We start from the raw sequence: 473,776 nt of genomic DNA on the forward strand, positions 1-473,776 counted from the left end.
GGAAAGGATATTTAATGTATCTAAAATCACAAAACGCAAATCAAAGCAGAATAGTACAAAGCAGGCTACTGTATCTGAAGTCCCCTGAAAATTCCTCCAGGGTTTTGATTTAAGGCAAGATTTACAGAGGAACTTGAGTCTTAATCATTAACCACAGTGGTGCCTGAATCTGCAGCCTCTTAAATTTCTGCCAAGAGTCACACATGAAAGAGCAATGCTGCTCTAATGTCCAGCAGCATTTCATACTGTTTCCTGTACTGCTTGTGAAAGCACACCTCCCACATTACATGGATTTTGTGAAAGGCCTGGGACGAAGCAACTGGAGAACTAGCTGCACACATGCTCAGTCCTGTTTTAAACAAAAACCTGCTGGTTGGAGCACTTGGCTCCAAGAAAACCTGCTTCCAAGTCTCCTCCCTCACCGGAAACATGGTCACCAATTTCAGTTTTTCACCACAGAACAAGCTCGTCATAGCCATCAATCTGAAGTTGTTTAAATTTATAGGAGTAAGAACAAAAAATTAAAGTGCGCCAAGGAGATTTGACACTCAAGTCAGATGATTACTGTACAGAAATGTAAAACCTTGGAGATTAAGCATCAGTTGAAATCAGCATTCAAGAAATTATTTTGATTTTCAACTGGCATATTAAAGATGACCTCCTCCCTGGCTTAAGCAAATCTGATGATGGGGGCATGTATCTGGGATACAGGAGTCATGGGCTTAGTACAGAATTAAGCCAGGGAAGAGCTTAAGAGGTTTCCTTCTTTCCAGGTCAAATGATAACTCAGTGGCAGGTCACACAGCCATGCACTTATTCCTGTAAAAAAAGGGAGTGTAACTGGACTAGGAGCCTCGTTTTAGGTGAGCTCTCAGGGCTCCTCATAATTTTCCACTTTGCCTGGACAGCTCAGCACTGAGGCTGCTGTCTCTTTGTCTTCTCTTCAGGAATGCACTTGTCCTTTACCTTGGGAAAAATCTGGTCTAGTTGCTAATTTTATACTTAGATCTATATATATCTGTATATAGATATATGCTATATACATGCATACAAAATATATGAATTAAGAACTAACAAGTTTTATGTTGTAGTTCCCAAATATCTTTGATATCGCCTCAGCCTTCTAGGCAAGTGACACAAAGCTGAGACAAACTACCGAGGAAAAATCTAACTGCCTAATTCTGTGACAGAAAAAAACCCACCCCTCTCCTCCCAGTATTTTGCCACTTGGCAGACCTTTTTGCAGCCACACCAGTTCAGATATTTAAGTGGCCAAGTTGCCACACTTTTGCTGTTAGGTGATCTTTTCTTTATGACACTGCAGTCTTTTGTTTTTCTAGACTGTGCAAAATCTCTGCAGTATTTGTTCTTGTGTGATAACAGTGAACTTTTATTATGCCAACCTGAAGTGGCTTTGTATAGATTAGGTACCTTTTCAAAAATTGAAAACTTCATCCTCTTAAGAAATTTCTTCCTGGTACCTCTGTGAAAAGTATAAAAGCTCTGTGAAAACTCTAAAAACAAAACACAGCACCAAAACCCAGAACAAAACAAAGCTATCAGAACCTTGGCAGATTACCTAATGTTTTCATATCCTCCTGGCTGAACAGGTTTTCCCACTACGACCAAGATTATTTCACACGTCAGCGTGAGGCCCATGTTTGAGTTAGCACGGTCACTGAACTGCTGCTGCTCCCAGTGAGGTCAGGCACACCATGAAGGGAACAGAGAGGAGCCTGTATTATTGCTGCTTCATCTGCTACTAAAATGGAACACTTCACTTCCCAGTGCTGCCCTGAGGCACCTGACACGTTAAAATGAAACAACCCCAACATTACCCACCCCTGCAAAGCTATCTACAAGAAACATTTGTCATACATTCAGCCTCTGTCCACAACTCCTGTCTGATCACAGATGCTGGACACTCCTACTGTGTATCAGTGGACTTTTGACTAAAGAGGTGAAATCTAGGATCTCATGTCCTGAAATCTCTTACTAGCATGTCCTGAAATCTCTTACTTCCTTCCATGCATCCCATTCCTTATGCATGCTGCAGAATGTATTAGTGTTTACCTCCCAAGTCCCCAAACCAGGACTAGGAACAAGGAAGAAATAACCAGCTCAGCCATCCAGGGGGCTAACTCAGCACTTTCTGCACAGCACCTCTTTGACAGTTTTTCGAAACTGCAAAGTGCATCACACAGAGTAGCCACCATCTCTCAGCAAGGCAATCTGGACAACAGTCAAAACTGACACCACCACAGAAGGACATGTCATTCCTAGCAGTCTCCACAGACCATTATGTATAGAAAGGAATTTTTTTGTGTGTGTATTGCATATTCATAAGTTAAGAATATCACTGGTAGTCTGGTACAATAACATCCAAGAGTTTTGCAGAAGTGTTTGGATACTCCTGAGTAAATAACTCTCCTCCAGTTCTCTCATAGGCAATTTACTTTTAATTATATCTAATATACTCAATATTAAATGAAGTAGTCTCGGGAACAGCACTTAAAATAGCTGAAAACCATTTATAAATATCTACTCGAGGTCTTGCATAATTTGCTTTTATTTACATATGAACAACATCCTTAACTTCCCTATTTTGCCTTTCAAAGTCTCATCCATATTCCCATGCACTACACATTTATATGAGCTGCAAAGAAAGACTCATAGCAAATAATTTCAAGAATTAATTTATCTTGTAAAAATTTATTCAAGTAATACCACGATTGCTGGTGAAAAAAAGAGCATATTTTTGAGAAATATTCATTAGCAAAGGTTTTTGCTCCAAAACATACAAAAAACTGCTCTCAACATTAGGAGTAACAGAAAGAAGGTTTTGTCCAACCAGACAAAATTTCCTTCTTGTTATGATGGAGCAAGTGTCAAGGTTTTCCTGCCATAATACATCACTAATCATAGTCTCAGGTTTTGAATCTCCACCAATGGCATGGGCAAATCCAAATTGTTGCCTGCTTTGGTCCTGTGATGTAGTCTCCTGAAAATTTACTGCATCTACTCATATTTACAGTCAATAAACTCTTTGCTTTGTTAAGGGGGAGGAAGGAGGTAGGATGTTAAGAGAAGTGGGCAAAGTCATAAAGAAGCAGGGGAATAAAGACAGAAACAATTCAGTGAGTGATTTGGACTGAACTCTTTACTTAGGGTAAGAAAATTCAGCTAAATGAAAACATAATTAATAAGTAACAAGAGCTGATTCTTCAGCTCCCTTCTCATGAGAAGTTCTAAGGACTTACACAAAGCAAAACAAAGCAAAATCTTTTTTTCATAAACACATAAATTAGCACCCAGGAAATAGCAGATCTGAGATACATGGAAGTGAAATACTTCAGTGATTCCCCCAAATACATACTTCGGCATTCATATAATTTATGAAGAATCCAAAAGCTGTTTAAAGCAGGAAACTGAAGGCAAATCCACAAGCACTAACTGTTTTTATAGCCTCACTTATTTTAGCATACATTCAGTATGTGACTGTGAATGTGTTTTCAAGGGTAGCCCTAATGGGGCACAAATCTACTGAGTACAGGAATACCAACTTCATGTAGCACTCACTGACAGAAAGCAGCAAGTCAAGGGACTGTGTAGTCATCCCTCCATAGCTGCAAATAGCTGTGATCCTAAACATAAGGACTTACACTGGCAAAACTGATGATTTGCCAGCAATGACTGTTGAACACACTCCATAATAAACAGCAACTGTGATAGTACTAGTGACAATCATTCAGATCTCATAGACTGCTCACCTCCTTTATCTTCAGGAAATGTCAAAACCAATATTCTTTACAGCTTGCTACAGTTTTCAAAGAACTCCCAACATTCAATTTTCTCTATCAGATTGTATTAAAAAATGCAGAAATACTTCGCTGTCATTTCATCTCCCTCACGTACTTAACTGTGCAGCTGAAGATTTCCTCTTCTTATGACATATAGAAGCCTTGACTCTTGTATGTCCTTCTAATAAAATAGTCAATCATAATAGTACCCAATCAGCTGGCTTAATGAGGTAAGAATTAGGTAATTAAAGACGAAAAGAGGTATTTTCAGATGATTGCTTACACCATTTTTAAATTTATCTATCACAGTGAACAATTTATTTCAATAATTATCAGCAGAGATTAGCATCCTTGGAAAAAATTAGCTATTGTTCACATCAGACTGTCATATAAGTAATATTTGATGATACAAAATGCATACCTACCCTTCCAGTCACAATTCAGCTTCTCTTTGTTCAGTTTCTACACACCGTGTTCTTTTTCATTGACAGAAGAAACTCTCCTCATGCAAGTTTTTTTGATGGATGTAAACCTCATATACCACTGTTTGTTTGTTTTGTTGGTTTGGGGTTTTGTTTTGTTTTGGGATTTTTTTATGTTTGGTTAGTTTTGTTTGGTTTTTTGTTTGTTTGTTTGTTTACTTAGGGAACTCTACATTTGCCAGAAATGTCAGTTATGAAGAGCACTGAAAAAAATAATGAATGAAATTCAGGAATTACAGTAGTTTCACGAATACAAGCCGCATGGATTATAAGCCGCACCCCCGGTGCCTCAACAATGTTGCTGTCTTTGTCAATAGATAAGCCGCACCCCGAATATGAGCCGCACTTTCGTTCGTCGCGAGAATCCGTGCGCAGCTTTCACAAATAGGCCAATTAGTAACAGGATCGCGGCATAGCGGGCTTTACTGGCTCGGGGCGGGGCCAGGCAGGCTCGGCCCGCTCATGGTTGCTGACGGGGCCGGCCGGGTGGTGCTGCAGCCGCCGCCGGGCTCACTGGCCCCCCTCTCCCGTCAGCACCGCCTCGCCGCTGCGTTCACGTCCTCGCCCTGCCGGCGGGCCAGGCACTGCCGCCGCTGGCAGGCATGCCGGCCGCCTCGCCGCTGCGTTAACGTAGTCGCCCTGCCGGCGGGCCAGGCGCTGCCGCCGCTGGCAGGCATGCCGGCCGCGTCGCCGCTGTGTTAACGTAGTCGCCCTGCCGGCGGGCCAGGCGCTGCTGCCGCTGGCAGGCATGCCGGCCGCGTCGCCGCTGCATTAACGTAGTCGCCCTGCCGGCGGGCCAGGCGCTGCCGCCGCTGGCAGGCTCGCCGGCCGCCCCCTCCCATCTGCACCGCCGCCGCGTTTCCTCGCCCTGACCGGCACTGCAGGCCCCCGCACCGCCGGGCTCCCCCACGCTGCTGGCCCCGATTCTGCTGGGCTTCCCCCGCTGCCAGGCAGCCCCACCCGCCGGCCTTCCTGCTTCTGCCATGCTCCCCTGCACTGCTAGCCCCAGTTCTCCCAGGCTCCCCCGCCCTGCTGGCCCGGGCTCTGCCGCCCCCCCTGCCCCGCCCTGCTGGCTCAGGCTCTGCCGCCCGCCCCCACACTGCTGGCCCCGCCTCTGCCAGGCTTTCCCACCTCTGCCGGGGCCGGCCGGGCTCCAGCTTGGCTTGGGGCTGCCGCGGGCTCTCACTTCCGTGTTGGCAGCTTTTAGAATTTTGTTAATGTATTAGCCGCCCCGGAATATTGGCCGCACTTCCGGGTTTCCACCAAAATTTTGGTCAAATTGGTGCGGCTTGTATTCGTGAAATTACTGTAAGTAGATTTGTCCATGTTTAGCACAAAGAAAAAAACGAGAGGTGCAGAGAGTATTCCAGCTAGTATTTACCTCCTAATTTTCACAGTGCAGCTGCTAAACCAGAAAAGATGGATTCACAAAGATCATGCAGTTATCAGAGATCCTGCCATTTTCCAAAACCAGATATCTGGCTTCTACTCCAGGCTGGCTTTCCAGCACAAGGATCATTAGACATGACTTTTTAAGCTGAACCTACAACTTCAACCAATTTTAACTACAATAGAAAAGTCCGTTGCTTTATCCTTCTATATGGATAATGCTTTTGTGGTTTTCTCTCTTCCTAGCAGACAAAAGGAGCAAGAATGTGTCTCTCTTTCCATCTAACATGAAAAAGAGGAATCTTTATTGTCTCCAGTCATAGTCTTTTCCTTAATACTGTCCACAGACTGGAGATTTTCGTACAAAATTGCCTAAATTTGGATGCCAGCAACTATCATTGTGTAATACCACACTGCATCACTCAGATTATAATTATCGTATACAAGTGGGTAACATCTCTGCAGAATGTGAAGTGTTTACATAGCACAGTTTATTTCTGCTTACTTCATTGAATCATTGTTGAATTTGAGGATGCATTTCATAAACAATTATTCTGCTCTAATAGTAACAAGTAACACATTTGCTTTGCAGACACCTCAGCGAAGCACTCGTGTCAACATGAATTGTCTGTCATGTGCTTTAAAATGTTTAAAAAAAAATATGGCATGCCATCTGGCTCCCAAGCACTCATTAAATCCATTGGAATATGAGCGTTTAAGGAAGCTAACATCACATGATGAAGAGAGGAGAGGAGAGAGGAGAGAGGAGAGAGAGGAGAGAGGAGAGAGGAGAGAGGAGAGAGGAGAGAGAGGAGAGAGGAGAGAGGAGAGAGGAGAGAGGAGAGAGGAGAGAGGAGAGGAGAGGAGAGGAGAGGAGAGGAGAGGAGAGGAGAGGAGAGGAGAGGAGAGGAGAGGAGAGGAGAGGAGAGGAGAGGAGAGGAGAGGAGAGGAGAGGAGAGGAGAGGAGAGGAGAGGAGAGGAGAGGAGAGGAGAGGAGAGGAGAGGAGAGGAGAGGAGAGGAGAGGAGAGGAGAGGAGAGATGATACAAACAAGAAAAAAAGGATGTGTTTAAAATATTATTTCCTACAACTAAGAGCATGCCAGCTATTTCAGATAATAGAGATGTCAGCTTCTGATCCCAAGAGTTTTTGGTCCAAGATTATTTTCCAAGTGAAATTAAGAAAGAGGAAAAAATCTAGCAGGGGAATGGAATGCTAATGCCATAGAATATTTAGTTCCTCAGGGGAAAAGTGCACCCATGAACTGAGATTCAGAGGGCATGCTACAAGTTTCTCTTAAAATTTGCCAAATCACTTAGTTTTTCCCCTCCAAATGTCAGGTCTCCCATCTTTAATTGAGGCTAATGACAGTCAGCTTCCCATATTGGCACAGCCCTAGGGAAACATTTCCTACTACATAGTTACTGTCATTTGGAAGCACTTTTAGACCCTAAAGTAGAAAGAGGACTGCACCTGCAAAAAGTGAGTTGCTGGATAGATACAGGATTTAAATCCCATCTGGAAAGGGATTCTCTTTTATTAGGGGAGATGTCAATAATTTTGTTCATGGCAAACTTAAAAGGATGTAGATTAGGAAACACTGGGGGAGTTTCCAAGATGTGGTTTTTTTCAAGAAATCCCAAAATAACGCAGCTTTGACATTAACTCTGTATTTCATGTAATTTTTCAAATAAATTAACTGAAATTTACTATAAACAGCCAGACTGTCATTTGCTGGAATATGCAAGCATTTTGCAAAAATAGAGGCATTTTTGTGGTACTGTGCATTTATGTTCAAAAGATGTAAATAGATGTAAATAAACAATCTGGTAAGTACACGTTAAGCAATTCTCCTTATGACACATTGGTCCACTGCCCAATGACAACGATGCAAGAGAAGGAACAAGCTGCAATCCTACAGAAAAGAGCCCAGGGAGTAAAGGGAAGGAACACAACAGATAACTAAATGTGATAAGAAGGAAAAAACAAGGAAAGCCTCATCCAGAAGACAGCAGGACACCATCTATAGAATGACATGTGGACTAATGGTATGTTGATTTCCTCCATTATAAGAACCGGGTAATGTTGTGCTTACTGACCTTATCCAGCCTCTCTGCATTTTCTCAACTCAACGCATAACTATTTTTAGCAGCAGTACTCTGCAAAATGTTTTATAACTCATTTTGGCTGTAGAGCTGCATCCAGTTGCAACATCCTTCATAGCTTCAACTGTTTCTTTGAATTCACAGAATTAATCTCAGCGCTGTGGAGTTCTGTAGGCCATGGATTCCTTAATTGGGGGAATTGGCTAAGCCTCTGATGGAGGCAACCAAGAATGAAGAGATAGAGCCTATTGAATGAGGCCCAGGGAGGGGTCAAGCTTTTAAAGCAACAAAAGTTAATATTTTCAGGATATTTTTAATTTGCACCCTACAGAGTGCTGCATAAATTTTGTGAAAGTATGAGGAAATTTGTCTTGTTTACTTTTTCATACTGTTCTGAGATACAATCAAAGTCATTGTAGAGATTCAGGCTGGACTGGATGGGGCTTTGAGCAACCTGGTCTAGTGGAAGGTATCTGTGCCCATGGCAGGAGGTTGGAACAAGATGGCCTTTAAGATCCCTCCCAGTCCAAACTATTCCATGATTCTGTGACTCACAAACCTACCAAGCTGAAGATGTTCCTTCTCATTGTTCAGAGAACAAGACCATTTGTTACACTAGTTGATTATTCCATACAGTTTGTGCTGCCAGGTAGATTGCAAATGTCCAGTCATACATTATCCTGTTATCTAAATACAAAGTCCCCCAAAGCCTGAGCAAGACATTCTACATCTAATCTGCACATCAGCAGAGTGTCTGCATGGACAACACTGGTTGAGAGATGAGGTTGAGATGAGGACAGCAGATTCTCATTCATGAAGCTGAAAATTTTCATGTTTTTAGCTCAGTTTCCTTTAAAACCTCTCTGAGAATGATAAACTCCTTTACCATCAGCTGTGTTTTTATAGCTCCCATTGTAACAGGTAGGAAAGACAGCAATGCCAAACCACCTCATCCCACCCTCACTTCTGAAATGTTTGCAGTGTTTTTGCAAAACTAATTGATGCTCTTTTTGTATTCTGCATGAAACTACATGTTTTTATCCCAAATATAAAAGAAACATTGCTCTTGGAAGCTTCCAGATCCCTACTTTGTTTCAAAGAAACAAATGAGCCCTTCCTATTCCCCTCACCCACAAGTTAGTGAACATAGAATAATCCTGAATCTCATTCCATGATTCTTTATGCCTCCACCTTTTACACTCAATGGATGGCAATCTGATCCTTCACCAAAGTTCAGACAGAACCAGTGGCCTATCTTAAGAACCAGACAGTTATTGACCTTTTCAGCCCGGCCATCTCAACATCGCTCCAACACTTGTTAAACACTGTTCTTCACAAAGCCAGACCAGATTAAAAGGGTAAGTACTATAATTCCCATTTAGTTTAATCAGGTAAAAATTGCTTCTTTTTTTTTCAGTTAGAATTTTTTTTTTAATCCAGTGGAACAGTATCTCCAATTAGAATGTAGAAAACACACCCAAACTCTCCCAAGTGCTGTACTTTTCCATCCTATGTGTCACAGTTTCCAAGAAATCAGACTTCAAATGTCAATTTCGTTTGTTTTTGCTGAATTAGAAAAAGCATAAATAACTTCTCTTTGTAAGTAACATTGGTTTTTACTTTTGTTAGAACGACACCATTTTATTTCCAGGATGGTCCAGAGAAGAAAAAACATTAGGATTCAGCAAAATGCTTTATCATACCTTTAAGATTACATTTAAATCTACTACGGTTATGCAAAGATTTTGTTCTTTTTTGTTTGTTTTGTTTGCTTTTAGGATTTTGTTTAGTCATACTCCAATGCACTTAATCCTTTGTGAAATAAAGGCCTAGGAGGTTAAGTGGTGCATGCGAAAAAGACAGAAAAGGAGGTGGTTGGGCATAACATCAGGCTACATTATAATTAGCCACTAGACATGCTAGTTTTAGCTATAAAAAAGTAATTTAAAGTTATAAGCAAGACATTACATTCATCCCTTAGGGACCTCGTTTATATTTGGAATCACTATTTCAGCATCTAATATCTCTTCCAAAAGCATTCTACTGTTGAAACACAACATAAGCCAGCTAGCTATATAAGCTTTTGTAAAGTTGTCCATAATGCTTTTACTTACAAAAGCATGGGCTTTCTATTTGTGTCTTCTGTAATGCCAGACAGAAATAAACTTTTAATAACAAACATTAACCAGATGTTGACCAGAATCTAATATGTGCCCTTGAAAAAAAACATATTTCCTTAAAATTGTTGCTTTGACAGGATTGCGATCAAGAAAACGTGCAGACGGGTACATGACAGATCTTCAGACACACACAAACTAGGAGTTCCAGCCTCTGGTGGCAGTATAAAGTCCAAGAAGATCCAAAGTACAGGTTTGCTAATTTTTCCTTAGACTAGTTGCTGCACTTGACAAAAGCTACTTCTTGTACTAGTGGATTTAGCCATTACTCAATAGAAACAGGGCTGTGGGCTAATTAAATCATAGTTGCACAAGCACACTCTATTACTGTCAGCTATGAGACTGTGATGCTTCACAGCCAAAACCAAGCCTGTTACACTGATTGGCAAAAGCATGAAGAGAGCAGACAGAACAATTCCCACATCATCTCATTCATCAGTAACGCACAACACGGGGTCCTCATAACAAATGTTTGCCAACATAAACACAGTCCAGCTCTGAGACACAGCCTCCTGACTGACCATTTCCCATCAGTGTCACCTCTGAAGAGATGTGACAGCTCTCACAGCCTGGCTTTGCCATTGGAGCTGTCGTGCAGCTCTGGCAGCAGTTCATGCCATCAACCCTGGCTATGCTTTTACTTGGGGGCTCTGACAACACAGCTGTCACCAGAGCCCCCCCAGACATGAAACCAGCTAAGTTCTGTTGTGGTCCTCATCTCCCAGCATCCAAACACCTTGATCACATCCACTTACAAACCTCCCTGACCTACAATGGGAGGAGCATTAGCGTCATTTACTACGGAATAGCATATTGTAAAATAAAAACCTCCAAATAGCTGTAGTTGGACCAATGGTTCACTGATCTCTGTAATTATAGGGTTGTTTCTCCTCCCACCCACTCCCCACTGGCACATTCACTGCTGACATGTCAGTCCTTACAAAGAGAACTGCATAACTTTCCCAGACTGAGAAACTGATGCTCAAACCTGCTGATCCTGTACTGTAGAGAGCAGCAAGTGGTGTTGAGAAATATCAGCTATAGAATTTTAGTAGTTGCTATAGCTAACAGTTACTGTATTTTGGTAGTTAAATTTCTTGGATCATCTAAGTATTCACTAACACTGCCAAATCAGAAAAACAAATTACAAGAGCACTGTTATGTTTTGCCTTTGTGGCCAAATTTTTTCTGCATTTGACACTAAGTTACGTGGATTTCCTTAACAAGGTGTATTCTAGGTAAGGTAAAGAACAAATGAGAAATACTGCCTGCCATTTTCTTGAGAGCAGCTATGGCAGACCTCCAAACAGTGACATGGTTGTGGTATGTACAACTGGACCACTTTAAAATTTGGTCCTAAACTGGTCTCTGGTTCTTCAGACAAAATTCCAAGAAGGCCCTCTAATTCTTTCTCTCTTTTTCGTATTTATTGGAGACATTTTCAACAGAAACTCTCCAGCTTTCTGAGAATTTTAACAGCCTGTGGCAGAAATAACCCATTCAGTATTGAGAAATACTCACTTGGTGCAAGTAATAAAGAATACTGAATGCTTAGTCAGGATGAGTACCCATTTTTTATCTTTTAAAACATTTATCTCTTTGCATGCGTTCTTATCTTTCATGAAAATGTTGATCTTTACAAAGCTCAGTAGTACTTTATTTTAAAAAATTATTAGACTTTATCCTTTAAAAAAACCATATGGTGTATCCCAGATTTTGAATTATTGAATGCAAAGAATTTCAGTGACTACAGGGGCAAATAGTTACTTGTGTATTACAAACTTAGAAGCTGGATAGCACTGTACAGTAATGCTTTGATAAGCAAGAAAATAAGGAGATTTCCCTGATCTGTATGTATTCAAAAGACACATTAAGACTGCCTACCAAAGGAGTGGAGAGAAATTCTTTGAACGGTAAACTTTTTAACTTTTTAGAGCTAACATTCTTCAGCTTATTCAGAAGTTCAACCAGCTGAAATAAGAAATTTGACCTAGGGCACGTCCCTTGTTGTGGAGAACAAAGTCGGTGACCACTTTAAAGTTATTCTGCTGCTGACTCATCTTTTCTCCCAAGCATTCGCAGATACACCATGAGAAAATACAGCAACAACTAACCACAAAAGATTTTGGGACCAGCAGCTGTTAGCAAACCAAACACTACTATGCAATTGTGGATCTTTAAATTTGTAGGTTTGACTGAAAACTGAGCAAGTCTTCTATAGTTTACAGTGCTTCTAAGAGGCATCATCTTTGATCTAGTGTCTTAGCTGTACCAGTGGAACAAATGTTTTTTGAAAGAAGTATAACAGCCAGAATAGCTCTGTATTTTCCAAGTATGAAAATCATCCACCTCACTTTCTTCCAAACATATTCATTCCTTTAGGGCAGATGAGATATTTTCCTTCACTATTTAACAGTAGGGGGCATATTCAGTGTATGCCAGCAAAGCTTAATGAAATCAATGAAGTAGCACTGATTTGGAGTAATTGAGAATCCAACCATGTGTTCTAATGCCAAAGAATCTGGATATTTCTAAGGGCTTATATTGCTTTCCTTTCTGGGAAGGGGGGGATGGGGAAGGAGGGATTTGTGGGAGCCAGGCATTAAAGTCCATTTGCTTTGTGAAATGAGTTTCTATCTAAGGTATCAGAGACAAGAAAAGATCTGCACAGATATTTTAAAATCCTGACATTTTTCTTTATGCCTTTGTAATTGAAGTGTACAGTAAATTCACGAATACAAGCCGCACGGAGTATAAGCCGCATATCCGGTGTGTTGGCAACATTGATGTCTTTGTCAATAAATAAGCTGCACCCGGAATATTAGCCGCACTTTAGTTCGCCGCGAACTTTCACAAAGTCATCATTTAGTAACACAATCGCAGGATCGCAGGGGCTTACTGGCTTACTGCCGACCTCGGAAACATTGTTTCCAAGTGAAAAAAGACACACCCTTTATTTACAAGCCGAAAAAGACAGGAACAATAGTGTGGTCATTTTGCGAGCATTCCCAATGGATCTGCATTGCCTTTAAACAGCCGCTCAGCCGCGCGGGCAGACAGCTGAGCTCCGAGCGGAGCCACATCTCCGTGCTGGCACAGGAGCGGCCGCTGTAGCCCTCGCAGCCCCGCGGGCCGAGTGGCCGCTCTAGCCCTCTCCCTGCGGGCTGAGCGGCTCCCCCAGCCCTCTCCCTGCGAGCCCAGCCAGCCCCGCAGCCGCACAAGACTGAAAACACTTTAAAAAGTACAGAGAAATATCACACACTTTTATCGAACTGCCGACGTAACTCGCCGAGGTAACTCACCCCGATAACAACCCCTGCCCCTCAGTAACGCCGCCATCCACAGGCAGGCAATAAGCTGTTCTCTGATTGGTTCATCGTCGGAACAACGGGAAACCATGGATTTCACACTGTTTCGGTTCAGGACTGGACTGGTATGATACTAGGTAAGGGCAGATATCACATTTTTGTTCATAAATTAGCCGCACCCAAATATTAGCCGCACTTCCGGGTTTCCACCAAAATTTTTGTCTAATTGCTGCGGCTTGTATTCGTGAAATTACTGTATTTTGTCTTGATGTGCCAGTCAAATTTCCACTCTCCATACTCCTGTACAGGCTGTTCTCACCACTCCGAAATAAGAATGCAGCTAGTGTTTGGATATCCTGTGAATTGGTTTTGATCTGAATGACTACTACATCAGAAGGCCTCTGGGCCATGTAACCTGAACCTTGTGGGCACTAGTGGTGGGTGCACAGTGCAGCCAAGTTCTGTTCATTTACATGTGCTAAGGGGAATTTTTACAAGCTTGTTAGAACTGTGAGTAATTGAAATCTGGGGCTAATGTCATGGTGTCTAAATTTTCTTTACTCCACTGAGAAGGAACAGTAGAGTAGTTAAGAACTGAGTTTGCCACTTTTTAGCTGACAGGAAAGAGTATAGTAGAAGGAACAGATAATATTGTTAATGTTATTGTTAATAATAGGTTCTGAGACCTGCTAATATTATGTAGTGTAACCACTCTGATTTGATAGGCACACATGAAATGCTCATTATGTAGCATTTTGAACGGCTTTTGCATATTGCAGATTGGGTATAGCAAATTCATTGTTTCGTTCCTTGTTCAAGAGTGATTCTGAACAAATCTTCTGCTGTTAAAATGAATCAGCTAAGTCTCTCACCCAAAGAAGAGAGGCTTGAGGACACTGAAAAAGGATCTGGATGCTGATGATCATATTTGGAGGCAGATCTAATCCATCAGAATCTATCTTCAAACTCACAAGACCAGTCAGCCTTTACTTTGAAAGCAAGTTTTCCATCACATAGCTCAGAAGCACGGGAATCATCAGCTGGCAAAGGAGGAAACAGATGCAAAAAGGTGATACCTTAAGTTTTCAAGAGCAGGGGCTTACCTCAAGGTTGTCAACATGTTTGTCTCCTAGAAAGTAAGAGCTATTGGGATGCCACTGTGGAAGAAGAATGCACTGCATCTTGGTATGCATTTCCCAAGAGATTCAGTCCTCTAATGTTAGTGTCACTGCATAAAATATGTAGAAAGTGGACACTACCCCTGTTTATTAATGCAAACTGGCAACTAAAATCAGAAATCAGATGCTTAGTTCTGGATTGCAAATGTATTTGACAGGAGAACAATATTTGTTCTAGACACAAGCACCAAACAAATACAAGCTTAAGAGACTGGATAAAGACTGAGAGCTGCATCTTCAGCCTTAGACATCCAAGTTCCTCTCAGGTCCTTTTACAGAGCTTGACTCTAGTAATTAAAGTAAGATCACTAAGTTACAGTAAATTCACGAATACAAGCCGCACTGAGTATAAGCCGCATGGTCGGGTGTTGGCAAACATTTCGTTTTTTGTCCATAAATAATCCGCACCCGAGTATAAGTCGCTCTGTGTTCGCAGCGAGGACCCGCGTGCAACAAAGTTGCCAATTAGTAACAGAACCGCGGCAGGGCGGGGTTTACTGGCTCGGCTCGGGCCATGAGGGCTCGGGGCTGCCGACAGGGCTGGGTGGCCCAGCTCGGCGCTGCCGCTCAGCGGGGATGCTCAGGGTCAGCCGCCGCCACCGCTGGGCTCGGTCACCCCGGCCCGGCGCTGCCCCACGGCGGCAGGGGGGGCACAGAGCCCGCCGGCACCTGCGGCGGCCATGGGAACCGGGGATGTAGCCTGCCTGCTCCTGCGGTGGCGGCACGCGGGGATGGGAGCCCCCCGAGCCGCGGGGTCAAGCAGGAGAGAGCTGCCCCGCCTTCCCCCGAGCCGCGGGGTCAAGCAGAGAGAGCTGCCCGCCTTCCCCCAAGCCGTGGGGCCAAGCGGAGAGAGTTGCCCGCCTTCCCCCGAGCCGTGGGGCCAAGCGGAGAGAGCTGTCCCTGCTTTCCCCGAGCTGTGGGGCCAGCAGGAGGGAGCTGCCCCGCCTTCCCCACCCCCTGTGTTGCCCGCACAGAGCAGCTCCACCCGCCGCGCAACAGAGTATCAATTTGTAACAACTGCATAAATGCAGGGTTTTACTGGCAGGAGCTCGACTTTGCAGTTTGCACTGACTTGGTTTGCACTCCCGGGGTTGAAAATGTCAGAAAATTATTCATATATTGGCCGCACCTGAATATTAGCCGCATTCCCGGTATGAGAGCAAAATTTTGGTCAAAACAGTGCGGCTTGTATTCGTGAAATTACTGTAGTTAAGATTCAGGTCCCATATACAGGTCTTCCAAATTCTTTTCTCTTTCCCATTTCCCCCGCATCTAATGTCCATGTTCTCATCATTCATCATAAGCATTCTCAGTTCTTTTGTTCCTATATGCAAATACTGCAAGTATGCCACTAAAAGTACAGTAAATTCACGAATACAAGCTGCACTGAGTATAAGCTGCATCGCCAGGTGTTGGCAAACATTTTGTTTTTTGTCCATAAATAAGCGGCACCTGAGTATAAGCCGCTCTGTCGTTTGCAGCGAGGACCCGCATGCAACAAAGTTGCCAAATAGTAACAGAACCGCAGCAGGGCGGGGTTTACTGGCTCGGCTCGGGCCATGAGGGCTCGGGGCTGCCGACAGGGTTGGGTGGCCCAGCTCGGCGCTGCCACTCGCGGGGCCGCTCGGGGCCGGCCGCTGCCACCGCTGGGCTCGGTCACCCCGGCCCGGCGCCACCCCACGGCGGCAGGGGGGGCACAGAGCCCACTGGCACCTGCAGTGGCGATGGGAGGTGGGGATGTAGCCTGCCTGCTGCTACGGCGGCGGCACGCGGGGACGGGAGCCCCCCGAGCCGCGGGGCCAAGCAGGAGAGAGCCCCTGCTTCCCCCGAGCTGCAGGGCTAAGCAGGAGAGAGCTGCCCCGCCTTCCCCCAAGCCGCGAGGCCAAGCAGGAGAGAACCCCTGCTTCCCACGAGCCGTGGGGCCAAGCAGGAGAGAGCCCCTGCTTCCCCCGAGCCGTGGGGCCAGCAGGAGGGAGCTGCCCCGCCTTCCCCACCCCCTGTGCTGCCTGCACGAAGCAGCTCCACCCGCCATGCAACAGAGTAACCAATTTGTAACAACCGCATAAATGCAGGGTTTTACTGGCAGGAGCTCGACTTTGCAGTTTGCACTGACTTGGTTTGCACTCCCGGGGTTGAAAATGTCAGAAAATTATTCACATATTAGCCGCTCCTGAGTATTAGCCGCATTTCCGGTATGAGAGCAAAATTTTGGTCAAAACGGTGCGGCTTGTATTCATGAAATTACTGTAATTATTATTAGTAGTGTTGTTATTGTTGTTATTCAAAAGTTTATGACACTGGTTTTGTTCAAATCAAGCTTCAAATCTGATTAAGATTTACCATTATTAACCAGGTGCAGAGAATGAGCATCCGAGCATGATTTGAGAAGTATATGTATTGCAGAAGCATGGTAGGAATCCAAAGAATATTGGTGTATCCTACAGAAAGCAGTGACATCACAGTTATGCACATATATGAAAGACTGTAGAGTTTTAGTAATGCCAGACACAAATCTTTTTAACTGGACAAGTGGATTCTTGTGTTTCATTAAGGTCAGTGTGCACCTTTAAACACACTTACTTAAAACTACTGGAAAGAACAAACCAGATATTATAATATTTTGCCAGCTCTCAAAAAAAAAGCCAGAATGCTCAGAAACCATGTTTTTTAGCCTATGCAAAACTATCATAATTGTCATTATGGCTGTAAGGCAGAGATAATGAAGGATTTAATGGCAAGCCAAATGTTAAACACATTGTTTAGAATTACAGTAATTTCACGAATACAAGCTGCACCAATTTGACCAAAATTTTGGTGGAAACCCGGAAGTGCGGCCAATATTCCGGGGCGGCTAATACATGAACAAAATTCTAAAAGCTGCCAACACGGAAGTGAGAGCCCGCGGCAGCCCCAAGCCAAGCTGGAGCCCGGTCGGCCCCGGGAAGAGGTGGGAAAGCCTGGCAGAGGCGGGGCCAGCAGTGTGGGGGGCGGGCGGCAGAGCCTGAACCAGCAGGGCGGGGCAGGGGGGCGGCAGAGCCCGGGCCAGCAGGGCGGGGGAGCCTGGGAGAAGTGGGGCTAGCAGTGCAGGGGAGCATGGCAGAAGCAGGAAGGCCGGCGGGTGGGGCTGCCTGGCAGCGGGGGAAGCCCAGCAGAATCGGGGCCAGCAGCGTGGGGGAGCCCGGCGGTGCGGGGGCCTGCAGTGCCGGCCAGGGCGAGGAAACGCGGCGGTGGTGCAGACGGGAGGGGGCGGCCGGCGAGCCCGGCGGCGGCGGCGGCAGCCCTGCCGGCAGGGCTAGCAAACGCGGCGCGGGGTGGTCGGCGAGCCCGGCGGCGGCGGCGGCACCCCGCCGGCCGGGCGAGCGAACGCGGCGCGGGGCGGGCGGCGAGCCCGGCGGCGGCGGCGGCGGCAGCCCTGCCGGCAGGGCTAGCAAACGCGGCGCAGGGCGGCCGGCAAGCCCGGCGGCGGCGGCGGCAGCCTGCCGGCCGGGCGAGCGAACGCGGCGCGGGGCGGCCGGCGAGCCTGGCGGCGGCGGCGGCAGCCCTGCCGGCAGGGCGAGCGAACGCGGAGCGGGGTGGCCGGCGAGCCCGGCGGCGGCAGCCCGCCGGTCGGGCGAGCGAACGCGGTGCGGGGCGGCCGGCGACGGCGGCGGCAGCCCGCCGGCCGGGCGAGCGAACGCGGCGCGGGGCAGGCGGCGAGCCCGGCGGCGGCAGCCCGCCGGCCGGGCGAGCGAACGCGGCGCGGGGCGGGCAGCGAGCCCGGCGGCGGCGGCGGCAGCCCGCTGGCCGGGCGAGCGAACGCGGCGCGGGGCGGCCGGCGAGCCTGGCGGCGGCGGCGGCAGCCCTGCCGGCAGGGCTAGCAAATGCGGCGCGGGGTGGCCGGCGAGCCCGGCGGCGGCAGCCCGCCGGTCGGGCGAGCGAACGCGGTGCGGGGCGGCCGGCGACGGCGGCGGCAGCCCGCCGGCCGGGCGAGCGAACGCGGCGCGGGGCAGGCGGCGAGCCCGGCAGCGGCAGCCCGCTGGCCGGGCGAGCGAACGCGGCGCGGGGCGGGCAGCGAGCCCGGCGGCGGCGGCGGCAGCCCGCTGGCCGGGCGAGCGAACGCGGCAGCGGGGCGGTGCTGACAGGAGAGGGGGGCCAGCGAGCCCGGCGGCGGCGGCAGCCCTGCCAGCAGGGCGAGCGAACGTGGCGCGAGGCAGTGCTGACGGGAGAGGGGGGCCAGCGAGCCCGGCGGCGGCGGCAGCACCACCCGGCCAGCCCCGCCAAGCCGTGGCGCTGAGCTGGGCCACCCGGCCCTGTCGGCAACCATGAGCGGGCCGAGCCTGCCTGGCCCCGCCCCGAGCCAGTAAACCCCGCTATGCCGTGATCCTGTTACTAATTGGCCAATTTGTGAAAGCTGCGCACGTATTCTCGCGACGAACGAAAGTGCGGCTAATATTCGGGGTGCGGCTTATCTATTGACAAAGACAGCAACATTGTCGAGGCACCGGAAGTGCGGCTTTTAATCCGTGCGGCTTGTATTCGTGAAACTACTGTACTCAAAAGAAGCAAACAAACAAAAAAACCCACAAAGAAATAGTCTTACTTCTGCTACACAGCCACGATGTTTGTGTGTACTTTTCTCCTACGGATGCACTGATGTCAGAACACAATTCTGAAAAAAATAAATCTTGCTTTCTATATTCTCCGTTCTGCTTTTCTACAAATTGTGTTGCCTTCTCCTGTCGTCTCATCCCCCTGAATTAAGGAAGGTGAGATGAGATGCTCCTTCTTTCAGAGAGCACCCAATGCTGTGCCATTCATTGCCAGCACAATTTAGGTTCTGCTTGTCAATCTTAACACTTGTCAATCTTTACCTTGCAGTAGTTGCAACCAAGTCTCAAACATTTGCAAACACTTCTAGGATTCATTTTCACCCATTTTGCCAGCGGCCACGTGTATATAGCAGACATGTAAACACATGCAAATCAAAGGCTCCTCATTAGCCAGTTGCTGCCTGACTGTTGTGCACAGAAAACTTCTTCAGCAAACAAGTCTCTTGCCACCCACCACTTCTGCCCACAGTGAAAGTTCAGGTAGATGCTTCAACCTCTCCCAAGATATCCATAGCAGGTCCATTACTCCAGACACTTCTTCCTCTAGGGAAAGTAGTTTATAATTATTGTGCACCTGATGTGCTATTAATTATGAACAAACTGAGATGGAGTTACTTACCCTTTTCTGAAGTTACTCACTAAAATAAGGAGTTGGGAGAAGATCAGCCAGGCCCTTAGTTCTTTCGACAGTTTTTGCATTATGGTCATTATTCCAAACTTCTTACATTATGGAATCTGAAGACTTTTTCTCTATGAGCAGAAATACGCTCCTAGGAATTCAGAAATTAAGTTCTGGGAATTTTATTGGCAAATTCTTTACAAGTAATTTATGTTTAATGTTTGCGTACACTATTTGCTGTAGCTGTTTGCTAAGAAAATATTTATTAGGATTGGAAGTTTAACATAATAAATCAAACACTTAACATTCACCAGACTTCAAACATAGATAAAAAATACCTTACAAAACTTTTTTATGGAATTACACAAAGCAAATGCACAGGGTTTGTCTGTTTCTACACTGAATTAATTCCAAGCCAAAACCAAAAAATAACCCCCAAATAATCACAAAAAAAGGCATGATAGACTGCATTTTTGTCATTGTTGCACTGCTATTTAATAAGCCCTTTTTACAAACATTTACTCGATGTTAAAAAAAATCAATTAAAAATGTATTCCATCTAACAGAACTATTGGATTAACAGCTGATTTTTAACTGACTTTACATCATGAAATTCTATTAATAGAGGTACCTTAGTCACTTAGTTTAAAATATGGAGAATAGAGATACAAAAAAATTAACCTTTAGTAGTCTTTAATATAAAATGCACTAAATTTTCCAAAATAAGATTACGACACACTAGTGCCAATTTATGCTGACAAAAGCTGGTATCAGCTTCTTTCTAACTAAAATTCATTTCACAAAACCTTTATATATTACATGAATATTCAAGTAAACTATTTAAAAGATTTAAAAATGCAAAAACTGAATGATACAGTGTTTAAGAGAGATGGTTAATTTGGGAATGCTGTCATGTCCAACGAGATATATTTTTTTTTATTATTATTATTATTATTATTTTTAAGACCATCATGATACTACCTGATATTGCAAGAAATCTCTGTCATTAACTTTGACATTTTTCAATGTATAACTTCAAAAAAATTTTAAGGATTTAACAGATCACTGTTTCTGTGTACTATGCAACACTGAATCACCTTACTGGCTTCCCTTTGTAAAGTGCTGAGTAACAGCCAAATAACAACAGATTTAAATGGATTTCAATGAAGATGACAGTGCTCAGTGTCTTACAAAACAAATCACCATTAAACTGCTATAATCAAACAATAAAATAAAAAAACAAGTTCAGCTGAGTAGCATGTGTGTTCACCAGTGTCAAATCTCTAAAAAAAAACCCTGAAAGACTAACAACATACTTCTTGCAGGCTGCATTCTTTCTATCCATCAGCTGCAAGGACAACATTAAAAAAATTTCATTAATGATTCAAACACTGGACACCTTCTCTGGTTGAAGGCGAGTTACTCACTAGTTTTGGTCAAGTGGCTTTTGGGAAACTTTCAGAGCAAAATAGTCCAGCAACAGGAAATTGGAATGGAAAATGCCAACCATGCACAGTTACATTACTGCAGGAATTGAGTAACACATGCAAGACAAAGAAAAAGTCAGAATATAGCAAAGTAGCTAGGGTTAAGAAGTCTGTAAAGTTTTCACAGTGTTTCATACAGCCTTTAACACAAGTGCATCACTTACCACCACTACTGCTCAGACATTTTAAAACATCTCTTGGCCATGCAGATCATTTTGAGAAGAACACAGCAAATTACACATCTTAGGCATTTTTAGGCATTAAGTACAATTTATAATTTTATTTTTATATTTAATCTTATCAAACAGATGTTTTCAAGTTTGAATATTCATTCTAAGTGTTGGGCTTTAACATTCTTTCAAATTGTGTTGGATCCTGAGCGCTAAATGCCCAAAGAACTGGCCAAACACACAAAGCTAAGCTTTGTTCAAATAGCCAAGTTATTATATGAACAGAAGGTATAGGGAATTTCTTGTTGGCACTCCTAAATTTCTTCTTTCCTAACCTTGAGATGATCTTAACCTTGAGATGGCTTTGTTCAGTTGTTCACATACATCTTTGCCTCCCGGAAACATTACTCTACTTAGGTGATCCATGAAGAAGTAAAACTAGACTCAAGAACACCACTGACTTTTTTTTTCTCTGTCCAAAGAAGAAAATACATATTTTTTCCCCATTTGGCAAATTCTATTTGACGCCACATCACCACCACTCAACATTAACTCATACAACAGAGAATTACTCCACTGTCAGACACAGCAGGGGAAAAATGTCCAGAGGATAAATGGGAGGTTCTTTATCAGATATAATTGCTTGCTCATAAGGAGAGAATCCAGCTTCCCCTTTGTTATTATTTCATAAATTAATAATTTGTTAAAATCATAGTCACAAGAATTTTAGCTATTACACAAAATTCAAGTTTAAAAAAAAACAACCCAAGAATAAATTAGTTACAGTCTTGTAAACAATTGCTCATTTATGTAACATACTTGGGGGAAAAAAAATTCCTCTATATAATAAATCAGACAGTACAAGGCACACATCACACTTAAGAATTCAAAGTGATAAAACCAGCAGATGCCTTCATCTCCTTTGTTCGCTGGTGTAATTGTGCTATAGACACTGTAAAAATATGCAGATTTTTGTTTACATTACAGTCACTTGAAAATATTTCATGACTGTGCTTTTTCTGGCAAAATATTTGTGCTGTTTTATAGTACAGTATGATTTGAAGCTCTTGGAATGAATCTTCTCAAATATTCTCTACAAAGCTGCCAGGGAAAAGGCCAGTCTTTCCATTTCGTTGCAGAGTGCCTTTGAACCAGCCATCCTCACGTTTTTTGTGTACAAAAACAATGTCACCTTCCTTAAGTTCAAGTTCTGCTTCGCTCTGAGGAGGATAGGATACCACAACCCTGTATCTGTGTAATTAGAAAAAAAAATCACCTTCATTTAGGTTCTTTTCTTCCCCCCTCTCCCCCCTCTTTTTTAACCCAATACTTTAAAAAGGAAGAAACCAACAAAACCTATTATTTGATTTGCTGTTTTAAATAATTTTCGTTTTCCTTAGAAACTTTTCAAGATAGAACATACTCTTTAGACACAGCTGCTCAACTTTTATACTACTATGTTAAAAACTATATTCAACTGAACAATTTTCTTAAGCACTTGGCATAAAGTGTATTTTTTGAGTCTCTCACTTTGAAAAGTAAAATCACTTTTCAAATATGAATGCATTAAAAAGAGGCTACACTTCTGTTTTTAACATGCATAACACCACTCAATCTCTTCTTCCATAGTTTCAGTTTACATCAACGTAAAACTATTACTTAATAGATTAAGATAACTATTATCCTAAGAAGCTTAGAATAATTTATTCTTTGAATAGATTAAAATAAATGAACAATCCGATGAAAAGACAAAGTAATAGGACATAGTCTATAAAGAATGGAATGCTAATTATAGCTCAATACACACATAATAAAACAAGTTAATTCTGTAATATTGAAGATACTGTGTTATAGTAAAATGTTTTGCTTAATTACATATGAAACAAAAATTACATCTGTCCATACAGTTAAAAGAACTCAGATAAGAGTAGCTGCAGTTTGTAAATAATTAAAGTCTCTCAGGAAATCTAAGTACAGCAAAACATATTTGGACGTAGTTGTCAAATGTTATTATTTATTAGTGAGTTATAAGCCATGACTTTGTTTCAACTATGGCAATCCCCAGATTTCAGAGCATGGGAACTGTTAGATTCATGCTTCATAAAATCTACCAAGCCAATTACAAGATTTAGTAGTGTGCAGTTCCAGAATGCCCTGCATCCAACCTACGCCTGCACTAACTTCTGCTGTGGGTAACTTGGGTTTCAATGCTGACTTAGGAAGTAAGAACCAAATATTTTTAATAGACTGTAAGTTAAATTGAGACTGTCAACTGTTTGAGTTAAAACAACAGCCTTTACTCAGGCAGGATAAGGATAAGGACAAGACAGTGAAAGAACTGCAATAAAGCTATGAAGAACTACTATTGTTAACAAGCAGGTTGCTCCCAGGCTGAAAATTAACCAGTACACTACATATTCTGTTAAAAAAATGTTTCAAGAAAGAATATCTGCCTGTCTCATCTTGCAGTCTGTCAAACACTGCCTTGTAAACGTTTGACTTGATATATGCTTGTTTTCAGTTCCTAATTCTGCTCATGAGTAACCTCTATGCTCCCCTGAGTTGACAGACAAGTCTGTTCCCTGCTGTTGCTTGCTCCCATCTTCTCTGTCCTCCCTTGAGGAGGAAGAGTTGTCTTGAGCTTTCCATACAGTGTCCCAACAACCTCTGCAGTAATTTGGTACTTCTTGTTAAATTTTAGTTTCCCAGCTATTTTGATATTCCTCTTGATATCTAGTGTCTAAAACAGAGCACAACACCCCTGGCTTTATAGTGCTATTTTACTGTCTTTTTCAATTTTTAATGAGAAGAAACCCATAAGGTTTTCACCTGTAAATCTTGTGTCCTTCTTCAAATTTTCTGCCACATTTTATAAATCCTATTTGCCCAAAGAAAGGTGATCAGACCCAGACCCATCACACACTCACACAGCTGTCTATCCAGATCACCCTGGATTAGCTATAGAACAAAAACTATTTTTCCATTACTCATTTCATCATCTACAATATATTGCCAAAACTACCAATTTCACGCAGAATAAAAAGCTTATGCTTCAGCTCAGAAGTTCATTGCAAGGTCCCAGAAGAAAAAATAATCATATTTACTAAGTATCACCTATGTTTTGGAAAAACACCTTCATTCCCACATGTTTGAATCCTGCAAAACACTTCTTTGTTTGTCTTAGTATTTGCAATCAGTATTTGCAAATGTTTTCAATGACTGAAGGTAAAATGGGTAGATCTTTTGTGGTCATGTAATATTTTACATGCATCTAAGCTGTACTAATTATGAGGTTTTTTCCTTTATTTTCTTTCTCTTTGACTGCCTTATAACAGTTTTCATTAATTTTCCAAATATTATGCAAATTATTTTTAATCAGTTAGCGACAAAATGTTAGTATTATAAAAATAAAAGTACTTTAGTGTCCCAGAAATAGACAATATATTTGCCACCGGTTGTTTGCTGATACTCCTAATGTATCTGGCTATATCCCACAGTGCTTTTGCTTTGTACTTGTGAATTTATTTTTTATTTTGAAGAGGCTGGTGGTCTCTTCACATTTCTCCATTCTACTTTCCATTTTTGATATTAGCATTTCTCACACCTTTCAGTAACATGGAAAAGATTACAGTAATTGCACAATTATAAGCCACACCATTTTGACTAAAATTTTGCTTCCAACCTGGAAATGCGGCTTACACTCAGGAGCGGCCAATATATGAAAAAAGTTCGGAAATTTCCAAACCCGGAAGTACCAGCCAGGGTGCCGAGTCGAGCACCTGTCAGTAAAACCCGGGATTGAGCGATTGTTACAAATTGGTTACTCTGTTGTGCGGCAGGTGGAGGGGGGCTCTGTGCCAGCAGTGCAGGGGGTGAGGCGGGGGGCTCCCTCCTGCCGGCCCTGCGGCGGTGGGGGGAGGCAGGGGGCTCCGTGCCCGCCTGCCACCACTGGTGGGCTCTGTCCTCGCCTGCTGCTGTGGGGCAGTGTCGGGTCGGGGTGAGCGAGCTCGGCAGTGGCGGCAACGGCGGCCAGCCCCAAGCGGCCCCACCGAGCAGCAGTGCCGAGCTGGGCCACCTGGCCCTGTCGGCAGCCCCGAGTGGGCCGATCTCGCCTGACCCTGAGCCGAGCCAGTAAACCCCGCGATCCCGCGATTCTGTCACTAATTGGCAACATTGTTGCATGCGGGTCCTTGCTGCGAACAACAGTGCAGCTTATAATCAGGTGCGGTTTATATATGGACAAAGACCTAAAGGTTGCCGACACCTGGAGGTGCGGCTTATAATCGGGTGCAGCTTGTAATCATGAAATTACTGTATATCTTTCATGTGTTTCTCCATTTCTTCATTGCTTCTGCTTCACTGGACACAATATACTGCTTTTATTCCTACCTAGTTGTGGTTGATTTTTGATTTGTGATTTTCCTGATCAACAGTGGATAATAATACTTTCTCACATGCAGAAAATTTTAGCTGAGAGAAACACAGAAAGCTGGAATTACTACCATTACACAAGTTAAACTAATAATTATTACTCAGTTTCCTGATTTAGTTTATTCTTCTTGCCCTTAGAATTTTTACTTTCCAGCTCAAGTATGCCCTGCTGTTGTGCAGATCTTGTGTCTTCTGAGTGGGTGCCTTGACTCTTGCAGATCACCAACGCCCATTGAGGGCAGAGTGATTCTCAGCATTTAATTACCAGCATTAAATGGTGCCAGATGTGGTACGGCTTTCTGCCCTATAAAGCCACTGGCCCGCTGACTGGGAGCAGATGTTACACCAGTCATTTTGTGGGAGGTGAAATTACTTAGGGCCGCTTTATTCACAGAAGAAAATTACTGCTTTTCTTTCACTGTAACTGGATGAAAGATTCATTTTATAATTTAGGATATGCAGTGATGTATATTCAGGTTCAGCTTCAAGTCTCTAACACTGTTGTGGAGTGCTGGGTAGTTTATTATTACAATGCTGTATATTTACTGTAAAATTTAAGGCTATTTAAGCAACATCTTCCCCTAAAAGAGAAAGTTCATAAAAAGAGCTTGAAATTTTCTCTAACTTTTACGGAGAAGGTAAACTCCTCAGATAACTAAATTCCCATATATTCATAGCATAGCTTGTCTCACTCTGGGAATTGCAGGGAGTTGGGTCTATCTTTGTAAGGAAAATATAACAATCCTTGGCCTTGTCAGCACTGCAATCAATAAAAGAAACCACCCTAAGACAATCTGGGTAATGGTTGGAGAATCGGAAGCAATGAGTTAGTCCCTCTGCAGAGTCTCAGGTAACTGGAACTCTCCAAACTGGAATTCTCCAGTTACATTGTAATCTGCGACTGGAATTGTGAAATGTAAGAGCAAAATAATCCTAGCAGGAGATTTCTCTGTTCTTCAGCTTATTGTTGAACTTATCCTCATGAATATTTCCCTCCTCAACTTAAATTTCCACTGAAGATGCCATATGATTCTTACCCACCACATCTTCCAGACTGCTGAAGAGTTATCAATGCTTATAAATTACTTTGAAGATATTGAGTAAAATGTAAATTTTGAATAATTTTAAATTTTAAGCAACACATTTTAAGAAATTCAGCCAAAGGAAATATGCAAGGGCACATCAGCAGGGAAAAAAATTAACCTTGTCCTGAAAATAACAAAGGGAACCCAGATGAAATTCTAAATACACAGACAAAAATGTAACAATTCTGCATGACTACCACTGAGCATTATCTTGTAGCAATGCTTCTTCAGTAGCAATTATCACTTATATAATAGTAAGGATAGAGAGAATGTTTGAGTATATGCTATTACTAGATCAATAAAAATATACAGTATCATTTTCTGTAAGTAGTTCTGAGAAAAAAAAATTCCATCATCAAAGTGAAAAAACTACTTTTTGTGATGATAGAAAGAGCTTTACGCTAATATGCACTGGTTAAGCCTGAACTAATTTAATATTATTTTCACATTCAAAGCATGAAAACCTATTAACGTGCCAAACAGACTTATGATAATGTGAAAATGAGTGATGTTATTCTTAAAGAAGAGTAATTCAAGTTTTATTACCCATGTATAAGTGTAAATCTACTTCACAAATTCAGTATGAAATAGAAATCTCCTGCAAGGAAATTGTGTAAGAACAGAAATAAGCTTTTAAAAAATATTAGAGGTATGACAGAAGTGAACTTAAAGAACTTAAAGACAAATAGAAAGTTACATACTGTCTGGATTTTAAGACATGAGTGTAGCTTAAGATAGTGGACTTCCAGAAGTACAACAGGATGCCCACACACCATGAGTAAATAGTATCAAAACAAAGTCTACAATAGTCAGCTTCAATCAGTTCAGTCCTAGAGTTGTTAATATTTTAACTGTACTATTTCTTCTCTTACACCACACAATCCTGTAGCTGCTGCAAAATAAATCCTATGACACTCTTCATACTGCTTGTCTGCTACCAGGAAGCATAAAAGATCCTGTAGTTAGAAAACTGCCACTTCCTTCACATTCTACAGAGGACTCGAAACTTGAAAAACTACAGGTGGACACACAAGTCACAGAACATCTAAGCAGTCTGACTGCCTGTCAGTCTCAGAGTCTAGACAACTGTATGTTTTTCAGACTCACTTGTCAGAGTACACAGGCCATCCTAGAGCCTGTGTGGATGCACAGCCACGGGGCATTCAGGCAGTAAAAATTAACTTTTCAAAAGCTCAAGGAATCAAATATTAAGAAGCCTACACACAGATAGATAAAGGTCTCATTATATGCTGCTAATAATCAGGACCAACCTGATACTCATAAGTGCAAGAATATAATGTGTTTCTGTTTTGAAAAATAGGAGGCCTTTTTTGTCTACCTCAGTTCTCATACCAAACCTGTGATCATCATATTTGAGTGTCATGAACATGAAAAGTAACATGAAAAGTAAACAAATATAAACATGAGTATTGGTTGATAAAGAATTGTTAAAAATAAGTTTCATTTTGCTATATAAAATCTCAGCATTTTGAAGCACTTACAACATACACTACAAGTGTCAGAGAATGGATTTTTTTCTTGGTTTGCCCAAGTATAGCTGTGTAGGATAATTTACCTTTCACACACAAGAGGCCTGGATTCATTGAGGACCGGCCCCAACGATGAGCAAGGTTGCCGCGGTGGCGGGGCTATCGGAATAGAGGAATCCAGGGAAGTGGCTTTGCGGTGCAATGCCTCCTGCGCCAGCCCAGAGGCCTCGCTGTCAGCGGAACCTGAGCCAGGCTTGCTGTGAGCACCTGCTGACGGGAGCTCTGGCCCCACTGCACCTTGCAGGGCCAGCTCTGCTGCTGCCTGCTCAGCCTCCAGGGTGGGGGATGCTGGGGGTGACAGTCGAGGCTTGCGTTTAGTAGATGCTCCAGAAAGCAGTTTCAGCAAACCTTTTTTTTCTTTCTGTAAACCAAAAGCAGTGCCCCATTTTAGAACAAAACTCTCCCATAAAGAGTTGAACACTTCCTTCTGACAGATGATATTGTGCTCAGAAAGGACTCAGTAAATTATGAGGACATACTTGATATTAGAGAGATAATGATGAAAAATATAAAAGAAAAAGAAAATTACTGACATTCTAAAGAGAAAAACAGCAAGTTATTTAGATCATAAACTAGTTAAGTCCTTTCACTTGCTAGGTTAAAGTTTAACTTAAAATGAAATGGCTCTGTCCCAAAAGGTTGTCTAGAAAAAGGTGTGAGGAGTTAAGATTCCCACAACAGAAATCTATGAAGTAAGACATTTCACTAACATGGACGTTTCTAAGAAGACAAAGGAGAAAAGTCTGCTCTGGAAGCTGCTGTTTAGGTAAGTTTCCTTTATTTATCCTCTAGTAATGGAAGACCTTCATGATTTAATAAAAATTCGCCCCAAGGGGAATGCATTGTGTTTTGCTGCTCTGCTAAAGGGAAGGATTGTAAACATTCTTTTTGCTTGTCCAGACAAGAATCCCTGAAGACTATTACTTACCCTGAAGAGAACTATTTAAGTAGCTTTTTGTGTTTCTTGTCTTTCTTTTTTTTTAAGGGGTGTGGCAGTGATCTTGTTACCAACCCTTTGACTGAGTGAATTTAGTGCTTATGAGAGGTGCCAGATTGCAAGCCCTGGAGACAAAAGTAATATTTAACCATAGATGGAGAAAAGCATGAGCAATGAGAAATTTTTTTGATAGCCTGGGATGTAGTGGTTTTAGTGAATAAAAATCCTCAGTCCTTTTTCCGAGTTTCCAATAACTTAGAGCCATTTCAGCAAAAATCGGCTGTCTAGCACATGTCAAAGAAAAAGAGAAACTCAGAGAAATACAAGTAAGTTTTCTCTATGGGTGCCTCAGTCTGATTTCAATGTCTATGGCTAAAGTAATTTTAAAATAAAGTTTAGGCATATCCATTCAAGAATAATCAGCAAAAATGGCTGAAAACTGGTTGACATTAGTGTACAGTTTAAGATTAGAATCTTCATAAACTTCACTAAAGGAGTACATGAGGCTGAAGAGTAAGTAGTAAGGTTAAGTCTAAAACATTTGAGACGTAAAGATAGCTGTCACAAGGAGAAAAAAGTTTTCTAACTACATCACAACTGTAAAACAAAATTAATTACAAAGCTGGAAGAATTTTTCTGACAACAATATAGCAATCACATGGCTTGGTGAACAGTGAGAATGAGCTTGAACACGTAGGAAACACTTCAAATACAAGGAAGGAAAGCAGAATCACTACAGACTCCACTGTCCTACATTTAAAAAGATGGTTATGTGCGTTCTTTCTTTGTCCGATAAACATTGCTGGTAATGTGTTTTCATCTCAGTGTGCCTCATTATAAGAAAAGTAACCTAAAAGAATTCTGATTTTAATTTTATTTTGTTAGACTGAAGTTTTTACATTTCTGCAAGTTCACATGGGTTTCTTAGGTTATGTTGTTAAATCTCTTAAAAGGTTGTATGATAAAAATAGGAGAATTCAAGGGAATGATTTCATTCTCTACCCACCTTGCCATCCTTATCTGTTTTACTGACAGTAGCATTTCCACCAGCTGTTAAAGCACTCTCTGGAGATGCAGGAGCTCCAGGGTGAGTGTTTGCTGTTTTTCCAATGATATCTCCCTCCAAAGATGAAGCAGCAATGTTGGAATTCAAAGAAGCTGCCGTACATGCCAGAGGGATGGTTGAGCGGTTCACATTCACAGCCGTGACATAAGCAGCAGTATTTGGAAGCTGGGGCTGGAGCTGCTGGGAGGCAACAGAGTGGTGGGGAATGATCACAGCTGCAGGAATAAGGCATGTTGGACTTTGTGCTTGTATGGGTGTGACTGCTGCCGTAGGTCTTTCTTGACTATGTGAGGCAACTAGAATAAAAGAATGAAATGTGAGAGTTCACCTTTTCATAAGACACACAAAGTGAGGTACAGTTACTGTGTTGCAGTTAATCAATCAACACAAGAAGTCTTCTTCTTACCTTTGAAACTTCCATTTGTACTACTGTAATGACATGATACACACCACCAAATCTATTTCACCTGAATAAAGCAGTTGAATATGCCACCCTACTTGCACCAGTATGCAACAGAAGAATAACAGCAGTGCAACTTAGCAGCCTGGATTTCTCCACAACAGAGAAGTCAAATGCTTCACATACAGACAGATATGAAGTGAAGATTACATTACATTTTAGTACCTAAGAGCTAGCTAAATACTGCCTGGAACTTGTTTGCTCCTTTTAATATGACATGTAGTTGTCAGGGCATATAAAGGAAAGTAGGAAGAAACACACCTTATAGAAGCTGCTAAAAATCCAATTAGATTGTTTCCCTAAACTATTCACAAAATATACAAGAGATTTCATGGGTCTTTCAAACGATAAGCACAGTGGCAATTACTGCTATGAATGCTTTCTCTGAAAACATAAGTTGTTGTCTCTTGGGGCATTTAAATATAGAAAGTGGATTTACTCATACCCCTGTGAAATAAAAGGAACATCTACACTGGAAGATGGAGAATAGCACAGGGCTGAGTATATTAACCTGGGCTACAGGGCAAAGCTGCAAAGCACAGAGCTTTGCTTGAACTAATTTGTCCTTTCCAAGAAGTAACGCTGCTGTTAAAGTCATATGGTCAATCATACATGCATGTTGTTAGACCATTTCAAAGCTAGGGCATCTCTGCACCACTGGGTGGTATAAAATGCAGACACCTTTACTGAACAATATGAGGTAAAATATAGCATCCCAGTGCTGTACAACCTCTCTTCCTCAAATACTTTGGAAGTTTCTATCTAAGAAAGGGTCATCCCTCTAGCTTTCTGCAGGTACATCTCAATTGCATTACTTTCTGATTTTTCAGATACTAATAGAGTTTCAGACTTGTTATAAGCAAAAATTCTGAACGCAACCTCCAGCACTTGCTCTCTTCATTCTGCTTTCTACAAATTCCTCTGGTAATTTGGTTAGATTGCACCAACAGTGTATTAGAGAAGACTGACAGAGGTCCCAAATTTTATGCAACAATCGTACAGTATTATACCCAATTACAATCTACGCAAAAAGAAACATAAATTCTTTCTTATTTACTAAACAAAAAAAAAGGCACATCACTTATATTCTATGTCTAATTTTTTGATAATCTCTTTTCTGTAGCCAACCCTTCCCAACTCATGAGTAGCATTAACATTTCAAAAGATAAGGAGACTGTAGCAAGACTTTTTTTTGGTCAAAAAACAATTCTACTCACATGCAATTTATGTATGATAAGCATGGAAGAGCTTTCTGGTTTTGTTTTCTTATTGCTGATGGAATTGATAGGAAAAATGCTTCAAGTCACCCTATTTTCATACAGTTTATCTTTTAATGAAATAGGCAGAATCTATGTTTTTGTTATAGGTCCTTCCAATCAAAGCATGCATCTCTCAGCAAAGGTGATGTCAAGCAATGTCTCACTAAGGTACAGTAATTTCACGAATACAAGCCGCAGCAATTTGACAAAAATTTTGGTGGAAACCCGGAAGTGCGGCTAATAGTCGGGTGCGGCAAATATATTAATAATTTTCTGACATTTACAACCCCAGACGTGCCAGCCAGAGGGCCGAGCCAAGCACCGGCCAGTAAAAGCCGGCATTTCGCAATTGTTACAGTGTTACCGTGTTGCCCTGGCTCCCTGCAGGCAGCACGGGGGGCGGGGAGAGAGGCGGGAGAGCTCTCTTCCCTCCTCTGCCTCAGCCCGGGGAGGACGGGGGGGGGGAACGCCGCCATTGCCGCGGCCCGGGGAGCCGACGGGGGGGGGGGGCGCCGCCATTGCCGCGGCCCCGGGAGCCGACGGGGGGGGGGGCGCCGCCATTGCCGCGGCTCCGGGAGCCGACGGGAGCCCTGCGCAGCCATTGCCGCGGCCCGGGGTGGGGCGGGAAGTGCGCGCCGCCATTGCCGCGGCTCGGGGCGGAGGCGGGGTGCTTTGTCCGCGCCCGCCGCCAGCGCCACGGGCGCGGGAAAGCTCCGTCCCCGCCCGCCGCCGCTGCCGTAGGAGCGGGGGAAGTTCCGTCCCTGCCTGCCACCGCAGGGCAGCGCCGACCCGGGGTGACCGAGCCCAGGGGCAGCGGCGGCCGGCCCCGAGCGGCAGCACCGGGCTGGGCCACCTGGCCCCGTTAGCGGCCCCTAGCGGGCCGAGCCTGCACAGCCTTAGCTCAGCCAGTAAACCCCGCCCTCCCGCGGTTCTGTTACTAATTGCACGCGGGTCCTCGCTGCGAACGACAGAGCGGCTTATATTCGTGTGCGGCTTATCTATGGACAAAAACCAAAATATTTGCCAACACCCAGAGATGCGGCTTATACTCAGTGTGGCTTGTATTCGTGAATTTACTGTAATGTGAAGAATGGTCCTTGAAGCCCTGAGCTAAACTGAAGCTAGAGCCCTGCATTAACCTGTGAAGCCTCACTCTAAGATTAACACTCAGCAAATGTGCTAAGGAAAACTCACGAGAATCAGGTTTCAGATGTTTATTACAAAGTTCTCTGTAAAGTTTGAATATAAAGCAGCCCTTATTACTTCAGTGCTCAGGTCCTTATAAGGGACAGATCTGTATTTCTGTGACTACCATTATGCACACCATTGCACAATCCAATGTTAAGTTCACTGTGGTAAGAGTCCAGTCCCTTTGAATATTTCATTTTGGACCTGAAAATTTGGTGGAAGGTATGTTGTCACATTTGTCAGCTGAATGGGAAGTGTAAAAGCTTATTCATCTTGACAGTGGTGCAGAGATGCAGGAACAGAAAGGCCTCTGGAGCCCACAGGAGCCTTCTCCTTTGTGTTGTCACTTGCAAGCTCCTAGGCAGTTCAAAAAAGGATTTAGAATACAGACAACCTGTGCCTAAGAGGCAGGAAAGTACAGATCCTTTGCTTAGTTTCTCTTACCAGTTGCCAGCAGCATCTGGTTATTTTTATTTAAAGGCAAAGAATAAAGTTACAGGGGACTAACACATCTGCTCCAGCTTCAGATCAGACTGGAGGAAGATGGGGCCAATTAAGGAAATAAAATAACTAAAGACGTGTACATATCCTACCTTCAAAAGCAAACCTGCTGCTACATCTGAACATGCACAGGCTGTTTTAGGAAATGCATGACTCTGAGAAGTGGGTTAATCCATGGATCGTGAGACCATAAGAAATAACCCTTCTTACGGGCATAACAGAGCAAACCATTACCATTTTTTGCTTTCTCTTTTGCTCAGCCAGTAAGAATCCTGTGATTAAAAAAACCTCTTTTGTCATGACACTCAATCAGGAGATCACAAACTCTAAATTCAAGGCTGAAAGGAGAAACATTGGGAGAGTCTGAAATGGGAGTTTTCCTTTTTTTCTTTTTCTTTTGAGGGCCTTGAAGCAACTGGAATAAATTCGGCTCCAGTTGTGTGGTATTTTCTTAGCCTGGCAAATCCACAGAGGAGTGCATGGATTTGGTAAACAAAAACTCTTGAAAATACCACTATCAATCTTTTTGGAGCTGCATTTAAATAACGAGAAGGCATGTTTCACTATGATGTGGCCTGCCCCAGACGGTAAATGAAGAGTTACACCTTTCAGAAATACAGAATTTTATTACAGAGATCATACACATCTTGAAGCCAGCTTAGCCTTAGTGTTTCAGAGTCAAAGCTGAAAGAAGTTGCAGTCAAGGTTAGAGAACAAACTGGAATGCCTAAGGACCAACTCTGAGCCAGAGACCTGAAAAGGAATACTAAAGGTATTCAAAGATGTTAGAAGATAATTTAAAAGTGAATGTTAAATGAGAGCAATCTGTAGCTCTTATGCAGTTAACACACAAAAAATAAGCTATGACTCAGATGTTCTTATCACTTTTATTACTATATGAATTGCATATGAGTGAGGAAGCTCAAAGACTGTCCCCATCCCAGATACTGCTGGAACAACAACAAAAATAGAAAAATTCCACCTGAAGTATTTGCATATAATTTCCCAATAGTCGGAGTATGCAAGTACACACAGTTGCTTAGAGGGGAATAATAAAAGATCTAACAACTCGAGACTGTCATTTCAGAAAACACTCAACTCTAAACAATGACATTAAGAAAAGCTTTAAAAACCCTCAGCATATACTTACATAGACCCTCACTCCAGTCATTTGTCAAGATGGGCTCTACAGTTTATTTACAACACATAACAAATTTCAGAGGGATTTTTTACCTGTTCTAACTGCATTTCGAGCCTGGTTGACTGTCATCTGTCCTGTCACGTGCATAAGGACCTTGGTTTGCGGACTGGTTTGGACATGCGCTGCAGAAACCACTGCCGTGGGTACTGTGCTGGAGTTCATTGCCACACCATTCCCCTGGAGCTTCTGGGATGTTCCACTAGCAGTGGAAGGGCTGACCATAGTCACCACTCGTCCTGCTTGGCCAGCAGTAGACATGGGAACTTTTGTTTGTGATGCACTTGTCACTGTCCTGCCAAAATTTAAAGCAAACAATAAAACACAACTGAAAAAAAAATAGCTAGTTACTAAAACCCACAGGTCTTGTGCTATGCAATTTTAGCATTTAATACAAGAAAGAATAATTTTGGGTTTGAAACTAGATTAACTATTTAGACACTTGTATAATACAGTACCTTGTAACTGGAGCCACATAATTTCCAGGAAAAACACCAATCTTGCTTGTGTGCATGGAAGTTCCCTTGAACCAGCCATCTTGGCAGCGTTCAAACACTAGGAACATTTCTCCTTTCCTCAGTTCCAGTTCATCTTCTTTTCGAGGAGTGTAGGGGTAGATAGCAATATACCTAAAAGACAGGGAAAAGGATACAAATGATAAAACTATAACAGTTGAAAACATCACTTGTGTTTTCCGGCACAGGGAGTTCAGTCAGACATGACAAGGTATGGTAGACATGGCTGTGATAAACCATCATACTGTTACAATATTAAAACAGAAGTTACAGGTAATATTAAGGGGAAACAAAAACAGCGATCTCCTCTGAAGTGCATTTTAATGTGATGCCTAAACAGGCTATCTGGAACAGAGACTGGGCAGTGTTAAAGGAATAAAGTAGGTATTTATTAAAAGGCCTTCAAAGGGTACACCTTGGGCAGTACAAGAGCCCAGCCATGGTGTTTTGGGTTCCAACACAGAGTGTGATAAAAGGTCTATTCTATCACCATTTCTTGAGGGTGGGGGCAGTGATCCTTATCTCCACGGCAGATATTCTGCTAATGAGCCATCCATTGAAACCAGGCAGGGCATTGTTCTTTATCTTTTCACAACCCATCCTACCTCCAGGGAGGTATCTTCTGCTAATGGCCATTGAGTCCCACTGTGTGACTGATAAAATTACTGCATCCCATTGGAAGTTGCTCCAGCCAGAGGGAAGAGCCCAACATTTCTTACCAAGAAAAGAACAGAGGTTTTGGGACACTAAAGGAGGCCCTTCTCCACTGGACTCCAGAGGAAAACCAGATTTCTCCACATCACCACTGGACCTCTGGAGGGAAACTGCACCTTCTGCAGGAGCATTGCTTCAACTGAATCACATCAATCACTGCAGGAGATGCAGCCACCATTTAATGGGACTGCTACTAACACCCTGCCTGATGGGTGTCAGGTTGTACTCTGACTTTGTCAGGGTTTGGAGTTTGTTTCTTTGTAGTACTGTATTTCTATTTTAATTTCCCTAGAAAAGAACTGTTATTCCTAATTCCGATATTTTTGCCTGAAAGTCCCTTGATTTCAAAATGATAATAATTTGGAGGGAGGGGGGTTTACATTCTCCATTTCAAAGAGAAGCTCCTGCCTTTCTCAGCAGACACCTGTCCTCCAAACTAAAACAGCAACTTTTCCTTCTTTGTCCGTATATAAGCCGCACCTGATTACAAGCCGCACTTTGGGTTCTGACCAAAATTTTAGTCAAAATGGTGCAGCTTATAATCGTGATATTACTGTACATGCTTCTCCTTTTTGCAGTACATTTTTATTCCTTGCTATCCAGTCAAGAAACTTTGCAGTATCTACAAAAATCCTTTAAAGGCAATACACACTTGCAGCAGAAGGCTTCACTTGTACATGATTTAGCAGTGATCTACAAAGCCACACACTGAAGCTCTACGGAAAAGCAATTGATCTGCTTTAATTGATGTTCATTAACTTCCCTTTTAGCTAATTTACTCCAAATTTCATTAGTATCCTCATATAGAGCAACCCTTTGAAGACAGAGGATGGGAGTAAATGAGATAGGAACTTGATTAACTGCACTAGATGCAATAATTTGTAAGTGTTAAAATGCCTGACACCAAGAAACAGCCCAAATCCAGATGCACCTGCATCTGCACCTGCATCAAGAAGAGTGCTTTTTTGGAGTGGGAGGAAACCTAGTGGGAAGATAACAAGAACAGAACAAAAGCAGTCCTTATTCAAACATGTCCCATTAGATGGTTCAGCATCTCCTGAATTTTACGTTTTCTTTTATCATTCTTATTCCCCAAGCTGCACACAAAGAAGTTTTCAAGAAGAAAGATGTTGTTAGCAACACATGTTAACATACCACATATTTTCACCCGAAAGGATGACGCATGTTTGCTTGTATTACAAGTGTGAAGACATAATGCTAACTAGCAGCTTTCTGCCTTCATTCCAAATTGCCACCCACTAATTAAGTGCACTGTAGAATCTTCAGTCAAATTTCAATTGCAACTGACACAAGCAGTCTGACAGTAACACATTTAACAGTCTAAATTAAATACAGCACTTTCTGTGTTTTGGCATAAGTTATTCCATATGAGAATAGACTTTTAATACCTTACATAATGGAAAACATTGAATAAATTCACTCCAGTGAAATGACACTTTTGAGTTATCCAGTATTCAGTGCTAACACAAGGATTCATTCATCTTCTGCATGATAAATACTTTGTATTTTTGAAGTGAGTTCTTTCTATACACAGCAACACTGATTATATTTATCTAAGACATTAAAAATGTTCAGGAGGGAACCTGTTTGGGGATATCACCTTTCTGAATGCTTTTGTTCTAAGTTGCATGTTTGGCTTTTTGGTAATTCCAGCAGAACGGAACCAGCTGCCATGCTGAACATACAGGTGAAATTAGAGATCTCGTTCCATTTTTCTGACTGGAAAAACGTTTAAGTTTTACTTACACACTTGGACGAGCTTGTGGTCGTAAATGTGCCACTTGGTCAGTTGACCCTGATGCAGACCTTTGTATGACACTTGTAGACTGAGGTCCAGAAGTGGCCGATGCAATGATTGCAGCAGACAAGAGAGGTGGTGGTGGAAGTGGGGGATTCATATTCTGATTTTATAAGAACAAAAAAATAGCAACAGATGATCAGTATTGTTTGATGAGTTCAATCAGCTGGAGAAAAAAAAAAAAAAAAGCATGATATTCTACAGAAGTGGAAGAAAGCAACTAAGTCCAGTATTGCTTTATATACTGTTAAAATATATCTGGAGAGTTAGCTTTGTCTCCATTTCTTTCTTTCAGTTTAAAATCTTGAAGTCTTGGCAGCTAATTAAGCAAATGACAAGCAATTTCTCGGCACAGGAAAAATGGAAAGCACTGTTTCTAGTTACAACATGTTTAGGATAGGGCTGGACAAAAATTCAGAAGCCTTCCAGGAGGTAGATTTTGCATCCTGCTGCTGACTGTACTTCATAACATGATTGTTTTTGTAACCTGAAGCTGAAACATAATATACAATTCAGCTGCAGTGCACCCAAAAGCACGCCTTCTGGGGGAAATTTTCTTTTGATGTATGAGTTATAAAAGCAAGCACAATATGAGACCATAGTCACTGTTACCTCTTTCTCCTATTCTTCTAGTTTAAAGAGTTAGCTTTTGAAATTCAGTATTATCAAGATTGGTAATCTTTAACAAATACCCCAGTAAAAAGGCACCACAGATCGTAATGAGGGTCCTGCCTACAGATTTCTGTGCCTTTTGAGAATCAATGGAGCAATTGTTACCTTCTGCTCTGTAAGGCCTCAGACAATTCTTTAGGACCTTGTGCACTGACACTCCTGGGAAAAGGCATTTATAAAAGGACAGCTTTTCCTTCCCCCCTTCCAAAAATAACTATTTGTGTTACAACACACACAGAAAGAGTAATAAAAAACCTCACACCTTTGAAAAAGTGAAATGGAATTAATTTCAAACATAATCTTCCCAAAACCCACAGAGCTAGAATATTAATTAACAAAATATCCTGAAATAGTACCTGCCACTTCCAATACATCAGCATATAAATGCACACCACTGCATTATCAGTTTGGAAAATATGCAATTGAAAGTCATTTTAATTCCCCTCAAACACTTATTTTCCAAAGGGTTTTGCCTTTTTTTCCCCCTAGTTTTTCTAAACAAAAACCTATATTAGTTCTACACTGTGTGATGATTACTTAGCTGCATTTAGTGAAAATGTCAATAAAAAGACAGTTCTTTAAATCAGTTTTACATTGCAGTAAAGTTGCAGTAAAGAACTGCATAATTAAAGACTTTCACATCTAAAGAAAACTGATCAACTCTTACAGTGTTTCAGTCAAAATTGTTACGCTTAGCTATGATAAAAAATTCATGTTATATTATGAAATATTCCTATTTTATTTAAAGTTTTTTTTCTGGTCATACATTAACACGTTATTAAGATCAAACAGGCCTTCTGTATCCAACACTAAACTGGAGAAAAAACACTGAGAGCTTTGATACTAATAGTTTTTTAGAAAAATAGCAATTGCATTTGCTTCATGTTCTACCCAACAATTTTTTAAAGTATCCAGATAATTCACGCTGAAATACCAACATTTCTCTTTTAGCTGTTTTACATCTGAAGTTATTTGTCCCTCCCAGTTAGACATCCAAAAAACATCTTATCTGAATCCAAGCTCAATGTGAGCATCTAACTTTCATGCAACCTATCAGTAAAATATCAATTTACAGTAATTTCACAAATACAAGCCGCACTGTTTTGACCAAAATTTTGCTCCCATACCGGAAATGCGGCTAATACTCAGGAGCGGCCAATATGTGAATAATTTTCTGACATTTTCAACCCCGGGAGTGCAAACCAAGTCAGTGCAAACTGCAAAGCCGAGTTTCTGCCAGTAAAACCCTGCATTTATGTGGTTGCTACAAATTGGTTACTCTGTTGCATGGCGGGTGGAGCTGCTCTGTGCAGGCAGCACAGGGGGTGGGGAAGCAGGGGCAGCTCTCTCCTGCTGGCGCTGTGGCTCGGGGGAAGGCGAGGCAGCTCTCTCCTGCTTAGCCCTGCAGCTCGGGGGAAGCAGGGGCTCTCTCCTGCTTGGCCCCACGGCTCGGGGGGCTCCCGTCCCCGCATGCCGCTGCCGCAGGAGTAGGCAGGCTACATCCTCGCCTCCCATCGCCGCTGCAGGTGCCGGCGGGCTCTATGCGCCCCCTGCCGCCGCGGGGCGGTGCCGGGCCGGGGTGACCGAGCCCAGCGAGTGGCAGCGCCGAGCTGGGCCACCCAGCCCTGTCAGCAGCCTCGAGCCCTCATGGCCTGAGCTGAGCCAGTAAACCCCGCCCTGCTGCGGTTCTGTTACTATTTGGCAATTTTGTTGCACGCGGGTCCTCGCTGCGAACGACAGGGCGGCTTGTACTCAGGTGCGGCTTATTTATGGACAAAGAACAAAATGTTTGCCAACACCCAGCGATGTGGCTTATACTCAGTGCAGCTTGTATTCATGAATTTACTGTAAATCTTTTTTTAGGCATCTAGATTTCTTTTTATATGGCAGAATTGTAAATCTACATAAGGTGATGATTAGTTGGAATTCTTTAAAATTAAACTTATTAATGCACAATATCATGGTTGTCACAGCTCCATACTTCCTGCATCTTATCTAAAGATGCTGAACATGGCATTTTATTCATTTGAACACATAATATACTCTGAAACTTTAGTTGCAATAAAGACACCTTCACAGGTCCATTTTATTCTGCTTTACTCAGGATCTGCTCCCCTCTCTGTCTCTATCAGTATGGTAATGAGACCAGCAGTGAGCCACAGCTCAATTAAGCCCAAATTAAGCCCAAAAGACTTCTCAAGTGCCAAATCTAAATAAACTACTTGATACACTTTAGAGGACTAACACTCCACCACTTGCACTGCTACAACTTGGTAAAATAGATCCAAATTATCCAGCCAAGTTTTCAAGAAGTTTTCTGGCATGTAACCATTTTTCTAGCTGTTGGGAAACACACCTACCTCCAGGGCACATGCTAGCTTTGATGGTTCCTACAATCAACGTTCCATGAAAGAATATACACAAACCACATGTGATCCAATAAAGTATGCTCAGTAATAATTAAAAGTATTTTAGGTAGGTGAGGGGGAAAAATTGAATGTTTCTGCAACTACTTTTCAAACCCCAGGTGTACTTTCAAGCATCTGAAACAGCAAATAAGTGATAAATTTTCTTTTTCAATTGGAAGACGAAAAATTACATAATTTGATAATTTACGTATGTTACAACTTCAAAAGGTATCTATACTCATGCTCTAGAAACACATGCATATTACTAAACTTAAATATAATTAAGCTGCATTCCCATATCAGTTAATTGAAGAACAGTAATCACCGCACAGCAGTGGGAAAGAACATTCATTAACAGTCTTCACTCCCACAATGTCTAGGAAAAATTATATGGCTTGTAAAATTCCCTGAGGCTAACAAATTAGACTTATGTTTAACAAAATTCCTAAACTATACATTATCAAAAACAGTCTTTCATACAAAACCTCATTGTTTCTTCCAGCTGCTTCCTCTTTGCAACAAAAGTTGATTTGAATTTTGGTTGATTAAAATTAGGATAGCTCTTACTAAAACCTCCCTACTTACACTATTGAACTTACATTGGAACTACATGAAAGAGCTAAGTGTCATCAGTGTATTATATAACCCTCACAGCTTGTGCCTCATTAATAACTCAAACTACCTTATATTCTTCAACATAAAGAGCAATTTCTCTTTTTGTGTATGTATGAGAGAACAAGACAAGAAAAATTAGGTAATTTTTAATTTTTGAAACCTTCAGCAGGTAACTGAATGCAAACCATCTAAATACAGACTGCCTATTCCTGCTAGTTAAGCACACACACCAAGACACCATTTCAAAGTCAACTTTTCCAATCCGTAGAAGTAGCACTATGAACATCTAGGTCAATTGCAATCCAAAACACTTTTCACTTCTCAAGAGACAGTAAAGGTAGACTGAAAGGAAGATAAGTTATCTCTTCTTGCTACATTGTTTTTCAGCTGCTACTTTTTAATGTAATTCTAACTTTGCTGTGGTGTATTTTGTTTGTTTTTCCCATATCATGGTTCAAATCACATACTTTAAGCTTATTTTTCAGTAAAATCTAAGGCAACTAGATCTCCTCTGTTAGATAACCACCTTGTGAATTAAATCCAAGAATTTCCTTCCAAGTGAATAAACCTTACATAATTGTATGTGCATATTTTCATCCAACAACTATTGAACTTGACATCTGTTATTTATATTTTGCAAAGAACTTCAAATATACTAAACACCTACAAGGTTCAAAAATGCCAGTGGCCAAGATAAGCAGACCAATTAATGCCCCAATTAAGGCTAAAGGTGTGATTGGAAGTCACAAAGAGCAGTGTAAGAGATAATATCACAGCCAAAAGCTCTAGCTGTGAGAAGTCTGTCTCAGTTGATAGCTTCTTCAATTTCAAAGAATCAAACCTCAAATCACAAGCCAAGAATTAATGCTGTTGTCTAAAGAACTGCTAGTGCAAAATAAAACCATGAAATAAATGATCACAAGTTTTGTGAATTAAAATTAAAACTTGCTTAAATTATACAAGTGGTAGAGAATGTATATGATCACTTGACAAGAGCACTCTCGTTCCTACTTGTGTCAATTTTGGCTCAAACTTCATAAATTATTTAGTTCATACAATATTGAGTACCAAACAGCATTTACAAAACATTATTATGGACAAAATAAAATTAATACAATTTGCATTTTTGAACCACCAGAGCAACATAAAAAACTAAAATGCAATCCTATACATGTACACAGATAAAAGAGTCACAGATTTCCATGGGCTAGGATCTAATCCAAACTGTCAAAGAGAAACTTGTTAGACAACAAGACAGCTGAAAATATCTCCTGTTGACAATAAAAATGCCATCTTTCTTACAGGAGATGAGAGAAGACACTAGCTTTTCCTTGCTTTGAGATTCAGGACAGATAAATGTAGCAAAGATGCACAAATTTGGAATTACTATAAAGGAATATAATTTTCTCTGCTTCAGTGATCATGCCTATCCTCTCAGATATCTTTTCTCTCCCTTAATCTGAGTTTATCATTATATAAAAAAATGTATAAACAGCTTGCTTTCAAAGAACAATTACTTTCAATAGTGTAATAAACACCAAAACAACTGATAGGAAGGACATCAAATAAACTACCTTCATGGTAAAGAGAAACTCATCCTGTTCTCATCCAATACCCTTGTCAGTTGTTTAGTATTCAGAATTTAAGAAAAAAAGCTAAAGGGAGAAACTTAGAGAAATACAGGATTTTCTGCTTATAAAAGCAAACAAATACATGAGCAAAGGAAGTCAAGCCAATCACTTCTAATGTATTAAATACACAGTCACAATTGCTCCACAGATTAAAATTAATGCTCAGAATGTCAGGAAGGGTGTTTTCAGAAGGGAAACATCTGGAGAAACAAGAACATTACTTTCTCTCTTGACTGGTCAGAACTATTTTGCACATTTCTAAAATGAAAACAAGAGTTGATGAAGCAAGAGGAAAAATGTAAGAGAACGATATCTCAGTCTGTGACTTTACAAACTGCATCATTATCTAATACCATCTCTCATGAAAGAACACAGGAATAACCTGACTCTAGCCTGAGCTGCCAGCTTGCATTTGTAATTTTCTTCTTGAAAACAAGTCAAGAAGAAATAGAACATTATGTACAGAAGGCTATTGATTTTTAAAGAGGGTGGCAGAGAATAATTCAGGTTCTCAATGGGAATTATATGTCCAATTTGAAACATAAGCAGGAACATGGTTATCACAAAGAGAAAGCAGCACCCCAAGATACAGGACAATCATACAGCAGGAGTTTCTCTCCATGTTGCATTTAGCACTGCAATTTAATTCCTGTGAATTCCCATGGTGAGCTTGCCTTTGAACAAGCTTAAGCAACTAAAGCACTCGAGGTGGTTTAATGACTTTGCACCAGCACCAAAGTAAAGCATTTTTCCTTGTTGGCATCCAATAAAGAACTACCAATTCTTAATAACAAACAGAAGTGTTTGTTATTCAGAGAAAATTTAAAAAGCAGCTTCTGATAGAACTTCTGAAATTATGCATTGAATGCTGTCTGCTCAATCCTCTCCAAAACTTGACTATCTCATAAATCAAATCAATTACTCAATGTTTGCAGCATACACCTAAGGTGATTCTGTTCACTCAGCTCCCCCAGGTATTTTCGGAAGGATAGGATGAAAGAAATATAAAAGATACATGGACTAGTATACAAACAGCCAATTGTTTCTACTATAAGATGCACACTTCATAGGCAAAAAACGACCTGAGGGTCTTTCCTGATGGAACTTGAACAAGAGTCTACAATGTACACAGCTTGCCCAGAGAGGTTGTGAAGTCCCCATCCTTGGAGATATTCAAAAGCTATTTGGATACAGTCCTGTGCAACTGGTTCTAGGTGGCCTTGCTTGACCAGGGGAGGTTAGACTAGACAATCTCAAGAGGACTTCTAAACTCTTCTGCTCCGTGACATTAAAATATGAATCTAAATATAATGAGATTAACTGTTTCCAGATTAACATTCATTTAATAGTAGGAATCCACAGATTGAAGGAGTCAACAATTTAACCACAACAAGAAAAAGCATTGCTACGGTTAAATCTGCCTTACTGAGTAAGGCAGGGCAAAAGCACGTGGTCCATATAACTGTCAATAATAAAGTCATCTGTCTGAAGAGCAAAGAATGTGAAATACATTTACAGTAATTTCACGATTATAAGCCACACCATTTTGACTAAAGTTCTGGTCCATACCCGGAAGTGCGGCTTATATTCCGGAGCGGTCAATATATGAATGATGTCCAGAAATTCTCAAACCTGGAAGTGAGAGCCTGCAGTAGCCCCGAGCCAAGTTGGAGTCCACGTGGCCCCGGTGACAGGGTGGCGCTGCCAATCTGAGCCCATGATATTTCTCTGTATTTTTTTCGGTGTTTTCAGTCTTGTGTGGCTGTGCGGTTGCCCTGCTCCCCGCCCATCCGAGTGGCTGAGCGGCTGCCCTGTTCCCTACCCATCCGAGTGGCTGCCTGGCTCCTTGTCTGCCCAAGTGGCTGAGTGGCTGCATGGTTGAGCGGCTGTTTAAAGGAAACGCGGATCCGTTGGAAATGCTTGTAAAATGATCATACTATTGTTCCTATCTTTTTCCGCTTGTAAATAAAACTTGCAGGGTATGCTGCCGCAGCTATTGTCTGTCTTTTTTCACTTGGAAATAATGTTTCCAAGGTCAGCACCTGCCAGTACACCCTGTGATCCCGCAATTCTGTTACTAATTGGCAACTTTGCGAACATTCGCTGAGGACAAAAGTGCGGCTTATAATCAGGTGTGGTTTATATATGGACGAAGACCTAAACGTTGCCGACACCTGGACATGCGGCTTACAATCAGGTGCGGCTTATAATTGTGAAATTACTGTACTTGGATGAGAGCAATTACTACATCAGAAAAGATGATGAGAATTTGTGGTAAAAGGGTGGATATTTACCTAAACTTTATGCTACATGCAGGCAAATTTTCAAGATACAGAATCAGGCTAAAAAGATAAAAGGGTTATACTATCAATACCTTCTTTACCGAAAAAGATTGTGCAGTATTGCACCTACTTCTGGCATGTGTCACCATATATGTACCATGCCAAAAGGAAGTACTGGAGATAATTCAGAAAACAACAGTATCATAATTTAAAGGACTGAAAACTGCTAACTTAAGAGTTCCAAAGAAAGCTGTCAAAATGCTATGAAGCCTCAACTCAGCATTTTCATAAACAGAAAGCTGATACCAGAAGACAGACAATTCTGCCTTAAATTTTGCAGACAAATTTGTAAAATTATGCAAATGCCAAAAGTTGAAAACAAAACTATACCTGTTTAGTAGCAAGGCTATTCATCATATTTTACTTGGTTTAAAGACTGCATGGATAGCAACCTAGACAAGATCAAGTCTCAGGGTTTTTTGTTTGGGTTGTTTATTTTTTTGAAGTAAGTGAAGATCTATTATCCAACTGTGCCCCACCGCTTAAAAATTAAGGGCACAATTTTAGACTGAAAAAACTTAATTTAAAGAAGTCCTATGATTTAAATGAAGTCTCATTAAGATCCCTTAAAGATCTCCGAAAACTGGTATCCACAATCTTTATTGCAGTAAGGCACTGAATGAGAACAGTATGATATACGACATTCCACAGTTTTTCTAACATAAGCATAGGAAACTAAAGAATTCCCGTAAGTTTTGGAAAGAAATCCTGCACCTTTTGAAGAAAATGTCATTTTATTAGTTCAAAGAAAACAGCATTGCAATGTATTTCTTCCTTTAAAAGATGGCCATTTGCTATGTTTGCCTATTGATCTCCAAGAACCTAACTTCAACATGCTAGACACGTTCTTCATCTGCCACAGGTGTACATGAAACTAAAAATCACCTTATTTAAAGAGGAGACGGCAGACTTTTGAAGCTTATTTCAGATAATCTTGAAAATCTCGAGTTAAGTAAAACAGAAACACCTGGCAGCTGTGGTCCTAGGTTGATGTTTTTTATAAGAACCTGCTTGATTCCCCAAACTTTCCCCCCAGTATTTTCTACTTATGCCTAAAAGAAAGACTGTTCTGGAAGGAAGTGTGCATCTCATGTTTACTACAGAGAAATTACAGAGGAAGGCTGGAGAAATGGATATGCAGGACAAGATGAAAACACTGTAGCAATAGAGCTTATGCTGTAGTTAAATAGATACCATTGTCTATCACAGACACAATTCCCATACAATCATAATTTCAAATCAGTATATCAGAACATGAGAAAAAAAATTACTGTACAGGACCAAAGGAAAAATAGCAAGGTTGAGTTTTCTTAAGCAGTACTTACACCAAGAGCAGCTTGGTAGGTAACTTCTGAGGGGAAGGTGAAGGAAGGCCCTGTTGTGACTGGGCTGCTGGGGGGTGGAGTAACAATCAGCCCTGTAGTGCCAATATGAACCTGGGAGAAAGAAAAACCCACCAGGGTCAGCTCTGTGTAGTTCAGTTAGAGCTGGTTTTGACAGAGCTGTAAGCTTCATGGTCAAAATCACCAGTATTCTACTCCTTGTAACTTTAAACTAGACTAATTTTTTTGTTAGATACTCACACAGTGTTGGATCACACTGCTCACTTTTTTTTTCCACACTGACATTTCTCAATCTTTGGAGATACACTGAACCAGCTACATGAAACACACTTTTAACCAGTGTCAGTTTTCTATTTTTTTCCATAAAAGGCTGTCAGATCCCAAAGATAGGCAACAAAAGCATATTTATGAGCTCAGGTAAAACATCACCAATTCCTCTTGGACTCCATTGCTCTCTCTTTTCCCAAAGTGTAATCGCTATATGAAACAGCCAATTTTTCACAAACTACTGAACAAATAAATAAATTCAGATCAATATTTCTACTTACCACAACCAGAATAATACGCTGCATTTCTGGAATTTGTGTAATCTTCAAGTTGGTTTTTCATTTTACCTTTACAGCATGCACTTTATTACTATTCAGTATTATATTCAATTTAAAAAAAAAGAAATCAATAAATTAAATCACTCCAGTTTCTAGTTTCCACAGTTTAATAAAAATCTTTGTGGCACTTTACAATGAAACAACTGTGAGAAAAACTAGCCTATAAGACCAAAACTATTTGCTATCACCGTATAAGAAGTGAAAATATTTTCCTTAAACATTCTCATGTTGGAAGATACTTTTTGAAAGTGTATATTTAGTTAGACATAATTAGAACTTGAAATAAATAATCTGACAAGATTAGAAGCCTGTATAGCTGGTTTAACATGAATTACCTGAGAGGGAGCACTGCAGGACAGTCCTGTCAGCTCACTTATGCGGGCTGCTGCTGTTGGGTTGCTGGAGCTGATGAGGACAGGAGGACTGATTTCCATGGAGTGGCGATTCTGAGAAGACTGTGAAGCCTTGTTGGACATGGTGAGGGAGGTAAAAGAGTGTCGTTTTTTGGTGTTCTTCTTAGTATCGCTGTGCTTTTGGGTTGAATTGTTGTGGGCTGCCCCAGAAGTACCTTCTCCAGAGTCAATGGCAGAACCTGAGGGCTTGTCCAATTCTATCAACTGTTTGGCTGCTGTGTTAAACTACAAAAACCAGTAACAAGTTAGTATTTTTTTTATTTATAGAAGTCACCATAACAAAACATCTCTTTTCCTTTCATTCATAAAATAATTTCAACCACGCAACTTAAAACTGTGCCATACTAACCTACGCTACAAATCAGTCAGTAGAGAGTGACAAATCACTCACTCCAAACTCAATACACTTACTGTTGGACTGGTCTGGACTACTCATCAGAAGTAAAATTTCAATCACTAAAGACATAATACCATAGTCCAGACATGACTTAATTCAGCAATAACCACTGCCTGGGTCTTCTAGAAGTCAGACTAAAACACAGTGGTCCCTTTTGACCTTTTTACAGAAAAATCTGTGTGACAAAACTTCTTGGATGTTTACATAATTTTCAGCCATTTTTTTGTTTTGTGTATGACATAATCCCACACATTTGCATGTGGGTTCTTGAAGATGTTTCACCTAGTATCCCTTGGTACTTGTGCACATCTTTAACACTACCAGTAGTGAAAACACAGGCCTCCTAAATGCATGTTTAAGAATACAGTAAGACAGACTAACTATCCAGTTATATCAGTATACTGCCTGGCAACAGGCACCTATGCAGGCATAAGATGGCATAAGGAGAATATATATAGGCATTTTCATGGAAATACCTTTTCAGCTTCTGAATTTTCTAATATAAAGGCACCATGTCTGTGCCATTTTTTCTCTTTTTTTAAGCTTAGCTAAAGTATTTTTGTTCACAATGAGATTTTTCTATCTGCTAGTTTGTAACAACAATACTAGATTAAATGCAAACAAATCCTTCCTTTCCAATGAGGAAATGAGGAATCCCACACATTTTCTTCTTACAGTGAAATGTAATCTACATACTGGGGAGGAGGAGAGGAAACCAACAAATAAACCCTCTACATTTTTCAAAACCCCCTAATTTTCAGAAAATCTTAGCACTATTAGAAATAATAATGTCAGAAATCTCATGTAATCATGAGCAGAAATAACACCAGCACTGGTTTTCTGAACATGTGCCACTAAATATGAATACTGTTACTTGAAAAGTAGCTGATTATGAAGAAAGGAAGGATCTTTTCTGAAGAACATCAGGCTGAAATAATGAAATTAGTCACTGTGGAATTACTATTTCTATTCTTCACCGTATTATTTCTTCTATTTATTTTACCATTTTCTTCCAAGTCTTGAGACACCTACCATGCTCATGAAGAGTTTTAAAGTAGCATTTTGCCCCATCAAAACTTTACTAGCCAAATAACAAACCATTAATAATGATAGCATCAACACTGATTTAAATGCAGTTTCCACAAATATCCAGCTTATATTCTGAAAATAAGTAGATATCTACAGATATCGACATATAAGGTAGTGTAAAAGAACAAAGATTTTTTTTTTAATATGGAAGAGGTTGGCAAGTGTTATTTGAAAGATGCCATCTGGAAGGAAATGCCACGCATAGAAAAAAAGATGAAGTTCAAGACCAGAACTACTGGAACAAAGAGAAGTTGACATAAAAACTTTCTATAGAAGATGAAGAACTACATGGAACATACTGCAGTGGAGTAGGGGGCATAATGGGGGATTTGAAACAGGATATGAAGTTCAGAATACAGAATTTTTTCCTAAATGTTCTTATATTTGGTCCTTTGGAACACAACTGAAGAGAACTAGAATCACAGAATCATTTGGGTTAGAAGGGACCTTCAAGATCATTAAGTTCCAACCCATTTGCCGCGGACAGGGATGCCTCCCACTAGACCAGGTTGCTCAGAGCCCCATCCAGCCTAGTCTTGAACACTGCCAGGGATGGGGCATCCACAACATCCCTGGGCACCCTGTTCCAGTGCCTCACCATCCTCACAGTAAAGAATTTCATCCTAATATCTAATCATATGTTCTTCCAGTTTGAGTCCATTCCCCCTTGTCCTGTCACTACATACTCTTGTAAAAAGTGCCTCTCCATCTTTCTTGTAAGAAGGAATGATAGGAGAAGACAACTTCACGGCAGTAAACAACCCTACAAAAAAGGTGGATACTAGATTTTCCTTCCTGCTATTACTCAAGATGGATCATATGGATCAAAATAATGTTGCATTACTTGTGTATAACAGAAAATATAAACATACTGTTTTTTCCAATTAAACCCATTATTCAGGTGACTACTGATTTTTAAATTTAGATCAAACATACTTTAAACAGACCAGTGAAAACATTATTTCATTTCAAAACATTGATATGAGGCTGAAGGATATGAAACAAGTAGAAAATAAGACCAAAAAAAGCCTACTCTGCTGTTCAGCTTGTCAGGGTCTTATTTGTCATCACAAACATGCAGGCTTTTCAAAGTCTAATATGTTTACCTATTTTGCACATTTATTTTTTTTTACATCAGATTGAAATTCTTCATGTCTTTCCTGAGAATACAGGTATTCCATACTGTTGATACAATGGATACAACTGTTTCTATTCTTACATAATCTACATCCTTATTTGCAAAGAGCTACCTAATCAGAGAAGTAAAGGGATCACAGAGGAATGAAAAGCAAAACCAAAAGCCACTTTGCTAACAGCACCCAAAGGTATCCATTACACCTAATTCTATTTGTTTACCTCCAGAAGCTATCAATGCCTACAAAATCTGATTACTCTAGACAGTGAACAACCTATTAGGGGAAAAGTAAAGGCTTGCCCATGGGATCAATTCAAGACTGATTCAAATATAAGCAGCATACTGTGCTTTTTTTATGCAGAGAAGCAAACAAATGACAGTTGCATGAATCTGAAGATGGAAGAGAACTGATTACTGGCCTCCTCCTCTAAGTAAACTGAGGACAGCAATAGCTGCAGAATATTTTCCAGAGTGCAGTTTACTTCTCTTCCTTGAGAAATTAAGAACCTGCATGCATTTTCCAATGAAATGACTAGCAGATATTCAAGGTCACCAAGGGACTGAACCCAAGTCATGCTATGAAGTGTTTCAATCTAGCATTCCTTTCTGCAATACCTATGTATCTAGGCCCACAGTTCCTCTATCAGTTGCTTTCCTTAACAGACGTATTTTCATTGAGGTTTCTTCATTTCAATCTTTACATTCACTTTTTTTTTCTTTTTTTCCCACTTAACAAAATCTCTTCTGTAATAGGAAGCCTGAAATCCAATTCCCTTTGCCACCAAACTCCAGAAAACTGAAGAACTTTCCAAACAGGACAGGAGAGAGGCAGCTGGTTGAGCCATATCTCGGTGCCACAGCAGGGTTTTGGCACAAAGCTTTCATCTGCCTGCAGACATCTGCAGGAATTATCACTACTGCAAGGTCTCTTAGAGTTCTGTTTTGCTACACTTATTTTACAAATTAATTTAGGTGCTCTTTACTCACACAAAAGTAAACAAAAGCTGACATTATTTTCTACTGACAATTTGACTGGATAGTGATTACTTTTCCCTGATTTTTATTCTATTCTGGGCATTTATATTTGTGCAAGTGTTAAACTATGTCAGAATATTCAATTTTAAGTACAAGATATGTATACTGTACCCAGAACTGCAATCTACACAGAAAAATTCTAATAATATCTGCTTAGTTATGAATAATCTTTCCTTTTGGAACAAAGATAACTGTAAGTGTTAACTGATTAAATAGAATCATTCTTAAAATTTCTGTCAAAATGTGTTCAGTCTTACTTTTATTATTACCACAAATTTAATAAGTGAAAGTTAGAAAATAAAAGATCAGAGGAGTGAATATTGAATCATAAAAGGGCAAAATTTGTCCTCAAATACGATCAGAGATTTTCACAGACTTCAACACTATCTAAAATTTTATCCTCACTATACAAGAAATATCACAATTTTTACACCTATACTACAGAACTAACATCACAGACTACACCCATTTTATAGTTAATGACTTCAGAAAATCTCTAGTACATGGAGCTACTAATTCACATTTTTAAACAAAATGATGTAGACCAACACATACAAGGTAAAAGGTATATCTGTCATTATAACATACTAGAATTTCCTAAAAACAGGCAATGATTACAGGATTGGGAAATGCAATGAAAACTACCACATAGAAATCTTTCGAAAGTATTACTTCTCATCTTCACTGTCTTTCATAAAATAGGTAAGAATGGTTTGCTATAGTTGTTTCTATCAGTTGTCTGCATATTTTTCCAGAACAATAGTTATATATTCTTGGCAACCAGGCATTTCAAAATTCCAACCCATACTTTACTGCACACCTCCCTGCCCTCCACCACAGTATGCATTTCAGTTTAGTATATACTGAAAAAACCCACCCATCTGATTTGAAGTAACTCTCAGGGCATAATTTATCATATTCATGTGTTGATGCCTGTTCTAAAAGGTTTAATTGAAAATACATGTTCTTAGTTGATGGAATCAGTCTAAAAACATTAACAGAAATACATTTTATGACTTTAATTTTTACATAATATTTTTCATGGCCATATCTCCTTTTTGCAACTTTTCGAGATAGGAATGTAGTTGTAGTTGTTAGCAAAATATCTCAAGTGGCAGCCGTAGGAAAGGGATTTTTCTAACAAGGCTAAGTACAGTAATTTCATGACTATAAGGCGCACCCTTTTGACTAAAATTTTCCCTCAAACCCGGAAGTGCGCCTTATAGTCCGGTGTGCCTTATCTGATGTACAAAGTTGCGAAATTCGCCTACCTGGAAGTGTGAGCTAGGAGCCGTGGGGGCAGCCGGCAGTGCCACGGCAGCCGGCTGGAGGCGGGCCCAGGGGCCTGCAGAACTGCCCCTCCCGGGTACAGGCAGGCCCGGGGGCCCATGGCTGCCGGGTTAAGGCATTGCCTCAGCCAGCAACTGCCTGGGGGGAGCTGGGGGCGGAGCCTCGCTGCAAAAAAAAAGTGCGCCTTATAGTCTGGTGCACCTTATATGATCTACAAAGTTGCGAATTTTGCCGACTCCCGGGGGGTGCACCTTATAGTCCAGTGCGCCTTGTGGTCGTGAAATTACTGTAATTTAGTTTGATAAAACATTACAAAAAGCTTTACTGGTTGAAATAAAGGGGCAGTTTATTACAAGAAGCTAGGAAAGAATACCTAAGGGCAAGAAATTGTTAAATTGGCGTTTAAAAACTTCTTAAACTGAAGCCAAAATTGCACTAAGCAAGTTGAAACATTTTTGGTCTTCTCGTTTTTACAGTCATATGAAATTTTCTATCCCCAGGTATACAGCTCCTTACATCAAGCTATAAAAATAAATATATTTTTTTTCTTTCTAAAAATAATATATTCTATTTTGGTTGAAAGCATTATTTGAAGTTCCCATCTCATCATAGGATTCAGAAATTGAATTAATAAAACCTTACTTGATTCTTAATACGGTTACACATCTCTTCTGTGACCTGAAGTACATATTTCTCATCCCAGAGATAAAGTGAAAGTACTTTTTTCTTTCATCATTCTGCCTCATTTATTTAAATAAAATACTGTCAGTGTAGGGAAGTATATCTTACCAAGTATTCACAGCACACCTATCAGAAAAGGAAAACACCACTCTAAACCTTTGAATATTTCTGTAATGCAAATTTGAATAATCATTGTGGCTGTACACACTGTTCCTAATTGTTGATGTTTTTCTATATAAAAGATACAGATTTCAACTCCTAAAATTTAAAACGTTTGGGAAATTTTGTCAACTGCTACTTCTTACTGTAAATTACAACACATGAGAAATGCAGGAAGATACATAAGATTTTATATATGGCTCTGTTGATGAAAAAGCCAATCTTTTACCTGTTTAACAACAACCTATGTCCTTCAACATCCTAGTTATGCTAATTTGGTTTTGAGAGGTGGATATTGGGGACAGTGCAAAGCTCATTATTTCTCTTGCTGACTGCTTTCATTTTGTGGCTAAGTGAGGTTTGGATTGACTGCATGACTCCAGTATAAAGAAGAAAACATAGTGACTGCCTTCAATTACACTTATTTCAATTCGTTCAATAAAAATAGGTATCAAATAGGTAAGTGAAAATCATTGGTCCAATTGTTGAGGCCATTAACTTCCCCAAAGAACCTTTTATGTCTAAGATTATTTGTATCTCAGGTTATTTTAGAATCATCTCCAGTTCTGATTATTTTTCTTTTACAAAAATTAAACACACAGTGGGCACAGCCTTACTGAGGACCTGGCTTTACTCACCTCAACATATGAAATTGGAAATATTCCTATCTTGTCAGCCAGCATTCCTTCTGCCCAGTTTTCATCCACACGGCGAATTACAGTCAGAACATCATCCTGTGTGAACATGCAGTGATTATGTCTCCCAGCTCTAATTTAACTTCTCATTTAATTTTCCTCCATAAGACAGGAGTAATCAGAGAAGGCGGGACATGGACAAGAACTGCAGAGAAGGCACTCTGTAAAGAGGAATATGCTGCTCTTGGGGTTGAAGTCAGTTCAAGCTGTTCTTTTTCCTATTTTGTCAGAGTTCAACCAACTGCCCACATCTCAGTGATCTGACTTTGTCCTTAGTGCCAGTCTTACTGTCATGTTTAGTCCATGTTACCCTTCAGCCCCCCCTTTAATTCCTTGGCATTAATCAACAGAACCACAACCATTTTTCTTCTCGACTGACTCACTACCTAACCTTCCCTAGAGGTTGTTTTTCTACTTAAGCACTTAACAACACTGCTAATGATATGACTTCTTTCACATCTGCAATTTGAGTGTTTCTTTAGAAGATGGAATGTTTTTAATTCACAACATTATGTTATTTCTCATAAATTGGGAACATCACTACTGCAATTATGAAAAAATGCATCCTCAGAAATAAAACATCAGAAATTAGATGCAATTTAGAAAGAGAAGGCAAAACTACAGTAAATTCACGAATACAAGCCGCACTGAGTATAAGCCGCATCTCTGGGTGTTGGCAAATATTTCGGTTTTTGTCCATAGATAAGTCGCACACGAATATAAGCCGCTCTGTCGTTCGCAGCGAGGACCCGCGTGCAATTAGTAACAGAACCGCGGGAGGGCGGGGTTTACTGGCTGAGCTAAGGCTGTGCAGGCTCGGCCCGCTAGGGGCCGCTGACGGGGCCAGGTGACCCAGCTCGGTGCTGCCGCTCAGGGCCGGCCGCCGCTGCCACTGGGCTCGGTCACTCCGGGTCGGCGCCGCCCCGCGGTGGCAGGCAGGGACGGAGCTTCCCCCGCTCCTACGGCAGCGGCGGCGGGCGGGGACGGAGCTTTCCCGCGCCCATGGCGCCGGCGGCAGGCGCGGACAAAGCACCCCGCCTCCTCCCCGGGCCGCGGCAATGGCGGCGCGCACTTCCCGCCCCCCTCCCCGGGCCGCGGCAATGGCGGCGCGGGGCTCCCGTCGGCTCCCGGACCCGCGGCAATGGCGGCGCCCCCCCCCCCCCGTCGGCTCCCCGGGCCGCGGCAATGGCGGCGCGGCCCCCCCGCGTCCTCCCCGAGCCGCGGCAATGGCGGCGCTTCCCCCCCGTCGGCTCCCTGGGCCACGGCAATGGCGGCGCGGCCCCCCCGCGTCCTCCCCGCGTCCTCCCCGGGCCGCGGCAATGGCGGCGCGGCCCCCCCGCGTCCTCCCCGAGCCGCGGCAATGGCGGCGCCCCCCCCCGTCGGCTCCCCGAGCCGCGGCAATGGCGGCGCCCCCCCCCCCCCTCCCCTGGGCTGTGGCAGAGGAGGAAAGAAGAGAGCTCTCCCGCCTCTCTCCCCGCCCCCTGTGCTGCCTGCAGGGAGCCAGGGCAACACGGTAACACTGTAACAATTGCGAAATGCCGGCTTTTACTGGCCGTTGCTTGGCTCGGCACTCTGGCTGGCACGTCTGGGGTTGTAAATGTCAGAAAATTATTAATATATTAGCCGCACCCGACTATTAGCCGCACTTCCGGGTTTCCACCAAAATTTTTGTCAAATTGCTGCGGCTTGTATTCGTGAAATTACTGTAATCAAGATAGGAGAAATACTTGCAGAATTACTTATCCTTTGCATATGTGTGCAGCTCCAATAAGAAATTCAGACAAGACTACAAAACAGTTGCATTATTTCTCAACCAAATGAATGAAATTATTAGAAGAAAATAGTAATTGTATTCTCTTTTTACCTTTGCAAATGGTAAACAGTCTTTATCTGCTTCCTTGTCTTTTACTTCAAAATCATAAAGTGCTTTGCACTGAGGCGGAGGTTGAGGTAAAGGCTTAATTATCTGAACAAAACTGGTAGGAAAAAAGCCATGGATGCCGTTGACTTCTCCATGATACCAATTTTCATCCACCTGTCGACGTAAAATGATGATGTCTCCTTTACTGAATTTAAGATCTCCAGGTTCTTTTCCCTCGTAGTTATACAATGCTTTGGCACATGGTAACTGAGGTACACCCTAAAGAAAAATAAAAAAATAGTAGAGCATTAGAATTAGATGAACATTACTAAATAGAATTCATATTATATTTTTGGAAAGTACGAATGAACATGCAAAGCCTGAAGTTGCAAAGTAAAATTATACACATACTTTATTGCAATGAGTCTATTGATTATACCCACACAAGTGGGAAGAGCTTCAGCTCTCTGCAGTTTCAAGGTCCTCTAAGTTTCATTATGATTTTTAATCATACAAAGTTGCTAGACACAGGAAAGGCAAAATCACAAAATGCTTTAACCCTCATATAGAAATTCACTAAGATTAAACATAAAAAAAACCAAAGCAAACAAACTGGAAAGCCACCTGACCACTTGAGAGACCACTGGCAGAAAAATGCTGCGAGAAAATACAACATGGGAATAAAAAAATTTGCTATAAGACCTTTAAGGTTAGTGTCCTGCATGACTTTCTTTTATTTTCCTCACCTTATTTACTTCATGGGCAGAGAATAATAAGGATGAGGAAGTAATGGAGGTGTTTTCCAGCTCAAAAAACAAGTCTCAGTTTATTAAAAATGATAAATTTCTCCTGGAGCAACTCTTTTAATTAATTTCTTTATTTAAAACCACAGCTAATAAGAATTACTGGAAAAGATCTGTTGAAGGGTGTATGCTTGGGTTTACTTCACTTGATTCCTCCATAACATTTCAAATCTGTAGATCATTGGTGCTGCTCTTGAATGCATATAAGAAGGAGTGGAATTTAACACAGTCACCTTCCCTTATATACATTGCAGGTATTACTTTTTAATCCCTCAGCCTGTATCTTCAAATTTTGCAAGAGAGAGCCATAAAATTCTACAACTCTAGTGTTAGGGCTACTGCCTTCAAAACTCTCTCCAAATTTAAATACATGCAGGCATGCTTACTGCCTTAATGATGCAAACAGCAGTAACTTGCATTACTAACAGAGTCTTTCCAAAGCAAAGGCAAATTTTATAGTCACAAAGAGCACAGTGTTTCACATCTTTGATGCAAGCCCATATGGAAAAGGCAAAATTTAATGAAATTCAAGGTTGCTGATATTATTTGCCACATCTACCCAATGGTATGTCTGTCCTCTCAAGTCTTCCATCAGCTCAGATTGCAAATTGGAGCTGCACTTGCAATATCTTACAAAGTCACACACAATGTAAGGAAAATTCTCCAAAGGAATCATCACTTTGAGTCTGTCCACTGAGCAGAAGACAGAGTTTTGATAATGCATTGCACATTTAACAAAATTTTATTTTTCAATATAATCCAATTTCTTTGGACAGCTTTAACTTTTGTCCATCATATTAGTGTCTCAAATCTACAAATAATATCTCAAAGATCAACTGCTCTAATAACCTTTTTTCTATACCACACAGTCAAAGGAAAACCATGTGTATATACATACATAGGTAGAGAGGAGTATGATTTACATACGAATTCAGGAAAATCAAAGGTCATTTTATTGTCTCCAGGATGAAAATGAAAAATATTATATTAGGAGGATCCAAGCAATTGTTCTCAATTTATGATCTCCATACTGAAGCAAACACTAGTTTTCTTCATGATCACACTTAATTGCATCAGTGCACAATGATGACAAACCTAGATAGAGAAAAAAACATCAACTAGAGAATTTGTGGGCCTCAGCTGAGTGAGAGGAAAATTAATGGTCAGAATAGAAGAATTTAAAAAATCATTGACACATACATATATATGTATACATATTTTTTAGCTTTATGCAGATTAAACAGAATAAAGGAAAGAGTCAGTGTAGATGGAGTAAGAACAAGTGCAAAGAGAGAACTGTGGGGGAGAGGAAGCAAAAAGAAGCACACTTCTAAACAAGAGAGGACACACTGCTTGCTTATCCCTTTCCATCACAATAACAAACAAGCAAACAAAAGGATTAGGAGCCAAGAACTACTTGGCAGAAAGCAGGGCCCAAGCAATTATGGCTACTACAGGATATAGAAATCTCTCTTGCACTGGAGGTAATAGCTTGACTTCTCCCAGGAACTGCCCCATTGTCCTGGGAGAAAGCTTTCTATGTCCTCACACTGAGGAATAGGTTTTAGATCAACTAAAACACAGTTGGAAAAAAAAAAACCTCTTTAAAAACAAACAAAATAAGCCAGGAGTACCAGTGCAGATCACGTCAAAGCAATCAAACTCATTAGTCATAATTTAATTTTTAGAACTCCATATTGCATTTATGCAGTTTATCACAAAGGTTCCCACAAACAAATCTGCATACAAAAGTACAAACATCTGTTTATGTTTTATAGGAAGTTCCTTTCCCAGTGTAAAGGCTGAGTTTCTGCAAAATTGGTTCCCACATTAAATAGAAATGGTTCCAGTCTATAATTCCAAATAAAACAAAGTTCAACTAAACACAGAGTTCCCAGTTGGACTGCCAGGGTTTAAAGAGAAGTAGTTAAATGACTGAGAGGAGAAGTGGGTGACTTTTCCTTCTGTCCCAGTGGGAGGATGAAGTGAGAAAGAGTGGGTGCAAGTGGAGGGCTGCTTTTAGGGGTACAGGATCAAGAGCCCCCAAGCACCATGTTGACATTCCACCTCCTCTGAGCAGCCTGGAGCTGCGGCTCATGGCCGGCACCTTGTGCTGAGGCAGCTTCAGCCCCCACCAGCTTGTCACCAGCAGCGATGGCCATGAGGATACACCGAGCCAGAGTTTACATTTCACTCCATGTCTCTCACTTGGCTAAACATGAAAGAAAGGCTTTGGAAGAAAAACTTTGCAGCCTACCCTTAAGTTTACAGCTGCCACTTTTCCTGTCAGCTCTTTGAGTAAGCAACAACAACAACAGTAACAACAAAACCAAGACAAAAATTATTTTAGGAAACTAAAATATAAAACTCAGAAAGACTCCACAGGACAGGTTCTTAGAAATATCTCCTTAGGCCTTATGCAAAAATATCTGAACTTCTAATGCTACTGCTGATAGACAAACTGTTTAAATTAATTTTTAGCTAAGGCATAGATATACATATATTTCACATGTCAGATTCCTTTAAAGAAAATAATACATGATTATATCAAAACAAATGGTTTTAAAAAGAATATGCATTCATATATATGAGGCTCAGGTTCCTCAGTTTTCTTCTCCTAACCCAGATAATTCTGTATTAGAAACCTACAGAATGCACAGTTTTGCTCTTTGGATTTATACTTCTGTTTTCAGTCACCTTACTTTGAACTTTACTTTTTTTTTTTATGGGCAATATGCAACTATATGTATTTTTCATAAGCTTAAGAAGAGAAAGCAAGAGAAACTTATGCCTGCAGAGAAACACAAGATCTGATTTCTTTTAAAAACGAGTTTTGATGGCAGAAGCCCAAATGTAAATATGGTTACACTGGCACAAAACAGTGTTCATTCTGTACTTACTGCACTTGAAGAAGCAACCTAAACTGAAGTAGCAAAAAAAAGTAAACCCTCTCTCAAGGAAATTATCATCTGCAGCTCTGTTTCTTTTGAAACCTCCCAGACACGGTGCTGCTGGTTGTCACTTTTCCAGGCAAGCAAGGCATTCCCTGTTCTCTGGCTGCAAGACTGGGAAGTGATCTGGGCTTCCCCAAGAACCAGTTGGATTTACCCAGAATAATTACACTGATTTCACCTGTCTGAGCTTCTTAGACACTGAGTGTTTTCAAGAGACCAGAAAGTAGTACCTTTTGTAGAAGCACTGCTTATGTTAGAAGTAAGACAAACAAAAACACTTTTCTAAAACTGGTTACATGGACAAACAGAACTCTATCAGTTTCCAGAAAAATCCAGCCTGCTCAGATACCTTAGCAGCAGTTTTTAGGCCTATCTTTCTTTACAGAAAATCTTAAAACTGGAAGTTGATCCAAGTCACAAGAGGATCTTTAAAATCCATTATTTGCAACTTTCTTACAAGGAAAGACAGAAAACTGATTTTTCTTCACCCACATATTGTTGTTTTGTCCCCATGCAGTTCCTAAATCAAACCAAGAGTCACATTAATGACCGTGACAAGATGAGAAACTATCACCAAACAAATCTCAAATTACTCAGTAATTGGAAGTACACTAAGTCTAGGGATACAGAGGTACTTTTTTCAGTCAACTCTCTGCTTTTCTGCCAAAGAACCACTATTGTAAGACATATTTGACTGCCAGTGAAAGGTGCTTTTAACATAAGGATAGCATAATGAATGCAAATGTTTGAAGTCAAAACTTGTCTGCAAGGCAGATTTGGGTCAAGTGAGTTCTTAATGTGTACTTTCTCCAGCAGGTACAGGTAAATCTGAGATTTCCTCTTCAGACTCCTAGTCATTCAAACCTTTTGAAGACCAATATTGCTTCTTTTAATCTTCTGGTCTATTCTACTTCATATTATTGCTTTCTTGATTCTTGATCTTTAAATACATCCTTCCTATACTTTTTTTAAAGTCTATTTTTGATTTCTTGACTTCTTTGACTTTACACTAAGCTCTCCAGTCATGCATGCAAGAACATCCCTCTTTCGTATCTGTATTGTTCTAATGCCTCTTTCATCTCACTGGTTCCAATAAGTAGCTTCAAGTCTTAATTTATAGTCACCTGGTCTGTGTAATTCAATTTTCTTTGGTTCAGCCTTGCTCCTTCTCTGCTTGCATTTAACTTTTCATGTATTTTGAGACATAGAGCATATGAACATACTTTATCAAAGACCTTTTTAAACTGCTTATATTAAAACAAATGTCTTCTTAAGTAGAATTTCCTTGTAAAGGAAGGAAACACGTTCCTTGTGTTAAGATACAGGTACAGTAATTTCACGATTACAAGCCACACTGACTATAAGCTGCTCTGTCGTTCGCAGCGAGGACCCGCGTGCAACAAAGTTGCCAAATACTAACAGAATCGCGGCATGGCGGGGTTTACTGGCTCGGCTCGGGCCGTGCGGGTACAAGGCTGCTGACGGGGTCGCTGATGGGGCCAGGTGGCCCAGCTCGGTGGGGCCGCTCGGGGCCAGCTGCCGCTGTCGCCAGGTTTGCTCACCCCGGCCCGGCGCTGCCCCGCAGTGGCAGGCAGGGACAGAGCCCACCGGCACCCGCAGTGGTGGCGGCAGGCGGGGATGGAGCCTGCCGGCACCCACGGCAGCAGAGGGAGGAGGGGAAGGAGCCACCCCGCTCCCGCAGCAGCAGGCGGGGGCAGAAGCCCCCCCGCTTCCCCCCCAGGCCGCGGGGATGGCAGCACAGAGCCCCCTGCATCTGCCCCGGGCCGCGGTGATGGCAGCACAGAGCCCCCTGCCTCTGCTCCGGGCCACGGGGATGGCAGCATGGAGCCCCCCACCTCCCTCCCCGCTGGCGTTGCCAGCACGGAGCCCGCCTGCACCCACCGCGCAACACATTAACCAATTTGTAACAATCGTGAAATGCCGGGTTTTACTGGTAGGTGCTCGGCTCGGCACCCTGGCTGGCACTTCTGGGGTTGAAAATTTCAGAAAATTTTTCACATATTAGCCGCTCCTGAGTGTAAGCCGCATTTCTGGGGTGGGAGCAAAATTTTAGTCAAAATGGTGTAGCTTATAATCGTGAAATTACTGTATACTGCTTTGGCCTGAAAAAATTACTCAGTTTTGCAGGACAGACCAACCTAGAGACAATAACATTTGAAACTACATCTCCCTATTTCTTTTTGAGCTCTAGAACACAAAGTGTTTCCATAATCCAAGGAGAATGTTAAAAGCTGGTTTTCTGCATTTATTTTTCTCATCTAAGGAATAGTTCAAACAAGGTCAGATTTGTGCAAACAGAGGCTGATTGGTGTGTTATTCACCCCTACCCAACACTAACTCGTTAGCGTAATCAACTTTACGTACTTATCCCATCAGAACTATCTCAGAAGCCTGCAAAAATCATCAATATAAATGAAGTTTTCCTAGATAAAGTGTCTCTGAGATTCCTGCTATCTGGATGACAAAAACTAAGATATTTTTATGCCACGAGGCTGCATCAAATTGCCAGTATACTGTAATAACCATAAAAACAAGCTTTTGGTAACATCTGATATAAATCACGATTGCTCTACTGAATACAGTGAACCAGAGTTTTTCGTTTTTTTATATAATATTTCACTAGATTAAAGAAGCGAGCAATATTAATGTTGATACATATATTCATTTCTACTGGCTTCCTATGATACTGTTGTACTAAATCTCATTTTTCTCCATACACATAAAGCAAACAATCCAACATTTGACTTAGAACAGTGCAAATTTGTAGTTGTTTTAAAATGCTATATTCAAATATAGTTACTTGCTACACATCGAGTATTTTGATTTTAATAAAAGTTAAAGTTTAGCAATCAAAGAAAACTAACTAGCCATGTTATCCCAAAGAGATTGAATTTAAACCCCGACTGTGTATGTATAACTTAACCCATATAATAATCATAATATTGAAGTAAGATTACTTTAGGAAAAATACCAGGGTGCACAATAAAAAATATAATCAAGACAACATATTTATTATACTTCTGGAAAAGCTAACTGCAATCAGTAAAAATTTTAGGATCTTGATAAATGAAGAAACAGAATTCCATTTTTACTGTTGCTTAATTCAACTGAAGTTAAAAATTCTTCAGTAGACTTTACTGATTTTCAAGATTTCAGTCACGTAACACAAGTTGACACACCAATCACTCCTAGAGCCCTTTGTCTGACTCTTTTGAGGACTTCACCAGTTAACTTTGCTCTTGGTAACTTGAAGAAGAATTTCACAGCTGAGACTCACAAAAACCTGTATTTTATAGTAGATGGGTAGCTCCTTTATTTATATAAGCAATTCTTACATGTTCTTTTGAGGTAAATTCTCAATGTAGCCATTTTATTAAAGCCCTTTTTGCTTCCTCTGTCTTAACAGCTTTTAGAAGAAAACGTTTTGGCATCTCTTTCCTTGTCTGATGTTAAGAAATAAGTATAAGGTTGTTTAATGTACGTATGAGCAACTCTTTCCCATAAAGTTGTTTTAAAATTAAAAACTGGAATACAGGAAAATGAAAGGAATTTAAAAATGTTGTCTTAAGGCATAAGCAATCACACTAATAATATGGAGGGTTAGGAAGGGACATTTACAAAGCTTTTCAAAGGCATTTCTCCCAGTCCCTTTCTGTGTCACACCTTTGTAAACACTTATTTTTTCAAATTAAAAAAACCTGTATACTTCAGAATGCTGCCTTTTTTCTTTGCCTAGTCAAAATGCAAAGTTCTTATCTACTTCTTTCCCAAAGTTTGTTACGTAAAGAAAATTTGGAACACTTTCCATTAAACTAAACTTTTAAGTTAATAAAATAAAATAGGAGAAAGTGGAGAAGAAAGTAATTATATCTTGCACACAGCATGTTCCCAAATATTTTAACTGTATGCACTTGACAGGTTCAAGATTGCCTCTTCCACAAAAAAACAAAATGCATTATGAGAAAACTGCTCTGCACAGGAAAGACTGAGGAGGTAACTTTCACTATGCAGAAGAGAATGCAGGTCTGCATTGCTGTCGATTTGCACAGCAAAAAATTCCATTCCAAATCTTTAAAAACCTTTCAATTAATTGTTTACTACAAAACATTTTTGCTTTGAAAAACCCCAGATCCTTGTAAGAATATAAAGAAAAGCTTAAATTGTGCACTACATAGAGCTAGGATGTTTATATAAAATAGCTATTTCCAAAAGCAATTATTTGTTTGAAAGAGCTGCTCTTGTAAGCAGTTGTACCAACACCTCTGCTCAAACTGAAAGTGCAACTATCTCCACAGGTGTTTTCTCTTGGTATGTTACAACTCATGGGTATTTGATGTCCCCATGAAACTTAATTTTTCTTGTTCCAGTGCCACTATACAGCAGTGTGGATTTCTAATCTCTTTTAGCACATCAAGTTAACTTGCAGCACCAGTTCACTCTGTACTTGGATTCTCCTAGCAGTATAATTTCCAATGCATTCTCTTTTCAGCTAATATCACCCATGGCTTCTAAGACAAGGACACTGCATACTGCAAGAAGAAGGGAAAGAGAAAAACATTCTCCCCTCTTGGCAAGGATACATCTACATCTCTGAGACTGGATAGTGGAACTTACTAGTCCTACCCTGAAGTGCCTTCTGTATTAATTTCTGCATGTCCCTGAAGAAGTCTCAGTGTGGGATGTTAGAATACATATAATGTTCTCCAATAATATCCAATTTCTCATTATTAAAACCCCCATGATCTTCCAAAGTTACAAAGGTGTGAACACCGAGTGCTTTGGAAAATTTAGTTGTTCCAAATTCCTCTACTCCTATAAAACTGCACAAAATTACCTCCCAGTTATTAATTTCATCATCTTGAAAAACAGTCTGGAAAAAGAAAAATAGATGCAGTTGACTAGTAATCCACTAATGTACTTTTCTTTTTTCCTAGCCGGCTTGAAAGTGTCTTTATAATTGTAAAATGAACTCTTTTTTTGGTGGAGGGAGAAAAGAAAGAAGTGAACCGGAAAAATGTAGTGAGAAAAGAAGCAAACAAATAAAAAAATATCAGGATAAAATATATGAAGGTCAAGAGCCTGACAAAAACCTAGCAAAAGACTTTGAAACAGTATGTCTTGAGTACATTTCTAAGATTCATATATCCCTGAAGCTCAGAGTACAGAACTGTTTGACTGTTAAAAACACCTAATTGCAAGACAATACTTTTGTGTTTATCAAGAAGTCTCATTTGGCATAGTTATCTAGTAAGCACCTTTCCTAACTCCTCACTCCTATCCAAATTCTGTTACAGGAAGTGTGACAACTTTCCAATGCAAAGAGTTTCTTAAATATCACTTGCTTTTTTTGCTTGTTTATTATATAAACACAAAATCACAAAACAAAATAACATCCTTCTGACCACTACCAAAATACAGATCACATCTCAGTGTTAAACTCTGCCTAAATTTCTTCTTACATGGCTAATACATAGCCCTCCCTTTCATTCTTCATTTTAGTTTCCACATAAACTGGAAATTACACATCTTCGGCAATCTTTTGCTGCTGCCTAAATTCATATTTATCCTTCTAATACAGTGATTTAGAATTTACTTTCATTGTCAAATGCCATAAATGTAATTGCTTAAACAGCCAAACAATTATTTCCCAAGCAAGATGTGTATTATTCTGAGCTCCAAGTCCAGAATGAAGATAAATTTTCACATAAATTCAGAATGTTTTTCTTTCCTATTGGCTTAATGGGAGCCAGCTAGAGAAGCCACAGACCTTCATATGCCCTTCCACAAATAAAGCATCAACAAATGCAACTGTTATAATTCCAAATCTGCCCTATTAACCGAACTGCCATCTAGCCTTATAACAACTTCTATCAGTTACCAGAAAGAGAAATAAAACATATTTCACCTAAACATCCAGAAAACAACATCTTGCTGTAATCTATACAGTCAGTGGGGCAGACATACCATACATGACAGCTGGTGAGATTTCTGTATCTTATGTCGTAGTTAAAGTCAACAGTCAACAGCAATCTTAGAAAAAGGAACCATCTTGTACTGCTTAGAAACATCTCCATTTGATTTAATACAATATTTTTTTTTTTAAAATACATTAACACAAAACCTCACCATGTGAGAAATAAATAAAAGGGAATCTACATAAATCCACAGGGCATTGCTAACACATAGAAAAGATTCCATGATTGATGCCATGCTACTGGACTGTGTTATGCTGGAGTAGTGGTAACAAATTGAACTATGCCATCTCCCAGACTTTTCATAGTTAATCAGAATACATTATCTTTTTTTCATTTTTTGCATTAAACAGAAGCCATAAATATTGGAAAAGTAGACGCATTTTACTAACCACATATCAAATTCTCTCACCAACCAAACTTTACAACAGTTCTTTACAAATCATTTTACAAAACAGATTCTGCTTGCTTACTTTACAAAAAAACCCCCAAAAACTAAATTATAATCTGCTTAGTGTAGAAGATTGGAACATTTAGTTTCTCAACAAATCACTGGGACACAGGAGGCCCTTGTCTCTACTTTGAGGAGTTGATATTTTAACATAAATTTTGGAAGTTCCAGAGGGTTCACCAATAATACAAAACTTCAGGAGTAATGCTCTGTATTCTTCTAAAGGTTTTTACATTACAAAAATGAACAGAAAGAAGCTTCCCTCAATGTGATGTGCAAATAAAGATGTTTACTTTTTGCACCAAGAAAAGGTGAGGAAATTCCAGATGAGCAAAGAGACAGAAAAAAATCTGAGAAGAATAAACGAGAAATGAGATTGCTGAAAATAAATCTTATTGAGCTTTGAAGGTAAGGAGTTAGAACACGATACAAGAGGAGCAAAGTGGTCAATGAGTCTGAATAAGGGAGTGACTTGGTGAGATTATTCTTGGTGAGATCAGCGTGAAGAAATGTTCCTTTAGTCTCTCGAATACTCTGCTGACAAAACTTGGGCAATGGGAAAACACAGGGCTGCAAATTAAGAGGTTGCTGCATTTTTTGATGAAAACCTAGCAAGGTTGACAGGCCCGACTTTTTATCTAAACATGCATTGCTTTCCACTATGATCAAGTGTGAATCTGTTCCCCACCAAAACAGTACAAGCTCTAAAATTACAAAAGCACTGTTAATGGTATTTAAAATGAGAGTAACCAAAGGCATCTCTTCTGTCTGAATTTGATTTGATAGTCCTGAGGTAGCATCTGACATTCCATTACCATCTGAGAGAGTGCTTTTAGTTTTATTTACCATCACTTCCACTATTTTGTAAATGCTCGGGTGCTTGTTCAACCTTCTGAATGAACCCAACATCACCATCACACATCCTTCTTAGGTATTCCCAGCAAACTTTTGTTGCTAGAAACTGGAGGGACCTTTGTTAGGCTTGATTTAGGACTGATGTAATGTCCACTTTCTCTTAAAAGCCCCTCACTCTTTTGAAATTCATTGGGAATCAATTTGACTCCTTTAATATCCTGACTTCAAAGAGCTTCTTGCTTACTACAACAAAGAAAAGGTGCTAATCTTAGCTGTCACTGTAGCATACACAAATATACATCCACTGCATGCACAGAGTAAGTAACAAGCTCGATTTGCTATTTATTCTTACTCATCTTTTAAATTTTTCATGCTTCAAAGCAGAAGATTTTTATGGTACTCTACTTTAAGCAGCTGGTCAGCATTGTGAAAAGGCAACTAATCCTAGCTGAAATTATGCATCTTTTTTTAAGATAAAGCTCCTTATTATAACTCTCTTCATTATAACAAAAGAGCCAGAAGAGCGCTACATTAACATTTATCTCTTGTGCAGTGACAAGCTGGAGTTTGCACTTCCTGGTTATTTCATCCAGTCTATAGAAGTAGTTAATAGCCAGTGAGCTTTCCGCTCAGTTTAGTACTACTTGAACAGGCTTGCACACATAGTGCCTACAAGAAAGGATTACGCTTCACATTTCATACTGTTCAAATTAATCTGCTTCAGCATAAAAGTATTACCATAAAAACCCAAACCAATCTGCATGTCTTGAATTATGAGGTCTGAATCGGTAAATAACTTTGCATCACCACACTTCCATCTGCTGTCACCGTACCAGTACAAGCCCTCCCTGAGTTCTGGTTTTTTTATCCTGTATCTTCATGTTCAGTGTTTCTCAATTTCTTCAGCATCCTTCATCCTCACTTCCACCTTTCCTATGCTTCCTTTCTGCAGGGGAGGTCAGTGAGGAGCTCTGCACTCAGCCCACCAAGCCATTCTGCAAGCCCATCCCACTGCCCCTGCTCTCCCTGGCCCTGGAGATAAACTGGCTCTTCTCTACAAGCAGTATGGAAAGCCATATTCCATGTGTTTATCTTAATTAACTCCTTATTCCATTAAAAGTTGCCACTGATATTACATGGCAGTTAGCAATGAAGCAAGATGATGAACTCCAGCACACCCTGGCCAGGTTTTCTCCCAAGCTGCGCAAACCTAGACTGTTCTTCACTATAAAGGAGTGCCTAATTCTTACAAAAACTATCAGCTCAAATGAAGCAAAATCTCTCAGTACTCTAACTCCATCATCAGAGGCAGTCAGAGTTGCATATGCAATACACAAAGTATAACTAGACAATTCAGGGTAGATAGATAAGGATTTTCCTTTTTGCTTTTCAACGCAATTGTTTCTCCAAAAAGTTTGTAGTGGTTTTATAAATGCTACGCAATAGGAGGCCTAAATTGCAAGGATAACCTGTTCACCTCTCAGTCTTTTACTGCAGAAAAAGTACCAGAATTTGGAGCTCATAGTCAGTCAGACTTTGCTGACACCAGTTCTGCTCCACTAGTCCACATGCACTGTTACCATTTTATTAATAGCCAGTTACAATAAACAGAACAGATTGCACTGCAACATAGAAACTAGAAACAGTTAAACTGCTTAAATGAATGATCTTTCAGCAACTGTGTCTGCATTCACTGTGGAAGGAAGGAGAAATTTGACACTAACAGGTTGATCATTACTATGCTGTCATAGCACAGATTAAATCTCTATGTTTACATATGATTTCATCAGGAAATCTTCCACCATCTCTTTTTTTTTTTTTTTTTGTATTTGGTAGACACTGCCTATAAATTGCAATCTGAGTCTTACATGCACAAAGCTCTTTCTTGAAGGTTGTCCTCTATTTCAAAATACACATCCTTTCTACTTCGAGCAACAATTTAATGGCAATTGTACTCTATTGTCATATGCATTTTACTAAAAGACCTTCACTTCTTTGAATGTTATGAGAATTTTGTAGTCACTTTGTAAACCAACATCTGAAGTATCTCTTGGACTTAGAACACTATTCATGAGTCTCTGTATCTATAAGAGAACAAGTTTATACAAGGGTTGGTTTTTTTTTACTCTCAAGTATTTGAAAAAGTTAGGGAAAGTAAATTTTTTCCATTTTTCTATGATATAAACACAAAAGAAACAATCCATTCTTTCATCCAATTGAAGAAAAACAACCATTTTACTTCCACAGCAAAGAGGGTTTATATTTTATACTATGAACTGTTTCATATCTGCTTATAGTTTACATTTATGGGTTCATGCCATAAATGAAAATATGTATGCTTCTATACCATGATTTTAATCAAATAGCTATATGAAATAAAATATTTAGTAAGTAGAATATACTGGTACATCTTTCTTCTTTTTTTAATTTTGGAGTAACCTTAGTGTAACATATATAAACTATACCGCCTTTTTGATGAAATTAAAATGGAAGCTGTTCTCCAGCAGTGGTCTATGCCATACGTAATACAAATATTCCCTGGAATCAGAGTAGAATACACTCAGAGTATTACAGTAAATTCATGAATACAAGCCGCACTGAGTGTAAGCCGCATCGCTGGGTGTTGGCAAACATTTTGGTTTTGTCCATAAATAAGCCGCACCCGAGTATAAGCCGCTCTGTGTTCGCAGCGAGGACCCGCGTGCAACAAAGGTGCCAATTAGTAACAGAACCGCGGCAGGGCGGGGTTTACTGGCTCGGCTCGGGCCATGAGGGCTCGGGGCTGCCGACAGGGCTGGGTGGCCCAGCTCGGCGCTGCCGCTTGGCGGGGCTGCTCGGGGCTGGCTGCAGCCACCCTGGCCCGGCGCTGCCCCGCGGCAGCATGGAGGGCACAGAGCCCGCCGGCACCTGCGGCGGCCATGGGAACTGGGGATGTAGCCTGCTTGCTCCTGTGGCGGCAGCACGCGGGGACGGGAGCCCCCCGAGCCGCGGGGTCAAGCAGAGAAAGCTGCCCCGCCTTCCCCCGAGCCATGGGGCCAAGCAGGAGAGAGTCCCTGCCTCCCCCGAGCCGCGGCGCCAGCAGGAGAGAGCTGCCCGCCTTCCCCTGAGCCGCGGGGACAGATAGGAGAGAGCTGCCCGCCTTCCCCCAAGCCTCGGGGCCAGCAGGAGGGAGCTACCCCGCCTTCCCCACCCCCTGTGCTGCCTGCACGGACCAGCTCCACCCGCCGCGCAAGAGAGTATCAATTTGTAACAACCGCATAAATGCAGGGTTTTACTAGCAGGAGCTCGACTTTGCAGTTTGCACTGACTTGGTCTGCACTCCCAGGGTTGAAAATGTCAGAAAATTATTCACATATTGGCCGCACCTGAATATTAGCCGCATTCCCGGTATGGGAGCAAAATTTTGGTCAAAACAGTGCGGCTTGTATTTGTGAAATTACTGTACCTCTGGAGAAATAACAGGCTGTGACCACCAAGTCCTCAGTATCCACTGTTTTTCTTCTAAGGATTCATTCCCACTACAGATAACTTGCAATATATATCCAGCCAAAATTTTCCCAGCCTAAGCAAGTATTTAGTCCTTGGGTTGTAAAATGTAATACATGCCATTATTTCAAATATTTTATTGAAATAATTAAAACAGTTCTTACTCCAGCCAGGTTTATCTCATTAAAAGTTTATTCCATAGAAGTTAACTCCATTATATTCTTCCACTGTACAAGAGCTTCCTGTCTTTGTGACTCGACAGTAAGCAAATTAATAACCATCTACTTACATTACCAGGGATTGCACAGAATAATTATGCTCCATAAATAAATACTCAAGAACAGCTTACAAGAAGTACAGTAGTTTCACGAATACAAGCCGCACGGATTATAAGCCGCACCCCCGGTGCCTCGACAATGTTGCTGTCTTTGTCAATAGATAAGCCGCACCCCGAATATTAGCCGCACTTTCGTTCGTCGCGAGAATCCGTGCGCAGCTTTCACAAATTGGCCAATTAGTAACAGGATCGCGGCATAGCGGGCTTTACTGGCTCGGGGCGGGGCCAAGAAGGCTCGGCCCGCTCATGGCCCCCCTCTCCCGTCAGCACCGCCCCGCCGCTGCGTTTAGTCGCCCTGCCGGAGGGCCAGCCACTGCCGCCGCTGGCAGGCATGCCGGCCGCCTCGCCGCTGCGTTTACGTACTCGCCCTGCCGGCGGGCCAGCCACTGCCGCCGCTGGCAGGCATGCCGGCCGCCTCGCCGCTGCGTTTACGTACTCGCCCTGCCGGCGGGCCAGCCACTGCCGCCGCTGGCAGGCATGCCGGCCGCCTCGCCGCTGCGTTTACGTACTCGCCCTGCCGGCGGGCCAGCCACTGCTGCCGCTGGCAGGCATGCCGGCCGCCTCGCCGCTGCGTTGTTTACGTACTCGCCCTGCCGGCGGGCCAGGCACTGCCGCCGCTGGCAGGCATGCCGGCCGCCTCGCCGCTGCGTTTACGTACTCGCCCTGCCGGCGGGCCAGCCGCTGCCGCCGCCGCCAGGCTCGCCGGCCGCCCCCTCCCGTCTGCACCGCCACCGCGTTTCCTCCCCCTGGCCGGCACTGCAGGGCCCCGCACCGCCGGGCTCCCCCACGCTGCTGGCCCCGATTCTGCTGGGCTTCCCCCGCTGCCAGGCAGCCCCACCCGTCGGCCTTCCTGCTTCTGCCATGCTCCCCTGCACTGCTAGCCCCAGTTCTCCCGGGCTCCCCCGCCCTGCTGGCCCGGGCTCTGCCGCCCCCCCTGCCCCGCCCTGCTGGCTCAGGCTCTGCCGCCCGCCCCCACACTGCTGGCCCCGCCTCTGCCAGGCTTTCCCACCTCTGCCGGGGCCGGCCGGGCTCCAGCTTGGCTTGGGGCTGCCGCGGGCTCTCACTTCCGTGTTGGCAGCTTTTAGAATTTTGTTAATGTATTAGCTGCCCCGGAATATTGGCCGCACTTCCGGGTTTCCACCAAAATTTTGGTCAAATTGTTGCGGCTTGTATTCGTGAAATTACTGTACAACTTTCTCATTTAAATTAAAAGTATTTCAATTAAGCAAGCGCAATCATAATGCATTATTATGGGGGAGCACTGCTCTGAAGCCAAGAGCTAAGAATCAGATAGAATAATGAAAGGTTGATGGCTCTTTAATTCTCTCTTAACTATTCAAGTCACTCAACTGGTTGAGATATATTTGGAAAGCAGAATTCAGTCATTCTCTTTCAGAATTCTCTGACTCAGACTCCATTAAGGCTGGATGGAAGACAACTCCTGGAGCAGGACCCTTGAGTAAATTAGAACTCCACTTCTTTTTGCCACCATGGTAGGACAGCTTTCACTTTGAGGCCCACTGCTAATGGAGTTGGTTTTGTTCAGCTCTTGTATGAGACTGTAGCTTATTTATAAAGAATCACACAGATCAACTGCTCTTAAAAGAAACACAAATATACAGGAAAAGCCCTACAAATCACAACATGAACAACATGAGCAGCCCTCAGCTTTGTAACTGCTTCACTCAATAGGTTCATGTGAATTGGTGCGGACACAGAAATACAGACCTGAATAAGGCCCTGAATATCTATTCCAGTAGGTACAAAACCTGCATATGGTGAAACAACACTCATATGAGGTCATTGTACATGCTGTCATCACACAGCTTCAGTGATCTTGCAAGTAAATAAGCTCTAAGTGAAACAAATTATCTTGTAAGCAAAACCTCCCTACATGTTTCTCCCAACTAACCTTCCTGTCAAGTTTTCTCGACATTCCAGTTTTTCTCTATTCACTCAGCTCTGTTCTCTCTTTTCAGGATGGATGAGGTTCAGGACTTTATGTGATCCTAGACCCAGTTTTGGAAAGTATCATATAGAAATACCAATGTATATCATGACATTCTGTCCAAAATCAGCAGCCTTCAACAGAGCTGACTTGTAAGTCTGTCCCTGCACTGCCTCAAAGCCAGTATTTAAGGTTGTTTCTAAAGACCCTATTCAGGATGCGATGCAGAAGAACACCTTTTCCAGAAGGGCACCAAGTCTTTAACTGAAAACATTGATAGATAAACAATTTACCGGTTAGGGGATTTTTCACTGGCATCCCATGCTGCAATGATTTAGATGCTTCTTAAAACACTTGGGTACTCATGGTAAACTTACAGTGATTTCACAAATACAAGCTGCACTGAGTATAAGCCGCATCTCTGGGTGTTGGCAAATATTTCGGTTTTTGTCCATAAATAAGTCGCACCTGAATATAAGCTGCTCTGTCATTCGCAGCGAGGACCCGCGTGCAACAAAGTTGCCAAATAGTAACAGAACCACAGCAGGGCGGGGTTTACTGGCTCAGCTCGGGCTGTGCAGGCTCGGCCCGCTCAGGGCTGCCGATGGGGCCAGGTGGCCCAGCTCGGTGGGGCCGCTCGGCGGGGCCTCTCGGGGCTGGCTGCCGCCTCTGGGTCACTCATCCCGGCCCCGCTCCTGACGCGGTGGCGGCGGGCGAGCACGGAGCGCCCCCTGCTCCCGCCGCGGCGGCGGAGAGCAGAGGCGGAGCCCCCCGCCTCCTCCCCGAGCCGTGGGGATGTCAGCACAGCCTCTCCCCCGCCTGAAGTAGGGAACTCCCCTGCCTCCCTCCCTCCCCCCACGCTGCCGATGCTGTGCTGGCTCCAGTCGCTGCGCAACACAGTATCCAATTTGTAACAATCGCGAAATCCTGGGTTTTACTGGCAGGCGCTCGGCTCAGCACCCCGGCTGGCACTTCTGGGGTTGTAAATGTCAGAAAATTATTCACATATTAGCCACTCCTGAATATTAGTCGCATTTCTGGTTTGAGAGCAAAATCTAAGTCAAAATGGTGCGGCTTATATTAGTGAAATTACTGTAATCTGTTATCTGCTATCACTCTTCTGATTACAAAAAGTTGCCATTTGTACTGATTTTGCTATTCCTTCATTCTGTCACTCGCTATATGAAACTAGTACTGCTAAATTTTTTTAAGCTTTAGGAAAGTAGCCCTTTTTGAATCACCAAACATATATCTCAGGGGTTGCCTAAATTGAACAAATTGTTCCTTTTTTATAAGCAACCAATACTTTGTCTTGAACTTCATTATGACAGTCCAAAACTGGATTCCTGGACTAAGAAATCATACTTCAATCATAATTTATAACGTTCAATACATTTGAGAAAATTAAAATAAAACATCTATATTTTAGAAACTAACATTATGTTAATGCAAACTGCATGAGATCTTCAGGATAAGACTAATGTACTGAAGAATTTCACTGTGAGACACTTCTTCCTTGATATCAGATTAAAAGTTTAAGCAGTAAATAATTTTTTTCCATTTTTAAGCTTTTAAAAAAAATTATTTAAAGAGTTGAAAACTAATTACATATAATATTTCTCTTTGTTCTCTTCTCCTTCTAATACTATTTAAGCTCTTCTCACCTTTCCCAATAGATTAAGTATACCCAAGTACAAAGTCACACTGATCCTATTTCATAATCATTATCAGTTATGAATCCTGGACAAGAGCATCCAGACTGTAAGAATACATACATAGAGTCAGTGAAATGCCTAAAGGCATTTAAAATCCTCCCAATACAACAAGGCATTATTTATATCTATCTGCAGATACTTTCAACAACAACAACCAAAAAAACAGAAATTCCATATTCTCTATACCAGAAACAAATTCCAAGAAGATATTTGGTAATCTGGGATTTGCCAAATCAGAGTGGTTACATTAATGATACCATTAATGCCTCTGCACCACACAAAGAGCTCCTCAATATCAGAGAGGAATCAACTCACATGAACACAAGTTCTGCAGCTGTGTGATATTAACACAGAAATGGCATATGAATTACACTTGTATCAATCTTCATGTGTTTTCTTAATTCTGTCACATAATTCCAGTTTCTATGACAAGTTTTCTTATTTTAGTATTTATTTCAAAACTCTAGGCTTTATAGTTACTTAAATATATGCCCTGAGGTATTCACAAATAAATTTAAAACTCTTTTAGTGCTAGAACAAATAAGGTTTCAAAATGTAGAAATTAAAATAAAGTTACCTCCAATCTTCACATTTTCTTTTCTTTAAATCTGAGTTTGCAAGGCCTCCTCCTACCAACCTGGATGTTTTGAGTTGCTGGAAACAATGACTGAGTAGTCTTTAACATAATTTATGAGACTTGAAGTGCAAGAAGAAACCAGGAAAACGATCTTTCAAAGCTTTGTCTCCTATACAGGCAACTCAAATCTTCCCTAATAGCAGTGGGTTTGTCTGAAGTCTTCTCTGGATCCCTTAACAGTCTGTATAAAATTTAGGAAGGAAAGGCCAAAGGAATTACTTTCTATGATGATTGTAACAAGAGTCCTTATTTACTAAAACTGTAAGATTTTCCACATTTTTCAGTTCCCTGGATTCAACCTGCAAACTTTGCAGACTGAAAAGGAAATCTAAACGCAGAAAAAAGGTTCTCTATTTAAACATAGCTTAAGATGCAAAAGCAATGCTACTACTGTTCTTTTTCCAAAATCTCAGTTAAAATACAAAAAAAGAGAGGAAATTTCTTTAATATTATGTTGATTATCTATCATAAATTCTTGGCAGTGTTAAAAAATTAAGAATACATAAGGTCTAGCTAGAAAAATACCCAAAATAGTGTCTTAAGCATGTCTTCATTTTTTATTTACATTTTTGGGGAACACCAAGAAAAGTCTCTCGTGGCACATATCAGGGTACTTTCCTTGTAACATGTCTCCATTTTGGTCGGATATGAACACGATCATCCCAAAGTACAAACAAACTTGCACACATTTCAGCAAACCTCATTTTTCATCCACACGTCAGGCAAAATACATTGCAAATTTATTAAACTGCCTAAAGGAAATAAAACACATCCTCGTTATTCAAGTGCTCAAATTTAATTTCCTTTCAGTTTCTAAGTCTACATTAGCACCTTATATTTAGTTTAAGCTTCCAGATAAACAGTAAATAATTAGCTCTTCATAAAAATGTAAAGAGAGTATCTCCTGTGCTCCTTGCATCACGCTATTTTTGTAGTTTTCAAACTTTCAGATGGGAGTGCTTAATACATCTTCCTATTTGTTTTTGCAGAGCTATACTGCTCAGTAGTTTGGTAACATAAGATGGATGGTCCAATTAAACCAATTAGATGTTATAAAACATGAGACATTGCTTCTCCTTTTCCTTCCTTAAAAAAAAACCAAAAAAAACCCAAACAAACCAAAACTAACCAACCAACCACAAAAGACATTTCTGGAATGCACTTACATTGTTTGGTGCAAGTAATCAAAGCACTGTATTAAATTGCCCTTGCAAATACACTGCTAACTAGTTACAAGTAAAAGCTTCTCCAGAGTTGTAAAATGTAGTACAGCTTGGTTCTCTAAATTTCATTTACCTATATCTCTAACATTGTCCCTAAAATTACCCATACTGAAATGTTCTCTGTTGAATTCAACATGAGTCTTTGAACACTGTACAGAGAGTTTAGCACAAAAACATATAAGAACAGCATTTTAGACATCAGCATTGTCATCATTACAAATCAGGATGTATTTTAGAAGCATGTAATTGATTTTTTTTTTAAATATTAAATACAACAATAAAAAAGTCACACAAATGTTGGAATCTTGTTCTCAACGACAACAGTTATTGTTAAAATCTGCTCTAAACACGAGCTAGAATATAAACCTTAATAATGTGGATGAAAATTCCAAGATCCAATACAACTCTATAGGAAAAAAAAAAACAAACAAAAAACAAAAAACTGATTTGTATTAAATGTTCCATGTCTCTTATGGAGCCAAAGGCAATTTTTAGCTTGGTTACATTTGAAAAGGAATCCCTGCAGTCTTGGCCAGCTCCACTCCTCTCTCTATCAAGCTGCATTAAAACAAGCAGGCACAAAAAAAAGGCATAGTGCCACATTAGTGCCATCCTCTGCCTGGTTCTCTGTGGCTGCTGGCTGCTCACTCAGCACATGGATAATCTAACACCAGCTCCAAGTGTGCCTGTTCCAGATGGCTGCTAGGGGACATAAGAGTGATAAGGGACACTGGCAAGCCCCAAACACTATGGGACCAGTTAACGCAGAGGACATGAAGAGGCATCACAGGTCACTCCGGTATTGATACAGGCCTAAATCTTAATCTAATCAAAGCAAGCAACCTCCTTAAAAAGGAGACAAAGTTGAAATGCCTTTCAAGAAAGACACATATGCACAAATTGGAGAAATAAGGTAGAGGATCTTCTTTCTACTCTTTCCCAGCCAAAGGAACATAGGAACAGGATCAGTCTTTTCCTTCACTTGGGTTGAGTGATTTGACTGTTGGAGTTTATCGCTAGCTAATATTCAACATGTTGAACAAAAACCAGTCAGCCAGTAAAGGGAAAATTGCTAGAAAGCAAATATACAGGCAGGGTACCAAACTAACAATTATAGTATAATCACAGCTTCAGCAACACACAAACTGAGATAATGGGATTCACCTGGTCTTTCTAGGGAAGAAAATTCTCTGCCTGTGCTTCCAGATCAGCCCACACAGACCAACCACTTAATTTACTGACAAATGTCCATTATCTTATATTGTCTCTGTTAAATAAAATTATCTACCTTGATAGGCAATTACAAATTCAAACTTCCTAATAAAAAAGCTCCTAGCTGAGAGGACAGTAAGAGGCAGACCCAGCTGTGTAAGACACCCATGCACACTGCAGGTACCCTGCAGCTCCTTGAGCAGTGACTGCTTCACTTTCCTATGAAGGGGAAAACCACATCCTATCCTATCCTATCCTATCCTATCCTATCCTATCCTATCCTATCCTATCCTATCCTATCCTATCCTATCCTATCCTATCCTATCCTATCCTATCCTATCCTATCCTATCCTATCCTATTTCCTATCCTATCCTATTTCCTATCCTATCTCCTATCCTATCCTATCTCCTATCCAAAGCAAGTCTGTTTGTGAAACATGTTCCAGGGCAACCACTGAGCATAAGGACTTCTGATAGGCAGCTCAGAGCACCAGGGAGCCCCAATACTTGCAGATCAGGAAAACTAGGAGCAACTCATTATCTAGCTGGGCCTTACTAAGGACAAGGACTACCCACATACTCCCAAGTAAAAGCTCAGCTTCTGGTACAAATGACATCATATTGACTTTAGCTTAGTTTGTGCTCTCAAGCTGTAGGCAAAGACTTCAAAATTGTCATTCACCTGAAATAATTTACTGCTTCTTCTGAGCTGTTACCTTCAATTACATCAGTGTGGTTTTACAGCCAGTGAAGCAGGATGGCATCCTAAAAATACCAGACAGGCTGTAATGGTTTCTGAAACATCATGTCTTACCACACCAATAAAATTCAAGAACAAACACAGAAATACAGTACTTAAAATCTTACCTACATGACATACTTAAAATCTTCTACAAGAACAGACTGCTTCCTGCACTCAAAATGCCCCTCTAGAGAAAGATCTCACATCAAAAACAGGAAGGCAAAGGATCTCAGCCTAGTTTCTCTTCGAAGAGATTCATCCACAAGACAAATTTCAGATTTTCCAGAAATGAAGCTGATGTTTTGGAACACAGAATATACTTAACTACTTGTTTTACATCACCATAGAAAGATTATTCTCCCATTACATCACTCCCAAGAGATCACTGTAATACTTCACTAAGAAAAATTAAACTAAAAGGCCTCCTAGAAGTTAGCTTTTTTTCCTCCTTAGACGAGATTTTGATACTCAAGTTAGCCCAGTAAATAACGACTCAAAGTTGAAATATTAAGCCTTGTTTTACTGTATATTATTAAATTAAATTACCAAATTAAATTATGCTAATATATAGAATGTTAGTATAGTTTCTCAGCTTTAGTCCTCTGAGATTATATCAGTAAAATATAAAGTAAAAAGAAAAATTAGAACAATTTTTAATATATTTGGACTGTATAAAATAAAACATAACATGGATCTACCTCTATATAGACACTTTGCTTTGGGGCTTTTGTTGGGTTTTTATATACTTATGCATACACAGAGCTTATACTATAAAAAATTGGCTTGAAAATCTGAGCATAGTAACAGAGAAATGAAATTTCTTCATCTTCTAATGTTAAAAGGTGAAATCTGCACTTTTCCAAGAGATCTAGACGTCCACTAGTTATTTCAAGCAACAAGATCCTTCTTTTATGGTTGTTTGGTGGTTAGTAGATAAATATACATATATATATATATAACTCTATTTAAGTATCTGTAGTGTCACTGTGACTGCAAGGACTTGCCAAATGTGCTCTCCCCTTCACATAAGTGCTACATCTGTTCACCCCTGGAATAGTCAAATGCTTTACAGGTTAAGAGTTTTAGGCTTCTCCTGTCTTCAATTTTATCTTCCACTCTACATAAACTTAAACCTGCTCTCTTCCACTCTTTGAGGAAGAACAACTTTTCCTTATACCCCATTCTGATAAAGGGTTCAAAAAATGCACTATTATTAAAAAACCCAAAAACTAAACAAAGCCCTATTAAACTTCTAAAGCTGTTAGTTCACCCTCTGTCTTTTAAGGCTGTGAATTCTCTCTCTTTTTTCTTTTTGTTTTTTTCTTTTTGTTTTTTTTTTTTTTTCATTTTGGTGGAGTTGTTTCGGGGAGATTTTTTAGCTTTTTTTTTTACTGTATCCAACAAATAGTTTATTCCAGCAAAGACAACAGTCCTGCATCATTAACGCTCCAAATATTTGCTGTTCCCTACTGCCTTGCATTTATTATTACATACAAGTATTGTTTATTTAAATCCCTTGGAATCTTGATCTTGATTGTTTCCAGGAACACAGGTAGATCAAGCTAAGTGGAGTGGGGAAAGGCTTTGAACAGACTGTCTGAGACCAGAAGAGCCTTCCATAGCAGAACTCCATACCCAAACCAACTGAGCAGCAATCCATGTCCTCAGGGAGTTCAGTGATTCCTCTGACAAAGTAACAGATAACAATCTGTCCAACTAGTCCCTTCCAGAAGCATCAAAAGCTCAATTTTGTTGTGTTTCACCCAAAGATGAAGTGATGCCACAGAGGCACAGAAAACTGCACTATGAACAGAGAAAGCTTTATGCCAAAAAGCATTTGAATTTATTTTATTAAAATATTTACAAAATAAGGAACTTAATCCAGAACTTGAAGAAATGAAGGATGGAAAAGTCAGTAGGAAAAATGAGAGAGTGATGACAGGAAAGGCATGCCCTGTGCAAGCTAGGAGATCCCTCCACAGACTTAATATAGTGATTTTATATTTAAGAGAAAGGGTATTGATAGGACACATTTCAACAAAAATTAGGATCTGAATCTAAAGACAATTTCTCTCACTAACTTCAGGAAGCGTTAGTATTTTGCCTTGGTGTCAGACTGAAAAATCATGCAAAGATATAATAATTTTCATAAACTGGACTGACAAGACCACCAGTTTCTGACAGCCAAGTAACTGGCCCATAATGTGTCATCCCACAGATGATCTCAGCATCTTCTCCCCCTTCCCCACTCCCTTTTTACCAAAGAGATTTAAAAAAACAACAAAAATCTGTAAGATACCATGCTTAACGTCATCACTTAAGGCAACAGAGGAAAACTAATAATCCAAAAAAAGCCCTCTCTCATAGGACAGAAGAAAAACATCTAACACAGGGATTGTATTCTACTTACTGGTGTCCTACTGGGATCTGAAGAACAAAAAGCATTTTAGTCAAACAACAAAGCAACCCCTCCAGCAATACAGAAAAGCTGGTCTCATTCTTCATTACCGGAACCAACTTACATTTAGACACAAGATAGTTCTGCTGTCTCTCCCTTTCAAATACAATTTAGATTAGAAGCCAGTAACATTACGTACTCAAGTCCTCCAAGTTAGTAAATTCCAAGAATGCTTGCAGAACTTCATAATCCCCTATCATAATGCAGTCTCTAATTATATGATCACTTTTATCTTTCAAGATCACTTTACCTTATCAAGTTTTAACTTTCTTGAGAGGAGACTGCATTACATTGTTTCCTTATCATTAATCAGTGTCATAAGTCTCCATGTCTTACTCACTTGACTAACCCAGAATACTCAATTTTCAGTTTCCCTTACTTAGGTTTTTGTCCCAGTTTGGAGGACAGGTGTCTGCAAAGAAAGGCAGGAGCCTCTCTTTGAAAATGGAGACTGTAAACCCCCTCCCTCCAAATTATTATAATTCTGAAATCAAGCAGCTCTCAGGCAAAGATATGGGAATTAGGAATAGCAGTTCTTTACTCAGGAAATTAAAATAAAAATACAGTATTATAAAAAAACAGACCCCAAGCCCTGACGAAGTCAGAGTACAACCCGACATCCCGTCAGGCAGGGTGGTGATAGCAGTTCAATTACCGTAATTTCACAATTACAAGCTGCACCATTTTGACTAAAATTTTAGTGCAAACCCGGAAGTGCGGCTAGTAATCCGGAGCGGCTAATTTATTAACAAAAATGTGAGCTCTGCCCTTACCTTGTACTGCACCGGCCCTGTCCCAAGCAAAAATGGTTTGAAATCGATGTTTCCCGTTGTTCTGGTGATGAACCAATCAGAGAACTGCTTATTGCCTGCCTGTGGATGATGGTGTTACTGAGGGGCTCCCTAAAGACAAATTTCCAAAGGGAATAAATGTTGCCGTGAATCCAAAAGGTTGGATGGATGAACAGGTAATGAAGACTTGGCTAACGGAAGTTTATGCTCGCGGACCGGACAGGTGCTTTAATCAGTTGCCGGGACTGCTGATCTTTGATTCCATGTGTGCACACAAAACTGAAAGCGTGAAAGCCATGGTGAAAAAGATGAACTCGGAGCTTGCTGTGATACCAGGTGGTTTGACCAAAGAAGTGCAACCTCTGGACATAGGCATTATTCGTTCCTTCAAGGCTAAACTGCGACTTCTGTGGGAAAACTGGAAGGTAGAAGGCGAGCATTCCTACACCAAGACCAGGAGGCTGCGTGGAGCAACTTACGCTACTGTCTGCCAGTAGATACTAGATGCCTGGGGTAAAGTAACTGCCACAACTATCATCCGAGGGTTTGCCAAAGCCGACATCATTCCTGGACTGACCAGCAATGCCATCGAGAGTACCGAAATTGATGACTCTGATGGTGAAGATACGGGCGATGTGGGTTCGGGTTTGTTGGATGCCCCCATAGCCCAACTGCTGATTTCCGATACGGAGGACGAAGAGCTTGAAGGTTTCATGCAAGATGAAGCCGTTGAAGTGGCTGATGAATGAAAAATGAAGCTGTTTAAAAGTTTGATAAAAGTGTGTGATATTTCTCTGTATTTCTTTAAGTGTTTTCAGTCTTGTGTGGCTGCGCAGCTGGCTGTGCTCACGCGAATGGCGGGGGGCTGGGCTGGTGCGGATGAGCGGGGTGGCTGGGCTAGTGCGGATCAGGGGAGGGGCCGGGCCGTGCTCGCGTGGATGAGGGGAGGGGCCAGGCCGAGCCGTGCTCATGCGGATGAGCGGGGTGGCTGTGCCGGCGCAGAGGAGTGGCTCTGCTTGGAGCTCAGTTGCCCGCCCGCGCGGCTGAGCGGTTGTTCAAAGGCAATGTGGATCCGTTGGGAATGCTTGCAAAATGACCACACTATTGTTCATGTCTTTTTCGGCTTGTAAATAAAACTTGCAGGGTACGCTGCTGCAGCTATTGTCTGTGTCTTTTTTCACTTGGAAATAATGTTTCCAAGGTCAGCACCTGCCAGTAAGCCCCGGCGATCCTGCAATTCTGTTACTAAATTATAACTTTGTGAAAGTTCGCCGCGAACAAAAGTGGGGCTAATAATCGGGTGCAGCTTGTTTATTGACAAAGACAACAACGTTGCCGACACACCGGAAGTGCGGTTTATACTCCATGCGGCTTGTAATCATGAAATTACTATAAATGGTGGCTGTAGTCCTTTTGTAGTGGCAGATGTGATTCAGTTGAAGCAGTGGTCCCATAGAAGGTGCAGTTTCCTTCTGGAGGTCCAGCGGTGATGTGGAGAAAATCCAGTTTCCCTCTGGAGTCCAGTGGAAAAAGGGGGCTACCTTAGTGTCCCAAAACCTCTGTTTTATCTTGGTAAGAAATGTTGGGCCCTTCCCCCTGGCTGGAGCAACTTCCAATGGGATGAAGTAATTTTATCAGTCACACAGTGGGACTCAATGGGCCATTAGCAGAAGATACCTCCCTGGAGGTAGGATGGGTTGTAAAAAGATAAAGAACAATGCCCTGCGCCTGGTTTCAATGGATGGCCCATTAGCAGAATATCTCCCACGGAGATAAGCGTCACGGCCCCCACCCTCAACAGATGGTGATAGAATAGACCTTTTATCACACCCTGTATTGTAACCCAAGACAGTTTTAATTAAATTAAACAAAATCAGGTTATTAATAAATATTCAAAATTGCTTCAATGAGATAATGGGGTGCTGTAACTTCCATTTTACAGAGAGAGACAAAAAGTTAACAACCTGAAGTCCTCACTCCCCCTCACAGAGACTTTCCTTTCCAAAATACAGAACACTCAGTTTTGTACTTCAGAGTTTCATAAAACAGGTAGCAGTGATGGCAAATATCAATATGGTAAAACACAAACATACACTTTTCCATATAGGAAACTCCTGCAGACTTATGAATGGATAACACGTTATGAGTTTATACTGAAACATCTAAGAAATCTGGGAGAAAGAAAGACATCATGCAACCACTAATTCAGATAGAACACCTGAAGCACTCACCTAGCCATGAGACCAGATGATGTTCTATCTGTATGCAAACAGGAGGAACACTTTTCCTTCCCAAGCACTCACAAACGAAAGCAGATAAGGAGAGCAAATTTATCGAGAATGTTTGAGACAGTACATTAATGGGATCACAAAAGGTAGCATTGTCATATCGAACTTTGCACTGTGGTTGTCAAATGCGAGCTATTAAACTCAGCCTTCATTAAAAAGGCAGTAAGATGAAAATACTGACTTTTGCAGGGAAAAAACCAGTCCCTTCCTTGCCTTTCTGGTTCACAGTAGTTTTCTGGCCCTGCTTACCTGAGTGAATCAGCTAAATTACCACTTAAATACCTTGGAAAAGGAGAAAAGAAGGCTTACAAGCAATTGCAGGAATAAAGCAACTCAAACACAAATTTTTAGAAGAAAGCATAATTTATATCCCATGGGTATATATCAAATGTCCCTTGCTTTAAGACCTCTGTACTCTCCTTAGACTTTTATTTTTAGTTAGCTATATATAATCTCATATAAATACATCTGGCCCCAGAGAAAACAGCTGCAAGATGTAAATTTAACTTAATGGAAAACATTTGGGGGATTGTTTTCTAGCTGTCCCTTCCCAGACAATCTCACTCTTCCCTTCTTTGAGATGTACTGAGCTCCACTTCCTCATGTGAGTAACCGAAACTTGATTCAAATACCATGACTGGGCATACATACATCATGGTATTTTCAATGGCAAAAACTCAGGTGCAACCTAAACTTTCAAGTCAAAGCACTAAGACTTAAAGCCTTCAACTGTGGACCCTTCCTAGCTGTCAAAAAGAATAGTAACTATAAAAAGTGAATGTGCACATCTCTCCTGTCATCCTCCACATCTCACCTGAAAGCAAATATTGAAAAACTATGTTCTGCAAATGTATTTTCCAGGGTTGAATAATCAACGAACTCCAGAAAACCACTGCAGTTAACATTAGAAAACACCCCTCTAAACTATTAAATGCACCATTTAAATTCATTGTGTTAAATACTTTCTCATTCTGACAGTATGGATTACAGTATGTGAGGCAGGCAACTGGAAACGGAAAAGCTAACATCCCTCAGCCTAGCTATTTTCTATATACCGTTTTTATATTAGCATTTCAAAGGATATATGAATTAGAAATCAGCTGTCTCCAGATGCGCAGTGGGACTCCAGTTACACCAAAAACCCTCATGAATTATGTCAGGAAATCCAAGAAAAATTAATCAGTGCCTCCAAATTACTTAATGCACTGTTAATGACCATATTATACCTTGCAAAATGCTTTTTAAAATCACAAGCGATGATTTTAAAATGCACACACAAACACACTTATGGCAATGCACAAAGATTCCTCTTAGGAACTGCTTATTACATCAGTATTCAGCACACGTACTATGGCAGATTTTGTTCATTTTAATCACACCCATAACAACAAAAAAAAATTAATCTTTTATTCTTCTGTTTCCTGAAAACAATCAGCAGTGTAATGTTACAGTTTAGTTAGCCAGTGTAACCAGAAACCAGGCAGAATACTCTTTTTAGTGTGAACGAGTGCTAGTACCCACTCATGTTTTGGCACAAGCTTGTTCATTAGCAGCTTGACATTAAAGCAGAACGGCAACTTTCAGCAATAATGTCCTACTGTGTTATTTTAATATGAAGTGTGTTTTGGACACTGAAGAAAAAAAAGGGAATATTAAAACAGATTACAACTTTTCCTTATGATGCCTCAAAACATGTAGTTGAATGCAATAAATAAACAAAAGCACACAGTCAAAGTATAACTGATTTCCTTGGGAATAGCCTTCTATTTTGCAGATACATTGAAGGCTTTGAGTCTTAGAAGGAAGCACTTTGGAGAATACTGAAGGTTAGATTTTGTTTTGTTTTCTCCAAATATTTGTTGCAGGGAACGCAGGCTCTTGAGAAAAATATGCTTTTCTGTTGGCCCTCATTTTTCCCGACAGACAATAGCTGCTACTGTCCAGCGTTTAAATGACCTTTGCCCTGCCCCCCTACTTTGTTTCCCTTAGGAATGCCATTCGTCCTTTTGTAATACTCTGCAATCATTATTGCCTTACTTTTTCCTGCCACTTTTGTTCTGATCTTTAAAAGAGAACATACACACTGTTTCAGACTAAGGAGAAAAAAAATTGAAAAGGAAATCATTAGAACTTGGGAGAATGTCTAGAGACAAATATCCATGTCGTACTTCAATGTAATCTGAGTTTTTACGCATAAATTAACTAAAAATAGTTAATCAACTAGCTGTAGACACACATTACCACATTAAATACAAAATTTAAGGATATTCCTATTTTTCCTGGTTACGTATTCTCACTCATTGCTCCCATATCTTCTTCATCAAGATTTCATCATGCATTTCTAGGGGAAAAGAGTTTGCACCCCCACCCATCTCAAACCAATCTATATGTGATCTTCATATACTCACACCTTTCTTTAGAAAACTCTAATTTTTTTTAGGAGAGGCATAATCCTTATCCACATTAATAGTTTTCACAACACATCCTCACTGTTGCTATTACTTCTGATACACAGACATGGAGGAACAAAGGCAGAACTCCTGCTTTTCTAACACACCTGTGCAGCTAAATATTAGAAGAGACTGAACTTCTTTTAATAATCCTCAGGTACAGAGGTACAGTATGTTTCTTTGAAAAGTTCTTTGAAAAAGTACCTGAAAAGAATAATTGCAGCTTCAGAGTCTAAAGGATAAATGACTCTACTTCCTCAACAACTATACAAGAACATCATTTTCACAGTCAGTAATACAGACTAATAACATTTTCCTTGACCACAGTTCTTTGCCTAGGAATAGCAAAGATACTGGTAATAAAACACAAAAGTATCCAAAGATTAAGGAAAGTGGCAGCTGCAAAAGTGCAAAATTTTGAACTACTTTAGAACTCCTACATATTGAATTATACTTTGGCAATCAAACCTAACTTTCAGAAATACATAAAGAAGGAATACAAAGCTAAAATAAGTGGCTTGGATAATCCTTCTAATAAATAAGCATTACATGGAAACATTTACAAAAACTTACTGTTACAAAAATAATACAGAACATTATAAACAACACATTGACAATTTAGTTAACCCCAAGAGATAGGCACATTTTAAACCGTTGCCAAAAAAAAAAAAGGTTTCTAGAGGATATGGTTGAGGCAACACTAAAATGATTCAAAATTACAACTATCTACTGTGAACCAGCAACCCAGCAGGAAAAATATTTCTTCTCCTTTTCTTTTAATTCACCAGATTATTTCTCCCCATGCTGGTGCTACACACTAGCAAGAAAAATGAAGTCTTTGCTCCCAGTTTTCCTTTTATTTATAGTTCTGTGCCTCCCATTGCTCACAGCCTCACGCAATGAAAACTGCCACTGGAAACATTGCGACATCATGTCAAATCACACAAACACACACTTCCACATCACGCCCAACTGTGGAAAACCAGAGCTCTCTCCTATAAAAGGATAGCTGATATGTTGCACATGGTATTTCATTCTTTGCATTTTTTCTTTTCAGATTTTTTTCAATCTCTCTTAATAACCAAGCTGCCAGTCACCGTGCCAGTAACCAGTGAGAGGGTTTCACAGAGTTCCTGCCTAACATCAGGATTTAAAATGGACCCACCTGCAATCCATCCCTCAATTCAGAAAATCACAACTTTTGCAAACAAATAAGTGCAAAGATCAGGCCAAATCATTGACCATTTTGCCAACTGGCTCCTCGCTCCTCAGGCTGAAATCCTTGGCAGTTTAGCAGAGATGCTCTTGTCTGCCTTCCAGCTGCCTGCTGGGATGAGCAATATTTACCATCTTACTCTTCAATCAGAGGGCAACAAATAACAGCGTGAGTTAAAAGGGGACCAATTCCTATTCCAGCAGGAGTACAGTAATTTCACGAATACAAGCCGCACCAATTTGACTAAGATTTTGCTCCTAAACCGGAAATGCAGCTAATAATCAGGAGCGGCTAATACAACCTCAGAAGTGCCTGCCAGAGCGCTGAGCCGAGCAGCTGCAAAATCGGCATTTTGCGATTGTTACAAATCGCTACTCTGTTGCACCGCGGGTGGAGCCTGGCTCCCTGCAGGCAGCACGGGGGGTGGGGAGAGAGGCGGGAGAGCTCTCTTTCCTCCTCTGCCACAGCCCAGGGGAGAGACGGGGGGGGCTTGGCGCCGCCATTGCCGCAGCCCGGGGAGGAGAGGGGGGACCCGGGCCGCCCCTACCGCGGCCCGGGGAGGGGGGGGGGAAGCCCGCGCCGCCATTGCTGCAGCCCGGGGAGGGGGGGGGGAAGCCCGTGCCGCCATTGCTGCGGCCCGGGGAGGGGGGGGGAAGCCCGTGCCGCCATTGCTGCGGCCCGGGGAGGGGGGGGGAAGCCCGCGCCGCCATTGCTGCGGCCCGGGGAGGGGGGGGGGAAGCCCGCGCCGTCATTGCTGCGGCCCGGGGAGGGGGGGGGGAAGCCCGTGCCGCCATTGCTGCGGCCCGGGGAGCCGACGGGAGCCCCGCGCTGCCATTGCTGTGGCCCAAGGAGGGGGGGGGAAGCCCGCGCCGCCATTGCTGTGGCCCGGGGAGCCGACGGGAGCCCCGCGCAAGCCATTGCTGTGGCCTGGGGAGGGGGGGGGGAAGCCCGCGCTGCCATTGCTGCGGCTCGGGGAGCCGACAGGAGCCCCGTGCAAGCCATTGCTGTGGCCCGGGGAGCCGACGGGAGCCCCGCGCAGCCATTGCCGCGGCTCGGGGAGCCGACGGGGTGCTTTGTCCCCGCCCGCCGCCACCGCGGCAGGAGCAGGGAAACTCCGTCCCTGCCCGCCGCCAGCGCCACGGGCACGGGAAAGTTCCGTCCCCGCCCGCCGCCGCTGCCGTAGGAGCAGGGGAAGCTCCGTCCCTGCCTGCCACCGCAGGGCAGCGCCGACCCGGGGTGACCGAGCCCAGTGGCAGCGGCGGCCGGCCCCAAGCTGCAGCACCGTGCTGGGCCCCCTAGCGGGCCGAGCCTGCACAGCCTTAGCTCAGCCAGTAAACCCCGCCCTCCCGCGGTTCTGTTACTAATTGCACGCGGGTCCTCGCTGCGAACGACAAAGCGGCTTATATTCGGGTGCGGCTTATCTATGGACAAAAACCGAAATGTTTGCCAACACCCAGAGATGCGGCTTATACTCAGTGCGGCTTGTATTCGTGAATTTACTGTACTTGAACTACTGTCTTCAGGGAAAAAATTCAAATAGCCTCCCACATACTCACCAAACTCAATGTTAAGACTAGCTTTAATCGTTTTAGATGCAACAGTGAAAATCTCCCAGCCGCCTCAGAGGAGAAGTAGTCAACAGTCTAACAGTGAGTGTCTTCTCCAGAGTCCAGCGGCTGGCAGCACACAAACCTGCTCTGCCGTGAGTTTTCTTCTGGAAAACTGTTCAGCATTTCAATGCCAGAACACAATAATGTGAGTCACTCTATTTGAGGGCATGGTTTCATTTCAGACTAATGGGGGGGAAAGAGCCTTCTACATTTTACAATTGCAGTCTTAAATTTTATGTTCATACAGTACGATTTAGGATTAGATATGCACAGGTCTTAGTGCTTAAAAAAAAATTATTACAAATTCATGTCTGCACAATGCAACATGTGAGGTAAGTCATCAGACAAACAGCAATTCCAATCATATTTACTGTGATTTAAACACCACTCAATTTTTCACTGCATTATAGCTATAGACAATTTATACAGTTTTCTCATTAAAATGTTCCATCTATTCCAACTACATATAATGAAATGTTTCTGGCTAACACCACATGACAAATGTAAACTAAAAGCACAAGAGTGTCTAATTAAGAAGAAGTGAAAAATTATTAAATCAATTTCAGTTTGCCTTACTCTTTTACTTAAATAGGCACCTTTTTAAAGGCAAAACACCAGAGAAGTAAAAATTATATTGACTGTGTCACAATATTTTAATAACTAACAAATTGAAACTTAGAAAAAAAAAATAAAAGTCAATGTACTTTATACCTTCTTGCTACATGTCCCCAAAATGTACAAAACAAGTCTGCTTTTAAAGATCAGGATGACAGCATCATGCATACATGATAGATCATACACTTTTCACATGTTTCAATAAAAACAAGAATAAATTTTACCAATAAATCCCTCTAAATATTTAAATTTCTTAATTTAAAAGTGATATTTACCTTAAAAAATGTAGCCAATGTAGCAGTCATTGAAAAAGTTGTGCATTTTGGTTATTATGGGGCTTTATTTCAAGTGGCAAATAAGCTTAAAGAAACCATCCTCAGTTTTAAACAAAAATACTGGATGCCACAGTTCATGGTTTACATTTACAGTAATTTCACGACCATAAGGCACACCGGACTATAAGGCGCACTTTTTTTTTGCGGCGAGGATCCGCCCCCAGCTCCCCCTGTGCAGTTGCTGGCTGAGGCCCCGCCTCAACCCGGCAGCCATTGGCTCCCAGGCCCGCCTGTACCCGGCAGGGCCGGGCTATGCCCGCCGCTGCTCAGCCCCACCTCCCCGGGGCCGGGGCATGCCCCCCGCCGTTCCGTGCAGCCTCCCCGGCGGGGCCGGGCTATGCCCGCTGCTGCTCAGTGCAGCCTCCCTGGGGCCAGGCTATGCCCGCCGCTGCTTGGCCCCGCCTCCCCAGGGCCAGGGCATGCCTGCCACGGTGCCGCAGGCCCCTGGGCCTGCCTGTACCCGGCAGGAGGGGTGCCGCAGGCCCCCCTGCACCTGGCAGCCACGGCCCTGCCGGCTCCCACCGTGGCTCGCGGCTCACACTTCCAGGTTGGCAAATTTCCAAACTTCTGCCCATATATTAGGCGTACTGGACTATAAGGCGCACTTCCGGGTTCGGGCAAAAATTTTAGTCAAAAGGGTATGCCTTATAATCGTAAAATTACTGTACTGTATCAAAATTTGCCTAAAGCAACTCAAAACATGTTATTCTATTCCTATTTTAGATAATTGTAGAACTCATAAGAGCATGAAATGCTAATAGATTTCAAAAAAGGAGAGCAAAACCTCTGAATTTTAACAGCTGGCACTATTAGTAGGACCAGAACATAACGCTACTACTCTGATCGCTTAACATCACACTCTGAAATGATGCATCCACGCTGAATCTTAGCAAACATCCTACCACAGAATTTTCAGAACTAGTGTGCTGATGTACATAATTGGTTAATTCAACTATTTCTATTCCACAGGATAAGACATTCTACACTTAACCTCCAGATTTCACTAATTAGCCCAAAGTAAAGCACTGATTTCTGTGTGGTTATCATGCTTACTAGCCATCAATTCAATGATAGCCAGACTTCAAAAGAAGCACCATGTTAAAGAGAAAAAAGTCCTATTTGCTACATGGTAGCAAATCAGTTAGAAGAAACCTATAAATATAACACATATTTTAGGAAACATTCATTAAAGTGAAATTCATACCAAAAAAATTTTTTAAAATGATGAAATTAAACAGAAGTTTGATTTTATTCTAACATGCCTTGTAACATAGAAAACCCACTGTTGAAACCATAGTTACTATTCTTAGAGCATCTCTGTAGTGATTTAGTGCGTACTTCTCTTAGCTTTTATTGATCTCAGCAGCGTAAACTGAAACACATTTATCCAAGATTTTAAAACCTGTATTATAAGATCATATAATGCAAGTAATTAAGGACTGCACATGAAAAAGGCTAAAGACAAGACTCTCCACTAGTTTAATTACAGCTTTCTGAAGTGAATATTCAACTGCGTATTACTAAAGTTGTATACATACCTAGAATAAGCAAAAGACCATTTCTCTGTTTACTGAATGCATAACAGAAATACTTGAACATTAATTTAAAACAAAAAAAAATCACAAACACAGTAGGCTATACAGGTAATCTAGTTTATGCTAAAAAATGCATGATTTATATTGCTGTAATATACAGGGAGTTTATAATCAATTTGCCAAGACTTGTCTGTGTTCTTTTAATATTCTGTTTGCCATTGGGAAATTTCTATTCATTCCATTTCATTGGTACAAGGATTTCCATTTCAACAAGTGTGTAGATACAATATTTAAAAACTCATTTATGAGTAAGCAACCTTAATTTTGTGCATTACAGAGTTCAAGAGCACTATAAATAATTTTTAAAATACCACACAATATTCTAGTGCGAACGCCATCACTATGCAGTACTTCCATGCTTGAGATTTCTTATCATACCCACAAAGAAGATCTAAATATGTTAGAACCCAAATGTTTTGTAAGTACACAAATTATACATACTCATTTCATTTAAAAAAAAAGAGAGATGCAGGGTTTACAGAAAGACTAAAATACAATAGAGAGCAGACCTGCTCCACTCACTACTTAAAAAAAAACTTATTAAAAGTCAAATTAGGCCTCAAAACACAGTTAGAAACATCACGTCCAAAAATCAGTTCTGTTTGCTACTACTAGTTAACTCAGAGCAAAGCAAGTCCACTATTGAAATCAGTAATCTAATTTCCATAAGAAATCATAGAGGCACAGAACGGTTTGGGTTAGAAGAGACCTTCAAGATCATTTACCTACAACCCCTCTGCCATGGGCAGGGACACCTTTCACTAGACCAGATTGCTCAAAGCCCCATCCCAACCTGTCCCTAAACACTTCCAGTGCTGGGTCATCTACAGCTTTTCTGGGCAACCTGTTCCAGTGTCTCACCACCCTCACATTAGAGAATTTCTTCCTAATAGCTAATGTAAATTGACCCTCTTACAGTTTGAAGCCATTCCCCCATGTCCTATCATTCCACATCCTTGTAAAAAGTCCCTCTCCAGCTCTCTTGAAGGCTCCCTTCAGGTACTGGAAGGTTGCTCTACTGGAAGGAACCATCTCCTCTTCAGAGTGAACAACTACAATTCTCTCAGCTTGTCTTTATAGGAAACATCTTTAAGCTCACTGGTCACAAAAAATAAATATCTGCTTGTGTAAAATAGTACTGCTTTTAATACTTGTTTCAGGTGTAATATTTTGCTAAAAGTTTAGCATAAAATATTTAATGTATTTAATAAATGAAAAATAATTAGCTTTGGAAAGCTTTCCGTAAATTACAACTGAGATATCTAGTTGCACAAGCTAGATAAATGCATTATTTCTCTTTTAGGGTAAATGTCTGCTTCCTTATTCCAACATGTAATTGCAGCACAAGATGATTTTTGACTCTCCTTAATCTTAGGTACAAAGTAAATAAGCAATAAGCAATGGACAAAATTTTTTTAGAAAGGAAAAAAATTATTATATTAATTTCACAGATCAAGAACTGAAGACTAACTCAAGCTCTCTGGAAGACATTCCTACAGCATCTAAAATGTTATTGCTTCTATTTTCTATTCCACTTTCCTGCTGAAGATTATAGTCTGGCAAGGACAATAGGAAAAAAACCCATGTGCTAGCTCATCAGCAGGCACAGTTCATAACCTGCCCATTAGCCTAAGCTGACTTTATCAGTAACCTTCAGCAGAACACAGGAGTCCTAACAGTTGAAATTGCTACAGATAAACCTATCAAAGAGCATGATTCAGAACACAGAGTGATCTGCCCAATGTCATATATTCAGCTTAAGAGTTGGAACTTAACAGTAGCTTACAGTCATAACTACAAGACAGCTTTCATTAACACACTTTATTACTTAGGGCAAAAAATGAAGTTTCTGAATTCATCCTGTGAATTTCAGGTTTTTTCTGAGTGCTTCCAGTCTTCCTTCTTTTTCCATAATGTCCAACTCCACCCAAGCCTACTAAGAGTAACAAAAACTTCACAACTTACCAAGAATACTCTCTCTTGCAATATAGAAATTTTTCCAATTCACATGCTGTTATACTTTCATATGGCTGGGCTGGGGAGCAACCTTGACCACAGGAACCTGAACTAAAAGAATACTACATTTGGTCTAAACACTGATCCAAGCTCATCTCTTTCAGCAAATTCAGTTGGAGTTGATTCTTTTTACCCATGGTAGTATGCTTGTTTTTGCTTTCTTTTAAAAAGTATTAATTCATCAGAGGTACTTTGTAACATATGTAACATTGGCTGAATGTGTAATACCCCAATCAGTATTTATGAATGTATGAATACAATGGTTACTAAATATAGCAGTATACTGATGGTGTTGCTGTGCCTCCATGTTCAGCTACAGGCTGAAATGAAAACAACTTCCCAGTACAACCTATCATCTGCTTGAAAGGAAACAAGTGTCATCCTACCTCTGAAAAAACGTTCTTTTCACAGATCGCTACACTTACTGCAGTGGACAGTAGGATAAGCTACTCTGTTAAGAAACTTAGCAAAGAAAGCAAGAACAAATGAGTAGTGTGTAAAATGAATCATGACTACTTGAGATAGTCTTGTGGATCAGATTCAATCCAACTCTCCTTGATCCACTCATTGTTGCGAATTACAGGCCTCAACTCCCTGTCTGCTGAGGATATAAATGGTAATCCAATTCACTGAATATATTTCAGAAAGTATTTTTGTATCATAATATAATCTTTCTACTAAGAGCTCAGACTTCAATGGCAAGAAATAAAACACCAAGAAAAAAATGAGGAACTAATAAAAGATTATTTGTTATCACTCTTCTCCACAAAAATTTTTAAATATTTGCATCACCTCTTTTATAAAGAAATATAACTTGCCATAAGTTTACCCACCAAGTGAAAGACTACTAAGAAACTAAAAAATTCTTATTTGATAATAACTTATTTGCCTTTCCCACAGTTGTTTAAAGAATGGGTACACTGAAACTAATTTTCAGTACTGTCATTTCACTTATACATTTAGAATAAACAAGAAATACTGATTTTGCCACAATAGAAATTAGTACTTAATCCTTTCCCACTACTACTAAAGTTATACATTTTTAAGAACCATGTTTAAATTATGTATTAACACATAATAAAGACCTGAAATCTTGAAGGATCCAGTGGTTCTTTCCTTATTTATACCACTGAAGATTACAATTAATCCTATTTTACAGCCTTCTTCATCTACACATTAATGCATAAAAAAACCCAGTCTATTCAAGATGAAGGCAGCAATTTGCCTCATCAATCACTGCCACACCCGAAAATAATTTAGGGGCAGGAACTACTACTCATTGCTTCTGTCCCAGTAATTTCCAAAATAATCTGCAGTTGGAAATATTACTAAAAGAAGCAATTGCTACAGAAGCTTGGAATCCTAAGTTCTCCCTGTCTGACACATCAGATTTTCATCAGAGAAAGATTTCTCATCCACATCTGTCAATGAATATTTAATCTCACACTATTTGATACTATCAAGTATTGAGTTTTAAAAAGTTTATAGTAAAATAATTTTAAATCAATTTGGAGTATAGAAACTACAAATCCTTTTGCAATACCAACACAATACTGAAAGCAAATATAAATTATCTTACAAAAAAATAAGATGACATGGGGACTCAGAGTGCCACACGGCACTGACGTGTTCACCCAGCCAGCATCCTAACAGCTCTTCCCCTTCCACCTTCTCTTTGAGTTAATGAAACACACTGATCTTCATCTGAGAAATCCAGGTTAATCTAAGTACTGACAGTCATTCATTGAAAACTTGTTTCTTAAAACTGTGCCCTCTAAGGTCACTAAGATGCTTTTTAAGAAGCAAGAAAAATAAAAAGGCCAAAATTTTCCTACTCCAACAAAAATAATTTTCTTACTGTGAGTCAAAACAACATACATGGAATTTTGGAAACATTTAACCTACAATTACTATTCAGTCTACAGATGATCTTTAGCCATGGCTAGAAATTTCACTTTTTACTTACTTCATATTTATTTCAAATCTATTATATCATAATTTTAGCATACTGCCACCAGTGGCACTTACAATGCTCACCATATTGAGCACCTATAGCAATTTAACCTCTGCGAAATTAAGGAGAAAAAAACATCCTCCATGCTGATTTGGAGGCATCCATTGTAAAGTATCACTAAATGTAGTTTATCTTCTTGAATCAGAGATGAATAGTAGCCCTGCTAGTTGTTTTACTCCCCCTTCACTTTCTCCTGATCTTTTGCAATTGAGGTCTGCACGAGAGTAGAGATGACTTACAGTTCTTCAGCCTGTAGCTGGGTGGATAGTTGCTATTTCCCACAAAAAGGAGCTGAAGAGTCTACAGCCCCACATACTGAAGAATAAAAGGCTATGTATTTGGGGAAGTACTCAAGACACTGAAATACTGGGTAGGGGTTTTTTGCTGTTGTTACTTTAATTGACCGTCCTATTTTAAGGGGAGGTTTTTTTTGTTTTGAATAGAAAACAGCTTTTGAAGGAATCCTCAAAGTAGACATTTCACTCTAGAGAGGATTTCATACTGTGAATACCAGTGAACTAACTAGTCTACTGCAGTTCAGGATTAGCTGTGAAGAGGCAGGATTTCAGACACTTACAATTTTTCAGAGGTACCTATAGGCTACCTGGAGTGGATCCCTGTGGAATACCAGTCATTGGGAAACCAAAATCACAGTTCATGTACATGACCAAAGCTGCAGTATCTAGCATCTTAACAGTCAAGTCTTTGCCAGTCTATCAAAAGACAGTAAGAATATAAACACAGTTGGATCAGAGAGAAAAAAAATTGATGTTGCCAACCAACATAAAAACAGGTTTCTTCAGAAGAGTGTTATGGGATACATATACTTCCTGCTGCAAAAAATATGCATAAAATTAGTTTCAGAAGCTAGCATTTAAATTAAGATCTCTCACAAATAATTGTCATGGAAAGCACACCGAATTTCAACAAGAGCAAGTGTGAGGCAAGGATTCCATTAATAAACGTTATCATTAAATCTACTGTGATTAAGTCCGCACTCACAAAGGCTACTGCTTATTAACAGATGATTCTCATCTCAGCAACATATTAGCTTAAGAGATAGATGAACAGCTTATTTTTACTGTTAAAATGCTGGAGGGTAAATTTAGTTCTTGACAGTGACAGCAGTTCTGATGTGCCTTGGTGGCACATTTCATTGCAATGTTATCGTTACAAACTGGAAAATCCAAGCACTGAAAGCACACACAGGAAAACACTGGTGGGATATGCTTAGCATTTAACAGTCTTGTCTATTCAAGGATGACTCACTTCAGAGAAGCTTCCAGCACAATGTCACTTGGAATTAGAATTTCTCCTAATTGTGCCAACCTTGGACTAAGCAACACCCAAAGCAGAGCAGTGACATAAGCTAGACTCCAGTGTTTTGGGTTCCACCACCAGCCAAGAACAGAATGGGTCATACACTGGTAATAACCTTGGCAGAACTCTCCTCTGCTTCCAGCACTGCCAACACTAATGAAACAAAACTAGACTCAAGAGGTTTCTTAGAAACTTCATGTTAATGCTGCCTGGCTGGAACTATCTCTAATACTTGTAATAATTATCCCTGAGTAGATTAGACCAGAGAGTGCCAAGCCAGTCCAGCAGTCCCTTCTGTGCACCCTGCTGGGTGACTGCATTTCCAAACTCAAAATCATATTAAATGGTTCACACCAACAGAAATTACAACAAAGCTATGAATTAAAAAATCATTATAGCTACAATTAAGACAATCATCACTGATGCACCCTGATTACGAAAGATTAAAAATACATAAATTCAAACAATACATAAAAGCAATTCACATAAATAAAAAATAATCAAGGGATAAATAAAAAAGTAGAAGGTAAGCAGTAAAATACATCCACGAAATCCCTAATTTTCCATTTTATTTGAAGTATTGCACAGAGTAAATGGAGAATGTGCAAAGGGAACAAAAGGATGGTATCTACACACCAGTAGTTCAGCTTTCCAGTGCCAACATTTTATATGGCCCATTACAGGTCCTTTTATTCCCTCATCTGCATGCATTAAATAGAGCAGTTATTCTTCACCTAGAGCCATGATGAGCATGTACTCATACTTCTCAATAATACTATGTTTGTGGAGCCTCAGTTGTTCTCTCTCCTTGGAGGTAGAAGACTGAGGTTCTATTTTACTTTTTCGAAAAAGAAACAAAGTAATATTACACTGCTCAGTCAAATACAGATTTACTACTAAGATTTCAAACACTTCGTGCAGTAACATAAAGCACACAAAATTTAATCATTTATTCTTTTTCTACCACCTATAAAGAACATACTTGAATAGGAAAAAAGGCTAGATACAGTGTGCAAGGTCACATGAAAAACTAAAGTCCACATACATCTCAATGTACTTTGATATTAGTATTTTGAAGGGAATAACAGTAAACTAAAATTACTACTTTTGTTATTTTTTCCTTCAAATTCAATAGCAGTCATATAATCCCCACAGGATCAGAGAGATACAGGGTACCTGATACATAATATTCAAAGTTACATATGCTTCTAATGCTGCCATTCAAAAAGCCATTTAACTTGTAAAAAACCCTCTTAATTTATGATTTGCCAAATATTAGTTTCTTTCAAAACAATAATGCTCCAACATCTGAAAGCTTATCCAAAGAGATACTATTTTCTCATTAAAAACAGAAGTCAGAAACAAACAATTTTCTCCTAAATTAATCTCATCTTTACATGAGGAAAATGAGAAGAGAAATATCACAGCTAAGCCAATACAAACAACAAATGTTATGTTCCCCATCTGATAGTCAAAAAGTAGAGGAAAACCACACTTTGAGCCATGGTTAATTAAGAGCTTTCTAGACAAAATATGCAATCAGAATTATTTTATCTCATCAAATTATTTTCTGTGGATACAACCAGGAAAATGAAGAAAAAAATAAAAAAGGTTCTATTTCTATAAAAAGCATCATTCATACCTGCAATACATGATCCAACACGGCATGAGCTCTAACCACCAAACCACAGACATCTTGGCAGGGATTTCCCCTAACCTCTATTGAAGCACTGAAAGTGATGACAAAACAATTCTCTGGCTCAATGACCACAGCACTCGCCTGGGATGTGAACAGTTGGGTTTTAATCCTTTTTCCAGTGAATATTTTATTTTCACAAAGCGGAACAACTTCAGTTGTTCCCCTTTAGAAAGGGGGCCAAAATTCTACATGATTAAGCCACTACAATCACTGGTACCAATCTTCACAGAACATTAAATACTGAACCAAAGACTGACTTACCTTAATTAAGGTGATTCACTTAAGGCAGATTTAATGCATACTGACAAAATGACAAAACAGAGACAACATGGGATTTCTATATCCAGTACAATTTTTTTCAATGCTTTTTTGAAAACCTTGCATGCAAAGACAAACAAAAATCAGAGAGATAAAGTACAAAATATCTGTTAGCCCTCAATCTAAACAGCTAGCCAACATTCCTAGGTCCTTGCTGACCCACCTTCATTAGAAAGACATAATGAATTCAAAATAATATTTACCAAGAATATTCATAAAATCATCCAAAACTAACATGACTGAGAAACATCACCCTTTGCAATTTGTTGGTGCTATCAGAAATTACCATGTTCCTTAGAGTATCATCCGTTGCTTTGATGGTTCATGCAAAGCTGATGTATTTCTTCCTTCTTGTTAACACTCTCTCAAAAATTCCATTTTTCTTCAGGCACTCACGAGTGACCTAGCTCTGCTATTTATGGTCAGTTTTATCAGTCTTCATAGAGTAATCTTCCCTGTTCCAGACTTATTCTGCTGATCAGTACCTTTAGCAGTAGCTTTATTGCTTCAGCTACCAAAGGAACACTAAGACCAGTGTCCCTATAATGAAGGATATCGACTGCACTTACTGATTTTTACATATTTGTTTTTATGGAAGCCATTAGCACTCCTCTGTATTCCAACAGAATATTTTCCAACGTACATTTTAATAGCAAAGTTCAAAACTGCTATTTTATTTCTGTAGCTACAAGATCCTGAAAAATATAAACATAGTGAGTGTTTACATAAGACCACTTTAGACAGATTTCATCCATTATATTTTTTATGCTGAACAGACAAAGAAACCTGCAAAAAAGTATTTTTTGTTTCAAAGCACAGAATAAATCAAATGCTATTTCATCCATCAAGCACCACTACTAAGATATTCAAATTAATTTATCCTACAAAAACCAACTACCTTCTCCAAAAGCAAAGCACAGTTTGGCATCTAATGGTATATGCAGCCTGAACTTCAATAAAAAAGCCACTCACAAAAATTTCATTGCCTCTACCTCTTTCCCAGAAACAAAGCATGCAGAAAGAATACGAATCTCAGTTTTTAAACATATTTATGCATTCAAGTCTAGAAAACTAGTGCATAACTTGATTTTGGTTTACATCAAATCTTAAAAAGTCTTATTAACGTTTTAGCTTTGAGCACCAGAGGTACCTGGTTTCCCAAGAATTAGATGCTGTTCCCTCGAAGATGCAAGGTGCTAACCTTACAGCAGTCAGAAGAGACAGCACAATGATTTCCTTAATGAAACTGCAGTCAGTGTCCAGTTTTGAGGGTGAAGTTATCCATTTAAAGCACAAAGAGAATTCCCCCAATATCACAAGGTAAACTTACTAATTTCTGAGAGGAACAACTTTAAGGCTAGTTTGAAACACACAACGTGGAATACTGAAATACTTTGTTTTCCATTTACAATAGGTTAGACTATGCTGTGGTTTCTGCACACTAGGCTAAAAGGTTTTCTGAGCTGTAAGACATGCCTAACTACAATGAAGTTGGTGTGTGGTTTGATTTAGATAAATTACTTTGAACTTCAATCTGGATGTAACTGGGTTCCAATTTGACTATATCTAAGTGATCTAAGTGAAGCAGCACTGAAATCCTTTGTAAAATGACAATAAACTTCATACATTCAGAGGTTTCTTCCAAGGACTGTACCTCTGAATATTGTAAGTGCATATCTTCCATGACTGCAAGTACAAAACTGTCTCTAAAATATTTTTTTAACATTTCTAATATAAGCACTTACTTGTGAACAGAGCAGTACACTACAGACAAAAATATACACCCACCTAGGCAACCACAGCCTACAAACCCCAAGAAAACAGGCACAAACTTCATCAATCAATCTCAGCAACTCATGTAACTCCCAACAATATCAAAAAATAAGGAACTCTGTGGTAGAGCCTAACTGCAGACATTTAAACATCTCTAAAAGGAATAAGGATGCCACATTACATAAAATTTTACCCAGAGAATATTTTTAAAATGGCACCTATTATGCAAAATTCTATTGCTGCAAGGAAAAAAGGAACAAACACTTCCTGACAGTTGAGTTGGTTTAACTCATACCCCCATCTTCCTTGGATTCTTTTAGTGTAAACTCAGAAAATCTGAAACAAGTATTATACTTTTTAAAAAAGTCTCCCTATCAAACACTACACATGCAATTATGAATATTCTTTATTTAACTGTTTAAGACATAGTATTGAATATTCCATTTTCAAATAGAAAAATGCACACCAACTGTGTATGGACTGCACAGGATAATCAGTTTCTCTTCTATGCCATTTGAAATAAATTTTGATGCCTTTCATGCTGTTCCCTTAAATGGTAAGAAATAAGAAACAAATAAGAAAGTATAAATTACATCAGTTCCCTGTTGCAAGCAACACTATTCTGAATTGAACATATGAAAAAGTATGATTTCCTGAGAATAGAGCATAAGCTCACAAAAGGAGCTGAAGTCTGAAATAAGTTTTCCTTGACTCTTACATTTCTTTCTGGGTTCAGAGATTTCAGTGCAAGAAGATAAACATTTATTGAAATTTTAAATGACTTTGGGAACCCATTTCCAGAAACAGCCCACTAGTTATTCTACTTCTGCACTGAAAAACCAATTTCCTTACTAGTTAAAGTAAACAAAATCCCCCTCACAGAACAAAACCAATATATTTCGAAACCATAGTTCTGGAAGGACAGTTCTTTTAATGGTATTATGGAAAGGTGAGCTGCTCCAACAGATGGAAAGGATACTGAAAATATTCCATTGTTTTTTCTTGGAGAACATGCACCATAAAATCCATTCTTCTTATAATCATGACTGAATTCAAAACAATAGATTGCGACCATGCTCCATAATGCTAGCATGATGTTTAAATTCTTATTTTCACTTACTCCTAACTGAAGGAATAGACAAAAGACTGAGAAAACATGGAAGCAAGATGAAAGAAAATGTAAACAAATCCAAACAGCCATAGATTATGTTTAATTTTTCTTCCTTCTTTGAGAATCTTTTTCAATTTCCCAGCAATTCCTAGGACACTACCCCCCTTTTCCTATATTGTTTTTGAGTTCATTGAACAAAATATTAGAATTTGTAGTTTTATTGGTTCTATAAGAAAAATGAGAATACATTATTAGTAATAAAACAGACATTTTCAAAATCCCATGAAGAATCTCAAAGTGCTTGAAAGATATGCCAAAAGTAATCCTCAAAGTTCTGAATGGAAGTTCTTTGGCCATTTTGGAACTGTACTAGTTTAAATGTCACATAATACATGACACACTATCAAAAAATAAACAATGAAAAATAAAATACACAGCATTCAAATACACACATACCGAAGGAAACAAGATGGCATGCAAGTCAACACACTTAGACTTCTTTCTCACCTCTTGTCTAGCCAACACCTCCATAGTAACTTTTCTATTTTGATGCTCTCCAAAACCTTCCTCAAACATCAAGCTACCTCTTCAGCTTGCTCCTGCAGCACTTCCCCCTCACCAAATCTCTAATTCAATTCTAGTGAGCCAAGAGTAATTTGCTTGATCTCATCTCTATTATTTATTTTATCTAATTGGTCCACTGTTATGTTCCAAGCCTACTACTACAGCTTGGTTTTATTCAACACTACTGTCCCTCTTCCTCCCTTATTACTTGACCATTTGGGTCATTATCACCCACCAGTACTGAAATGTATCTGCTTTTCAGCCATCTCCTCTCAGAGGCCTTATCCCTTCCTTCCAATGAGATAAGTGATTACTCTCATGCCTCAAGGCTACCTGAGTGCTCAGCTCTTCTGCCACCCTCTCCAAACATACAATCACCCTTTCAATCTCCTGGACCTGGTTTGAATCCTACATTGGAACAAGTTTCTGAGAGAAGCGGTGGAATCACCATCTCTGGAAGTGTTCAAAAAACAAGTGGAAGTGGCACTTCATTATATAGTTTAGTGGTCATAGAGCTATTCAGTCAAAAGTTTGACTTGATGATCTTTGAGGACTTTTCCAGCGTTAATGATTCTATGACCCACTTCCTCTGCTCCTACTCTCGTGCTGAGTGAACATGTCTGGTGGGAATCCTGTTAGGCTCAATTTCTTCCACTACATACAGCTTTTCTTTAATTCCTCCAACTCCACTACCTCAGGACCTATGCCCAGGAGACAGACACAGCTTAAGCTCAGCAGTGTTAGAAGAGCCAAAACTGAACAGAAGCAATACACAGACCACAGTGGTGGCCAAGGATACATTATCGGCATAACGTTCTTTGTGGTCTTTAAATTCTGGTCCATACACTCCTGATTGCCTGAAAGATTTGCTAAAATAGCTTGTGAAACAACCACGAGAAGATTTTAATCTGTATATGCACAATTGCAGGGAAACAAACTGTTATTTTTATCGCCTCACTCTATACCTAAAATTTAACCTGATTTTATTGGGTTGCAAACCAGGAATTAGTGCAATTTTTTTAATCCTTTATTCATTCTTCCTCCCCCCACACAAAGTGATAGTCATTTCAACTTTTTCCTCAAGTTTTAAGTACTAGTGGTAGTGCATACAGTGAATAAAAATTCAGATCAGCATTTTTCAACTTTAAGATCTGTCTTCTGAAAGATTATCTATTCATCTGCTTATTGACTATCCTTGCCCTGCTTAGTCCCAAGATCTAAGAGGATTACAAAACCTGGTGGCAAGGCTGAAGGCTTGTTAACTTAATAACGCTGTGGATTTAAAACTGTGTTAAATTAAACAGGTTTTGAAAATGGCTTAAGTCTGCTAGTGTGGATAAGATTTAAGACTCTCCTGTCTTTATCTAGTTCATGAGAAAAACCATGTGAGATAGAAGGGCACTGGCACACACGAACAAGTGAAGGTCCATGAGACATTGATTTTCTTTTAGCAAGCTCTCAGCTTCAGAATAAAAGCTTTTTCACTACTCAGGGGCATGTTACCACAGTGCAGTGAACTCAACTTTACCAGATTTGTTCAAAATAAGCTTCAAGAGCAGCCATGGTCTATATATGCCAACTCAGATTGTCATCTGGTTAAAATTTTTCATTTTAACACTTTTTTAAAGTCAGAAGTGCTTCAGTCTCACCCATTTAAAAAAAAAATAAAGACTATAACTTAAAGGGCTAAGATAGCATACAAAAAAGAATAATTGAAGATACACGTTTCAAATTATTCAGCATTGATGTTCTGTCACCAGTGTGCAAGTAAGACTACATTCCTTCTCTTGAGTTCAGCAGCTTGAAAGTCTCGAGGAAATGAGTACTTTTGTCTTTAATCAGAGCTTTTCAAAAGCTTGTCTCGTAGAACTGTGGTTCATACAAGGTAAAACAGTGGTTCAGTTCTTTAAAAAGCTTTCAATGTATATTTTGAAAGCTTAGATGCTGAAAAGAGGAAGTTGAGAGAGGCAATATGCACATCCTTGCTTTACAAGAAAAGGAAAGCAGAGTTATCTCATCTTTCTGCAACACTAATGCCATGAAATAAAATCAGTTTTATTAACAAAGAAATACTAAAGACTGAGGAGCACTTCAGATGTTATGAAGTCCAACAAGACACTTGATGCCAGGTTTGCCTTCTGAACAGCATTGGCAGCAGTCCTTCACTTCAGAGAGGAGGAGAATGCTATCTATATTACAGTAATTTCACGAATACAAGCCGCACCAATTTGACCAAAATTTTGGTGGAAACCCGGAAGTGCGGCCAATATTCCGGGGCGGCTAATACATTAACAAAATTCTAAAAGCTGCCAACACGGAAGTGAGAGCCCGCGGCAGCCCCAAGCCAAGCTGGAGCCCGGCCGGCCCCGGCAGAGGTGGGAAAGCCTGGCAGAGGCGGGGCCAGCAGTGTGGGGGGCGGGCGGCAGAGCCTGAGCCAGCAGGGCGGGGCAGGGGGGCGGCAGAGCCGGGTCAGTAGGGCGGGGGAGCCTGGGAGAACTGGGGCTAGCAGTGCAGGGGAGCATGGCAGAAGCAGGAAGGCCGGTGGGTGGGGCTGCCTGGCAGCGGGGGAAGCCCAGCAGAATCGGGGCCAGCAGCATGGGGGAGCCCGGCGGTGCGGGGGCCTGCAGTGCCGGCCAGGGCGAGGAAACGCGGCGGCGGTGCAGACGGGAGGGGGCGGCCGGCGAGCCCGGCGGCGGCAGCCCGCCGGCAGGGCTAGGGAACACGGCGCGGCCGGCGAGCCGGGCGGCGGCGGCGGCAGCGCGCCGGCAGGGCTAGGGAACGCGGCGCGGCCGGCGAGCCGGGCGGCGGCAGCCCGCCGGCAGGGCTAGGGAACGCGGCAGCGGGGCGGTGCTGACGGGAGAGGGGGGCCAGCGAGCCCGGCGGCGGCGGCAGTGGCTGGCCCGCCGGCAGGGCTAGGGAACGCGGCGCGGCCGGCGAGCCGGGCGGCGGCAGCCCGCCGGCAGGGCTAGGGAACGCGGCAGCGGGGCGGTGCTGACGGGAGAGGGGGGCCAGCGAGCCCGGCGGCGGCGGCAGTGGCTGGCCCGCCGGCAGGGCGACTACGTAAACAGCGCAGCGGCGAGGCGGCCGGTATGCCTGCCAGCGGCGGCAGTGCCTGGCCCGCCGGCAGGGCGAGTACGTAAACGCAGCGGCGGGGCCGTGCTGACGGGAGAGGGGGGCCAGTGAGCCCGGTGGCGGCTGCAGCACCACCCTGCCGGCCCCGTCAGCAACCATGAGCGGGCCGAGCCTGCCTGGCCCCGCCCCGAGCCAGTAAAGCCCGCTATGCCGCGATCCTGTTACTAATTGGCCAATTTGTGAAAGCTGCGCACGGATTCTCGCGACGAACGAAAGTGCGGCTAATATTCGGGGTGCGGCTTATCTATTGACAAAGACAGCAACATTGTCGAGGCACCGGAAGTGCGGCTTATAATCCGTGTGGCTTGTATTCGTGAAACTACTGTAATATTTAAACAACATTGAAATGCTTACCTTTGATCAAAATGCATTTATGATTAATGGTATACTTCCCAGCTAGAAACTATAAAATTATACTTTGCACATTTACAGAATATAAAAATGGACTACCTATATATGACACTGAAAAATCAAGAAGGATAGAAAGAACAATTAAACACCAGAACAGAGGTTTTAGTTCAATTAGAAACAAAAAAAACCAAAAACAAACAAACAAACAAAAAAAAACCCACAAAAAAACCCAATACAAAACCAAAACACCACATACACACACAAAAAAAACCAAACCACACCATATTCCAAAAATTAGACATGGAAGGCCAAGCATTTCAGCAATACTTCAAACAGAAAAACAGAATTACGGTGTGAGAGGGATGGTATACAAGAGAATCTTGTCCTCATCTGTAGGAGATCAGACACATCATTGCAGGTTCTGGATTTTTAGTACTTGAGAATCAAATGCTTATGCTGGGGCGGGGAAGGACAGGGCAGTAGAGGGGATTAATCAAGAACCAAATAAGATAGGAACAAGACCTAGACAAGAAACTACTAAAAATTCTAAAATGTTTATACTCTTACACTACGAAAACTTTACCTTGGACAATAAATCACATACTTGAGTGCCATGAGTGTAAAATGAGAGTCATATCCCAAAGCTTCTAAGGGTACAGTGGATTACTCATAGGTTCGACAGTTGACTTTCCTGTACATAGCAGACTCAGATTCTAAGACACTTTAGCAACAGTGTCTGAAAATGAAACATTGACTTCTGTGTTTCACTTTCCTTCAACTGGAGAATCCAAATCTGCAGGTTTCCAGGAGTCACTGAATGACATTTTAAAGATATGTATATAACCATCACATGTTTAAAGAATTCAGAATACTGAACTCAGTTTCTCTCTTTGAAGTAATTTCCCTTATCTCCAGAGCATCTTTTTGAGTCCCAACAATTTCCTAACATTTTAGAGGATGCAAATGTGAAAACAGACTTGACAAATTGCCTCTGTGCTGACCAGCTCTGGTTCTGCACCCAAATTGCACGGCAACTCTGGCAATATCCATGGGAAAGGGATAAGTGGCACGCTCAGTGCAGCAAAGCTCTAAGCAGGATGAATGCCAGTGTTCAGTCTGATAGTCAGAGGACAGTACTGTCATCTTCCCCATTATACCCAAGAAAGATAAGGAATGCGTAAAAGAGCACTTGGATGTGTGACTCTCCCACCTCGGGACCACTTTCTAAAATTAATTCAGCTCACCTCAAACGAGCAATTCTCAGTACAAAAAGAAATTAAAAAAAAAAAACAATCCTGCTCTCCAAAAATACTCTGATTTAGTGATGTGAAAAGTAAAGGATTTGATCTAGTTCAACTGACCAAAGAATTCACTGCTGATTTTTGTCCAACACAGAGGGATCTGACAGGAAATGAGGTTTAACAGATGCACACTTTTCCTCTGTGAAGGCAGTAACGAGGTGTATAAACAGGATTGACCAGATGATATTTCAGCTTTAATTACTGAGACACATTCTTGCCCACACTATGATGAGGACATAGTCAGTGATTTAAAGAAAAAAAAAAAAGCAAAAAGGAAGACTAATACCAGGAGGCTAGGTAACACAGTAATATTAACTTATACTTTATGATCTTCTTGTATTTGGCAGATCTTAGTCATATATACTAGAAGATTATACATAGTCCATATACCTCAATAGAAAATTTTCTTTCTTATTGTTTATTTTTTGTTCCTTATATCTGACACACAGTCATGGACAAATGGGACACAAGAGGCCAGAAAACTAGATGTTTTCTTTTTCTTGGAAGTAGCACAGTAAGATCAGAGGCAGGAGATCGTTTGAATAAAGGACAACAATGGAGCCAAAGAAAAGACTAAGGAAGGTGTTAAGCATATCATAAGGAGAAGGCCAAATGCGCTGTAAGGGGAAATTCACCGAAAGAAAGACAAACAACTGATCACAACAAGTTTCCAGTTTTATTATCACAGCTGCAGTTAAAAGCTTTTTATTTTCTGCAGTTCCTATCCATGCACTAAACACTAAAGTTCCTTTAAAATCCATTTCACTCACTTAAAGGAGAGGGGACAGGAAGGATTTCTAGCTGATCCCATCCCAACCAGCTCTTCATATCATACATAATGACTATTAAGCCAGCAAATGCATTGCAGAAAGCCAGACACTATGCACAGAGAAGCACAGCAATACCAATACTGACCGACTTCTAATCAGATCCTGGATCACCTATGTAAAGCAATTTTTTTGGGATTTGATTTTTTTGGTAATATAAGGAAAAAAAACCAAGGACTTCCATTCTCTCTAAAAAAAAAATGCTTCCCTTCACAAGCCCATTAAAAGTAAGGGCTTGAGACTTCATTTTTATGCAGAAGTTTAAATTTTCTGAATGATCAAAGCTTTTGGCCACATTAAAGTGGAGGAAAAAAGACACCATTTTATTTCAGGTAGGTGGTTTTAAACAAATCTACATAAATGGAGGAATATTAAACTGGCAAATGAAGGTAAATGGAGACAGCCCTCTCTTCCACATGAAGATGCACCAAAAAATTATTTTTTTAAAAATAACGTTGTAAACAAATTTAAAAAAGATTTCAGATTTCAGTATCACACACAAATAATGTGGACTTTCTTTTAGTTTATAGATCAGTTTATTTCAAAACCAAATTGTTTTCTAAAAAAAGGGATTACACTAGTTTCACAGATATTTTATCAAGTAGATTAATGTTAATTGGTAGGTTCAAGATAGCTATGCAGGTTCAAAGTATGGAATTAAACATTTCTGCATTACCAACACAATTTACATTAGATATTCTCTTCTTATTTTTTTCAAAACACACTTAAATCTACACACCAGTGTGCCAGTCAGAAGCAGACTTCCCTAGCTGAAGGGTGGACTACCACTTACACAGATGTTTCAAGTGTCCGGCTTTTCCTCAGTGAGGTATTCATGTGATTTACTATTAAACATCCAAACAAAATTAAATCCTCTTAACAATGTGACACTAAGCATTGCACCATCTTTGGGACAGGAAATGGATTATGAACAGTTCTCCAGTAATGTGGAAGTCAATGATTTAGAGTTAACAGCAGGATATACTGACCTCAACTGAGACTGTGGAACCATTGTAAAATAACCGAGGATACATCCCGTATTTTAAAAAAGTCAATGTCTGCCCTGGAGAGCATAAAGTCTAAATAGTGAGTCAAACAAAGAAAGTACTATCAGTCATATCTGCAGATGGGAAACAGAGGCACAAAGAGCTTTGAGTGACTCTGTGCAAGGTCATAAAGGATGTCTGTAGCAAAGCCAGGAACTGAGCCCGGAAGCTCTCAATCCTAGCCCAGTGCCTTTGGATACAGACAGCTCTTCCTTTTGCTTATTCTCTTTCTCTATTTAATTATTTATCTCTGCAAGGGAACACATTAACACCATGAGAGTCAGTCTACTTTCCTTTCATATTTATGATTTCCATTATGATCACCATTAAATTTTCTCTAGTTTCACATACGATACAACAGTGTTACACAGAAGTAATTAAAACTGTACAAGCAACTGCAAACATAAGGAGTGCAATGTAAACATAAAAACAGAATCTGGTATCTCAGCAAGTATGAAATGAAACAAAAGCGTGCATATACGATCTGCAAAGACTTCACAAAATATTTTCTAACAATCACTTCAGAACATGAATAGCTGTCTATCTCCAGATTCTCAAATGTTACTTGGGAACTTTCCCCCCCATTCCTTCTTCCTTCCCCAGATTTACATGCTGTTATGGAATAACCTTCTGGTTGGGGGGGTCAGCTCAAAATCAGACACCATCAAGTAATGATTCTCCAGCCTATGATCACAAATAACAATCATGGGACTAGCTGCATTAGCTGCTGTATTTTGCATATTTCTACAACTACTTTTTCCTTTAAATGGGTATACCTTACAATCTGATCAATTATGATATTGGGAACCTCCTGTAAGAGCACCCCTCCAGCAGAACTTTACTGATACTTTTTTTTTTATTATTTCATTCTACTAACTCTTGTTCCAAGATAATTTAAAGATCTGTTCCAATCTACACCTGCTGCTACGTATGGCAATTCCCATGTTTATTTACAATAATGTAATAAAGTTATTGATCTATGAATGCACATTTTCAGTCCTTGTTATTTTCTAGTCCAAAAGGTTTCTTTTGATACTTAAGTTCTGCCAGGATCTCCACAGTCCAGCAAGAGCCATGACTGCAAAAGCAGCAGTCGTTTTGGCTCCAGTCAGATTTTTGCAACCCGCTCAAAAACTGTGAGAGCTGTTCTCTGAGCTCTCTTCTCCAGGGTGGTAAGGATAAAAGAAAACTGATTGCTTACACCATCCATTGAGTCTGACAGAGAAGCCCAAACCTGCTTAAGTCCACACAGACCAATAGGTGGCCCACTGTTCCTATTGCCCCAAGATATGTGTGTCAAACACCATGGGTACAGGCGGAAAACCTGGCTCAATTTATTTCCCTTTCTACCATTACAACTGTTTCAGCAGTTACCAGGCAAGCCTACTGGATCACAAATGACCACCTTTTCAGTAGTATAGATACAGGAATTTAAAAATTTAGCATTACTTTCCTCGTTAAACAAACATGAAAATGGATGCATGGGTTTATATGACACAGCACCACTGCTAAGCATTAGCAGAAACTCGTGAAACAATCTCCTATTAGTGGGCTTTTCTTTCCTCCTCAGTGTAAAAGAATTTATCACAAACAACTCAGATGCTCAGACACTAGTGGCTCTAGCCCCCTTTAACGCTTAAAGGAGCATTTTCCAATAGCCTGTAATGATTCCTCACCCTCTAAATTTGACTTCACTGAGAATGGTAACCCCAGAGGTTTCTAGGGTCTTTCCAGAATTAAACACAAACAAAAAGGGAAAAGCTTTAGGACTTTCATATTGCATTGTAGTGTCTCTTGACAAGATTTTCCATGGACATACAGTGGAATATACTCAAATTACACCATCAATACTTACTCAGCATAAGCATCAACTCTATCAGGAATGGCCAACTTTTGAGCTATTCATGCTTTTCTTTTGTTAATGGAGATCATTTGAATTCTTCTCTTAGCTCTTCCTGCCTACATTTGGTCCAGAAAACAGCTGAAAACCTTATTTTGCAAAATATTTTTAACAGTGACGAGATCTCAGACTATCTAGACAACTCTCTTTTAGATTCTGTGGAAAAGATAGTCCTAACTCCAAACGGTTGGACTATAAACAAACTAGAAGGAGACTTAGTATATCTTAGGCAAATACAAATTCAAAGGAAAAGTTAAACATGGATCATCTTTAATCTATCTAGCAGAGAACAGCTCTCCAACATCTAGCAACATACGCACACAGCTACCTTTAAGACTCCTGCAATAAGCATACCCTTGTAAAACTGCTATAAGGAACTTAGGATAATTCTTGTTTGACATACTCTGTGAAAATGAAAAAAAATATGAACATAAGCATAAACATAAAAGGATGGACCCTAACATTTTTGAATGCTCTTTTGAAGGAAACAAGGCTCATGTGATCATGCAGTCCCCCGACAGCCCTCAATAACTTGCTCCTGATGACCAGTCCCAAGCAGATTTGACAGTAGGCTGTGGCTCTTACAGCTCTTCCAAGCTGTCAACCTAGCTGAAGGTTTTCACTTGAAAAAAAAGAAAACTATTAAATTCACATCCATACCAGAGAGGAAGAATATGTTTATCTGTTTGTTGTCCCCGGCTGCCTAGAACAGAACTGCTGGGCAGACAGCAAACACAAGTTTTCCATCAGGTACAGCAGGATCTGTTGCCTTTGCCCAGCCAGTACCAGGGAAAGGCACAGGAGGCTTTATACATCAAAACAGCAGGGAAACAAAATAGATTAAGAACTTACACAGAGAATTGCTGTTGTTACAGCAGTGAAAGCTTAGAGAGTCTACAGAAATAAAGGGTTACTCTAGTGAGGGAGACACTAGGCACAAGATTTATTAATCCCCACCACCCACCCAGCTTCATTAGTTTTAAGACTCAAGGAACCATTTGTTTGTTTATTGCCATGTGTCACCACATACATAAAGAGAATGCAATATACTGTGCAATTACAGGGCTGGCCACTCCACAGTCATTGATACAGTTCAGGAAATCATGCGGCAGTACATGCTGTATTAACCTTTTCTGAAAATTATGGTATTCTCTGAAAGGGCATTTATGAGCTTAGTATTACTTCAGGGTATAAGCAGAATGTTTATGACTTGACAGCCTTCATCCACATTCACTTCATTTAACTGAACAGCAACTTTCATTTACTAGTTCCCCTTCAGCAAAATTAGTTTAGGAAATCTGACTCTGCCACTCATCTAGAAACAGATTTTCCTCTTCAATTCCCAGGGTGGAACTGTATTTGCAAGCATCTTTATGTTAGAGTTAGCAAAACAAATAGGGCATTCATTTCAACACTGACCATTAAAGCAGCATTTTGCTTTCTGGACCTTTTTTTTTTTCAAAACCACTTTTCATATAGAAAATGGAAAAGTAGTTCTTATCTCCACCTTCTTATCCATCAAGGTTGGTTCATGTTCATAGAAGTACTGGCGTCCTAGTAAAAAAGGCTCTGAACAAAGTGGACAAATGATGAGATCATCATTTTTCCCTGTCTCCCAAAGGAAAGAAGGCACAGGAATGTCTCTGAAATTCCAAAACCAAAGATGGAGTAAGACTTACTGTAAAACACTGAAAACTACCACTAATATACAATGAGTCTCAGTTAATTGCATGAGGAATGCATATGGTCACAGTTTTAATGACACATGGTACAGCATAAGCTGAAGTAAACTTCCATGTGTTATCACTTTCTACTCTACACAATATCTGGAGATGCAAATGTTGCAAAATAGCATATTATAGAACATTTTAAAAAAGAGAGAAAATATTCCATATTCAACCTATTTTGCCTAATAAAGCTTTGAGAAACTCTGAAGTACAGTCCTTCATGTGCAGTGCTGCACTGGAAAACTTTTTGGAGGAGAAGCAGTCTCTGAAAATACACAGTTATTTAGAAAGGCCAACACAAAAATATATAAACAAATTTTAAGTTTTTTTGTTTTCAGTTGAAGAGCATTTGTAAATACAAGGCATCATGATATCCTAAAGTTATAGAGAAGACCAGACTGGTTTTGATACTGCTGATGCTTCTTTGCAGCACTTTTTAAGGATACTACGACCTGGAAAGAAAACTCACCAAAAACACAAAAAGAAACCACAAACAGAAAACCCCACAGATCACCTTCTCTCCTCACCAATTAATATATATACAAACCAAAACTCATTACCAGGAAGTGAGTTGATAATTATAATTTCTATATTCTAAAGAACCCAATGAGATCTCTAACAAGCAGAGAAAGCAGTATCACCTAATGGAAAAACAACTGTATTTTAAATCGTTATGTAAACTTAAGAGGTGTATCTAAGATCTTTTGGAGAGATTCAAATCATGTCAAGTACAATTGAGGAAAGTCAGTACTAGGCTTCCTTCACTGGGTATGTAAACGAAATAATTCAGATACACTTCAAAATAAAGACTAGTTCCTGCCAAAAATACATTCCTTATAACATGTCATAAAAATCGAATAAACTCCACAAGACAGAGACTACCCAAACCAATCAGAAACTCCACTTTAAACACAGGAACTCAAACAAACTGAGCAGCAAAATCTTTCAGAAAAGCTGATCTGCTTTGTCTTCAGATAAAACAGAGCAAGGTCTGTCATCTCATAAAATTACATTTCCTGACACAAGTTCTAGAATGAATAATCATAAATGAGGCTACTGAGTCTTGATTATAAGGCAGACTCTACAGGTTGCTTAGGTCTTAGGAAGGAACTAGAGTATATAAAGAAGGCAACGTCTTCCCATCATGATATACAGAACTTCCAAATTGCCTAGGAAGAAATACTCAAGGAAAAACTAATAAAGAAACAATGAGGACTAAGAGTGCAAATAACTTAGCAGATTGCAGGAATTCAAAAATTTCTTTTCAAAGGAAAAAAAGTAAAAATTTAGATACTTAGAAGCCAGTGGCAAAACTTCTCTGCTCATGTTTAGCATTTATTATGTCTAACTTAAAGGAAATTTACTGATTGTAAGAATCATTTCAGAAAATGCATGAGCCAAAATGATATTTCTAGTCTTGCAGTACACAAATCAAAAACAGTTTCAAATGTTCTTCACAAGACCTCTATCCTTAACAATAACTTAACTTAAGCTTTCCACATAAATTACCTTGCTCTATTTGATTGTCTTTGAATTGGACAGTTATGGATTTCTTCTTCTTCTTGCCTCAAAAGCCGAGTTTTAATAAGGAAGCATTGTTAGTATTTACATAACATTAAACCAATGCTGACCTTGCCAGAAATCTACAGAAATTCTCAAAATCACATTGTTTTGCTGAATTAACTATCTGCCCTTATCCGAAAGCAGAGGCCATCAACCGTTTCGAAATGGTGCAGGAAAAGACAGGAATGCAACAAAATACTGTCACCACGTGGTCCTTACCCTAACAGGAGGGCTCCGTGCTTGCACCCTTTGCTGCTGTGCAACCTGCGAGCTCTGCAGGTCCTTTGATCCACAATTAGCTACAGTGTTGATGGGGACCCTTGCAGCGTTTGTGCCAGCAGTCCCAGCGCCGGGTTTTCGAGGCCTCTGTTTGATGCCATCCAGTAGTCTAACAAGCAAAATATTACTGGGGAGTTCGTCAACACCGCAGTCCACTAAAGTCCGGCACTCGGGACATCGCAGCTCATTGCGAGAGCTCACAATGCCCAGCAGGCAGCGTTTACAGAACGTGTGCTGGCAAGGCAGGACTTTCGCAGAAGCATCAAGGCGTTCCAAGCAAACAGGACACTCCAACAGATCCAGCAAAGCCGATTCATCCATTTTCCTTGTATTACTTAATGAAATAACAAATCTTTGCAGAATTTGTGTGTTTTGAGCGCTGCAACGGTATCATGTTACATCCATTCCTCCTCTGACCGTGCTCTAAAATGTTTTGAGGAAAAAAGCCATTAATAAGCTGGGAAAAGTAAGCAAGACCACTTTATATGACAATGTTCATATAAAGAGCAAATTAAGAGATCACTAGACTGATTCAGTAGATATTTTCAATAAATGAAACATGAATACAGCAATCGCAATCTACATTAATGTATGTGTTTATTTAAGATATTTTAACAAATGCTAACAACTAAGGTTTATAAATTCAAGTCCCCATAAATTTCAGTCTGACTGATTTTACTTTCTCAGATTATTCCAGAACAAAGAACTATGCCCACTACAGTGGTATAATAAAGCTTACTTCTCATAGTTCTTAATACATCTCTGAATAATTGAGACATTTCACAAGATGGCAAAGGTAACTACACGGTGTCCAAAATCACACAGCCTACACCAACACAGCATAGGAAGGGGAATCATATTTACCTTAACACCAAGCCAACAGTGAACTACATTTCTATCCTTTCTAAGAAAACTACTGCAGCACATTACACAGCTCAGCCTTGAAAATAGCCTCCAGCTCACAAGGTTTTAAGCTTACCGCAAGCACTGACAAGAGGGGTCATTACAGTGCCGCCTTTAAGAAGCGCTTCCAAAACTATCGCGAAGTGATTTACAGCAGGAAGTGCTACTGCCATATCGCAGGACAACACGAGCGCTGCGTATGCAGCCACAGAGGCAGGGGCGAGCCCCCAGCCAGCTCCAGCCTAAGTAGCGAGGGACTGGGAAAGGGAGGGGGGAAAAACAAACACTGCTAAAGAACCCTCCCCCAAAAAAAAACATCCTGAGAAAAGTCACACCAGGATGCTTCACAGGCAGAAAAAGGCTTGCTAACCTCGGCAGTGCCCAGCGCCGGGCGAAGTTGAGCGCCTCCCCGCACCCCCGCAGCCGCCTGCGGGAGAGGCTCCCCCGGCTCTCGTCCCGCACCTACCTGCTCTCGGGCTCAGCGCCCGGACCACCTCCCCGCTCCACTGCTTTATATTCCCCCTGCTGCCCGGGGGAACAGCGACCCGCAGGGGGGCGGACGCCGCGGCGGCGGCGTGCAAGGGTCCCTGCGGGGACAGGGGCGAGCGGGGACGTTCTCCCTGGGAGGCGGGGGCGGGAGGGGGCACGGCCCTGTCACCCCGCCCTAAGGCGCTGGACAGAGGGAGAGAGGGAGGGGTCGGGCCCGCGGCCCCTCCGCCGCGCCGAACCGCCCCTCGGGGACGCAGGGGTCCCCGGGGAGCTCGAGCGCCGCCCCCTCCCCGGTCCTCACCCGGCTCTCACCGTGTGGCCGCGCCGCCCCCGCTTTGTTCCCGTGAGAAGCCGCCGCCGGCCCCACCGCTGCCTCTCCCGCCGCGGCAGCGCCGAGACTCCCGCGCCCTCCCCGCCCCGCCGCGCAGGGGCCGCTGACGCGAGGGGCGGCACCGCCCCGCCGAGGGGCCGCGGGCAGGGAGCGGGGGCGGGCCCGGCGGGTGCCCAGTGGCAGCACCGCCCCTCGTGGGCGGGGACGGGCGGCGGGGCCGGCTCGTCCTGCCTGCCATCCCCACCGTGCCCACCTCGCTAGGTGCCTCGGGCAGTGGCTGGGGCGGTGGGAGAGCGCAAGCGGCCTCCTGGGACAGGGGAAGGCGCTTTTCCCCGCCTTGTGCGTTGGGGGCAGCCCGGACGGGCACCTGGGGCTGCCGCCGTCTTCGCAGGGGCGGTGATGAGCGAGGAGGAGGGACGGAGGGAGGGAGCGAGGGTGGGTGATCTCTCGCTCCTCGCCGGGCTGCTCCCGCTCGCTGTCTGTGATAAGTCATACCCGGAGCGCCGGCCTGCGGCTGCCAGGCCCAACAGAAGGAGGAGCGGAGTACCCGGAGCCCGCGGCGGCCCGCCCAAGGAGACTTCTCATGCGGCACGGGGGACCCTCCCTGAGCCTCCCCGACTGTGCTCCAGCAGCTCCGGCGGCTCCCGCTCAGGGAGGTCAGCGCCGCCGGGCTGGGCAGGGAAGGAGACGGGGCTGCCGTGTCACGTCCATCGCTGCCCTCGGGTGCGGCTTGCTCCCTCGGGCCCTCGCAGCACGCTTGTGCTAAGGTCGAGTGCAGCGTGTCCGTGGGCATGGTTAGCGCTGGACTTGGCATTGCTAGATTAAGTTGGGCTCGGTGATCTTAAGAGGTCTGTTCCAAATTAAACGGTTCTATGATAGGACTGCTTCATTAAATAAATGATGACAGAAAATTGGTGAGTGCCTCTCTTCACACGCTCCTTCCACATACACACAACCACACACCTCTGGGTTCGGGAGATGATGCACTTGCTTATGGGGTGTTTTGTGTGATGTACCTCTCTACGAGGCTGGGAATTAAGGAAGAAATAAACCCTATGATACAAACAAATTATCATGAAACAAAAAGGAGTTAAAGCCTGCTCGTTTTAAATCAAACGAGACCCCCTTGTCTATGGGTGATGAAAAAGCTAGACAAATACTAAAGTTCCAGTTATTCATCTTGCCAACTTCAACTCAAAAAGGAAGCAATCCAACAGCTTGTGTGTAGTTCTAGCTTTCAAGTTGACCCTAAGAAATGGTATGAAACTGTGTCAGGAGAGGTTTAGGTTGGATACTAGGGAAAGTTTCTTCACCCAGAGGGTGACTGGGCAGTGGAACAGGCTCCCCAGAGAAATGGTCACCACAAAAGACTGACTGAGTTCAAGAAGCATTTGGACAAGGCTCTCAGGAACGTGGTGTGATTCTTGGGCTGTCCCATGCAGGGTCACGAGCTGGACTTGATCCTTGTGGATCAATTCAGGATATTCTATAAGTTTAAATTTGCTGTCATATTTACTGAATTCTGTGTATAAAATGCTGCCTTCTTTTTTCTTTTTCATGCATGGATTGTGTAGGTTTGGATAAGCTGATAGTGTGACAGGATTTTCTGTCTTTTTTTCTAGATATGCTAAGTTGGTTGTTTCCAACAGTAATTATATACTGTGATTATTAGGATTTCCGAATAAGTACTCACACTGCATCTCTAATATTTTATGTTAATTTTCAGTCATAGTAGTGGAAATATTGAAGCTGCTAAATATGTACAGTTCATTAAGAAAGAAAGTTTCCTCCCCCATGAATTCTGGAGTTTAGGAAAACTGATACAGATGGATTTCTGGTCTATGTCTGTGCTTTCCATGGAGTATCGTAACATAAATAGAAGGGTATAAACATCTGATACGTAAGAATATTCCTATGTCTCATAGTAGTCCTCTATCTTGCCATGTCAGTGCTGTTGCTGCAGAAAAAAAGGGATAATTAGTACATTTGAAACACAGACTTGTTGAATCTAAACAAAGTCTCATCTCACAATTGGGTTTCACTTTTGGATACAGCTTCTTCAAAAGATCTCACGGTAATAATGTGCCAGCCTTTCTAGCATAGTTTTGTAAGCAAGACAATTACTGTTGTCTAAACTTAGTTTGCTCCCCAAGGAATGTAAAATATCTATTAAAACAGTAAAGGAATTTACAACACAAGTGGTGCACCAGGGAAGCAAGATGAAAGTTCAGGGTAGCAGGATAAAAAGATTACCCCTTTATCAGGGCTGGTCTTTGATAGTGTTTTATGTAAAGTCTGTAAAATACTAAATGCATTATGGAATACAAACCAAAGTAGTAAACACTCTGTAGAGTATCAGGTAAATATGTTACTTCCTGAGCAGTAGCTGTAGTTAATTTTCAAACAATTATGATCCATGTAAAAAAATGTGGGGGTGTGTACAGATGTATGCCACTGCCTTCTTACGCATGAAGTGTTTGACTCAAAGAGGCTGGAATACTCTGGTGCCGGGACTGAAAGGAACAGAACTGCTGTTACATTTAAGCATTTATTCTTTCTTGCTACCAGCCATAAACAGGGAATTGCACTCTTTGGACATTTTTATGTGAGAAAACCTCACTTCTTGAAATCATCCCAACCTTATGTACAGATCATTAGTTCCTTGTACAGTTTTTACTAAGTACATGATGCAAAGGGCAAAAATCCCTTTAAAAAGACTGATTTGAAAGATGAGGCCCTCTGGTTACTCAACCACCTGGACTGCTACAATTATAATGTCTATTAATATTTATATTTTACACATTTTTGGTGTCACGAATTGTACTTATGTCACTGGGTTTCAGGCACAGGTTTTTTTTCCCCTCCAATAGATGTTGTTTCTTTTCATCTGGAAGCTGTTGAGTAAAGGAAGAAGCAAAGGACAATAGGAAGAACAGCAAAAGACAATGTCAGTAGCAGAAAGAACTAGTAACACCTTTTTCTTTCATTTTTTCTGTGTCAGCATTCTTAGTGCAATAAACCTACTGTGTTCTCTGCATTCCTTCTCTTTCTCCAATACCTTATTTTGCTTCCCTGGGCCAAACAGCCTAAAGGCCTCTCCCCATGTCTTCAGTCCACTCTTTTGAAACAGTGACACTTCTTATTTTAACTAACACTTACAGCAATAATTTCTGTTTCTGGCACATTTCCAAGTACCCTTAGTTTTTCCTCTGTCTTTAAAATGTGAGACAGTCTATACTGTGCCTGGCTTTAAGCAACACTGGTTAATTGATACATTGGCAGCTGACAAGAAGAGAGAACAACATCTGCTGCATCCTTTGCTGTGGGACAAACATTCGATATTAGATGATTTTTTTAATATGACCACTGTTTTCTATGAAACCTCTAGAATCTTCATCTTTCTAGATATTCCATCAGGTTTTGCCAATGAATTACTGGGAAGATATGAACTCTATAGTCATCTGCATCTAGTTTCTTAGGAAATTTAATGGATAAGTAGTATGGGATATTCCAGAATTACATATTTTTCAACATAAAAACATTTGGTAATTAATGCTCTAAATACACCAATGCACTACAGAACAACACCAGGTTCAATCTTCATTCTAATCCTGCAGAATGTCTCTGAAGATTGTTACCCTTGACAGCAAGGATAATCCATGTGCCTGAAAAAATCATGTTAGCACTATATATATATTTAGAGTAATAAAACAAAACTGAGTGCCATGTAGATCAATGCAGGCCTGCAAGAATAAACATATGAAGGCATAATTAATTTATTTGTGAATTCCATCCTGAAAGTCTTCAGATAACTGCAAAAGGCTCAAACATAATAAGACTCATGGAACAAGAGGTGTTATGTCCTATCAGAAAGAAAACACAACAGTGTCTTGTGGCAGCAGTCATAGTCTGAATTCATTTTATGTTTTGAAGCATGTTTATGTTTTGAGCTATATTTTTGTACTAAAATATTTTTAAAGTTTTTTTTTTAATTTAGCCAGAAAGGATGATGTTTTTTCATTTGTAATGTCCACATTAGCCTATGTTTCTCATGCAATATAGATCTCAAGCACCAAAAAGGTTAATCTTATTTCTTTGTAAAATGACCCCTGGAGATATGGTGGCAACCCCTTTTCAAGGACCATGCCATCCCTTTAGTGAGAGTATACTGCTGATGGCCACACTGATCTTGCTGGCTTTACATTGGCAAGTACAGCATGTCATGAAGGATGTTAGCCCATGGCTAACTTTTGGTCTCTGGTGGAAATGGTCAAAGATGTTCTTCAATTGCTTCATTCCTTATTCACTAAAGAGTCAATTTTTTTTTTTTTTTGTGGTTTTGTTTTCAGGGTCTTTTTTTCAGGGAGCTAAGGGGGGATTGCAGTTTGGTTTTACTTTGGTATCTTGGCTTTTTGAGAGTTTTACAGTTAGTACCAGCTTTAAATTACCTAGCTCAGTTACTGTTGGCAAGAATTCCAGCAGCAAGGAGCTCAGCATGGTTGATACTGATCCAGTTGGTTTGCTGGCAAACTGAGTTTTGTGCTATCCTTAAGGCAGTTTCTGCATTGTGAACTAGTTCTAACTACATCAATGACAAATGTACTTCCAAGGCTTTTGCATCCTGCTAGAAGGATCCCTGCTGGTCTGCTATTTGTGAGGAGTTGGGAGAAATGAGTTGTAAAATTAGAAGCCAAAATACACTGAAAGCACATCTTTATTCTGTGTTCTAGGCATCCAGCTTTCTTGAGTGCAGCATCATTTGTGTATTCATGCTGTAAACTGGCTCTCGCTGATAAGGTGGATCTGGGATTGCAACTTCATACGTATTGCTGCTACTGCAATAACTTGAATCACAGGGAGGAAATGTGCAATACAAAAAGTGTCTGTGGAATTAAAGAATGTTACAAGTTCTTAGTGTTTGGGTGAGCCTTTTGTTAGAAGACATTCCCACTAAGTTAGTCACAGGAAAACACTGGCCTTATGGGTGCTTATGATCCCCATAACCTAGCTGCATCATTCAGTGCTGTACCCTATAGAATGCAGTAAGATGTTGGGTTACGTAATTGCTCAGGAACTTGATTTAAATGTTCATTATGATGTTGGGAACATTGTGCCTGCATCTCATTAACCAGCAAGTTTTAATTTGTCCTTACTACAAATAAGGAAAAACATAGGAGAATCACGTTTAAAGAAATCAATCTAGATGGTACAGCTGTGAAGATTTTAGAAGAGGAGCAGAAGTGTTAGAATCCATTCTTAATAAGTTTATTCCACAATCAGAATATCTTTTTCCTTCCTTACATACAGCTAACAAGCTACAGACCTAATCTGTGAGGCTGCAGAGTTGGTCCTAACTCTTATTTGCCCCTTTAGAATTAGTGCTCTCTCCACAGGGGTGATTCTGGTGGGAACAGAGCATACCAGATTATGTGTTCAGTCCTGCTTTAGGTATCTCGCAGGCCCATTAAGGTCTGGTCTCCCAAAGAACTGTAAGTTATTCAGGATGTAGTTTTAGAATTATTGACTGCCCTAGACATTTTGGAATGCTTACATGTTGTTTTAATAGTTTGCTATATTGTTAGCAAATTGTAAGCTATTAAAAAGCTATTAGTATTTTCCCACTTCCAAAGGCTGCATTCCAGTCACAAGGTAAAGCTCTTTCATATGAACAGTAAACCAATAATCATATAAATATTGAAGTAAAATTATCATGTTACTGACTCTAGACTGAGATCAGGCAGAACTGCAATAAACCACTTCCAGTGACAATGAGCTGGAATGACTAAAGTCCAGTTTTATCTTTGAGGAACACTGTGGCAAGTGTTTGGAGCTTTGGACACCCAAATGTGTTCAAACACACAGGTGAGTTGCAGGGCCCAAACAATTCTTCTTTATAAATAAGCAAAAAATATCATGGAGGATATTCAACGTTCATCAAAGTAGTTTACTTAGTCTTCATTACCACACCTCATTACCAAAGTATTTGAAAGAAGCCAAATGTCTGGAGACTGGATACTTAGCACGTATCTTTCTTGTGGGGAAAAAAAAAAATTAAAAACATGTATTTCCAGAAACACACTACGGCTTCACGCTCTAAAATCCTGTGAGAAGACAAAGCTAGTCAGTAAGTTTCACGTACAGGGAAGAATTCACAATACTGTGCTATTTTATTAAGGAGGTCCTTCAGTCAAATTAATCTTCCAAGAACAAACATCCATGGCCAAAGTCTTAGCATCCTCCAGTCAGTAACAGGGTGGAACCTCAGGTCTATTCACCTTTTCACGAAAAATAAATCTTTAAAGCATATTAAGCAATCTTTTCAGTCTTTCTAGATAAGAAATTTTCATGTCCAGCCAGAGCATAGGCTCAACAACAGGTGATGTAAAGGATTGTATTTCTCCTTTGGGTAACTGCATGATAACATAATGAAAATTCAGAAATTTCTGCAGGTCTTAACAAACACCTTATCCAAAGTGTCTTATTCCAGGAGAAGTTATTGGAAGTGCATTTGCAGAGGCATAACTCTTCAAAACCACTTATGCTTTTGTGGTCATGAAAGCTAAAGTGTGACAAATGTGTAGCAATAATGTATTTGTAGTGTGGTTTGTGTTGTTTTATGATGAGTCCTGCAGTTCCTCCTACTGTCCAAATCAGGCAATCTGTTGAAAAGTACCGTAATCCTTTCACCTACAGCTTTTCTGCAGAGAGTTGGTTTGGATTTTGTCCCAGAAGAGTCTGTACTGTGTTCCACTCTCAGACTTAGGAGCAGGGATTGGTAAGATGCTCCAGGATAAATATGAGACATCTTCCATGTCACATGGATTCGTGATTCATGGATTCATGAATTTCATGGAATTCATGTGTTTTTTCAGCAAAATCTACAAGAAGATTAAATTCTAAACTAGGTTATTTTAGAATTTCAAGTGCTGCAACAGTTTGATAGTTTGCCAAAAAAAAACCAAAGTTGTCCTGTTAGGTCTTAAAAGCATGCACAGCTGGATTTTTCTTCAGAGAGATTTATTTCCCTAAAATTGTATTTTCTTACTAAAAGTGCCTACTGGGCACTTTTGTGACAGGCAAGTAGGATTATCAGCATGTTTACTGTCTGCCACACTTGAACAGTTCTGCCGTGGTGTCATACATAAGTGATGAAATAGGTTGTGTAAGAATTTGTGTACTAGGATATAAAAATTAAAATGCATTACAGCATTTAAAGTGCACTACCATTTCAATTCCAAACTAGTCAAAGCAGTATCCTTGGAAAGCATTTTCTTTGACTTTAGTATTCCTTTTTGGAATGTACCCACAGCTCCAAGGAAAGTTGCAGCCCCATTAGCAAAAATTAGGCCTCTTGATTTTCTGAAAGGTACAGGAGCTCCTTTACAGCTTTGGTTCTCTGCATTTCCTGGTACGCTTGTGAAAGGATGCAGGTAGAGGTTTGGATGTGATCAGTGTACCAGCCATATACCATGCTTTTGTCCATGATATCTTGGAAGCAAAAAGCAAGGATTTATGATGTAGTTTGACTCTGAAGGAAAGTTTTGAATTACACTGGGATGAAAGTAAGAGAATAAAGGGACAAGATCCCCAATGATTTTTTGCAGAATGACTATCATTCTGCTACCACAGTTCTTTATAAACAGAGGAATGTAGGAAAACAGACTCCAAAACTATCTTTGTTCAAAATAAGATTAAGGAAGTGAGATAAATTTATGGAGCATTCATGGCACTACTTTGGATTTCTTTCATAAAGCTTGAGACTTGGCTTCTAAGTCAATAAGGACATTGAGACACAAAATGAATTCTCTGAGGCTGCTAGTGCTACGAGGCTATATAATCACAAAGATTTCTCTTTTTGTTTTTTTTTTTTTAAGATTTGTGTCACTTTCACTCCCACACATCTGGCAAGAGAGCTCTGCACTGGCTTAGCTGAAAAATCTTATCTCGTAGATCATTACTAGCAATAAATTCCAGCCTTTGTGCTTACTTACATTGTCCCACAGCCTGGAGTCACGGATTTTGTAGAACTAGGAATGTGGGCTGTAAAATATTTACTCACTAGCATGCCCCCACCACCGAAAAGAAACCCCAACCCCCAAAAAACCATGCCAGGACTCAAAAACAAGCCTCAAGCTCTTCCATTGTGAAGTCAGCTTTGAAAATGTAAATCACATGAAACTGGCTTTTGGGGCCAAAGAAAACAGGCAGCTGGATTCCATCCCCCAGCTAAGAATCAGCCCTTAAATACCTCTTAAATAGACACTTTATATGAGCTATATTCAAATCCATTTTCAAGTAATGTTTTCCCACGTGTCCCAGAAAATGCAAACAGCAACTCTGTGTGTGGATGGACTGGGGCACTGACAATGGGTAAGTGTGCCAAAACCCTGCAAACTGGTAATGCAGTTCTACCACAATTCTTCTCTAAGGCCACATCTGTGCTAAAAAACTGATGTATTTTTAATCCATGTCATAGTCCTTATATATAGCTAAGGCAGCTGTGCTCTAAAGAACTGTCAGCAAATGGCCTATGCTAGGTCTTTTCCTGCATACTAATTCACATTGGTGAGCATTTTTTCTGGTATTATCTTCTGGAAGCATTCTTATTTATGGGATTTATTGTGCTGATCCTTTTCTATATGACAGGCATAGGGAACATGAAGGCAGTAACCTTATACATGGAAGACTTGGCAACTTGTGGCAAAAAAGACTGGAAAGCGAAGAGAAGGTAAGACAAACAAGATGGCACAGATGCATTTATCTCTACAGGTTCAATTAAATAATATGCTGGGAGAAAGCAAAGGAACAATTCCTAGTACTAAACTACAGATCTCCCATTTAGCAACCTGTCTCCTGGAATAGAATTAGTCCTACTATTAATCCTACTGTTAACAAGCAGGTTTAGAGTTAATAATGACCAGCAAGTGTTGCTGGGCAGAAAATGTACAGTAATTTCATGACTATAAGGCACACCCTTTTGACTAAAATTTTCACCTGAACCCGGAAGTGTGCCTTATAGTCCAGTGCGCCTTATATATGGGCAAAAGTTTGGAAATTTGCCAACCCGGAAGTGTGAGCTGTGAGCTGCGGGGGGAGCTGGCAGGGCCGTGGCTGCTGGGTGGAGGCGGGGCCGTGGGTCCGGGGCTGCTGGGTGCAGGGGGCCTGGGGGCCCGTGGTGCCCCGGCAGGCGTGCTCTGGCCCCGTGGAGGCGGCACGGAGCAGTGGTGGGCATGCCCCAGCCCCGGGAAGGCGGGGCCGAGCAGCGGTAGGCATAGCTTGGCCCCACCGGGTACAGGCGGGCCCAGGGGCCCATGGCTGCCGGGTTGAGGCGGGGCCTCAGCCAGCAACCACGCTGAGGGAGCTGGAGGCGGAGCCTTGCTGCAAAAAAAAAGTGAGCCTTATAGTCCGGTGTGCCTTATATGATCTACAAAGTTGCAAAATTTGCCGACTCCCGGGGGGTGCACCTTATAGCCCGGTGCGCCTTGTGGTCGTGAAATTACTGTATTCTCTGGCTGTGGGGTAGTATGGTATGGAGACACTTGAGGTGCAACATACTCTCATATCTCTCTATTCCTCATGATCAGATTTCAGAGGAAAAATTGGCAATGGCATGTAATAAAGCCAAAATATTTTCCAAGAGTCACAACTATCATTCTTGAGTAGCTTACCACAGCAGAACATGGCAGAATAGCCAATCAGTTTATAATGAACCTGAAATGCCTTCCCCTTTGTTTTCATAGGACAAATTAATGTTTTGACTCTAGGTAGTGTTGTATAACATGAAACATATTAGTTTTAACCAATATACCAGTACAATTCAGGAACAAGTTGTAACTTAATTTTTGGCATTTTTATTTTCAGTTTCCCCAGTGACTATTAGTGAGTGCATGGAAGTGGTTTTTAGTCAGTCCTGATACACATTCACATAGCCAGCCATCAAGATTAAGGTTAGTGCATTATAGTTGCTCCGGGTACCTTAATTCACTTGCATTGACTTTAGGAGGATTAAGTCAGAAACAATATGCCCTTTTTTTTTTGTATTTTCTTGGTAAATACTCTTGTCAATTTAAAGTTTCCCATGTGAGATGTCAAGAGGTCACTGAAATTCTCCTCGGCAAGGGAGGGAGAGTGATTGAAACCATGGCCTCTATGCTGCTTCCTTCAGTATTTTTCTTTGTGTCATTAGTGCTGTACTTGGCACTTTCCCCCAGCTTCCATTGGAAGAGGGAGTGAGCAAATGTTAGTGAGAAATGGAGGCAAGAAACATAGAATAGGCTTCCCTGCTGTTTTATTTGGCTACTTCTAGGCCTCAGTAACAGTAAACTTAGCCACAGAAAATTAGTGTAGAATGTATTGCCTAGTATGCACAAAAACTTCCAGATGCTTTCTTTCAGTGTATTTTTTCCCCAGTTCATTCTATTATTCTACACAGTCTTCTAGCCAAGGATCACAAAACCTTCTGACCTCTCTGTTATCCTGTGGCAAGAAAATACAGTTCCCTAAGGCTGCAAAAGCATCAAGATTTCCAGAAATGAGGTACCTGCAATTTCCATGACTATCAGCGTAGCTGTGAGGAGCATATTCTTCAGACATCGCTAAGACAGAAATGCAGAATGGAGAGACAAGGGATACCCCACATCTACAGGCTTGCAAGTCTTCTGAATTTCAGCTGAAAATACCTGAGTTGAAGTGTCAGAGATAGCTTTGTTAAAACTAGTGACTGTGGGAGTGATGTGACCTGTGTCATACTATGGATTAGTGTGATCCTCTAACAAGCCCCCATGGTTTATTGTATGATAATCCAGGAAATCACACAATTAGTAAATTATTTCAGTTATACATTTCTCACCTTTTTAACTGCTGTAAGGCAGAATAAAACATCTGTGGGGATTTTGCCAGCAAGTGAAAACAAAAATAGTGTTAAGTAAATACATTACAACTTGATTAATGCAAGATAAACACACTATAGGCTACACAGCTTTTGCTCCTCAGCAGGCCTATTTCACATTGTATGCTCATACATAAATTTCTCTTACTAACACTGCACAAGCAGTCTGGCACCATCCTTGACAGATGAGCTTTAGGAACTGTTACAAAGTGGTTTAAGTTATAGCTCCATCTGTTACATCCCATCCTTCTGATGGAGATTGTGTTCACTGTAGCAGAATAAGCAAAATGGAAGATGTGTTCCTCAGTAACTGCATCTCAAAGTCTGGTGGCTTGGCTCACACTCATTTTCTCAGCAGTTTAATCAATGACACTCTGCTTCGTGCCCAAGCATGAGGGTGGGCAAAGATTTCCTTCTGCTGGTCCTGATAATCATCAGCAGAGGGAAAGAACAGACTATGGTGAACAAGAGAAGCTTAACAAATCACAATGGGATCTGACTCAAGCTTTCTTTCATTTTACTGGGAGGAAGGAGGCCTTAGGACAGTGCTCATCCATGCTCCACTATTGTTATGTACAGTTACATAGTGGGAGTTACTACAGTATCATTGCATTGTTAAAGGTTGTGAGCCAGGACTGAACCTTCTTTTCCCACCTGGCAATGTTTGACCTCATGGCCTGTGGAGTCAGAATTTGCTGAAGTTTCTGGTCAAAGAGGATTGTCCAGTGTAGAGAAAGCAGTAGCGGTTGTTTGAGGAAAGGTGACAAAGCAGTATTAAGTGAATACAGTGAGTTAAGTTATTCAGGGCACTGTGATCATTAACTGATGCACTAAAGACCACAGTGGAACTGAATATAGAGGTTAGTGAAATCAGGGTTTTCCACAGCTGGAAAAAAAGCGCTGTATTATTAAGCTAAAAATCACATTAGGGATATTTTAGTGCCATTGAAATAATTCTCATATATGCAATAATAAATACAGTCTACTAAGTAAGGCTTAAAACTATTGAGTAAAAAAAAAAAATGTATACTAATATTTCTTATAATTTAAAGACATAAAAGTATGTCCAATGTTATGTCCAAATATACTCTATTGAGAAACTCAGCTGTCATAGACTTCATCTTTTAGGCTCCTCTTACAATGTTTAAAGAAGAGGATCAAAATACTCCAAACGGCTATGTAAGTTATCAAAATTAATGTCAGTGGGAAAGGATCAATTAAATGTGCTAAAATTATGGCAAATTACTTGCATTTTATTTCTATCTTTCAGACATCTTCATTAAGAATTGTTACAGACTCCCAGAATAAATGAGGTTAGAAAAGACCTTGAGATCCTTGAGTCCAACCTTTGAGTATCACCATGTCATCTAGGCCATGGCACTAAGTGCCATGTCCAGTCTTTTCTTAAACACTTCCACACAAAGGAAGAAACAGAATTTAGAGGAAATACAACAGCTACACCAGTTTATAAAAAGCAGTTTTAAGCAGGACTTAAGTTGGTAGAACTCCACAATAGACAGAGTTGTGGCTCATCATTAACGGCACCTCAGGTTTTCTGTTCTTTCTGTATCCGTATCAAATCAACCCCTTCAGAAAAAGGCTGCATACCTTAATTTTGCAAAACTTCTCTGATAGCATTCAGAATAGCTGTAGCAGCAATAAAACAAACAACAGTAAGAACATTTGATTGCTGATGGGGAAGCCAATAGGAGGAAAGTATGGCATCCCTGAAGTTTTACTTGAGATTTAAAACTTTTTAAGAGAGATAGAACTATAGTCTTTTGGCCTTAAATTTGAATTTAGGGAAGTTTTATTCTATATCAAGGACACAGTCAAAATGCATACTTCATCCCTTCCCCTAGGGGAGAGATTACTGTCAGGACTGTGTGCAGAATACAGCAAAAGTTAGGGTATGTCAAAGACCTGATTGGTTCTTTTCTCCTCAGAGCATGTCTGCATCAGCTCAAGCCACAGTCCTATTTAAATAGGAACTGTACTTTTCCCTGGCTGACTACAGTCCTTAAGGGAACATCCATCAGCCAAGCAGAAGTGAATCATGCAACGCCCCAGCCTCACACTCGATACAGTCAGCCTCAGGGGTGACTTGCGAAAAAACTGTCACAGCCATTCCAAAACTAAACAAATCCTACATTGCTGGAGCTTTCCCACTCTGCAACCTGCCCATGACTTTGGCTTGTGTTGTGCAGCTCACGTGAGAAAAACTCTCCGAGTCTTTGGCTCTGTGAGGTCTCTAAACTGTATTGTTAAAAAGAGCAGATGGAATTGGCTAAAACCCCTCTTGTTTTAAAAATGTCTTGGAAATAAAATCCCGAAGAGTGCACCAGATCAGAGATGCTCATGCAAGCAATTTAGGAGTAGCAGATGAACTCTCATATATATACACACACACATATATGTATATATTCATGTCTCGCAAGTTATTGTAAATTAATACATCTTTGTGGAAGCAGCTCAATTAAGGCTTTAGTTAATGAAGAAGTGTTTTTAAGATTCTTGCACAAGCCAACCATTTTAAGTGCTACAATTTGAACTGATGAACTCATCAGCTCAGCTGGAAAACATATCAACTTGGAAATGCATCTGAAATGTGAATTGCATTAACACACAAATTTAATTTAAAGGAAGCTCTTTATGGGTTTTAAAACTACTACTTAAAATATACAAATTGCTCCATTTAAACTGCTAAGATAAAAATGGCAAAAAGGTAGTTTAGGAACAGTAACCATTTATTTCCATTTCACGCTGAATTTGAGTCTACATATTTCATGAATGAACAAATGGTAAAATAAGACTTAAGAAAGCACAGAGTTATCTGAAAAGAAAAACATTTAAAAGGATTGAAAAGTTAAATTTCTATTTTTGTCTTTGGTTTATCACAGCTAATAAAATTATGTAGAGTGTAGCTTTATTTGAGCTTTGATGTGGTGCTTTTAGTGGAGACAGAAGTCAAATCAGTAATTTAATCCGGGATCTGTTTCTACCCCAGCCTCTGGCAAAGAGGAAAATTATACAGAGCCCAACCATATATTTCAACTGTGCTAAAAGTGTTGCATTTTATTTAAATTTGCATCTGGTTCTTTGGGGAAACGGGTGATACCATGCCATAAAGCTACTAGACAGCATCCAAAGCAGGGCTATAAAGATGATGAAGGCCCATGAAGGGAAGTCTTATGAGGAGTAGCTGAGGTCGCTTGGTCTGTTCAGCCTGAAGGAGACAGAGGGGACACCTCGTCGCAGTTACAACTTCCTCATGAGGGGAAGAGGAGGGGTAGCCACTGATCTCCCTGTAGTGACCAGCGACCCGAGGCAATGGCCTGATGCTGTGTCAGGGGAGGTTTAGGCTGGACATCAGAAAAAAGGTTCTTTCCCCCCAGAGGGTGGTTGGGCACTGGACCAGGCTCCCCAGGGAAGTGGTTACAGAGTGACTGCTAGAGTTCAAGGAGTGTTTGGACAATGCTCTCAGGCACACGGCGTGGTTGTTGAGGACCAGGAGTTGGGCCTTGTAATCATGAGTCTATGATCTTCCTATCCTCTAGGCAAAAGAATGTAAAGATTTGCAAACAAAGAATTGTATTTAAGGGCATTTTCAGAAAACGGCCTTGTCCAAGGAAGTGAACAAATTGCAGGGCGTTAGGAATACCTGCTGCCGCTCGGCCTGGCCGCGCTCCCCAGCAGGACCCCAGCCCGCCTTTGCAGCCGCGGGGACGCTGCAGGCGCCGCGCTGCCACCTGGCGGCACGACACCCGCAGCCCCGCTTGCCAACCAGCTCGGGCAAAGCTTTAAAGCTTCGCATCAACGAGCCCAGTGGAGAATGCGTGCTTGAGTAAACACAGCATTTACGCTCAAGTGACAGCAAGAGGGACAGAGAAGCAGTAAAAGCTGAAGAAATACTAATAAATAACGTGGATTTCTCAAGAGCACAAAGAGCCTTGTTAGGAACGTGGTAGACTGAAACTTGATTTTAAGCCATTCACTTACCAGACTATAGAAAAACCTGTGCTCTGCTTTGGTTTATGTCACCCAACCAGAGAACACATTTTTTCTGTAGTTTCTTCTAGTAGTAACTTCAAATATGCACTCATCAGAGTTCAGCAAATTCAAGAGCTAAAGCTTCTTCAGGCGCTGTTCCTCAAAGGTTTTAGGCATCAGTGCTCTGGGTAGAGTACTGTACCTGTTCAGCTCCAACCTGCTCACTGATGAGGTTGTTACTCCTTTCTGCTGATGTTTTTTTGCTTGCTTGGTTGTTTTGGGTTTTTTAAAACATTCCTCAACTGAACTTAGAGTTTCAAAGATCAAGAAGATCAAGAAGCAAGTCTGAGGACAGAGACATCAGTATTATACAGTTCACAGAATATGTTTTGCATGAAAAATACCATTCCATATCTCAATTTGCTACTACAACTACAACAGAAAATTCTTCAAGGTGAATGTAATATGCACATAAGCCAAATGCTCAACTAATTTCAATAAATTGCATACAGACCAATGAAATATCTTGCAGCCACACTGTCCTTGATGTCATTATAGAATATGTTAAATATGGATTTAACATTTCAGATGAAAGTACTGTTTTGCAGATAAACTTATTTACTGTGTTGGTTTTAAGTTAGTTTTTGAGGGATTTCAAGAATATTCAGTCTCAGGTGGCATGTTTGAAGATTATTCTTGAAAAGCTGTCCACAATCTACATGTATTTTTCAAATGATTAATTATTAAAAAGCTGTTTGTAAATCTTGCAGTCTGAAGATTATGCCCATTTTTCCTCACCAGAAGCAAGCTAGTACACTGCATAAAAAGTGAAGACTGTCACTAATGATACGACTTCAATTTAAAAGAAGTGAACACGGCCCAATCCTTAACTTCAGTAAGACTATCACCTTAAGGGGATTCAAAACCACAGAGGACAGAATATACCAGTTATATATATATTTTGTTGTTTCCATACAGTTATTCTATATTATTTTAAATCTAAAGGTTTTGAGTCCTCCCTTCCTCCAAAAGGTGGGCAAGGTATGATTTGAAAACTCAAACCTGAAAAAGGAAAATAATTCAGAATAATTCTTTAATAGAGTTTTAGGGTGTATTTGCTAAATGTCATGAGCAACATAGCTCATGAAGATCATCTCTCTGAATAGATTATTCAGGGAAAAGTGGAATGGAAGAGAAGCCTGGTAAAAAGTTTACTGTGGGAAGTTAAGAAAAAGGAACTAAAGAAGGAAAGGGAACAAGAAGAGAAGCAATATAGCCCAGAGGCAACACCGTTTCCAACAACTGATCATAGTTTCACATCAGATGAAGTAAGAGGTCTTTATCAAAGAAATAAGGATACAAAGAATAATCTATTAAAGGCAATGAATTATTATTATTATTAATTTTATTCTCAATGCAGATTCCCATGACACTGCTGAACTAAAGTAAGTTTGGTATCTGTCTAAAAAAATTAATGCTTTTCAGTGGGCAAAATTTTAATAATGACACCATAAAACAATTATACAAAAATCATGTATATATTTTGACATTTTAAATAATAAATATATACATACATACTTGTTTTTTACTTTGTGGAAAAGCAACTTTTGACAGTTTTAGATTGTGACTGGTTGTAGCTGAAAAAAAGAAGTAACAAAACCTATTTTTCTCCAATAGGGCACTTGGAAGCCTGACAGTTCACCAAATCCGTAACAAGAGGCTTACTGCAATGGGTAAACCAGTAAAGCTGATGCAGAGACAATGACTGGAAAACAACAGAATCCCTAATGTCTGCTCTGTATAGTACTGCTTTGACACAAGGAACAAAAAAATGTGTGTCAAGAAACCTGGTTTTACTTGTAGGGTGGTGGAAACTAAGCTATACAATACAGGAACCAGAAGATGTGAAGTATAACACAGCACTTGTTTAATTTTCTGCAATGTTTCATATTCCCCGGTGGCTACTGGAACAATGACTAGAACACTCAGACTTCAAAGCCAAACTGGAAACCGCCTCCCCCTTTCGGTTCAACAACGTAACACATCATCATTGACCAGATTACAAAATTAAAGAAAGGTAAACAACTGAGATTTTTGAGACGGGGATAGGAAAGGGGAAGAAGAAGAAGAAAAAAAACAAGAACCATTTTGGAAAAAAGAGTATTCTAGCTCCAAATGGATTTTACAGCCTCAACCCTCTCCAAACATTTCAATGATGATTTATGTACCAGTTTGCCCTGATTCAGGAAAACTATCAAGGTATTTCAGATGTGACAGAAGCCTTCATCTTTAAAATACAATAGAAGTGAAATGCATGAACTGGATCACTGGATTAAGATACTATTAAAATACAACCATGAAGGTCAATAAAACAAAATAATTTCTTTGTGTAGGTGTAAAGAAAAACTACTTGAAATATGTAAGTGAATAGCTAGATGTGAATATTTCCACAATACAGTAATGCTTCCAACTGTTCAATCACATCGGTTCATATGGCAGAAATTCTGTTTTAATTCTAGGTCTCAGTTTTGTATTAGAATATATACAGGTATTCCTTTCTCTGTTTCTTTTGAAACCCTCTGTTTCATTTGAGGGTTTTTTGTTTGGTTTGTTGAGATTTTTGGGTTTTGTTGATTTTTTTTTTTGTTGTTCTTGGTTGGTGTGGGTTTTTTAAAATTTTGGGCGCCTAATATTTAAGGAACACATATGCAAATCCACACAAGAGAACTCTAAAGGTATCTCAGTTTAAAAGGCATGTTTTTTCTCTTTTTCATACAATCAACATTGTTTTTTGAAGTCTTGCTTCTCCTGCCTCATGTTACATTCTTCAGTACAATTTGTTGTTCAGCTGTGCAGATTTTAGACACTGATATGTAGTAAGCACTAAGAAATTTCCTGAGTCAGGTTTATTCATCATTACCTGTAAAGAGTAGAAGAGGGGGAGAGCCAACGTGAAAAAGAGAGCCACACACACACAATTCAAGCTAGGGTTACAAAACAATCTAGAAATGATTAAGTGAGCAATAACACAAGAATCCACTAAATCTGTCACCAATGAGGTGACCATGACCAAAGCTACCTTAAAGTGCTACACAACAAATACTGAACATCGTGTCATCTTGGATTAGTGAATTTAAGATAGTTGCACCTCAAGTGGCCTGCTTCAGTTACGAAAATCCTCTTAGGAAACAGCAACAGAGATTTTTCTCCCAACATTTATTATTTGAAGAGTATAAGGCTTTTGAGACAGAAGCTCATGAAGATCCTTCTGTCTGTCAGTTGTCCTCTATTCACCCCTATTAGCATGGGACTTTCTAATTTAAGTGTCTGAAATGTATAGAATTACTTTTTCTTATCATTTTTGGATGCTACCATAGATTTGCAAAATACAGAATTAGAACTGAATCTAATAAAAATAGCCACTTGTTAATCAGCATTTTTCAAGATGAAAGTCAGCTCATTTTAACAGGATTCACTCAGACAACAGTTTATAATTTATATGCCAACATTTCAGCAAATTTTAAGCCTTATAGTACTAGTTTTAAAATATCCTTAAAGCAGAGTAGCAAGCAAAAGAAAATGGTGACACTAGAGTAAGCATTTTATTGTTATTCTATATCATCAGTCTTTTGGACACTTAAAAATGAACTACCACGGTGTGTATTTCCAAATCTGTCATTAAATCTATAAAATGTGCCTGAAAAAAATATTTTTCAGACATTTTTCTGTCATACTTCTCTAACACAGCATGAAAACAACATGGAACTGATTGTTCTTACCTAGTAGTTCTGTATCAGTACAAAAAAGAAATTGGGAAAACGTAATTTGGATTAGAATTTAAAACCAAAATACTATGTTTTTATAACTAGTTTTAAGACACCCCCTCTCAAGTATTTACATATAAAAGTCATAGAAAGCTGTACACTTACTTGACTTTGCACTGCTAATGCAACACATTTGTAAAAGAATTTCAAAGATGCAGAAAATACAGTAATTTCACAATTACAAGCCACACCTGATTATAAGCCGCAGGTCCAGGTGTCGGCAACATTTAGGTTTTTGTCCATATATAAGCCGCACTGAATTATAAGCTGCACTTTTGTTCGCAGCAAGGATCCACATGCAACTTTCACAAAGTTGCCAATTAGTAACAGAATCGCAGGATTGCAGGGTTTACTGGCTTGGCCCTGCTCAGGGCGGCCGCCAGGGAGTGGCCCCGACCCTGCTTGCCGCTGCAGCCGGGAAGAGGGAGAGGGGCGTGCCTGGCTGCTGCCACCGGGAAGAGGGAGAGGGGCGTGCCTGGCCGCTGCCGCACCTCCCTGGGCCAGGTGGCTCTGCCGCTGTGCTGCCACTGCCCCGCCGCCTGGGGCCGGGCAGGCTCCAGCTCGGCTCTGCTGCTGGCTCGGACTTCTGGGTTGGGAAATTTCCAAAATTTTTTCATATATAAGCCGCTCCTGAATGTAAGCCACATTTCCGGTTTGGGAGCAAAATTTTAGTCAAAATGGTGCAGCTTATAATCGTGAAATTACTGTACGTATTGCTTAACATGCATTAGAATATTTTTTTGAAAAGCGAAATACATTAAATGGTAATTACAACACACACTTCTAAAGCCAATATATGATGCTTCTGATTTCTATAAAACTGATTAAAATTTTAGATTTCTTCTTTTTCCCCTCTCTAGTGAAGACTTTCACCATCAGAAATCTAAAAAATACGTAACTGCAGTTAAATTTTTGACATCGGAGAAATGAAAAAAACCAAAACCATTCCTCCCCGAGGTGGTCTGCGTGGTTTTTCGTAAGAGTGACTCTGAAAGACTGAGGAACATCCATCTGCCTTGTAACCTCTGCTAAGCTGGGCAGGGCTCAAGAGCAAAATAAATTATTTTCATGTATTACTGAGTCACCAACTAAGATGTATGATGCATACACATCAGGGTCTTCTAAAAAATGCTAATTATAGAATAAAGAGCTCAATGAAATTTCGGAAAAGAAGTGATCGTGCAACCTATTAAAAGTAACATTATAGAAAGCATAATACTGTTTTAGCTAAAATTTCATTAGTTCTTAAGATAAAATTGATTTTGATTCTGCAAGTTTTGTGCTGAATTTCCTTTCCCCATCCGTGAAACTGCTTTACAAAAATTAAAAATTATATTGTACCTTTTTGTAATCCAATTATTATTACAGTTGATTGTACATACAAATTCTGTTAAATCAGAGTGGTCAGCAAAGTTTGCCACATTTTGTTGCAGGAATAAAAATACCCTTTGTGGAAAACTTTAATTGATTTAGCCAATCAATATACCAAAGTATAGATATGTTCAATATTCTGTGATACTGTGATGTTTTAATTATATGTTAGAACCTATATTATATATGACCAAGAAAAAACATAAGACCAGCTGTAATTGCCAGGATACATTGCGATTACCTTCTTGGTAGGCTCCGTCTGCCATTACCAGGTGAAGTATTTTGGCATACAGGTGTTTGTGTTCATTTCCAAGAACAGTCTGAACTATGGTTGAACAAATATCAATATTTTCATCTTCATCTTCAAGTATAGACTAGAAAAAAGAACAAACCATGTTGCCAAAATTAAAATGGTTATAAAATTAAATAGTTCAAATTTATTAAACGCAATTCATGGTTAAACCCAAAGTTTTTCTCTTTAATCCACTGGCTGGGCATTTTCTCTGTTAATATTTTAGTGCGCCAAAACAAATTAAAAAAAATCATAAAAAAACTTTTACTCTAGTCACAGAAAGCAATTCGTTAACTGGCACAGCAAACAGTCGTAGGTACATTTTTTCTTAAAATATTTCCACTTGAGCTTATTCCACAAACCTTTATTTTCTCATAAACTTCAATTAATTTATCAAAGCCTATTTCCTGCTCCAGGTTATATCTCAACTCTTCTAAATGGCTGAAGATACTATCACATTCTTCACATTCACTGGCAATCTCTCCATCACTATTATCTAGAAAAAAAGAAAAAAAACAGTAAAACCCCCTCAGTTTTCCTACATTTTTAATTCTGTTTCTAAATCTCTAAACCAAATATCCTTTAAAAGCAACCAAACAGGCAAGTTCATGAGCACTGGATGATGTTGGCAGATGTTCTGATAAGGTGAAAGAAAATAGGAATAGTCCCTTTCTTGAAAAAAATCCAGAATTCCAAATGGGAAGCTATCCTCTCTAAATCCCCACTCCGACAATTAGCCATAGGGGTATTCAGCCTGAAGGAGAACAAGGTATGGTCTTAAAGCAGAATTTTAGTTAGCAAAGTAGGTCAAGTTCCATTCCACCACTCTATAAGTTTCTGAGGTGAAACTCATGAAGGGTTCGGTGGCTGTCCCACACAAGGGAAAGAAGTTCCTTAATGAAGCAGGTGTCTTCTAGCAAAAAATAAGGACATGTATGTTACCCATCCATTACTTTCTGCCCCGAGATACATCTTGTTCCACAGAGCAAGTCTAAAAAACCCAGTACTAAATTTAGCTACAGAGTTCCTTGTTCTTTTATAAGTGCATCTCCTTTGTGTAGCAAATTAGGTATGCCAAGTGGTGCAATAGGACAAAGGAGAGAAATCAAGATAGTTTCTCTTATAGGCTACAGGAACGTTAAAAATAGGTTTGAAATGGCAAAACATTAGGTAAATCCTACAAAAATGGTATTTAAAAAATAACAAGACAGAATTCCAATGTAAAATTTCATTGTAAATACTTTCTTAAATAAGCATTCAAATTTGAAGAGAACTTGTCCACCAGGGAAAAACTTCATACATTTCAGAGCATATAATACCAAATCTTTAAATACTATTATCTGGTAGATCACAGACTTCATGAGTTAGTATTAGAACTCTACTACTTACAATTCTTATATATGACTAGTGTAAGGTATAGTCCTGACCAAATCATATCCTTCATTCAAGTATCAAGGGTCAAATCAATAAGAAATATTTTTAAAAAAACACTTGCATAGTTATATATAAAATACAAGTTGTATATGAAATAACCCATTAGGTTTTTTCTGATCTTCTATTTAACATCTAGATCTTCAGCAGATTTTGTCTCAAGTTCTATCTGTTACACTTTTGAAAGCTGTCCTGCCTTTCTCCCTGCCCCAACAATGAAACTTGAAATTCTTACGGAATATCTAGAAGAAAGGACATTGGTAATAAACATGAGCACTTGCATCAACAGCAGGATCACAGAATACAGATAGTATTGCATGTCATTAATGTATAACATGAGCACCACCACAAAATTAAAGACATTACCAAGATTTATTTTACCTTAAAATAATTATTGGAATGTATTATTGTATGTTCAATCTGTTTAAACTTTTTTTTCAATAAAAATTACACAAAAGTTTTGTTTTAGATGAGTTACTGACACCAGAATTTGAACTACAGAAATTAAACTTCAGGACATTGTGCACATCTAATGCAGAATGCTAAAAGTAGTAATTAATTTACCTGTCTCACTTCTAGTCTGCATTAATACCTAATTTTGGCTAAGGACAAGGTGAATAATTTCATGTTCCTTCTGACTGCCTGTTAAACAACTTAACTGTAATTTAAGATGGATCCCAGATACTTTAGTCATGTCAATTGCTATTTCTTTTTCACACTTCCAGCCATGAATTATTCAAGACATACAATGCATTCTGTCTTTGATCTTCCTTGAAACCAATTTTTAGAGAACTTAGAGAAAAAGGCACTTATCATGACTACCCAACACAAAGCCAAGCTTTAATTTGCAACATGGAATGTAACTTAGATGTTGACCTTAACATTCAGAAATTCTGAATATTATCTGCTTTTTTTAAACCTATGTATAAAAACTATCAGTTAGAGCTTTACTTAATTATAAGTTAATTAAGCTAAAATATTATTGTGTCTGAAATTGTAACCTGAATAAATAACTTGCGAAACAGGTATAACAGAAATTATACCTGACTGCCATTCTTCATTAAGAGCACTTTCACTGCTGGGGTTATTTTCATCTCCTTCATCCAGCTCAGCACCATTTGTTATGCATTCCATTGCATTAGCCTTTAAAGTAGACTCCTCTTCTTCGCTCACTTCCTCACTAGGCTGCTCCCTAAGCAACTGTTCCATTGAATCCCGGAGCTCCTGCAAATCTGTATCTGTCTCTCCAAACATACTAAAGGAATGTGATATAAAGTTTATATAATTAATACTTTGCAAGACAAACCCTGTAGAAAGAGCCCGTTTCTTTTGTTAAGCAGCAAATTGAAAAGCCAGTCTTTCTGGAGGGGAAAATAAAAAAAAGAGACACCTTCCACCCCGCTCCTGCAGCTATTTGTGACCTCAGTTCAACATGACTAGATTGGTACCATTTTATCATGCAACACACAGGGAATAAACAGATATCCCACAGTCTCATAAAAAGATAGTAAGTCCTCAATTCAACTTTATTAGTAAAGTAATTTCAAAATCCTTGAATTTGTGCACTATTATAGACCCCTGGCAAATATAACATTTTCCATCCAGATAAAAACGTGTCTGGAGCAAAAAAGAGATCTAGAACTAATCTGAATAGACACACCAGACTATTCAAGATGTGGGGAACAGTCAATTCCAGGGTCAGATTTTGAAGTCCCTGAAAGAATTTAGGGAACTTGAAGAACATTGTAATATGACACTAGAGGAGATAAATGAGCAAGATTTCCAGAATGTAGAAAGAAAGGAAATATTAAAGAAATTTTAATTTCTAGAAGAGCAATAGTAATCAACTTTGAGTTGCTTGAGCAAAATGCAAGTTGCAGACATCAGACAGAATAGCATCTTGGATAGATTTTGGGAAGGAAATTCAGACAGCTATTGTATGCCGTATATCCCATTAGCTTTTTAATTCTCTGGAACAAGACTTTAAGTAAATGGTGATTCAATACAAAATTTTTAAAATCTGGGCAAAAACTCCATGCTGGTATAGTGTGTATAGCAGCTAGTGTCTAACCAAAAACATCCTTGATCTAAGATGACTGTTAAAATACTTGATAAACTTGATATACTTACATATCCTCAGAGTCAGAGGGTCCTTCTTTGGTTTGCTCATCTTCTGTATCATCAATTCCAAGATTATGTTGATGCTGCACATCCGCTACACTGGGAACATCAACTAAAGTTCTGTACAGTTTGTAAAGATCTGGGAGTGAACACGTTCTCAGCATCTACAAAGGCAATAGAAAGCCACTTGGTAACAATATTAAAGACAGTTTAAGTTTACAAAATACTTTTAAATGAGATTTCACTGTTCTTCAGGCTTCCTGCTTCACAGCCAGAAGCTGTGCTAGTAGATTAAATCCTGCAGGGAAAAAACCACTTGGTTGGCAGAAATGACAAGACTGCTGCCCTGTTTAGTGGTGTGGTAATTCTAAAAAACAGCACAAAAGGGAGAAAGCAGATAGGACAAGTTAGGAATGTCTTCATGAACTCCCTCCGTAATGTCTCAGAGAAAGGGTGGAATTCCTTCACAAACACCTGGAACATAGAATGCTGAATGGTGAAACCAGAGACTTTCACTGCTGCATAAGACTTGCTGATACCATGAGCAGTGCAGTTGAACTACAGGGCAGATGTGGCTAGACAAATACAAACACCTGCTGAAAGATTTGTGTTATCTGTTCTGGCCTCATTCAACTTCAGTAAGAAAGTAAGAATAATACTATAAAACAAAAAAGTATTTCTTTTTTGTTTTTTAAACTTGCCTTTGGGTCATTTGCATCAAAAAGTCCTGTAGAAAGTCCAATCAACAATGAACTTTTGCCTTTATTTCTTGCTGGTGATATGGAACGTGAACGAGGTACAAAAGACTCTTCCTGTGAAGACTGAGATGACAGAACTGGTGAGGCTGTTGGTACAGCTGTGGGCTGTATTACCCTCTGGAATAAAGGTTCAGCTGGCTGAGAGTCACTGGAACAAGTTTCTGATGTGGTAAAAGAAAGTCTGTTACAAATCTAACTAGATTAAAACCCCAAGGTACTTAAGGAAAAAGCAACTACTGTGAATATACCGAACTAATTTCTGTTACACAATTAGAGGGAAAAGTAGATAGCACCTTAAAAGTATTAAAATATTTTTGATTATTTTAGTAAATACAATTACAGTAATTTCAAGAATACAAGCCGCACTGTTTTGACCAAAATTTTGCTCCCATACCAGGAATGCGGCTAATATTCAGGTGCGGCCAATATGTGAATAATTTTCTGACATTTTCAACCCTGGGAGTGCAAACCAAGTCAGTGCAAACTGCAAAGTCGAGCTCCTGCCAGTAAAACCCTGCATTTACGCGGTTGTTACAAATTGGTTACTCTGTAGCGCAGCGGGTGGCGCTGCCCTGTGCAGGCAGTACAGGGGGTGGGGAAGGCGGGGCAGCTCCCTCCTGCTGGCCCCACGGCCCGGGGGAAGCAGGGGCAGCTCTCTCCTGCTGGCCCCACGGCTCGGAGGAGGCAGGGGCTCTCTCCTGCTGGCCCCACGGCCCGGGGGAAGGCGGGCAGCTCTCTCCTGCTTGGCCCCACGGCCCGGAGGAAGCAGGGGCAGCTCTCTCCTGCTGGCCCCACGGCTTGGAGGAGGCAGGGGCTCTCTCCTGCTGGCCCCACGGCCCGGGGGAAGGCGAGCAGCTCTCTCCTGCTTGGCCCCACGGCTCAGAGGAGGCAGGGGCTCTCTCCTGCTTGGCCCCGTGGCTTGGGGGGCTCCCGTCCCCGCGTGCCGCCGCTGCAGGAGCAGGCAGGCTACATCCCCGGCTCCCATCGCTGCCGCAGGTGCCGGCGGGCTCTGTGCCCCCCCTGCCGCCGCGGGGCAGTGCCGGGCCAGGGTGACCGAGCCCAGTGGTGGCAGCGGCTGGCCCCGAGCGGCAGCACCGAGCTGGGCCACCCAGCCCTGTCGGCAGCCCTGAGCCCTCATGGCCTTAGCCGAGCCGAGCCAGTAAACCCCGCCCTGCCGCGGTTCTGTTACTAATTGGCAACTTTGTTGCACGCGGGTCCTCGCTGCGAACACAGAGCAGCTTATACTCGGGTGTGGCTTATTTATGGACAAAAAACAAAATGTTTGCCAACACCCGGCGATGCGGTTTATACTCAGTGTGGCTTGTATTCGAGAATTTACTGTAGAATGTGAATTTTTCCCATTTTAACTCTTGGAGAATATAAAACCCTCAGCTATAGACTCTTCTGCTCTCAGGCCTTCTGTTTTCCCGTTATCCAGTCCATGTCTGATACTGTGTCATCCATTTTCACCTGTTGCTTATAACCTTATAAAACCTTTGAAGTTATCTCAATATAATTTCCCCAAACAGGGGGAAAAACCCATCCAGTTTGCTTAAGCCAACCTTAGGTAGATGCAAGACTATCACCAATGATACTTGACAGTACTGACAATGTTTCTTTCTGAAGCTTTTTCCCAGACCTCCAAGAACAAGCAATTCCTCTATGCAATAAAGGATTGTCATTAGGAGCTACTTAAAATATTGAGCTGCAGCTCAGTATTAATTTGAGATGTGTATAAACAAAGCAACACTTCTATTAAGTAAATAATCAGATCTCATAACATCCTAAATAGTCATTTGAAAAAGCTGTAACATTTAGAAAGTTGATGTCCACCAGTACGGGCCACTGTCCTGTTCATCTATAGACAGTGTAGCTTTCTTGTAACATGTTTTTCTCCTAGTGGCAAATGTAATACCCACAATTTGTCTTCCTAATCCATCAGAAATTTCCTTTTTAGAAGAGCTGAAGAAGCAAATAAAAACTTGCACTTTTGGGGTTAATGAAGTGAGAAGAGATGCCTGAAGCATCCCACACTGCCAAGCCATGGAACATGAGACTTGTACTGACCGGCTGGAGTTTCCTTTTGTGGTTGTCCCTTGTTGAATGTTGCTTTCTCCAAAGCTGCCTCATCCATTCCATCATGTTGTGCCCTATTACAACACATCACATCAAGGGGAAATACCATGTAAAAAATGGCCATTAGTCAATTGAAGTCATCAAGTGCAGTAAAACTAACACAGCAGCAAGCAATGAAGCTTTAGCTAAGTGCAATTTTAATGGACACATCCCAATAAAACTCAGTTAAAGATCAGTTGTTTGAATTGGAGAGAGAGGTCAGAAGAGAGTACTTACGTATCCTCTTTTACCCAAACTTCATTAACAGTGCTAGGAAAGTCCTTATTCTCCATATTCTGGGGTATTTTATCTTCCATTTCTTCCAGTACCTCTTCTTCCAAATCATCAGGCTCTAAAATTAATAGTCATTTATCTTATTAAAAATTAATTCCAACAAGCAAAAAGACAGGGAAGTATGCATTTTAAGATTATACTTAAATCCTTCAGCTTTAATAATTTTCTGCATTTTGCAGAAACAGTGGAAGTTTTGTAATTCCAGAGCTAAAAGTTTTGTTTTTTTTCTCATACCAGAGGAGTATCTTAAAGCTCCAATGAACTATGTCTTCTAAAAACTTCAGTAACATGCCCCCAGAGATCAAAAAGGATACTGTTATCCTACAGGGGAAAAGATTCCAGCACAATTGATAGGGAGAAACAAACCAAAACCCCACCAAATTAACAACAAAAAACTTGAAGTACTTTAGAACTCTACTTGTACTCTGAAGTTTTCTTCAAGTACATAAAAAATTGTTTCTTGAAATTTACTAAATACTTTACCTAATCAGATTTCAACATAGGTATAGAAAGCACCTGGTCCTACCTAAAATATATTCATAAAAACCTGCACATTACTCATGGGGAGATATAAAAGTATGCAGGATCATTACTTCACTTACTGCATTCAATAAACAGATTTTAAGTAGAATTACTGATGAAATGAGTTACCATCCAGCATAATAGGTTCACTCTGCACCAGGGTGGGTCCCATTCTTTGAGATTTTTCCAGTACAGTCATGACAGACTTTGTAGCACCAACTGGTACCGCAGACTGAGCTGCAACAGCAGAAAAAGCCTTCTCTTCCTTCTCCTCTGATGAACACTGACAATCTCCTTCAAGAAGTTCTGCAGTACCTAACAGAAAATGACTCTATTATCTATGTGTGCTTCACCACATTTGGATAAAAAAAACTACAATGTGGATAATAAGGTATTGGGAATTTTTGTTTCTTTAAAGGAAAACAGAAAAAAACCTGCATGCTTTTAGTACAACTATTACAAAGAAGAAAGCTAGAAATACTAAAATTTGAATTTCATAGTTTCATTATCATTAGTACAAGTTTATATTTGGAATAAATGTAAATCCTTTTGTCCTTAGAAAGAATGAGGGGCAGGAGTTGACTAGGAAAAAACCCAAAAACATAACAAAACAAAAAAAACAACCTGATATGGCAAGTCACATGCTGCCAACAAGGTTACAGGAAGCATTTAATGCAATATTCAGATGATGATATGCTTTCAAAAAATAGGATTGTTTCTATTAAAAGGCAAAGCTTAAGACTTTTCAGCAAAATGAAGATCCTTTCCTTTCAGCACACCCTGGTTAATTTCTTACCACTTCACTGAGTTTGAAATATTTTGGTGTCCTCCAGTATCAGCTTGTGCTTACATTCAGAACTGAGGCAACACCCAGAAGTAGAAAGCAAGAGAGAGTATAAGAATATGCTTCTATTACTTCAAAATCTTTCTCAGCAGACAAACTGTCACTACACTTACAGTGCAGATAATTACCCACTCTACTTACCATTTATCTCATCTTGCTCCTCAAGTATGTCAGTTTGCAACTGCAGCTCTGCTTCTCCTAGGATCCTCAGAACTGAATCAGTAGGGCTTTTGCCCCAAACTTTCCTGTGAGGTTCACCAATATCTAACTTAATTACTTCCCCCAGAGTTTGAGCTGTTGGGATACAAACACAAATACTTTTCTAAATTAGAATTTTTTATTCATTTTCTATATAATAAACAATCAAACAAACAACCTCCACAAAACTAAAAAGGTTAAAAAGCCAGACCTCATGTCACCTCACCCCAAGTCAGACAATCTAAATACTGTGCTTATCTAGAGGCTTTCTTCTGCCAATTCCAATCAATAACAGGGTTATTCAATACAACTGACATATGCAACTTAATAGCAGCAGTAGCTCTTTTCAGAAATTTAGGAACGCCAAAAGAAAGCAGTATGAAAACTGCTTAACACTGGCATGGAATGGTCTTGAACTTTACTTTGAAATGATAAAGTAGAAAGTTTCTTGTTGTGCTATCCTTTGACATTATTTCTGTTAATTCTTCCTTCAAGGAAAACAGGACATAAAGCAACAAAGATAAACAAAGTAAAAGAAGTTTCTTGATCTTCTAACATTCTAGCACTATAGAACTACTATGTAAAGATGCAAGTCTGTCACATTCTCAATGATTATTTCTTTCTACAATGTGAAACAGACTTTTAGTAACATATACTGAAGCCAGAAAAAAGGGGTTTCAACCAAAAGACCAGAGAAGGCAAGTAGAAAATCTGGAAAGACAGTCTTGATTTAAGAAAGGCTCAACTGAAGTAATATAGATATAAATATAAAGATACAAAAAAATCACTCAGTTTTATTTTTATTTTTCCCTACTGATAACACAACGTGGCAGGATTTTCAATTAGATAACAAACTTTCATAGATTTTAAAAGCTTTTTATTCTTTCTGTTAAATTATTGACTATTTAAAAGACACAAAGAAAGTTACCATACATTTAATTAGGTAACTTTTTGTTGTTGAAATTATTAAAATATGAAATGATGAAATTATTTATTGAATCTCCTGCATTTAACTACTCAGCCTGTGCCTTAGTCCTTATTTAAAGGAATACATAACCACCCGCTTTTTAGAAATGGATGGCATGTAACTGAAAACAAGATGATAATAATAAAGAGTATTTGCTTTATAAAAACACACACTACACATGGCAAACTGATTTACTAATACCACAGTGACAAAAAAAAGTACTTACACTCTGTTCCAGAGAGAGAATCTTCCATTGATAGCTGAGCTAGAGGAACGACCAACTCGGATGCCCCAGATTCCCATTTTTTGCGATCTCCCAGAAGTGGCTGGTCACCTTGTTGTTCCTTACCACGTTCAGATCCAGCTGATTCAGAGGTATTTTTACCCTCCTTTTTTCCTTTCTCCTCTTCTTGAGCTTTAAGATTTTGATTTAACCTTCTCAGAATTTCTCGCTTATTCTGAAAGAAGGACCACCATGTGTATTAAAACAGTGCCTTTCTTAAAAGGATACCTAAATGAAACTGTATATAATTTGACATACTTGTATTGCAAAATCTGGCTTTTTTATTTCTTCCTCAGATTCCTGGACAGCACTTACTACATGTTCATCCTTTAAGTCCAAGAAGCATGAAATAGAAAGTAGAAGTACATGTCAGAAAAAAATTATCTTGAGAATAGTAATAGACATAATAAAACCTTTCCAATGACAGCTGCAGGTAGACTGAAACAGAATGCTGGATTATTCTGTTTTATTCTGTCCCAAAGACAGAATTTCAAGGCACCTTCTATCTTTGAATGAATCACTATCTAAAAGTGATGAGCAAATGAATCATTCAATTTAAACAGATACATGATATTTCAGAGCATTAAACATGCAGCAATAAAGCCAGATATGACCTCTACAGCAAGATGCCACTGAATTCCTATGCTACAAATGAGTAGTTCTACAAGAGCCAAAAAGTGGTAAGCACAGAGTCAAGGCTAGTTTATGAGGAAAAAAACAGAAGGGAAAAGAGACAATTAAGTGATATACAAGTAAGCAAACTACATACTGAAGACAAAAATATAGAATTTATAATCTGTGTACAAAACTTGTATTCTCCATTTCCAATTGCTCTATTGTGCTATTTTAGTCTGTTATAGTCACTGTCTTGCATCACTGTGAGACAAGCTGTCTACATGGAAAAACATGCTAATGATTTAAGTATTTGTCCAAACATGATTTATTTTTCCAGCTATCAACTGATGTCTTTCAGTGTATTACATTTTATATATACTCTTTAGTGTAAGTTCTGCTCTATTCCCATAGTTAAAGCCTTCAGGATTGAATATAGTATGAACTACCCCACTAAACTGAAATTTAGAAACAGCTTAGGTAGAAGTACAAAAGCTAGCATTCAAGCTTTGGTTTATTTAATTTATTTTTTCTTTTTTTTAAAATTTATTTTCCCCATTAGGTAAATTTCCTTAATAATTTTTTTCTACCTATCCTATACCTTTTCTCTATATTCTCTTTCCAATTAGTATCTCTTTCCTTTCCATTCGTTTTACCAACTTAGCAAAAGTACCTACCACACCCACTTCCTTCAAAGCAGAAGTCATAGAGATGACAGGTACACCAGGCTTCATTGGAAGTTGTGGCTTGGGAAGAGCTGCTCCAGGCTCTTGTAGTCCATTCACAGAACAATGTTCTGTAGCTTCCACATGAAAAGGCACATTAGGATTCTTTATCCCTTTTGCAATCAGCTACATAGATTAAATTAAAAAAAAATAAATAAAAAATTACCTTCAAGACTGCACATTAAACACAATATTATCAATCAGGCTCATGTAATCCTTACAAAAGGACAATAATGCCACGCATTCATACAAAAGAAAACTGCCCACTGCACACCAGTTTGTCAGCTTCACATATTGCTTTTTCTAGTCATAATATTACTTGTTGGACTTGCTGTTCCATAGCACACAAATGTAAAAGAAGATAAAATAAATTTTGGTCATTAAAAGACCATTAATAAAATAGTTGGGGTGATCCTAATGATTCCTAGGTTTGATGTTTTGAAGTCTTCCTGTAAGCATACCTAAGGTTAGGTTTTAATTAGGGAATTCTGACTGACACAAGATACCCTCTCCAATTTCAAAACTATTTATCTTTGAAAAATCATAGTTTAGGATTTTATTTATACCAAGATATGGCCCTAGATACTTCAACTGCATATAACAGATTTATTTTCTTACATGTTCTTCCCAGGCTTTTTTCTCTCTTTCATAGGCTTCCTTTCTCTTTCTCTCCAACTGTTCCTTCAGAACTGCAGCACGAGCATGTGCTTGAGCCTATAGTAAACAAGCAAAAAAGAGACCAACTTAAAATCAGCAGCAGCCTATTTCACGAACATTTTAAGAAGGAATATTCTTTGATTACTCATCTCCCTTTCTCACACTACTGCGAGAGGAGGACTCCACTGATAAAATCACCACACAAGTATAATAACTGATCATATAGGTTGAAATAATGGCAATTCCTTAAAATTTAATTGCAGTTCTTGATTTGCATGGTTGCATTTTTAATGTACATGGTAATCTTGAACAGAGTACAGTAGTTTCACGAATACAAGCCGCACGGATTATAAGCCGCACCCCCGGTGCCTCGACAATGTTGCTGTCTTTGTCAATAGATAAGCCGCACCCCGAATATTAGCCGCACTTTCGTTCGTCGCGAGAATCCGTGCGCAGCTTTCACAAATTGGCCAATTAGTAACAGGATCGCGGCATAGCGGGCTTTACTGGCTCGGGGCGGGGCCAGGAAGGCTCGGCCCGCTCATGGTTGCCGACGGGGCCGGGTGGCCCAGCTCAGCGCCACGGCTCGGCGGGGCTGGCCGGGTGGTGCTGCCGCCGCCGCCGCCGGGCTCGCTGGCCCCCCTCTCCCGTTGGCACCGCCCCGCTGCCGCGTTCGCTCGCCCGGCTGGCAGGGCTGCCGCCGCCGGGCTCGCCGCCCGCCCCGCTGCCGCTTTCGCTCGCCCCGCTGCCGCTTTCGCTCGCCCTGCGCCGCGCCTCGCGAGCGGCGGCGCTTTCGCGAGCGGCGGCGGCTCGCGGCGGCGGCGAGCGGCGGCGCTTTCGCGAGCGGCGGCGGCTCGCGGCGGCGGCTCGCGGCGGCGCTTTCGCGAGCAGCGGCGGCTCGCGGCGGCGCTTTCGCGAGCGGCGCTTTCGCTCGCCGAGCGGCGCTTTCGCGAGCGCCGCTCTCGCTCGCCCCGCCGGCAGGGCTGCCGCCGCCGCCACCAGGCTCGCCGGCCGCCCCCTCCCGTCTGCACCGCCGCCGCGTTTCCTCGCCCTGGCCGGCACTGCAGGCCCCCGCACCGCCGGGCTCCCCCACGCTGCTGGCCCCGATTCTGCTGGGCTTCCCCCGCTGCCAGGCAGCCCCACCCGCCGGCCTTCCTGCTTCTGCCATGCTCCCCTGCACTGCTAGCCCCAGTTCTCCCGGGCTCCCCCGCCATGCTGGCTCAGGCTCTGCCGCCCTCCCTGCCCCGCCCTGCTGGCTCAGGCTCTGCCGCCCGCCCCCACACTGCTGGCCCCGCCTCTGCCAGGCTTTCCCACCTCTGCCGGGGCCGGCCGGGCTCCAGCTTGGCTTGGGGCTGCCGCGGGCTCTCACTTCCGTGTTGGCAGCTTTTAGAATTTTGTTAATAGATTAGCCACCCCGGAATATTAGCCGCACTTCCAGGTTTCCACCAAAATTTTGGTCAAATTGGTGCGGCTTGTATTCGTGAAATTACTGTAATTTAAAATTAGAAACTCCACTTAAAATATGCTTTGAAGACAAATGCATTAATCAAAAATATCAAATATTCAGTTTAAATTTTACCAACTTAAACACAAAAAGCTTCACTTGCTCTTTCACCTCTGATTTTCAGGTTAGCATAAGTTTAGCCTGTTTTTACACTGTACTTTGGAGATGGTGGGGAAAAAATCATAGAATAGACAAGAGCAATACTTGCTATGTATAATATTGTGAAATAGTTATTGATATAAAACCACCACATGGAATAAAGTTCTAATCAAGCACTGGATTTCCATGAAATGCATCTGTTTTAAATGTAATTCATCACAGGGTTATATAACTCACATTCCAATCCACACATAGCCCATGTCAGCCCATTTAAGGCGTTTTGCCTTCCTTTATTCTTTAACCAAAATCAAGCTGGTGTTTAAGGTACATCTTCCTTACCTTTTGAGTCTCAAAATGCTATTTCAGTTATACCAAATTGCCATTAGGTCTAAAGCTACCCTAGAGATAAATCTCAAAGATCAGGACAGGGAAAATCTTGGACTTGCAAGGATAGACTACACTGTCTCAGCATGTTTTAAAATTATCAAGATAAAGCAGCTGAACAGAGTTGTTTGCTCAATATAGTTAAATCCCTCCCACTCTCCTTGTAGTGGACAAACTGTTGATAGCAAAATAAAACATAAGAAAATTAATGAGATATAAAACATATTTGACAAAGTAACTTCCATCTCCTCCCACTCCCCCCTTACCTTCTGTGCTTCTATCTTCTTGCGTTTCAGTTCTGCTTCTTCACTAGAGTCCTGTCCATCAGAACTGACAGCTTCACTCTGCAAAGTAAAAGTCTTCATGGAATTATCATCAGTTCATGTATTTAAAAGCTGAGTGATACAAGTGCCTACTCAGAATATTTTATATTTTAATTGACTGTATGACTAACATGGGTCATTCCACTAACTCCTTGCTTAAATGCAATGTCTACTTGAACAGAGCTTCATTACTGAGATCAATGGGGGTTTTGTTTATTTGTTTGGTTTTTCAGGGAGGACTGGTTTTAAAAGACGAGAAGCTTTAATGAATCAGGAAAAAAATAACGTGCCTCTTGTTGCAAAGAAAGTAGCCTATAATGCTGGGCTCTCACCTGTCACCCCTCATCACTGCAGGTGAGGTACACAAGAACAGTCTGATGCTCTAGAATTCCAGTTTTGCTCACAATATGCTCCATGTATGTCCCTATATAAACCTGTCTAAAACAAAAGTCTTCCACCAAGGGTAAAAGAATACACCCCATAATCAACTTCCACAAGTATTTAAGATAATTTAAAAACCAACCTTATTTCCACGAAGTTTTGCTCTAATCTGTTGACGTTCATTAAAGTTTTGTAGCCGGATCTGTCTCAGTCTTGCCAAATATTCCTAACACAAAGAAATGAAACAAGTTTCCGTTTTATGGAAACTGTCTTCAGTAGAGTTAACTTACAATATACCAGATTCTACAAAAAAATAAAATGCGTGAATCATCCCCCAACATTATTGTTATCATCTCACTAGCATTTACTAACCTCCAGAAAAGTTCTCATGTAATGAAAATAAAGAAAATTGGAATGCATGTTTCTCAGTATTAATTACAACTACATTTTACATTACTGAAAGCTAGGAAAGGTTGCATTTATCGCAAGAAGATTAGGATATAGTGATACCTGTGTGTATCAAATTCAAGAACATCTCTGAGACAGACTGATGGAAGCAACTATTACTTCAATTATTTAAAAAACCAAAACAATTAAACACACCCAAACTTAAGTACATTAACAATAATCTATTTCCTAAAAATTTAGAAATCCTTTGATTTTGTTACACAGATGGGACCATGCAGGGAAACTGGGCACAGTCAAGGTCAAAACTGCTACTTTTGTGATGAGCAAAGTGGCAAACATGCAGCAAGCATACCTCTTCCTCCTTGTCTCTCGATTTCCTTCCTCTTGTAGAAATGGACCTGCCTCCATAGGTATCTGCCACGTTTTGCAGTGTACCCTGTTTGCCATTTAATGGTATCAAATTTAAGGTGGCTGGGGCAGTAAAATTATCTGCTTTATCCAATAACTGTTCACTTATAAGAAACTAAATCCATCGAAGATCTGCAGATGTTCTGAAGTTTACCAATAATCCTTTTTCACTTACATGAAACATATGACAGCAGTAACTAAAAATTCTGAGTAGCCAAAGAGAGAGATAAAAGCTCTAAGAATACAGTTGCCCTCTCCTTTCAATTCTGATTTTCTCATGCTTTGTTAGAAAACCTAAATTGTGATGGGTATGAATTTTCTACATCTGGATTATATAAAAAAAGGTGCTACAGGGTTGTATTTCTGCCATTGCTGAGTCAAGCCTAAAAAGTGGAAAGTGTCCTTAGATCAAGCTTTTTTAACAATGATGACTCAAAAATCTAATAAGGCAGCTAAATACACTCATTACACCTAACCAGCTGTGCGAAATGCATAATACACATGCAGTATACAGACTTGGTTCATGTGATGTACTCTGACATTTGTGACGAAAAGGATTTCAACCTTTAAGAAAGTTCTGTACAGAACACTACAAGAATCTTTTAACTTCATGTTTTCTTCTTGGATTAAAATAGAGAATACTTGAATTATTTTACTAATGACATACCACAAAATTTTGCTGAACAGGTTAAAAATTCCTTGACTTGTTCATACAACGTACAGTAAAGACAGCAAGAACACATGCATGTGATAGGCCTTCTGCCTTGTAAAATGCCAGGGGCTTTGGCTTTCTCTCTTTGTGTGTAGGGAACCATCAGTAAGTAAATATTCCAGTGAGGTTATCGACTGAATCCAAATACTCTTGTTAAATAATCTCTCAGACTGAGAAAAAGTAATAGCTCAAGAAAATAGCACATCACTTCTGTAGTTTAATGACAAGGGGATCAGAGAACAAGGAACCATTTTGTGGAAGAGTAGTTCCTCTACATTCATAACGGCTCCATGAATGCTGGTTTCAGCTTAAGCATCAAGCCATACAAAATGGAAATGAATATTTTCCATATTCATCTTTCCAGAAAATATTTGGTTTTATTTTTAACTTTTTAATACATGTTCTCAAGCTTTACAAAAGCTTACTGGCACTACTGAAGGAATTTAATTGTTCTTTGTTCTAGCATTGAAGCTATTTTAGGTATTTCCATCACTGATGGCAATTTATATAACTACTCTTAAGAAACTGGAAGCAAGATTTTGGAGAACTGATTTTCTTTTTTGTAGATAATTAATTTTACTCATCTGTTTACATTAAATTTTCAAAGACCAGGACTCATGTTTTGCAATGCCATGCAGCTACAGTGAAGTAGCAAATTAGGTCAGCAGCTGTCTTAAAAAACAGATGTCTGAAAGAACCATCAACTCAGCTACTGAGTCAAATTTAGACTGTCAGTTGAAAATTCAAATTGACAGCAATAGAAGCTGGGTAAATTAGTGCCAGTCATCAGACAAAAGGCTGACTACTAGCTGATGATTTTTCCTTTCAGATCAACATTGTCCAAAAAAAGAGTCCCATCCCTATATTACAACAACTGCCAGCTAGTCAAATTATTGTTCTGCATAAATAGAAGGAAGCTATTGATATCTTCTGCTTTCAATGGCAAAACCAGGAATGGATTTGGTAATCCAGCTTCAAGTTATAAGTTTTAATCATCTGGAAGTTACTTTTAAAATTGTTCAATAACACCTCCCTGTTTTATTATGGGAACTTCTAAGATTAAAGCACTTAGGTTCATAGAACACATTAGAGAAAACTGAGAAACATTAACTTGAATAGTTGGATATTTTAAATTAATTGATCTCATAAATTTATATCAATTCAAACAAAGTCAAGAACAAAATGGAAGCAGATACTACTAACAACTTGCCCAAGAAGAGGTAGTCTTGACAAGAATTGCTCATTTTTTTCAAAATTATTTACTGGTCTTGAAGGTTTTAAAAACCAGAACCATAGCTTTAGAGAGGAAGACTCACATTTTAAAATATGTATACTAATCTAAGGATACTATCAAACCAGTGAATCAAAGTACCTAAGGATTGTTTACTGTAAGTGAAATAATCCCTGATGTTAAGACCTGGTTTTAAATCATAATCTCATTATCAGGTGTAACTCAGGAGATGCTCCTATAAATCTGTAGTTGGTCTCATCTCACTGCTACTCCAGCACAGCCAGTTCAGTTTCAGCAGTTGACAAAGGCATTGTCACTCAATTGCATATGAATAGTGCGGAGAAACACTCAAAAGTAAAACCCTCCATGTTATCAAAACACATAATCATTTCCAATGTTTTAAAAAGACTTTTAAAGGAATACTGAAAACCATAAGCATAAAGAACATTTTATGACATTATCTTCTACCTAATTTCTAAAGAGTAAAGTTTTTTTAAAGGTCAACATGACAGATATGGCTGACTTTATAAAACTTTTTTCAATAAGCAGAATGTGTTTTCCTAGCATGCACTACTATGTCTGATCATTAGCTGTATGAGTTTAATCAAACTTCATTTTTGGTTCAAGCTACTGTATAACACAAAGTTTAATTTTAACCAAGACTCCAAAGTATAAACAGAAAAAAATGTAAATGAATCTTCTAAAATCCACAATAGCAAGTCAGACACATGCAAAGGTAATTTTCTGTGTTAATAAGTTAAAAGTAATGAGAAATACACTGCACGATTATGTGATGTTTTATTAAAATTAGTAACAAAATGCAGAAAACTTATCTCCTGTTCTCTCTCTCTTTTTTTCAACACTTAAGGAAAATATTTATTCAGCATTTCACTTATGATGCTACTTCAAAGACTCACGAAGCATGCTGAAACAGTAATGCACACAGGAAGATCAGATTTCATACCATGTGTCCCTGAGCTCGAGCTTTGTTTTCCATGGCTTCTCTCTTTCGTTGCCAGAATTCTTCAACTTGCTTTGCTCTGTCTGCAGCTATCCATCCTTTTTGCCTGAGTAATTTCAACACAGCAAGATGAAAGTCTCTGAAATATGACACGCTAAACACCACCACCCCCACTGTCCTCCCCCCTGCACTTATTCTAACTAGAACACACAGTGAAAAAAAGGAACTTTATATGGATAAGGCATCTTCAAAAAATGCCTTTCATCAGCCAAAAATACAAGTCACACTTCCACAAAATGGAGGAAAATAGGCTTGGTAAAAGTGAGAACTATTAAAAAAATAAATCCAAAACACTGTATTGTTGTCCTTCCAGATCCTTGTCATCAAAACAAAAATGAATGTCAAAACACAGTCTTGGTATGATTGTTTCTGGAAGTATCTCAGCTTGTTTCATTATTGCTATAATTTCTGAAAAAGAACAAGATTTCCCTTCAGAGATGAGCAAGAACTCATCACATGAACCAATCAGTAAAGTCAATACTGTTACAGCCTTTCAGACTGTCCTACATTTGCAGTAAGAGCATCTACTACTTAGGGAATTACTACAGTGTTACTATTCTCAGAGTGATCTGGCAATTGCTATTAGGGAATCTTGGGGGATTTAATTTTTGTTTGTCTTCAAAGGGTCCCTGCAGGAATTTTCCCACCCTAGAATTAGCCATAACAATGATTGGTTTTTTGATAAGCTTCATCCCACGTCAGGGACCTGCTTGGGAAGACAAGAAGGCTACATTTAGGTTACCATAAAAAAACATCCTGCAACTCTGCAAGTACATTGATAAGATTATAGAGGAACCAGATTCTGACAAATTTGTTAGAAGTACACCCAGAGAAGTTTAGTACTAAAATAAAACCAAACACTGAGAAATGCTGCAAGATATTCTACAAATGGTGGAAGATGAGGCCTTTCCAAGGTTCCTCGAGCCTCCTTTAACTGAGGAACACTGGGGGTTTCGGAACAGACAGGAAGAAACAGGAATATGTTGATAGCAATAACCCATTAGGTTGAGGTAGTTAAAGAAAGCATCATTTTCCAATACAGGAAGCTCTAGTAATTCACAATTAATTAGCACACTAATGAAAATACTTGCATTTTATTATTTTTTCCTTTCACCCCTAATCAAAAAGGAAATTATTTTTCTTCCACATGCTACAATTTGTTAGAAGGAATCACTTTGATAAAACCACTTTGACACAAAAAAACAAACACTGCTCTGAAAAGGCAAAAGACAAACCACACAGGTGTTACTGGTAAAGAAACAAACACTTGCCAATCTCTGTGTACACATACCTGATTCACTGAAAGATTTTTACTCTACCTTTTAAATACATATGATCTCAATTGGTGGATAGTGAAATCTGTGCAAATCCCTGCTTTCAGCCCATGCAGCTGAAGTTTGTCACACATCATGAACCCTACAGTGCTGGAGGACATGTCTTTCCAAAAAACCCCAAACCAGTACAGTCCAATTTGTCTCAAACCAAATTCACAGGAACATCTTATCTCAGCATTTTATGAAAATGTTTTTTCTTACTCTAAAGGTGAATGACTCATTTTGCTAAAACACTTCAACTAGATTATTTCTGGGCTGCACTTCTGCCTGAGACAATTTTTCAAGGTTGTTGACACCGAATATATTTGGTTTTACAACAGTGGTCGTACAATGAGAAAGACTTCAACTTGAAGATTTCTCAGCTTCTTTGATATATGCCCCAAACTGACTATTTTAACAAAATTCTTGTTATTTAAATTCTTTCTTTGAATGAAACATCATGAACACTTGCCTTTAACTGAAAGAATTAAGCACAGGATGGAAATACAGCTAGGTTGGCTATGATAATAATAAAATTGCTTCTAGGTAAAATACAAATTCTTAACACATTTAAGATTCTAAGAAACAGAACCTCAGTTTAAGGCTAACAGTAATCCAGTTTATAAACAGAAAAACCCCCAATCTATACCTATTTTGAAACTTCTGGACAGTGTTTTCATTGAGTGCTTCCAAATTCATGTATTTGAGAAATACTACATTGGTTTCTCTTCCCAGTCCCTGTGTTAATTATAATTTGCAGCACTCCGCTATAGTTTATCTCAATTTTAATACATTTAAAACAGTTTATCCAGGTGTAGACAAATATCATCAAATATTTTCAAATGTATGTGTCAAACTTTCTGAATCTAGGCAAGATTTGGGGATTGTGCACTTTGCACAAAGCACTGAGAATAAACAGAGAAGGAAATACATTTAAGTACAGCTAGAAAAAGATACCTTCCAGTACTGAGTTGTACCAGGAAGAATTTTAACTACAGTAATTTCACGACTATAAGGTGCACCCTTTTGACTAAAATTTTTCCACAAACCCGGAAGTGCGCCTTATAGTCCAGTGTGCCTTATATAATGCAACAGTCCCGAGCCGAGCAGAGCTCGCCTGGTGGCGGCATCGGGGCTGCGCTGGCGCGGGGGAAAAGCCTGTGGGTGCGCGGGGCTCCAGGAGCTGCACGGGGCTGCCGGACTGGCGCAGGGAGGGAGGGAGGGAGAGAGCTGCCACAGAAGCTGCGAGCCCCAGCCGCTCTGAGCCGCTGCCGCTCTGAGCCGCTGCCACTCCGAGCTGCCGCGAGCCGTGCCCGCTCCGTGCCGCGGCGAGCTCCGCGCCTGCTCTGTGCCGCTGCTAGCCCGGTTGCTCCGAGCAGCGCCCACTCTGAGCTGCTCCGAGTCGTGCCCGCTCCATGCCGCGGTGAGCCACAACCGCTCCGAGCCGCCCCGAACCCCGCCTGGGCAGCCGGCGCCAGGGGCGGGTGGGAGTGCCGGGCCCTGCGCACGGGGAGGGTGCTTGGGGCTGCGTTTAAAGGCTACACCAATCTGTTAAAATGTTTCAAATTGAAGCACATGCCAGTAAACTCCACAATCGAGGGATTCCATTACTAATTAGTTACTTTGTTGCGCGCGGCACGGATCCTTGTGGCAAAAAAAAAGTGTGCCTTATAGTCCGGTGTGCCTTATGGTCGCGAAATTACTGTAACTCACAACAGTCCAATCTACTATAAAGAATATAAAATATACCTTGGAGCTTTCAGAATTGTAATATCAATGATAAGCATGATGCTATTGTTGCAAATTTTAAAACAGTAAAACCTCTATAATTGCAAGTACATATTATATTAGAACATAAAATCAAATTGATTTAGTTTACAAGAATAAATGGTTTCTTTGGTCACTTCCTTTTCCTCACACTAACTCTATTTCTTCCTCCATGGAACAGATCATTGGCTCTGCAGAAGTTTAAGTAATGAAGGAGAAAATTTGTGCCTCTAGGAAAGTCAGTTAGTAATGTTCACAGTACTAAACTTTCAAGAAAATGGTATTTTCCCATTTACTAGTCAAAAAACTGCAAACACAGTTCTTTGAGCAATATTACAAGATCTAAAGGAGAGCAAATAAGTTTTGAAGAAGCTTTTTGAAAGAGTGAAAACACTGAAAAGAAAATCAGTACTTGTTTGAAATCCTTTCATATATAAAAAAACCCTATTCATAGTAATTAGATTCAGAACTTCTAATTCATATTGGAATACCAAATTAGAAGTTGCACACCAATACTAACACCTGACATTCATATCTCAATGAAGAAAGCTCCTAGAAGTTTTCCACTGACCAATAAACAGAGGCCAACAATTCAGGGACCATTCTAGACACTCTGCAATACTACAAACGCTTAGGTGCAGAGAAGGCAGGAAGAATAAGATGATGGGAGAAGGAAGCATCTTTCAGGTAACACAAAATTAGAACGATGAACAAAGCAAAGGGGGAGGCTTATGTTGTTATCTTCAACCACATTAAGCCAACAATTTTGTCTGAAATCTACTTTGGGTACATTTGCTTAGTAAATTATTTTTTCAATTATTGGAAAAGCCAAGATTTCCATTGGCTCCAAAAGAATTGTGGTCTGTGAGGGACTAACACACAAACAGACAGCACAATACCAATGAACAGAAGTGATTTTGAGACATGCTCAACTACTAAATGAAACCAGACAGAACAAGAATCTAACATGTAGGGACAGATTCACGGATTGTCATAGTCCAACCTGTTTGCATTGGCTTGTTTAGACACCTCCTTCAATCTTTTCACTTTTTTCCTAACTGCACCAACATCGGGTAAATGGTGATGACCTGCAGGTCCCTTAGGAACTCCTGGACGTGTTCCAGGTGGAATTCCTCTGTAGATAAATACGTACAGTAACTGTCATTACTTTCATCTAAAGCAGACCATATGCAGCTTCTAACCAAAGGCAGCCATACCTTTCAACAACTCCTCGTTCTTGTAGTTTTGTCCTCAATTTGGCTTCCCTCTCTTCAGCTACTCTGAAGACGTTTTCCTTTTGCTGTTGCATCTGGTCAAAAATAGCATGGTAGTGTTCATAGTGTCCTCTGGAAGACACAGGAAAAGGACCAACACCACCTCCACCGACATAATATGGTGCCTGGAAACCAAAGTGGTAGCATGGAAATCTCAAAAGAGGCTCTTCCAATTTTTACCTCTTCAGCAGAGCTAATAATATTAACATATTCTGCAACAATTCTAAATTGGTCCTAGTTTTATCCCAGCATCTCTGCTTTCAATGAATTATAAGACAGATTAATTATTTTTTTTTTTTTTGGTTAGCAGTCCAGAATAAAACACCATTTTACCCTCCTTTAAAAATAGTCCAGTTATACATGAGCCATCTGCCACACATTTTGGAAGTCATTGAACACTACTCCATTGAAGAGTAAACAGAGAGAGATAATATTACATGGCAAAAATAAAAGTTTTAGCTAAAAAAGTGATACAATTCCAACTGAAGTAGTAACAAGTGACTTACAGCCAAACACACATTATTTTTTCATGAAACTGGAAACAGTTGAGCATAGTTCTAAGTTTGTTGAATGGCACTAAGTCCAGATTTATGTGAGAACCCCCACTGCCACCAACCTATAACTTGATTTCCTATCACTGGACTTGAGACACTTCTTTAGTAGAGAAGCTTAGATCAGGAGAAAATCTGCCACAAGGTACTGTTTTATGCAAGTTATCCCTGTTATTCTCAAAGCATTAGAATTCCTGCAGAATTTTCATGTGAAAATAATGAAAAAAATAATGTTTCAAGCAGCTGTGTACAGTAATAGCCAAGGATGGATGCAGAAAATGTAAAACTGGCAAAACAAGGTTAAGGTTGTCAGCACATGCATAAAAATATTTTCTTTACGCCTGGGGGAAGCAGTCAAATAGCCCATGGTAGTAAAACTATGGAATTTGTTTTAACAACAGTGTCAATCTTCCTTCCAGAGTGGTCCGAAGTATTTAGTATAAATTCAAACAGGTGAGTAGAGATGTGACAGGTTTAAGACTACCTGTTTAGAAGTTCTTGAAGAGACTATATTTGACAATGGAATTTCTCACATTCTGACTTTCAGTTGTTCAGTGCCCATCAATGGCCTTCCATAATCTAGATGAGAGTACTAAATCAAGGATTTATCTAGGCATTCAAACAAATATGCACATAGACTGTTGGTCTGAATAAAAATAACTATACAAGACTATAGTTTCTACAAATAGAAGGAAAAGTCTTACTTTAGACACTATTCAAAACTTCATCTATCATTATTAGAATTCAGTTGCCAAAATCTAAAGAAATTCTAGAGGTATGATCATCATTCTCTAGGCAAATGATATGAAGCAGGTGCTCATCAACAGTCTAGAGAACAGCTGCAGCTCCTGCTAGACCCACAAACTCAAAGCTAAACACTTGTCACCTCTTTCTCTACTTTTCCTCAGAAACAGGTACCAGCAATCAACCCTAAAAGAAAACAGGACAGAATCAAGCAGTGCATGACTCTGTTGTGCCTTTGTAAGAAGCTATATGGCTTGTGTTATTGGAAAGCTTGAACAATGCTATTCAACTGTCAGGGAGTTGCTGGATATACTGTTTTCATGCTGGAGAAAGGAAAAAGATAATTAAGTCAAGAATACTATAATAATATATGGAAATCTGAAATGATGGTAAACTAGAAGCCTGCAGTATGATTTGTACTCAACTATTGAATTTGAAGAAGACATCTTAATAATTTTTCCACCTACCATGATGTTTTACACCAGTGACACTTGGTGAAAACAGACACACTCACTGGCCTTAGTTTCCGTAGATAACTGAGAATATAGATAACAATGCAGCTGGAGCTACAACAGAACAGTTCTCCGTAAAACTTTCTGAGTTAGTCAGAAACACTGTGCTCAGGAACAGATGCAACTCTCATCCAAATGTGAGGATGCATGCATATCATGTTGTATGGAAGCTGGTATTGATGCCTGCCAGTATGATCTTGAAGGAGAAGAGGACAACACAGGAAGCAAATTAAATTTCTTGATTTTTTTCCCCATTAAATCAGCACTTCGTAGTTTTCAAAGTATGATATACTTAAGTTTGCATTTATATTTAAGCTTTACTTATATGATGTGAAGCACACATCCAAAGAGGGTAATTATTTTGAAATGAAATATTTAATAAGCTACTGAAACATGGTCAGTGTTTGTGTATTCCTCATTTTTTTACAAGGAATAGCAATAAAACCTCTATCCATTTTTACTTTATTGCTCAAAGTTTGCTTACAAAAACCCTACTAAACATGTTTATGCCCAGTATTTTCATAAGATTTTTGTGTCTCTTTTTTGGTGTCACTACTACCACAATAAACCTCTGTCTTTCAATCCACTTTCCATTGTCAGCTAGATTTACACATAGCCCTACTTAAAATCCTGCACTGGCTCTGTCTGATGAAAGTACCCAAACCCTTATATTTAACTGACTTAATGAGACTACTCTCCAGGACAGTTATGCTTCTATGAAACTATGACATGCACAAATAGGGAAAAAGAAACTGTCACAGGAATCAGATTAAATTATGCATAAAGTGAATGGCTAAACAGCACACTGCATTAAAAAAAGAATTAGATTTACTCAGAATTTTTTACTCCCCTCCTGAACATCTTATTGACATATAGAAACACGTATGTTGCTAAATAAAAATGAAAGTTTAGAGGCAACTGTTTAATACTGGGAAAGAAGTCCATTACTATAATATGAAAACCTGGGAACAAAAAAATTCAAGAACAAACTTGGATGTGAAAGAAGCTGTTCATGCATACACTCAGCACAGGAAAAGTAGCAAAAGCAGGTGTGGAAATAAGAAAGTGGTGTGTGAAAACCATTACTGGCAGAAAGAGAAGAGATTCAGAAATTCAGTAAACATTGAAAATGAAAATTGTACACAATCTCCAAAAGGTCAGGCTGTTACAGTCTATCTCAAATTATCCACAGATTAATAATGGATAGCCCGAAGAGTTGACCTCCAAGAGCAGATCTTTCTGAAAAGAGAAGACCATTTCATATTATCAAAGGTGGGGGGAACAGACCACCACATTTCTGCATCTGCTGCCAACCTTAACACCACTTCCACCTGAACCAAGCACATTCCTCCATCCTTGTTCCCTGGCTCTGTTTATTCGTTCCATCTGAAGGAGAAAACAATACAGGAAAACAAAATTCAAGAAACCACTAAGCAATAACTGAACTTCACACGTAACACATTTTAAACATATTTTACCCTTTCTTTTTCCAATCTTCTCATTTCATCTGCCTTCGGTAAACTGGTCTGCAATGTATAAGGATTAAACATGTTAAGGAACTGGGAAATCAAACTACTGTATATTTTTACACAACACACCTCAAGGTATTTAATTAAAATTAATATGGGGGAATAAAGTAAAATCTGAAGACTCTTGTCTACCTGCTCTCTCTGGCGTTTTTCAGGCAATTCTAACCTTTTCTTTTTTGAAGGTTCCTGAAAAATAAGCATATAATTTGATATTTATTACTGAGCCATTACTCTGTCAAGTCTCTGTCAAGATGGGTTATTGATCCAATTGCTGGTGTATGTTCACGAAGATAGAAAAAAAAAAAATCACTGCTATATAATGTTTGGGAAAAAAGATGATGAGGAAAGGTTGAAAGTCATTTTTTGTCATTCTTGCTGTGGACTTGGCTTTTGCTCAGTTTGAAAACAGACAATTTCATGTTCATCCTATACTAAAAGTTCTTCAAAAGCTGAAGAAAGCGATTTTTAAATCTGTTATGTTTTTATTTTTCTGTTCTGGTACTATCACACTCTTTATTACAATATTTTCTTTATAGTAACTCTTTGAGGGGGCCTAGATACTAAGATTCTCTTATTTGCAGAAAAGATTTGGTAGGTTATCCTAGGGTTCTTTTCCTTGGTACTTCGCTTGGTTCCAGCTCTGACTAAGGGTCTTGTTACCTATGACAACACAGCCACCACTGAATACCTGCTAAAGAAGCAGCTATAGTTAATAAAATGTGCTGTTTATTCTAATCTTCTCATAAAAGCCATCATTACTTTTAAAGCTTTTTTTTTCAGACCATACTAGAACACACAGAGCTTCACAGTATTTCTTTTGACAGCATGCAATCCTGTCAAATGGGTACTTTAAATCAAGTACCACAGAATTTAGAAACCTTTAGAGATTTGTAATAATACAATGTTAATACAATATTACTAAATAAAGGAGATGATTGTTGCATGCTCCTCTGAAAAATCAGCTAAGAGTTGCAGGCTCAGACTCAGAGAAGACAATTTATATTAAGCTGTAGCCATTGTTTCTATCCTGCATCTCATCACTAGGTACAATTCACAAAAAGACTGTCTTAAAATAGCAGCATCACTGACTTCTTCCATGTGGAAAGAGGATATTTCCTCAGTTTCTCCCCTGCCACATTAAGTCTCAGGGCAAGTTGGATCAGTGCTGGCTGGTGAAACCTATGATAAAGACCCACAGATGGGTTTGCAACTAAGCCTTACAACACATAAACCTCATGATTTCATATGGACACAAAAGAAGTCCACACTCTCTCTTCTTGCTTTTTTAAACTGTTTCAACAAGGCTTGTGTGATCAATGAGCTTTTCTCTAAACCTCTGATAACTATTGAACTTCAGAGATAATTTGCATCTCAAGGATAAATTTCCATCCACCTACAACTTTGACAGATGAATAGAGGTCTTAGTATTACATTCCCTGAAATTTCATGGAAGAAGATAAAAAACCCCCTCAAACTCCACAATAACAATGTTACTTATAGAGAAGAAAATCTGAATTAGTTCTCTTGCTGAAGCAGCAGCAGCCTCTTGGTTGCTAGTTGTTTGGCATGTGCATACAGCTCAAAACTAGCTGCAGCAAAAACAACTCCTGACCATTCAGTAATTAATGGAAGAAAGAGAGAGAGAGAGAGAGAGAGAGAATAAAAGTTTTATGTAATAAGGAATACAGAGAAGAGAACAGGAAGAAAGATCAGAAGTACTCCATGACAGCATACACAAAACTTTCTCACTGGATCATGGAATTAAATCTGAAAAACTCCTCTTTCAATTACACAGTTTCTTTGTCTGACAATACTTCATAAAATGGCAAGAAAAAGATTGCATATTTTGAAAACTTGAAATTATTTTGGAACATAGAAAAAAGATGCAAATGCTCCTATCCAGTGTAATGATCTTGGTATATGTGAAAGGCTTCCAATATCTCTAAGAGTGGTTAACACCAACAAAGCAAATGAAAACACACAAATGTAATTTAGCCTTGGAATGAAAACCCAAGCCTAAAGTAGGAGTTTACAAAAATTATTTTAAAACCAACTAAACAAACAATCAATTATGAAGCAAGTCAAGCATTTAGACTACTAGCTCTACTTTCTCTACAGGTGCATGAGGCATGTCCACATACCAAGACATTTTGAAAAGGAAGGCACAGTATTTAAAGTATGAAAAAACTGCTCAATTTAACTAACTTAGCTTCTTACCTGTCTAATTTTGGTCAACGGTTTCTTCTCATTAGGCTTTTTAGGTACACCACAAGACTTCCTGATAGTTAAAGGCACTCCATATTTTGCAGCAGGTTTGGTAATTTTCTGAGCTGGTGCAACTGAAGTCAGTGTTTGTTCTTGAACTGGTCTTTTAGCTGGAAAGGAAAAAAAAAACCTCACAATAGAAAACCCCTGGTTTTGAGCTACCCAGACTGGCCAGTGTATATCATATTTCCCTTTCCCGAAGTCTTAGAACAGCAAAACTGGAGAAAAACAGGTGAACTGTGTGTCAGGGACCAAAGTAATGTCTAAGGTCCTGCCATATTCAGTCGGCTCTTGTGCACATTAACAAAACAAGAAAACTTTACTGTATAACTGCTGGGAACTTGACCCTTGAAAGAGAAACAGTGTATCGGTCCATCGGTGGGAACTTGACCTGTGAAAGAGGAATAATGCACAATGGAGCTGTTGTTAGCATGGAGGTGGGATCACGAGCCTCTGTGGCTCATCTCATGCACTGGCCAGAACTGAGATGACATTGTAACTGGAAAAATTCCACTCCTGAGGAGAAACCCGGAGGTGTGGTTCTGGGCTGGAGAGGCGGCAAGGACAGGACGCACATTGTGTGGATCCAGGGGACACCCTGCCTGCCTCTCCTGCATGAACACTATGCTCTCCACCTTCTTCTCCTGCCCAGCAGCTTCAAAGGAACCAGTGGTCAGTATGTATTATTTGCTACTGCTAGTAATAAAAGTAAATTTGCTCTGCAGTCACAGTTGGGTTTCAGGTTTTTTGTGCATGAGCATCCCCCTGAACCCCTAACAAACTGTGAACGTTTCATTCACATAAGCTGATGTATTAGCTTGTCTAAGTTTGATGTTTGATAAGAAATAGAAAAAAACAATTCCCGTGCTTTTAAATCTTAAGCCTTCAAACTGGATAACTGACACTTAATTCAGCTGCCTTGCTTAACTGCACAGTGATCATGCACACAGGAAAGAGGTTTCCTAATGAAATATAGAGATAAGCCTGTATCCACTAACAACACTGGACTGAAACCTGCAATGCTGAAGTCAGCAGAAGATGAGTTCTAGAAGAGCTTCAATGGCCTTTAGGGATATTGTTTTCCCTGTAGAGCTCCTGAATATACACTAATATTGTGGGTTTGATTCTGGGTTAGCAGGGCTCTCTTACTGCAGAATAGGAGGACACAACATTATCAAAAGATACCAAAGCCCTTGCCAGAGCATACTGCTAGAGGAAAAAGTACACTTAATATATTACAGACCCATAGCTTACATTTGCATTATTTGTACCCAACATATATGCTGCTCCCCAGGGGATGAGAAGAAATTGTTTCCTCTCTTTTCCAGAAAATTCTACAGTAAGGTATGAAAGCACACCAAAAAATACTCCTAGTAAAAGAACAAAGCTATATACATGATCTTTACATGATCTATACATGACAGAGCTGAAAGCCAAAGCAGTGTAGACACAACTTACCTGGTGAAGCATGTGGTCCAAACTTGTGGAAAATTTTGTGATTGAATCCTTCTGCAATAAGCTAAATAAGTTGAAGAGTTAGTCAGTAGTACCTGAGACCAAAGTTAGGAAGAACTCATTTTCAGACAAGTGTGCCATCAGCAGTAAGTATCTAATTAAGAGCATTTACTGTAAATTACATTTAAATGAATACTGAACTTGAATCTAGTATTACTAACACCAATATGAAGCAGAGGTATTTTCAAACATTTTTGCTATAATTTCTCAAGTAATTTTAAAAAGCAATTTAGTCTGACTTCTGGGTGGCACATGTTATCTCATTTATTAACTAGCTAAGAACAATGTTAATGTGAGCATCAACACAATTTTAATGCACAATTAATTTTTGATTTCTGAGTAGCTGCCAAAGTTCACCTCAATTTCTCATATAGCTCATGCAAAAACATTAGTTCTTTAAAAATGTTTGAAGTTTTAAAGTGTTGCCATCCTTTTCAAGATGAGAAAATGGCCACATATGTGGATATCTGGAAAAATATATATGGTGTGCTGTCAGGCATATCAAATTAGCATAATAAAATATGGAAAGCAGTCTTACTGGGGTGAAAAATATGACACTAGACAAAGAATATTCAAATATTAATAGGCCATCATTTTAAATACTGTAGGTAGTTCTGAACCAAACACCTGAAAACCTATATAGAAGAAATGAAAAATATTCAAGGAAGAGCAGCAAGGATAAATGAAAATTCATCCAGTTCAGGAATAGTCTTTACAGAATCTTGAACTACCCAGATTCCTTTGATTTGCACCAGCCAGTTACAATGGATGCAGAGAAGTTAAACCTGTAAAAAAACCCAAAACAAGTACCAAAGTGCCGAACTTAGGACCCTGCACACAACGGCAGAGCAAATTTTTAATCCGTAGAGTCTGGCATCAAAGATTTTGTAAGCTAGAAGTCACACAGTTTCCTCTAGTTTTCTACTAATGGTATTTCAGTGATCTTGAAGCTTTTATTTGAGTGGTAAGCTGTAGCAACTGAAGTATGTTTCCATGAAAACACCTTTACTGACAGAACAGAAACCTGACTCTTCAATATCTTTCAAAGAGCCCCCTCTCTTCTTTAAAAATTTATGCTAATTTAGATCCACTCTTTAGTGCAACTTAGTAACTATGAAGCTTAAGAAAGGATTTACATAAAACTGGAAGATTGATTTCCTGACATTTAAGAACAGGATTTCAGCAACAGTTGCAACATCCCAAAGATGTCAAGTATGAAATAATTTTTAAACTTGGACTAAGAAAAACAGAGGACAACAGCATTAGCCATGGATGATACTGAAAGAAAATAAGCATCACAGCTGTGTCAAAGAATGACCACCTCCTGTTGAATATGAATGTACCAGATTGATACATTTAGTAAAAGGTGCTTTCTGTGTGGGTTTTTTTGTTGTTGTTGTTGCTTTAGATACTACAGGGCACCTGTAAGTGGTATAGCAGTGGTACAGTTGGAAAAATTGTGCCTAAGTATTCATACTCAATTTAAGACAAATTAGTATGACCATCTGATGATAGAGACAGCCTATTACTATTATACTTTGACTGACTAACTCCAAATAAAAATTTCATATCCATTCTAGCTACTGGAAATAAAATTAGATCAAATTATTACTGTTGCAAATGTCAGAACAAACTTATCTGTAAAGATTTCTGAATTCTACCTTTCTTTGGGACTTCAATCTGAAGTAAGTTGAAAGTCTACTTCAACACAATAGAAATTCCAATTATATGTAGCCTTTTCATGACATTTCTTTAGTTGTGAATTAGAATCCATTATTTATACTGCACTTCCTCCATGTCCTTTCTCTTCTATATTTATTTACCTCATATCAGTACTATTATTCACTTGTTAATCTTGACCTCTTTTGACTAGATTCATATTAAAAGGACATTATCAGATATCAAATGACATTAATAGACTTTAAACATAATAGGAAGCAACTTCCTTGAGGGTATGTACAAATGATACATTTAAACCTCAAGAAATGTAAAGATTTATTTTCCAGAACAGGTTCTCAGGCCATTTTAAATTACAAACAAAAAATGGATTGAAGAAATTTTATACAGCAACAATGTTGAAATAACTGACAGCAGCATTTTATGAAAAGATACGTATTTAAACAAATAATCTGTCGTGATTCCTCACGATATAGAAAAATGTACAAAGTGATGCACTTCAGAACAGGTCACTTCAGATTTACGTATGGAAACTACCTAATAATTTGAGACTTTCCTTTACAGTTCATAGTAAAACTATTTTTTCCTCAACTGACTCTGTCTATAAGAGCCCTAGGGAATACCATAATTCCAGTTTTCCATGTAATACATTAACATTGCAATAAAGAAAAAGTAAAGTTCTATGATGCTGTTAACAAAGTTAGAATCAAAAGTAACTCCATACCTCTGGTGTGAGAAATTTTTCAACCCGTTTGGCTATAAAGTTTTTCTCCAATATGGAGTTTACTGATGGTCTATTCCTAGGATTCCTTTTAAACAGCTGTGACAGCAGATTACGTAGGTCGTAGGAGTAATGCATAGAAACAGGAGGAAAAGGTCCAGAGATTATCTTAAGGACCAAGTTCTTCATGTTACCGGCTTCAAACTGTATCACAAGGAAAAAAACAGGTATTCTTATCACCTGTCCACAGGCAAGGCTGCACATACAGACGATAAAGAAACCAAACTAACAGTGCCCCTTCTTTGCCTCAACATGCATATTTTCAAGATCAACACCAGCAGTTCAAAATAATCTGTTGCCAAGTATTCAAATTAAAATTCCAATTTAAAATACATCATAATACAGGTATTTCATACTATAGAAACATAAATGTTCCTAACAAGCAATTACTTCCCTCCAGATCTAGACTGACAGCGATATATAACTAAAGAAAAAATAATTATCTGCTTGATCTCTTCCAAAGGCTTTGAACCACAACATGCATTCTGACTTTTTTAGCAACCCCCCATTTCAAATTACAATATGTAAGTATTCACACTCATTTAGGGTGAAATCAAGGGAATACTCAGACTTCAGTTTGAGCCCAGGTAACAGAGGGCACCATTTCAATTCCTTTGTACAATAAAAAGAAAACAATACATATCACCCAGCTTTCAGAAAACTAATTGTTGACATCAACTCTCAGAAATTAAACATGGTCAGCAGTGTTGCCACATAAAAGACCAAGAAGAAGAAATTACAAAAGCTTGAAATGACATTAAACTCTTATACCTTGAAAATATTTCTTTCAATTTTCATATTGTTATAATCTTTTTCTTTTAATAAAAATAGCTACTAAAAAGCTCCAATAATGCAAAATCCACAAAAGAATCCAAAACAGGACAGGACTAAGCCCAAACATTTTCTTCCCTTCCTAACTGAAAAATGGATGATGAAAACACTCTTCAAACTACACACACACAGGCAGAAGAAGAAAAAATTGGAAAAAGGCAACTTTTCCACCTTGGCAGTTTTTCCTAAGCACTATTTCTGTTCTAAACAGAAATACATTAATCCATTTGCAAAAAAGCAGAATCCAAATTCAGACTTTCAATGAAGCTTTCAACGAATTCAAGTTTTCTTGGGAATAAAACCCAACCCAACCAACCAAAAACCCCAAACAAGAACAACAAAACAACAAAAACAACAAAAAGCTCAAACCAACCAAAAAAAAAAAACCCCACAAGGCTCCTCACTATTCCCAGTACTCTTTGCTACAACAACTAACAATTTTTTCAGCTGATACAGTCCATTAAAATCAAAAGTGTCAAGATACCTGAGAGATTGGCATGAAACAAAACACCAATGAAAAATGTTGGTTGACACAGGAAGCAGAGGCAAAAATGCTGAAGGTAATTTTCAAACAGCTACTATGAAAATTTTTCATCAACTAAAATGCATCTGCATAATATCAGAGATAAATTCTGTTTGAAATCACTATTCCTTTATAGACACACACAGTTTCTACTCACCGCATGTTTAAGTGTACACATTTCATAGAGAACACAACCAAGAGCCCAGATATCACTAAATCAAAAAGAAAACATTAAAACTTAGTTCAAGATTAACATTGCCAAGTAACTTATATCTGTGAAGTCTATCTCTGAAAAGGGTGGATTTTTGAGTGCGTACAAGCTCCCCTCTATGGACTTGGACTCTGCAAAACCCAAAGGAAACAAAAACCCCAAAATCAATTCATCAGTCAAAGTAAGGCCACCCTGAAAACCAGATGGTGCTGTTTTGGTTTCTGATTTAGAACCATCTAAGTCACAGAAATTAGACAAAATATGGACAAAGACTTCTTTTATCTAAATATATAATTTTGCCTGAAGTCTTTGAATTAAACAAACAAAAGGCAAGAAAACCTCATCACCTAATTCAGCAAATACAATTCTCAAAGTCAATTTATTCTGTTTAGCAGTGACTAAACCTAACCTCTGTTATTACAGGATTTGGTTAGAACATCACTGGATAATAAATCCAACATAGAAGAAATTAAGGGGAAGGATTTGTAACCATTTTTATCTCTTAAAAATCCATTGAAATAAGGCACTCACAGCAATGAATGCAACAGCTTGGTGCAGTGGAAGGGTAACTTATTAACAGCCTGTTAATTATACTGGGGACAGTCACCAGGTACAGGCTGCTGCCAGGGCAGTAAAGGTGTAAGTGAGGTATCTGTATGACTTCCTTACCTGGAGCAACCTGAGCACCTATCCACGCACATCACGTGCTCAGATAATAAAACTGCTGTTTCATACTTAATAGAGCTTCACATTGGTAGTGCATAAATGAAGGCAGTACAACCACTGCGCAGATGGGCAAAAGTAGTGCCACAATTAAGAACACAACTAGATCTAGAACTTGAAGCATTAACCTAAGTCATCTCTCCATGACACTGCTTTCCACTGAAGGCCTACTAAGGTACCACCTCTACAGTGAAGTTCAGTACCTCCTTGTGTAAGAGACAAACTAAGAGACAGATGTTCACCATCATTTGATTAGAACAGCTTTAGATTCCTACAAGAACTCATTTTCTTCTTTTTATTGAAAATATTTAATAAAATCCTTAGTAGTACCTTTTATTGTTGTAAGGCTTGTTCTGACATATTTCAGGTGACAAATAGTACGGTGTTCCTATGCAAGTGCGTGCCAACTCTGCAGTACTAAGACAAAAATAAGGATGGATGTTAACTGGTTAACTCACATGAAGTGCACAGATTGTATTTTCCTTGATCAAAGCAATTTAAATTAAGTCAGAGGAAAAACAGTATCAGAAAGGAATTACCTGTTCAGAACTCTGGCGATTCCAAAATCTCCCAGCTGTATTGTTCCATCTTTGGTTAAAAATATATTCTTGGTACAGAAATGTGAAGAAATTTGTTAATTAAAATATTCATACAATTGCACACTTTTTGTTCTCTACATGTTTTGAGAAGAAGAAAGTTTTCTCCCATTCCATCCCCCAAGTCACTGTAACTGACTTCTACGGAACACCAGACCTATACAAGTCCGACATCATGAATATGAGAAAACACTGCTTCACATTGTCAAACACAACCTTTTCTGTCCCCACAAATAAATACATGAGTAACACCTGTAGTTTCACTAAAGTGCCTCATCTACTTGTACAAATATATAAATCTGCAGACTGAAGAAGCATTTCCACTATTAGAAATGTTTACATAAACAAATTAGGAAGATATGAATGCAATCACTTTGAAAGACAATTCAGTTGAAAAATAGCCACCTACATACCTGCGACTTTATGTCCCGATGCAAGATTTTTCTATCGTGTATGTGTTTTAGTGCTAAACAGATTTGTACAAACCAATCCAGAATCTATTCATGAAAGAAAATGCAACATCAACTTTGTCATTTATCTGAAAACTTCTCCACTTATAAGATATTATAAAATCAGACTTTAATTATAACTACAGATTTTACTTCCCTCCCCACCTTACCTGCTTCATTAATACCACAGAATAATGAAAAACTTTATATGGATTTGATTGGTTAAAATGCCTAAGATGTGGAACTTGCACATTAAAATATTGTACTTTTGCTGTAGCCAATACAAGTTTTCTTGCACTCAGTTAATTGACCAAGAGTCCTAGAAAGCCCTATTGATGCTCACAGAAACACTTATTTTACATGTAGTAATTTTGTGTATCTTACCTTAAAAGGACAAATATTACAAAGTAGATTTTGATGAGAACAGCAACAAACATCTAACTAGAAGATTACAAACATGCCAACAATGCCCTTTTCTGGGTAAATTTGCAAAAATCACAATTTAAGAAGTGACTAACGACAGGAACTTTGCCATGTGAATAACAGTTTTATATTCACTACTTAGAAGTATATACATGGCAAAATTATAGTATAAGGCAAGGTATAATTTTCACTTTTCCACTTGAAGTCCTTCTTGTAAAAGTGAGGTCAAATGACAAAAATTTAAAGTGTTACAAATTATATCCCAAATGTTTCATATACTACTAAGGCTTTCCAATCCTAGGTAAATTGACATTCTACTGGATGCAGACAAAAGCATAGAAACAATTTATAAACAAAGAAATGTGTCAGCCCTAACAAAAAATCCACTCTGAATCCTACATAACTTATTTTTACTTAATTTAATCAAATCTGTATTTAAAATACTCTCATTTATTCCACACTATGTCACCCATTTTTCACTAAAAATTACTTTATAACCAGTTTTGTGGAAAAAGAAAATGTATTGGAAGTATATCAGCAGATTCAATTTTTATTACTGATAAAAACAACTTTTGAATTATGCCAACTCCATACTTCCATATTTCATATTATTAGACTTACAAACTAATTTATTTTATACTTATGACACATGAAAATTGGTATTAAAATATAAAAATCCTATGCCATTACATCTTTAAAGACATTATTTCAGAGGTTTAAGGATATTCATGTTGTCTTTCAGTATTTTTCACGTTTCAGATTTGGTTTCCTTCACAAGAGATCCAGTTTTTAAAAGCATCTTACACATACAGACAAAATCTCAAGTAACATAGCCAAGGCTTCCAACTATATTTTCTTTCTGGGATTTTTTTTGTGCAGGGCTTTTTTTGTGTTTGGTTTTTTTTTGTTTGTGTTTTGGTTTGATTTTGCTTTTTAATGATACTACATTGACCAACAGCAACACAAATGACTATTTGAGAATCTCCTTTTAGATTAAGAAACCATATCTATAACCAAAATAATTTAAAATTAATGAAAAAGTATCCTGCAACAAAACATTATAGCAGCAGTTTGCTGTTACCTGATCTTCAGAGAATAGGATTCCTTTTTGGGCATTTATCTTTTTAAATAGGTCTCCTCCTTCACAGTAATCCATCACTATGTACAGACAGCCATTTTCTGTAAAGTAAAAGTATTTCAAAAAGACAAAACCAAGATTCTTCTTTACTAAACTTTCTAAATATCCCCACCACAGTCACAGAAAAAGCAACAAAAATTTTACTTTTTCACATGCAGTTTTAGATATAATTTATTAGTCTATTTTTTCAATCTTCAAGCAAAAATATGTTTATTATTTTGAGTTTCATGACTAATTTTCCTATTTTGGTATCATTGGACTATTTTGATATAGAGAGAAAAGAATCACATCTACTGAACCAATGCCCCAATATGGCATTCAAAACCACTATGAAATTAAAGGTGTCATTTTATGAACGCAATATAAAACCAAGCTTCACATTCCTTTCAAGCCTCCTATAGATCCCCCTACCCTAAAACAGGGATCTTAAGTTGCCTCTATTTGCCTTGTTCTTTCTTGGAATTTTACCTGGACTTGCCAGAACGTGACAGCCATCAGCTTTGTTACTAGACATGCAGTTTATTTTAGTCAGAAGAACAGTAAGAAAACTTCCAGCAGACAACGACAGATGGCAACAATTATTTTCTCATTTTTGAATGAAATCTCAAGAGACTTCAAAAAATCCCATGCAAGTTTCCAGTAGGAGGTATGATCAAACATAAAACTTCATTCAAAGTTTTGGTTTTCCCAGTTACTGATGAAAAAACACATTAGGCAGAAGCAAATTGCAAGTTTGCCAAAAGCGTAAGAACTACACTACTCACATACTAGGCATGATTTTGAGAAGAGATGAAAAACTGCAGAAAATCAGTCACATGCTGCTCAAAAGGAAAAAAACTCCTATTTTATGAAAAAGTTAGTCACTTACAGCACTTACAAAACTTTGTATTAAAATAAATTGAATCATCTAAGTCACTTAAATTTCACTCCCAGAGAATGCTTCTGAAATCTGCCTTTCAAAACATCGAACCCTTAGAGCTGCTTCTCTGTTTGGTTATTATTATCTTTAATTAGTATTATTTTAAAAGATGATTCCAGGAGTCTGGATTTCTTGCACGTCTATTGCTGAAATAATTCTCAGCTATAAACTTTATATTCAATGTATTCAAAGTCAATGTGTTCTGGCAATAAAGATGCAACACAAAGTCTTGCGAATTATGGATTACAGGATCTAACTTGTAATGAAAAAAAAACCAGTCTTAAAGAACAGGCCTCGACCACAATGAAGAAAAACAGTCTTTATAAATCAGAAGTGTGGTTGTGTAACATGATTATGTCACGAAAATCTAATTTAATGAAAAGAAAAAGTGAAAGCCCCAGGCAAAAGACGTAAGAAAGTCAGCAGAAAGGAAGGAAAGAAAAAGAGACCAGAATTGCTAAACAGCACTTCAAATAATATTTAGGGGATTTTAATAATATTTTAACTTTTCCAATAGGTTTTTGGGATCTTTTTTCTGTTCTGACCATTTCCCAAGACATTCAATGAGAAGACAATGTAGAATTATACTTCTCCTTCCTTCACTGCCTGATGAAGTAAATAGTCTCATCTATTTTTCCAACTCTGAAAGCAACATGATTGCAGTTACTGAAAACTGCACTCTAAGACAACAGATTTGGACATAAAACTGCTCTTGCTAGGTTATCAATATCCAAATTTAGACTGTAATTTAACCTACACAAATTTAACCTACACAAGCATTCCAGTTGCTAGGGTATGTTCAAGGAGACTTATGCTCTGGAGAAACAAGAGAATATCTTTCATTTAAGCACCAACCAAAACTAATGCATGCAGGATATAGTCATGAATATTCGTTTATCTGTTGTCCTTTTTCCTGAACTACAATTATTTTTAAACATGGATGGGAATTCTGAAAAAAGTATGGAAAATAAGTAAGTAATAAAGGTATGAAAAATACTGATTAAAGAGAGAAAAGTCCCTGATTTTTAGACTAAGTGCAGTAAGTAGTGCACAGAATTACTCATGTTACTTCAGATTCTACTGTATTAGTTCATCTTACCTTCAAATGACTCCCTATACAGGACAATATTTGGGTGTTTCATATTAGCCAAAACAGCAACTTCTCTCCTTGATTCTTCTCTCTCCTTATTTGACATCTTCAAAAGGAAAATAATGATTTGGGAGAACAGAAACACAAAAAGAATGGATCAGGAATTTATTAGTAATAATCACTCACCTTAGAGATGTTAATTTCTTTAATAACATACTGTTGGCCATCTTCTTTAGCTTTGACAAGTATTGCTTTCCCAAAGGATCCTTCTCCAATCTTCCGTACTTTGATGTATTTATCCATAGTTCTTGTCTTAAGGCATTCTTATTTGAGTACTGGGAAAAAAACCAAACAAAACAACACAAAAACCCCATGAGCATATTTAGTTAGGTGTACTTAGTGATCTAGCGTGATCAGGGCATGGTACCTTATTTTTTTACTCAAAATGTTGATCCATTAGTCTCTTCAGTTGCTCTTCTGTAAATCACCTACACCTAGTTTCAATTCTCTTTTGGTTCAGTTGGTTTGTTTTGGGCCAACAAGGGCTGCATAATTAAAACCTGTTTCATCTTTCATTTTGACTAAAAAGGATCTGTTTTGTCTTCAAATAAATTACTGCAATCAGTGCCAAGGCTTCTGATTATCTGGCACACAAATATCATAGAGCTATAGCACCTGGTTAAAGATCTCGTGTCCAACTTCCCTTGAAAGAAACACAATGGAGGCCAGGGGAATTCCCATGCACTGCTTCTTAAGAAGCACTAAATCCAGCTTTTTTATCACTATAATGAAGCCAAAAATTCAACAGATCCCCATCACATTTCAAATAATTATTCAGCACAAAAAGGTGTGGCATTAAGTCTGACTGAAAGACCCTTTTCATGTTGCTTATAAAACAAATCCTTACAAAATGGCACAAATCACTATTTTTCATATACTATCTGACCACTTAGACTACCTTTTCAGATTAAAAGGAGTACTCAGGTGAATTTTGATGGTGCTTAAGGTTCTGTATTAAAAAACACTTTGGTAAAAACAGGACACAAGGGAGCTGCAAGCAGAAGCTATGGCAATATACAGTTATGTCAGAACAGCATAGGGAAAGGGCAAAATAAAGACCAAAGTGACACATAACGGAGCAAATTCACAGTAGACTAGAAGATTATATTTTTTAAAGCAAAAAGAGCTTCCATACCCTGAGGAAGTTTCCACACACTGAAAAAGACAAAAATGTCCTAAGATTTTCTTCACTTAAGCCTCACTTTCAAGAACTAATAACATTTCTGCCTTGCTGTGTCTAGCTTCCTTCCAACAGGAGATCCTAGAGGCTTCAATCCGAACTTCACACAAATCATAGGTCTCACAATCAGGGTCTTTCCTCGATTTGAGAATTTTTTTTACAGAATTACCATGTACTAGACACAGATGCTGCTTAATCTATACCATGAAAGCAGACTAAAATTAATAAGCTTGATTAGAATAGCAAGACAAAACGAAAGATCTTAAGTTACCTGTTCTGCAAAAGAAGAGATATGAAGACTACTAAGACTAAGCATAACTACCAGGAAAGGAAAAACTTAACATTGCAGGCCTGCAGTGCAGGTAAGTTGCTTTTTTGGTTTTTTTTCTTACAGTGCCCAGAGAGTTTAATGTGAAGTTGCACTTCTAAACATAAGAAGGACTTGGTACTAACTTCGACATTCTCTTTCAGGCATCAGTAAAAGCACAGCAGGTGGGACACAATTTGAATTTTGTATGACTCTACTGAAGTTCTCTTCCTACTTTATGAAACAAACAGTGTTCCTCTACAGTTAAACCAGCTGCATTAGGCGTAGCTTAGGGTTACTTCTGGATGCTGCTCTGTGCAAATACAAATGGGGAGTAACCAGCTTTTTGGCAAGAAGTTCAGTCAAAGCGCGTATATAACCTTCTATGAGTTAGATAACTTATTTTTACATGCGGCAAGGGAAGGACATGTGTCCAGAGAAAGGACATCAGGGCAGACAGGGCGTTGTCTTTTCAAGCCCAGGGCAGTAAGTCAGTTCATCCACCACAGACACGCAGGAAAGCGGCGCAAGTCACACCCCGAGGCAGCCGGACCGCCCGGAGCGTACGGCCAGGCCAGGGCCGCGCGTACGGGGAGAGGCAGGGGAGGACAGGGCAGGACAGGGCAAGGCAGGGACCGAGCTGGGCCGCGCTCCGCAAGCGGGCCCCGCCAGGCCGCCGCCCCCGCACAGCCAGAGCAAGCCCAGCACCAGGGCGAGAGGCGCGGCCGGGAATTCCCCACCCCAGGGTGGCTGGAGGAGACCACCCGCTACCTGTCCGGCTCCCAGAGGGGCGGCCCTGACCGCCCCGTCAGTTTCCCCCGCGCCCGCCCCATCCCCACCCCGCCATACCTGCCCGCCGCGGCCGCCCAACCTGGCCTCGCGCCCGGCAAGGCCCCGCCCCCTCCGCCCCTATTGGCGGCTCCGCCCCACAGCTCGGCTCCCATTGGGCGAGTCGGCACCGGGGCGGGGCCGCGGCCCTGTCCCCTCGCCCAGTCCGCGTTAGCGGCGCTTCACCCTGGTAACGCGCGGCCGGGGTCACGTGACGGGCGGGGCGCGCGCGGCTGTCGGCATATTGGGGAGAACCCCCCCCCCGTGAGAAGAGCTCCAAGTGTTTCACCAGCGAGCTGCAGCACCGCACAGCCCGTCACGGCGGTACGTGTGGGCCCCAGCACAGCCCTGCCGGGGCTCCTGGGGGAAGCGTGCTGAGCACAGCGCTTACCGGGGAGGGTCGGGCTGCAGCTGTGGCTACTCCTTTCCCGACTCCAAAGCGCGCCTTGATGGCACCTATGGGCACAAAGCCTCGTGATTCGCAAGGCGCTTTCTCAGTCCGAGTGCCACAGCGCACGGCGCCCTCCGGGCTTGTTAGCCTCGCACATAAACGGACCAGCAGGTATTTTCCTTAGGGGAAAAAGAAAAAATCCATCCTTGACTTGATACGTTTTGGTGAAACTTTCATTCGCTGTGTGTTAAGTGAACGGCACACTGGCCTCAGCACCTCGGCTGGCGGCACCCAGGAGTTCCGTGCTCAGCCCGACACCTGCGTTTCCCTGCACGTAAAACCCTTGAGCTTCTCGGGGCCTCCGCAGCGCCTGGAAGGCGGCGCAGTTAGCCCTTATCCCAATGATACCGCGGTGTATCTCTCTGCCTCCTTTACCTGGGAAACCGCCTCCACCCCGTTCTGAAGCGCGGGCCCGTCCTGCCTCCCCCGCCCGAGCCCTCAACGCGCTCTCGCAGTGAGGGAGCCCGGCACGGGCCCCTCCCGGGCCTTCGGGAAGCCGCGCCCCCTGTGGGAAGGCGGGAGCGGGGGACGCGCCCGCCCCGGGCGGACCGCGGGAAGCAGAATCAGCAGTGACGGCGATACTGACCCCGGCAGCCCGACAGGCGCCGATTCTGCGCGGTGGAAATCCCCGCCCTCTCCGGGCCCAGGGGGTGGTGCCGGGCGGCGGAGCGGCCGCGGGTCCGGGGGCTGCGCCCGTGTCCCGCTGGAGCTCAGAGGGAGGATGAGCCAGCGCCTCCCCGGGAATCAGCGGGCGGCACCGCCCGCGCAGGTACGGGCGGGGCGGGGCAGGGCAGGGCAGACTCGGGTTCCCCCGCGGCCCAGGGACGCGGTACGGCGGCGAGCGGGGCTGAGGCGGCGGGAGGAGCGGAGCGGGCAGCCCCTGCCCCCCGCCAGCGAGGCGGCTCCGGCCGGCCGGCCGGGGCCGGGAGGGGGCGGACGTGCTGGCTCCTTGCGGATCCCTCACCTCGTCCGTGCGCCTCCCCTGAAAGGCCGGGATGAGGAGAGGAATGCCCGCGTGTTTACAGGGTATGTTTGCACCCTGTCGCCCCATCACAGTGTTCTTCGGGCCGCGCTTGTGCCCGTACGGAAAGCGGGGGGCTCTGCGGCTGGGGATGTGCAGGGTCTCCTCCCCACGTAGCCAGCTTTGAAGTATTATTCTGCATGAGTTACTCACTTTATGTTGGCTCACGGGTTTGGCTAGTAGGGCCACTCTTAGACAAGGGAGAGAGGTAATGGGCTCTTGTTGGAGTCTCATAATTAAATGGGCATGCAGGTCACGAGGTTAAAACTGAATATTGACTGCATTCTTTGATATTATCTTCCCTGCTTTTCCGAAATTCTTCCCTTCCCTATCCAAAACTGTGGAAGTGGCTGTAAATTCTATCAATTCTCACTTAAAATGAATGACTGTGAATGTGACGGTGGGAAATCGTGTGCTGATAGTGAACTGTGTTCAGTGTAGTGTAGTAAATGTGCTGTGTCACACTTTAAAGTACTAAACTAGGTAAAATAGGGTCTTAGAACCAAATTTAAAATGTTTCTAACCTATATTAGAATAGATGCTTAAATATTTTTGGCAACATACTGGTAAATGGTGGTCGTTTGGGTGTGAGGACTTGCACCTAATTTTTGAGGCTGTGGGACATCTGAAGTTTCTAGTGCAGAGTTTGTGGAAGAAAATGTCAGGTGAATTGATGCTTTTTGATTTTAAATGCTTTTCTTTTTGGTGGACACGTGAAGGGGTTTATTTTCAGTATGCCTTAGCAACAGAGATACTTCTTTGCAGATACAGCTATTTGAATGAAGGATGTGTTGGTATGACAGATTTGAAAGCAGATAGTCATCAAAACTGTTTATTTAAGGAAATACCAATATGCTGTAAAATTTAAAAAAAAAGTGTGTTATAGGAAACATACCTTTGTGAAGCATGGTAGAAGAGAGCACACCAGCTGTCTACTGGTTTCGCTGAAATAAGTCTTTCACTGACCAACTACTGTAAATTTTATGTCTTGTCTCTTTGTCTGGCAAGCAGAGGTAAACTTGCTGCAAAGTTGTCAGAGTGGGAAGGAGTTCTGCTCTGGGAAAACTACAGGTAGCTTGAAACTTACAACTTGAAACGCAATGATTCTGCATCTCTCTGCAACATATATGGAAACAGAATTTACATGGTATTCAGAAAAATGGAACTTGGGAGCTTGTTTCTTGTTTGCGTCTGTTTAGTATTGGTATGTGGTATGCCAGTCCTAAAAATCCTTTCTCTGGTAAGGGTAGATGTCATACGCAATGTGTATTGTAATGTTTCTAGAAACACATTTTACTTGTTGTATTCCAAGGTTTTCTTTGCCCAGATTTTTGCAGTGCCCCTTTGAGTGGTTTACTATTCCGCTGTTCTGTGGTGCATACTTGCAAGTTAAATTAGTCCTGGGTAAAATTCCCCGCCTTCCTCACCTCTTCTCCCCTTGTAATAAGAACAAGCTTATCCAAATTCTTGCCTGGGAAAGACACTTGAAGCTGTTGGTCTTTGTGATTTCATTGCTCTGAACCATTTTATTTTATGAATTTGTCAGCATTTTTCTCATGACCAGGTTTATACATGCTGTTTGTAGCAAATTGATGTTTGAGTAACCTGCAAGTTGAAACCCACTGTGCTGGTTACTCTATGAGCAGATGGATCTGGCTGTGTAATATATGTTCTGTTAACTGAATATACAATTTGGCTTCCTCCCCTCCACTTTGCTTTGGGGTCTCTGTGTGTGTGTCTTACCTTGAACAGCAGAGTTGCATTCCTTGAGTATAAGCACTGAAGCTGGGACAACTGTTCCAAGTTCACAACCATTGCCAAAAGGCACTCTAGGAACCTTGAGAGAGTTTTTCCTGGTCTTATTTAGCTGACTTCATATGCATGTAAATAGGTGTAATTGCACAGATCAAGGTTTCAGGGTATTTTATAATAATTTGGCAGTAGGGATATTTTTAACTTGGTCATAAATTTAAAAAACAGAGTAGAAACTCTGCTGCTGAAGAGATTTGTGCCAGAAGTGATAGTGCCAATTTGAGTTAATATCCTAATTTTCAGACCATTTTTCACATTCTTAAATTTCTTGCTTTGGCACCTTGACAGCAGCAGTAACCCAATAAACTCCTAAGGTTGTCAACAGTGGCAGTGATCATGTGCTTTTGTACTCTCTCTGCTTATTTTCCCAAAACTAAGATTTCAGCTTAATACCTGTGAGCAAGTTCTCAATTCTGTCCTCTTTTTTTTAGTTGTTCCCTTATGTCATAACCCTAAAGTGCAGATTCTGTGTTTTCTGACTTGCTAAAGCTTTTCAGGTGTCAGGTCAGTTTTTTAACTGTGCCTGTGGATGAGGAGGCTCTGCAATACAGTACTTTGTGCTTGTTTATATGCTGTGCTTTGCAAACCAAAGATGCTCAGAAAAGTAGAAAATTGACAATTACAATTTTTTAGAGTTGTTTAACTTCAAACTTGTTTTTGAGTTTTGGAAGTCTTTATAAAATCATCTGAGAGAATAAAGTCTAGGCAAAATAACGCTCATTTAAATTTATTATGATAAGAGGGTTGTAAAAAGATTATTTTTTTTTCTGCTGGAAAATGTACTCTGCTTTAAAAACATAGAAATTGAAAAATACAAATTGTTGAGATAGTAATTACGCTTAATGAACTGATATTTTTTTCTTACTGGAGGAGGGAGTTGATGCAGTAATTCATGTGTAATAGAAAGAATTCTAGACAAAGCTGTTAAAATGGTTATGAATCTGTTTACATCTGAAGTACCCTTATTAGTCTGTATTATGTAGTAAGTAGTCCTTGGTGTATAATCCTGGAAATGAATGTAAAGAACAGAATTTATAACTTCATAGTGGGTACCAGCATTTTAAATAACTTGCAGGGAGTCTAGTCAGGTATTTCCCCCTTGAACTTTCTAGGCATTCAGCTGTTTTGTTTGTTAATAATTTTCCTTAGGTGTTCTAGTTACAGGAGTAGACTGTGCTTACTTTGTGAGGCTAAGGAGCCATAGTAAATGAAAAAGTGGATTAAGTTTGGTCCTGAAGCACAGACCCTTTGATAAAGATAACCTTAGCTGTTATTTTTCTCCTTATTTTTGATATATTTTAATACATTTCTCTAAAAAGTTCAGAGGAGATGAAGTACTCAAATGTGTATTTTACTTGTTCATACTGCAATAATGAAGAAATGTTTCCTAATTGAAGTAGTAAAAAATGGCATTTTGCTTCAGTATTTTGTTAAATTCCAGATAGAGCTACTGGGTGATATACTGTTTTGACATGCTGACAGTTTAAATTCAAGTACTGGTTTTCCTGAAAGGTAAGTTTGTGTTTGAGTTCCTTCTTCTTTTATCTTCAAATTAGTGTTCTCTGCCTGATTTCTTGGATTTTGATGTGTTATCTGCAGTTTTGATCTACTGCAGTTTTCTTCCCCTGAGTTTTCCGCTTATGATTAGGCTCATGTGTATGTTGGGGAAAAAAATCAGTTCTCCCCATGTTTCCAAACATAAGCATTTTCTGATTTTGAAAAGTGAATCTTCAAATTTCCAGAGTGTATCTAGGAAAGAAAACTGAAGATTCCTTTAATTGTTATTTGACTTTTTGCTTCTTGTCTTGCAGACAACTTTAAATTATTTTCAGTCTTACAGACTAAGCAGTTTTCTTCTGTTTTGTTTGAACTTAGGCAGTAAAGCTTCTAGGATACCTGAGGAGACCTAACAATCTGTGAACTAAGTATTTATATTGTTACCACAGTTAGGAAAATCTCAGGGTTTATTCCCAACAAATTTTAAAAGGGGTTTTTTTTTCCTTTGGATACGTAGAGGATGTATTATTTTAATAAATTTGATACATGAACTCTGTGAACTGACCTCATCTGTGTGGTTGTATAACATATTTAAGATAACTCACGTTCTTTGCAGTCTGTTAGCTGGAAGCCTTTTAGTAAATGATAGGCATTTTTTTTTTTATTTGGATAATACTAAAGATCTCACATGAAACCAATTTCTTTTTTTCCTCATAAAATACCCACCCTGACTCTTGTTTTCAACTTGATAGCACCATTGAACAGTAAATTTCCCTCTGGCCTCTCCTGCCAGAAACTTGTTTACCATTTGTAGACCCTGGCAAAATGCACATAATTTTAGGAGATGACCTTGCCAATGTTTCAACAAGGTTTTACAGCTGGAGAGGAATAGGGAAGAGTATTCAAGTGTACTTGCTGTGCATTCTGAACTGCTCACACACTTGATTTAATAAATACAGTAATTTCACGACCATAAGGCGCACCAGACTATAAGGTGCACCCCCCTGCGAGTTGGCAAATTTTGCAACTTTGTTGATAGTATAAGGCGCACTGGACTATAAGGCGCACTGGACTATAAGGCGCACTATTTTTGCAGCGAAGATCCGTGCCGCACGCAACAAAGTAACTAATTAGTAACGGAATCCTGTGATTGTGACGTTTACTGGCATGTGCTCAAATTGGAAACATTTTAACAGATTGGTGTAGCCTTTCGACGCAGCCCCAAGCGCCCTCCCTGTGCGCTGGCGAGCCCCAGCACTCCCACCCGCCCCCGGCTGGCGAGGTGGGGTTTGGGGTGACCACGGCTCACACCTCGGGGTTGCTGCGGTTCAGGGTGGCTCAGGGCCACCCATGGCTTGGGGCAGTGCAGTGCTACCCGCTCCCTCTCTCCCTGTGCGGCTCCTGCTGGCCGGGGGCTGGCTGCTCCCACCCCCACTCGCAGCTCGGCGCTCCCATGGCACCGCCCCCTCTTGGGGCTTGGCTCACGGCTCGCACTTTTTTTTTGCAGTGAAGAGCTGCGCCGTGTGCATCAAAGTAACAAATTACTGGCAGGTACTCAATTTGCAAACATTTTTCACAGATTGGTGTGGCCTTTAAACGCAGCCTCAGGTGCCCTCCCCATGATGCGGACCCCAGCACTCCCGCCCACCCCCGGCACCGGCTGGCACGGCTCGCAGCTCCAGGCTACCATCGCGCAACTGCGGGTCCCGGCTTCCCCTGCCTGTCGACCGCAGTTGCCGCGGGCCCAGGCACTCCCACCCGGCACTGGCTGGCGCAGCTCGGCTTGCAGCTTGGCCGCCACGGCCGCTGGCGACTCCTTCCCCCCATGCCCGGGCTGCGGCTGCCGGCAGCTTCTTGTTCCCCCCGCACTCGGTGCTGCCCGGCAGCTCCTCGTTCCCCCCGTGCCCGGGCCATGGCTGCCGCTACCCAGTGGCTCCTCATTCCCCCCACGCCTGGTGCTACCTGGCGGCTCCTCGTTCCTCCTGTGTCCGGACCGCGGCCACTGCCGCCCGGCGGCTTCTCATCCCCCCCACGCCTGGCGCTGCCTGGTGGCTTCTCGTTCCCCCCGTGCCGGGGCCGGGGACAGCTCCCTCCCTCCCCACGCAGCTTCTGCCGGCTGCGGCTGCCCGCTCCCGCCCGCCATTTGGCGCTCCCGCGGCACCGCTCCCCCATTGCAGCTCACACTTCTGGGTTTGCGAATTTCACAACTTTGTACATTATATAAGGCGCACTTCCGGGTTTGGGGGAAAATTTTAGTCAAAAGGGTGCGCCTTATAGTTGTGAAATTACTGTACTTTGTTTTTGGTGCCGTTTGTGCATCTAGGGCTTCACTGCCTTTTGATTTTTTAGTTTTTAAATCTCCTTTAGTTGGAGTATCTGTTTTTATAAAAAAAGCAGGAACAGTCTATTAACAGTCTTGTTTTTTAGCATCAGGTTCACAGGTCTCTCTGAGCAGATTTATATATTTGTTTCATCCTTTACAAGTTACCAGAGTGGACACCAGTAATGGTTGGGAGTGTTGTTTTTAAAAAAATGTAGTGGCTTCTGTGTAGTCCAGCAAAGGATGTCAGCCATGAGCCAGACCCAGGTGTTGCTCACAGATCAGTCCTTCCTCACCTCACTGCATTAACACTGTTGCTTGGGAGGATCCAGAGCAAGAAACAGAGAGCTCTCCTGGCCTTGAAGTTTAAATAGCTGTACATACTGCATCTGTCAGTTTATCACTCTACTGCTGTCAGGGAAGGGAAGGGAAGCACTCAAGATTCATTAATGAATTAATTCATTCATAGTCAAAAGGAACAACAAAAGTCAGAGGGTCTGTAAACAATCAGAAAGTTTTGTTAGTACATTACACATTTTGGATAAAGGGATAGGGTGAAATGGAAGAGAGAGAGAAAAAGAGATCATTAGTCCTGGTTCCAGCATCAGTCCAGCTGATGAGATGTTCAGGATCCTGGGGGCACTGCCTAGGCTTGCTGAGGGTACATTTTAATATGTAGGTTTCCTCACCAGGAAGGCAGGTTTCGTTTTTTTCTGTGCAAATTACCCATTGTATGCAGTCCATTCTTTCAGACCTTTTGGGAAATGGGGTGGAGGGCTTCAGGAGTCTTGGGTAGTCTTGATTCCTCTCTACAGTGCAAGCCCATACCTTGGCCCCATTCTTGTGCTGTACAGTGTTGAGCTTCTCTCTTGGAACTAGACCAAGGATGTTTGTCCTGGAGGAGTGCTGCCATACCTCTGCACAGCCCCTTCTCCAGCCACATCTTGTTCAACAAGATAACAGACAGCAGTTGTCTGTTATTACCAACAATCCCTGGTTGGCTCCACAGTCATCCAGTTATCACTGTTTGAGACATACACATTGCCCCCTTATCTTCTGGGATTCTACAGTTACACGTACCGAAAGGAGTGCCTTTTTATTTGTTTCTGGTGACCAAAGGCTTGTCACTTCTAACAGAGTACAGTGGATATGTTCCTCTTTAGCTGGTATTTTCTTCACTCCTTTGAAACTGGAAATTTGTTAGTAGGGAGAGTGAGGACCAGGAACCACCAGGGGTCCCCACAAGATTTCACAAGTAGTGGTCCTGTGCTTGTACTGTATTTTGGAGAGCCCTATAGAATTTTTTCCTTGATCTCAGGGGCTTTAGTGTGTCTCTGAAGAAATTTTAATTCAGATCTTAAAGATCTGTGGTAGCTGCTGTTATTGAGAAGATGCTTAGTGTTAAAATGAGGATAGTGGTGCTTTTTCACATTCCTGAATTTGACAATCCTGAATTATATCGAATTTGAACAAAAATTGTCTGAAAGATTCTCAACTCAGGTGTGACCCTAAACTTAGGAATCTGTGCATGTAATTAGGTACTTCTCAGTGCATTTTTCTGAAAAGTTGAAGAAAAGTAGTATGATTAAGGAGATTTCTGGTCATTCTGGTGATGAGCAAGAGCTCGGCTCCATTGTATAACCCTCAGATGACTTCAACGCAAGTCCACATTAAAAAGGAGCAAATGCCTTTAAGGACTGTAAAGACACACTGTTGTAGTGTCTTTTCATCAAACAGAAAATGAACGTCATGACCTAAGACTCAACAAACAGAAGTTACATTGTCTACAATGGAAACTGCAGTCATAGTTCCTGCCCCTCAAAAAAAGAGTATGGGTGTTACCTTTCAGTTGTCTTAGCGAATTGCAATGTTATTTCTCATCTGTATAGGATCACAGAAGGGACACTGGAGATTTTTTTTCTTTGCCGAGGGAACTCCCTGGACTGAATATTTACAGCTCTAGGTACTGATCCATTAGTTTAGAAACTAGTACTGTATCTTACGTGTATTTTAGGCTTGCTCCAAAGCAGCAGACGTGGGCACAATTGCTTACTGTGATCTGGCTAAGCATCAGTGCTTGCCTGTGAAGCTAAAGCTTTTGAGTCTTACTTTCATGCTTAGTTCAGGTTCATGCTAAGGGGTTATGTTGCTAACTTTCCTTTCCCCCTGCTTTTTTCCTCCGCTGCTTTTTCCCCTGTTGACTGAAAACCTGTCTAAGACTTTACCACTTGTGGAGCTGCTTGTTGCTGTACCTGTGTGGAAGACTATTCTTTAAATCTGGTAGCAGACTTTTTTCTAATGTATGAATAACTGGGGTTAGTTTAGTAAGGTTAAATTGGAGTTATCAGCTAATCCAGCCAGTTTGGTTGAATGCTGGTAAAGTATTCACATTAGTAACTTTGTGAATGTGAAATGCCATTAAAAATAATTCACATTAGTGACTGGGTATGAAAGAAGCAATGTCTTCCATCAGGTAGGCTGATATCTTTGTGCCAGTGGGTATAATTCTTCAGCTGTCACAATATGGGAAGCCATAATCTTTCTGGTTATGACATTTTAAGGAGTGGAGACACAGTGATTTTGAATACTTTATACAAACTAAAGTCAGTGCCCTTAATGTTTGTCATCATATGACCAGAAGCATGAGTTTGGTATTCATCCAGTAATTAGGTTGTCAGATTTTAGTTGGTTTTTTGTTGGCTTATTTTTCTTTCTTTTTTTTTTTTTTTTTTTTAAAGCTGAGGAGATAAAAGATACTATTGAAATGAGTACAGTAAATTCACGAATACAAGCCTCACTGAGTATAAGCTGCATCTCTGGGTGTTGGCAAATATTTCGTTTTTTGTCCATAAATAAGCCGCACCCGAGTATAAGCTGCTCTGTCGTTCGCAGTGAGGACCCGCGTGCAACAAAGTTGCCAATTAGTAACAGAACTGCGGCAGGGCGGGGTTTACTGGCTCAGCTAAGGCTGTGCAGGCTTGGCCCGCTCGGGGCTGCCGATGGGGCCAGGTGGCCCAGCCCAGCGCTGCCACTTGGCAGGGCCACTGGGGGCCAGCCGCCGCTGCCACTGGGCTCGGTCACCACGGCCCGGCGCTGCCCTGTGGTGGCAGGCAGGGACGGAGCGCCCCGCCGCCTCCCCGAGCCACGACAGGGGCGGCCCAGGTCCCCTCCCTCCTCCCCGGGCCGCGGCAGGGGCGGCCCGGTTCCCCCCCCCCCGCCCCCCCCGGGCCGAGGCAATGGCTGCGCGGGTCCCCCGCCGCCTCCCAGAGCCGCGGCAGGGGCAGCCCGGGTCCCCCCGCTCCTCCCCGTGCCGCGGCAATGGCCGCGTGGGGCCCCCCCGTCTCTCCCCCGGGCTGTGGCAGAGGAGGGAAGGAGGGAGCTCTCTCTCCTCTCTCCCCACCCCCCGTGCTGCCCGCAGGCAGCCAGGCTCCACCCGCGGTGCAACAGAGTAGTGATTTGTAACAATCGCAAAATGCCGACTTTGCAGCTGCTCAGCTCGGCACTCTGGCTAGCACTTCTGAGGTTGTAAATGTCAGAAAATTATTCACATATTAGCCGCTCCTGATTATTAGCGACATTTCCGGTTTAGGAGCAAAATCTTAGTCAAATTGGTGCGGCTTGTATTCATGAAATTACTGTATTTATTATTGGTTCTGCATTTGCAAAGATCGGGTCTGTAGTGATGATATTCTATACTGGTATTTGTCATAAAAATGAAGAAACTTTTTGGGCTGTTTTAAATGAGTTTATTAAGATTCACTGTAACATATATATGAGTACTGAGAGATTTTGTTGCATTTTTAAAGCTAAAACTGTGCTTTACAAGCCCTGTCTTTTCCTGTGGTTTTGTCTGTGTGGTTCTGTTCATATTTGAGTATGTCTCTTTTCTCTGTGAGTGTCAGTTTTATTTTGGAAGCAGCTGTGAATGAAACTAGTCTAAGCTTTACCTATGGATGTTTTTGGAAACTGACTTTTTATCTTCTATTTCAAGATGACCTAGGAATCTACTCCTAAACTCAAATAGTTTTGCTTGATTTTTAAACTTTGATAGCTTCAGTTAACTGGCAGTACTTCTTCATAACTTTGTTTTTCCAGAGATGACCTAAAAATTGACCAAGATCCTTTCCTGAGCATCACAGAAAGGTCTGGGTTGAAAGGGACCTTAAAGATCCATCTATTTACAGCCCTCCTGCCATGGGCAGGGACACCTTCTGCAAGACAGGTTGCTCAAAGCCCCATCCAACCTGGTGTTCAACACTTCTTGGAGTGGGGTAAATCTACAATTTCTCTGGGTTAGCTGTCCCAGTGCATTACCACCCTTACAGTAAAGAAAAAAAGTTTATTATTTTTTTGTTGTTGTTGTTTGAGTGGTACAGAGAAAGGTCTACCTATGTATTTCTGTAAAGGTTAGCATAAACATTCCCTAAATTTTAAGTTTGAATGATTGAGTGTCCTTAAGAATTTCTGTGGTTGAAGCTTAACTTGAAGTGCTAAGATTTTTTTGTGCCTTTTTGTGAAGAAGTAATCTGCTAGTGGTCTAAGCAGAACAGTGAGAAATTCCTCACGATTCATTCACCCATTCTCCAAACCTGGAGTTTGGAAGAAGAGTGATATTCTCATCCTGCTTAAATATTTTAGTTGCAGACAGAATAAATGGAATTTAGATATGCTGAGTCTGTGGTAAAAATGGAAATGTAATTTTCATGCTGGTGAGACTAAGAGAAAGAGTGGTCACACCATGGCCATTGTTTTAGAACTTTTGTAAAATTCTGGTAATTTCTGAGTTTAAAATTTCTTTCTGAAGACCAGAAAGTTTTTAAATTTAAAAACTAAAAAAGATGCAGGATTTTAAGTTAATTTAATGTGGGAGGTTTAGAATTCAGTGATAAAAGCTTACAGTAATTTCATGGCTATAAGGTGCACCCTTTTGACTAAAATTTTCCCCCGAACCCAGAAGTGCACCTTATAGTCCAGTGCGCCTTATCTGATGTACAAATTTGGAAATTTGCGAACCCGGAAGTGCGATCTGTGAGCTGAGCCGGGACCCGCAGGAGCTGCCGCCGTGCGGGGGGAGTCGGGAACTGCGGGAGCTGTGGCCACCGGGCAGGGGAAACTGGGAATTGGCGCGGCCGCAGGGAAGTGCCAAGAAGCGCCGTGGGAAAGCGCCGAGAAGCGGCGAAAAAGTGCCCCGGGAAAGCGCCTAGAAGTGGCGAAAAAGCACGGCAGAAAAGCGACAAAAAAGCGCCACGGGAAAGCAGCGAAAAAGCACCGCGGGAAAGCGCTGAGAAGCGGTGAGAAAGCGACGCGGGAAAGCGCCGAAAAGCGGCAAAAAAGCGCCGTGGGAAAGCAGTGAAAAAGCAGCATGGGAAAGCGCTGAGAAGTGGCGAAAAGGTGCCGTGGGAAAGTGCCAAAAAGCGGCGAAAAAGCGCTGCAGAAAAATGCCGAAAAAGTGGAGAAAAAACACCGCGTGAAAGCGTCAAAAAGCGGTGAAAAAGCACCGTGGGAAAGTGCCAAAAAGCAGTGAAAAAGTGCTGTGGGAAAGCGCTGAAAAGTGTCAAAAAAGCACTGCGGGAAAGCACCGAAAAGTGGCACAAAAGCGCCGTGGAAAAGCGGCAAAAAAGCGCCGTGGGAAAGCACTGAGAAGCAACAGAAAAACGCTGTGGGAAAGCTCCACAAAGCGGCAAAAAAGCGCCGTGGAAAAGCGGTGAAAAAGCACTGCGGGAAAGCGCCGAGAAGCGGCGAAAAAGCGCTGTGGGAAAGCACTGAGAAGTGGTGCTGCCGCCGGCCGAGGGGAAGCTGGGACGAAGCGCGGCCGCGCAGTGGGAGTCGGGAGCTGTGAGCCGTGCCAGCTGGCGCCGGGGGCAGGCGGGAGTGCCGGGGCCCACTGCACGGGGAGGGCGCCTGGGGCTGCATTTAAAGGCTACACTGATCTTTGAAAAATGTTTGCAAATTGAGCACCTGCCAGTAATTCGTTACTTTGTTGTGCGCTGTGCAGCTCCTAGCTGCAAAAAAAATTGTGCGCCTTATAGTGTGGCGCACCTTATATGATCAACAAGGTTGCAAAAGTTGCCGACTCCCGGGGGGTGAGCCTTATAGTCCAGTGCGCCTTATGGTCGTGAAATTACTGTAATTCTGCTTTCATCTTTTGGGCAGGTGTTCTGGCATAGACCCTCATACATATATGGATACATGTTAAAGTTTTAAGTAAAGAATGGGTGGAAAGTGTCTCTGTCTTATTATTTGTCTGTTCTTAAAATATGCAGTAGTTGGATGCTTAAAAATAAGATTACATACATACATACATATAGTAATTTCACGAATACAAGCCGCACCATTTTGACTAAGATTTTGCTCCCAAACCGGAAATGTGGCTTATACTCAGGAGCGGCTAATATGTGAATAATTTTCTGACATTTACCACCTCAGAAGTGCCAGCCAGGGTGCCGAGCCGAGCACCTGCTAGTAAAAACCGGCATTTTGCGATTGTTACAAATTGTTACTCTGTTGCACCGCAGGTGGAGCCTGGCTCCCTGCAGGCAGCACGGGGGGCGGGGAGAGAGGAGGGAGAGCTCTCTCCTTCCCTCCTCTGCCACAGCCCGGGGGAGAGACGGGGGGGGCCCCGTGCCGCCATCGCTGCGGCTCGGGGAGGCGGCGGGGGCCCCGTGCTGCCATTGCCGCGGCTCGAGGAGGCGGCGGGGGCCCCGTGCTGCCATCACCGCAGCTCGGGGAGAAGGCGGGGTGCTCCGTCCCCACCTGCCTCCGCGGGAGCGGGGGTGGGCTCCGTCCCTGCCCGCCACCACGGGGCAGCACGGGGCCTGGGCGAGCAAGCCCAGAGGCGGCGGCCGGCCCCGAGCGGCCCTGCCGAGCGGCAGCGCCGGGCTGGACCACCTGGCCCCATCGGCAGCCCCGAGCGGGCTGAGCTTGCACAGCCTTAGCTGAGCCAGTAAACCCCGCCCTGCCGCGGTTCTGTTACTAATTGGCAACTTTGTTGCACGCGGGTCCTCGCTGCGAACGACAGAGCGGCTTATACTCAGGTGTGGCTTATTTATGGACAAAGAACGAAATATTTGCCAACACCCAGAGATGCGGCTTATACTCAGTGCGGCTTGTATTCATGAAATTACTGTATGTACGTATATATAATGCCTGACTATTTTATAACAAATAGTTACTTTTGAAAGTTCTGAACTGTTAAACCATTTAAAATTCAATGTTATTTTCAAAAATGTTGAGCAAATTACTCTTTGGTTCCTGTCACTGCATTTTCTCTACTGTAGAGCATATTCTCGTGTACAGCTTGTATTGATAATTTGACTTCATGGGTGGGTAGCATTCTTACTAAGTGCAGTGCTCAAGCAGGGTTTGTTGGATGATATATGAGAGTTAGAGGACAGATAACTGCCTTTTAGCTTAGTTGTTAGTACTGAACAGTAAAATTGAATTATACACTGATTTTTTTAATTAATCAAGATTTTCAGTTTGAAAAAGAGCTCTTTTGTTAAGATCAATCATTGTGAGTTTTTTATTGGTTTGTTTCTTCGTGTTGATTGTATTTGCTGGGTTCTTTGTTGTTTGGGGATTTTTAGTTGATTTTGACTTTTAGCTATTTAAAGCAAATTTGTCATCTGGAATCTGGAAGAGTACTACCAAGTTTTCACTCTGCCCCCCTTCTGGGGAAGTAACAAGCCTTAGCTGCCTTTTTTTTTTTTTTTTTTTTTTTGTTTCCGCCACCCCTTTGGGACACAGAAAAGCGTTTTTATGGTATAACAGTGCACATTCTGGAGATTTACCAATTGCTTGGATTAGTTATCAGCAAATGTCTTGTAAATCTAGGGATTTTTTACTGGCCTGTTTTGTCTTTTCCGTAGACATGTCTCTGTACTGGAAGGGGTTCCCTCAGCTCACTCACTTCTCTGCTTGACCTTTTAATTGTAGAGCTTGAAACATAAGCAGGATGTCTGATGCTGGAGAGCAGAAAAATGCTTGCGGTACTAGACTGCAGAAAACTTCACAGCCTTACGTGCTTTTTCTGCTATTAATGTAGCTGTTTGTCCACTGTTCTCTATCAATGTACTTCCTGCCTGCACTGCATTTAATTAGATACAATGTACTCTGCTCAAGTACTCATTACTTTCTTTGCTCTCTCTAGTCATAACGGGTAAGATATCCTGCTTTAGCTCTCTCTTCTTCAGTTTGATTATATTTGTTCTGTGTTGCTGCTACATTTTTGTAGTTTGCAGTATTGTCGCCATAAAAAATTTTCCCCAAAGTGTGAAATACTCTTGTTTTATTTTGATACAAATATTTTAATATTTTTTTGAATATTCAAATTGGAAATGACTTTTTTTTATGTATACATGCAGGTTATAAAGCAGCTAAATGGAGTCTGAGCAACTGTTTCATAGAGGCTACTATCGAAATAGTTACAACAGTATAACTAGTGCAAGCAGCGATGAGGAGCTTTTAGATGGAGCAGGTGTAATTATGGATTTTCAGACCTCTGAAGATGACAATCTCTTGGATGGTGATGCATCCATTGGTAAGTTAATTTCAGCTTAGAAGTTTCTCTGGGTTGTATTTTTATGTGTTGTGGGTTTTTTTGTGGGTTTTTGTTTTGGTTTGGTTTTATATGACCAAATCTGATCCTTTTCTGTTAAGCTAATCGGTTCTTGAGAGAGGCTTTAAGCCTGAAAGGGTTGAACATTCTTCTGTGTGTTTGCCTAACTATTACATTGTGTGGGATGACTTCTGATACAAGGCAGATATTAACATGCTGCTGACAAATGTAAAACTTGCTGTCAAGTAGAAAGATGGCTATTCTGCAGCTACCTGGTCTTTCTTCTCTGCAGTGGGATTTTGAAAGTTTCAAAGTCTTTGGAAGTCTCCAATATTTCTTTGATGCAGAATTAACAGGCTGTTTTAATCATTACTTCTAGAGATAAATCTGTTTTACTTCGTTCAGCTTCACCTCTGTAAAAAGAGAGGCAAAAGCCAAAAGTAGAGATGTTTGTTGTTAGAAGCAACAGAAAGTACAATATGAGCTGAATTTTTGACTAGATGAAATGTTGCAAAGAAAACTTTCCACTGTGAACACTATAAAAGCACTGAAGTAGTACAAAGAAAGAACTGGGAAGCTTGGGTTTTGGTGGGATTTTTTTTTGTTTTGTTTTTTTTTAATTTAAGAAAATGGTTCACGAAGTGAAAGTATTAACATTCATTTAGCAATAGTCAAAGCGGTGAACTGAAGGAGGGAAAGAAATTTCTGTTGAAGATACTAAACTTGGTTAAATATATACTCTGGTCACTTCCTCTCACTTTGTTTAAAATCAAACACTGCTTCCTGGATTTTTTGCTTTTTTACTGCTTTTTCCTCTTTTCTTCTCCCGTTAGCATTTAGTTGTTTTCCTTCCCTGCAGTGTCTCTTCTTCCATATATTTTGCCTTTGCTGCACTTAGCAGCTGGATGTTGGCACTGTACTGGTGGTTGTGCTGTATCATTATAAGCATCCTTCTTACCTGTATTCCTTCTGTCTAATTAGAATACATCTTGAATGTGCAGTTGTTTGACTGGTATACCAGTACAGATATCACAAACCAGCACACATTCAATCTACATTTTCCTTCTGGCACATTACTAGAACACCAACATGCTAAACTCTCTTTTAAGAGTTGAGAAATTATTAGGTAAACAGCTGGCTTCTGTATATAATTCTTTGTTTTAAATATCTGGCACTTTTAATAAACTGAGTACCTTGCTTGTCTAACATAATATTTACAACCTGAAAGTCTGAAGCTACTCTGGTTATTGTTCATATAAATAATTTCCATCACTTCAAGCATGAAGGAGAAATGAGTTTACAGTAAAATAAATAGTTTCAGAGCCAGTGTTCTACCCTTTACTTGTTGTGAAATTAGATCCATAAATTGAGTCCAAACAGATGAGGTGGTTGTTTTGTTTGCATTGTCAAAATCAATGCCAATTGCTGCACATGGCCGTCTTGTTCTAACACTGAAGTAACAGAATGTGGGTTGGTATGTAAATATGAATGTATTTTCTTTCCTGGAAGTTTAATTTTTTGCTAATTACCTGCTTGCCCCAATTCTAGACTCCCTGTAAGAGGCAGCAATAGTTATAAGCCCTATAATTTTAGGTGAATGGTGATTTACCTGTCTCCATACAAGGAAAATGTTTATTGTACAGCAAATCATAATAAACATCTTAGTAGTAGGTCAGAATCTGATGTTGGTTTTTTTGTTAGGGTGGTAAGAACACACTTTGAAAAATGTTACACATGAACTTCCATTCAGGAGGTGAACATCTGTGTTTCTCATTTCTTAGGTGTCCAAATGAGTCAGGTGTTTTTTCTTCTGTGTTACTAGTGCAGCAAATCTCATTGACAAGACAAAACAAACTTTCTTGCATGTGTCTGCTTTCTAATTTTTTCCTTCTCACTTAGCATCAAACTGTATATTGTATTATTATTATTACTGTTGTTTAAATGCTCCTGTCCTTTAGCCGTATTTTTGTTCTGTTAAGTCTAAGTACAGATTGATTCAATATGGACAATATGGAATGTTTCCTACCTCCTGAGGAAGGGCAAGACCATCCTAGTATCTGGAAGAGTACATACTTGTCATGGATAGCTTTGTGCTTTAGCAGGTGAACCCTGCCAAAATCAGGAGCCCTATTTAAAAATATGATGTGGTTTAAGTCTATGGGACTGGAAGAATTTATAAGCCTGGTATCTTAGCAACATTAGCAAAATGGCAACAGTGCATCTGTATTTCAAATTATTGTGGAAATAATGTTGATAAATTGAAAATTGCATAGCTGCAGACTGTAAGTTTGTAGTAGAAATGAGTGCAGACATGAATTTATGCATCTGTGTAAGTTGCCACGGACAAGAGTGTGCATCGACATTTTACAGTTTATGTAATAAAATACAGAATTGCAGATTTTTTTAAAAGTCAAGACCGTACAGTGAGGAGAAAACAAAGGATTAAGCAATAGTCTTTCTTTATCTTTCTTCTTTTTTCAGCTATTGAAAGTGGAACCATAAGCTGCACGTATATTATGTAAATAAAAGTCTAACAATATGGAATTTTAAAAGTAATTGTAGTTTTCCCCCTTGTTCAGAGGGTAGTAAGTTAGCAGAAGAAGTCTGCTTATTTCGCTAGGCTTGCTCAGTCCCTTAGCTCTCAGGACAGCAATTCTGTAAAGCTGCACAGTACTGCTATTCACATTACCAGTTAAGTACTTAACTGGGGTTTAGAAAGCCACTGAAGCTCTTACACAGTGGTGAATATGCCTTCTGTTGAAAGCATGTGGAAATTGGATGATGTTGGGAAAGAATGCTAACCTCATGTACTCCTTGTCTTATGTGGGAAATTCCTTGATACTATATGGGACCAAATCAGTGAACGTTAACTGAAACTAGTAATCAGAAAGTCCTGTCACCTAGACTCTTAGGTTTCTTTACTATTTAGTTGATCGTGATTTGTCTTTTTAATGTCATTTTATTTGGAACGCTGTGGGTAGTTCCATGTTGGGTAATCACCATTATCTTAAAACCAATGCTGTACAACAATCTTACTTTATTTAACACCATTTGAAAGCAGGTGTGTAACTTGTCCTTTAGTGTCTCATATGAGGAAAATACAGAAATTTTGATGATATGGTATTGTAAACCACATACAGATTTATGTACAGTAATTATATATGTACTATATCTGTTATGTTCCCCGGTAGCTGTTTTCTTTGCATGACCGACAGATTTTCAGTGGCAGTGTTACGGAGAACAAGTAGGCGTGATGAAATGTGGATTCTTTGAGTGTACTATATTTTAACATGCTAAACAATTACATTGCCATGCATGCGGAGCTTGGATTGCTTATACCAAAGCCCTGCCTTGAAGGTATGCTGCCTGTCAGCTTTGAACAAAACTTGCTTTTGTTGCTTATCAAAACTTTGTAGTACTGAAGTTAGTGTTTTTCCTTGTTAAAGGGCTGGCTAATGAGTTCAGTGATTTTATGCTGAAATACAAGCATTTACCTCCTTGTATGGAGGATGTGTTACCAGAGCTTGTACCAAGAATGTACATCTGTAACTGTGTGTTATTTTTAGACTGTTTGCCCTGCTTCTTGCTAAGTCAATTTAAAGATATTGTACTTAACTCTGGAAAAGAATCAGTTCTTTAATAGTTAAGTCATATAAGATAATATTTACTGGTTTGAATTTTACAGAGCTATACTATTTAGCTTTTAAATAAAATCTTACACTAGAATATTTCATTATTGTTGTTTCCTATCAATTTAACAAAGGGAAAAAAAGTATTCTTTCAAAACAGAAATGAAATTTCCAGAATGGAAATATATTATTAGATTATATTTTAACTATGGAATGTGATGAGAAGATGAAATTTCTAATCGGTTCTTTTTGCCTTGCCTGTTATTAAAGCTTGAGAGAATCACAGTTCTTGGGTATTAGTCTCCTCAAAAGTTCAGACTTTTTCCTTTTATGACTCAGGGCTTGCCAACCAGTGAGGTGAAACTGAGAGGTCTCCATAATTTTGCTCAGAATTGAGGGCCGTTTATGTGATAAGAGAGGACTGTATCAGTTTTGACTATTTTTTATTTAAGTGTAGGGCAAACTTAGTGGGAGGTGGATTTTTGTACTGTTGACAGACTGCAATTTTTTGAAGGCATTTCCTGAAATCAGATGATTAAACCTTATTTGCAGTGAAAATGGTTTGCAAACAAATGACCTCACTGGTGTTTACATCTCGAGGTACTTTGGTCTGTCTGTGGGAGTCTGAGTCCTGAATGAGCTTGCACTGTATTCAGTAGCTATAAAGATTCCTACTTAAGTTGAAGGAGTTTAGTTGCTTATATATTGTGAGTTCAGTGTGGAGACAGTTTACAATTTCACATATGGTGTTTACATAAAATTGGCAATACTTAACCTTAGTATGACAACTTGTAAACTGGTAATTCAAAACTGCTGCTACAGCCACTACTCTCCTTGCTACTGTCTCATTGCCATTGAAAAAGAAAAGAACATGCCAGCAAGTCATAGTATAAAATGCTGCATCTCTCCTAAAACCTCCTTAACCATGATTTGGAGTCCCTTGCCTAAAGAGAGAGCCCTAAACAATCCATTTTTGGTGCCTTAAATACCAACACTAAAAATCTTATAATAGCGAACTGATATTATGGCATTATTTGTGGAACGGAATGCAACTTTCAGCAAGTACAGGCAGTTCAGCATAATGGTTTGTACCACGGGGGGGATAATTTCTCCAGCAAGAGCTAGTTATCTTTTTCAACAGCATGTGAATGTTGTTCCACATGTATGCTTGTTTCTGTTTAGCTATTGCCCTTTATAAATAGAAGGAAGAATACAAAGAAAAGAATAAAATAGCTTACTGTTCCTGTTGTATTCTTTATATTTAGAAATTGCCTTAACAGATTCTTCCTATTGTTCACAGCTGATACGAAGAAGAGCCTTTGAAGTAATTTTGGACCATTGGCATTCTTTTTATTATACATTTATTCCATCCATGTTGTTACAAAATTGACTTGACTGAGCAGTCATTATGACAGTTTGATATATCACTTTCCTAAGTTACATACAATGTGTTTTCCAAGTTAGCAATATTTGCATTAAAGAGCTCATTGCTATTCTTAAGCAAGGAGCGTATTCACCTCCAAATTATACCATACAGATCAAAGCATGAGATAACATGACTTGCTGTGATCACAGTGGCAAGCATGAGGGACAGCTAATTTATAGAATTAAATTAAATTACAGTAATTTCACGATTATAAACCGCACCGGATTGTAAGCTGCACTTCCCGGTGTTGGCAACTTTCATTCTTCATCCATATATGAGCTGCACGTGATTATAAGCTGCATTTTTGTTTGCAGAGAGCTTTCACAAAGTTGCCAGTTAGTAACAGAATTGCAGGATCACAGAGTGTATTGGCAGGTGCTGACCTTGGAAACATTATTTCCAAGCGAAAAAAGATACGAACAGTAGTGTGGTCATTTTGCAAGCATTTCCAACGGATCTGTGTTGCCTTTAAATAGCCGCTCAACCACGCAGCTGCACAAGACTGAGAACACCGAAAAAAATAGAGAAATATCACGGGCTTGGATCGCCCCCGCTGCCCCACTGCTGGGGCCACGTGGGCTCCGGCTCGGCTCGGGGCTGCTGTGGGCTCACAATTCCGGGTTGGGAAATTTCCGAACTTTGTTCATATATTGGCCACTCCTGAGTGTAAGCTGCACTTTCGGGTTGGGACCAAAATTTTAGTCAAAATGGTGCGGCTTATAATTGTGAAATTACTGTACATTAAATTGTCAGTAACTAGTTATAATTTACTTTTTTTCTGTTGGATTGTTGTTAGGCTGCAGACATTTTGCCTGTGTTTCATACTATTAATGCAGCTAAACACAGGATATCTGACAGCATCAAACCATGATTTCTTCTACTTTTTTTATTAGTAATGCATGAAGTTGATTTTGCCCAGGTCTCTCAAACAGAAATTGTTATACATTATGTTTACATGGGTAACTGGGCTAATTAACAAGGCTGTTCTTCAAGGATTTAAAAATTCTTGTCAACACCCCTTCACTTCTTCCCCCCACCCCAAATGACTGGAAGATTCTTAGTTTAAGGGAAAAAAAAAGTTTTATCTTAATTATGGGATGTCATTATCGAATGAGTGAATTTCAGTGAGTATCCACTTATTATGCTAGTGATTTCCTGAATGCTAATGTTTGTTTGGCTAGGTTTTTTTATTGCAGTTATTGTACATTTTGTACAATTTCACGATTATAAGCCGCACCATTTTGACTAAAATTTTGGTCTGAACCCAGAAGTGTGGCTTGTAATCCGGGGTGGCTGATATATGAACAATGTTCTAAAAGTTGCCAACCTGGAAGTGCGAGCCTGCGCCAGCCCCAAGCCGAGCTGGAGCCCAGCTGGCCTCAGCAGAGGCGAGCCCAACGGCGCGGGGAAGCCCGGCAGAGCAGGAGTCTGGCAGTGCCGGGCCAAGGCGAGCAAACGCGGCGGCGGCTGTGCAGGCGGCAGGTGGGGGCGAACAAGCCTGGCGGCAGCGGCAGAGCCGCCCAGCCGGCCCCATTGGCAGCCCCGAGCGGGCCGAGTCCACCTGGCCCCGAGCCAAGCCAGTGAATCCCGTGATCCCACGATTCTGTTACTAATTGTCAACTTTGTGGAAGTTGCACACGGATCCTTGCTGCAAACGAAAGTGCGGCTTATATATGGAGGAAGAACGAAACGTTGCCGACACCCCAGAAGTGCGGCTTGTAATCGTGAAATTACTGTAAGTTCACTTGATATTTTTGTAGTTGAACAGCCTGTAATGGTGTTACAGTGTTAGTTTAGGCCTTTGGATTATAAATGGATTGGTGTGGCATTAGGCTTTCTGAGGGATGGAAATTATGGCAGTGTGTATGTAGAGTTTTAGTAACCAAGGTGTTTTCTTTTTCTCTAAAATGTTTGAAAACAAATAATTATAATTTTAATTTCTCATAAATACCATGGTCAGCTCTTTAAGGACTTGTTTGTCAACCCTTGAATGGTCTCACCAGTCCTTCCTGCCAAAGATTTATTTAGCACATGAGCTTGCTGCTCTGAAAGAAGATGAATTATAGTACTAATAATCCATTCTTTCCATCTTCCTGATATTACATAATTTTGTTGGCTTCCTTCTGGAGTTCTCCTGAAGTGCTTAAAGCACATTGGCTTTGTCAACAGATGCTGATGAGGAAGTTGTTCTCAACCTGACAACTTGGTGTAGTGTTAGTGTGTGTATGCTCTTCTCCCAGACAAATGGTGTGAATAGTGTAAAATGAAGGAATGAAAACAGAGGAAGTGTGATGGCATATATGTAGAAACAGGAGTCTGAAATGTAAAACAAAATAATTCAGTATAATATGTCTATAAAATCTTTAGAAACTAAACAGACTTTTTTTGAAAAAACAGATTTAATAATATTTCATGTATTCATTTTAGTTTTGGTTTGTTCTCTCAAGTCTGCCAAAGGAGGTAGGTAGAATTTTAACCAAATTGATGTCAGGCTGTTTTCTGTCTTTGAGAATATCCTTGCTTACCAGCATTTTAGAGTGAAGGCTTTTCATCTTTGATTCATCTTTTCTGCTTGGATTAAACAGAAATATTATTCTGAAAGAGGACATCATGATGTCCCTGAAACATGAGAACAGCTGTACTGAGTCAAAACACAAATCTACGTAGCTCAGCATCCTGTCTCTGACACGGGTTAAAAGTCAGTGCTTAAGGAAGAGTAAGAACAGGGTAAGAGATAGATAGATACTTGTACAGCAGTTTTTGTCTAGCTGATGGCCTCTCTTGTCTGAGTGGTGGGTTTTAATTTTAGTCCTTATCAGTGTATTTTTCTTGAACTGAGCTTTTCTCACAAAAGCACTTCTTTAGCACCCAAATCATCCCTTGCAACCTCTCATATCTTAGCTACATTTTATGTGAAGTACCACCTTCTTTTCTTTATTTTGAACCTAAATCCAGGTATAAATATTTCTGGGAACAGATATAAGTGCCAGAGTCTTGCTTAGGTTAGCACTGGCCTATGTGTTAGGATGGACCTGCCACATGGTTCTCCTTGTCACTTACCCTTGTATGACGTAAATGCTTAAACTCTCTTTTGTGTTTTTAAATTTTCACCTACAGTTGCAACTGCAGAAGATATTTCTGCTAATGCAAAAAGTTTTAGGGGGTATTATTAGTTTATTGAAGTGAAACTGCTGTTGAAAGTAAAAGATTTGGTATGAAACTAGGACAGGGTGACCTGAAACTAGGATGACTTGATTGTTGTGCCAAATATATATACTCTGATAAGCCTATCGTGCAGTGGCTATACACATGTAGAAATTAACAAGGATTAACACATGAATTATGTGGTGCTCTCACTGTTACTAAAATAGATGGTGAAAATTTTATTTCCATTGCTACTTATATTTTTTTCTGCTCAGTTATGTCTTTTTTAGGTTGAGGTCTACTTTTTTGCTTGATTTGATCTTGTAGCTATCCCATCCTTTGGGTCTTCTTCAGTGCTCCTTTCTGAATCCTTTCTAATATCTCTAATTTAAGGGCAGGGTCAGAACTTCACACAGCATTTGGAGGATGGGCATGTCCTAAAAATGGAGTAAGTTTATTCTGATCACTACTAAGTACTGAGCCCATAGTTTAATGGACTTCAAATATACCTGGTATAATGTAGTATTATGTATTAACAACATACAGAATTGCTGTTGATACTATGTTCAAAAAGCTTATTTATTTATGAAGAAGATGAAATATTCTTGAAGATAGAAGGTAAGCTAAATATATATACACACACATATACATATAGATATATGGATATATACGTATATATATATATATTTATGGCTGTTGTGGTTTAGGAGTGGTACTCCCTGATTTAGTTCTCCACCGAGAACTTCCAAACCATGCTGCTTGCTCCACCTTTCTCCCATTCCTGCTACCCCTGTAGGTGGATGGAAAGGAAAACTGGAGGAACAAAAGGCAAAAATCACAGCTTGAGATAACAACAATTTAATGGAAACAGCAATGCAATAAGAAAAGGAACAGTAACAGCAACAACAGTAATAACAATTATGAACAAAGAAAGAGAATGATTCACATGCAATAATTCTCACCTCAGAGCCTGACCTGACCAAACCTTACTGCAGCCATGTTTTCCCAGCTGGAAAGGAATACCCTTCTTGGAAATTAGGAGTCACATCTGTCCTGGCAATGATGTGAGGTGTTATGGAATAACATAATATCTTGGTCATGCCCCTCCTGCTGGTCAGGCCAGGCCAGAACCAGGATAGTGCAGAATCTAGGGAGGAATACACCTTGGTGCTAGAATTTTATCCCCTGCAATATGCTCTGAACACCAAGTTGGAAATAGTGGCCAACAGTAAAGAACCCTAAAACAGGATAAGGGCAATGGAGCAGATAAGACAACCATCCTTGTATGCATTTAGGTATGAGGAAAAATAGAACAATCTCCACAGCAGAATTTTGGCTAGTCTGAGAAAGGGGAGAAGTGAACTTCAGGGAAGGATGCCAAATCTTCCTCTTGATGCATTGTAACTACACCTTAAGCAAATTGGAGTGTGAGAAGAGAACACATACGCAAAGTTGAAAATGGAGCAGTACCTTTTTTCTTAATAGAAGCCTACCCTGTAAACAAAAAGTACAGGAAAAAATAGAAAGTAGTTAAGAGGCTCTTAGAGAATCAGAGAGAGCAACTTGTTTGCAAAAAAAACAGGTTGCTTTTCTTCCAAGTCCTCCTCACATGATGAATACAGAGAAGTAGATATTACTAATGGCAGTGTTAAACTGATCAGTTAAAAAAACCCAATAAATCACCAAAAAACCAAACAAAAAACCAACAAACAAAAAAAATACCCAAAAACCAAGAAACACACCCATTCCCCCCCAAAAAACCAAAACCCAAAACAAAACACTTGAATGAAACAAAACCCCAAAGACTAAAAAGACTAACACACACCTCTCACACCTGGTAACTATGTAGTCTGTTGATGTCAACTGTTGTCTTCCAGCCTCATTGGATTACACATTAAGTAATGTTATGGGCAGGCCCAGGAAGAAGTGGATATAAAACTGAGAGACTAGTCTTGCCTTCAGTGTTTTGGGCCAATATGTCAAAGTCTTTAGGGACCAAACTTTTCTGCATCCCCCCCCTCCGACCCTCCAGTTTGTTTTTGGTCTTTGGTGTAAATGCTGAATCATTATTTTATTACATTCCCCTTTTTAAGTCTGTTTTTTCTTCTGCCCTGAAGTTTTACATGGCAGTGGGAAACCTTTGCTGCTGTTTCCCTCATTAGCAGTGAAGGTTCAACTTCCCTGAGGGGAAGTTAGTCTCAGAATTGATTACACAACATGCTTGTGGCTATATGACCTGTTCTGCTGCATTCTGTTTGCTGGTTGGGTTTGACTTCAATTACCCCCTCTCTGTCTGGAAAGTGAATAAAAAGACCATTGGAAGTTATACGAAACTGTAGGAATATAATACAAAAACCTGTGGTTGGCCAGTAAAAAGTGAGTTTAATAGATGAGAACCTGAACTAAAGTGGTCTCTGGTGGGTGAAATGATTGTGAGCAAAATTAAATAACAAATTTGTGGGAAATAAGTGATTATGAAAAAAGAAATTGTGATTAAGAAGTTGTATTTTTCTGTATGATAAAATGCAAATAGGAAAAAATCACTGTGTATTACTGCTGTGCACTTTCTTCTAGTTTTTCTTATTTCTGTGTTGCTTAAACCCCATCTACCTTAAACTACTCTACAGCATATGCTATAAATTTGGGTTTTTCACTTTTACATCATATTTTGTATAAATTTTTTCCTGTTGTTACCTGCCTGCCTTATTGAGGCTTTTAATGAGGTGGCAATGGTAACAGAGTCTTCTATATATAGCCTGATACACTGATCAAGGACAGAATTCTATATACTACCTATGAAGGAATGAAGTTCAAGACTCTAATTTACAATACTTCCAAAATAATTTATCCTTGTTTTTTACTGTGTATCAATTTGAAGCTATGTATAACTGTATTTTTTTCCTCTCTCTTCCCTTCCTCCCCATTTTCTGTGGTTGCATCTTGGATACATCATCCTGGACCATGTCTGGGAATTAAAACAGAGAGAACGTTGCTTGTCCTTTTATCATCTTTCATATTCTCACTGCAGGCTCTGTGACCCATATGAGGAAGTTGTATGATTTAATGCAGAATTAACAAGGGTTAACAAGGCTGAAGGGGCTGCAAAATAGTAAACTGAGATATTAAGAGAAGTCAAGCTGGTAGAGGAGTTAATTAAACCTGGGCTTAATTTGGCTGTGTGGTTTGGGAAAAGGGTTAACGAAAGAAGAATTTAGGAGAAAAGGTAAGAGAGTAAAGCTGGAAGGAAGAGTGATGATGAGGCACAGAAAGTTTTGAGACATTTTATGTGTACTTTGGGCATTCTGTTGGAAATGGATGCTTTCATGCCCACCCTTCAGGAGAAGGTATGTATGAATTAAATTATTTTCAGAATGGTTGTTGATGGTAGCTACTTTGGTGAGTACTCTGCGTTTTTCAAGAGTGCATTATCTTCTAGCTCTGCTGAAAGAGAAGCTTTAGTTTTGAATAATAATAGGAAAGAAAATGTCGGTTAAGAGTCACCAAAATCTTTTGCATCAGTCACAATAACAGTTGTAATTATCAGTCATTTCTTGGCATCAGTTGTTATGCTGGTGAAATCATTCAGCATCCCGAAACTTACATTTGTAATTTCATAAAATTTTATCTGGTGGGACAAAGTTACATAGTCTGTCACTAAAATAAACCAAGTAATTTGGAGAAGAGAGAGCATGTTTATTTTATATGTAGCAAGGTGCTTGGCTGTCTTCTTTAAACCTAGGTTACCTTTTAATATGAAATGTTGGGAAGTGCTTTAGAGTTAAGGTCTTCCCTCCAGCTTTAGGTAAGCAAGCTGTCATACTGTGTGGTATTTCCCTTCTTTTCACTGGCCTTGTTTTGCTCCTTCAAAATATACAGTAATTTCACGACTATAAGGCACACCCCCCGGGAGTCGGCAAATTTTGCAACTTTGCAGATCAGATAAGGCGCACCGGACTGTAAGGTGCACCTTTTTTGTTTTTTTTTTTGCAGCGAGGCTCCGTCCCCAGTTCCCCCCACACGGTTGCTGGCCAAGGCCCCGCCCCAACCCGGCAGCCATTGGCCCCCGGGCCCGCCTGTATCCGCTGCTCCGTGCGGCGTCCCCGGGGCCGGAAAAGGCCCGCCGCTGCTCCGTGCGGCGTCCCCAGGGCCGGAGAAAGCCCACCGCCACTCCGTGCGGCGTCCCCGGGGCCGGAAAATGCCCGCCGCCGCTCTGTGCGGCATCCCCGGGGCCCCGCTGCTCCGGGAGTTCCCTGGTGCTCCGGGTGCCCCGATGCCGGCGGGCTCGCCCCGCGCCGCCCCTGCCCTGATTCCAGCAGCTTTCCCACCCCGCGCGGCGGCCACCCTCATGCTGGCAGGCCCCCCCCCCGCGGAGCCCCTCTCCCCTCACATCCTGACGCTGCTATGGGACACCTCTCCCTGCACAGCCCCGCGGGGCCATTCCCCCTCACAGCCCAGCCCTGCTGTGGGGCCACTCCCCCTTGCGGCTCGCACTTCCAGTTTGGCAAATTTTGCCACTTTGTCCATCAGATAAGGCACACCGGACTATAAGGCGCACTTCCGGTTTCGGGGGAAAATTTTAGTCAAAAGGGTGCGCCTTATAGCCGTGAAATTACTGTATTTTCATTTTCCATATCTGATTTGTATAACCTCTGACTTGTTCTTATATTGTCAGATACTTTGCCTTGAATATGATTCTTCTCTTTCCCTAAATTGGAAAAGAGAAAGTGTGGAGAGAGGCTTTTTGTCATTCTTAGTATGCCTTAAAGGTGTGTCACCTGTGTACATTCCAGTATTTTCAGAACAATGGACTTTTGCAAGGACAGGTGCATCTAAGTTACGGTTAACCACAGCCTGTGCTCGTGGAGAACAATGGGAGCACTCAGATGTGTGAAGTTATTTGGGCATGGAGGATTTCTGGGATTGAGACCTTAGTCTATAATTACTGCGATGAAATTTGGAAAACAAGCTGCTATGCAAACCTGCTGTTTACGTGTGAGCTGTTCTATGTAGTAAATTGGCAATTTGAAGGTGCTCTCAACCATTTAAAACAAGGCTGTTGTTAAACTTGCTTTAGGCCTTAGAACAAGTGTTCATAATATTTTGTACTACATAATACCCAAAATACATAGTTAGCTAGAGACACCATTTCACTGGCTATAATTTTGGAATTTGCAGAACTTCACAACAGAAATAACTGCCCACTCTTTGGAAAATAAAGTTGTCAGACAGTTCAAGCCATGCACTTTTTCAGATCAGGTAGAAAAAGAGTAATCTGGAAAGATTAAATTGTATAGGTGTTTAGGTATCAAAAACAAAAGACTGCTTTTCACATTAGTATGCATAGTATCTTTCTTAAGAAAACCAAAACAACACAAAAACTAAAATCACCTTTCATGGTACTGTAGGAAAGGGAATACACACAGTGGTGATGGGTATGAACAATGAGAATACAAGCTGCTGGTAACTGAGAAGGGAAAATGACTGCTCTGCTTTTTAAGAGTAGACAAAGGACTGTATTTGGCAGCCAGTCTATAAGCAGTGTCCTTTGAAGAGCTGATTTTTTAAAATATTAGGTGTACTCTTGAAATTTCATGTAGCAAATATGAACTCATCTATTTTACACTGCAGACCTCTTACTATGACTTTCCCTAATATCCATAGGTGATCAGATATGGTATCCAAGTTATATCCTTCACCTTTTCCAACTCAAACTGGATTTCAGGCTTTGGTAGAAATTTTGCATTTGCATTAGTCCAATGAACAGATTTAGGCCAAGAAGTGAGCCATTTCTTTGCTGTGACTGACTTTTATTACCAGTTGTAAGACATTCCAGGCTTTCAGTAACCACAAAAAACTCCTAAAATAGAGGTGGTCTTCCAGACTCTGTTAATGCAAGTCCTTTATATCCTTTATTTCATATTCTCTCCAGTAAGAAGCTGAATTTATAGTGTTGTCATCTATAATCAACATACAATAAATGCACAGTTCATTCTGTAATGATTCTAGCTTCAGGTTACAGAAGCTGTTGTATTTCTTCCTGTTGTGAATGACTTTTTATTTAAAGTCTTATAATAACATTACAGACTACCTCCAGGGTCTGTTGGGGTAAGGAGTTAAAAGTACTCAGGAATTTCTGTTGGTACTTCTCTGGAAATATGGGGTATGGATAATTTGAAGTTAAGAGGTGCTTAGGTTTGTCCTTTCACAGACAAAAAAATAAATGGTGGTAATGCATAATGGCTCTGAAAGTTTTGTATGTGCAAGATCTTAAAGATTCTGGCTTTTTTGTTTAAAATGTTGTGGGGGACCACTCTTAAAAAAACATTTGTTTGTATATTGAGTATCCATGGCTCAAGGGTTTCCTTTGTCATTGAGATAAGGTAGTCCTTAAGGTTTCGAAACATATTTTGCTATAGGTTCATTTTTCCTCCCTTTTCTCACCTGTTTTTCCATCTATAGAGATACCAGCATTTTCTCAATGTTTGTATTGGAGCCATATTTTTAACATTTAGTATGTGAAGTAAAAGCAGCATTTCTGTATGTCCTGCTTTGGCTTCAAGATGATTGCTTGCAGTATACAGCTTGTAATATTGGCTTATAAAAGAAATTGTTTATCTAAGAACATATATGGAATATTATTTAAGAAACTAATGCATTTGAAAACGAAAATAACTGTCTGTAACACTTAGAGGTACAAAGGCGCACACAATAAAATTACAGTAATTTCATGAATACAAGCCGCACGGAGTATAAGCCGCACTCCCGGTGCGTCGACAATGTTGCTGTCTTTGTCAATAAATAAGCTGCACCCCGAATATTAGCCGCACTTTCGTTCGTAGCGAGAATCCATGCACAGCTTTCACAAATTTGCCAATTAGTAACAGGATCGCGGCATAGCGGGGTTTACTGGCTTGGGGCGGGGCCAGGAAGGCTCGGCCCGCTCATGGTTGCCGACAGGGCCGGGTGGCCCAGCTTGGCGCTATGGCTCGGCAGGGCCACTCGGGGCCGGCCGGGCTGTGCTGCCGCTGCCGCCGCCAGGCTCGCTCACCCCCCTCTCCCGTCCGCACCGCCACCGACGTGTTTGCTTGCCCTGGCTGGCACTGCCAGCCCCTGCGCTGCCAGGCTCCCCCACGCTGCTGGCCCCGGTTCTGCTGGGCTCCCCCACACTGCTAGTCCTGGTTCTGCTGGGCTTCCCCACGCTGCTAGCCCCAGTTCTGCCAGGCTCCCCCGCCCTGCTGGCTCAGGCTCTGCCACCCGCCCCCTGCACCACTGGCCCCGCCTCTGCCAGGCTTTCCCACCTCTGCCGGGGCTGGCCTGGCTCCAGCTTGGCTTGGGGCTGCCACGGGCTCTCACTTCCGTGTTGGCAGCTTTTAGAGTATTGTTAATATATTAGCCGCCCCGGAGTACTAACCGCACTTCGGGGTTTCCACCAAAATTTTGGTGAAAATGGTGCAGCTTGTATTAATGAAATAACTGTAATTCCTTGTTTGCTGTCTGAATGAAATGGAAGTTGGGCCTTGGTGCAGTAGGCATGCAATATATTTAAGTTTGCTACCTGTGGAAGGGAAAGGAAAGGAAAAACTATATGCACACCGTCCATATGTATTTCATTACCACTGCACCACTAACTATGGAAATCTCATGTAAAATAGCTTTCTTATAAATTTTTCTTAGTAGCAATTGCAAGATAGGACCAGGACAAGATCATACATTAAACATAAAATAGTGTAAGGATTCAATATGTAATAGTGTCTGCTTCAAATGGAAGCATGTAGTCAGTGTAAGATTTCCTGTCTTTTAGATGTTTGAAGTGCTTAGGCTTTGACAGTGCTGTAACAGCCACTGCTTGATGATACATCACATGAATGCCTTGGTTAGCATTCATGTGGGTTATTGCCTATTTTGAGCCTGTGACTTTTAAGGCACTCAGACCATTTTATCAATGTGTGGAGCAATGCAAGCTAAGTGTGTACTCGTGTTTATTACGTTTTCTTCCACCCCCACCCCAAGTTTTGTAGTGTGAGTATGGATGCTACACAGTTGTAATACCAGAATAATCCCTCCAAAAAAAAATTGACACAACTCGGTTTTAGCTAGATATGTAATTAAATTCTTGTTTTTGTTTTTTGATAACATGTGTTTAATTCTGTCAATCACTGCTATAGGACTGAAAGGTCTATGTGAAAGGGGGGTAGGGGATTGTTGAAGATGGGGTGAGCTGATCCTGTGGAGCAGATGGGTTGGCTTTTGGCAGGTTATGTTGTTCTTCCTTGGAGGTAATCGTTTTGATGTTAGAAAAGAGCAATTAAAATGCCTAGGAAGGAAGCTTCTCCCCAGCCCCCAGCAATGCATGAATCTTCCTTTCCAGATAAAATGCGATATAGGTGTTTAGAAGCGTCAGCAGGCGTGGCTCCAGAAAGGTGCAGGAACTATGAGCGGCTCTTTTGTGGCAGGTTTGCTTGTTTTTGTGAGCCGGGCCCCACCGCTCACCTGTTGACAAGGGTGGCAGCTTTGGCGGGGTCACCGTGCGAGCGCGTCCCTGCCGCCGTTCGTCCGGCGGGGCCGGGACCCCGCGCCCGGCGGGGGCGGCTCTGCCGGGAGCGGCAGCGGGCGCTCGCCGCGCTCTCCCGCCGGGCTCCGCTCTGTGCCGTGGCCGTGCCGTGCGGCCGGAGCCGTGTGGCGGGCGGGAGGCGCAGGTGGCGGGGCCGCCCCGCGCTGACATCAGCGGCGGGGCCGAGCCCGCTCCGCAGAGCCCGGCGCTGCAGAGCCACGGCAGCGGCGCAGGCTGGGCCCGGCCGAACATGGCAGCGGCCCCCGCGGCCGCCCTTGCGTGAGCGATGCCGCGGGCCTCCTGAGCCGGCAGGCGGGCCTCGTGTTCTTCACGTCCATGGATGTCTCTTCCGATCCGTATCTGCCCTACGATGGAGGGGGAGGAGACGGCGGAGACGGCATTCCGCTCCGGGAGTTGCATAAACGAGGTATGCTGGATTGGCGTTTGGGTTACTTGTTTGCTTAGCTGTACGTGCGGGACCGCTGTCCGCCTTTGAAACGGGGACCTAAAGGCTTGCTAATTATCGAACTGCTTTGTTTCGCTTGCCCGATGCCTTTTGTAGGAGGAGAATTCAGGAATTCAGTTCTGACTGGTTCCTGTGTTGTCAGGGATTGTTTTCTCTGCGGGCAGATCAGTCCTGCTTCACATCTCATCGCCCTGTGACTCCATCTTCGATATGTGGCAAGCTTGCCTTTCGCCCTCTTAGGGGTTTTTTTGGGGTTTTTTTTTTGGTTTTTTTGTGTGTGTGGTTTTTTTTTTTTTAATCAATAAAACCATCTCGTGCAGAAAAAAAAAACAAAAAAAACCAACCCCTCCAACAACTGTGTTTGTCTTTGACCACGACCGAATTAGCTAGAGTTAATAATAGGATATTTACATGCCTTCCACTAACATGAATAGGAACAGTGTTTGTCTGGCTTTGAAGTTTCCGTACCTGGTTTTAAGACTTGACCGGTTGTTACCGTCTTTGCTATGCCAAGGTTAAGCTTTGCAATGGTAATATGTCAGCTCAGCAAATATTGATGAACTCATAAGGAACTGGTACTTTAGGGTAGGTTCCTTACACTGTTGCTTGCAAGGAGGCAGATTAGAAAGAAAAGTGTTACCAGATTTAGAAAGAAAAGTATTACCAGTGTTCAGGGGGAAAAAATCCTCTTTTGAACTTACATTTTGTTTCTCACTGCAAATTTAAAGCGGAATGTGTTCTGAAAAGATCTGGTTTTGTCCTGAGAAGTTTTAGTAGGGATAAAAGTTATGCCTTCAAATTCTGAGGATATAAGCATGTTTTCTTGTTTAGATTGGATGGTCACAATATGGTGTGAATAAATGTATTGAATAAATGTAGTGAATTCCTACTTTTGTTTCAATTGGGCAATCTAAAATTAAAAAGTTGTCAGCATTTATAGCTGCTGGCTTAAGCATTAGAGAGGAGGTAGGCTGAGAACAGAGAGATGATTTACATAAAATGATTTTTTTCTCTCCATATAATTTATTGTTTTGCATGTCCATGCAAGCTCTTATTTCTGTAAATAATTTAACTTATAATTTATTTTCATCTAACATTTTATCTGTCTTTTAGTAGTTTACATAGATGGTTATTTGTTGTCTTTTTATGATTCTTAGAATGTTTTTCAGCATATCTTAAGAATATCAACAACTTCCAATACAGTTTATTTTAGACAAGCAAGTTTTACACTGTCTAGCAAGTACTAGATAGTTCTCTAAGTCAGATTTTGAAATCACTTCTGAGGAATTGAGGTGGGTGTTTTCTTAAAAGATTTGCAAAATGTGAATTTGGGGTCTTATCAAGGCTGAATATAAATACTTGAAGGGAAGGTGCAAAGAAGGTGGAGACAGGCTCTTCTCAGTGGTGCCCAGTGGCAGGACTAAAGGCAGTGGGCACAAACTGAACATGGGATGTGCCCTCTGAGCATCAGGAAACAGTTTTTAACTGGGAGGTTGACTGAACACGGTAACAGGTCACCCCAGACAGATTGTGAAATTTCCTTCCTTGGAGATGTTCGAAAGCCGTGTGGACATGGCCCTGGAAAACGGCTCTAGATGGCCCTGCTTGAGTAGGGGGTTTGGACAAGATGATCTCCAGAGATCCATTCCAACTTCAACTATTCAGTGAGTTTAGATTTGTAGATAGATTTAAATATGAGAACTGCAAAACAGTCCTAACCTGACACTTTCAGACTCTGTGGTTATAGTTAGACATTGAAATGTGATCAGTTGTATATTCTTGGAAATTAACAGGTATTAGTTGATTTTTACAATACAAAAGGTAGATATTTGCAGTGTGAAGTGGTGTCTTGCACACTGGAATATTGCAAATACTGTAATGAAATCTGTGGAGGATTCAGCCTGGTTGCTCCATTGTGGTGACACTGCTGGGAGCCAGCAAGACAATTCCCAGTTGTGACTTGTCTTTTTTGTAGTTTCACTGAATTCTGTTAGGACTTGTGCTTCCCATATTCTAATACTGTATTTCGAATGTTACTGGTGCTTCTTGGGCTTGTTGTAGTGCATATAGATTTAAAAAGCCCAAACAACCAACAACAAAACCTGAGTAGTGTCACTGTAATCTCTTGCCATACTGAATTGCAACTCCAGACCAGTTTGTTCCAATAGATGTAACCAAAATTTGTGAGTTTGTCCTACTGGTTTAGTATGGCACAGTAATCTGTTACTGTGATTCAGCTATTAAAATAAAGCTCAAAATGCTAGCAGACAAAACCAGAAATTGAAGGTAAATTCTTGACATTACTTTGTGTATTACTAAGATTTTTATTTTCTTCTCATGTAGATTTCACAGCCTTGGGATAACAAGCTCAGAGGACGTGGGTATAGATATTCCCAGAAAGCAGACTTAATTGTCAAGGAGTGGTGAATTTTTTCCTTTATTAACATACTGACAACTTGTATGTCTTGCAGAGTGATGTTCACATCATGCAAAATTGCTTTGTAACATCAAAGCATTTGTTGCACTAATTGACTGCAGTGGCTCACCCAAAGTAGCTGCACCTCAGCAATTATGAAATGACTGTTTAAATCAGCAGGGGTCTTTGAGGTTTAATTAACGACCTTCACTAATGTTCAGTGAGATGAAATACGAAGTATTATAGTACATTATTATTAAAGGCCTGATCCGTTAGCTTGCATTAAGTGCAAGTACACTATGAAACATCAAAGGGAAAGATTTAAAAATACGTATTTATTAATTGTGTTTTCTTTTATGTTGATTACTACTACTATCTCTTACCAAAAAAAAAAGTTAAATAGATATTATTGAATACTTCTTAGCAGGAGTTCCTTTGACTTGTGCTGTCCTATGACTTCTTTTTATGTGATACTGATTGCATTGTTCCAGACCTACTTATCAGGAACACAGTTTACTTCTGCTCTCTTTTCTACCAAATAAGAGATAAAAATACTGCTTCTCAGAAAGGGTTTAAAAGTTCTGATTTAGGATTGCATATATCCCACATAACTGGAATGTATATTTTTGTAAGAATTTTTCATATAACAAACAATATACTGCAAAATATGTTGTGTAAATAAATTACCTGTGTTGCCCTCGAATTTATTTTTGCATAATTTTTACTACCTCGACTGTTTTGAAAGTTCAGAATGATCAGTATCTTGTTTGTGTTCCAACCATTCACAAAAATGCTCATACTCTGATTCCCTTACCCCTGCCCCTCTTTTTATTATTCCTAAATAAGCATTCATTTTACCCCACTTTAAAAATTTGAAATCTGAGCAATGTATAATGGCCAGGCTACCAGATCAAGCAAGACGTGGTCTTTAGTAAGCACAAGCTTTGTTATTTTATTTATACCAATATATGTCTTAGATTTAAGAAATTGAAAGTCCTCAAGCAAAATAATTGAAATTTTGTTTCACTAATAATCTCTAATATTGAGTCAATAACCAGGACATGTGAAAATTATTTATATAAAGAACATGCCAAATTTACTGATGACTTAGTTTTAGTAAACCTAATTTTTTTGGGAGACAAAAGGAGTCACAATTTCATTTATTGTGCACCAATCACCAGCCATGAAGGTGCAACTTCTCTTGCTTAGACAATACTTAGAGTAACATAGGGAAAGCCTCTCAGCCACGTGGAACCTCGCCTTTTACTGTGAGCTGTGGGGCAGAGAATATTTAATAATATCCTGGAAAGATTTTGACTCAGGTGCATACTGAGCCAGTTCAGATCTTCTTAAGTGATAAAACTTATACTTTGTATATTAGACTGCATTTCTGCTTAAGGGCCACTTATGTATTAGAATTAGTAATAAATTGAAAGTCAATAACAGTGTGACCTTTGAAATAAATGAGTATGAAAGTTGTGTACACACACTTAGAGCTAGAACTTGATGCTGAAATTTTATTGGTTGCAGAAGGAGAGTTAAACATTTTTCTAGATTAATTACATGTTTACAACAGAAAATGTGATCAATATTATGATCATTCTCTAACTTGGAGTACTTTGAGAAAAAATATAACATGGAGAAACTCAATAGGACTGTGGCTTTGTTTTGAGGTTCCTTGTATGAAAGAGGGATAAGGATTTTCAATTATGAGTTTAGCATATTTGACTTTGGTGACTAACATTAAGTACCACCCGATGTAACTTCATTTAGGTAGTTACACATTAGCTGTCTGCATGTGCTCTATAACTGATAAGGTTCTCTATGAAGCATGTTTCTCAATTTTGGAAATAATTTTTTGATTTACTTTTATTTGAGATATTGGAAAGCTAATGAACGGACCAAGATTATGCCCTCGTTTGGTCTGATTGGGGTAATAATATTAATAGAATTATTATTTTTGCTGCATCTTGTCTTTGCCCTCTAAAACAACATATAAGTAAGTTACTCTTACGTACCTTCAGCTGCAGCACTTAGAAATTTACTTATCTAAATTTCTGGTGTTTTGACTTTTATGGCCTTGGTCATTGTTAGATCATAGATAATTTCCCTTCTGTAATGTTTACTTTATCTAACTTTATATATTTTTGTACATTCTATTTTTCTCATCTCCTTCCTCATTATTCACCTTACATATAAGTAGTAAATTTAGTAGTGGGAGGACCTCAGTAACTTTTCACTTACATATCTAAAGTCCCTATTCATCATAGGTATAATTAAATAATTTACAACTACAAGGAAAGAAATATAACAATCAATCCTTTTTTTTTTTTTTTTTTTTTGTGGTGCATCATGGAGACAGAAATGTTTATTTCACCTAAAGTGAAAAGCAAAGCTCATGGTTTTGTTGGTTTTTTGTTTTGTTTTGTTTCTGTGTCCATTTGTGGTGGACACAAATCTTCAAAAGTCTTGGTTTCAACTCAGAGGTGCTACTATTGAACTTTGATTTGACTGCTACCTTTTCAAAGGTTATTTTTAGACCCAGATCTATTTGGGGGCAGATGAAATGGAGGGTATTTTCATGCAGTACTTTGGTAAATAGTATAACTTATCCTTGTTCTTCAAAACTTGTTCCATGCCTTCCTGTTTCCCATTTATCAGATTTTTTCCAGCTGATTTTTTTCAGTTTTTGTATATATAATTGTGTCAATTTTATATGCATTTTGATTATAATGCAGAGACCAGTTTGTTTGAAAGCCTTTGATGCAGTTAGAAGAGCTAACTGAAGAGACATGCTGAAAATTCATAGTTACTCACAAAGTGGAATGTATTACTTGATTACAAAGACTTTAACATTATTAATCAACAACAGTAGTGAATTACATTGGCATTGTGTGCTGTACTTCTGATTCTGAAGTTTAAAAATTGCTTCTAACCAGGGAAAGGAAATAGTGCTTAATGACTCTCTTTGAGTGGTTACAGACAAATTTAAATAAATTGATGATTGCTTCTTGTCTTTTTAATTGAAAGCCTCATATTTTGAGGTCTGAATATGGAGACAGAAAGAAGCTGTATACATACCCTGTGTATACAAATGTTGTTTGTTACAAGCGTAAGGGATCCTTACAGTGAGTGTGGCACGCAGAGTGCTTCCCTGCCTCCACTCCCCTTGCCACCTAATACCCAAGGACATACGGGTGAAGCAAAGCCTTGGATTAGAATCTGGCCTCTGGAAAACTACAGCCCCTGCTGATTTTAACACTCAGCAGATTTGGATGGTCATGTCAGGGGGAGCTTATTGCAGCCTTTACTGTAATCCGACTAGCTTCATTTTCACTCCCAGAGGTGCATTTATTTTTTCCCCTCCTCCTTTCACACTGCTGGGAGTAGCCCAAAGGAGACACATTACACTGCCATCAGCTCGCTGTATACTTGTGCATTGTTTAGAAAAAGGGATGGGTGAGCAGCTGTAGCTATTCTTGCTGTAAGAGTCAGCAGTTACATAGTTTGTAGAGAAATACCTTTGAGAAATTGTGTCCTGTTATTGCTCTGCCACTGAATACAGCATTGACATTGTTTATGTTATTGTTTTCACAACTCTGAAATGTTTCTAAACCTTTGAGAGTTTTGAGCTCTGTGAAATCAATGTTACTGTATAGTGTCTGAACGTTAATATTTATAGGTTTGAGTTGTTTCCAGCAGAAAGTTATAATTAAAATCTAACAAGACCCCAAGGGTGCATTTATGTATTTCAGGATAACTAGTCTGACAGTTTGTTGCTGTGGAAGAGGATGAACTTGTTGCTCCCCATCTATTCTCTCAGTTTTTGCCCTTGCACTGTCTCTATTTCTTCAACTGTGCAGAAACTTGATTCCAGTTCCATATAATGGCAGATTTTTTTTGTTGTTGTTAGTTTTGTCTGCTTAGTTGGATTATCATGTTGGCTTGGTTTACTGTGCAGTCAGGTCAAGGGTGACAGAGCTGATCCAAAGGTGAGAGTGGGGGTGTGTGACCAAGAACGGCAGGGAGAAAGAGAGGGAGCAAGATCTACTCTTTGTGTGCCAGCAGTCAGTTAGATCAGCTCAGTCTTACGTGTAATTATATCCCAAGAGGTATGTCTCATTTCTTAAAATGGAGTAAGGTAATACAGGCTCAGTTTGAGACAATTGTGTATTTTGTGATGCACATTCAGAAGATGGATATCATGCTGTGTAGCATATAGAAGGGGTCTTAAGCTTCATCATAAGATTATGGTCCCTTGTTAACTCTGATAGCCACCCTCTTGAGAAGCCTGTTCTTGTCTAGTTGTGTACTTTATTCTCTTGTGAAGGTGTAGCTGTGAGGATTTGTTCTCTAGGTGATACTGGGTAATTGTTCAGATAATCGCTTGGTGGATTACCTCATAAAAATCTGTTGTGCATCGTTTGACTACCCAGTGTGTAGCATTTGTCTTAAAGTTTGATGTTTCTCTTCTCATTATTTTTATGAGAAAAGAAGGAACACAGCCTACAAGGAAAGAGTTGGGGAAGATTGTTGAACAGTTACGCATTAATCAGGAGCAGTATGTATGTTGTAAAACTCCTTTCTTGTGTGAAATAAATTAGCTATGAACTTAGCAACTTTTGTTTTTTTTTTAAAAATACACCTTTCATAAGCTCCAGGGTTGCTTTCTAATTTGAAAGAAATCTCCTGAGTTGCAAAAAGATAAAACAGTATGGGAGTACTGCTGCAGGAGGTGAGGCAACCTTTAAAAATACTGTGCATGGCCTCAAGATTACTGTGTGTAATCTACATAAATCAGCTTTCTGTCATGTTTATCATAGTTCCAACATCAATCAAGATTTACTACTGCTTGTATGAGGGAAATCTATAAAATATGAATGAAGAAATATTCCTTGCCTTAATGAGGGACAAAAGGCAGGGAGGAATCCAGGAATCCTGATATGTAAAGCAGATTCTATGAGTATAGCAAAATATTAGTTCTGTAATTTTTTTATGAGTGGTTTCATCAGGACAAACCAGCTAGGCAAAGCAGGAGGTTGGATCAGTGTTAGGACCCAACAGCCATTGAGTATAGTTTCATGTTCAAAGAGAAATGCAGGAGAGCAGTATGGTAAGGACTGTTCATTTTTTGTCAGACATAGTATCTTCTCAAGCAATTTTGTATTGTATTTTTTACATTCTCATTAAAATTTTAAAAAAAAGGAAGAAAAAATCCTTTGCTTTTTCAGACATAAAAGCTTTTTTATTGTGTTGGAATCCACTTTTCTTATTCTGCAAACCTTAATGCTTATTACAGTTTTTTCTTTTAATGTTGTGCAATATATACAGTAAATTCACGAATACAAGCTGCACTGAGTATAAGCCGCATCTCTGGGTGTTGGCAAATATTTTGGTTTTTGTCTACAAATAAGCCGCACCTGAATATAAGCCGCTCTATCGTTCGCAGCGAGGACCGACGTGCAACAAAGTTGCCAAATAGTAACAGAACAGCGCCAGGGCGGGGTTTACCGGCTCGGCTAAGGCTGTGCAGGCTTGGCCCGCTAGGGGCTGCTGACGGGGCCAGGAAGCACAGCCTGGCGCTACCGTTCGGCGGGGCCACTGGGGGCAATGGCGGCGCGGGGCCCCCCTGTCTCTCCCCCGGGCTGTGGTAGGGAGTTCTCCCGCCTCTCTCCCCACCCCTCGTGCTACCTGCAGGCAGCCAGGCTCCACCTGCGGTGCAACAGAGTAGCAATTTGTAACAATCACAAAATGCCGACTTTGCAGCAGCTTGGCTCGGCACTCTACCTGGCACTTCTGAGGTTGTAAATGTCAGAAAATTATTCACATATTAGCCACTCCTGAGTATTAGCCGCATTTCCGGTTTAGGAGCAAAATCTTAGTCAAATTGGTGTGGCTTGTATTCGTGAAATTACTGTATATATATTTTTAACAACTTCAGTTGAAACAGTTCTTCAGCAATACAAGAGCTGATGCCTGAGAAAGGATTGTGCTCAAGGCTTGGAATTACATGCATGGAAGGATAACAAAAGTCAACTGCCTTTCTAGAAGGTAGTTCATTCAAGACTTACAGTGACTAAATCCCCCAAAAGAGTTTGGTTTCTGTTTTTCTTGCCATATTGCTTTTATTATATAGAAACTTACTATTTATAAGCTTGCAGTCTGTGATTGCAGCAGCTCACAACAGTTACGTGATGAGATTCAGGACAACCAGCACAGCTTCACCAAGGTTCATGCCTGACCAACCCAGTGGCCTTCTGTGACAGAGTAATTGCATCAGTGAAAAAGGGAGGGTTACAGATACTATTTATCTGGACTTCTGTAAAGCCTTTGGCATGGTCCTCCACAACATCCTTTTTTCTAAACTGGACAAAGATAGATTTCATGAACAGGCCATTAGATGGATAAGAAATTACAGTAATTTCACAACCATAAGGCGCACCGGACTATAAGGCGCACTTTTTTTTTTGCAGTGAGGCTCCGCCCCCAGCATTCCCCATGTGGTGGCTGGCTGAGGCCCCGCCTCAACCCGGCAACCATTGGCCCCCGGGCCCGCCTCCACCCGGCAGGGGCGGTGCCGCGAGCCACCGGGCCCCCCTGGACCCGGCAGCCATGGGCCCCCGGGACTGCCTGGACCCGGGAGGGGTGGTACCGTGGGCCCCCTGGGTGGCATTCACCCGGCAGCCATGGGCCCTTGGGACTGCCTGGACCCGGGAGGGGGAATGCCGCGGGCCGCCTAGCCCACATTCACCCGGCAACCATGGGCCCCTGGGACTGCCTGGATCCGGGAAGCGGGGTGCCGCGGGCCCCCTGGTCTGCCTTCACCCGGCAGCCATGGCCCCTGGCCTGCCTCCACCCCGGCAGGGGCGGAGCCGCAGGCCTCCGGGCCCGCCTCCAGCCGGCTGCCATGGCACTTCCGGCTCCCCCCACGGCTCACAGCTCACACTTCCAGTTTGGCAAATTTCTGAACTTTGTCCATCAGATAAGGCGCACCGGACTATAAGGCGCACTTCCGGGTTCGAGGGAAAATTTTAGTCAAAAAGGGTGCACCGTATAGTCGTGAAATTACTGTACTTGGATGGATGGACCCCCACATCCAGAGGTTAGAGGTCAATGGCTCAGAGACTTGATGGAGGGTAAGTGACAAGTGCTGTCCCTCCTGGGTCTGTACTGGGACTGGTGTTATTTAATATCTTCATTAATGACATAGGTGAAGGGATCAAGTGCGATTTTGCTTGGCAGATTTGTAGATGACACCAAGCTGAGTGGTGCTGTTGACACTCCTTAAGGATGGGATACTATCCAGAGGGACCTAGATAAGCTCCAGAAGTGAGCCTATAGGAATCTCATGAGGTTTAACAAGACCAGGTGCAAGTGGGTCTTGGTGGATGGGAAGCTGAACATGACCCGGCCATATGCACTCACATCCCAGAAAACCAAACGTGTCCTGGGCTACATCCAAAGCAGTGTGGGAAGCAGGGCAAGGGAGGGGATTCTTCTTTGCCCCACTCTGGTGAGACTCCACTTGCAGTGCTGCATCCAGCTATGGGTCCCCAGCACAGGGAGGACACTGACCTGTGGGAGCAAGTCCAGCAGAGGGACACCAAAATGATCACAGAACTGGAGCACCTCTCCTATGGGGAGAGGCTGAGAGGGTTTGGTTTGTTCAGCCTGGAAAAGAAAAAGTTTTGAGGTGATCTAATTGTTGCCTTCCAGTACCTGAAAGGAACCTAGGTGGAGAAACACTATTTACAAAGTGCGTAGTGAGAGGGCGGGGGGAGTGGCTTCAAATGGAGAGGAGGTTTAGATTAGGTATTGGAAGAAATTCTTTACTGTGGTGGTGGTGAGGCACTGGAACAGGTTGCCCAGATAAGCTGTAGATGCTCCATGCCTGAAAATGTTCAGGACCAGGTTGGATGGGACTTTGAGCAGCTTGTCTACAGAAAGGTGTCCCTGCCCAAGAACTAGATAATCTTTAAAGTCCTTTCCAGCCTAAACTATTGTGTGATTTTGCCTTATTTTTGCAAAGTGTGGAAGGACTGTGTTTGCTTTATAAGGAGTCTTACGAGTTGTACTAAGCCTCTGAGAGGATCAATATACTACTGTTTACTTCTCTCTAGTAACGTGGGTTAGTTCGGAATAGCAGTAATTATAAAAGTTCTGCGTTCCACTTTTACCATTAGCTTCCAGTCTCAGAAAAAAATTAAGAAAACTCATGTATAACAAAAAGGCTTTACTTTCTTTACAGCTCCAAAATGGCTTAGGTATCCTCATGAATATCAGAAGTGTTCTCTTACCGTCACTAGAGGCTATGCCTATACATCTTGTATGCTAAGTGCTTGTGGGTTTTAAGACCAAAACTGCTTCTGTTTTGGTGAAAAGCATGTAGCCTGAGAAAGCATCTTGAAACTTGAGGACTGGGAAAGAGGGAGAGGAAGAGGAAATAGTTCTGTAGGTTTGCCAAGTGCTACAATTTATCTGTGTAATGATGATTTCCTGCCCGATGGTTACAATGTTATGATGAAATATTTGTATTCTGGAGAGGGTTTTAACACTGCATTGAAAATACATTTAATGACGCTTTGGAACTGGGTGTAAAAAGTGAGAAAGTGTGTGTTTATGCTGATGAGAATATCTTCATAGCTGGAAGGGACATCTTGTTGCGTGAAAAGCTAGAGAAGGAAGGGTAGAAAGGGAAGCAAAAACTTGGAAAAGTGTTGAGACTTCGTAAAAGTGTGTTTCTCTAAAATCTCCTTTAGAATATTTGTTTACTACATAGATCATAATACTGACTGGAGTATGTAATCTCAGACTTCTGTATCTTAGATACAGAGCGTCAGATTTTATAGAGTTGTCCTTTTCATGGTCCCCTAAGGATACCTTTTTACCACACTCACTGCTGCCTGTTTCCTCACTTGGTATAATTTTACAGCTATTCAGGCTGTTCAGCTATTACATCAGGCACTCATGGCAGCTCTGTATTCAACAAAACCTCCTCTTCTGCTTCATATCTTCTTGTGTCTCTTCTCCATCATACAGTGATCACTTATAATTCCAGTATTTGGTGTGCCGGCAACTGTTGGCAAAGTAGGAACCTGACATAGTTTCAATGGAATTTTTACTGTTTCTGGACAATGACTACCCTTTGTAGTCTACTCCAAGTTCTGCTATGGGCCAGGTGCAATTAACATAGTACCATCTCTGATGGTGGCATCTTATAATCCCCTGGAGGGAATTCTAATTTAACCCCTCGTGATATGCATGAAATAACCTGTTACTGTTCGTGATACATTTATAATTCTCTATTTGCCTTCTGTGGCATAGGATTGCATGCTCCGTGTAGTTTGATATTGCTTCATATATAGCAGGGCATAAAACCAACTCCTTCAGAGCAAAGACAAGCTTTTGCCCAACCTTACTCACTCAGGTTCAGGAAGCTGTGTGATCACATTGTAACTTTGTAGAAGATTAATAATTAAGGTGTGGGTGAGGTTAATTTATGTCCCATTGCTTTGCAAAAGGAAGCTGATTTCATGTAAAAATAGTATTTTAGTGAAGTGTTCTGTTACTGTCTTAATTTTGAGACCTAAACTATATATTATACTGTGAATTTTGTTATAATCTCTTGGTGATCACCTTGCCCTTTCAGCTAGGCAGACATGTATCTTAGACTTCTAGTTGGGAGAACTGGAAAAGGCAAGAGAATTGAATCCCTTATCCTAAAGCAAGTTTTTTCACAACCACTTCTATTAGCAAATCTGATCTAAATTATTGTTGTTGCTGTTAGCCTTTTATTAATGGAAGCATAGGTAATGCTTCTTTACATCTGCCTTAAGAGAGACTAGCAGCAGCTTTGGAAAGAGATTTACAGGGCTTAGCTATGGGAAATAGATGAGGGGGAATTTAATATGGCAAAGACTGGGGAAAAAAGTATTAAGATAAAGATGGCAGCCAGGCTCACATAAGAGAATGGTATTGGTGTTATTGGGGAGCTGTCTGCTACATTTGCATTGTCTTCTACACTTTTCTTTTAAGTTTTTTAGGATTTGTAATAATAATTGTTTGTGTATCTTGAAAATTATAGATTGCATTTTGTCTCAATATGAATTTTGTATTATTTTGTTTTTTCACCACTAAAAAAATGTCCAAATAAACAATATGTTATATAGTAGGCATCAACATGACCTCTTAAGCAATAGATGACTGAGGCACCACTTTGGTCAGAGTGTAATGCCAGCTGTCACAATGCTTCTTCTAGATCTTAGAATTCACATTTGTAAAGGGAAAAGGCACCTTTTACTTATGTATAAATCTAATTGTGAGTTGTTGTGAGGGCTTGGGCTGGTGAACTCAGCATTTGTAGCATTTGGAAGTTTACGGTAGGTCCTTTGACAAGCTTTTTGTTTGTTAGTTTTGGTTTTTTGGTCCGTTGGAAATTTCTGCTGACAATACCAAGAAGCTCAATTAAAGAAGCCTGGAATTAAAAAAAAACAAACCAACAAAAAACCCCTCCAGTTTAAAAAACCCCCCACCTGTCTAAACATCTTAGTATCAATCTAGTGAAATGGATTCTGGTGTCTGTCTGAACTGACAGAAATCTTGGTCAACTTGAGCCTACAGCTTTATGAATAGAGATTGCTGTGGTGTGCTGTATACTGTTGGGCACATTGTTTTGTTCATAGTCAAACAAGTGAGAATTAAGAAAAGTCAATATATTTCAGAATTTATGACATTTGAAAGCTTAAAAAAGGTAAAACTTTCTTTTATTGCTTTTGAAAATGGAAAAATTCTCAATACTCCTCTTGCTCTTCTTGCTCTGATCAGCACAGTAAATATTTGTGGGGCTGTTGCTGTGATAACTGCTTGTGAGGAAACTAGCTAGTGATGACAAATTAGAAGATATTTTCTTTATACAATATTTCCAAATTTCATGACTGAGGACTGTTCTGTGATGTACCTGAAAAAGATAAATAAAACCAAAATATGAGTATGTGTTTGGCTTTTTGCTGCTTTGTGGCTGCTCTTAGAATCTGTGTAGGAGAGATTCATAATCAGTAGAAGGTATATTTAGAAGTAACTGGTAACATATGAAAGTGCTGTGAACTTTCTAGCTAATCATCCTTGCTTTCTTTCTGTACAAACAGATTTTTCTCTGGTAGTTCATAAGCTGAAATACATTTCAAGTTAAATGTGTGTCAGAGCTGCTCTTTTTTTCCACTTGCTTCTATTAAAGTTTTTCTGGAGTCTGTGCACAAAACAGAACAATAATTTGACTAGGAAATCCCTATTTAACCAATGGAAACACAAAGTCACTAATAGACAAATTTAACTTACAACTGAATGACAGTAAAAAGGAGTGGCATGCAACACTGAGAGACCTGAATGACAATAGAATATGCATATTATGGAACGTGTCTGAATTAGTTGTTCAGAAATTTTTGTGCTATGAACATAATTTGAATACTTATTGCAGAGTTAATTCATCGCTGTGTTTCTCTGCTGCAGGAACTCATTATACAATGACAAATGGAGGAAATATCAACAGTTCAACACATTTACTGGACCTTCTGGATGAGCCAATTCCTGGAGTAGGAACATATGATGATTTCCATACCATTGACTGGGTTCGAGAGAAGTGCAAAGACAGAGAAAGGCATAGACGGGTACTTGAGATAAATAACAGTACTTTTTTGGTTGGATGTTGGAGTTAAGGTCTGCTTTAGTAATAGAAACAAATATATGCATGTCTTTTAAATTTGTACGTAGGTACATCAACTAGAACAACTTGAACACTGTTTAAAAAGCACTTCTTAGCTGGATACCTGCAGTCTTGCAGGATTATTATAACTTGGGAAGGAAGCAGTAATTTAATAGAGTAGGAATAGGTCCCTGTTGCCCAAATACTGTTTTTAAAGTACTGCATTTTTTGCATGTTAGTATACTTAAAGCTATTTTCCAGTGTAGATGTATTTGTAATAGTACAATAGTGGTTTTGGTGGTACTTGTACAGAAAAGCAAAGTGTGATGTATATTGCTTTTATACTGACACAAGTGTGTCTTTGCAACTGCAGCTAAGTGCAGGGAGTAAATAAGGATAAAATAAGAACAGCTTCAGATGTCATTACTAATAGTTGTCTAGAAGTACTATAGGGTAGTTTTAAATTTTTTTTTTTTTATTTTACTTTTTTGTGTTTTTTAGTCTAGAGATAAAGATGTTTATATTTGAAGTAGAAGTTTTGGAATTTGAATCATATGAAATAGCTTATTATTAGTATGCTAGCAGTTTAATTGAGGTTTAAAATATTTAATCAATAGGAGGGAAATAATGTTACAATTCACATTTTTGGTGTGTGTCATAGAAGGTATTCAATTATTAATAATGTATTTCTTGGATTTTACTTCTTTAAATTAAGCAAATATATGTTTCTTGGTCAGTTGCTTGATGTCTGAATAATTAAGCTGATTTATCTGTGTAAAGCACTAAATACAACCAGACCACTTGTGATTTCAAGAGAGAGTTTATTTGCCTGCAGCTTGCACCATGCAATTTGTATGTCATACTTCCTTTTTTTTCATTATTCATATTACAGAAGTACATACAACTCTACATACTGATTTCTCTTTGCAGATTAACAGCAAGAAGAAAGAATCAGCATGGGAGATGACAAAAAGTTTGTATGATGCATGGTCAGGATGGTTGGTAGTCACATTAACTGGTTTGGCATCAGGTAATGTAAACACAAAGGATTCTTTTCTTGTATTTGTCAGCAAGCATAGTTACTGTGTTTTTCCTTTGTTCTCCACCAACCCAGCTGAGAGCTGGCTCAGTCTACTACAACAATTCCATAAGGGAAGAAAAAATGTACTATCTTGATTTACAGGCTTCACCATTTTGAGGTGAGGGTTTACTGATCAAATGGGAATCAAAACCTCACTGAATTTAGAGAGAGTTTATCAAGTGTTTCTGAATTTCATCTACTAAGCTATCAATGTTCTTTAATCCTGTAATTGAGATTTATGTTTTCCCTGTCTGTAAAATTTTGTTTTTTACCTGTAGGATTTCTTGTGAAAGTGTTGATTGTAAATAAAAGTAGCTCTGGTATATGTGTAGTTTTGGTAAGCACACTTCCTTGTAAAGCGTGTGTTTATGAATTAGTGAATGTAAGCTATATGTTTATGTCGTACCTTTACAGAGGGTCTTCCACAGAAAACATTGACTTTAACAGGTAGAGTTTGTTGACCTATACTTCAATCCTCTCTTTCCTTCTTAATATATTTTAGAATTAATTTTTAAAATTTAAATTTTTTTTAGTATTAATTTTTAAAAGCATCCAATAGTTTGTGACCCAGCTGTCAGGTAGTGCTACTGCTTTTTCTGTTAGTATGGTTTGAAGTGATGATTAAAACCTTCAGGAAAGAAAGGTCACAAACTCTGTGCCCAGTTTTTTAAAGAAAAAGTATTTCAAACAGACATTTTAAACTAAATGTTAGGAAAACTAGTTGTGGAGTAAGGCTATGCCTATTAAAAAGCATGGTAACAGTATGCTTTTTTTTTTTTAATTACTGCTTAGGTATATGCATCATCACTTTCACAAATTGCATATAAATTAATACATATGCAAAGTTTGCAGCATGTTTATATACTTCTGGATGCACAAACCAGGAGTGTATAATTACTGGAAATTGTTTCTGATCATTTCAGTGGGAACATGCAGTGTAGTGTTTTCAACCCCTTAAGCTGCTGTCTATTAAAATTTGTTTTTTTCTGTTTCTGAGCAACAAAGTTAGCAAATTCTGGTCTTGAGCACTGGTATGTTTTTTCATCTCAGATACCTTCTCTTGTATATCTAGTGGATCTTAAATGGTATAACCTTGAGTTCAGTCACAAGGAGACCTTAATTTGGTTGAAAGTCTGTTCTACTGAAATACTGCTTTTGACTTGCCAACACATGGGCTAGAATCCTTTTTCACCTTTTAGACAATCTCATCTCTTTCCAGCAGGCTTGGTGCCATATAAACTGCTCCATCACAAGAAAGTAACAATTCTCTTTTCTTAACTCCTTGGTTTCAGTGGACTGTTGGAGAACTGTGGTATAGGGGGAAAAAAAGCAAGGAAAAAAAATCTCATTTAACTTGGGAAATATACAAAGTACTTAATTGTTCAGCAAATATTAGTCTTACCATAATGAAAACAGGATATAATCCTGGAAACCAGTAGTGTAATAAATGTCTACTTAATTAAGTTTTCTGTAATCACCAGTTTACATCAGTTACAAGCCCATTCCTTCATTTTATCTGTGTGTGTTATTTCCGTTTACCAGAACATTAATACAAAACTGTTTCTACAACAGGGGCATTGGCAGGATTAATTGACATAGCTGCTGACTGGATGACTGACTTGAAGGAGGGCATTTGCCTTAGTGCTTTGTGGTTTAACCATGAACAGTGTTGTTGGGGTTCAAATGAGACCACATTTGAAGAGAGAGATAAATGTCCACAGTGGAAAACATGGGCAGAACTAATAATCGGGCAAGCAGAAGTGAGTATTCTTTGATGGTCTTGTTCAACGGCTTGGCTGAATAGGGAAAGGAAATAATGGTCTTAAGGTTAGGATTTTAAACAAGAATTTGGTTTTTACTGTCTGTGCCATTTTTCAGCATTTGAATCGATTTAATAGATTATAGCATAGTAAATGTGCATTTCATGAACTGCTGGGGGTCTTGGAGTGTTGCAAATGTAAGGAAGTTATGAGAATTAATGCAAGAATTTCTTTTCTTTATCGTGACTGTATGTAAATTAAATCCATTTATGGTGTTCTCTGATAACTAAGAATAGATTTGTTTTATTTTTCTACCACTGTGTTTTTAAATAAGGAAGATTTACTCATTATTCACTAGATTTTAGCAGCTATTTGCTGTTAAAATATATACCTGTTCTATGTTTATTTTTTCTCTTTAAGATGAAGTGTTAGAACACTTTCTACCTTTTATAATCCAGTCTGTGCTAATGTACAGGTGTCATGACTATGCTTTTCAAACAAAACTCTCTCGTGGCAATAATTATTGTACCTCAAAATGTGTGTATAAATGTGCTTGCAGCAGGAGTACTTCTGGATAATTTTAAGTAGTGATTTTGCTCTTACATCAAATCTGTTTTCTGACTTTTTGTTTTTGCTTTTAGGGCCCAGGTTCATACATAATGAACTACATAATGTACATTTTCTGGGCATTGAGCTTTGCCTTCTTAGCAGTCTCTCTGGTGAAGGTATTTGCTCCTTACGCCTGTGGCTCAGGGATACCTGAGGTGAGGTCCAAATAATAGATATATATTATAGGTGTTTCATGTTAATGTGTAGATTACTGCCTTAGTGGGTCAGGAGGAAGGCAAGAGGAAGCACCTTGTGCCTTTGAAGAAATATATTATTACAAGCATTCAAATTGAAAACACGTAATTGTGCTAATTGTTTCTGAGAAAATGCCCCAAATTTAAAAGAATCTCCTGGGTTAGTAGATTTTGCTTCTGTGGGGACCACTTTTCAAGAAAGTATTTGAATTAGTATACTTCTGAAGAATGGTTTCCAAACCTCCCCTAATCGACACCTTCCCTGTGGTGATAAGGGAGCAGTGTTTCATTGACACAATATGGGTCGTTTGATAGAGCAATCTTTTGTTGCAGTAGCTTTAGTTGCTTTAACTAGCAACTAGCACAAACCAATGGACAGTAACAATGTGAAATGTGTAATACCCTCAAAAACTCACTGTTTACGATTGCTGTCTGCTGCTATCCACAGAATGGGAGAGAAAAATCCAAAGTCAAATCAATTCTTGTCAGTCTCACTTCTTCCGCTTTTGTAAATATATTTTTTATCCGCCTATATTTAATCTTGGAGTAGTTCTGTGCCATTATTCCAGAAGAAATTTCTTCTTAAATTGGTTTTCAAATCTAGCTACCCTTACTTTTTAGACACAGCTGCCCAGTGTTTTGTGTACATCCTTTCTGTGGACGTGTGGTCCTATGATAGCTGTATATTATTTACTCTATGTGGGCGTATTTTCAAGACCAATAATATAGCATTGTTAAGCACAGTAATACTTTTGGCAAGTGGCACATTTTTCTGGTGGAGATAGGCTGATCTTTTCCATATTTATGTGAAGAAATCTACTGTTGATTTTTATGTAGTGATGGTAAAACATGAAGAGAAAATGGGTGATATTGGTGCAAGCTGGGATATTGCTACAATAGATGACCTTGAGTATGGTTTTTGCAGGTTTATTTTTCCTTTGGAAATTTTCTGCCTTTCGCTCAATAATTTACATCATAAACTAACGAATCCAGTCTTAGAAGCTACTGCAGGTTGCTTTTCTCCTAAATGTAATTGATAATGTAGTTTTATGTTGTTATGTGTTTTAGAGTAAGTTGCAAATGGAAAGCTGCTGGCAAGCAGATAGACTCAGTGTAGCAATCTGAATTATACATGTTTTAAAGTGTGACAAAGTCATTTGAAGAAACTGACTTTTGAAGTTCTGCAACTAAAATGAAAGGATTAATTTTTTTCTGAAAATTGAAGAGTGCAGTAACAGATACAGTTTTTTATTTCTTCCAGATAAAAACTATTTTGAGCGGCTTCATCATCAGAGGTTACTTGGGGAAGTGGACTTTGATGATAAAAACAATTACTTTAGTCTTGGCTGTTGCATCAGGTTTGAGTTTAGGAAAAGAGGGTCCTTTGGTACATGTTGCCTGCTGCTGTGGGAATATTTTTTCCTACCTCTTTCCAAAATACAGTACAAATGAAGCTAAAAAAAGAGAGGTAAGTTCTTGAAAAAGCATTTCTAGAATGCATTGGATTTTGGTTCATTTGCACTGATTTTTTTAAAAGATTCTATTTGTTCTCTTGGAAGATGTTTAGTGATTATCAATATTCATTATGTTAAAAGATGTATTATCCCCAGCATTCACACAGGTAAAAAATTTCCATGGAAGAGTCAGTTTGTATTTCTTCCACCTCAGAGACCATTTGATTTTATTTCAGTTTTTTCTGTGCTTGTCTCTACATTTTGGTAACTGATGAGTGTCTTCAATTGTGAGGACAGCAGAGTGCTCTGAACCCCTGAACAAAGTGTTCCTGTGGCAACAGTGTTTTCTGCCCTCTTTCAGTTCACTTTTGTTAATGAGAGTGTGGTGGGTTAGACTTGGTATCAGCCAAGCAGTTCTCTCACCCCTCTGTATTGGCAGGACAGCAGGAGAGAGTGAGATGAAAAGCTCAGAGGTCAAGATGAGGACTGGGAGATTCCTCACCAGTTACCACTACAGGCTGAACAGACTAGACTTGAGAAAAGTGACTTGACTGTCAATAGTAGAGTAGTGAGAGATGAAAACAAGACTAAATGTGTCTTGCCCCCACTGCCCCTTCTTGAAAGGCTCAGATTGACTCCTAACTCTTCTGTCCCAAAGTGGCACAAGGGGATACTTTACCTCTGCTGCTCCTTCCTCTTGTCACTTTCTCTACTCCAGTGTGGAGCCCCACTCACGGGAGACAGTCCATCAGAAGGATCTTCAGGATGGGTCCTTCCCACAGGGTACAACCATTCAAGGATTGCCCCAGCCTGAATCACCCTCAGGCTGCAGTGCTTGCAAGAAACCTGATCTGCTTGCCCGGAGCTTGCTCTGGCATTGGCTGCAGGGTGAAGATCTGTTGTGCCATAGTCCTCCATGGGCTGCTGGGAAGCAACCTGTGTCATCATGGGCTTTGCCACGAGCAGCAGGGAAATTTCTACTGCAGCCTCCTTCTCTCCAAACTAGTTCTCAGACACTCTTTCCATCCCTGTTACCAGCTTTTTTCCTTCTCTGGATGCAACCAAGGACTTGACATTCTTGCTGTGTGGGACCCAGACCTGCACAGAGCACTCAGGGTGAGGCCCCCCAAAAGCTGAATGCAGCAGGACAGTCACCTCTCTTGGTTGTCTGCTCATGACGTGCTTGATGCACCCCAGGATGGGGTTTTGCCCTCTGGGTTCCAGGGCACACCCTACTGACTCACACTGAGCTGCTGCTGACCAGCATCCCCAGATCCCTCTTGGCAGGGCTGCTCTCCAGCCACTTCTCTGTCAATTTAGATTTGAGCCTGGTGTTACTTTGTCCTAGGTGTGCAGCATTTGGACTCAGTAGATTTTATACCATTAATCATTGCCCAGGGCCTCAGTCTGCCTAGATCCTTCTCCAAGCCTCCTGTCCCTCAAGAGAGTCAACGGCAGTTTGGTATCATCACCAAACTCAGCTTATAGCTATAGTGAGATTCTGTTGTTCATATGTACAACATAGACTGCAACAAACCCTCTCACCTTTATTCTTTTCCAGGTGTTGTCAGCTGCCTCAGCAGCAGGAGTTTCTGTAGCCTTTGGTGCCCCAATTGGTGGAGTCCTTTTCAGTCTGGAGGAGGTATGTCAAGAGATGGCACTGAAGAATAAATATTTTAGAAAATCTCTCTTAGTTTAAATAATCTCAGACTCCTTTAAGCTATGGAGTCTCTCCTAAGAAGGAAATTATTTTTTGACCCATATTTCAAAGAGTCCTGTTACCAGCAAAGTCCTAATGATATTTTTTCTTTTTTTTTTTTTAAATGAATATCAGCTTTATTTTGTTCTTAATTATTTTATTCTGGAAAAGGCTGAGTCTGTTAATAATTACAGTTTACATACAGATAGAGACACAGCAGCTTTTCAGTCTAGGAGTTCATTCTGAAAAAAAAAAAAAGAAATAGGGCTCTTAATTTTTGAAAAAAATCTTTAGAAACTTAAGATAGTTTTGTAAAGCAAGTTTTTAAACATTACTTAAGGCTTCAGACACTAAACACAATTGAATGTGATAATTGTTGAAAGGGCAAATATACTATAAAACAAGCAATTTCTCCGAAAGTGCTTTATGCTAAAGTAGTTTTAATTGTAATTTTCAAAATAGGTAAGAATGTTATTTCTATCATTGGCATTTTTAAAGACCCTAAAAAACCCCAAAAATCTCTGAATTGAAAAGCAGGGAAATTATTATTTCACATATAATTTTGTTATACTCTTAGGGAGTTTTGAGGAATGCCTCTGTTGCCAGAAAAATACAGAAGAAAACTATCTTGCAATTCAAATCAGGTTGTGTGGGGCTTAAGAATGAAATTGCATGGTCTGTTTTGAGGCCATTTAATTTTTTTGTTAGTTTTAATCATGCTTCTTAAAAATAACAGATCTGTGAGAAACCTTTCAATATAGATTGAAAAAGAAAATATTAGCAGGAAATCTGAGAGTATGTGATCTGGTTCTCATGAAGGCTAGTAAGAGACACAAAGCAGAGCAGCTTCTAAGCATAATTTGCAGTGCATCATTTCCTAACAGTCTTAAAACAACAGTGGTTTCAACATTGCTGTAGTATTGTCTTTAAATCTGAGTTGTTGGACTTTATAAAAATGTAGAATCTGCTGGAGTGCCAGTACTCCAAGTGATAGGAATAATTTTCTTACCTTATACCATGTGAGCAACAGTGTTCTAGCACATCATTAACTTGTCTTTCCTGGTTTTTAATTGAATCACTAATAATTCTGGTGTATTGTCTTTTGCAGGTCAGTTACTATTTCCCACTGAAAACTTTATGGAGATCGTTTTTTGCTGCTTTAGTAGCTGCATTTGTTTTAAGGTCCATCAATCCTTTTGGTAATAGCCGCCTAGTTCTTTTTTATGTGGAATATCACACTCCTTGGTACCTTTTTGAACTACTTCCTTTTATTCTTCTGGGAGTATTTGGTGGGCTCTGGGGAGCATTTTTCATCCGAGCAAATATTGCATGGTGTCGTCGACGCAAATCTACAAAATTTGGGAAGTATCCTGTCCTGGAGGTTATTATTGTTGCAGCAATAACAGCTGTGATTGCATTTCCTAATCCATATACAAGGCTAAACACCAGTGAGCTTATTAAGGAGCTCTTCACAGACTGTGGGCCACTAGAATCCTCCTCGCTCTGTGACTACAGAAATGATATGAATGCAAGCAAAATTGTAGACGATATTCCTGACCGTCCAGCAGGCACTGGAGTCTATTCAGCTATATGGCAGTTGTGTTTAGCACTCATATTTAAAATAATCATGACAGTCTTCACTTTTGGTATCAAGGTAAGTGGGAATGCAGTAGCTCTTTTAGCTGCTGCGATAATTTAATTATTGCGTTTCTCATTTCCCATCTCTCAAACTTAGAAACTTTGTTTATTTTTTCATGTTATTCCTTTTAAAAAAGGTCTTTATGCTTTTGGCTAATAAGCAATTCTTGTAACAAACAGTATTTACTTAAATTCAGAATGACCCTTTGTTCAACTGAGTAGAAACGTGCTAAATGCAGTGGGGAGCAATAACTGTGTGGATGGATGGGTGTTTCACTAGTAAGGGATGTTTCTTAAATTTCCAAGAGCAAAGTTCAGCATAACTACAGTAATTTCATGACCATAAGGCGCACCCCCCAGGAGTCGGCAAAATTCGCAACTTTGTAGATCATATAAGGAACACTGGACTATAGGGCACAATTTTTTTTTGCCGCGAAGATCCGTGCCACGCGCAACAAAGTAACGAATTAGTAAAAGAAACCTGCGATCGTGGAGTTTTCTGGCAGGTGCACAATTTGGAAACGTTTTGCACAGATCAGCGTAGGCTTTCAAAGGCAGCCCCAGGCGCCCTCCCTGTGCAGTGGGCCCTGGCACTCCTGCCCACTCCCGGTGCGAGCAGGTGTGGCTCGGCGCAGCCACAGGGCCACCTCCCCCTTGCGACTCCGTGCTACCGTGGTGCTGTTCCCCCTCATGGCTCCGCGGAACCGCAGTGCTGTTCCCTCCCTCAGCTTGGCACTCCTGTTGTGCCGCCTGTCCCTCACTCGGCTCGGTGCCACCACCATGCCGCCTGTCCCTGGCTTGGCTCAGCGCTCCTGCCGTGCCGTTTCCCCTTGCGGCTCCGTTGTGCCGCCGTGCTGTACCCCCTCGCGGCTCTGTGGAGCGGGCCTGCTGCCCATCCCTCGCTTGGCTCAGCGGCACAGCCGCCCTGCCGCCCATCCCTCGCTCGGCTCGGCGGTGCCACTGCTTGTTGCCCCTTCCCCGTGGCCGCATGGGCCACTCTGCCGCTGCTGCTTTCCCGCAGCCGCAGGGGCTGCACCGCCGCCGCTTTCCCATGGCCGGCGGCGCTTTGCTCCCCCCGCGCCTGGCAGTACTTTGCTCCCCCCGCGCCCGGCGGCGCCTGGCAGCGCTTTGCTCCCCGCGTGGCTGGCGGCACCCGGCGGCTCTTCGCTTCCCCCGCAGCTGGCGGCTCCTTGTTCCCCCTGTGCTGGGACCAGGGCCTGCACTGGCTCCCTCCCTCCCCGCGCAGCTCCTGCCAGCCGTGGCCGCCCGCTCTCGCCCCGCCTCGTGACTCGGCGCTCCCGCGGCACCACCCCCCCATTGCGGCTCACACTTCCGGGGTGGCAAATGTCGCAACTTTGTACATCATATAAGGCGCACCGGACTATAAGGCGCACTTCCGGGTTCGGGGGAAATTTTAGTCAAAAGGGTGCGCCTTATAGTCATGAAATTACTGTAGTCGTGAAAGTACTGTACAGTAATTTCACAATTATAAGGCGCACCATTTTGACTAAAATTTTGGTCCGAACCCGAAGTGTGGCTTATAATCAGGTGCGGCTTATATACGGACAAAGAACAAAAAGTTGCTGTTTTAGGAGGACGTGTCTGCTGAGAAAGGCAGGAGCTTCTCTTTGAAATGGAGAATGTAAACCCTGTCCCTCCAAATTATTATGATTTTGAAATCAAGGGGCTTACAGGCAAAAATATAGGAATTAGGAATAACAGTTCTTTTCTAGGGAAATTAAAACAGAAATGCAGTACTACAAAGAAACAAACTCCAAACCCTGACAAAGTCAGAGTACAACCTGACACCCTGTCAGGCAGGGTTTTGGTAGCAGTCCCATTAAATGGTGGGTGCAGTCCTCTTGCAGTGACAGATGTGATTCAGTTGAAGCAGTGCTCCTGTAGAAGGTGCAGTTTCCCTCTGGAGGTCCAGTGGTGATGTGGAGAAATCCAGTTTTCCTCTGGAGTCCAGTCCCTTAGTGTCCCAAAACTTCTGTTTTTATTTCAGTAAGAAATGTTGGGCTCTTCCCCCTGGCTGGAGCAACTTCCAATGGGATGAAGTAATTTTATCAGTCACACAGTGGGACTCAATGGGCCATTAGCAGAAAATGACTCGCTGGAGGAAGGATGGGTTGTGAAACAAAAAAAAACAATGCCCTGCCTGGTTTCAATGGATGGCTCATTAGCAGAACATCTCCCACGGAGATAAGGATCACTGCCCCCACCCTCAACAGATGGTGATAGAATAGATACCTTTTATCACACTCTGTATTGTAACATGTGGCTTATAATCAGGTGCAGTTTATATATGGACAAAGAACGAAAAGTTGCCGACACCCGGAAGTGTGGCTTATAATCGTGAAATTACTGTACTCAGGTTCCCTAGTCTGTTACTTGGAAGAAGAATAGAAGAATAGAATACCCCTTACACTACTCTGTGGTAATTCTAATATCCGCTCTCCCTATTGTTCACATAAATGTAATCACTACAGATGTTAAAAGGAGACAATGATGATTTCTTTTGCTGTATTTTCCAGTATTGCATGTTATGATGAGAAAGTGGGCTCACACAGTTCATGTGACTGTAATGGAAATTTCTTCTCCATTACAAGCAGCATAATTTTTGTTTTTCCCAGTTGTTTCCTATATCTGTTTTGGAGGTGGCTGCAGCTTCTCCCCAGTCTTTAGCAATTTTCTGAATGATGTCACGCCTTCATAATTTTCTATCTTGTCAGGCTCCCTTCGTAGTTTTTTGCAACCACATCATTATCATATGTGTCTTAATGCAAACTTCCTGTAGAGTATTCACTAAGCAAGATTAATGTTTAAATTTGCCTTAACTTTTCAGTTTAAGATGCTGTTCCATGTAACAGTTTGCATAAGAAAACACTTCTTTTCTGTGAGGGTGTTTGATCATTGGAATATACTGTGCAGAGAACATCCTTGGAAATATTTAAATCTTGACTGGTGGCAAGCCTGAACAACCTGCTGTAGGTGACCCTGCTTGAGCAGGGGTAGACGGTCTGGGGCAGCATCTTCCACCTTGACTATTCTGTAACTGATAGAATAATAACATCATGTTGTGTTTCTTATGTTTCGATGTTTTAGATGTTGCAGGTTATTTGAACTTATGTTCTTTATGATGGTTGGTGGGTAAGAGTGTGTATTTTAAATGCTAGTCTTCCTTAGGTCTGTAATTCAGACAGTGTTCTGCGATCTGACCACTTCAACCTCTTTAGTTTTGTATTCACTTACCATGTCTCATTTATATCTAGGACATTATTGTGCCATTCACGTGTTTATGTGCATCTGGCTATTTTGCATGGGGTTGTCACCACAAGGTCACACTGCATATTAGAATTCACTGGTTTTCAGAATGGGAAAGCTTATACTTCATTTGGGCTTGGTTCATTTTTTCAGAACTTCAGCATGATGGAAATATTTTTGTGAAGTTGTGAGGATATATTTATTACTTTGCCAATAGGCAAGGAGTCATGCTACTGTCATTGATGGAACTGTGCTGCATGAATTTTTTGGAAGCTTTGAACCATGTAGTTGGTTAGAATGTCAGCCAGGATGTGGAGAAGAGGATGTTACTTTGATATTTATTTGCTTTAGACTTTATCTCTATAAAAGAAACAAATTCAAAATAGAAGAAAAAAAAAGAAAGAATATTACACTGTCATTTAAATCATTATAAAGCATCCTCTGGGCTCTCCGGGTCTTTTCCTGGAGCTGTAGCCATCTGCAAACACACACCTTCCACACAGGAACTGTTTTCCTGTGAGGTGAGCAAAGCTATCCAGCTGCTGCCAATGGGGCAAAGAGATTCCTGCTGCTATTACTGCTGTGGACATGCATTACCAGGAGGCTGATATGGCAGGGATTTGGCATTTTTTGTTTTGTTTGGGTTGGGTTTTTTTTTCCCTCCCATGCTTTTGTACCTATACTGTAGTGCCTATGATCAGTAGACTCATTACTGTATCTTAATGCTGATCAACAGGTGGGAAGGAGTTACAGTTTTGCCTCAGAACATGACTGGTACACAGCTGCACTACCAAAGAAGTGGAAAGTTGTACACATCCTAATCCTTGCTTCTTCTAAAGATGACATATGTGTCACAGAACAAATCTTTCCCTCTGGAGTGTAATTTGAGCTTGCTCAAAAGCAAGCCTCAGAGAAGAAAGCTGAGAAGAGGAAAGACTTAGCTGTTTTCCCTTGCTACTTCTCTGTGAAGATTCCTCTCCCCTTTGTGATTTGTGATTCACAGGCTTATGTGAACAAGTGAATGTGTAAAATGATAATTACAGTTAGGCTTGTAACCATTACCCACATATGATGGAAAGAAGAGAAGGAGCTAGTGCATACAAAGTTATATTACCAAAGGACCAGAAACAATTTGGATGCAATTTCCGTGTAGAGACTGAATTTCTGTGGCATACTGCTATCACAGTAGGATCTGAGGCAGTTTGTTAAGTTACTTTTATATTGGAAATACGGGATTTTTTCAGGGTACTGTTGTACTGTTCACCAAGAAAGAATTTCACTCAGGAAAATATTTTGATTTTCACAGTTAGGAAGGGATTAGATGCATAATTAATTGTGGGAAATAACAGCACTGGTATAAATGCACAATTTGAATATTAGACTAAAATGGTAGCACTGAATATTACCTCTATAAACATTGAAATATTAGGTCATTCAGCATAGGAATTAAGGATTATTAAACCTTTTCTCAAAACCCACGCTGCTGACTGTTTACCATAAAGTTTGTTTTTCCATGGTTTGTTGGTTAGAAATCTTCTTTGCAACCATAAATACAGACAAAATATAATAATACTAGCAGCAATAACAATTCTGAAATACATTTATGCACCAGCTATTGAATACCATAGCAAAAATCTATAGTTTGGAATTCCACAGTACTTAAATTTCACAACTATACAGTACAAGAAAAATTACTTGATGTGTCTTGTTACAACAGGAATGCAATGTTTAATTATGTTATTTCAACAAGATGGGATGAGGTGCATTTAGACAAAGTAAAAATTCTACTCCTTTTTTGTAGTCATGTCTGTACCTCAGTCACAGTATAAAATATTTTGATGTTAACAACTGCTGTGAGGAGAAGCAGCAGACATTTACAGTTTAATGAGACATTTAGGTACCAGTATGTTTCATGGAAAGATTAGCTTCATAAGGAGAAGAAAAGATACACAACAGTTTCATAATATGAAACTACTGATAAAGGCAAGTTTGCAATAATATTTTACTAATCCATGGTTATGGGACAAGGCTTTAGTTAGTAGCAGAAAAACATTTAAAATAGCTAAAATGACAGTAGGAACTTCTTTTTTCTTTAACCTGTTGCATTACCTACTTTTTGCAGTGGGGATTAGCTTGCCTTTTTCTCTGTTAGTTTGTTTAGCATTCTATATACACCAATTTCTCTAAGAAATAGCAATAATAGTACAAAGCCTCTTTTGAAAATCACTTGTTTAGTTAATTTATAGCAGTGTCAGGAAGTAGTTTCAGTAAAAAAATACAGAAAATCACTTGTTAAGTGATGTGTCAGGTATGTTCCCAGCAGCATGACAACAGTCCCGTTTTTGTTGCAGGTTCCATCTGGGTTGTTCATACCTAGTATGGCAATTGGAGCAATAGCAGGAAGGATTGTAGGAATTGCAGTGGAGCAGCTGGCTTACTACCATCATGACTGGTTCATTTTCAAGGAGTGGTGTGAAGTTGGAGCTGACTGTATTACACCTGGTCTTTATGCTATGGTTGGTGCTGCTGCATGCTTAGGTAAATAAAATATAGGAAATAAGTATCTGATCTCTTCATATATCAAAGTAATTATTTAAAAAGGAAAGGAGATATAAACTTGTGCAGTTTTGGAACACCTGTTTATAGGGTCTTCCCTCCAGAATACATTGACATCTCTACACAAGACCCGCAAATCCTTGGGATCTGAGGAGTAATGTGGAATCTAAATTGATAAGAAATAGGAAAATTTTAGTAGTGTTTACTTTCTCTTTTTGGTATGAAGAGATGTCATTAATACATTGGTCAGAAAAACCATTTCCTTGAAATGTGTGAAGTAGAGCATTAACAGTGTCAAGTACAATTAAAATTATTACAAGGAAGTGGTGTGATCAGCTGCCACATCTACATGAATTGCAAAAATTATTCTTGAAATTCAAAATCCAAACAAAAGTTTTAGAAGTGTGTAACGTACTTTAAGCAAGTCTAATTGTTGAAAATCAGCTTCATGGAAAGAGGCTTAAGTTGGGCATGTAAACTTGTCCCTGTTTATAACTTGATGGGCTTAGAAATTAAACTTAAAAGCTGTTAGGACAGATTCTGCAAGAAGTAGACCTTTTCTTTAAGGAAAAATGTGTTTGGGCAATCAAACTAGTGATATAAATTTAGGTTTTGGAGAGGTGGTTCTGGTTTTTATTCATGCAAATTTAATTCCTCTTGAATGCATTGAAAAACAGTTTAGATTATTTTATTGAATGAAGATACAGCATCAGAAACCTTGGCAGAGAAAAATTATTTTAAATAGTAATAAAATATATAATCCCTGTCTTCTGTTGTACAAGAAAGAGATTTCTTTCATCAGCTCATGATTCTGTTTAGCTTTAATGATTAAGCAACAGCATTAAATTCCTACTCCTTTGGACAACATAGCTGTTAATATGCTACCAAGACTTTTTTGCATTATTTCTGTTCTTTCTTCAAATTCTTACCTTGCTGGATGTCCTTGCTTTTCACAGTACTTTTAACCATGATGTGGTATGGAGATATACACAGTTTTATTCTTGGTTTACATTAAATAACTGCACATAATTTCAAATTCCCTTTATTACCTCCCTTTCTGTGAATTTTCCCTAAAACTCTATTTTTTTCACTTCTAGAAGTTTTGTGTTAATTTTCTCTGCTTGTGTTGGTATTATGCAGAAGCATGTTTGTCAGATGACTTCATGTCAAAGTTATGTTTGTAGGTGTCAACAGGAAGGCAGAAAATTCTAAAATCACTGTTACCTGATACTCAAGTTACTGGCTGTCATTTTCCTTGCAGGTGGTGTGACAAGGATGACTGTGTCCCTGGTAGTTATTGTCTTTGAGCTAACAGGAGGGCTGGAATATATTGTGCCCCTAATGGCCGCAGTCATGACCAGTAAGTGGGTAGGAGATGCCTTTGGTAGGGAAGGCATCTATGAAGCACACATCCGACTGAATGGGTATCCTTTTCTGGATGCAAAGGAAGAATTCACTCACACAACACTGGCTGCTGATGTGATGAGACCTCGGAGAAGCGACCCACCTTTAGCAGTTCTGACGCAGGACAATATGACTGTCGAAGATATAGAAAACTTGATCAATGAAACCAGCTATAATGGTTTTCCTGTTATTATGTCAAAAGAATCGCAGAGACTAGTGGGTTTTGCTCTAAGAAGAGATTTAACTATTGCAATAGGTAATTAACTTTCAGTATTGCATTTTTATGTACGCCAATTTAAATTGTTTTATATTATTTTATATTTAAAATAGAATTTACTCAGTATGTTTCTAGACTCCAGGTTGATTTAAATATATGATAATACATCTTCAGTAGCAGGCTCTGAAATGAAGAAAATCCTCATCTATTTGTCTCTGTTGCAAAAACAAAAGTTGTCATATTCAAGTAGGTCAAAACATTATCTAATCTGGTATTTTTTAATTTTTTGAAGCTTTTGATAGTATCTCATTTCCTTGAGTAATGCTGTACTAACATACTTTTTCAAAATTGAGTAATTCTCATTTTTGACCAGCAGTTTTCTGTGAGAATTACTATCCAAGTAATTTTAAAATGTATATGTTATTTCTTTCTGACAGTGTGTTATTTATTCTTGTTATAACAACCAAGGTTGCATTATGGAGAGATAAATGCAATATTAATTATTTTAGGTTTACATTTTTCAATCTGTTTGTGTAATGGGAAATTTGTCCCTGGGCACATAAGTCCTGTTTGGGATATCTCTTTCTGGGTGAGTATTAGTGCTTGTGTGATACTTGTGACAATGCTTTGCACACTGGCAAGAAAAATTCTGTGGATTTTGAGGCTACTATCATAACCAAAGGAAGAAACACACTTATGTAAGAAAATGTTACAATGCTGTAACATTTAGTGCATGAAATAAGTGATGGAAATTGCATCTTAAACTACTTTTTTTAATACATATCTCTTAAACAAAGACACTTGAGAAAGGGACAGAAGTCTCCAAAAACTTTTTTAAAACATGTTTTATGAACATAACACTGTTTACTTCAGTCAGACTTTTGCCTGTGGTCTTATTACTATATTGTGTATACCATGGTATTACATTACGTAGGATGTATATGAATGTACAAAACTTGGAAATTATTACTGACACCATGCTGGTTTAAGTTTGCATTTACTTGAGTAAATGGGGGAATAGCAGAACATTCTTCTCAGAATATGCTTTTACAGATAAGACTCATTTCAGCTGCTAAGATTATACAGTGAAAGTTGCTTAGTATTGGGTTGTGTCTGTTTTAAGAGTCAGTGCCCTGGCAGTCAGGAGGGCCAACCTTGTCCTGGGGTGCATCAGGCACAGCATCACAGCTGGGCAAGTGAGGGGATTGTCCCACTGTGTTCTGCAATGGGGCATCCTCACCTCGAGTGCTGGGGGCAGTTTTGGGTGCTAGATCAGAGGGTTATGAAGCCATTAGAGGTCATCCAAAGGAGGGCCACAAAGATGGTGAAGGGCCTTGAGGGGAAACCATGGGAGACGCATCTGAGGTCACTTGGTCTGTTCAGCCTGGAGAAGAGGAGACTGAGGGGAGACCTCACTGCAGTTACTTCCTCATGATGGGAAGAGGAGGAGCAGGCACTGATCTCTTTTCTGTGGTGCCTGCTGACAAGATCTGAGGGAATGGCCTGAAGTTATACTGAGGGAAGTTTAGGTCAATTGAGACTGGCTTTAGCCTGGTAGTTTCTTCAGGAGCTGAGTATATTATTTTTTTAACCTTTCCATCTCTTTATAGTAAATAAAAGCTACTTATTGGAGTGAGAAACTTAGCTAAATAATGACTAAAGCTGAATGGTAAATGGCTTTGGATTTCTGCACAACCACTTCCTGGGTATAAAGCAGTGGCTTTGGAAACATATGCAAGAGCTTGTTAGTGTTTATTGAGCTGTCTGTCTGCACTAACTTCTTACTCCAAGAATGTAAATTCTTCTTGCTCTGCTGTTTTTCCCCTTTCCCTGTCTTTCTTAAAGAAAGTGCTAGAAAGAAGCAGGAGGGGATTGTTGGCAGTTCCAGGGTGTGTTTTGCCCAGCATACCCCATCGCTTCCAGCAGAAAGCCCTCGACCTTTGAAGCTCAGAAGCATACTTGATATGAGCCCTTTCACCGTGACAGACCACACACCAATGGAAATAGTGGTGGATATTTTCCGGAAGCTGGGTCTGAGGCAGTGCCTTGTAACACACAATGGGTGAGTAAAGTGGCAGCAAGGCTGTGCATTTTGTTAGACACGGTAATTTTCACTTCCAGGATCAGAGTATGTGAACCAGGATATACATTAGGATCATGGTATTTGAACCTGTAAGTTTGGTATTGCAACTGAGGACCCCAGCTGTTTGGTAAGAATGTGCTGTGCTGTAGCACCTCTCTGAAATTCTTACGCCTTCCTTGTATTCCAAGTAAGCAGACAGATGATTTCAGTCATTTTATGATGTTCTGTTAAAAATTATCTGCCATTCAGCAAGCTTGGCCTGTATAACTTGCATGTGGAAGAGACACAACTAGTCTTGCAGAAATTTAGTCTTGTGCGCTGCACAGTCTAAGGCCTGTATTTCCTAGTTATTATCTATGTTCTGACATGAAATCTATCAGCAATTACTGAACCTCTACAAATACTGTGTTCATAAAGAGTAAAGGAGAAAATGATCTCTCCTTCTGGAGTCTAGTGATGGCGATTACCACCAAACTTTTGTTTTTTGGAATACTAACAACTAAACTGCTGCTAGTTCTGGAACTTCAGTCTGCAACTTTTGTTTCTACAATTCAAAATATTACAGGAAAGTAATTTTAAGATTTAGAATGTTTGTAAGTGAGACTGTTGGGACTTGTCCTGTGATTGTCTACTAAATAAATCAGCCCCTGCCATGGAAACTAAATGTTCATTGTAATTGCCTCTTATCTAAACTGCTCCTTGTTTTCTTTTGCATTTTTTCTGTGCAGCTGTTCCTTTAACATTCTGCTTTCCTGTATCTCTTGCATTAAATACTTGACACGCAACATTGAAGCTCCTTACCATAGTATCTTGCTTTGCCTTTTAGCATGTCTTTTAAGGCACCTGGGGAGTGAAATGTCTGCTCATTCACATGTTTAGGATTGATCAATGTCCCTGGGACAAGAAATCTGAAATGACTGGGACTTCCTTAGTTTTTCTGTGGGCAAAAGGACTGCTGCTATATTGGCAAATGTTTAAAAATTGGTTTCCAAGTTGGGGTTTTTTTCAGATGTATTTTAAAACAAATTTACGTCAATGTTCTCCTGCCTATTTTAGTTTTTCTTTTTTTCTTCAATGCACCTCTGTATGGAATGGCAAGTAGTGTTTCCAGAAGCCTTTCTCTGGTAGGGAAAGGACATAATGATCTGACACTTGGAAGTTAGTGTGGGCATGCAATTATTCTTGTTTTGGGGAGGGACGTTGGAATTGATAGAACTTCACTGAAAAATATTTACTATAATAATAATAATAATAATATTTTTTGTCGTAGTTTCTGTTGTGGTTGAGTGCTCAAAGATTGAGGTTGACACTAAAATCTTCTCTAAGAAAGCTGGATTGTGCAAAGCTATGTCAAGCTCTACTTAAAATTTTTAACTGTTTTATGATAAAGTAGCAGGAAATATGGATGGCTTTAATATTTATTTTATCCTACTTCAGTTTACAAATTTGTGACATTCCATGAGCACACTGTCCATTACAAGAGCAGATCATAAATACTAGTACTGATGGTGTTTAGCCATGGCATACAGCCTTGTGGACATCAAGGACTACTTTATATTTGGCTGGAAGATATCCTGCAAACTGAATATACCTGTTTAAAGACTTGCATCAATGTACTGATTCCAGTCTAAATTGGATTGTACAGAAATTGGTGCAGATGACAGAGAGAAGACTGAGCCTTACTCCTCCAGATTTGTACCAGAATATCCATTCCAGGGAGTTGCTCTTGATTTGTCCTGTCATGAACAAGAATTTGTCTAAGGACACCAGATAGCCCAGCTCTGTAGGGCAGCTTTGAACCTCACTTGCTATGACTACACAGTTTATTACTTTGTTCACATACTGTGGCTTAAGATATGAATAATCATCTATGTGTGTGAGGAGAAATAACTATTAAACAAAGTAGATTTTCATTCCAGTGCCTTTAAAACCCAAAAATATGTGAATTTAGGGTGAAGGGATGAAATTTGCTACCCTGATGTGTATCTGATACAAGAAACATATTGCTTTGGGGTGATTGAAGAGTCAGTATTCAGCATTTGGGGAGAAAAAGGAAAGAAAAAGGAAAAACGCAAAATTTGGGAAAGAGTAGTGACTTTCAAATAAATAAATTATCATTTAATTATCTCATTAGCTTTCCTGTGACCATTCCAACCATTCTCTTTCTTTTTTTTTTTCTTTTTTTTTTTTAGTTTGCTCTAATCCTTTTTCATTATGATTAGAACTTTTTTTTTAAAATTTGATTTCACACAGAGTTATTAGCATAACATAATCTGTTGCAGGATTGTCTTGGGGATCATCACAAAGAAGAACATATTAGAGCATCTCGAGCAACTAAAGCAGCACGTCGAACCCTTGGTGATTAGATATATCAGATCTCATAATTAGACACATTAGAAGTCAGGAAGCATGAAACTTGTGAACTGTTCCGGGCTTTTACAACATCAGCTGAACAACAAAATCTTATGCTCTAAATTTTTATTAAATTTTAGATGTGCAAAATCCTTTTGTAGAAGCTGTAAATGTGAACATACTGTTAGTCACAACATTAAAGGAAAGTAAACAGTAAACTTTCTAATATTTGTGTTGTTGAGATCACATCGATCCAGATGGTTGATCTCTTGAATTCCCCAGGTGGGAAGGCTTGCAGCTAGGAATACTTTTTCCCTGCCTAATGCAAATTAAGGTTTTCTTATATGCCAATTTCCTTTTCTGATTTGGGCAGCTTTAAATAGCTGTTAAATAGCAAAGTATCACATCTTTTGAGAAGCAACGATAACCATGTTTTAATTGCATCATTAGATCTTCCCTGTAATCCCCCTTTATCAACATGATTTTTAAAAAAATCTTATTTTTAAGCAAAGTCCTGTGATTTTATGTAAAGTCTGTGATTCTGCAGCTGTTACCTACAGCAGTCATTTTACTCCTTTACAAAATGTGCAGTGATACCAGCCAAGTAGCCTGCTACTAGCTTACTTGCTAGTGTTGACTGTTGACTTCAGAATCTAGACACAGTTTTAACAATGATGTTGTGAACTAACCCCTTAGATAGGTGGTACACTTTGTCTTAATTTGGACATGGTTTGCTAGTTCCATGTCTACTAAACATACCCACCGTATTTAGCTGCTTATGTGCAAAACATGCTAATTATATTCTCATTTTATGCTAATATTTCACAAGTATTTCATGCGTCCTTTAATAAGACAAATTAAAATGTACTAACCAGAATAAAAAGGGCAGCAGCTCATTCATTCTGCTCTTTGCTTCTCTTGTGATATTATCCTTTTGGACAGTCTCACTCTATTTCGTGTTTTGCAGTTATAGTTTTAAGAGACCCTGTCATAAGAGCACAGTATCTAAATTGGAAAACGAAAATTTTATTATTATTTTTTTTTTCTAAAGCCATGAATTGCAAAAATTAATTAACTGATATTTATTATACAAAAGTTTCATGGCCAGTACAGTGTGCTCCTATGAATACATTGAATCTGAGCCAGTGTGTCAGACTGGAAGGATCCTTCTGGATCTGGAGGGGAGTTTGAATTGCTTGATTTGGGGCCATCAAGCACTGCATCACTTCTGATGGCAAGGTTGGAACACACCTCCCGTATGAAATGGGATCACTATCACTTCTTATTCATACCTCTCTTTTCTTTGTCCCTCTTTGTTACTTTTTTGTTGGCATATGCTAATCAAAATTTGATTTTTGTAGAAACAAAAAGTTAAATAAAAATTGTAATGGGCTTTATCTGTATGACTTGTATTTCATTAAAATGGACTACAGCTGTCAGAGACCATCTGATATGGTGTCTCAGCATTGCTGTGTTTTGTCAAACTGGTGGTTCCTCAACATTTTGATAAATAAAATGTTTCTGTTTAAGTAAGAAAATCAGGCTGTTTACTTTTGCTGTATTCCTGTCAACAAAAAGGACTTGGCTACAGATGTGTTCTGCTTCATTATTGTCCTGCTTGGATTAATATCAATCTTCCATTTATCCTTTTCAGGCGCCTCCTTGGCATTATAACAAAAAAAGATATCCTCCGTCATATGGCCCAGACGGCAAACCAAGACCCCGCCTCCATAATGTTCAACTGAAACCCATAGCTGAGGAGAGAGAGGAAACAGAAGAGGAGGTTCATTTGTTGAATAGCACAACACTTTAGTCTGGGGAAAACTTCTAAAGTGAGAGACGAGCTGGGTTTTTACGTAACAGTGCTGCTGGCAATCAGGAGTCAATCTGGGGGAGCATGTGGCGAGGAGGAAGGCTGATGGGCATGTGGGAAGGGAGAGCTGCTGTCCTGCACTGGATGCGTCCTGAGACATCAGGTCTGCCATGATAGTGCAGTGGGTGAGCCGTGCAAAGTGGTGCCATTCTCCAGCCCAGCCTGGTACTTCAGCATTGAAGAGATGTGTTACTAATCCCTGTTTCTGGAGGGATTGTTCTGAATTGAGCCATCTCGTGGGGACTGAAAGGTCTCGCCCTTTTTACCATTGAAAACTGTTGTGTTAACTCATGAAACGTATTAACTATTACTCGTCACCTTTCTACATTCCAGAAGAGCTTTATTTCTCTCTCTCCTGAGCCGTAACAAAGCCTCTGTAAAATTGGTGTGCCCTTTTGAAGCAGTTGTTTCTCATATTGAGATGTACTGTGAGTTACTGAGGTGTGATCACAAGAAGGGAGGTTTTTCTTGTGCCATTAAATGTGTAAGTTCGTACATCACGAAATGCTTGGGGCAGTGCAGATCCACTGCAACAAAACCAGATTGAACAGGTAATAGTTTGCAAGAACCATGTGAGTCTTCTTTCAACCCATGTGCTGTCATGATATGAGAAAACTAAAACCAGATGAAACCAGTACTTTGCTGCAGAAAATATCAATAATGAGACCTGGTCTTATGCAATTTTTGTATTATTGAACACACTCTGATATATACCAATGTTGCGCAGTATAAGGAAAAATACTGCTATTCTACTAGTTTAAGAGCTGGAACAATTCTGTATATGTGTATCTGGTAAAAAAAATGCATGCTTCAACACTGGAGATCTTTTTCCCCCTTGTAAAATTTGAGAACGGTCATTTTTATTTTTTCTTCTCCACAAAAGACGTTCCACTGCTGACATGGTAGAAGAAATGTAATTCATAATTTGCACTAAATGTATATTATTTTTCTTGAAGTTTTACATTCCTTTATTTTATTTGTATGGATTAAAAAAATCTATTAAATATGAATCAGTTAATATCTCACATAACTAATTACCTTTTTAATGTGATTTTATAGAATAATTCATAATCCTCTGCAAATAATAGAGGATTAGCAAATGTTTACAACTAGATGAAGGGTTTCAAGAAAATGGCTTCTTTATGATCTAACATACATACAAGATCATTTCAAATGTAACTTTCACTGCCGTTACCTTGGATTTCCCTTTTTTTCTTTACTAGCAGATAACTTGGAACAGTAATAGTAGGGTTTTTATTTTAAAAAAACAAACCTGCAGGGTTTTAAAAGTAATAGGAGAAAGCAACTATTAGATTGCTTTTGACTCTTCTCACAAGTATATAAAGGTGTAAATTGTATGTAATCACACCTGAGCAGCAGGGCAGAATGGAATCAGTACTTGAAACTTTGGCAGGAGTTTAAAATTCAGCACCAACACACACATACTTGGATGCGAACTGACAGACCCCTAACTTTTATGTTGTTTTTGTTCCCTATTCATTTTATCAGACCACCACCAGAACTGCATGCAGAGGAAAAATGACAATATGCTATAAGCCTAAATTAGGGAGGAAAAAAAATTAAGAAATCTGGCTGACAAAAAATCATATTTTATAATATGAGGTTGGAGAAAATTTCTTTCTTTAGCAGTTATGCTCACAAGACTGCAAAAAATGGCAAGAATATAAACACTAAAGTGTAGTGTAATAAATATCTCTAAGGCATTCATCACAGTTACCTCAAACATCTTTATTCACAAAGTACTCAGTATGATTTTATCTTGAGTACAATAAGACAATGAACCGAAATTCTGGCACTTTTGGTGAGCTGCACAAAACTGGCTGTGCTTAAGTAAGTGCACTGTTGGATTTTAACTGATTTTTCTTAGTAAAAAACCTGCCATCTACATTTTGTCATCTCAGCTCTAGCAGCAACTGGAACCAGTCAAAAGTGAAATGTACCAGGGCAATCACAGTGTTCAGGCCTGTATTAGAAACAGGTTTGGAAATGAAACAGGGAATTGGGTGATGTAAAAATGGCAGCATAGCAACAACCAGCTGTACTCTTCCATGTGAAGTCAGTGCTAGTTAAAAATTTGCTGTTACATTAACATAAGCCTGAAGAAGAGGGAGCTTCACAAAGAGCAGAATTTGGCCCATTTACAGAAGGCAGCTCTGGAAGTTGTGACACTGATGTCTGTTGTGTGATTTTTTTTTCTACAGTGGAAGAATACAAACTCACTACAAATACAAAAGTCACTTTAAATCAGTTTGAAATCTCTGCCATGTCTGATGTTATTGTAAAACACTGTTGTGTGTACTGTATTAACTTGCACCCAATTCTATAGACCACTGTCTAAATTAAAGTACAGTTCACACTCCTGCTGTTTCATTTCTGAGTGGATCCTGAGTGGTGCACATAAATCGTGCATCTCTGTTTACTCTTCTTAACCTGCTGAGCTTTCCCTGTTGACATTTAAAATGTCTTCTGGTAAACATACAGTAGAGGTTCTGTTAATGAAGTATGTGTGCCTGTGCTGTGCAAAAAAAAAATTTCTAACGTGAAACTTGCAGCGCCTTATTCAAGTAACTAATTTTAAAATTAAAAAAAAAAAAAGGTGGTTGATGGGAGGGGGAAAGTGTCGGCATTTTTTTATTTTTTAAATCATTCAGATACTGGTTCATGAAGAATGCATTCTTTGTTAATCTGTGATGTTGCCTAGAGCTGTATTTAATATTGATCTTACTGTTTTTATTTATAATAGTGTCGTAGAACTGCATATCATTACAGTAAAAATTCTTACTGTGATGATTTAATCAAGCATTAAAAACTTCTGTATGACCATTTGTTGTTCTGTCATGTTTTCTCATTGTTTTCACAGACTAGATTTGTGTTGATTTTTGCATTTATTTTCCCTCAGAGAAAAGTAACAGCCAAGAATTTTACATACCAAACTAGTAAGAATATTTGATGAAAAGAATGGAGTTTAGGAGATGCAGTATTTACACTGCCTAGCATTTGGCTGCAAAGCAGTAGCCAAATCAACTCCATCAACGTGATCTGCCTTAAATGCATATTTTGGAAAAATACCCCACCTTAAGATTTTGTTTTAATTATAAAATTAAAAACAAAATCTTTCTTATTTAAAATAGTTAAAAGTGGATGATCCTTTTATTGTCTAAAAGCCATCTGTTGATGATGTACACATCACAGAATGGCTTGGGTCAAAAGGGACCATAGAAATGACCTCCTGTCTAGATCAGGTCACTCAGAGCCCTATCCCATTGAACACTTAGGGGAGGTACATACCCATCCCTCAAAGGGCAACCCATTTCAATATTTCATCACTCACATAATGAAAAATGTCCTTTCCCTATCTAGCCTTTTTTAGTTAAGACATTGCTCCTTGTTCTAATGCAGCAGGCCCTGCTAAAAAGTCTGTCCCAGTTTAATGATACATGCACGAGGCATTTTGCAGCTGCTGTAACAGATTTCCTTCTCCATCAGGGGTTAATACATGAATATGGATGCCCAGTCTCAGGTCCTCATTTTTACAGATGTAAGTTCATATTTAAGTAACAGTTAAAAAGCTGAATTTTTAAGGTACCCTCCAACTGAAACTGATCAAAGATTCTACTTTTTTAGTACTTACATGACTTACAGGGCCTTAATATAAAGGGCTCCTGTACTTGAAACATAAAAAGGAGAATGAATAAGATGGGAAGTACCTAGGTTTTTTATGTATAAAACAAAACTCTAAGCCTGTGAATATGTTTGTGCTTGAATAATTGGGACATTAATATGCTGAGTGAAAGGGGTGAAGTTGTCACATTCACACAGTAGATGTGGCATGTGATTACCTTTTGCATTTGAAACTCACAATACTTTTGCAGCACTTTAACCTACATTGTACCTCCAATGCTCCCTTCTACCATAAAGTAACATATAACTGACAATCCTTTGCATAAAAGAGTAAGGAATGACTTACATTTGAGTATGATGCTAGTGGCCTATAATCTATATCAGTAGTAATTAGTATTGCTGTCATTAGTACTGATGTGAATTGCTACAGTGGAAGTGAAGGCACTGGATGGTGACAGGGCTGTTGAGTAAGAGCAAATGTTACCTTCCAAACTTACTTGTTTCTGGACTGTTACTTTAATCAATTAAACCACCCAAGAGCAACAAGAACACAGAACTGGAGTCTAAGGGCCTCCAAAACAATTAATTTACACTTTGTACAAAAACATTTGGGTGTATTTAAAACTAGAGATGGCTTCTTCTGATTAGGAAGGTAGCAACCACAGTGGAATTCCTAATTTCTCTTGTAATGTCAGTTAGTATTTCCTTCATCCCATTAGTTTCTTCCCACCTGAGCCAGTTCCAGCAATGTAAAAGCAGGGATAGTGCTTTGCCACAGAAGGGAATGCTTTGCCTGAGTGGTGGGACACAGCTGGGAAGCACAGAAGGGCAGAATCATCACCTAGAGCAGGGACATGGGGCTCCGTTCGCATATGGCACAGGCAGGCGGTGACCGAGGCACAGCGGCCCAGCCCTGCCGTGAGTCGCTGGCATGGTGCCTACAGGTGCTCCGAGCAAGGGTGGGCTCGGCCCGCTATTCCCCTGCTTCCTTGGAGCCCCAGTCCCGGCCCGGATTCGGCTCCCGGGGCCTGCAGGGCAGGACCAGCCCCGTGTCAGTGCCCAGCGCCGCTCCCCGCCCGGGCCCGCCCAGCGCAGCCATCACCGGGAAGCACGCGTTCCTTAGAAAACCTTTACTGACCGCAGGAGACACCGCCGCCGAGTACAAAAAGATCCACAGACACACACACAAAGACAAGCCCGGCCCTGGGCGCCTGCAGCCCCCGTGCCCGGCTCAGGGCACCAGCTGATCCAGGTCCTCCTCCCGCCGGTTGCCCAGGTGCTGCTCGATGATTTCGGCAAAGAGGTTCCTCTTCAGCAGGGAGTAAGCCAGGGGTAACAGCTGGCCCACCATCTTGTGGAAGTACTGCAGGACAGAAGGGAAAACAACAAAGCCACTGAGGCCGAGGGCGGCTCTTAACTCGGGGAGCAACCCCACCCCCTGGCTCTGCCCCATTCAAACTGTGCCCTTCAACCCTCCCAAAATGGCTGAGCACAGCCTCATGCTACAGCTGTGACAGCCACAGCAAGGGCAAGCAGGGGTGCCCAAGCTGCCCCAGTGAGAGACAGAACTCGAGTGCTAGCAGGGCAAGAGATGATGGTCCCACTCACTAGTCTCATCCCACCTGGCCGTTCACGGAGATTGCAGTGGTACTTACAGTAACAATTTAAGCACTTCAAATGTATAAACATCAGAGCATATTTAGCATTTGCAACCATTATTGTACATGTAAGTCCATTGTATCTCTCAAACAAAGGGGAAAAGATTCAAGTCCTTTTCTATGTCTTGGGCTATTTTTTGAGCACATATAAATTATATATGTTCCTTTTCCAGTTTAAGTAAAGGTGGCCCATCCACCTCAGACAAATCTGGTAAAATTGGTCCAAATCAGGTGGTAATTGACACGTTATGAAATTAAAGGTCCTGTTCCTACTCACTATCTGCTACCTAACTGGCTTGTGGCTAACCTACATCCCTGTCTTAGTTTATTTAAATACATAAAGCAAACTAGCATGTTAAAAAAGAATACAAAAATACAACCATAAACTACAAGGGTTTCACAAAATAACCTAAAAAAAAAAAACCAGCTACTTTGCATTGCATAATTTTCTGGCCTTACTGGCAAACATATGTACAATGTCCACAGATGACAAGAATGCTGCCGTGGATAAAGTCCTTGCAATTTTCTCTTGCCTCGACTTGGAGAGGCCAAGAGCTCCCAAAAGTTCAAAGTTACCCTGGTGCAATTTTCCCCATGCTCCATAAAGTCAATGTCCTTTGCGTTGGTGAAGTCTTGTACCTCTGATCAGATAAAGGGTCAGTGTTTCTCTGGCTCGGTAAGCAAAGGGACAGGAAGACTCCAGCAAAAACTGGAAAACAGCTTCAAGCAGGAGCTCCAAGACAGGCAAGGACCTAACTAAGCAAAACTTACATGTGAAGCCACTGTTTCTTCTGTTTACTAAACTAGAAGATGAAGGTTTCTAATTCTAGAAAACAGCTGCAAAGTTACAGGTGTTTAAGGTACAGTGTAAAATGGACAAGACACATGACAGTACTATAAACACAATTTTTCACTGCAGGACTTTGTCAGTGGTTAGTATAATGTCCTGAGAGGCACAAAGCATGGAAGATAAAATATTTGCCTCCACCTACTCAGAAAAATGGGAAGAACCCTTTTCTTTACTGCCCTTCCAGTTGTAGAAAGGATTTAAGCAGCTGAAGCAGCCTAGTCTGTGAACTGTGAAAGGTCTCTAAATGAGCAGGATATCAAAGGAAAATACCACTCATTTTCAGATGCTGTACGAAACTTAAGAGAGCAGAGCATGAAATCTTAGAAACACATTAGTAATTTAACTGTGTATGGCAAGAGCAGTCAGTTTTCATGAATTTCAATGGCTAAATATTTTAACCAGTGTTCAACACAGCTCTTTTGGGCCTACATTTAGTATTGAAAAACTTATCTTTCTCAAGATACTCTGGAGCATCACTTAACCAATACTAGTTTTGCTAGAAGCAGCTGCTTTGCACGGGTGTTTTATGACAATCCATTCATATTAGGTTGATGTTGCCATTTTCTAGCCATGGACTGATTACAGTCATGACCCTTTTCATGAACAGGCCAATAGCTAATACAGAACAAAAAGCATTAAATTTAATGTGTAGCAAGTGCTCTTAATTCAATCCCCTTACTGATGATATTTATTCACTGTTAGCAGAGAACTAGGGAACAGACTCCAGGTGGGAGGTGCCCTGTGCAGTACAGCCAGGCAGCTGACCTGAGTTCAGTTCTTTTAGCTGGGGTTACTGCAAACATCAGGCTGCTTCTTGATCTGGTTGAGTATGGGTTCCTATACACGCAGCTGGGGACAGGGGACTCCAGCAATTCAGTGCATTTGAATCAGGCACTTTACACTCCATTTCTGAATTGCAGGATTGGACTTTCATACACACAATTTTAAATTAATGTGGAATGATGTTGTGTGACTTTTTAACAGTTTTCATGAATTAAGAATATTCCTGTAGACCCTCACGATTCCTAGGGATAGTTAATCTACAGCAGAACAACTTCTAGTCCATGTATAAAATAATGTATAATTTTGTGAAGTATGATTTTTGCAATACTCACATGTGATCCATAGCAAAATAGGTCCATGCCCAGCTCGTATCCCATTCCATAGTCACATTCATCATTAGCAAACTGAACAAAGGTCAGCATTTCTTGAATGGGTGCAAAGGCCTTTACTCTCTCCTCATCAGTTGGAGCATCAACAATGGCCTTGCAAATTTTTTTAAGATTAGCTGCAAAAAAAACAAAAGCAGATATTAAGATGTTTAAATAAAGAAATTTAATATTGCACAGAAGTGTTCTGTGGCAAAGCTATACCCATGTGTCATGTTTACACTCTGAACTGCTGGTGAAGCTTCCCCCTCTCCTTAAAAGCTTATTCTTGCCCCATGCCCATCCCTCTCAGTTCCTCACAAAGGGAAACAAGCATTCGTGATGAAATTACATCAAGGAACTGATTCTGGTTAAAACAACATTAGGAGAAGAGGGTGGATAAGAAATAAACCCACACATGTCTGAATGTAGATCAGCTTTTTGGATCTACTTCCTGCATGGCTTTGACAACTCAAAAGAAAAGGTCATCTAAACTACTACTTCAGGCATTCTTTTCTCAGATTTAGCATGTTTCATTGAGTCTCATCTGGTTCCTTTAAAGACAATAATTTGAGGTCAAGTGTGATGGTTAGGACTTCTATGTTTTACCTCTACCACTGAATTTTTTTAAGTAGAAAGCATGAATGCAGTTTGCTTTTCACTGAGGGTTGCAAAAAAGCAGAAGCATATAGCAAACAAGATGTTTACCATTTGTTTCAGGAAGTTCTCTGTATCCAACGTCATTTTTGTCTACAGGAACAACTAGGCCTGCTCCATGAAATGCTTTGGTCACCACCTGAATAAAGACAGAAAATGGAACATAGCACCATAAGACAGTAATGTGACCTAAAAATAACTCACCTCATTAAACACTAATACCTTAAACACTAACTGCTGGTGGTCAAACATAATATGGTGTTCTAGATCCAGGACATCAAACTTAGTTTCAAATTACACTGCAGTTCATTTCAAGTATTGAAGTTTGAAATAACTGAAAACTCCATTTCACTCAAATTCTGAAATCTAAGAACCCTTGTAGTCACTTGTGTTGATTTGTACTGCATTTGTTTAGTCCTCTCCTACCATAATTGTTTTTGATACGGATGATCATAACAGATTTTTTGCATCCCTATCATCCTTAATGGTCCTTTTTCTAACACATCCAACCCAACTATTTAGAACAATCTTCCACTTAAAGCAGTTTTCTCCATGCCATCTATTTGTTTCAGTTTTCAGACTACCGTGCTTACTGGTTTATTCTGGTGGTGGTTTGTTCTTTTTGTTTTACTTTTAATTGAATGCCAAGCTATGACTTACAAGAGTAAAGTGTTTTTATTAAATCCTATTATTTGGAACACACTTATATAGTAATCTTCCCTCGCTTGAAGTTTTATGGAGAGCTGATTACTTCTGGAAATTCCTAATAAAGCATCCTTACTGACTAGAAAGATGAAAAAACATGAACAGGAAGGAAATGAAAAAAATTTAACAGAACTTAGTTCTCTCCAGTAGATGAGGAAAGTCATACTTTCTTATCTCTCTGTTTCATCTTCGGGGTTTTTTGTTCCAGAGAATAACCCAGTTCTTTTGCTGTTCTTGTTAGCTTTTCATCTATGTCTTTCAAAACAGCATTTTTCTTTTTATCAGCCACTTCCTTAAGTTTTTTTGACAAAAATAATCTGCGAACAGATGAAACACGTCAACAAAACAAAAAAAATTAATAGCCTTCTAAACATTAAACCTCTACATCTTAACAACTAAGATTAGCAGTCCTGAGTTCATTCATACAGAGACTTGAAAATGCAAGCCTCTTAACAAGTGGAAAGAAAATAGTTTGGCACAGCTAGTACTTGGGTTTTTCTTATCTGTGTTACAATCTAGTTTATGCAATCTGCATGTGCTGAAGGTTCTCCCATCCTCAGTAACTGTTCATCTTTCTATCTTAAGAATTCAGTTTGCTGTTTCCATGCCATATACACCATTTGTCACCCAAGTCATGCACACAAATACATATTTATGAGTTTCCCCATGGTACTTCCAAAACAAATGTCCTTGTTTAAACTCTGCACTGCACAAGGGCTCTTTTGCAGAAGCCACTCCAGTCTGCTTTCACTGACTGACACGTGTCTGTCCTTAGAGAGTTTTCCATTTTTAACTGGCATGGATGAGATCACTTGTTTACATTCCTGACACAGGAACATGTAAAGCTCCATGAATCAGACTGAACTACACATCCATGTCAGTGTTATCCTGCCACAGGGAAGAAATGGTACTTTTAGATATTAATTATATACAAAAAGAATGCTTTAAGTAGGCAAGAACAAGAGCCAGATGCTATTAATCTACTATGATACTCAGATTTTCTTCGCCACTGAGATGCCCTTTCTCTACTTTTAAAAAAAAATATTTCAACATACCACATACCCAGTGGATATTTTTTCCAATTTAAGAGCCTGTCACTGCCAATGTATTTATGGAATGGCATAATTAACACTTACCTATTTTAGTTCTGAAAGGAAAATACTGTCAAAAAGCCTACAAAGGCTTTTGAGAGAATCTTAAAAACTTGCCAGCAGGGGCAGAAAAGTAAGTGAGGGTTTCTTAAGAAAGACATATAATAAGTTAGTTTCTTATTCCACATCCCACTTCCCAATTAACTATTTTTCTCTATTTTCTTTATAAATAGAAGTAAATATGAACCTACTTGACTGCAGCAAAGACATTATCACCAACTTGTGAAATCACACAACCCTTCTTAGCTTCATTTGCACCAACCCACACTGGGAGCTCATCTGGCACATCCCTATTGATGAAAAAGTACATACAAAATAGTCAAGCTGTATCCTTTGCTCCTATTTCAAAGTAAAACTAAATTTGCCTCCTCACCATGCTGCCATCTCCTTCAGAAGCCTACCAAAAAACACCCATAGATCTAAAGCTTTAAAATCCTACAGCAAGCCTTGAAAAGAGCTTGCATCCATACAAGCAAAGAGAATGCACATCCCTTTTTGGTAACTTGATTTTGTTCCCAGTATCATGGCAAAATTTAAAGATTAGTGAATGAAGGTGCTCTGTATGGCTGGAGGAGGTAGATTATAAAATATTTAAATCTAGTCTTCAACTCCTGTTCCTGTCATCTTTTTTAATAAAAATATGAAGCTATGTGTAAATATCCTACTACAAAAAAAACCTCTTGTTTGGCACTAGCACACAAGTTATGTTTCATGGAAAGAGGACAAAAGCTATGCATAGTTGTAGTGGAGCACACAGGAAATAAAATACCTGAAATATCCCATGTGATACTGTGTTCTGCTATCCCCAACAAGTATAGTCTGAAATTCTGGGGGATCATAGAAGAATCTCCAATGAAGATTGAAGTTCACATCTGTTGATTTTGCTTTTTTGTGTTTTCCAGCAATAATATCATACGGTCCAACCAGCTTAAGTCCAACACTTGACACAAGTGCATCTGAAAAGCAAATCATGAATCAGATGCACACCTAGACTAGGAATTGGGCCCATGGGAATCTCTTCAGGTTTAACAAGACCAAGTGAAAGTTCTGCACCTGGAAAGCCCTGGTATCAACACAGGCTGGGGATGAACAGATGGGAGAGCACCCCTGCCCAGAAGGACTTGGGGGTGCTGGTGGGTGAGAGGTTGGACAAGACCTGACAATGTGCACTCACATCCCAGAGAGCCAAACCTGTCCTGGGCTGCATCCAAAGCAGCATGGGCAGCAGGGCCAGGGAGGGGATTCTGCCCCTTTGCTCACACCCCACCCGCAGTGCGGCATCCAGCTCCAGGGTCATCAGCACAGTTGTGGACCTTTTTGAGTGGGTCCAGAGCAGGGTCATGAAGATTATCAGAGGTCTAGAGCATTCTCCTATAAAGATGGGCTGAGAGGGTTGGGGTTGTTCAGTCTGGAGAAGAAAATGCTCCAGGGAGTGTACTGCAGCCTTTCAGTACTTTAGGTATTGAAGGTAAGGACAAACACTTTAGCAGGGCCTGTAGCAAGAGGACAAGGGGTAATGGGTTTTAATTAAAACAGGATAGATTCAGACTAAATGCAAGAAAAAAAATGCCTTATGATGCACATGGTGAAACACTGGTTGCCCAGAGACATGGTGGGTGACCTAGAAACATTCAAGGCTGGGCTGGACTCAGCTCCAAGCAACCCGGCTTTGTTGAAGATGTCCCTGCTCAGTGTAGGGGGTTTGACAAGATGACCTTTAAAAGGTCCCTTCCAACCAAAACCATTCTATGACTCAAAGATTCTATCATTTCTAGAGCACATAGGGATGCCAATTCTGTTATATAATAAATTTGGAGAGGTTGAAATCCAGATTTAGTAGTGCTTACACTGAGTTACAGTCTTTTCAACCTCTCATCCCACCAGCAAGGAGGCTGTGGGTGCACAAGCTGAGAGGGGATGCAGCTGGGACATCTAATCCCAACTGACCAAAGGGATATTCCATGGCATATGGGATCATATCCAGCATGACAAAGACTTGCTTTCTTGGAGATGTTTGAATACCTGCCTGCACATGGGAGGTGGTGAATGAATTCCTTGTTTTGCTTTGCTTGTGGCTTTTGCTTTCCCTATTAAACTGTCTTTAGCTCAACCCACACGTTTTCTCACTTTCACCCTTTTGATTGTCTCTCCTGTCTCACCTAGGGGGAGTGAGGAAGTGCCTGTGTGGTGCTCAGTTGCTGACCAGCATTAAATTATGATACATGAGGAAACTTGAGTTCCATATTAAACACTTTAAATGCACCTGCAAGAAAGGCAAATCTAGACTACCTTTAGTCCCTTTACATTGCACAACTTGAGTAGTTACATTTCAGAAAGGTTGAAGTGTACGTCTTGGTGATTACAGCCAGTGTTTTAGTTTGCACTCATATAAATATCCTCTGAAACTGATGCTTCATTAAAATGCATCTGACCACCTTCAGTTTGCCTGCCTTCAGGCTGCTTTTGGGAGTGAAAGTTAGAAGACACAAAATTTAAAACCTCACCACTTGGTTTCTCAGGATCTAGTTCCTCACAAAACTTCCAAAACTGGTAGAAGTCCTCAGGCAGTCTAAGATGATAGCATGTTTCTGCTTCTTGGCAAAGACTATCAGGATTATCTGCCTGATTTGATCTTCTCTTCTTGACAGCTCCATTTTTTTCACTCTGTAGATTTAAAAAAAACAAACCCAAAAAACCAATTCAAAACAGGGTTTTTTAAGTTGCTTTTTGTCAGCTCTACCAATGGATTCTACGAAGCTTTTATAAATGTAAGTATTATATCCATTAGGACTTGTTTGTTAGTTAAAGCAGCATATCTACAGGCTAGAATGACTGTTTTGGACAGAACCCATTAAAAGTGCAGTCTGACAAATGCATTAAACATGTCTGAAGTAGCAAACTACCTCTTTGATAATAATGGGTCAATATAACCAACAGAAGCACTTCTGTTAGTTCATTAAGCACAGGAACAAGCAATCACAAAGTTTAATCTAATTCCACATTGCTTTAAAATGACCATTTTCAATCACACTGCAGATTGCATACAATATGTTTATATGTTTTACAGACAGATGAAAGTAGGAATATGACTCTGTCATATCAAATTAAAGAATACAGTAAAAATCCTCTATTATTTCAGATATTAGAGCTCTCTGCTATTTTAACTACTGTGTTATTCAACATCGCGACTACTGCAGTTTTCAGTGCAGCATTTTAAATGCAGCTTAAATGTGAAGCTGTTTTTAAAAATTATGTAACGTGAACTGAACTGAGGCAGGCTAAGAATTGATCCATATGGGCACACTCTACCGGGGAAGTAGCCTCAACCACCTCACTCCCCCATGCGTCTCCATGAGTTGGTAAGAATTGCTAGCCCTTCATTTGAAAGAATAAAAAAAAAAAAAAAAAAAAAAAAAAGGAAAAAAGAGAGGGCATTGCATCGGACACTTCATCTCTGAAGCGGGCCGCCGCCAAGTAAGCCTGTCGCGTGTCCCCGTTCCCAGCGCGGTCCCGCCGGGATGATGCGGCGGCCGGCGGGCCCAGCCCCACCTCATGCGCGGCGGTCCCCGCGAGGAGAACGGGGGGCCCTGTGACTCTCTCCAAAGCCACAGAGCAGAACAGAACGAGGGGCAAGGAGACAGAGGACCGACAGACACCACGAGGCACCCGCGCCGGTGCAGCCCCTCGGCGGCGGCCGCCCCCGCCCCACCTGCTCTCCGGCCGGTCCCGCCGCGCCGCGCGGCCTCCGCTTCCCGCCACCTGCCATGCGCTCGCGCTGCCCGCATGCCGCGCGCCCGCCGCCGCGACACGGCGCACTCACCGCGCCTGCGCAGCCCCGCGGCAGCCCGGCCCCGTGCGGCGGCCGCGAGGGGCGCTGAGGGGCGGGGGCCGCCTGCACCCCCGGCTGTGGCAGGCCCGGCGGAGCGGCGGCGGGGGAATGAGGAGGCGCGGATCACCGCGGATTGCGAATGCGGGTGGTGCTGGAGACAAGTCAGGAACTCACCGCCATGTTCTCTCAGCGGTAGATACACCGTGTAGATAAGCTTTCGAGGCTGATTTTAAAAAAAACCTGATTATATGTACCTGCGAATTCCTGTAACATGAGTTAGGGTGGTGTATTGGGATCAGAGGAAGAGATGACCTGAAATGTAGCCATCTCCTTCACAGATAAAGGCATAAGAGAGAGGAAACAATACAGGTTTTCTGCACAAAAAAAAAAAAAGCCCCATTCCCCTAATCTTCTCCTTCAGCAATTGACAGCTGCCAGGAATATAAAAGCATCACAGCTTCTGTTCAGTGAAAGAACCGAGGCAGCCGTGTGTGACATGCCCCAAGTGGGACACGTTCCTCAGTTAGAGCGGCCCCTGATCACGTTATTCAACATCCGCTTACACCGCTCCAGTGCTTTGCATGGGAGAGGGCTGGAAAACCGGTGGCACAGGAGGCGGCAGTGGGAAGCTGGATATATATAAACGCTTTTTGTTTCAGTAAGCGAGATCGCAGTGGGTTTATTTAAAGAAACATAACGTAGTTAAGCTACAGGAATTAGTGAGCTCACAGTGCCTACCAGAAAGAAAGATGCGTGTATGGCATAAATAAATACCGTGAGATCTTGTTATCCTGCAGTCTGTTAAGGTTTTAAATATTTGCTTTTGTATAGATTGTTAACTTAGGTCTAGGAATAAACTGCAGTGCATTTCAACCGCCTGACAGCTGTATGACTCACATAAAAGCTCGATGATGCTAAGGCAGGCTACACCATTCACTTTTAGGAGTTACACACAAGTCACAGGAAACTTTATCCTGACTGATGATGGTTCTGCTTGCACATAAAGCAGCGAGGCTTGCTATGATGTAGATGCAGAACAGCGTTGGCATCAAAGTCTCCTTTCTCAGATGGAAAAATTGTTGTTTAAATCAGCATATCTGTTGTTTGTTTACCAAAATCCTGCATACACAAGAAATATTAAATTTCACATCCAAACCTTGTTTAAGGATTTACATTTCATTGCCTGAGGCTAAGCAGAAACAAGGCACAAAAGCTTACTAAGAAACCACAAACCTAATTTTCTTTCTGAAAAGTGTCAAGAGTACTGGCCTGAGGTTTCTTTGGGAAATGCTTTCTAATATTGGCATCACTCATAATTTCTAGTATACAAAGCCTTAGCCATAGTGGAGGCTAGAGGAAATGTCACCCAAAGGAAAAATAAGTACAGAAAGTGAGCATGAAAGCATCTACCTTTACTTTGGATAAAGAAGAAAACAGCTTTACAAAGTTTTCCACCTTTAAAGAGATTGACTTTTGCTTCTTAAAATATTTTGCATTATAGTATTGAAACAGATGCAATGTAAGCTGCAAATAGATTTGTAGTGACTCCATTTTAGATATGCCAGAACACAAGGCACACTTATACTGGAAAGAATGCAAACTGACTAGAAAAATACTCGTACACTGACTTGATGCTAGTGCTAGGTGTCCAAAGCTTAACTTGGAGTGATTTTACCACTGAAGATACAGCTCATGAGCTTTATCAGTCAATCAATTTTGAAAATTCTTTTCTCCACACAAGCTATTAAAGACTCAAGAGAACCTTTCTTCTAGAACAGCCAACAGTTTGGAAATCACAGTAAAACTAGATTGGAAGAGATCACCAAGATCAAGTCCAGTCCATGCCCCAACATCTCAACAACACCATGCCACCAAGTGCCACATCCAATCTTTTTTAAAATACATCCAGAGATTGTGACTCCACCACCTCCCCAGGCAAAGCATTTCAGTACTTCATTATTCTTTCTGTGAAAAACTTCTAATATCCAACTGATATCTCTCTTGGGGCAGCTTGAGACTGTGCCCTCTGATTCTGTCACCTGCTGCCTGGTGAAGAGTCCAACCCCCACCTTTCAGGGAGTTGTAGAGAGCGATAAGGTCACCCCTGAATCTCCTTTTCTCCAGGCTGAACAGCCCCAGCTCCCTCAGGGAGCTTGTGTTCCAATCCCCTCACCAGCCTTGGATGTGCTCAAGCGTCTCAATGTTCTTCCAGAACTGAGGGGCCCAGACCTGGACATAGTACTCAAGGTGTGACCTCACCAGTGCTGAGTACTCCTGCTGGCCACACTATTCCTGACACAGACCAGGAGCCATTGGCCTTCTTGGCCACCAGGGCACACTGCTGGCTCATGTTCCATCAGCTGTCAACCAGCACTCCCAGGTCTCTTTCTGCCTGGGCACTGTTCAGCCACACCATTCCCAGCCTGTAACATTGCAGGGGGTTATTGTGGCTAAAATGCAGAACTCAGCACCTGGACTTATTAGACCCCATCCCATTGGATTCTGCCCATCCATCCAAATGTTCTAGATCTCTCTGCAGAGCCCTCATTCCTTCCAAAAGATCTACACATGCTCCCAGCTTAGTGTCATCTGCAAATTTACAAATCAAAGGCTCAATGCTCTCGTCTATGTCATCAATAAAAGTATTGAAGAGAACTGGCCGCAGCACAGACCCCTGGGGGACACCACTGGTGACTGCTCCCCAGCTGGATGCAGCACCATTCACCACCACTCTCTGGGCCCAGCCATCCAGCCAATTCTTAACCCAGGACAGAAAAAACCCCCGACATAATTCAGGGAGGAGGATACGAAATGCTCTCCAGCTGAGAATCCTGGTCTCTTGACAGTTTCCAGGTAGGTACCCTAACCACTAGATTTTTGGTTAAGAGTACCAGTGTTTGGCCATATTTAAGATAAAATGTGATTTTTAAAATATTTTTGCGTGTGTATGTATATCGTGCAACTCAATCTTTTTATAAGTACCTTCCAAAAATTTTGGAGTGAGCAGCTCAAAAGAAATAGGTAAAGAAATGCCTAGTTAACTCATCCTGTCTTATCAGGCTTGGAATATGAGGCAAGTAGCTCAGTTCCATTAAGATCATGATGGTGATTGTGTTCAGAAAAGTAGCTTTGCACAGCTGGATAGATAAAAAGAGTATTTTCAGTTTAGATGTGTCTAGTCCCAGGTAGCAGCTGATGAGGTCTTTTCCAAACTGCAGTTTTGAGCCTGAATCTAAAGTATACACTTTAGATTCAATAGATTGAATAAACCCTTTCAGCTTCTCTTCAGTTAAGTCTACCCTCATTTGTTCTTCACTGCAGTGAGGAAATAGATTGTGGGATGCCACTATAGAGGCCACTAAATAAGAAACCCTAAGATAACCGAATCATTGTTCTGCGCACCATAGTAATTTTTTCCTGTCTGTGAACAAGTAGTAACTCCCTCTGTATGAGAAGGAAGAACAAGTTATTTGGAGGAGGATACAAAGTTCTGGATTTGAAAAGCATATGTAGTTTGACATTGGTAGTCATATTTTCGTTCATTCTGGTAACAGCCTGTAAGGCTGTAACAGGAAAGACTTTGTACAAAGAATAAATGGCTACAACAGAATTCATAATACAGTATTTTAAAGCCTCCCCTTCAGGCTGGAAAACTAGCCTTCTGTGTGTGTACCACCAGACTTCTGAATCAGGATAAACTGAGATTATCTCAAGATAATTACCTGCAAAGTAGCTTTGTCAAGCTCTCCAGTCATCAGTATGATTAGTCCCACTCTGAAGTGGGCCTAGTTTATTTTTGTTTAGATTATTGTTATAAATTAATAAAACAAAAAGAGAGGAACAGATTTTGTGAGAAACCACAGAAGTGAAATACATTTTCTTGAAACAAAGCTTTTCAAATCTGCTTTCTGAAAAGCTCTTGCAGATACTTCCTGTGTATACACACATGTGTCCTGATATATTTTATTTACCTCTTCAGGTTAGCAAGACTTTAATGGCCTATAAGTATTTTTCATCTTCTAATGTTCATTTCCAAGATTATTGTGTAATATCCAAAGTTACCAAAGTATGCCCCATGCTGTGCAAAAAGAACCACCAAAAAACAAACAAAAAAACCCCAACAAAAACCACTCAGTGCTGAATTTCAGAGTTTTATGGGTATTAATTATTGTGAAGAAAGCTTTCATCATTCAAAAGCCAGACCAAAGAACTTTATCAGCTGGTAGGTACTAGAAAGAAGGAAAGAAGACTTGCAGCGTTGTTGAAATCAGATTTTTGTTTCCTCACTGCCATTCACCGATTCTTTCATGCTCAGAGCTTTCCCTCAGAGCTCATTGCTTTCCTCCCACCCCTTAAAAGGTGATGATTTGCTCACCTGTGACAAACACCACAAGTAAATTAGGCTACATTAATCAAGATATTCTGTGCCGAGATGTTAGGGATCTTTAAGGACAGCGATCTCCAAGACAAGATATCTATCTAGTCTAGACTGCATTAGAAAATTAGATGGGATGCAATACATATGGTTCAGAAGCTATTTTTCCTACCTTTCGTCTTATACAGCTGAAAGGTAACTGTTTAGGTAGTTTCAAAGAGTACCTAAGCAGCAAGGGATACATGTGTTCAGTCTCCTTAGTCACCACAACATACTGGTAACTAGACTCTGCAGTATAAATGTAGATAAGAGATGGATATAGTCCTTCTAGATAGATATAGTCCTTCTGCTCAAGGACTAGTTTGTGCCAAAATTATAGTGCATTTCTCTTGACACAAGAGGGAGCCATTTAAATTCTTATTTAAAAAGCAGTATAAAGAATGAAGACAAAAATATCTGTATACATATGTGGCCGCATTGATATCCTTTCAATGTGGACATTTTATTTCTGAGCTCTAGATAATTTTCTTATTCTGTGTAATCACAGTGTATGTAGCATCTGCTAGATTTTTCTGTGTGCAGCTATGACACTGAGGGTGTACTGAATGCAGTGTGGCACAAATGCAGTGAAATTACACTACTTTAAAATACTTTTAACACTGCAGTTTATGTGATGGTTCTCAATAAATTGCTTTACAAAATTGCCAGCCTTGTTTTCAGGTTAAGCTTCACATAATCCTCAGATCACACAAAGCCTCTTGTTCCTTGGGTTATTAGCTTCTGTAGGGCAGCTCCACATTTTCAGGTTCACTGAAGGACACATCCTCCCTTTCATCAAAATAAGAATGAGCAGGAGTTGTGGACACTTTTCAAGGTCAAGGCCAAGATTTGTCGCTGGGAGGGTTGGGAAGTGAGCGGTGCTGCAGCAGAGCACAAAGACACACTGTGCCTCTGCTGACTCATCACCTCACTGCTGCTTGTGCTGACAGGTTGTCCTGGATCACCACCAGCTCCCCTTGCAATTCTGCAAGGAAGGCTACACACACTAGGATAGATGAAACAATATAATGGGGGGTAAGTCATAGCTGGAAGAAAATTGATCAGGATACTGCAGGACATGTATTTCCCAAGACAGCCTAGAGGGTTCAGGACACTGTATTTTGAACATTTAAAAAGGAATGTGGGTGAAGATACACAGTAGCCTTTCTGTGAAAGACTTGAAGTTAGATAAATATTTTAGAAGATAAATTAATGTTATTTAGGCATCAATTCAGTGAACCTTGCAATAACTGGTCTTGACAAGAGTATAAACTGGCATCTTGATACTGCTGTAATCCAGCATTTGAACCACTATTATTTAGATCAGGCAGCTAGCAGTAGACTAAGATTTTATGGTGGCAGTAGTATTTTAGTGCTAACCAAACCCTTTATTTCTGCTCTAATTTGAATACAGGGAAACCATTCTGATCACATAACTTATGAATACTTGGAACACAGAATATCTATATTATTCTACTACACTGAATTACTTGTTAGTCCTGTGGTTGTACAGAACTGCAGTTTATGTAGGACCATTTGCCATAAGCACTGGTTAAGTTTTACACATGGCCATACTGTTACAAGTTGCCTGGTTTACTTGGAAGTACAGCCGTGTGTATTTGAAGCACAGTGAGGCACAGTTAATCTGAATGCATTATCCCAGGAAGTTAGGAGTTTTCATGTAAGAAGTTACTCCTATAAAAGGGCTGCTAATGTGAATACCTATCCAAAATGATATTTTCCCTTGTGAAAATAAACCATAGAGTTAGTAAGTCTAATCCAGTTTTACTTCTGGTCAGCTATTGAAGCCAGGATAGATTGAACCAGGCAATCTAGGTACTATATTTTTGGGGGGTTATGTTTTTTGTCATACATAGGTATTCTGGTTCTCTTAATCTATAATTTTAACTTTAAACTCTTGTGTGCATATGTACAAAATACTGCATACAGATAAGGAAAAAAAAAAGTATCAAGTCAAGTTGGTGCCACTGGAGGCAGTAAATGAAAAAGGAAAGTTTTTGGTCTGATACATAAAAATAAAAGTAATCTAATAGCAAGTAATTTTAAATCATAGGTACTCCTTGTGCAGTTGCATATTTCCAATATGCAAGAAAAATCACTAGATAAACATGTTTACCAGCAAGACAAACCCTTCATACATTGCTTTATCATTAGTAACTCCTGGGACCAGCAGTTCTTTCATATTGTATTAGTATACTCCACCTCCCAGTCTTCAGTGTCAGAACCTCAGGACCCTGTTTTCATGGGACAGCTTCTCACACTGAGAGCAAGTCACATTCTGCTGGAATTAACTAGTAACTGGATATTAGGGTGACAGTCAATACAAATAATGAAGTCATATGCATCCCCTAAATTCTGGCTGATGGTATTAACATTTATCTAGTAAGAATGCTTTGGCTTCCTCCCCCCAACAAGCAATGTGGTGAGGAGGTAGAAAATTGTGGCTGTGAGTCACTTTGGCTTAGGATAGAGTGAGTCAGGAGCTCAGCAGCTCAGTTGGGAGAATTGATCATATTCCTGTTATCTGAGACACACAGAGAATGGCTGGCTATAACTGACAGGGGCAGGGTAAATCCAGTTTTGTGTTTTAACATCTTGAGGGACAGTAGCCTAGATTTTCCAATAAACCATTTGCAAATCATAACTTTTGTAGCCATTATTGCTGTGACAGCCCCTAAACTTGAGGATTGACTATATGGTTTTACAGCATGAACTATCCAATTATAACTAGCAACTTCTGTAAGAAGCCTTTCTTCTTGCATTTTTCTGGGCACCCTGGCAACCACAAAACATTAAAAAGAGCAAAAACTGGATTTAATGTAAGTCATAAAGGCAGTACTAAAGTATAACATCAACTTTGGACTTGTGTTCATATTTAAAATTCTTCCCTCAGACCTGCTCAGATGTTTCCACTCCATATGGCTTCTAGTGTAGCAGTACAGTAAGCTTCTGCTAGCTAGTAACAAAATACCACATATTCTCACCGTGCCCATTCCCAGCTAACAGCTTCAGTGCCTCGGGCTGTGTAGTGTTAGCACAGTCTGTTCCCAAATAAGTTACCCTTTCTGTCTATAAGCATGACTAATTCAGGTGCAGCACTGAAACTGCTACAGTGCTACTCTTTCCAGCCTGGAACCAGTCAGCTGTGATGCTCACCTGGAGTTGCTATGCCATGCAATTGCACAACATAGGGAGCCCTGGGAAAACATCCTACTCTGTTTTACTGTGATCCCATTCACTTTTCTTCTGCCTTATTACTCTAAGCTACCATAAACAAGTGCCACAGCAGGAAAATCTGTCTAAAGCCCTCACCCATGGTTACAGCATATACAAAGACAATGACTCTGACAGGCAGGCTTATGCCCAGTATTGGGAAACAACCCTTCTCTCACCAGGATAGTGGTGGGAGGTGGCAGAGCCTGGCATTTCCCCTTGATGCTGTAGCCTTGTGCTTTCTGCTCATTTCACAGAGCAGAATCTGCTCTTAGCGCAGTAACCCAACTAGGACAGATTCCACTGGGAAGCTGCAAATACACTATGTCCAAAAGACATTTCACACCACAGGATGAGCCTGACAGGCTTCCTCAACTTCAAGGAGCCTACTTAATAATCCTATAAGGTAATGAGTACTTCTTTCACAGTAGAATTTGGTCTGTAGCATCATCACTGTTCCCTGGTGAGATTTGTAAATTTAATCTTTGTCTCTGTTAAGATATGCTACTTTTCACAAGCCACAAATGCCCACAGCTATTTTGGTTATTTTTGAGTATAATGAAACTACATTTGATCACCTACTTATAGCAGTCTGACAGCTTCGTATACCACTATCTTAGTAACCAGCAAAATCCAAACTTTAAGCAATTTTTTTTTCTTTTTTATAATATACTGACAAAAATACGCAGGCATTGCCTTGGTCTTGTGAGTTCATATGGCACCCCTCCTAGGGACTCTTCAGGTAGCTGTCAGTAGTGCTAGCTAGCCAAGATGGCTTTAAAAAAAAATACTGCATACCTCCCTCACAAGAAAATCCTTAACACCCTGAAACAAAGTCCCCAGCTAACAATAACGAAAAAAAAACCCAAAACAGACAAACAAAATAAAAACAAAACAAAAATTACAAAACAAAACAAACCCCAAACAAACTGTACCATCCAAAAAGCCAAAGTTATCAAGAGCCTCATGCAGGACTACACAGATGTAAAGCTCCACATCCAGAGAGATCCGTTTTCTGTTTCAGTTTAGAGACCAACAACTGTCTTAAGTTTATCAACACCATCTTTTTCAACAAGCAGCAGAAGAATATCCATGTTGCAAAGGTGAAAAACTATAGGACAGTGTCTCTCTTCATCCCCTTTGCATGTTATTCTGTATTTACTCAAGAAAACAATTGGATGATTACCGCTTCTGCTTAAAAATATATTCTAAGCTTAGGAACACTACATACAAGATGCCTCAGCACACAAACAATTTCATATTTTGTTTAGAGCCAAATCGTTGCAGCTTTATCAAGTAACCCAGATCTTTCCAGTCAGCTCTCTTACATGTGCCTTTTTTAAGACATACTTTATAGTACTCAAGACAACTTAGTTAGTACCTCTGCTAATCAGCAGTTGTTGCTTTCTCAGCAAAAAGATAAATACACCAGCTATTGTAAGACAAGCTCCTTATTCTTCTACTTTTCTCAGAGCAAAAGTGAATAAAACTCTCTTATATTACACATACCAGCAGATTAAGAAAACAAACTACTCCCAATGAAAATTCTTACCATTGCAGGTCACAAGAAAAAACACCACCCAAAAATGCACCAAGCCCAAAGTAGGCCAAAAAGCTGCTACTCTTTGAAAAAAGCTGTAGGCTTTCTTATTAGGAGGCTTGTTCTCTTATATAATGAGCTCTTACCAAGTATCAGCACTGGCTGTGGGGTTGCAGGGTCTCAGCTGTACCTGCTTCCTGGCCATTTAACCCCTGTCTTTCTGGTCCCAGCTTTCAGCAGATCTAATTGCAAAAAATGGTTAAAGTTTTGGGTTGTTTAGTAAGACGTAGCTTAAAGCATTTGCAGTACCCTACAAAACACAACATAACGTAACTGCTTTTCTCCTGCATAATTTCTTATTTTTTTCCTTAATTCTTCCATTTTCTTTTTTTACTTGCCTGCTTTCCCATTCGTTGCCTATCAGAAGAGGTGTAAAAGTTCATCTGAAAAAGAAAAGGAGGAAGCTAGGCAGGGACCTCAGGCAGAAAATGCATTAATTTATATGGGAGTTACAACACCTTGGTTTTGTTTTGTTACAGTGACAAGGCTGGCTTAACAGAATAGTTAAACTTCTTACACTGATTCTATCAGTCAAATAATTCTGTATAACTAGAGGAAGCTAATTAAGGAAAAGGGGAGGAATTAAGACAGCAAATGGGATGAAAGTTGCAAGAAGGATTTGTGGCAACTCTTGTTGAATTACTGCTAATTGTGCTTTCACTGTAATTGGATCAGGGTGCATTAATAGTAAAGAAAAAAGATCTTGGATGTTACTAAATTGTTCTAAATCCCACTCCTTTTTAATGCAAGCTTTTAAAAGTCTCTGTCTTCAGAGTGTCACCTACCCACTTAAACACCTAAATATTCCACTTAAGCACTACTGATTTTTTCACATTGGTATCTGTTAGATGCTCAGTTTCTGTTGTCAATTGTGTATGTTCAAGTCTACACAATGTCATAAGACTTCCCAGAAAAATGCATTGAGTTACCATAGTTAGTTCTAACATATTTTAAGACATTGTATTATATGCACTTTACTCTATGTGAGCATTGTGATCAGTAATTATTTTAATTGTCTAAGAAAGAATGTAGGCAACTGTGCTTCTAAAAGGTTCTAAAAAGGTCCGTTGTTTGGTCATGTAAAGTGCTGTGGCTTTCAGCTGATCTGTTGGCATTAAGCCATTAAATGATATAGGCTGCAATCTTTGTCTAACACCTTGGTAATATATAATTGTGGAATAACATCTCAGAAACCCTGTAGGAAAGCATTTCCTATCGAAGTCTTCTTAAAGAAAAGGTCAACAGTATTTTTTTCATAGAATCACAAAATGGTTTGTGTTGGAAGGACCTTCAAGATCACCATGGTCAGACATGCCTTCCCAGGTGACAAACCTGGTGGCTTGACAAGGCCAGGTGGCTAAAAACCTGTCCAACATAGCCTTGAACACTTCCAGGCATGGGGCATCTGCAGCATTTCTAGGCAGCCTGTGCTCATCACATTCTCACCCTCAGAGTGAAGAATTTCTTCCTAATACCAAATGCAAACTAGTTTCTGTCTGTTTGAAGCCGTTCTCTGTTGTCCTATCACAACATGCCCATGTAAAAGGTCCCTCTCTCTATCATCATCATGGACTTCCTCTGGACTTGCTCCCACAGGTCCGTGCCCTCCTTGTGTTGAGGACCCCAGAGCTGGATGCAGCACTCTAGATGGCATTTCAGAAGAACAAAACGGGGGCAGAATCACCTCCTTTGTCCTGCTGGCCACTCTGCTTTTCATGAAGCCCACAATGTGATTGGCTTTCTGGGGTGCTAGCACATGTTACAAGGTCATGCCAAGTTCCTCATTTGCGAACACTTGGAAGTCCTCTTCCTCAGAGCTGGTCTCAATCCATTCTTGCCCAGCCTGTATTTTTGCTTTGAATTGCCCCAACCCAGGTGCAGGTGCAATTCAAAGGCGCAGTTGGCCCTGTTGAACTTTGTGAGGCTCTCATGGGCCCACCTTTCAAGCGTGTCCAAGGTCCTTCTGGATACCATCCCTTCCCTCCAACTGGTCAGCTGCAGCATGCAGCTTGGTGTCACAAGCAAATTTGCTGAGGGTGTGTTCAATAGAGCATCCCGTAGAGCAGGCAGGGACTCAGTGTAAAACAGGCTCCATGCTCAGTCAGTGATGTGAGGGTGCCCATCTGCTAGAGTCATAAGAAAATGACACAAAATTTAATTTGTACTTTGTAAGAAGCTATTGTTTAACTTTCCCATTGCCTTCTTTCATATTTCACACCATTGGTATATGAGCTTTGCTTTGTGGTATGACTAAAATTCTTCCTCCTTTTCAACTCCCCCCCTGAAAGTATATCTTTGCAACATTTAAGCTGACATTCTGTGTGAACTAGTTTTTGATTTTGCTTCTGCTTCATTTTTTGGGAAAAACTTAAAAATCCAGAATAAATCAAATTAACCAGCAGAAGCATAATTTGAAGAAGGCAGGATTATTACAGACTTATTATGGTGTGTACATACACCCAAAGCAGATATAAAGCCCAGAGTACCATTGTCATCATTCTATAGCTGATGGCACACTCATCATCTTAGTATAACCTGACACTGGTAAGCAAGTGATTTTGTAGTATGAGATAAAAAACCCAAGATGTCAACAAAATTGAGAATTTTGTCATGAGAGACATTAAGAATTGAAATAATTTTTAAAAAATACTTATTTTTGTTTCTTTAAAATGAGCAAAGGTGGTTTAACCACATAACTACTAAGAGTAACAGGAGTCAAACAGTTAAACTTCCATAAATCAGGAAAAGCATTAACCTCTTGCGGTTTCATCTTTTCTAAAGCAAGTGAAATACTGTATGATATGGCTGCATAATAATACTTACCAGCAGTTCTTAAATCAGTCTATAATCACAAGATTAATAAGTGTAATAATTTGGTTCTTTATTAATTGAGCAATTTGTAGCTAATTGCTAACTCCTTGCATTTCTTAGAAATCCTTCTCCATGACGATGCTTTCTTTCTGCCTCTATGATATTGCTTCTAGAGGGATGCAGCACAGCTGCTGAATGAGTCCATGTGCTTTTTCAAAAAAGGAGGTAAATTACAGTAATTTCACGACCATAAGACGCACTGGACTATAAGGCACACCTCCGGGAGTCGGCAAATTTCGCAACTTTGTACATTATATAAGGCGCACTGGAATATAAGGCACACTTTTTTTTTGCTGTGAAGATCCGTGCTGTGCGCAACTAAGTAACTAATTAGTAATGGAATCCCGCAATCGTGGAGTTTACTGACAGGTGCTCAATTTGCAAACATTTTTCACAGATTGGTGTAACCTTTAAACGCACCCCCAAGCGCCCTTCCCGTGCGTGGGGCCTGGCACTCCCGCCTGCCCCTGGCTGGCAAGGCGGGGCTCAGGGGATGGTGGCTTGTGGCGCTTCAGGGCTGTGGCGGCGGCTCATGGTGCTTCGGGGCTGCTGCCACGGCTCACAGCTTCTGCAGCAGCCCGCTCCCTCCCTCCCCGCACCGCCCCAGCGCTTCGGCAGCTCCCTGGCACTCTGGGAATCCCGCACCCCCCTGGCGCTCCAGGTGCCCCGATGCCGATGGGCTTGCCCCGTGCCACTGCTGCCCCAATGCCAGCAGGCTCGCCCCGCACCACCACTGCCCCGATGCTGGCGGCTTCCCCCCCAGCCCAGGCTGCACCGCCAGGCTTTCCCCCCAACACCCAGGCTGCTCCGCCGCCGCCAGCTTTCCCCCCGCGCTGGCGCTACCCCGATGCCGCCAGGCTCACCCTGGCCCGGTGCTGGCCTGATGCCGCCGCCAGGCGGGCTCTGCTCGGCTCGGGACTGTTGCGGGCTCGCACTGCTGAGTTGGCAAATTTCTCAACTTTGTGTATCATGTAAGGTGCACCGGACTATAAGGCACACTTCCGGGTTCAGGGGAAAATTTTAGTCAAAAGAATGCGCCTTGTAGTCGTGAAATTACTGTACATTGTATCTGGCACTTCTTACGTACATGTAGATGGACCATGTGATCTTATTTCTATGCAATTCCCTTATTTCCTCTCTCCTATTCAGTCCTGACAACATCTTTGGATTTCACTGAACTGTTCCACAAGTGAAAAGTGGGTTTCATTTTGTAGGAGCCTTAATCCAGTGGAGAATACAACATGTGGCTAAGGAAGTTGAGAATCCCTTGTGAGTATCCTTTAGAATAGATAGTATAAGATGAAAAGTGAAAGTTCATTGTATCTTGCTTTGAACCAAAATGTGTTCATTTAAATGAATGGCTTTATTTGGTTGCCATTTTGACCAACAAAAGTTTTCATGGAAACCTTGATAGGATAATAACTAGCTGGACAGAGCTATAGGGCCATAGACACTGTCTAATCAGGTGTCCATTTATTCTGGATCAGGTAGGTTTCTGTCACTAGACAGAAAGGAGACTGGAATCAGTTGATTTAAGTGAATCTGCTGTATTAGGACCAGTAATGAGATACATTATTTTTTTTTGGTCTATCAAAGACAATTACTGCATGGCACTTTGGTTTATTCACTGGTAAAAATATTCTAAAGCTGTTTAGAGGAGCCCAAGTGTGAATGCTAAAGAAGGTTTTGTTCCAGAAGTTAATTTTGCTCAAAGTTCTCCCTTCCACATTGTCTGCACTTTTGTTGTAATCACCATGATTGTGTTCTTTCCTGTTTGACTGGATATCTTGGTATTGCACTGCATTACACAGTGTACACATAACCAAAGTGCCAATTACACCACTTGAGATAAGTGTCATCCTGTACAAGAAGAATGTGCTTAATTGATCTTAATTTGAGCAATTCACAATGCAATTGCAAAGGGCTAAAATAATCACACAATTGTAGTTGAAAATGTTTGAAAAGTACTTGAAGTACTTTTGGGAAACGGATGATTGGGAAACTTATCCAGTCCTCTGGTTATCCAGGAATTCAAAATTCAAGCTAAATGTGGATACTTCCATATAGTATTTGGAGCAGTTTCCTGAATTCATCCTGTTTTTATGTAGTTACTACAAGAGAAAGAAGATGGGAACAAAAAAAAGGCTTGTTTTTTTCAAACTGGCTACTAGGACTCTGAAATCTCTCCAGGACCATGGCTTACCCTTTAAAGCTATATAAGGTAACCATTCAGAAGCATCCACTTATTTACTCTGGCATCATGTTGGAGGCAGTTGTCTCTTAGATTGTAGACATCCCTTGCAGGATGGTTAAAAATAAAATTGCAATTCAAACTGGCTCCCTCAGTTTCAAAACTGTCATGAAAGCAATCTGTTCACACAGTACTGCTATACAGCAGGACTGGATGCAGTCAGGATGTGAATAAGGGTGCTATTGAACAGCACAACGCATCCTCTGTATTATGACATGAAGAGCACATCAATCTGTGCAGAGCAAATGGGATCAAGCAGGAACTGTAGCTCCTTTATGTGCCACCTGGTACATATGTCCTTCCTCCGAAAGAAAAAATACTAAAAATATATAGGGCTTCCAAAAGAATGGACTTTGCTATTTGGTCGTCAGAGTTAATGCTTATGCAATTTTGGTCAAATATCTGCATCCTTGAGGCAAATCAGTGGATCCAGTCAAGTGGTTGGTACTCTGTAAGACTCCCTAAGTAATATTCCTTTAAACAGATATTTACTGAATGGAAAAAGTTATGTATGAATAGCAAATAATGGAGTGCAGGGTCATTTTTGCACAGGTGTTGAGGAAGAGTGAAAAGAGAGTCTGTGTTTACTTCCCTAAGTAATTCTTCTGCAGAGAGTAGAATATTCATGAAACAATCCCTTTGATGGTTGAGTGTACGGTAACTCTGCAGCCACAACCATAGTTGTTCCTCTTTTGAGAATGTTAGTCTGTGTACAGATGTGTTTCTATCTCTGAAGAGAGCAAAGTCCAACAGGGTGTAAAGCATCTGTAAGACGCCCAGATAGTTACATAATCGAATTAAAATCTAAGTCTTGACTTCACCCACAAATGGATTGAATTCCTGCTGTTTGGCCTTAACTCAGGATCAATTTAGAGTCTGTTTTTTGCTATCCTTACACAAATACATGCCCCTTAGAGGACAAACCAGTTAGAGTTTGTGAGGTGGTGTTCTCATCAGGGCATTAAAAATAGCAGTTCAATATAGTATTTAGTCCTGCACATGAAAGATTTAGGTGTTAGAATGGATTATTGTTTCAGGTTAAAAATCTGTTTAAAGACTGCTTTGTTATCTGAATGAGCTAAAAGCGGGTATGTCTGCTATCTAAATTGTGGTAATAGCCCAACTATGAAATAAATGTCCCCCAAGACAGATCCAGCCACTGAATGATTCTAACTGCAGCGTAATTCACTAATGTGAGCGGAACAGCAGTTCACAGTCATATAATGACTGAATCACTACTGTGGAAACCTGTATTGCTATTCCTACCACAAATCCTGCACTGGTTTGCATGTCTTAAGGAGACTCTGTCCTTTTGGAATGTTGTTCTATCTGTGTACACTATTGTCTTTTTGACCTTCAACAATTAAAAAAAAATGTAAGGGATAGCTTTATGATTTGTTTTCCAAAAAAAAAAAAACCTACCATGTACGATGTTGGCCTGAGTCAATTTCATGTTTATTTACAAATTGGGAAAGAATTATAATTATAATTTTTCTGAATGTTGAGAGAGAATGAAGAAAACATGTAGTTTCAGTTTACATTTTAAGCATTGCAGTTGGGACACTTCTGCATGAACTGGATCAAAATGATTTGGGTGATAAGAAAGAAATGCTTAAAATGTATTTCACAGCAGTAAGTCCTGGACTGTAACCTGTCAGTTTATTGCAGGAAATCAGTTGCTGTCTTATGGAAATCAGGATTTTATATTACCTATGTTATCTTTACAGTGTTTTCAAGAAAAAACTTATGATGGGCTGGGGATTTAAAGACATTCTCATAATTGATTGTCTCTTTGTCCAAAAACTTTATGTATTTGTGTCTTCCATCAGTATTTGTGTAGAAGAAATCTCTTTTGTTTACTTGTGTCTTGCAAAACTTGATTGTGTTTGTAAAACTTTACATGGCTCTTTTCTGACATATGAATTGAATTTGCATAAATTCAAATTTTACTCAGGCTCTCCAAAACTTTCTAATTCCCTGTCTTAGTTTCTGATGACCACTGTTCTAGGAAGAGATGTTCTTTTGGCTCATGGAGTTAGGTACAGGAATTCATGAAGCACTGCAGGAGTATTCTGTGGGAGTTGATGCTAAAGAAATATGTCTCAAGGTGTGATACAGCTTACTTCGTATTTGTTGAACTCCCTATCAGTAGGAAAGCTGTGACTTTGTTCTGTCTTAAAATATCATATGTTTTCATATTTGAAATATTATATTCATCTCACAGAGGCTAGCTTTTGCTAAATTAAATTCATACTACTAGAGCAGCTCTGAATTATGATGTACAGTTGAAAGATTCTGTCGCTGTCAATATCCGAAAAAAGCTGTGCTAAAATTTTATTCTTTCTGCAGCAGTAACTTAATGGTGATGCCCGAATTCAATATTGCCAATGGAAATTGCTAGCAATGTAGCCTTAGGCTTCGACATTTTAGTTATCTGAGACATGGATATTCTGAGCTTTAGTCAGTATCTAAGGAGCTGATGAATATTCATAAATTATTAAGCTAAATACTTCCCCAAAAGTAGAGTAGAGAGAGGAAATAGATACTTCTATTGCTGCTTTTCCTGTTTTGTGCTAGTCCTTACCCCTTCTGAATTGTAGAAATAAATGTCGACTCCAATCACAGTAAAAATCATCTTGCTTGGTTGTCTTGTATGCCAGAAGTCAGGTCCTCTTCCCATGGACTGTGCTGTTACAACACATCTGGTGCATACCAGCTGGGAAATAAATCTTGTGCAAGGTTAAAAGTCTGATGAAAATATGTGTTTTTACAATAGCAGTAGGTAAAATTGCACTTTTTCTTTAACTTCATTTGTTCTAGAGCTTCTTACCTTCACATTTGCCTTTTAATCTCTTGATTACATTTACAGTGTTAGGATCCATATGGCAATGTCCTTTTCTGTCTGCAAACCAGATTCTGTAGCTACCAGCATATGCAATAAATTATTTGATAAATCCAAGTGCCTTTGGATCCCTGATATGAATGACCTTTGCCCATTTATGTTTGGTCATCTGAAAGTAGCCTATGAAATTGTGTCTTTCAGAGTCTGTTGGTAACATACTGTTGCCACTCATCATTCCTCTTTGCTCTATGATGGCTCACATTGTAACTGGCATTTCCTAGGTACTTAGTTTCTCAACCTGAATCCTAGGTCTCAGCAACTCTGTCTATACTGATGAATTTCCTTTTTTAGACTCTCATAGTGTTGTTAGTAGTTCTTAGAACCCATCAGTTCTAGATGTTTGGGTTATTGATATGTCTTGGCAAGTGATACTTTTCAGTCTTGCGTGCTTATCATCTTTTTACTGTGACAAAAACTTTTTGTGTTCCTTTTATATAGCAATACAAAGGCAGTCATGCAAAAGTTCTCTGAATTTACTTCCACAATGCATCAATAAAATTATTTTAGCATTACTTGTATTATCATTGTACATTTGTATAATTGTACGTTTGCACTAGCCAGAGAAACAATATATTAATTATATATGTGTGTGTGTGTGCGCGTGCGCAATAATACATATGATAAAAATTTTATATTTCTGAGTTAGAAGTAACAGAATAGTAATCCACAATTTGCAAACATTGATTCTACTAAGTTTACCATGATTAGGAAATAGTTCCTGAATTGGAAGGCCAGGTTAAGCACATTTAGCTTTCTGATGCCAAGAGAGGGAGGAATAGTCTGTGATTTCCTCCAGATCATTCCCTTAAACATCTTCCTCCTTGGAAACAATACACAGAAAATGAGTAATGCTTATGCTGGTGTGGACCCAGGCACATGCACTTGTACCCAGGGAATAACAGATGCTTTCAGATCCCATGATAGAGGCAGAACCACAAAGGCCAGAACAGATTTAGAGTAATAAAAAATGTATTCTGCATCTGTAACAGATTATCTGTAAGAAAGCATGTCCCTCAAGTAGTTGATTTTTCTTTTTTTCATAAAGGAAGTTAAACTGAAATAATTTTATTTGTAAAGAATATTCTGGTAATACATAGAAATTAGACTAATTTCATTTGTGTTTTTCCCCCTCTTTCCTGATGTTGAAAAGGCTGGATTGTTTTCATCAGTAAAGATTGTAAAAGGTGCTGGTGAAACCTTGCAAATGACCTTTGAATTTACAAATGCTGTAATTTAATTTTGTTGTCCTTAGGAATTGTTACTGGTGGAATAGCATTTTTATGTCGTCTAGCTTTCTGTTCCGTGAGCTAAGTACAGGGCTCAAAAGAGCTGGCCTTTGCACAGAACTCATTTATTTCAAAGTGTTGTAATTTTGTTTTTTGTCACCAAGCTATAGAAAACAGTAATCACCTTCAATGAGGTGATTTGAAATAGGCTGAGACTTCTGGTGGAGGGAAGAAACAAGTGTTAAATGTCAACTAGTGAGAGGTACCCCTTTACCTTACTTAGTTGACCTGCAAAGTGACATTGTAGGAACACAGTTATTTCTTTCATAGCTGCACCAGCTATCATGCCAAACATAGTCCATAATCTCTCCTGTAAGGTGGAGCATGTGCGTATGTATGGATTAAATGTTGAATAGTCATAGGAAAATAGGAAGAGGACTGATCTCTGTGTCATTAGGTTTGGCCTCCAGCTGTTTTCAGAAATCATATCATAGAACATATTAGAGTCCCTTTAATGGACAGCTTAAGATGCGTTAAGTGATATTTCTACTGCTCACTACTTTTGTTGGGAGGCTTTTGCAAAAATGCATTTTACTGATTAAATGAGGAGCCTCTTCCTAATTCTGGCCTTAATATCTGTGGCCATTATGAATCCATTTGTCCTTTTGCCAGTATTCTTTAGCCTAGATTGATCTCTCCTTGCTGGTGTTCTGCTATCTGATGTTGTGGTGGGTTGACTCTGACTGGATGCCAGGTGCCCGCTAAGGTGCTCTACCACTCCTCTCATCAGCTGGGCAGGGAGAGAAAACATAATGAAAAGCTCGTGGGTCAAGATAAGGGCAGGGAGAGATTAGTCACCAACTAATGTCAAAGACAAAGCAGACTTGACTTGGGGAAATTAATTTATCGCCAAAAAAATCAATAATAATAATGACAAATCTTACTAAATCTTAAAACACTTCTCCTGAACTCCCCCATCTTCTTGGCCTCACCTTCACTCCCCATTTTCTTTACTTCTCTACTCAAAACAGTGGAGGGGGACAAGGAATGGGGTGTGTGTGGGGTTGCTCCTCACATTCTTTACCTTCTCTGCTGTTACATCTCTTCTAGGAGAAGGCCCTCCTTGATCATCTCCAATGCGAGTTCTTCCCATGGACTGCAGTTCTTCATTAACTTCTCCAACATGAATCTCTTCCATGGGGTGCAGTCCTTCAGGAGCAGACTGCTCCAATGTGTGTTCCCCCTGGGGTTACAAGTCCTCCCAGCAAAACTGCTTAAGTGTGGCCTCCTCTCTCCATGGGTCCACAGGTCCTGACAGAAGCCTGCTTCTCAAGGGACCACAGCCTCCTTTGGGCATCCTCTTCCTCTGATGTCAGGTTTTCCATGGTCTTGCAAGTGGATCTTTGCTCCACTGTGGGCCTCCATGGGTTTTAGGGGCCCAGCTGCCTCACTATTCTCTTTATCACTGGTTGCAGAGGAACCTCAGCTCTGGCACCTAGACCACCTGCACACCCTCCTTCTCCACTGACGTTGGTGTCTGCAGAGCTGTTGCTCTCTCTGGCTGCTGGTTTTTTCTGCAGATTTGTTTTCTTCCCTTCTTAAATCTGTTATCCCAGATGTGCTGTCCCCATTCTTGATGGGCTACTGGCCTGTCTGTCTTAGAGTTGGCTGCTTTTGGCTCTGTTAGACATGGGGAAAGCTTCTGGCAGTCTCTCACAGGAGCCACCCTTGTAGCCCTACCACTATTAAAATCTTGCCCTGAAAGCCCAATGCATGTGTGGTATCATAATTGACTTAATTTTATTTTTCCCAGTGTAAATATGTCAGTGTCTCTAAGTCTTCCCTCAGAAGACAGAGAAGCTGTCTATTCCTTTGATTATCTTCGAAGAATTCTCTGCACCTGATCCAGTTTGTATCTTTTTTGACATAGATATTTAGAAGTGTAGACTGTGTTTGTGCTGCAACACCAAAAGTGCTTTATACAAATAGCATTTATACTTTCTTTTCTTTGCTGTAAATAATTTTTCTGATGCATCATATGATTTTAGTTGTCTTTTTCAAAGCTGTATCAGGTGTCTTGGGTATCCTGTGATGGCCATCCTTTTTCTATACTCTATACTCCAGTTGTCTGTATTTCATAGCAGCCCTCAATTGCATAACACTGTATTTTGCAGTATTAAAATTTAATCTAGTTTCTATTACTTCAGTCCTCAAGGTCTTAGAGCTCTTTGTGTATGATATTCTGTTCCTCTGCCAAGACTGTTGCTACTTTACAGTTTTGCAGCAGCAAACAGTTATTAGTACATGTATTTTTTTGTGTTCAGGTCATCAGTGAAAATATTAAGAAAAGTCTCATCCTTAAATGGATCCTTGAAGATCTCCTTTAAGACTTGCCCTCAAATGAGTAGTTCTACTTTCAATACATATCACTATGTTCTGTTGAGGGCACTTCTTACCTAACCTACTCTTGTGCTTATTTCCTTAATCATGTCCAAGTAATACTCCATGCAGAGCAAGTCAGTGCTGAAAGTAATTGTGTTCCTTGGACGTGTATGCTTATATTTTCACTACATTTCTGAAGTACAGATGTAATCTTTTCCAGATCCATTGGTTTTATTTAAAATACTCTAAGTTATTTAGGGAAAAAACAGCAAAATCATCTTCTGGTAGAGACCAAGGAGACAGCTAATAGATCTTTTTCTCTCTGTGTGTATCTGTCAGAGTGAATATGTGAGTACAGAGAATGATGGGGGCAGACTTCCATGTTGGAATTGTTGGTATATTACCCAGAGTCTGAGCCTTTAGGAGTCCTAGCCATGTGTCTGTGCAGCTGTCTTCATCACCATCAGATTCATATGACATCTACTCCTTGTTTTCTCAACACTGATATTTAGGAAAATCATTCCATGCTTCCATGGCTTTATGCTGTTGAAAACAGAGTACAGTAAATTCACGAATACAAGCCGCACTGAGTATGAGCCGCATCTCTGGGTGTTGGCAAATATTTCGTTTTTTTGTCCATAAATAAGCCGCACCCGAGTATAAGCCGCTCTGTCGTTCGCAGCGAGGACCCGCGTGCAACAAAGTTGCCAAATATAACAGAACCGCGGCAGGGCAGGGTTTACAGGCTCGGCTTGGGCTGTGCAGGCTCAGCCCGCTCGGGGCTGCCGACGGGGCCAGGTGGCCCAGCCCGGCGCTACCACTGGGCTTGGTCACCACGGCCTGGTGCTGCCCCGTGGTGGCAGGCAGGGACGGAGCCCCCCTCGCTCCCGCGGCGGCGGCGGTGGGTGGGGACGGAGCACCCCGCCTCCTCCCCGAGCCGCGGCCATGGTGGCACGGGGCCCCTGCCTCCTCCCCGAGCCATGGCAATGGCGGCCCGGGGCCCCCGCCTCCTCCCCGGGCCGCGGCAATGGCAACATGGGGCCCCCCCGTCTCTCCCCAGGCTGCGGCAGAGGAGGGAAGGAGGGAGCTCTCCCTCCTCTCTCCCTGCCCCCCATGCTGCCTGCAGGGAGCCAGGCTCCACCCGCGGCACAACAGAGTAACAATTTGTAACAATCGCAAAATGCCGGCTTTGCAGCTGCTCAGCTCGGCACTCTGACTGGCACTTCTGAGGTTGTAAATGTCAGAAAATTATTCACATATTAGCCGCTCCTGAGTATTAGCCGCATTTCCGGTTTGGGAGAAAAATCTTAGTCAAAATGGTGTGGCTTGTATTCGTGAAATTACTGTATTTTTTACTTGGAATGTGCAATCTTTCTAAATATTTATGTGGCATCACTTAGAGTCTTAAGATATCTTTTAATAGTGTTTTAGTGTAAGAAATATTTTAATGGTACTCCATTTCTTATATCTGTGATATGTTTCCATAAGTCCATGACACTCAAGCTCCATTTGTCCATTCACGAAGGTTTATTATTTTCTGTCCATATAATATGGGACTGACTACAAGCAAAGGTGCCAGCCACAGTTGGCCTGATTCCAGGAGAATGTTCATAATTAGATAGCAGTGTTGCTTTGTGGGTTTGTCCTCATTTCACTGGACATCTCTTCTGGTACAAAGTAGTTCCCTAACATCACGGTAAGCAGCAGTCAAATGGTGTTTTGGTTCTTACCATATGCATCAGTCTTTCACTTCACTTTTATATACTTAAATTACAGTAATTTCACGCGTATAAGGTGCATCCTTTTGACTAAAATTTTGGTCTGAACCTGGAAGTGTGCCTTATATCCCGGAGCACTTTATATATGGACAAAGCTTGGAAAACCGTCAACCCGGAAGTGTGAGCCAACATCAGTGGCAGCAGCGGCAGTGGTGGTAGTGCTGTCTGGCCCTTCTGAGTGGCGGCAGCACTGCCCGGCAGGCCCCAAGCGGCCCCGCTGAGCGGCAGCACTGGCTGGCCCCGAGCAGCCCCGAGCCAAGTGGCAGTGCCAAGCTGGGCCCCCTGGCCCCGTTGGCAGCCCCAAGCGGGGCCGAGCCAGCCCGGCCCCAAGCCGAGCCAGTAAACCCCGTGACTGCGAGATTCTGTTACTAATTTGTTACTTTGTGGTGCACGGATCCTCACTGCAAAAAAAAAGTGTGCCTTATAGTCCAGTGCACCTTATATATGGGCAAAGTTCAGAAATTTGCCGACACCCGGAAGTGCCCCTTATACTCTGGTGCGCCTTGTACTCGTGAAGTTACTGTAATTACTCTCATTCTGTCTGAGCCAATATAATCTTCAGTCAGATGGTGATTCCAAAGTCTGATCACCATGCCTCTCCTAAAGAGAACTAATTTACATTTAACACAATACTGTACTGAAAAGGTATTTTCTGTCTCATCTACATTCAATAGCAAATCTGTGTTTTTCAAATGGAGATGGAGAGAAGATCCTATGAACTACTGCAAACCTACAAATGCTTTTGGTAGCGGTAGGAACTGGCACTATTCAGGAACCCACCTGCATTCTAAAAGTTAAGATTAATGGGAAGCTTGTTCAAAATTTTATTGACTGGCCCTTGGAGCCAACTAGACCACCAGCATGGATCCTGTAAAAGCCTTTTTCCCCACAAAAGAAAATTCCCTATCCTAAAATGGAGATGCTCTGATGTCCATTCACTTTTTAGCATTTCTCTGTTTCTGCGTTGTGTAATCACTCTTATTCAAAAGCTTTCTTTCATATTCTAATTATGAAATGCCAAAGGAACCTTCATCTTGAGGTCTTTAAGGACTGTTGGTAGTGTATATAAACCTTTTCCAGGACCAAGATTTGAACCCAAAGTTAGCAGAAAAAGGCAGGAGCTGAAATGAATGTTTTTACCAGTGAGTGTAATTAGCCAATAGAGCAGCTTGTGGTAGGAGTAGCTGATCCACAGTCATTAAAATGTCAAAGACTTACTGTGTTTTTGTTTGTTTCCTTGTATTTAAAGTGAGCCATATGGCAATGAACAATACTTCATTCTGAGTATCCAAGAAGGGGAAATCTTATTAACAAAAGCTTTATAGTACCATGTGTGAAAGAGAGCTTTCATTATACTTGTAGGGTTAATTTATATGGGGTAATGTTTGGTCTCAGTTAATCCATCTATCCAACATGTTAACAATATTTTAATGAAACTTTGAGCCACTTGTCAATGTAGAAAGGGTTGCCTATTTTAACTATTGATTTTCAGTAAAGTCTTGAGGACTGAAAAACTGAAAACCTAACTCTAAAAAGAGGGAATTACAATGATCATCATTGATTGTAACAGGGTCAGCATTTTATGGAGCGTTTATATTTCAACTGAAGTAGCAAATTAAAATTGATGTATATTCAAGATTATCTTTAAGCATGTAAGAGGCAGTTATTGTAAAACCTGCAATTCTCTCATGTGTAGTGGGTCATAATATTTTATAGTGTTTTATATTACATAACCAAAAAAAACACCCACAAGAAAACGACCTTTGTAAAATATAAATTTGTGTCTCAGGTTCGTTCCTAATTCCTAATAGTCACAAATCTGGTCCCACATCTGTCATTGCTAAATGAAAACTGAAATGATACTGATCATTTTTAGCCCTTTAACAAAAGGTTTCCAGCAGATATTGATCTATGTTCATTGCATACAGTTTTTAACTGCATGATGAATCATTCAATTGATTACTGCTGGTGAAGGATCTTAACAGGACTTGGACTTCAGTGCTCTTTATGTTCTGACCAACCTCCCATTGGGCCTCTGTCTACACCTCTGTCCGTGGGTCTAGGAGCCTGATTTCAGCTTAGCTCAGGGCCTTCAGTCCCTGTCTGAGCCATATCAGAGGACTGCTGTTTCCAGCCAGCCACAGCCCTTACAGGGCCATGGGCTCTTCTGATGACTAACATGAAGACTGCTTTAATGGCTAGACCTCAGACCTGCACCATCATCAGGAATTTTCATCATGATCTGTGCTCTTGGTTGAGCTTGGCTGCCATCTCTGGATCTGTCCTGCCCTGTTCACCTTGCCTGGGTACTGTGGAGCTGGGCCCTGGGTGGCAAGACCCCTGACTTGCTGGTCTGGAAATCATGCTTGGCTTCCACCTTCCCATCCCTTAGGGAGCAACCAGACCTTACTGTACACTGCTGTAACTGTCTACAGAAAGAGATAGAAAAACTTGGATTCAGCTTCTGTTTCAGTGGACAAAGGGATCTTGCTTATGGATGTTGGGATCATGGGTTGAATCTGTCTCTGAAATATTAAAAAGAAATCTGAGGCAGAGGAGTTTAATTCTGGTAACTAAAAAGATTTTGTTTAGTAGTTACATTCATGAGTCTGTGGTTTTTACAGAGCTGTGCTTGGTCATGGGCAGCAGAGAATTGGATCTGTTTGGGACTGTACTTAACAGACTTAGAGATAACACTATTGAAAAATAAGACGCTTTTATTGGGCTGTCATTTCTTAACTTTAGAATAGTTAGGTATCACTAAGTAACTGAAGTGACTGGGTGGGCAATTCCTGCATTCTTGATTTACTGAGTCTAAAATGTCACTGCTTTCAGACCTTTGAGTGCATTTATGGCCAGATAATGTTTTAGTTTCTGTGGCTTTTGGAGGCTTATAACTTTTACTTATCCTGCGCAGCATTCCTGTCCCACCCCCTCTCCTTATTATGTGAGTAACATTTTTTGTTATCAGACTGTTACATCTAGCAGTACATGACTCATGGCCCATTGCAGCTCAGTCAAATGTCACTGTTATGAATATATTGCAAGATGAGCCTGCCTTGCACATCTTTGGTGCAATATTTATTATTCAGCTCTTGCTGGAGTGAGTGGAAAGGTACCCACAAGGCTGCAAAGACATTTGGAACAGGTCTGAGTCTGCCTTTAGTGTGCCTGACTACTGCTCAAGAATAAAAGGCCTATTTTTATACTTCGTAGTCATGACTTCTATAACTTTAACGTAGTCACTACTGGTGACTAAGGTGGAAGTATCAGTGTAGTCTGGTTGCAAGATTTTACACACACAGGGCCTCTGAAGAGCTCATAGAGCTCATATGTGGGCTAACAACCAGTTACATTAAGAACACATCATCTACTTCTTGAACATAAGGGCTGTTAGCAGAGGCCCACTGCATTGTCACCCATGATGGTCTGCCCACCACAAAATTGCTGGCTGGCTCATGCCTATCTCTAGAGCTCTGCACATTCCCTCTACTCTCAATGTACAGGGCAAATTGCTGACCTTCTCAGTCTCTCTAAAGTACCTAAAAGGAGGTCATAGCTGAGGGAGGTTGGCTCTTCTCCCAGGCACCCAGTGACAGGATAAGAGGACGCAGTCTTAACCTGCACCAGGGGAGGTTTTGGCTGGGCATCAGGAAGGAGTTCTTCAAGAAAGAGTGACTGGGCATTAGAATGGGATGCCCAGGGAGTTGGTGGAGTCATGGTCCTTGGAAGCGTTAAAGAAAAGACTGTATGTGGGACTCACAACTGTGGTCTAGTTGACAAGGTAGTGTTAAGTCATAGGTTGGACTCGATGACCTCAAAGGTCTTTTCCAAACTAGTTGATTCTGTGATTCTGTGATTCCGTGAGGATGAATAGGATCTGGGCTTGGTTTTCATGCAGTTCTGTTTCTTCTAGACATGCCCAGCCTGACCACCTTTATATAAAGTCAAAGAAATCTCATGTGCAATTTGTTGTGAGCATTATGATTAAACTGTATCTTTTTAAAAGGTGCCAAGAATGTTTGATATGGTAACATTTGACCCATGCCAGTTTGTGTGGGCTCACTTGTTTGGCAGATCTCCACAATAGCTGTGATACCCCAGCAGGTTTTTTTCTTGATATCACCGGAAAACAAGAATTCACTAGCTCAACTTTAAAGCAGGGGAAGGAAAACAACATAGAAAAATTAAAATTATTTACAAGACAAATTATGCAAATGGTTTGAGCAGTCATCATACACATTTAATCCCTGCTTAGAAGTCTTCTTCTACTTCTAAAAAAGTACAACTGGATAATATTGATTTTATATTTTCTCTTTGGTCTGCATTTATTAATTTCTACTGCAGGAGGTGAAAATTCCCTTAAAATAGTATTTGCTGAAAATACATTGCTAAAGCACAAATGAGTATTTTGATTCCATTGCTCCTAGTTAACTAGTGTACTTTGCTAAACCTTGAAATTAACTAATTGATTCTTCATTAAAGCCGATGTAAATTAAGAATATCTCTGCAGAAATAAGTGGAAGAATAGGAAGATAAGATAATGGAGAATAAGGTTTAACATCTCTGAAGCGAGGTGACATTTTTGTCTCAAAATACTGTCAGCTCTTGTAGTATTTATGGCTGATTCTCAAAAGACAAATGTCTAAAATGAAATGCTTCAGATTTGCAAGTGACAAATGAGTCATGGGTAGATGCAGAGAAAAGTAGAAAAACCAGCAATGACAGAATGTGGGTGTTAAGAACAATAATAAATAAATCTGAGATTGGAGAGCTGAATATTCATAACTAATCTCATTCTGTTTCAAATTTTCAGAAAGCTGCTATTCGAATTCCATTAGCTAGTTTTTCAAAATCAGCAATCCCATATAGGTTGGATAATTCGTTATCCAAAAATAGAAAAATATTCAAGTTCAAACCTTGAAATCTATAGTACATGTGAAAATCAGTAATTTAAAAAATGCTTTGATTTTTGGAAGGTCTTGTGTGTTTCTCGGTTATAATAGGTTCTGATTGTCCATGACTTTATAGCTATTTTAATAAAAGTATTAAAAATAGTTTCATGGCGTGCATCTGTTCTTCATTGTTTTGCCCAGAGCCTTAGCTTGATCGTCACAGTACTCTCAATAAGATTAACTCATCCAGATACCTGGTTGCTTGGTCTGATACTAAGGTGATAACAGTAAAATTTGTCATGTGAAACCGTGGGATCGTATTCCAGTGCATATTTCTGCTCTTCGAAAGGCTGTGTGTAACTGGCAGGCATATCTCTAGGGAATCATCAAAGAGGATGCAGATGGGAGGGGTGATGGCAACCATCTTTGCAAAGATGTCACTCCCTGAGGTGAGAAGATGAAACACATGAACAAAGCAATTTCTACATGAATGCATCTTACTGCCCTGCAGTCAGGTTCACTTTTCCTTTCAGTCTTGAAAGATGTGCTTAATGAAATAACAGATAACAGCATCTATGTGTTTAGTGGCTGATAGATAAACTGAGAACACATTTCACAAATTCAGGATACATTTTTACAGAAATTAAGTTTGAAAACTGGTCATCATACCAACATGGGAAAAAAATCACACTTCAGTTTCTGATGACAAAAGAGAAAATAGACTCTGCTGTTAAAGTTTAGTTTTTATTTACAGACAAAGTATCTTTGTCAGTGTGATTTCATGGGTGCTTTGCTAATTTTCTCTAAATATTCTGACCCTTTTTGACACAGGAGTGCACAATTCCTAACCTTCATGTGTTAAATGCTCTTCAGGAAAAAGTGTACTTTCTGTCCCAGGTAACAACAAGAAAACTTGATTTTCCAGATGTAATGTGAAAAGGAAGGAAAATACCTCTAAAGAGGGGAAGTAACTTACTGTGTCCAGTAAACCTATTCCTGGCCTTCTGTTGTGACCTCTCTAGGCTGCACTGAGCAGTTCTCAAACTGATTGAGACCAACCAGAGTCAGGAGGATTCCTCTGGAATAGATCCAACACCAAGCACTGTACCCCTGCTTCTCCCTTTCTTCTGATCTTTTCCCTTACTGGTTAGTGATTGCAGCCTGCTTGAATTGTGATCATTTATGTGGAGAATATGAGAACCCTCATCTTAGCCCTTAGTGAAGGTGATTAAAAGAAAAGGGTGAAATGCACATGGTGAAATAAAATTCGGGAATGAAATACCATCAGGTGATTAAGTAAAGAAGTGTGTCCATTTCTCCTTCTTGCCTGTATCGCTGGAATTCAATGCTGACTCCAGTAAAAACTGCCATTAAAGAGCCACAGTACTTGATGACTCAGTGACTGGTACTTAATTTTCTTGGTTTAACAGTAGCATGAGTGCTCTGCATCTGTAGGTGGGTCAGTTCCTTTTCTACCTGCCAGCTTTTTCTGCTGCCACTTCTTTGACAGCTCTACTCTGAGGGATTTTTCTTACAGTTGTTTCTTCCTTCCCCTTCTTATGCTGTTGTAGAGACTTTTTCTCATACTCTTTTCAGGCTGTGCTAGGAAAAGGTCTTCTTTCAAAAGATTGTACCAAGGAAAAGATTGTATCAAGGAGTTTGTTTTTTTAGTATTAAAATAAGAATTTTCTTGGAGCAATCCTTGGAGAGTTTGAAGCTAAAATATGTTTCCTCGCTGAAAGAGATTGCCTTCCGTTGTGTGAGCCGAGGCCCAGGTATGTGTGCTACTTCATGCTCCACCTTAAAGCTGCCAGTTCCAGCCTACTGGTAGGAAGATTGCATTGGTGTTGAATTCTTTTGGTGGTTTTATTTTGGGTTTAGTTTCTCTGTTTTTTTTTTTTTTCACTTGAGCACTGAAGGTCTTTGGTTTACTGTCTCTTTCTCATTTATTAAGAGGTGGCTGTGACTGATTGAAGACATGGGAAGAAATCAAATTAATTCACAGGCCATAGGAGTTCAGTGTTCTGTTAATTAACACTAAAACCACTGGGAAAACAAACTAAACAAGCAGCCAGTTTGAAGGAAGTTCACAAGCACATCAAGACAGATGTGACTATAAACTCATGACTACAATCAGTTTCATCAGGGAATTAAAATAATGTTCAAAGTTTCAGTGCTTCCTGAAGTATTTTCCATTGGGCTTCTTTAGGTCATTCCAAACCAAAACACAAATCATCTGAAGAACAGAGGGTGATAATTCTTTAAGTAATGTTGCTGGAGGATTGGACTAGTCCAGGAGGAAAGGACACACAGCTTTTCAGTTTGACCTTGCTTCTCCTTTATAATCCCAATTCCAGCTGCAATGTAAAAGCATCTTCTACACTTCACAGCCTCTTCTGTTAATGTAGGTACTCTCATAATCATATTTGAGCTTAATTATTGAGGACTTGATCCTTCAGTCTTTGCAGAAGTAAAACTGTGTTGGTTTCAGCTGCAATACTGAGACAGAAGATATGATCAACCTTGTCACCAGACCACAGTCTGTGTTTGTAGTGAAGAATATTTAATGCTAAGTTCACCCTGTAGCCTTAGGCTTGGTGGTGCACCTTAATCAGACCTTTCTTCAGACCAAAACTTTTAAACTCTCATATACTTTGCTTGGTGACTGTTTCTTTCTCTTCCATTTCTTTTATTCTTCTGTTCCTGGGTCAAACTGCAAGACCATGGGTGTGCCTTACAGACAGAATTAAGAAATTCAGATTGTTTTTTAAATTTAATTTTCCTCTAATGAATACAGGAGCTGTAATTTAGGTTTGGGCACAATGTCAGTTAGTTCTTTATCAAATGAATGAACAGGGCCTGACCTTTCAAGGAAAGTTGTAAGAGCTTGGCAGACTGAGGCTGCCGGGTTGAGGCAGGGCCTCGGCCAGCAACCGCCCAGGGGGAGCTGGGGGCGGAACCTCGCTGCAAAAAAAGAGTACGCCTTATAGTCTGGTGCGCCTTATATAGTCTACAAAGTTGCGAATTCTGCCGACTCCCCGGGGGTGCACCTTATAGTCCGGTGCGCCTTATGGTCGTGAAATTACTGTAATTTGCTTTTACTTTCATATTCCTTTTTCTGACACTGCGGGTTTTTTTCATTCTGTTTCAGGTCAGTGGTTTTCTAGTGCCTGGCACGTGGATATTTTTTATCATACATTTGAATAATTTAATGAATGCCAGATTCATGTTTGAGCATAAAGAGACAAAATACAAACTGTTAACATCTAGCAATGTCCTAGTCTGTGTTCGCAGAGGTGTGTTTCCATGGTTTTGAATTTCAGAAAGGAAGCTCATAAAAACTGTCAGATAGGATTTCATTGCTGATTTTATATGAGAAAGCTTCTTTTAATTTAACTTGGATGATCTGGATAGAGTTGAGTCATCTGAAAAAAATAATAGGTAACAATTTCAAAATGCCAATAAATATTATCTTAGTGTGTTGAATATTTCTACAACCAGTCATCACAAAAAACAAAGACAATTATCTGCTATATTGCCTTAAAATGTACCCACTCAGAATAAGCTTCAGTGCCTAAAACACTCATCTAATAGTCTAAAGGAATATTAAAACTATCTATAGGATTACTCTGAAGTATTGACACTATGAACTGAAGGGAAAACTATTTGATTTTGGGAATAATTCAATTTGGTCAACAAAATGGGAAGAAAAAATTTGCCATAATTACAAGGGTCTTCAGGAGGGCTAGAGGCGTCTACTGTTTTTCAGTAGATTAGTGAGTTGAAAAGAATAAAAAAATCGCCCACTTTTAGAGTTTGGACAGTATATTAACAACAAAAAAGTATTCAGCAACAGTGATGGGTGTATGTAATTATGTGGAACAAGTAACCTGGTTGTATTTTGTATTGGATTTGGGTTTGGCTTTGGTGTTAAGTGAAAAAATGGAATCTTTCTGTAAAACTTGCTTTCCCAAGGAGCTGGACATGGCATACCTTACAATTAGCTGTCCCTTTCCAATTTTCTTAATTCACAGTTATGAGTTAATATAACAGAAGCAACTGTTACTTTTACACTTTATAAAATAGAAAAAACAATTGTCTATACACTTGTAGACAAGAATAATGATTTAAACAGCACATAGTATTTGCCATAAATGCTCTTATTATTAATGGATTGTTCTAAAAGTACAGTAATTTCACAACCATAAGGCACACCGGACTATAAGGCGCACCCGCCGGGAGTTGACAAAATTCGCAACTTTGTAGATCAGATAAGGCGCACCGGACTATAGGGCGCACTTTTTTTTTGCAGCGAGGCACCGCCCCCAGCTCCCTCCGCGCGGTTGCTGGCTGAGGCCCTGCCTCAACCCGGCAGTCATTGGCCCCCGGGCCCGCCTGTACCTGGCAGGGGCGGTGCCACGGGGCCCCAGGCCCGCCTGCATCCGGTGGGGCCGGGGCATGGCCGCCGCCCCTCCGTGCTGCCTCTCCGGGGCCGGGCTATGGCTGCCGCCCCTCCGTGCTGCCTCTCCGGGGCCGGGCTATGGCCGCCGCCCCTCCGTGCTGCCTGCACGGGGCCGGGGGGTGCCTCTAGAGGGGCCGTCCCGCTTGCACGGGGCCGGGGGGTGCCTGTGTAGGGGCGGCTCCGCCTGCACGGGGCCGGGGGGTGCCTGTGGAGGGGCGGCTCCGCCTCCACGGGGCCGGTGGGTGCCTGTGGAGGGGCGGCTCCGCCTCCATGGGGCCGGTGGGTGCCTGTGGAGGGGCGGCTCCGCCTCCACGGGGCCGGTGGGTGCCTGTGGAGGGGTGGCTCCGCCTCCCCGGGGCTGAAGGGTGCCTGTGGAGGGGCGGCTCTGCCTCCACGAGGCCCGGGCGTGCCTCTGTAGGGGCCGTGCCGCCTCCACGGGGCCAGGGGGTGCCTCTGGAGGGGCGGCTCCGCCTGCACGGGGCCGGGGGGTGCCTCTGGACGCGCGGCTTCGCCTGCACGGGGCCCGGGCGTGCCTCTGGACGGGCCGTCCCGCTTGCACGGGGCCGGGGGGTGCCTCTAGAGGGGCCGTCCCGCTTGCATGGGGCCGGGGGGTGCCTGTGTAGGGGCGGCTCCGCCTGCACGGGGCCGGGGGGTGCCTGTGTAGGGGCGACTCTGCCTCCACGGGGCCGGGGCGTGCCTGTGGAGGGGCGGCTCCGCCTGCACGGGGCCGGGGCGTGCCTGTGTAGGGACGGCTCTGCCTGCACGGGGCCGGGGCGTGCCTCTGGAGAGACAGCTCCGCCTCCACAGGGCCGGGGGGTGCTTCTAGAGGGGCCGTCCCGCCTGCACGGGGCCGGGGCATGCCTCTGGAGGGATGGCTCCGCCTCCACGGGGCCGGGGTGTGCCTGTGGAGGGGCGGCTCCGCCTCCACGGGGCCGGGGGGTGCCTCTGGAGGGGCGGCTCCACCTCCACGGGGCCGGGGGGTGCCTCTGGAGGGGCGGCTCCGCCTGCACGGGGCCGGGGGGTGCCTCTGGACGGGCGGCTTTGCCTGCACGGGGCCGGGGGGTGCTTCTAGAGGGGCCGTCCCGCCTGCACGGGGCCGGGGCATGCCTCTGGAGGGATGGCTCCGCCTCCACGGGGCCGGGGGGTGCCTGTGGAGGGGCGGCTCCGCCTCCACGGGGCCGGGGGGTGCCTCTGGAGGGGCAGCTCCACCTCCACGGGGCCGGGGGGGTGCCTCTGGAGGGGCGGCTTCGCCTGCACGGGGCCGGGGTGTGCCTCTGGAGGGACGGCTCCGCCTGCACGGGGCTTCGGCGTGCCTCTGTAGGGGCAGCTCCGCCTCCACGGGGCCCGGGCGTGCCTCTGGAGGGGCGGCTCCGCCTGCACGGGGCCGGGGTGTGCCTCTGGAGGGGCGGCTCCGCCTGCACAGGCCCGGGGCGTGCCCGCCCCTGCTCCGCCCCACCTCCACCTGGCAGCCATGGCCCTGCCGGCTCCCCCCGTGGCTCGCAGCTCGCACTTCCGGGTAGGCAATTTTTTTGAACTTTGTCCATCAGATAAGGCGCACTGGACTATAAGGCGCACTTCCGGGTTCCAGGGAAAATTTTAGTCAAAAGGGTGCGCCTTATAGTCATGAAATTACTGTAGTTTTGGAACAATAAATTTTAATATGTAATCTAAGAAGTAGCTAAACTGAAAAGAACAAATTATTAGCTTGCTGCTTCAACTGTCCTACTAGAATATTTTGTTATGTATTTTTTTCATCAATAGATAGAATATTTTTTACCAAATACAGATTAAAAATGAGAAATATTATATATTCATTTTTTTCTTCTAAAGACAACCAGAGCTTTTATTTATATAAAAAAACCTCAAGCATCTGTATAACTTTTTATACTATGTAAATAGCGGTAGCCTGTAATTAATTTTCATTTTCAAACTCTGCCATTAAGTATTGTATTGCATAGCCATGCTCTGTATATCCTATAGAGATGTATATGGTTGGGTTTGAGTGACTTATTTTTGTGCATTTAATTTCCACTTTTGTAACTTAGAATGCTCTTGGCAAGAAATAGTAACGATTTCTGTGAGGCAAAATGTATTTTTGGAGGAGAATTTTATTCTGTTCCAGAAATAATGATTCCTTCTCTTTCCACTGTTTAGCCGTTGCTGTGCATGCATTCAACCATTTCCTGTTCCCTGTGGCCAAAACAGCCACCTACAATCATATCTTCCTTCAGTATTCCTGAAGGCAAGTCTTGGAGGAATGTTTCCTAGTTGTCACTGAGTATCAAGGAGTTATCTCCTACAAGCTTCAAGAATTTCCAAGACCTGCTCATCACAATAGTGTGATATTCCTAGCTGATGTCTGGGAAGGTGAAATCTCTCATTAGGACCAGAACTACCAATATAGAAATTTCTCCTTATTGCCTATAGAATCACTCATCAATGCTTACATCGTGGTTAAACAATCAGTAGCAGACACAGCATCAGTAACTATAAGGGCTGTACAGTCAAACCTTTCCCTTACTTACACTGGGACACTTCCACTTTGCTTGCCCACATTCATGTGTTTGAAATAGCAAGTACCAGTTGGCAATGAAAGAAGCAGAAGTACATAAGAAAAAGGTGATGGGGAGATGATAATGGGATATCAGGAAGAAGAACATATATTGCTTAATACTAATTTGATTTTTGATATTTAATCTATTGCTCCTGAAATTCTGGCTCTTTTATATTTTCTATATGCTATATATTCTATTGTCTCCTATTACCTTAAAAGGCTATTTGAAGAGACTTGTTGTTTTAAATGCTTTGCAATTTAAGGTATGTAATAATCTGCTTGTAGCAATTTGCTAGATAGTGATGTATGGAGATGTTCTTCAGAGAAAGTGTGAATGTGAACTAAAACACCACAATGTGCTCAATTTGAATCAGAATTTTAAAGCCTTGGAGAAAGAGCACCTGAAAGGCATTCTTTAAGGCAAAACTGGAATTTTTTTTAGGTTTACTAAAGATGGTAGATTCCAAGCCTGCTTTTGGTTTATGTGTCATTGCTGTTATCAGGTATTTAAAAGAGGTGAACTGAGCAAATTTTGAACACAGCCTAAGACTCCTAAGTGAAGACATTCTTCATGTTGCGCATGTGTCTGACAGAATGTGAAATTATGTTGAATGCATTTTGGTGTGACATTTTATATCCAGACAGCCCTTTCCTATATGTGATTTCAAAAACAAGCAAAGGCCTAATATCTCACATGCCTCACAAGAGTCTGCCATAGCTACAAAAGCTTATGTGAATTCTATCAGAAATTGTAAGTTGGATTGATTGATGTAAAGTACCAAAAAAGAAAAAGGCAGTATAAGAAATATGCAGGCAGTGTCACATTTATTCAATGGAAAGGAAAAAGCCCCAGTAACTAGAAAGGTGGAAGATTGTTGGACCTTGTTGAGACCTTGAATCTGTGAAATGACACCATGTACTTAGCTGAATAAAAAAATGCATGGAAGGTCAGTAGAATACAAAAGAAGAGAAAATCATCCAAGTTACCTGGAAATTTCAAAGTGAGTATTGCTTTAGAAGAGAACACAGAGAATATGGATAGAGGGAAATTTATAGACGTTGTATGCAAACTTTCATATGCCACTGTGATTAGCTCAGCTGATTAGAGCATTATGCAGATAAATGCCAAGGTTGTGGATTTGTTTCCTCTATGGGCTCTTCACTTAGGAGTTGGATTTGATGATCCTTGGGAACCCCTTCCAACTCTGAGTATTCTATTATTTTGTGAAAACTTATGAACAGCCCAAATAATAGGAAAAAGATAAAAAAGAGGGTTCAGAGGGTTTTTCTTGAGTGGGCAGGGTTTTATTTCTCCACAGGATTAGCTGAATTGTAAAATAGAAAGCAGGATGTAAATCATTGACTACAGTCCCAGCAAAGTTAAGTTTTCTGTAGGAAGATAGTGCTTAGGACCTGTGTCTATACACAGTAATATCAACACTCCTGATCAGCTGTTCCCTGACTTTAGAACATTTGGGACTCCTTTGCAGACAAAACACAAGTGTAGTGTTTAGTATTATTGGATGCAGAAATAGAATAACCTGGGGAAAAAAATCTCCCTAAACTAGATAGATAGATAGATAGACAGATAGATAGACAGATTCCCTGAAATATTTACACAGAGAAATCAGAATACAGTGATTTCACGAATACAAGCCGCACTAAGTATAAGCCGCATCTCTGGGTGTTGGCAAATATTTCGTTCTTTGTCCATAAATAAACCGCACCTGAATATAAGCCACTCTGTCGTTCGCAGCGAGGACCCGCGTGCAACAAAGTTGCCAAATAGTAACGGAACCGCAGCAAGGCGGGGTTACTGGCTCGGCTTGGGCTGTGCAGGCTCGGCCCGCTAGGGGCTGCTGACGGGGCCAGGTGGCCCAGCTCGGTGGGGCCACTCGACGGGGCCTCTCGGGGCTGGCCGCCGCCTCTGGGTTCACTCGCCCTGGCCCCGCACCCGCCGCGGTGGTGGTGGGCAAGCACGGAGCATGCCCCGCTCCCGCCGCGGTGGCGGCAGGCGAGCACGGAGCGCCCCCTGCTCCTGCCACGGCAGCGGAGAGCGGGGGCAGAGCCCCCTGCCTCCTCCCCGAGCCGTGGGGATGTCAGCACAGCCTCTCCCCCGCCTGAAGTAGGGAACTCCCCTGCCTCCCTCCCTCCCCCCATGCTGCCGGCACTGTGCTGGCCCCACCCGCCGCGCAACACAGTATCCAGTTTGTAACAATCGCGAAATCCTGGGTTTTACTGGCAGGCGCTCGGCTTGGCACCCTGGCTGGCACTTCTGAGGTTGTAAATGTCAGAAAATTATTCACATATTAGCCGCTCCTGAATATTAGCCGCATTTCCGGTTTGAGAGCAAAATCTAAGTCAAAATGGTGCGGCTTGTATTCGTGAAATTACTGTAAGTGATAAGTTTAACCAGCAGTTTCTGGTCCAGAGATAATGAAGCAAACTTGTAATGCTATCCAGCAACAGGCAGTAATATAACCAATCACTAGTCACACCCTCCCAGTGGGTTGTAAACCATTTATACTACCTGCTTTCAGTCACATTTTATTTGGAAGAGCTAGGATTCTCCATTCACTATAAATTGTTTAGATTGTACTACTGGTAAAAGTCTACTAGCAAAGTAAAGGGGCTAGAAAATAAATAGTGCTACTATCATGCTTGTGAATTCATCCTTCAGGCAGATTTTCAATAAATGATGAGAATATGAGACACAGGAGCATGAAGTCCTGAAGAACTGCCAGTTTTGCATTAAAGAAAAGTAGAAATTTAAAAAAAGCAGTAAAGACAATCTGCTTAGAATAGATATTTTTTGGCTACCAAAGCATTTTTATACAAGCATTGTGCTGAGGTAAAGATGTTTAGGCAAGTATTTGCGTATCAGTCCTAGCTAGCATAGATTGACAAAATATGGTGAAAGCAATATCAGCTATTTGATGAGTAACAGATACAGTTTAATGTTGTCAAAACTGATTTCATACTGTATTTTTTCATTTTCTTACAGTATTTTATTCTTTTTCACTGAAAACCCAATTCCGAAAGAGGAGGGTCCCTTAAAAGTGGCTGTACCTCATCATACCCCATTTCATAGCATTTAATTATGAGAATTTTGCTATTGACTTCGAAGGAACTTGGCTGGATGCTTAATGCTTGGTATGGAACATTTCAGTCATATTGTTGTCTTCCTAAATATCAAGTTTCTCATATTTTTTTCCCAGTGCTAATGTTCAGGCTCTGTAGAATTTGTTCCATAGCACAGCTGATGTGTTACTGGCACACCACCAGAAAAGTGAAGCACATTGTTCCTACTTCAGTATGCATCTATTGCTGTTTTCTTGGCAGAAGGATCAAAATGTGTTCCCTTTATTGTGCCTTTTTACATTTGGTGGGTGGTGGGGAAAGAATTACAGTAATTTCACGATTATAAGGCGCACCCTTTTGTCTAAAATTTTGGCCCGAACCCAGAAGTGCGCCTTATAGTCTGGTGCACCTTATATAATGGACAAAGTTTGGAAATTTGCCAACCTGGAAGTGCGAGCTAGAAGCCGAGCCAGGACCCGTGGGAGCTGCGGCTGTGCAGAGGGAGCCAGGAACTGTGGGAGCCACAGCCGCCAGGCGGGGGGACGCCGGGATGGGACGTGGTGCAGGCGCTGGCGAGGGAGAAGCCGGGGGGACACGACAGGATGGGACGCTGTGCAGGCACCGGCCAGGAAGTAACTGGGGGGACGGGATGGGATGGGGCGCAGCACAGGCGCCAGCCAGGGAGAAGCCAGAGGGATGGGATGGGATGCGGTGCAGGTGCCAACCGGGGAGAAACTGGAGGGACAGGACGGGATAGGACGTTGCGCAGGCGCCAGCCGGGGAGAAGCCGGAGGGACGGGATGGATGGGATGCTGTGCAGGCACTGGCCGGGGAGAAGCCAGAGAGATGGGATGGGACGTGGTGCAGGCGCCAGCCGGGGAGAAGCTGGAGGGATGGGACGCTGCGTAGGTGCCGGCCAGGGAGAAGCCAGCGGGACAGGATGGGATGGGACACTGCGCAGGCGCCAGCTGAGGAGAAGCTGGAGGGACGGGATGGGATGGGACGCTGCGTAGGTGCTGGCCAGGGGGACGGGATGGGATGGAATGGGACACGGCCCAGCCGCTGGACGGGGGGAGGCCAGGGGGACAGGACGGGGTGCAACATGGTGCAGCCGCCAGATGGGGGGAAGCTGGAGGGACAGGACAGGATGAGATGGGATGCTGTGCAGGCACTAGCCGGGGAGAAACTGGAAGGACGGGATGCTGCGCAGGTGCCGGCTGGGGGGACGGGACGGGATGAGACGCAGTGCAGGCGCCGGCCAGGGAGAAGCTGGAGGGACAGGACGGGATGGGACACTGCGCAGGCACCGGCTGGGGAGAAGCCTGGGGGACGGGATGGGACGGGGCGCAGCCGCCGGCCAGGGGCATGCTGCGCAGCCACCAGATGGGGGGAAGCCTGGGCCCGCCGCGGCCCCCGGGCAGGGGTGACTGGAACACGGCGCGGCCGCACGGTGGGAGCTGGGAGCCATGAGCCGTACCGGCCGGCGCCGGGGGCGGGAGGGAATGCCGGGGCCTGCCCGCGCATGGGGAGGGTGCCTGGGGCTGCGTTTAAAGGCTACACCAATCTGTTAAAATGTTTCCAATTTGAGCACATGCCACCCGTAATGGCGTGATTCTGTTACTAATTCGTTACTTTGTTGCACGCGGCGTGGATCTTGCTGCAAAAAAAAGTGCACCTTATAGTCTGGTGCTCCTTATATAATGTACAAAGTTGCGAATTTTGCCGACTCCTGGAGGTGTGCCTTATAGTCCGGTGCGCCTTATGGTCGTGAAATTACTGTACTTCAATTTATATCTGAGCTGTGGTAACTAGAGAGACTGTTATACATAGCACAGCACTATATTCAGATGTGTGTTCACCCATGTTTACATATAAAGTGGAATTTTATTCTTATTTACAGTAATTTCACGAATACAAGCCGCAGCAATTTGACAAAAATTTTGGTGGAAACCCGGAAGTGCGGCTAATAGTCGGGTGCGGCTAATATATTAATAATTTTCTGACATTTACAACCCCAGACATGCCAGCCAGAGTGCCGAGCCAAGCACCGGCCAGTAAAAGCCGGCATTTCGCAATTGTTACAGTGTTACCGTGTTGCCCTGGCTCCCTGCAGGCAGCACGGGGGGCGGGGAGAGAGGCGGGAGAGCTCTCTTCTTCCCTCCTCTGCCGCAGCCCAGGGGAGGGGGGGGGGGGGGCGCCGCCATTGCCGCGTCCCGGGGAGGAGAGGTGGGGGGGGAGGGGGGGGGGCGGGGGGCGCCGCCATTGCCGCGGCCCCGGGAGCCGACGGGGGGGGGGGGCGCCGCCATTGCCGCGGCCCCGGGAGCCGACGGGGGGGGGCGCCGCCATTGCCGCGGCTCGGGGAGGACGCGGGGGGGCCGCGCCGCCATTGCCGCGGCCCGGGGAGCCGACGGGGGGGAAGCGCCACCATTGCCGCGGCTCGGGGAGGACGCGGGGGGGCCGCGCCGCCATTGCCGCGGCCCGGGGAGGACGCGGGGGTTAGCGCCGCCATTGCCGCGGCTCGGGGGGGCCGCGCCGCCATTGCCGCGGCCCGGGGAGCCAACGGGGGGGGGGGGCGCCGCCATTGCCGCGGCTCGGGGAGCCGACGGGAGCCCTGCGCAGCCATTGCCGCGGCCCGGGGAGGCGGGGGGAAGTGCGCGCCGCCATTGCCGCGTCTCGGGGAGGAGGCGGGGTGCTTTGTCCGCGCCCGCCGCTGGCGCCACGGGCGCGGGAAAGCTCCGTCCCCGCCTACCGCCGCTGCCGTAGAAGCGGGGGAAGCTCCGTCCCTGCCTGCCACCGCGGGGCAGCGCCGACCCGGGGTGACCGAGCCCAGGGGCAGCGGCGGCCGGACCCGAGCTGCAGCAGCGTGCTGGGCCACCTGGCTCCGTCAGCGGCCCCTAGCGGGCCGAGCCTGCACAGCCTTAGCTCAGCCAGTAAACCCCGCCCTCCCGCGGTTCTGTTACTAATTGCACGCGGGTCCTCGCTGCGAACGACAGAGCGGCTTATATTCGGGTGCGGCTTATCTATGGACAAAAACCGAAATATTTGCCAACACCCAGAGATGCGGCTTATACTCAGTGCGGCTTGTATTCGTGAATTTACTGTACATTAATGATAGCTATGAATAACTTAAGTAATTTGGTTTACATAAATGCCTCCGTTCCCTATTTGGAATAGAGGCAAAGGTGTTAGACTAACATACTGCACAGCCTAAGAGACTCAGTGTAGGGAGATAATTGAATTATATTTTTTGTACAGCAGTTTTTCTGATCCTTCAAGAAATCAGGAGTTTATTCCCATCTGCAAGCCCATATTGTCAGTGAGTAGCTAAAAGACAGTCTCTTAATGTGCCATGAATTATTTTCACCTTTATACTTTCTCAGTTGTGTTACAACAGCGCTGTCTCTCTGAGGTGTCCACCACACTTAAGCACCACCAAACACAAAATGTTACTTAGAAATTTATTCTGCCTCACAGATCATCAGTGCCACACTCAAGCTCCTTTTTTTTCTAGTAAAATTCCCACTGGATTTTGAATTATATCACTCCTTTGACTCCTGGTAGTCAACATTTTCTGTGTTATATCTAAACAGCCAACTAAAACCTTTAAATAAAGATCATAATCACCAACTTCCTTTGCTTGACACAATGCATCTCTCTGTAGGTAAAACTCATATGTTCAGATGTCAGAGATATTTTAGGCCTGTCACACACGGCACTAAATGGCCACAGAAATTAGGCTGACACAAACCTCCCTGCCCTGCATTATATATACAATTCCTATACTTACTTATCTTTCCTACCTCTAATACTTGGTCACATATATGGTTATTAAGACCTTTATTCAGTCAATATGTTTTTTTTCCGTAGAGTAAGATGAGAGCAGAAATCTAGGGTAAAGGGTGGAGGAGGTCAAGTTGCTTTTACTCAATATGGTAAAAGCAAATACTGTGGTGTTCAGCCACAGCCATATGACATGTGGTGCTGCTGCTGATCCAAGCTAGACCTGAGCTGCCCCACACAAAGCTGCACTGATGTAGTTGCACATAAAAGAAGTGTGGGAAATGAGCAATAATGATAGGAAACGTGTCCAAGACAATGAAAAAAAAAATTTATTTTTTCTCTGTAATTTCCTCTTCTTATGTTTCTTTTTTATTTATCTTGTATTTTTATCATTGCAGTTGTGTTGCATTCAGATAAGAATTTTTTTCATGCAGTTCTTTTTGGATTTGCAAATTATTCTGATCAGTAACAGTGGATTGTGACAGCTCTTTGCTAAATTTTAGTAATACCAGATACCTCATCCTACCTTCAGGACAAGAAGCTGCAGGTATAGAATTTACAAGATGAGCAGTACAAAATAGGCGGTTTTCCTTTTTATTACAAAATATTCCACATTAAATTTCAATGTATCTTTGAAAGTAGAAAGAATTATCAGGGCTGAATAACCGCCTATATGAGAAAGTGGGATTTTACAGTGTTGATTCAGGAGGCCAGTTAGTATTGGCAAATATAATTGTGCAGTCTGCTTGATAGATGGAGAGAGCATAAGCTGTAACATTTTAATTGGACATTTTATTGAGGTGTTGTAGAAGATGGACACATAGAAGTAATGCTTCAGTTACCAATAGCTGAAATTGTGATTGAATAAAATTTCCATGTCTTTCAAATAACCCCCATTCTCTACAAAATCAGAAAGCTGTACACCATTTTTATAAACAATTTCTTAATTATGCACAGAGCTTGGCAATAACAGATATGGGTTACTGAATGAAGAACAGCATATAATGCACTCAAAGGAAAAATAGAGGTGCTTTGATATGTTTATAAACAGCTTGTTTTTCACTGCAATACTACAGTACATGGTGCTTGGAAAAATGATTTCAGTGCAAGTTTTGACAATGAAGAGCTGTAAGTTCTTCACACAGCTTTAGTGTATCTCCTAAAGTTTACAGCATGGTCTTATATTCTTCACTGGAGCTTACTGGAATGTTGTCTAAGTATAGGAAAGGATGTGGAATTTAATTGATACAACCCAATGATCTATTAGTTCCTTTTTGTTCACTCTTGGTTTTCAGTTTTAGCGGTGTTGAGTTGGAATTGCTCAAGTCTGATAGAAGGCTGTCACTTTCCCAGAAAATGCCTCCACATTACAGATATATAGCACAGTCCCTAAAAATGTTGCCAAAAAATAGTGATTTTGAGTATTGTCTGTTTGTATCTTAAATCACCATCTTACCTAATTTGGCACATTTTCCTTAAATTGTCACCTTGGAGACTGAGATTTGAAATGATTTGTTACCAGATATTAATTATTGAGAGAAGCTCTTCCTAATTCTGGGACCTGTGCAAGAACCCTAGCTCCATGCTGGGATGAGACCTTATCACACACTCTCTCCTCTCTGTGTCAGTTTTCAGTGGAAGTGAACCCAGCTGTGTGGATTAGGCAGGCACCCCGAGGTCACTGCTGAGGTTTCAGTCTGTAACATCCATTTGTTTTATATGGGAGTGTTTGTTTTTAATTAAAGAAAGATCCTGGCCATACGAAGTGTGAAGAAAGAGGCTTCCTCCTTGAAGAAAAGCTTGAATGCTTGTGAATGTAAAATGCCCTGGCAACAGAAGGGCATTAAAAAAACTATCAAAAATCTGCCAAGTTTGAGATTGCATGATCTTTTTTATGATGAACTGGTAATATTTTCCTTTTCTACAGTTCTGTTTGGAAATATATTTTTACTTTTGTTAAAGGTATCTTTCTGTTTGCTATAGTAAACATTACAGAGATGATGCTCATAAAAACAGATGAACGTCTTGTGTAATTTCATTTGGCTTCCCTGGAGTTTTTCTCAGTGCTATTTCAGGAGAATCTCAGATGGTACAAAAATGCTTTCTTTGGTTGAAGCTCTTCTTGTTCTGCATACATGGAAATGATGACTGTAACTTGGCCTTTAAGCCTTTGGCTGTTAGAAGAGTTGAGTTCTCCACTAAGCTCCCTGGTGTGAGTCACTGCCATTAAGTCTAATAGCCATAAAGACACCCTATGCGTCATGTTTTTGTCTCACAGCACTCAGCTTCAAAAACAGGTCTAGAATCAACTCTTCATCCTCTTCTGAGAGTGGTAAAGATACTGAGCTCACAAATTGAGACACACACCTTTTTTTAAAGCAGAATGCATTTGAATGTCAAAAAATATTTGTCTTTTAAATAAAATGGTTTTATCATTAAAAGGTTCAAGTTTGTTCTCTGAACCTTTTTTTTAATGAAGGGAACAAAACATTTTTCCCTCTTTTGCCTTTCCTCATATGAATCTTTTACATGTTTTATTTTAAAACTAAACAGTACCCAGCATCAGTAGAATATATAGAATCATAGAATTGTTAAGGATGGAAATGACCTCTAAAATCAACCAGTCCAACTATTAACTTAGCGCTGTCACCTTCACCACTGAACCATGTCCCTAAGTGCCACAACTAGATGGTTTTCTTTGCTTCCACAGACAGTGATTCTACTACTTCCCTGGCCAGCCTGTTCCAGTGCTGTTCAGTGAGAAATGTTTTTCTAGTATCTAATCTAAACCTCCCCTGGCACAACTTGAGACCATTTCCTTTTGTTCTGTCATGGAACAACATACTTTGCTCTCCTAGACTTCTCACCTCCACATCTCAACTCAGAATGGGTATATCTATCAGACATAAACAGTTGATTTTCTTTTCTTAATTTTTGAAATTTCTATTTCAGAACATTTTTTATTGAACCATATTTGCACACAGCACTGAGGAAGTAGCCTTTCCAAGGTGGCAGAGTTTCCTTGCTGGTTTCTCTGGAGAAAACTTGAATAAACAGGCTGATATGTTTTCCTTCTTAGCTTCCAAGACAGTGGATTATTTGGTACAGTTAATTTCATAGATTTATGCCTGCTATTTATCATATAGAGGGCAGAGAAAAAGTGGATCAAGAATCACATGGATTTCTAGAGGTGCAATTGATATACATATCCTGCATCAAAGCACATCAAAGCACATTTTAATTGTGATACATACACATGGATTGTAAAGTCACATGTATTTCTGGGGGATAATTTTTTAAAGTAATACTTTTATAGTTTTGTAGTTGGCTCTGTTTCTACTCAAATATTTACTGAGACATAACACAATTTTTAATGTGACTTAAAAAGGTATCACAGGTGACCTCTGAACAAAGTGATCTCTGAACAAGGGCAATAACTAGGCAAAAAGCTGAGAAACACTTTTCAGTTCAGACCTCTGCTCTCCTCAGGCACTGTTTGTGTGAACCTCTTCAGAAAAGTATTGAAATTCAGCAACTGTCTGTCATTACTTTCACAATCTCCCACAGAGGCACTCAGTGTTCTCTTTTTGTCTTTTGTAATCAATTAGGATGCTGTTAAATGACAGGAAGTTCTAGAAGTATGGTTAATGCTGATAATGAAATAAACTGCCTGTCAACTCTGAAAGCAACGTATAAATAATTTTGACTGCTCTAGGAAAAAAAAGCCTCACAGAAACCTCAGACCAGGCAAAATAAATACATTTCGTATATATAAAACCCAAGTGCTTTGAAAGGCCAGTTTTAGGTTTTAGCTGTGGCTGACTGGCAGCTTGAAATGTACAGCATTTCTCAAGATGACCAGGATCGTATCAAATTAAATTGAATTTCATTGCAGAACATGGGGCTTGTGGAAGCCTCTCGCCAATATTCTGCACTAAACTGAATGGCAACTTTTCTTTTATTCCCTTTCATACAACGAAAGAATTAATTTTACTCTGGTTACTGTCAAATAATTTTTATCAAGAAGAAGCATAGTCCCACAGGTAAAGTCCCAAGAAAATATTTGGGGGAAATATTTGGAATTACAGTAATTTCACGACTATAAGATGCATCCTTTTGACTAAAATTTTTCCCCAAACCCGGAAGTGCGCCTTATAGTCTGGTGCGTCTTATATGATCTGCAAAGTTGCGATATTTGCCACCCTGGAAGTGAGAGCCGCAAGGGGGGACGGCGCCACGGGAGCGCCAAGTAGCCATGGCGGGGCAGCCGGGGGCAGCCCCAGGCACAGGGAGCAGCGCGGGCAGGAAGGCAGAGGGCAGCCCAGGGCAGCCCCAGGCACCGGGAGCAGCGCGGGCAGGAAGGCAGGGGGCGGCCCTGGGCGGTCCCAGGCACAGGGAGCAGCACGGGCAGGAAGGCAGAGGGCAGCCCCGGGCGGCCCCAGGCACCAGGAGCAGCGCAGGCAGGAAGGCAGGGGGCGGCCCTGGGTGGCCCCAGGCACCGGGAGCAGCGTGGGCAGGAAGGCAGGGGGTGGCCCTGGGTGGCCGCAGGCACCGGGAGCAGCGCGGGCAGGGAGGCGTTACTACTTTGTTACTTTGTTGTGCGCGGCAGGGCGGGCGCGCCACCGAGATGGGCGGCAGGGCTGCTCTGCGGAGCCGTGATGGGGAACAGCATGGTGCCACAACGGAACCGCAAGGCAGAACGGCATGGCAGCAGAGCCGAGCCGAGCGAGGGACAGGCGGCAGGGCGGCCGCACCGCCGAGCCGAGCGAGGGACAGGCGGCAGGGTGGCCGCGCCACCGAGCCGAGCGAGGGATGGGCGGCGCGGCAGGAGCGCTGAGCTGAGCGAGGGATGGGCAGCATGGCGGCGACGCCGAGCCCAATGAAGGACAGGTGGCATGGCAGGAGCGCCGAGCCGATCGAGTGAACGGCACGGCGGCTTCGTGGAGCCATGAGGGGGAATGGCACCGCGGCAGCATGGAGCCGCAAGGGGGAGGCGGCCCCACGGCTGCGCCGAGCCACGCCAACTGGCACCGGGGGCAGGCGGGAGTGCCAGGGCCCACTGCATGGGGAGGGTGCCTGGAGCTGCCTTTGAAAGCCTATGCCAATCTGTGAAAAATGTTTCCAAATTGAGCCCCTGCCAGTAAACTCCATGATCGTGGGTTTCCGTTACTAATTCGTTACTTTGTTGCACGCGGCACAGATCTTCTCGGCAAAAAAAAAAGTGCGCCTTATAGTCCGGTGCGCCTTATCTGATCTACAAAGTTGCGAAATGTGCCGGCTCCCGGGGGGTGCGCCTTATAGTCCGGTGCGCCTTATGGTCGTGAAATTACTGTAATGGGATTTCACCAAGACTGAAGTATTAAAAAAATTAGTATGAAGAAAGATTCATATGTAATTGTGAGATACTCTTTAACCATGTACTATTTAAAATAAACTAATTTAATCTAACAACTGGTTCATTATAGACAGAGAATAGGACAGAAAGCTTATAAAAAGTGTGAACAAAAATTCTTGGATCATTGTTTGTTCCTAGCGACTGGTTAAACCCACTTACATTAAGGATGGTCATATATGCCCTGGTGGGATGTCCTGGGAAGGAGTGAACCTTTTCTTTCTGCTCTTGTAGGCAGCCCCTGTGCTGACTCAGAAATCTGTGCCATGTCAGAGAGCTCAGGTCTGTGCAATGCAGTATTTAGCCAAAGGCCCACCTGGGCATCAGTCTCTGCATCAAGTTCCTCACTCAACAGTGCCAGAGTTCTTCCTAAGGTAGAAGTTTTTGGGTATTCATTTTACAGAGATTAGTGTACCTACTTGTCAGAGTAGGTTATTAGAATGATCTCTTCAATTTACTTCACTGCCAGTTCTACTCTGTGATACTTCTAAGTCACTAAGGACTCCTTTCTTATGTTTGAATGCTTTGATAATTCAGGCTTTTGAAGGGCTCTTTGCCATGAGCGTGTCTCTGCTGAGCTGGGGACAGAAATGTAGGACTGGCCTTGGCCATCTCTGAGGGGGTTTCTAGCCTTCCTGAGAAAAAAGGATCACATACAGAGTAAAAGGTTGATAATTACAAAAGTGGCCACGTGTGAAACTCTGTTCTCTCTAAGTTAGACCATCTCTAAGACCATCAAATAATCGTTAATTTTTTTCAAGGAACCTTGTCCTTAATTTTATTTGTACTTTATTTACTTGCATTTGAATCATTCCTATCCTCCTGTGAAAGTACCTGCTTTTTCAGTGAGATCAGAATTCCTCATCTTACAGCTTTATATATGAAGAAGAGGTTCTCAATTAAGGCAGATGATAAACGGCTAGGAAAAAAATGATCCCACTAAGTAAATTTTCTTCGTTTGACCACCTCCATGTCTTCCATAGTGTTTTTTTCCAATTATAAGGAAGTCAGGACCAGGGTGCTAAGGCAAAAAACATTTTGGTGAGTCATTCTTTTCTCTGAGGAGTTGGCCTTGCCCAGTTCTGCTCTCTGACTCACTGTAGCTGTAAATGATGGGGCATGTATTTTTCAAAGGGCACATACTGAAACCTTTTTCAGATCAAGTTCATCTGCTTTTACTACTAATTTCTCTATGAGGTACATTTTTTTCTCTTGTAAACTCTGATTCCTGGCATTGGCAAATTCTTAAAGGCTGGGTTGCAGTCACAGAAATGTTGAAAGTGTACAAGTAGTCCTGAAATAACACTTACTTTTATAATTCTTTTATATATATAAAAATATATTTTACTGGCTCAATTAAAATGATAAACTTGGATATAGAGGAAAATTACATTTTAACCTGTGATTAAGCCAGAGGTGTCCACTGCAAAAAGTATTGCACCATCAGGATTTAATGAAGGCTCTTTAATTTGATGGACTGATCTTTTCTCAAACTTTTCCCATTCTAATTGTATCATCATATGAAATTGGGATGAACTGTTGCTGTCTTGATGCAGGCAGAACATATTTTAATATCTGAGGTGCTTTCTGTGTGACAAGATGACACTAATGTTTGTCCCAAGAAAATGAGTGCTTCAGCTATAGGAGAAAATCTAGTAGGTAAAGGCACTGAATTATATACACAATATCAGGTCACATACGTACCTTCTATGTTTTACTATGGCTATTTGACTAGCAAAGAAATAAAAGAAAACAGGGTCTTCTTTTTTTGTGCTTCTACTTTAGGAATTCATAACTGCTCAGAAATTTTTCCTTTGGGGTGGCATACCCTACCCTTGCTCTGAACTCATGAATGATTTCTAATGAGCAAATTCAGCAAAACCCCCCAAAGCAATAGCTATTGTTTTAATCCTGAGAGAAAATGTTACAAGCCTTGGAAGAAAAGGAATGGTATGTTTGTTACACATAAAGCCTGTGCTGAGGATATTTTCAGACTTGACATTAGGCAGACAAAGTTTGACCTGCCAGTGGAGCGTTAGGATCCAGACTTCATTTTATGAACTCTGGTTCGTAAAAGAATTTCAATATCATCTTAGTAGTATGTTGTAACTGTCTTTCCATGACACTTTTCATGGATAGATCATCTTTTCCCTGTTTTTTGAATGATGGCTTCAAAAGTGGAGGATTTCAGTCTGTTTACCAGACCAGTTACAAAGCTCAGGTTCAATGCGCTATATTCCATTCTGCTAAAGCTTTGGCATTCAAGCTGAGTGTTTGTGTGTTCAGGTAGCATTGGAAAATTCTGAATTGCTCATGAAGTAGGAATTTACACTTTATCAGCTGGCAAAGTGTTGCCTTCCTTCCTAAACAAGGTTAACATATATCTGTAATCACAGCCACTGAATCTGAAGCATGAAGCACTGTATGCTATAGAGCGGCAAAGCACATTTCTGCAGGGCACAGAATGGGAAAACAGCTTGTTTTCTTAGATTTTGCATGGCTACTCACCTTAAACCATACAGAGAAGTTAGTAAAGTTGGTTGATAAAGTTTGCAGCAAAGAATTGCTAGTCATTGCTTGCTCTCAGCAGAATGACACATGCTGTTACAAAACAGCTGTTTTCGTTTTGAGCAACTTCCAACATGGTATATTAGTAAAAGATAGAACATTAATAAAGAAAAAGACAACATGATCATCAAGACTGAGGTTCAACATGCTACGTCTGAAGATCTTTACATAGTTTCTGCACTGACTACCACATTTCCCTTTGAAAATGTGTTTATCCCTTTAGAAGTATATCAGATGTTGATCTGGGATTTCTAGGAATGTAAACCTGAATATATTCTTCCAAAATATGAATTGACGCTTCAGTTTATATCCCTTAAAATAATTGCTGCAATACATAGAGTGAAGCTATCAGCAGATGAGTATCTTCCACAGAAAAATTCTGTAGGAATCAGAGAAAACTCAATACAACATGTTATGAAAGATCTTGATTCAGACTAGCAGCATTTAATGGAGTATTTAGTGTAACCATTTTATTCTGTCAGTCATATCCCACAAGAGAGGTCAGCTTTATTTTGATGGAGTCCTTGTTTTATTGTTATGAATTTATAGCTTAGCTAAAAAAAATGTATTACAGTAGTTTCACGAATACAAGCCGCACGGATTATAAGCTGCACTTCCGGTGCCTCGACAATGTTGCTGTCTTTGTCAATAGATAAGCCGCACCCCGAATATTAGCCGCACTTTCGTTCGTCGCGAGAATCCGTGCGCAGCTTTCACAAATTGGCCAATTAGTAACAGGATCGCGGCATAGCGGGCTTTACTGGCTCGGGGCGGGGCAAGGAAGGCTCGGCCCGCTCATGGTTGCCGACGGGGCCGGGTAGCCCAGCTCAGCGCCACGGCTCGGCGGGGCTGGCCGGGTGGTGCTGCCGCCGCCGCTGGGCTCGCTGGCCCCCCTCTCCCGTCAGCACCGCCCCGCTGCCGCGTTCCCTAGCCCTGCCGGCGGGCTGCCGCTGCCGCCGCCGGGCTCGCCGGCCGCCCCCTCCCGTCTGCACCGCCGCCGCGTTTCCTCGCCCTGGCCGGCACTGCAGGCCCCCGCACCGCCGGGCTCCCCCATGCTGCTGGCCCCGATTCTGCTGGGCTTCCCCCGCTGCCAGGCAGCCCCACCCGCCGGCCTTCCTGCTTCTGCCATGCTCCCCTGCACTGCTAGCCCCAGTTCTCCCAGGCTCCCCCGCCCTACTGACCCGGCTCTGCCGCCCCCCTGCCCCGCCCTGCTGGCTCAGGCTCTGCCGCCCGCCCCCCACACTGCTGGCCCCGCCTCTGCCAGGCTTTCCCACCTCTGCCGGGGCCGGCCGGGCTCCAGCTTGGCTTGGGGCTGCCGCGGGCTCTCACTTCCGTGTTGGCAGCTTTTAGAATTTTGTTAATGTGTTAGCCGCCCTCGAATATTAGCCGCACTTCCGGGTTTCCACCAAAATTTTGGTCAAATTGGTGCGGCTTGTATTCGTGAAATTACTGTAAATCTATATCTATCTACAAAGGCTATTATTACTGTTGTTGTTGTTCACTATGTGTATGTACCACCTCTTATTTGCGATTGTCAAAGAATTATACGACAGTAGGTATATTTATTAGAGCTGATTGGCAAGACATCAGGGATAATAGTGACTTTGGAAGTCTTTAAAAGGCTGGTTTTGTCTTTGTTAATTTTGGAAAAAAAAGTTCTGACACATCTAAAATAATAAGAGTTGTTGGATTTTTATGTTGTTGTTTGGAATCATATATATACAGTAGTTTCACGAATACAAGCCACACGGAGTATAAGCCGCACTTCCGGTGCCTCGACAATGTTGCTGTCTTTGTCAATAGATAAGCCGCACCCCGAATATTAGCCGCACTTTCGTTCGTAGCGAGACTCCGTGTGCAGCTTTCACAAATTGGCCAATTAGTAACAGGATCGTGGCATAGCGGGCTTTACTGGCTCGGGGCGGGGCCAGGAAGGCTTGGCCCACTCATGGTTGCCGACGGGGCCGGCCGGGTGGTGCTGCATCTGCCGCCGGGCTCACTGGCCCCCCCTCTCCCGTCAGCACTGCCCCACCGCTGAGTTTACTCGCCCTGCCGGCGGGCCAGCCGCTGCCGCCGCTGCGAGGCACGCCGGCCACCCCGCCGCTGAGTTTACTCGCCCTGCCGGCGGGCCAGCCGCTGCCGCCACTGCCAGGCACGCCGGCCGCCCCGCGCCATGTTTGCTCGCCCGGCCGGCAGGGCTGCCGCCGCCGCCAGTCTCGCCGGCCGCCCCCTCCCATCTGCACCGCCGCCGCGTTTGCTCGCCCTGGCCGGCACTACAGGCCCCCGCACCACCGGGCTCTCCCACGCTGCTGGCCCCGATTCTGCTGGGCTTCCCCCGCTGCCAGGCAGCCCCACCCGCCCAGCTTCCTGCTTCTGCCATGCTCCCCTGCACTGCTAGCCCCAGTTCTCCCGGGCTCCCCTGCCCTGCTGGCCTGGGCTCTGCCGCCGCCCCTGCCCCGCCCTGCTGGCTCAGGCTCAGCCGCCCACCCCCACACTGCAGGCCCCGCCTCTGCCAGGCTTTCCCACCTCAGCCGGGGCCGGCCGGGCTCCAGCTTGGCTTGGGGCTGCCGCGGGCTCTCACTTCCGTGTTGGCAGATTTTAGAATTTTGTTCATGTATTAGCCGCCCTCGAATATTAGCTGCACTTCCGGGTTTCCACCAAACTTTTGGTCAAATTGGTGCGGCTTGTATTCATGAAATTACTATATATATATATATATATATATATATATATTTTTCAATTTCTGTCTTACTTTCTATTAAAAACCCAAAGAGCAAAAATGATGGAGCAGAAATGTGAGGGTTATTCTGTTTAAAGAAAATTGTCCTGTATAGAATTTTGAAAATGTTGAATGGCTTATTCCCAACTTGAAATATCACCATATTTGTTAGACAAAGTGCTGTTTTCCATCCAGGTCTAGTCTTTATTACACACTTGCAATTGCTGCCTTCCTCCAATAGCTGTCAAACAGGGAAATTTTTAAAAGGACCTGCTCAGCATGACAACACATGCTGGTAAGAACACCCCTTGACTCTAAAGCCACTTCCCTGTGTGCCAGATTTGACTGTGGAGGTCAGGTCAGCTTAGACCACATTCTCTTCTAGTGCACACACCTCCTATTTCTCAAAAGCTGAAATCACAGACCTGGAGGGGTAGCTGCTTACTTACCAACCTATCAGTGTCTGTCACAAATCAGCAACATGAAATTATCTCTTTCTCGAAAGGCAACCAGCACCTACAAATTACTAGGCGAAGCCACAGATTGTATAATAAATACCAAGCAGGCATCAAACTGCTCTGAGGTTGTTGGGCTAAGTTTTTGAAGGAAGTATAATGTATATTGTACTGTATAAATGACATAAATAGTGTTTTCTTCCATACTGTCTATAGAGTGCATATGAAATGAATGTACTTATTCTGTACAAAGGTATATGCATCCCAGATTTGCACAAAGTGATGCATCCCAAAATAGAGGAAATCAGGCAAGAACACCAGGAGTTCTGTGTGCATGAACAGGGAGCTCCTGGACAAACTCAAACACAAAAACAAACTATACAGATCAGGAAAGCAAGAACGGGTAGACTGGAGGAATGCTGAGAGATTGTATGAGCAGCCAGGGATAAGGTTAGGAAAAATAAAACCCTGAGCAGGGTTCCTCAGGGGTCAGTATTGGCACTGGCACTGTTTAACATCCTTGTTGGTGACAGGGACTGTGGGATTGAGCACACCCTCAGCAGGTTTGCAGATGCCACCAAGCTGTGTGCTACAGTTGACATGCTGGAGGGAAGGAACGCTATCCAGAGGAGCCTTGACTGGCTTGAGAAATGGATCCATGCAAACCTCAGGAAGTTCAACAAGGCCAAATGCAAAGTCCTGAACTTGGGGTGAGGCAACCCCAAGCATAAGTACAGGCTGGATGGAGAATGGATTTAGAGCAGCCCTGAGGAGATGGACTTGGGGGTGTTGGAGGATGAGAGACTGGACACAGGCCAGCAAAATGTGCATTTATAGACCAAAAAGCCAATTTTATCCTGGGCTGCATCCAAAGCAGTGACACCGGCATGGCAGGTGAGGGGATTCTGCCCCTCTGCTCTGCTCTCATGAGACCTCACCTGGAGTGTTGAGTCTAGAGGTCCTCAACATAAGAAGAATGTGGACCTCTTGGAGTGAGTCCAGAAAAAGTCCATAATGATGATCAGAGAGAGCCAGGGTTGTTCAGGCTGGAGAAGAGAAACAGCCTTCCATATCTAAAGAGAACCTACAGCAGAGCTGGAGAGGGTAATACAGTGTTAGGACAAGGGAAAATGTCTTTAAACTGACAGAGGGTAGGTTTAGACTAGATGTTAGGAAGAAATTCTGTACTGTAAGAAGGTAAGGCACTTCTCTCTGAACAGGTTGCCCGGAGAAGTTGTATCTATCCCATCCCTGGCAATGTTGAAGGCCAGCTTGAATGGGGCTTTGAGCAACCTGGTATAGTGAAAGGTGCCTCTACTTATTGCAAGAAGATTGGAACTAGAGGATCTTTAAGGACCATTTCAACCAAAACCATTCTGTGAGTCCATGATTCTATGAAAACAGTAAACAGTCAAAGAAAGAATGTCAGCACCTCTGAACTGTGTGCAGCAGACTGGGGCTCAGTCCTCCTTTCTGCCATGTATGTTCCATGTTTCCCTGGGTACAGGTAAAATCTAACTCTATTCCTATGTATGCCAGTAATGAAACATTACTGCCATTTACCGGTGTAACATCGTAATCTTGTGTCTCAATTGCACAATGAATGTGTGTTCTGAGTTTTCCCTGTCAATTTTCTTGTCTTGTCTGTGTAGACTTTAAGTTCATTGCTTTCTGAAACAAAGATGATGTTTTATTATGTGCATGTTTGTACTGCACAGCAGGGACATGAATTTGAGTTGGAGCTAAAGAAATAAATAGTGTAATAGAAATAAAATCTAGCATCACCTGATGTATCAAAGGCAGATAAATAAAATGAACAAAAATCAAGCATGTACACTTGGAAACAGTTCCGTGGATCAACCTTTTACTTTAGACTTAGGATGCTTTTTTGTGATACAGAACCATTTCTTTATTAACTTTTGAAGTGGGCAATGAGTTTTTTGCTTTGTTTCTGTTTTGTTCAGAGATTAATGAGGGATTCCACCCTTGCATGAGTATTTTTACTTTGTTGGGTTAAAACTTCTGTTTGCCTGATCAGTTCAACTGACCAAACTAAATTAGCTGCTCTGAGAATACACTCATAGCAAAGCATCTTTATATGGTTTATCTCATAAAAGTTTAATGCAGTGTATAATTTAAAAAGGTTGAGTGCTTCCATTAATTCTACACTCGTATATTCTGATAAGCCCAATATTTTGCTGACAGGATGAATATAGGTTCAATTAAAGGTGTAAACAAATACATATTCATCATTGTACCCCAGAAACAACATCACACAGGAAGGGAAACAAAGCATGAGTTTTCATTAGGTTCAGCTGACATTTGCTGTCCTCTTAGAGCTTTAGGGATGATGAAGAACTCTGTGGGAACATTAAAATCTGGGAATCCCAGTTATGTGGTTAATGGAGTTGAGTGATGTGCAGATCAGTAAGATGTCCCTGAGGAATTGGTACCTCTCTGTTTCTCCTGCAGATCTCTTCCCCTAAGAGCACAGCCTGGGCAGAAGCCATGATGCTGCCATAGTTGTGTGACAGCAGCAGTAGAACAAAATTTGTAAGAGTTCATCCTGCTAGAAACATCATTAATTCCTAATGGGCAATGTGGAGAATAATATTGTAGATACCCTCTCCTGCTTGAAATCCCATGCAGTCTAATTCCTTAGTGTACTTACAATAGTAGTGATGGAAAACTATGCATGGATCTGGTTTTTTGTCTTCTACTTTGCTCTCTGTTTATCTCTTTTTATTGAAATTTGGCTAAAATTAGGCTTTCTCAGGAATTTTCAAAAAGATTTATGCTTAGGATTACGACTTCAGGATCCTGAATATTATCTGTATTTCTCCTGCACTTTGTGATTATAGATGGTTTCAATAAATGTTTGAGAGTAAATTCTTACTGAAACAATTTTAATATAGCTTCCAAACAGAACTGTTATGTTCTGGAAAAAGCTAATGTGGAGCAAATCAGTCTGTAGATGTGCCTGTCTTATAACACTCCCACCTCCCTTTTTTATTGCCAATTTCAATGCAAGATTTCACTAGAATACGTTTCCATATTTTAGTACACAAAAATACTAGGTGTCTTTAACACAGACACCTTTGATCATCTCAGGGAGATGATTTCATAGTCTCTGTTGGGTGGCCTCATAATGTGTGTGTGTGAATTCTTGTCTGTTCTGAACACAAGAGAACAGAAGCATTTTACCTCACCTTAAAATGCTTCAGATCCTTGGCAAAATAACACTTCAGTGATTCCTGAGTTGGTAAATTGGCTGCTGCAGCACTTCCTGGCAAGGTCAGTGCTGCAGTGTGTTGCAGGTAATGGAAGGCAGCTTTTACAGTGAGTGTGTCTCCTCCTCCCTTAGAACTGTTCTCTTCTGTGCTTGTACGTGGGGGTGGGGGAGTGTGCATGCACTTGGCATACATGGGGAGCTTTTCCTCCTTAGTTTCAGTTAGCTCATAACTGGATATGAATGTGTGGAAGTTAAAAGGCTTCATACTTTTAATAAAATTTTCTAATAAGCAAACACTGAATATATGGTAAAATTGTTTCTGTGCTCTTTAGTGCTTTCAAAGATGCCTGTCCTGCTCTCTCCCCTATGCTACTCTGTGCACATACAGAAAGGCAAAAAGATAGGTGGTTGAAGTTATCTTTTTAAAAAAGTATTTCCCATTTTTACCAGAAACAATAACTATATTGCAATATTGCTGCAACAATATAATCATATTCCTTAGACATGTACCCAGATTTTCTGATGGGCCAGGGAAAGAAGGATCAAGGCAAAATAGTCAATTGTCTTCCTAAGAAAAGAGTTAGCAGCATTTTCCTAGAAGAATTGGAACATTAACCCACAGCCAGATCTACCAACATCTAGCTGTTTCTGTAGGTCAGGTTTGTGCGCTTATTCCAGTGCTTTCCATTTGTTGCAGAGCATCCAGCATGTAGACTATTACAGTCTCTGCCATGATGCCACTGATATTCTTCAGGGATCTCAGGAATGGATTTGGCTCTACTGCTTGTCGGCCTTTTGTACTCTGTCAAAAAGATTTTCCATTGTCCATTTACGAAAACAGTCGTGTCCTTCTATAGACAGCTGTACTGGGTCCAAAGGAGTGGCAACAGATGCCTCATCATCCACTCCAATTAAATAATTTTTAGAGGGAAGGAAATCCTGCCATGGTGGCTGAGTCACCAAGCTAACATAAGAGACCAGTAAGAGACCAGAATATTTTCCCTATTACATACTGAATTAATACATCTTGATAAAATTAAAATTTTATCATTTTTTGTTATTAGGAATGTGGATTTTTTTTTCTGGGTTCCTAGTTGCACGGTAATATGTCTTTTACTGAAATTTTTGGTTAGAACTTGGAGATACAAACACTCCCGTGCTTTTTCAACAATTTATCTGAAGCAAATTTTGTGCCACAGGTTCCATGGATTTGTTTCTTTTTGATTTTGTTTGCTTCATCATGGTCTTCACTATGGGCTGCAGAGGAATCTCAGCTCAGGCACCTGGAGCACGTCCTCCCCCTCCTTCTTCACTGACCTTGGTGTTTGCAGAGTTGTTCTTCTCACGTATTCTCACTTTACTCCTCTCTGTCTGGAAAATTACAACTGCACCACAACCTTTGTTTTGATTTCTTCTAAATATGTTATCACAGAGACATTACCACCATTTCTAATTGGCCCAGTTTTGGCCAGTGGCATGTCTGTCATTGGAACCACCATGGATTGGCTCTTCTAGACACAGTGGAAGCTTCCAGCAGTTTCTCACAAAACCCACCTCTGGGGCCCTTTCCCCTGCCCTCCATCCCCCATCTCCCACTACCAAAAACTAGGCTGTGCTAACCCAATTAAAAAAAATTGGAAAGGAACACAAAGTAAAAATATCCTGAATTCCTAAAGCTCTATTTACCATGATTATGAAGAAAAATGTAAAAATATGTCCCGTGCTTGGTTATCCAATGCTGTCCAAGAATGGCTATTTCTGAGTAACTCCATATGTGGGTATCCTTGTTCCATAACTAGCATGACTCTCATTTTTGGCTTAACTCCTTTTCAAAGTGTATTAAGTTGAGCAAGAGCATATTCATTTGGTAAAGGAACTGAAATGTAAAATCAGCCTCCTGAAAAATTCTTTCCTGTCCTAGTGTACTAAGTTTACATGGTTCTTTGAACACAGAAGATGGGAAAGATCATACCAAGCCCACTGTGAGCCCAGTAGTGGCATTATTATAATCTTTGCCCTATCAAGCTAGTAATGAACTACATAATTAATATTTATGATAAAAAAATCTACAAATATGCAACATGGACCATTAAGTTCGTTGAGACATGCTTTAAACTGAACGATGTAGTGAGTCATCAACAGGGACAAAGGAAGATTCTACCCCTTGCTGATAGAAGGGGCAAGGGGCTGTATAGTGAGTTGACCCTACCTGGATGCCAGGTGCCCACCAAAATGGCTCTGTCACTCTCCTCCTCAGCTGGACAGGGAAGAGAACATATGATGAAAGTCTGCTGGATCAAGATAAGGAAAGGAAGAGATCTCAGCAATTACCATCTAGGTCAAAGCAGACTCAGATTGGAGAAATTATTTTACTTTATTGGCAATCAAATCATAGTAGAGTAATAAGAAATAAACCCAAATCTTCAAAAACCTTGCTGCTGCTCATCCTTGAATACCAGGCTCAGCTTCACTTCCAATTTTCTCTACCTACCCCCTACCAGAAGTGCAGATGGAGGGCGAGTGGGGCTTGTGGTCAGTTCATCACACATTATGTCTGCTGCTCCTTCCAGGAGCCAACAGTCTCTCCATGGCATCACAGACTCCTTTGGGCATCCCTCTGCTCCAGCATGGGTTTCTCCATGGGCTACAGGAGCCGAGCTGTCTCACCATGGGCTGCACCATGGGCTGCAAGGGAATCTTTGCTCTGGCACCTGGAGCACCTCCTCCCCGTCCTTTTCCACTGACCTCAGTGTCTGCAGGACTGTTGCTCTCACATGTTCTCTTCTCCTCTCTGGCTAAAATTGCACAATAACTTTCCCCCTTAAATTTTTTTGGTCCCAAGGCACTACCGCCATCACCGATGGGCTCAACCTTGGCCAGCAGGGGGCCCATCTTGGAGTTGGCTGGCCTTGGCTCTACTGGACACAGGAGACGTGTCTAGCAGTTTTTTGCAGAAAGCCTCCTCTGTAGCTCCCCTGCTATCAAAATCTTGCCATGTAACCAAATACATCCAGTTAGGTGTAGACAGCCAAGCATAGGACATGATACCTTGTCTAGCAAACAGGTGTTTTTCCACTCCAAGGGAGTCTCACAGTGCTTATTTTAACAAAGAGGAAATAGTCAACTGATATTGTGGATAAGGTGAAAAAAAAAAAAGACTTATGACCACTGGCAGGATTTTATATGAGAGATGACTTTCAGAGGGTATCATTCTCTAGCATGATAAGACACTTTCTAATGATTGTTACCCAAGATGTCTGTATCTAAACAAGGGAACCATTTGCAAGAAAATTCTGCAAACTATTCAACTTACAATGAAAAAAGAGTTGCAGGTAGAAAGATGCTTTTATGTGCATCTTAAACTTGTTTTGTGCTAAGAGTGATTCTGAAGTAGCTGTGCAATAAAGAGATATTCCACACCCAGAACTGCGGTGCCTCTAAAGCCATCACACCTACAGGCCAGGGCATCAGAGATGTTGGAGTGAGTGCCTGTGAGTTTTGCAGTGTATCCCAAGGGCAGCAGGTCGAGAACATGGATTACTGGTCTAAAGAAGAAGAAGGGTTTTCTGGTGATGGGTTAGAGTTGATGGTAGAACTCACTGACAATCAGAAAAATACTGGAGAACACTTTTGGACCCTGGTTGGTCCAAGGGGAGTTCACTTACAGTCAGCAACTGCTGTCAGCTGGCACAAACTGCAATTTCAGCACCTCTGGTTTGCGAGTTGTAAAAAATATAAGTATTGTAAGGCACAAAATACAGACTCCACAATCCAGTATGCAGGACTCATAGGAGTTGTAGGGAAAACGCTTAACCCCCAACACACTCAAGAGAGGTATGTAAAGCACCAGGAGACATTCAATGAACCTCAGCGACTTTATCAGGCCTTTGGAGACTCTGTAGTGGTTTTCATGGGTTGAAGCAATTTTCTGCTGAAGTGTTGAAAATAATCAGAGGAACTTTTGGGGAAATAACACAGTGATAAACTCTGAAAAACACTGATGTTTGTTTTGTGGGACTCTACTTCCTCTTAATGCTTGAAACAGAGAAGGAGTAAACATTGCTTAGAAGTGATGAGTTTCATACAGAAGGAGGTTTTATTTTTGTATCAGTTTGCTCCTCTTTGCATATTTGAATTGTTTACCTTTTGCCTCTTTCTTTCTGTTGCCTGGAAACATTTAGTAAGTTGTTAGTGCCAGAGCATTAGCTGACTTAAGATTCAACTCGAACGAGCTCTAACACAAAAGCTTATCATCTGTGTTTTCAAAAATCCCAGCAATACCGAATTATACGGCTTTGAGCAACTAGAAATTAATTTTATTAGGATAAGAGCACTGAGTGTACTTTTATAGTAATATCAACTTCTTGTTCTTGAACTTGTATGCCTTGCTGAACCAAAATTTCTCACCAAAGCCATTTTCGCTTTCTTTGAGATCCGGATTGATGATGTTGCATGCATTACAAGTCACTATTAAAATAAAATTATTTTTTTAAATTTCTCTTTCAAATTTCAATTTTTTTCCCCTGATTTTAATCTCAGAAAGCTGAGAAGTCTGTTATATGATACTAGCACTTTGACTCTGCAAGTTTGTCAAACCCCCCTGAGTTATGCTGTTAACTCCCATTAGGGTTTATGAAAGTGTTTGACCAGCAGTGGTATTTCTGCTATACTTCTACTATCAGAATTATAGCAGACTGTGGTGCACCTTCACACTGAAATCATCCAGTGTGAACTTGCACCATGTCAAGCACATCTGCAAAGAGTTCACATCTGGCATTCTAGAGTAAATATTGCAGCAGCACTTATAAATGCCTGATTCAACATGTGGGCATCTCCAAGAGTTATTAAGCCAAAAGCATAATAACTGAAATGACTTGAGTATATGAAATTATTTCCAGGAGAATGAATGTTAGAGATCACTCTCAGTTAATACCTAACCGTAAATGTTTGTTTTACTTGTGGGACTGTTTGAAACGTTAATATCTTACCTCGAAATATACACCATTTCTCATAAGTGAAAGAATATTAAAAGGTTCACAATATCAGAATCCACACTATTTAGTTTTGTTTTAAATTATTTAGAATATATAGAATATATATAATACAAGTATATTGTAACTCATAAACCTTCACTACTTCTTCTCTAATGGTATTTCCTTAACTAAATTAGCTACCAGAATGAGCCTCCCAAAGTTCAAGTTGAGCAAGCACAATATCCAGCAGTTGCTCTGATACATGTGTCCCGGTTTAAAGGGACAGTATTACCAGGAAAAGGGAATTCAGGAACTCGCAGGCACAAAAAAGGTATAGGTTGGGAATAACAGTTCTTTACTGAAATATTTATAAGACAAACAAAAACAGCATCAGCTATACGAAAGAAAAAAAAACAGTGACAGAATAGAACGGAATTCAGTCCCAGTCCCTTTTTCAGTCACCGATGGCTCTCCGATGGACCAGGGCGGGCGGCTTCTTAGTCGCGGCTGCTGCAGGGGCAGGGGAGGGGGCCAGGTGGCCTCCTGCCCCAGGTGGAAGAAAAGGGTGAGGAAGGAAACTCTGCTCACCGTGGGCGTCCCAGTTCCCAGTTGTTCAGAGGAAGCAGGAAGCTTTAGCAGTCCAAATCCAAGAAGCCTGATCCCAACAGGAGAAAAAGAACCTCTCTCCTCGAGTTCGGCCGGCGAGCTGTAGAGTTCTCCTACCCCCAGTGTCCTCTTACTTGCCGAAAACAAAAGCAGGACTCCACCTTTCCCTAACGGGCCATCAGTTTGCTTCAGCTAGTCATTTGTCTCCAGCTCTTAACAGCTAATAGGAGAGCCATCCCGGCTAGCTTAACATAATAATGGGAAAAATTTCTAAACCTCGCCAACCCACAACAACATGTTAATTGGTTGAGATGGAAAGCAATGCTGAGAACTTTCTGACATCTCATTTTAAACACAGTTGCATGTGTATTTCATGTCTCAGTTCATCTGAGACCCCACTCCCCTCCATTCTGAACATGATCATATACATACATGATCATATACATAGACTGTACCTGGTTTTGAATTTACAGGAAATCTTGGAAAAAACAGAAAGGCCACATGCAGTAAAGGGGAACAAAGAGGCAATAACATGGGAAAAGACTGATGGCAAGTATTGGGAAACAGCCTGCATCCTGCACAATGGTACTGTTCATATATATAAATCACGTGCTCATGTGTTTTTCTGGATCTGGGCCTAACTGCACAAGTGGATTTCTTTCAAGCCAAAAGTAACTGCAAGAAAAAGCAGAATATAGGTATAGATTTTTTTGGCAGAGGGTGTAGTTCAAGCCTAGGAAGACAAAGTCATTGTCTGTAAAGGAAAGCTGCAAAAGACCTGGAAAAGAGAATACCACTGCACATTAGTAGTTTAGTGCTAGTATTTAAAGCTGCATATGCTTATTTGGTCAGTCTGAAGGTTCGTTTTCTACCTTCTTTTAATGTTGGGTTGTATTTTAAGAGAAGGGGACTGAATGTGGACTAAAGTCCTTCTGAGTTAAAGAGCAAGGCTATAGTTTGGTCTCTGAGAAGGATGCTTACTATTTCAGTGCAAAGGTTTTGAAAACTTTTGTAAGAGTGCATTATGAAACCCTGAACTGGTATTGGGTGGTGACTGTGAAAGACATCAAGGGTGTGGGGTGTAATAACAGATTACTCAATATCCTGAGTGCTGTGCAGTGCAGACATCTGAACAGTGTTAATATGCAGAAGGCAGAATACAGCCTGTTCATCAGCTGGATCAGAGATCCTGCTACCTTGCTTAATCTGTTCTTTTGTCAGATAGCCAGCTGGCAGTCTAAACTCTGAGCCATATATATTCTTACTTTAAGTGTTTGTGTGTTGCACAATAGAAGTATGAGAGGTGTGGAAATAAAATTGGAGTTTGGTCAGCTTAATTTTGAAGGAGATCATTCAAGTGGAAAATCAGTGGCTATTCTACAGCGTCTCTATTTTCTTGTACATAGATATGCACAGAAATAGAAAAAGTTTGTATTAATTGATGATGATACATTAATGTCATCTAAAGATGTGGTGAAACAGGAAGATAATTGGATTAATGAGTAAAATACAGTATTTAAGCCCTAAGATCTAACAAATGTGACATGGTGCCTTATCTAATGAGTGTAAGTGGAATCTCTCATGAGATTGGAAAACACAGTGCATTGTACTGCATAATCTTCCATTCCCATCCCAACCACACAGCCATAATCATAAGTCATTCATGACAAAAATCAGTGATCTCAGTTTTTCTGACAGCTTCTGTTCACTGTTCCTAGGAACTGTTTTTTATCTTTTCTCAAGAGGATGTTTAGAATTTAAGCTCCTTCTCTCTACTTGTTTATGTACAGTGCTGTTCGTGTGCCAAATGATCGTGGCGCCAAGTTCCAGCTTGGCATTTGTGAAACATTTTCCTTTCAGCCCCTTGAGAATACATGCTTTGGCCTTTCCAAAGCCAGGAAATTGTCAGCACTTATGAAGTGGCATGGCCTAGGCTGAAGTGGACAGAAAAGTTATCAGCATCTGTCTCATTTTTTTGTGGCTACAATGTGACACAAACTACAGAGTTATTGATGATAGATTTTGAAAGAAAAAATATGAGGGGAGACTTGTCTATTTAAGATTCTATATTTCAATAAAATTTCTCTATTTGCATGGGTAGAACAAAAGGGTTTTGTAGTATGTATTATATCCTATAGCAAACTGAACAAATGTAAAGAATTACAAGAAATGAAAAAATGTGCATCAGCAGGCCAGGCTTGTGCAAGATTGTGTAATTGTGCTCCAGTAAAATTGGCTTTTTACAATCCATTATTTGGTAAGTCAATATAAAGTCAACAGACCTCATTTGCAAAATGGGAATCCTTACTCTAGTCACTTTCAAAAGCATTTGCTATCAATTTAGCTCATTGACAGTTTCTTAAATTTTTATTGTGTTACCTGGAGGCAAGCTGAGGACAAGCACCATCACTGAGAAAATAATGATTTTTCTAGGATATCCTGTCTTTGTACTGCAAATAGTGAAGAGACACAGAATAGAGTTTATGTCATGGTGAGAAGAAAATGTTGTGATTAAGTCTGGAATCTGTGTTCTCTTAACCTTTCAATATTCAATTTTTACAGGTTAAAAGAAAAAATATAGAACACTCTTAAAACACAGCAATAGGTCATGTTATACTTTGTTAATCTGGACAGCATTTTTCCATTACAGAATGAAAAGATGAATAAACACACAGGGCTTAACCAAACAGAGGCTTTAAATCTGTTAATTCCTCTTTATGTGCCCAGCTTTTGTACATTCTCCTTTGGAACAGAATAGTCAGTCTGTTAGGTCTCTGAGGACCAGCTTTTTACATGTGTGCTGGTGAGTGAATCCCATGCCTTTTTGTAAATTAGTAATAGGGAGAGACAGGGCAAGGAGAGCCACAACAAACATCTATTAGGATTAGACAACCTTGTAGCTGCTCAATAAGAAGTGAAAACTGGTTGGCCAGAGCTAGAATAGGTTGGAGCTGCCAAAGTGTGACATACTTCTTTAGAGTAGAGAGGATAGAGAGAGAGAGATGATTTTGTGGGAGGTGTTTTCCAGTAATAAGCATGGGACAGTCATCTTAATTCTATGTCTGTTGGACTGTCCTAGGCTGCCTCCAGCTCACTCCCACCCACCTTCTTGTCTGCATCAGGTTTGTCCAGATACACAGCATCACAGTCCTTTTTTACTTGAATACTGGTAAGTCTCTGGGAGAGAGAGTGTAAAGGTAAGCTCACACCTGCCAGTACAGCTCTTTCCTTGTGCATTCACAGGGTCTACAGCAGTTGCTTCACTGAAGGGACTATGTTTAGACTCCCTTGAAAAATGACTATAATGTGGTGCTACAGCAAACAGGTGTGAGTACTTTGGTCACAACATCAACCCAGAAAGAAAGAATAGGGTTGTCATGCAAGGGTCTGATTCCACCCTCAGAGTCTTTGGTGATGCCCGAGTGCTCATCTCTAGTCAGGAAAAGGGCTTGAGTCTCAGATGCAGCACAATCACCTGAGCAGTCTGGGAATTGCATCTTGCAACACTGTCCACAATCTGCTGGATACTGCTAATTTACATGCTCTACGACAACGTTTACCTCCTTACAATATCATGGATTACCCTGAGAAGTGTCTAGGTACTGTCTGACAACTGATAGTTGCCTATTTGGATGAGCTTTGGTCACTGTGCTGCAGTGACCTCCTCTCTTGGGTGATATTTTATCTCCTGCATCAAATACAAGGTTCCCAATAATTTCCTACAGTTTTGATTGGGTTTTTTTGTCACTGAAAACCATGTGAAATGTTAAGTCATTCAGAGGCTTTCATTCCCTTCTTCAGAACAGAAGGGGCAGAGAAATGGATTTTTTTCTGAAGTTTTTTTCCTGGAATAGGTGTAGAGTAGGAGCATAGCTCTCAGTGGTGATGTATCGTATAACATTTGGCTAATGCTCTGGGGCTGTTTCTGGTAACTGCATCAGGAGTTGCAGTGTCGGGATAGGTGTATTGTATGAAATAGCTAATAGTTTGATGTGCTCTACATGCATAACAGAGATTTGGATCCTTTCACCTCATTTGGGGCACATATATTAAAGAATGAGCTCTGTGCTTAAGAAAGATTACACAGGGATTATGAAATGTAGAAATAGTAGTTGCAAAAAGCAGTTTTATTCAGCAGCAGATTACTGTCATTTTACTACATGCTTATGAAAACTGGAGTTTCTAGTTAAATCCAGACTCTATTAGTAGATATTAGTAATATCTATTAGTAGATATTAGCCTATGTAGAAATATAACATTTCAGTTAAAAAGAAAGTGGGAAAGCATTTATCAGTTAATTTGAAATTAATATAATTTACACAGTGTCCTGAAGCTGTCTGCACTCTCTTCAGAAATACCAAATTTACAGAGGATCTTGCACTTGGCCAGCTATCCAATGAATAAGATAAACCAATCAGGGTAGTGGATAACCAATGTATGGATGATGCAAATGTGCTATTCCATCCATGATGGGAAAAGAAATGTGTTAAGGTAGAGGTGTTTCATATATTAATTTTTTCAAATGAACACACAAAAGAACATAACATGCCCATAGACTCACAAATAAATGATAACATTTATTCCACTCGGGTCTTGGGAATTATGGATTTATCTGGTCTCTTTATGCTGTTCAGCAAAAAATCTGCTGCAGTCTGTTGATTAGTTCATCCTGCACCAACTTGGGAGTCATTAATTGTATGTCTGCATAATTAAAGTTGAATTTGTACAGATAGGTGTGAGCGATCCTGCCCCAAAACTGGCAACTAACTGAAAAAAACCAGTAGAATCCTCTGATTTATTTTAAAATGTGAAGAATTTTAGGGCAAACAAAACTAAATCCAAGCAGTAAAACAAAACACAAAATAAGGTTTTAGACTGGGAAAATGAAACAAGAACATATATCTTCAATAGAATATTGATTTCTTTTTTGATCTCACCAAAGGAGATCACACAGGGTAGAGAATATTTAACCAAGAAGACAACAGAAAAGAAATGCACTTCCACTAAACCTAGGCAGAACCATAAAAAGGACTGAAAGTATCTTCCCTGATAAAAAGTATTCTAAGAGAAGGACTGGGAAATATGTTTCATAGTTTTGTGATAATATATTTTGATATGAAATGGAAGTGTGAAAATGTCATTGTTTTTAGGAAACTTCCTTTTCTTTACTTGAGCATGTTTATGATAAAACAAGTTAGAATTTAATATAATTTGAAGATAAATCACCTCTGGATGTTTTAAGTGAGCAAAAAAAATTTCCATCCTAATCTTAAATTTCTATTTTGTTACTGCCTTTTCCCAAGTCTGTTTACTCTGCACCTATTAGGGAGAAGGGTAACAAAGCATTTTAAATAGGCAAGATCTATGTGTGTCTCCTTAGAAGAAAGCTTCTTTTTCTGGCTGGTGTGTGTTTTTTTTTTTTTTTTTTTGGAATTCTGTTTCCTGACTAATGTACTGTTCACCAGCAGGAAGGAGTTAAAACGATACCCAAACAACTCAGGAGCTGTCTGTCAGTCAGGGCTAATTTTGAGACAGAAGCAGTAAGTGACTTCAGAAAGAGGGAAGTCTTTCTGGCATTTATTTTACTCCTCTGTATTTATCAATTGAGAGTGACTGGGCCTGAATTGGTAATAAATATGAACGGTTTATTGTGTGTTAAAATCAAAACCTGTACAAAACAAGGCAAATATATTTCAGAAGGTCCAGCTTCTGCATCTTTAACAGGAGATCTCAAACTCTGGCTCCACAACAAGACAGGGTGGTATTCTATGAATGGCATTTGATACACAGCTAAATAGTCCTGAAAATAATTTTTTAAGTGGCAGATAAGGGAGAAAAGACTCTTTTTGATAACTCTGGTACTACTGCCTTCTGTCATGCTGAAGGTCCTTAGCCATATAGGAAAGGTTCTGGTTAGAATGGATGTAACAAGAATCTGTTCTCAAAATAGAAACTGGCTATAGAATGAAAAAATTATTTGACAGTGATGCTAAATTTCAACTCAGTCATAAGCAAGGTTTTACATGTATTCTTTATGCTATACAAGGCTGGCTTTTCTCATTTTTGCCTTATCTTGCAGTATGAAAGAGCTTCTCATAATATAACATGAGTGTCCTAAGTCTGCCACACTTATCATTTGCTGCCATTCATTCTGATTCTGAATAAGAAATTGGTAACTTAGCTTCAGTTTACATTATTGTCTTTGCCCAATTTAGAGACTTATACGTGATACCACAGACTCACAAGTTAGCCTTTACTGGAGGAGTAAAATGACTCAGTTTGGGCCTGGGAGCCAGAGAGCTAAATATAGTACACAGCATTAGAGCCTGGTACAGCTGGGGGAAAAATATCCATTTGGGGACTTATAAAAGGTCAGTTTGGAACAGAGGTGCCTGGGGTGCAGAAACACTTGCCCTAACAACTAACTTCATTCTGTTCTCATTTGAGAAGTGGCACAGCAGAGCTGCCAGGGACAGAAGAAAGCATAGGAAGGTAAAACAGGGAGAGAAAAAAATAGCCATAGAAAAGGTTTGAGCCAGTTATTCCAAAAATTATTGCAAGATGTAGGCTATTAAATATCCATTTCTGTGAGAAAGTGGTGTTGTGGCACTGTAAATATTTTGTTGAATGTGTACAAACTCAGCATACTCTGTGCAAATTCTTTATTGAAACAATAATCAATGTACAAGCTACATCACATTTCATTTTGCCACTTCAGCATGAACTTTTCTCTTTGTGGTTTACGGCTATGAGCTATAAAATCATAACAGTTATTTAAATCAAAATACAACAACTGCTTCTCAAAAGAACACATTCATATTTGTCTTACATTTCTTGTAAAATCAAAAAAGATTTCATAATAAATGAAATATAACTTACGATATTTTAGTGCAAGCATTTCCTTTGTATCTAAGAAGCTTTCAGTTGTCCCACTAAATATGGCATACTTAAGAAGCCAACTCTTAAAATAGCATGCTGCCAAGATATCCCATGAGAACTTTGAAAATCTGACACTGTTAACACTTTCTAGAATTAGTTAATCTGACCAAACTGAAAGTCAGAAAGCCCTGGTTATATGTTACAGTACTTTTGTCAAAAGGTAACTGCAAATCAAGGAACTGACATAGTATCTACATTAGAATAAAACAGGCACTGTTTTAAAAAAAAATCAACATCTGCCCATATATGCCATTTGCAAGTCTTATGATTATACAGTAATTTTTAAGCACGGGAGTGTACTTCTGTGCCTTACCAAGTACCAACAAACCTGCACAAAAATGCTGGTCTATGGGTTCTTTTAAATTTTTTGTATGACAGACAAAAAGTAACTGAAGGGTAAGTTTCATCACAAGCATCTCAAATCAGAGAACAAAAAGAGGATCAGCAGTAAACAAATGCAGCTCAAACAGAAAATGCTGAGAAAACAGATAGTGAATACTATGTTTAAGCAGTCTGATTAGTATGGTCTTATATTTACCAAAAAATGAATAAGTGTATAATTCAAATCCAACACAAATTTCTTCTGCTGCAGAAATCTACTCATCTTTTATGAAGTTTGGCAAAAATGTTTGAAAATGGTGTAAATATATGGTGCAAATCTCTTTTCCTTGTTAAGCCTGGCTTGGTTTTCCTTTGCTTTTAGAATGCAATTTCAGTGGGACTGGATTTTCCAGATTCTGAGTGTTTTAAGAACCATTAGTGTTTGGTGGTACAATAAATAGAAAAATGTAACAAAAAGTGTGCATAGTCCAATGATGGGAACAGATTAATGCCCCTGAAGTGCTTAAGGTGCATGAATATATGTAACAATGCAAGCATTAATGTTTTCTTAGAGCCATTATTAATTTTATGTTTGTTAATTGTGTTTTTGGACCAGAAAGTAGCCATTTGCTAAGAAATATTGCAAGACACAATTGCATACTTTACAATAGCACAGCCTGAAAGTTTGGAACAGGAAAGACAGGTTTGGGTCTTGCTTCTCATCTGTTTTCTACAAAGGAAGTTCCTGAAAGTGTATAAAAAGCTTTAGGCTTAGAAGTGTCATATAATGGATGCATAAGATACTGAGCAGCAGACACAAAATCACCGAAAAAAACACATAAACCAGAAGCATCAGTTCTGTATAAAATCTGTGTTTTCTTCTAGATTGCTGCTTAGTTTTCATTCTGATAATAACACAAAGCTAAATGTCCAGACTGGTTGGAGCAGTCTTACCTGTGAACTTTCAGTTCTGAGTGACTCCAGCTCTAGAAAATGCAGGGTTCCCTTTGACCTTGCAACAGCAGGAATCTGGCAGTCCATGTATTGCATGTATCTAATGCAAGTACCTGTTACTTATATGTGGTTTGCAATGTGTGCATTTGTGTGTGTTTCAAATGTGCCCTTTGTGGGCAACCTCTAAGGAAAAACATCATTTATATCTTCAAGGAAGTTTACACAGTGATACTGAAGAAATCCATGGGGATTGTTTGCTCTCAAATGTTTCTCAATAAATAAATAATACAGAGGCTGGATGACAGTCTGAGAGAAGCAGTTAGGGTCAGAACACCACAGAAATACATGAAGGGGTCTGATCTCTATTGTAAAAACTTCATACTTTAAAAAGATTAAAATTAAAATACTGTAATAAATATTTTTATAACTTAAAAAAAAATAAAGTGTAACTTAAAAGTTATTTTTAAGCTTTCAAGGAGAATATCCTTGTTTATCTGTGCAATCTTAGTTGGACACCAAGTAGGTAACTTTAGAATACATGGGCATTGTTTGTAAATGCTGGACAGGCAGAAATTTCAACATATCTCTTCTCAGAAGATTAAGGTGAATTAAAGGATTTAGTGCAAATTCCTGTGTTTGTTTCTGCCCTCATCTGTTTTCATATCAGCAGCAAATCAAGTAACTTGAAAAACTGATGTGAACACTAAACAGAAATATCCTTTGGATTCAGACAAGAAGTTGACTTGCATGTTTGCATCATACTATTGTCAATCACACTGGTAAGAAGTGAGGTTCTTTATGGTATTCTCTTAAACTAACTTCTGTCTTACATTTATATTGCTTCACTGGAACTCAAGTATTTCCAGCCACATTTCTAATAGGACTTTGCCCTTGCATGTTTCCTTTTGGGCATGTGCAAATACATTTTGTATAGAAACCTGCCACTGTGGTGAGTACAAAAAAATATGAGACAATGGAATACTGCCATTTCTCACAAGTTGGTTGTAAAATCTGAAGACCATTATTAAACATGTATTTTTTTTATAATAACTACAGAAAGATAACTATGGAGCCTTCTTTGCATCACCTATGTAAGTCATGGGGTATTCCTATATTGCACTGCTGGTGAGGCTCTGAGATTTAACATGAGGAAGTTAAGACCTCAGTTCATTATCAAAGGTTCTTCTATGTACCTGCAACATTGACTTTGTCTGGTCTTGAATACCTGTGCAGTTAATATAATTGATTGCCTCCAAAAAACATTTTAAGGAGATGTGGCTGCTTCATTAAAATGTCCAGAGAGCCATTCATAGACCTAAGAGACTTCTTTTTCTACCATATACTTGATTCCAGATTTATTTTAAGTATCTACATTTATACTACAATCCTTCTTTAAACACTATAAGGTGATAGTTTGTTCATTAGTTCCAAACTAAATGCATCAGGTAATTAAGTAATATGCTATTAACCTTACACAAACTCTTTCTAAGTGCTTTCTTTCCAGACTCACTGCAGAGAAGGTACTTTTTATTGTCTACCTGCAAGTCAAATGGCCACTTGCCTTCCACTCCTGGCATTTCCTGGCAGACAAGTTGATCCTTTTTAATGTCAAAATTGCTGCGATCATTAAAGCTTTACTGGGGTAGAGTCACATGTACTCCAGCAGTGAACATCCTACATGTGGAAGGGTCCCAAAATCCCAAAACAATTCTATCACATTTAACAGTTTGCATGACTGTCTGTGTAGGACACTTGATTTTTTTTTTTTTCAATTTGGTTACAACACTCTCAAACTGATGCTTATGTATGAATTTAAGCTTGATCTTCAGAATATATGAATTTGTTCAAAATTAAGAAGCCAAATCAAAGGATATTTTTCAGCCTTGTCATCAACTGATTACTGGCATTTGCAGGACTGTTATGGAACCTGCATATCTTCTGGTAAGGTAGTACATAGTTACTGCTTCCAAACGACTTCAAAACAAGACATCTTGCATATTAGCAGCTGTTTGCCATATGAACTTCTGGCAACATAGAAAATGCTCAAATGTATGCAAAAAAAACCCCTGCAGAGCTGTTTGATTGCAACTTTCTGTAAGATGTTTTACAGGCTTTCCCATTTGTAATATACACCTTAATGTTGTTTCTTCATGCAAAACAAATGATCATTGGCATCTTCGTTCCATGAGAAAGGGAAAACTATTTCCCATGTGGCTAAGCAGTGTGGTCTCAAATGAAATGGAAACATTTTAACTTTCTTTAATAGCCATCTAAATCACAATGCAGCTGAGCAAACAGGTTTTGTAAATGGGATCTATTAGGATTTTAATTGGCTACTGGAGTGCTGCCTCTTGGGCAATATTTCAAATTCACAAGTTAATATTTGCAAAAATGTAATAGATGGGAATAAAGAGAGTGAAAGAGGAAAATGGAAATCAGTTTTATGTTTAGTAAATTCAAGTGTCCTACATCAAATTCTACAAGTGACTTCCACAAGGCCACTACAGGTGACTCCAGCCTAGGAAATGCTGAGGTAAATGTTTCTTGGAAATACTCCTGCAATTAATAGTAATGTAACAGCAATTACTCTGCCATATATCATGGTAAACTAAACTCAAACTGAGAAGAAAGTGCCAAATAATCCACTTACATGCTTTTGCTATGATAGTCTCCAGGTAAGGCTTAGCGGCAAGTACAATATGTATTTTTAAAAGAGCTCCACCTGATTTTCCTGCTATGCATAGATTCAGGAGTAACTATCATACATGGCTTTCATATATAACGCATGTATTTTTGTCATTTGCCAATGCTGTGTCATCAGAACTGATTTCAACAGAAGGCTCAGGAGGGGGCTCCGCAGGAATTGCTGGTGTTTGAAGAGTGTCTTCTTCCTTGGTGTCCAACTGCATGCTTTCCTGTGACTGACCATCCATGCAGTCCTTCTTGGACAATGGGTGAACTGACACTTTTATTGCAATCTGTTGAGGTGGCTCATGCAGTGATGATGCATCCGAGTCAGCTGTGGGAGATTCACTGCGCGTCAAAGCATTCGGGATCATATAAAGCTCATCTGTTTCAGTGGTTTCCTGGCCTTCTGCTGCCTGCTGTACAAAATTCTGTCCTTGCTCCTCCAGACCGACAACCTCCATAATTTCTTCCATTATAGTCCTGCAGTTCATGATGAGAGGTGGCAAAGGTACGCTCCGAGCAAGCTCTTCAATATAGCGAGCAAATTCCATGGTCTTGAACTGGGTTACTTTGGCAAGCTCGAGCGTTTTGGCTGATGTGATAATTGGGATACGCTTTGCAATCTCAAAGGCCTTCTGAAGTTTCTCTGCCCCTTCTGTTCTGAAGAACTCATTGATCGCTTTTTCGGTTTTCTTCAGATGACTGCTCATCATACATAACCGAGTAATGTTCAGTATCATCACAATGGTAAAAGCGACAAGGCAGACAATCATGTAATAGATTCCCATATCTCCAGAGGTAAAAACAACCCTCAGCGTCACAGTATTGTTAACACTGCCATACGTATTGGATGCGACACATGTGTATTTACCTCTGTCTTCAAATGACACGCGGGTAATGTTTAGCAGCCCATTGTCAAGAAACCACCACTTTCCTGTTGGAGAGGAAACAGAGTGACTTAGAAGTATTTTAGAAGTCACATGATCAGCATGGTCTTAAACATCAGCTTTATCAAACTGGCTTTAGGTTTTGGAAGAAGGAATGTTCTCAAGAAGACAAAGAATTTACCACCATAAAGGCCTGAGATCCTAGCTGTGTTACTATCAAATCCCTGACATCAACGCTGGATAGTCAGAGCATGTCCTAAAAGGGTCTCATAAAAAATGCTAATATGCATCACCTCTATCTCAGTCTTGTGGTCAGTTAAGTTACAAAGATAGGACTACACCGGAGAGCCTCCCAAACACAGGTCACATTTCCTCAAAGAACAGGATCAATGGGATTGTGAGGCAGAAAAACGTACTTAAACCCTACTTGTTTTGTTCTCTGACAATGCATTTGCTTACAATTGGGTTATTTTTGGCATTCTGTTACAGTATCTCATATAATTCTGTTAATGTAAATTTCAAAAACCCTAACATTTCAGACATCATATACTGTATTGCCTGCCCTCTGAGGTGTTGAGAAACTGATTTTGAAGTATGATTTTAAAGAGAGGGAAGTAGGATTGGAAAAATAAAAGAGATAGGAAGGAGAAGAGCCATGACAGGGAACGCCTTGTTTCTTGGTGAGAACCTCTACACAATGACAGAACTTTTTTTACCTTTAAAAGTACAGTAATTTCAAAATTATAAGCCGCACCATTTTGACTAAAAGTTTGGTCCCAACCTGGAAGTGCAGCTTACACTCAGGAGCGGCCAATATATGAACAAAGTTAGGAAATTTCCCAACCTGGAAGTGCGAGCCGCGGTGCTGAGCCGAGTTCGCAAATTGAGCACCTGCCAGTAAAACCCGTGATAGCGTGATTGTTCCAAATTGGTTACTTTGTTGCGCGAGCATCCTTGCTGCGAATGAAAGTGCGCCTTATAATCAGGTGCGGCTTATATATGGACAAAGAACTAAAAGTTGCCAACACCCGGAAGCGCGGCTTACAATCAGGTGCGGCTTATAATTGTGAAATTACTGTAATTTCTATAATGTAATACAACTAATAAATTTGCCCACTGCATGGACATATACATTTCATATACATGAACACTTCATATTCTTTGAACCTGGCACAGCAGCACAGTTTAAGGTATGAAATTGCATTTGAAACATGTTAAAAACCATTACTCCTGTCACTGCTAAAGTGATTCAAGATTCACCTAGTTACTGTATTTGCCACTATATATTGGTAATGAATTAAGATTTTTAGTTCCTCAAATTTTTCTAGTTAAACATGGCTTACCCAAATTGGTTTTCTTACATTATCTCCAATAGAAGCCTATGTAAAGTATTCCCACAAGATCCCTGCCTCAGTTCATGTGTTCAGACAGCTCTTAATTACATATTTTTATCCTCTTACTTAGAAGTTTTAACTTAACTGAAACAATATTTTTACCCTAGCAAAAACCTGACCCTTAAAAACAGCTGAATCACCTCAAATTACAAAATGCAGAATAAATAAAAGCTTAGTCTAAATCAGACCTTCACATAAAAAAATCACCTTAATCTGCTAAAGTTAGGCAAATTCAGAGGAAAACTCCTGTACAGAGGAAATATCAGAATCTGTAACAGATGACACTGTCTTCCTCCACTTCCAGCATAGCAAAAAATGCTGAATATTCACTGCTCAGTATTTCTGTGGATTGGAATGCTAGTCCTTTTTGCAAAGTAGGTTTCTATTAGTTGTGAAATAAGAAGATGCCTTATGATGTATCCTGGCTCCAGTTGTTAAAATGACATAATGGCATTGAACTGTGATTCAGTGACTGGGTCTGTGCCAGTGGATCTTGACAGACATATTGACCCACATTAGAAAAGGTATCATTGCTGGTTTTGCTAGCAATTCAATGCCATATTTAACACCACAAAGAAAGGTCTCAAGCTAGGAAACATTTCTTACAGAAAGACAGTCTCTTAAAAGAAGTATTGCACTGTTGAAATTCTAAGTTGAAGTGATGTTGTGTTAACACTACACCTGCACTGTTTAGTGATTTGGGAAAAGTTTTTGCTCACCTACCTAAATGTTGTTTTAGTTACCTCTCTCAGCTGACTACACAAAGATCTAAATTTAGATGCCTAACTAAAGAGGAAATTTTCTGTTAGTGAACCTTAGAAAACCACTCCAGCACACTAATCACTGTATGTTGACACAACCACACAAATAATGTTTGAAAGTCTAGTTAATAGCTCAGGTAGTTCCTTTCTCTAGCTTTACTCAGAAAATGCTAACTTGCTGTACTGTAAAACATAACCAACTATGCAGTAAGCTCTTACACACTGCTGTTTCACATCAAGCCGGGTCAATCGTTACTCCCGTCACAGCAGAGTTCTCTGTCAGGTCAGCCATTAGTTAGACATGCTATCTTACAACTAAGAGTTTATTTCATCACATAGTGAACAAAACAGTCACTATGGAAAGATTACATGAGAAGAACACCTTTCATATACCCACACTCCCCTAAAACACTCCCTAGAAGTATAACTAGGATTATCACCCAAACCTCCCATTTAAGAAAAATAAGCTCGTGTAATTATGGTCTCTGGCAAATGCCACTGAAGAGTCTTAACTAAAACCAGCAAGGCTCAAATTTGGCCTGTCCTTCTGACTGCTGCCCTATATAGGCTTTGCACTAGGTTGTTCAAGGCATCTCTGTTTCTCACACTACCATGACACTGCACATAAAGACAGCAGGCATGTCAGGGAGTTAGCTGTGTTGAGTTCATGCCAACAAACTATTCTCATATGTCATGAGAATCCTCCTTTGAGTTGGGAAACAGTTTTTTAATCTTTTTTTGGTGCCAGAGAAGAACAAAAGAGGACAGAATGAGAAACAGGAACAAACCCAAAGTCTTCCAATGAAAAGAGGCCTGTCTACACCTTCTGTTAATGCTTCAACTTCTTGCTATGTGTTGCTATAAATAACACATAAAAAGTTACTGTTTTCTTCCAAGGTGTGCATAAAAAATTTATAACTGCCACCAGGCTTTAATTTATTTTCACACAGGAAAATACCACAGCCAGGCTATTAAATTCAGGTTGTCAACTTGCTTAAATCAGAAGTGTTTCTGGACAGGCGACATCAGTGCCATTACTAAGATCTTACCTTTATTCTCCTCCTCTTGGAGCAGGCGGCCATTGGAATTGTACCATCTGTAACGTGGACTGGGACTGCCTTGAACATTGCAGTCGATCAAGGCACTACTGCCCTCCTTGACTATGATGTGGTCGATGCGGGAGATCACCACCGGCGCAGCCCCTGTGTGTGTGTCAGTGCGGTTGAAAGTACTCACATCCTCAGCAGTGGTCAAAGCTGCTAATAAGATGACAAGGCGTGTAGTAGGCAAAAAGTACAAAAACTGGCGGCTGTTCAGTATGTCCATTTTCCTTCAGTGATGTACACGACTGGCTGGGAGCTGATTCTGTTGAATGCAGGTCCTTGAAGCAGGTCACAGGATTGACTTTGATCTGTGCAATTTTATGTTTAAAATATTCTATAAAATAAATAAATAAGTACAGAGAGACTGCATGTATAAACAATCCATTAGATATGCTCTTTTAAAATAGTGACACATCCATTAATGCATTTCACAATCATCAGAACAGTGTCTTGTCTGAATGCTAATGTTATCACAGTCCTTATCCTTACTGGAAAAAGATGCATACATTTTCCTGATAATGGTATTGTTCAGAGTGACAGGCATAGGAGAAGGCTTTTATCACCTAGACGATTAGCACACTTAGCAGCAGTTTAGCTACAGTAGCAGCTACAGTTTTATGCCAAGCGTTCAACAGGTTTGTTTTTTTGGTTTTTTTTTTAAATTTTTTGTTTGTTTGTTTGTTTTTCCTTATAAAAGCCATTTGCAAAATCAACAGGAAAAATGAAAATGGAGGTACAGAACATTAAAAGTTGTCACTACTAGTTTGGTGCTGCAACTTTACCACGTGCATGGTCTTAGATGAATTGCAAAACATGGTGTAAGAAAGAACAGTTCCAGGAAGGGTTTTTGCATCTAATGCTGGAGTCCTTGATATATAAATTTTTTCCCAAACACAGCAGTACGTACAGCAAAACATCTCAGACCACTCACTTTTCTTCTGCTACTGCTGCCTGAGATAAAACAAAGCCTGGAAGACTACTCTTAAAAAAAGGGTATTTCACGTTTGATAAAGTAATTTCAGTGTTGTTATTTATAGAGCAGATTTATAAAGAAGAGTACTTGATAGTGACACAATTATGGTTAATGTTCCTTTGAGATACAAATGAAGTTAGGCTTTTTCTGTTCCTATGTGGCATTAAGCATTTTGCCTGTGTACTTTTTGCACACTCTCCCTCAGTATTTTCCCTCAACTAATCACCCACAATGAGGCCTTTCTGAAGCAGTGATTTCAGTTTCTGGACAGAGGCGGTGGGGGGTGGTTACAAATGTGCTCTCTATTGGCCTCATTATGCTCCCAGTGAACACAATTGGCATTCAGTACTGACTGAGGGCACAGCGTTGGCCTCAAAATAAGCACCTTGGAAAATTTCACTCAAGAGTCTAAAGGACACAAATCATGTTAAAATCACAGTGTCCAACTATACTGGTTTTACTCACGTGTTTCTAAGGTAAATAACTGAAATTTAGTGAAATTTATTAGATAGAGGAATCTGGAATCCAAATACAGGAACGTATCTGATGAACTTTCCCCAAATGAACACTTCCATTTCAAAAAAGTTTGTATTTTCTTAAATATACATGTGACCCATGGTAATTAATCTGCCTTAGCGTACAAAATAACTGCTGAAAAGATCAGTTTGCTAGATCACTTCCAGATATAACGGAAACACTACAATAAAAAGAAACAAATGAAAAATTCCTTCCTTATTTTCTATATTCAGAAATGAAAGAAAGCAACATTATTGTCTTTCACTGGTAATATTTGATTTAGGTTGTTTTGTTATGCATCCTCTCTTCTCTGTAAAGCAATAACTTGCTTTCATACAAATAGATACAGGTGTTATTGAAAAAGCAAATAAATTCTTCCATTTTACAGGATGAATTATTACTAGAAATGAAAACCTATGTTTTTTTAGATAAACTGCTAGTATGATGTAGAGGTCTGTCCCACCTTCAAGCCTGTTCTTGTTTTTTCTCTGCTTTTATAATTACTGAATGTGGAAGTATTTCTCTTGAAAAGCAGAATAATTTTTAAACTTTAAATTAATATGCAAATCTCATTTGTCATATAAAGCTATATAAACAATGAATTCAGAAATCTATTTCCAATTATGCAAAACATGTAGAGTCTGTGCCTTTGAAGGTACACTCTGTCTGAGTCAGCAGTTTGGGAAAAAACCTTCAGTTCTGCCTATTCACTTCAGTAACTACTTACATCTCATTTCTACTACTCCATTAACCTTGGAGACTGACACTCTTCATGATTACACGTATTCAGTTTATAAAATGTTTCTGTACAGTGTCACAGATCTGCATTGCGCCATACAGAAAAGCTGAAATCACACTTCCTGGCAAAGGAGCAGGAACACAGGCTGGTTGGATTAAGACAATGGAAAGGGCAAAAGATAACAATATAAACTCATTAAGCTTTGTGTTCCAGTTACTGTCTGGGACTTGCTATTACTGCAGTTGGGTCTATCATATATTTTTACAGCAGAAAAATCAGTAGCAATCAAAAAAAGGTGTTTATTGCGGAGAGCAATTTGCATTCCAGAAGGAAGTGAAATAGCATCTCCCTAGTGGGAGATAATACAATAGTGTATTAGGAAGCTCAAGGTAGCTGATAGCCCACTGATTCCACACAGCATGGGGACGTGGGCAGAGGTTTGGAAGGTGTGATGGCAGTAAAGCATTGCCCATTCCATATGTTTACCTGTTTTGAACACAGAGCATATGGAAGCAGAAACTGTACCGTTGTGTACTGATAGCAAATGTGACTGGTCCACTGTATGGCCAAAGGGTTGATTACTTGTCTGAAGGCAACAGTGAGTCTCTCATTCTAGCCCAAAATTGAACCATATGTTTTAGGAAATAGAGATTAATAATTTAATAATTATTATTAATAATTTATGTGTACTGTGTAAGATTCTTACTCCTTCTTACTCCTGGGAATGTACAGTAATTTCACGACTATAAGGCGCACCCTTTTGACTAAAATATTGGTCCGAACCTGGAGGCGCGCCTTATAGTCTGGTGCGCCTTATATAATGCACAAAGTTGCGAAATTTGCCAACCCGGAAGTGCGAGCCGTGAGCCAAGCCGTGAGGGGGGACGGGAGCAGGCGGCCCCACGCCACCCCCAGCCACGGCGGCCCTGAGCTGCCCTGAACTTCAGCAACCCTGAGGTGTGAGCTGTGGCCACCCCGAGCTGCGGCAGCCCCAAGCTGCCCCGAACCGCGGTAGCCGCAAGCCGCGGCCGCCCTGAGCCCCGCCTTGCCAGCCGGGGGCGGGCAGGAGTGCCGGGGCCTGCGCACAGGGAGGACGCTTGGGGCTGCGTTTAAAGGCTACACCAATCTGTGAAAAATGTTTGCAAATTGAGCACCTGCCAGTAAACTCCACCATCGCAGGATTCTGTTACTAATTCGTTACTTTGTTGTGCGCTGCAAAAAAAAAGTGCGCCTTATAGTCCGGTGTGCCTTGTATAATGTACAAATTTGCAAAATTTGTCAACTCCCGGAGGTGCGCCTTATAGTAGTGAAATTACTGTACTTTCTTATGTATGTTTCTGAATGTAGAATATTAAAAAAACAGTAAATACCTCTGTAGGTACATTTCTATTTGACTATTCAAATAACTACAGTTTGATGGCTAATATGAGGAATAATCAGGCAGTGCATTTAAAGCAGAATTTTTGGAAATTAAGGTTGCTGGTTTCATGTGCCATCCAGGAAGTACCTCGGTATGTTTGAGGAGACAGGGAGAGATCTCTCTGAAGAATGGTGTTTTAAGATAAAAGTTTAGACAAATGTTCCCAGGACAACTAGGAAGCAGTAGGCAGTCTTTCCTTTGGTGTGCATCCTCTCCAATGTTATCAGGAAACAAAAAGAGATGGAAGAAAGCAAAGAAGGTTTTCTTAACCCCAGCTGACACAAGAAAGTTATAGGATGGCCATGCTGGGACCCGAATGTCCAGGACTCTCTGTAAACCTGCTGGGCATGACCAAAAATGCTAGAATGAGGTTAGGAAAGCAGGAAGAAGCAGAGAGAGAACTGAAAGGGTAGAAAATGTGCTCACACCAGACGCTGATGCAAAACAAGATTTGCTGAGAGTTCCTATCCTCCTGCTTTGCCATAGGCACAAGAGCAGCCTGAGGATATCAGGGAACACAGATCTGGGAGCCAGCTGCTTTGCTAAACATAATTGATGTAATGAGTTATAGTTTAATCACACAACTAAATGGGGAGAAGACTGAGACCAAAATAGAACTGCTAGTGATAGCTGGCAAAGCAGCAGGAGAATCCAGAGTATTGGGGAAGTGGGTACAGTGCTGTCACCCAGGATCTTGGCCACAAGAGGCAGCAATTAGCTGTGACCCATGATAAACCTGCTGAAGGCAGCCAAAACTGTAACCTTTTAATCTGACCTAAGTCAGAGAAAACTGGATTGAGTAGACTAAAACAAAGATTCCTGTAATAACTCCTCAAGACTGAGAGTAACACAGTAGTCTAAAAGAAGGAGGACATGGGCAATCCCAAGACTCACTTTGTAGGAACAGATTGAGTCTCATGAAAAGGTCACTATAAACAAAGGGGTAATTTCTAGTCATGGAAAGATTGTAATCACCAAAGCATATGAACTACCTTTAAAATACTTACAAAAATTAAATAATATAATATAATATAATATAATATAATATAATATAATATAATATAATATAATATAATATAATATAATATAATATAATATAATATAATTAATGTGGTTATATATATAGGTTTTTTTTCCCTGAGCTATGTTTTTCACCCCAAACTGTGAGACAGGGATAGGCTTACCTCTGAAGATGGAACGACAGGAATCCCCAAAATTTTTCCATACCTAGAACATGTATATAGGAAACTTTCCTGCTGTATTGTATCTGCAGCAGCATTTACTACTCAACAATGCGTGCCAGTGGTCCATAGATTAAATAGTTCTGTTTTTTAATTCCCTAACCCAAATTGTTTAAATTGAAAATATTAAAGTAACAGATTTACTGCTTGTGAGATTAACTTCCAAGGAAAGACCTGAGAACACATGACAAGCTTTTCTTCTAAGTGACATGACAGCCAGCTCTAGCATGCTCTGTTATGCATTTCTATCCAGAGAAGTCCCCTGGAATGTGCTCCAGAAAAACCAGAGCTGCAACGTGATAGTTTTACTCCTAATTAATGTGAAACACGGACAAAAGCTGCATTTACAACTTCTCTGTCCAAAATCAGGCATCAGTCTCAACAGAAAACACATCTAGGACTGACTAGGAACATTTATCAGAGACATGTTCTGATTGACCATTTATTTTTTCATGTCACAGATATGTTTGCTTTCCATACTACTGCTACCAAAGAAATTTACTATGAGTGCAGGGTCATGGTTGTAAGTGCTGCATTTGTGCAGAACAACATGATGACAGAGCACAAAAGAACACAAAAGGAGGGCAATGATGCATACCTTTTCCTGGCTTGCTCACATCTGTAAGACTGGCCTGTTCTTGTTCTTGGAATAATGTGTAATCCTATTAACTGTGAGGTGATTCAATTCATAAATGAAGCACAAGAAGCCAGCTTACTGCATAATGCATAAATTGTACTCCTACAGCTTTGACATCCCAATGCTATCTTCCTTGGCTTGTAAGTGACCAAGCAAATTAAATGATTTTCATTCTACTTCTCACTTGTCTAAAAGAAGTACAAAGGCTGATGCTACAAAACCAAATTAAGTCTAGATTTTTATTATTCAAAAACTACTTGCTACTTTTCTTAGTTTCCATAGGCAATGTCTTTTAAGAGCGGGCAAAAGTGAAGAGGTGTAAGTGAAACAGGAATGCAAACTGAGGAACTGATGCCACACAGGTGAGAAGCTCACTGCCAGTTCATAGGCTTATGAGTGAGAACCACCTACTGAAAAGGTTTAATTATTAGGATCCAGACATGCAGATGAAAAGAAATGTCAGTCATTTACAACTAGCAGAAAATTTCTGGTTTCTTTTTCTACTTATTAGTCAGTTGATAAAATATTAATGCTTGGTTCCAGAAGAGCTGCTCTGTTCATTCTCCTGAAGTGGGGGATTTCAGTCCTTCATAGCTCCATGGCTTTCTGCTTCCCTGGCTACATTGAATAGGTGTAAGATGAAGTGCTTCCTTCTGCACATGTAGATTGGCGCTTCCCAACTGGGCAGCAGTCCCCAGCTATATGCTTATTTAGTATCTTCAGCTGCTTCAGCTGCCTGAGAACTTCAGGAAACCTCTCAAGAGGGCTGAGTCCTGGCCATGTGTGCTCAGTCACCTGGTATCACACTTGCTGCCTTCAGCCACCAGATGGGAGGGTATAGAGAAGACAGACATGGCTCCTCTGAGAGATGTGCTGTGGAAGGACATTAGACAAGGAACACTTGCTGCAACAGCAGAAATTATGAATATTGATGAAAGAAACTTTTATGCACAAGGTCAGTCAAGCCCTGCAAAAGGTTGCCCAGATGGGCTATGGAATTGCCATCCTTTGAGAAGTTCAAAACTTAACTGAGCTGGTATACACTGGCCCTGCTTTGAAAAGGCTGCTGAATCAGATGCCCCCAGAGCCCCTCACCCCAACCTAAAGAAACTCCAGAAACACAAATACAAGAATTGCCTTGAGGAAGACAATGTAAAAATATATGTCTGATCTTATAAATTGCTATATGGGAAATTGTTTTCATGATCTCCATAATTTTTTGAGTAGCAGCATTTTAGAATGATAAGACAGGCTGAGATTGTTGACCACAGCCTGAAAAATAAAAAAAAAAAAAAAAAGCATTTGGCCTTCTGCATTGTATTTACATGATAAGAACAGTGTATTTCCTCTTTACCATATATAGAAGACTTATTTCCAGCCAAGGTAACTCTGAGCATCTTTGTTGCTCTGTCCACATCTTACCTGGATGCAGTACTCCAGGTGAGGTCTCACAAGGAGAGAGGAGAATCATCTCTCTCAAGGTGATTGTCTCAATTTCCTGACACAGGATAAAATAAGTGCTGGGAATCCATGAAGATTCAAGAGAGACTGTATATAATTTGCAAGTACAGATTCATAGATTATGACAACCTATGATGAATATAGGGACTTAACTTCTGTATATGCATTATCCTCTGCGTGTATGACCTGTATTGGGCAGTGAACAGGAAGGGATGTCAGTATGGCAACCTGGAGACCTTTAATAGCGCTCCTATCTTAAAAAAATTATAGCAAAGAAAAGCTATAAATTACAGTAATTTCACGACCACAAGGCGCACCGGACTATAAGGAGAACCCCCTGGGAGTCGGCAAAATTCGCAACTTTGTAGATTATATAAGGCACACCGGACTATACGGCGCACTTTTTTTTTGCAGCGAGGCTCCGCCCACAGCTCCCTCCGCGCGGTTGCTGGACGAGGCCCCGCCTCAACCCGGCACCCATTGGCCCCTGGGCCTGCCTGTACCCGGCAGGAGGGGCACCACGGGCCCCCAGGCCTGCCTGTATCCAGCGGGGCCGGGGCATGCCCGCCGCCTCTTTGTGCCGCCTCTCCGGGGCCAGGCTGTGGCTGCTGCCCCTCCATGCCACCTCCACAGGGCCGGGGGGTGCCTGTGTAGGGGCCGTGCCGCCTCCACGGGGCCGGGGGGTGCCTCTGGAGGGGCCATGCCGCCTCCATGGGGCCAGGGGGTACCTGTGGAGGGGCCGTCCTGCCTCCACGGGGCTGGGGCGTGCCTCTGGAGGGGCAGCTCCGCCTGCATGGGGCTGGGGCGTGCCCCTGGAAGGGTCTTCCCGCCTCCACGGGGCCGGGGCGTGCCCGCTGCCATGCCGCCCCGCCTCCACCTGGCAGCCATGGCCCTGCCGGCTCACCCCGTGGCTCGCAGCTCTCACTTCCGGGTAGGCAAATTTTTTGAACTTTGTCCATCAGATAAGGCGCACCGGACTATAAGGCGCACTTCCGGGTTCCGGGGAAAATTTTAGTCAAAAAGGTGCACCTTATAGTCGTGAAATTACTGTAATTGCATGTTTTGCAGGCATTGGTAAGTTCTTACTGGCAAACATTTGTCAATCTGTTCAGTAAGGTGACAAAGGATAAATAACCAAAAGAAAAATACTGAAAAATCAAGGGCTGTAGCTTATTCTACCATTAATGGCAGAACCTCATCAAAACTTAGCCATTATCAGTTTTTGTCTTCTAAAATTATTTTGGTCTGAACACACACAACACTGTAGGGGGTAACAAAGGAAAGAAGCATCATAATAATACATTTGTCTTAGTTTCAAGACACTGCATCAAGAGAGCAGCAATAAAGTGTAATTGAAAATTAATGTTATATCCAGACTTTTCATTTACGTAAAGAAGCATATGCCTATCTGTTCAGCAGCTGCACAATGAAAGAGTTTTCATGTTGCTTTTATCAGTGTGCAAATGTTTTAGAATTTTTTTACTGTAAATTTCTCCTCCATTTCTCTTTATCTGCTTCATGTCTCTCTTTATTCTCTTTATCCTACTTCATGTCTCAATATTGCAAAACAATCAAGAACACGGCATCCTAGAGCTTCACTTTAAATATCTGAATGGACCTGTTGATTTAACCATGTCTTTGAACAGTCTGATGTGCACTCTCCTGATGTCAACGAACACTCAGAGATGTTAATCCATTAACCTAAAAAAGAATGAAGACTGTTGGTGGGTAATTATTGGAGAGGTTATTTAAAAGTACCTTAAGAATGCCAGACCTCTGGAAAATCCCCTTTGATGCCACAGCTCCTGTAATTCCAGCATCTCTGCTGTGTCAAATCAGATTTTTGCAAAATACACTAAAGCAACAAAAACACTCAAGCAACTTGGATGCTTAACTTCTCATTAAAAAGTTGTAATTCAGTTGTGCACTCTTATGTGGACTGAGAAATCTGAGTTTTCTTTCTATGTGGTATTTTAATGACTGCAGCAAAAACCAAGCTCTATATTTAATGGAGAAGCTTGCTGGTTTTCATCAAGGCAGGTACTGTAGTGAAAATGTCCTACCGAGTTGTAGGTTACCCAGATCATAAAGCAAATTCAACACTGTCGATAGTGGAGATTTTTCAAGGCCCAGCTTATGTTTGATTAGGCATAAATGCTCTGAAGAATTTTATTCTTAGAAATAAAAACTTTTTTTTATGTGGATTATCTAGATGTTTGTTTTAATTTGGAGGCTGTACGATTACCATTCAGTATAGTTTTGTATACAAAGCTTTTATTCCTGAAACATTTGTATAGCTTTAAGAGTCCCTTGCTTAAATCCTTGCAAACTTTCAGCATAGCTGCTGGTTTGCTGTTGCAGTAAATGCAGATGCATCAATGCTTAAGAGTTCCCTCTGTGGAGAAAGGAGGAACAATGAAGACGCACAGAGAATACCTCCCACACTTCCATGTGCATCTGAGCTCTGCCTGGCCTCCCCAGGTTCTACATATCTTTCATTTTCTTTACGCACCTTGTATCTTTTATTTATTCCAGCACTCTGTAAGCATTATTCTGCCAACAGTTTAAATAACCAAAGTCAGCAAATGCAATAGATCTCTTATGCTCTTGGCAAGGCTTCTTATGAGACTCTGCTAAGAACATAGCAATGCAGAATGTGGCCCAGTTCACTTCCCTCCACTTCCTCCTTTGAGCTCTGCTTGTCAAAGCAAGCCATCCCTTAAGCACATGTAGTGGTTTTCTTTTTCCAAAGGAAAAAGGAAAATTCCAGATGCAGGACACTTAAATAAAACACAAAATTAAGTTTTGCTTAAACAAAGATATGAAGGGCTTTGCAGGCTAAAAATTCTATTTAAACTCTAAATTTTGAATGACTGAATGTTTTCAATGCACTGATCTAGCTTATATTATGCTATTTTAACAAAAGACTCCTATATTATTTGGAACATAAAAGAAAAAAAGAATAGGAGAAAACAGATTTGAGTATAACTAATTCTTCCCTATCACAATAGAGCTGTAAGATGGATATAATTTTTAATTATTGACTTTCACATTTATTGGTTGCTGGGATACAGGGCAAAAAGGTTGCACATATATGCCATGATTAGGGCAGGATTAACCTTGTCAGAGGGGGAACGTAAAGGAATCTAAGTGCTCATGACTGACTGCAATTCAAAGTGATTATTTCAGGTTAAAGGTGTTTGTGTCTCTTTCCTCCATAAGTAACAAAGGGAACAGAAGGAAGATGGATTCAAACAAGTTTGCCCTGCATCATGCAGCAGCTTAAATCTTGCTTGTACCCAAACGTGTTCAATTCAGCCCTCTCCAAGCATGACTGTGTATTGCTGTGTGTATGCAATAATTTAGCTGAAGGCCCTCAAGAGTTTACTAAAGAACCTCAGACCTCTGAGTCCGGTTATTCTATGCTGCATTGAAAAGTGTAACATTAAAGGCACATAACTTTCTCAGCATCCAGTACTGTGTGTGTACCACACAGTCACACACATAGGACTGGGAACCACATACACAAACCCACATATACAGCTGCAGTGCCCTGGCCCCGGTGTGACTTTAAAATATCAGCAAGAATCTTGTCTTGAAATAAAACTCTCAGTGTGTCAATTAAATATTAGGTCTGGGCTAGGTAGGTTATTCTTAGTGCAGTAAGAAATTCTTCCATGTATAGTGGCCCTTTTCCAAAATAAAGCTATTTACACACATCTGTATAGAGGTTGTTATTTCTCATAAATGCTGCTATGGATGATTTTAATCACAGTAACTGGTGAAAAGTGATAACCCCTCCATTGTCTTGGAAATGATGTTTGTAAGGTGGGTCTGTATATGGGCAGAAAATGCCAATGTTTTAATTGTTAAAACTAAGTAACAAAATTACAAAAAACAGAGAGAGAATTGCAAAAGCCCACAAGTCTGCATGAATGGATGGCAGCTCAGAACTGCCGGAATGAAAAATTCCAGGAAGTATCTAAAACTGGTCTTATGCCAGTTCTCTGGTGACATATTAATACAATCCAGGACATCTCATTTGTGCCTGCAAAGACTTCTAGTAAAGCTGCAATTTGCTGAGAAAGAAACAAGACTCTGCTAGCAGAGCTTGGTACAGGTTGCTTTAGTTCACTCTCCCTGTTGTAAATTAAACCCACATCTCACTGGTGCCTTACACTAGGCAAAAAACTTAAACTATAAAAGAAATGCCAGCACCACATTCCAAACTCTGTAGACAGGAGCTGAAATGGAGATTGGTTTTTTCCATTTAAATAATTCCCCAGAAGCCCCTGTCATTGTGTCACAAACGTGACCCTCTTGGCTGGGTTTGGGTTTTGTTCCCCTGGTTAAAGCAATGAATGCACTTTAGCCAGGTTCTGTGCCAACTCCACCCTCCTCCTCCAAATTCGTGTAGGACTGTCTAATTGCAGGGAGGTAAAGGGACAGGATGGGGCAGGAAAGCAACTGGAGTTGTATGATATAGATCACTTCAGAATTCACTACCACACTCCCACTAAATGTTTTAAGAGTGACTGATTTTATCTTTAAACTTTATGAACCTTCAGGACAAGAAATATGCAGTGGACACAAAACATATATTTTTTTGTGTGTTGTGGATGTTCTGCTGTTCGTGTTTGTCCAGACTTCTGTAAACTCCAGATTCTTCAGAAAAAAAAAAAAAAAAAGGGTATACAATGTGTACACAGCACTCCAGCTGTGTAAGCTGCACTCAGCATCAACTGATGTTGCTACAGTCTGAATGAGACAAATTTCTAACAAAAAAGGATTCCTAGGAGAGCAACCACAAGTATATCAACGGTGCTGTTGCTAACTGTACACACTAAGCCAGACAAAGGGTTCCTGCCATGCAAAACATAATCTCCACTGAAAGAAGATTTCCCATATTTTGTTGTACTGCAGCGAAAAGAGGAACTCTTTGTGATTTAATGTCTTTTTTTCTTTTACTGTCTCTAAAGAACTAAAGTGCTACATTCCCCCCCCCCTTAAATCCTTTGTGTTCTTCCTTTTAAAACAATTTTACAATCCTTCAGATAAACATGTACCAAATGAGGTCTCATTTAGGATTTTGCCACAGTTGGTACTTTTATTCCCCAGGTGGGGTTATCAGGGTAGCTCCATTTGAGCTGCTTCAATTTAACAAATGAAAGAGGGCTGTTAGGAAGGGCAGTCTCTTAAAAGACTCTCCAGACAAATGCACTGGAAAAGTGCCTGCTCAGTGGCACTCTCTGTTCTCTTAAGTTCCCTTGTCCAATACTGCTCGAATTGGCCCTGTTAAGAAACAGGATTCGAAAAATTATTTCAAGACCACTCTGAAGTGTTAGATTCTAATTCCCTCAGATCACTTATGAAATTGAGTGCAATCTTATGAGGCTATCCTGTGAAGTAAATGAGTAATTAAAGCAAAATATCAGAAGGCATCTTTATTTTAAATTTAAGGCATTACAGCTTAACCTCTCTTTGAGGTCAGCTCCATCGAAGCAGTCTCTGCACTGAGGTCTCACTCCCATTCCCCATCCCAGGGCGGGACAGCAGCGAGCATCCTGCCCGCAGGAGCAGGAAGGCTCCAGTTAAGCCTTGGGCTCATCAGCTTTTTCTTTTTGCCCAACGAAAGCCACTTTCCTTCAGGACTCGGAGCTGATTTGAAATAATCTCCTGAACTTTCATGCTGAACAGAACATTACTGCGCTCCGTGGCGCGGGGAGATGCCGCGCTCCACGCGAGCGACAGCGGGAGAACCGCGATGCCGGGCTGGCCGGGCTGCAGCGCTCCCCCGGCACGGCCGCCGCACCCTGCTCCGGCCCTCCGGGCTCTCCCAGGGCCGCCGGCGGGACAGCGCGCCTGGGGCTCAGCGGGGATTTCCTCAGCCACCGCGGCACCGGGGCCAGCGCGGAGGTCACCGGCAGCCGGGGCAGGTGCCGGCGGCGCGGGCGATGGAGGCGGCGGCGGGCAGCGCGTCGCCGGGACCGCCGCCCTCCTTCTGGGGAACCGCGGCCCGCCCCCCCCGCGCCGCTCACCTGCCCGCCCGCTGCTCCCGTTCTCTCGCTGCCACTGCCGCCGCCGCTGATGCTGCCGCCGCTGTTGCCGCCGCCCCGCGGCAGCGCCCGCCGCCGCCGCGCCCCTCAGCGCGCCCCGCGCAGCACCATGCCGGGGCCGGGCCCGCGGCCACGGCCGGGGCCGGGGCGGGCGGAGCGCGGCGCTGCCGCAGTGCTGCGCCGTGCCCGTGCCGTGCTGTGCCTGTGCCGTGCGCTCCCGCCGCTCCGCCGCTGCCGGCTCCGGCGGGGAAAGTAGGTCAGGGAGGCACTGAGCATGCTCGGGGCCGGGCCGGGGGGCGGCCCCGGGGCCCGCGCGGGGCGGCAGAGCCCTCAGGCCGGGGCTGAGGTGGGCCGGGGGCCGTGCGGCGGCCGCAGGCGAGGCGGCGGGGCCTGAGGCGAGCGGCCCGCGGGAAGGCGCGGGGTACGAGCCCCCTCTGCCCGCGCGGGGCCGGCAGTTCGGAGCAGCCCCCGCCGGTCACCCATCCCTGCTCAGAGACGCTTGCGGGAACAAGTGCTGCAGGAAAGGGATAATACCCCAGCACGTCTAGATAATCTTGAGAACCAAAATGCTGCGCTTCTGAGAATGGGCACACGTGCTTCCCCCCAAGGGCTTTATTCCTAACGGGATTGCAGCACCCAACTCCGGTTTAAACTCAGTCTGAGGAGGTCCCAGCCTGTGAGAAGCTGACACTGAGTATAGATGTCTAAGTGCTCTGTCAGCAGAGGATAAAGTTGTCTTTTAGTCTGAGCAAAACTGCTTGGATTTGGTTGGTGCTATCTGTGCAGGCTGTGCAGCCAAAAAGGGGATTAGGATCTATGTGGACAGCTGGTGGCAGGAGTCTGGCAGGGACCTGGTGTGTGCCAATGCTGTCCTGTGCCACTTTCCCATGCTTCCTCCCTGGTCTTGTGGCATCAGAAGAGGAGGATGCAGAGCGACCTTCAGCTGAGTGGCAAGACCAGTGAGTTAAACCATGGAGATCTGTATTTCCAGATGTTTGTAGTACTTTTATAGCCAGGCTTGGACCTTGGTCTTGACTGCTTCCAGGGAGTAGTAGCTGAAGCTCCTCTGCTCATGGAAGAGTAATCAGATGAGACAGCATTTGCTGAAACTACCAGAAAAGCTTGGGTTAGGACTGCATTTCATTGCAGGGGGAGGTGTACGCGAAGTGGTGTGCATCAAAGTAGGTCTCTAGTCTGCCAGGGGAAACTGAAGAGGAATAGCAACAAAAGATTCAGAGAGGGAGGCAGACCCACTCCAGGGAGCTGGGCTGGTCATGTCATGGGCTTGGGCTCCTGGTCCCACCACCTTGCAGTGCGGGGGTTGAACATGGATGCTTCCAGTGCTTGGGAGTGGTGCAGGCACTGGTAAGATCAGGCTATTGACAGCCAGGGCTTCTTGTGTTCAGTGTTTCCGGAATGGAGAAAATTGAAGACAGCGGGGAAGATGCATTTGGTGTTGCCAAACTTGGCAGTTGAGGGAATAGGTCAAAGAGTGTGCTTCTTATTAACTCTTCCAGCAAAACATTTACTTGGTGGGAGGAGCTCTTACATGTCTTTGTTGGCCACTGACTTGTGATTTGTGCTAGCTTGACCACACTAATTAAGCACTTGCTTTTCCTTCTTCCTATCTTGAAGTACTGGCTTTGAACACAATTGAGTGGAATTTATTTATCCGTTAATAATGGAGCAGTTAGATAGTTGAGTCCCCAGTCTTACAAACTCCTTTAAGTCAGGTAACACTCTACCACTGTCTGGATGCTTGTCAGATCTGTGCGTGATACGAGGCTGAATTTTAGTATTTGGAAAAGTCACACATCTTTCCTTCTGAAAGGGCCTATCCTTTCAGGCTTCTCAGGTTTCGGTGAACATAAACCTGTGTTGCTGGAGCCAGCCACCACATTACTTGCTCCATGCCCTTTCCTGGGAGATCACTTATCAGCTGTCAAGTGAGCGTGTGGACTTGGTGAGGCATTTTTCCATCCCACCTTCCAATAGTGCTTGCACCAGCTGCATGCAGAGGACTGATTTGAGCAGGAACTATAAAAAGTCTTCTGGATGTGTACCCTAGCTCTAGCTAAGATATAAAAAGCTCCCTAATTTACCTGAGATTAAATAATTAAATAATATCATTATAGATACATGAAAGTGCATGAATGATAAAATTGGCAATGTTGTTTTATTTTTGTTTTTCTTTTAAAAATACTTGCTGTAGGTAAACCCTGACATTTTATACTTAGTGCTACAGTGATCAGATTCTATTCCTATAAAACTATAACATCATTTGATTAAAGACAGCCTTTTACCTTCGAACAAACAGAACTTTGGTATTACTAATAGTTTTATCTGAACAGTGTAATTATGTGAGCCTTGTAATCATGCAGTTAAAAATCTAAGGTAAGATTAAATTGTATGTTTTGTGTGGTTACAGTCCCTCCATCCGCTAGGTGGAGAGGGATACAGGAATGGCTGAGACAAGCTTGTGTGCCACACAATGTAAGATAACAGCAGGGAAGCTACAGAAAAAAAGGAAGTTTTTAAATAGTATTGAGCAACCCAGCTGTATTAATATGCTAGTCAACATAGATACATGAGGGGATATTCTGTTTAGAAATTAGCTTGCCATATTTCTCATAAAGTAAAAAGAAAATTTGGATTATGAGAAATAGGCTGTTTCAGTATGGTGGTGTTACTCTTTTGTTTCTTTACAAAAATTTCTAGACCTAAGTATAATTAGATGTTGCATGAATACTGATGAGAAAATAATAAATTTATTTATTAGGATACATATCTTCAGCATGCTACTTTACCTCATTTAAGTTGTTTTCTGAAATACCAACAGTGTTTTAGTTTTAGTTATAGCTGTTTCTCAAGATTGTTACTTTAGTCATTATAATCTGTAATCACATTATTCCCATCTGAAAGACTGAAATTCCGAGCTAGACCAGCACTGCTTTCTTTGTTGAGTGACATCTCATATTTTGGGAAAGATGTGGACAACTGAAAGGCTTGCAAGTGATCTTGGGATGGAGATGGAGAAATCGCATGGTCCTGGGAACTCCTGGCCTGCACCAAACATGCCAGAACAGTATGGGAGGAGGTGGCACAGAAGGGGATAGCTGTTCCTGCCTTGAATGAGACAGCTTGGGTGTTAGTTCAAAGCACTTGATTTATTTATTTCTTTTAACCATTCATACATTCCAGCGAGGGCAGCCTTCTTTTGGAACCTAGTTTGTATTTGTCCTTATAGAAATACCTTAGTCTGATGTGTCCCAGGGAACTGTGGCTTGTGTTTTCTTCTTATTTCTCCTTCCTACCTTTTGAAACAACTCAAAATAAATTAAATAATATTAGGTATGAAGCTCATGAACTTTTGGTATTTTTTATTTGTACCTCATAATAACATGTAATGCTAACTATTTCTCTTCTGCATTTCTGGATTTGTTATTTTCCTATGGTGGTTCCTTTTTTACCATCTACAAGTGGACAGGAATGGCCAATTACATTTTATTCTGCCTTAAGCTTTTATTTTTAGGATGTGGGGTTACAAATGTAACTTGTTTTATATCTTTACTATTACTCCCTCCTTTAATCTTCTCAGAGGAGGAAAAATTCTCAGCTTGTTTGAGAATGACATTTTCTGAAGTGATCCATTTTTTTTACTCATTTCTGGGGGAAATTCTTTCCTAAAATGTGTCATAGACAGTCTGTAAATGAAGCAAACCCACTGATTATGTGGTCACTGTAACGTTACCTTATGTAAATGCATATATGATTCTTCTTGAAATTAACAGCTTATTGTGGTTGAATTTCCTTTTTGGGGTTCTCCTGGATTTGCAGTATATTCTTTTGATGGAAAGGTCTCTCCCTTTCATACAGCATGGGTGTGGACAGTTTCTGCATGTGTTTGTAGCTGTGTTGAAAGTGTTGCTACTCGGGCTCTTCAGTGATGTGTGCTGCAGAAAGTCTAGCTGTGCTGATGTGCTAAGACAAGGGCAGATATGACTACATAAATTATTGGCAGCTGAGTAAAGGGTGAAATCCACAGTTCTCGCGATCTGAAGGGAAAATTCCACAATGATGTTACAGAAAACTGGATTTGGTGGGTTTGGCACCACTGTTAAAAAGCTACCAAATTTTTTAGGACATGAAGAAATAAAAGAAGGTCTGGTGAGAACCTCTCTATCCCCATCCCTCCTCCCAGCACAAAATTTTCCATGTATAAGCTGAGGCTAACTGAGAACACTTCATACAGATAAAAAACAGTTTTGGTTCCTTTCTTTTTCTGCATCCTGTACCACTTCCCTGCCCCATGATTTCCTGTACATTTTCTTCTAGTTACTGAAAATGGGAGACAGAGTATTGCTTCAGAGAACACTGATGAGATGAAGATTTTTAGTTCTCTATCAAACCTGAGAGAGCTTTTGTCTTTAGGCAGATATATTGGATGACAAATGGATTAGTGGGGATGCTGGGTGAGCCAAAGGCCTAAGAACTGGTACCTTAATAATGTCAGATGCATCAGACTCTTAAATTCTTTTGTTTTCTTACCAAATAATCTTATTTAATTCTGTTATATGAAACAAAGATCATTTCTCTAATCGCCTTTGCAGACCTCGCCTGGCCCCTTGCTTTCCAGCTGAATAAACAGAGATAGAGCAATGAAAAACAAATCTTCACCACTAATTAGCTGTTGAAACATTGGTGTTTGCCATTCACTGCATGAACTGACTATCAGGCATTACACCACCATGAAAACAATCTACAACTGTATGTCATGAGTGTAAAATAATACAAGGCACAGAGTACAGTGCTGAATTGCGACTGAATGAAGAGATACTGGGCATGTTGCATGACCTTCAGCAAGATTCAGTGTTTATGTCAGTGAGAAAGATGAGCCAAATTATTCATGAGGCTGAAGGAGGAAAGGACATGTGATCTTGGAACAGTTAGAGTTATGTTATTCTTGGGGGAAAAAATCAAGATGATTATGTTAATATTACCATTTATATTACACTTTCACCAGAGAGTTTCAGGAATTCTGTGTTTTATCCAACTGCAAAAATACAATAGGATTTTAGAGCATCTGCATGGTTTTATTTCTTTTTTGTTTCTTAATTTTTATGAAGCAAATGCTTTCAGAAACAAGGTGAATCAATAGGTGTGAATCATCAATAAGGTGGCTTGAGATGAGATGAAACTTTTAAAGACTATAATATAATCAGGCATTAATATGTGAAAGCATAATAACCCCAAAAACCAAACAAACGATTAAGGACTTTATAAAATAAAAACAAAATTCAAAACTATATTCAGTGATGTAGCTATGTTCTTTAGAGATTCTATACACTTACCAGAGGAAGTTGAGTATAGTATTGCAGGAAATAATAGGAAATGTGTCTTTGAAGATACTGTTTATCATTAGGAATGAGAATTCTGCTTTTCAGCATGGTCTGAGTAGCCCTGCTCAGACGCACTGGTGCAATAAATGCAGAATATGTCCTGACAGAGATGGTGTGCCAGGCTGGGCATTTTTACTTTCAGAAACCACATGTCATCAGTCCCTCCATTTTCATATTAGATATTCACAAAAGTAACTTCTTTTTATGAATAAATAGAGTGTTTCAAATAATCTTATAATTCTACAGTAGAATAGTGAAATTAAATATGTAATTAAATTTCAGTGAGTCAAGCCAAAACTGGCATACACCAAATGAGAAGTAAAAGTATTGGGTGTCTGATGTCTGAATATTTTCTGCTAAAGAAAACACATAAAAAGTAGAGTGGCATTTTTTCACTGCTGCCATTTCATTTTGCCTGCAATGTACAGAGGTTTGACAGTAGCAGTTGCCCACGAATGTTCTCAGACCAGTTTTGACACAGAGTGGCCACATTTATATCTACCTCATGTAAATCATCCATCCTTCGAGAAGGACAAAACCATTAAGCCTTGGGACACTTACAAGAGAACTCACTCACTAGAGTCATTGTGTTTGAAATTCAGTGGGGCACATCTTATAGCCCTGGCTGGAAAAGTAAATTCAGATAATTGCAGTTTTAAGAAATGGAAACCTCATCTATTTGCAGCCAGTCATCCTGGGCTGAGATTTTTGGTTCCTGACAAGTAAAAAACCATTTCTGAGATCCTCAGGGTCCATGAGGCTTTTCTCCTGGCTATTTCTGAGGGGAGTTCCAACCTGTGAAACTGTTCTCTACCTTGCTGAGGTTATGATTTTCAAACTGATGAAACAGTGGTGAATTCCCTTTATGGGGTGCTCATTTTTGCACAGTCTCTGGAAAAGGCAAACACTACACTGTCCAGCTGAATTGTTTTTGGTCCTGAAAACCATTTTTGCTGGTCATTTTCAGTAATATTTTCAAGGGCTTTTTGCTTTTCTCCTGACTGTACTCTACAGCTGGTAACTTCAGTGGATTCTCACTTTAAATACTGGTTTGTGTCATGTCAGTCCTGTGATATAAATGGTTATCTCAATGAGGCTCATTGTTAGCAAAATTCATTTTTAATACTATGTTGAGCTTTAAGCTTTCACTGCCTTAAAATATAACTTCTAAATTTCCAGCATCACATTCTATCAGTTAATCCAATGTGTATTTGTCTTTTCAGATATTAGTTCATTCTACTAATTAAATTTACTTAACCAGTACTTGAACCTTTATCCAAAAACACATTCAACTTCAGATTTCAGCATTGTCACAATGTAACCCTGCCATCTACTGGAAAGTACAGTAGTTTCACGAATACAAGCCGCACGGATTATAAGCCGCGCTTCCGGTGCCTCAACAATGTTGCTGTCTTTGTCAATAGATAAGCCGCACCCCGAATATTAGCCGCACTTTCGTTCGTCGCGAGAATCCGTGCGCAGCTTTCACAAATTGGCCAATTAGTAACAGGATCGCGGCATAGAGGGCTTTACTGGCTCGGGGCGGGGCCAGGAAGGCTCGGCCCGCTCATGGTTGCTGACGGGGCCGGCCGGGTGGTGCTGCAGCCACCGCCAGGCTCACTGGCCCCCCTCTCCCGTCAGCACCGCCTCGCCGCTGCGTTTACGTACTCGCCCTGCCGGCGGGCCAGCCACTGCCACCGCTGGCAGGCATGCCGGCCGCCTCGCCGCTGCGTTGCTTACGTACTCGCCCTGCCGGCAGGCCAGCCACTGCCGCCGCTGGCAGGCATGCCGGCCGCCTCGCCGCTGCGTTGTTTACGTACTCGCCCTGCCGGCGGGCCAGCCACTGCCGCCGCTGGCAGGCATGCCGGCCGCCTCGCCGCTGCGTTGTTTACGTACTCGCCCTGCCGGCGGGCCAGCCACTGCCGCCGCTGGCAGGCATGCCGGCCGCCTCGCCGCTGCGTTGTTTATGTACTCGCCCTGCCGGCGGGCCAGCCACTGCCGCCGCTGGCAGGCATGCCGGCCGCCTCGCCGCTGCGTTGTTTACGTACTCGCCCTGCCGGCAGGCCAGCCACTGCCGCCGCTGGCAGGCATGCCTGCCGCCTCGCCGCTGCGCTGTTTACGTACTCGCCCTGCCGGCGGGCCAGCCACTGCCGCCGCCGCCGGGCTCGCTGGCCCCCCTCTCCCGTCAGCACCGCCCCGCTGCCGCGTTCCCTAGCCCTGCCGGCGGGCTGCCGCCGCCCGGCTCGCCGGCCGTGCCGCGCCGCGTTCCCTAGCCCTGCCGGCGGGCTGCCGCCGCCCGGCTCGCCGGCCGCGCCGCGTTCCCTAGCCCTGCCCGCCGCCGCCCGGCTCGCCGGCCGCGCCGCGTTCCCTAGCCCTGCCGGCGGGCTGCCGCCGCCGGGCTCGCCGGCCACCCCCTCCCGTCTGCACCGCCGCCGCGTTTCCTCGCCCTGGCCGGCACTGCAGGCCCCCGCACCGCCGGGCTCCCCCATGCTGCTGGCCCCGATTCTGCTGGGCTTCCCCCGCTGCCAGGCAGCCCCACCCGCCGGCCTTCCTGCTTCTGCCATGCTCCCCTGCACTGCTAGCCCCAGTTCTCCCAGGCTCCCCCGCCCTACTGACCCGGCTCTGCCGCCCCCCTGCCCCGCCCTGCTGGCTCAGGCTCTGCCGCCCGCCCCCCACACCGCTGGCCCCGCCTCTGCCAGGCTTTCCCACCTCTGCCGGGGCCGGCCGGGCTCCAGCTTGGCTTGGGGCTGCCGCGGGCTCTCACTTCCGTGTTGGCAGCTTTTAGAATTTTGTTAATGTATTAGCCGCCCCGGAATATTAGCCGCACTTCCGGGTTTCCACCAAAATTTTGGTCAAATTGGTGCGGCTTGTATTCGTGAAATTACTGTATATAGTAATGTTTTTGGCATTAAAATTGGGGTGGGATGTCACAGAAAAGGCCACCTCTACTCTGAGACACACAGGCTGATTCCTTGCTGTTCAGTGGAAACATGCACCTGAAATGCACAGATTTACATGGAAAGACATCAATTATGTAGTAAACAAGTGTTTTTCACTCTCAGACAGTCAACATTTTTGCCATCAAAAGTGATCAGATCTCTCATCCTCCCCTCCTGCTACTTTTAGGTGGCATCCCAGGACTAGGGAAGGTGGCTGGGTAGTCCCCTGGCCTCACGGTTCTCTGCAGGATCGGAAAGCTTGGGAGTGGGCAGTGAGGGGATGCACAGCTCCTTTGATGGCTCAGAGAGTTTGTGTGTGTGAGTTTGATTTCTACTTGAGCCTGCAGCTGTACCTCAAGATCACTAGGTTTTCGTCTGGAGGGACAAAAGAAGCAAGCATTTGGAGAGACCAAGTGTAGCAGACTAGCTGGCTTAGAGGAGATGTGCATGTGTTGGTGTTGCCAATCTCTGCTAGCAGGTGATACTCTGGAATAGGCTCTGGGGCTACTTGGACCTATTTTGTCTTCTCTGTAAGTTACTAGTAGACTTCTGGCATCTGGAAATACTGGGTTAAGTAGAAGAAAAAGGCTCTTCTTGCTTCAACAGCAGAACTCTGTTTCTCTTGCCTTGTGCATTTGTGTAGCTGAGATGTGCAAAGAAGTTCTTGTAATTTGGTCAGACATACACTGTGGTTCTGAGAGCCTCTTGCCTCAAAGGCATCAGAGCTGATATCTAACCATCTAACCATCTCTAATTATCACTTCATGTCATGCTCTTTCTGTACCCTTTCTTCTTATACATTTTCCTGTACCCTCTTTGTAGATTTTTGCTTTAGTTGCTCTACAAGACATTTTCTTCTCTGAAAGACAGGGAAAGAAAACCCAATACGAAACAGTAAAGCAAAATTTGCTTCATGGAAGAGTTGGAGGAATTCAGTAAGTCATCTTGCATTGGTTTGCAAGGACTGAAAGCTATGTCCCTGTTTAGTGAACTGCCGTGCATTGATGCACAGCCAAAGCTGTCCATACAGGGAGGGGTCTATTCCCCTTAACACAATACAGACAACTTCACCACCTCAGGTACAGGCTGTATGTGTTTGTAACACATGTTAACACATGTTCAGTCCCAGCAAACAAATCCAACAGCAGCTTCAGCTGTGCTGAAGAGGACACAAGGCTTGGTCAGACTCATTCCCAGACATCTGGGGTTGTGTCACTGAATGTAGCTCCCTACAGAAGGAGCTAGGTTAGGTGTGCCAGCAATGCAGCTAAGCCTAGTGACAACTAGCGTAGCAACAGTGACAGCTCCCCATTAGCAAACAAAAGTTTCTCCAGAATGACTTTTCAGTGGAAACAGCTTTGCAAGTGAAGTACATTAAGTATCTGATTCAGTTTTCTTTTTAAGAATAGATTAAAAGGCAAGATACAACAGGTGAATAATTTTAAAGATTATCGCATAATAGCAATAGTAGAGGTGCAATCAAAGTCTCATTAATGCTTTCTTTCCTCCATGTACCAATTTTTAAAAGAAATGACATTTCTTGGTAGAAGACATTTCTATTATGGAGGAAATTATGTAACTTCTCTTTGATAGGAGAAAAGACCAAAATTGTTATCTACTCTCCATTAAAATTGTCATTTTATAGCTCACCTCCCCACAGAAAGACCTTGAATAGGGTTCGTATTACTTCCAGATATCACGAGAACAAAAGTAATTGGTACCAGCACATTGTCTGGATGTTAATAATATTTCAGTTTTACCTTGTTGGAAAAAAAATATTTCTTGCCGTATTTTAGTAGGGAGGAGATTTGGCACATTCATAGGCTTACTGTGATTATGTGTAATACTTGCATTTAAGCTCAAAACCATTTTAGGTTATTTAGTTTTATGGAGGATTGTCTCCTACAGTATAATAGATGGCAAGGTTTTAGAGCCTCAGACACAGGATATCATTTACCTAGACTGAAATGGGATGAGCTGCAGAAGGTACTGCACCACACATGGGGCTGGTGGTGTTAGCGTAGAAACACATAACCACAGGATGATTATATGCAGATGCTTTTATTGAAGAGCTCTGGGAGTCGGGGTACAAACCCAAATCTGACTCCAACATGGATTCGAGAGGGACATGTTTTTATACCCTTTTCATTATGTAGCTATATAATAATTACTAAACCCATATTGTTCTATTGTATAAATAGATCTTATCCAAGCATGGATTCTTGTGATTTTCATCAGATTCCTAAAATACCCTTTCTCATGATTCTTGTTTCAATTACATTTCTTCTCATGATTCTTATTATGATCAAACAATAATATATTCAATTTACCAAACAATTATTACATTTAACAATCATATTATTTATCTCATGATGATTACGCAGGTGCAGTTTCACATGACTCAATAAAGACAAAGCTTAACATTTGTTCCCAGGGCCTAGTCCCCTTTCCCAGGCCTACCAGACCCAACTTTTCTTTCTAACCCCTAAATCTGTTGTATATAATTCCCATGATTTTAGAAACATTTTTAACCCTATGCTATCAGTGGGGTCAGACTCTGGTCTTTGCAGAAGAATCTTTTCACTAGGCATAAATGGGTAGTTTTAAAGGGAGAGGGCACAGGAACTGCTTGAGCTGTTCATGATCAGAAGACAAGAAAGAAGGATATTTTGGGTGACTGCCAATGAAATGAGTTCTGATTTTTCTGCTCCAGCACTGAACTGGAACTGCTTGTCCTTAGGCTGAGAGATGGGTGGGACAGAGTGGGACAAGTTACTGTGATGTTGCTCTACCCTCCTGTGAACACCATGTATGTTTCTCACAGAAACAGTGTGGGATATTATTTCCTCCAGCTACAATATATCTCTGCATATTAAATTGAAGCATTTCTTAAACAAAAGAAGGACAATTTCAGTCATGGTTGAATCACAAAGGGAACCAAAAATATTCTTGTTTAGCTTCTGTCATATCATCATAGTGTATGTGACAATAGGAGGAAAAGTTTCTTCCACCTACCCTGCATTTTGTATCCTAAAGAGCAACTACTGTCTACCCTATTCAGAAAATGTTATTTTTTTGCATACATACCTCCTTTTGTTTTTTGGTTTTTTTTCCTGGTAGGTTTTAAGAGCTCATTAAAACTGCTTCTTCCCTTTCACAGGACTCAGGTATTTATGCATTATAAAAATTCCATTTTGTCTACAACACAGGTTGGTTTTTCTGCCTACTTTCATTGTTCTCAAGTCTGCATTAATGAGACACTCTAGAAGAAATCTTAACAAATAGATTGCCTCTAAGGGAGAAAATGGTATCATCCACTAGAATAAATAAACTTGCAAGAAATTCTGAGACTCATAGACTGCCTAAATATTAATTTTTGCAGAGTTAAATAGGATTATTCTTGTTTGCAGAAAGCTATCTATGGACTTTTCAGAATGGACGTACTTACTAAACATTTGAAAAGCAGGAAGAACGAAGCAGAGTAACCATCTGACCAGCCTTCCACTGGTAACTCTTCCTAGTCTGGAGTGGGAATGGTTGCTGTGAATAGAATGAGCATGGTCAGGAAAGGGTGACCAAAGTAACCCCAACTGGCAGAACAAACAGGGTGAATTTGGTGTTTCTTATGTATTCTGTAGAATTTTATTCTGTCTTTTACTTTCATTGGTGCCAAATACCCATCACTTTTAGCACTTTAGCAATGAGTTGTCCCTGCACTCTGAACAGGGGTATGGTGTCAGTTCTTGCTTACTCGAGAGATGCTCTGGATGCCAAAATGCCATGGCAGGGGCAGTTCATCCCAAGATGCTCTTTCCCGCATTCCTCATGCTCTTAGAAGTCAGGAATCTTTTTAGGTAAGCCCAGCTAGTGTGAGGCATGTTCAGCTATCTCACAGGTCCAGTCAGGCAAATATATGCAAGATAACCACATCAGGTATTTGGGGGGAGATGTAACTGTGCATTTCAAGGTCATAGGTAATTCAAGATAATTGAAACAGCAACAGGAGCACGTGGCTTTCTCTTCACTGCACTTGATATGTGGGTAATTGGCTTTTCTTTGCATGATATATGTATAGTTCATGCACTGATGACAAGTAGTTGTGCAAAATATTTGCAGCTCTGGAGAAATAAAGTGCTTCCACTGTGGGTGTTTATTGTCTGATGAAAAATACATCATTTTGTTTGAGTAGTTTATTTCTGGAGTCCAGAGAACAGCTTAATCACTTTAGAAAGCTAATTTATGAAACTGCTGTAAAATATCATAGTCTGTAGAGCAACTTAATATGTGTACAACATGGCTTATAAAATAAAACAATTTTTAGTATAAAAAGTGATATAATTATTTGGTAGAATACCTATTATTAAAAAATACAGACAGGAAATGAATGTATTAGAAATCAAGTGTTCTTATTTTATTTGGAAAATATAAATTGGTGGTAAAATAAATTAGATGTAAAATCTATTGATTTTAAAGTCCACTGAGACTTTCAAAATATAAAAATGAAATGGTTATCACTCAAATGCCATTCATTCTCATAAAACAAACTCAGTTTATCTGAATAGTTTTCCTATTATTTGTTTGATTTGTAAATAGTTTATAAAGACATTTTCAAAACTAAATTTTGTTTTGAAGCACCTTCTGTGCTGTGGAAGAGATTTAACTTTGTAAAAAATTCTTTATGGAATATAAGGCTAAAATATCAGACTTGCTTAGGTCCTGTGTGGAGTTATGTACATGTGCTGCTGGATGGCTTCAGGCTGCTTTCAGATTTTATGTGGAGAATATAGAATTCATCACTTTAGGTCTACTCTTTTGTATTTCAAGATCTCAGAGTTACAGTAATTTCACGAATACAAGCCGCACCACTTTGACTAAGATTTTGCTCCCAAACCGGAAATGCGACTTATACTCAGGAGGGGCTAATATGTGAATAATTTTCTGACATTTACAACCTCAGAAGTGCCAGCCAGAGTGCTGATCCGAGCAGCTGCAAAGCCGGCATTTCGCGATTGTTACAAATTGTTACTCTGTTGTGCCGCAGGTGGAGCCTGGCTCCCTGCAGGCGGCACGGGGGGTGGGGAGAGAGGAGGGAGAGCTCTCTCCTTCCCTCCTCTGCCGCGGCCCGGGGGGAAGACGGGACCCCCCGCTGCCATTGCTGAGGCTCGGGGAGGCAGCGGGGGCCCCGCGCTGCCATCGCCGCGGCTCAAGGAGGAAGCGGGGTGCTCCGTCCCCGCCCGCCGCCGCGGGAGCCGGGGGGCTCGGTCCCTGCCTGCCACCACAGGGCAGCGCCGGGCCGTGGTGACCGAGCCCAGTGGCAGCGGCAGCTGGCTCCGAGCGGCCCCGCCAAGCAGCAGCGCCGGGCTGGGCCACCTGGCCCCGTCAGCAGCCCCGAGTGGGCCGAGCCTGCACAGCCCGAGCCGAACCAGTAAACCCCGCCCTGCCGCCGTTCTGTTACTATTTGGCAACTTTGTTGCACGCGGGTCCTCGCTGCGAATGACAGAGCGGCTTATACTCGGGTGCGGCTTATTTATGGACAAAGAACGAAATATTTGCCAACACCCAGAGATGTGGCTTATACTCAGTGCAGCTTGTATTCGTGAATTTACTGTATATATAAAGGATACGAAGCCGTTGGGTTTATGCAGCCACGTTCTTTGGTGTGACAAACCTTGTGGCTGACAAGCAAGTGACAGTGCTGAGCAGCCAATGTGTCTTCTTGAGCCATTTGTTGATAGGCATAAACAAACTTACTAAAAAGATAAAAAAAAAAAAAAAATCATTGTGCACTTTGGTCATACAGAGAGCCAATAATAGTCTTAAATTACATGTCCATGGGGCTGGATACTCTCAGCTCCTGAGCTCTCAAAAGGGTATGGCGTAAACTTCACCAAATTGCTTGAAGTCTTTGCTCTGAGACACAGCTTACACACCTCCAGCAGGGAGGTTTGTATATTCATAATTAGGTTACAGGGATAGTTTCAGGTGATCTTTGCTGGATGTTCTGTTGTTTGCATGTACTGTGCAAAGTATTATTATTCAGAGTTATTGTGCATTTCTTGATAGTTACTGAAGAGAAGATTGTTACATTTTTTTGGTGTTGGAGTAAAATTAGACACATAATTTCCATGCATCAATAAATGTATGTTTCAAAAAGTGCCAGTTCGCAAGAGAATTTTGTTTTGGTCACTTCATACAATTACTCCCACAATTTCTCATAGTGTCCTAAAATCCTGCTGTTGAAAATATAGGTAAAAAACAGATAAAACAAATGTCTTTAAAGAGAAGCTGGAGCTGGCTTAATCCAAATACCAGCAACTAATACACTGACCACTAATATCAAGCTGGAATACTGTGCTGGTAAGGAACTTCAGACATTTTGAAAGCCCCAGGCAAATATTCCATCTTGCTCCCCTCCATGCTGTTCCACTTGACCTTGAGCCTTCATTCTCTCAAGTCACAATTGACTTGACTGACTGGTTTAGGATGGCACATAGGCTGATATCTTAGGCTGCAGAATTAATGCTTTAATGCAGCAACGTGTCAGTGTTGGAAATCACTCTGCTCTGAAGTGAACCAAATGGGAATGGGGGAGAAATGTGCAGCCCTTCTACTTGCTTGGGACAGTCTTCAACATCTAATCAGGAAACACAACAACAGAGTCTCTGAAATCTCTCTGGTGAGATACATAACTCATATGTGAGTAAGAGATAGTTCAGCTGTGGTGAAGAGGGCATGGAAATGCTGAAATGTATCAGGAAAACTGCACTGAAATGTTATGTTGCAGTTGCTCTGCTCTCTTGAGCAGATGCATGGTTTTGTTCCGCAGCTTCTAAGCAATGGAGCTTGGCACTTCAGACTTGGCACTTCAGACTTGGCACTTCACCCTGTGCTCATTCTGTCCTGCTCCTCTCATGTGCACTGTATGATTTGCACCAAAACAGCTCAAAGAACTTTGTAATTATAATCTGTATAGGTCAAAGTCTCCAGGCATTAACAATTATGAATTTACCAGTATGATAAAAATTAATTTGACTGCTTACAGATAATGAAAATAATGGCATATAAGTGAGGGGTTAAAGATGTGTGGCTTTTTGTATGGGCCATTAAATGGAGAGAAATCTAACCATATGCTGTTATCTTGCTTTTTGGTACTTAAGCTGGTGTTGGTCAGCGTACACAAATCCCTTGTCTGCCTCAGCTACTGCGTGTGTGAACCTTCATGGTCCATTGCTACCATAGCTGGAACTGCTGAGATCTCCAGTGCCTTGGCTACTACTGACCACTTTGGTTCTCACACCCTAACATTCCATGGACTTTCTGACAACAGGTTGAAGACTGGTAAGTATTTTTGGAGTATTTCTTTGACAATGGAAAGAGGGGTCTGTGTTCATGTGTTCTGTAACAGCTGCCTGAACAGTCTTGAGAACAATTCCTGATCAGTAATGGAAAAAAAGCTAGGTGCTGCTTTGGTTATTGCATGGATGTCTCTTGCCAATACTCTAGAGAAGGAGGATATACTGCAGACCTAAAAAACTCCTCTGATGTCCTTTCTCTTATTTGAAAAGTGGTCCACAGTGTCTGTAGGACTGGGAATGTGTTTTGTTCTGGAAAAAAAAAGTAAGTCAGTGACTTGATAACAAGTATAATTGATGTTAGAACAAAAATTAAAGATGGAAAGAAAACTAATACTATCACCAGAATATTTCCTAGTCTTTAGAAAATCTGGATTTTTCTCCACTCCAAAGGGATTTTTTGTTTCCTTTGGGTTTCCTTTTTGCCATAATGGTTGTAAATTGCACAATGTGCACAATTATTAATGAAGAAAAAGTAAAAAGTAAATTAATTTTGGGTTTACAAAAACCAACAAGATCACATCACTTAAAATTTTCTATGGTTTGGGTAAATAAATTTCTCATAGTTATGTCTTAGGTACAGGCCAGGTTTCACTGTTGGAAGTACTGTGGTGGAGACAGCATTTTTGAATACAAGAGTGTGGTTACTCAGATCTTACTGGTTCATGGTGTACTGTTAATACATTCATGCTTCTTCTAGAGTTTTACATATTTTAGTATAGAAACTGTAAAATGCTAAAAGTTCACACCCTAGTCTTGCTAGTCTTGAAGGTGAAAGGAATTGATACAAAGATTGACCCATCCTGTCATTTATACATCCTGAGGAGACAAGCATTTCTCTTTGTGGACATTTTCCATGTCCACCACATTTAATGGAATTTTGTTATATTACATTCCCGGGGAAATGACATGCAAACAATGGATCAGATCCAAACTATCATAGTAACCATGTGATTTACCCTTCACAGCCCTTGAAATTTTATTGTCTTCTGAAAGAAAACATCACTTGACTCATAGCATATTCAGAACAACAAAAATTCACAATACAGGTAAAACTACTTGAAGAATAATGTTTTTCCCCCTGAGTGGACAGTTTTTACTCACCCTGTCTCCTTCCATGATCAGCTGTTGTGTTTTGAAGGTTTACTTAATTGTAATCCTTGGAGCCATTCCAATGGAAGGACAGTTTTTCTCTGCCAAGCCTGGCAAAAGAAAAGATATAAAATCAATATTTTATTGATCCTGCAGGTCTCCAACACTGTCATACTGAAAGTAGCTTCAAGATGGACAAGATCTCATCTGCAATACTATGGGTCTATTACTACACAATTTATTTACACTAATGTTTTATGAGATGACCAAGCAATCCCTTTTTCTGGACCCTGGGCTAGGTTTCCTTTTGTCAGTCAATGATATTCCAAATCAGTGATGCATGCAGTTCAGCATAACTTAATCAATGTTTGTTTTGAAGTAAGTTTTTAAAGTAACTGAAAAAGTATGTTTATCCTCCATTATTACCAGATGTATACTGGCAGAAAAAGCAGAGAAATGCAGTAACACAGTCTTCATTTGAACTGGTATTAGGCATGCTAATTGGACCCTTTTCTTTACAGCATGTGCACATGTGCATGCAAGGGAGCATGTGTAGACCCTCTCTAGATGCATACTCAGAGTCCAGCAGCTTATTACCTTGGCACTTTCCATCACTGCATGATGTCATGTGTGCCTGCTGCTAAGTCATTTTATTTGCAGCAAGTCATGGTAGCGCTTTGTCTTGCATTTCACTGTGAAAGCTGTAACCTTATCGAAACCCCCATCCTTCCAGACATCCAGACAGCCTATTTGCAGCTGGGTCTTTTCAGCAGGGGCCTGCTAACTTCATTTGCTATTGTCTGCTTTTACAGAAGTGGTGGACTGTAGCCTCATTGACAGATCATTTTTTTCATTATCAGCATATGCTGATATTGAATACTTACTATTCCCTCTTCTTGTCCATTTTCTGCTTATTGTCAAAGGAGCTAAAGTGTTTTGTGGAAAGCCCAGCTTCCCAAGTCAATTTTGCATGGCAAAAAGAACATCACAGAAAGAACTTCCTGGGAACATACATGTCTTGTATAATTATGTCCAAATAAAATTATGCTGTGAACATTAATCTGAACTGCAGAGTTGTTTGATGCAGTTATAAATCTTTCCAAATTATTTTAATATTTATTGCAGTTCTTAAAAAGGGAAGTCCAGCAGTTTTAGCAACAAATACCTTGCATAACTTTTTTACTCCACAGTTAGTGACCACCTCTACAGTTTATCAGGTGAAAAAATATTTCCCTAAAGGAAATAAACCCACTTTAGTCTTTAGTACTTATATACAAGTTTATAGTCTGCAAGCCAGCAGGCTATTGCCTTAGCTGTGCCTTTGAGACACTACTTATCATACAGAACAACTCTGAGTCAAGCAGCTGTTGGCCTCAAAACAGGAGGACAGGCACAAAACTTCTTCACTGCATGAGTTGCCAGGGTTTTGAGTTACTGATGATTTTCTCTGCCAAGAGCCATAATCTGGATTTGAAAAGAAAATAAAAGTCTAATTAACTCATGTTTTGTACTTTATCTGAAAGCCATGACTTACCTACAGAGAGGTGAATGTAGCAGAGCATAGTCACTTCCCATTGCCTGAGTGACTCCAAAGTTTGGTCCCTTCAGCTGCTGCTCTCTCTGTGACACTCCTGCTGTTTGCAGTGTTTTGCTTCTTCACTGAGACAGCAGGACAGCCCTTGGCAGAGCCGAGGGTGATTTGCCTTCAGATCCCCGTGACGTTCCTGCTGCAGATGAGTCGTCAGCTTTGTGAGCACTGCAGACTGATTTTACATTCCTGGGTATACATGCCTGGCTCGTGCCTGCAGACTTCTGTGAGAGTTTCTGGTAAAACTGCAGGTATCACTTGCAATCTGTGACAACCTGGGTGACTGAGGCTCTCTGCTTTTTTCCTCTGACCAACCCATGATTTCCTGTGAGGAGTTTACTGAAGGTGCATGGCAGGATGTCCCTTTCAGGGTGGGTTCCCAGCTGAAATCTGCTGAACTGTCATGTTCAGAAAGGTGTGAAAGTTGTCCTGGAGTTCATCTATGTAGTCATTAGTGTCTTCCTCTTCTGTAGTGTCCTTCTGTAGTGTCCTTCTGTTCTTCTGGAGTGATGTTGTGAAGAGGCTGATCTCTGTCAGGCTGATTTCTGGTAGCCTGGTGAGGTGTTACTGTGAGTGTGACCTACAAGTTTAAATTCAGAGATGATCATGCTAATTTGAACCTTTTCAATTTGGCTCCATGTGTGTCTAAGTGTTCATATGCAAACTTTCATTTCCAAAGACAGGCAGAGGCTTCCTCACCTCTTTCCCACATTTGATTAGGTGGCTGACTGCTGCTGCTAACAGATTACATTTTCAGCTATTACCAATTGCTCATAGATATAATTTAGTCTTGTTAGGTGTAGGAAAAAAATAAAACAAAATAGGTCACTTTGTCATCAGATCGTAATAGTCTTGCCACATAAAACCTTTCTGATTATTACTTTTAAGTTAGTCAGTAATGCCTTCTGAGCTATAATGGAAGTGGAAAAGTGGCATCCAGAGTAATGTGAGACAGTACATGTGCACAGCAGACATTGTCTCCTCTAAAACCTCTCTGTATCCCTACTGCAAGAAAAATAAGTTAATTTTCATAGAAATTCAAATATAATCTCTGATTCTTGTCAAGCTCTGTACATTTTAACATCTTTGAAGTTCTCTTGGTGCTGCTTCTGCCTTAATAAAAGACTCAGTTTTCAACAAGATAGGCAGCTATGAGAGGCTGGTGCTCATGGCTGTGTATTTTCCTTCCAAATTAAGGTTATGTAGCCTTCTGGAACTAAACAGTAATGCATGGAATTAAGGTTGTTTGTGTAAATTTATAAAGTCATATAACAACAGGGCCTGTTCAACTAAGCTGAGAGTTGGAGTGAGCCGGTGTCATTGGGAAATATGCTCTGAGATGGGAGATTGGATCACTGGATAACAGGGTGGATAAAACAGGGCTTGACCTCTAGGCATAAAAGAAACAAGGCAAAGCTTGAGTTCATTGCAGGTAACTGGGGAAGCTTTTCAGAGTTCAGGCAAAAAGCTGATCCTAAAGCAGTTTTTACATTATGAACAGCTTTGGCTGGGATGAAGGTGAAAAACTACACTGAGTAAAACTATGATTTATGCAAATCTACAAATCTGAACTCCACCATAAACCTGCTTCTAATTTCTATCTGACCTGGAGGAAAAATAGGACAAAACCCTCTCTGGGGAAAAGAAGTGGGGTGTAAAGGCTGGAGCTTGAGTTGGGGCTTGAATTCACAGAGCTCCAGGGTAAAGGACATTGTCTGCAAGGTAGACAGAGATGCTCTTCTGTCAGGTCAGTGGCAGGCAAGGATATCTCACTGTGGAGGGGTGGAGGTTAGATTGGAATATATGTTCAGTCAATGCCAAGACCATGACTTGTTTCAGGTTGACTTAAGAAATTAATCCACATTTGGTTTCTGAGCCACTTTTTGCTCTGGGGCTTAACTGCAAGGCTAGGGTAAAGATCAATCAGTGTTGTGGTATAAGCTGGGATTTGCTATTGCCATTGCCAGTAAATGGTGCTGACAAACTGGTTACACAGAGCTGGCCAGACTGTGTTGGGTGTCAGTGCCAGTTTGTGTTCCTGTGATGTTCATACATGTGGACCTGGATTTAGGGGGAAAGCTAGGCTTGTACTTAAGAGTGAGTTTGCTTAAGTACATGTGGGAAAACTCAGATGTCAGCCTATTTTAACTTGTCTGGACTGCCTGTGCACAAGTATATAAATAAAAGTTAGAAATGATGGTTATTTTTCAGGAGGCTGAAAAACTTCAGGTAAAATGCTCTTCAAATATAATTTTCTTCTTTGAATTTGCTTGGATCTTGACACATAAAGCAGCAGCACAGATGCTACCAATGTGTACTGAGCACACTGACCTTTCAGCAATTTCCCTGTGTGTCAAGCATTGTATCTTTCTGGCCCTAGGGAATCACAGGATGCTGGAAGCAAACTCAAGTAAAACTATAAAAAAAATCAATGCTCTTGATTTCAAAGAACAGAAAAACACATGAGTCAGTCACAGAGACATAATCCCTTACTACCCTCCTTGACATGCCCAGCCATGATTTCATTGGAAATCAATTCTAAGTGCTATCCTAGATGGGGCTTCTTTTGACTACATTTTTCACAAATCCTTTGATTTTTTTTTCATGAAAGCTTTAAAAAAGAGCAAAGTTGGTGGCTGACTAGTAGTAGCTGATGAGCTAATTGAATGCCTGGCTTTGAGGGTAATTAAAAAAGTGTAATTAACTAGGACCTGGTCAGTGGAGAAACTGTCCAGCCTGCTTGCATTTGGTGATGGAGCTGCACACCTCTGGCCAATAGATGTTTCTCACAGAGTTATATAAATAAAATAAGTAAAATAAAAGGCCATGTAAAATTCTACATTGTACATTACATATGTTCTATAAGTATAACTCATGGTAGACTTGGGTCTGTAAAGCACTACTCTTATTACATGGCAAAGGCAAGTCTCATGGCTGAATAAGAGAACTGGATGTAAGAAGGTCTAGAAGATCTTTATTATAGGCTTCCTCAGGAACTTTGGACAATTCTTTATATTTGTTTCTCAATATTCCAAACTGCAGAAGAACAATATTTACACTTTGATGTAAATATACAATTTTTTTTACGAGGACCTTAGAATAAAATGGTATTTCTGGGTCATTAACATGTTGCATCCAACTGGGCTTGTGGGCTGTGGCATGGGGTAGTTTACTTTCTTACTTGAAAACAGATACTTTTCCCTACTTTTGCTCTGATGATGTGCTTAGACATAAAGAAAAAGCATCAAAACCAATATATATAATCTACAACAGTTTATCTTAGGCTGTGATTTGGCTTCGTTAGAATCTGTTAGCTAGATTTCATCATGGTTTTGGGAAGCTGATGAGTCACTGCACTTGTAATGAGTGGATCTTTGTGGGTTAAATTATTGTCTCATTGTCTCACATTGCACATAATGTGAAGTAGCTCTGCCTTAATTGCTTTATCATGAATCATTGCACGTAAAAATTAAGGAAGAAGTTAAGAAGGAGTTTCCATGCACATGGAGTGTAAGACTGAGAGGGGATGTCAGTTTAATGCTTGCCTTTCCTAAATAATGTGAAGCCAGCTTCCCAAGGACAAGCCTCAAAGAAGTCACAAATTTAAGAATTGCTTTTTTAAAGTACAATCAGTAAGAGGCCATTCTGTGGTCACTCATAGGTGAACTGAGAAAGAACAGTGCTTGCTTCCTCAAGGACTTGTCTTTTCAGATATTAGTTCATTCTGCTAATTAAATTTACTTAACCAGTACTTGAACCTTTATCCAGAAACACATTCAACTTCAGATTTCAGTATTGTCTTTCCTCAAGGGCTTGTAAAGGAGAAGGAATCAGCCACTCTACTCTGAAACCTCACTAAGAGCACACTGCTCAGGAGCACTGGGAGAGAAGGAAGGTATTCTCAGATCTGTGTAATGAAGCACTGCTTCTCCACTGATCTCAACTGTGTGATTAGAAGCTTGTTTTATTCCACACAAGAAATTCTAGGTTTTAAACAATTTTTCAACAAGACTGTTGAAGACTTGAGACTCTTTGCTTGTTTGAATAGTACAGAAATCTTGAGCATGTTCTGAAAGTTGGTAGTATGAGAAAACATTTTTAAGTTGTGCTTGTCCAGCAGAGATGATTTTGGAAAAAAATGAAACACAAATTCTTTACCAATGGAGAGAGAAGAGAGCATCTTAGGCTTTTAATATTCTTTTAAAAATTGTCCAGACAGCATAAAAATAGCCTGGATAGCTTTTCTCAGATAGGGTTTAGAAACTGTGTGTTTGACTTTGTATCTTTGTGGATGGTCATTTGGAGTATTGAAGAACTTCACTATGCTGAGCTAATTTTTCTGGGAACAGAGCTCCAGAGAAACTGAGTTTTAAGGTGAGTGGCTGATCAGAGGTCTGGAGCACCTCTCCTGTGAAGAAAGGCTCAGAGTGTTGATGTTGTTCAGCCTGGAGAAGAGAAGCCTCCAGGGAGACCTTTAAGCAACCTTCCAGGACCTGAAGGGGGACTGCAAGAGATCTGGATAGGGACGTGTTACAAAGGCATGGAGTGACAGGACATGGGGGAAAGGCTTCAAACTGAAAGACAGTAGGTTTAGAAATAAAATTAGGGAAAAATTCTTTACCGTGAGGGTGGTGAGGCACTGGGAACAGGTTGCCCAGAGAAGCTGAGGCTCTTCCATTCCTGGAAGTGTTCAAAGCCAGGTTGGATGGGGCTCTGAACAGATTGGTCCAGTGGAAGGTGTCCCTGCCAAGGCAGGAGGGTTGGAACTAGATGATTTTGAAGGTACCTTCCAACCCAAAGCATTCAATGGTTCTATGATATATATAATTGAGTACATTTAATTCTTGCTTAGTATAAGTGGGTTTTGGAAGCTCAGATTTGACCAGTGGTGAATGACAGGTCATTAATGTCTAACTACCAAAATATATTTAAAGCAAAGGATTCAGTATGTTTCACTATTTGCATTTTTTAACTGGGGCAGATGAAAATACATTGCTCCTTTTGAAAGAAAAATTGTATGTGACAGGAATACTAAAAACCAGAAGCAAGTACTTACCTATTCCTACTGAAGAATACAATTTAGGTCACCCTCTGTCATAAGAAAATCAAAGTCGTGCAAGCAAAAAGGAAAATGTATTTATAAAGTAGCTATATTCTACATTTTCTTCATTCCACCAAAATGTACTGACAGACGATGTGTAACCTGTGACTGTGCAACAAGAACAAGTGGAATTAAATTGCATTACTCCTGGAGCTGTTTTATTCCTTTCACCAAATAGACACTAGGGAAACTAAGGAATGGTTATGAGCCAGGTGAACTGGAGGGTTTTCAAATAAATTCACATGGAGAACCTGTATTTTTCTCTCTAAGTTATATCCTGATTACATTCCCCTGTAGGAAGGACAGAAAATAAACTGAAGTCTGGTCAAAGTTATATTACAAAGTTGTCTTTGACAAAAGGTGCCTTTCATTTACACTGTGAGTTTTCTGTGACTCATCAAACTGTGGGATCTGGCTGTCAGAATTAAATCGTCTCTTGTGGCACAATGCCAGAGTTCAGTGTGCTTTCACTTAGTGTTATCAGAAACTGAAAGTCAATAAAATTTATGGAAGCAAAATTTTCCAGTGTGTCCATGACCTTGCTGGAGAAAGTTGTGCATTCAGCAGTGCCAGCTAGTCTCTCAGTGTTCAGAGGTTGTCTTCACTGTGGTTTGTGTCTAGAGTTTTGTACAGGAAGAAAAGGATGAATTTTCATGACATTTTAAATTCTAGTCTTATAATGTGGTACAATTTAAACTAGATTGTGCATTATAGACCCACTGTGTGCTTCACTGGTCTCTCCGTCTTGCTTTATCAGAACTGCAAGGCAATAGCTCTCCATAAGAACTTATAAAAGGGATAATTTTAATTTCTGCAATACTCATAGGGTGCAGAAATCTGGCTTATTTTTCTGGACATCCTGTGTATTTCTTTCTAGCTGGAACAATCGAACTTTCTAGTTACATTATGTCATTATGAGCCCAGTCCTTAAGTTCATTAAGGCATTTGCTAAATTTTCTGAAAATATTCAGGAGAATTAAAACTGGAACTTAAATTTGTATTCACATTGGTTTCACAGCCCAGAGAGTGCATATCTTTTCACTTCAAAAGTCTAATAAAATAGATCCCATATGTCCCCACTTCAGGCTTCATGACATTGGCTATGTCTCACTGATGGAGTTTCTAAAGCTTCCCATTGCCTGCATGCTCTGTGCTCTCACTGTTCTGGTCTTTTTCTTTCTCAGTAGGATAATTCCTCTCTTGTTAACAGGATGACTGCTCCTTTGTTTTCAATAAATCTGATACATCGCTCACAAATCAATTGGCAAGAAAACCCTATCTGTTTCTGCTGTAGAAATACTGCAGTGGATGCTAGTGTTCTGCTCCATGTTTTTGAACCTTTCCCATAAAGCATTTAATTATGTTTTCTCTTTCCATGATTACCTTCAGTCTTGTCTCGATCATTTTTCCTGCTTCACCTGTCTGTATAAACTAGATAGCAAAGTGGCATAATCTTTGGGCTGGAAACAGAGATATGTGCTGATAAAGGACCAATTGTTTTGTAAATATTGAACCTGGGTCCTGAAATGCATGCTGGTTAAAACCCCATACTCTTAGATATTAACAGATGATACTTACCAGAGCTTAGCATCAAAAATCAGACAAAGACAAGAATAAAAAAAGAGGTGGCAGCTGCGTATAAATTCACTTGAAAAGCCCCTGGGATAAGGCGGTCCCTCAAGTAGGTCAGCACATCACTTCAGTGAATAATAAAGGCAATAAATACAGGTGTGTAAAACCCACTTCCTGAAGTCATGACTGTTTCAGCAATTTATTACCTTACACACTTATTACCACCTCAAACCAAAGCAAACCAGACTTGGTTTGATACCTGGTGGAGAAAATAAAATCTCATTTTTCTGGTAAGACTGAGTGAAGAGATAGGGCCCTAAAATACAGTATAAATCCAAATGCCTTCTGAAAAACATTATCGGATGCAACTGTTCACCCAGGGCAGTTCATATTCAGCAGCACTATGCCATGTTTATTGCTACTTTGACTTTTATGTACCTATGCTGTTTTTTTCAATGAAAAATCAAAATTTTATGTAGTAATACAAACCTATCACCTACATACATGCTTCAGGAAGACTCTTTTAATGGATGAAAAGGCTGGAATAATGGCACCCAAGAAAGAAACATCATTATAACTGCTTAATTTGTATGCTGCTTTCTCAGTTAGTCGTCTTGTCTACAGTCTGAGACGCAGGTGAGCAGTTCTACAGGCTAAAATCTACCTAAATATTATCACCTGGAGACTTGCTAAAATATTTTATCTTTCCGCTTCTTCAATGAAATGGTGAATGACACTAGTCTGAGACCACTCATTTCTTTCTAGTCTGTTTTTTCTTTTCATATGAACACACCAAGGTTCTACATATTCATACTCTTCTAACACAGCCAAGTGGACCATATTCTTAATGTTGATAAGACTCATCATAAAAAGATTTTCTCCTTTAAAATTTTCCTTAGCTAGCAAAATATTGTTTCCAAATTTTCTGCTTTTGACAGCATGGTAACCCTGCTGCTGTTTAATCTCATGCAAGAAAGTGAAGCTGGAATATGTGGAAAGGAAGGGCACATTGGTACTCATCTGTGTGAAAGTGCCAAGATACTCTCTGAGATCTGCATTCATAGAACTCTGCTGATAATCAGAATGTTGAGGTAAGCTAAAAGGCCCAATTTTATTTTTAATGAAACTCAGCTAAGTAGAAAAGTGAACTCCTCAGGCCTGCTGTAAAAAGGTATTCTTAATTGCAAAGATGACAGGTTGAGTGTATGAGCTTAACGTGACTAGAATACAGTTGGAAGGAAATTACTGTGCTGGGAACCACAGCAGTCTGCACACTGTGGGGTTATTTCCTCATCACTATTCTGGAGCAGTGCTTATCCAGGAGGAAAAATAGTAGATGTATCAGGCCCTCAGCTTCCACTAACAGAAATATTGGTGTTTAAGGCATGAAAAGAAAAATAAAGTTATAAATGATTGAGTTGTATTAACCCCAAACCTACTACTCTCTATTGTCATTAGTGAAGAAAAAATAAATTTCTTTAATTTCTAAAAACTTCCACTAGGCTGCCACTAACACACATCTCTAGCAGGAGATCCAGCATGACATAAAATAACAAGAATGTAAGGTCATGAATAGAACTTTAAAAGATGAGATTCTTCTTGCAGAGCTTTTGGTAACTAAAATAAAGTCCTCTGTACTGAAGTGAGTCGCTGGCTACAGAAGGAAAAAGGAACCTTAATAATACAATTCATCTGACCCAATTTTAAGCCTCATCTAGAGAAAAGATTAATTATATCAACCAAGGTGAATAATTCAGATGAAGATATGTACATTGTGGTCTTCATAAATTGACATTTTTGTAGATGAGTTCCTAGGGCCACATCTAATAAATAAGCCAGTTTAAAAAGCTTTGTAAATATTGATAACCCCTCACAATTACTCTTATTGATGGGTTTTCCCCATTTCCTGCACTATGCTTCAAATAGAATTGAAATGAAAACACAAGACCAGTTCTTGCAATAGCTCCAGTCTGGGAGATGTTTTTAGGAAGTGGTTATGAAAGAATCTACAAATGACAGGCACTGTGATTCAATGACAGCTCTGATGCTCTGCCACAGTAAGACTTTTAAGGCAAATTCCACTTCACCGTCAGTCTGCTTAAGCATGTGTGAACCACCGTGGCAGGTTAGAAAGCATGTGCTATCCAGCTGCCTTATTCAGCACAGGATCACCTAAATGCATGCCACGGTACCTATGTTCAGACCTGTGCAGTACCGGAGGCTGGGGCAGTATGGCAGCCTGGGTCAGCAGGTTGTCCTCCCCGGTCTCTGTCTCCTTGCTGGGGAGAGATGGAGCAATTGCCTTGAGTGCAGCTAGAGTGACCCAGAGCAATGAAGCCTTCTGATCCAGATGCACCTCTCTTTCTTCACTGCCCTCAGAGTGACTGGAGAGATAACTCTTCTAGCATGGAAGTGATACAAGGACTACTAGTTTGGATTCTTAAAGATGGGATGTACACTGTTGTTTTCACTCTCTTTCTCCTCTCCCCCAAATACTAGGAAATTCAGAAAAGAATTTTTACTTCTTTGAATCACAAAAGATGAAAAGGATAATATTCCTCTTTGCAGCCATGGAAAAGATAATGTCACATGAATTTGCATTCTTTGTCATGTTCTACTATGTAGGTAATGTAGGTGATGTAAGTACCGGGAAATGTCAATAGCATCATTGTATATCAAAGTCCTTTACAAAGGATGTTAGCTCATTATCACCATGGGGATACAGAGACTAAAGGGACTCATTTGGAATTACTCAGAAAGGAATAGGAAATTCAGGTAAAACCCTTTTGCAATCCTCTGCCAATGTGGTGACACCATCGGGATTTTTTTCTCTTTGGTACATAACCAACATGTTTTTCCAATGCAGCTGTTCAGTACATCTGTATTCAACTGCAGTTACAATGGGGAAATGAGATACTGTATATGGACTCTGCATGATAATGTAGCCAATGCCTTGAGCTGAGCACAAGACAGGAAAAAAGATGTAACCTTAAGTAAAACTTGAATTTAGCAGTAAACTGACTCAGTGCCTATGCATGAATTGTGGATTGCTCTATAGCTTGGCTCTAGATTTTAATTCTCACAGTCACTCACTTCCTACACAATAATACGTCTCAGCTGAACAGTCCTTGCTAAATCAGAGAAGCTAATGTAAACATCTGTATTGTCCTATTAGTTAAGCCAATTTTCTTTTGTCCAGTGTTATGTGTTTGTCAATGGCCAAAGCAAGAGCATAAAAAATGAGGAACTATTTAGTGATCCCTTGATATCCTTTCCCATTCAGGCAATCATTGGATTAGGAAATCCTGGTTTGGACCACACAGATAATTGTGTTCAAAAGCCTTTTGGTCCTGTTCCAAATCACTGTGTTTAATCCCTTTTTCAGATCCATTTATATATTTGGCCTACACAAAATCCTGTGTAATGATAAGGTGCAAGAGCAAGGCTTTGTTGTGACTTTCAGTTTTTAGCAGGGGCAAAACATTTGTGTAGCTCATTTATCACAGCATAATGTATTTTCTGTGGTCTGTGAAGCTGCTACTAGAAGCAAGCTGTGACAGCTATTGAATGCCTAGTTTGGAGGCAAAGATGTTAGCAAAGCTATTAGAAGAATTCTGTTATAGCCTGGGGAACAAACAGAGTAAGCCAAATTTTCTGTGAGATTCTTCATAGCGCCAGTAGTTACATAGTGATATATGGTTGTTTTAGTCTGGTGTTTATCATCCTTAATATACAATTTGATACAAATTTTAGAGAATAGTTTTGTCCCTTGACAAAGAAGGCCATTTCACAATCAGAAAGTGTGGTTAGAACCGTGAATGAGTATTAGAACCATCTCTAAAAGAGCAAGTCTCAACAATTTGTGTCTGGCTCTGGGGAAGATTTCTACTTGTCTTTTGTCACTGGACTTTTCTTACATGTTGTGTCCTACTCTCCTTTCCTCCTCTGCTATTGAACTTAGTTGTAGTGTTATCCTTCTTACTTCAGTTGTCCTGATCATCATTGATATTTTATTTTAAACAGCAAAAGAAAGGTCAGTGCACACTATTAATCAGTTTGTAAATATATTTTCCACTCTTATTGGATGTGTAGTCATAGCATTGCAGCATTTCATTCAGGAAACTTACAAGAATGTGGCAAAGATTTCCTCTTGCCCTTACAGTTTTGAATCATGAAACTTTTAAAATGGGATTTATCAAAATCATGTAATGATCTCAAGAATTTTAATTCTGTTTTAAAAACTAACTTGATCCGTCAAGAGTCTAATATAAAAAATAATCAGTAGGACTCCACGTCCCAAAATACTTCACCCACTCTGAAAACCAGTGTTACTATTAGAAACAGTGGGCGAATTGTATGAACTTTTTACCCCATCCCACCTTCATGGCTCTGGCGCAACAGGTGAGAAACTCCAAATTAAGTTTCCTGAATGTCACTTTTACAAAGTAGCCCAAGACCTGAATTGCCAGGATTTAAAACAAGGTGGATTCAATGCTCCTGATATCAGATGTCTATGTTGTTTATGATAATGTGATAGTCATAAAAGGCTAAAATGTGATTTCCTTATTTTTGACACCAGACAGCAAAGAGTGACTTACCAATACAGAATCTATTTCTACTGCTGTCTTTCCTATCCAGTGTTTTTTATCTATTTTACAAAACCTTCTTGCCTTAAAGGGAAATATCTTTACCCTGATTAGGGTAAATTTTGAGGAGATTTATGGAAAATCTTTTGAAAACTCATTAATTAGGAGTGCAGCTTCAGACTTTTGAAATACATCCTTTTTATCCCTTACTTTTGTCTTTAGGGAAATAGCTGAATTAGTATGAGTGACATGACTAGAGAGAATGCCATGTAATGAAGGGCTCTTTAATCCAACAGATTATTCTGGTGGGTCTTCCATCATTTCACGTCTTAAAATCAAGATAGGATATCCTCCTCAGAGGTAATGAAAATGCATGGCCGTTCTTATAAAACTGATGATTATTTCCTTTGGTTTTGAAACTCATGAGTCCCTGGGATTCTTGTTCACAGTAAACACCACTTGCAAGCATGACTGATATCCACAGAGTTTGAACCATCTGTGCATGTTGCTTTCTAAAAGTCCTCTCTTCACATCTATTATATGGGAACTAATCTAACATCTATGGTTTATCACAGACCTGCTAGAGTAATAAGCAGGAATAGCTAAAAAAACCCAGAAATACAAAGATACAGAAGGGAAACATTATGCCAATTAGGAGGCAGAAAGGAATAACACATTCACGTGGCATAACTGCTCTTACTTAAGATACATTGCCTATATCTTCAACATTATATTCCAGATAGTTACCCTTCTGAGTTACATCTCCCTAAAGTTAGTGCCTGTCTCCTAAAATAATGCTGACTGCTTTAAATGAAAAAGTGCTTGGGTCAGATTTGCCACCAACCAGAGATTAGTTATTGATGGGATTATGCATCATGTGACCCACAACAAATACGGAGAATAAGATAATAGCATATCTGTAAAGGATAAAAAAATACAGTGGCAATTGTATGAAAATAATTGCCTTTAATTACTGAAAATTTATGTCACCTGGGGCCCCAGCGGATTAAAAACATCCTTAAAAAGAACTGAACAAAGAAATCCAGAAAAAACAAAAGCAGAGATGCAAAAGTGTGGGTTAATACAGTATCTGTAAAAGTCAAGGTTGTTCTCTATTAGTTTGGGTTTGTGATAAAGTATCTTCTTTCTTAGGCATTACTAAGAAACTTTTCGCTATTTGCTTTCATGTAAGTGGGTTGCCTAAAATGTTTAAAATTTCCCTGGCTAGGCTTGTACTATGACCCTAACTTTTGCCAGTCTTCCTCATGGATGCAGAAACTAGCTTATTTTCTTATTAAGTAACATCTTCCAAGTTCTTGGAACTGTGTTGAAAATACAATTTCATATAATCCACCAAGAAACCTGAAGTGGTCTTTCCATCCCTCCACTTTACTACTAGTTTTTGTGGAGAGGGGGGTACTCAGTGTATTAAATTATACATTCCACATAAGGCAATAAAATAATTTGATATTGTCAGAACTCCATCAACCTCTGTTAATGCTTGATTTATTGGATGAGACTGCAAGAAAGTAACTTAAGTTCATTATTAGCCAAATGTAGAAAAAGGTCAAAGTTCTGCATACATCAAGGAACAGAAATACTTTCATGTTAATTTTTTCCAGATCACATCACAGCATATCCACTTGTTAGGTCAATCCAAATCTGATATGTTGTAATTTGAAAATAAAAAGAAAATATAATTCTGAAGGTATTCTCCACATTCTCTGCAGGTACAGGGAACCTTCTAGCTGTAGCCAGATTTATTAACATGTTTCTGGGATATTAATTCTCAAAAAGAATCAGCAAGACCCTTATTCTTCTCCCCTTGTGATTTCTGTGCTTCACAGTGTTGCACAATAGTTTCCATAATCATTAGGAGAAAAGTGAGGTACAGCATGGTATTCCCTGAGAACCGTATTAGAAGAATGAAAATACATGTTTCTTTGCATTTTTATTCAGAATGGTTACAGTAATTTCACGATTACAAGCCGCACTGATTATAAGCCGCATCTCCGGGTGTTGGCAACATTTTGTTCTTTGTCCATACATAAGCCACACCTGATTTTAAGCCGCTCTGCCGTTTGCAGCGAGGACCCACGTGCAACAATGTTGCCAATTAGTAACAGAATCGTGGGATGGCGGGGTTTACTGGCTTGGCTCGGGCCATGCGGGCTCGGCCTGCTCGGGGCTGCCGACAGGGCCAGGTGGCCCAGCTCGGCGCTGCCGCTCAGGGGAGCCGCTCAGGGCCGGCCGCCACTGCTGCCGCGCTCGCTCGCCCTGGCCCGGCCCTGCTCCGTGGTGGCAGGTGGTGACGGAGCCCGCCAGCACCCACAGCGGCAGGCAGGGATGGAGCCCACCGGCACCTGCGGCGGCAGGTGAGAAAGGAGCCCCCCTGCTCCCGCGGTGGCAGGCGGGGATGGAGCCTGTCTGCTCCTGTGGCGGTGGCGGCAGGCGGGGGTGGGAGCCCCCCACCTCCCTTGCAAGCCGCGGGGATGGCAGCATGGAGTCCCCCACCTCTCCCTCGGGCTGCGCTGCCTGAAGGAGGGAGTCCTCTGCCTCTTCCCCCACCCCGCACTGCCGGCACGGAGCCCGCCTCCACCCGCCGTGCAACAGAGTAACCAATTTGTAACAATTGCGCAATCCCAGGTTTTACTGGCAGGTGCTCGGCTCGGCACCCTGCCTGGCACTTCCAGGGTTTGAAATTTCCGAACTTTTTTCACATATTAGCCGCTCCTGAGTGTAAGCCGCATTTCCCGGGTGGGAGAAAAATTTTAGTCAAAATGGTACAGCTTATAATCGTGAAATTACTGTACAGTTCAAACACCGCAACTGTTCTATTCCCATATAAAACTGTCTAGAGTGGACTTCTCAAAATCTGTTATTTAACAATGAGGAAAACAAGACAGATTAGGACATGCACAGTACAGCTCAATGGAGATTTTTTACATATTTGCCTCAGTGGTTCACAGTCCGGATTGCAAAGACAGGACCAAAAGAACTGCAGATCTGTAGGTCACAAGATTTTAAAATACAAGTAGAACTGAAATACAAGTAGATCTTTTGAAATGCAAATAGAGTTTGTAAGTGTTCAGAGTTTGCCCAGAATTTCTAGGTGGTTTTCATCTGCCAAAAGCAAGAAAAGGTAGTGGAACCAAATTACAGGTACAAGAGAATGGGCAGCTCATTCAGAAGAAAAAGAGAGCTGCCACAGAGCTCTCTGCAGCAGTGCAGCAACCTCCTCAACCAGGCAGCTCTGGGGGCTGCGCTCTCCGCACTGAGCCCTGTCCTTCCCTTCCTCCGTGTCCTCTTTTCCCCAGTGGCAAATTGTGCCACTTGCATCATAAGATGGCTTAAACCCAGCTCTGAATGAGAGAGGTTATTTGCTTGTGGGTGGATGAAATGAAAAAGGGAAACCTAAAACTTGCATTTGCCATGTCATTTCTTCCTATGTGAACATGTTGCCCACCCTTTTCCTTTTGTCTCACTTGGCTTCCTCCATGAGCACTTAATAACAGTGAAAGTTCTTCCCCAGGAGACCAGAAAATATGCATTAAGGGGTTCAGGGAAACTGCACGTGCATATAGAATTTCACTGCCCATTGTTCAGTTTGCATAGTTCAGGATATTTACAGTAAATTCACGAATACAAGCCGCACTGAGTATAAGCCGCATCTCTGGGTGTTGGCAAATATTTTGGTTTTTGTCCATAAATAAGCCGCACCCGAATATAAGCCGCTCTGTCGTTCGCAGCGAGGACCCGCGTGCAATTAGTAACAGAACCGCGGGAGGGTGGGGTTTACTGGCTGAGCTAAGGCTGTGCAGGCTCGGCCTGCTAGGGGCTGCTGACGGGGCCAGGTGGCCCAGCCCGGTGCTGCCGCTCGGGGCCGGCCGCCGCTGCCACTGGGCTCGGTCACCCCGGGTCGGCGCTGCCCCGCGGTGGCAGGCAGGGACGGAGCTTCTCCCGCTCCTACGGCAGCGGCGGCGGGCGGGGACGGAGCTTTCCCGTGCCCATGGCGCCGGTGGCGGGCAGGGACGGAGCTTTCCTGTGCCCGTGGCGCCGGCGGTGGGCGCGGACAAAGCACCCCGCCTCCTCCCTGAGCCGCAGCAATGGCTGCGCGGGGCTCCCGTCGGCTCCCCGGGCCGCAGTAATGGTGGCGCGCACTTCCCCCCCCTCCCCGGGCTGTGGCAATGGCGGCGCGCGCTTCCCCCCCCCTCCCTGGGCCACGGCAATGGCTGCGCGGGGCTCCCGTCGGCTCCCGGAGCCGCGGCAATAGCGGCGCCCCCCCCCCCCATGTCCTCCTCGGGCCGCAGCAATGGCGGCGCAGGGCCCCCGTCGGCTCCCCGAGACGCGGCAATGGCGGCGCCCCCCCACCCGTCCTCCCCTGGGCTGTGGCAGAGGAGGGAAGAAGAGAGCTCTCCCACCTCTCTCCCCGCCCCCCATGCTGCCTGCAGGGAGCCAGGGCAACACAGTAACACTGTAACAATTGCGGAATGCTGGCTTTTACTGGCAGGTGCTTGGCTCGGCGCCCTGGCTGGCACGTCTGGGGTTATAAATGTCAGAAAATTATTCACAGATTAGCCGCCCCTGACTATTAGCCGCACTTCCGGGTTTCCACCAAAATTTTTGTCAAATTGCTGCGGCTTGTATTCGTGAAATTACTGTAATTTAATTATAGATGTTTCACCACGGATGGGGAAAAAAAGCCCTCTCTCTAAATTAAATTAGTTGATAGCAAAACCAGGTAATCTGGCGCAAATGGAATTGCATTTTGCTTACATTCAACCAAATTAACATTTAGATCTCTGAAAATTAAGGTATTTTATTCAACATATCATTAATTTAAGGCTTACTTAATAATGGTATTTTGATTATGTTTATCTAATTCAGGTTTGGATGAATGACAATACATTAACAAAAATATTTGACAATGACAATACCATTTACCTGAGAACTAAAATCAGTCTTAAATTATGTTTACATTTATTCCTCTATAAAAATATTATTTTAATTAAACAGACACATCAATTTGTTGTTGCATAAAATAATTTTCACAATTGTGCCCAAGATAAAAATTGCCTGATAGCAATGATGTTGCTCATAATTCCTACACATCCTTATGAAAGTGGGTGGAGATGTGAATACTTCCTGTTGAGCAGCACTGCACAGGAGACACTGTTAATTTGGATCCTCCATTAGCACCATCAACCTGTAGAAAATTGGACAAATTTGTCTTCCAAGACAGTGTTGGCACCCTGAGAGTAGGTCTGGGCCTGCAGGCTCTCCCTACACTTAGTCACTCCCTGGGTCCTGGCTGCCCAAGCCCACCCTGACTCTGAAAGAGCCAGCCCCATGCACTGCACCACCTTGGCCACCTATATCAGCTCCTCTCTAGTGGATTTAGCTAAAAGCTGCAGTAATCTGGGTATGGACCAAAGGATTGATCTTAGATATGCTGCTCAAGATGTCATGGGTGTGTGACTAAATGAAAAGGCTTGAGACAGACATGAAAAGTGATGCTGGGCTGGAGGCACTGGAATGATCCTGCCAAGGGGAGGGATGATGGGAAAGGCATACATCTGTGCTAGGAGGTTGTGACACATGCTATTTATAACTAGGGGGAAAAGGGGGAATGAAAATTATTGTAAGTATTAAAATCATGCCTGTTGTGAAACTTCCAATGAAGCAAGGTTGTACTTGGCCCTTATTTGCTTGGGTTGCCTGGGCTGCTGAATGGTTAACTAGATCCTTGAACAGTGTTTTATTTTGAAATTCTGAACAGCTGCACAGAAAGAAACAGCCATGTGATAATGGTGGAAAACCACAATATTTTCATCCAAACAGTAAATAAAATTGAAGGCACTAATCCAAATGGTAGGCCTTGGAGAATCAGTTCAGCTGAAACTTTCCAAAGGTTTTGTGCCTGTTGCTGAGTTTCAGATGTTTGGGATGACAATAACCAAGAGATAAGAGACTGAAACATTTCTTTATTTTTTCATTTTGTTTGCATCTGGCAGTGTCAGGGTAGTGTCAAATGACCACCACGTCCCCTGTTCAGTTACTTACACTCTCTTTTCAAAACCACATCTGATTGAACAAGCAAGAGTAGTTCCATTAGCACATCCATATGCCTTGGCAAACCAGAGATTTTCTAACACAAGTACAGAGTAATTATTCACAGACTAACGTAGAAACCAGCAATCAGAATACCTTTTACAAATTAGAGAATGAGCTGCAATGCCCTTGCAAATTACCAGGGACCTCAGTTTATTTGTAATCATGGCCTCATTTTGCTGGATCAGTTTCAATTTTTTAACATACAGTAATTTCACGATTACAAGCTGCACCGTTTTCACCAAAATTTTGCTCCCACACCGGAAATGCGGCTTACACTCAGGAGCGGCTAATATGTGAATAATTTTCTGACATTTCCAACCCCGGAAGTCCAAACCGAGTGAGTGCAAACTGCCAAGTCGAGCACCTGCCAGTAAAATCCGCCATGTACGCGATTGTTACAAATTGGTTACTGTGTTGTGCGGTGGGTGGAGCCGCTCCGTGCAGGCAGCACGGCAGGGGGGAGAGGCGGGGGGGGGGGCTCCCTCCTGCTGGCCCCGCAGCCCAGGGGGGAGGCAGGGGCTCTCTCCTGCTGGTCCCACAGCACGGGAGAGGCGGGGGGCTCCGTGCTGCTGGTCCTGCAGCCCGGGGGGAAGGCAGGGGGCTCTCTGCTGCTGGCCCCGCAGTCCAGGGGGAGGCAGGGGGCTCCCGGTCCTCGTGTGCCACCGCTGCCATGGGTGCCAGCAGGCTCCATGCCTGCCTGCCACCGTGGCGCAGCGCCGGGCTGGGGCGAGCAAGCCCAGCAGCGGCAGCGGCCGGCCCCAAGCGGCCCCGCTGAGCAGCAGCGCCGACCTGGGCCACCTGGCCCCGTCGGCAGCCCCGAGCCTGAGCCGAGCCGGTAAACCCCGCCATGCCGCAATTCTGTTACTATTTGGCAACTTTGTTGCACGCGGGTCCTCACTGCGAACGACAGAGCGGCTTATAATTGGGTGCGGCTTGTGTATGGACAAAGAACGAAATGTTTGCCACCACCCGGCAATGCGGCTTATAATCAGTGCGGCTTGTAATCGTGAAATTACTGTACTTACATCAGCTTTATCTGACAAAACTTCGGTAAAATTTAATACTTATCTTCATTAAAACCAGATGCCATTCAGTAGGACAAGAATGGAAGTGACACATGAGAACAATTCCAACATAATATTTTGGAGGAATGTATCAGTTGAGATTAATAGTGAGAAGTATTAGTAGCTAAGACCACCTCAAGTGCAACTTTCTAAGTAAATTATTTCTGTTTCCCAACTCAAATGAAAAACAAAAGTCAGAACAAAAATCAATTCAAATCTAACAAAACCATGGTTTTTACAGGAAATAGAACATTTTGGTTTTGAGTATTTTAAATTCTTCTGAATTGGATAAATTTAGTAATGCAATATCTGTAAAAAAATAGTAAATTAATTAGTAAATTGTTTCGCACTTTCATTTTCTGTCTTTTTTTTAGCTGAAAAGGTCTAAGGAAACATCCACTGTAATGTGCTTGCTTATAAAGTGTTGTGATGAAATCCAAATGTTAATATTTTCTGGAGATGATTTTTATTATTGCAAGCTTTTATTAGCTTTTTCACAAAGATTCTTTTATAAGGTCAGCCAGTCTCTTGAAGGCCTGCAATGACAAATATGGTTCACATTTATATTCATTACATGAATAGGGAACACATCAAACCTGTAAAGCTACTATAACTGCCCTAATCATATAGAATCTGTATTTTATAATGCAAAGTTCTGCTGATATTCTCTCTTTTCCTTTTATAAAATCATGTATGGGCTTTGACTGCACAAAGCTTCCAATTCTCTGATAGAAAATAAAAGGCAGAGATTTCTGAAACAGAAAAAAGCATACATTGATGTTTAAAGGTTATTTGGAGTTCAGATGTAACTTCTGACAAACTAGTGATCCCTGAAAGAGTATCTCTTTTAATTTAATTTAATATTACAGCCTGGAGACTCCAAAAGTGAAAAAAAGAAAGAACAGTTGAGTGGGAAAGCATATAAAAATACAGCTTGACTGTCAATAGTATGGTTATGAATTACTTTAACAAAGAAAAAGGAAGAAAATAGAAGAAATACAGAAGAACTAAAAAGGCAATAGAAGCACTTATATATTACAAACTTTCACAACTGCATGAAAGTACAACTACAAATACTGAACTTTTTCAAGCACCCCAATCAAAGCAGTATTAAATCTGCACAAATGTCTCCTATCTTTTCTCCCATTGATTTTATAGACAGAGCCAAATAACATCAAAAATGCTCCTAAAACACATAAAATATTAGTTCATGAGTAATAAAATAAAGCATGTATGTAAACTGTATGGAAGAAAAGCAATTTTCTTTCTTACAAAAAATTGCCAACATACATATAAAAGAACACAGGTAATTCAATCTCAGAATCTTGGGAATGCAAAATCTAAAAGACACATGGTGCCTACTAATACTTCAGCAAATAGCAGGTCTTTGTCTTCAGTAAAGCATTTATAAATAATGTCTGGGAGGTTTAGGTGTGAGATACTGCATATATGAGATACACAGAAAAATTCTAAGTGGTCCTAAAAATTTGGTACCTTGCAGATCATTTGGATGAATAGATTGCTTAAGGAATAGCTAATACTGCTGCTTAATCACCTACAGACTAAAACCTCTAACATTCAAGAAGAAAATGTATGGAGGAGAATGTAAAAATAAGGGAGTATTACTGTGTGAGAGACTGTCTTGATAAGAATGTAAAAAATATTAATAAATCTCACCAGATCCATCTGGGCAGGAGAAGACAGAGAGAAGGAGGCTCTGACATAAGAACTAGGCTCTGAACAATCAATATTGAATGCTCCTCCAGGAACCAATAATACCTAAAAAAAAGTGATTAACCACACTGTTATTACCCCTTCTACACTTTTAAAACACTATTTTAAATTAAATTTGAGAAAGCTCAGTGCTTATACACTTGTACCATGAGGTAATATATTCTTTTTTCAAAATGAGGAGACAAAAATATGCAAACTGTAACCAGACTTTTCACAATAAAACCAAAGAGTCTTGCGTTTTGGTTACCAGGTCTGGCTTGTATCATCACAATGCTTAGAAGCATCTGGGGTACTTACTCAGATTACAGTGTACTTACTCAGTACACAGTGCTGGGTCTTAGAAATTGGAGAAATAAAACCAAACAATTTCTCTCATTGAAAGAAAATGGTGAACAGTCATCTACAGATAGGTACATTTATTAATATCATATGTATGTCATATACAATGACATATTGTACCATATATTATATCAGTTTCAATTTAAGTAACCTAATATCAGCATCTGAATAATGAAAATACTTTGTTAATCAGTAACTATGCCACAGTGCCTGACTTGCAGATTTAGTGATGGTGCAGAACAAGTTCTCCTTCTTTTTTGTGTGTGCACATGTGGATAGATACAGATATTTTATCCCTCCCTTTCTTCATTTTAAGATCATAAGTCTTTAAATCATATGTCATACTTCTTTCTTCAAAGCCTTTTCCATTATCAGCTGTTGTGTATCAGAAATACCCTTGATTTTGATCCATAAGAACATGCCAGCAGCAGGAGGATACCATTCTGCCAAGTCTGGAGAAAGAAAGAGAGAAAAAATGGATGGATACATCATAGATTCACTGGTGTTTTGGATTTGCTGATACAAACATTATTATCACTATTGCTATAGTAATTTTTTTTGTATTGTCTTTTAAATTAAGGTCACTATTTCAGAGATTTTTTTAAAGACAGAGATTTTAAACATTGAAAGTATAAGAACATAATGAAGTGAAATATAGGCTCTTTCTAAAATTGTTTTAAATAATAATGTGGTGACCTTTTTTTCATTACCATCTATCTCCCTGTCCTACCAGAAAGTATAAAAATATAGAAATCTAGAATTTATCCTAAGCTTAACATTTAATGCAATTGATTTGCTTATAATGCTTATCTGTCACTTCAGTCAAGAGATGAACTTCAGTGATTTTTCTTGAGCACAAAGATGATAAATAGCTAGCAAAAAATTTAAGTGATTATCTGTGTTCCACTCTGACCTTTTAACCACTTGTCAGCAGCAGTGAGCATTGCATCCCGCTGGATCCTGTAGAAGTCCACCACTCTGAAAGCAAATTAGCAATTGAAAGTCATGAACTCATACAATTTCAGAGTCTATTCATTTCTGAAGGCAGAAATAAAGGTTTTCTACTTGAACGACTCAAGTGCACATTAAATAGCAAAATAAGCATATCCTAGGTGGGCACAATACATATATTGTGCGTATAAAACTTTGTATATAAAACTTTGTATATGTATCCAAGAAGCCTTTACTGCTTCACTGAATCTCCAACAAAACACTGATCAACCAGACAGAGGAAGTCCCTGTGCAGCTGCTTCTTCACCTTTACACATATCATAGAAACCCTTTATATATTACATCTGTCTATTACAGCAGTAGATACAAGTCCTGTTAACAGTATTTACTGCACAAAGCACTCACACTGAAGAAAATTAGGGACTTAAACACATGCAAAAGCACAGACTTAATATTTGTGCATTTGAGTTGATCTGTGTAACAGGTACACATGGAAATGACATTTGGCAAGGCAAAAAAAATATCTTATGATAAACCTGTCATAACTATTTGACAGCTCCCCCTTTTCTAAACCTTTGAACCTATCTCCTTCATACTTCAAGTAAAACTGTCAAATGATTTAATCTCTTACTGGTAAAAATGACCCTAACCCAGGTTTCACCACGGACAAGTCATGTGCAGTGGCTTTTGTTGACATAAAATGACACAGCTGTGCAGTGGAAGACACAAGAGAAATGCCTGATACAGAGTTCATAATTCAAATGCAAATGTGTTCCCATGTCTTGAGAAAACATGTTTAGCAATTTGCATAATTTACATAATGATTTTACATTTGTATTTAAAAAAATACTCTCTGAACCAATAGCTTTGATTTTTAGATGTATTTTATTACATCTGATACACAAATACTGATACGTCCAGAGACTTAAAACAGTTGTGGGGCTCAGCTGTATCTGTTGCTACCTTCTATGCGAAAATCTCCTCTGTGCAGTTTTTACCAAAATTGCAAATGCTGTTACAAAGTTGTTACCTGTTACTATTTTAATTACATCTTGAAATCATAAAAATTAGAAAGATTCAACTTTCCCAAAAATGTAGGTACTCCAAAGCCTGATCTAACACCTCACAAACGAAGTGCATGAACAAATGAAATCAGCTGGAAGAGATTTCAGTCAGCTGTGGGGCCTCATCAGTAAGGTTATAAGTGGCTGCCCCACTGCAGCCCTATTTTCATTAGCTTAAGTGGAAGAATGGCCTTAGGGCTTAAGCAAGGCTGCCTTTTGACCTACAAGAAAGAGGTAAATTAAGAGATTCATTTGGGTTTTATTTCTTGGGAACTACTGAAAGTTGAGCTAAAGTGTGGTCCAAGTTTCTCTGTGAGACTTATGCTCCTAAATTTTAGAACAAACTATTGCTAAGGCTGATGTGTCTGGTATTTATTTTTTTTTTCAAATATTGCTATTTACAGTATGAACATCAAGGGGACACAAGTGGCTGATACACTGAGATATAAGAACTTTTTGCATGTTTTGCTCATGTTGCTGTTACAGGCCTCTGCAGAGTATAGCGTGTTCCTACTGAAGTGAGGAACTTGGGGCTCTAATGATGTCCAGGTAGAGCATATAAAATGAGGCACTGACAGTCAAGAACAACTATGGTCCTCCTGCATAATAAATGAAAACTAAATATGTGTCAGTCAGTATGCAAGAAATGCCTTGTGCGTTAGATGGTAGGCCAGTGCTCCCTCTCTAAGAGTGAGAGGCAATGTTTAGTCTGTGTAGATGGACCTCACTGTTTTTCCATCAGTATCCACAATCAGGAGGTCAAGGATGGCAAGAGTGTGAATCCTTGCTAAGTAATGAGGCAAGAACTCCCTTTATAAAGGCTATGCTGACTCTTTCTCAATGGGTTCTGTGCTCAGAGATCTTGGCTTTCGCTGCAGACCCTAACACTTTAGCAGGGATCAAAACTTCATTCACCAGCTTGAAGCTTCCAGGATCCTCTCAAGTTCCCTTCAGGTGGGACCTGCATGATATCTGTGCCAGCGGACTGGATTGTCTGTCTGGAGTGGTAGGTGACATACCCTGCCTCTCTACAACTTCCTGCTCTGTCTCTTCAGGACTCTTGTGTGAACCCAACAGTCTTGGTGACCTGCCTTACCTACTTACCTACTGTTACTGGTGCACCTCCTCTGACTTGTTTACCCCAAAGAATGTTTGATGTAGGTAAGAAGTAGCAGAATAACGGATTTTGGGATTCAGCATGTGTCATAACCTTACCTGTCTATATGCTCCAAGAAACCCTTTTGTCCCCATTGCTGAAGCAGCTGTGATATCATAATCTAAAGAAATAAAACACATCATCAATATAATGTTTTAAATAGGACTGTACCACAATCATCAAAAGATCCGTAGCCAGATGCATTATTCAACATTTCCCAGAAATTAAATTGCATGCAATGTCTCTAGGAACCCTTTATAAACAGAGGCGCCAAGGTCATTATAGTCCTTGTTACTGGTGCCTCCAAGGATCAGGGCAGTTATTTGGAAATTGGGGTGGGGGGAGGGAAAAATGGATAAAGAACTAAATATGATAACTGGGGAGAAAGAGGAAGGCAATATCTATTGCTTTACCTTCCTGTTCGCATTGGCCTCTCTGCTTTAATAGCGCCTCTGTGTCAAACTAATGGAATTGGAAGATGGAAGCTGTATTTAGATGTGCTCAGTGTCTCCTTTCCTTATTACTAACCATAAAGGGCTGTAGCTGTCAGCTTGCTTTGAAATGTCTTTGTGGGCTGCCAGTATTGTTTTAATTAAAAAGCAGAATAAAAAATAATAAATGAGTGTTTCTTCCATGCTATGCTTTACATTGAGGTTTTCCAAATGAGTCTACTAGGAAGAGATAAAGTATTTCAAATCTTGATTCTTGAAATCTGAGGGTTAAGGGATATCAGCTGTACTATCCATGCACTGAGACAACCCTCTAGCTTTGGTGCCAAATTCTATAGTGGTCTCTCTTCCTTTGGCAGAATTGACAATGAATGTGCATAAACAAAACTGCAAAAGTGCAGAGCAACTGTGAAAGTACAAAGCTGTTTTCTTGTGGTTTCTTATAACTTGGGACAGTTCACTTGGTGGATTGGTACTTGCCTGTGTGAAAGTGCTTGTATGCATTGTTGACACCTGAATGTGTAGAACAACTCTGTCAATGAGAGGCTTGGGACCCGTCAGAAAGCCTATTCTTAAACTGGAACCCAAAACAAACAAAAAGTTACTACAGAAATGCAATGTGCTAATACCTTGAATTATATGTGGGAAAACCTGCAACCATTTAGTGGTTATAGTGGTAGATAATGTAAGGATCTCTTATACATTCAAATTTATACCTTAATACTGCTCTTAGGTTATACAATTTAGAAGCCAAGTATCAAAGTCATGAAATAAAAACATTTAAGAAGTTTTAATGCTTTATAGTAACTTCCTAGTTATGAGGCTTCAGGATGTAATCTGTGTTTGGAAGCTGTCATCTGCAACCATAAAGATTACAAGAATCAAAGGGAATGAAAGATAGGTTTTCCCATAATGAAAGATCATGGATGCTCTGGCTTTATGACAAACAGATAAGTGTCAAATGGCTTTACTCTTTCACTCCTTTTCAGAACTACAGAAGGAATGGAATTTAGACTGATAAACTAGATGGTTAGTTATGCTTCAATTCTTATTACCCATCTTTACAGACCAGCTGAAGTTTTTATTAAAAAAATATGGAACCAGTAAACTCATATGTGTCTTTGGAAAAGATAATACTGCATCATGCCATTTTTGAAGTGTCACTTCTGAAAATGTAATCACAGTGTTGTCTTCTCACTTTCTCTAGGATGGGTTATAATCTACTGGATGCCAATGCAGAATTCATTTTTTGTATCTATTATGTTAACAGACAAAAGCAAGCTAAAAATCAAATACATTGACTTGTGTGAAATGGAAAACAGCCAAATTAGGTTTTTTTTGGCAGGTGGAAACAACCTGAAAGAACTGAAAGACTAGATATCAGTACAACCCTATTAACAGTTTATGAAGAATGATTGTTTCTTTTTTGTATTACAAGTTTGGGGAGCTTGCAGGAATAGTAAGAGATAGATAAAAAGGGAAATGGAAAAAAGAAGAGAGAAAAGCTCCTAAGAGTTACAGGAACAGAGCTGGAATCTGGAAAAAAGAAGAGAGAAAAGCTCCTAAGAGTTACAGGAACAGAGCTGGAATCTAGCATTCTGTCTAGATGGTGCCTGCAAGAATGGGCTGCCTTGGGGGAGAGGATTAACTATCTGCACCAGAAGAGAAACAGAACCTGGAGTAAAACGACTGCCAAGAGATGACATGGAAAATGAGTAGACTGTGAAAAGCCATTGATTAATAAGTTCATTCCAGATGTGGATAGTTATTAAATGAGAAAGGACTATGGCATGTCTCATCACTTCATAAGAAGTCTTGTATCTTAATTGAATAGGCAATGCTAAGTGGTCTGCAGCTGGCCTTACCCAGATGAGAGAATTTTAGAGAAAGAGTCGGTCCTGATAACTCGGCCGTCCACATCCATTGAGAGGAAAGTTGGAGCCCATGGCTTGGAATAAAAAATAAAAAAATAAAATTCAAGGTGCTAGTAAGGGTTATAATGAATTATTTTCTTTACTATGAAGACACAATTAATTTCTCAAATGTGTGGAAAACATTGCAGTAACTTGCTGTCAAGTGATTGTTTAGCCTAGCTTTCTGAGATGTGATTACAGTATTCTGTGAACATCTTCAAGAAATCAGCTTTATTATTTTTGATGTTTGCTTAGCCCACTGTTCAGCATACAAGTGTTCAATTTAAGTATTGGTATGATGCCATAAGAAGGAGACATAAATAATAATTTTTCTGCCAAGATTTCTTGTGGAGTAAAGAGGTACTGCAGTTTCTAAAATGGTGCTATGTAGCATTTTGCTTTGCTATATTAAAAAATGGAATCAGAAGATATGATCAGATTGTGAAGATCTGAATCCAGGATACTTTTTGCTTATCTAGAATTCTGTTCTTACACCTTCTCCCCTTCATTTTCTTACAAAGCTTCACGGCACTATTCAATGAGTAAGTGAAGCAGTTTTATTCTTACTTCCATTAAAACGTATTTCAAAAGAGAAAATGCTGACCTTTATCTTCTACCAATGTTTTACTGCTTTGTAAGACCTGTTTTGATTTCTGAAGTTAGGTACTTTTAAAGACTGAGTAACTGTAGATTCACATTTGAAATTTGCAGAAAATTTACATGAAGAAGACAAGCTGCCTATCCAGTACCATTATATGTGGTACTTGGGAGAACTTCCAGATTCTCCAAAAGGCAAAGGGATAAAAATGGGGTGTAGTAGATGCAGAGTAGGCAGTCTTCTGCTGATTGAAAGAAGAGACAGGGAGAAAGGAACATTAAGAGGCTGCAAATTTCAAGTGCTGCTTCAGTGATATACTTGCTTTGCTCTGAACATGAAGTCTTCGTCATTTTCTGATTATTGAAAAATTCTATCCTGTATGAGGTTTGAGAAATTTAAACCACTAATTAACAGGATATAAAATACCACAAAGGGGAAAATGACTGAAAGGAGCACAGATTGTGAGGCCTACAACTGCCTTGGTAGGACATGAGGCATGCAGGAAGGTCCAGGGCTCAAACCTTAGTTCTCTCCTGAAACCTTAGTTTCTCTCCAGAAAATAAGGTGTTACTAAGAATTATGAAAGAAAAATTACCTTTTCAAATTGAAGAAAGTAGTAAGGATCATCTTCTATTATGAGAAAATCATATTTTCTTGCAAGCTAAATAAATTAATAAAAAGTAACAAAAGAAATAAAAGTTAAAGACACTGCAAATTCAGTCAGTTTTTTTTTTTTAAACCAGCATATTATGATCCTATTCATTGGTCATTCATTATAGAAGCCCTCATGATAAGAAGCCTTCAACTGCCCAATTTAGATATCAAAAAATTATTAGAGTAATCATGGTGCTTGTAGTACATGGACCCTTGTATGCAACTGAAGCTCTGTTCCATGTGGTATTCAAACTGTGCAGGCAATGTGCAATAAGTCCAGTGAGAAGCCCATGGTAAAGGTACCATGGCTGATGGACTACCATTGAAAAACAGGCATACCTAAGGCATAGTCTAGCTCTGAAGAGCTGTCTAGGAGGAACGTCTACTGGACCAAAAATGGGCCTAAATACCACACATGTGATACCTCCAATTGAAACAAGACTGATATTTGTCTGTTTCCACTTACATGGTTCACAAGACTGCAGCTCCATACCTGGTAAATCTCCTTTTTGCGCTCTGCAGTCAGCGAGTTGCCAGTTGGGTTGCATCCATTTGGAATAGTGTACAGGAACTTGGGGGGGTGATTGCTACAGTTTTTTACATCCTCTGGGCTCCAAGCAGACAGAATTTCTTTTAAAGCTTTTGGAATAATGCCATATTGGTCACTAGGAATATTAATAATATTACAACCCAAGGGTCTCAGCTGTTGATAGAAGAGACAAAACTGTCATTGCTGTGTAATTCAAAGGCCTTCCTTTTGTCATTGGCATTGTAAAATTCCATCAATACAAAGTCTTTGTTTTGGATTTTATATCTCAAGCTCGATTTGATCATGCGTCAAATAAAAGTTTACCTGAATTTTGCTGTAAGGCTTGTCAAACTTAGCACATTACTTGTCCTAATAAGCCAACTCAGAAGAAATGGGTAACTCTTATGTTCAATTGCTACCCTTTTCTAGGAAACCACTCTTGGTTTTTCAAGCAGAAATGGAATTTGTAAATCTGAACTGTTTTCTCAGGACTTCTCATGCTCTCACCACAGACAGTTAAGGTTACAGTACCTTCATTTCCTACTGACAATTCACATTCTACTTTGGTGGAAATTCCAGAGCTTTAAGCTACTCTTCACTAGCAAAGGGCAAAGAATCTGTTCTCGATAGATATATTCAGCAATACAAAGGAGAATGAAATTAGGCTACTGCAGCGACATGTTGACAGTATGAAAAAATATTGGTAAAATACCAGTGAAAAAGCTTGATGTCTCTCCTCTGTGGAATTTCAATTTGTACCATGCAGTGGTATGAATTTTTAAGTAAAACTGCAAGCTACTGCATTGTCAAAATATATTTCTAAAAAGTACAGTTGATTAGACTATATATTCAAATTTAGGACAGCAAGCAATAACAATTTATTTTCATACAAGTGGGGGTAACTGAATTTGTGGTGTATTTATTCTAACCCTTCTTGCCATTCTTATGCATTTTGAGCTTTAATTTTATACTGATTAAACTACTTTTCAGAAGTTTGCTGGTTTTGTATAGTTCTTACTAATTCGTATCTTCATACTCATATATGGGTGTTTCAGGCCTATTCCAATATTATACTATTTATAGCTATTGTATACTCTGATCATGAAATGCTTCAGGTAGACATGCTCATGTGTTAACAGACCCACTTGTTATGAATTTAATTTAACCAAACTAGGTCCTGATAGCTTTTTTTCCTGTCCCATATGTGACCTTAGCCCTTCAATGAACTAGTGTCTGGAAGGGGAACTTCAAATAGCTTTCACAGAACTTTTAGTAGTAAACCTTCTATGAGTTAATATTTATGAACTTAAATGGTTGGACACTAAAATTTTTAGTCTTAGATATGTTTTTATGGCAAACAGACAGTGTTTATAAGACTGCAGATCAGGCACTAAAATGCTGTTTAGTTCAAATGTAACATTCACAATGTTTTGTTGATAAGCAATACTTACAGCTGCTAGTGTCCCAGAGTATGTGGGTGCATCCAAAAGGATGTTATCTCCAGGATTAATGAGCATTTCAAACACCTGCAAAAGAAAGGATTTTGTTTTAAATATTGTTCAGTTTTTGTACATGTGCTTCATACTTTTTACTTCTTAGTAGATTAAAAATCTTGATTAGATACTAGTAGTTCCCTAACCAGGATATAATTACCCTGTCTGTAAGAAACGCAAGGAATGGATGAACAATCTGCTTTAGAGCCGAATTAAGATTGGTTACCAACTTGACATGGAAAAACAGTTCTTTGATGTACCCTTTCTACTGCATAAGTTACAGAAAGAATCAGCTAAACAGCAGTGAGAGTGGACTGGAGAGGGTAATTACTTCAGGAAGTGAAAAACCCCAAAAAGTCAGGAAGTCAAAAAAAGAAGAAACATTTAGAGTAGAGTAATGGTAAAGCATCTATGCACTTATTATTGCACTACTTGTGTAACCTGAAATGTTACCTTATACTGTATTTTCTACACAGGCTCTTTGGTTACATGAACTTTTATGCAGTCCTGACAGTCTAGAGTGCACTCCAGTTTTATTTCATTTCCCTTATCTTGTACATGCACCTAGAGTAAATTCATATCCATGGAGAAAGAGTACATGAAATGACACCCTGCATATACTTACAGAGGGCACTTAATGCTGAATATAGCTGAACTTATGAAGAACAAACATCTCCCTGAATGAAATGCTTCTAACATGTAAATCTTTTGGTCTTACTTTACACAAGCCTTCCTGGCTGCCGGTTGTGACACACACTTCCATCTGTCCTTGCTCAGGACTGTAATTGGCTGTGGGAGGATCATGTAAGGTCCGCTGGAAATCTTTTAGCCAAGACAACAGCTCTGGAATCCTGAAACGTGAATAAGAAGGCACATCTAAGACCTTATAAAGGCCAAAGTTAGCCTGTTCCTCTAAATCCCTGCCAAATCTAGCATGTAGTCCTGAGTTTAGCTGTCACACAGATACACTTAAATGCAATTGCTATGACTGCTTTATCAAATTAAGAAAATGAGATGAGCATCTGTGGTCCATACACCAAATTATCATAGTGAAATCATGACAGTAATTATTTGTCAAGGACAAAACAGGGTGCAGACTGAACAATTCCCACTCCTAGAAATTATCATTCTGTACTCAAATGTGGCAATGTGACAAAGTTCTTAATGCTGCTTGTAACCTGCTGTGGATTACAGAGATTTCTAAAACACATTTTCCAAAAAATGCCGTAAGATCTTGTAGGATGTTCACAAATGGCTGGGTTAATATTTAAATATTAAGAAAAGTCTTAACTGATGCCCCATGTGTCTCTGTGTTTTTGCAACCTTGTCCTCACCTGACTCAGTGCTGTCTGATGAGGTTACATGAGCACTAAAGTAATGCAATGATAAGCAATTTTTGTACCAAAAAAGACAATTCTATAAATATTTCCACTCAACTACCACAGGCTCTACATACTGACTTCAGTGTATGGTGCCAAATGAAAAGAAATACTCCAAAACATAGAAAACTATGTGTTGTAATGCAGTATCTTTTAAATAATGTCTGATTTGGGAGTCTGGATTCTCAAATACTAACAGACAGGAAATGCTCTGGCTTAAGAATTACTAGGATTAAGGTGTTAAGTGATTTCTTTTTCCTTTTTACATAACTCATTGCAAAATTTTCCACTTGAACTCAAATGTAAATAGTGAGGCAAATTGAAAAAAAAATAAAAACCATGGGTTTTGGGAAAAACCTATTTTTTGAAAAAAAAGGGCTTTATGAACAGGTTTTGAAAACACAGGTGACTTAATACAATAATAAAGGATATTATGATCCTTAGCTTCTGGTATCTTGAAGTAAGAGAGCAAGCAGCTGTGACAGATACCCTGCTGAGGCTGAGTACTGGAGAGCTCTCTTCATCAGATCTTCCCCAATCTCAATGGGAGTTCCATGTCCAATGTCAACAGTTGCCTTCTTAAATGGAAAAAGATTAGGATTTGGTGCCCCTCCAGCCAGAGAGATGAGAGATGGAGGAGACTTCTGCATCAATTCAGCTAGAGCAAAACGAAAACACCTTGATTATTACAATGGTGATCATGTCCTTTAATCAATATTTAATAATGGCCCAGAAAAGTTGTTCTATTTTTCAATTTACTTGTTAAACTATCATGAATTCAAAAGGATAACTCTTCTTAAATTCACCTTTCTGCTTGGATTTAATAGTTGTTTGGGGGGCCCAGGGAGGGAGATACTGTTAGGACAGACTAAAACAAAAAGCCATTTTTAGTTAAAAAAGCTATTTGTAATTTATTTTGAAACGATCTGGACCATTCTACTATTATAAAAACTGTCATGACTGATGTCTTTTGAGCTTCAAGAATTTAAAATCTTAATGATCTTCTCTTTAGACTGACTTGAAATGAATGGCTTTGGTTTTTTCATTCAGTCTCACTTCAGGTGATCTGGCAGCTATACTGACAGATGACTATAGCTTTTCTCTAAGGGAGTGGAAATGTTTCTGGCAGCCCAGTTTTAGTGGCAAAGGCATCATGTAAGTAATTTGCTATGAAAAAAATCTTAATTCCTGCTTTTTAAGTCACAGTTTCACAATCATTCAGATCCAATCTATGCAGTGCAGACTGGACCTTAATCCAGCAAGGGCACTTGATTACATTAAATCTAAGAACTCCCATTATGGTATTCATGCTGGCTTGACAGTTTTACATCAGATATGAGAGGACATATGACATCAGATCTGGCTTAAAAGCGGCCTGTTATCGAGTTTATTTTCCAATACTTATTAGCAGACTTGAACATAGGGAGTTAATTTTTATCAGTTATTTCACCAATTTGTGTTATGCCTTTGACTTTTGGCCTGGTAAAGAGAGATTTACTTTGTCATCAAAACTGCAGGCTCAATGTGTCTTTTTACAGAACTGTGCTACTTAATATTTTTGTTATGAAGCATATTAACGTATCACTTGAAAAAGAGGCTGCCTAGAGTAAATTACTTGACTTGGCTGTACCTGTACGAAGCATTTTAAGCAGAACAGCAAATGCCAGCCCCTTACCAAGAGGGGAAATTGACCCCTGAAGGCTTAACTAGTGATGTATGTCTCGTGCTTGGATTCTGTCAGGTCTCTCTGTGTTTCAACTGAGTAAACAATTAGGCAGTTAAGCTCTTCCATCTGTCACATGGAAGACAATGTAATGTGTTAGACTAGAGATAGATTAATAGGGAAAAGGAAAGTGCAGAAATACTGAGGAGGTTGGGGTGCTGAGGCATTCATGGACATGAGCAGGACACAAGAAAATGAGGTGGAAAGAAACATGCTGGGACTGAAATTCAAGTCATTAGCAGTTGCTTGTTCCTGGAAACACAGCATAAACTCAGTTGCAAACTGTGCCAAAAGCCTGGGTTCAGAGACAGTGACAGACTTTTCAGACACCTGTTAAAGTGGTAATACCAATTCATCTGTCTGGATGGGTTTCTGAAATGGTTCAAGGCTATTCACTTTATTTTTCTTTATATGTGCTTGGCATCTCTGCTTGACAAAAGTCAAGTTATCTGGCCTTGCTTTGTCAGTTTACAGCATGGTTTTCTTTCAAACCTTTTCAAGCCTTAAGCCATGATACCCCAGCACAGACCAGAACTTTCAGAGAAACTAAGAAGGGACATGTACTCACTCAGCAGTCTTATCGGAGATGCTTTTCTTGCTGCACTCACAGTGGTCATGAACCTAGAGTAATTCATATCTATGGAGAAAGAGTAATTAGTTGGACATAAAGCTAGAAAATGGAATAAGAACTGTAGTGTGCTTTTAGTATCTGCATCTCCCACAAGTTTTGCTTTTGATCTGGGTAATTTGTGGTATGACAGTGAGCAGGAAAAAGCCCCATTCCCCTCCCTTTACTGTCAGCTCTGGCAAATCACAAATCTGAAGATTTGATTGATCTTAAACAACCATCAGATCTTTTTAATTTAATGAGAATCCAGCTTTATTTAGCTGTATTAAGCACTGCATTTGAAGTGTTTTTAGGATTGCAACCCATCATTATAAGTCACAACACTTTTCAAGTTAGAGGTTTTTGGGGTTTTTTGGGAAAGGATAATTAAAAACGTCTTTCAAATGTATGTGATGAGTGTTTTCCTCCTTTTCCTTGGTGCCCATAGAGATTTAGTGGATAGTGAACTTCAGTCTGGCAGGAAGCCCGAAGGCCCAGAAAGGCAACAAGAAGGCATCTCCTTCGAAGGGAAAGAAAGCCCAGAAATGCAATGGAAGGGCAAAGAGCAACCACAGCAGCACGCATGTGCTGGCAGTCGCTAGAAACGATCTACCGAGCAAGGCCGCTTTGAAAAACACATCTCGCGCTTTCTAAAAATACCTCCCTTAACTTCGCTCCGCCTGCAGCCCGGCACAGGCGCGGTGCGGGCTGTATACAAGGGCGGGCTGGGGCTGTGTTTTAAGGGACAGCTGAGCACCGCTTCGCCGCCCTCCCCGCGGCGATTCCGAGGCACCCCCCTGCTGCCCACCCCAAGCTCCCCCGAAGGAGACACCCGAGCTCACGGCCGGGGCCGTCCCGCTGTCCGGGGGTTCCGTGGCGGCCGCGGGCACCTACCGGCGGAGGGCGCGGGGCCGACGGGAGGGCACGGCGGGCAGCGGCGGCCCCGCTGTGGGCGTGTGTCGGGCGGGCCTCAGTGTGGGCGTGTGGGGGCGGTGAGGACACGCAGTGGGTGTGTGGGGGCGGGCCCCACTGTGGGCGTCGTGGGGCGGTGAGGACGCGCTGCCCTGGCCGGCGCTGCCGCCTGCGCGCTGCGGGCAGCTCGGCATTGAGGGGCAGCATGGGCCCCGAGTGATCGTGTGCGGGTCCGTGCGAAAGCCCTAGAACAAGCGGCTCCCTCGCCGGTACCGCCCGTGTAGTGTCAGCGAAGCGAGGGCTGGGGCCCGATAGTGCGGGGAGAGGCGAGTGCAGGCGGCCAGGGAGCACCGCCGGGGTCTGGGCAGCCCCGGGTGCCGCCAGGGCCCGCCCGGCAGCGGCGGGGCGAAGCAGGGCTGGCGGTGGGAGGAAACGGGGGAGAATCACAGAGTGGTTCGGCTTGGAAGGGACCTTCGAGATGATCTGGTTCCAACCTCCCCTGCCACGAACAGGGACACCTGCCCCTAGACGACGCTGTTCAGAGTTCCATTCAATTTGGCACTGAACACTTTCAGGGATGGGGCGTCCACAACTCTTGGAAACTTGTGGCAGTGACTCATCGCCCTCAAGGTTAAGAATTTCTCTCTATTACCCAGTCTAAACCTGCTCTTTCTCAATTTTAAACCATTCCCACTTGGCACTTGTAAAAAGCCCCTCTCCAGCACTCCTGTAGCCCCCTTTGGGTAGTAAAAGGTACTCTAAAGTCTCCCTGGAGTCTTCAGGCAAACTACTCCAGTGTTTTCAGATTGTTTTCATAGAAGTCGTGTTCCAGCCTTCATGTCCCTCCTCTGCACTTGCTCCAACAGGTCAATATCTGGTCAATATCTTCCCTTTGCTGGGAGCACTCTGGGAGGGAGGTGTTCTAAGAGTGGAGTAGAGGGGCAGAATCAGTTCCCTCGTAATGGTGATGGTCACACTTATACTTTAATCAACTTTATGATGTTTTCACCGATGTTTTTGCTTATAAAAGGAAGCAAAGTTTGAAGTGTGACATCTGTAACTTTTTCCCTCACAGATGAGTAGGATCAGTGTAAGGAAAAGCAGGAGGGTGGTATGGCATGTCCCTCCTTGCTGTTGCTTGTGCAACACAAGTAACACAGGTGGTGTAGCTGCTGCTGCTTAAAACGGTGCAGTGACACAGTGTCATTTTCTAGTCATGGCTTTGGACTTCACTCTGGGGTTGCTGTGGCCCTTGCTCCTGTGTGCAAAATGCTAGAAACGGGTCTAGGTGCAAAGTAGTGTGAAAAAAACTAGTGCAAGAACATGCAAAATCAACCGTGCTTTGCAGCATGTAAGTTTTGTAGTTAACTTGGAGGCAGGAGGGTAAAAATACAGGAAAGCATTTCCAGGCTTTAATTCAGGAAATCATTAGGCTTTATGGGTCCCCAATGCTCAAAGCATGTTTTAATTGAAACCTGCTTAAACTTGCTGAAGGCAAAGCTGAGGTATGACAGGAAAATGTCCCTCCAAAAAAGATGAGGTGGCTTAACAAGTTACTTTTTTCTTTCCCCCTCTTCTTTAATTTGGGTGACTTTATGCAATATTTGGACCTGATGAACGGCTGCATAATTAGATGGAGTAGGCTGAAATAGAAATGGAGTTCCTGTCAAGTTTGGGATGCAGTCAGGAAAAACTGTTTGCTTGGTTGGTGTGTGAATGCTCTCACAGTGAATATCAAATTTATTAATAGCTTTAATGATCTGAAGAATTTATAATTTAGGTAATTGCCTTGTAATTGTGTGATGTACAGACAAAAAAAGAAAAGACGGGTGTATAAATGTGAAATAGCAAGTGGAGAGATATTGAATTTCTGTGGAGTTCTGGCTGTGAAAGACTGATTGAATTTGAACTGCTTTCTGTGTAATTCTGTTTTTTCATTTCCTGGCTGTCAGTGTTGCAGTTTGTGACACAGACCAAAGCCCAGAGAAGTCAAGGGAAGGTTTTCCATTTTTCATTGATTTTTGTCTTTTGATTTTTGTCTTTTGATTTTTGTTTTTTGATTTTATTCCAATGGTCTCTTAGCCAATTATGGTATCATCCTATTGAAGCAAATTTAAAAAAAAATAAATTAGTGTATGGTTGTTTGCATGCTTATCCTGGTTGGATTTATCTGGCAGTTCTTTGCATCACTGTTTATATTCTTTAGCAACCAACCACAAGTCTAGTGCTCTGTTTTACTGCTGTGTAAGAAATCCTGTTTTTGCTGTCTTGGTTTATTACGTGCACACTTAGAACAGTAATGATTTGGTGCAAGTCTTACATAATTCATGAAGCATTGGTAAGGTCTACATATGGCTGTTCATGTCTCCTGTCATCTGAAACTGTAATACCTCTTTCTAAACTTGTTATGTGTCCACTTACGTGTTAAATAGCCCAAATGACAACCAGAACAAAAAACCCTAAAGCAATTTGATTTAAGACAGGGAGATTACGTAAATGTTGTTACTTCGCTGTTTCCGTCTACCCTGAGGACTTCAGGGTGTTTCTTTTTAGAGGAGGACAAAGGATTGAGACAGTAAACACAAAAATTTGACTGACTTACTGTTTTTGCAACTGTATCAACAAAGTGTAAATCTAATCTCTCCAAGACGCCAGCCTGGGATGCTGTACATTTGTTAGTTTTGCAGCATGTATTGTGTTGTGTCTGAGTGCCTGTTTGACGCGGTCGTTTCGCACGGTTAGAAGTGAGTGTGTGAAAGACAGGGCGTTGTGTGCAGAGGCCGGAGCGGGGCGCGGAGCTGCTCCCCAAGTGTCAAAAGCCGCCGGTGATCCGAGCGCGCTCCTTGCCGGAGCCGGGCCCGCACCGGCGCTCGGCGGCCGCAGGGGGGCGCGTGCGCACCGCGTGTGCGGGCAGCGCGCTCCAGCTCCGGAGCAGGAATTCCAGCTGAAATCATACCGGCATCTCTATTCGCCTGTAGTTTGTAGTTGTGATTAAGAGTGCTCCCCGAGCAGCTTGGCCACCCGCGTTTCAGCGAACGGGTTACGTTTCTGCCCGTAATGCTTCTTGCGGGTTGAGAACTGGCAAGTTACGCTGCCAAAATAACCTTACGGTGTGAAGGTGGGAATTTTGTCGTGACGAATTGGAATGCCTGCCCATGAGACAATCGCATAAGACCGGAAAATGGAGAAGTGTGAGATCAGCCATTTTAAACATTAGAAGCAAATTGTTTCTGCCAAGGGCTGCCTTCCTCAGGAAAAATGCTGACTTTGGCAGCACCTTTATGTTTGCAGAACACTGTGTGCAGCAAGCCATCGCTGGTGTGCAGCAGCCACTGAGATCAGGAAGGTCTCAGCTGTACTGAACAGTTTGAATCTAGGATGTGAACATCCACTGACACTCTTACTGCAGAGATCAGAAGTATCTGGATTTCCTGTGGGAAGCTAAAACTGCTAGGATTGTGTCAGCTCTGACCTGGAGACAATTAGTGGAAGAGATGTGAAGTTAGTTGTTCTTTGACTTGCAGATTACTTGAGTATTTTCCTGACTTCTGACTTTACTGTAAGCTCTTGGGAAAGTAAAATTTCTATTCTTCCTTTGTGTTGAGCCTGTTTCAGTGGACCCTGATCTTACTGGACCTAATCAGAGCTGGTGCAGAAGAAGTAGAAGGCTGCTATTTGCACCTCTCCCACTCTAAGGCAACAGCATAGTAAAACCTTAGTTTTAAACCTTAGTCTGTTATACTATAAACTATAGTTTATAGTATCTTCTCCCAGGGTTTTAAAACTCAATGCATTCCTACAATGTGAGAGGGCTTAGGGAAGAGTGAAGACTGATTCTCAAACAGTTACAAATCCTGCTGCCTATCCAAATAAAATTAAACAGCATCCTCGTATGCTAGGCATCTCAGCATTAGGAGGACATCCTGATGTGCTTTCTGCTGCTGTTCATGTTATTACACACACATACCATTTTCTCTTTATTTGGTAATAGCTAGCTCCTTATGCTTCAGAGACTGTCAGATGAAAATAACAGGACATCCATGATATTCATAATATTTGTAGCAGCTGTCAAATGATATTGTCATAGAGGGGAAGATGTGCGGTTCTGCAGAGTGACAGCTGTGGCTTGTATATGTTTGAAGCAGCCCTCTCTGCCTGAAGGGTGGTGGCACCCAGACGTATAGCAGTCTTACTCTACTTGACAACGTTTTTTATTCTGCTTCTTGATTTTTTTTAATGTACAAAGACTGTCATAGTTGCTTCATCATTGCCTTTTTATCCAATCAAGCAAAGGGGACAGCACATCTAGAACAATAGTTTTCTAGGTACAGTAATTTCACGATTATAAGCCGCACTGATTATAAGCCGCACTTCTGGGTTTCAGCAACTTTTTGGTTTTTGTCCATATATAAGCCGCACCTGATTATAAGCCGCATGTTACAATACAGAGTGTGATCAAAGGTATCTGTTCTATCACCATCTGTTGAGGGTGGGGACAGTGATCCTTATCTCAATGGGCAGATAATCTGCTAATGGGCCATCCATTGAAACCAGGTTGGGCATTGTTCTTTATCTTTTCACACCCCATCCTTCCTCCAGCCAGTCATTTTCTGCTAATGGCCCATTGAGTCCCACTGCGTGACTGATAAAATTACTGCATCCCATTGAAAGTTGCTCCAGCCAGGGGGAAGAGCCCAACATTTCTTACCAAGATAAGAACAGAGGTTTTGGGACAATAAGGTAACCCCTTTCTCCACTGGACTCCAGAGGAAAACTGGATTTCTCCACATCACCACTGGACCTCCAGAGGGAAACTGCACCTTCTACAGGAGCACTGCTCCAACTGAGCCACATCTGTCACTGCAGGAGAACTGCAGCCACCATTTAATGGGACTGCTACCAACACCCTGCCTGACAGGGTGTCAGGGTGTGCTCTGACTTTGTCAGGGTTTGGAGTCTGTTTCTTTGTAGTACTGTATTTCTATTTTAATTTCCCTAGAAAAGAACTGTTATTCCTAATTCCCATATTTTTGCCTGAGAGCCCCTTGATTTCAAAATTATAATGATTTGGAGAGAGGGGGTTTGCATTCTCCATTTCAAAGAGAAACTCCTGCCTTTCTCAGCAGACACCTGTCCTCCAAACTAAAACAGCAACTTTTCGTTCTTTGTCCATATATAAGCCGCACCTGATTATAAGCCGCACTTTGGGTTCGGACCAAAATTTTAGTCAAAGTGGTGCGGCTTATAATCGTGAAATTACTGTATTCTAAGAAAAACTATAGAAAAACTGACTTTCACTCTATCATATTCCCCAAAAGCAGTTGTTTGTTCCAGGATGTGTTCCATTGATGTCTAATACAGTGAGATGTTTGCCTTAGACATTAATTAGACATTCTTGCCTAAAAAAAGGTGGGGGGGGGACAGGGGAACTGATTTTTTTGGATCACTTTGTCCATACTATAGAAGCTAAAATTGGATGGAGTAAAAATTATTAATGTATCCAGTTAATACACTAACGTATAAATGAAATTAATCATAAGAAATGAAATTACTTCTCCTGACAATCTTGAGATAAATGCTGTTCCATAATACTTCAGTCTTGTCAATTTGAATTTATATTATAGGCAAACAGTTCCTGATGTGTGAACTCTGTTTTGTAAATCTCCCAGGAAGTGGGTACTCACTATTATTTGCGACATATACGATTCCCAGGGCTCAACCTTTGTAATCTATTTTCATTTAGTGGAAGCAAAGATGTTTTTCTCCCCTGACCTTGCATGTTCCTTTGTTCCTAGCAAGGTTACGCGTTTCTCTGGTGCAAGTGTGGCATGGAAAGAGGAATGATCTAAAAGTGAAGAATGAGATAATGGAAAAGTGAAATTGTTGCTTCATTCTTGTCATTGCCTGGAGAATATATACTTCTCTAGTGTGGTGGCAACTGGTGGTGTTTCTTTTTGTGTTTTGAAGTTTGTCTATTCAATGTGAAAGAATTTGCAGCTTTTGTATCTAGTTGTCTTCAAACCGATGAAGATACACTTCTGTTGTTCATTCTTGATTAAAATTTGGCTTTTTGTCATGAGAGTAAGTTGTGAATTTATCTATTAAATTTTAATTTCTGGGCCTTACTTTTATAAACATAAAACATAGTTCTAACTATTCTTCTGTATCCTACTTCAAGACAAATTTAACATTCAGCAGTGACAATAGAATTATGCTTCTGTTCTATTAGGTTTTGTTCTTAATAGCTATGTTTCTTCATGTTCAAATCAAATCTGTAGTAAAAAGAAAATTATCACTTCTGAGAACAGACGTCTACATGTGTTATCAGAGCAGGTGTGGATAAGCAAGACCCACATATCAATCAGTCTTAGAGGACTTATCTGCCTTCAGTCATTACATGGCTCCAGAGATGATACAGAATTCCTAAAACAACCTGAAGGTGCTTCTGTCACTCTGAATAGACAGGGAATCTGGGGAGATTGCCCGATGTAACCTTTGTCTTTGAAGAATGAAAATGTTCTCCTGTGTTATGTGTCCCATACACAGGCTTAGATTGATATACTTCATAATTGTTTCATGTAACTAGGACTCTTAAAAAATTTTGGAAAACTTGTTGAAAAAGCATATTTCTTATTTGTAGAGACTTATTAAATGGACCAGCTCCACCTCCCGCCTAACTTCCCTAGTTCTAGTATGTTTTGATATACTATGTTATTGTGTTGGGAATATCATACTTCCCCTGTTGTTGGCCAATCCCTTTGAGATTCAAACCTTAGATAGATCAGAAGTTCTAGAAACTGCAGTCTGTCCTTTAATGTAAAGAGTCTCTGTAATGTTGACAAGAAGTTAATCTCTAGAAAAGGTAAAATGTTCTTCAGTATCTTTGAAGAAAGAAAAACCCCTGACTGGGCAGGAATGGGGAGAACTGAGAGGGTGAGTGTCATTCATTTCTGGTGTATTGCAGGGGTACGTTTTTCTCAGACCACCTCTCATTATTTCTTCCTTTTCTCTCTCAAATGAGAATATTCTCAGAACATGCTTAAAATGTGGGTTTCTCTTCCTGAAAATTTCTACATGTGGATGCTCTTTCCTAATGAAATTTCTAAATGTGCTCTTGTTCTGATAATACTCATTTGTTAATTCAGGTTGAAGTAAAGTCTGTTTTAATTATGGCATCTTTTTCTACTTGTAATCCTTATTCAAACAAATGCTGAGCCCTGCAATTCCAAGAGTGAAAAATATGCATTGCTATGCAGATTCTAGGGCTTCTTTGCATGCAGGTGGTCAAGGTGATCCTTCCTCACGGATCCTGTGGGATCTTTGAGCATCATCTCAATTTTTTACTTCTTTTTCCTCTTTATTCCTCAGGCCCTTGTTTCTCTGTTGTCCTTTCCTCTTGCACCTACAACTCTGCCATTGTTTCCTTGAAATTGTCTCATTTTGGCTCCATTGTGTCTTCTTCTTTCCTATTACATATTAAAGCATGTTAAAGCAAACCAAATTTCTCCTCTCTTTTCAGAGGAGATCCTTAACCAAGATATTTGGGCTGTAGCCAGGGTATATTTCATTGTCTGCACGAGGCTTTGTGCAAAATGTTGTGTTTTTGGGGTTTTTTTTAAATTTTTTAAACTAAACTCTTCCTTAGGCAGTGACAAAGTGTTTTGCTGCTGCTATGTCTAATGCTGTAATGCATAATGTAACTTTCATAGACAATCAGAATGATGTATGAACTGTTGAAATAACAAGACAGATGAAAGCAAAATCATGAGTTCTACAGGTCTGGGAATCTAGGAAAAACCTCCTTTAAAGATGACAAATTATGATTGAATAAGGTTATACTAATTTATCATCAAATAATAAAAGTTAGAAGAGATAATTTAATATTGTTTTAAAATAGTACATCTAGTTAGTTCTGGTGTTAAACTCCTCACTTTCCCTTTGTAAAATAACTTTATTCCTGTGTCAGGTGAGTTGATTTGTATTTCAGTGTTTGTGTCCCAGACAAATTCCTCATCCCTTTTCAATGTGGCTTATCTGTGCCATGATTCAAAATCCTCAAAGAGACAGCCTCAGCCAAGTTCATTTTTATGATCTCAGTTTGTAAATCACACTTGTTTTCTGTGTTTTTTTAATACACCACTAAGTTTAAAAATGATAAACAGTTCTGGAAGCACCAACAATCTGTGGACTTGTACCTCTCTGTCAGCACATTCAGTGGAAGCAATTGCATTCACAAAAGAATGATAAAATTGCCTGTATCATGTAGAGTATCAACAGCATTTTAAAGGTCTTTTAGCATTCACCAAAAACTCTTATCTCTGCAGTTGCTTTTGTTTTGTCTTCTGTTTTTATTGCATTAGTGCTATAAATCACTGTTTTTAAAACAGGTTTATAAAGTACTTTTTTCTAAAACTGTCAGCAATTACAGTAATTTCACTACTATAAGCTGCACCATTTTGACTAAAATTTTGGTCCGAACCCGAAGAGCGGCTTATAATCAGGTACGGCTAATGTATTGATGAGGTTCAGAAATTTACTAACCCGGAAGTGCGAGCCTGCATGGCCCTGAGCCAATCCGAGCCCACACGGCCCTGGTTGGGGGGGGCGGCGGGGCCGATCCGAGCCCACACAGCCCTGGCAGGGGGATGGAGGGGCTGATCTGAGTCTGCACAGCCCCGGTGGGGGGACGAAGGGGCTGATCTGAGTCTGCATGGCCGCAGTGGGGGGACGGAGGGGCCGATCTGAGCCCACACGGCCCCAGCGGTGGGGTGGAGGGGCCAATCCGAGCTCTCCCGGCCCTGGCAGGGGAAATGCGAGGCCGATCCAAGCCTGCACAGCCCCAGCGGAGAGGGGAGGCGGGGCCAATCCGAGCCTGCACAGCCCCGGCAGGGGAAAAGCAGGACCCATCCCTGCACAGCCCCTGTAGGGGAAAAGCAGGGCTGATCTAAGCTCGCCCGGTTCTGGCAGGGGAAAAGCAGGGCCTATCCGAGCTCGCATGGCCCTGAGCCGAGCCAGTAAACTCTGCGATCCCGTGATTCTGTTACTAATTGGCAACTTTGTGAAAGTTGCACATGGATCCTCGCTGCGAACGAAAGTGCGGCTTACAATCTGGTGTTGCTTATATATGGAGGAAAAACGAAACATTGCTGACACGCCAGAAGTGCAGCTTATAATTGGTGCAGCTTGTAACTGTGAAATCACTGTAAGCTGCAAAAGTTAACTTCTCAGGAATTACAGTAGTTTCACGAATACAAGCCGCAGGGATTATAAGCCGCACCCCCGGTGCCTCGACAATGTTGCTGTCTTTGTCAATAGATAAGCCGCACCCCGAATATTAGCCGCACTTTCGTTCGTCGCGAGAATCCGTGCGCAGCTTTCACAAATTGGCCAATTAGTAACAGGATCGCGGCATAGCGGGCTTTACTGGCTCGGGGCGGGGCCAGGAAGGCTCGGCCCGCTCATGGTTGCCGACGGGGCCGGGTGGCCCAGCTCAGCGCCACGGCTCGGCGGGGCTGGCCGGCTGGTGCTGCCACCGCCGCCGGGCTCGCTGGCCCCCCTCTCCCGTCAGCACCGCCCCGCTGCCGCATTCGCTCGCCCGGCTGGCAGGGCTGCCGCCGCCGGGCTCGCCGCCCGCCCCGCTGCCGCTTTCGCTCGCCCTGCGCCGCGCCTCGCGAGCGCCGCGCCTCGCGAGCGCCGCGCCCGCCCCGCGGCGCTTTCGCTCGCGGCGGCGCTTCGCTCGCGGCGGCGGCGCTTCCGCGAGCGGCGGCGGCGCTTCGCTCGCGGCGGCGGTGCTTCCGCGAGCGGCGGCGGCGCTTCGCTCGCGGCGGCGGCGCTTCCGCGAGCGGTGGCGGCGCTTCGCTCGCGGCGGCGGCGCTTCGCTCGCGGCGGCGGCGCTTCCGCGAGCGGCGGCGGCGCTTCGCTCGCGGCGGCGGTGCTTCCGCTCGCGGCGGCGGCGCTTCGCTCGCGGCGGCGGCGCTTCCGCGAGCGGTGGCGGCGCTTCGCTCGCGGCGGCGGCGCTTCGCTCGCGGCGGCGGCGCTTCCGCGAGCGGCGGCGGCGCTTCGCTCGCGGCGGCGGCGCTTCGCGAGCGCCGCTTTCGCTCGCCCCGCCGGCAGGGCTGCCGCCGCCGCCGGGCTCGCCGGCCGCCCCCTCCCGTCTGCACCGCCGCCGCGTTTCCTCGCCCTGGCCGGCACTGCAGGCCCCCGCACCGCCGGGCTCCCCCACGCTGCTGGCCCCGATTATGCTGGGCTTCCCCCGCTGCCAGGCAGCCCCACCCGCCGACCTTCCTGCTTCTGCCATGCTCCCCTGCACTGCTAGCCCCAGTTCTCCCGGGCTCCCCCGCCATGCTGACTCAGGCTCTGCCGCCCTCCCTGCCCCGCCCTGCTGGCTCAGGCTCTGCCGCCCGCCCCCACACTGCTGGCCCCGCCTCTGCCAGGCTTTCCCACCTCTGCCGGGGCCGGCCGGGCTCCAGCTTGGCTTGGGGCTGCCGCGGGCTCTCACTTCCGTGTTGGCAGCTTTTAGAATTTTGTTAATAGATTAGCCGCCCCGGAATATTAGCCGCACTTCCGGGTTTCCACCAAAATTTTGGTCAAATTGGTGCGGCTTGTATTCGTGAAATTACTGTAAGTTATATAAATTAGTCTGATTAACTGCTAAAACTGAGGTGGAAATTGGTACAAGTAAGATGAACTGTGGAATGATGGAATTAGATCTAGAAAACAAGAATATTTATAAGGTAAATTCAATAGATGGCATAAAAAAACAATTAATCTTCATCTATAGAATATGTCTGAATTTCACTGAGACATTGAAGTAACTGATTATAAAACCAGGCCATATTTTTAGAGTAATTCCTGCTAATGCCATGTTTTTATCATGGAACTCAGAAGAAAGACAAAGGGAATTGTCCATTGCCACTGCTTATAGATGGATCTTGTAGGGCATAATTGCCTATAAATGATGAGCTGTGTTTGTGAGAGTGTTCTTAGGATTATACGAATTGTGAATCAAAGCTCTAATTTTTCATATGATTTTAGGGATATTCTTTGTTTCTGTAGTGCGCAGGAATTCTTGGGAGTGATTATCACATACGTGAGATGAGTAGGTGTTTGGAAATATTGATGCATGTTCTCCACTTCTCTGAAGTAGCTGGGATTAGGATCTAAATGAATGTCCTTTTGCTTTTAGGAAAACCAGATATTTCCCATGCAGGTACTCCAGGCTGAAACTTGCAGTAATATTTTAGAAAACTGGACTTGTGTTAGGCACAAGACAAGCACACTAACACTAACTTCAACAGATACCAGCTCTGCTCTGACTACACCTACCACAGCCAGAGAGCTAGAGGTGATACACGTATATAAAAGGATTATTTAGAAAACCCATTACAGTAATTTCACGACTATAAGGTGACTAAATTTTGACTAAAATTTTGGTCTGAACCCAGAAGTGCACCTTGTAGTCCAGTGTGCCTTATATAATGTACAAAGTTACGAAATTTACCAACCCAGAAGTGCGAGCCGTGAGCTGAGCCGTGAGTGGGGGAGGCGCCACGGGAGCGCTGAGCCGCGAGGGGGGCGGGAGCGGGCAGCCGCCGCTGGCAGGAGCCACGTGGGGTGGGCAGGACTGGGCAGCCCCTGGCCAGCAGCAGCCACACGGGGAGAGAGGGAGCGGGCCGCCCGAACTGCGGGCGGTCCCGAGGTGCCCCGAGCCGCCTGTGGTCCCTAGCCACCCCGAGCCCGGCAGGGGGTGCGGTGGGGCTGATCCGAGACCGCATGGCCCCAGCAGGAGAAAAGTGGGGCCAATCCGAGCTCGCCCAGCCCCGGCAGGGGAAAAGCAGGACCAATCCAAGCCTGCCCGGCCCCAGCGGAGAGGGTGGCGGGGCCAATCCGAACCTGCACAGCCCCAGAAGGGGAAGAGCGGGGCCGATCTAAGCTTGCCCGGCCCCGGCAGGGGAAAAGCAGGACTGATCCAAACCTGCCCAGCCCCGGCAGGGGAAAAGTGGGACCGATCCAAGCCTGCCTGGCCCCGAGGCACCCACGGTCCCAAGCCACTGCAAGCTGTGGTGGCCCTGAGCCACCCTGAACTGCAGCAACCCCGAGGTGTGAGCCGTGGCTGGCCGCTCTGAGCTGCAGCAACCCCGAGCCACCCCGAGCCCCACCTCGCCAGCCGGGGGCGGGCGGGAGTGCCGGGCCCCGCGCATGGGGAGGGCACTTGCGGCTGCATTTAAAGACTACGCCAATCTGTGATAAATGTTTGCAAATTGAGCACCTGCCAGTAAACTCCATGATCGCGGGATTCCATTACTAATTCGTTACTTTGTTGCCCGCAGCATGGATCTTTGCGGCAAAAAAAAAGTGTGCCTTATAGTCTGGTTCACCTTATATAATGTACAAAGTTGCGAAATTTGCTGACTCCCGGAGGTGTACCTTATAATCCGGTGTGCCTTATGGTTGTGAAATTACTATAATTTACTGCGTGTTCTTGGGGTTTTCCCATGTGTTCTTGACATCTATCATGGTCCACAATATAGTGTATTATCCATGGATCTTGGGGGTTTATGATTATTTTTCAAGTTACTAGAAAACTAAACTTCTAGTCTGAAGGAGCTTTGAAGTCTTCTTCATGCTGCAAAGCCCTCATGATTTCAAGAAGGAAGCACACATCTGATTCCTGCTTATCTGTTTCTGTGAGGCTGCTGAGATGCTGTGCTGGATATCTGCTTTTGGACCTTAGACTTGACAAGCTTGATAAAATATTAGGATTTTTAATATTTTATTTTATTTTGATGGAAAGTGTTGCAGCTTCCAAGGCTTCTCAGGGTGTGTTATATACATTTTGAGGATTTCCTATGGCATGGCTTGAGCTGTTCATCCCCTTGGTGGTGCTGACTTCTGTGATGGGAGTGTCTTGGCACTACTGCATCTAGAGGTGGTGAAATACTCTTGAGAAAGTTCTGAAAGTAACTGAATTTTACTTTTTTGTGGGAAGAGGGGGGAAGATGAATCTTGCATATGCTGTGAGCCTGTGAGAGGGGAAGGAGAGTTACAGGTGAGGAACTGTAGACATTTCCTCTTACACATCTGGATTGTGGCCAGCAGTGAGTGGAGAAAAAATGTGAGTGCTGGAGGTGAGAGGGTTATAATGTGCAAGGTACTTTTACATCTGTTTATTAAATGAGTTCCATTGTCAAATGCTTTCCAATATTTTTTGCACTCAAAATGAAAATTAACCACAGCTTCAAAATATCAACACTACCATACATTGATCTGTTTAAGATAATGCCTCCTATGCCCTGCTTTCATACTTATTTAGGTGTTGCTGGAGTTTCCTACAAGTTTTGTGAATTACGTACTTTAATTTTTATAATCTTCCTCCTAGTCTATTGGTATTGTGTTAAATGAAGTCTTTGATTTGGATAAAACTGCATCAAAATTTTGAACAAAGCTTCATGCGAAATTTAAAATTTTAACATCCCCCACTCCCCCACTCCACCCTCCCAAATTTCTCTTCTTGTTTTGGTGGCTGTTTATATGATTTAGTATTAGATGGTTACAGATTTTGATAGATTTTGGATTTGTTTGCTCTTAGTAGATAAAGGGAGAGACTTGGTTACATAATATTTCATTACGCTTCACTGTGAAATTTACAGATATGGCTGAATATCATTGAGAAAAGCTGAAAACTTGACCAGTTCTCCTAATTATTCTTTGTCTCTTGCAAGAACAGTGAGCATACTTTATAATTGTAGGACTGAAAATTAAGCAAATCTTGCAGAAAGCAGCAGAGAGGTCTTGAAATCCATGGGGTATTAAAGCTGGTGGAGGCTTAATAATGAGAGATTTTAAAACCTGAAAGTATGCTGTGAAGTGCTGGATGGTTCACAGGAAGCTGTCCAGCTGAATGCTCCTGCTTACTTAGCAAAACTGTTGTATTGAAGCAGAAGTGGGAAAAGCCTTAACTTCACTGGCATGTTTTTCAGATCCCTGTGCATCTTTGATCATTTCCCTATTTACAGAATATCTGGAAGAATGCAGTATTGCATAATAAATTGTCATTTAAAAAGGTTTTTTGCATAACTGGTCACTTGTGAAGTTTTTTTCAGCTTCAAAGGGTACCTTTTGAAGCTCTGAAAAGTATAAGCCAGCTAATAGGATTTTCACCCCTGCTTTCAGGAACTGACAGGGCTAGCCTTGGTTGAAGCAGTTTTTAGACACCCTTGCCCTTCCTTAGGGGAATCTTCTTACAGTTTAAGGCAGAAGCTTCTTTCCCCAACCTGCAAATAATAGTTTCAAGGCAGAGAATGTTATGGTACTAAATGTTCAGAGATCTGATGTCTAATCTAGTAATTTTCTCCTTGTAATTTGTATCCAAAGCATTTCATCCCATGAGAAGAAATTGCAGAAAGTGTTAATTCAAGTCTCTTGCCTATCTGTATTTTCCATATGAGTGCATAGCTGGAAAAGGGTGCTGAGATTTGCACTGGAAACTAGATTTCAAGTAAAAAATCAGTTGTCATTGGAAAAAGCTGCTTAATTGATAGCTCATGAAGGTTTTTGTTTTTTAAATAGTATGCATAAAGGTTGTGGGAATAGTATATTTTTTGTCAGTTTGAGAATTGTAAACTGATTATGGATCACTTGTGCCAGGCTGAATTAATTTAGAAGCTGATTGTATTTTGAACATTTTAAACAAGACTTTCACAACAGTACAGAAAGTAATTTTCTGCTATTGCTCTGTCAGTTGTTTATTTTATTTCTCTATTTTTCAGTATCCCTAGATGATGAGCCAACTATGGTCCTATATATGTATACTATTCAGCCATTTTGATCTCTGCTTTCCATAGAGAAGGTCTCCTTTGCCTGGTTGTCAATTGATTTTTCTCTTTCTAGGTATAATAATGGTTTTACAAGTTCCTGCAAAACTGATAGTAACGTTTCAATACATAAAATTGTTAAAATGTTGGCTTACTTAATGCCTGTTGCTGTGTGGAGAATCCAATATTACATGAAAGAGTTTGATATTTGAGTGAGGTATAGGAGTGTTTTGAAAATTTCCAAAGGAAAATAGGATAAACTCCATGATCTTCATAGAATTGTTTATAACTGATTTTACAAATTCTTCTCCTTTCGCTCTGGAGATATTTTATACTTTTCTCCTCAAAATATGCCATTGGCCTATTTTGCCATTTATCTGTGTTGCATTTGTCTACCTTATGTGCTGACTTCATAACAATGTCTTGGGTTAGGAAAAGTCACCTAAAAACACTTCTGATGAAGTCTTGGAATTTTCTGTAGGGTATTCCCTCCTTTTAAGCTTATATGAACTTTATCTGGTAGTTTAAATTTAAAACAACTTTGAGGAACATTTATTTTTATACCTCTGAACTGATTTATATTGCTTTCATTCACCAGACAACTGTTGGCTTCACTATGGTAAACTCCCAGCCTAGACTGAACTGGAAGTGCTGATTTTCAGGTTTGAAGTGCTCTCACTATTTTATAAATTGCACTGTAGTACATTCAAGAATAATTTTTAAAGATCTTGCAATCCTTTCCTGTGTCTTAGTAACGTGTTAAAGATGGGAAATGGTGGCTTTATGTCACTTCTCTGCCTTGGAGAGAACAGTGTCTGCCATGGCTAGAGCAAGAGTGCACACAGCACCAATTATTAGTTGGAGTGCATACATTGCTTTCTTGTTTTCCGTTTTTTGTGATATCTGAAGTACCAAGTAGTAGTTGATGGCAGCATATCAGAGGCTGGATGTCAGTCCTTGTGTTCAAGGTATGCTTTGTAGTTCAATTTCCATATAAATTCTTGAGGCCTCCTCCTGCATTTGAGAGCTTTTGTGTAAGACACGACTAATAATCCTATAAGAATAATTAAAATATGCCTAAACTGCAAAGACTAAGTTTCATAGTTTTTTATACTTCAGTGTTTTTCTTCCAATTATACAACATGAAATGAAAAGGCTCAGTTTTTAGACTCATGAGATCATATTAAGTCAACATTGAGGTCTCTCATCCCCAGCTTCAGGGAAGCAGTGTTCTTTTGCTCATTTTAGACAATCTTTGAAACAGGCTAACATAGACTCTAGGTGCATATAAAATAGCTTTGTCCCTATCACTTCATTTTCTTTCGGTGAAACTTTTTGTAATATTTCTGAAGTAGAACTTGCAGAAAAATAGTGCGTGTACAATAAAAGACTGTTTTACCCTCCTTTGCATCCAGATCATGCTTTGCTTCATGTCATCTGAAGATGCAGCTGTTCTTTCACACAGTTGATTCATGTCATCCACAATTAAAATGTCCTTGCTATTTAAAAAAATGCTTCTCAGCATGTCTAAAAAGGTTGTCAAAACAATGGCTTGTTCACAGTGAGAGAAAAACTCTTGATGCTTTACAGAAGATTGATGCAATGACTTGACTAGAAAAATCTGTCTTTATCTGATTTCTTGTATCTTGATGGTTAGTTTAAAAGCAGCTTTTCCTGATTTGGAGCCAGAGATGGTAAGATGCACCTTATTTGTGATTCTTGGGTGATAGAACTTATTTACAAATGCATTCATACTGATGTCCTTCAACATTGTCATTTCTATCAAATGCTGCTATATTTTTTTTTTTCCACCAAATGCATAGCTTCAGTTGTTGGATATGCAGTCCAAACATTCTAAACTCCAGACATTCTATTATTGATAAAGAAAGTGGTATTTTGTCTGCTTTTACTGAGCCCTTTGAAGAAAACAATACCATGAGGCTTGCTCCTGGCTACTTGGTAATATTTGGGCATTTCTAAAATATTGAAAAAAGAAAAAAAAAAGAAAAACATCATCCAACTTGATGAGAAGATTGAATTGTCACAACCCTTATTATAGTAAAGTTTTAGTAACATAATTTTAAACTTCTTGCTTCCTTCTGGAATTCACGATCTCAAACTGGACACCCAGGTATCCTATACAGTGTGTGGGGAGGGTTCTGCTTATGGATATGGGCTCCTGGTGTACAAACTTCTGACTAAATGGCTAGCAGCTGTATTTATGTCCTTGGTACTTAATAGGATGCTTACATTGTTGGGCTACCTAGCTTCAGATTGTGTCAGAGTGTTTTTGCTGTAGTTCAGAACCCACACCTCTCTGTGAAGCTGTCTGGCAAGCAAACTACAGTAATTTCATGACCATAGGGCACACTGGGCTCTAAGGCGCACCCCCTGGGAGTTGGCAAAATTTGCAACTTTGTAGATCAGATAAGGCGCACCGGACTATAGGGTGCACTTTTTTTTGCAGCGAGGCTCCACCCCCAGCTCCCCCTGCATGGTTGCTGGCCGAGGCCCCGCCTCAACCCGGCAGCCACGGGCCCCCAGGCCTGCCTGTACCCAGCGGGGCCAGGGCATGCCCGACGTTGCTCCATGCCGCCTCCACGGGGCCGGGGCATGCCCGATGTTGTTCCGTGTCACCTCCCTGGGGCCGGGCTATGCCTGCTGCCCCTCTGTGCCCCCTCTCTGGGGCCGGGCTGTGGCTGCCGCCCCTCCTTGCCCCTTCTCCGGGGCCAGGCTGTGGCTACCACCCCTCCGTGCTGCCTCCCCGGGGCCGGGCTGTGGCTGCCGCCCCTCCTTGCCCCCTCCCCGGGGACGGGCTGTGGCTGCCGCCCCTCCTTGCCCCTTCTCCGGGGACGGGCTGTGGCCGCCGCCCCTCCTTGCCCCCTCTCTGGGGCCAGGCTGTGGCCGCCGCTGCTCCGTGCTGCCTCCATGGGGCCGGGCTGTGGCTGCCGCCCCTCCGTGCCACCTCCACGGGGCCGGGCTGTGGCCGCCACCCCTCCGTGCCACCTCCACGGGGCTGGGCTGTGGCCGCCACCCCTCCGTGCCACCTCCATGGGGCTGGGCTATGCCTGCTGGGGCTCCGCCCTGCCTCCACCTGGCAGCCATGGCCCTGCCGGTTCCCCACACGGCTCGCAGCTCTCACTTCCGGGTAGGCAAATTTCCAAACTTTGTCCATCAGATAAGGTGCACCGGACTATAAGGCGCACTTCCAGGTTCAGGGAAAAATTTTAATCAAAAGGATGCACCTTATAGTTGTGAAATTACTGTACTTTCTGGAATATGGGAGGACAGAGTCTCATTCCCCATGTCAGTGAAAGTTCCTAATTGTGAAGTTACAGATGGTTTGTGATTTGGGGTGCTTTGGCATTTTTTTTTCAGTTTAAAGCTGCTCCTCTCTAAACAGTATAATTTGTTGTGCACAGACTGGATTGGATGTCTGTTACTGTTTGTAGATGGAGGGTTATATAGATCCTTGTTAGTAAAACACAAGCATGCACTGAAGCAGAAACTGGAAACCAGCTTGTTGCCCTTATCAGTAGGTCTGGTATATGTATTTCTAGGTGTAGTAGTCTTGTAGAAGCGATTATTTCGTTCTAAACTGAAACAGCTTTAACTACAGAGTTTTGCATTTTGTAGCAATTGGTGGGTAAGAAAGATCACCTAAGCTGTACTTTTGTAGCAGTTGAGTAGCGGGAGCACCTGCAAATGAAGAGAGTTGCATGGATTTTGTCTGAGCTGTTTCACAGCATTATTCACAATTAAAGGTTGGTAATTTGAAATGGGTGAGGCCACTTTTTTTAGCAATGTGAAAGCAAGATGTCTGAATTGCACTCCCAAGTGGGTTTGGGGTAAAGGCATTTACTTTGCTTTTTCAAAGGTCTGGTCTGTGTGAGGAGATTTGCTAATCCTCTCTATATATTTGTAATTGCCACCTGTGTTATTAAGGGAGAAACAGAAACCTCCCTCGGGGCTCAAGTAATTTATTGCAGTTTCAAGATACTTAAAAATTGAGCACCATAGTTGAAAGCATTTCTATGTGTAGGCCCTTGAAAAGACAAAAGTGTCTAAATTCAATTAATATTTGATTTGGTGCACCTGTGCCTCTTAAGCCTCAAGACTTTTTTCTGCTTCTAAGGGCAAAACCATTCATTCCTCTCCCATTATCTGTTCTGTGCACAGATGTGCTCAGTGTGATTGTCATCATATTCCTGGGAGATGGCTGAAAGTCAGTGTGGCAAAGGGTTTATGACATTGATGTAAGTTTTACATGAGGACTTTGAACAGTTGAGTGCTCTTGCTTCTCTTTGAATCCCAGTGACTCTACCATTTTCATGTTGCACATGGATGGAAGTTCATTGCTACAAACACTGCTAAATGGGCACTATTTCTTTCCCCTTTTATTCTAAATCTTTTGCTTGTTGATAAATACATGATGTACATTTTGACCATTTTTTGAGATAGGCACCATGGTGATAAAATCTCTATGCAAATGAAACTGATAGGAATTGTCTTAAGATGACACATTTATCCCGAATATGTTCTGAAAAATATCTGTGATATCTTTGGAAGAATATGCATCGTATGTAGGAGCAGCTTTTTACATGCCAATTGCATTTTTCACAGCTATTTTTTCACCTTATTTGAAGGCAAGATGCTCATAGTCTCATTGTGTTAGATATATGAATTGGTCATTTGTCTTTGAGTTACACTAATTTGTAACGTGCAATACCAAAAAAATATCTCTCTCTTCGTGCATGAGGCATAGTACAAGTGGCTGCAACCAACAGGAATTTTCACTTTTGAGGTATAAATGTAGTATTGTCATGAAAAGAGTAGAGGTGTTTCTCATTCTTATGCTTTTTATAGCATATATAATAAAACAACCTAAATTTATATTCTGGGTGGCATCATATTCTAGGGTGGAAGCTTCCTGTGCTTCCATGTCTGTCACAAAATTAGGGAAGAAATGAAGAATCGCAGGAGAAACATAAAATCAGTGTCTACTAGGACAATTAGCAATCTAGTCAGAGCTCATCACTATACAAATTAAGATCGATTGCATTTTGCTACTGTCTTTAATTTAATGAGGGTAGCAGCTGCTCAGCTACTTACAGTAGTTGCAATATTACAGCACTGTGCAGAGGAGCTTTGTTAATTTTTATCAGTACAGAAGGTAGTAAATTCAGCAAGTAGTATTTCAGGGGAAAACCTGTCTGTACTAAGAGACTCTTCAATTACTCCTGGAGCTCCATATGTCTTCCTCCCTTATGTCTTCACTACTCTTCATTATTAAAAAACTTAATTTCCTTATTAGAAGAAAATATTTTTCCACAGGTAATGGAATTAAAGAGAAGTCAGGGACAAGTCAATAAACCATTATGAGAATCACAAACATAATAGTTTCACAAAAATGATACCTGGCCTGCTCAGAACCACAGTTGTGCTGTCTTTTGAGAGGACAATAACGACAGCAGTTATCCTATTTGTGTTTTCAGGGGACAATATTGTAACATTTCTAGCTGTTTTTTAAGTCCCTCAAAAGAGGTTCACTTTGGTCAAATTGAGTCAAAAGTATCTAGGCTCAGTTAATTCTAAATTGCTAGTTCCTTCTGATAATGAATTAATGTGTTTAAATGCACAGTAATTGCATGATTACAAGCTGCACTGACTATAAGCCGCATCACCGGGTGTTGGCAAACATTTCGTTCTTTGTCCATACACAAGCCACACCCAATTATAAGCTGCTCTGTAGTTCGCAGCGAGGACCCGCGTGTAGCAAAGTTGCCAAATAGTAACAGAATTGTGGGATGGGTGTGGGGGGTGTGTTTACTGTCTCGACTTGGGCCGTGAGGGCTCGGCCCGCTTGGGGTGGCCCAGCTCGGCGCTGCCGCTCAGCGGGGCTGCTCGGGGCCAGCCACCGCCTCTGGGCTCACTCACCCTGGCCCGGCACTGCCCCGCGATGGCAGGGGGGGCACGGAGCCCGTCGGCACCCACGGCGGCTGTGGCAGGAGGGGAGGGAGCCCCCCTGCTCCCACGGCGGCAGGCAGGAGGGAGGGCCCTGCCTCCCTCCTGAGCCACGGGGCTGGCAACACGGAGCCCCTGCCTCCCCTGGCCTGCAGGAGAGGAGGGAAGGAGGGAGCTTCCCTGCCTCCCTCCCCTTCCTGCGCTGCTTTCAGGGATCCCAGCTCCACCCGCTGCGCAACAGACTAACCAATTTGTATCAATCGCGTAAACCCGGGTTTTACTGGCTGGTGCTCAGCTCAGCACCTTGGTTTACATTTCTGGGGTTGGAAATGTCAGAAAATTATTCACATATTAGCTGCCCCTGAGTGTAAGCTGCATTTCCGGTGTGGGAGCAAAATTTTAGTCAAAATGGTGCGGCTTGTAATCGTGAAAGTACTGTAAATTTTATTTTGAATTGACTCCCATGGAAGGACGCTCTCTCCATATGTAGAGGCATGTGAACATTTGTCAATTTTCCACAAGAGAGTTTTGAAGCCTTAAATGTCACAGGCTCATGTAACTTGTTCTGAGATTCCTGACTTTGACACAAAGAATATCTGTGTTACTAGAGGAGTAACACTAACATAGTATAACTAAGTGAATAATTGGGTTTTAAGGTTCTGATAAGGTCAGAAAATTTTCTCCACAGCTTGAGTAAGTCAGATTGGAAGCAAATTACTGAGTGAAATTCCTAAGTGTTTAATGAACATCAAGTTTAAGGATTACGTTCTGATGCCAGATATTTGTCAATGTGTATATTATATATACTAAAATCTTCTACAAACACACACACATATGTATGTATATATGCTTTAAAGGTTAAGGAAGCATGCCACTTTCAAAATGCTAGAATGTTCTTATGAAGTTCTTAGAATGTTCTTATGAAAATCAATGTGACAAATCTGCAAAGCATTTTATATTCCAGTGCATTGTTTTTTCCATTGTCTAATGCAAAGTCCTAGTCTTTAGTGCTTATACAGTGCCAAGATAAGAGATATTTCTGTACTGTGAAGGAAAGACCTAAACCCCCTCTGTTGCAGGTATTTTTTCTGCTTGGGAAGGATTATGGTGTGCTATTTGTGTTCATTGTCATGAGTAGTTTCTTATCTCAAAGGAAGCTGTGGAGATGGGCTGAAGCAGAGAGTGTGGGGTCTAGGCTATATTTTGCATAGTCCAGAGCAGCCCATATGCAGTCTGTCTTGGACAGAGGGTTTGAGGCTGAGAGTTTTGTTGCTTTGCTCTCTTTTGTGTACTTCTCTTGAAATAAAAACCTACAAAAGAAAGTGAGTTATCAGTTCTGCTTGGGATTATTAAAGACAGAGTTTCCTCTGAGGCTTAGAATCTGTTTCAGAACAGATCATAGGCAAAGTCCAACTTCAAGTGGCAGGTTTGTTGGCTGCTGTGCTCTTCAGCCCTGATTCCCCCAGTCCCTCACCTTGGGGATGTGAGTGATCAATCCTTTGCTTCTCATCTGTGTGCTCGCATTTCTTTCCTGTGAAAGCCCAAGGGCAGGAGGTGTATGTGAAGTAGGGTCCAGGTGCAGAGAAACACTCTAAGACTCTAGCTGTTGATTGTATTCAGAAGGAATTGAGCAGTGGGTTGGAAGATCCTTGTATGTCTGAAATTTTTTTATTCTGTATATAGGAACTCTATAATTGTGGATGAGATTGTTTTGGATGAAAGTAAGATAGCTAATTTAACATAGAGGTAAAATACCGTGGTGTTTATGATCAGGAAAGAAATTGCTTCTGTATTAAGTAACAAAATGCATACCTAAATAAAACGCAATACAAGCAAACTTGAAATTCAAGTGTTGAATACAATTCCACTTCTCTTCAAGCAAACAGCTGGTTTGATAATTTGTTTAACTGTAGCTTTTTAAGTCAAAGATGGAAAATAATACAGACTGTCTGACTCCTGAGGTAGCTTCAATCTTCTCTTGAAAATAAGGCTGCTCTGTTCTATACCATTTTCTTAACCATATAGCACTTGTATTCAGATCATACTTTGTAGCTAATCATGCCATCGAGTGAATCTCTTCTGTCCCTGAAATTAAAATGTCAGCACACTCTAAACCCTTTTCTCCTACTTGAATTACAAATGTTTGATTCTTGAATCTACCCTTTCTCTTTGGAAGTATTTGGATTTTCAAATGTGACTTTAAGTTGCGGGACTACACCTCCTGGAAATTAGCATCAGACTTGAGGCATAACTTGACATTTCTCAGGGCAAGTAGTTTACAAAATATAGAGCAGAGCAACCTTGTCTTGGTAATGAAAAAAAAAAGTGCATAATAAGTTTTGCATTGGTATCTGTTTATTTGCCTGTATAATATATTCAATTCTGTTTATATACTTCATATTATGATCATACTTACTTGGACAGGAAAGGACTTCATGCATAGATTTTGCAAGTTCCATCTGATGTTTTTTTTAACTCTCCAAAATAGGAATGTCATGTATAAAATGTATTTGATGTGACCTAAATAATAATCTTACTCATGGTTTCCCCTTAAATACTTTTGATGATATGCAGGGATCTGCATGTTATCCCTTGTTAGTTTTGGTTATAAGAGAAATAAATCATTAAACCAGTGTGCTTTGCACTACACTGCTGAAGTTAATATCGGGTTTGTAGTTTATAGTCAACGACTTGCAGGATCAGTAGTCATCTGATTCTGCACATACTTTTAGCCATACTCTTTTAAACAAAATCCTAATTTCAAATGCAAACATATTGACTATATGTAGAAACCTCAAACTCTGTAGAGTACAACCTTTGTGCTTCTTAATTTTGCTAGATAAACATTGCAGAATGGTTTAGGTTGGAAGGAACCTTCAAGACCATCTAGTTTGGGACATGCCATGGGCAGGGACACCTTCTAGATGTTTAGACCACGCTGTTTAAAAGCACTGTCTGATACATCCAGGGATAGGGTCCCTACAACTTTTCAAGGCAATTTATTCTAATGCCTCATCAACTTAGGAGTAAAGAATTTCTTCCTAATATTTAATCTAAACCTGTCAATTTGAAGCCATTTCCCCTTGTCCCATCATTGCATGACCTTGTAAAATGTCCCTCTCCAGCTGTCTTGTAGGCACCCTTTAGGTACAGGAAAACTGCTAAAATATCTCCCTGGAGGCTTCTCCTGGCCAAACAGCCCCAGCTGTCTCAGCCTGACTTCGCAGGAGAAATGCTCCAGCCCTATAATCATTTTTGTGACCCATTTCTGGACTTGCTTAAAGTCAATGTCTTATTTTGTGGGCTCCAGAGATGGATGTAGCACTCCAGGCGGGAACCTGCGGGAGCCGAGTAGAGGTTCCCCTCTGTCGAGCTACTGGCCATGCTGGTTTTGATGTGGCTCAGGGCACAGTTGTCTTTCTGGGCTGCAGACACGTATTGCTGTTACATGTCAAGCTTCTTGTCATCCAATACCCTCAAGTCCTTCTCCCTGGGGGTCAATCCTTTCTCCACCCAGCCTGTATTTGTGCTTGGGATTGCCCAAGTGCTGGACCTTCTACTTGGGCTTGCTGAACCTCATGGGCTCACTTCTAGGTGTGCCCAGGTGTCTCTGGATGCCATCCCTTCCCTCCAGTGTGCCAACTGCAGCACACAGCTCAGTGTGGTTGGCAAACTTGCTGTTCATGTCAGTGACAGCAAGGTTAAAGTGGTGCCTGTCTCAATACTGACTCCTGAGAACACCACCTGTCACTGGTCACTACTTGGACTTTGAGTCATTGACTGCAACCCTTTTTGTGCAACCATCCGTCAATTTGTTACCCACTGAGTGGTCCATTTGTCAAATCCATGTCCCTCCAGTTTAGAGACATCCTCCTACCCTGTCATCTTATATCAGAATAATAATAACATTACAGAGACGTCTTGCATTTCTGGCCAGTAAAATTTCCCAGGGAGCATCTATAATTTTTAAACAATTATATTAAGGACAAATTTTACTAAAGAAGCAGCTGTTAAAGCACTTTTTCTTGAGAGGCAGGAATGAGGACACTAGCTTCAGGCACCCTCTGTGCCATTCTCTGAAGCCTGCTTATCTGTACAATGTCTTCTTTCCAGGAGCTGTGACGAAAATCTCTCATAGAGTTTGTAACCTAGTGCCCTAAACCCGCATTGGAATTCAAGGAGCATAGGGCTGCAGACTTGCTTCTTATTACTTTGGTATTTGTCTGCATAGATGCTTATATAGGTCAACAGTTTGGAAGTAGGAAGGCAGGGAAGTGGGAAATGGAAGAAATATTGCTGCAGTAAAATGTGATTATTTTTTCTTTCTTTAACACCTTAAGAGTCCTTGTGCCTTCTTTCTTCCAGTTTTTTTCCAGCAAACGGACAGTTGATGATTTTGATATGCAGTTGCCCCTGAAGGTGTAATGGTTCAAAATTTGGTAAATGGATGTAAAATTAATGACAAAACCCATATAATTGTATGAGCCTGAGCGTACTGAGGTATGCTTATATTGAAGTTTTTAGAAATAGTGGTGCTCCAAAAAGGATGTACCTGTTTTAGGTGACCATGTGAAGGTTTTGTGGTTTAGATCAGCTTCACCAAGAGCTGGCATTTTGTATTCCTCATTTTATAAACTCAGGAAAGGCTGTGTTGTGTGCTTTAAATCAGAAATCCATCATGTGACCTGTTGTCAAAGACTTGCAGCAAAAATGGTCTGTCATTTCATTTCTTGAGATTAAGGAATTTCAGTAGTTAATTGTTAGAGAAAACTGAAGCTTACTTCCAGTCACAAGAAATGAGAGCTGTGATCACAGTGAAAATAAATAGTTGAACCAATTTAGCAAAGTTCTTAAAACAAGAATTGCACTTGAGTGACATACCAGTGGGAGATGTATTTTGTTCTTTGCTTTGCACTTAGTATTTTCCTGACCTTAGGTGAATGAGGGGAAAAAAAATCCTGTTATATGGCACTGGTCTATAATTTATTCATCTGGTTGGGAAGAAAGTTTAACTAAAAACGAAGTCATCAATGAAAGAACTTCGGGGAATGTACTTTTGTTACTATTCAATGTCATTACTTATTCATGTAAGTAGGTCCCACTCTGCTGAAGAATCTTTCTTGCAATGAAATTGGGTAGAAGAACTGTGCTTTTAAAAATAGAAATTAGTTAATTAGATGACATGAAAAATGCTAATCCTGGTATGACTATGATTTCAGTGATGCCACTGTGACACTAGTGAGTCTCTAGGCAGTTTTGAGTAATGCTGTTAACACAAATGTTGACAGAACATTTGACTATGACATGTAAAGTAATGTAGCATATATGGTGAAGCTGTGTATATCCATTATTTGATATATATAGCCTTGGAAGGAAAAGTGTGTTTGGCAAGGAGTGGGAAAAGTTCTCAGTTTCCCTAGAGAAAGTGCTTTTAGGCTGTTGTGAAACAGCATTGGTCTTTATGCTTAATGTAGAATTCTATGTGAATGTTACGTAGTTTTCAGATACCTGACATTCAAGGAAGATTGTAAAGCTTGTCTGTTATGTTTCAATAAACCTCCTGACCTGCTGCTCTCCAACCATTAGATTTACCCAAGGGCATGCTTGCTACTGCTATTCTTCTGTTTATCCAACATGAACAGATTGGCACAATGTATGAATAACCTCAGCCAAGCAGAAATAAAAGTAGAGACCTGCTTTGCTCTTCACTTTCTTCCCTGGGGCAAATCAGATACTGAGATCCTAACCATAATTTTTATACACCTGTAGGGAATATGCATGAAGAAATCCTACTAGAAGAAGAACAATTCAAGCATGATAAACCATTGGAAACTAAACAATTCTCTTCCAGTGATACCTGTTTCCTCTCCCCATTTTCAGTTTTGAAGAAGTTAAATGATGAAAGGACTGTGCTCTCCCCCTTCCAATATCACATTAATATTGGGGAAAGACAGTGACTCTTTTTTGGATTTTAGTGTTCTTTGTAAAACAACTATGAAGAGTAAGACCATCGGGAAAGAATGAAACACACCTTTCCTGATGGACTGTGCTTCACAATTGTTTAGTATAGGACACTTTGAGGAAAGTGTATTTACCAATAGTATTTAATTTAGTATTCTGCTTCTTATAATGAAGCCCATAAGGAAAAAACCATGGATTTCCTAAGAAGTTTTGAATCTGGAACTTAAAGTATCTGAATGAATAGTTCTTGTAAATTCTATCAACTATGAGTAGAGAATCATTTTCGGGCCAAATATGTTATCCTTTCACAAGTTTTGTACAGTGTCTCTGTAGACATTGAACCATATTAATTTCCATTTTTTTTTGAAGTTTACTGAATTATTTACTTCACTGAACTGCTGTGACAGTAAGTCTCATAAATGTATTTTGCAGTGCCTAAAAATGCATTTTTTTATATATCTAGTATACATCACAAGTTTCTTCACTGAGTTTCACTAGTTGTGTTTATACAGCCACCCAGCTGACCACCCATTAGACAGTGAGGGGTGAGAGGCAATAGGTTTCCCAGAATTTTCTGTCTGTTATTGTAGAGTCACTTTCTGGTGTCAATGCTGCTTACCAATTTTGAAGTAGACACATTTTCCAGATTGAAGTATCGTCCCGCTTTAGTAAACCAAAATTTGGAATTATTATTACTGTTTTGTTTTTTTTTTTTTTGCTTTAAATTTTTTTTGTTTTAGTTTTTTTGTTATATTTAGTTTCTAAATAACTATATTCAATAAATCTTCATAGTGCATATTACTGAAATATATACTAAGGTAATACACATTAATCACACAGTAAAAATTCTATCCTAACAGGATTATGGTGTCTAATTTGTAAGCTTACAGAGTGGAAACACCATGATATCTACTTGATACGTGCATGAGGAGTGATACCATTAAACTAGAAAGCCCTGTAACTCCAGGGAATTGTCTTGATATCAGAGGCTTACATCTCAATACCTGAAATGTGAGTGAATTTCAATACTTTTGTATTGGATATCTACATATATATTTGATATCTATATATATTGGATGTCTTTATATCAGCATATATGAAGGTAGTTACATGCCAAAACATACCTTGGCTTTAAAAAGTTGTTTTTGAGGAAATGATTACCATCCAGAATGGAGTTGAACAGCAATGTCATATCTCTAATTGTTTTGCTTTTATTTAAATTGCTTCTTTGTTTAGGTGTCTGACCATACAGTAATGTTTGTTGTGAGTGGAACAATCCCTTCCAAAATATTTTGTACTTAGATTAAGGAAGATAATCTTCCTTCCTTTAAGGTGGGGGGCACTTTGGGTAAGTAATTTTAGAAGCCTTAACTCTTTAATAAGGCAGTTGGAGTAGTTTTTTGGAAAAAGTAGGCTTACTTTAGTCTTGATTATAGGTTATCCCTTGTTTTTCTGTACATTATTAGCAGTCACTTTGAGTTATGCAGGAAACAAATTGAAAGACATTTATCTTAAGCGTCTCTGTGCAACCAGGATCTTTTTGGAAGCTTTACTATATATCGTTACCCTGACATTGTACATATCAGGAATGACAAGGCCAGGATGTTGTTTGAACAAATAATCTTATTTGACAGTAAATTTGTACTGTTGTGGGTTGACGAGGTTTAGAAATTTTTCCCATTATTATGTTAAGCTAGCCGGGATGGCTCTCCTATTAGCCGTTAAGAGCTGGAGACAAAGGAATGACTGAAGCAACCTGATGGCTCCATTAGGGAAAGGTGGAGCCCTGCTTTTGTTTTTCGGCAAGTAAGAGGACACTGGGGGTAGGAGAACTCTTACAGCTCGCCGACCGAACTCGAGGAGAGAGGTTCCTTTTCTCCTGTTGGAATCAGGCTTCTTGGATTTGGACTGCTAAAGCTTCCTGCTTCCTCTGAACAACTGGGAACTGGGACGCCCACGGTGAGCAGAGTTCCTTCCTCACCTTTTCTTCCACCTGGGGCAGTGCGGCCACCTCACCCCCCTGCCCCTGCAGCAGCCGTGACTGAGAGGCCGCCTGCCCTGCTCCATCGGAGAGCCATCGGTGACTGAAAAAAGGGACTGGGACTGAATTCCGTTCTGTTCTGTCACTGTTTTTTTTCCTTTCATATAGCTGATGCTGTTTTTGTTTGTCTTCTAAATATATCAGTAAAGAACTGTTATTCCCAACCTATACCTTTTTTGTGCCTGAGCGTTCCTGAATTTCCTTTTCCTGGTGATACTGTCCCTTTAAACCGGGACATGTACCTTCCTCCAGAACGGCCTTTTCTCAAGAATGGCTTCAATGTACTCTTGCCTGAGAATTATGAGGGTTGATATGGTTGCAATTGGAGTAAAAAGGCTCTGTTAGGAGGATCTGTCTAGAAACACCAAATGCAGTATCTGCTGCTTACCTGTGCTTGGCTTGAGATGTACCCAGTACTACTAACCAAGTTCATCATTAGGGATACAAGTATCAAGAGAGATGCAAGTTCTGCGCTACACTTAGAATCCAGCTCATGTGGAAATGCATATGGAGTCATCAAAGGCCTAGAAAAGGTGCATTAATATGGCACTGCGAGTCTTGTTGATGGGCTCCTTCCAGTCAGTGCTTATGGCTCACAGTCATTGTGTGTAATTTTTTTTTTTCTTCATTCCTGATTTGCAGGCCTCTGTCATTGCTATGATTGCTATGATTTAGCACATATGCATTGATTTGTTCTGCAGATGGACACTTACATATGCTGTTGTTCCATGTACCAGTGGCAATGTCTGTATCCATTGTTAAAAGATTGGGGGTAAAAGCAGCAGCTGTGTATGTACATGTAAAGGGAGTCGGCATGAGCAGCAGCTGGGGCAGTTAGATAGATGTGGAAGGAAAGGTAAGGAGGCAGTAGAATAGGTCGTGACTCAATTCCTTTGACCTATCAGCTGTGGCTTGTCCCTTCAAACTTAGAGTTGTCCAGGGGACTAGGAGAAATGGTCGTATTAGCCAGTCCATATCCCTGCCAAAGTGAAAATGCTCATTGCAGCCCACTTTTGAAACTTTTATCTGTGATAGTCTGAAGCAATTTCACAGTATAATTATTTCATGGAGGGAAGATCCTCATAAGGAGGTTCTTTCAAAAAATTCTCTTCTGGTCTTCATCATTTTACTTCTATTTCTTGTGTGACATGCTAGATAGATTTCTTTCTCCTTAGAAGTTCCATCTATGGATGCTCATGCTCACTCTTCACTATTAGATAGCAAAATTCCATGTGTTTAACTCCTAATCTTTCCCCATAAATCAGCTTCTCAATCTTATCATTCATGCTACTCTTTGCAGCCTGGTGGTGAATATTACCAGAGCTGCACACAGTCTTTCAAGTGGAATCACAGCTAATAGAAGTAATGGTTAATGTTTTTCTGCAGTGTGGTTTCACCTTCTGTGATCACCAGGAAGGCTTTATAAACTACCAGTAATACATCCTCAGGTCTTCTTAGATTACTACTTTGTCTGATTGGATTATTTGGGTGTATTTGTATTTCACTTAAGTTTAATCTCCTGCATCTCAGCAAGATGCATATGTGATTTTGCTAATGATCCCTGACGTATGGCTCCATTGTTCCTTCCAGCAGGGAAGAGCTAGCACTTTTAATGTTAAAAATAGCATTTAAATACCCTAAAAATCAAAGTATTCCATATCTAGTTTAATGAGACAATGCTGTTGCTATCAGCTGAGAAAACTTTCCTGTAGATTTTGCAGCTTATGAATGAAAAATACCAGATGACCATGCATTGATTTTATTACAGTAATGAATTTGAGTGATTTATATTTAGAAGAAACTCAGGCTTTCAGTGTGTTGCCTTTAACGCTCTTCTCTTTATTGTAAGTGGGTTGTTTTCCTCCTTTGAAGCTTATTATTAAAATATTTTTAATCTTGGTTTCCATAATGGACCTGGTTTTTTATCAATGTGTACCTAAAAATGTGAAGAAATAAGCGACCTAGTTTCTTGGGTTTTTTTCTGCTAATTTTTTTTTTTCTGTATGCCAAAGATGACAACCACTTCAGTAGTGATTTTAATGTGTTCCAGGTGTTCAAACCTGTTGTGACTGTGTTAACTTTACATGGCATTATGCTGATGCAACCATCATTGAATCATTCCCACTTTTGGTTTGTACAAATACTGGCATTTGCAGATATGAGTGTTAAAAGCAGTCATTCCTGCTTGAGTAGCATTTCAGAACAAGTAAAGAATGACTCCAATGCATTGTCAATATGCTTCATATGTATTTTGCAGCTCTCTGTGCTTTTAACCTTGCTGTTGCGATGGATAGAACTCCGGGCAATATTCACAGCTCCTCTCTCGGTCATTTAAATAAGTCAGTTAAGATACATCTTCCTTTTTGCTCACTTCCTTTCACTAGAAATGCTCAACATTTAAAATACAGTAATTTCACGACCATAAGGCGCACCAGACTGTAAGGCGCACTTTTTTGCAGCGAGGAACCGCGCAGCGCACAACAAAGTAATGAATTGCTGGCAGTGCTCAATTTGCAAACATTTTTCAAAGATCGGTGTAGCCTTTAAATGCAGCCCCAGGCACCCTCCCCATGCAGTGTGCCCTGGCACTCCCGCCTGCCCCTGGCACCAGCTGGCACGACTCACGGCACCCGACTCCCACCACGCGGTCGTGCTGTGTCCTGGCTTCCCTGCAGCCAGTGGTGGCGGCGGCAGTTCTCGTTGCTTCCCCGCGGCTGGCGGCCGCGCCGCTTCTCTCCGCTTCCCCAGGGCCGCGCCACATGTCACTGCTTTTCGGCGGCTGCAGGGGCTTCGCTGGCGCCGCGATTCGGCGGCCACAAGGGGCTCGACCGGTGCCGCTTCACTGCTGCCAATTTTTGGTGGCCGCAGGGGCTTTCCCGCCACCGCTTCTTGGCCGCCGCTGGGGCTCCGCCGGCGCTGCGATTTGGCGGCCATGGGGGCTCCGCCGGAGCCATGATTCGACGGCCGCCAGGGGCTTCCCCGCCGCCGCTTTTCGGTGGCCGAGGGGGCTCCGCTGGCGCCGCGATTTGGCGGCCGAAGGGGCTTCGCTGCCGCTGCTCTGATGCCACTACCGGGCGGGCTCTGCTCGGGGCTGTTGTAGGCTCACACTTGTTGTTCCCTCCACGCCTGGGCCAGGGCCGCCCGGGTTCTCGTTTCCCCCTCACCCGGGCCGAGGCCGGCACTGCCCGTCTTCTCGTTTCCCCCGCGCCTGTGGTGGCACTGCCCGGCTTCTTGTTCTGCCTGGGCCGGGGCCGGCGCTGGCTCCCTCCCTCCCCTCATGGCTCCTGCCAGCTGTGGCCAGCCGCTCCACCCCCACCTTCCGACTCGGCGCTCCCGCGGCACCGCCCCCCCATTGCGGCTCGCACTTCCGGTTTGGCAAATTTCGCAACTTTGTCCATTCGATAAGGCGCACCGGACTATAAGGCACACTTCCGGGTTCGGGGAAAAAATTTAGTCTAAAGGGTGGGCCTTATAGTCATGAAATTACTGTATTTACTGTTACTATTCCTATCATTTAAAATCCATCCTATAATATATTTCCTATAATTTAAAATTTCACAATTATAAGCCGCACCATTTTGACTATAATTTTGATCCCACCCCGGAAATGCGGCTTACACTCAGGAGCAGCTAATATATGAAAAAATTTCTGAAATTTCCAAACCTAGAAGTGGAAACCGAGGTGCCAAGCCGAGCACCTGCCAGTAAAACCTGGGATTGCGCGATTGTTACAAATTGATTACTCTGTTGCGCGGCGGGTGGAGGCGGGCTCCGTGCTGGCAGCACAACAGGGGGGCAAGTGGGGGGCTCAGCAGGGGGCTCCCTCCTGCTGGCCCCGCGGCCAGAGGGGGAGGCAGCGGGCTCTGTGCCCGCCTCCCACCGGCGCTGCAGGAGCGGAGAGCTCCATGCCCGCATGCTGCCGTGGGAGTGGGCGAGAGGGCTCCGTGCCCACCTGCCACCATGGGGCAGAACCGGGCTGGGGCGAGCGAGCTTGGTGGCAGCGGTGACCAGCCCTGAGCAACCCCGCCGAGCGGCAGTGCTGAGCTGGGCCACCTGGCCCCGTCGGCAGCCCCAAGCAGGCCAAGCCAGTAAACCCCACAATCCTGTGATTCTGTTACTAATTGGCAACTTTGTTGCATGCGGGTCCTTGCCGCAAATGACAGTGCAGCTTATAATCAGGTGCAGTTTATATATGGACATAGACCTAAAGGTTGCTGACACCCAGAGCTGCGGCTTATAATCAGGTGAGGCTTGTAATCGTGAAATTACTGTACTCTTTTTCTTTGATAGCACTCTGCAGTGCACTAAAACTTGTCTTGGTAGTGGTTTTTGCTTTTCTGTAGGTGTTTTGGTATGTTTATCACTAGTCCCTAGATTTTAACAAGTGCAAGGAGTAAAACATCAGGGCCAAAGAGTGAGTTTGAGAACTTGTTTCTGGCCTGAAAAGGTAAAAGTCTCTACTGAAAGGAAGGGTGCACACAACTATTATTTGGGCAAGGAAGAATAAGTGAGAATTTAGAAGAGAAGAATGAGGGAGAATGAATAAGATAAATTACTGTTGTAATAAAACGCATGTCTTTCTGCAGACCTTGTTTTCAGCAAGGAAGACTATTCCTTTTCAGAAATGTCATAAATTGTGTATTAGCAAAGAGAGCAGGCCACTAAAAAAATATAAAATACTCAAAGAAAGCCATAGTGATGCAGAATGCAGATTGCTGCTACTCTATTAATAATGCCCTAGAAATTGTTGGCATTGTCGAGTACAATTGGGAATTAGTGTTGGGAAGAAGTCTTTGAGAGAATTATTTAATGGAGCAAGGAGTATTTGCTTGGTATACAAGCCATACATAACATTTAGTAAGAAATTTAATAAGAAACGATTTTTTAGTGTAAACCACTTTGTAATTGGTGTGTAGAAATATACCAGTTTTGGTACCTAGACCATATAAAATAGTCATGGTGCCTTTGGGATCTCCATTTCTCATCCAGTATGCAGTCTTTTTTGAAGCTCCTCACTGGTGACTCTGAATGATGCAATTTGCTGCTCTGTCTTCTGTATTTTAAACTGAAGGGCTTGGGACTGACCTTTGAGAGTAATTGTCTTGTCATCTGATGTGTAGGATTGTTGAAGAGAGATTCCTTTCAATAACATAATGGAAGAGGTGGTAGGCAGAGGATTCTCAGTGTTACACGATTCTGTGCCTGCCCTTTGTGTGAAGCTCTGACCTTTTAGACCAGCAGGTAAAGGGTGGAGTGTATTTTGTTGTTTTTCAGATAGCCATGCCTTAGCTCACACACTTATTCCACAACAGGAATATACATTGAGGTGTTTTTGTGAATGCTGGTTGAGTCAGTTCCTTTGAACTGTTAAAGTTCTCAGTTCTGGTTTTTTGCTTCATTGCAGCTCACAGATTATAATAAAGAAATTCCTGATCATCTGTATGCTGAAATAGATTGGTGCAAGTGACATCTATCAAAGTTTTGACGCTAGATCTCTAGCAAATCTTTATTTTCAAAGAGTAGAAATGACAGAGACAAAAGCTGTGTGTTTGTCTTAGTGGACTCTACTGTGTTATTACAAGTCTTGGCTGCAGATCATGTGTGTATCCAATTCTTGACATAGGGAAAGCACCTGAGTTTCAGCAGTGAATGCATTGTTTCTATTGAAATTACAAAAAAAAAAAGTAAAAAAACAAAGTATCCATTCAGATCTATTCAGACAAGATTGCAGACTTTGACCCAAGTAATTAAAATACTGAAAAAAAAATCATATGGTGAAGGTAAAGGAGGATTTGGATGTTGTCTTCAGAAGTCTGTTCTTTATGTGAACACAAACCTCAAGCAATAATAGAGGGGCTATTACCTTGGAAACTGGCAGAACTTTACCAGGATCTGAGAACTTGGCAATATGAATGTGCATTTCTGGTATCTTTCTCTAATGAGATGCTCACAAAAATGCTGATAAGCAGTGCTACTAATGAGAGGGGATAGAGGAAGTCTTATGTAGTGGTGTACGGAAGGTGATCTAACTTCGTCTTTCCTTTCTTATTTAAACAAACCCACAAATTGTAAGGGACATAGCTTACTCTGTGTAAATATCCATGGCGCTGAGAGTTGCTGAATTTGAAAGTTATTGACTGTTGACTATGCAACAATGCCTAAATATTGCATCTGTTTTTTCTTTTAAGACATTGAGCCTCTATAGGAGAATTTTGACTCTTCAGCAGTGTTTGATAGAGATGAGTAGGAGTTTATCTGTCTAAATGTGGAAAAACATGCTGGCCTGCTCATACTTCTTGATCTAGCCTTAACATCAAAGGAAATTTTCTTTGCATTATGAAACTTGCTGATGTCAGAAGGAAAAAAAAGTTTAGACCCAGATGGCATGATGCTAAATAGAGCTGAATACGAAGTGTGCATGTAGAAAAAGACCAATCAGTTTTTGCTGATCCTGTATAAATGTGAGGAGGAAGAAAAATATTTGCTTTTTAATTCATCTTCCTTAAAGAGACCCAAACTGTGTATACGTTATATCTGAGCAGAAATCTCCATGGAAAAAAACTCACTGGTTTTAGCAGGATGGTCCTGTTTTTAGTTTTCACAATTCCCATCAACATCATGTTTTATTATTGACTGTTACCTGGAACCCTAATTTCGTGAGTAAACATGGATCAACCCTCTGCAGATGGGAAAAAATATTAGTTAATTGCAATTGTAGCAATTGTTCCTGATTTGTTAAAATCTTCAAGTGAGCAAAAATTTTCTTTACAGATGAGTAGGTTGGCTATTCATTTATCTAGAAAGTAGATATATCCAAATATATCCACAATATATATCCATAAATATGTCTACATTTGTAGGCATGTATATTTTAAGTTAGATTACAGTAGGTTATAGTAGGTTTGTTTTTGAATAAAGTGTTGATGCCTGTAAAATGACGCTTGTAAAATATTCAAAGAAAAAAAGGCTTACAGTAATTTCATGAATATAAGCCGCACCATTTTGATTAAAATTTTGCTCTCAAACCGGAAATGCGGCTAATATTCAGGAGCGGCTAATATGTGAATAATTTTCTGACATTTACAACCCTAGAAGTGCCAGCCAGGCTGCTGAACCGAGTGCCTGCCAGTAAAACCCAGGATTTCGCGATTGTTACAAATTGGATACTGTGTTGCACGGCGGGTGGGACCAGCACAGTAACGGCAGCGTGGGGGGAGGCAGGGAGGCAGGAGAGTTCCCTACTTCAGGTGGGGGAGAGGCTGTGCTGACATCCCCATGGCTCAGGGAGGAGGCGGGGGGCTCCGCCCCCGCTCTCCGCCGCCACGGTGGGAGCGGGGCTGGGGCGAGAGACCCTGGAGGTGGCAGCCAGCCCCAAGAGGCCCCGCCGAGCGGCCCCACCGAGCTGGGCCACCTGGCCCCGTCAGCAGCCCCTTGCGGGCCGAGCCTGCACAACCTGAACCGAACCAGTAAACCCTGCCCTGCCGCAGTTCTGTTACTAATTGGCAACTTTGTTGCACGTGGGTCCTCGCTGCGAACGACAGAGTGGCTTATATTCAGGTGCGGCTTATTTATGGACAAAAAACAAAATATTTGCCAACACCCAGAGATGCGGCTTATACTTAGTGCGGCTTGTATTCGTGAAATCACTGTACTCTTATTTATTTCTCACATTTAAAGCAGGAATACCAAAATAAAAACCCCAGACAATCTAAAATGCCTTGTATGGAGATAAGTTTTATTTTTTTATACTAATTACGGTAATTTCACGATTATAAGCCGCACCACTTTGACTAAAATTTTGGTCTGAACCCAAAGTGCGGCTTATAATCAGATGCGGCTTATATATGGACAAAGAACAAAAAGTTGCTGTTTTAGTTTGGAGGACAGGCGTCTGCTGAGAAAGGCAGGAACTTCTCTTTGAAATGGAGAATGTAAACCCCCTCCCTCCAAATTATTATAATTTGGAAATCAAGGGGCTTTCAGGCAAAAATATGGAAATTAGGAATAACAGTTCTTTTCTAGGGAAATCAAAATAGAAATACAGTACTACAAAGAAACAAACTCCAAACCCTGACAAAGTCAGAGTACAACCTGACACCCCGTCAGGCAGGGTGTTGGTAGCAGTCCCATTAAATGGTGGCTGCATCCTCCTGCAGTGACAGATGTGATTCAGTTGAAGCAGTGCTCCTGTAGAAGGTGCAGTTTCCCTCCAGAGGTTCAGTGGTGATGTGGAGAAATCCAGTTTTCCTCTGGAGTCCAGTGGAGAAAGGGGCTACCTTAGTGTCCCAAAGCCTCTGTTTTTATCTTGGTAAGAAATGTTGGGCTCTTTCCCCTGGCTGGAACAACTTCCAATGGGATGAAGTAATTTAATCAGTCACACAGTGGGACTCAATGGGCCATTAGCAGACAATGACTCACTGGAGGAAGGATTGGTTGTGAAAAGATAAAGAACAATGCCCTGCCTGGTTTCAATGGATGGCCCATTAGCAGATTATCTGCCATTGAGATAAGGATCACTGTCCCCACCCTCAACAGATGGTGATAGAATAGATACATTTTCTCACACTCTGTATTGTAACATGCGGCTTATAATCAGGTGCGGCTTATATATGGACAAAAAACCAAAAAGCTGCTGAAACCCAGAAGTGCGGCTTATAATCAGTGCGGCTTATAATCGTGAAATTACTGTACATTTATTCCTAGATAACTCTGGGTTAGATTCTGATTTCTTTGCATATGGATAAAAACCAAAAAAGTGAAAAATAAAAATGAAGCTTATGTTCTTTATTTTGTATGTTTCTACATGTAGCAGTGCTATGCATCAGTGCTGTCATTATTTGGTGTAAATTTACAATGTTACATGCTCATAATAAGATCCGTGTTTGTCCAAGAAAGGTGAAAGTTCAGATCATACTTTTGATTCTTCTTAAGGAAAGTTATAGTGTTGACTAGTAGGATTTTTGCTATATAAACTTTCAGTTATTGTGCTGATTAGTATTGCACTGAAATATTTTGTAGATTAGGTCACTGCTTGTGAACGTTATTACTTCTCAATAGAAGGTATTTCATTTTTATTAGACACAAAAGACCCACACGCATATTTGCACTGCTTCATCAGAATATTCTTATTGTCTCTTTTCTTTGCTCTTTTTATCACTTTGATTTGATATGGATCTCTCTGGCGATACATATGTCCTCTATGCATATCCTTATATATGCGCTCTTTTTTCATAGAGTACCTGGTATAACGGTGGTTGTGGTCTGAGATATCCCCTGCCCACATTTCAAAGAAAGTGATTATCACAATCCATGTGAAAAAACAGCAAAAAGGTGAATTTCACAGGATGTCTGTAAACTGGAAGAATTCAAAGAGGTTCTCAATCTATTTCCTTGTCTAAAATCTAGGTATTACCCCTTTTATTCACTAAGTTGCATTGTTAAACATTCTGTGGATGGCAAGTTTTCAAAAGGAAAGAAAAAGGCATGAATAAGATTTACCCCATGACTCCCTCTTGGGTATCCATAACTAGTATCATTGCTCACCAAGATGACTTCAGGCAATAAAGGTTTATGTTATTCCTCAGTCAACAGAATGCCTTTAAAATACCCCATTTCTAATAATTCTCTTGACTCACCCTCTAGCTCAGAGTTGATTGCAAAGGAACAAAATCAAAACAAAAGCTATAGGCTGAACTCTGAATGCCAATGCTCTTTCAGTTGAGAAAAGAAAAAAAAAAATTGGTTTTTTGGTTTTTCCTGGTGTGGACTTGCATCTGGAAATTTTGTTTAGTCCTGGAAACAGATTATGCTTTTTATAACTACTTATATATATATATTAATAACAGTAATTTCACAACTATAAGGCACACCCTTTTGACTAAAATTTTGGTCCAAACCCGGAAGTGCGCCTTATACTCTGGAGCGCCTTATATATGGACAAAATTCAGAAATTTACCAACCTGGAAGTGCGAGCCGCGAGAGCCGAACCATAGCCAAAACAAACCCCAAACACTGACAAAGTGTCTTGGATTACAATACAGGATGTGATCTAAGTCTCTATTCTATAACTATCTGTGGTGACCAGGTGGGGGCAGTGCTCCTTATCTCCGTGGGAGATGCTCTGCTAATGGGCCATCCATTGAAACCAGTAGGGCATTGTTCTTTATCTTTGCACCCCCCAGCCTTCCTCCAGGGAGTTATCTTCTGCCAATGGCCCATTGAGTCCCACTGTCAGACTGATAATATTACTTTCTCCCATTGAGAGTTGCTCCAGCCAGGGGAGAGAGCCAAGCCTTTCTTACCTAGATAAAAACTGAAATTCTAGGATGCCGAGTACAGTAATTTCACGAATACAAGCCGCACCAATTTGACCAAAATTTTGGTGGAAAACTGGAATTGCGACCAATATTCGGGGGCGGCTAATATATGAACAATATTCTAAAAGCTACCAACACGGAAGTGAGAGCCCGCGGCAACCCCAAGCCAAGCTGGAGCCCGGCCGGCCCTGGCAGAGGTGGGAAAGCCTGGCAGAGGCGGGGCCAGCAGTGCGGGGGGCAGGCGACTGAGCCCGGGCCAGCAGGGCGGGGCAGGGGGAGCGGCAGAGCCCGGGCCAGCAGGGCGGGGGAGCCCAGCAGAAGCGGGGCTAGCAGGGCAAGGGAGCATGGCAGAAGCAGGAAGCCTGGCGGGCGGGGCTGCCTGGTGGTGGGGGAAGCCCAGCAGAATCGGGGCCAGCAGCGTCGGGGAGCCCGGCGGTGCGGGGGCCTGCAGTGCCGGCCAGGGTGAACAAACGCGGCGGCGGTGCAGACGGGAGGGGGCGGCCGGCGAGCCCAGTGGCGGCGGCACCGCCAGCAGGGTGAGCAAACGCGGCAGCGGGGCGGTGCTGATGGGAGAGGGGGGCCAGCGAGCCCGGCAGCGGTGGCAGCACCACCCAGCCGGCCCCGCCGAGCCGTAGCGCCGAGCTGGGCCACCCAGCCCCGTCGGCAACCATGAGTGGGCCGAGCCTTCCTGGCCCCGCCCCGAGCCAGTAAACCCTGCTATGCTGCAATCCTGTTACTAATTGGCAAATTTGTGAAAGCTGCGCACGGATTCTCACTACGAACGAAAGTGTGGCTAATATTCGGGGTGCGGCTTATTTATTGACAAAGACAGCAACATTGTCGATGCACCGGAATTGCGACTTATACTCCATGCGGCTTGTATTCGTGAAACTACTGTAGCCCCTTTCTCTACTGGGCTCTAGAAAAAAATGAGATCGCTCCACATCACTACTACACCACTGGAAGGAAACTGCACCTTCTACAAGACCACTGCTTCAACTAAACCACATCTGTCACTGCAAGATGACTGCAGCCACTATTTAATCAGACTGCTACCAATACCCTGCCTGACAGGGTGTCAGGCTGTACTCTGACTTTGTCAGGGTTTGGGGTTTCTTTCTTTGTAGTACTGTATTTCTATTTTAATTTCCCGAGTAAAGAACTGTTATTCCTAATTCCCATATCTTTACCTGAGAGCCCCTTGATTTCAAAATTAAAATAATGTGGAGGGAGGGGGTTTATATTCTCCATTTCAAAGAGAAGCTCCTGCCTTTCTTAGCAGACACCTGTCCTCCAAACTAAGTCACAAAGTCAGAGCACAGCCTGACAACCATCAGGATGACACCTGTCAGTCAGGGTGTTGGTAGCAGTCCCATTAAATGGTGGCTACAGTCCTCCTGCAGTGACAGATGTGGTTCCGTTGAAGCAGTGGTCTTGTAGAAGGGTGCAGCCTCCCTCTGAAGGTCCAGCAATGATATGGAAAAAAAGACCGGTTTTCCTCTGGAGTCCAGGGAAAAGAGGGTCACTTGGTGTCCCAGAATTTCAGTTTTTATCTAGGTAGGTATGGCTGGGTTCTCCCCGCTGTCTGGAGCAACTCTCAATGGGGTAAAGTAATTTTATCAGTCTCGCAGTGGGACTCAGCGGGCCGTTAGCAGAAGATAACTCCCTGGAGGAAGGCTGGGGGGTGCAAAGATAAAGAACAATGCCCTACTGGTTTCAGTGGATGGCCCATTAGCAGAATATCTCCCACAGAGATAAGGATCACTGCCCCTGTACTGTAACCCAAAACAGCACAGCTGGCGCGATTGTTACTAATTCATTATTTTGTTGCGTGCGGATCCTCGCTGCAAAAAGAAAGTGCACCTTATAGTCCGGTGCGCCTTATATATGGACAAAGTTCGGAAATTTGCTGATTCCCGGAGGTGAACCTTATAATCCAGTGCGTCGTATAGTTGTGAAATTACTGTCCTTTTTTATAAGAAGTAGTCTATCCAGGAATATGTGAGTTGCCTTTCTAAAGCTTTTAAAATAATGATATATGATTTTGACAGGTGTTGATTTCATTTGCTAAGATATTTAACTTCCTTAAGTGTTCTGGCACTTTTCCATCGAAACCTTTTTTGACTAGTGAAGTTTAGTGTCCTTCCCTACTTCCACTTGAAAAGAAACAAATGTGATTGGGGCCCAGTGATCATGAAATGGAATTCTCGATATTTGGTGAAATCAGGAGGAACATCAATAAGATTTTACATTGGAATTCTGGAGGGCAGAATTTGCCTTATTTAGGAGACTTATTCAGAGAGTTCCTTGCAAAGCAACCCCTAAAACAAGGGAGTTCAGGAAAGGTGGGCGTGCTTCAAAACAGAGATCTTTAGGGCACAGGAACAAACTGTCTCTGTGTGTGCCAAAAGGAGAGTTGATGAGAGAAATGTCCAGTCTGGATGGGCAAGGAGGTTTTGAAGGAACTTAGGAGTAAAAAGAGGTTGTATCATCTTTGGAAGGAGGATAAGGTTTCTCAGGAAGTATTTAAGGGTACTGCAAGGGTATGGAGGAAAAAAAAATTAGGGTGATCAAAGCTCAGTTCAAACTTAAAGGATAACAGAAAATGTTTTTACAAATATATTAATGGTAAAAGGAAGGGTAATACCAACCTTTTTTCTCTATTGGATGAGGGAGGGAACTTAGTAACTACAGATGAGGGGAAGGCAGAAGTGCTTAACACCATCTTTGCCTCAGTCTGTAGTGGGAAGATGGTTTGTCCTGAGGACAACTGTCCTCCTGGTTTGGTAGATGGTGTCAGGGAGCAGAATGGTCCCCTTGTTATCCAGGAGGAGGCAGTCATAGAACTGCTGAGGTGCTTGGATATTCATAAATCTATGGCACCAGAGAGCATCCACCCTAGGGTGATGAGGGAACTGGCAGATGAGCTTGCAAAGCCACTCTCCATCATTTATTGTAAATGACTCATTTGCCTGGGTCACTGGTGAAGTTCTAGATGACTGGAAACTGGCCAATGTGACACCCATTCACAAAAAGGTTAGGAAGGAGGTTTCTAGTAATTATAGACTGTTAGCCTGACCTCTGGACCCGATAAGATAATGGGACAATTTATACGGAATGCCATCACACAGCACTCACAGGATGGCCAGGGTGTCAGACGCAGCCAGCATGGGTTTAGGAGGGGTAGGTCATGTTTGACCAATCTGATCTCCTTTTATGACCAAGTGAACCGCCTGGTGGATGTAGGAACGGCTGTGGGTGTTGTGTAACTGGACTTCAGCAAGGCCTTTGACACTGTCTCCCACATCATACTCCTGAAAAAGCTGCAACCCGTGTCTTGGACAGAAGGACTCTGTGCTGGGTTAAAAACTGGCTCTAAAGCTGGGCCCAGAGAGTGGTGGTGAATGGTGCTGCATCCAGATGGGGATCAGTCACCAGTGGTGTCCCCCAGGGGTCTGTGTTGGGGCCGGTTCTCTTTAATACTTTTAATGATGACATGAATGAGGGCATTGAGTCTTTGGTTTGTAAATTTGCGAATGACACTAAGCTGGGAGGATGTGTTGATCTTTTGGAAGGAAAGAGGACTCTGCAGAGAGACCTGGAGAGGTTGGATGGATGGGCAGAATCCAATGGGATGAGGTATAATAAGTCCAAGTGCTGAGTCCTGCATTTTAGCCACAACAACCCCCTGCAATGTTTCAGGCTGGGAATGGTGTGACTGAACAGTGCCCAGGCAGAAAGAGACCTGGGAGTGCTGGTTGACAGCTGATGGAACATGAGCCAGCAGTATGCCCTGGTGGCCAAGAAGGCCAATGGCTCCTGGTCTGTGTCAGGAATAGTGTGGCCAGCAGGAGCAGGGAGGTCATTCTTCCCTGTACTTGGCACTGGTGAGGCTGCGCCTTGAGTACAGTGTCCAGTTCTGGGCCCCTCAGTTTGGGAAGGACTTTGAGACACTTGAGCACATCCAGAGGAGGCAATGAGGCTGGTGAGGGGCTTGGAGCACAAGCCCTGTGAGGAACAGCTGAGGGAACTGGGGTTGTTTAGCCTGGAGAAAAGGAGACTCAGGGGTGACCTTACCACTCTCTACAACTCCCTGAAAGGTGTTTGTAGTCAGGTGGGTCTCCTTCACCAGGCAGCAACTGGCAGAACCAGAGGGCACAGTCTCAAACTACCCCAAGGGAGATATCAGTTCGATATTAGGAAGAAGTTTTTCATGGAAAGAATAATAAAGTACTGGAATTGGCTACCCAGGGAGGTGGAGTCACCATCCCTAGATGTGTTTGAAAAAAGACTGAATGTGGCACTTGGTGCTGTGGTCTAGTTGAGGAGTTAGGGCATGGGTTGGTCTTGGTGATCTTGAAGGTCTCTTCCACCCTTGTGATTCTATGTGATTCTGTGGTAGTGTTCATAGTCTAGAAAACAGCATGTACAATGTGTTACCTACGTTAATTTTGTATCCTGTTCACTCTGCTTTCACATGGAATATGACTCTAAGGAAATATTCTGTAGAATAATACAGTGAAGGAAAATAGATTTTGTTGTGACCTTTAAGCTGAGCTCTTCTGTCCTGAACCATATTATTTTGTTAAATACAAGGGAAATGGAGCCAGCCTGTGACCTTTTGTTACTGTGCAGCTTTGAGAAATGGCAAAAGTCATTCTGGTGCTCAAAAAGTTCCATTACAGAGATAGTTCGTTTTGGTTTTTTTTAACAGGGGGAAAAACACCCCATCAACCAACCTTGAAAAGATTTAGAATTGTAGTCCTTTACTAGAAAGCTGGAACTGTTTTCAATATTGGCATAAATTAAAGCTGCTTCTACAGATAGCAATATCTGAAATTAATTACTATCCATGTTTTCCTCAGCCCTTTTTCATACCTTAGGTACTTAATACCTCTGAGGAATGGATTTTCACCTCATCCGTCCTTTCAAGAAAGCAAGCTCTAGCAGAGACTTCTTAAATTATTTATCCTAATTTTCAGGACTTCTGTGAATCTGCATTCATAGTTCTCCATCTTTACTTTAATAGAGTAGTTCACTTTCAGCTGGTATATCACTCATACCTTACTAATTGAGAGATACGATATCCAGAGGAAGTGAAGGTGGGCTTTGTTTTAAATATTGATGTTGCAATTTAATCTTCTTTAAAACCTTTTCCCACTCTGCTGCTTAGTGCATGGTTACCATGGAATAGTGATGACCTTCCCTGGGGTGCTGGGTCCTGTAAATGAGGACCCATTCAGAATCAATCCTTCCTCAAAACTGGGCAATTGGAGGCATGCATGCTACTCTCTAGTGCTTTGCAAAACTCTTCTCATTAACTCTACATTGGGATAGATTTAGAGCACTAAAAATAGTATGTGTAGAAGCTACTTGTGAATCAGGATTAACCCTGAAGTGTTCCTTTCATTTGTTTCTGCTAGAAGGCTGTAAAATGAAGCTGCTCCCAGGTTGTGTCCCATGGTTCTTCAGAGATATATGTCTTCTGGACAGTCTTGAACCTTAAGTGTGTTTTCCTAAAATTTATGTTGAAGATTCTTAATGTAGATATTTGCCTTATCTCCTTTACCACAGAGGATTTCACCTTTGTGCTTCGGATACTCTTCAGTTCTGATCATTGACCTTGTTCTGAACATCTCTCTTCTGGCAAGTGAAGTTACATTGTAGTAAATAGATAAAAGTGCTACCAAGCAGGCAGACCTCAGCTAGCCCTGTATTTCTGGAGTGGGAAACCACAGTGTACTCACCCTGTGCCGGCTCCTCCTTTTTTGCATGGCTTGTATGTTTCCAGATCATGCACAGATTTAGAATTGGACAAACTTTTTAATGAGAGCAGGCAATCCAGCCAAGTTTTTAAAAACTTGTTTTACTAAATTTTTAAAACTACACCCATTTAAAAAAGCCTAATACTCTTAGAATTGGAACTGTGGAGCTATATTAGTGATGGATGTTCTGAGCAGTGTGTTTCAGGTTGCATTCAGAAAATGAGACAGATTTTTAAATTTTGATCAATGTGAGTAGAAGTCCTTCCTTTGTAGAAGGACAAGACTTCAGAAATGCTCATTTCTTTAAGCACTATCTAAAGACGAAAGTATTCTGTATAGACAAATAGTACTGAGAAACTTGGATCTGAATCCAGTTTTCTGCCTAGGACCCATGCTTTGTTTCCAGCAGATGGGCTGAGAGAGTTTATAGATGATGAACATAAATAATGTGCACGTACAGTGTCACTGACAACTGATGCTGTTCTGTTTTTAAGCCTCAGTTCCCTCCATTTAGCACTGCAGTTTTCTTCTGCCTTGGGTTTTCAGGAGGAGTGAAGCACTATAAACCATTAGCCAGATACAACAGACACATCTGAGTTGTTAATCAAGGACAAGGTAGATTGAGGGATGGAGGAAAAAAACAAACTGCCAAGTTTCCTGATACGATCCTGAATGAGCAAAATCTGAAACAGCTTGACCAGCTGTCACAGCCTGGAAGTGGGCATGATGTTCGTTGTAAATTTGTGCTCAGCTGAATAAAGACGTTACTCCATGTGTCAGGGAAGTTTTATGCTTTATTGTGTAGTTGTCTTTATTCCAGCAACTACTTAGTCATAGAAGTATTGGCTAATGAACTCTCAACTTTTAGAACTGTCTTTAACAAACTCGTAACTCTGACAAGAAACTTCAGGTACAGAGTGAGGAGCAGAATGCAATCAATGTACTTACCAGGATAAATTGAGAGGAGAGAAATCAAGATGGAAGAGAGAGAGAAATAGAAAGGTCACCAGTCCTTAGATCTCATGTCCTTCCTGCTGCCATAGATGGTCGGGATCTGAGGTCACCAAAAGAGACAGAATGAGTATGGGACCTATCCACTTCCTTTTATAGTTTACCTGGTGCATAGCTCTTGTGTAAAACAGATTTTTCACACCATTTGCACCATGTAATTTGTGCATATGTGTTCAGCCCTTTTGACCCCTCTTCCAGGAAGTGATGGGGACAGGACCTGGGGATCTGTGGTGGTTATTGAGGTCCTTAGTGAGCTGTCCAGGACTCAACCCTTTTCTAGACATAGATGCATGAATGTCAAGGCAGAAAATGAAGTTGGCTCAGAACAGCACTGCCCCATCTCTGCAGTACCCTCTTTTGTAATTGCAGCTTTCCTGTTGCAGCAATCAGAATGTTAGAGATAAAACATGCTTATGAGCTTATGCCTGATCCTCTCCACCAGCCAGTTCTCCCAGCTAAGGTACACCCAATACTCAAGTCATACTTGCTTTGTAAAGCTGTATGCTGAAAATACCTCAGATGATGGGGCAAGGCAGCTTCATAAGTAAGTAATTTCACGATTATAAGCCGCACCACTTTGACTAAAATTTTGATCCCAACCCGGAAATGCGGCTTACACTCAGGAGCGGCCAATATATGAAAAAAGTTCTGAAATTTCCAAACCAGGAAGTGCCAGCCGAGGTGCTGAGCCAAGCACGTGCCAGTAAAACCTGGAATTGAACGATTGTTACAAATTGGTTACTCTGTTGCGTTGTTGGGCTTTGTGCTGGCAACGCGGGGGAGGAGGCGAGGGGCTCCCTCCTGCTGGCGCGGGGGACTCCGGGGCTCCCTCCTGCCAGCCCCATGGTGGGGGTGGAGGCCTCCGTGCCTGCTTCCCACCAGCGCCGCGGGAGCGGGTGGACTCCGTCCCCGCCTGCCACTGTGGGGCAGTGCTGGGCTGGGGCGAATGAGCCCGGTGATGGCGGCAGCGGCGGCCGGCCCCGAGTGGCCCCGCCAAGTGGCAGTGCCGAGCTGGGCCACCTGGCCCCGTCAGCAGCCCCGAGCGGGCCAAGCCCGCCCGGCCCTGAGCCGAACCAGTAAACCTCGTGATCTGCGATTCTGTTACTAATTGACAACTTTGTTGCACGCGGGTCCTCACTGCGAACGACAGTGTGGCTTATAATCATGTGCGGCTTATATGTGGACAAAGACCTAAAGGTTGCCGACACCCGGAGGTGTGGCTTATAATCAAGTGCAGCTTTTAATCATGAAACTACTCTAATTGGGAAAGGATCGTGTTTTCAGTTAATTAAGTGGCTTTACAGTGCTTTTGTTCACTTTTAGGAAAGTGAAATGTGCAGAAAAGAAGCAGCACTAGTAGGTTTGGGAGACCCTTTATGTGATAGTGTGGTAGTAAGAGCCAGGGGAGGAATAATCTTTAATGATTAACAACTAATACAGATGTATGAAGGCAATGAAAACAAGGATCTCATAATGGAGAGGAGTATTGATGTGGCAATTGTGCATGGTGGCTTGGCAATAAAGGAAAATAGAAGGGAATATGGCAGGGATGCAAATGCAGGTCTATTAGAGTTTTTTAGCTTGATGCTTAAGATCAATACCTTATTAGAGAATGTGTCTGAACTATGTGGATGTGGGAATACTTTCTAAGCAAGGAAACTGCAAAAATTTTCTGATAAGATCTATCATCTGAATTATAAAAGAAACAGGATCTTTGGTGTACTCTGGAGCTCCCTATTCATATTGATTTGGAGTTAGTGGTAGCAATTATGATGTGTGGTACTCACACTGGTGTAAAACCTACCAGGTTTCAGTCTGAGATTTTAGTTTGCCAATTATTGGAGCTGCTTCAGTCTGCGCTCATTTACCACTCACTCAATTGAAACTTATCATGACTTACCTGTTTACTGATCTGCTTGAATCCAGCTGTCTTATGTATGTCTAATTTTACTTGCCACTGACAGCTCTGAATGTGTCAATAAAAAATTACATGTAATGTCTGTAGTCCTGAAACATGTGAACATGTGTGAAGACATTATTTTTAGTCTGCATGCTTGCTTTTTTGATTATCATCTTTCCTATGATGACAAAAAAGGCCCTATATATCTTCTCACAGTACCTTCCTTTGGTTTTGTGTAATATGCATTATAGGAAGGTTAAGTGAGATCCAGAACTGACATACTGAAAAATTAAGATCTCTTTTGTCTAACAGAATTCTTGTCCATGATTTGGAATTTTCATACCATTTAGTGAGACCCCTGGAGGATGAATGCAGTCCTATTTTGACATGAGGACATACATAAATTCCTATTTGGCAAAAAAATACTTGCTAAAATAATAATACTGCAGTTTGTTTTTATAGTTGAAATAAAAATACAAGAACTGCAGATCATATTTTACATAATTAATAATGCCTTACTTTGTTTTTCTTTGTTTGAATTCTGTTTTAACACTCAACAGGAGATAGAAGTCCAAACTATTTGTTTAATTTTTGTGAAACAAGTGAGGCAAGAAGTCCTGTGTTCACTGAAGGTTAGTTAAAGTGCAAGTAAACAGACTATATAAAGTCTCACTTCACCTAAACCAAAATGTAATCTTTGGAACACTTTTAGGAGGGAAATACTGTGGCTTAGTTCCAAGATTTCCAGTCCTGTTTGAAAAACTTGAAGAAAAATTATTTACTTACCATTATTAGTGAGTGGATACTGGATAAATAATGACATTGCATTTTAACTTCCTGCCAAAATTCTCTCTACATTGCTGTGTGTTTTCTGGATGTACACGGTTGCTGTTTTTCTTTCAACCCTAAGTATCAATTCAGGTTCATTGCTATTTTTACCTTGGTTTATTTTTTCACCCTCTATTGATACCTTTTGGTTATTTCAAGGCCATTTTCCTTATTTGTGTGATTTGGCAGGGGGTCTTCACATTTATCCCAAATTCTACAGCTCATAGTTAAATCTACAGCATGAAAAGATATAAGGAAACTTCTTTTTCATCTCAATTTGCTACACATGATATTCAAAGAAGAAACCTATCTATTTGCTGCTGTGAATTGATTAATTAGTTGTACTGAAAATTGTGTTGAAATATTTCACTTTTTTTTTCTGTGAATGATCGTGCTGTGGTGTCCCCACTTATCTGTCCTTGTGCCTTACAGTCAAACCTATTCTCATGAACTGCAGTAAATGATTAGGCAGACTCTGTTTGAGAGTGTTAAGGTTCAGATTTTGTTTCCAAAGCAAATAACTACCTGGCACTGAAAGGGTTTCCCCATTTTATCAGCGCAGTCAGTTAATCACTTATGGGCTACAGGGGCTGCTTTTGCTGTTTACTCGCTCCTGGGCCACTTCTTGTTGCTTGGATTGTTTCAGCATATTGCATCATCCTGTCCAGAGCTCATGCAGAAATGTTAGTAATTCATCTTAGCATTTTCCTGTGTCAGCTGAGGTTGCAAACCAAACTAACATCATTTTTCAAAATGCCACTTTAGGTGGCAAAGAACTGAATCCTGTAGTCCTTACTCAGCCAAAAAAAAATTTAAAAAAAAATATCATGTTTGCTGATTTAACAGTATTGAATCAGACTCAACTGTCTATAGAATTAGAGTGCTCTGAAGTTTACCACTGATTTTAGTTACTTCAGGTATTTTCTACCAATATTAAGAATGAACTGCACTACACTGTAGATTGTTTTTTACATGCTTGTAATATCTGAATGGAAATTTCAATGTGAAATTTTATTTTCTTAGGTACAGATTCTCATTATATAATTTACTTGGAAATGTTTCAAGCACTAACACTTTTGACTTACATTTGTGGTAATAGATCCAATCTTGAATACTTTTCCCTGTCTGGGGTTTGCATGAGGTTTTCTTTGACCTGTAGTCTTAAAAAACCGGAATTTTGATGGACTTGTTTGCCAGGGTGAGGAGCTAGAACATGATGATAGCCTTCAAATTTAGTTAAATAAAGTAGCTCAGCAATGAAAACATTCTTTTAATGTTACAGAGACCTGAGAGTTAACTCAGCCCTATTGTTTACTACAGAATTCATAAACACAAATTCTTAATAATGACCTACAATTTTTAGATCACGCTATATTAAAAGTTAGAGGATGTAATCCCCAGTAAAGCATGCCCTTCTCTTTGTATTCTTTATTGTTGAAAAAGGTTTGTTAGCTTAAAACTGTACTTCTCTTTTAGTGTTGTCTGGTGACGTAGTAAGATGTTACTACTCTGTATAAATTTTGTCTTGCTTTGTTAGAATACAGTTAAAAATATCAGTCAGTCATGAAACACAGATCTGTAGAAGATCATAAATTCACTAGGAAGAAAAAAACCAAGTTATTTTTTAAAGGAATGATAGCAGTTAGAGTTATTATCAGAAGTGTAATTGATACAACTGAAACTGTCATACTTATTGAAAAACATAGCAACTTTTTAATTTAAAAGAAAGGTTATGAAAATGCAGGAAATGTCCCCATATCTATGGGTAAAAGAAATGTCTTCCAAGAGTTAGTGGTTTTCCACTTCCATAATGTCATAGGCATTAATGAATATTTTTTACTCAATTGGCAGAATGATGACCTCCATTTCATAGATAGCTAAAAATGGAAAGGTCAGAAAATTTAGAAGCTGTTTCCAACAGGCTGTACTACAGTATCATTTTTGTTTGGTGAGAGTGGTTTTGAGTGATTCCACTGACTGTTTCCCACTTACTTTTGTGGATTTACTTTGAAAGACAGTTTTGGGGTGCATAATGGTACTCTCCAGTGCAACCTGCTCTGAAAGGAGTTGTTTGACTGTCTTGGCAAGATCATAGACTACTGTGTGTTTGAATAACTCATTGAAATGACTTATGGAAACAGCCAGATGCTTAGATGTACTTGGTTAGAGTATTTTCTCAGCTGCCTTCTTATCCTGTAGGTTCTTGTGTTTTTGCTGTCAGTGGTGTTCAGAGGGAAGACTTAACTCCCTAGGTCTTGCACCACTACAGCTCATCCTGAAGGCTGAGGTTTCATAAAATAGAATTCTTGAACTCTTAGTTAATTTTGACCAAGTCATCTGCTGTACGGTAGTTAGAAAAGTAACTTTTGCATTTGATATATGACCCCGTAGTTTAATGGAGGGTCAAAATCAACTATGTAAGATGTGAAGCAGAAACTTGCTCTAGATTTTGTGTTCCAAACAATTAAAGCAAATGTAACACCAATGCCAGACATCTTATGAAACATATTTCCTCATTATCTTCTATCATCTTTTCTTTGTTTAAAAAAACATATTTAGGACGGGATCTTGAGCCTGTGTTTGTGCCTCAGGGAGTTGCTGGCTGTGAAACTAGGGTGAGGGAAACACCCTTGGCCAATGTAGATCAAAGACCATACTTACTGTGCCCAATTTTGAAATATATGTGGGGTTTTCCTTGTTTTTTGTTTTAGTTAGTCCTTGGGCAAGTTGTTTACTTTTAATATTCATGAGCCCCTTAACTCATCAATTACAACAGATGAAAAACCTTTCCTGATTTTGATTGTTCTCCAAGCAAAGCTGAACAGACTAACTTGTTTTTAGAAAAAGTGTGAAATGAAAGAGATGATCTGCCTTTGCACTGACAGCAGAATGTTAGATGAAATCAAGGTGTTTTGTCAGGAAAGCAATTTGGAGGTTCTAATTCTTTACTTTGATGGGTCTGCTATTCTAAGGATATCAAACAAAATCAGCAATGCTTTTTCACAGACGCTAAATGAGTATGCAATATTCTGAAGGTGTATAAAATGTTTAAAAATCTGGGTTTCATTTACTGCATACTTTAACCAAGGCGTATTAATGTCTCATTAAATGTGTGAACTGAAAATGTAATATATGGAGTCTACAGAGTAGAATCTTTTAGTAGATGGTCCAATCAGTTCCAACTAGTGAGCCGTGGGAAAATACATTATGAAATTATCCACATGTGTGGTACCCTGCCTGTTGTATTTAAGATAATTTTGAGGAAAAAATTACTTGGCTCAGTAATACTGAAATTAAGAAATATATATCTAAGGTGGGAAAAAAGGAATATGTTTTCTACAAAACTTTTGTGATTTATCTCTGAGTGAAGTGCTATATATAGGGGAGGTTTCAAAGTGAAATGTTTCTATTTTCTACTACAGCCTGTACAGAAATGGAAGTAGAGCAGTTTTTTTCATTTGGGAATGAGATCCAAAAGTTCTAATGCTTCAGAGTATTCTAATGAATCAAAAAATTAACATGAAACATCATCTCTGTCCTACCCAAGACTCCTTGACTGATAACAGCATAATTGGACTGTAAGAACATCTAATATCAGAGTATTTTAGGGAAGTGTATTTGGTCCAACAGATGTCTTACTGAAAACCTCCAGAGCAGAACCGACACAAAAAATGCGAATTTGTGTTCCTCAAAGTGAGTGTGTGTTCTCAGAGTTTACAATAGTATAAATTATAGTAATTTCACAATTATAAGCTGGACCATTTTGACTAAAATTTTGCTCCCAACCTGGAAGTGCGGCTTACACTCAGGAGTGGCCAATATATGAAGAAATTTTGGAAATTTCCCAACCCGGAAGTCTGAGCCCGCAGTAACCCTGAGCCTAGCTGGAACCTGCCTGGCCTCAGGCAGTGGGGCAGTGGCAGCGCCGCTGCCCCACCTGGCCCCAGGGGGCGTGGCGGCGCTGTCCGGCCCTGGGAGGCACAGCTTTGCTGCCCAGCCCCGGGAAGCGTGGCGGTAGCAGTGACCGGGCACGCTGCTCCCCCGCTTCCCGGCAGCAGCGGCTGGGTACACCGCACCCCCGCTTCCTGGTGGCAGTGGCAAGCAGAGCTGGGGCCACTCCCTGGCAGCTGCCCCGAGCAGGGCTGAGCCAGTAAAACCGGGAGCACGCGATTCTGTTTACTAATTGGCAACTTTGTGAAAGTTGCACGTGGATCCTCGCTGCAAATGAAAGTGCGGCTAATAATCCCGTGTGCCTTATATATGGACGAGGACCTAAACATTGCCCACAGCCAGAGCTGTGGCTTATAATCAGGTGTGGCTTGTAATCATTAAATTACTTGAGTTATACTATGGAAATAGTGTAAATATTATCTAAGGATGTGTAGACTGGTGTGGGCAACCATAGATTTTTGGTTTTTCTGAAGTAGGGAGTAGGTAGAGCTTTTCTGCTGCACTAAAATAAACATTAAAAGCTGGCTTAAAATCTGTCTACTCAATAAATGTTCTTCCCCATTTTAGGGACAAAGGGTAGTTAGCAATCCTTTCTTAAGTTATACTGTCATATATGCTGTTATTGTTTTGATAGTACATCAGGGGAAAACACAAATTTGAGAATCATAAACAACTGACTCCAGTTTTATAGTGGTGACATTATGAAATTGTGACAACTAGAATAACTTGATATCTGTTGCTGACCTTTTCCAAAGATATTTAGTGTTAGAATGCTATTGGAATAATTCCTTGATTAATACCATGCGGAATTTGAAATTGCTTGGTGAATCAGGGCCTAAGGCCAAAAAAAAATTAGAAACTGTTGCAAGTGTGCATCAGCCTCAAGAAGTTCAATTTGGAAATTGGTTTAGATCATTATTTGTTGTCAGAAAAACAAAGGATTAGCTAGAAGCAAGACATGTCTCCACGTGTGGAGTGCTATTCTTGTTTGTTTATGTTATTGCCATTCTTTTTCTGTGCTTCTGTTTCAGATCCTTTTATTTTTCCAGTGCAGAGACTTTGTTCCAGTTACCTGAATAGTATTCTATAAGGCTTAATATTCTATGAAAATTAAATAATAAAAATTAATAAAAATGACACTGGATGTCATGTGCATTGTTAGACACAGAAGTGTTTTACTGTGTTCACATGTATTTTGTTGTTTCCTTACCTTGGGATTGTGTGTATGGGGTAAATTAAAAGATAAAGATAATTTAAATTTGGTGATGCTAATTCAAGTTACAAAGATATTGCTTTCTGCCTTTCATTCTGCCTTTAGAAAAGCGAAATCTGATTTTCTACTCATCCCCTCCACAGGGATGTGCAGGACAGATTATCCATGCTGGCCTTGTACGAATCCAAGTGATGTGGCTCTTAGCTATCACCATTGAAGTTGCTCTTGACTTTCTGCCAGCTCTAGGTCTCTTGATATTCAATTTCATACTGAAAGGAAGAATAGAACAAAGATTAATGATAATCTGTCATGCTTTAGGATGGCTGTTGCTTTCAGGTATGCTCAGAAAAATTTCAGCTGTTTGAATTACAGCAGTTGTTTCCTTTGGTGCCTTATAATGATTTGAGCTCTTTGCCTGAAGATATTGTCCCAGGTACCCACCCCTCTGACATGGGGTCATATTCTGTGTTCTGATTCTTCTCTTCAAAGCATCTAGGAGCAATATGTCCACGGAGACACTGCTTTGATGTGGTATCCAACTGACATAAAATTCTGTAATAGATCATGACAAAACCATCGTAAGAGGATAGTTGATGGGCTTTAGTGCTGATGTGATTGTGGCCAGCAGCAGATCCGCTGCCTCTCAGTATGAAACACACTTCTCTTTAAAATAATTTTTCTGGTGTCATTGTCCAATAAAAAGAAATTCTAAGTGTATGCTCTTGTCTTCTAAGAAAAACAATAACCAGATTTCAACAATACTCTTAATATGTGGAGGTGCTCTAATTATAAACCTGGTATCATACCTGAACAGACAAACTAAAATGCCCAGAAATCATCCAGGATGTAAAGCAGGTCAAGACCTATTTCATACCTTCCAAAAGAAGGTGCAGATAAAAATTCTATGTCTTTTGTAAATGCAAGTGTAAGACTGAGCAGTCCAGTAGCTTGCTATAAAAATGTAAACTCAAGAATTTACTAAATTTTGAGACTAAACCAATGATCTCTCATCAGGTAATTTACTGCAACTTGCTGATTCCCTGCTTTCAAAGTGCTGTGTGTTGCGACTTGAGGTGCAGTTCTTCCAGTTCTGTTTTGGTGGCTTTTGGGCACAACTTGGCACTATCTCTGGATGCAAACTGAGAATGGGCCATAAAACACTGTGCAGCTTTGTAATCCTCTTGCATGGCACTGGGAGGGAGAACCCTCACAGAGATCAAGTGCTGATGTTCAAATGTAAGCTCAGAGAAAGCAGAACTGTTAAACATATTCACAGTATAAAAATTGCTAAACAGAACTTCCCAAGAAAATTGAAAGTATCCTTCCCACCTACTGGCTAGCAATGAAATCAAATTGACAAGCAAATTTTTTGTTTGTTTGTTTGCTATTTAGGCACTGTGGTCTTTACACAGGAGTTAAAATGTGAAGTGTAGGGTCATATAGTGTTGAAAGTATCTATGGAACAGATTCTGCCCCGGAGCATGAGGGTAAAATAAAGTTTTTCCTAGGCGTCATCTACATTCCTTCTTTTACTTGTTTCCTATTATTTATTTGTTTATTTATTTATTTATTTATTTATTTATGCGTATTTGACACTACATGCTCATAGCATCTTTTATGTTCCACAGCTGACTTGCTTTTAATTTGTGCAAGATGCTAAGTGCTACAAAAGGACCAATATATGAAATAGAGGTCGATAAGTGAGCAAAAAGATAAGGCAGTCAGCTTACAAAAAATTCCCAAACAAATGCAGTCAGCAAACAAATAGAAAGTCCCAACACACCTTAGATGGAATTTCTCTATTTCCTACATGTTGCTCAATATTTATCAGTTTCACCAGCCTTTAAATGGGAACAATTTACTTGAAAAATGGAATCAGATTATTTAATTTCACTCTACTCTCTGAGTAGCAATGTGTCTTCTGCTAAAATGCTATTTTGTAACTTCTAGGAGGATCCTTAGTAAATTATGACCTATGCCCTCTATGTCCTATCAAACAGTGTGAAGTGCCTGGTTTTCTAGCAAACCTATACTTTCCAAAATATAATAGTGTCAAGCGTTTCCTTCATCAGACGATGAAGATGGGAGACAGAGTTGTAACTGCTTTGGTCTTGCAACATGAAGGTTAGCATAGTCTAAACCTCATTTAGTAGAAATTATAGTTTGAATTCAAAGCTGTTGGCTCAGGCATAAATAAATTCCTTGATCATAACAACTTACCTTATATCCTCCATATGTGTGGGAAAGAATTTGCTGAGGGATTTGTGGCATGGCTATGGCATACGAATGCCACATGTTCTGTGCAGTATAAATGAATGCTAAAGAAGGAAAAAAACCCAAAAGCTGGTATAAGAACTGACACAGACTATGGCATGTCTAGTGAAATGCTCATTGAGATTATTCTACAGTAGCCATTTAGGCAGACAGTTTATTAGATATTCACTTTACCCTGAGCATTCTCATCTGTAAGTTCTGAGTCTGTAATGTGCTAGGGCTGAATGAGTTTGTATTGAATGTGTGTTTAAAGAATACCACACAACCCAATGTTTTAGTCTGTTAGCATTACTGACTTTCAGTTAAATGTAATTAGCAACCTTGACTGGGCTTGATGGGCGGTTTTTATGAAAGAAACTTAATATTTGGGAGATAACTTAGAGCCATACCACAAATACCTTCAAACCTTACTCAAACATCCTTTTGTGCCCACTCTGCCTTGGTAAATCTCAACTTTTTCCTTACCTGCCATGTTTTATACGAAGCACCCTATACATCCTTTTTTCATTTGCCCTCTTTTTCTTTTTTAGTTTTTCTATTGATTAACAATAAAGTGCACTAAATCAGGACTTTCATGTTTAGTTTTTCAGTTCTTCTAGGAAACAGGATTTTGCGCTAGAGGCACACCATCATGAACAAACAGTAATAAAAAACGTTTACTCCTAATAAAGTGAACTTGGGCCTTGATCCAGTTTTTGACACTTATCAGCAATGCCTCTGCAAACTAACAGTGTGCAGGATTGTTTCTGAATTTAGGTGACACAGGATATATTTTCAAGTCTGCATTCTTGTTGGGATCTCAAATGTTAGAAAAGTATGTAAATTATCTGTAAATTTAAAAAAAAAAGGTAACTCTTTGGAGTTCAATATCTTCCACTTATGGAGTGGAAGAAATCTACAGGGTTTGGATTTATTTTCTCTATTTAAAAAAAAAAAAAATTTTTTTTCTTTTTAATGGGAAGCTGCATGCACTTGTTTTATTTTGTTCTCTTTTACTATTCTTTCTCTTGAGTAGTTCTCCAAAGCCGAAACCTTACTGTTCTCATAAAGTACCCATAGCCTAAATATTCAGAGTTGTTTGTCTTTGGTCTGGGAGCCTACCTACCCTTTCAATCCATTTTTATATCATGAAATATTGAAGTTTTGAATGACATTTATCATCCTTTAGCTGAAGGAAGAGAATTCATTGCTGGCAATAAATGGATGCAGGCATACTACTATTGCTGAAATAACATCTGCTTATGGGACGCACAAAGACATCATGATATTGATCCAGTATTATTTTTTCCCTACATCAGTAGGATTACATTGGGAATCATAACTTTTTTATTCTCCATAATACTTCTAAATATTCTCAGCAATTCAAATCAGTAACATTTTATAAATTAGCATATCATATAAACTCAAATATGTACTCCTTTGGACCGTTAAATCCTGCTTTCAGCATAAGACAGATTGTTGGTGTAGTAAATTAAAGCTGCCTTACTGCAGCTATTTTGTCCAATGTTCTATCACAGAACCATATTAATATTTTATCCCCTTTAATATCATTACATGGTGCAGGCTTAATTTAAATAGATTTGACGGGCCTCTTGGTTGGCTTGACAACCAGAGGGAAAAATTAATGTTCTGCATTTAATCTCAGCTCAAGGCACTAAATTATTTTGGAGGTCGAAGCTGTCATGCACATCGTGCTAAATTATTGAATGTAATAGCTATTAGCCAGATGTCTATTTATAGATTTTATAAAATTATTGTTTACTTCATGTATCTTCAGCTAATTTTGAAGGGAACATCTTAAATTTTTCCCATGCAATACAGTACTACTCTAGCTTTTACAGTTGCTGTACTGGAGGTTGTTTAACCAGCAACCAAAAAGGAAATGATGGAGTTGGAAGTCTTTAAAGCTATGGTAAAAAAAGAGCTTTTCTGCTGATGAATTTCATGGCATACAGAGACTGTGTAACATACTCTTAATTACTTCATTCAATATATTTGAACTTTGAAAGTTCATAATGGAAAGAATTGTTTTCTTGTGTTTACTATTATTGAAGAGACAGATCCCAAGGAGGAACAGAACTGGTAAGCACATAACTTAGAAACGCCAGCTTAGAGCTTAAAGGCTGTTACCTGAAGAGTACCATATGCTTTAGGAAACATGTAACACAGGATAGACTGAAACATAAAATGTTATTAGAAATTGTTTAAAGACTGCTATGATAGGAGTCACATTAAGGCTTGAAATAATGTAATTATTCTCCCTGATGATGGTACATGTTTGCATAGTTTTGCATCTCCTCTGCCGTCCTAATTTGTCATGCTAAATAATGTCAAGCAGTATATACTACTGAGGTCTGTTTTGTGAGGGCTCTGAGGAAAACTAGACTCTAGTGTGTATCACATACCACTGTCTTCCGATTTGCCCATTTTCTCTGTCTCCTGGTGCAACAATCAGTTTCTCTCTGATCCCGTGGTCTGTGATTTATTCTCATCTTTTAAAGATTAAAATAAAAAATTCTTTATCAGTATCTGTTGGAGTCAGTGAGACGAGAGTCTGCCTGAATCCCTCAGGCAGAGATCAGAGTGCAGGGATTAAATTAAAGCCCGTGGATGGATTGAAGTATATCAAGCCACTCACACATAGAGTAAAAATTAAGTAGAAGACTAAGTGTAAGTTTAAGTTTTAGGATAAGTAAGTAAGTCAGTAAGTTTTAGCATGAGCTGCAGTGCTTTTAGTGAGTGAAAAGTTTAGATGCCAGAGTAGAGAGGCACAAGTTCTAGTGAAGGTCAAAAAACATACTAATGTTTTCAGTGCAGGCTCTGGAAGCTTTTTGAAAGACCATGCTTAGACACAATAAAGCTCCAGTAAGAATATGGCTTACATTTTTCAGATAGAACAAAAGAGATCATATACGTAGTTTATACGTATTCTAGTGTGTTAAGAAATAAGAATTCAAATAGGTTAAGAAGTAGTGGTCTGAGTTTATGTGTTAGCTTGTTAAAAAAATCCGATATAAGATTACAGTAATTTCACGAATACAAGCCGCACCGTTTTGACCAAAATTTTGCTCCCATACCGGGAATGCGGCTAATATTCAGGTGCAGCCAATATGTGAATAATTTTCTGACATTTTCAACCCTGGGAGTGCAAACCAAGTCAGTGGAAACTGCAAAGTCGAGCTCCTGCCAGTAAAACCCTGCATTTACGCGGTTGTTACAAATTGTTACTCTGTTGCGCGGCGGGTGGAGCTGCTCTGTGCAGGTAGCACAGGGGGTGGGGAAGGCGGGGCAGCTCTCTCCTGCTGGACCCGCGGCTAGGGGGAAGCAGGGGCTCTCTCCTGCTGGCCCCACGGCCCGGGGGAAGCAGGGGCAGCTCTCTCCTGCTGGCCCTGTGGCTCGGGGGAAGGCGGGCAACTCTCTCCTGCGGGCAACTCTCTCCTGCTTGTCCCTGCGGCTCGAGGGAAGGCAGGCGGCTCTCTCCTGCTTAGCCCTGCAGCTCGGGGGAAGCAGGGGCTCTCTCCTGCTTGGCCCCGTGGCTCGGGGGGCTCCCGTCCGCACGTGCCACCGCCGCAGGAGCAGGCAGGCTACATCCCCGGCTCCCATCGCAGCCACAGGTGCCGGCGGGCTCTGTGCCCCCCCTGCCGCCGTGGGGCAGTGCCGGGCCGGGGTGACCGAGCCCAGCGGTGGCGGTGGCCAGCCCCGAGTGGCCCCGCCGAGCGGCAGCGCCGAGCTGGGCCACCCAGCCCTGTCGGCAGCCCTGAGCCCTCATGGCCCGAGCCGAGCCAGTAAACCCCGCCCTGCTGCGGTTCCGTTACTATTTGGCAACTTTGTTGCACGCGGGTCCTCGCTGCGAACACAGAGCAGCTTATACTCAGGTGCAGCTTATTCATGGACAAAGAACGAAATATTTGCCAACACCCGGCGATGCGGCTTATACTCAGTGCGGCTTGTATTCGTGAATTTACTGTATGTACTGGGGAGAGCTAGTGCTTTTGCCATTGCTTTTCTATTTTGCTTTACTTTGCTTCACTTGCCAGCATCATCAACACCTGAGAAGAAGATAGGAGCTGCAACAGCATCACCGGCCCTTACCAGGACCTCTGGGAGCAGTTCCTGCTTCTATGTGGGACTTTATACCAAAACTTAGCATAGACTTTGATGTCTGTGACTGTGCTTTTGAGACTGATGCACTTTTGCAATAAACAGTCTTTTAGCAACTATTAACTGCTCTGCTTTTTGAGAAGATAACCCAAAATGAAGTGGTGCATCGAGAGAACTGGAGGTCTTAACCTCACAAGTATCATTTGATATCAATCTCTATATGACACTTTGTGAAGTCAAGCTTCCCTGTTTCTCTGAAGTAGCATGAATTGTGACCAATGGATTTTAAGGAACTATGAACATATGGAAGACATTCCCTTGCCATGGGTGGTGATGGACCAAAAATATTTATGTGCTTCAAAACTGTATGTGCTTATCACAAAGTGATACCACTGTACTGTACCACTGTTTTATGAGTTGCCACATTTATTGTTTAGATGTACAACAACAGAGAGGTGTCATCCCATGTTGTGTAGCTGATTCAATATTAGAATATTTAACATAATAAACTGACTCTTTTTAGACATTGGTGTAACCAGAGTACAAGGCAGCATTCCATTTTTATTCTGAAAAAAAAATAAATTCAATGCATCCTTGTACAAAAACCCATATAAAAATCTATTTTTTTGATTTGTATTGTAATTTAAATAGTTCTTCTCTTCCCTGTTTTGACTGCAATAGAATGATTTTTGTTTCCTTAGAGTTAAATTTTCATTTTTTCTTTTTTTTTCAGCCTTCTAAACTCAAACTCTTATCAGTTTCACACCAACTCTTCAACTGCTGCATGTTCATTGTTGCAGCATAGTACTTGAAACTTTCCTGTAGCAGACCCTTTTAAATAGCCCAAATTATAAATTGGAATTGATAGATGCAATAATTGCCTTGGCATCCATCCACAAATGTCTGTAGCAAAGCTGGGGATGAAGCCATAGGCGGCTCAACTCAGTGTGCCTTGATCACAGTCTTTGTTGACTCTAGGGGAAAGGGCTGTGGCCCTTCACTTTAAGACCCTGATTATTTTCTAAGCATTTTCAGTTATTTCTTACAATTTCTCTTTTTTGAGATTGGAATGGGACATGGGAAGAAGGAAATTCCTTCTTTTCTCTTGAGCCCCTCCCCATGCTTCTTAAAATTTTGTTATTTTTGATCTGATAACTATATGTGGAGAAAATAATGCTAAAACTAACATTAATCTTTTATGGACTTGTTCTCACTTTTGTCTGAAAGATATTGGAAAAGGAGAGGAAAGATTGGGGCAGGATTTTCTGATACATAATTATATCCATAGTCCTCCAGTGTTCCTAATATCATATCTCTGTTCAGAGGGTATTTTTATAAAAAACTTAGCAAACCAGCAAACATACAAAACCCCAAAAAACCCCCCTAACCTTACCAAAAGCAAAACAGCATCACCGTGATGATTGTTTTTCAATAACGCTGTAACTTCTCCTGTTTGTGGTTTTGCAGTTTTTCTGGAGTTTTTTTCTCTTCCATGCATTCCAAAGGCATTCCCTCAGATTTCAGAAATTCAGGAGAGCTTGTTCTCCCTGGTTTTGTAAGCTTTGTCTTTTCCAGAGTACCTTAAATTTGAACCTTAACTTCAATGTATCTTAAAATAAAATAGATTTTTTTTTTTAACCAAAGGTATTTGATAGTCTTGAATGTTAGGGGTTTAGGCTTTTTTTTTTTTCTCTCCCCACCCCCTTCACCCCACATAAAGGTTTATTTGCATGATACCCAGGCCTCCCAAGTGGATGGGTAAAGAGACAAAGTTCTCACCAGACACCTTGCATTTAGCATCCATATGTATGTGGGCATGTTCCTGTGGTTTAGATATGTTCCAGCACAAGCTCAGGTTTGATCCCTGCCTCTTTTCCTTGGTGTACCCTGCCTCCTTCATCAGTGGAGAAATGAAGTGTCTTAATTGCTCTGACCTCTAAGACAAATGTTGATCCTTTCCATACAACATCTTTGTTACTGAAGCATGTACTTTTACAGACCTTTGGCTTAATGTTTTCTGTACTTTTTAGCAAACTAGAGAGAGTTGAAGATAAGTATTTTCATCTTTTGCAAAAGATTATGCAGAGTGAGCATGGCTGGCAGATGACATATACAAATCCAGACAAACAGTAGGAGCCAGTATATGCTTTGTTTGCTTTTTCACTATTTATTTTTATTTTGTCTGACTCAAAATACACCTTTCAGAAAAGATTTATTTTTCCTTATGTGTAGTTTCTCCTCTAAGGCAGCTTTTCCTGCAAAAATTTCTGGCTGTTAAACAGTAAATGGAAGAACATTGAGTCTTGGTTACCTGCTATGGATATTACTGCTACGTCTTTTACTACATTTCTTCTAATTTGTATCTTTAAATGGTACTTTTTGGCATATTGCTACTCTTTAAATTCCTGATCCAAAATGGCGATATAAAGGTAGTCCACTGACACTGAGTGGAGTAATATTTATAGTTTTAGAAGTTCAGGAAATTCAGTCTTTAACCTGGATTATAAATAACCCATAGACTCCTTTATTCATTGCAGCCTGCCTTTTGCTGTGTACTGTGAAATGCTGATGAAAAAAAAAATCTATGGATGTATAACACACTAGAATAGCTTTCTGGATGAAATGTGTAAGTCATAGCTTTCTGTGCTGTTTTCATCACTGCTGTCACTCTTTTCCAGTGAATTAACATGATGTGCCACTGCTAAACAGTTGGGGGATGTCTTCATAAGCAGATAGCAGTCTGTCCTTCAATTTTGTGAGCAAAATTGAATGAAATGAATATGATTAAATAGTCTTCTCTTTAGTTCGGCCAGCTAATGTGGCTTTAGGTTTTCTAGCCTGCTCCTAAACAGTGTCTTTCCATTATTTCACATCCATTCAGCTGAGAATATGACTATAAAAGTACATTGAGTTTTTGCCTCATTGAGACCCAACCTTAAATAAGTCAGTTGGGAAAGGGCTCGAGGAGGCCAAGTTCAATGTTATTTACTTTAAAGTCAATGGTATTTTTGCTCTTAACTTCCACAAGATCACAAACATAGTATAGGAACATGATTTCTCAAGCTATTTCACTAATTAGAAATTGATTTTTGGCTTTGTGTGGATTAAAGTTGCTACATTCAGCGTTGTAGGTGGTTTTATGTTTCCACACTCACAGCTCAGTTGCCATACAGTTTGTACAAGAACTGAACTGGGAATAGTCGTAAGTCTAATTCTGCTTTAAAACAACAATTGTACAACAACTATGTCCACATATTTATTGTTCCTGCAAGAACTTCACTGATTTTGGTATAAAATGCTTAATAACACTTCCAGAATGAGTGTTAACTAAATTTTTTCATCAGGCAAAATTCAAGTTCTGACTGCATATTTATTTATTTTGGTTTTTTTATGACTAAAATTCTTAAGTTCTTTTTGGGCTACCAGTTTGCACTTTCCATGATGATTTAAATTAGTTTTTCCCAAAGGAAAGCAACAAAGACCTTCTGTATTTCATAGTTTGTTTGTTCTCACATGGAAAAAAAGATGCTAATTTTAAACAGAATACTTTACAGAAATGCTGGTGCAGGATGTCTCTCGCAACATCTGTTCAGCAATACTTGGATTCTAAGCAGATTCGTTTGATTCTGAGTTGTTGGACTAAAATTTTCTAAGTGAAGAACCGTTTTTTTGTGACCTATTTTCAGTTTTGAACAGTGCGTTGGAGTTCATAGCAAGCTGAGAGGGAGGTTTGTCTGGACCACAAACTTACAATACTGTTTAACTGTTGAGCAATTCTAGATCCTCACGAATGAGGTATCTTAATGATTTTTAAAATTATATTTTTCAATTCTCCAGGCAAGTGCAGGCTGGCAAGTGTAAAAGAGGTCTTCGAATCTGTACTAAGAGTGATGTATGGTGAGTGTATGACTTGAATGTTATGAACCTAAGCTAAGCACTCACATTTAATGTAACTGCCATTCAGCATCCTACTCTCTTTTTCCTCATTGCATCTTACATTGCAGTGGGGAGAGTACAAGTTAATCAGCAGGTGAGTTTCCGGTTGTAAGCTGTGAATTGAAGGAATGGACTGTCTGAAGAAACTCTGGACCCACTGGGGGACATAAGAGATCAGACTTGCAACTCAGAATGGTTAAGGCGTTTTTGCTTCTGCTTTTGGACAAGGATATGGATTAGATGTCCCCTTTAAAGCACTACCAAGGCTATTTCCTGATGGTTCAACCTTAGCTATGTTATATCTCATGGTGAGCATATCATTATGGGTGAGGGCAATATAACAAAGAAGAGAACTTGTACTTAATGGAATGTACTTAAGCCTGTATAATGTATTTCTGTGTGTCATTGTGTGTTTTTTAGCTCTCTACTATTGTGGGTACACATGGTGAGGTTGTATTTGCTCAGGTTATAAAATTGAATTGAAAAATGGAAATGACGGAAAATGTAACGTTGCCTCTTTATAATACTTAATACATAATACATTTTGTGATGCAAAATGATACTTGGAGTTAATCAATAAAGCTGTAGACCAGATGTGAACTGGTATCATTAAACCATTGACCACAAGGAAGATTTATTTACCTGCTTTGCTTTTATTTTAGCAATAAAATATGTGGGAGTCCAGAAACATGGCACCGTTGTGGAGTTATAGGACAAGCTGTCCCTTTAAGTAGCTAGCTTTTAACACTCTTTTTAATGATTTTGTGCTTATTTACTTGATTCCTTAGCTTAAATAATTGAAGTAGAATATGCAACTTAACTTCTAACACTTGTTTGTAGGTGGAAGCTGATGAAAATCCTTCTCATTTTGCAATTTTTCCTAGGGAAAGTGACAATATTTTTCATATTTCCTAGAGCAGCCAGCCTCTTTTCTATGCTACTGTTCAATAAGATGAACTAAGCTCTCTGAGATCAGCAAAAAAGATGTTTGAGCAACATAGACTATTAAAAAGCATTTAAAAATGTAGCTAGCTACACATTTTAATAGAACAAATATTTTGCAGGTGAAACATTCCTGTGTAAGCAATTCTATTGCATGAAGTCCACAAACTTTTAATGCTCCTTTCATTATTTTCCTACGATTTCACATCATATTTGCATTTACCTAGAATTCTCAATGAGTAAAATCTAGTGTGCCTTTATTTCTTAGTGGCGATCCTGCTATGCAGTCTTACCTTCTGCTGACCTACATTTGAAATGCAGCTCTCTTCCGAAAAGCTGACAAGGTTTGTTGAAAAGCATCATTTAAAATGGACTTACTGCTCAGCATGCCCTCTTAGAGTGAAAAGTCATCTAAAAATAAAGCATTTCTGCTTTTTCCTATGCACAACTTGGAGATAATAATCTCAAAAAGAAATACGGACATTTGCATTGTGTATTGTTCAGGACTGCTTGTTGAGCTTCTGTAAAATCATGGAAGGGTACAATTGCAGAAGGTGTGGTAGTGGTTTCACAAACCCCAGCAAAGTGGGGTGTTGGGTTTTATACCAGCAGAAAGCCTTTCCTCCTCTGGTTAAGATCTGTTTGAAGGCAAAATGAGAGACATATTCCATCCTTCATGCTGCATAAGCAGTGCTGGTGAGTAGCATTGGAACAGGGCCTGAAAGATGTACCAGATTTTTTAGCTTTCCTGGCTGGCTCACTTTTCCTTTAAAGAAGCTTATTTGAAAGTGGCATTTATGTATATGTTGACTGGTGAGGAACATTTTGAATGGAAACACTAGCAGCTGTGGCCCAGAGACATTAATTTCTTCTCTGGCTTTTTTTTTTTTTTTTTTGGTTTTTTTTTTTTTGACTGTTAGCTTCCCTGTGGGTAGAGTAATACTAATTTTGGTATCAGTTCTGACTCTGAGTTTTATTTAGCCATTATCTGGTTTGAAGGTAGAAACAGTAGTAGGCAGGAAAGAGAATGTAATAATAGACTTTTGAGTATCTTAATCAAGAATCATTGGAGACAATTGGAGAGGGATCAAAAACAAAAATAGTCCCAAGCCAGTGAAATTACGGAAACTGATTTGTTTTGATAGTAGAATGACACACAATCGATTTATCAAACCGTGGTGAAGAAATTGTAATGATGCTGCGCTTTGTGGAAATAATATTCTGCAAGGGATTTCAAAAAGAAATAAGTTGAATAAACTTTGAAAATATTTTGCAATATTTGAGACTTGCTCAAAGTTTTTCAAGTTCATGCAGCTCCTAGTTGAAACTGTGTTATAATAGAGCACCGTGGTAAGAAAAGACTGCCAGAACATACTGGCAGGATGTGGAAAAAGCAGTGAGAATTCACATGCTGCAGGGTAAATCGGGCTGTAAACTGGGAAGAAAAATAGAACAATGATATATTTGAGCTTAGGAAAGACCTTTTTACCTAATTTAATAATGTAAGAAATAATGCAGAAGATTTCATGTATTATGAAAGAATGACCTACTTTAATCTGTGTCCAGGCTTTGGAAAGATAACTGTGAGAAGTGAGAGAGGTGTACTGAAGCCTGAAAACAAGACTAGTACCTGAGGAGGAGCAAAATATGTTTTGTGCAGCAAAGAACAGTGAATGTGAGAAGTTTTCCATAGACCTTTCCATAGACCAAACTATCGCCTTGAACACAAATGTAACTTAGATGCTTCTAACTTTGCCTGGTCATGCAGAAAACAATACTCTGTAATGAAAGTTATGATAAAGGATGTGTGACTCAGTCACATTGGATCCAGGGTGGAGTTTGTGTCTTAGATTGAGCAGTGGGGGAAGATGCTTGCTAAATATGTCTATGAACTAAATGGGATTACCTCAGGAAACAAGCTAGGTATTCTATGGCCAAAAATAAGCCAAAAATTGTTTCAGAAAGATATTAAATCATAGAATAAAATTAACTGCTGTAGATAAAGGGGAGAAAAAGGCCCAACTAAGTGAAAATACAGGAAATACTCTAGGACAGGTCAGATCATAAATGAAGCCATTAAGAGAAGGGTAAAATTAATATTTAGCATGGATCAGTGTAAGAAAGAATTATGTACATGTTAACGTGTTCAAAGAAAGGAGAAGGACTTGGTCGAAAATGGAAACATTTTTGGATCTAATAATTACTCTGTGATCTTTCATATGGTTATTTCCACATTCTAGAAATAACATACCAGGGAGCCACACCTTAACATGTTGTTTGAGCCACACATTCTGTGCTGAATGCTAAAGTGCTAACTGCCTATAATAGATCTGTTGATCCTTATGACTTGTCCTACCTAAATACAGGGCACTCAGGGACTGTTTTAATGTGTGGTGCTGTCAGCTGAAATGCTGCTTTTTGTGAGATGTTATCAGGTTCTTGGTTAAGAGGTCACTCCTGTTACAATAAGAGAGATCTCAATCAGAGCCTGTGCTACAGTGAGGGTTGCTGTGACCTGCTTTGCTGAATTGGACATGTTAGAGGAGGATCTGGAACTTCAACTACCCAAAGGGAATTATCGATGGGGAACCACATGACAGCAGTGTGAAGGGGTGAGCAAAACATCAGAGATTAAATCTGCAGAGGTACATCTTTTAATATGGATGGTACTATCACTGGCTGCATGATGACTGATTTACATGTTGTTTTATCAAGACTCCTTTCTTTCAAAGAAGGGAATGATTAGAGCTTGTTAGAGCCTGACAGATGGGTTCCTTCTCTGATTCTCATGTTTCCTTTTCAAAAGTAATTTTGGTTTATGTACCCAATAAAAAGATATAAAAATCATAGTCACAAGATTGTTGCAAGGGTTTTTTCTTGATTGCTTTCACCTAAAATTCTACAGATGTACTCTGTAAGGCTGATACCTAATATTACAGAGCTAATTGGATGTGTTCTTTTCTCATTTGTATTTCCTCTTAAATATCAATGAAGTGCTTTGAAAATTTAATCAATGATATAAAAATGATATTAAATCAACTTTACTGCCAAACTTTATTTTTCTATTAAAAAAACCCATAAATATTGCTTCATCTGCTAGTTCTAAAGTGGCTAACTGCTTCTGCTCCTATAAAAGAGTTAGACAGATGTGAAATCTTTTCACCTCTCTTCATTATTGTTAATTCTTATGGTAGTTCAATTTGCCTCAGATTAATTTGGCCTGTGGGTGGCCCCACTCAAAAAGCAAATATTAAGATAATTCTTGAGAGCAGTTTGAAACTGTGGAGTTTGGGATGCTTGAACATTTGCTTCCACTTGAGGATAATATTTCTCCTAGCCCATGAGGAAAAACCAAGTGATTCTGTATTCTACCCACTATTTCGTTGATCCTCTGATATGATAATTTGGTAATATACCTCTAATCTGACTCATCAAATGCTTTTTGTGCAGTGGTAGTATACATAAATGCAGAATCCCACAGTTTCAGACTAAGGTAACTTAGCAGAAGTTTAACCTTCTATTTGATGGCTTTTCTGTGCCACACTTCCAGATTCTGATGAGGAGCATGTCACAATCACCTTTTTCCCCCCCAAATGATCTACATTTAGACACATTAAAAGTCTGCATAGCTATTAGCATCTAGAACTTTTCCTATCTTTACCATTATCTCTTCTAGCTTTTAGTTTGTTTTTTTTTTTCCCCAAATAGAATCCCAATCTGTCACTTGCCATCTCATTGTGGTGGCATAGCAGGAAAAACACATTTTCTCACAAAATCCCAACAATGATAAATTGATTTTTTATAGGAAGCATCTTAAGGTTGCTAGATTGCATAGAATGTTTTTAAACATTGAAAGCCTTACTTTAAGCACTTATTACTACAGTTTAGACTGTTGGAAAAACACGTATATGAGTTTTGTTATTCTGAAGATTCATTGAGAGGTCCTATGAAGTAACATCAATGGCATATTCCATTGTTCAGTGCAGGGAAACTGTCAGAAGACGATTTAAAGAGGAGAAAGCTTAAGGACTGCATTTAATTTTGTTTGATTACCTGGATATGTGTGGTCTTGTTGTGCAACCACAGATATGCCTCGCTCCAGGGAATGGAATATAAGATGCTGATTCACATACTTTGGGATAGTGGATATGACAGATAGTGGAGAATACCCTTACTTGCAATGGTTTAGTCAGATCTTTTCATCACAGCTCTCTTTCAGAGACCTGTAAAATCAAAAATTACCAAGTCATTGCCATAAAAATCTGTATTTTATAAGCGAACTTTACAGTTATGCTCACACTGAAAATAAAGAGTGAATTTCATCTTGGAAGAATGGTTTGAAAAGTTGTTTTAAAAAAAATGGTATGCAAATATGATTGAGGTTGGTAATCAACTATATTTTCACGATTATAAGCCGCACCATTTTGACTAAAATTTTGGTCCGAACCTGAAGTGCGACTTATAATCAGGTGCGGCTTATATATCGACAAAGAACAAAAAGTTGCTGTTTTAGTTTGGTGGACAGGTGTCTGCTGAGAAAGGCAGGAACTTCTCTTTGAAATGGAGAATGTAAACCCCCCTCCCTCCAAATTATTATCATTTTGAAATCAAGGGGCTCTCAGGCAAAGATATGGAAATTAGGAATAACAGTTCTTCACTAGGGAAATTAAAATAGAAATAGAGTACTACAAAGAAACAAACTCCAAACCCTGACAAAGTCAGAGTACAACCTGACACCCTGTCAGGCAGGGTGTTGGTAGCAGTCCCATTAAATGGTGGCTGCATCCTCCTGCAGTGACAGATGTGATTCAGTTGAAGCAGTGCTCCTGTACAAGGTGCAGTTTCCCTCCGGAGGTCCAGTGGTGATGTGGAGAAATCCGGTTTTCCTCTGGAGTCCAGTGGAGAAAGGGGCTCCCTTAGTGTCCCAAAACCTCTGTTTTTATCTTGGTAAGAAATGTTGGGCTCTTCCCCCTGGCTGGAGTAACTTCCAATGGGATGAAGTAATTTTATCAGTCACACAGTGGGACTCAATGGGCCATTAGCAGAAAATAACTTGCTGGAGGAAGGATGGGTTGTGAAAAGATAAAGAACAATGCCCTGCCTGTTTTCAGTGGATGGCCCATTAGCAGAATATCTGCCGTTGAGATAAGGATCACTGCCCCTACCCTCAACAGATGGTGATAGAATAGATACCTTTTATCACACTCTGTATTGTAAAGTGCGGCTTATAATCAGGTGCGGCTTATATATGGACAAAAAACCAAAAAGTTGCTGGCACCTGGAAGTGTGGCTTATTCTCAGTGCAACTTATAATTGTGAAATTACTGTACTTCTCTTCTGGGAAACTGAACTAGAGTAGAAACCAGAATCCCAAAGACTATCCCTCAAAAGGTTATAAAACATCAGTATTCTGAGATCCCAAGTGCTGGTATTTTTGACTTTAATGAAGATTAGTTCATTTATTTATATTTAATTTATTGATTGAAATAAATTTAGTTGATTTAATTGTATTTAATTACAGTACTCAGGTTCTTGTTCAGAGTCTTTTGATATATTAACACTTGTTGAAACTGTTTGTCATACCCAAGATGAAATTCTGTCCACAGAAATGAGTGGCAGTATTGGCATGGACTTGAAACAAATTGATCTCTTATCTACTAGACCCTCCTGTAAGAAGCAATTATATTGTATTAAAACAAGAGTTCAATGAGCCAAATTTTCAGTGAAGATGAAACACTTGTTAAGTCAGATCTTTGCTTATTAATATGTTGACAGCATGGCTGATTTAAAATAGTGCTAGATTGCTCAGTTAAAGATTCAGAAGCTAA

General features: G+C 41.0%; 7 protein-coding genes across 21 annotated transcripts; 2 read left to right on the top strand and 5 right to left on the bottom strand.

Moving 5' to 3' along the window:
* Positions 1 to 19,890: 19,890 nt before the first annotated feature.
* Positions 19,891 to 116,842, bottom strand: SH3RF1 (SH3 domain containing ring finger 1). 4 transcript variants are annotated; one of them, XM_033060684.1, is made up of 12 exons: positions 116,757 to 116,842; positions 114,993 to 115,475; positions 56,401 to 56,676; positions 54,480 to 54,575; positions 47,978 to 48,280; positions 47,020 to 47,130; positions 37,975 to 38,129; positions 35,437 to 35,607; positions 35,014 to 35,273; positions 30,313 to 30,668; positions 28,396 to 28,730; positions 19,891 to 22,554 (listed from the first exon to the last, which is right to left on the bottom strand). In XM_033060684.1, the coding sequence occupies exons 2-12, from the start codon at positions 115,371 to 115,373 to the stop codon at positions 22,386 to 22,388; spliced, it is 2,613 nt and encodes an 870-aa protein (XP_032916575.1). In that variant the 5' UTR covers positions 115,374 to 115,475; positions 116,757 to 116,842; the 3' UTR covers positions 19,891 to 22,385. The 4 variants fall into 4 exon arrangements, with proteins under 4 accessions (XP_032916575.1, XP_032916578.1, XP_032916576.1 ...); XM_033060687.2 differs by having other exon boundaries at positions 116,746 to 116,783; XM_033060685.2 differs by lacking the exon at positions 116,757 to 116,842 and adding an exon at positions 116,422 to 116,538.
* A 1,628-nt stretch (positions 116,843 to 118,470) lies between these two features.
* On the bottom strand, positions 118,471 to 179,312 carry NEK1 (NIMA related kinase 1). 6 transcript variants are annotated; one of them, XM_033059475.2, is made up of 38 exons: positions 179,171 to 179,307; positions 178,736 to 178,914; positions 176,156 to 176,304; positions 175,979 to 176,075; positions 173,904 to 174,001; positions 172,364 to 172,447; positions 171,894 to 171,961; positions 171,685 to 171,771; positions 170,578 to 170,632; positions 169,010 to 169,210; positions 166,552 to 166,612; positions 165,046 to 165,203; positions 162,961 to 163,014; positions 162,778 to 162,825; positions 162,614 to 162,685; positions 159,436 to 159,617; positions 159,222 to 159,353; positions 155,082 to 155,184; positions 152,119 to 152,202; positions 151,501 to 151,584; positions 150,921 to 150,998; positions 148,629 to 148,724; positions 147,963 to 148,136; positions 146,932 to 147,000; positions 146,617 to 146,848; positions 145,367 to 145,519; positions 144,511 to 144,696; positions 143,803 to 143,917; positions 143,518 to 143,600; positions 141,394 to 141,611; positions 140,702 to 140,856; positions 139,615 to 139,826; positions 137,503 to 137,636; positions 137,090 to 137,222; positions 135,433 to 135,441; positions 127,625 to 127,656; positions 127,316 to 127,454; positions 118,471 to 120,518 (listed from the first exon to the last, which is right to left on the bottom strand). In XM_033059475.2, the coding sequence occupies exons 3-37, from the start codon at positions 176,270 to 176,272 to the stop codon at positions 127,371 to 127,373; spliced, it is 3,948 nt and encodes a 1,315-aa protein (XP_032915366.1). In that variant the 5' UTR covers positions 176,273 to 176,304; positions 178,736 to 178,914; positions 179,171 to 179,307; the 3' UTR covers positions 118,471 to 120,518; positions 127,316 to 127,370. The 6 variants fall into 6 exon arrangements, with proteins under 6 accessions (XP_032915366.1, XP_032915365.1, XP_032915367.1 ...); XM_033059474.1 differs by having other exon boundaries at positions 118,471 to 118,732; positions 150,921 to 151,013; XM_033059476.1 differs by lacking the exons at positions 118,471 to 120,518; positions 127,316 to 127,454; positions 127,625 to 127,656; positions 135,433 to 135,441 and adding an exon at positions 130,390 to 134,573 and having other exon boundaries at positions 150,921 to 151,013; positions 179,171 to 179,306.
* CLCN3 (chloride voltage-gated channel 3) lies at positions 178,648 to 250,363 on the top strand. Of its 6 annotated transcripts, XM_033059486.1 has the most exons (14): positions 179,427 to 179,564; positions 193,809 to 193,984; positions 225,140 to 225,297; positions 226,263 to 226,362; positions 227,986 to 228,173; positions 228,815 to 228,937; positions 230,238 to 230,444; positions 231,992 to 232,072; positions 233,238 to 233,783; positions 239,386 to 239,572; positions 240,852 to 241,250; positions 243,057 to 243,273; positions 245,577 to 245,652; positions 247,301 to 250,363. In XM_033059486.1, the coding sequence occupies exons 2-14, from the start codon at positions 193,825 to 193,827 to the stop codon at positions 247,457 to 247,459; spliced, it is 2,601 nt and encodes an 866-aa protein (XP_032915377.1). In that variant the 5' UTR covers positions 179,427 to 179,564; positions 193,809 to 193,824; the 3' UTR covers positions 247,460 to 250,363. The 6 variants fall into 6 exon arrangements, with proteins under 6 accessions (XP_032915372.1, XP_032915377.1, XP_032915373.1 ...); XM_033059481.1 differs by lacking the exons at positions 179,427 to 179,564; positions 247,301 to 250,363 and adding an exon at positions 178,648 to 178,668 and having other exon boundaries at positions 245,577 to 247,184; XM_033059482.1 differs by lacking the exon at positions 245,577 to 245,652.
* A 1,913-nt stretch (positions 250,364 to 252,276) lies between these two features.
* Positions 252,277 to 261,117, bottom strand: LOC116996237 (histone PARylation factor 1). Its single transcript, XM_033059487.2, has 8 exons — positions 261,040 to 261,117; positions 259,835 to 259,994; positions 258,100 to 258,286; positions 257,522 to 257,620; positions 256,346 to 256,496; positions 255,526 to 255,613; positions 254,785 to 254,957; positions 252,277 to 252,524 (listed from the first exon to the last, which is right to left on the bottom strand). The coding sequence occupies exons 1-8, from the start codon at positions 261,094 to 261,096 to the stop codon at positions 252,393 to 252,395; spliced, it is 1,047 nt and encodes a 348-aa protein (XP_032915378.1). The 5' UTR covers positions 261,097 to 261,117; the 3' UTR covers positions 252,277 to 252,392.
* Positions 261,118 to 329,181: 68,064 nt separating this feature from the next.
* MFAP3L (microfibril associated protein 3 like) lies at positions 329,182 to 350,664 on the bottom strand. The gene is made up of 3 exons (XM_033061338.2): positions 350,607 to 350,664; positions 337,528 to 337,915; positions 329,182 to 334,370 (listed from the first exon to the last, which is right to left on the bottom strand). The coding sequence occupies exons 2-3, from the start codon at positions 337,802 to 337,804 to the stop codon at positions 333,508 to 333,510; spliced, it is 1,140 nt and encodes a 379-aa protein (XP_032917229.1). The 5' UTR covers positions 337,805 to 337,915; positions 350,607 to 350,664; the 3' UTR covers positions 329,182 to 333,507.
* Positions 348,508 to 368,405, top strand: LOC116996831. The gene is made up of 6 exons (XM_033060854.1): positions 348,508 to 348,546; positions 350,266 to 350,504; positions 350,798 to 350,876; positions 366,120 to 366,300; positions 367,283 to 367,363; positions 367,563 to 368,405. The coding sequence occupies exons 1-6, from the start codon at positions 348,508 to 348,510 to the stop codon at positions 367,655 to 367,657; spliced, it is 714 nt and encodes a 237-aa protein (XP_032916745.1). The 3' UTR covers positions 367,658 to 368,405.
* Positions 368,406 to 387,317: 18,912 nt separating this feature from the next.
* On the bottom strand, positions 387,318 to 402,998 carry AADAT (aminoadipate aminotransferase). 2 transcript variants are annotated; one of them, XM_033061336.1, is made up of 14 exons: positions 402,915 to 402,998; positions 401,982 to 402,050; positions 400,180 to 400,348; positions 399,030 to 399,162; positions 398,270 to 398,344; positions 396,783 to 396,992; positions 396,231 to 396,296; positions 394,990 to 395,072; positions 393,605 to 393,701; positions 392,735 to 392,796; positions 390,418 to 390,482; positions 389,850 to 389,956; positions 389,109 to 389,210; positions 387,318 to 387,967 (listed from the first exon to the last, which is right to left on the bottom strand). In XM_033061336.1, the coding sequence occupies exons 2-14, from the start codon at positions 402,046 to 402,048 to the stop codon at positions 387,926 to 387,928; spliced, it is 1,278 nt and encodes a 425-aa protein (XP_032917227.1). In that variant the 5' UTR covers positions 402,049 to 402,050; positions 402,915 to 402,998; the 3' UTR covers positions 387,318 to 387,925. The 2 variants fall into 2 exon arrangements, with proteins under 2 accessions (XP_032917227.1, XP_032917228.1); XM_033061337.1 differs by lacking the exons at positions 393,605 to 393,701; positions 394,990 to 395,072.
* Positions 402,999 to 473,776: the final 70,778 nt, after the last annotated feature.

Source organism: Catharus ustulatus, chromosome 5 (assembly GCF_009819885.2).
Source record: "Catharus ustulatus isolate bCatUst1 chromosome 5, bCatUst1.pri.v2, whole genome shotgun sequence".
Taxonomy (NCBI): domain Eukaryota; kingdom Metazoa; phylum Chordata; class Aves; order Passeriformes; family Turdidae; genus Catharus; species Catharus ustulatus.

Excerpts from the sequence above, each read along its gene's own strand:
- SH3RF1 (XM_033060684.1), bottom strand. The coding sequence starts at position 115,373 with ATGGATGAATCGGCTTTGCTGGATCTGTTGGAGTGTCCTGTTTGCTTG. Across the intron at positions 56,677-114,992 it reads CACGGAGCCCTCCTGTTAGG|GGTGTACCTCAGTTACCATG; the intron begins GTAAGGACCACG and ends ATTTTTCTTTAG. Across the intron at positions 47,131-47,977 it reads CCTGCAGTGCTCCCTCTCAG|GTTCATATTGGCACTACAGG; the intron begins GTAATTCATGTT and ends TCTTTCTCCCAG.
- AADAT (XM_033061336.1), bottom strand. The coding sequence starts at position 402,048 with ATGAATTACTCTAGGTTCATGACCACTGTGAGTGCAGCAAGAAAAGCA. Across the intron at positions 400,349-401,981 it reads ATCTCCGATAAGACTGCTGA|CTGAATTGATGCAGAAGTCT; the intron begins GTGAGTACATGT and ends GTTTTGCTCTAG. Across the intron at positions 398,345-399,029 it reads GCCAGGAAGGCTTGTGTAAA|GTGTTTGAAATGCTCATTAA; the intron begins GTAAGACCAAAA and ends TTTCTTTTGCAG.
- MFAP3L (XM_033061338.2), bottom strand. The coding sequence starts at position 337,804 with ATGGACATACTGAACAGCCGCCAGTTTTTGTACTTTTTGCCTACTACA. Across the intron at positions 334,371-337,527 it reads CCAAGAGGAGGAGAATAAAG|GAAAGTGGTGGTTTCTTGAC; the intron begins GTAAGATCTTAG and ends CCTCTCCAACAG.
- LOC116996831 (XM_033060854.1), top strand. The coding sequence starts at position 348,508 with ATGGCAGCTCAGAACTGCCGGAATGAAAAATTCCAGGAA. Across the intron at positions 366,301-367,282 it reads TGACAACAGGTTGAAGACTG|CCCTTGAAATTTTATTGTCT; the intron begins GTAAGTATTTTT and ends TACCCTTCACAG. Across the intron at positions 367,364-367,562 it reads AACAAAAATTCACAATACAG|GTCTCCAACACTGTCATACT; the intron begins GTAAAACTACTT and ends TTGATCCTGCAG.
- LOC116996237 (XM_033059487.2), bottom strand. The coding sequence starts at position 261,096 with ATGGCAGGTGGCGGGAAGCGGAGGCCGCGCGGCGCGGCGGGACCGGCC. Across the intron at positions 259,995-261,039 it reads CGGGACCGGCCGGAGAGCAG|AGTGAAAAAAATGGAGCTGT; the intron begins GTGGGGCGGGGG and ends TTAAATCTACAG. Across the intron at positions 258,287-259,834 it reads AGATCCTGAGAAACCAAGTG|ATGCACTTGTGTCAAGTGTT; the intron begins GTGAGGTTTTAA and ends TTTGCTTTTCAG.
- NEK1 (XM_033059474.1), bottom strand. The coding sequence starts at position 176,272 with ATGGATAAATACATCAAAGTACGGAAGATTGGAGAAGGATCCTTTGGG. Across the intron at positions 166,613-169,009 it reads AAAAATTTCTCACACCAGAG|CTTATTGCAGAAGGATTCAA; the intron begins GTATGGAGTTAC and ends CAACTTATTTAG. Across the intron at positions 151,014-151,500 it reads CAAAACTTCGTGGAAATAAG|ACTTTTACTTTGCAGAGTGA; the intron begins GTTGGTTTTTAA and ends AATTCCATGAAG.
- CLCN3 (XM_033059486.1), top strand. The coding sequence starts at position 193,825 with ATGGAGTCTGAGCAACTGTTTCATAGAGGCTACTATCGAAATAGTTAC. Across the intron at positions 230,445-231,991 it reads ATGAAGCTAAAAAAAGAGAG|GTGTTGTCAGCTGCCTCAGC; the intron begins GTAAGTTCTTGA and ends ATTCTTTTCCAG. Across the intron at positions 241,251-243,056 it reads AGATTTAACTATTGCAATAG|AAAGTGCTAGAAAGAAGCAG; the intron begins GTAATTAACTTT and ends TCTTTCTTAAAG.